Source organism: Erpetoichthys calabaricus, chromosome 8, assembly GCF_900747795.2.
Source record: "Erpetoichthys calabaricus chromosome 8, fErpCal1.3, whole genome shotgun sequence".
Taxonomy (NCBI): domain Eukaryota; kingdom Metazoa; phylum Chordata; class Cladistia; order Polypteriformes; family Polypteridae; genus Erpetoichthys; species Erpetoichthys calabaricus.
This window is the reverse complement of record NC_041401.2, coordinates 7,558,365-8,135,080: the sequence shown is the minus strand read 5'-3', so window position 1 is coordinate 8,135,080 and position 576,716 is coordinate 7,558,365. Positions and strand designations below refer to the sequence as shown.

General features: G+C 41.6%; 4 protein-coding genes and 1 long non-coding RNA gene across 9 annotated transcripts; 3 read left to right on the top strand and 2 right to left on the bottom strand.

Annotated features, from left to right (window-relative positions):
- Positions 1-75,946: 75,946 nt before the first annotated feature.
- nup35 (nucleoporin 35) lies at positions 75,947-130,355 on the bottom strand. 4 transcript variants are annotated; one of them, XM_028806222.2, is made up of 9 exons: positions 130,208-130,355; positions 107,390-107,554; positions 99,443-99,570; positions 97,638-97,680; positions 97,104-97,245; positions 96,222-96,291; positions 95,987-96,124; positions 91,163-91,324; positions 75,947-77,260 (listed from the first exon to the last, which is right to left on the bottom strand). In XM_028806222.2, the coding sequence occupies exons 1-9, from the start codon at positions 130,218-130,220 to the stop codon at positions 77,183-77,185; spliced, it is 939 nt and encodes a 312-aa protein (XP_028662055.1). In that variant the 5' UTR covers positions 130,221-130,355; the 3' UTR covers positions 75,947-77,182. The 4 variants fall into 4 exon arrangements, with proteins under 4 accessions (XP_028662055.1, XP_028662056.1, XP_028662057.1 ...); XM_028806223.2 differs by having other exon boundaries at positions 95,996-96,124; XM_028806224.2 differs by having other exon boundaries at positions 97,653-97,680.
- An 11,541-nt stretch (positions 130,356-141,896) lies between these two features.
- dusp19a (dual specificity phosphatase 19a) lies at positions 141,897-177,970 on the top strand. 2 transcript variants are annotated; one of them, XR_007935542.1, is made up of 5 exons: positions 141,897-142,291; positions 152,551-152,597; positions 152,743-152,895; positions 177,086-177,355; positions 177,406-177,970. XR_007935542.1 is itself a non-coding variant. In XM_028806220.2 (4 exons), the coding sequence occupies exons 1-4, from the start codon at positions 142,060-142,062 to the stop codon at positions 177,296-177,298; spliced, it is 645 nt and encodes a 214-aa protein (XP_028662053.1). In that variant the 5' UTR covers positions 141,897-142,059; the 3' UTR covers positions 177,299-177,970. The 2 variants fall into 2 exon arrangements, 1 of the variants encoding a protein (XP_028662053.1); XM_028806220.2 differs by having other exon boundaries at positions 177,086-177,970.
- A 23,968-nt stretch (positions 177,971-201,938) lies between these two features.
- nckap1 (NCK-associated protein 1) lies at positions 201,939-474,164 on the top strand. The gene is given in 38 exon segments (XM_051930467.1): positions 201,939-202,325; positions 244,955-244,972; positions 266,726-266,836; positions 309,670-309,762; positions 313,758-313,814; positions 313,920-314,062; positions 322,675-322,765; positions 324,609-324,746; positions 331,771-331,819; positions 335,446-335,602; positions 339,030-339,086; positions 339,235-339,331; positions 344,315-344,421; positions 352,186-352,318; positions 353,376-353,457; positions 357,453-357,511; positions 385,973-386,118; positions 391,081-391,213; positions 407,091-407,145; positions 407,148-407,202; positions 411,821-411,899; positions 411,901-411,942; positions 411,944-411,963; positions 414,755-414,809; positions 414,811-414,887; positions 419,304-419,352; positions 419,354-419,377; positions 419,379-419,524; positions 431,966-432,096; positions 433,814-433,911; positions 436,468-436,561; positions 443,627-443,709; positions 448,245-448,325; positions 456,532-456,625; positions 463,390-463,506; positions 468,964-469,073; positions 472,601-472,690; positions 473,249-474,164. Coding segments are annotated over 38 exon segments (3,396 nt in total). The 5' UTR covers positions 201,939-202,217; the 3' UTR covers positions 473,366-474,164.
- LOC127528928 (uncharacterized) lies at positions 297,135-297,754 on the bottom strand. Its single transcript, XR_007935550.1, has 3 exons — positions 297,618-297,754; positions 297,336-297,587; positions 297,135-297,259 (listed from the first exon to the last, which is right to left on the bottom strand). It is a non-coding gene; the product is annotated as an uncharacterized LOC127528928 (long non-coding RNA).
- Positions 474,165-494,129: 19,965 nt separating the features above from the next.
- On the top strand, positions 494,130-567,327 carry frzb (frizzled related protein). The gene is made up of 6 exons (XM_051930695.1): positions 494,130-495,068; positions 501,220-501,279; positions 512,527-512,592; positions 532,544-532,748; positions 535,381-535,444; positions 566,435-567,327. The coding sequence occupies exons 1-6, from the start codon at positions 494,615-494,617 to the stop codon at positions 566,519-566,521; spliced, it is 936 nt and encodes a 311-aa protein (XP_051786655.1). The 5' UTR covers positions 494,130-494,614; the 3' UTR covers positions 566,522-567,327.
- The last annotated feature ends 9,389 nt before the right edge of the window (positions 567,328-576,716 follow it).

The window sequence follows — 576,716 nt, the reverse complement described above, 5'->3', positions numbered from 1 at the left end:
TTTAAATAATAAGCCTAGTGAGGTGACAATGGATTTCATATATTTAATGAAAGTTGCCCCTAAATAGCTCTGTGATTGGCCTGCACCCGATGCTGCTGATTTGGCTCCAGTCCTTCCCATCCCTGAAGTGGGTTAAGCAGGTTACAGAACGACGACCAGAATGAGCCACTAATTACAGAAGCATTAAAGGAAACGGGAGCTTGTCATCGAGTGCCTTGTGCCCCCTAACGGTGGTGTGTAGGGTGTTCCGTCTTTGTGTGTTTGTGCTTTGTGTGCTCAATGGCCGACTGGATGTCTACATTCATCTGAGAGCTTAGATCAGCGTGACAGGCTGCTGTCCTCTTGCTCGCCATATGACGGGCATTAGTTGGAACTCCCGTGGCGCGTGACGGCTGCTTGTCCAGAGCTCTGCTAATTCTTGTTAATTGTTAAACAAAGCGCTGTTAAGACTCTCACTCTCTCTCTCTCTCTCTCTCTCTCTCTCTCTCTCTCTCTCTCTCTCTCTCTGATCCTGCCGCTTTGCTCAGACGCCACAGCATAGCGAGCACCGGCAAGCCGCTTTGCCTCCTGACAGCTCGTCTCCACTCGCTGCGCTAAGCCTGCAAAGCAAAGCTGGTGAGAAATCTCCCAGATTAAGGTAGCCGGTGTCCTGGCAGCGGCGCTCATTCCAGCGCTCTGCTCGGATTTCGCGGAGGACTTGCAGGCTGGCTATTCTTTAGAGGAATGAGTCAATACAGATGCAGGAAGGCGCGACATTATCTAGACTGACATCTTCAGCAGTTCATTAAATTATATTTATGAGTAATTCAATCATCTCGTCACTGAACGTCTCGAGAGGATGAGGCGAAAAGTTATGATAAATACGCGTGACAAGGCTGTTAAACATTTAAGACGTCGGAGCTCCCATCATCCAGCGGGCTCAGTTTCATTTGATAAAGGGGCGCACTCCGTAATGTGTGTATGTGTGTTGGGGTAAGAATGGCATACTTTGGAGCTTCACCCTTAAATTCTCTATGCAACGCTTTGTTTGGCTTCATTTCTCTTGTCCTTCATTTCGTTTCTCTGCCATTTTCATGTCAGTTTTCATCATGAAGGCTGCTAAAAGGATTGATTGAATGGTGACACGCGTTAGGATAGGAAAGGCGCTATATAAAATGAAGGGTGGCCTTGTTCTGCTCATAGTTCCGTTACTCAATTTGCTGTTGGTTAAAACACTACATGCTATTAGCATGAATGGATCGTTTTGTAAAGCACTTCTGATTTTTTTTTTATTTAGCAATAGGATTGTAGGTTGTTGTGGGGGTGTGTGGACCCCCTCTATTGCACTGCAAATTTATAATTTAATAATTCATACATTATATATTCAACAGGCTGGTAATTCATATAGCATTGTCTTGTTTCAGTACACAAAGCATTCCAACACATTTAAAAGGCATAACTAAAATAAGACCAAACATAAGAGAATCATAAGTGACTGAAAATTGTGAAACTCGTTCTCGGGTAATAATTCAGTTCACAAATCTAATAAATAAGATTTCTCAAGTAATGATCTCCTCCTGAATCAAATGAATGAGTATCGTGCGCCTTGTTGTTGAGTAGCCTAGTCTAGTGTAATGACTCGCTCTCGGGTATTAATTAGTTCATGAATCAAATGAACGAGAATCGTGAGACTCATTCCCAGGTAATTATTCATTCTTGAGTTGAATAACCAAGAATTGTGAGGCTCGCTTCGGGTAATGATTCAGTTATGAATCAAATGAATGAGAATCGTGCACCTCATTCTCGGGTAATGATTCATTCACAAATCTAATTAATGAGAATCGTGCCCCTCGTTCTCGGGTAATGATTCACTGTCAAATTAAATAAATAAGATTCATGAGCCTTGTCCTCAGATAAATGAATCAAATGAATGTGAGAGACATTCTCGGGTAATGATTTGTTTCTAACTTGAAAGGATTAGTGAATAACACATGCCGGTGCAGTCAATGAGCCATTAAAAAAATGCGATTTAAAAAAAATTTCATAGTTAATAATTAGTTTAATATTATGTTTATATATTTGGTTTAAAACAATTCCAACAAGAAATTGTAAAAAAGAAACTTTGTACATTCAGATATTCATATACAGTAAATGTGTTGCTACTGTATGGTTCTTGTATGATGAACAAAAGAATCATCAGTGACAAAGCTATTGTTTGCTAGTAATGATTCAGTTTGACCTCGAAAGAATCACAAGTGAACAAGAAGCACGAATCAGAATGTGGTGTTTGCATATATGCTTTAAACATCTACCTATGAAACGAAAAACTCTGACGACATGAAACATACAATACAGCACTCCTGTTGAACTGTGCTGAATCAGTTTTTTGGTGCTCGTGACTCACTTTGCAGACTCCATGAAATAATAGTTCAAAGAGAATGATGAGAACTGCCTGCCAGCCATTTTCTGTTTATTGTAAAGGCCTCTGTAGTGCCCTGCCACCCTGGGCTGAACAGGAGCTTCATTAATATCATATCTATTTCTCTCTCTCTCTTTTCTGGCAAATAATACAGCAGTATCAAAAGAATTATTTTTTCACAAATCACCCACCACTGCATTGAAGAGAGCTACATACCTGTGATATTCAGTGCCAAGTTCAGAACCCTCTATAGTGCCATGCTGCCCTGAACTTGACAGGAGCTTCATCAAGACCATTTGTAGTTCTCTCTCGCCTCCATTCTGGTAAATAATACAGGAGCATTAAAAAAACCAATTACTCACAAAATTCCCATTACTGGACTGAAGGGAATTGCAGGTCAGTAATATTTTGTGCCAAGTTCACCACGCTCTGTAGTGCCTTGCCACCCAGAACTGAACAGGAGCTTCATCAAGATCATCCTCTCCTGCATTCTGGCAAATTATACAGGAGCATCAAAAAGAACAAGTCACTTACAAACTAGCCATCACTGGACTGTGTGATGGACGACCGGCTATGGACTCTGGTCGCCACCCCCAGGCCGCTAGGAGGAGCCCTCCGGACAGCATGATGGTGCCCCGACTTCCAGCAGGGCCTAATGGACTCTGTAGTTTATACACACAGCCCTGCTGGATACCTTGGGGGCCACCGGGAGTCACTGTAGGGGGGCTAGGGGGCTCTTGCGTGCCCTATAACCCGAGAGTGCGTCACAGTCACGTGACTGGAGGAAGCGACGTGCTCCCGGGATGAAGAAGAGGACTGTTTGCCCTGACCCGGAAGGAAAACGGACTTGTGGGTTTGGCCAGGAACCACTTCCGGGTCAGGAGCTATAAAAGGACTATGGAAAGCCCACAACACTGAGCTGAGCTGGGAGGTAGGGTGGCGACGTGTCTGGGCGAGGAGGATTGGTTTATTGAGAGAATTATTGTGTTTATGAGTGTGGAGTGGAGGGTGCTTTGTGCACTGTACAACAGTAAAATAAATAGTTACTGTACTTTTACCTGGTGTTCAGAGTGGTACCTGAGGGTTCGAGAGGTGGACAAACGCCTTAACTGCTACAACTGGCGTAGTCGGCAGGATACTCTGGTCGTCTGTTGGCAGAAACCTGCATTTAAATATAAATTTCGTTGTAGCAGAGAACCCAGGGAAGGTCCCTCTGTTAACCGCGGAGGTGAAAACTCCACCCGCGACCAAGAGCGCTGCAGCTGTGAGCCATCCTCTACAGCAGACAATTATGGGGAAGAAAACTGGGAAGAAGGCTGGAAGTGCCCAAAAGACTTCTATCCCAGATCCGATGGAGACGCTGTGGACTTACCTGACGGGCAGTGAGGAAGATCGGGAGCAGCTCAACGCAAAGCAAACCTGAGCGGGACGACAGCCGGAACGTTGCAGGATGGCAACTCCCGAAGATTATTACAGGGAGTTGGAGCGAGACCGCATACGTTCCGAGGTAAGTGCTGGGGAAGCACGCAAACTGCCGGGAGCTTGTTTTTCTCTGTTTGCTGAGGCTTGTCTGCACGAAGAGGACAAAGAGCACGCCCGACTCACACCTAGACAAGATGGCCGCGAAGGAAAGAAAGCAAGCCAGTCTAGGCGTCCGCGGAAAGGAAGCCCATTTGTGGATGATGTCCACGTGACCTCGCGCGACAGCGACCAGGAAGAAGGTCAGTTTGGAGCCGTCAGTGAGGTAAATAATTCCCCAACGCGTCTGCGCTCCCTGAAGGGGAAGGGGGCGGCGAGCGAAGCAGCACCTATATTAAATAAAGGTAAAGAGGGGCGGGATGTGACTGAAGGATCTGCCGTTAAAACAAAAAAGGCAGACCTCAGTCGGCTTGTTGCAGCCACCCGTCCCTCAGAAGACTCCAAGTCCCAGGAGCCCTTGCGAAGCCCAGCGGAACACGTGCCAGACGCGGACGTGTCCATTGGCTCCCGGCTGGAAGGTAAGGGGAACCCGGAAGCTACCTTGCCTCCAGCCGAATTAATTAACTATATGACTGTACGGGATCTCGAAGAGGTACTCGACCCCGTAATGGGTTTCTTTCAGGGGATCGAGGACCTGAGGAGACGTTTGGAGGAGCTGGGAGCCACAGTCGAAGCGCCGCTGAGGAGACTGTATGAATACCTGCGGCGATTAGGCCAAGAAGCCCCGGCCTCGATTGATTCGGCGGTGCAGGTGAGTGAAATCTGCGCCGTATATCATAAGGGGACGCAGTGTGAATCAGCACCGCGTTTAATAAGTAGCGGCTGCCAAAGCACTGTGAACCCGACATTGGAGTGTGGCACAATGACAGAGTGGTCAGGCAACGAACCGATAGAGCCGGGGCGGCGGTATCAGACGCCGCCCTGGGGCGATACGGACCTTAAGGCCCCGACCCGCGTGAAGAGGGGGTTGTCGCTTGTTACTGAAGGGGCGGGGGAAGTACCGATCACCCCGGTGCAGCTGAATAGTGCTGTTACCCGGAGCGATACGGTACTAATGACGCCGCCTCCGAGTTTGCATAGGACAACGGGTGTGCAAACAGCAAAGAGGCTCTCTCTTTTCCATAGAGAGCCTCACACTGTGCACAAGCCCCAGAGAAAGCAGGAGATCCCCGAATTAAAACGAGGGTCTCCTGACAGATTAAAGAAAAGGGCGGAGAGCAGCAAAGCAGCCATTAAACCCTCCTTGGCAGAGGACAGGGTGGAGCTGACGGAATTCCCGAGGTGTTTCCGGTCTCGGGAAGAGAAGCCACCAGGAGGACGTCGGCGGTGCTACAACTGCCGGCAACCGGGCCACGTGTGGCGTAGTTGTCCCCGGAGGACAGGGGAGCGGTGGGATAACAGATACACCGTTCCCCCAAGGTTCGCTGGGTGATCTAGACAGCGGAACCACGGCCCGGATCCCGCGTCCTCCTCCCTCGCTGGAATCAACGCTCCGCCCCACTGGTCGTCGCTAAGGGGGAGGGACTGTGATGGACGACCGGCTATAGACTCCGGTCGCCACCCCCAGGCCGCTAGGAGGAGCCCTCCGGACAGCATGATGGTGCCCCGACTTCCAGCAGGGCCTTATGGACTCTGTAGTTTATACACACAGCCCTGCTGGATACCTTGGGGGCCACCGGGAGCCGCTGTAGGGGGGCTAGGGGGCTCTTGCGTGCCCTATAACCCGGGAGTGCGTCACAGTCACGTGACTGGAGGAAGCGACGTGCTCCCGGGATGAAGAAGAGGACTGTTTGCCCTGACCCGGAAGGAAAACGGACTTGTGGGTTTGGCCAGGAAACCACTTCCGGGTCAGGAGCTATAAAAGGGACTATGGGAAGCCCAGAAACACTGAGCTGAGCTGGGAGGTAGGGGTGGCGACGTGTCTGGGTGAGGAGGATTGGTTTATTGAGAGAATTATTGTGTTTATGAGTGTGGAGTGGAGGGTGCTTTGTGCACTGTACAATAGTAAAATAAATAGTTACTGTACTTTTACCTGGTGTTCAGAGTGGTACCTGAGGGTTCGAGAGGTGGACAAACGCCTTAACTGCTACAACTGAAGGAAGCTACTGTACATGCCAGTAATATTCTCTGCCAACTTCATCACCCTCTATAGTTCCCTGGCACCCAAGACTGAGCAGGAGCTTCAGCAAGATCATTTGAATTTCTTTCTCTTCTTCATTTTGGCAAATAATACAAGGACATCAAAGAAAATTCATCTTTCACAACCAATTACTCATAAAATTCCCATTACTGGACTGAAGGGATCTACATGCCAGTAATATTTTGTGCCAAGTTCACCACGCTCTGTAGTGCCTTGCACCCTGAACTGAACAGGAGCTTCTTCAAGATCATCCCATCCTGCATTCTGGAAAATAATACATGAGCATCAAAAAGAACAAATCACTCAGAAACTGCCATTCACTGGACTGAAGGACGCCTCATGCCAGTAATATTCTCTTTCAACTTCATCACCCTCTGTAGTGCCCTGGCACCCAAGACTGAGCAGGGGCTTCATCAAGATAGTTTGTATTTTTCTCTCTTCTCCATTCTTGCAAATAAAACAAGAGCATCAAAGATAATTAATCTTTCACAAATCACCCATCACTGGACTGAAGGGAACTGCATGTCAGTAACAATCTGTGCCATGTTCACCACCTACTGTAGCGCCCTGCCACCCTGGACTGAGTAGGGGCACCATCAAGATCATTTTCATTCCTCTCTCTCCTCCATTCTGGCAAATAATAGAGGAGCATCAAAAAGAACAAATTGATCACAAATTTCCCATCACTGGACTGAAAGAAGCTACATGCCAGTAACATTCTGGGCCAAGATCACCACCCCATATAGTACCATGCTTCCCTGGACTGAACAGGAGCTTCATCAAGATTATTTGTATTTTTCTCTCTCCTCCTTTCTGGTTAATAATACAGGAGTATTAAAAAGAACCGATTACTCACAAATTGCCCAGCACTGGACTGAAGGGAACTGCATGCCAGTAATATTTTGTGCTAAGTTCACCACCCTCTGTAGCGCCTTGCCACCATGAACTGAACAGGAGCTTCATCATGATCATCTTCTCCTGAATTCTGGCAAATTATACAGGAGCATCAAGAAGAACAAATCACTTACAAACTAGCCATCACTGGACTGAAGGAAGCTACATGCCAGTAATATTCTCTGCCAACTTCATCACCCTCTGTAGTTCCCTGGCGCCCAAGACTGAGCAGGAGCTTCATCAAGATCATCTGAATTTCTGTCTTTTCTCAATTCTGACAAATAATACAAGGACATCAAAGAGAATTAATCATTTTCAAATCACCCATCACTGGACTGAAGAGATCTGCATGCCAGTAATATTCTATGCCAAGGTCACCACCCTACACAGTGCCCTGCCACCCTGGAATGAGTAGGAGCTTCATCAAGATCATTTGAATTTCTCTCTCTCTCCTCCATTATGACAAATAATGCAGGAGCATCAAAAAGAAAAAAATGCTCACAAATTGCCCATTACTGGACTGAAAGGAGCTACATCACAGTAATTTTCTGTGCCATGTTGACTACCTACTGTAGTGCCCCGCCACCCTGGACTGAGTAGGGGCACCATCAAGATCATTTGAGTTTCTCTCTCTCCTCCATTCTGGCAAAAAACACAGAAGCATCAAAGCGAACCAATTACTCACACATCACCTATGACTGGACTGAAGGGTACTGCATGCTAGCAATATTCTGTGCCAAGGTCACCACCCTAAATAGTACCATGCTGCCCTGGACTGAGTAGGAGCATCATCAAGATTATTTGTATTTCTCTTTCTCCTCCATTCTCACAAATAATACAGGAGCATCGAAAAGAAAAAAATTGCCCATCACTGGACTGAAAGGAGCTACAGCCCAGTAATATTCTGTGCCAAGTTCACCACCCTCTGTAGTTCCCTGTTGCTCTGGACTGAGCAGGAACTTCATCAAGATCACTTGTATTTCTCCTTCTCCTCCATTTTGGCAAGCAATTCATGAGCCTCAGCACTCCCATCACTACATTCAATCTCAACGGCTACACAGCCACCAACAATACTGATCACTGCCATGTTTCTTAGACCTATTGTTTCATGTTGACTTTAATGCATGAAGTTCTGTGTGTTATCTGGTCTTCATATTGCATTGCTGTCATTTGACTACTGCAATGTGGTGTTCACTGGATGTTCAAGTTGTTCTTTATACTGCCTCCAGTTAATCAAAAATGCCGCTGCAAGAATAATTACAAGAACAAGAAAATACGAACACATAACTCCAGTCCTCAAGTCCTTACACTGGATCCCGGTTAAGTTTAGAGCAGATTTCAAAATCCTTCTTTTAACATTGTGGTGGACGGCCGGGCGGGGCACTCCATCAATATATATTCAGGGAGAGCAGCCATGGACGGTGCAATACCTCCCCCTGGACGCTGGATGGCTGCCACCTGGGTTAGAGCGGTGCCTCAGCCTCCTGCAGGGCTCCATGGGAGATGGAGTTCTCCACAGCCCTGTTGGGATCTGGGGTGGCCGCCAGGGGGCACTGCATGGGCTCCTGAGCCCAAGTGGACAACACTTCAGCCCCACCCGGGAGTGCAACCGGAAACAGGTGATCAAAGCACCTGGAGCACTTCTGGGTGGGCCATAAAAGGAGCCGGCAACCATCACTCAATGGCCAGAGTTGGGAGGAGGAGGACAAAGCTTGTGGAGGAGTGGTGGTGGAAGAGAGGAGTGTTTTGGTTTTAGTGCTGGTGTTTGGGACTGTGTTGTGGCTGGAGGACACGGGGAAGATGTACCCTCCAGCTGAAGAAAATAAAAGTTTATTTATTTTTATACATGCCTCCCTTGTCCAATCTGTGTCAGGTCAGGAGCAATATAGCGCCTTTGTTACAACTTATAAAGCCTTAAATGGCCGAGGTCCGGCTTACTTATCTGAACTTATCATGACTTACAAATCAGAGTGCACATTAAGATCTCAAGATGCCGGTCTGCTTATGATTCCAAGGATTAATAAAATAACAGTGGGAGGTTGATCTTTTAGTTACAAGACCCCTAAACTGTGGACTGGTCTGCCTGCTACTATAAGAGATGCCCCTTCAGTCAAAGCTTTCAAATTGCAGGTGAAGACTCACAACTTCAGTTTAGCACACCCTGACTAGAGCTGCTGATTAACTGTACAGACCGCATCTCTGTTGTTAGTCATTAGCACTCAAACAGAAGTAACATGATTGTTAGAATTTGTTACTAACCCTCACCTGTTCTGTTTCTCTTCTCGGTACTCAAATGTGGCACTTGGTGCCACGACCCACCTGCCAAGTTGTTTTGCCAGCCTAAGGTAAAGTCACCTCTGATGGAGGATCGCAGGAATCGTCAAGTAGAGGAGTCCTTTCATTACTAACTCAGCTGTGAAATGGCCCAATAGGGGGAGGCAGCTTGATGGCCAAGGTCTCCAGGACTCTAAACAAATCCAAATCATATTATGGGATATCACCTGCTGTTAAATTCTGCTGCATACTTGTAATATTTTTATTTGTATACTTTATTGAGGATATGGCCGGCACAGTGGTGCAGTGGGTAGCGTTGCTGCCTCGCAGTTAGGAGACCCGGGTTCGCTTCCCAGATTTTCCCTGCGTGGAGTTTGCATGTTCTCCCCGTGTCTGCGTGGGTTTCCTCCCACAGTCCAAAGACATGCAGGTTAGGTGCATTGGCGATTCTAAATTGTCCCTAGTGCGTGCTTGGTGTGTGTGTGTGTGTGCCCTGCGGTGGGCTGGCACCCTGCCCGGGGTTTGCTCCCTGCCTTGCGCCCTTTGTTGGCTGGGATTGGCTCACGCGGACTCTGTAGTTAGGATATAGCGGGTTGGATAATGGAGGGATGGATCGATGTATTGAGGATTACTTGTGTTCTGTTCTGTGTGTTGTATTGTATTAACCCCCCCTTCTTTTTGACACCCACTGCATGCCCAACCTACCTGGAAAGGGGTCTCTCTTTGAACTACCTTTCCCAAGGGTCTTGTCTTCTTAAAGAGTCAAGGCTGGGGTGCTGTCCTGTGGAACCCCATTGCTGCTCTTCTTGTGTGATTTTGGGCTATACAAAAATGAATTGTATTGTATTTATCTCTGGGAGACATTCAGCTAAAGGCTTTATTGCTATAGTATCAAGATCCTAAGATTCTGACATGTCCAACCACTCATAACTTGTTTCTTAAATTCTGAAGAACTTTACTACAGAACTTACACATAATTATAAAACAAAAACATAATAAATATCCATCCAACCATGTATCTGCCTATCAGGTGCTGAAACCCATTACAGGAACAGTCTGCATGGAAATTAAGAGGAGGTGAAGAACATGCCTAACCATAAACACAAATATGTGCGACAATCTGGGCAACTGTTGAAGACTGGAAGCTCTCTGTTGATCTGGACAAGAAGGTGGGTCAGTGCCTCAACTTCTGTGAAACCAGACATCATCCTTGTCTCAGAAGCAATGAAGAGCATTGTTCTTCTGGAGGTGAAAGTCCTTAGGGAGGAGGAAAGCGGCCAATTGCAAGGATGTCTCGAAGGTAAGGTGTATGCTCATTGAGGTTGGTTGTAGAGGCTTCACATGGCAATCACTTGGCCTCACTGCAGAGTGGAGGAAGAAGAAAAGAAGGAAGAGCCTTTGTACCAGAGTTGTTGATATCAGTTGTAGAGAGGGTGCACAATCCTCAGTCACACCACTTCATTTCCTGTCGTAATTCCATGTGGCAAGCTGTGAACAGGGTGACAGGGGATGGCAGCAGGTTGCACGACTTTGGATGGACCCTTGGTGGGCCTTGCGTCTTGAGTCAGTCTTAGTCAGGGAGTACACAACTCCTGATGGTATCACTCAGGAGATCATTGATCTATCTTGCAAACCACTTCACTATTTTAAGGAGATGACTCAGGAAAGGAAGAGAGGAGGAGAATAACCATCAAGAACATCACACAACCAGCAGAAAAGGGCTTTGAGATGGTTCTGAATGAAGGGAGTGGGTACATTTGGAGAATCGGGTACCACCTTAGCACAAGCCATGATGTCATCAACCATGGTTGGGTTGCCTGGGGTGAAGGTGTCTGATGCTGAAAGACCCTAAAAACTCCCAACAACCCCAGATAACATCACAGATGATGTGCTCAAGAGCATCGAGAGATGTATCTTCATATCAGGTGCTGAAACCCATTACAGGAACTATCTGCATGGGAGTTAAGAGAAGGTGAAGAACATGTCTAACCATAAACACAAATATGTCTGACAGTCTGGGCAACTGTTGAGGATTGGCAGCTCTCTGTGGATCTGCACAAGTGGGTGGGTCAGTGCCTCAACTTCCATGAGAACAGACATCCTTCTTGTCTCAGAAGCAATGAAGAGCATTTTTCTTCTGGAGGTGACAATTCCTTGGGAGGACCAACTGTAGGAGGCCCATAAAAGGATGAAGGCCAGTTACAAGGACTTCTGGAAGGCAAGGTGTATGTACATTGAGATTGGTTGAAGAGGCTTTGCAGGACAATTACTGGAGAGAGGAGGAAGAAGAGAAGAAGGAAGACTCTCCACAAATGGAGTTGTTGGTATCGGTGGTAGTGAGGGTACGCAATCCTCAACGACACAGTACTTCACTTCTTGCTCGAAAATCCGGCAATAGCAGGAAGTTGCACCACTTTGGATGGACCCTTGGTGGGCTGGAAAGGGAGGGGTGGGGTGTTAAGTTATTCTTGGTTAGGACCTCACACCTGACCTTGCCACCATGTGTGGTCCTACCAGGTGTACAGAAGTACATCACTTAGGGGATCATTGATCATTGCTAACCACTCTCCCACAATCGAGGGTCTGACTCAGCAGAGGGAGTGAGGAGGAGAAGGAGGAGAACCATTAAGAACATCACGCAGGTAGCAGAAAAGGGTCTCGAGATAGCTCTGAGTCAAGGGAGTAGGCCCATCTTGATAAGCAAGAGCCAACTGAACACAAACCATTGCAGGCTCGTCTGGGCTGAGGGTGTCTGATGTTGAAAGACCCGAAAAACACCCAACGAGCCCAGGTAACATCACTGATGATGTGCTCAGTAGCATCAAGACATGTACAGTATCTCTATACCAGGAGCTGAGACCCATTACAGACACAATGTGCATGAACATGTCTAACCATAGACACAAGCCTATGCAGCATCGTGAAAGACGTAGAGCAGCCGCAAACAAAGAAACAAGAATCAATTGACAGTCCTGCCAACAGTTCAAGACTAGCAACTCTCTGTGAATCTGAATGAGTGGCTGGGACATTGTCCTCAACTTCCATGAGACCAGACACCCATAACCACCACCCCCCACACACAAACAAAATCCGACACCACCACCTCCACGCCACAGAAGCAATGAAGAGTATTATTCTTTTTGGAGCTAAAGGTCCTATGGGAGGACTAACTGGAGGAGGCCCACAAAAGGAAGAGGGCCAATTACGAGAATTTCGGAAAGGCAAGGTGTAAGCATAACTGAGGTTGGTTGCAGAGGCGCTGCAGGGCAATCACTGGAGAGACAAAGAAAAAGAGAAGAGACCTGCACAAAGGAGATGTTGATATCAGTGGTAGTGAAGGAGTGCAATCCTCAATCACACCACTTAGAAACTGTAGAGGGAGAAGAGCAGCGTAGATTAAATAGGCTGAGATCAAATAAAACACCAGGACCAGATCATATTTACCCTCGAGTTCTTAAGGAGGTTACTGAGTGCAGATATAAACCCTTGACACATATGTTTAGAATTCACTGCGCACTGGAGAGATTCCAAAGGACTGGAAAATGGAAAATATCATCCCATTATATAAAATGGGTGACAGGGCAGATCGAAGCACCTATAGGCCAGTAAGCTTCACCCTCTGCTTCCTTTCTGCACCCACCTACACCTCACACCCTGAACTCCCACTTCTTTTAATTTGATGCCCACCCTCTCATGTGGCACCTCATCAAATGCTTTCTGAAAGTCCAGATAAATTATATCATCTGCTCCACTTTGATCGTATCCTTTTGTTGCCTCCTCATAGAATTCCACCATGTTGGTTAAACATGACCTCCCTCTTCTGACCCCATGCTGACTGTTCCTAATAACTCCTGTCCTTGCCGTCCATCCATCTATCCATTCTCTTCCGCTTATCCGAGGTCGGGTCGCAGGGGCAGCAGCTTGAGCAGAGATGCCCAGACTTCCCTCTCTCCGGCCACTTCTTCTAGCTCTTCCGGGGGAATCCCAAGGCGTTCCCAGGCCAGTCGAGAGACATAGGTCCCTCCAGCGTGTCCTGGGTCTTCCCGGGGCCTCCTCCCGGTTAGACGTGCCCGGAACACCTCACCAGGGAGGCGTCCAGGAGGTATCCTGATCAGATGCCCGAGACACCTCATCTGACTCCTCTCGATGCGGAGGAGCAGCGGCTCTACTCTGAGCCCCTCCCGGATGACTGAGCTTCTCACCCTATCTTTAAGGGAAAGCCCAGACACCCTGCGGAGGAAACTCATTTCAGCCGCTTGTATTCGCGATCTCGTTCTTTCGGTCACTACCCACAGCTCATGACCATAGGTGAGGGTAGGAACATAGATCGACTGGTAAATTGAGAGCTTTGCCTTATGGCTCAGCTCCTTTTTCACCACGACAGACCGATGCAGAGCCCCGCATCACTCGCGGACGCCGCACCGATCTGCCTGTCGATCTCACACTCCATTCTTCCCTCACTTGTGAACAAGGACCCCGAGATACTTGAACACCTCCACTTGGGGCAGGATCTCGCTCCCAACCCCAAGAGGGGCACTCCACCCTTTTCCGGCTGAGGACCATGGTCTCGGATTTGGAGGTGCTGATTCCCATCCCAGCCGCTTCACACTCGGCTGCGAACCGATCCAGAGAGAGCTGGAGATCACGGCCTGATGAAGCAAACAGGACAACATCATCTGCAAAAAGCAGTGACCCAATCCTGAGTCCACCAAACCGGACCCCCTCAACACCCTGGCTGTGCCTAGAAATTCTGTCCATTAAAGTTATGAACAGAATCGGTGACAAAGGGCAGCCCTGGCGGAGTCCAACTCTCACGGGAAACGGGTTCGACTTACTGCCGGCAATGCGGACCAAGCTCTGACACCGATCGTACAGGGACCGAACATGTGTCGTTGCCGTGTGTTGCTCAATCTTATCCTTAATAATTCCTTCCATTAATTTTCCTGTGATGTACGTTAAGCTTACTGGCCTATAGTTGCTTGGATCTGCCCTGTGTGGAATATGGCCAGCCATTCATCCCGGCCAATACCCCCAAGCCGCCAGGTGGAGCCCTGCCTGCAACACAGAGGTACCCCGAGGTCCAGCGGGGCATCATGGACAGTGGAGTTTTTCATCACAGCCCTGCTGGATACCATGGGAACCTCCAGGGGATGCTGCAGGAAGGCCCAGAGACTTTTGTTTCACCTATAACCCAGAAGTGCGTCTTAGTCACGGCGACAGAACGAATGGCACACTTCCAGGTTGAAGAAAAGGAGCTTTTATCTGACCCGGAAATGTTCACGGTCGCATAGACAGAGAGAGGCGAAACACTTCTATAAAAGGACTGTGGGAAATCCCAGACGGGGAGCTGAGCTGGGTGGAAGGATGGCAACGCGTCTGGGAGTGGAGGATTGATTATTGTATTGATTGTTTATTTGATTATTGTGTATTTATGAGTATATTGGAGTGGAGTGTGCTTGGTGCACATAATTATTATAAAATAAAGTCATATTGGACTTTTATCTGGTGTCTGACGTCTGACCTGAGGGTTCAAGGGGTCGACAGTGCCTCTATCTTTCACACCTGTCACCCAATTTTATATAATGGGATGATATTTGCCATTTTCCAGTCCTTTGGAATGTCTCCAGTGCGCAGGGACTTCCTAAAAATATGTGTCAAGGGTTTGTATACGTACTCGCTAGCCTCCTTAAGAAGTCGAGGGTAAATATTATCTGGTCCTGGTGAAGTGTTTGATTTCAGCCTGTTTAATCTACACTGGGCACGGTGGCGCAGTGGTAGCGCTGCTGCCTCGCAGTTAGGAGACCCGGGTTCACTTCCCGGGTCCACCCTGCGTGGAGTTTGCATGTTCTCCCCGTGTCTGCGTGGGTTTCCTCCGGCCGCTCCGGTTTCCTCCCACAGTCCAAAGACATGCAGGTTAGGTGGATTGGTGATTCTAAATTGGCCCTAGTGTGTGCTTGGTGTGTGGGTGTGTTTGTGTGTGTCCTGCGGTGGGTTGGCACCCTGCCCGGGATTGGTTCCCTGCCTTGTTCCCTGTGTTGGCTGGGATTGGCTCCAGCAGAACCCCGTGACCCTGTGTTCGGATTCAGCGGGTTGGAAAATGGATGGATGGATAATCTACACTGCTCTTCTCCCTCTACAATTTCCAAAACCCTCCTTAGTAGTCCCTGTTACCTCTGGCAGGTTATCCACTTGCTCACTTGTAAACACCTCAGATAAATGTAAGTTTAGGGCATCCACTATTTCATTGTCTGTATCTTTTAATTCCCCTTCACTATTTCTGATGCACTTCACCTCCTTCTTGAACATGGAGCTCAGTTCAGCGCATTGTGACTGAAGACCTGGGCGTGAGGCGTGTTTTGGCCAAATTTGTCCCCCGTCTGCTAACAAATGACTGTGGTAATGTGCCTTACTGGCATTACCTATAAGTAAATAAAATTTGTCAAGTGTCCTCTGCAGTGTTGAGAGGCATTTGTTTGGGGAAAAAATCAAAGTATAAAGAAAGGAAACTTGCCTTTTCCTTTTGTATAGAATGCAAATGGACATCTTCACTGACCTTATTAGCACCTTTTGGAGAGTGTCGCGGTAGGTCTCGTGTAGTATGGAGAGACAGCCTTGCCATTAACCGGCCGGGATGGCATTAACGGTTTTCCACTCTTGCGGGTGCTTCCTGCGACCCCATAACTCTAAAAGTGTAAAAGAAAGGGTGAAGCGTCATAATATTTTACCGCGGTTTAGAAAAGGGATCCCATGTGTGTAGTTGTCTGGGCAGTAACTCAGGGGAAGGACATGAAAATTTAAAAGTGCTTACAGTAACTTAAAGCAGAAGCGCAGTTGCGTCTCAAAAGCCAGCACAGCTATGCGAGCGCGCACCGGCTGCTTGAACTATTATAGTGTTTTTGCAGGGCAAGAGACGCCACTTCGCGCCAACGAGTTCTCGTCATCACGCGGTTATAGCGATGACTTAGGACAGCATAATTGGTCGGCACAGGGGGCGCCGAATATAAAGAGACTCGTGGCCCCTAAAGGTTGGTTCCCTTTCTGATTAGATCTTTCTGGAGAAAGGTACTCACTAGAACAACTTGGATTTACCAAACATTACGGCTTGTGCATTGTTTTTGTAAATATTTGTTTTTGTAAAAATATCTCTGGAATACTTTTTGGTGGAGGTATTTATTTGGGTTATGGGTTTTGGGTGCACTGTTTATTTTTGTATGTACAGTAATCCCTCGCCACTTCGCGGTTCACTTTTCGCGGATTCACGACTTCGCGGATTTTATATGTAAGCATATCTAAATATATAACGCAGATTTTTCGCTTCTTCGCGGGTTTCTGCAGACAATTAGTCTTTTTACTTCTGATAGTTGCTTCCTCAGTTGGTTTGCCCAGTTGATTTCATACAAGAGATGCTATTGGCGGATGGCTGAGAAGCTACCCAATCAGAGCACGCAGTTAAGTTCCTGTGTGCTGCTGATTGGCTCAGCGACGGAGTGCTGCATTAACCAGGAAGTCTCGTCTCATCTCATCTCACTCATTCAACATTAACATGCTCTTTATACTGCATTCAGGGGATCATCACTTTCATCGTCATCATTTTTACTGCGCAGCATATTCATCACGTCATATATAGCTACGTGTACTTCGCTATACAGTAAGTGTAAACTTATCTACCGATTTCATATTGCTTAGCAGTTGTCCCAGTTATTAATAGAGTAAAGGGTGGGTTGTAAACAATACAGGGAGGGTTTAAAAACGTCCAAATACACGATAATTAATAAAATAAATATGGTGTCCCTACTTCGCGGAAATTCAGTTATCGCGGTCGGCCTTGGAACCTATCTCCCACGATAAGTGAGGGATTACTGTAGTCACTATTTTTGAACATCATTTATTTACTGTTTTTGTGTGTCTTTTGCGGTATTGAACTGTGTTTTAATATATAAATTCCGCAGGACATTATTTTTGTTTAAGTGCACCTGTAAATAAAACTTCACTTTATTTTTTTTAAAACCCAACCCTTTTTGCGTCCATGTCTCCCTGTCTTCCATTATCATCCTGGTCACGCTCGGTCCCATTTACTAGACATCCAGAGTGTAGGCTGGTGTTTTTGATTCCCACTACACGGGGTGTCACAATGACCAGCGGAACACTCGACTCAATGTGTGCAAAGACTTGTTAAATGGAGCTTGAAAGTGACACAGACTTCTTGTCCAGGGTCATAACAGGTGACGAGAGTTGGTGTTACAGGTACGACCCTGAAACGAAACAAGCATCGAGCCAGTGGAAGAATCCTGATTCACCCAGGCCCAAAAAAGCAAGTCAAACGTGAAAACGATGCTGATTTGTTTCTTTGACATTAGAGGCACTGCGCACAAAGGAATTCATTCCAAGGGGTCAGACGGTCAACCGAGAGTACTGTCTGGGTGGTCTTAAGATGGCTGAGAGAGAGAGGGAGAGTGCGGAGGACAAGGCCGGAAGTGTGGCAGTCGAGCGAATGGATCCTTCACCATGACAATACCCCGGCACACACAGTGTTGTAAATTTGCCAGTTTTTGACCAGTCAGGGCATGACACTCGTGCCCCCCCCACCCCCCCACCCCCCCTTACCGGACTTGGCCCCCTGTGACTTTTTCTAGTTCCCCAGAATGAAAAGGCGCCGATTTAACAGTGTGGAGGACGTGACGACACTAAATAGCATCTCAGTTGAGGACTTCCAAAAAATGTTTGGATCCGTGGAAAAGGAGGTTTGACAAGTGTGTGTCTTCCAATGGGGAGTACTTTGAAGGAGACTTGTACATTTTTTGAAATATTTTAAATAAAATGATTGCTTTTGGAAAAAGTCTCTTTTTTTTTTTTAGGTCCCCCGTTCATATAAGGGTAGTCCTACACCTTTAGAGTGCAAGGAGCCTGTCCTGGGACTCTTGGTGTTGTTGTTGAGACGGAGGTTTTCATTTTTTCTTTAGTAACCTGTACCCGCTGCTGATGTGGGCACTGTGATCATTTTTTCTTTTTGTTTTTTGTTGTTTGTTTCGTTTTTTTTTTTTGCAGCTCACTGTCTGCCTAATTGAGTCCGGAAGCCCCCAAGCTCCGTCTGCTCAGCTGGGCACCTGCTGCACAAAGACACCGAGGGCGAGTGCACATCTGATTGATCTGCTGAGGACAGCCTTCTGACACTTTCACACTCCTTGGTCACTTCCATGTTAACAAGTTCCCTGGAGTCAGAGCTTCATGTCATTCAGGTGCTCAGACCGGAGTTTATGGAATTTGATATTTAAGAAGCGGAAAAAAAAAATAAAAAATACACAGAGTGCCACAAGTCTGTTGCCATGGATCCTCTCCCAGTCGAGGTCTAAACGGTTGGAGGCATTTTTATTTGGTTTGCTCTGTCAGGTTTCCTCTAATCAGCGCGTTCAGTGTTTATCAGTGTCAGCGGTTGAACGCGTGCGGCTGATTTATAAGGAGGGACTGCTTAATGCAGAGATGCTGTACAGACGAGCTACAGCAACCCTGGGAAGCCAAATCTGGATTCAGCAGATTCAGTAAATGAACAAACGTGAACGGGATCAGCTCACCACCACCCCAAAAGTCCAGGATGTCACTTGGTGTTCTCAAGCAAGCACCAGGCCACTGGTGTCAAACAGACACCCCACCCTAAAGAAACCTACAGGGCAAAGAGACTCCTGCCATCCTGACAACTCAGCTCAGGACTTGGAAAACAGGCTGCTGTCATACGGGGGTCACAGGCACAACTCCCCTTTTTATGATTTCTTGAACTAAATGCCAGCTGGAGATGACTGTGGGAAAAGGTCTGCCTGGGAGTCACATCTCCATGGATCTCAGTCTGCCATCTCTAAACTTCTGTGCCTACTGTATCTGTATGTCTGTCTACTCTTAAGGACCACTCATATTTATCTGGCAGGGGGACCCGACTCTGCCAAGGGTGGGGACATCAATGACATTTCAGAATGAAACACAACCTGTGATGTCCACGGTGCAAATGTGTCAAAAACTGGGTGGAAAAGATTCAGCAGTGAAGACTTGCATACTGGCGAAACACTCAAACATACAATCAGATTTATAGATTACATATGCAGCCTTTGTCACTTCTTTGTCTTTTACATAGCGCCTTTCACTTTGGAGGATCCAGAGTAGCGTATCACAGACTAGAAAAGCAGTCTACAGTATCTGTCAGATGGTGCCTTTCATATCTAGGAATCTGTTAGAGAATGCATTTCTCATCTAATGAGCTCTCGTACCTCTTATAAAAAAGCAGGCCACAACTGTTTTATATATCCTTTCATATCTATTATATATCACTTATTCAACCATTTACATATCACCTTTAAATCTATCTATCTATCTATCTATCTATCTATCTATCTATCTATCTATCTATCTATCTATCTAGTGCCTTTCACATCTATCTATCTATCTATCTATCTAGTGCCTTTCACATCTATCTATCTATCTATCTATCTATATAGTGCCTTTCACATCTATCTATCTATCTATATAGTGCCTTTCACATCTATCTATCTATCTATCTATCTATCTATCTATCTATCTATCTATCTATCTATCTATCTATCTATCTATCTATCTAGTGCCTTTCACATCTATCTATCTATCTATCTATCTAGTGCCTTTCACATCTATCTATCTATCTATCTATCTATCTATCTATCTATCTATCTATCTATCTATCTATATAGTGCCTTTCACATCTATCTATCTATCTATATAGTGCCTTTCACATCTATCTATCTATCTATCTATCTATCTATCTATATAGTGCCTTTCACATCTATCTATCTATCTATATAGTGCCTTTCACATCTATCTATCTATCTATCTATCTATCTATATAGTGCCTTTCACATCTATCTATCTATCTATTATATAGTGCCTTTCACATCTATCTATCTATCTATATAGTGCCTTTCACATCTATCTATCTATCTATCTATCTATCTATCTATATAGTGCCTTTCACATCTATCTATCTATCTATATAGTGCCTTTCACATCTATCTATCTATCTATCTATCTATATAGTGCCTTTCACATCTATCTATCTATCTATCTATCTAGTGCCTTTCACATCTATCTATCTATCTATATAGTGCCTTTCACATCTATCTATCTATCTATCTATCTATCTATCTATCTATCTATCTATCTATCTATATAGTGCCTTTCACATCTATCTATCTATCTATCTATCTATTTATCTATCTATCTATATAGTGCCTTTCACATCTATCTATCTATCTATCTATCTATCTATCTATCTATCTATCTATATAGTGCCTTTCACATCTATCTATCTATCTATCTATATAGTGCCTTTCACATCTATCTATCTATCTATCTATCTATCTATCTATCTATCTATCTATCTATCTATCTATCTATCTATCTATCTATCTATGATATAGTGCCTTTCATATTTATCATATATCATCTTGTTAAATGTTCCTGATTCCAAAGCGTGTAGTATCGATGTTATACAGCACTTTCTCCCTTCTTTCCATTTACCCCCATTCTGTCAATTGAGTCACCATTTCTATCTATTCTTGTTGTATCAGCTGGTTAGAGTCAACCGCAGCAAATCAGCTATCGGTTTTAATAAAACCGTTTCACACTAATGGCTGGGCAGAGAGCCCTAGTAATGATGTCTGTATGCTGAAGTGGCAGGTTTTTACACTAAAGGCTGCTCTGAGACAGCCATAGGAAATCAGCTCTCTTTGCCTGTCACTCTAAGACGGCATGTCAGATAAAATCTGCCCGGGGTCTGCTACAGGAAGTTCTGTACCCAGCTGTCAGTCTGTGGTGAAAACTTTGTGGCAGGCATCAGCTGCCAAAGACAACACTTGTTTGTGAGGAGTTTTGAGGTGGTAACAAGTAATTATGTAGTTAGTCACTCTTACCATTAAGGGGCACACGGGTAATAAGAATCACAGCTTTGTCAGTCTGTCCTTCATTTTCTAACTTGCTTACTCCTGAACAAGTTCACTGGGGGTGCTGGAGGCTATCCCAGCTAGAAAAGTGTGCAAGGCAAAAACAAACCCTGGAGAGGGTGCTAGTATGTATATACATATACAGTTAGGTCAACTTTTTTCTCATTTTGGTTCTATACATTACCACAATGAATTTTAAATGAAACAACTCCGATGCAGTTGAAGTGCAGACTTTCAGCTTTAATTCAGTGGGGTGAACAAAACGATTGCATAAAACTGTGAGGCAACTAAAGCATTTTTTGAACACAATCCCTTCATTTCTGGGGCTCAAAAGTAATTGGACAATTTAAATAACTGGAAATCAAATGTTCATTTCTAATACTTGGTTGAAAACCCTTTGCTGGCAATGACAGCCTGAAGTCTTGAACTCCTGGACATCACCAGATGTTGGGGTTCCTCCTTTTTAATGCTCTGCCAGGCCTTTCAGTTGCTGTTTGTTTGTGGGCCTTTCTGTCTGAAGTTTAGTCTTCAACAAGTGAAATGCCTGCTCAAGTGGGTTAAGATCAGGTGACTGACTTGGCCATTCAAGAATTTTCCACTTCTTTGCTTTAATAAACTCCTGGGTTGCTTTGGCTGTATGTTTTGGGTCATTGTCCATCTGTATCATGAATCAATTTGACTGCTGGATTTAGCTGGATTTGAGCAGACAGTATGTCTCTGAACACCTCAGAATTCATTCGGCTGCTTCTGTCCTGTGTCACTTCATCAATAAACACTAGTGTCCCAGTGCCACTGGCTGCCATGCACGCCCAAGCCATCACACTGCCTCCCTCCACCGTGTCTTACAGATGATGTGCTATGCTTTGGATAATGAGCTGTTCCACGCCTTCTCCATACTTTTTTCTTGCCATCATTCTGGTAGAGGTTGATCTTGGTTTCATCTGTCCAAAGAATGTTTTTGCAGAACTGTGCTGGCTTTTTTAGATGTTCTTTAGCAAAGTCCAATCTAGCCTTTCTATTCTTGAGGCTTATGAGTGGCTTGCACCTTGCAGTGCACCCTCTGGATTTACTTTCATGCAGTCTTCTCTTTATGGTAGACTTGGATATCGATACGCCCGCCTACCCCCTGGAGAGTGTTGTTCACTTGGTGGGCTGTTGTGAAGGGGTTTCTCTTCACCATGGCAATGATTCTGCGATCATCCACCACTGATGTCTTCCGTGGACATCCAGGTCTTTTTGCGTTGCTGAGATCACCAGTGCTTGCTTTCTTTCTCAGGATGGACCAAACTGTAGATTTTGCCACTCGTAATATTGGAGCAATTTCTCGGATGGGTTTTTTCTGTTTTCGCAGCTTAAGGATGGCTTCTGTCACCAGCATGGAGAGCTCCTTTGACCGCATGTTGTCTGTTCACAGCAAAATCTTCCACATGCAAGCACCACACCTCAAATCAACTCCAGGCCTTTTATCTGTTTAATTGATAAGGGCATAACGACGGACTTGGCCACACCTGACCATGAAATAGCCTTTGAGTCGATTGTCCAATTACTTTTGAGCCCCTGAAATGAAGGGATTGTGTTCAAAAAATGCTTTAGTTGCCTCACATTTTTATGCAATCGTTTTGTTCACCCCACTGAATTAAAGCTGAAAGTCTGCACTTCAACTGCGTCTGAGTTGTTTAATTTCAAATTCATTGTGGTAATGTACAGAATCAAAATTAGAGTTGTCTCTGTCCAAATATTTATGCACCTAACTGTACAGTATATATATATATATATATATATATATATATATATATATATATATATATATATATATATATATATATACTAGCCATGTGCGCCCAACTACGTTGCGCGTGTTAAAGTTGTCTGTGAAGGGCTCCCTGTTTAAACGCAGCTGCCAGTCGTGAACTGGGCCCTTCATCGCACAGCATTATGATTTTTTATAAGGGAAACAAAATTACAAAACAAAACCCTTGGACATTGATGCGATAGGAACGGCCTACTCGGAATCACTGTCCGAATAGTAATTATGTGGTGGTGTAGGAGCATTTCTGTTTCTCTCTGTTCACAGTCCGTCTCGTTTTCACGACGCTATCGTTTCCTCTCATGATCTCTTGTCAACCTTTCTCCAATCTCGCAGGTTGCTTTGTGGCAATCCAAAGAGTAAGGAAGAACCAAAGGTTCTTTCTTGAACTCCAAATGCCGACTGATGGAAAATCACAGAAGTGTGCCCGACTTATATACTCTGACTGCCGACTCCAAGAAGTGGACGAACATTCGATTTGGACAAAGTGCTGCCAACGACGGTCGATAGAAACACAAAAAATCACAGTCTCGACAACGAAGCAGGTGTCGACGGCAGATCTAAACACAAAGCACGGTGTTGACGCCAGATCTAAATACAAAGAGTGCTATTGACAGTGTTTGTAAACAAAAGTAACAACCAAGGTGTTGTGTATTCAGCCAGTACAAACAGCATGTTAGTCTCCTTTTGTTCAATCCTCTTTAATCACCACACTCCAACCTCATCAAACGATCTTCCCCCTCACTTCCTCTCCTCCTCCATCACTACTGCCCTCTACTGAACACACCAGGAACACTACACAAGGCAGTGAATTCACGAACAAAGATCAAGATCCAAATGAAGATTATATATAAAGATAGTATATGTATATATATATTGTGGTGCGCAGGCCGGACACAGACAGGCAGACATTGTTTTGTCACCCAACACACGTTTATTTACAGACTATATACAGTGAAGACACGCACAAACCCGGTGCTGCAGCACCAATCACCCCAAAAGTCAAAACAATGCCTTTTCCTCTCTTCAGGCCGGTTCTTTCCTCTCCTCCCGAGTTCTGTCCACTTCCACCCGACTGCAGCCATTGAACGGAGGGAGGCGGCCCCTTTTCATCTTCCGATGAGCTTCCACTGGCACTCCCCAGTACCGGCTGCGCACCCGGAAGCACTCTAAGTGACCCTGCTCTTCTTTCCCCCAGCACTTCCAGGTGTGGCAGAAGCACTGAGGGCCAGGGCTCCAAAGGCATTGGGGCACCCCCTGGCAGTGACCACAGGCCCCTACAGGTCCCCATAGCCACCAGGGCGGTCGCCCCCACGTGGTCTGGGGGAGGCGTAAGCCCTCCTCTGGTCCTCCTGGGCGTCCCAGCCGGGTATCACCCCCAGCCACCTGTGACAATATATACACTCACTGGCCACTTTATTAGGTTGTTCTGCCAGACGGGCTGCTCTGAGTATTTCACAAACTGCTGATCTACTGGGATTTTTACCCACAGCCATCTCCAGGGTTTACAGAGAATGATCAGAAAGAGGGAAAATATCAGTGGGCGGCAGTTCTCTGGGTGACAATGCCTTGTTGATGACACAGGTCAGAGGAGAATGGCCAGACTGGTCTGAGCTAATAGAAAGGCGACAGGAACTCAAATAAGCACTCGTTACAGCTGAGGTGGGCAGAAGAGCAGCTCTGAACACACAACACGTCAAACCTTAGAGCAGATGGGCTTCAGCAGCAGGAGACCACAGTGGGTGACACTCCTGTCAGCTAACAGCAGGCAACTGAGGCTACAATTCACACGGCTCACCAAAATTGGACAACGAAAGATTGGAAAAAAGTTACCTTGGTCTGATGAGTCTCGATTTCTGCTGCGACATTGGGATGGTTGGGTCAACAACATGAAAGCAGGGATCCATCCTGCCTTGTATCACCGGTTCATGCTGCTGGTAGTGTAATGGTGTGGGGGATATTTTCTTGGCACACTTTGTGCCCCTTAGTACCCAACTGAGCATCGTTAAATGCCACAGCCAACTTGAGTGTTGTTGCTGACCATGTCCATCCCTTTATGACTACAGTGTCCCCATCTTCTGATGGCTACTAACACTCCATGTCACAAAGCTCAAATCATCGACCAACTGGTTTCTTGAACATGACAAGGAATTCACTGGACTCAAATGGCATCCGCAGTCACCAGATCTCAATCCAGTAGAGCACCTTTGGGATGCGATGAAACGGGAGATTCACATCATGGATGTGCAGCTACCAAAACCTGCGTGATGCTATCAGGTCAATATGGAGCCAAATCCCTGAGGAATGTTTCTAGCACCTTTTTTAATCAATGCCATGAAGAATTACGACACTTATGAAGGCAAAAGGGGGTCCAACCAGGTACTAGCAAGGTGTACCTAATAAAGTGGCCAGTTTGTCTAAGTTTGCTTTTTTTAATTAATATCTAATCATCTCTACTTTTAATATTGTTAACTTGGCAGGGAAATTAATGTCCAACAGTATCAAATTTGAAAATGCAGAGAAGCTGTAAGGGCCAGTGTTTGCTCAAGGACATTTATGACCTACCAGATCATGATGAGACTCTTTGCATGCAGATGTTTATTCTCCAGCTGAAAACAGCAAATTAGAACAAGCAGGAACTGAGTGGCCAGCAGCCGGATGAGAGGCCTAGTCATTGGTGTTCTGCGATTTCAGACGGCAAGCGAATGATGAGAAAGGGCAGGAGACAGGCGTAAGACAAAAACGAAAGCGAGAGTCAAAAGCCAGCGATCGAAAGCCAAAATGAGGAATGTGAAGACAAACTCGAGCAGAGCAAAGCAGAATGAAGCAACACGAGAAGCTGAAAAGGGGGCTTTTCAACTGCACGTGTGTTGGATTGTCCTGTTGTCCAGCAGGTGTTAGGAAAGGGCCAGGAAGAGAAGTCAAAATGAACACGAGGGACAAAATCGAAAGGACAATAGAACTGCATGACAAGACCAAGGGTTAGACAAGAGCGAGACCCGTAAGCAAAACCAGGGTCAAAACCAAAATCAGACACGAAGTAACACAGAAATAAGTCCGTCAGCCAGCGCTCATCCTTTCATGTTTTACTTTGTCTTTGTTCACTTCTGATTGTTTTCATCCATCCATCCATTTTCCAACCCACTGAATCCGAACACAGGGTCACAGGGGTCTGCTGGAGCCAATCCCAGCCAACACAGGGCACAAGGCAGGAACCAATCCCGGGCAGGGTGCCAACCCACCGCAGTCTGATTGTTTTGCATTCATTAATTTTACTAATGTTTATTTACTGTGATTGCGTTTATGTTTCAATGACTTTATTGATAGCGCCTGATGACCCCGACTCTCTTAATTCACTGACCCCCAATGTCTTACTTGTGTCTCTGAGTGGATGAGTAGTAATGTTCTCAAACTAAATGAGGAGAAAACAGAAATCTTAGCTATTGGTAAAAATGGATATAATGAGGGTATTAGAAATAAACTTGATCCATTAGGCTTAAAAGTCAAGACAGATGTGCAGAATTTAGGGGCAATCATTGTCTCTGACCTAAATTTTAAATCACATATTAATCAGATTATCAGAACAGCATTTTTTCACTTAAGCAATATAGTGAAAGTTACATCCCTTATAACATTGCAAGACGCTAAAAAATTTGTTTATTTTTAGTCAGCTAGATTACTGTAACGCACTCCTCTCAGGACCACCTAAGAAAGACATCAATCGATTACCATGAGCGCTAGAATCTTAACTAGGAAAAGAAAATCCGAGCACATCACACCAGTCTTAGCATCACTACACTGGTTAACTGTGCTGTTTAGAACTGACTTTAAAATCCTGCTGATGGTTTACAAAGCCTTCGATAATCTGCTCCATCATGTATCTCAGAATGTCCCTCACCTTACACTCCAAATTGTAACCTCAGATCTTCAAATGAGGGTCTGCTTAGAATTCTAAGAGCTAAACTTAAAAGAAGTGGTGAGGCGGGCGGCCTTCTGCTGTTATGCACCTCAAATCTGGAATAGCTGACCGATAGAAATTCACCAGGCTAATACGGTGGAGCACTTTAAAAAACTGATAAAAACCCATTGCTGTAACATGGCTTTCTCAGAGCTTCATTTTAGTGTAACCCTGACTTTTTGTATATGTATTGAATTATCATTTTTTTCATGGCTCTGTAATCTGTACTCACCCCTACTTTCTCTTCTGTTCTTTTTCCGTTTTTCTGTGGTGTTGATCTGCACTCCCACCACCTGATCAAAGCACCGTGATGTCTCTCCATTGATGGATTAAAGGCCAGAAGTCCACATGACCATCAGCATCCAGTTCTTCCACGTGGAGCCTGACATGAGGACTGATTGAGGTCATTGATGTTAGGTAGAATGCCCACTGGGGGCTGGGTGGTCTTGTGGCCTTGGACCCCCTGCAGATTTTGTTTTTTCCTCCATTACATAACAATTGGGAGCTACACTCCCACTGGCGCAAGCGGCATGTCAAGGACCACTAGAATTGGATCAAATTGAGGCCTGCAAAGGCTTGTGGTCTTTTGGTCTCTCACAGCTCCTCCATTCATGCAAATGGCCGTAGTGTTTGCTTCTACGATTTCCTTCAAGGTCCAGTGAGGACCACATCAGACCAGAAACCAATCATCATAATAAGACAGGGAGCCACCTGGTAGGTTATTAGGATGTATCAATATTTTGGGCTTATTATCTATAATAGAATAAATATGTAATTTGTCCTCACAGATGGCACAGTGGTAGTGTTGCTGCTGCTTTGCAGTATGAAGATTGTGGGTTCACTTCCCGGTTCCTCCCTGTGTGGATAGCACTTTGAATACTGAGAAAAGCGCTATATAAATGTAATGAGTTGTTATTATATTTTCACCTGCCTCTTCTGCTACTCAATCTAGTTACCTGGGGTTTTGAAATGTAAAAGAATGGCCATTATTCAATATTTGGATTTGAATCTGAAAAAGCAGAGTTAATTTTTTGTGAAGCTCTATTCGTTGGATTGACAAATGCAATGCTTTTATTACGGTTCATAGTATAGTATAGTACAGTACAGTACAGTACAGTACAGTACAGTGCATTATAGTATAGTACAGCATAGTACATTATAATATTTTATAGTATAGTATAATACACTAAAATATAGCACAGTATAGTATACTACAGTAGAGTAAAGTGCAGTGGAGTACAGTATAGTAAGTAAATTACAGTATGGTATAGTTTAGTACAGTACAGTGCATTATAGTATAGTACAGCATAGTACATTATAATATTTTATAGTATAGTGTAATACACTAAAATATGGCACAGTATAGTATACTACAGTAGAGTAAAGTGCAGTGCAGTACAGTATAGTATAGTGCATTATAGTATAGTACAGTATATTATAGTATAGTACAGTGCAGTACAGTGCATTACACTATTTTATAGTATAGCATAGTGCAGCACAGTATAGTACAATATAGTATACTATAGTACAGTGCAATACACTACAGTGCATTAAAGTACAGTGCAGTATAGTATTGTGTAGTATAGTATAGTATAGCACAATATTTTATAGCATAGCATAGTACAGTAAAGTATAAAATAGTATATTAAATTGCAGTATCATATAGTGCAGTACAGTATAGTAAGTACATTACAGTGCAGTATAGTATAGTATAGTATAGTATAGTATAGTATAGGGCACTACAGTGCAGTGCAATACAACACAGTATAGTATAGTACAGTTCAGCACTGTATAGTATAGTACAGTACAGTACCATATTATATAGTATAGTATAGTACAGTACAGTATAGTGCAGTACAGTATAGTAAGTACATCGCAGTATAGTATAGGAAAGTACAGTGCAGTACTGTATAGTATAGTGCAGTACCATATAGTACAGTACAGTACAGTACAGTATAGTATAGTATAGTTCTTACTTGTCGTGCACTTGTCCTGATATATTATATAAATATGTGCTTTTTTTATGTCTCACCCCAATCTCGGTAAATGTTTTTTTTCATGTCACTGTATGCTACAATGCTGTGTATGGCTTGTATGACAATAAGCCACTTGATCTTGAACTAAAAGTGCAAACAGGGTCACTTCAGGAGCCAATCACAACACAACAGACAGCTCACTCATGTCCTGTACCCGTCCCTAAAGAGGTCTCATCCCGACAGCCCACTATTCCATTAAGGCACATCCATTCATTCTGCTTTGTCCTAAACCTCCTATCCGACCGTCACTGAGCCTCACAATCTCAAGTCCAGATTCATGAGCTGATCTTTTTCTCAGATCCGTCTTCCTGCTGATTGAAGTTCCATTCTCGTTGAGCGCCTCGGCTGCTATGATTTCCTCCTCTACTGAATGACTTGTCCTGCTTTTTGAAAGGTGCTGTAAGGCAGAGTTATCAAACACAAACCTTGGGAAGTCAAGATGGCGGCTGCTCTCTGTCTCATGCCATTTTAGCTGTTAATGACACGTGTCCTTTAATTAGCTCTCTCCATCCTGCTTTGTGGCACCAGTCTTAGGAATTGCCATTACTGCGGCTTTTCTTTTATGTACTAGCTTACTGGTGTATGTTCTCGGCAATTTATTCAGTCTCTTACTTTCTTTGCTTGTTAAGATTCGGAATCCTTAATTGCTCCTTTCTTTCTTGATCAGCAGCCAATTAACAAAGATGCACAGATAACAAAAGAGAGCCGACATTATGGCAACTAACAGGGTAATGCTGGCACCTGTGTGTGTTCATCATCCAAAATTAATGAAGAAGAAATAAGGGGCACTTAAAGTTGGCTAAATCCACATCTGTCAAACATCCATCCATCAGTTTTCCAAACCCGCATATCCTGAGGAACGTTACGGAGAAGGTGGCGCCTATCCTGACCAGCACAGGGCACAAGACTCACATGACTGTCTGTATTCTCATTATGCCTTTCCGTGGCCATGGAATTTCATTTGACCCCCAAAATAAACAGTTCCCAATGACTGATAATTGACAAAATTCTGATTTATGGACTTTCTCAAACCCCACATCCCGGAATGGATTCCAGGCCACACTCCTATCACTAAACCACTAAAGTAAAATAGTCACTTAAGGAAAAGAAGGTGGGGACAAGCTATTGAGTTAAATGACACATTCAGTTAACTTCCTTGATGTTAACCCCGAGCCTCTCTCAGTCTTGTAAATTCTGCGTAAAAACGGTTAACCCCGAGGGTCTCCCAGGTTAAGCTCTTATGATCTGCTCTACAGCATTAAGCCCAAATAACTTTCGGGACGGTATTCTGCTGCCATCTAGTGGATAAAATAACTGAATATTTCTTTGTTTGCAGACTCTTTGCTAACTCATCAATATTTATGAGTTGGGCGGAGCCTTCTACCAAAACATACAATGGCGTATAAGTGAAGAGCTGTAAAGCCGGTTTTAGAAGAAACTGAAAATGAACTTTGAGTTGGGTCAAGCGATAGCAATGGTGATGTGAATTGGTCATCAGACGCTGACGCGGATAGTGAAGTCGAAACATACGGCACAGGACGACATGATTTGCCTGGTGAATTCAGTCACGTGAAAGCTTCAAAAGGAAGCGGAAGGACAAGTAAGACGTTAGCCCTCTCAGCACTGTTCACAATGCGGCCACGGTCAATGTTCATGGCTGGGGACACGGTGCTGTGGTAGCCCACAATAACACAATGGACACGTTGATCGTGAAGATCAGGTACTGACATTCTACCTTCCCGTGCTCAAGCAACAGAGAAAATTAGAAGAAAAGTGACTGCGCATTGGTGACTGTCTCGAAACATCCTCATCAGTACAGCAGTGGACACTCGACAGACCCTTCTCAATGTATTTATATTGACGTTTTGGTCGAAGCCCATATGGAGTTCTGGAGTGTGGGCACCGCTTGCAGTACATAAACTGTGCCCCCTTTAGTGTCCATTACGGTGGCCACCAAAGGGCATCCATAGTGCATTAAGTATTATTAGACTTTGAGGACCTCTGTGACCGTTGAGATAGGAAAGCATCAGTCAATGGTGACAGGAGACGGGGTAGGGAGAGATTCCAAAATGGGCGCCACTTGAATTTCATAAACAGTGGCCCACGCCAGTTAACTCACATAAACCGCCATGTCTCGGTTCACCAGATCTGCTCACACGTTTCTTTAACACATGATAACAGTTATTTCTTGTTGAAAGGAAAACAAACGTTTCTGATGGGAAGCGTAACGCGAAGAAGGTTAAAAGAAAGAAGAACCTCCTTCTCACGAAAAAGAGTTGGAATGGAAATCTGCAGCTGAATTAGCCCTCTGTGACTGAATCTGAGAAGTAGTTAAGGGTTACAAGGAAAGCGCAAAAATTGGGGAGCAACAACGCATCGATAGTTTTGCAGGTGAAGGAAGTTTCGTTTGTGAACACGGCAACGCAAATCAGTGCGTGGAATCGTGGGGGGGAATGTTGTGGAAACAACGTGCGCAGTTTTAACCGTTCAAACCGATGTGCGGCGTACGCAAACCTACCTCTGAGCGTTTAAACTCATCCCAGCACAGACTTTCGTGTGCTGTCACCGTCGTATTTACAGAAGGTGGTCTCATCTGCTTGTGTCTGTTGAAAGGTTACCGATCACCTGATCACATTTAATCTTGGCATTTCGACAGGGAAATACAAATCAGAGAAAAGAAAAAAGAATTAGGGTCTCAGTGATTTGATTTCGTGATTACAGTTGACATTTGGACTTCAATCACGAAATCATGTCACTGAGTCCTTGAATTTTTTTTTCTCTTCTCTGATTTGTATTTCCTTGTGGCCCTCAAACCCTTCCAGACTAATGTAGTGCGTTTAGGGGGCTCGTTTCACTTATCGATAGACAGCAATGATGGGGATTTCAACTCACTTTCCTGACTTGATTCGATGGAACTGTCCTATTAAGTGAATCGAGTCATTTGATTAATTTGAGGACCGACATAGGGGTCCCCTCTGATTGTATATTAATAATTAGTACATTACAATCTCTCTCTCTCTATATATATATATATATATATATATATATATATATATATATATGTATACTAGCAAAATACCCGCGCTTCGCAGCGGAGAAGTAGTGTGTTAAAGAGGTTATGTAAACATATATATACATAAACATATATACTTATATATACATATCTACATATACATATATATATACACATATATATACATATATATATATATATATATATATATATATATATATATATATTCACATATATATATATATATATATATATATATATGAATGGAAGAGAAGGTCTGTGATACGGTTTGCATATTTGCAGTTGGAGATCCACAAAGGGAGAAAAAACGAATCACGTATCATAAAATAGTTTTATTCCTCAAGGCAAATTGCCTTTGATTCTTGTAAGTCTAAGCATTATCCTCTGATGAAGACCCCTGACAGGGGTTGAAAGCTCAGGAATAAAACTATTTTATGATACGTGATTCGTTTTTTCTCCCTTTGTGGATCTCCAACTGCAAATATATATATATACATATACATATTTACATATCTACATATATATACACATATACAGTGATCCCTCGCTATATCGCGCTTCGCCTTTCGCGGCTTCACTCCATCGCGGATTTTATATGTAAGCATATTTAAATATATATCGCGGATTTTTCGCTGCTTGGGTCTTTTAATTTCTGGTACATGCTTCCTCAGTTGGTTTGCCCAGTTGATTTCATACAAGGGACGCTATTGGCAGATGGCTGAGAAGCTACCCAACTTACTTTCTCTCTCTCTCTCTCTCTTGCGCTGATGTAGGGGGGTGTGAGCAGGGGGGCTGTTTGCACACCTAGAGGATAGGGACATTGCTACCTTCTATGTGCAGTTGCTTCCTGAAGGACATGCTGCACGGTGCTTCGCATACTTAAAAGCTCAAAGGGCACGTATTGATTTTTGACTTTGTTTTTCTCTGGCTCTCTCTCTCTCTCTGCTCCTGACGGAGGGGGTGTGAGCTGCCGCCTTCAACAGCTTTGTACCGGCGGTGCTTCGCATACTTAAAAGCCAAACAGCCCTATTGATTTTTGACTGCTTGCTTTGTTCTCTCTCTCTCTCTCTCCTGACGTGCACTCCTTTGAAGAGGAAGATATGTTTGCATTCTTTTAATTGTGAGACAGAACTGTCATCTCTGTCTTGTCATGGAGCACAGTTTAAACTTTTGAAAAAGAGACAAATGTTTGTTTGCACTGTTTGAATAACGTTCCTGTCTCTCTACAACCTCCTGTGTTTCTGCGCAAATCTGTGACCCAAGCATGACAATATAAAAATAACCATATAAACATATGGTTTCTACTTCACGGATTTTCTTATTTCGCGGGTGGCTCTGGAACACAACCCCCGCGATGGAGGAGGGATTACTGTATACATATCTATATACATACACATCTATCTATCTATCTATCTATCTATCTATCTATCTATCTATCTATCTATCTATCTATCTATCTATCTATCTATCTATCTATCTACATCCCCGTGCTTTGCAGCGGCGAAGTACTGCTTTTAAATTTTTATTAAGAAGAAAACCTTTTTAAATTGAGTGAAAATATACTAATAACAATTTTTTAAGGATCTGTTTTTTTGTGTAGCTGACTTCACACAGCCTCTCCGCTGTTTTATAAACAAACGTCATATAAGGTCTTCCTTTTTCGTTGCTTTGCCAACGGAAGCAGCCTTTTTATTTAATCCTGTTTTTACGATTGTTCTGTTTGTATATCACATTGTCAGTTCAGCACTCCGGTTGTAATATGACCAAGCCGTGCAAGCACACTCTTGAGAATGCAACGTATAGTTGTACAGGAGAAAAGCAATGTTGCCTCAAATCAATGGCAACCTTTTGTAGGTCTATGAACTTAATTTAAACTTTAGGTTTACACGTTGCTTTCTTTCCGAAGTACCTGCACTCATGAATATGTCTGTATGCGTCAGTCGCTCAAATCCCCGCGGTTCGCACCGGCGAAGTTCTGCTTTTAAATTTTTATTAAGAAGAAAAGAAAACCTTTTAAAATTGAGGGAAAATATACCAATAACAGTTTGTTAAGGATCTGTTTTTTTTGTGAAGCTGCCTTCACTCGAGTGATCACTTCGAGCTTTAAGCCTGAGAAATCACCCCATAAATGCACACGTTTAATTGCACATCTGTTAATATGTATGCTTACAAAGTATTAAAAGACACTCAACAATTACACAGTATTAAAAGACACTCAACAATTAATGTCATTTACCTTCGTTCCCGCGTTTGACTCGTGCTGTAAATCTCTTCCTTGTTTTCACTTCACGTGATTACGTAGGAGGCGTAATACGTGATGACGCGATACATGACTCCGCCTCTTCCATTAGAGTATATGGACAAAAAACAGGTTCCAGTTATGACCATTACGCATAGAATTTCGAAATGAAACCTGCCTAACTTTTGTAAGTAAGCTGTAAGGAATGAGCCTGCCAAATTTCAGCCTTCTACCTACACGGGAAGTTGGAGAATTAGTGATGAGTGAGTCAGTCAGTCAGTCAGTCAGTGAGTCAGTGAGGGCTTTGCCTTTTATTAGTATAGATATATAATGCAAAGAGTACGTGACACGTGTTTCGCCCTAATTCTGGGCTCATCAGGAGTACACACTCACTGCACCCCCCCTCTCAGGGAACCGAACCTCGGACGTCAGCACCAGAGGTAAAGCCTCTAACGTTGTGCCACGGCGTGTGGTTCGTTCATTTGACAGCATGTAGATTGAGGTAATTACATTCATTGCATTCGTAGTCTGAATCACAATCTGATTGTATCTACATTCGTCTCTGGCGCTGACGTCCGAGGTTTGGTTCTACCCGAGAGGGGGTGCAGTGAGTGTGTACTCCTGATGAGCCCAGAATTAGGGCGAAACACATGTTGCATACTCTTTGCATTATTTGACAGTACAACTATTTCAACCATATACAGTATATATACCGTTAGGTCCATAAATGTTTGGACATCTAATTTTGGTTCTGTACATTACCACAATGAATTTTAAATGAAACAACTCAGATGCAGTTGAAGTGCAGACTTTCAGCTTTAATTCAGTGGGGTGAACAAAACGATTGCATAAAAATGTGAGGCAACTAAAGCATTTTTGAACACAATCCCTTCATTTCAGGGGCTCAAAAGTAATTGGACAAATTAAATAACTGGAAATCAAATGTTCATTTCTAATACTTGGTTGAAAACCCTTTGCTGGCAAAGACAGCCTGAAGTCTTGAACTCCTGGACGTCACCAGATGTTGGGTTTCCTCCTTTTTAATGCTCTGCCAGGCCTTTACTGCAGCGGCTTTCAGTTGCTGTTTGTTTGTGGGCCTTTCTGTCTGAAGTTTAGTCTTCAACAAGTGAAATGCCTGCTCAGTTGGGTTAAGATCAGGTGACTGACTTGACCATTCAAGAATTTTCCACTTCTTTGCTTTAATAAACTCCTGGGTTGCTTTGACTGTATGTTTTGGGTCATTGTCCATCTGTATCATGAATCAATTTGACTGCTGTATTTAGCTGGATTTGAGCAGACAGTATGTCTCTGAACACCTCAGAATTCATTCAGCTGCTTCTGTCCTGTGTCACATCATCAATAAACACGAGTGTCCCAGTGCCACTGGCAGCCATCACACTGCCTCCCTCCACCGTGTTTTACAGATGATGTGCTATGCTTTGGATAATGAGCTGTTCCACACCTTCTCCATACTTTTTTCTTGCCATCATTCTGGTAGAGGTTGATCTTGGTTTCATCTGTCCAAAGAATGTTTTTCCAGAACTGTGCTGGCTTTTTTAGATGTTCTTTAGCAAAGTCCAATCTAGCCTTTCTATTCTTGAGGCTTATGAGTGGCTTGCACCTTGCAGTGCACCCTCTGTATTTACTTTCATGCAGTCTTCTCTTTATGGTAGACTTGGATATCGATACGCCGACCCCCTGGAGAGTGTTGTTCACTTGGTTGGCTGTTGTGAAGGGGTTTCTCTTCACCATGGAAATGATTCTGTGATCATCCACCACTGTTGTCTTCCGTGGACGTCCAGGTCTTTTTGCGTTGCTGAGTTCACCAGTGCTTGCTTTCTTTCTCAGGATGAACCAAACTGTAGATTTTGCCACCCATAATATTGTAGCAATTTCTCAGATGGGCTTTTTCTGTTTTCGCAGTTTAAAGATGGCTTCTGTCACCAGCATGGAGAGCTCCTTTGACCGCATGTTGTCTGTTCACAGCAAAATCTTCCACATGCAAGCACCACACCTCAAATCAACTCCAGGCCTTTTATCTGCTTAATTGATAAGGACATAACGACGGACTTGACCACACCTGCCCATGAAATAGCCTTTGAGTCAATTGTCCAATTACTTTTGAGCCCCTGAAATGAAGGGATTGTGTTCACAAAATGCTTTAGTTGCCTCACATTTTTATGCAATCGTTTTGTTCACCCCACTGAATTAAAGCTGAAAGTCTGCACTTCAACTGCATCGGAGTTGTTTCATTTAAAATTCATTGTGGTAATGTACAGAACCAAAATTAGAAAAGAGTTGTCTCTGTACAAACATTTATGGACCTAACTGTATATATAAAGCTCTCTCTCTATATATATATATATATATATAATCCAATGTCTGTCTGTCTGTCCGCGTTCACGAGAGAACTACTTAACGGATTTAGGTCGGGTTTTTTTCTAGAATTTGCTTGAACATTCCGATTGATTTTGCAACTTCTCTCATTGCGCTAAGTATCACAGTTCGCTTGCAGTACCAAATTATTTTTATGAATCTGAGATCTACACAATGGGCTGAGTGTAGAGCGACGGAGCCCTCCTCACTCACGCGCCAGCCTCGGGGTGTTCCTTACCTCCGCTTAGCTAGCGAACAAGAGAACTACTTCATGGATTTAGATCTGTTTTCTTTTTTCTATATTTTGCTTGATCATTCCGGTTGATTTTGCGACTTCTCTCAGTTCGCTTGCAGGAGTGATATACTGTAATTGCACAAATCCGAGACAGAGGCTGCAGGCCAAGGGCAGAGGGAAGAGTGATGTCAGGAGTGGGGAGCCCGGCAGGGCCCTCCTCACTGTCCTGTTTCACTGCTACACGAGTGGAGCCACGGGGGACAGCTAGTATATAATAAATGATATATTTAACATGCTGGTAACTCATATAACATTATCCCCTTTCTGTAAACAAAGCATGACAACACAGTTAAAATGTATCATTAAAATTAGACAATACATTAGACAAGCGAAAGAGAATTGTGTGACTCATTCGTGGGTAATGTTTCAGTTTGCAAATGAAATGGATAAGAATCGTGTGAGTCGTTCTCGGGTAATGTTTCAGTTCACAAATCAATTAAAACATCGATTTCAAAAGCACGTTTTTATATACAGGATGTAGTTCAAAGTCCATCCATCCATTATCCAACCCGCTATATCCTAACTACAGGGTCACGGGGGCCTGCTGGAGCCAATCCCAGCCAACACAGGGTGCAAGGCAGAAACAAATCCCAGCCTGGGCGCCAGTCCACCGCAGGGCACACACACCCACACACCGAGCACACACTAGAGACAATTTAGGATCACCAATGCACCTAACCTGCATGTCTTGTGGGAGGAAACCTATGCAGTCACAGGGAGAACACTGTCATTATATGTTTATTAATTTATTTTTGCTAGTATGGACTAAGATGCTGAACAAACTAAACACCACTTGATTGCTTCCTAACCCTGAAGTAGATTAAGTGGTTTCCCAAATGCAGGAACAGTTGAATGACAAATGCAATGCATAAGTCTCTTTTAAAGGCCATTTGGTATGGGATTCTTAAAAGCAGCGTTAAGGTTTGTGATGTGCAATCGGTTTAGAATAATAAACATAATGCATTTTAATAGTGCTAATATTTGCAATGCACCATCTGTTGGAATGACAAGTGCAATGCATATGTCTCTTTTGAAGGCCATTTGGTATGGGATTCATTAAAGCAGTGTTAATGTTTGTGATGTGCCATCAGGTGGAATGACAAATGCAAAGCACTGATGAGCTATTATTATTTATTTATTTATTTATTTATTTTTGCTAGTATGGACTAAGATGCTGAACAAACTAAATGCCACTCGATTGCTTCCAAACCCTGAAGCAGATTAAGTGGTTTCCCAAATGCAGGAAAGGTTGAATGACAAATGGAATGAATATGTCTCTGTTAAAGGCAATTTGGTATGGAATTTTTAATAGCAGTATTAATGTTTCTGATGCACAATCTGTTTAGAATAATAAATATAATGCATTTTAATAGTGCTAATGTTTGCAATGCACCCTCTGTTGGAATGACAAATGCAATGCATATGTCTCTGTTAAAGGCAATTTGGTATGGCATTCTTAATAGCAGCATAAATGTTTCTGATGCACAATCTGTTTAGAATAATAAATATAATGCATTTTAATAGTGCTAATGTTTGCAATGCACCCTCTGTTGGAATGACAAATGCAATGCATATGTCTCTGTTAAAGGCAATTTGGTATGGCATTCTTAATAGCAGCATAAATGTTTCTGAAATGCACAATCTTTTTAGAATAATAAATATAATGCATTTTAATAGTGCTAATGTTTGCAATGCACCCTCTGTTGGAATGACAAATGCAATGCATATGTCTCTGTTAAAGGCAATTTGGTATGGCATTCTTAATAGCAGCATAAATGTTTCTGAAATGCACAATCTTTTTAGAATAATAAATATAATGCATTTTAATAGTGCTAATGTTTGCAATGCACCCTCTGTTGGAATGACAAATGCAATGCATATATCTCTTTTAAAGGCCATTTGGTATAGGATTCATTAAAGCAGTGTTAATGTTTGCGATGTGCCATCAGGTGGAATGGCAAGTGCAAGACACTGAAGAGCTGTCATTATTTATTTATTAGTTTATTTTGGCTTGTACAGACTAAAAAAGATGCTGGAAAAAATGAACACCACTCAGTTACTGTACTTCCTAACCCTGAAATGGATTAAGTACTTTCACAAATGCAGAAACAGTTGAATGACAAAAGGAATGACAAATGGAATGAATATGTCTCTGTTAAAGGCAATTTGGTATGGTATTCTTAAAAACAGCGTTAATGTTTGTGATGCGCAATCCGTTTAGAATAATAAATGTAATGCATTTTAATAGTGCTAATGTTTGCAATGCACCATCTGTTGGAATGACAAATACAATGCATATGTCTCTTTTGAGGGCCATTTGGTATATGATTCATTAAAGCAGTGTTAATGTTTGTGATATGCCATCAGGTGGAATGACAAATGCAAAGCACTGATGAGCTATTATTATTTATTTATTAATTTATTGTAGCTTGTACAGACTAAGAAAGACGCTGAACAAAATGAACACCACTCGATTGCTTCCTAACCCTGAAGTGGATTAAGTGGTTTCACAAATGCAGGAGCGGTTGAATGATTGCTTTTTCAAAACCTTTGACGCTGCTTATTATGAAGAAATGCATTTCTTCAGAAAGCACCGCACTGCTGTAGCTCTGCTACTTATCCCTGAAAGACTCTAAACATGATAAACGCGTCTGATGATGCTGTTGCAGCCACCACGAAAATTATCAGATGGAATTTGAGCCCCTGGCGCAGAGCCACCATCTAGTGAATGGAAATGTAAGTAGCTTATCCAACTGGGGAAAAAGTAAAACACAATTTTTCCCCGGGGGCTTCAAATGATTAAGACTGTGCCTCGAGGGGTCAGTCAGCAGTGGGCTCCTTGACATCAATAATGTCTGCAGTGCAGGGTTACTAAGTGAGAGCAGCGCAGTATTTAGCGAGGCGCGGTGACTTGCTGCCTTCACGTCCGCCGGTCCGTAGGCTTCCCTCAGGTACTCATTTTTTGGCTCCCACATCCCAAACTTCAGTCTGTCAGGTTAAGTGGCTCCTTAATTTAAGTCTGATGGAATGGCACATGCAATATATGTGTCTCTTTTAAAGGCCATTTGGTATGGGATTCATTAAGGTACTGTTAATGTTTGTGATGCCCCTTCAGCTGGAATGACAAATGCAATGCATTTCATTACTACATGCATTATAAAATACATTCCAATAGATGGTGCAGTACAAACATGAACAATACACTGATTACTTAGATTTCAACCCATTACTACGAATGTTTGTGTTGTGCCATCTGTTGGAATGAAATATGCAATGCAAATGTCTCTGTTAAAAGCCAATTAGTATGGGAATCATAAAAGCAGTGTTCATTTTTGTGATGCACCATCTGTTGGAATGATGAATAGAATAAATATGTCTCTGTTAAAGGCAGTTTGGTATGGGATTCTTAAACGCAGCGTTAACGTTTGTGATGCACAATCTGTTGGAATAATAAATGTAATGCATTTTAATAGTAATAATATTTGAAATGCGCCATCTGTTAGAATGACACATGCAATGCATAGTTCTCTTTTATTGCCATTTGATATGGGATTCATTAAATCAATTTTAATATTTATGAAATGCCATGTGTTGGAATGACAAATACAAGGCATTTCATTACTACATGCATTATAAAATACACTCCAATAGATGGTGCAGTGCAAATATTAAGGCTGAACTCTACGTTGATTACTTAGATTCCAATCCATTTCTACAAATTTTTGTGATGCGCCTCCTGTTTAAAATATAACTGCAATGCATTTTATTGCAATATATGCAGAAGCTACTTGAATGACAAATGCAATGCATATGTCTCGCCCTCTGTTGGAGTGACAAATGCAAGGCAAATGTGTCTGTTATATGCCATTTGGTAAGGGATTCATAAAAGCAGTGTTAATGTTTGTGATGCTCAATCTTTTGGTATGACAATTGTTTTAATATTATGGATGTTTGTCATGCGCCATATGCTGGAATGACAAATTCAATGCATATGTCTCCCTTATATGCCATTTGATATGGGATTCATAAAAGCAGTGTTAATGTTTGTGATGCGCCATCTGTTGGAATGACAAATGCATTGAATTTTATTACTGCATGCATTATAATATTAATATATTATATATTAATGCTGATCTAAGGTTGATAGCTTGGATTTAAACCAATTACTACAAATGTTTGTGATGTGCCATCTGTTGGAATGACTAGTGCATTGCAGATGTCCCCGTTAAAGCCCATTTGGTATGAGAATTATAAAAGCAGTGTTACTTTTTGTGATGCACCATCTCCTGAAATAAAAAATGGAATGAATATGCCTCTGTTAAAGGATTCTTAAAAGCAGTGTTAATGTTTGTGATGCGCCATCTGTTGGAATGACAAATGCATTGAATTCTATTACTGCATGCATTATAAAATACATTCCAATAGATGTCACACTGCAAATATTAATGCTGATCTAAGGTTGATTACTTGGATTTAAACCAATTACTACAAATGTTTGTGATGCACCATCAGTTGGAATGACAAATGCAAGGCATTTCATTCTTACATGCATTAAAAACTACATCCCCATAGATGATGGAGTGCAAATATTAATGCTGAAGTCGATGTTGCTTATTTAGATTTCAGTCCATCACTACACATGTCTGTGATGCACCATCTGTTGGAGTGTCAAATGCAAGGCATATTTGTCTGTTATATGCCATTTGGTAAGGGATTTGTAAAAGCAGTGTTACTGTTTGTGATGGTGCAATTGTTTGGTATGACAAATGCAATGTACTTTATTACTACAGTATACAGATTACAAAATACATTCCAAAAATGTTAAAGCTGAAGTCTACATTGATTACTTAGATTTCAACCCATTATTACAAGTGTTTGTAATGCACCACCTATTGGAATGACCAATGCAATGCATTTCATTACTATATACATTACAAAATACATTCTAATAGATGTAAACTGAAAAAATAATGCTGAAGTCTATGTTGATTACTTAGATTTCAATCCATTATTACAACTATTTGTGATGTGCCACCTGTTGGAATGACCAAAGCAACGCATTTCATTACTATATACATTACAAAATACATTCTAAGAGATGCAAACTGAAAAAAATAATGTTGAAGTCTATGTTGATTACTTAAATTTCAACCCATTATTACAAATGTTTGTGATTCGCCACCTGTTGGAATGACCAAATCAATGCATCTCACTACTATATACATTACACAATACATTCTAATAGATGTAAACTGAAAAAAAATTGCTGAAGTCTATCTTGATTACTTAAATTTCAACGCATTATTACAAATGTTTGTGATGCACCACCTGTTGGAATGACCAAAGCAATGCATTTCATTACTATATACATTACAAAATACATTCCAATAGATGTAAACTGAAAAAAAAATGCTGAAGTCTATCTTGATTACTTAGATTTCAACCCATTATTACAAATGTTTGTGATGCGCCACCTGTTGGAATGACCAAAGCAATGCATTTCACTACTATGCTTTGAGAACTGTGAAAAGCGCTATATAAATGTAATGAATTATTATTATTATTATTATATACATTACAAAATACATTCAAATAAATGCAAACTGAAAAATATAATGCTGAAGTCTACGTTGATTACTTATATTTCAACCCATTACTACAAATGTTTGTGATGTGCCACCTGTTGGAATGACCAAAGCAACGCATTTCATTACTATATACATTACAAAATACATTCTAATAGATGCAAACTGAAAAAATAATGCTGAAGTCTATCTCAAATTTTTTAGATTTCAACCCATTATTACAAATGTTTGTGATGCGCCACCTGTTGGAATGACCAATGCATTTCATTACTATATACATTACAAAATACATTCTAAGAGATGTAAACTGAAAAAAATAATGTTGAAGTCTATGTTGATTACTTAAATTTCAACCCATTATTATAAATGTTTGTGATACGCCACCTGTTGGAATGACCAAAGCAATGCATTTCACTACTATGCTTTGAGTACTGTGAAAAGTGCTATATAAATGTAATGAATTATTATTATTATTATTATTATTATTATATACATTACAAAATACATTCAAATAAATGCAAACTGAAAAAAATAATGCTGAAGTCTAAGTTGATTACTTATATTTCAACCCATTACTACAAATGTTTGTGATGCGCCACCTGTTGGAATGACCAAGGCAATGCATTTCATTACTACATACATTACAAAATACATTCTAATAGAAGCAAACTGAAAACATTAATGCTGAAGTCTATGCTGATTAATTAGATTTCAACCCTTCTTGGATGGGTAGCTCAGTCAGTGTTTCAAAAAGATGTGAAATAAAATACTTTAGACCTCAAATTATGTTGCCAAGTTCCTATTTTTGATGGTACACCTTGAGAGTAAATTGTGCTTCTACTTTCTTCCCAGCTATATGAAACTTTCTAGTTGTCATCGCTGTGGCTGCCAGCTGCTGACTGTCGGCTGGATTTAACGACGTGCGACACTCTTGTTATTCATGGGAAGTCAGCAAACATTCTATCTAAATTCAACTGGATATTTGAACACCTGAAGAGAAACAAGGCTGCATTTGAAGCAGTGTGGCGAATGTAAATTTAAATCCAGGAGCGCGTCAGATGCACAAGGCGGGACACCTGAGTCTCAACGAATGCAGGAGAAGTGATAAGACTAACAATGGTTAAACTACTGCTCTTCTGATTTGAGTAAGAAGAGGGTGAGGCAGACGAGGCAAAGGCCCCAATATGAAGTCACTGAACGGTAAATTACAGGAGTGAGCAGAAGTTTCCATCCAACCCGACAGAAAACTTTTCGGTCAGAACTCCACACATGTCATCATGTCTCTATACATATCCCTTTGTTAGGTCCATTGCGCCTAAGATGTCCACCATCGACCGCATCCTGGCACTGAGGGTTCTCATGGAGCGCAAACACGAATATAAGCAGAGGTTCTTAGCAGCCTGAGCGTTTGACTCAGTTGATTGAGCTGCCCTGTGGGACATCCTGAGACTTAACGGGATCCCCTTTAAAGTTGCTGAATGTCATGGCCGGCCTGTTTTGAGATATGCCCGGACACCACCAGACTGTGGGAGGAAACCCACGCAGACACGGGGAGAACATGCAAACTCCACGCAGGGAGGACCCGGGAAGCGAATCCAGGTCTCCTTACTGTGAGGCAGCAGCGCTACCCACTGCGCCACCGTGCCGCCCCAAGTGTAGACCGATGAACAAAAAAAATGGTAAATGTACCTCCATTAATAATGAAATCTACAGCACTATGAAGTGTGCAGACGGTGATGGGGTCTGAATACATTCTGAGACCACCCTGTGTTGCTGTACAATTGAGGGGTGGATGAACAGTAAGATGAATTGTGTGGTGTTTGTTCAATTTAAACAGAGTAAACTGTATAGTTATAGAATAAGAGTGAGAAGATGAGCAGACACCTCACCATGAAATGATAGAAAGGAGATCTTTGTGATGTCCTTCTGGTTGTGGGCTCATTGACAGAAGGTGACTTGATCATTGCAAATGGACATTAGAAACTATAAATATGTACTGTATTATTAGTGGATTGTTGGAGAAAGGCTCCCAAGTTCTTTGGATTAATATAGAAGGTGGTCCAGATGTTCACCTGGGGATGAACAATCAGAAGACAAGGTTCACCTCTGGAGGGAATGCAAATCCATTACTCAGTTCAATACACACACACACACCTAATGAGCTCATCTAACATGTACATCTTCTTAATGAATGCACACAGACATGAGCATGACATGCAAATTCCACAGAAGCCACCATAAAACCCTCATCTCTAATCCGCACCGTCCCACCTCTGATAATTAAAATGAAATATGAACATTTAATACTCTAAAATAAGTGAGGCCGTTTGATTCAACTGCCCGTTTAAGACACACAGAGTGAAGGCCTTCATACCTCTTAGCTCAGCTGCTGGAAGCCGTGCTGCTCCTGGCTTAAATACTAAGCACTTGCTGCCACCTACTGGACAGACGCTGCATAACAATGATTGTCTCTTAAAAGTCTCTATCAATGATTAATGCAAGCTTGTTATTAGTCTCTTATGTAAGATAAACAGAACTTTATTTGTCCCTGGGGGGACATTTGGCCTTTTATAGAAGCTTATTAAATTAATAAATTGATTAATTAATTAATACACAAATACACACACAGCACGCACTCACATACAGTGCATCCAGAAAGTATTCACAGCACATCACTTTTTCCACATTTTGTTATGTTACAGCCTTATTCCAAAATGGATTAAATTCATTTTTTTCCTCAGAATTCTACACACAACACCCCATAATGACAACGTGAAAAAAGTTTACTTGAGGTTTTTGCAAATTTATTAAAAATCAAAAAAACTGAGAAATCCCATGTCCATAAGTATTCACAGCCTTTGCTCAATACTTTGTCGATGCACCTTTGGCAACAATTACAGCTTCAAGTGTTTTTGAATATGATGCCACAAGCTTGGCACACCTATCCTTGGCCAGTGTCGCCCATTCCGCTTGGATGGCAAGCGTCGGTGCACAGCCATTTTAAGATCTCTCCAGAGATGTTCAATCGGATTCAAGTCTGGGCTCTGGCTGGGCCACTCAAGGACATTCACAGAGTTGTCCTGAAGCCACTCCTTTGATATCTTGGCTGTGTGCTTAGGGTCGTTGTCCTGCTGAAGGATGAACCGTCGCCCCAGTCTGAGGTCAAGAGCGTTCTGGAGCAGGTTTTCATCCAGGATGTCTCTGCACATTGCTGCAGTCATCTTTCCCTTTATCCTGACTAGTCTCCCAGTCCCTGCCGCTGATCCCCAGTCCCCACAGCATGATGCTGCCACCACCATGCTTCACTGTAGGGATGGTATTGGCCTGCTGAAGAGCGGTGCCTGGTTTAGTCCAAACGTAACACCTGGCATTCACACCAAAGAGTTCAATCTTTGTCTCATCAGACTAGAGAATTTTCTTTCTCATGGTCTGAGAGTCCTTCAGGTGCCTTTTTGCAAACTCCAGGTGGGCTGCCATGTGCCTTTTACTAAGGAGTGGCTTCCGTCTGGCCACTCTACCATACAGGCCTGATTGGTGGATTGCTGCAGAGATGGTTGTCCTTCTGGAAGGTTCTCCTCTCTCCACAGAAGACCTCTGGAGCTCTGACAGAGTGACCATCGGGTTCTTGGTCACCTCCCTGACTAAGGCCCTTCTCCCCCGATCGCTCAGTTTAGATGGCCGGCCCGCTCTAGGAAGAGTCCTGGTGGTTTCGAACTTCTTCCACTTACGGATGATGGAGGCCACTGTGCTCATTTCTGTAACCTTCCCCAGATTTGTGCCTCGAGACAATCCTGTCTTGGAGGTCTACAGACAATTCCTTTGACTTCATGCTTGGTTTGTGCTCTGACATGAACTGTCAACTGTGGGACCTTCTATAGACAGGTGTGTGCCTTTCCAAATCATGTCCAGTCAACTGAATTTACCACAGGTGGACTTCAATGAAGCTGCAGAAACATCTCAAGGATGATCAGGGGAAACAGGATGACACCTGAGCTCAATTTTGAGCTTCATGGCAAAGGTTGTGAATACTTACGTACATGTGCTTTCTCAATTTTTTTTATTTTTAATAAATTTGCAAAAACTTCAAGTAAACTTTCTTCACGTTGTCATTATGGGGTGTTGTGCGTAGAATTCTGAGGAAAAAAATGAATTTAATCCATTTTGGAATAAGGCTGTAACATAACAAAATGTGGACAAAGTGATGAAGCGCTGGGAATACTTTCCGGATGCACTGTACACTATTGTCTGAATAAACCCCAGGATTTTTAAAAAGAAAGAAAACTTCTCACTTGGCAATCCCAGTCCCAGTCCCAGTGAGGTGGTATGCAGACGTATTGCCGTTGGTATAAAGGACCCCCCAGTCACATTTCTTGACGCACGTCTGCTGAATGATTCAATGGCTGAAAGTCCTCAGTGTTGGTGCGTCACAGATAGGATGTGTAGTGTTGTTCATAATGGCTCTCAGTTGTGTCTTCATTCTCCCCTCCACCAAGACCTCCAGGGGCTCCAGAGTGTGTCCCATAACTGAGTCCAGTAAAATTGATTTGTCCCTGAGGTTTTTTGGCTTTTTAAGAAGTTCTTTAAATAAAATATATAAACACTTTGGTCTGAACACACATCAGAATGACTTTAAAGTAAGAAAATACAAAGAAAGAAAAACTCTGACTTGACAGTCCCAATCCCAGTCAGGTGCTATGCAGGCATATTGCTGTTGGTGTAAAGGACCCCCAGTCACATTTCTTGACACACTTCTGCTGAATAATTCAATGGCTGAAAGTCCTCAGTGTTGCTGTGTCACAGAGAGGATGTGCAGCGTTGTTCATAAGGGCACTCAGTTTTATTTTAATTCCCTCCTCTACTAAGACCTCCAGGGGCTCCAGAGTGTGTCCCATAACTGAGTCTGCCTTTTTAATCAGCTTGTTGATTCAATAGGCCTCTCTTCAGATGATGTTACAAGTCCCAGCAGACCACACTGGCCATCACAGAGTTGTAGAAGATGTGAAGGTTGACACTTCTCCCATTAAAGGACCACAGTCACCTAAAGAAGAAGAGTCTGCCCTGCCCTTTCTTCTATAGTTCCCCTGTGTTTTCCGAGACTTGTCCAACCTGTCATTAATGTGGACCATCAAGTACTTGTAATTTGGACCACCTCTATATCCACTCCATGAATAATGACCTGACAAAGTGGTTCTGTGTTGCAGAAAAAGTCAATAAGCAGTTCCTTGGTTTTGTTGATTTAGAATTGCAGACAATTCTCAAAGTTCTCCCCCTGACTCCCCTCCTCTGTCTCGTCCCCCTTATCAATACCCCCCATAAGTGTAGAATCATCTGAAAATTTCTTCAAGTGACCTGACCTGCTGTTCTACTTCTAGTCGAAGTGTGAAGAGCGAAGCCAACAAGCCTGTCACTTGTGGTGCTCACACAGTCCTCGAGTGTCACAAACTGCAGTCTGCCTGACAGATTGTCCATCATCAGGACACCTCAGGCTCACCCACCTCCAGATCTCTGAGTTGACCCCTTAACAGGGATGGCTGGATGGTATTCAAGAAATCAAAACACATCAACCACACACTGCGGCCAGCTTTCTCCAGCCTTGTGGAGCAGACAGATAATCACCTCATCCACTCCAGTCTTTGTCTGATAGTCAAACTGCAGTGGGGACGTCCTGGTGGTCTACCACAAGAGGACTTATGTAGTCCAGGACCAGCCTCTCAAAGGTCTTCATCATGTGAGATGTCAGTGCCACTGGTCTGCAGTCATTAGGTGAAGAGGTCTGATGTCTTGTGTTGACATCAAGTGATGGCATTTCATATTTTGTTATCTGTTTACAAGTCATAATCGAGGCTGATGAGCCATTTGTTAAATCTTCTCAAAAAGGGCTTTGATATCCATAATAATAATAATAATAATAATAATAATAATAATAATAATAATAATGACTGGTATTAAGCTAGTTCTTATTTACGATGTCAATTCTGCATTGAGGGCTAGGTGTCACAGAATGAGGTGACAAGGTGACAGGCTTGTGCCTTGTGGTGCTCCAGTCCTTGAGTCTCACAAACTGCGGTCTGCCCGACAGATCGTCCATCATCAGGACACCTCAGGCTCACCTACCTGCATATCTCTGAGTTGACCCCTTAACAGGGATGGCTGGATGGTATTCAAGAAATCAAAACACATCAACCTCACAGTGCGGTTAGCTTTCTCCAGCCTTGTGGAGCAGACAGATAATCACCTCCTCCATTCCAGTCTTTATCTGATAGTCAAACTGCAGTGGGTCCTGGTGGTGTACCACAAGAGGACTCATCTCGTCCAGGACCAGCCTCTTAAAGGTCTTGATGACAGGAGACATAATTGCCACTGGTCTGTTGTCATGAGGTGATGAGGCCCCCACTTTAGTGTCCAGCAGTGTCACTTTCTGTAGCCTCAATGACAGACTGCACAGGTGACAGAGGACACCACAAAGTTGGCCATCACAGAATTTAAGAACTGGAGGACAGACTCCATCTTTGTATATTCCTCAGTTGTCCCCTTACTTGGTTTTCAGTTATTGAGAGCCCACACTGATGATCAGAGGTGGACCCATCACTGGCCATTCCAATTCACGTGGTAGGAGTTGTTGATGTAGTAAGGATGGCATGGAGGTACTGGATATTGGAATAAGGTGGTAATGGGAAGGAAAATCTATTCAAAAATCAGCTCAAGTCGTTAGTTTTGTCCATATCCCCTTCTAGCACCTGAGCCCAGGATTGCTTTAGTGTAGTTTTTATACCTCGTACATTCCAGATATCCTTCATGTTATTTCTGAGTGAGTTTGTTTTGTATTTCAGCTCTGTCAGCTTCCTCTCCTTCACTCAGCTTTTTCTTTAGAACACGCTGTATGTCCTTTGTCACCAGATTTGAATTTTTGCCTTTATAAATTATTAAAAATATTGGGTGTTAAATAAACACGAGTGTTTTGGAGACAACTAAAGGACTTGAATACATGTGATTGATTCCATGCCAGACCAGGGGGTGGTGAAGTGCACTAATTTTCCCTCTCGATCTTTTGCAGACCATTCTAGGGAAATCCCACCCTGCTCTGGAGCAGCCAATGACGTTACTTCCGGTTCCAGTGTTGATGATGTCACTTCCTTCGCTGGCCTTTAAAGCCGCCATATTGCCTGAAGAGAATCAGTTCTGTTTTGGACTCAGTTGAATGAACATGTCTTTGCTCATTAATCAATTTTGCAGCCGGGAACAATTATACGGGTGGCTGCCCCAAACCTTTGTAATGTCTTATGGTCATTTTTGTGACAACTGGTATAAAACAAATACTTTCAGGAATAATAAAACTCGAGGAGTAGCCTTTCTACTTTTGTCACCTGGCCGTCCATTTTTGTTTTGTTCTTCTTTGTGGCATCAGATTCAACATCTGCTCTGGGGTGCGTTTCCTCGAAAAACAATGAATCTTAGCAATTAATGAGCAACTCTAAGATGCACGTAATTTAAGTCATGTGTCTGCCAAAACCCTCCTTAAGCGCCCACTTTACAAGTGAACATAAAGTCCTAGTTAGTTAAACCCAACCCTGAAGTCGCCTACAAAAAGGCACCACAAGTCGATTCAGAAGAAGTCGATTGGAGGAAAAGTTCAAAATAAGGTGACGCTTCCTACTGTGAGTGGCAGTGGTGCTTGAGGTGGAGCCAAATTATCGGAGGTACATCAAGTGTACAGCGACGCACTGGCCTTTGTTGAGTCAAGGGGGTCGGACCCCAATGAAATTTCGAGTGCTGCAATACGTTAACCTTCTATCAAAGAGTGGTGGTGGTGGTGGTGAAATCCTCAGCTCTGCAAGTACAACGGATATTATGGTGAATGGCCGAGGCGCCTCTCCATTGGAAGGACTAGGGGAGAAAGCTTGCTCAAGACATTATCTCCTCCAGAATGCTAGAGGGCAGCCTTCCTGTGTTACTGCAGCACCACAGACTCCCACAGGGCTTCATGGGAGTTGGAGTTTGGTCCAGCCCTATTGGGTCCCATGGGTGCCACCAGGAGGGTACTTCAAGGATCCCTTTATTACAGCACTTCCGCCGCACCCGGAAGGAGACTACAGGACACCTGGAGCACTTCTAGGTGGTCTATAAAAGGAGCCGCCTCATTTAGGGGGCCAAAGTCGGGAGGGAGAGGACGAGTGAAGGTAGAAAGAGAGAGAAAGAGAGAAAGAAAGAGAGAGAGAAGAAGGCAAAGTGCTTGGTGTTTTATTGAGCTTTAGACTGTGCACTGTGCTGGGCAGGTGGGAAACGGTGCAAAAGCGTTTCCCACAAGAAAAATAAAAAGAGTCTGCGGTTGAACCCGTGTTCACCGTCTGCTTGTGTTGGGTCTGGGGAGCTGGAGGCCACAATAAAAAAAGTCTACACACCCCTGTGTAATGAAAAAAAATGAAACCAAGATAAATCCTGTCAGAAGTTATTCCATCTTTACTGCAAAATTGTAATCTGTACAAAGAAGGTGCTGTTTGAATGAACTGCTTGTTTTGATTTGTTTGATTCATTTGGAGTCGGGAGAAGAGGAAGGGTCGACTCTGATCACATCACAAATATGTCATTTAATAATTTGTACCTTATTTTGTTAGACATTGATGTGTGTGTGTGTGTGTGTGTGTGTATATATATTTATTATAGCAGTTGAGGGCGCTATCGTCCTCTTGAACCCTCAGTTCCCACGCCAAATACCAGGTAAAAGTCCAAGACTTGTTCTTTTTATTATAATAATGTGCACCAAGCACCCTCCACTCCACACTACTCATAAACACTATACAATACTTTAATTACACAATCACTAATATAATTCTCACTCCTCCTCTCCCAGACACTTAGCCACCCTTCCTCCCAGCTCAGCTCCCCGTCTGGGCTTTCCCAAGGTCCTTTTATATCTCCTGACCCGGAAGTGGTTCAAACCCTGCAGTCCATGATTCCGTAACACTTCCAGGTCAGATAAAAAGTCCTTTTCTCCATCCCGGAAGCACGTCGTTCCTTCTGTCCATGTGACCAGGACGTACTTCCGGGTTATAGGGCACGTACTACTCCCCAAGCCTCCCTATAGTGACTCCTGGTGGTCCTCATGGTGTCCAGCAGGACTGTTTGTAAAAACTACAAGGTCCATGAGGCCCTGCTGGAATTCGGGAAGTCTCCATACTGCTGGGAGGGCTCCACCTGGCAGTTTGGAGGTGTGGGCCGGAATATACGGCCGGGCATCCCTCACAATATATATATATATATTCATGGCATTCGTAGTCTGAATCACAATCTGTTTGTATGTATCTGATTATATTATGTGAGAGTAAAACTTTGCAATATATATATATATATATTTTAAGTTTAAGACTCTGGTGATGGTATTTCTCCCCTAATCCGGGGGGCTGTATGATAATGTTCAGGACAAAAAGATTGACAGCTCTCATCCACCAGGGTCACTTCCTGCATCCGTCCACCAGGACCTGCCTCTTCTTACCCGGTGGCCATATTATAGGAAAATCCGTCACCTTGTACCGTTTCAATTTTTGAATCAAATGAGCGAGAATCCTTAAACTGGTCCTTGGGAGGTGACTCATTCACAAATGAAATGATCGTTAAAGTGATTCTTAGACAGAGATTTGTTAGACTGAATCTCTGTTACCAACTCAGCGCTTTGAAACTGGTTCTCTAATGGTGATTTGTTTGCGAATGAAATGAACGAGAATTCCTAGACTAGGTCTTGGGTACTAGCTCATTCAGAACAAGAATCGTTAGACTGGTTCTTAGTTAGAGATTTGTTTGCTAATTAAATTAACTAGTAGATTCATACCTGGTGGCATGAATCGTGGACTATCTTACAGACAGACCTCAGTATGTGCGTCTCGGGAACTGCAGGTCTGACATTGTGGTCAGCAACACAGGAGCGCCACAGGGGACTGTACTTTCTCCGGTCCTGTTCAGCTTATATACATCGGCCTTCCAACACAACTCGGAGTCCTGCCATGTGCAAAAGTTCGCTGACGACACTGCTATCATGGGCTGCATCAGGAGTGGACAGGAGGAGGAGTATAGGGACCTAATCAATGACTTTGTTAAAAGGTGCGACTCAAACCACCTACACCTGAACACCAGCAAAACCAAGGAGCTGGTGGTGGATTTTAGGAGGACCAGGCCCCTCATGGACCCCGTGATCATCAGAGGTGACTGTGTGCAGAGGGTGCAGACCTATAAATACCTGGGAGTGCAGCTGGATGATAAATTGGACTGGACTGCCAATACTGATGCTCTGTGCAAGAGAGAACAGAGCTGACTATACTTCTTTAGAAGGCTGGCGTCCTTCAACATCTGCAATAAGATGCTGCAGATGTTCTATCAGACGGTTGTGGCGAGCGCCCTCTTCTATGCGGTGGTGTGCTGGGGAGGCAGCATAAAGAAGAAGGACGCCTCACGCCTGGACAAACTGGTGAGGAAGGCAGGCTCTATTGTAGGCACAGAGCTGGGCAGTCTGACATCCATGGCAGAGCGACGGGCGCTGAGCAGACTCCTGTCAATCATGGAGAATCCACTGCAGCCACTGAACAGAAACATCTCCAGACAGAGGAGCAGCTTCAGCGACAGACTGCTGTCACCGTCCTGCTCCACTGACAGACTGAGGAGATCGTTCCTCCACCAAACTATGTGACTCTTTAATTCCACCCGGGGGGTAAACGTTAACATTATATAAAGTTATTGTCTGTTTTTATCTGCATTATTATCAATCTTTAATTTAATATTTTTTTTTTGTATCAGTAACGTGCTGCTGGAGTATGGGAATTTCCCCTTGGGATTAATAAAGTATCTATCTATCTATCTATTTATCTATCTATCTATCTATCTATCTATCTATCTATTACATAGTGCCTTTCATATCTATCTATCTATCTATCTATTGTAGCAGTTAAGGCTTCTGTCCACCTCTTGAACCCTCAGGTACCACTCTGAACACGAGGTAAAAGTACAACAATATTTTATTTTTCTGTTATACAGTGCACCAAGCACTCTCCACACTACACTCATATAACCAATAAACTCTTCTATAAATAAACCAATCCTCCTCGCCCAGACACGTCGCCACCCTACCTCCCAGCTCAGCTCAGTGTTCTGGGCTTCCCATAGTCCTTTTATAGCTCCTGACCTGGAAATGGTTCCTGGCAAAACCCACAAGTCCGTTTTCCTTCCGGGTCAGGGCAAACAGTCCTTTTCTTCATCCCGGGAGCACGTCGCTTCCTCCGGTCACGTGACTGTGACGCACTCCCAGGTTATAGGGCACGCAAGAGCCCACTAGCCCCCCTACAGCGACTTCTGGTGGCCCCCAAGGTATCCAGCAGGGCTGTGTGTATAAACTACAGAATCCATGAGGCCCTACTGGAGGTCGGGGCACCATCATGCTGTCCGGAGGGCTCCTCCTAGCGGCCTGGGGGTGGTGACCGGAGTCCATAGCCGTTCGTCCATCACACTATCTATCTATCTATCTATCTATCTATCTATCTAATATCATTAAACTGCTCCTCAGGTACTGACTCATTCAGAAATGAAATGAACGAGAATCCTTAGACTGGTCCTCGGGTAGAGATTCATTCATTAATAGAGACCCCTGATTCAGGCGGTTCTTGTGCTTGTGCTTTAAACATCAACCAGTGACTGTGAAACGAAAGACGCCGACAACGTCACGCAGGACACGCATGTGCTTTAGCAGGTCAGCTCTGCTGAATCAAAACATTTCTGCTTATGTATCGATTTGTATGATTCACTCAAAAGTATCGCTCCTAAACAGCACATCGTTCACGATTTTGCTCTTCACCAGTTAGCAACATCCAAGCATGAAGGGGCTACCCACTCACATCTGGTAGTCATCTACCAACAAATTCTCTGTTTCTTCCCTTTTCATTCATATTATTGAAGTTGCTCGGATGAAGTCATCTTGGTTCCTCCAAAGCTGTTCTGCCAGAGGGTCCATAAAATGTCCATAGTCACTGAAAAAACAGCTGTATGTTCAATACAGGGAACCTTCACTGCAGGCGTAATGAGAACCTGGGGGGGCCGCGTGTATGAGTGTGCCTCGGCTACAGCCCACTGGTTAAATTTAAATAATATGTAAGTGCTGGTGATCGAAGGCACAGACATTGGATACCATGGATGTTATTCTGGGTGGGCTTTCTTTATCCCAGCAGGGTTCTCTCTGTCCAGATGTGTCAGTCCACAGTTCATGTCCTTCCCTGCTCTTTCTTCTCATTTCTTGTGCAAGTAAATACAATACAATATATTGTTGTATATCGTAGCCCAAAATCACACAAGAAGTGCCTCAATGGTCTTTAACAGTCCCTGCCTTTTAACAGCCCCCCAGCCTTGACTTCCTAAGAACACAAGGAAATCCCTTGTAAAAAAAAAAAAAATTGGAAGAAACTTCAGGAAAGGCCGTTCAAAGACAGACCCTTTCCAGGTAGGTTGCAGTGGGTGTCAAAAAGAAGGGCGGTCAATACAACACAATACACAGAACAGAACACAAGTCATCCTCAATACAGTATAAAAATAAAAATATTACAAGTACAGAGCAGAATTTAACAGTAGATCAGCGTTTCTCAACCTTTAAGTGTTTGCGACCCGTGTTTTCATAACAGTTTTAATCGTGCCCCCCTAACATTTTTTTGAAACCCTAATAAAATTTATTCCTATATTTTTTTGCTGCCGATACACCGCTACAAGTTTAAAATTTCCCTACGAATAGAGAAATTACGCCACATATGGCAACATTCGCGCCCCCTTTTTTGTTACTTCGCGCCCCACAGTTTGAGAACCACTGCAGTAGATGATATCCCATAATAGGATTTGGATTTGTCTAGAGTCCTGGAGACCTCAGCCATCAAACTGCCTCCCCTTATTGGCCATTCCACAGGTGAGACAGCCAATCTGATGAAAGGACCCCTCTACCAGACGATTCCTGCGATCCTCCATCAGAGATGACTTTACCTCAGGCAGGCAAAACAACTTGGCAGGTGGGCCGTGGCACCAAGTGTCACATTTGAGTACCAAGAAGAGAAACAGAACAGGTGAGGGGTGAATAACAAATTCTAACTATCATGTTACTTATGTTTTAGTGCTAATGACTAACAACAGAGATGCAGTCTGTACAGTTAATCAGCAGCTCTAGTCAGGGTGTGCTAAACTGAAGTCGTGAGGATTTGAAAGCTGAGACTGATGGGGCAGGCAGACCACTTCACAGTTTAGGGGGTCCTGTAACTAAAAGCTCGACCTCCCACTGTTATTTTATTAATCCTTGGAATCATAAGCAGACCGGCATCTTGAGATCTTAATGTGCGTTCACATTTCTAAGTCATGATAAGTTCAGATAAGTAAGCCGGACCTCGTCCATTTAATGCTTTATATGTTAAAAGTTGTATTTTGAAATCTGCCCTAAAATTAACCGGGAGCCAGTGTAAGGACTTGAGGACAGGGGTTATGTGTTTGTATGTTCTTGTTTTTGTAATAATTCTTGCAGCAGCATTTTGGATTAGTAAAGCGAGCTGCAGCCTTAGGACACTGATCCTTCAAAACTTTAAAGAACACAGAGTTATCATCAACTTATAAATCTGTAATTATTGAACAGCATCATTTATTTCAATGTGCTTAACCATTTATCTCTCACCTGCTGCCGGTGGGTCACGAGTTGCTTTTGTTAATATTGGTAGTGGGCCATGATGGGTTGCAAGGGTGTCTCGATTGACGATTGAGCTCGATTCCCCCCCCCCCCCACTCTAACATTCATACTTGATTTACCAGAGGACAAGGCCCCCCCGACGCTCTGACTATCCTTCTAGGTTTACCAAGGGGGTCCCACTCTGTCGATTGCACACCCCCTCCCATACTAACACTCACACTCGACTCACCAAGGGGGAACCCCACTCCCCTCCCTGCTCTGATGATTTAACTCCATTCACCAAATGGAACCCCACCGTCTTGTGCGACCTACTAAGGGGGTCCCACTGTGATGATTATACTCCCCTTCCCAATTCTAACATTCACTCTGGATTTATCAAGGATGATCCACTTTCCCTGCTCTGACTACTTTGTAGGATTTAACAAGGGGGTCCCACGCTGACAATCACGCTGGATGTCCTTCCCACTCCAACATTCACATTCAGTTCACCAAGTTGAAATTGCAGAATTGCTGAATTTAACAAGGGGGGGTCCTACTCTGACGATTGAGCCTGATCCCCCTCCCACTCTAACATTCATACTTGATTTACCAAGGACAAACCCCAACCCCCGCTCTGACTATCTTCCTGAATTTGCCAAGGGGGTCCCACTGTGTCGATCGCACCCCCCCCCCTCCCATTCTCACTCGATTCACCGAGGATGAACTCCATCACCCCCCCCCCCCCCCCCCCCCACTCTCCACTCCAATGATTTAACTCAATTCACCAAATGGAAACCCACCCCCCTGTGACTATCTTGCATGACCTACCTAGGGGGTCCCACTCTGACAATCGTACTCCCCTTCCCAATTCTAACATTCACACTGGATTCATCAAGGGTAAACCCCTCCTCACCTGCTCTGACTAACTTGTAGGATTTAACAAGGGGGGGTCCCACTCTGATGATCACACACGACCCCCTCCCACTCTAACATTCATACTCAATTCAACAAGAATGAACCCCATTCCCAACCTGCCGCTCTGACAATTTAACTTGATTCACCAAGTGGAACCCCACCCTTCTGTGACTATCTTGCATGACCTACCAAGGGGGGTCCCACTCTGACAATCGTACTCCGTTTCCCAATTCTAACATTCACATTGGATTCATCAAGGGTAAACCCCTCCTCGCCTGCTCTGACTAACTTGTAGGATTTAACAAGGGGGGGGTCCCACTCTGATGATCACACGCGACCCCCTCCCACTCTAACATTCATACTCAATTTACCAAGGACAAACCCCACACCCCTGCACTGACTAACTTCCTGAATTTACCAAGGGGGTCCCACACTGTCAATCTCACTCCCCCTCCCACTCTAACATTCACACTCAATTCCCCAAAGGTGACCCCCCCCCCCCCCACCCACTGCTCTGATGATATAACTCCATTCACCAAGTGGAACTCCATTGTGCTGTAAGTACCTTGTGTGACCTACCAAAGGGGTCTCACTCTGACAATCGCACTCCCCCTCCGACCCCAACATTCCCATTGGCTTCGCCAAAGCTGAACCCCATTCCCGACCCGCCGCTCTGACAATTTAACTCGATTCACCAAGTGGAACCCCCAACCCACTCTTACTATCTTGTGCCACCTAAAAAGGTGGGGGGTCCCGCTCTGATGATTGTGTTTGATTCTCTGTTTGGGACCATCTCTTCGTGGGTCGTGAAGATACTTATATGGGATAAAGTGGGTCACAACACCGAATTTGTGGAGGAACACGACTGTAGTGCATTTCATCACGAAAGTAAAGCTGAGTATTCTCAATGTGCCGAGTGCTGTCACGATTCGATCTGAACGTACTCGGTGTGGTGATCTGTGCTCCTGTGACTATGGTCAGGGCAGGAGGAAGCCCCTTTAAGAAGTATGTAGTGATTAACGACAGGGTTATGAAGGATTTAACGTCCTACTTTAGTTACAATGGACTTTCAGAAGCACTCGTAAAATTAATGATCGATCTTACAATGGAGTTTACGATGGTCTTTTCGGGAAATGCACCCCTAAAACTCATATTTTTGTTTATAAAGCTTTTTATTCAGGTTTCACTGGTGTCACACGTGTGTGTGCCTTGGCAGGTGGAAGGGGGGAAAGCTTAAAGGCTCAGATCATGGCAATTTCCCACCTGAACACAAGACGGCGCTGTTGACTAACACCTTCCCTCTGTTGACCAGAAGATTGACGGCTTTCACACCCCTGATGTCACTTCCGGTGTCCATCGGTCTGGACCCTCCTCCTCCTGCCGGACGTTTTTCTTTTCTGTTAACGCGTTTAGATCCGGCGTTTCCTTTGAATTTGAGTTTACCCCAACTCTTTCTTACACTGGACGGGTTTTATAATCGTGACGATCGAAACGTTTGCTGTTCAACGCATTGCTTCAGGTGCCTATGGAAGCTTCCCGTTATTTGACATTTTCTTTTCTCACATATTCAAAGGACCCCAGAGTTCACACCTGAGGACCCCCCCCCCCCCCTTTCAAACCCCCCAATGGTAGATCCAGCCAATGTTTGGAGAGTAATCCAGAAGTTTAAAGAGGAGGAGGACGCACCAAAGGACATCGGATCTGGGCTGCACTTCAGGGTTTCGCTCTTCCCCTTAAGGAATTGATTTGATTAAAAGCGCGTTCTCTTTGGCCTCACACGCAATTGTGTTATTGCGTTATTATCATTATTATTTTTTAATTTACAGAGTGTTAGGAAAGTGCCGGTGTTTGCCGCATTCAATTAATTTGGATGGAGCCTGAACGCCGCGTAAAGTTTGGTTTAATGATCAACCGATTATCCCTTTTGTTTCTGTTGAAATGAAAAGGCAACATATTACGTGTTCATCTAAATTAAGATCTTTATTTAATCATCCGGATGAAAACATTTTTAATTAGCTTTACTTATCTTGGAAAATATGTTTTAACAGCGTATATTGTTTTTGTATCATCACTTGGAATGAGAAATGAGGAATGAGGCTTAGACAGCAGCAAACGCGACTAATAATGAACTCTGTTAACAGACGGCCGGCGTGCGGCGCGTGCAGGACCCCCGTACGGGATTTGTAAGCTATCAGCAGTGTTAGAGGACGGAATAATAAAACGCATATCAAGTGTGTGTGTGTGTTTTCTTTTATTTATTTAGATGAAGTAATTGCAGCGCTGTGTTTGACCTGATACAAGAGGGAGCGCGGCGGGAATGATGATTGATGAGGCGCAACAAGAACATAAATTATACATCCGAGTATCCTGTCAAGCTCATTTGCTTCAGTAATGGCTAAATTGCCCCACAGTTTTATCCAATAACTTCTTAAAAGCTGCCGGGGTGAACAGGGATTTTTTTTTTATTCCTTGTTTGTTTGTTTGTTTGTTTGACTGAAGACTGGAAACTGTCCTGACGGAGGGTGGATGTTTGCGTCACCGTGATGGAGCGGCGCCTTATCTGGGCTCTGTGTCTGACTTAACTGGGGTAGAAGTAGAAGCAGAAGCAGGTGCAGCGCCATTATAAGACCCATTTAGGCCCAGGCTCGCTCATGATTTTTATTGGATAACCCCGTTTTATAACTAAGCTTTTTTTTTCTTAAATGAAAATGAGGGCGGCATGGTGGCACAGTGGGTAGCGCTGCTGCCTCACAGTTAGGAGACCCGGGTTTGCTTCCCGGGTCCTCCCTACATGGAGTTTGCATGTTCTCCCCGTGTCTGCGTGGGTTTCCTCCCACAGTCCAAAGACATGCAGGTTAGGTGCACTGGCGATTCAAAATTGTCCCTAGTGTGTGTGAGTGTGTGCCCTGTGGTGCGCTGGTGCCCTGCCTGGGGTTTGTTTCCTGCCTTGTGTGCTGGGATTGGCTCCAGCAGGCCCCATGACCCTGTAGTTAGGATCTAGTGGGTTGAATAATGGATGGATGAAAATGAGCCTATACTGTATACGTGCATTTTAATATACATATCCCTTGATTAAAACATCAATTAATTAAAAACTTACGTGGCAAAATAACCAGTTAATCCAACTTAATAAAGGGACAATTGTCTGTGTGTTTCTGTATCCATATCTCACTCACTATGTCTCTGTCATTTCAAACACATCATCACAAATATTTGCAGTAATGTTCTGCATTGCATTTGTCATTCCAACAGATGGCACATCACAAACTTTCACTCTGCTTTTATGAATCCCATACCAAATGGCATTTAACACAGACATATCTGTGACATTTGTCATGCCAACAGATGTTACATCACAAACATTAACCCTTTTTTATGAATCCCATACCAAATGGCATGACAGACTGCTGTCACTGTCCTGCTCCCCCAAACTATGTGACCCTTCAATTCCACCCGGGGGGGTAAACATTAACATTATATAAGTTATTGTCTATTTTTACCTGCATTATTATCAATCTTTAATATTGTTTTTTGTATCAGTAAGGTGCTGATAGAGTAAGTGAATTTCCCCTTGGGATTAATAAAGTATCTATCTATCTATCTATCTATCTATCTATCTATCTATCTATCTGTGTGTGTAGCACAGACATATGCATTGCATTATTCATTCCAACAGATGGCGCATCACAAACATTATGCTTTTATGAATTCCATACCAAATGGCATGTCCTGAGAGGAGTGCGTTACAGTAATCTAGTCGACTGAAAACAAAAGCATGAACTCATTTCTCAATATCTTTCAATGATATATGAGGTCTAACTTCTGCTTAGGTGGCTGCTGCTTCACCACCTGAGGCCACAGGTCCAACACGCCCTCGACCCTCTGCAGTTCACATACCAGGAGAAGGTGGGAGCGGAGGATGCCTTCATCTACATGCTACACCGATCCCTCTTCCACTTGGACAGAGGCAGTGGTGCAGTAAGAATTATGTTTCTAGACTTCTCTAGCGCCTTCAACACAATCCAGCCTTGGCTCCATAGTGACAAGCTGACAGAGATGGGAGTAGATTCATACCTGGTGGCATGGATCGTGGACTATCTTAAAGACAGACCTCAGTATGTGCGTCTCGGGAACTGCACGAACTGACATTGTGGTCAGCAACACAGGAGCGCTGCAGGGGACTGTACTTTCTCCGGTCCTGTTCAGCCTATATACATCAGACTTCCAATACAACTCGGAGTCCTGCCACGTGCAAAAGTTCACTGACGACACTGCTATCGTGGGCTGCATCAGGAATGGGCTGGAGGAGGAGTATAGGGACCTAATCAAGGACTTTGTTAAATGGTGCGACTCAAACCACCTACAACTGAACACCAGCAAAACCAAAGAGCTGGTGGTGTATTTTAGGAGGACCAGGCCCCTCATGGACCCCGTGATCATCAGAGGTGACTGTGTGCAGAGGGTGCAGACCTATAAATACCTGGGAGTGCAGCTGGATGATAAATTGGACTGGACTGCCAATACTGATGTTCTGTGCAAGAAAGGACAGAGCCGACTATACTTCCTTAGAAGGCTGGCGTCCTTCAACATCTACAATAAGATGCTGCAGATGTTCTATTAGACAGTTGTGGCGAGCGCCCTCTTCTATGCAGTGGTGTGCTGAGGAGACAGCATTAAGAAGAAGGACGCCTCACGTCTGGACAAACTGGTGAGGAAGGCAGGCTCTATTGTAGGCATGGAGCTGGGCAGTCTGACATCCGTGGCAAAGCGACGGGCGCTGAGCAGACTCCTGTCAATTATGGAGAATCCACTGCATCCACTGAACAGGATCATCTCCAGACAGAGGAGCAGCTTCAGTGACAGACTGCTGTCACCGTCCTGCTCCACTGACAGACTGAGGAGATCGCTCCTCCACCACACTATGCGACTCTTCAATTCCACTCAGGGGGGTAAACGTTAACATTATATAAAGTTATTGTCTGTCTGTATACCTGCACTGTTATCACTCTTTAATTTAATATTGTTCTTTATCAGTATGCTGCTGCTGGAGTATGGGAATTTCCCCTTGGGATTAATAAAGTATCTATCTATCTATCTATCTATCTATCTAATAACTTTCACATCTATTATATAGTGCCTTTCACATCTATCTATCTATCTATCTATCTATCTATCATATAGTGCCTTTCACATCTATCTATCTATCTATCTATCTATCTATCTATCTATCTATCTATCTATCTATCTATCATATAGTGCCTTTCACATCTATCTATCTATCTATCTATCTATCTATCATTTTATATTTCTATATAAAATATATATATTTTATATTATATATATATAAAGTTATTGTCCGTTTTTACCTCCATTATTATCAATCTACTGTATCTAAATAAATAAATGATATCTATCTATCTATCATTATATAGTGCCTTTCATATCTATCTATCTATCTATCATTATATAGTGCCTTTCATATCTATCTATCATTTTATATTTCTATATAAAATATATATATTTTATATTATATATATATATAAAGTTATTGTCTGTTTTTACCTCCATTATTACCAATCTACTGTATCTAAATAAATAAATAATATCTATCTATCTATCTATCATTATATAGTGCCTTTCATATCTATCTATCTATCTATCATTTTATATTTCTATATAAAATATATATATTTTATATTATATATATATAAAGTTATTGTCTGTTTTTACCTCCATTATTACCAATCTACTGTATCTAAATAAATAAATAATATCTATCTATCTATCTATCTATCTATCATTATATAGTGCCTTTCATATCTATCTATCTATCTATCTATCTAACTTTTGCTATGTTTCTTAAGTGAAAAAATGCTGTCCTAGTGATCTGATTAATATGTGATTTAAAATTCAGGTCACAGTCAACAGTTACCCCTAAATTCTTTACCTCCGTCTTGACTTTTAATCCTAATGCATCAAGTTTTTTACTAATAACCTCATTGTATCCATTATTGCCAATCACTAAAATTTCAGTTTTCTCTTTATTTAGCTTGAGAAAATTACTATTCATCCATTCAGAAATACAAGTAAGACATTGTGTTAGTGAATCAAAAGAGTCGGGGTCATCAGGTGCTATTGATAAATACAGCTGTGTGTCATCAGCATAGCTGTGGTAGCTCACGTTGTGCCCTGAGATAATCTGACCTAACAGAAGCATGTAAATCAAAAAGAGCAGCGGACCCAGGATAGAGCCTTGTGGACCACCATATAGGATATCATGTGTCTTTGAAGTATAATCACCACAACTAACAAAGAATTTTCTCCCTGCCAGGTAGGATTCAAACCAATTTAAGACCCTGCCAGAGAGGCTCACCCACTGACTAAGGCGATTTCTAAGAATATTGTGATCACTGGTGTCAAATGCAGCACTCAGGTCTAAGAGGATGAGAACAGATAGACGGCCTCTGTCTGCGTTGACCCCCAAGTCATTGACTACTTTAACGAGTGCAGTTTCTGTGCTGTGATTTGTTCTAAAACCTGACTGAAATTTATCAAGAATAGCAGGTTTATTGAGGGGGTCATTTAGCTGCGTAATGACGGCCTTCTCTAGGATTTTACTTAAGAAAAGCAGGTTAGAGATGGGTCTAAAATTTTCAAAAGCAGAGGAGTTGAGATTATTTTTCTTGAGTAGGGGTTTAACTACAGCAGTCTTAAGACAGTCTCAAAGAAGACTCAAAGCTGGAACTGCTGCCAAAAGGGCTTCTAAAAAAGAAAATTCTTGAATTAAGGGTTTGAACTCTTTTAGTAATAAATCGTTTTACATTTTGATAAGTTAATAAATTCCCAATCTTTCTGAAGACAGGTTTTCACTTTGTTATTACGGGTTATAAAATGTGGATTAAGGGAAACAAATGTCAGATTTATTCATTTGAAATGTAACCTGCAGCACGATAAAGAGTACAGAAAGTGAGGCTAGGGATCTGTACTGGCAGTCGGAAGGTTGCCAGTTCGAATCCCGTAAATGCCAATAAGGACTCTGCTCTGTTGGGCCCTTGAGCAAAGCCCTTAATCTGTAATTGCTGAGTGCTTTGAATAGTGAGAAAAGCGCTATATAAATGCAAAGAATTATTATTATTATTATTAAAGTGAGGGGGGAGGGGTGTGAAGACTTTCTGTATCCACTGTAGAACTCTGCTTGGCAGTGAAAGTTGACCATTTCTTCCAAAATTAGGGGAAAAAAAGAAAAATCGGAGCAGAAATAGCCCATAAGAAAAGAAACACTTAAATGTTTTAATGGTAGCCCACAGAGAAGATAAAGAAGCACTTTATGAGGTCGACGTGATGTTTATGAAGAGGAGGTCCTCCCCTAAGAGCCATCAGGTAATCCACTTCAAGACAAACGCCTTTGATGACTCACTTGTGTATTCACCATGGAGCCCATTTGTGTAGCTACTCGTCATCTTAATCGTTTCTGCTGTCACAATTTAATTTTGTCTGCACCGGTATTATCAGGGTCTTTTAATTTTATGCCTACAATCATGTGAAAAAATAAATACACCCAATGAAATGTTATCCGATTTTTAACATATGTGGGCATATCCAGATTTGATCTCCAGATGAATAAGAACGTATAAGACGAATAACTGCAAAGTGAATCATAGAGTGTATGAGAACATGAGGGCAACCATTAAGGAGGATATCAGGGAGGCTAAAAGACAGTTGGAGAGGAAAATAACACATAAGGAGACAGACAACCCTAAGAGATTCATTCAGTGTTTTAATAGGACAGTCAAGGAGGAGATGAAGTGCATCAGGAATACTGAAGGGGAATTCAAAAATACAGACAGTGAAATAACAGATGAGCTAAACTCGCATTTATCTGAAGTCTTCACATGTGAGCAAGTGGATAACCTGCAGTAGTAACAGGGACTACTAAGGAGGTACTGAGGGATTTGGAAATTGAAGAGAGAGAAGAGCAGCGTAGATTAAATAGGCTGAAATCAAACAAATCACCAGGACCAGATGATATTTACCACGGATTTCTTAAGGTGGTTACTGAGTACAGATATAAACCCTTGACAGATATGTTTAGGAAGTCATTACGCACTGGAGAGATTCAGAAGGACTGGAAAATGGCAAATATCATCCCATTATATAAAAAGAGTGACAGGGCAGACCAATCAATTATAGGTCAGTAAACTTAATGTGCATCACAGGAAAATTAATGGAAGGAATTATTAAGGAGAAGATGGAGCAACACCTGGCAAGGACAGGAGTTATTAGGAACAGTCAGCAAGGGCTCAGTAGAGGGAGGTCGTGTTTTACTAACAGGCTGGAATTCTATGAGGAGGCAACAAAAGGATACGACCAAAGTGGAGCAGATGATATTATAGATGTGGACTTTAGGAAAGAATTTGATGACAGGGTGGGCATCAAACTAAAAGAAGTGGCAGTGCAGGCTGTGGTGTGCAGGTGGGTGCAGAATTGGCTCAGACACAGGAAGCAGAGAGTGATGGTGCGAGGAACCTCATCAGGAAAGGGTGATGTTAAAAGTGGTGACCAGTAGGGGGCAGTATGGGAGCTGCTGCTATTTTCAGTATCTAGAAATGATTTAGATAGGAATATAAGGAATAAGCTGGTTAAGTTTGCAGATGACATCAAAGATAGGTGGATTAGCAGATAATTTGGAATCCATTATATCATCACAGAAGGACTTGGACAGCAGATAGGCTTGGGCAGATTTATGGAAGATGAAATTTCATGTCAGTAAATGTAAAGTATTTCATGTAGGAGGTGAAAATGTGAGGTACTGATAGAGGTAGATAGATAGATAGATAGATAGATAGATAGATAGATAGATAGATAGATAGATAGATAGATAGATAGATAGATAGATAGATAGATAGATAGATAGATAGATAAGGGATGTGAAAGGCACTATATAATAGATAGATAGATAGATAGATAGATAGATAGATAGATAGATAGATAGATAGATAGATAGATAGATAGATAGATAGATAGATAGATAGATAGATAGATATGAAATGCACTATATAATAGATAGATAGATAGATAGATAGATAGATAGATAGATAGATAGATAGATAGATAGATAGATAGATAGATAGATAGATAGATAGATAGATAGATGCAGTCCATGATGCTGTTATGCGTGTGCTGAGATGTGGGCCTATCATGGCTGCGGTTCGTTGAGCTCCTGCAGGTTTTGTGTCCCGTTGGTGGTTAGCTGTCTCTCATTTCTCTCTCAGTTCTCTCTCAGTTCTTTCTCACTTCCCTTTTCTGGTGTTTGATGTCCACACCCTTCCTACTCTGACAGACTTGGCCTCCATACTCAACGTTGTTGCTGACTGATCACACTTGTAATGGCCACTAGAGGGTGCTAAACAGAAGGTTGGCCTCCTCTGCCATCCGCAGTCTTCAAATGTGACAGCACACTCTTTTAATAATCATTCACTCTCTAGTCTTTATTTTTCATTTATTTTTATTTTCAAGTTCGTTGCCCTTGTCTGCCTGTCACCTAAAACAAGACAAGCAGCTTACCTCTCGGCTCCTGCTCACCATCGCTGCCCAGCTAGTGTGTTATGCCAACCCTAAAGTGCCTTTCAATTTCTGTCCATTAAAGAACGCGGCCAGCTGTTAACAGCAGAACCCCAAGGCACGTAACGCACTCACCACACGTATGACCCCCCCACCCACCGGTCATCCTCTGGCACTTTGTGTTAATTTCAAAGTCATGAATCAGTGTTTCACCTCCGCTGACCGGTGGTCTGTCACTGTGGGCTCACAGATGTTCACACATGTCTTGTTCTTGCCCGGGGAGTCACCCATATGTGACCTTTCAGGAAATGAAAAAAAAAATCTGATTTCCATCAAACCTTAAACCCCCACCCCCCACCCCCCGCCCCCAAGCAGTGTGTGTCTGTGCTGTTAGCCGGAGCAGCCGACAGGAGCGGTGACCTTGGTATCCGACATCACATCTTGTGGCCCGGCCACCTGTTTTCCTGTAGGCTTTCTTCTGAGATGCCCTCCACCGTAACATCCCAGAGATGAAAACAATGAAACGAACCTCAGGTTATTCATGTCAAAGCTGGAGCTGCAAACCACAGCCACCTGCGCATTCAGAATCTCTTCAAAGTCATTTAACAATCCACTTGAAATTCCTTGAAAACACTACGGGCAGAAATTAACTTGAATTCAAGAAGAAAACGGGCCTTTATAAACTGAGCGAAATCTACCTTCACCGTCGTGGTCTGACATAAATTGGAAGACAAAATGTTTCCTTCCACCTGATCTAATGACTTTCAGGCTCCATGGTTCACAACTCCACATGTCATATTTCCATACATTCCCTGTGTTAAGTCATTAGGGAATGACCCACAAGTCCCTCTTATTGTAGTGGAGGGGTTTCCAGGTGCAGGTGGGACACTGCCAGGGCCGCCCTTTGTCACCGATTCTATTCTGTCACAGAGATAACTTGAGGTCTTATCTAACTGTAATTCCACCCCAAGTCAAGGGGTGGCACTGTTGCCTAATGTTTCTGTTTCTCTCTCTCTCCCTTGTAGTTCAGATGACCAGTATCAACTGTGATGTCACTTCCTGGTCACAGTTCCTTATACCCGCCCCTTCCTGTGTGGCCACCATCTTTAGTCAGTGTCACAGATGACTCGCATCTGGTAAGATGTTGCTCTGATTTTTTCCATTTTTTTTTTCTTGCTTGATTTGTCAAAAAATTTACATGAGATTCGCCTCCCGTGTGCCCCAACTCTTCATCTTTCTCTTGTGTTTTTCTTACGGTTTATAATTAATATGGGCAGAATTTCGAGGAGTGGAGGTGGTCCAGTTCAGGGGCCTCAGGATCACCTCTCGGCTTTTTATACAAAATGCTGCTGCGAGAATTATTACAAAGAACAAGAAAATACGAACACATAACCCCTGTCCTCACATCCTTACACTGGCTCCCGGTTAAGTTTAGGGCGGTCCGGTGCCGCCAAGATTCATGCCGTCGAAGAGACATTGATTTATTTATTTGTTTAGTGGAGATTCCAGGGACGCACCCTGCCTTGACCCGACCGTCACGCACCCACAAGCAGAGACAAAAAGCCACCGAAAATAAAACAACAAAACAACGAATGTATTAATAATAATAAATTAAAACAACAATCCCACCAGAGGAACCCTTATGGCGATTATACATTAAATACAACACATACACAATAAAGTCCATGAAAAAACGGCAACAAAAGTAATGTAAAGATGAACAAGTTGAAGGGGAATGTAAAGATAATCCTACCAGTAGTTCCTGAAATGGTGAAGACGGGTGGACGGGTTCAGGAGCGCTCCTTTCTTCGCAGGATGGCCATGAATCCACTTACAGTTCTCACGTAACAGGCGGACAGCAGACCCCGACCTAGAAATGATCTGGGACAAAAATGAGAAGACACAGGTATCAGAAAAGAACTTCAGACACAATCCACAAAATACTAGCCCCCTTTAAAGTGTCGCACCGGCTTCTTTGTACCCAACAGTCCCTGCACCCTCAGCAGATGACCAATCAGAACCACTGCAGGGACTGCTGGGAGTTGAAGTTTCAAGCACCAGTGCAAGTTTAGGGCAGATTTCAAAATCCTCCATTTAAAGCCTTAAATGGCCGAGGTCCGGCTTACTTGTCTGAACTTATCATGAATTACAAACCTGAGTGCACATTAACATCTGGAGTTTGCATGTTCTCCCCGTGTCTGTGTGACGTTCCTCCGGGCGCTCCGGTTTCCTCCCACAGTCCAAAGACATGCAGGTTAGATGCATTGGCGATTCTAAATTGTCCCTAGTGCGTGCTTGGTGTGTGTGTGTGCCCTTGTGGTGGGCTGGCACCCTGTCTGGGATTTGTTCCTGCCTTGTGCCCTGTGCTGGCTGGGATTGGCTCCAGCAGACCCTCGTGAACCTATAGTTAGGATATAGCGGGTTGGGTAATGACTGACTGACTGACATTAAGATCTCAAGATGCCGGTCTGCTTACGATTCCAAGGATTAATAAAATAACAGTGGGAGGTGGAGCTTTTAGTTACAGAACCCCTAAACTGTGGAGTGGTCTGCCTGCTACTATAAGAGATGCCCCTTCGGTCTCAGCTTTCAAGATTCACGACTTCAGTTTAGCACACCCTGACTAGAGCTGCTGATTAACTGTACAGACTGCATCTCTGTTGTTAGTCATTAGCACTAAAACATAAGTAACATGATAGTTAGAATTTGTTACTTCTTCTTCTTTTGGCTGCTCCCATTAGGGGTCGCCTCAGCGGATCATCTTCTTCCATATCTTTCTGTCCTCGTCATCTTGCTCTGTTACACCTGTCACCTGGGTGACATCTCTCACCACATCCATAAACCTTCGCTTAGGCCTTCTTCTCTTCCTCTTACCTGGCAGCTCTATCCTTAGCATCCTTCTCCCAGTATACACAACATCTCTCCTATGCACATGTCTAAACCAACAGAGTCTCGCCTCTCTGACTTTGTCCCCCAACCGTCCAACTTGAGCTGACCCTCTAATGTCCATCCATCTATCCATTATCCAACCCGCTATATCCTAACTACAGGCTCACGGGGGTCTGCTGGAGCCAATCCCAGCCAACACAGGGCGCAAGGCAGGAAACAAACCCCGGGCAGGGTGCCAGCCCACCGCAGACCCTCTAATGTCGTCATTTCTAATCCTGTCCATCCTCGTCACACCCAATGCAAATTTTAGCATCTTTAACTCTGCCACCTCCAGCTCTGTCTCCTCCTTTCTGGTCAGTGCCACCATCTCCAGCCCATATAACATAGCTGGTCTAACCCTTCACCTATTCTGTTTCTCTTCTTGGCACTCTGATGTGGCACTTGGTGCCACTGCCCACCTGCCAAGTTGTTTTGCCTGCCTAAAGTAAAGTCATCTCTGATGGAGGATTGCAGGAATCATTGGGTAGAGGGGTCCTTTCATCGGATTGGCTGGCCCAGGACTGACTCAGCTGTAGAATGGCCAATAGGGGAGGCAGCTTGATGGCTGAGGTCTCCAGGACTCTGAAGAAATCCAAAAAAATCATATTATGTGATATCATCTACTGTTCAATTCTGCTCTGTACTTGTAATATTTCTATTGTACTATTGTATTGTATTGAGGATCACTTGTGTTCTGTTCTGTGTATTGTATTGTATTGGATAGATAGATAGATAGATAGATAGATAGATAGATAGATAGATAGATAGATAGATAGATAGATAGATAGATAGATAGATGTGAAAGGCACTATATAATAGATAGATAGATAGATTTGAAAGGCACTATATAATAGATAGATAGATAGATAGATAGATAGATAGATAGATAGATAGATAGATAGATAGATAGATAGATAGATAGATGTGAAAGGCACTATATAATAGATAGATAGATAGATAGATAGATAGATAGATAGATAGATAGATAGATAGATAGATAGATAGATAGATAGATATGAAAGGCACTATATAATAGATAGATAGATAGATAGATAGATAGATAGATAGATAGATAGATAGATAGATAGATAGATAGATAGATAGATAGATAGATAGATAGATAGATAGATATGCGTGTGGTGAGATTTGGGCATATTGTGCCCACAGTTCTTTGAGCTCCTGCAGGTATTGTGTCCCGTTGGTCAAGCAGAGGACCTTCTTTCAAGCCATACCAGCCGCAGGTTGTGTTTTCAGCGACTCTTTAGTAGTTTTGAATGACACCAGCACAAAACAATAAAATGACATAACGTTGTCCAAAGCGACTGATGCAGTGCAGTCCTGTGGGTGGCCAGAGTCCATTCCAGCAGCACTGGACACACATAAAGCAGGGACTGACTCACAATGGGACATCATTGCACTGGATGAGCGACTCACATGCACACCCATACCAACCTAACCTGCAGCTTGTTGAGTAATTGGAAGGAAAACCCACAACGGCACAAGGAGAACTCTGAGACTTCACGTGTACTACAATAAGGAGTGGAATTCAACCCAAGGATGGTAGATTTTTGAGAAAGCAGGACTAACTCATGCATGCCACATATGCCAAAATGTATCTATTATAAAAATTAACTCAGAGTGATTGTGGCGCAGTCGTTAAGGTTTTGGGCTTCAGTCTCTGAGGTTGAGGGTTTAAATCACTTCACCTGTCTGTGCTCCAACTGGACAAATCAGAAGAAATGTAACCACCTGTATCTCAGATGTTGTAAGTTGTATCAACACACAGGTTTAGGGGTTGAGTAGACCTCAAATGAAGCACTTGAGCCAAAAGGCCAGAGTGCTCGCCTTAAAGTACTGCAGATAAAGAAATAGATATACAGTACAAATAATTGTGTTACACTGCCCTCTTGTGGCCAACATTGGAAATGCCTCCACGTAATAGAAGGTTTTCAATTGCAGCTCCTTAGAATCCACCTGTTATGGTGTTTAAGCAAAAGGCCTACAAAGACAATACTCAAAGGGGAAGAGGACAACAATCAAAACCTTGGCCCTGTAAACAAAACTATTAATTATGTTGTTTCTTAAATAAAATTAAGAATTCAATAATAAACCTTTTCATCATTATCTCATCTTCTAAAGGTACTTTCCTTGGTGAGGGTCACATTGACAGCAGCATTACACATTTCAGGTCTTTCTGAGGAATTCCCAGTTGTTCACAAGCCAGAGATGGAATCTCTTCAGCTTGCCATGGGACTGCTGCGGGGTCTCCACGTCGTGGGATGTGTCCAGTGCTGCTATCATATACAACTTGCCTAAACCTCTTCAACTGGCTCCTCTCAATCTTGAAACTGTGCTCTGAGGGTCTCCCGAATTAAGGAACTTCCCAGCCTCCCACAGAGTGTCAGCCCCTGTGAAGAGACATCATTTCTGCTGCTTTGACTCAGAAACTCATTCTCTCATTAGCCACGGCGTGTGGCCATAGGTGAGGACGGGGATGTCGATGAACAGGATTTGCCTTTAGACTCACCTCCCATGTCAGAAGAACAGCGCCTGCAGAAATGCTGCCACCACTTCAATCTGCTTGTCGATCTCACGTTCCTTTCCTTCTTCACTTGTAAACCATGACTGGAGATACCCGAACTCCTCCACTAAGGGCAGTTGTTTCCCCCCTTCACCTGGACAGAGCAACCCACTCTGTTCTGTGAGAGAACCACAACGTCAGACTTGGAGGTGCTGATTCTCACCTGAGCCACTTCACTCAAATCCAAAACTTCCAAAGAATCAAAAGTTCAAAATTCAAAAATGAAATCCAACGAATACAGAATTCAGAAATTTCGCCAAATGCTAAATTCCAAACACATACACGTTGTGGTATACAACACATAAAATAGTGAAAAGAAGTGAAAACTTACAAAAAGTCCCATCATACCAGGCCAGGACCTTCACTGGCCTATCAGGCCTTGGTCTCGAATAGTAGGAAGTGTAACTCCTGGCAGCGCCCTCTTGTGGCACTCCCAGACTCCAACAGGGCTGCATTACCAGACTACAATTCCCAGCATTCCCTGCTTGTATCCAAATGGGCACCAATATCCAGGGTTGCTGCCATTTAATGTCCTGGAGGATTAAATGGCCCCCAGACACAGTCCTTTCCTGTCCCTCCCTTTGATCCCAGCCAGGGCGCCTGTCTATCCGCCTGGGGCTTCACGTTCAGGTAAGGATTTTTCCCTTCTCTTAGCCGGGATGCCCACCAGTCCTGTATGGTACTTTCAGTGCTTGACTACAGATGTTTGTGATGCTCCATCTGTTGAAAGGACAATTGAAATGCATGAGTCTCTGTTAAATGCCATTTGTAATGAGATTTGTAAAAGCAGTGTTAGTGTGTGATGTGCCATCTGTTGGAATTACAGATGCAATGCATTTCCTTAATACAACTGTTTGTGATTGAAATGCAATGCACTTTATTACTACAAATGTTTCTGATGCGCCATCTGTTGGAATGACAAATGCAAAGCAAGTGTCTCAGTTATATGCCATTTGTTATGGGATTCATAAAAGCAGAGTTAATGTGTATGATGTGCCGTCTGTTAGAATGATAAATGCAATGCTTTGCATTACTACAAATGTTTGTGATTGAAATGCAATGCACTTTATTACTACGAATGTTTCTGATGCGCCATCTGTTGGAATGACCAATGCAAAGCAAGTACGTCGAGAGGTTTTATTTACCTCGGCAGCGACATTCATGTCTCTGGTGACTCTTCCTATGAACTCAGTAGACGGATTGGAAGAACATGGGGGGTCATATGGTCGCTGGAAAGGGGTGTGTGTTGCGCTCCTGATCTCTCTGTAAAAGGACGAAGGTCCAAGTCTTTAGAGTTCTGGTGCTTCCTTTCTATATGGTTGTGAGACATGGACGTTATCCAGTGACATGAGATGAAGGCTGGACTCCTTCAGTCCTGTGTCTCTTCAGAGAATCCTTGGGTACCGCTGGCTTGACTTTGTGTTGCTCACAGAGTCTCGAATGAGGCACATGACCTGCATTGTGAGGAAGCGTCAGAAAGATTATTTTTTCTGGAGAATGGGACTGGATGGCATGTCTGCCTGGGGGGCTGCCAACCCAAGCTGTTTCGCGGTGTGGTGGGTGCGGCTCCCCAACCTGATCTCACCGGACATCTTAAATGTTATTTTTTTCTTTGATTATTGAAACAGGGTAATGTCATATGGATTATCTTCATATTAAATATACTGTATAATTATATACATTGTCATGCTTGTGCGCTTAGAGAGCATCGTTAGGGTTTTATTGATAAACACAATTCCACCTCAAACCACAGTATGGCATTGTTTACTCACCTCTCTCCTGTTGTGTCCTCAGATCTATCAACCATTGTCACTTCCTCTCATTGTCCCCATTAGCCTCAACCCCCAAAATTTCCATCAGCCGCCACTCCTATAAATGAATCAAATGCCTCAAAGAGGCCTAATCAGCACCTCATAGCTGGCAGATACCTCACCACCCCTAAGGTATACACCTTAAAAGTGTAATATAAAATATATCATTGTTATTTTTCTTGTATAATAATAAAACACACAATATGTACAAACGAGTGTGTTTCTTTGTGCCTGTCCTAAGCCTGGAACAATGGAGGGGGATACTTCAAGAAGGGCATCCGGTGTAAAAATTTTCCAGATCAATATGCGGAGAACAATAAAGTTTTCCATACCAGATTAGCCGAGGCCCGGGTTAACAACAGCCATCACCAGTACTGTAAGCCAACAGGGTGCTAGCAGAAATTAGGCTACTGTTGGCCAAAGCAGGAGAAGGGGGGGAGAGGTGTGTCCAGAGGAAAGAGGCGAGGAAGGTAAAATGAGTGGAACTGAGGGTAGGAAGGAGAAAGTTAACTGATGTACCCTTACCATACTGCCAGGACTGATGCATCCCCCTTTACTTTTACATTCTATAACCCTAAACCGTTAGGGTGCCAGAACAGGCAGGAGAAAAAGTTACACATTTATGTAATATAGATAATATGCCCAAAAAAGTAAGTTCTATCTAAAGTACAGGCAGAGTACAGCGAGTCTAACAAACAAAATCAACCTGATATTAGAGTACCTGGTGGATTGTCATTTTATTGATTACTGTCTGGTGACCATATTGAGACAGGCCATACTGAGTCAAGGGCCACACTGGACCATTCTCTTTCAGGGATGGAAAATGACAAACATTTCAGGTTACATTTGTCTTTATGTTAGTCTAGCTTCTTTAGACCAATGGGATATCGAAGTGCAAAGAGTCTCCCTAGTTTATTCCATTGTTGTTTCAGCACAACTCTGCTCCATTCCATTCTTAGCCAGATTCCCCTTTCATCTCTGCACACCTGTATCGCCCCGGACAAGCTGGGACAGTTTAGTCAAAATGCTGGCCTGCATCTTCTTGTATTTTTGAAGGCCTCACACCCATTTTGCCCTTTTGAAGACTCCATTTCATTAAACAAATATGTAATACAATCATTAAATGTACAGTATTAACAAAAAAACACATGATTACCTTAATACAAAGTACTAAAAACAATGATCCACACTAAGGAGACAAGTGACCAAATTAAATAGAATATTACAAGGAAAGAAACATTATGGAATGGTCAATACAGTACTGTCATGTAAATTAAATTTTAGTGATATTGCAGGAAATCACTTGAAGATTTTACAATACAACTGAATTAATTGTACTGCGCAATAATATAGAATTAAGTACACTAACTTATACTTAGTACAAATGTAGAGTAAAAATCAATTAGGAAATTGAATCATGTGAATACAATTTGATTTGAATCTAAACACATTGGGTCAATTGAAGCAAACAAGCTGCATAGACAGACAGGTAACAGGGACGGCTTAATGGCTTTGTTGCGGCAATTTGAGGACAGTACAAAAACCTGTGTCAAAGGCACTCCAGCATTATCTCAGCAGTATGCTTCTGGTCAGCAACGAGGTAGAAGCTGAACTGAAGCCCTGGTCTGCGGTGGTATGCACTCTGGAGCAGGTTCTCTTCAAGAACTTCAATGTGTTTGATTGAATTCAGTCTTCCCTCCATCCCGACCAGTTCCCCTGTGCCTTTCGCCGAGAAGCACTCCATAGCATGCCGCCGCTACCACCACCATGCATTAACCATAGGGATGGTATTAGGTAGGTGATGAGCAGCGCCTGGTGTTTGCAGTTTTTCTTTATCAATGAAGTATGGTGAAATCCCTCAGATAACACCTTACAACCACTTTTCAATAACCAACCATTGTTCTGTCTCATGTTAAGTGGGGCAAAGTGGCTCTGCTAACAGTCATGCTGTTAGAAATTTCAATAACGGACAATTTCAATAACCGTTACCACATTCAGAGACGGAAGTCAACTTTCACTTCACCACTTTATTATAAAGTATACAAAGCAAGATAGGAGACAATCTAACACCATATGCATAACCATAAATTAAAGAAATAAAGAGCTGAGATCTCATAAATTGTTTTATAATATAAAAGACAAACCAAGAGCCTACTTTTTTAAAAATGTGCTTAAATCAGTCTGCTTGGCAGAGAGTATAAAATGACACTGTTCATGAGCATCTTCTAGTTTTAGTACATGTCACAACCAAAACTGTATTACTGTCAAGGTCATCTCATAAGACCCACCTACTCCATCTATTTGTGCCACACTTCTTTTTTAAGCATAATACTTTTAAGATTTATAATGTCGGGCAACCAAGATATTTTTGGAAAAAAATGCAATTTCACAGCCTGTCACTCTGTCAACAGAATGTCACTCTAGGAAGTACATTCAATTTTCTCTTGATCACAGCAAAAACCAACACAGTCAAATGATACATGCTCCTTCAGACACATTTTTAAAGGAGATTAAAAATATTAACTTGTGACCAACTTCAATATGGCCTGCACCACTTGCCTCCTTTCCCACTGCTTTTTGAGGTCTGACTACACAGATGCGACTGTATTCGTGAAGATACTCTGTAAAAACTTTGCGTGCCTGGTTAAATATACAGATGGAAATTTCTTCTTTATGGGCCAAAGCGTGTGCTGCACAATAGTCGTGACTAACAGTCTGTTGGGTTGGGTTGTAGATGCCCCCTATATTTAAAACACGAAGCAACACCAAGGAAGCCCCGCTTGTTATCGAAGGTCAATAACATTCTGGAGATATCAAATTTTCCCCCATATAAAAAGGTCATGGAGAGACAGAATATGGTGTAAAGTGCTTTCCTCAAACCTTTGAATTGTTCAGAGGAGGCATTTAAATGAATTCATATATGAGAGCAAAGTGTTGCTTCATGATATAGCCACCCTGCTTTTATTTTAATGTGGTCCTTTGTTAAAAATAAATAAAAACAGACATCACCATGTACTCTCTTAACTGCTCCACCACCCAAAGTTACTGCATTACCATTAAGTGTTTTACCTTTGTTGAATAACCCAAGAAGCTATCTACATGTCATTGGTAACAAAATGCATAATTTTGGCAGAGACGTCATTATTGAGTAATGGTTATATAACTAACCAGTTCACACAGTACCAGTAAAGCCAGTTAGGCTAATGTACTGTTTATCATTTTATTTCAGGAGTGCAGCAGAAAAATCGCTACCAGCCAAACATAAACTCCATTGCTTTTGAAACAAGACTCTCATCTTTTCTTGGTGTCTGTCGGTCAGAAACAACCTAGAAAACAAAAGAAGAAAAATAAATAAAACAGTTCTTAGGAATCATGTTCAGTTTGTTACAGTTTATTAGCAAAAGTGCAGAACACTTATAATTTGTGTTAAGACACCTACCAAATTAACACTCAATTTCTGAAACTAATAAAATTAGTTTCTACTTTTAATTGATGGTGATAGCTTCATGGGAGTAGGCATCTTGTTTATGGATTTTATGGAGCTCTGAATTGTGACTTTCACCCTCCCACTTCAGCGCATTCACATGAAAATCAAACTATTTGGAGAAACGCAAAGTCACTGCTGATTTGTTGGTATATTTTTCATGAAAGTAAAGAGCTAATGAAAACATAACAAATGTGCATCACTTCAGACTGAATGTAATTCAACCACACAAATAGCATTTCTGGCAGAGCAGGTTATATTTTTTTATTTTATACAAGTGATTGGTAAATTGAATATTTGTTTAATATCTGGCTTGAATCACCACACTCTTTGAATGTATATATTAATACAAATGCTCAGGACATCCCAAAAAAGGAGCAATCCCAGCCCCAACATCGATTAATTGTAGGGTCTGTTAGAGAGCAGGTGGGTATAGGATTGTGCAGCAGAGCCGGAAGGCAGGCATGTTTGCAGGCTGGGGCTGGGGGGTGTATGGGTTCTGGGGGGAGTTTTCCATTATTTCTCTCTGAACTGTCTTGATACCGGTACCAAGGTCGCGAAAGCTGGTTTCGATACAGAAGTTAAAATTTTAGTACTGATCCAACACTAGCATGTTATTTGCTCATTGGAAAAGGGGCTCATGTTCAGAGTGCAAAACTCTTGTTAACTCTTTTAGGGCGGATGTCGACTTTTGTCGACAGGAGGGGTTGAAGGCGAATGTCGACAAAAGTCGACATCCACGGATAGAGGGCAACAATCAGCTGTTAATGGTGACAAATCTCACTGTCACGTCACAGGCATTCCCTCTGTGCTTGGAGGAATGCTAGACTCGTTGACTCTGCAAATAATCCTTGCGTGTGCGTGAGTTGCGAAATGTAAACAATGGCATCAACATGTGACAAGGGAGCGAAGCGAGTGCAGAAAAGAAAACACTCGGCAGACGATGTTTTGCGCATTATCATGGAGTCAGACTCGATTTTTCAGAATCGGATTTTATTGGCAGTGATCAGGAGATCGAGCAAGAGAGTGAGAAGCAGGCATCAGCTGATCAGACACCAGCCGATGCCGCGCCAGCGGATCTGCTGCCAGTTGAGTGCCTTCGCGCAGCCGATGCATCTACGGCAAGGTTCGCATGGGATAAATACACAGACATTGATCCGTTGAGAGCCGATCTTGCTACCGGAGTTTACAAGACGGCATGGCTTGCTGTTGGACACGACAGATCACCAGCTGCTGTACTTCAGGCTGCTCTCTCCTGATGCTGCTTTTCAGCTACTGTCAGACGAGACAAACAGGTAGGCAGAGAATTTTTTTGAATCGCGGGCTGCGTTTGCATCGCATTCTCGTTTTTCAAAGAGGAAACCCACAACAAAAGACGAGATGAAGCGCGCTGTGGCATTACAAATAGAGATGGGACAGAACTGGTGATATAACTTCAGGGAGCATTGGTCCAAACGTGTTTTGTCCCCTGGTGGCTTTGGACAGGTTATGCAGTGTGGTGATAGGTACGTGCTACTGCAAAGTTTTATTCACTTCTGTAATAAACAGAAGCAAATCCCATGGGGTGAGCCAGGCTATAATGCCATACATAAAGTTCATAAAGTTTCAGAAGATGAAAAGAGGTGACAATACGGTTTTCATGCAAGCAGAAAACTTGGTGGCAGTGACATGGCACGATGGCAAATGGGTGACTTGTCTCTCTACAGTACACACTAACAATATATGTGAGAAAGTGCAGCAACAGACAATTGAAAAATAGGCACCAAAGCAACACGTATTGTAAGGAGTGCAATGTGGCAATGACTGAAATTGGCTGCTTTGAGCGAGATCAGACTTTGCAGGACTTTGCTGTGTAAAATGTATGTGATATGTATGTGAAATCAGAGTATGCAGGCTCATACAACATGCAAGACAGTAACATTTGTCAAAAGTAAATATTTTTTGTTGATTTGATATGTTAAACAATTGCTGTGTGTTCTTTTTTTAAAAAATGTTAGTTTTTGGAAAAATATTCAGCCCTGGGAGAAAAGAAAAAAAAAAATTAGCCCTAAAAGAGTTAATAAGCGAGTACATGTTAGCCCCAGCATTCTTGGATCTGTTTCAAGGATCTGTTCTTGTGCTTTATGGGCTGCTGATATACTTCATACATTTAAAAGACAGGTGAAGAGGCACCTTTACACCCTAGCATATGGGTAGCATTTCTTGGCTCTACTGTTTAATGTTCAGTTGTAGAATTGGTTAGTTCAAATGGTTTTTTTTTTACTGTTTGTTTTAATTGTTTTCTATGGTGAACAGCACTTTGTGTGACTGTTTGTGAAAGGTGCTTTATAAATACATTTTAAGAAGGTTTTTTTTTTGCTCAATTGGTGCATCCCCAACCAGGACACTATAGACTGCAAGGTTATATAGAGAATGGTGTGGTCAGCTGAAGATATAATTGGGTGTGCCCTCTCTAACGTCTAGTACATCTACACCAAGAAATGTCACACCCGGGCAAAGGAAATTACCAGTAATACCAGCCATCCCAACAATGGACTCTCCTCTGTGCCGAGGTCAGCTTTGACACTACACCTGTCTGAAGACCAAACTGAGGAGCAGCTATGGTACAGTCCACCAGCATCTCGAATAAGAAGAATGACTAGAAGTTCACGATGCCCTATTAACTCTACATGAAGGGATTTTTTTATCACATATTTTAAATTCTATTAATGATTTTATTGATATTTATAAAGTCATGTATTATTGTTATAGCCCTTTTATATGCTTCTGAGATGGAGTCATTGGAGTTTAGCAAGTTAGAATTTCACTACATATATTTTATTATGTAAAATTTGTATATGACGAATGAAATTCAATTTGAATTACATAGAATTTTAATTACAAAAAATTAAACACTCAGAGGAACAACTCAAAAATTTCCATGGCAACCCATTATAAATACTGTCTTCAAATGACACCACGATTGTGAAGAAATAACTTTTCACTTGAAAAACGGCAAACTTCTCCTTTAAATACATGTGCTTTCAAATACTGTATCTTACTGGCTTGTTGTTTGTCATACCTCATGTTTTGATGTTACTAATTTTTAACATGTTAACAAACTCAAACTTGTTTACACATTTCTGTTTCACCTCAATGAGTTTTCAGAAGATTAATAATGGAGATGAGATCTCTGGTAGTCAAAGCAATACAACTAGGGATGCACGATAATATCGGATTTATATTTGTATCGGCAGATAATGGGTTAAAATAATTTTATCGGCATCGGACCGATGACTAAATTGGACCGATAATTCGAACCGATATTGATGACGCATTCACTGTGTTCCGGATGTGCCGGACGTTTAGGCGACGCTGGGCTACTGTGCGAAAATGTCTGCGGTGTGGAAGTTTTTCAAAGTGAGTGAGAGTGACATAAAATATGCCATTTGCAACACTTGTTTGACTAATGTTTTGCGTGGAGGGACCAAAGTGCGAAATTTCAATACCACCAACTTAATTACACACTTGAAGACACGCCATCCCGACAAATATACAGAATTCCTCAGAGCAAAAGAGGAGAATCCTGCACCACCGCGCACAAAATCAAAAACTGCCGTTAATCAACGTGTTGATCAGTTACTTGAAAAATCAAATAAATTTGATAAAGACAACCCTAAAGCTAAAACAATTACTGCAAAGGTGATGGAATTTATTGCTCTGGACGATCAGCCATTTTCTGTTGTCGAAGATACAGGATTTCGAAGGCTGCTTGAGTATCTCGAGCCCCGTTACCAGATACCCAGTCGCCGTTATTTTTCGGACATAGCGCTTCCAGAGTTGCATAAAATTGTGGAAAGTCATGTGCACACACTCCTTGCTGAAGATGTCACAGCCATAAGCTTTACCACTGATATATGGACATCTGATATGAGTGCTATTAGTATGCTTAGTTTAACTGCTCAGTGGATCGACCGCAAGTTTGAATTGCACAAAGCAATCTTGCACGCCCAAGAATGCTCCGGATCACACACGGGTGCTGCACTCTCTGTAGCTTTTAAAAGAATGATTGAAACATGGAAAATACCCAAAGAGAATGTTCATGTAGTATTACGAGACAATGCACGCAACATTGCAAAGGCTATGGAGGAATGCGGGATCCCAAGTTTGCCATGTATGGCTCATACTTTACAGCTTGCCGTGAACGATGGCGTACTATCCCAGCGCAGTGTCTCTGATACAATAGCGATCGGCAGAAAAACAGTCGGTCACTTTAAGCATTCACAATTAGCCAACTCGCGTCTCAAAACTATACAAACTGAACTTGGTATGCAGCCGAAAATGCTTCAGCAAGATGTTTCGACTAGATGGAGCAGCACATTCTATATGCTGCAAAGCTTGCTGGAGCTGAAAAGAGCCCTTGGGGCTTATGCCTCCGATTTTGAGTTACCTGCAACTCTAACGCCTAATCAGTGGGGTTTGATCGAGAACATAATCACACTCCTTGCTCCATTTGAACAACTGACAAAAGAAATTTGCCAGTCTGAAGCCTTGGCTTCTAACGTTATTCCCTCAATTAATGCCTTAAAACGACTATTGCTAAAAGTGCTCATACTGACTTCGGAGTCAAAACCAGTAAAAGCGCTCTCTTGGAGGCTGTAAACAATCGTTTCATTGAGATTTACAAAGAATCCATGTACTGTGTTGCCACTATTGTAGACCCGAGATACAAAGACCGCTATTTTGATGCAGATGTAAAATCACTGGCATTCAAAATGTTGCAAGCTCAGGTGGAACTTGCATCGAACGAAATGCAGACGACTGAATCACAGATAGATGGTCCACAAAAGAAAAGGGCCAAGAGAAATGACGAAGTGGCTTGCACGCTCTTCGAAATGTACAACGAAATTCTTGAAGACAACACATTGATGCCTCGGGAAAACAGCCAGATGACAACAGAGGTGAGTTAAAAAAAAAAAAGCTCTGTGGAGATCTTTACAACATTGTTTTAAGTAAATAACATGGGCTGTCGGATATAATATCACTATTCTAACATAATTCGAATGTATACAAAATCTTGGAAGGCAAGAAAGAAAAACGGCAATCGAATGTAAAAAGAGCAGTTGTTGGTTTTACCTCGCACTAACTTTGGCTTCATGTTACTTAAGACGTGCTGGACACTTTTGTGGGATTTTACAGATCTGTTTTTGCACGTAAGTTTTTAGGATCAGTCTATGCGTATTTCTAAATTGTTAACCCATATTGTTATTAGTCATTAGTTAAACGGTCGGCATCTTCTGTGTTAAACACAACCATTTTAAAGATTGCTAGTTTTCATCAAGCGACTGAGCCAACTATAGCCTATGCTTCTTTGCTTCATATTGTTGTTCGGTGCGTGTTAACTAAATAGTTTCATAAATAAACAAACTCGTTTTACATTTTTTTGTTACTTTGAAAAATGCTGTCTGCTAATAATTGATTATAATACTTTGTTGAGGTCTTTCAAGTATTTTGTGTAACATTTAATACACTTGTTTCATTTGTAAAACACTTAAAGGGTCACAATGCTTCAGTTTATTTACTGTAAAAAATAGACAAAGGGATATAAGGTCCTCTGGCCTCTAGGAAAAAAAGAAAAAAAATGACTGCATTTACTTTGTTTGAGCAATCACTGACAATTTTGTTTGTTTTTCTTTTGAACGTTGTCTTCAGAAAGTGCCAGTGCGGTTTGTGTCTTACTTCTCTTTGCGTTGCTTTTTGTGGGACAGCCAATCACATTCATGGAAGACACTGTTTTCAACTGAGTCTCTTAAGCAATAATGAGCAACTTGTAAGCAGATCATGATCATGCCCAATGCGTCGATCGTGTTGCATTCAAAAAAAAAATTTTTTTAAACGTTAGTCTATCATATATCCTCCCTATGGCATCTGCCACTTGATTGACATACAGGGCGGCCAGTCTGAGATCTCTTTTCTTCTAACACACTAGTCATCCCGCACTCACGATCAAACGCGCGAGCTACTGCAAAACTCCGGCTGTTGATCTAGTTAGCCTTCCAATTTATATCGACTAAAGAAGGGATTTAAAAAAAAAAAAATTTGTTTGGGCAGGGTATGGGCTGGATGTGGAATTGGAAGAGGATTTTTTACTCACAATGTCACAATCGAAGTGCGTTTGTCTGATATGTCAATCTATCATTGCTATTCCAAACAAGGAAAATGTGGAAAGGCACTTTCGGACTGTTCATAAAAACTACGAAACTGACTTCCTTCCGAAAAGCGATCCGAGAAAGAGAAAGGAGAGGGAACTAAAATCGCCGTTAATCGGACAGCCGTCATTTTTCACATTCAGCTGAAGTCTGAGGCTCATGGACAGTTTTGGAACTTACTCACAGAGAAAAAGTTCCCAAAAATGAGGAAATGTGCTGCCTCCTTGACTGCATTATTCGGCTCCACTTATTTATGCGAGTCAGCCTTTTCCCATATGAAGATTATTAAATCCAAGTACTGTAGTGACCATAAATGTATTGAATTGTTATTGTGCCATAAGGGTTATTCAGTTATGCAAGGTATGACAACATATATTTTATGTATAATGTATACTCAGTATATATAAATATATATATATATATAAATATTATATATATATATATAATTTTTAATGTAGGTAGATCATTTCGATCTGGTCATTTTAAAAGTAGCTCGCAAGCCGAAAAAGTGTGAACACCCCTGATCTACAGTGAAAAGCAAAAATATTAATAATAAAATGTTTCAAAAAATAGCAAATACAATACAGACATGCATTCAATTCAAATGCCATATACTTTTTTTTATTGTAAGGATTCTAATCTTAATCTGACAGCCCTGGTAAAAGCCAAAATGCAGATCTATCTTTTAGATATGAAAGATGACACAGAATATAATATTGTATATGTATGCATGCTACTTGGCAGGTGCAGGGATTTCTTTCTGAAGTACCAATCCCGAGGAATGAAAATCCACTGAAATATTGGAACAACAACTGGAGTCGGTTTCCTACCATTGCCAAAGTAGCACGCAAGTTCCTGTCAGCCCCATGTACTAGCGTGGATAGCGAGAGATTATTCAGTTTGACTTCTAATGTGATCAACGAAAAGAGAAACAGAATTTCCTGTGGCAAGGCAGAGATGCTCTTGTTCGTTAAGAAAAACCTCCCCATCATGCTTAAAAAATAGAAAAGAATGATAAGCCTCCAGAAAAAAAAAAAGTTACTTATTTCTTTACTGTTGTACGCATTTCTGATTTTTAAAATTATAGATTGGTTAGATTTATTCCATCAAAAAAGAAAGAAAAAATGTTACATGGTAAACTATTTAATACTGCAGACTGTAAAACAAAGGATCAGATAGCCAGTCAAATGTGATTGAGCAGAAGCCATTTTAATGATTGTAAATAATCTGCAAAAGTTGTTATTCTTAAGTTGTATTGCTTATTTCATTGTAATTGTACATTTTACCATTTTTTTTCAGTTTTCATTTTTTCGATTATTGTTGAATTTGTTGTATTTGTTCCATCAAAAAGAAAGAGAAAAGTTATTTAAAGCAAAAACCTGTAGAACTGTTACCCATATAACCAACAGGTAGCCAGCTAAATGTGGCAGATATCATTTGTTTTTAATGATTGAATGTGGTGTGCAAAATTGTTATACAAATAAATGTTCACTTTGTCTGTAATTCTTGTCCAGACAGATCAAGTCTCATTTTTCTCTGTATCTTATAAATATGTATATCGGCATCGGCAGATAAGCACATAGACATTATCGGATATCGGCATCGGCCCAAAATTCCCATATCGGTGCATCCCTAAATACAACTATACATATTTATACATATATACAGGTGCATCTCAATAAATTAGAATATCATCGAAAAGTTAATTTATTTTAGTAATTCAATTCAAAAAGTGAAACTCCTATATTACATAGATTCATTACACACAGTGATATATTTTAAGCATTTACTTCTTTTCATTTTGCTGATTATGGCTTATAGCTAATGAAAACCCAAAATTCAGTATCTCAGAAAATTAGAATACAGTAGACCCCTGCAAAGTCACGGTTCAGAGTTCGCGGCCTCAATCATTCACGGATTTTTCCTTAGAGCCTATCTAATAATTATTAGCGGAAACCGCAAATATCCTCTGCAGTTTTTATGGCTTTTCTCGTGGCCATACTGTAATGTAGAGAGAACAGCAAGCAACTGTAATGGAAACGCGGCTTGGGATGGTGAAAGTAGCCAAAAGAATTTGAAACTGCGACTCCCAGCAGTGGCTCCGATTGGTCTTCTGCTGAGGGTGCTGAGGCTATTGGGGTCAAAGGAGGTCAGCACGGCTTTTACAAATGGGGCCGGTGACCAAAAGCAAAAAAAAAAAAAAGTTTTTGTAATTTGTGTTTCAACATCCTGTCTCTCTGCCTGCCTTCTGTTGGGTTACCTGTACTTGTTCGTTTTGTCCTGGATCGCTTCGTGTGTCTGGATTGTCAGCCGTCTGCCTGTGTACATGAGGATTGTAAGTGGATTCATGGCCATCCTGAAAAGAAAGGTGCACTCCTGAACCCGTCCTTACCATTTCAGGAACTAGCGGTGGGACTAACTTTACATTCCCATTGAACATGCGGATCTCTGGACTATTTTCATCATTACAGTTCATCCGTTGCAGGTTTTCATGATTTACTGTGTGTATTTTGTTGGTGCTTTGCTGTACTTAATGTGTAATCGCAATAAGGGGAACAGGGGTGGTATCGTTTTCATTTATTTCAATTGTTTTCATTACATTCTTTATTTGCTGTTTGATTACCGGATTGCTTCGTTTTTGTCTGTTTGTGAGTGCATGCGGGTTAGGTCAAGGCTGGGTGCGTCCCTGGAATCTACACCATAAAAATAAATAAATCACCGTCTTAGACGGTGTGAATCTTAGTGGCACCGGACCACTACATCGTTATTCATTTCTCCTTGCTGCAGATTGACTGAGATGCATCTCCAGCTGAGCGTTCTTGCGTTTTCCGTTTTGTTCCTCTTAAACCTCAAACCGCCACAACCAGCTATAGTCGTTTCCCAGTGCCATTTGCGAGCATGCAGGAGTCGACTTAAAATCCTGAACAGTACCTGACCTTTTTGGCTGATTGCTTTGTTTCTCTCTTCTCCCCCCAGACATCCTTGCACCTGTTGGCGGTTGTGCTCCCCTATGATGTTTGTCTATTCTTTAATCGATAACTAACTGCATACTGAGCTCGTTTTACTTCTGAAAGAGACATGTTTGTTTGAAGTGTTTGAATAAAAGTTCCTGTCTCTACAATCTCCTGTGTTTCTGTGCAATTCTGTGACCCAAGCGTGACAAACTGCAGCCTCCCTGTCTCAGGTAAACACTGACGCTGTCTCAATCCCAATGTGTTTGCGTGCAACCAGTTCAAGCACAGTTGGCTCGGTGATTTTTTCCATGGCGTCAGTTGCACCTTGCACATATTGTTCCAGTAGTTTTTTTTTTTTTAATAGTTTTTATAGTTCATTAGTAGTGTGTAAAATGATCAGCGTTGCAGTAATTGTGATGCATTTTGCATGGAAAAAAAACGTGTTCTATTAAAATTTCACCTTTTCTTTGTGAATTGTGATGTTTACTTAGAGTGCAGCAAAAACGTATTTGGCGTCCAGGGATGCATTAACCTCCAAGTATGTGGCAGTTTAAGGGTTAAAGCCCCAAGATGCCGTCAAACGCCCTGCACCTTCTAAGGCTTCTGGCAATGAAAACGCGCTTGCATGAACTACAGTACATATCAAAGTGTTTTGGGGGCATATTTAGGGTTTAAATTATAAACACAGGCATTTTTTTTTTAACCACATCCAAAATTCGCATTTTTTTTTTTTTTTTTTTTTTTTTTACAATTCGCGGGTGCTGCAGGAACATAACCCCCGTGAATTTTGGGGGTGTATTGTATTGTGAAAAAGTTCAATATTGTAGACTCCTGGTGTCCCAATCCACTCAGTTAATTAACCCAAAACACCTGCAATGGTGTCCTGAGCCTTTAAATGGTCTCTCAGTATGGTTCAGTAGGAAAAAACAATCATGGGGAAGACTGCTGACTTGACAGTTGTCCAGAAGACAGTCATTGAGACCCTCCATCCACAAGGAGGGGAAGCCACAAAAGGTCATTGCTAAAGAAGCTGGCCCTTTACAGACTGCTGTATCCAAGCATATTAATGGAAAGCTGAGTGGAAGGAAAAAATGTGGCAGAAAAAGGTGCATAAGCACCTTCACAAGGAGTGGACTGCAGCTGGAGTCAGTGCTTCAAGATCCACCACACACAAATGTATCCGGGACGTGGGCTACAACTGTTGCATTCCTTGTGTCAAGCCACTCCTGAACCAGAGACGTCAGTAGCATCTTACCTGGGCTAAGGGGAAAACAGACTGGACTGTTACTCAGTCCTCTTATCAGATGAAAGTCAATTTTAGCATTTCATTTGGAAATCAAGGTCCCAGAGTCTGGAGGAAGAGTGGAGAGGCACAGAATCCAAGTTGCTTGAGGTCCAGTGTGAAGTTTCCACAGTCAGTGATGATTTGGGAATCCACGTCATCTGCTGGTGTTGGTGCACTGTGTTTTACCAAGTCCAAAGTCAGCACAGCCAGACATCTCCCAGGAAATTTGAGAGCTCTTCATGCTTCCCTCTGCTGACAAGTTTTATGGAGATGCAGATTTCATTTTCCAGCAGGACTTGGCACCTGCCCACATTACCAAAAGTACCAACACCTGGTTTAATGACCATGGTGTGTATCACTGTGCTTGATTGGCCAATTAAACTCACCTGACCTAAACCCAATAGAGAATCTATGGGGTGTTGCCAAGAGGAAGATGAGACACCCCAGACCCAACAATGCAGACGAGCTGACGGCCGCAATCAAAGCATCCTGGGCTTCCATAACACATCAGCAGTGCCACACCGCTTTGATGCAGTAATTCATGCAGAAGGAGCCCCGACCAAGTATTGAGTGTGTACATGTACATACTTTTCAGTAGGTCAACATTTCTGTATTAAAAATATTTTTTTAATTGGTCTTATGTAATATTTTAATTTTCTGAGATTCTGAATTTTGAGTTTTCGTTACCTGTAGGCCATAATCAGTAAAATTAAAAGAAATAAATGCTTGAAATATATCACTCTGTGTGTAATACATCTATATGAGTTTCACTTTTTGAAGTGAATTACAGTAATCCCTCGCTATATCGCGCTTCGACTTTCGCGGCTTCACTCTATCGCGGATTTTATATGTAAGCATATTTAAATATACATCGCGGTTTTTTTGCTGGTTCGCGGATTTCTGTGGACAATGGGTCTTTTAATTTCTGGTACATGCTTCCTCAGTTGGTTTGCCAAGTTGATTTCATACAAGGGACACTATTGGCAGATGGATGAGAAGCTACCCAACCAGAGCGCGTATTACGTATTAAATAAAACTCCTCAAATATATTGTGAGCACGGGGGCTGTTCGCACCCCTAGAGGATACGGCCGTTCCTCAAAAACACTGAAAGATTACCTTCACATTGTTCTCTTCCTTGCTGGGCTTACATGTGGCTGCTTTGTCAAGCGATATGCTTCCTGCACGGTGCTTCGCATACTTAAAAGATCAAACAGCACGTATTGATTTTTGATTGTTTGCTTTTCTCTCTCTCGATCTGACATTCTCTGCTCCTGACAGGGGGGTGTGAGCAGGGGGGCTGTTCGCACCCCTAGACAATACGGACGCTCGTCTAAAAATGCTGAAAGATTATCTTCACATTGCTCCCTTCCGTGCAGCTGCTTTGTCAAGCGACATGCTTCCCGCACGGTGCTTCGCATACTTAAAAGCTCGAACGGCACATATTGATTTTTTGATTTTGTTTTTCTCGGTCTCTCTTACTCTCTCTGACATTCTCTGCTCCTGACAGAGGGGGTGTGAGCAGGGGGGCTGTTCGCACACTGGCCTAGAGGATACGGACGCTCCTCTAAAAAAATGATGAAAGACTACCTTCACAATTACTCCCTTCCTTGCAGCTGCTTTGTCCGGCGGTGCTTCGCATACTTAAAAGCCAAACAGCCCTATTGATTTTTGATTGTTTGCTTTTTTCCTCTCTCTCTCTCTGACATTCTCTGCTCCTGACGCACACTCCTTTGAAGAGGAAGATATGTTTGCATTATTTTAATTGTGAGACGGAACTGTCATCTCTGTCTTGTCATGGAGCAGTTTAAACTTTTGAAAAAGAGACAAATGTTTGTTTGCACTGTTTGAATAAAGTTCCTGTCTCTCTACAACCTCCTGTGTTTCTGTGCAAAACTGTGACCCAAGCATGACAATATAAAAATAACCATATAAACATATGGTTTCTACTTCGCAGATTTTCACCTTTCGCGGGGGGTTCTGGAACGCAAACACCACGATCGAGGAGGGATTACTGTACTGAAATTAACTTTTCGATGATGTTCTAATTTATTGAGATGCACCTGATTTTTGAGTTTTCCTTAAAGAGTATATTTCAATTTCACAGAAGAAAAAAAAAATACGCAAAAGCAACATTCCTTGTAAAGAAATAATTTACAAAGACATTTTAAAGTTATATATGAATAAACCAAGTTGTGAGTTTATTACAAAATAAAAGGGTAGAAATAACCTAAAATACAGTAAATGTTACTCGACCATGGTTCTCTTCACTGGGGGCAGTTATGTGGGGTGGGACAGCTTTAAACAAAAACCTACAGCCAGAATGACCCAAAATGACTTGGGTCACTTACAGTACAATATATCAAAATCCACTAAGTGTACAGTGTGCCAACAGGTCTATAGGGAAAAGGACTGTTAATTTTAGCTTAGCAAGAACACCACCTCCATTCATGCTTGCAAAAGTAATCAGTTTGATTCTTTAAACTAGAAAATAAGGGTCTCTTTGGTATGCATGTATAAGTTTTCTCCTAGAAAAATTCACATATGTTAATTACAGGCAGGTATTTGGGAAGTTGGGAGATAATGTCTGAAACGTTTATCCATTTGAACCGCCCGTCTTGGACATACAGTAGAACCTTTAAGGTTTTCAGGGATTTTTTTAACACTATATACCATAAAATGCCTAAGTAACTAGCATGCTTAAAACTTAATTTTGACGCAAATGGCCAAATTAGCCAAAATTAAACCGTTCAAGACAAGCCAAAAAAAGTCCCAATTGTCAATTAAAACATTCTTGCAGTTTGTTAAACTTAATTACCTCTTTAACCTTTTCACTGAATAAAAACAGAATAGGATTACTTTGACCTCCAATTAATCCCCCCCCCCCCACCCCACACCACCCTCCTCTATATACAACTACAACCCACAAAATTATTTGCTCAACTTCTTAAGAAATATGCATTAAATCTCAAATAAGAGAGCTAGCAAATCATTTTAAGTATAGTATCATGAACTAAGTAATGACTTCAGTTTATATGAATACATTTTATATTCTTTATTAACATAACACACTTCAACATGGATTAAATGAGCCTATAGTAAATTAATGATATACAGAGAGAATAAAGAGTGCTCGAGACCTGGTAGCCACCAATATTTTTGGGTTACATTCTCTTAACTACTATTTATATTAAAACTGAAAAAGTCAAAATTCTTTAATTGCTGTAATAGCTCAAACTATGTCATGACAGAAGAAAGCATTTTTTTCCAACTGAAACTGAACATTTTAATTTCTACTTAAGACTCTTGGAAGACATACCTGATAGTCACTGCTAGAAGCTTTGTACGCAGCAGCTAATGGCCTCATAGATGTAGAACGTGGTGTATTGACGGAACTAGTTGGAGTTCCTGAACTTTTAACAGGAGTAAATGCTGAGGAACTTGAAAATGCTATGCTATGATCCACATTTTCCATGACACTCTGCAAAAGAAAAAAAAAAACAGAACATTTGATTAAAAATGCTTTCTGACATTGCACATTATGCTCTTAGTAAAGAAAGTGTTTTTGGCCCAAATTTCATCTAAACTTCAACTATAACACTGGTAGTACAGCTCTGATAATTTGAAAGTCCTGGAAGTAGAACATTTTTTTTAATTGCTTAATGCTTTTATATGTATCTTGAAATCCAAAATGAAAAATTATGTGGTTTACTATTTAGATTTTGGATTACTATTTGCATCATACAAAAATGTATAATCACAAAATACGTCATAACAAACACTTTGACTAAGCCAAGAGGCAAACAATACTAAAGGATAGCCACAAATATTTTAGTCAATGGCAGTAGATACAATCATAAAGAATGTAACTGAAGGAATATTCAATCTATCAATACATTGAATAAATTTCCAAATGCATGAAGCAACAATAATGATGAAATGTTATACAATTTCCCATTACTGAATGTTACTTATAAAATAAGATTAAAAACAAATGTGCATTTTGCCTTTCTTAGAGTAAAAACAATTCTACTATCCCATTACTAGACCTGCAAAATAAGCAAAATAATTAAAAAAATAAATAAATAAACAAACATTGCTTCTTGCACTCGCCCTTTTCCGATTCTGAGGAAGTTCTGACACTTCTTCGTGTGAACTCCCACATTAAATATGCCAGTATCTCACTATCCCTAATGTTCACTTTCTACTTTACTCACTGTCTGACTTTCACCTCACTGCTTTTTGCTTGCCTGCTTTATATAAAGTGCAACTGCCAGTACAGGAGCACTTATTGTATTAATACCTGTTTTTGTCTTTCTCCATTAAGCGCCTTGTGATTGTTGTATTGAATTTTGATGTTTGGAATTACATTGTGACAACGCAATGAATGTATAATTGCTCGTGAGTGAATGTCATTTCTCTCTACAAGAAATGTGTCTGACAATAGCATTCACACAAATGAGAAATGAATGAACCGTGGGCGCGGTTATGTGACCTGGGGCCTCATGTATAAACGGTGCATACACACAGAAATGTTGCGTACGAACGTTTCCACGCTCAAATCGCGATGTATAAAACCTAAACTTGCCGTAAAGCCACACACATTTCCACGGTACCTCATACCCTGGCGTACGCAATTTCTCCGCTCGGTTTTGCAGACTGGTGGCACCCAGCGTCAAAGCAGTGCTACTGTTCCTGTGTGGTCACCCTTTCTTAGATCCACATTCCTGACGCGGCTTTATAAATACACTGAAACTAACTGCATATTGTTTATTAGTGTAATGCATCCGATTGTAATTAACCTGCAGCAATATAATGGTCCATGGAATAGCCATAGTATTCCAAATACCATAACTGCTTTAGCGTTGTTACGCTCACTGCATCATCTTCTTCTTTCAGCTGCTCCCGTTAAGGGCTGCCACAACAGATCATCTTTTTCCATATTACTCTCACTGCACCACTCAGAGTATTTATATCACTGTATCTGAGTGGGGAATCACAGCAGCAGCTGATTGGAAAGAGAATTATCGGTATACAGCATGAAGCAGACGCTGACTCAGCCACGGCAAAACGCTTCAGAGACTTTCCTGTACAGACTTCACGGTTTAGAAAAAGTTTCATCCCAAGAACTCTAAACGCACTCAATCAGTCCATCAAGTGCTCCTTGTAGAACTGTTTGTACTTATAAGTACAATCACCTCACTGTAAACTTGCACTACAGTTATAATATTGCACAACCTGCGCCACTTTATAAAGCGCGTATTTACGTATGATGACGATACCATTTTTAAGATGAAATGCAGCAAAATATGTTGATTATATTATACAGATAAAACTTTTAATTCATTTAAATAATCTGTATTGTTAATAATTAAAACATGTGAGGACACGGTGTCGCAGCACTAGCTAGTTCAGGGATTGCTCCTGCATTGCGTTGTATTCTTGCTGGTGCTGACGCGACACCGGAAGGATAGACTGATAGAGTAATTAAACATGTACTACAAAAATATTTCAATGTTCCTTAAAAGTTTTGAAGAATCGGCGTTCTAAGCTTACAAATGGCTTCACGTCTATTACAGAGCTGATTGTGTGGCGATTGGGTATTAGGAGAAAGAAAAGTAAGGACAGGAATTGGAGGTTAGTACGTTTGAGACAGTACTTCTGTAATAAATTATTTCATCAAAGGTCGCGAATGGCGCAGCAAACCTCTTGCGTGAGACATGAAAAAGCACTGCGCCACCATGTTCCCATGTTTAATAACATGCTTTCATTCCTATCATCATGAAAAAGATATCACGTATACATCTCAATGTTTTAATTATTCAGAGAGCTGTAATATCACGAATGTAATGGATTGTGTGTCCTGTCGGAGAAAGAGAAAGGCCGTTTAAGAAGCAGGTAGTGATTCACACACACAACACATAGAAGATCAAATACAGAACAAAGCATTTAACGTGCTACTTTAGTTATAATGGGATTTGAGAAACTAGTAAATTAAATGATTTTAAGATGAAGTTTATGATGTTCTACTTTAATGGCAAAATAAACTACGTGATTAAAGTGGAAATTTCGAGATTAAAGTTGACATTTTGTGCATTTTTCCCCACTGTGTGCCTACTTTTTTGTCTGTACCCTAATAAGCTTTCATATGACACTCAGACGGTGGGCTACGAGTCGTCTTTTTACGGCGACTTTGATATGTGATTTCTTTTTTTTTATTTCGCGCACTCTGCGACTTTGTGAACTTCAGCTTTCGAGTGTCTCCGACACTGTCACTCGATCAACTTTCTTTTGTTGACTATACCACTGTTTAAACCAACAAATAGTATGTATATCCTTTGCCTCCACTTGGTATGCACTGAAATTCTTATATTTTCCCCCATGCTTTTCCCATTGTCTTTTCACAGAAGGCTATTTATATTGATTTGCATATTCAAAGAGGCGTAATTCTGGGAGGAGTTGGGGCGGGACAAAAGGCGCGTGCATGTGCGTTACTTTTCACGTTGATCGAGATTTATGTAGCGGAAGAACGTGGAAGTTTGTGTATGTACAGATTCCTGCATCAGGATTTTTCTGTGCGTACACACATTCCTGCTTTTGTGCTTACGCCGTGTTATAGTGTGAGTTCTACGCACGGCGTTATACATGAGGCCCCTGGTCTTTTCCATATCTCATTGCATAAGCTCTTGTCTTGTGGGGCTTGAAATTTTCTCTCGCGGGGTTTCACTTTCACCAAACAACCAATCTTTTAATTCTCGCGTATACACCTCTTCATTGGGAAGAAACACTACTTTTTTGTCCCCGATAGTAACACGAATGAGACGATCTACAAGTGTCCAACTTAAAGTTTAAATCCGAACAATATAGTCCGTCTTTTTGCTGTTCTGTTATTTCACAGAGTAGTAATTTCCGTTTGTTTGCGCTAATGCAATCTTTATAATTTTTTTTGAGACTTTCGAATTTTTATATTTCCATTATCTCTAACCTGCTCTGCATGTGTACCGCGCCAACATTTTTTGAATTCTTTACGACATTATACTTTGTCATGTACTGTTTGTCTTTTATTTCCAGCCTCGGCCGTGGTTAAATCTCTTGGCACAACGTCTCATCTCGCGTGACATGAGAAGTGTGTCTCTGAGAAAATCACGTCTCGTCTCCTTTCAAGATTTTTTTTTTTTTTTTAAATAATAGATAGACCTTTCTTAAAAAGGTCAGTTAGTTTTTGTCATATTATACGAGAGTTGAGAGCTGTGCATGTAAACTATTAACTGTTGTACTTTAAATTGTGTAAATTGGTCTTATCAAGCAGAATAAAAGTTCACCCCATACACCATTCAAAATATTTTTTTTCATTTCCCTTTTCACATAATGAACTGAAATGGCTAAAAACAAGCAGAAGCCGACAGAACTAACTTTGCATCTACCCTAGCATGAAGCAGGCAAACGAGACAGAGACGGAGGGGGCAGGAAAAAGAGAAAGGCATCCCAATAACAATCAGGAGATCAGGTGCTGCACATCTGAAACCCCATCATTTAAGGACCAACCAGCTAAATAATCATAAAACATACAATAAACTACAAAGCCTTAGTATTGTACAAGCAGACATTCCAGAGACACAGTGCAATCCACAAGACCTTCCAAAGCTTAGCAGAATTCACCAGAATTAGACAAACATTAAATTCACTTATACTGAGGTTCAGTCAAATGACATTAATAAATTCAGATTTAAAGTATAAACATTTACATGCTTTCAAATCTTTACACAAAACGTTTAACAAAATTCTTTGATTTTATTACCTCACACAAACCCAGTCGTTTTAGTACATATCCAGACCTTTAAAACATCGAAGACAAAGGTAGAAAAGAATCTACTAGTTATGGGATTTGCCAGATGCTTACAATACATTTATTTCTTTAGCACATACAAGACATGTAGTTTGTACAAAATGACATATCACAGATAGATAGCTATAGATGTTTTTCTACAAATGCATGCTTTTTAAAGCCACCAGTACGAAAGCATAACAAAATTATGTACTATGACAATACTTTAAAATACTAATATAGCAAAATTATATGTAAAAGACAAACAAAAACTAAGACAAAAAACAAACAAAAAAAATGTAATAAACCAATACCTACTTTACTGACCTTATCAATACAGGGTTTGACTCCAATCATTATAGTTTCTCCAAAGATTTTACCATCTTTACTTAGTGCTTTCCTTGCTTGGAGTTTTGACTGATACTGAATATGCATCCAATTTCCATTGTTTGACATCTTTAAATATTACAAAAAAAGACCAAAAGCGTTGTCACTTAAATCTGTCTAACATTCATCAAATAACTTGAAATAAATTTCAAAAAAGTTAGCTTACCACATGTTTCAATACATTTCCATACTGTGCAAACTGCAGTAAGATGTAAGAGGCCGAGGCTGGGGGAAAACTGTGATAAATAAATGTCAAAAAGAATTTTAGAAATGGCAATAAACCCAACACTATCAAGTTGAGAAAAAAAAAAACATACATATGAAACTATTGTATTGGTCAGTATCGTAAAATTAAGAAAAATAAAAAAACACACTATTTTCGTTTAAACAAAACTGAAACAAATTTCCTTATCACATTAATAAGAATAATAATATTTAACATGGGCGGCATGGTGGCACAGTGGGTAGCGCTGCTGCCTCGCAGTTGGGTGATCTGGGGACCTGGGTTCGATTCCCGGGTCCTCCCTGCGTGGAGTTTGCATGTTCTCCCCGTGTCTGCGTGGGTTTCCTCCGGGCGCTCCGGTTTCCTCCCACATTCCAAAGACATGCAGGTTAGGTGGATTGGCGATTCTAAATTGGCCCTAGTGTGTGCTTGGTGTGTTTGTGTGTGTCCTGCGGTGGGTTGGCACCCTGCCCAGGATTGTTTCCTGCCTTGTGCCCTGTGTTGGCTGGGATTGGCTCCGGCAGACCCCCGTGACCCTGTGTTCGGATTCAGCGGGCTGGAAAATGGATGGATGGATGGATATTTAACATACATTCAGCAATCCCCATCAACCACTCACCCCAACCCAATTTTGGGTTTGAAAACTTTACATAATATAGAATTAAAATACATGTTTCAAGTGCAACATGGTATATCACATTTACCCCACTCACCTGATACTTTAAATTTATGTTTTATTACCATTCAAAGCAACAATTCAACTACTTTTGACTTAATCACAAAAAAATGTGTTCAATTTATAACAGTATATAACACTATCCTCACCCAAAAACAGTAACCCATGTATCATCAAGATGATCCTCAGAAGAAAGGGCATCTCCTTGTGTATAGAAAGGGTCCACCTGTGCAGGAGAGAGAGTGCCCTTCCTTTGCTGTCCGATGGTAGAGGGGCTGAACATTCCTGATGCTGAGAATTCAAAAGCAGAAAATGATATATACTGGATACATCATAGAGAGCTACAGAAAGACTAGGGCACAAAATAATATCCTAAACAAACAGTTCATCCTCACGTTTTACTCCTGCCCAACTTCCAAGCATTTCGTATAATCAATTACAGTACTGTGTTCTCATATAGTTAGATAAGACTGACTGCAGCAGCCACCCTTGGCATTATGATTCATTAAAATAAGCTCAGCTTCCTGTGGCACTGTCTAAGCTGACAGTACCTTTTCATTAACTATGACACCAATATTCAACAGTGCATTAAATATCACCATATTTACATTAAATTCATAAATCTTAACAAAAATAAACTACAAAATATAATTTTGAAATATTTTGCTATAAGAAATATTTACCTATTCCAGCATTACCTGGCGTCTGCATGAGAGAAAAGGAGGCCTGAAAAACAGCAAAGAAAGGCAAGTTATGGCTGCTCTTTATCCAAAGGACAAAAAACAATGGCTCAAGTGGCCCTTATTTTATTACACGTCTTGAAGCGCTACAACAGTTAAATATGCTAATGAACTATAAAATAAAAATTACACCAAAATAAGATACACACTGTTAACTATAAACGAAAAAAGTCATACACTAGACATGTATATGCTATGGGTTCATGGTGTTTTCATAACCTACACATGGGGCTTGAAATTCATTTCTGAATTGAGAGGTGCCGTTGTAGGGTCAATCCCCTCTTAAATGGGATTTCAAACTATGTGGGGAGTAAAAACCCACAGATTAAAAATCATTTTGGTATGAATATTTCAGGCATCATTATAAATGTCACAACTTATTCTCTCTGATGTTTGCAGTAGAACATAACATTTTCGAATTGCAAGCCACTCTTTAAACTTTTTATTTCTGCTACTTTAAGTTAATAACTTGAATTTTACATTTGACTTCCACTGTCAGAAAAACCACAAGGACGTTTCCAAAAGACCATAACAGAATGTATCATGAATTGTTGTACCATTTGGAAGGACATCCAACAAAGTCCTCATTTTTCTGTAGAAATGTCTATATTTTCAAAGTTAGACAGGTAGCAGCCTTAGCCATGGGCATTCTGCATCTACAGCTGATTTTCTTGAAAGATTTCTTGAGCATCTTTTATCTTTGTGTGTCTCCGATTTTACTTTTAGATTTACATTTAAATGCAATCAGCCCACCATAAACATTGTATACAAATGATGCTTACAAATTTCTAAGTGTCATAATGCAGCCACAAAATGGCAGAGGTTAGTTTGTCAAATTAAAAAAGGAACAAATGAATATGAATTCACTAAACAAGCCAAGTCAATTTCCTGAATTGTTTATATTGATTTTATTACAATTATCAGCCTGTTTCCAATTTAGTAAAGTTTTTGGCACTTTTTTTCTCTAAAGTTTAAACACAGGGCACGTGCTGTACGCTTGTGCAGCTCCACTGAACATCCGATTGACAAAATTTGCAGCTGCATGTTCTAGTCAAAAGTAGCTGCAACAGGTAGGTAGCATACTATGCATGAAAGCATAACAAAACAAAAAAAAATAAATTATTTTCTAAGTAACAAATAAGGCAGAATAACAGTAATTTAAGAAAAAAAAACCTAAAACATTCTTGCAAAAAGCAAGAGATTGCTCACCAAAATAAATGTGAGGTATCCTCCCATTAAGTATTAGAACTTGAGTGAATAACTAAATTTGTACAGGATACCTGCACCTCCACTCCAACTTTCAAACACTAAATTATCAGGCTGATATAAAGCAGGATAAGCAATCCACTGTCCTGCTTAATACACAAGCAAAATTGTCCCGGTTAAGTGCCCAAGAACCACTGAGGAATGTACTGTGCATGCATCCTTATTATTTTTTATTATTAAGTAACTCGCTTTCATTTTAGGAAATCCTCAACAATGATAATTAATGAAATAAAAAATTCTACCTGTCTTGCATAGAGACCAATTACATGACTATTAGTAATACACCAGCATATAAAGTAATCAAGCACTAGCATTTAAGATTATAAAGATAATAACGCCAACAAGAGAAATTTCCAGAAGATTAAAATAAAGACACGGCAAGAAATTAGATATGAGGATTATTTTATGAAAGGATTATGCAGTACAGAAATCCAAATACTGAAACAGAGTAACAATAAAAGCTATTGCAGGAAAAGACTTACTTGTTTTTTTGAACTTAACGGGGTCATCCCAATGCCTGGACTTGAAAGCTCTTCATATATACTTCTAACTGGAGGTGCCCCACTTTTGTCCTTTGGAGTTGGAACAACAGGTTGAGGAGGAGTAGCACCTAGATAGTTGACAATGACAAAACAAGTACATAAATACTATTTTCACATTGTTTTCAAAATCTGTTTTGTTGAAGGTGATAAGTGCTATTCTACTAACCTTGGACTCGGGTTCTTGTGCTATTTTGGTGTTGCTGGACCTTAGTGCAGCTTTTGATACAGTGGAATATGAGGTTCTATTAAAACGGCTTAAGTGTGAAGTTGGTATTCAAGGAGGTGCACTGAAATGGTTTGTGTTCTACTTAATTGGGAGATCTATGTATGTCGATTAACTTATGTGATAAATTCTCCCAGCCACCTACGCTCAAACAATTTGTACCACAAGGCTCTATTCTGGCTCCTTTAGTATTTGCCTTATAATTGTTCCCTTAAAGTTAACCTTGACATTGCTTCATGTGCATATAAGTTGATGGAGTGTATTGACGATATTAAACTCTGGGTGATGCAAAATTTCCTCCAACTAAATGAAAATAAAACTGAGGTAAATATCTTTGTCCCTGCTTTATCTGCAAATGAAACTGGCACTCATTTAGGCTCGTTGAGGGCAAAAATTTGTAATGATGTCAGGAACCTGGGTAACATCTTTGATTCGTCTCTAAGCTTTGACAAACAAATCTCTGTGGTAGTAAAGTCCAGCTTTTACTAACTGAGGAAGATTTCAAAGTTAAATATCCTTCCTTTCACATGAGGATTTGGAAACAGTGATTCACTCTTATTACATCTCGGCTTTTTTATTGTAATTCCTTATATGTGGGATCTGTCCTGTTGCGTCTTCAGTTGGTACAGAATGCAGCAGCTAGATTTTTGGCCAACACTAGTAGAAGGCTTCAAAGTTTTAATGTTTGTTTATAAGGCCTGGCATGACGTCGTCCCTAAATATATCAGCCATCTCCATCATCCCCTCTCTAGAATGAGAGTTTTGAGGTCATCTGCTCAGTTACTTCTTGCAGTTCCTAGATCACGGCTAAAGTTTAAGGGTGACAAGACTTTGGAATGATCTGCCGCTACATATCAAATTTTCCTTCAACTGAGGTTTTTAAGACTCTGTTAAAAACCCACATTTTATCCTCCACCATCTACAGTGGGGTGAGGTGGTCAGAAGGGGGAGGATAAATAAGTAGTTTTAATTAACTGTTTTATAAAATTGTTTGTTTTACAGCATTGGTGCCCAGTCAAGTCCTGGAGGGCCGCAGTGACTGCAGGTTTTCATTCTAACCATCTTAGTGACCACTTTTTACTGCCAATTAATTACTTTTGCCTTAATTTTAATTGACTTGACTCAGACCCGATTTGTTTCTTTTTTCCTTAATTAGCCTAGCCAAACAATAATGAGACACAAAATGTCCCAAAACGAGACGCTAAACTGAGTCCGTCACGCAATATTTACAAATAAAGAAAGGTGAGGGTCTCAGTAAGGTTGACTTGCTTATGTCATGAAAACATATGGATGATGTTCTAAGAAAAAAAAAAAAAAAGTCAACAGTTTTGGGAGTACCTGCTGTGGCAGACTAACTTTCAACAAGCCACAGAATTAACTAACGGGTTTAATTAACAGCAAGAATTGGCTTTTCATGAAGTAATTGGTTGGAGTTTGAAGCCCCCATTTAGCTGGTCATCTAATGGCTTGCCTTGCATCTCATTTCTGTTTTGCTAGTTTTTAATGAGGAAAAGAATCAATTCAGATGACTGAATCCTTAAAATTAGGGCTATTTAAATGATGGGAAAATAAGTCAGCTGGCAATGAAAACTGGTCACTGGTTAGGAATAGGGTTAGAATGAAAACTTGCAGTGACTGTGGCCCTCCAGGCCTGGAGTTGGACACCCCTGTAATTTATAGTAACCTTTCATGTTTCTTTGTACAGCACATTGGTACAACTTCTGTTGTTTTCAAATGTGCTTTATAAATAAATTTGACTGAGTGATTGACTAATATAAAGGCTACTTTCACCCACTTGATTTATTAAAGGAATACTCCACCCAAAACATTGTTACTTATACACCATGTAGATGGTATTGCTGGCTGAGAAAAATTTTAAATGTCATGCTTTCAAGCAGAACAGAGCTCACAAAGTTTCTTCTTTAATGGAGGTAGGCAGTGACCAACAGTGGATAACAGCAAAGTCAAAACGTGCACTAAAAGAATTACATTACTCATGTTGAATAATCTGCCATAAGTCATTCAATGGTTTACGGCAAATGCAAAAAGAGCATGCATTTACAGTAATCCCTCGCTATATCACGCTTCGACTTTTGCGGCTTCACTCTATCGCGGATTTTATATGTAAGCATATTTAAATATATATCGCGGATTTTTTGCTGGTTCGCGGATTTCTGCGGACAATGGGTCTTTTAATTTCTGGTACATGCTTCCTCAGTTGGTTTGCCCAGTTGATTTCATACAAGGGACGCTACTGGCAGATGGCTGAGAAGCTACCCAACTTACTTTTCTCTCTCGCTCTCTCACTTGCTCTGACTTTCTCTGCTCCTGACGGAGGGGGTGTGAGCAGGGGGGCCATTTGCACACCTAGACGATACAGACGCTCGTCTAAAAATGCTGAAAGATGACCTTCACGTTGGTCCCTTCTGTGCAGCTGCTTCGTGAAGCGACATGCTGCACGGTGCTTCGCATACTTAAAAAGCTCAAAGGGCACGTATTGATTTTTGATTGTTTGTTTTTATCTGTCTCTCTCTCTCTCTGACATTCTCTGCTCCTGACGGAGGAGGTGTGAGCTGCTGCCTTCCTTGCAACTGCTTTGTGCGGCGGTGCTTCGCATGCTTAAAAGCCAAACAGCCCTATTGATTTGTTTGCTTTTCTCTCTCTCTCTGACATTCTCTGCTCCTGACGCGCACTCCTTTGAAGAGGAAGATATGTTTGCATTCTTTTAATTGAGAGACGGAACTGTCATCTCTGTCTTGTCGTGGAGCACAGTTTAAACTTTTGAAAAAGAGACAAATGTTTGTTTGCAGTGTTTGAATAAAGTTCTTGTCTCTCTACAACTTCCTGTGTTTCTGTGCAAATCTGTGACCCAAGCATGACAATATAAAAATAACCATGTAAACATATGGTTTCTACTTCGCGGATTTTCATATTTCGCAGGGGGTTCTGGAACACAACCCCTGCGATCGAGGAGGGATTACTGTATTGCTAAAATGTTGTTATAAATATTACTTCTTCCAGTAAAACAAAAGTAGCCCTCAAACCTGCCTTTCTCCTATACCAGGGGTGTCCAGCTCCAGTCCTGGTGGGCTGCAGTGGCTTCAGGTTTTCATTCCAACCCTTTTCCTAATCTGAGCAGTTTTCACTGCTATATAACTCCTTTTCCCTTCATTTTAATAGCCCTGTTTTTAAGGATTCAGTCCTCTGAATTGATGTGTTTCTTCATTAAATGGCAGCCAAACACAAATGAGATGTGAAACAAGCCAACAGATGAGCAACTAAACTGGAACATCAAACTCCAGCCACTTTCACTCCAACTAGTTTCTTAATGAGAAGCCAATTCTTGCTGTTAATTAAAGCCGTTACTGAACAACGTGACTTGTTGCTGCTTTCACTCTGCCACAGCAGACTGTTCAATTTTCTGTTTTTAACCTAAGACCACCGTCAAGATGTTTTGGTGAACCTTAACCTTTCTTTATTTTCAGGTTAGCTGGACATGTGGCAGCTTGTTTTGTGTTTCATTATTGTCTGGCTGCTCATTAAAGAAAAAGAAACAATCTAAGGGGTCTGAGTCACATAAATTAAAACTAAGGCACAATAAGTGAATCAGCAACACAAACGGCTCACTAATTAAGAAGATGGTTAGAATGAAAACCTGCAGCCACTGCGGTCCACCAGGACTGGAGTTGGACACCCCTGTCTTATACCACTGGCTAATAGTTCGGTCTTCAATTCAAAAGAGCAACACCATATGAAATGGCTTCCGAGTTATGGGCTATTTTCAAGAGATTTTTTTTTTTTTTTTTACACAAACATTTTGATACTGCTTGCTGTTATTAAGTGGAACTGGAAACCCATTTCTATTAAAGCATAAACTCTCGTAGTTCTGTCCTGCATGAAAACAGATTAAAAAATGTTTCATCTATCACTACAAACCACATGTAAGCAACATTTGGTGGGGGGGTATATAAATATAAAGTATAAATTTTAGGTTGTGTGCACATTAAAAAAAATAATAAAAATCCAAAGCAGCCTGCAAGCAAAGACATTTTTATCTTTGTGTGTTTTTGCAGTAAGGGGGGAAAAAAAAAAATCAGTCCAACAAGTTCATTTTCTTATACATCAAAAAAAGGCTAGCTGATAGCAGCCAATTGTGCAGGAGATCATTTTTGCACTAAAGACAAAATAAAGCTCACAATGATGAGAAGGCAAGACACAACATATTGGCAACTTAGCTAAGTGTTGTGTTTTTGTGATGTTAAAAGGAGCAAATTATTGAAAATTTTCACCTTGAATCTTTCACTGGTATTCAACAACTGTGCCTAACATATTCATTCTCATAAAAACACCAAAAGTATTACAATTGAATGAGAAGCAAATGTAAAATGCAAAAATTAAAACAATGCAAATAGAAATCGAAATCACTTCTGAGGCACACTGTTTATAACCCAATACAATCATCAAAAACAAAAGGTTAATGAGATCCCCTAAATAAATGGCATTATTAAAATGTGTGAACAGTTTGAAGAGCCATATGTGCTACAGGCTTTTGATGCACTGAAGACAAATAACATCCCAAGGGCTGATGGGATCTTATCCTGTAGGTTAGTGGGGTGGGTAGTATTACTTAGCAACCTTTACTATGTATATTCAGGCAATAACTTTTCAGATGGAACCGATGCATAATGACTGAAAGGTTAGTAACGTGTGTGACTGAAAATGGAAACAAAATGAATCAGAGGAAATCATAAGCTAATGAAGTCTAACTTCTAAACAAAGAACATTACCGAAACTTTAATCGGAAATAAAGAAGACTTCTTTTATGAAAAAATGTAACAGCTAGAAAAGGTTTATGAGGGAAAGGTCCATTCAAACCAGTATTAGGAGTTTTTTTGAACAGCCAACTGAAGTAGGAAGAGTACTACTTGTTTTTACTCCTACTCTGTTCAATGCTTGCATGGATTGGGTGATGGACAGGGTTGTGGGGTCCAGCTGCTACCGAAAGATTCCCTAATTTTGACTCTGCCAACAATGCTGTGATCTTCACAGAGTCAATGGAGGCTCTGATGGAGCGTCTCGAGTGACTAACGGAGGAGTCTGAGTGTCTGGGCTTAGGAGTGTCCTGGATAAAAACCAAGGTCCAGGCCTTTAATGACCTCTTGGAGACAGCCATCAGCAGTGTGTCTGTGTGCAGAGAAAGTGTCAACCTCATCAGGTGGTTTAGTTACCTCGGCAGCACATCTGCCAACACGTCTGCCTTGGGGGTTGCCAACCAGGATACCAAGCTGTTTCGTTGTGTAGTGGGTGTGGCAATGTGCTGTACCAGTGTATCCTCCCTAACCTCACCGACAACTGAAGTAGTAGACAAACCCAAAGTATGATAGAATTTAGTTGGATTCTCAAAAAGCTTTGGATATTCATCTGCACTAAAGATTCATTATAATACTATAACCTGTTGATGTGATAGGCAACTTACTAAAATAGGCTTTGGAAAATTCAATTGTTTGTTTTATAAACTTAAGTTTATCCATTTTGTAAAGCATCATCTAATTGTACTTGCTTAGGGTCAGGCAGGGCTGAAGCCTCTATCAGCAGCACTGGTCATAAGGTAGGAAAAAAGCTCTTTAGAGGACAACATTAGTGATGTTCTGATTGATCAGCTGCCAATCTAAATTTATCACTTCTCATTACAAAAGACTTGATAGGCGATTGTTAAACTGGCCAATCACAAAACTTTTTTTTTTCATTAACAATTTTACAAGCTTTATGGTAATTTTGTTACAGTGCTCCTTATGTGAGGTATTATGGTGGTTAGGCTTGCATGTCTTTTTGAGGCAATTTCCTGTAAACAGAGAGCAGTAAGTGCAAACTTTGCCAGAGAAAGAGAGAGAAGACTGGAATATTAGCTTTTACATTAAAGAAAAGTGGAGTAATAAGCAGAGGAAAAGGAATCAGAGGAGTCACCCTGTGCAATTAGACAAACATCAAGAAAAGCTCATTTAAATGAATTCAGAGCTTTTGATATTGCCCTTTATTTGAAACCGACACCGCTTGTCTAAATTTGAGTTTGGACGATGAACAAGCTTGTGTCGAGTGCAGCAGCTCACATTTCAACTAGAAAAAAAAAAAGATGAAGAATTTGAAATTGCTGCTTAGTAAACAATTGGCTTGTTGGTTTAACATCAAAAATTTGCTATTTTACTTGTAAATTCATGTTAGCCTTTTACGTTCATGATAAACACCATAAGAACATTTGATAGATTTGCAACTTTTTAAAGATTTCTACTGTGCTTATTATTTGTTTGTCATACAGTACAAGTTTTGGTAAAGAAAAAAAAAAGTACCTTAAAATTAAAATGGTAATCCATATTTATAATTAAACCTCAAGTATAAGGAATGTCTAGCTGGTACACTGGGTAAACTATAAATACAGTAAATATATTTTCACAGCAAAAAAATCTGTAGTGCAATTAATGATTAAAACCTATAAGTGCGCGTATATTTACATTTAAGCAGTGTTTAACTGCCAATATCAATTAACCTCCTTAGAGTTATGCTTTTTACATGTTTTTTGTGAGGAAAGAAAGTATTTTTGGGCATGAACAATTACACTTATTAAATGTCATGTTTCTACTGTAAAACATACAAACAAAACACTAAAAGTACAAAGTCAGAAGTATAGAAAGTATAATAAAGATACAAATAATAATCATAATAATAATGTGAACAGCACACTTAACTGAATATACACGTCGATAGGAAAAGAAAAAGAAGGAAAGCAAGGAAAACCAATGGAGATACAGGGAGACCATGCAAACGGCACACAGATGACAAAAGGATAATGCATTCAAACTAAGGACACTGGCTGTGCAAGGCAGGGAGTCGTCAAACACAGTCCTGGAGGGTCACAGTGACTACAGGTTTTCATCTCAGCCAGTCTTCTTGTTAGTGCTTTCATTCATCAAAAATAAATTTTAGTTACAGGTCCTCAGTTACAGTCCTGGAGGTCCACAGTGGCTGTAGGTTTTCACTTCAACCAATTTCTCCATAAGAACCCATTTATTTACTACTAAAGCAATACGTTTTTAGGGCTTAATTTTAGTTATCTTGCTTGTTACAATTCGGAGCTCTTAATTGCCTATTTTAGTTTTCAGCAGCTGCATTTAAGTTAATTGTTGCCCATTTTCTTAACCAGACATTAGTTAATGACGAAATGCAGATAACTAATAAACCAGCATCACTCCAACCAGCCATTCTTCCTTTGAAACCTGTGCATATACACCAAGAAGTATCTGTGCTAAAATTGTTTAGAAATAAATGAGGCGAAATTGGTAAGACCATTACGTTTAAACCTGTTCTAGTCCACAAAACACATGGATAATGATTTCAGAAAATGAAACTCTACAGTGCAATTCAAATTTCTCTTGGATGAATGAAAGCACTAACAAGCCAAATAGTTAAATACCAGGTTTTTTACCGTGTTCTAATTAGGAAACTAGTTGGAAAGAAAACCTGCAGCCACCGTGGCCCTCCAGGACCCCTGGTGAAATGTTTTTAAGCAGATATGGAAAAACAAGAAATGATCAGCATTGCCTTGGAAACTCTTCACTGTGTTTCTACTAATAAACCTCAGATTATATTGACACAGTCAACAAAGAACCTACCAGCTATAAGCGGTGACCTCATTTCCAAACCTATCCCAGAAGCAACTGCAAATGTACGAGGCTGAGGAGAGACAGGAGCTGGCAGATCCCCCATTAAATATCCTGGCAAAAACTGGGCTCCAGTTGCAGGCTTTGGTGATGCAGGAGATCCTAATGTCATTGGTTCTTTTCCCAAAGAAAAAAGAAGAAACAAATTAAATACACTCAGATTTATATAAAATATATTTTCAAGTTTATAATGCTTGCATCAAATACTACTGCCATGACAACAGCATTTGCAATCCCAAACTTGATGTATATTTACATGTCCAGCAGATACTGTGACTTTTATATTTAAATGCAAATACTATTTGCATTTCATAGCTGTTCTGATATTTCTACAATAATCTGGAAGACCAGCTCCAGTCTGGTGTACACTTGAAATATACGTATAGCACCCAACTGATAACAATGCTGAAAACAGAATAAAGCTTTCATAATCTGCTGCATTCAGAACAAGCTTCAGATGAGAAGATGCCATGGGTTTTAGTGGGGAATTCATTGCAATATAAATGATCACTCCTATCAAATGCTGAACTTGAGTTTGTCTTCCAAGAAGCAACTGCACCTGTCAAGAGTAGTAGTTGCTCTGAAAGGGCATTTATTAAAAACTCAACCCTTCCTAGCACTAATTGTACCAACTTGTTAATTTTCAGGGTTGCAACAGCCTCTCTTAGTTGCATCAGGTGCAAAAGATGAATACTGGACAGGAAGGCAATTCATCACAGGTGTGCACTTATTACTTAAAGCTTATAAAACTCATCAACCATAATTTATATTGAAATTATATCTATTATAATAAAAAAAATCTTGGGACGAGACAAGACTTTTTCAGAGAGATACTTTCACATCCCGCAGGACGAGACTTTGTGCCAAGTGATTTAACCACACCCGGAGCTGGAAATAAAAGACAGAGTAGATGGCAAAGCAGAACGTCATAAAAAATTCAAAAACATTGGCGTGATACACATGCAGAGCAGGTTAGAGATAATGGAAGTTCGAAATTTTGAAAGTCTCAAAAAAATGATAGCAAAGATAGCATTAGCACAAACAAATGGAAATTATTACTTGGTGAAATAACGGAACAGCGAAGAGAGATCCACTATATTGTTGGGATTTAAACTAAGTTGGAGACTTGTAGATCGTCTAATTCGTGCTGCCATCAGGGAAAAGTAGTGTTTCTTCCCAATGAAGAGGCGTATCTGCGAGAATTAAAAGATTTGTTGTTTGGTGAAAGTGAAATTATAAAAGAAAAACCTGAGACTAGACAGTCTCAGAGACAATTTAAAGACCTGCGAGAGATAATTTCAAGTCCTGCGAGACAAGACTTTATGCAAAGAGATTCAGAAAAGTCCATCCCAAATCTAAAACATTTACAACCACACACACGGTTCAATCATTTCTCATTCGTGTGAATGCTATTGTCAGACATAGTTCATGTAGACAGAAAGAAACAATATTCACTCACAGGCAGTTATATGTTGCGTTGTCACAATGTAATTCCAAACATGGCATCAAAATACAATGCGATATTGACGAAAAGATAATTCCAAAAACAGTTTTACTTAAGTGTTAAAGTGCTATGCTAACAACAAGCCATGGATTACAAGTGGCATCAAGGGCCTTTTTAACCAGAAGAAAAGGGCTTTTAAAGGCGGTGATCAGCATGAGCTTCAGCGCGTGCAGAAGGAACTCAGAGTCCAGCTCAGGGCAGCGAAGGAGCAGTACAGGAGAAAGCTGAAGCAGAAGTTGCAGAATAACAGCATGAAGGAAGTGTGGGATGGGATGAAAATCATCATTAGCTGCAGCTCGAAATGGGGTGCCACCATCGAGAGAGACGTGAAGAGAGCAAACCAAATGAACAACTTCTTTAACAGGTTTGACCACCCTAACCCACTCTCACCTCAGAGTACTGCACCCTCCACCCATCCTTCTGCTGATACCAGCACAGAAGAGACATCCCCACCCACAATTACAGCAGCGCAGGTGAGCAGAGAGCTGAAGAGACTTCGTGCCAGCAAAGCAGCGGGTCCAGATGGAGTATCGCCACGACTGCTGAAGGTCTGTGTGTCGGTGCTGGGGAGTCCTCTACAGCGCATCTTTAACCTGAGCCTGGAACAGGGGAGAGTCCCAAGGCTTTGGAAAACATCTTGCATCACCCCAGTCCCAAAGGTATCACGTCCTAGTGAGCTGAACGACTTCCGGCCTGTTGCTCTGACGTCACATGTGATGAAGACCATGGAGAGGCTGCTGCTTCACCACCTGAGGCCACAGGTCCAACACGCCCTCGACCCTCTGAAGTTCACATAACAGGAGAAGGTGGGAGCGGAGGATGCCATCATCTACATGCTACACCAATCCCTCTCCCACTTGGACAGAGGCAGTGGTGCTGTCAGAATTATGTTTCTGGACTTTTCTAGTGCCTTTGACATCATCCAACCTCTGCTCCTTAGGGTCAATCTGACAGAGATGGGAGTAGATTCATACCTGGTGGCATGGATCGTGGACTATCTTACAAACAGACCTCAGTATATGCGTCTCAGGAACTGCAGGTCTGACATTGTGGTCAGCAACACAGGAGCAACGCTGGGGACTGTACTTTCTCCGGTCCTGTTCAGCCTATATACATCGGACTTCCTATACAACTCGGAGTCCTTCCACGTGCAAAAGTTCGCTGACGACACTGCTATCGTGGGCTGCATCAGGAGTGGGCAGGAGGAGGAGTATAGGAACCTAATCAAGGACTTTGTTAAATAGTGTGACTCAAACCACCTACACCTGAACACCAGCAAAACCAAGGAGCTGGTGGTGGATTTTACGAGGCCCAGGCCCCTCATGGACCCCGTGATCATCAGAGGTGACTGTGTGCAGAGGGTGCAGACCTCTAAATACCTGGGAGTGCAACTGGATGATAAATTGGATTGGACTGCCAATATGATGCTCTGTGCAAGAGAGGACAGAGCCGACTATACTTCCTTAGAAGACTGGTGTCCTTCAACATCTGCAATAAGATGCTGCAGATGTTCTATCAGATGGCTGTGGCGAGCGCCCTCTTCTACGCAGTGGTGTGCTGGGGAGGCAGCATTAAGAAGAAGGATGCCTCACGCCTGGACAAACTGGTGAGGAAAGCAGGCTCTATTGTAGACACAGAGCTGGACAGTTTGACATCTGTGGCAGAGCGACGGGCGCTCAGCAGGCTCCTATCACTTATGGAGAATCCACTGCATCCACTAAACAGTGTCATCTCCAGACAGAGGAGCAGCTTCAGTGACAGACTGAGGAGATTGTTCCTCCCCCAAACTATGCGACTGTTCAATTCCACCCGGCGGGGTAAACATTAACATTATTCAAAGTTATTGTCTGTTTTTACCTGCATTATTATCACTCTTTAATTTAATATTGTTTTTTGTATCAATATGCTGCTGCTGGAGTATGTGAATTTCCCCTTGGGATTAATAAAGTATCTATCTATCTAAAAGTGTAAGTTCAAAAAGTATGAGTGTGAATTTCAAAGCCAAAAAGAACAAAAACTTATAAACGCAGAGCAGGTTAGAGATTAAGAAAGTACTAAAATTCAAAAAAGTCAAGAAAAACTGTAGTAAAGATCGCAATAGCTCTAACAAATGGAAATTACTCAGTGAAATTATAGAACAGCGAAAAGAAATAGAATATATGAACATAGGTGATATGACAGAAGTATGTAGATATTGTTCGGATTTAAACCTTAAGTCGGAGACTTGTAGATCGTCTAATTTGTGTTGCCATCAGGGAAAAGTAGTGTATGTTCCCAATGAAGAGGCCTATCCGCAATGATTAAAAGATTGGTTGTTTGGTGAAAGTGAAATCCACATACGTGAGCGGCAGAGACGTGAAGTTACTGGCGTTTAGTGCATGCGGGGGGGGGGGGGGGGGCTGTCGAGCGAATCGAACAGGAGGCAAAGCCCCCTAGTACAACAAAAAAAAAAAAAAAATGCAGTCAAGAATGCATATATTTAAAAATAGTCATTTTTTTTAGACTATTTACAGAGTTTTTGTTCAATGAACCAAAGGGAATGACAAATGTAAAGGGAATGACAAATGTAAAATGTAGGATGAGTTATTTTCATTACCTTTTAAATTTTAACAAGAATGTTAATTCTTGCTGCAATGTATCTATTGTATTAAATGAAGAACAGTCATTAGGAAAGTTCTAGATAAATAACCCTTTTAGCATTTATGTACAGTAAAGTACAAATATTAAGCAAACATATTATATATAATTAAACAAACAGTGGAGTTAGAAGGTATAAAATAATCCTTTTTTGAAAAGCATAAAGACCCAGTGGTCTTGTTAAAGTCTCTAGACCCAGACAATAGCGAGAAGAGATTAAAAAGATTAACAGGATGCTGGGATGCTGTGTGGAGTTCAAATTAAAAGGTTAGGTTCCATGCATAAAATTAGTCAGTAAATCTTTTCATAGAACCAATTTCAAAGAACACAATAACAGTCATTAATAATAAAAACAATCTTAAATAGCCCTTATCTGTGAGAACACAATAATGGTCCTTTAATAATAAAAACAATCAACACAAAAACCTTAAGGGTTCATTAAACAGCAGCTCAAAAATATTCATTAAAAGCACTGAAGTTAGTTAAATTATTGCTCGATTAGTTCTTCTTGCAGGCAGTAAAGTTTCTGTCCTAGTGTGTTATGTGCACACCTCATTTCCCTAGAACAAAATGAGATACTAAATGAGTATTTTAAATTTTGCTCTGGGAAATATGATTAGGATTTATGAAGGACAGAAAAAAAATCCCTTTACTCAATTAACATAATCTGCAAATCTTATTTGTTATAATTTCTCCATAAGCAGTAAAAGTCTTAATAAAGTTTGCATGTGCAGTATATTAATGTGTACTTTAAGGTAATGCTGGGCGGTATACCGGTTCATACCGAAAACCATTTTTTATTTTTGTTATGATATGGATTTTTCTTATACCGCAACACCAGTTTAAATAGCCTAAACAACGTTCAGAACATGGCGCAGCGGGAAACTGTTTAAGGGGGGGCCTTTTTTCACTGCTACACCACTAAACACACATGCAACAGAGTACATGCGTTAGTGGAGGTACTGAGCAATGAAAATGGACAGAGAACAATCCGAACCTGAAGCTGCAGCAGACGATAAAGTTGAACACGATGACACAGAAGAACTTTTTCCGAAAAAAGGAGCTGTGTCTGTTGTCTGGAGATACTTTGGTTTTAAAAGGTCGGCTGTGGACCTAACAACTATTTACTGTAAATGCTGTAGAGCTAAAGTTGTCGTCTGAGGCAGCAACACGAGCAATTTGCTGCACCACCTTAACCGCAAACATGCTTTGGAGTACCATGAATGTATGGAACTAAGATTGGGACCCTCCACGTCCTCGGGTCCTCAGCTCGAGTCAGATGTCAATTGTAGATGCGTTTGCTAGAGATACTGCCTATGACAAAAAAAGCAAGTGGTGGATCGACTATGATATCCAACGCCATTACAATCCACATAGCTAACGTGTCAGTGGACAGAGATTGTTAACATTAACAGAAAGTGGAGTTGGTTTACAAAAAATATTTACTATTTATTCCTTTTCTAAGACATGTTTAGTGCAATACAACTTTTGACAAGCACCTCTGGATATTTTACGAAGTCTAAATGCCTCTTTTGGATGGTCAAAAATATGTTATTATAGTTTATTGTTAAAGTTGTTTGTGAAATTTGTTCAATAAAATGGTTCTATATTTTGACTGCAACTGTCATGCAATGTGATTCCTTCTCTTCATTAGTGCCACCTCCTTGAAAACTATCACTTTATGGGGCCATGCAAACCTGTATCAATACTTGTGTGCACATTAAATTTTTTTTTGTACAATGTACAATTCTCATCACAGTTGAATAGTTTTTTCTTAGCCAGTCTACTGCAGTAATTGCAGTTGAAAATGTGGTTAACATCCACTCATGCATGGGAAAAAAATACTGTTGAATACCGTGAAACTGGTTTAATTTTGAAAAATACCATGATATAGAATTTTGGTCATGCCGCCCAGCACTACTTTAAGGTTTTTTTTAGAATTCTTCTATGTTTATTTTAATGGAACAATTACAGCTTCAATTCACAGCACTGGCTACAGATCTTTTGCTGGAGTTCGATCCTTTTGTTTTAGGTCAGTGCTGTTGGCTGGCACAGTTTTGCATTGTGAACATTGTGCTGCTGATCTCATTACTATGGCCATGTTGACCTTGAAATTAATGGGTCTCATTTCATCTCAATAAAATAAACTGAATTTATTTAGCAATTAACATGAGGGTAAGGAGTGGTCTGGTGGACAGTGGGTCTGTGGGCAGGGCAATACATCACAGGTGGTATAGCAAACTATGCTGTGAAAAGAGTCTTGAATTAAAATGAGATCCAACACAACTTGCCAGAGGCCAGATGTATCCCCCAGACACCCGGCCACAAAGTTTAAGACTTTGTTGACCATTTTAACTAATGCTGTAGGGCAAGCACTTTTAAGAATTCCAAAGGATCAGTGATGTACAGTAGTGCAGTCAGGGGTTCACTGCTGAGGGAAGAAAAAGAAAAAGACTGATGACAGTATACAGGAGCGCTTATATGTTTTACTGGAAATTGGTGCATGTGGGTGAACCAAACGTGGACCTGTACAGTTAGGCCTAGAGAGCCAGTAGGGATTTGTGTTTGCAACTTTCTTTTCTCCGTATAATGAACCCTCCTTAACGTTTTGTTATTTAATAAATACATCTATTGTTGTCAGGATATGGTTTCTATTTCAAATTTTCTGTACAATTTTGTTTAAAATACTGTACTGGAAATATTTAATAAATAATTGATCATAAAAAAATAAATGTTCTAAAATCACTCTGCCAAGGGTTACATTAATATATTCATTAATTCAGCAAAGCTATTGGAGAGAGAAAGTGAATTCTTCATTTGAAACACTTAATACAGAGATCCAGTGCTTTTATAGACAGATAAGGACTGACAGCTAGTAGGCAGTTATTCATCCTATAGACTGTAAAAAGAGCAAAAAACCTGAAGTAAACAACTTATCATATATGTCCACAACTAAAATGATGTATGTTTGACTAAGAAATCCTTTACTCTATAACAGCAATATAACATTTGTATTAACTTTTTTAGGGCTAATTTTTTTTTGTTTCTTTTCTCCCAGGGCTGAATATTTTTCCAAAAACTAACATTTTTTAAAAAAGAACACAAAGCAATTGTTTAACATATCAAATCAACAAAAAAATATTTACTTTTGACAAATGTTGCTGTCTTGCATGTTGTATGAGCCTGCATACTCTATGATTTCACATACATACTATATCACATACATTTTACACAGCAAAGTCCTGCAAAGTCTGATCTCGCTCAAAGCAGCCAATTTCAGTCATTGCCACATTGCACTCCTTACAATATGTGTTGCTTTGGTGCCTATTTTTCAATTGTCTGTTGCTGCACTTTCTCACATATATTGTTAGTGTGTACTGTAGAGAGACAAGTCACCCATTTGCCATCGTGCCATGCCACTGCCACCAAGTTTTCTGCCTGCATGAAAACCGTATTGTCACCTCTTTTCATCTTCTGAAACTTTATGAACTTTATGTATGGCATTATAGCCTGGCTCACCCCATGGGATTTGCTTCTGTTTATTACAGAAGTGAATAAAACTTTGCAGCATCACGTACCTATCACCATGCTGCATAACCTGTCCAAAGCCACCAGGGGACAAAACACGTTTGGACCAATGCTCCCTGAAGTTATATCACCAGTTCTGTCCCATCTCTATTTGTAATGCCACAGCGCGCTTCATCTCATCTTTTGTTGTGGGTTTCCACTTTGAAAAACGAGAATGCGATGCAAACGTAGCCCACGATTAAAAAAAATTCTCTGCCTACCTGTTTGTCTCGTCTGACAGTAGCTGAAAAGCAGCATCAGGAGAGAGCAGCCTGAAGTACAGCAGCTGGTGATCAATCGAGTACAAAAGCAAACCATGCCGTCTTGTAAACTCCGGTAGCCAGATCGGCTCTCAATGGATCAATGTCTGTGTATTTATCTCATGCGAACCTTGCCGTAGATGCATCGGCTGCGCGAAGGCACTCAACTGGCAGCAGATCCGCTGGCGCCGCATCGGCTGGTGTCTGATCAGCTGATGCCGGCTTCTCACTCTCTTGCTCAATCTCCTGATCACCGCCAATAAAATCCGATTCTGAAAAATCAAGAGTCCGACTCCGCAATAATGCGCAAAACATCGTCTGCCGAGTGTTTTCTTTTCTGCACTTCCTTCGCTCCCTTTTCACATGTCGATGCCATCTTGCTATTGTTTACATTACGCAACTCACGCACACGCAAGGTTTAGTTGCCGAGTCAACGAGTCTAGCATTCCTCCAAGCACAGAGGGAATGCCTGTGACGTGACAGTGAGATTTGTCGCCATTAACAGCTGATTGTTGCCCTCTATCCGTGGATGTCGACTTTTGTCGACATTCGCCTTCAACCCCTCCTGTTGACAAAAGTCGACATCCGCCCTAAAAGAGTTCAAGTGTGTGTGCATGTCTGTGTGTATACTGTAAAGCAGGAGTGTACGATATGAATGGTCAACAATAATATCTTGTTGTTTTAACAATGTGCAACTTGAAATTCTCGATCATGTCACTAACTTTGCAAAAAACAATCAAAAACACACCTTGAGAGTCCAAGAATTCACTGTCTCATGTAGCCAGCATAGACTACTACATAGGCTACCACACATATGCAAAGCAACAGCATAGGCATCCACAGTCAGCACATCAGAAGAATGGAATTGCATAATTCGTTCGAACAAATTATTCTTACTTCTATAATCGGGCACATTTTATTTTGCAAGCCATCTTGGTTGGGGGACATAATTTCTAAACCACTTTCTTTTCTTTCATTATTTAAAACACTCGTACGGATTCCTGCCTCCTCATCCCACCCCGACACTAGTACAAAGTATGTGTACAATAACGACAACAATGTTAAAGTTATGATGAAGTGGAACGGAGATGCTGTGCCTGCCGGTAAATCCCAATCGTTCTGTTCAAACCGATGTATAAATATGAACCAACCAGAGTTGGGTGAAAAAGTAAAAAAAAGTCTTTTGGCAGCTTTTGCAAAAGAAAAACACAGGAATTCAGAGAAGGCAAGTCTCTGCACACTGCCATTGAAAAAGAGATCAAGAGCTACTGGACAATGCCTGAGGTGAACAGTGATGTAAATCCACTTGAGTGGTGGAAAACACAAGTACATCTCCAAATTGGGGAAACTTGCAAGAAAAGTACCTGTATATCCCTGCCTCAAACAACCCTTCTGAGAGGGCTTTCAGCACCAGACGAAATGTAACAGGTAACCGTGCTGCTCTGAAGCCAGATGCTGTGGACACACTGGTGCTTCTGTCACACAACCTGGAGTTTCCTCTGTAGAATTTTACAACGGTTTAAATTCTCCGATATCTTTGTGCAATATTGGACAAACCCCGAAATTAGGAGTTTGTTTAAAAATGTTAAAATGTTTTCTTTCTGTCTTTGTGTAATACAAGACAGAACTTGTACAAATGCTATAGTTTTTTTTTTTTCTTGTGCAGTATTTGAAGGACTTTGGATTTTTACACAGTAGTACAGTATGTTAGATTTTTGTTCTTGCTTAAATGCTGCACAATTCACCTTACAACACAGCAGTTTATGTTTATCCACATTGTAATGTTCATGTCCTGTAGTTCAAATATTATTAGTATTTTATTCCCTTTGGATTCTTATCTCGGTTACATTAAGGTTAAGTATCTATTTAAAATGCTCTCATAATAGTTTTGTTGGTCTTTTGTGTAAATCCTGTAGGCCAATTTGAAATGGTTTACTCATATTTGCACTGTTTGATCTCATTAATACTTTGGCGATTTTAATATTTTTGTGTTATTTTACTTCAGTTTTAAGTAAATAAAAAAGCTGTTTTCCTTAACTGTTTCCATTATCTCATTACCCTACTACTACATTAATCTCATTAGTAAGCTACAATTATCCTATAAATAAGACCAAGATAGATCAATAAGACTTTAATAAACACATTTTAAAAGGATGCAAAATATCGTCTAATTATGGTTATCGTCCAAGTCATGGAAAATACCGAGATATAATTTTTTGCAAACATCGCACACCCCTAGTATATAATATACACACATGCACAGAGGGAAATATAATTTCATTTATAACGGTTGCGTCCAAATGTGTTCTTTTGCAACAATTCCAGAGTTGTGCGTTCATGACTCCAGCACAGACTATAATAAAATAGTAAAGAACATTCTTACAGGTTCACATGGGTTTCTCCACACATCCTAAAGATACACTTTAGAGTTAACTCGCAACACTAAAACCAGACACACAACTTCTAGTCGGAGGTGATGTCAAGCCTTGATAACTGCAATTGCTAGTTGCTAGTCGTCTGGTATTTTCAATTCTACATGACAAGAAATCAAAGTTTATGACAAATCACATGACTCAATGACAACTTTTTAAGCAGTTTTTACTTTTCCAAAATATCACAAGCTTGTTGCTTTCTCAGACAGCCAATAACATGCTTCCTGACAGAGCCAGTGCTACACGAATGCTTTCCATTCTATCGTGCTACGTAAAACATAACACATTAGACAGACAAGTCTCTCTTCTGGTTGCAAGGTCCAAAACACTTGTTTCTTTATGCTCACATCTGCATTTGCACTGTACTTCTGGATGAGTGCTCATTGGTTTTCAACTCTTGCACACACTGACCCCACCACTGCAAGTTAAAATAAATTCAAGCAGGAACAAGTCGCGGACTCACTGGACTAAGTTGCTGGGTATATCAGACTACACGACTGTCTCCAGAAACTGCCTCCGACTCAATACCATTGAATGAAATCTGCAAATGAAAATCATCAGAAAAGCTGTGTAATGTGACAGGACTTTAAAAAGGCCTGTGATGAGTGGGTATGTGTGCCCCATAAACAAGTACTCCACCCAGAGTTGTTTCTTGTGTGGTGCCTGTTACGATTGCACCTCCTCTTTCCTCCTGCATATCTATAATGGAAGAAATGGCTGATTAAATATTAAAAAAAGAACCAAATATTAAAATAGTGACAATGTAATCTCAAAGAGATTAAAAATGTCCACAAATGCATCCAATTTGAGTTGAATTTGCCTAATTCCTCCTGTAACAGAATTGTACATTCAGCTAGAGTTCAATGCATCTCTGCAGTCTTTTGAACATGGACCCATTATATGAAACTGTTTAATCACACTGTTATTACAAGTTATGTGATGAATTCAAGAAGATTGTTATATTTATACTTTAAAGATGCTTCTCTGCTTTTGAATAAGAGTACTTTTGTTAAAATAAAAAATAAACTGCCTACTGCATTCTGTCTCTTCACTAGAGTCTATGCCAACAACATATACAAGATGGGGCCCCATCTTAAATTGTGCCTGATCGCATGCCTACATACGCAAAATAGAGGAAAAAAACTCAAGTAGGATATACCTGAACCAAAACATGTTACTTTTTTGAATTGTTACAGCATATTTTGTGAAATCCAATATATAAAAAAATTTTCTAAATATTACCTTCATGCTCTTTTAAGCAATATGTTGTAGAATTGATTTAAAACATTAAACAGAAGCATGCACACGGTGTGCTAGGTTTCATTGAAAACACTTAAAAATGATGGAGTAGGCAACATCCACCAAAGCTGTGCATAAACTGGTGTACAGTGACTGGGAATGTTATTTTTAAAAGTAACATTAAGACACATTGCTCATTATTTACAAAAAAGTAACTAAATATGTTACATATTTCACATAAAATGTAATGCTTTACAAACCATGAATTACTCTTACATTACTTTTTTTCCTTTTGTATGAAAAACTGCACATTTCAATGGCCAGCATTTAGTATTAAATCCTAAACCCATGAACTTCATGAAACAAATTTGATCTTTTTGTTGTGTATTACGAATACTGTTCTCTTGTTCTGGTGGCGCCTCTACATCCAGACGCCTTCCTGATCTCTCCGTGTAGGGGCACATTTCACTACATGTTGAAGATGCATAACCATGTATGGGCCAAATGAAGAATTTTGAATCCCCTGGATGTGGACCCGAGAGGGAGACACTCCTCAGGTCCCTGAGACCTGTCTGAAGAGACAGGAATACCAGAAGAAGACGGCTACTAAAAGCAGCCGTGTGAGTGGAACTGGGGACACAGGCACAGGGTCTTCCATGGAAGTGAGATTCAGCTGATGGAAGTGTTGTGCTCGTTATTACAGACTTTAATAGAAGCAAAATGTTGAAGGTGGTGTTTCAAACCAAAACTTATACTCCAAGTGCCCATGCTGCGAAAATGATGTCGGGCACAGAGGCATGCACCTGCGCCCAGAATTATTTCTTCTACAAGGAGAGAAGCTGGTTACGTGGGTGCCAAAATGATTCAGGAAGGACTGAAAATAACAACAGATCATCAAAGCACAAGGCAGACACAAAAAAATTTCAAGTTCATTTGTTCATCATGCATGTCACCCTGCTAACGAGATTTTACTTGCCCTTACTTAACAATTTTTGGTCAAGATTTGACATGCCACCTTTTTTTTTTTTTTTTTTAACCCCCCACTCTTAAAATTGTGAAATTGTTAGGTATGTGACATTGACCATACACTGTCACCTACTGACTAGGAGAATATCAGCATGGCAATGAAGCCTTTCTGCAATTAGTATAAATGTGTTTTGGTCACTAACTGCACATGTGCTTTATGTTGCAGTCTGTATGCAGATTTCACACAGTAAGTATAAACCAGACCCATTTACCAAAAGCTGGGAAGGGAGGACAAGTATGTTAATTTCATGAGTTGGTAACTACCATGATGAAGAGATGTCTTCCTTGCACTTTGATAATCTGTTGCTTCATATTCAGCCCTTCGTTCATCATTCTGCTACCCACATAAAAAGCTCCTCTTCCAAATTCATCATTTACAACACACAGTGCCGACGTCCACATCGCCACATAGGTAGAAACAATTCCATGAAAGGGAGGTGTATCTCCACGTATGGCTTCAATTTTGCCATGGAGCCCTCCTGACCAATAAAGGTCCATCAAATATAAACCAGGCTTTTCTCAGACATAAGCAGGCAACTTCTTTGTGAAAAAGTCATTAATACTGCAGAATAATGCAGTATTTTTTTTTGTTTCTGTGCAATGGCAGAAATCTTCTGTAGTAAAGTATTTATTTTTTTTAAAAAAAGGCAGGCGAGTACTTTTACTTCAAGAATGTATTGCATTATATTACTCATTACTTTAAAAATTAATCTGACTACACAACACATGTCACTTTTAATGCAGCACCCCAACACTGCTGGCATGCACTTTAAACAGCAGTAAGATCCAAACACTGACACAAACTTACCCTTAGCTACTACTAAGTACACAAAACAGCTCTTAGAAGGTGCTAAACCCGTTATTTTGTACAAACTGAAATACTTGTTGTGGCACCCTCCAAAAATATTACTGTACTTTAAAATTGGACCCCCCCCCCCCCCCCAAATTTCTATGAACAACAGGGATGAATGAATGAGTTCTTTTTTTAAAATAATTGATGTGTTAAACAGCAGTCTACAGGCAGTAAACTCCTATATCCACTCTTTCTGTGAAAAGTGTGTCTGCCCAACCATGCAGGAAGTTCATCCCAATAAATACACTACAAACAAAAGTTAAATACTGAGTTGTAACCTCAAGGTACAGTACATATTTCAGATAAGGAAGACGGAGGTTTTGAAGTAAGGTAGTAACACTGACTGGTGCCAGAGAGTGGTGATATTGCATGATGTGCAGCATGACAATTTTACTGTACTCTTTACATACGGCAAAATTGAACCTATAAGTCCTATAAAATACAAACTTTCTAAACATAATGATTTGCTGAGAATGGATTGACAATGCCTTTCAAATGTCACAGTAGAGTTATTTAGGAACTATCTGATTAGAAAAGGATGCCCTTCCATATTTATCCTCAAATAGGATCTTGACAGATGCCTAGTACACAGCTAGTGCCTTTCAAAAAAACCTAGCAAAAATATAAAAAATAACCCATTTCCAGAGACACTGTATAGCCTTTAGTATTTTGAAGTCAACGCTACGCAAGTTTTTTTTTCTTCTTCTTCTTCTTCTTTTAAAATATAGAATTTATCCAATTGAGATCAGCCTCAAATTGAACTTAAACTGAACTGTACTCTGCCTAGCTGCACTGTACGGAGCTGAATGCTGGCCAGCCACCAAGAGCGCCGAGCTCCCTGTCCACGTTATGGAAATGTGAATGCTCTGCGGGATTGCTGCCGCAATTATGCAATTTAGTGGCAAATAGGGGTTGCACCAATCATGGAGAAAATGTGGCACAGGTGACTACAGTGGTATGGACGTGTCATACAGGCAGCATTGAGAACCGTCGTTGACACTGCCTACTACTTCACAGTTGTTAGCCCACACTAACAAGGACGGCCAAAGAATAGATGGCAGGACATGATCAGAGAGGACATGAAGATTACTCGTATACACCCGAGCCATGCAGTTGATCGTATGAAATGGTAACTGCAATCCAAACAGCAGACACAGCACCAGTCTCAATTATTTAGATCTGAGGTGTCAAACTCAAATCTTATTAAGGGCAAAAAACAAACTCAACAATTCCAGAATACAACAAACACTCCTATCATGTTTTCTATACAAACAAGAAACACGGTTACCTCTCTGCTCATCACAATTACAATATTCTGCCTTGTGTCTCATTTGAAACGGCCTTCCCTCTATCTCAGGTTTTCTTTAATTATATATTGCAGTGAGTCAGGAAAGCTACCAGCAGCCACTGGACCGAAATCAGCACTGACTGAAAAAAAATACATCAGCACATAAAGTCGAGTATGTGCACAAGTCTGAGTACATGCAAGCATTTGTAGCTAAAGTAAAATACATCTGCTTGTGCCTGCATTAACATGTACCACAATTGGATGGCACTTAAAAACTGGATGACCACATATAATGACTGGTGAAGACAAGCTGGCGATGGGTCACAGAGACCACATTAGGAGCTGACCAGAAATACACAGCAATCACATTTAACACAAGTTTAAACGCCAATGCATTTTTTATCCACATACAATAGTCAAGTTAGCAGAAAAGATAAAATGACCGTGTAATGGGACCATGGGAAAGGTGCTAAATAAATAAAAGGTATTATTATATAAATAAAATGTATTATTATTTTTATAAGGTGGCAGAAGAAGTTAGGCAAGTCACAAAAAAAAGGGTGGCCAGCCTCGACACCTTTGCAGCATTAAAAAGCAACCAGAGTATCAATTGTGCCGAGTGTGAAGTCGAGCTTGAGCTGATCACCTCTTTCAAACCTTTAGCATCATGTTAAAATATTAAAGTTCTTTATGGCAGTGTGGCACGTCGCTGTCTGTTTTTTGTTGGGCCATTATGTGTAGCCCAGTATCCACCACAAGTGAACTCTGGAAACACAGTTTTTATTTTAAAATGCAGAGGGTATCAATATGCAAATGCATGATTACTAACGTAAATGTTTTTTTCTAAAGTGATGTTATTTTCTGCTACCTCTCACTGGCATGAAATAGAGGAGGATGAGCAAAACACATATGTTGGACTGGTAACAACAAGGAGATCTTTAGAATGATTATATATATATGTATATACACACACACACACAACTGTTTTGGAAATGGAATATCAATATTACTTACTATCATAATACTATTGTTAGTAAAATAAACTGATAAGTATTTAGGGCAAAACAAATAATGTTAAAAGCTCAGTTAGCCTAAAAAAATTAAGTGTTTAGGTCAATGAAATGTGTCCTGGTATTGGTTACAAAAAGGGTGAGACCTTGGAGTGTGGAAAGCATTTACAGTAGGGGGATGACCTGAAAAGGATGTGGAAGAGACTGCAGCAAAACTCTATTATAGGACATCACCAACAGCCGTATTTGGGTATTGTTAAAAGGGTGATTTAAATTCGATTCAATGAAAGCAAAAACTGCTAAAAATCTCAACTCTGCACTGGCATCAAAGCCTAAAAGGACTGTTGTCTCAGTATACAGTGGGCTTAAATAAATGTCTACCAACAAAAAATAAAGTTTACCAATTACTTTTATCACTCAAAAGCACAATCCTCCGTTCTCTTTCTACCACATTCTGAAAAACAGCATCCCATTCAAGTATTATTGATTAGTACTACAGGCTTAATGACAATACATTGGTGGACAACAGTGTTGGCCTTTTCAAAAATGTAAGGCTACGCATTGATAAAAAAATGTGTTGTAATCGGCTCTTTTTAGATTTGCCACATGTGGTGCACATACTGAAGTAAAATGAAGTGAATGGTTAAAGTGCACCACTTATGCCAAATCATGATTCAGAGATTATGTCAACTATAACATCATAATAGGTAGTGAACAGAAAAATAGAATTTCCTTTTCAGAATTTGACATTTCATGTGTGATTTTGCATCAGCTAATTTCACTTAATACAGTTTGTTTGAAAAGAAGGAAATGAACATTGAACCCTAAGGATTAGGCAACACTACATATGCCATACTTTTGGATCCACACATTTATCACAAAATGGTCCGGATTAAAAGATATTGGAGGGGGGGGAAGAGTGTCTTTTGTAAATGCAACACTGCTATTCACAACCCACGATGAGACAAAATGACGTACTGCAAGATAAAGGCTGTAATTCAGCAAGGGCAATGAAACTGATAACCCAAAGTAATTGAGAAAACAAAATACAGCAGCTAACACCTTTGATGATGTCTTGGAACTGACACAGATGAGATGAATAAACGAGACGGTTGTTAATATATATTAAATACCTCTTTCTCTGGATCAATTGCACAAAACTGACAGGTCAAGAAATAATATGATAAAATAATTAATAATTTAATGATTGTTTTTGCAAAGTGAAATTCTAACTTTCCCTAAGCACTTAATTTCACTGGAACATCACTATAAGCTAAAAATAGCTCTATGATCTATGGGTAAGACTCTGTTTTAAACTAACAGATTTAAATTACAAACACACACAGACACAAACAAAAAGACAAGTATTTTGGGAAATGATAAAAATACTATACAAACATACACTCACATATACAAATGATACACATACAGAGAGAGGTTAGGAGCACACGCTGATACAGCGCATTGCTGCACCCACCACACGACAAACCAACTCAGGATCCAGATTAGGACCAGAGTGCAGCCATGCAATGGATGACACCTCAGTCAATAATGGAAAAATGTATCAAGGCTGCAAAGGCACAGAGAGAAGCCACTTGAAAGTACACTTCAAACTTATACTAAGAAGCATTTTTTTCGCACAAAGACGCATAATGTGGTATGGTTGGAAGTCCTTAACAATAATTTGCAAATATCCATCTATTTTCAAATACATGTGTCTGTCTCGGGCACAAAGAAGAAACAAAACCCTGAATAGGATGCGAGTTCATCACAGGGTGACCACACACACACACACTTCACCTAACCTGCATGTCTTTGGACTGTGGGTGAAATCAGAGAACCTGGAAAAAACCTACACAGACACAAGGAGAACATGCAAAATCCACACAGGGAGCAACCAGGACTTCTGGCAGGTGATCTGAGTTTTAGTCAATACCACCTCCATAGCCAAGAAGGCACAGTAACATCTCCACTTCCTTTTGCAGCTGAAGAAGGCAAGCCTACCACCAAACTAATCCCCTTCCCATTCTCAATACATTCTACAGGAGTACCATCAATAGGATTCCGACTAGCTGTATCACTATCTGGTTTGGTAATCTTTGTGTCTTTGACCATAAGGTCCTACTACAATGGACAGTGCACAAAGCAGAAAACATCACTGCAACCTCTCTGCCCTCCATTAAAGGCACCTTTATAAAACATTTTATACTAGTAACAACGCAATACACTTGACTTGAGCATTCATAGTTTTCCTCCTCTTTCTCTGTACGTTTAGCATTTGTTTGCTCAGAGGTTGATGCGCTTGCTGAGCAGCTGTTCTTTTCTCCACCCTAGCGGCCCGCTTCTTCTCTTCTTTATTCGGCATCTTTTCACGATAAAACTGATTATAATAAGTAGATGTTTAATATGTCACTGTGCTATGGACAAAAAAAATTGTACAGTTAACAAAAAGCCAGAATTAGCACACAGGGGCTCATCAGTTAGAACTGCTAGTCAAGCATTTTAAGACGAGGTACGAACAACTGCAAATGGGCAACGTGCACTATTTCTGTGTGTTAAAGTCAGCATGTTATTGTATCCTCTCTGCCTTGTTTCGAATTGTATTATTTACCTAAGTGGGGGCCTGCACATGGAGAAAGAGTATAAAGCCTTGTAACATTGCCCGGCACACTTTAAAGCCGACAGACGGATGGGAGATAATGTCATCCAATCCTGAAAATCCTTCCAGCGCAGCGACGAAAATGGCAGACTTTACACCTCGGGCCCCTAATTTCGGTAATAGTCTTGTCATGGCTTCCTCATTTATTATGCTGCGTAAATCATCATTAAAGAAAGCCAAGTTATTTCTCCTATGCAATTTCTTACCGCCGTATCACTAAGGGAGGGGTATCGCCTTTTAGTATTATATATATCAACAGTGGAACCTCGGGTAACGAATGTCTCGGACCACGTACAAATCGGGTTATGACCAAAAATTTCGCCAAAATTTTGCATCTGTTCACAACCACACACTCTGGTGTCGAACAAGCTAGTTTCCCTTCCGGTTCATACACACCGATGATTTCCGCACATGTTCAGTCTCTCCCTGTACAGTACATTGTTCTCGGTCAGACGTGCATCGCGCAGAGGAACTTTGTGGTATAGCGGTTCCACAGCTCACATCAAGAGGCCAGTTTTAAATAAATAATCGCCGCGCTACAGCTGCCACATCCTCTTCATAAATAGAAGCGCAATACAGCTAAAGGGAGGAAAAAGAAAAGAAAGATGGAGGTTGTGGAGTGAGGCAGGAAGCATTGTGGAAAGAACCAGTGTGAGCAAGCGAGCGCATGCTCGCAGGCAAGCAGCTGGACAGTGAGCCCAAACAGGGGTGGGGCAGAAGGAAGCGGTCACTCAGGCTGAGCGATTAAGGAGCTGGAGTGACCAGAAAAAGGACAGCTGGCCGCGTAAGGCCGAGAAGGCAGCAGGGGTCACCAGTTAAAGAATGCACCGGGCTTGTTTTTAAAGAGACTGCTTCCAGCATTGTTTTAACCTCGCTGTATTTAATGAAGACTTTTTTCTATTGGATTTTAACCTCCACTTCTGTTTTTATGGGATTATTTATTTATTGAAGGATTCAGAAAGCACTGCACTTTATTTAATTTGGACTTTGTTTTTGATTGTTGTTTTGTTGATTTTAATAAAAGCACTTGGCACTTTTGCACCATCCCCTTGCTCCATTGTACAGTAGTGCCTCACTGTCGTGATCATCGGTAACATTACCGACGGTGACGGGTTTAAGGGCTCCCGGAAACGAGATGGGAGCATGCAGCGAACCCGCATCATCACAGACTTTACCTCAAAACTAACCTCCCCTCCACCCAGTTCCTCCTCACTTCCTTCATGCCAGAACTCGACTCATGTAAGGTTAGTTTATGGTTAGTTTTTGTATTACGGGTTTTTCAAATGTTCATTTTTCAGTTCGTAGCATGAATTGTTGCAATGTTACTTTTCTTGGTTGTTTATTAAATTACGGATTTTTCAAATGTTCATTTTTTTCCTGTGCTTAAAACTCATTAAAAAAAGTGTTTACAGCAATCGATTCATAAGGCTATAACATGAATTCTTGCAATGTTACTTTTCTCTGTTCAAGGTTTTCTCAGTGTTATTCAATGTTTTTACATTTATTTACTATTACGCTGTGCATTCTATGGTATAATTAACTATTTTTGTGCTTAAAAATCTTTAAAAAAATATATTTACATACAGTTCGTACGGTCTGGAACGGATTAATTGTATTTACATACAATCCTATGGGGGGAAATTACTTCGGGTTATGACCAGAGTTTTGGAACGAATTACAGTCGTGACCCGAGGTTCCACTGTATATAGTTTCAGTTTATGTAACATGCCGCAATTACAAAATAACTTATTCCAACAAGGGAGCTAGCGCCCCCTGTTGGATAGACTGATTAAGTCAGTGTTTGTGTTACAATTACTTAGTACGTTTTTCTTACATTTTTCACTTAAGCTAGCACTTAAATCATTCTTGAGGCAGATTGGAGACTTAAGACATGAAGAGATAGGGGAAGTGACGGCAACGGTGGTAGGGATGAGAATGGCACCCGTACGCATGCGCCGCCCTGCTGGCCACTGCCAAGAGTTGATTCTACAATAAAATTAAAAAGAATTAACCTTGGAGGTCAATCATCACCCTGAAAGCAGATAATAGACGTCACATAGTATATGTGTACCAACTTTCAGGTCAATAAGTCAAATGGTTTGCGAGCTACAGGTCATTTAAAATCTTGGACAGACAAACGGCCAGCCACGGTAGTGTATTATAAAGACTGCATTAACTTTATTGTTATCCAAACCATATGACAAGAAATGTATAGCTGAATGAAATTGCGTTTTTCCAGGCTCAATGAGCGAACACAAACAAAGACTCAGGCACATTATACAACAACAGACAGCTTAAACAGACAGAGTATATGTACATATCCAATAGACACATTGGTGAATAGTTATAAAGTCTTCAACAGAAAACAGCATAATGCACAGACATAGCATTTTTAGAAGATATGAGATTCTAAATATGTTGTGTGTAAAGGAATTTAACAATTCCAATAGGTCAGTATGTTGTTTGTTGTTACAGGGAGTCGGGAGTCGAGTAGTCGTATGGCCTGTGGTAAGAAACTCCTACGGAGTCTGGATATCTGCATATTTTTTTTATTGTTCTTTATTTCGCCTTATACAATTTCTTGTATTAGGAATTTGTTAGTTTTCGCATACCCCTTGGGGTCAGAGCACAGGGTCAGCCATTGCACAGCGCCCCTGGAGTAACTGAAGGTTAATGGCCTTGCTCAAGGGCCCACCAGAGTAGGATCTCTTTTGGCAGTGACAGGGATTCGAACTGGCAACCTTCAGGATACCAACACAGATCCTTAGCCTCACAGCCACCACTCCGCAGTAGGCTGTGCCAGAGGGCAAAACTTTGAACAGTCCATGGGCTGGAAGGCTCTTCTAATGCAGCGTGACAAGTACAGATAGGAGGGTAGTTCTGACAATTGCCTTTGTGGTCCTCAACACTCTCAAGAGGGACTTCTGGTTCGAAACAGTGCAACTGCCATACCAGACTGGGAGGCTGCTGCTCATATGTAATGCCTGTAGCATCGTGAAGCATCTCTCCCACGTTCTCTTTGTGTCTTGTGTCATTTCCATCTGGCAGAAGGTTCGGTAGCTCCCGTACCAGTTCTGACAGGTTCTGAAGGAGCTTCTACAACATGGTTGTCCAGACACTGAACTCTGTGCCGCCCCAAATCCCCCCCCCCCCCCCCCATCTTACATACATTTGTTGCTACTGTATTTACTATTAATTGCTGTTATTTATCACTACCTATTTCAAATAACTATCTATTCATATGGCAACCCCTAACGGGTGCAGCCAAAAGAATATGCCGACTATCTATCCATATTTATTTTTTACTGTCTATTCACTTATTATTATTATTTAAATATTTATATATATTTGTAGCACAGTTCTTTACCTGTCTTGCTGCTGTTCTGTGTTTAAGTAACAAGTTGCACCGCCGACCTGGGGAAAGTTATTGCATGCCACTACATCTTGCAGTTGGGTATATGGATGGCATGGCAATAAAAGCGAGTGACTTGACTTGAATCCCGGTCTCCTTACAAAGATCTTATGGCTACATTAGAAAAGTTTAGTTCCACGTCTCTCTCTTTCCTCTTATGCGATGATTTAGAGCTCATGAAACCGGAGGGCGAAGATAAACCAGACATTCTTACTGCCAACATCATAATTAAATTTCTTGTATCTTCCCGTTTTAACAATAGTTTTAAAGTGTAGGAGGATTTTAACTCGGGTTATCTGGATTAACATTCCATTATAATTCGACGATTCAGGCACTGACACGAAAGTGAAAGTAGCAGAAGCTCTCCTAGTATAAACACATTTGTAGATGTGTTTCCATTGATTTGTAAAGGTTTAAAAACAATTATTGGCAACACTGAAAGATTTATTGTCGAACTTTTGGACAATAAAGCACACGACTGGTGGATCAGTACCCATGACGGACGGTGCAGTTCGGAGAGGATCACATCGGAGATCTTCAAGCAGTTCTGAAAATATCAGCCACCAGGCAATCTAATCACAGCGTTAACAGTCGGCAGCAAAAGCCGCGAGGTCAACTGAAGAAGCAGTCGTGAAAAAAATTTAACCCGACAAGTTCAGTTCAGCGCAAACCCGACAAACACAAAGCATACTAGTAAATACACATTTCCTTCGAAGGTTTTCTGCCCTTTAAAGTAGTTAATGAGGACGAGAAAACGTACAGTGCCTCACATACTGTGGCACGTCCCGCCTGAAAGATGTCACTTCGTATCCGAACTATTCTATGGGCTTTGAGGATACGTGGGAGCGTCGAAATGAAAATACGAAGAAATTAAAAATGTCACCTTGAAAATCCATTGCAGAATATGCCAAGTTGGGTGTACTCCTGCACAGGCGGACAACACACAAGAAAACGTGGCCGAGAGTCCCGTCGTCTACATTCAAATTTTCAAATATGGCGGAAGTAGAGCGGCAGGAGCCGCGTGGAATGCTGGGTATGACGTCACGAGCCTCGCGGAAGACAGCTCTCTTCCGGGTTCAGGGCGGATTTTTTTTTTATTTTTGGGAAGTGTCAGTAACATTCTCGCTGGCGCTGCTGGTGATCGGCATTTCGATCCACTTCATTGATTCGATTTTTTCGATATACCCGTTTAAGTGAATCAAATCTTATGATGCATTTCATTCGTTTGATTCAATTTGAGCCTGACGTTTATGGGAAGACCGGAGTGGGAGTGAGAATTGTGATGGCATCACAAATACATAATTTAATCATTCGTACATTATTTTGGCATATACGTATGTGTGTACATACATAAATATCATTGTTTATTAATTTAAATATAATTATAAATATAGAATTAATCTCTATATATACTGCTCAAAAAATGAAAGGAATACAGAGTATAGCATTAAGTCAATGAAACTTATAAAAGTAGCAGAGGGGGTTGTTAATCAGTTTAATGAAATGAAGAACAGGTAACCTAGAGGGGCAACAATGAGATGACTCCCAAAACAGGAATGGTTTAACTGACATTTTTCCCTCCTCATCTGTTTTGTGACTCATTTTGCATTTGGCTACGGTCAGTGTCACTACTGGTAGCATGAGGCCATACCTGGACCCTACAGAGGTGGCACAGGTAGTCCACCTTCTCCAGGATGGCATATCAATACGTGGCATTGCCAGAAGGTTTTCTGTGTCTCCCAGCACAGTCTCAGGGTCATGGAGGAGATTCCAGGAGACAGACAGGCAGTTCCTCTAGGAGAGCTGGACAGGGCCCCTCGTAGAAGGTCCTTAACCCATCAGCAGGACCCACCGGTAGCTGCTCCTTTGGCCAAGGAGGAACAGGCTGAGCACTGCCAGAGCCTACAAAATTACCTCCAGCAGGCAGGCCACTGGTGTGAATGTCTCTGACCAAACAATCAGAAACAGACTTCATGAGGGTGGCCTGAGATCCCGACGTCCTCTAGTGGGCACTGTGGAACTCGATTGGCATTTGCAATACAATACCAAAATTGGCAGGTCCACCACTGGCACCCTGTGCTTTTCACAGATGAGAGCAGGTTCACCCTGAGCACATGTGACAGACGTGAAACTGTCAGGAGAAGCTGTGGAGAATGTTATGCTGCCTGTAACATCATTCAGTATGACCGGTTTGGTGGTGGGTCAGTGATAGTCTGGGAAGGCATATTCAAGGTGGAACGCACAGGCCACCACAGCTTAGACAACGGCTCCTTGACTGCCATTAGGTATCGGGATGAAATCCTTGGACCCATTGTCAGACCCTGTGCTGGTGCAGTGGCTCCTGGGTTCCTCCTGGTGCACGACAATGACTGGCCTCATGTGGCAAGAGCATGCAAGCAGTTCCTGGAGGATGAAGGAATTGATACCATTGATTGGCCTGCACATTCTGCTCACCTGATCTCAATCCAATAGAACACCTCTGGGTGGGACATTATGTTTCAGTCCATCTGATGCCTCAGACTGTCTAGGAGCTCAGTGATGCCCTGGTCCAGATCTGGGAGGAGATCCCCCAGGACGCCATCTGTCGTCTCATTAGGACGTTCTCAGGCATGCATACAAGGGGGTGGGGGCATACAAACTACTGAGTATAATTTGGAGTTGATGCAATGAAATTTCATCAAAATGGACTCGCCTGCCTGCCGCTTCATTTTTTCACTTTGATTTTTGGGGTGTCTTTGAAATCAGCCCTCTCTCTGTTGGTTGATCATTTTCATTCCTTTCGTTCCTAACACATCACCATATCAGTCCATATCAGTAGAAATAGCCAGCAGGATTTTTTTTCCCCATTGAGATTTGATGTGTTTTCAAAGTGTTTTTTTAATTTTTTGGAGCAGTTTATATGAAATCCAACATCTGTCTGTCTATCTGTCTGTCTGTCCGCATTTCATGAGAGAACTGCTTAAAGGATTTAGATTGGGTTTTATTTCTATAATTTGTTTGAACATTCCTTTTGATTTTGCAACTTCTCTCATCTCTCTAAGTATCATAGTTCGCTTGCAGTACCAATATTTGCACCAATCTGAGAGAGACGCAGCAGGCCAAGGGGAAGGGGAAGCGTGACGTCAGGAGTGGGGAGCCAGGCGGGGCCCTCCTCACTCACGTGGCAGCCTCCATTCGAATCGGTCTACCTCTGGCCACGTTTTGGAGTGTACCTCGCCTTCGCTTAGCTAGCGATACCTGTTTGTTTATTGATTTTTAAAGTTTGTCCTGTTTCACTACTAGGCGGACAGAGCCGCTGGGGGGACAGCTAGTTATATGTAAAGGTCAACATAATCAAGTAGCAACATAGACTCCAGACTGATGTTACTCGATTATGTTTTGTAACTCGCTTTGGATAGAAGCATCTGCTATTTAAATAAATGTAAACGGAAATATGTAATTAATTGCACAGTATGTTTAACTTGATAATGTCTTGTTTCTGTACAGAACACTGGATGACATATGTAAGATGCATCATTAAAATAAGAAGTTTCATTACAGAATCACAAGTGAATGAGAATTGCGCATCTCGTAATGATTCATGAACCGGAATCAATGAAACTACATCTCGGGTAGTGATTCATTCACAAATCAAATGAAAGGGAAACGTTAGATTGATTCTCGGATTCTGATTCGTTAACAAATCAAATAAACAAGAATCCTTAGACTGGTTCACTGGTAGTGCCAATGAACGAGAAATCGTTAGACTGATCCTAGGGTTGTGATTAATTTGAGAATCAAATAAATGAGAATCCTTAGACTGGTAAGAGGGTACAGCAGAGGACCCAAATTATTGAGAATCCTTAGATTGATCCTCAGGTTGTGATTCGTTCACGAATCAGAAGAACGAGAATGCTTAGCGGTACTGTCACCTCTTCTTGGCATGCAGGAACTTTGTAACAAATCTTTCCAAGGACACCCCCGCATCTCTTTGGTTGAATTTAACTGTATCTCGACAGTAAGAGTACCACCAGTCAAGCACTGCAAACATGAAATATCTTCTTTATCTTCCTCTTTATCCTCCCCCAGTTCCATGTGGATTCAATGTGCCTGATTTTTCTTCTCCATGCAGCTCGGTCCTTCACCTCCTGCCCAGTCAGACCCTTTTCCTTCAGATCTTTTTTTACTTTATCCATCCACCTCCACTTCAGCCTCCCACGCTTTCTCTTAATTTGTACTTGCATTCTCATCATTCCTTTACCCACATATTCATGGTCTCTCCTCATCAGGGCGGAGTGGTGGCTCTGTGGCTAAGGATCTGCACTGGTATCTTGAAGGTTGCTGGTTCAAATCACGTTACTTCCAGAAGGAATCCTTCTACATTGGGCCCTTGAGCAAGGCACCTAACCTGAAAAATTGCTGCTGTACAATAGCTGACCCTGTGCATTGACTCCCCAAAAGGCCATGCAAAAAATACAATTTCCCCTTGGAGATTAGCAAAGTACTGTATGTTCTTCTTTATCTTTCAGCTGTTCCCATTAGGGGTCACCATGGCAGATCATTCGTTTCCATATCTTCCTGTCTTCTCCATCTTGCTCTGTCTCACCCACCATCTGCATGTGCATGTCATCTCTCACCACATCCATAAACCTCCTCTCTGGCCTTCCTCTTCTTACCTGGCAGCTTCATCCTTAGCATGCTTTTCCCAATATACCCAGCAACTCTCCTCTGCACATGTCTAAACCAACAATCTCGCCTCTCTGATTTTGTCTCCCAACCTCTAATGTCCTCATTTCTAATCCTGTCCATCCTCGCCACACCCATGTGACACCCCATGTAGTGGGAATTGGAATCACCAGCCTACACTCTAGGTGTCTAGTATGTGGGACCGAGCATGACCAGGATGATGGTGTAAGACAGGGAGACACGGACACAAAAAGGGTTGGGTTTTTTGAAAAATAAAGTGGTTTTATTTACAGGTGCACTTAAAGAAAACAAAAATAATGTCCTGCGGATTTTATATATATCGATATACCAATACCGCAAAGGACACACAAAAACAGTAATTAAATGGAGCCCAGTAATGACTATATACAGTATTTACAGTGCTGCCTGAAAGTCCCAAATGAAAAAGTAAAATACACACAAACTAGTGAAACCCATATATACAGGATATACATAAAAGCAAAATGTGAAGCTGTCTTCCTCCACAGTGATCCAAGTCAGGAAGCTGCTCCTCCAAACAGTGTATAATACAGGATTCACCCAAAAATATTCAAAATACAAAAAAAAGTGTATATACAAAAATAAACAGTGCACCAATAACCACAACCCAATAAATACCTCCACCAAAGTTAATCCAGAGATATGCATTGTGGGAGATGGCCAGTCGTTCATCCCGGCCAATACCCCCAGGCCACCCTCCCTGTAGCATGGAAGTGCCCCAAAGACCAGCAGGGAATCATGGACATTGCAATTTTTATTCCCGACCCTGCTGGACACCGTGGGGCCCACCAGAGGACGCTGCAGGGAGGCTCAAGGACTTATACGTGCCCTATAACCCGGAAGTACGTCCTGATCACATGACCAGAAGGAACGACGTGCTTCCGGGATGAAGAAAAGGACTTTTAATCTAACCCGGAAGTGATAACAAGTCATGGACTGCAGGGTTGGAACCACTTCCGCGTCAGGGACTATAAAGACTGTGGGAAACCCCAGATGAGTGAGCTGAGCTGGGTGGAAGGGTGGCAACGCGTCTGGGAGTGGAGGATTGATTATTGATTTATTATTGTGTTTATTTATGAGTATAGTGGAGTGGAGTGTGCTTGGTGCACATAATTATTATAAAATAAAGTCATATTGGACTTTTATCTGGTGTCTGACGTCTGGTCTGAGGGTTCAAGGGGTCGACAGAGCCTCTATCTTTCACAGCATATATACAAGAAAAAATATTTACAATAATCACGGCACAAGCAGTAGTGCTTGGTAATTTCAAATCGCTGTTCTACCAAGTACCTTTCTCTAGCAAGATCTAGTCAGAAGAACCAGCCTCTAGAGGCCGTAATTCCTTTTTGTATTTGGTGCCCTCGCGCCGGCCAATTAAACTGTTCTACGTCATCCCTCCACGGGTACGCGATGACGTGAACTCGTGTTTGAAAAGTGGCGTCTCCTGCCCCGCATAATTACCATAAAAAGTTGAGCAGCCGGCCCACGCGCGTGTAACTGTGCAGGCCTTTGAGACGCGGACTGCGCTTCTGCCTTAAGTGAAAGTAAGCACTTTTAAAATTTTTTTCTCCTTCCCCTGGGCTAAAGCCCAGACAACTGCAAACACGGGATCCCATTTCTAAACTGCGGTAAACTAATATTAAGACGCTTCGCACTTTCTTTTGCACTTATAGAGTTATGAGGTCACGGGAGGCACGCACAGGTGTGGAGGACCGACAGTGACATCCTGGCCGGTCAGTGGCAGGGCCGTCTCTTCAGTCTACATGAGACCCGCCGCGACGCTCCCCAAAAGGTGCTCATATCATCAGTGAAGACGTCTCTCTACGCTAAAGAAAAAGAAAAAAGCAAGTTTCCTTTCTTTATACTTTTTTTTTCCTTTTATTTCCAAACAAATGCCTCTCTCATAACACTGCATTATTTAGTTGCTGGTAATGCCAATTATTACCACAATCCAATGCAAATCTTAGCATCTTTAACTCTGCCACGTCCAGCTCTGTCTCCTGCTTTCTGGTCAGTGCCACCGTCACCACCATCATATAACATAGCTGGTCTCACTACCGTCCTATAGCCCTTCCCTTTCACTCTTGTACCTGTCTGGCACAAATCACTCCTGACACACTTCTCCACCCACTCCACCCTGCCTGCACTCTCTTTTTCACTTCTCTTCCATACTCCCTGTTACTCTGTACTGTTGATCCCAAGTATTTAAACTCATCCACATTCACCAACTCTGCTCCCTGAATCTTCATCATTCCACTGACCTCCCTCTCATTTACACACATGTATTCTGTGTTGGTCCTACTGACCTTCATTCCTCTCCTCTCTAGAGCAAATCTCCACCTCTCCAGGGTCTCCTCAACCTGCTCCATACTCTCACTACAGATCAAAATGTCATCAGCAAACATCATAGCCCATGGGAACTCCTGTCTAATCTCATCTGTCAGCGTGTCCATCACCATTCAAAGTTCCTACCCTCACTTCCACTCTCCTAACCTTCCTCCTCGCCTCCGGACACGCCTTGCCCTCTTCTTCTCCTTCAGCCAACAGTCACCCAATTCCTCCCAGCATCCTGTTGGCTAATAGTACTGGTGGTAGTCGTTGTTAACCCGAGTCTCAACCGATCCTGTATGGAACAGAGTATATCAAATTAAAAAAAATCACATGTCCATTCCATAACGTCCTACTTTCCTGTAATTTCTTAGATTTATGTACCACTTTTGTTGCACCTTTGATTGTCTCATTATTTGTTCTGTCATTTTTTGTAATTCCACACATTTATCTCAACATGTTCTTTTCTGCCACGTCTAACTTGTTCTTCTGCACTCCCTTTACTGCCCATCTCTCAGCTCCATGTGTCACTGCTGGTCTTACTGCTGTCTTAAAAACCTTACCTTTAATCTTTGCCTTAATTTCTTGATCACACAATACTTCTGATGCCTTCTTCCAATTATTCCATCAACACTGAACTCTATGGGTTAAATTTCTACATCTAATTTTCCATCTTAGGCTACCACTGATCCTACCAACAATGGTTCCCCCATGGCATCATTCTGAAGAACCTCTCTGACATTTTTATTTTTAGGAGTGCAGGTAAGCCCACTCAGTGTTATTAGAGATCTGGCCTATCACAGCAGTGTCATCAACAAACTGGACAATGATATTCGAGTCATGTGCAGACATGCAGTTATATAGCAGTGAACTCAGCATGCAGCCCTGTGGAGCCCCTGTATTGATAGTGAGAAATGATGAAGTGTTGCCGTCAACTTGAACCACCTGAGGCTTTCCTGTTAAAAAGTAAACAGGACATAGCTGCACAATGAAGTGCTCTCACTCATATCCTTGAGCCTGGTGATGAGCTTAGAGGGGTTTATCACATATGTTAGATTTTACCCGTCCTGGGTATGATGTTAAACTACATCGGGCCCTGCAAGTGGTCTTAATACTTCCACAGAAATCATGGGGGTTGGTGGCAGCATTGGCACTCTAGCCACTGTAAAAAAAATACACACAGCTCCAAGACAACAAAAAGGACTCCTTTATGCTCTCCACAGGAGTAGCACCGCTGTAGCCGCCCATAGGAAGGCTGCTTGCATCATGAAGGGGATGGGGAAAGCACTCGGGAGCCCCATCCCCGGAAGAGTCAAAACTGTCGGAGAGCTAATGGGGGCAGGCCTATTGGGAATCAGAACTGGTGTGGTGCTGAGGCGTCGCCATCTACACGCCAGCACTTGGGCACCGATTTGAGGTGGCCCATCTGGGTAGGTGAGTGGAACGTCTTGTCTCTCCGGCATGATGATCATCTTCCTGTGCTGTCGGAGGAGCTGTGTAAACTCCATATTTCAGTGGCAGCACTCTCTGAGATGCGCAGACCTGGAACTGGCCAGATCTCTGTAGGTGGATACAACTTTTATTGGTCTGGTCGCTCTGATGGCTGTCATACTTGGGGAGTAGCTGTTGCTGTAGTGGATCGGCTTCTTCTGATAGTGTCTGATGTCACTCCTTTCAATGAGTGTATTATGAGACTCAGATTACGGCACTCCCTGGGTGCCTTGTCTGTTGCCTCGGTGTATGCTCCGACTGTGGTGAGTGATGTTTCATTGATGGAGACATTTTATCTGCAATTTGACTTGATGTTTGATGGGCGCCCACAAGGTGACACTCCTCTGGTCATGGGTGACTTCAATGCAGCTACTGGCACTGGCAGGGCTGGCTATGAGGATTGTCTCAGTCCCCATGGGTCTGGTGGTCTGGTAACCATGGTAAAAGTGGCTCCATGTTCCTTGACTATATAAAAGGTCAGGGGCTGCAAATTGCTGGATCCTGGTTCCAGTGCCCTGAGCTGCATCATTGGGCTTTTTACTCCAATACTGGTGCTGCAGTGAAGGAGATCGATCACATCCTCGTGGGCAGATGCTGGAGGCTCTTGCAAAACTGCAGGGTCTTCAGAAGTGCCCAGTTTGTGAATTCTGACCACAGATTAGTTGTTGCTATTCTGAAGATCCAGCTTAGGTCCAGTAGGCTACCACGTATGAGGAGAATGATGCTGGACCTGGCCAGACCCCCAAGATTAGGCAGTTTGTATGAGTAACTTGTGGATATGGGTGCGACTGCCGATCCTAATGTGATGTGGGAGACCTTCCGTGACAAGACCCTGAAGGTTGCTAAGGGTTGTGTTGGTGTTACTGGTGTTGTTTCATCTCACATGGCACTCTAGATATTATCGAGAGGAGTCCCAGTGCACAGCTTGATGGCAACATTGGTCTTTACTGGGAACTGAGAAGGACGGCTGCGTGGGCTCTGAGGGCAGATAAGGAGGCGTTTGTTAGAGGAATCTGTGAGCAGGTGACACACCATCCGTGGTCTAGGGGAATAGTATAACCTGGCCACTCACGTGGCCCCGTCCGTGCTCGTTTGCTGTGTATTGAAGTAGTAGCTCCCGTTTGAATAAATACCCTGACTGTTCCTGTTTTGATTGGAATAAAGTTGGTTTTCTTGAAGTCTTTTGACTCAGTGTTTTCCCTCGGGAGTGCAGATTTCCTGTCCCCACAGTATGATGCTTCCACCACCATGCTTCACTGTGCCACTGTTGTTCTCCGGGTGATGGGAAGTGTTGGGTGTTTGCACCACACGTGCTGTTTTTTTCCCATAAGGGTCAAAGAGTTCAATTTTAGTTTCATCTGACCAGAAAACCTTCTTCTATGTGTTTGTGGAGCCCACCACATGCTCTTGGACAAACACCAAACATGTCTTCTTTTTTTTTTCTTTAAGCAATGACTTTTTTCTGTCCACTCTTCCATAAAGCCCCGCTCTGTAGAGTGCATGGACAGATACTCCCATCTCCTCTGTTGATCTTTGCAGCTCTTTCAGTGTTTTTCTTGGTGTCTTCATTTCATCTCTGATGAATGCCCTCCTTGCCCAGTCTTTGAGTTTTGGTGGGTGGCCTTCTCATATCAGGTTTGTAGTGGTGCCATGTTCTTTCCATTTTGTTAAAATGGATTTAATGGGTGCTCCGTAGGGATATTCAAAGTATGGGACATTTTTGTTATAACCCAGACCTAATCTCTGCTTCTCCACAACTTTGTCTCTGGCCTGTTTGGAGTGCTTCTTGGTCTTCATGTAGCTTGCTTAATCGTGTTGCAGAGTCAGAACATGTCTCTCTATTATCCTGCGACGAGACAAGACTTTTTGGGAGATCTTTTCAAGTACCGTGAGACAAGACTTTTGACATGAGATTTTTTCAAGTCACATCCTCCTCTCAACCACGCCCTCAGTCCTCTCACCTCTCATTCGTGTGAATGCTTTTGTCAGACACAGTTCCTGCGCTCTCAGCTCTTATAAATTTTTACGTTTTCCTCACTTTAAGTTCCCAATAAAAGAAGACTTTTTATGTCCAAATCTTATTGAAGAATTTCATCCCAAAGGGTTATCAACAGAACAAATGAGTACACGGGCAACCCTAGCACCGAGAAACAATGAAGTCAAATGAATTAATGCGAAAATTGTTGATTGGTTACACGTCAAATTGATTAAATGCCTATCAATGGACTATGATGAAACAGTTGGTGGTGATGGTGTGGAAGATGAAAACATCAACTTACAATATCACATAGAATATCTACACCCGTTAACACAGTCCGATCTTCCACTGGCTGAATTACTGTTGAAAGAAGGATGTATCATAATGTAATTGCGTAATTTATGTCTGAGTGATGGGCTATGTAATTGAACAAGATTAGTTGTATTGAAAATTGGTCAAACAATTCTGACATGTAAAATTTTAACAGGTGACAAGAAAGGTCATGTAGTACATCTAACATTAGACACCAAAGGAGATCTTGATATGCCATTCGTATTGTATTAAAACGTTTACAGTTTCCTGTTAGAATAGCTTTTGCTATGACAAATAACAAATCATAGGGACAAACATTTGAAAAAGTCGGTTTATTTATTAGGGAGAAAGAAGTGAAATTCATTCACGGGCAGTTATACGTTCCGTTGTCATGATGTAAGTCCAAACATGGAATCAAAATTCAGTGCGACATTGATGAAAATTTAATTCCAAATATTGTTTTTACTGACATTTTACAGTAAAAGTGTAAGTTTAAAAAATATTTGCGTATTAATTTCAAAGCCAAACAGAACAAAATCTTATAACGCAGCAAAAAACTCGAACGCAACATGAAACATAATTTACTTTCAATTTATTACGTTTTACAATTTTTTAATATGGTTAATTACTCACTGTAATGTAAAATTGTTAGTTCTATTATGCATATGTTACAATTCCCATGAAAATAACAATCTGTTTAAACTGTACATCCACATCCCCATACGCGTGCCGCTGAACCCCAAAGTGGCCGGGGGTTGGAGAGTGAAGCGAGCAGGGGGGCAAAGCCCCCTAGTCTGTTAATGTAGACAGCATGTGACAGATCATGTGACACTTTGATTACACACAGGAGGACCCTAATCAGCTAAGTGTGGGACTTCTGAAGTGAATTGGTTCAACTAGATCTTATTTAGGGGTTATGCACTCACAATTGTTTAGTTTTTACTTGTTTTTTCATATATACACAAGGGATTTTATTTTCATTCCACTTCAACAATTTGGACTATATTGTCAAGTCCATTATATACAATTCAAATTAAAATCCATTTTAATTCTAGATTGTAATGCGACCAAATAGGACAAATAACAATTTCTTTCGGAAGGCACTCTATATATTTGTGACGCAATCAGAGGGAAGCCTGAAGGTCTCCCCATACATGCCTGACTCTAAATGAATCAAATGAGTTAATTCACTTAAACTGGTAGTTCAAAAGAACTTAATCAGTACAATGAACTGTAAAGGCCATCACTACCCATGACTGAAACTTTAAATGTGTCCTCCTTCATATTTCTTTCCTGCCACCGGTGTCCTAGTTTGGCTGCTCTGGTTATCTAGAAACAAAACCCAGGACATGAGCTGAAAACCACTGGCCTAAGTGATATAAAGCAGCCTCTTGGTCACGTACAGTGTATCATGGCTGGCCAACTCTACCTTAAAACACTTGATCTGATATCTGTCTAAATGTGTGAGCCTTGCAGTACCAGTTACACGTTCAAGATGTAATGTCTGCCACTTGATACAGCACAAGTAAGAGAGCCCCCCCCCCCCCCCCCCCCCATGTCATTTAATCCATGCGTTTAAGATGAATATGGGTATCAGGTTCTTAGTTTTTGGGAAGACAATCGAGGAAGGCAAAGTGAAAAAAAAGCTTGCATTGTGAAGGCTAAGACTATAAACCTCCGAGGCGGCAGAGGGCGCTTGTGGCTACGATTTTACTTTAGGTGAGCTAGCCACGCTCAGACGGGTGCAGGTGACGTCAATGTAGGGGCGTGGCTGTGAAGCATCGCTTCTGTATAGCAGCAGTGTAGCGCTGTTGTGACAGCTTCGTGGTTACTTGCGGTTTGGAATACAGTAATAGTGTCTTTAAATTGTAATAATTAATTAATTGATTTATTTATAGTTTTATACGCCTACGACGAATGGGATGCATTCACTTGCGCAAGAAATAAAGGCGTTTTCAAAGACAGCCTTGAAGAAGCAGAGTACCAGGGTGACAACTTTGACAGGGAGAAGAATTATCGAGACGTGGAGGGACTCGCGCGTGCAGGAGGTGCTGGAAGATGCCGGTCCGGCTGGCGAGGCGGTTTGCTGCGGCTACGTACAGGACCTCAGCTTGGACCTGCAGGTCGGACAGGTGACTCCGTGGCTGTATTTGGGTAAGAACGCCTTAACTCGTTTGTTTCCAATGCCAGTCCTGAGGGACACCCCTGTGGCTCTGTGTTTTTATTCCGACCACTTTCCCTGTAAGTTGGTTAATTTACCTTCAAAGTAATTTCACCGTTTTTTCCTCTGTTATTCTGCATTTAGAAAAGGGCAGTAGCGCGTGATTTATTCATACAAATTCATAAGTATTAATCTTTTGACATAGTTTTTTCAGATTTTTCTGTTAAATCTACCCAGTGCTCCCTTAGTTGTATGATAAAAATGTAGCTGATGCAGAACCAGTGCAGATAGTGTGATAGATTGCACTTTATTTGTATACAAAAGGAAATTTAGCTTTTTATAGAAGCTCAATAAATAAATGTTGTTATGACAAACAACAACTTCCCTCTGAAACAGACATTACTTGTTCCCTGTGGGGAATTTGACATTTTATAGAACCTCTCAAAATAAATAAATGCATACATGGATAGATCAGTAAATACTGTATATATATTTATATACAGGGTGGTCCAGATCTAATTATACAATTATTGCATTAAAAGTTGCATTTCCCAAACCAGTGTGTGTTCAGACCACAGTGTGTGTTAATATATATATATATATATATATATATATATATATATATATATATATATACATTACGCTATTACTTATTAAGTTTATTACATAGAGAATTCACAGTACCAGCCCTGCACATAGAGATTTCACTTAAAATTATTTTTGTTGCTGATAGATGGCAGCACCTGCCCTGCATTCCAAAATGGCAGGGAGACGGTTGTCAGTCGAACAGTTGCATAATTAGATCTGGACCACCCTGTATAAATATATATATATAATATTAACACACACTGTGGTCTGAACACACACTGGTTTGGGAAATGGATGGATGGATGGATAAAGTGTTTTTTTATCATGTAATGTTTTAGAAGCTTGGTGTGATAAAACAAAAGCACAGAGACATAGATTAAGTGTTGAGGAGCCTCCCCATATACTGGCCATTGGTTCCAGTGCAAGCAAAACGGTCATAAGAACATCAGACATTGGACAAAGTAAACAGAAATTCTCGGGTTTTTATGGAGACAATACGGGAAGTACAATTAACAGGGAGGAAGTGAGATCAATAGCGGGTATTGTAGGAAAAAGTGGCTGGAGGTGACGTCAGGAGCAAAGGGACGTAACTGAGGTCATTGGGAGCAGACCGGAAGTGAGGTAACTCCACGGAGACTGGAAGTGAGGTAACTCCACGGAGCTGGAAGAGAAGTCTTCTATACTGTCAGGATGGAGGTGAATACTGGGTCATTATGTCGGGTAGGAGTATTTCATTTTGGTGTTTTTTTTGTAGATAAAAGGAGAGAAAAGCATTAGTGCCCCGTTCCAGTTCCCCCTCTCTTGTTCTTTCACACCATTGAGTCTTTTGACTGTCACCCTGCTCACATGTGTGACACTTGGGTAACATTTTAAAATGACTATGTTGTTTTACAGGAAGCCAATACAGATAATGCAGAAGCAGTGCAATATTAGGTTGCAACCTTGTATAAATTAAACTAGGAACTGTCACTGGATAAGCCCCAGAGGCCATACCTATGACTAGAAATGAACTTGCGAACTTCTGGTACTGTTCTGCTCTTACTCACCCTAGTGACCTCGGGTGTCCTTGCAGTCCTAAGCCCCAGTGCTCGTATTTATCAAGTGTTAACAGAATTCCAGGGAATTGCACTAAAACTCTGACTAGGATTAGAATTTGTCTTATTTCAGAGTAGGACATGTGAAGTATTTATGAAGTGTCCTACTCCCATCTAGGAAGATGAGTTTCCATTTGGGAAGAAATAATGTTGCAATTTTTCAAAATCCAGTCATGAAGACATTTTACACTTTCCGTAGAAATCATCATTATGGCGTGATATAATTACCTGATACTAACACTAATGTGTTACGTATACTGTAGAAGGTAATAAAAATGAATAATAATATTTAAAATAGGAGGAGGAAAGAAGAAAAAGACGAATATGGAAAACAAGATGTTGCGCTAAACTGCATGTAATTGTTGCCACTTCAACATCAAGAGTAATTCAGTAATGAGCACCAAGATGGAGTGACCATGACACACACACCAAATGAGAGTAACGTACAATATACGCATATTTAACAATGAATGATCCACAGCTATGCTTTCAGAAGACTCACCTTCCCACTTTCTGTAGTACACTTCTCATAAAGTAACAGTTATTGAAACTAGCCATGGCTTTTCTTGCACTGTTTCTGAAGTTGCGTTCAGCTTTTGAGTGTCCTGATCATCTTCTAGATTCACGTAACATTTCTTTCTATCTCCATGATCCTCCCTTATCTTCCCAGAGGCCCAGAGATCACACCTGTGACTGGGAATGACCTTTGGATGATGATGTTGAAATGTTTTAAACCAAAATACTGTAAAAATCAAAAATACTGAATTACCTCCATGTAAAATTCATAAATGCTTGATGCGTTCCAGTTCCAAGACTGTCTAAAGCCTCCTCCCATTGTGCCTTTCATCACTCTGGCCTGTTGTCAGGTTTTACCGCATTCAGTCCATTCATCTGTTTCTGAATACATTGCATTACCACTTTTTTATAGAAACGGATATTGTTAATTTATGACAAATGTGTTCTGAAATTTTTCAGTTAAGGAAGAAGAAGAGTAGTTTTGAAGTAAAGTAGTTATAATCACTAGTCATGGTGGCAGAGTGTTGAATTTTGATTATCACGTTAAAGGAAGAATTTCGCCAGACTCTATACATGTGACAGTAAGGTCCCTATAAACCTATAACAGAGTTCAAACATTAGAAGGTAATGTAACTGGTAGCCAGGTATGCCATTAGTAACAGCATTCATGCACTAGAGCAGTGGTGCCCAATATGTTGATCACGATCGACCGGTAGATCTCAAAGGTAGTGCAGGTAGATCACATTGCATTAAAAAAAAAAAATTTTTAAACGTTAGTCTATCATATATCCTCCCTATGGCATTTGCCACTTGATTGACATACAGGGCGGCCAGTCTGAGATCTCTTTTCTTCTAACACACTTGTCATCCCGCATGCACGATCAAACGCGCGAGCTACTGCAAAACTCCGGCTGTGATCTAGTTAGCCTTCCAATTTATATCGACTAAAGAAGGGATTTAAAAAAAAATTGTTTGGGGAGAGTATGGGCTGGATGTGGAATTGGAAGAGGATTTTTTTTCTCACAATGTCACACTTGAAGTGCGTTTGTCTGATCTGTCAATCTATCATTGCTGTTCCAAAGAAGGAAAATGTGGAAAGGCACTTTCGAACTGTTCATAAAAACTACGAAACTGACTTCCTTCCAAAAAGCGATCTGAGAAAGAGAAAGGAGAGGGAACTAAAGTCGCAGTTAATCGGACAGCCGTCATTTTTCACTCAGCTGAACTCAAAAGCAAAGGTAGACACACAGAAGCATCGTTCTGGGTGAGTCACTCGATCATTAAGCATAAGAAGTCCTTCCAAGATGGAGAGATGATAAAAGAGGCCTTCGTTGAGGCAGATGGCTAGGGAGAAATTCCTGCTGAGATTTCAAGACCCCTGGCCGGAGAAAAAAGGAGTTTCTCCTTGTCATTAAACATGTAGAATACAAGCAACTTAATAACGATCAACAGCCGTTAGACTTGGCATTTTTTTTCCGATCTGACCAACATGTTGAATGAGCTTAATTTACAGCGGCAAGGAAAAGAGAACTCCATGGTCAATAAGATTAGCTTGGTTAATGCTTTCAAACGAAAAATGCAACATCTGTCCTCAAAGCTGCAGCGCCTTGATTTGGGGAACATCCAAACCCTTGCGGCAGAGCTGGAGACACAATGGAAGGCGTGTGCGCATCTTGACAGCATACGCTACACAGAGCAGATTGAAAATTGTCTGTCAGACTTTGACAGACGATTTCAAGACTCAGCTTTACTTGAGCCAATCGCTACATTTAAGTGCTGTCCATTTAGGGAAGATGTTGAGGGGGATTCACCCGCATCAAAAATTACAACACTGCTTCACCTAAAACTCCTCTACAGTGGAGGATGAGATTTTGACACTACAGGATGACATTCAGCTGAAGTCTGGGGCTCATGGACAGTTTTGGAACTTACAGAGGAAAAGTACCCAAACATGAGGAAATGTGCTGCCTCCTTGACTGCATTATTCGGCTCTACTTATTTATGGGAGTCAGTCTTTTCCCATATGAAGATTATTAAATCCAAATACTGTAGTGACCATAAATGTATTGAATTGTTATTGTGCCATAAAGGTTACTCAGTTATGCAAAGTACGACAACATATATTTTATGTATAAAGTATACTCATATATATATATATATATATATATATATATATAGTGGTTTATGGCCGGCAGTTCATCCCAGCCAATACCCCCACGCCACCAGGTGGAGCCCTTCTTGCAACATAGAGGTGCCCCGAGTTCCAGCAGGGCATCATGGACAGGGGAGTTTTACATCACAGCCCTGCTGGATACCATGGGGGCCTTCAGGGGACGCTGCAGGAAGGCACGAGGATTTTTATTATAGCCCAGAAGTACTTTTGTAGTCACGGGAATGGAATTAACAAAGTACTTCCGGGATGAAGAAAAGAAGGAGTTTTCACCTGACCCGGAAGTGTTATGAAATCACGTGGCCAGAGAGAAAGAAGCACTTCCGGGTCAAGGACTATAAAGGACTCTGGGAAAACCCAGCAAGGGGAGCTGAGTTGGGAGGAACGGTGACTGAGCTGCTGGGAGTTGGAGGATTAGTGTATTGTGATTATTATTATATTGAATTATTGAGTATTGTGGAGTGTAGGGTGCTTTGTGCACATTATTATTATAATAAATAACATTATTGGACTTTTACCTGGTGTCTGACGTGTGGTCTGAGGGTTCAAGGGCACGACAGTGCCCCCTATCTGTCACAATATATATATAGCATTTTTAATGTAGGTAGATCATTTCAACCTGGTCATTTTAAAAATAGCTCGCAAGCCGAAAATGTGTGGGCACTTAGAGGGTGGTGATGAGCAATGTTGCTCGGTTGAGTTCCCAGATTGAACTGTCGGGACAGTGAAATGATGGCGGCTTTAAAAGCCAAAACCAGAAGTGACGTCATTCGTGGAACCAGAAGTGATGTTGTTTGTGATGCCGGAAGTGACGTAGTTCGTGAACTCAACCGAGCAGAATTGCTTATTTTACTATTACCCAATTGCAGCCAGGGACAATATACTGTACAGGTGGCTGCCCCAAAGCTTTTTTCATGTGTTGAGACTGATTCTTCTACAACATTTATTTGGTATACAAGATACAGTAAAATATCTTGCATGTGTTAATCAACATGCAATATGTCACCATTTTCTTGCACCACAATTAGTGAGTAGAACTCCATGACTTCCAAACTTCTGACTTCCTTAACTAAAACACAATGCCCTATTTTGAAACAATGTGACTACGTCACTTTCAGGCTTCACATGGAAGAATAAGACGATGACGGTCATGTGGACCTCTGGCCTTCAATCCATCAGGACTGCTTGGTGCTTTGATCAGGTGGTGGGGGGCGCAGATCGCCAGCACAGCAAACCGGAAAAAGAACAGCAGAGAAAGTAGGGGTTAGTATGGATTTCGGAGCCATAAAAAGTAATGCTAATTCAATTCATATACAGAATATCAGGGTTACACTAACATGTAGCTCTGAGAAAGCCATGTTACAGTAATGGGTTTTTAGCAGTTTTTTTTAAAGTGCTCCACCGTATTAGCCTGGTGAATTTTAATCAGTCAGCTGTTCCAGATTTAAGGTGCATAACAGCAGAAGGCTGCCTCACCACTTCTTTTAAGTTTAGCTCATGGAATTATAAGCAGACATAAAATTCAGCGGGTCGTCACATCTGAGCTGAGGTCTGCGTCGGATGGCGGGTGGGGAGAGAGATGCAGGGGGGCCCCCACCACCTCCTCACCCCTCTCGTCTCTCACCTCATGTTGGCGTGTCCCGCCATGGGCAAACCCCATGCTAGCAGGATTTACCATGTAATTATTTATGTACTTATTGTAGTACTAGAGGGCTCTGCCCCCTGCTTGCTTCGCTCGCTAACCCCCCATGCAGGTGCTATGCACTAGTCACTTCGCAGATCTGCTGCTCGCGTATGGGGTAGCGAATGTACAACTTAAACAGATTGTTATTTTCATGAGAATTGTTACATCTGCATAATAGCACTAACTATTTTACATTACATCGAGTAATTAACCATAGTAAAAATAGCAAAACGTAATAAATTGAAAGAAAATTATGTTTCATTTTGCGTTATACGTTATATACTGTATGTTCGGTGCATTATACGTTTTCGTTCTGTTTGGCTTTGGAATTAACACGCAAATACTTTTTAAACTTACACTTTTACTCTAAACCTTCAGTAAAAACATCCATCCATCTTCCAACCCACTGAATCCAAATACATGATCACAGGGGTCTGCTGGAGCCAATCCCAGCCAACACAGGGCGCCAGGCAGAAACAAACCCTGGGCAGGGTGCCAACCCACCGCAGGACACCCACACACCAAGCACACACTAGGGACAATTTAGAATCCCCAATCTTCCTAACCTGCATGTCTTTGGATTTTATAAGGAAACCGGAGCACCCGGAGGAGGAGGGGAAAACATGCAAACTCCACGCAGGGAGGACCCGGGAAGCGAACCCAGGTCTCCTGACTGTGAGGCAGCAGCGCTACCACTGTGCCACCCTCAGTAAAAACATTTTTTTTTTTAATTAACTTTTCGTGAATATCTCATTGAATTTTGATTCCGTGTTTGGACTTTCATCGTGACAACGCAACGTATTACTGCCCATGAGTGAATATGACGTTTTTTTTCTCTCTAATAAATGAACCAACTTTTTGGAATGTTTGTCCCTGTGATTTGTTAATTGTCATAGCAAAAGCTATTCTAACGGGAAACTGTAAACGTTTTAATACGAATGGCTTATCAAGATCTCCTTTGGTGTCTAATGTTAGATGTACTACATGACCTTTCTTGCCACCTGTTAAAATTTTACATGTCAGAATTGTTTGACCAATTTTGAATACAACTAATCTTGTCCCATTGCATAGCCCATCACTCAGACATAAATTATGCAATAACATTACGATACGTCCTTCTTTCAACAGTAATTTAGCCAGTGGAAGACCAGACGGTGTTAATGATTGTAGATATTCTTTGTGATATTGTAAGCTGATGTTTTCATGTTCCGCACCATCACCACCAACTGTTTCAGCAGAGTCTATTGATACGCATTTAACCAATTTGCAGTGTAACCGATCAACAATTATCGCATTAATTCGTTTGACTTCATCGTTTCTCGGTGCTAGGATTGCCCGTGTACTCATTTCTTCTGTTGATAACCCTTCATGATGAAATTCTTCAATAAGGCTTGGACATGATTAGTCTTCTTTAATTGGGAACTTAAAATGAGGAAAACGTAAAAATTTATAAGAGCTGAGAGTGTAGGAACTGTGTCTGACAAAAGCATTCACACGAATGAGAGGTGAGAGGACTGCAGGCGTGGGCCGTGAACCGGAAATGGTGGAGAGAGGGTGGGACTTGAAAAAATCTCTTGGCAATAGTCTCCTCTCAAGATTTTCTTTTATAATAGAGAGATATATAATCTTAGACGTTTGACAATCATGAGAAGTACCATTCAATCCATCAAGCTCTGTTGTCCCCCAGTATCTCATCCAGACACTTTTTAAAGGCTGTCAAGGTTTCTGCTTCAGTCGTTAACTCTGGAGATTGTTCCAGATTCCCACAGCTCCTGGCCTGCTCCCTGGCTTTCAGTCTTAAATATACTTCTCCTTAATTTCCACCAGTGTCCACACATATGTGCTTCGCTGTTTAGTCAAAAGATTATCTTTAATGTTTTCTGACCCTTGCTTTGTCCAATTTATCCTTTTTTTGGTTCATTCTAAAACTCTGCTGTAGAGATTTTAAAGTCTATCTCAACCAGCTATTTAAAGAATGAATGGGCTCAGTAGCTTGACTTCTTTGACTCTCATTGATACAGCTCTTGTCCTCATGTTGATCAATAGCAACTGCTGACTCCAATGGGTAGAAGCAAGCCGGGGTATCTTATGATAAGATGAATCCCAGACACCTGTGATGCCAATTGTCCCACACATTATGGTAGCCTGAAATGAGAGGACTTTGTGTGTGACCAAAATGTCTGCAAATCCCTTTACATGAAAGTCTGCAATGTGTACTTTAATCACAATGTTGGAATTGTTTGATTCATAATTTTAAACTGTGGAGCGTAGGGATAAATCACAGAAAAAGTGTCTTTGTCCCAAACATTATGGAGGGCACTGTATAGGGTGGTCCAGATCTAACTGTGCAATTATTGCATTGCCTTGCATTAAAAGTTGCAAGTTAGACCTGGACCAACCTGTACATAACTGAAGTTTAGACACTTCAACACCATTCAAACGTGTTCAGACATGGGAGTCTAATTGACTTCATTTGCTGTTCCAGGTAATAATAATTTTGCGAGTCTTGTAAAGAAACGTTGCAGCTACTCAAATACCTGGGAGTGCAGCTGGATGATAAATTAGACTGGACTGCCAATACTGATGCTCTGTGTAAGAAAGGACAGAGCCGGTTATACTTCCTTAGAAGGCTGGCGTCCTTCAACATCTGCAGTAAGATGCTGCAGATGTTCTATCAGATGGTTGTGGCAATCGCCTTCTTCTACGCGGTGGTGTGCTGGGGAGGCAGCATAAAGAAGAAGGACGCCTCACGCCTGGACAAACTAGTGAGGAAGGCAGGCTCTGTTGTTGGCATGGAGCTGGACAGTTTGACATCTGTGGCAGAGCGACGGGTGCTGAGCAGACTCCTGTCAATTATGGAGAATCCACTGCATCCACTAAACAGGATCATCTCCAGACAGAAGAGCAACTTCAGTGACAGACTGCTGTCACCGTCCTGCTCCACTGACAGACTGAGGAGATCGTTCCTCCCCCACACTATGCAACTCTTCAATTCCACCCAGGGGGGTAAACGTTAACATTATATAAAGTTATTGTATGTTTTTACCTGCATTGTTATCACTCTTTAATATTGTTTTTTGTATCAGTATGCTGCTGCTGGAGTATATGCATTTCCCCTTGGGATTAATAAAGTATCTATCTATCTATCTATCTATCTATCTATCTATCTATCTATCTATCTATCTATCTATCTATCTATCTATCTATCTATCTATCTATCTATCTATCTATCTTTCACATCTATCTATCTATCTATCTATCTATCTATCTATCTATCTATCTATCTATCTATCTATCTATCTATCTATCTATCTATCTATCTATCTATCTATCTATCTATCTATCTATCTATCTATCTATCTATCTATCTGTTGTGGCAGACGGCCGGGGAGCTTGCCCCACCGGGATACCTGGAGAGTGGAAGGACAGGGATAGAGGTAATACCTTCCCCGGGACATGAGCGGGCAGCCCCCCTGGTTTGCATCGGGGTCCACGGGACTGGAGCTTGGACGCTCAATCCTGTTGAGATCCATGGCGCCGCCAGGGGGTGCTGAACCTGCTGCTGAGCCCTACAGAGCAGCTCTTCCGCCACACCCGGAAGTGCTGCCGGAAATAGGTCATCAAGCACCTGGAGCACTTCTGGGTACGTTATGAAAGAAGCCAGCAGCCACTACTCCGGGACCCATAGTCAGGAGGAGGGAGACGAAGCTCTCCGAGGAAGAGTGGAGGAGAAAAAGATGAAGAAAAAAAGAAAAGAATTGTGTTTGGTTAGTGTGCTTGTGTTTGGGACTGTGTTGCTGTGCTTGTGGGAGACGGGAAAGACGTTTCCCACAAGGGAAAAGAAAAAATAAAAGCCCTGTGTGCTTTGAACTGGTGTTGGGGTTGGCCTTTACACTCTACTTTTATTTGAACTTGCTTAGTCCAATACAGAGTGACAGTGAGGTCAAAGAAGTATGAGCAACTGCTGAAAGTTAGGAAGCTGCCATGAATTACATACAAACTGCGAGCCCCCTATGCGTACATATATAGTATATCCAGCAGGCAGTTACTCACATTTTATGTGTTGACTGAAAAAAAGCATTGAATGAAACAATAAAAAGCTGTGCTGACAAACTGCTGATAGCCAACAATAATTTCTGCCAGTTATGATTAAATGCTTTGACAATGTGCTGTTTAACCTTTTTCCCTTTTCCTTTCCAGCATCTCAAGATGTCGCACAGGATTTTGAAAGTTTGAAAAAAATTAAGGTAAAAGGGAAATTACAATTGAGTGGATTGTGTGTTTTTATTTAATGTGTTTTAATCAGTGTGCGAGTGCAAAACTCTCAAAATCACCAACTGTGAAATCACAATATTGTGACCGTGTGCTTTTTGTGTTCTCTTGTTTTCTCAGGTTTCACACATATTGAATGTTGCCTATGGAGTGGAAAATGCATTCCCTGATCATTTTACGTATAGAACTTTGGCGATATTGGATCTGCCTGATACTGACATCACATCATATTTCCAGGAGTGCTTTGATTTTATATCTGAGGCAAGGTCACAGGTAAATCCATTGTTTTGCTTTTAGGTGGTTTGTTGAGTGCTTGGTTAAATGTGCGTCCATAATGTTGTGCTAAGTAGAATAACTAGCATGAAAACAGAAACAGTGGCCAGAAGTGACAAAGTTAGAAAATGATAGTAAGGGATGAAACCGAGTAATCAAAAAATTCTGTTACCAGAAGCAAAATAGTAATCGACAATCATAGTCAGGAAGAACAGAATTGAGATGTCTTTTAAACAGGAACATTCTTAATAACAATCACAAACAGAGTCAAGGCTTTATCTGCAATCTCATATAAGGAAGAGATGTTGATGCTGAAGGATGATGGAAGGACCGGGGGAGAGGACAGGGTCATGGCAATACCTCCCCTGGAACATGAGAGGGCAACCACATCTGTATTGCAATGGGACCAGGGGGTGTCTGGACAGTCCGGGAACCCTGGACTGCAGCACTTCCGCCACACCTGGAAGTGCTTCCAGAAGAGGATCCAGGTGCTCGTGCAGCTCTTCCGTCACCCCCAGAAGTGCTGCCGGAAGAGAACCTGGAGCACTTCCGGGTGCACTATAAAGGAGGCCGCCTCACTCCATTCGAAGAGCCAGAGTTGGGAGGTGGAGGACAAAGCTTGCATGGAGATGAGTGGAGGTGGTAGAGGAGAAAGATAGAGAAAGAAAAGAGAAGGGACTGAGCAGTATTATGTGCTGTTTATTGTGTACTGTGCTCAGAAGTGGAGAGCTGGAATATAGAGCTGCCCCACAAGGAAATACTGTAAAGCATGTGCTTTTGGAATTGTGTCTCTTTGCCTGTCTGTGTTCCGGTTCGGGGAGCGGTACAGCAATCTGTAATTTTCTCAATGCTAACCTTTTAACCCGTCATCGCAGTGACGTCACGTGCCGCTCTGTTCCGACTTGTTTTCCAGGCAACAATGAAACAAAGGCTCTGAAGTGACAACTCCCTTGAAAATGAGGCAAAATAATTCTCTCCATACCCAAAATAAAGTTTTAATACAAAATCCATCCATCCATCCATCCATTGTCCAACCCGCTGAATCCGAACACAGGGTCACGGGGGTCCGGTGGAGCCAATCCCAGCCAACACAGGGCACAAGGCAGGAAACAATCCTGGGCAGGGTGCCAACCCACCGCAGTTTAATACAAAATTTGTAATGCAAAACAAAACAAATTTGTAATACAATTAAAAATTGTAAAAAAAATGTATTGATACTTTACCTGTATTAAAACCTGTACAGGGCATAAGACATCAAAATTAAAATATAGTCATTTCATGACAGGTCTGTGTTTCATCATGCTCTTTCCAGTCTCTTGAAAGGCAGACATTAGGAGGAGTGTCCAGAATACACCTTTAGCAGTCTTAAGAGCTGTGCCCACTGGGGGGCACTGCAGCATGCCAAACCCCAGACACAACAGCAGAGACACAATTTGTAGTTTAAATAAAGAGTTTCATCTTAAATTTCTACAAAAGTTTTGAGAAGGTGCAAACTAACACTCTACTTTCCTTCAGTCTATTTTTTCCTTCTCTCCCTGTCTCTCCACTCCTCCATGGAAGCGTCGCCCAATTCCAAACAATTCTGGCTCCCAGAGAAAAGCGGAACTACTTCTTTTTATACAGAACTCGGGAGTACTTCCAGTGTCACAAGGCTGTTCATCGGAAACACTTCCGAGTAAGGCTGAATCTCCATAAAGCAAAGACCATTAATCCCTTCAGTGAAACTGGGCGGCACCCACAGAACCCAATAGGGCTGTTCCAATGGACTACAGCTCCCAACATGCCCTTTGGGTGACCGTAACACAGGGACGCTGCCACCTAGCACTTTGGGGAAAAAAATACCCTGAATAAGTTGTGTCCTTGCATTATGCTGGCCTTCCGGAAAAGGTAAGGTTCCTTGTTCAGGCCCTGCCAGGATACCAGTTCCCTTCATGCTGTCCATTGACTGTTACTTCCTTTTTCACCTTTTTAAAATCTCAATCCAGTTCCAGGTTGTGGGGAATGGGTCAGAGCTATTCCTGGCAGCCGTAAATGCAAAGCAAGGACTGCTGCTCTTATATCCTTTGATACAATACAATACAATTTATTTATGTATATCCCAAAATCACACAAGAAGTGCCGCAATGGGCTCTAACAGGCCCTGCCTCTTGACAGCTCCCCAGCCTTGACTCTCTAAGAAGACAAGGAAAAACTCCCAGAAAAAAAAAAAATGGAAGAAACCTCGGGAAAGGCAGTTCAAAGAGAGACCCCTTTCCAGGTAGGTTGGGCGCGCAGTGGATGTCAAAGAGAGAGGGGGTCAATTCAATACAATACACAAAACAGAACACAAGTAATCCTCAATACAGTATAACAGTAAAATGAAAATATTACAAGTACAGAGCAGAATTTAACAGTAGATGATAATGATTTAATAATTGGATACCGTTGTATTCCTTTCAATTTCAACAAAAAAAAAAGGTTGCAAGACAAACAAATGAAAAGCACAAACTAACTGTGTGTGTGTGGGACTTTCTTTCTTGCTTAAAGAAAGATTTTCAAAGCTTTATCGATACCTTTTATTGTGGGAATATACAGGGGAGGCATTGTCCAAGATGGAGAAATCTCTAAGCGGCCTAGTGGTGTACCTTCAACAACTCTGGATTGACATCCTCTGTCTTCTTAACACAATGTGATTTCTGTTATGCTAGAGCCTGTCCTTTACATAGGCATGGGTGTCATGATCTAAAACAGGGATCTCAAACTCCAGTCCGGGAAGGCTGCAGTGGCTGCAGGTTTTCATTCTAACCCTTTTTCTTAATTATTGACCTGTTTTTGCTTCTAATTAACTTCTTTTGAATATTTTTTTTTAAGATTTATTCCCCATAATTTCAAATTGTTCCTCTGAATTGCTTCATTTCTTTCCTTAAACAGAAATGTAATGTGAAGTGAGTGAGCCAACAGAAGACCAAATAAGTCAGGTCCTCAAACTCCAACCAATTTCACTCCAACCAGTTGCTTAATTAGGCGCAGACTCTTGTCGTTAATTAAACTCATTCTTTAATTCCATGGCTTGTTGCTGCTCTCATTGTGCAATAGCAGACATTTTTAAAATTGTTGATTTTTTTCTTTGCTTTTCCAACAGCAGTGTTAAAATGTTGTGGGGACCTGAGCAAATCAACATGACCTGAGACCTCCACCCTTTTTATTTTCAGATCCTCACAGGTGGCACAGTGGTAGTGCTGCTGCCTTGCAGTAAGGAGATTGTGGGTTCTCTTCCCGGGTCCTCCCTGTGTGGAGAGCGCTTTGAGTAGTGAGAAAAGCGCTATATAAATGTAAAGAATTATTATTAATTATTATATTGTATGATGGTCACAGTTTGCTGGTAATGTTTTGGCTCATATTGTATTTCATTATTGTTTGGCTGCTGATCAAGGAAAAAGATACAATTATTGGTTCTGAGTCTTCAAGAGCAAGTTAATTAAAATGAATTCAAAAGAAGTTAATTAACAACAAAAACAGGTCACTAATTAAGAAAAGGGTCAGAATGAAAACCTGCAGCCACTGCGGCCCTCCAGGACTGGAGTCTGAGATCCCTGATCTAAAATGTGTTTCATGGTATAACTGAAAATTGTGATGGTTTCACTAGATACCAGTGCATGTATTTGCATATGCTTTTCAGACTACAGGGTATTTATCAGGTAACAAATGTATTAGTGATTATTGTAATGAGGAATGTAATTAACAGAGTTGCACCACTTAAATCAAGGGTGTCCATCTCCGGTCCTGGTGGGCCACAGTGGCTGCAGGTTTTCATTCTAACCATCTTCTTAATTAGTGAGCCATTTTTGTTGTTGATTAACTTGTTTTAATTGACGTGACTCAGACCCCTTAGTTGTCTCTTTTTCCTTAGTGAGCGGCCAAACAATAATGAAACACAAAACAAGCCGCCACGTGAGCAGCTCACCTGAAAATAAAGGAAGATGAAGGTCTCTGCTCAGGTCACCAAAACATCTTGACATCAAAAACAGGAAAACAACAGTCTGCTGCGGTAGAATGAGAGCAGCAGCAAGTCCTGCTATTCAGTAACGGCTTGAATTAACAGCAAGAATTGGCTTCTCATTAAGAAATTGCTTGGAGTGAAATATCTTGGAGTTTGATGTTCCAATTTAGCTGGTTATCTGTTGGCTCGTTTCACGTCTCATTTCTGTTTGGCTGCCATTTAATGAAGAACCTCATCAATTCAGAGGACTGAATTTTTATAAATGAAGGGAAAATGAGTTAATTAGCAGTGAAAACTGCTCGCTGATTAGGAAAAGTGTTAGAATGAAAACCTGCACCCACTGTGGCCCTCCAGGACTGGAGTTGGACACCCCTGACTTCAATCAATCAACTTTATTTAAAGTGCAGAATTACCATGCAGCATGGTCCCAATACACTATACATAATAGAATAACACATGGGAGAAGATATAAAGCAAGCAAAATAAAAATTTTAATTAAAATAAAACAATACCAGAGTTTAAGGAAAAAGAAAAATGACATTAAAATATTAAACATTAAAGTAACAAAAAAAAAATAATAATAATTTAAGCATTTAAGGAATTTTAGCCATTCCAAGCATCACTGGGCACAAAGCAGGAAACTGCCCAGGATGGGGAGCCATCCCATTGCAAGGGCCACTGACAAACACACCAGCAGTCACGCTCTCACACATATGGCCACGTAACCCAACCTACATGTCACTGGGATGTGGCAGTAAAACCCATGAAGAAGACATTGGGAGACATGGGTAGAACGTACAAATTTTACACAACATATCTCCAGACAGAATTCCATCTCAGGATAATGGATCTGTGAAGCAAAAGCGTTAATCATTTTGCAAAGAAGTTTTCACCATTTAAAACAGATCTTGAAATATCATCGAAAACCTATGCAGTTATCACTGCAATTCTCCATTAAAATTGCCCAGACCATGGAACATCTGTTACATAGATGTAGTTACATACCCTGATGTTTTTATTACATTTTGAAAATACAGATACATCATAACTATGTAAGTACACTTGTTTTTGGATCAGTGATAAATTGTTACATTTTAATTATATAAACTGTGGAATAACAATAACAACTGAGTAATTAACTATAGCGTTACTTTGTATTACACAGTAAATATGGAGTAATAACTCATAGTTACACTGTACTTATACAGGTAATTACATAGTAGTTACAGTGTAATTATGGACACTTCATGTAAAGTGTTACCAAAAATAATAATAATAATTTAAGCATTTAAGGAATTTTTCAAAGATGATAGACCTGACTGAATTGTGAGGCACATTGTAATGAAGGGAGTAAAGGTAGGTTTTTGGTCTTGATTTAAAAATATCAATTGATTGTGCTTCTCTAGTACATAATGGAGGGCCAATCCGAAGATAAGGTGCATGCTAGGCAAATGCTGTGTGACAAACTGATTTTTTTAAACTGAACGAATTACCAAAAGACAAGCATTAAGAGAGTGAAGAAGACTCCTGGAGTGTATAGTGTAATTAGTGCAGCTAAGTAAAGTGGTACAAGTCCATTCAGCACCTTATACGTTATGAAAGACCAGCCTGGCTACAGACAAACACCAGGACACACACTGTCCAAAAGCACACACGTTTATTTCTAATCTTCTATTCACAACACAGTGCACCAAAACAGCCACAATAACTCAGTCCCTTTCTTTACTTTCTCTTCTTCTGCCGCCTCTACTCCTCTCCTCGCAAGCTTCTTCCTCCACCTCCCTGAATGGAGTGAGGCGGCCTCTTTTATACTGCACCTGGGTGTGGCAGAAGTGCTGCATGCTAAGGCTCTGGAGCTGTCCAGGTCACCCCCTGTCAGTCCCCACCCAGGGGGACTGCACTCTCATGTCCCGGGGTAGGAATTGCCCCACTTCCAGTCCCCTACTTCTCCAGGCCTCCTGGTAGGGCACGGTCCCCAACCGTCTATCACAACGTTAAAAGAAGAACTTTAAAATGAGCTCTTGCTTGTACTGGTAACCAGTGAAGAGAAGCTTGAATGGGCGTTATGTGCTCAAATTTTTTTGTTTTTGTCAAGATTGCAGCTACAACATTCTGAACAAGATGAAGATCTCTAGTAGCATAACGAGGAAGAAATGGCATTGCAATAAGCAAGTCTCTCTCTCTCTCACTTTCACACTGGCGCCAAGTAAATACAACACAAAACATGGCTTCTTCCCATCCACCTTTCCTATTTGCATTGACTCATGAATCAGGTTGGACTGTCCAGCATTTTGGATAATTCTTTTAAAGGTGTAGGCTCACATATTACATACTGGTCCATACATAAAACCTTTAAGACACTAATACACAGACATTAGGGTTGTGCGGAATACCAGTACTAGAAAAGTACCAAAAAACCCAAATTTTAAAATGGTACCGTACCTGCCTTTTGGGATTTTCAGTACTGGAAGTAAATGTTAACTTTGCTCTTAATCATCATTCCCAACCATCCACCTATTGCCCCTAACACACTTGGAATTTCAGTTGTGGAAACTCCTGCCGAAGTTCATTCTCCCCTATCCTTCACTCAGCAATCGCTTGTGCAGTTGACTTCTCGAAACTAAACGATGTGGTTGGATCTTCATGGGACAACCCAACCCCCCTCCCCCGTGGTGCATAGTGCACACCAGGGAAGCAAGCAATTGTGTGGTTCATCATAGAGGCTGGAGTAAGACTGGTGGTGAGGGGGGTCGTTTAGGAGTTATCTGTTATTTACATCAGAACCATTTTGTTACTGGTACTGAGATCCGAATGCTTAAGTGGCAAGTTGCCCCACCCAGTGGCTGCACATGCCAAGTCCTTGTGTCTGTTACTTAGTCTCCCAGAATTCATGTTCTTCCCCTGGCTGGTTCTCATAGGTTCCATAGAGTCTTTGGCTTTTGTACATTTGTGAAGAGCCTTTGGTTTCCATAACCCTGGTTTAATTTCCTCTCATCTGGTTATCCTTAATAATCTTTGCCATGTCCAGGTAGACCCACAGTGTGTCCCATTTAGAAGGGCAGGATGCATTTTTCTCAGCAAAGCACTTTACAGAAGGGTAGTAAGAAAATGCGTGACATGGAGTGTCTCACGTAGCTTTTGGCTGTCAGATTGATGTACTGTAGATATCCAGTCATCTTGGTGCGTTTTTGTACATTTGGAGCTACAGACAAAATAAAATGCTATCCTTGTGATGGCTGTACAGACCATTGTAAGAGGGCCACACTTTGCTGTTGGGACCTCATTGTGCCTCACCAGTGCTTTGCTTTGCATGGCAGATTGTTAATATTGACAAGCAATTAAGAGTCAGCATGTCAGGAAGATGTTCACATGCACTGTTGAAAGGCGTTAAGTAGAACACAAGACACCTTATGAGTAGCACAGTCACAAAAAGGCAGATCATTAACATTATTATGCCCCCTTATCAAACTACCACTCTTAGTGGAAACTGCATTCTTGTACCTTCAATGGGACCCTCTCAAGACTAGAAGAAGAGGGGTATGGCCAACACTACAGTTTAACTTAAAATCTAGCTTATGGTATAAACTGATACAATGAGGCCTTAAATTAAAACTCTCTATTATAAATAGCAGTAAACTGCGTGAGTAAATAAATACCACAGGCGATCTACAGGCAGAAACAAACAAGAATAGATCATGGGAAAACACTGCCACCTCTCAAATAATACAATTCAGTTCACGTAAACTGCAGCACTCCAAAATAAAATGGAAATACAGAAATAATAAAACAATCAATTGCAACACTTTCCTTGATAAATACATTCAAAACATGTACAATGTGACAAAAAACATTACATCTGGCGTGATGTCATACTCCATGCATTATTTTCCGTATTCCTCTGACAAAACAACTTGTAGCTGAGAAACGTTCTTGCAAAGTGGAAAAAAACTGCACTGACCCTGCCTATTGCTGTTTTGTTATAGTTAGCCTATTCCAGGAGCAACATAATAATAATGATGATAATATAATAATTGCATTTCTATAGTGCTTTTCTCGCTACTCAAAAATGCTTTACATAGACCGATGGGGAACCACTTCAATCACCACCAATGTGTAGCACCACCTGGATGATGCGATGGCAGCCATTATTGCACCAGTACACTCACCACACCTTAGCTATTAGGTGATGAAGGGGTTAGAGGGACAGCGCCACTACAGTGGGGCATTGGGATCCACGCACAGACTTTAGGGTAAGTGGCCCCTGCTGGGCTTACTAGCGCCTCTTCCAGCAGCAACCCTAACTTCTCCTAGATCCGGCCTATTCAAATGGCGGCCCAGAAGAAACCTCTGAGTGGCCCAGCCCGTGGTTTTGGCAGAAAGGCAGAGAAATAAACACATTTCACAAGCCTTCAGAAATTCTTACATAAATACAACATGCAACATACAACATGCAACCCACAATGCATCGTGTTGTTGTGTGTGTAGAAGTGGTGGTAGTAGTCTATGATAAAGTGATTTTTTTTTTTTAATTTTATTTTGTGATGGTATGTGTTGGTGCATGGTACAGGCACTTCAGCCATCACAGCTGGTTGTGGCATTGACAACATACTATTCAACAATCAATTGTGTGCTGAGTCTTAGTTGTATTTCAGTTTCATCAAGTGAGTGTGAATGTGGATTTTTGCAAATGAATGTAAGTGTTACTCCAATGAGAGCCTCTTTACTCACAAGCACTGTCTCTGCACTTCTCTTCATACAATTGGATGGCCCTACCGCTCACATGCTTTGATCCTGTTGACACTCAAAGCAAAGAACTAATTGGAAAGAATACATTTGATGAAAATATGCATGTGGTGAGAAGTTAAGCAAAATGACACCTTTTATTGGCTAACTAGAAAGATTACAATATGCAAGCTTTCGAGGCAACTCAGGCCCCCTCTTCAGGCAACATGTAATGTAACCTCAAAAACTTGCATATTGTAATCTTTCTAGTTAGCCAATAAAAGGTGTCATTTTGCTTAACTTCTCACCACATCCATAATGGCTAACATGGCACAATAGTTTTTAAGGAAGTACAGTCGACCCTTGATATATGACCGGCCTGACATGCGAACAACTTGATTTACGACCAAAATTTTTGTTTTGATTTACGACCAACATCTTGCGTTATGACCGGAATGCGGTCACGTGTATCCGCTTGCGCGATTGTAAACAAACAGCCGAAAGTGTTCGTAAGTGTCAGTCAGAGCCAAGATACATGTGTTTGTGGACGTAATTTCAGTCAGTGCAGTGATTTATATAATTTATTTCGATAATTGCTAAGGAAGGAAGGAAGAGAAAGTAACGAAGGTAAAGAAAGCGATCACAATCGAAACGAAAAAGGAAATTGTGCGGAAATATGAGAGTGGCGTTCGTGTGACCGATCTCACTAATATGTACAGCATGTCGAAATCCACCATCTCGACAATTTTACAAAGAAAAGATTTGTATAAGGAGGCTCCTTCCAAACAATAACCACCTTCCATTTCATTCTCCTCCTCCTCCCTTCCTGCAGCCCAAAGATGTCAAATTAAATGGTGAGTACAGTATGAAATTGTTGTTTCTGGTAGGCTAGGCACTTTTTATAACTTTTTGGTTAGTACATTAGAAAAATTATTGGTGTTTTGGTAAATTATGCACATTATACAACCCTTTTTTATTATGAAAAGGTTAAGTAAGTGTTGCTGTGGGAGGTTCGGAACGCATTATGGGTATTTCCATTATTTCTTATGGGAAAAATAGTCATGACTTACAACCAACTTGAGTTACAACCAGCCCTCGTGAACGAATTGAGTTTGTAAGTCAAGGGTCCATTGTATAGCAAATTTTCATACAAAGAGTGTAGCTCCAGCTGCTTAAAAACATGTCAAAAGAGAAAATTACAGTACAAGAAAAGAAAAAACAAACTAGATTAGGTAAGAATAATCTATAATAATAAAAGGCAAAGCCCTCACTGACTGACTGACTGACTCACTGACTGACTGACTCACTCATCACTAATTCTCCAACTTCCCGTGTAGGTGGAAGGCTGAAATTTGGCAGGCTCATTCCTTACAGCTTACTTACAAAAGTTAGGCAGGTTTCATTTCGAAATTCAAAGCGTAATGGTCATAACTGGAACATATTTTTTGTCCATACACTGTAATGGAGGAGGCGGAGTCACGTATCGCGTCATCACGCCTCCTACGTAATCACATGAACTAAAAACAAGGAAGACATTTACAGCACGAGTCACACGCGGGAACGAAGGTAAATGACATTAATTTTTGACTGTCTTTTAATACTGTGTGAGCATACATATTAACACATGTGCAATTAAACGTGTGCATTTACGGGGTGATTTCTGAGGCTTAAAAGCTCGCCTTTTACTAAAAAGGTAAATGCAAAACTATTTTCAATCAGTTTATTGAAACGCTCCCGTTAAGGATTGCAATAACATATTCGCGAGATAAAAAAACGAAGTAGGGGGAAATGGAGGAACAGCCGCAAACAGCGAAGAGCAAAAAATTAATTAAACAATTGAGAACGGAGCGAGTTAAGCATACAAGCATGTTCATAAGGGAAACAAAGCACGGTGTAAAACGTAAGTTTAAATTAAGTTTATAGAAACGCTCCCGCTGCGGATTGCAATAACATATTCGCGAGATAAAAGTTTAATGAGAAGACACGAGGTATAAACGAAGCACACGCCGTGGCGCAACGTTAGGGGCAACAGTTTCAACCATTCTATGATCTGCTTCTCGCAACTGAAAGACGGCACATGGCGGATGTTAGCCGACTTGCTGACCGCAACGTTAGGGGCTTCAACTATGGCGCTGACGCAACATCTCAGTGCCAACACTTTGCAGACTGTACTTAAAAGACACGCCCTCCTCACTGGACAGTTAAAAACACCAATCAAACTAACGATGACATCAAGTATTACCCAATCAAAAGTAGGAAAGGAGGCATCTTCATAAAATGCGTGTGGGATGATTTGCATGAGACGCTGCTTTAAACAAAAAATGATAAAAAAAATACGGGATAAATCCCGTCCAGTATTGATTCAAAACGGGACGCGCAATTTCATTCTCAAACGCGGCACGATTCCGTATTTTAAAGGACGGGTGGCAACCCTACAGTGCCAGGTAACCACCCATACAATCAGATTGTGATTCAGACTAGGAATGTAATGAATGTAATTACCCCGATCTACATACAAGGCGAAAGTCTTGCAACATTCAAAGATGATGCTTTGGGATAATTAGTACTTATTAAGTACAACATTGAACATAAAAGAGCTTATGAAGCCTTGAACCGAAAAAAGCAAGATCTCAGAGATCGTAAAAAAAAAAAGGAGGTAATGTCGTTTTACTCGCTGTAGATTTTAGTCAAACATTACCAGTTATTCCACGAGGGAGACCAGCAGATGAACTCAACGCGTGTTTAAAATCCATGCTTCTCCCACGGTCGGTTATATGTCGCGTGTTCTCGGGTAGGTACACCAAAAAATTTATACATTTAAGCATGTAATGGGCAAAGAAAAAATGAGGTATACCCGAAGGCACTGCAGTAGTAGTCAATGTAACTTTACTTCTTAAATGTTAATGTTTTACTGTTTAATAATTTATACGCTTCTTATATATTGTTCAAATTCTTTTATCAAAATACCAGTGACAGCGCAATGCACGATAACATGGAGTGAATACACCATACGCATCTGCCCACGGCCGCCCTGGTGTGCGCAGATAGGAGTTGATTCTAAAATAAAATAAACATAAAAAGAGTAATACATTCATCACCCATAAAGCGGATAGCAGACGTGACGTATTATATGTGTACCACATTTCAAGTCAATACGTGAAACGGTTTGCAAGCTACATGTGATTTAAAATCCTGGACAGACCAACGAAAAGCCACGGTAGCAAATTATACAAGAAGATTTTACTGTTTAATAATTTATATTTATATGAAATGTGCTTCTTATATATTACTTCATATTCTCATATGATAATGATGTTAATGTTGTTTATATTGATTTCTATGTTATTGTAAGTGCATCTATGTGTGTATATGTATGTATGTATGTGTATATATATATATATATATATATATATATATATATATAAAAAATATATGTGTATATGTATATATAATATATCTGTATATGTGTGTATATGTGTGTGTATATGTATATATATATGATAGCAACACTCATAACAATGACAACACAATTACATTGACAATCATGTTACGTTATTTTTAAAATGTTTCCTTTACTTTTTCATAACCTCTTTAACACACTATTTCTCCGCTGCGAAGCGCGGGTATTTTGCTAGTAATGAATAAATGGCAAAAAAAAATCACCCAGAATCAATAGATTTTTTCAATGTTATTAATTGTACCTGATTTTGCTTGGGCTGAGTGATTCATTTTTGAACTGTCATGTCCTAAGAATGGCAGTTTGTGACCCAAAAACACAGAAATACATGTGGTCTCCACTCTGAAACTGATCCATGTTTTGTTTTGTATATCTCACAGTGTAACTATGTTGAAATTCAAAATTTTGGTCCCATCACAGTAATTTTCTATAAACACCTATGGCGTATGTAGTGAAAGTTAAGTTTGTTTAATTTGTTTCAAGTAAAATACATTTTAATGTGCATTAACACGCTCAGTTAAATAAATGAACAGATCTTGTGTCTTCAATACTTCCAATTCAAATGAGCCTACATCTCGGCGTAGCCCGAGAGTGCTAAAGTTTTCGTAATGTATTATTCAGTAGTTTGTAAAAAGATCATATCTGTTTCTGTTGGTCATTGTTTTCTGTATACAAGTCCTTTATCAACCTACAAGTATCATTAGCAGAAACCCGACTCTGTTGCATTAAGTGAGCTCATGCAGGTTTATAATTACCACATTACTTAGAAATAAATTTCCATTCCATTTGCAAATGAGATTTCAAGTTGTTCCTTTGCTTTTCATGGTTCAGGACTCAACAGCTCATTTAACCTAATTAATTAATGTGCTCTTTTGGATTATGGTCTTGGAGAAATGGATCATGTAAAATTTGACTAAAAGTATTGATTGGATTGCATGCTTATATTTGCACTTTTGTCATTTCAAACAATAGGATTTTATAATAATAATAGTATATTTTATTTATATAGTGCCTTTCTCTTTTTCAAAACTAGAAGGTATCCTAGTCTCCACTTCTGCCCCCAGACGAAGTGCTTTGGAAATTGACAGATATGTAAATTGGGCACTGTTCCTCTGTAGGCAACTTTACCAAAAAAAAAAGTTGTGGGCAATAGGAGGCAATCCGCACCCAAATCCAAGACCACAACCACCAAACACAAGTCACTGGTTCACAATAGACTATTTGCTTTCCAAACACCTTGTCACAGACTTGTTTTCAATAACTGTGTGTTTCCTCTTCTGCTTCACTCTAGGCAAGTGTTGCTGTATTTCGTAGCCAGCTTCAACTCGCCTGCCTGAGGACGAAAGGCTCCTTTTAAAGCCAGACCCGGGACTACTTTTGGGATATTGGAGTTTTAGCTCAGAAGTACTTCTGGGTCAGTTGGGAGCCTCCTCCCTATGGCTCCAAAGGAATCGAACAGGACTGCCTGTCAAGAAAAGAATATCCCATGAAGTAGAGGTCTGCATAGTATTGTTTTTTCAGTCCCGCTCTTGACTGTTCCCACCATAAATTTCACCCTGCTCCTGGCCACTCCTGACAAAATTCCATCCAATTTCCACCCGCTGTCACCTGCATTCTCCTGCTATAACAAAAGTTTCCATTCCACTACAGACCACATTCACATTTTCTCTCTAAAAGGCACTTGAGACAATGTCCTTATAGTGAGACCTAAAATAGTGGTCTGGCTAGTATTTATAGGATCCCTAAAATTGTCCAGAATTTTGTCATGATCATTAGGTAGACTGTTAACACAAACAACAGACTTATATACTGCGGATTCAGAAAGTATTCAGACTTCAGACAAGTCTTCAGAAAGTATTCAAATACACACACACACACACACACACACACAGATAAAAGGTTTGGTGTATCCACCCTGTATACTTGAAGATTCTGCCGAAAAGAAATAAAAAAAACCAACAATATGTCTTTACAGACGAGAGTCCAAAACAGAACCATCTAAAGTTCAGAAAGATGGCGTTTTTATAGTCTGTTGGAGGAAGTGATGTTGACGGGCCCAGACCTGATTTCCCTCAGGTGGTCCACAGGAGAAAGAGAGAAAGGGTTAATGCACATTGCCACCCCCGGTCCGGCGTGGAATTACGCTCGGTCAAGCACTTTGACTGCCTACCATGCGCATGTGTGTGACGTGTGTGTGCGGGTTGCCCCCACCTCAGCCTAGACCCATCGGGTTGGACGGTCCGAATCAAGAGGTCATGAACCCAAGAAAGAGCATTGACGTTGGCTTGGAGAGAGCCTTCACAATGAACAAGTGAGAACTTGTAAGTCTGGAGGTGCATAGACCTCTTTGTGACACATGGGTTCGACTCCTTGTGTAAGACCATCGACTGTAAGGGTGCATGGTCCATAACCAAGGTGAACGCATTGCCCAGGAGGTAATACCTCAGCTGTGTAATCACCCATTTGATGCCAAGGCTTCCTACTCCACCACCACATACATGGTTTCCTGGTCCAGCAGTTTCCGGCTCAGGAACATGACGGGATGTTCAACACCATTGATGCTCTAGCTTAACACTGCTCCTAGACCTGTGTCTGAAGTGTATGTGTGGAGAATGAAAGGCAAAGAGAAGTTAGGAGTTTTCGACACTGGTGTTGACATCAGGGCCTGCTTTATCATCCCAAATCACTGTATTAGAGGCCCTCATCTTTGTCAGATCTATCAAGGGCATCACTCTCTCAGAAAAATGGGACACAAACCGGTATTAGTAACCCGCTAAACTGAGAAAGACTTGGAATTGCCTCTTGGTTATCAGATGGAGCCATTTCTGAATGCCATCTAACTTAGAACACTGTGGCTTCACAGTACCCTAGCCCTCCAGGTAGTTCAAATATTTGGCTTCAGTTAATCCAAAAACGCACTTCTTGGGATTAATTTGAAGACCGACTTTACCTAGTGTCTATAGCAAAGCTTGGACCTGCTGTAGGTGTTCCTTTCATATGCTGGGATGACAACATCATCCAGGTAGCCATTGCTATAGGAGTTATGTGGACGTAGAACTTTATTCATCAGGTGCTGGAAGGTTGCTGGTGCCCCATTTAACCGAAATGGAAGGACAGGACACTGCCAGTGACCTCTGGGGGAGCGAAACACACTCTTAGCCTTCGCGGAGTCCGTTAACACTAGAATCCTTGAAGCTGATGAAAAAAGTCGTAATCCCAGGCCACCTTAAATTCATTCACACCTCTCCTCATCAGCGTCTTTTGTTTTGCAAATGTTTTGATCAGCACAAGCAGCAAGCAGCCTGCTATCCCATCTCCCCACTGACAGAGCTGAAGTCAGTCGCAGAATTCTCAGCTCATCATATCTGGGTATGAGGTGCCTTGAGTTGTATAGCATAAATAATATATCGTTATTTGGAATACAGTGATCCCTCGCTATATCGCGCTTCGCCTTTCGCGGCTTCACTCCATCGCGGATTTTATATGTAAGCATATTTAAATATATATCGCGGATTTTTCGCTGCTTCGCGGGTTTCTGCGGACAATAGGTCTTTTAATTTCTGGTACATGCTTCCTCAGTTGGTTTGCCCAGTTGATTTCATACAAGGGACGCTATTGGCAGATGGCTGAGAAGCTATCCAGCTTACTTTCTCTCTCTCTCTCTCTCTCTCTTGCGCTGACGTAGGGGGGTGTGAGCAGGGGGGCTGTGTGCAGCTGCTTCCTGAAGGACATGCTGCACGGAGCTTCGCATACTTAAAAGCTCAAAGGGCACGTATTGATTTTTTTTTATCTGTCTGTCTCTATCTCTCTCTATCTCTCTCTCTCTCTCTTCCTGCTCCTGACAGAGGGGGTGTGAGCTGCCGCCTTCAACAGCTTTGTACCGGTGGTGCTTCGCATACTTAAAAGCCAAAAAGCCCTATTGATTTTTTTTTTGACTGCTTGCTTTGCACTCCTTTGAAAAGGAAGATATGTTTGCATTCTTTTAATTGTGAGACTGAACTGTCATCTCTGTCTTGTCATGGAGCACAGTTTAAACTTTTGAAAAAGAGACAAATGTTTGTTTGCAGTGTTTGAATAACGTTCCTGTCTCTCTACAACCTCCTGTGTTTCTGCGCAAATCTGTGACCCAAGCATGACATTCTAAAAATAACCATATAAACATATGGTTTCTACTTCGCGGATTTTCCTATTTCGCGGGTGGCTCTGGAACGCAACCCCCGCGATGGAGGAGGGATTACTGTACATACATTTCATGTGTGTTCCGTGTATACAACGATCTGTGTAAATGTAGGATGACAGGAAGTGTGAGGAAAGAAATGCTAAACACATACCTAAAACAAACGTTTTCCATGTTATACTAATAATGACGTGAAGTGTATAATGTGTGAAGACTTTAGTCCAAATATCAAATAAATGTGTGCGCTTGTATTCAGGAATGTAACCAAAGAAAAAAAATCATTCAATTTACATGTTGCTGTCAATGAGTTAAAAACCCAAGCTCAAATGTCAATCGACAGAAAGTTGATACATATTCTTGGATGGTGCAGAGGTAAGAACAGGCTGCCTTCTAACCAAAAGGTTATTAAATGTATGTATTCCAAATAACGATACAAATAATGATATATTTACCCTATACAACTCAAGGCACCTCACACCCAGATAAAGAGACTTGAGCTCTGAGAATTTTGCAACTGACTTTAGCTCTGTTGGTGGGGGATGGAATAGCAGGCTACTTGCAGCTTGTGCTGATCGACACATTTGCAAAACAAAAGATGCTGATGGAGAGGTGCGAAGGAATTTAAGTTGGCTTGAAATTTGACTTATTTTATTGGTTTCAGGGATTCTAGTGTTAAAGGAACCTACCAGTACCCTTTCGTCATGTCGAGTGTGGTCAAGAATTCTGCCTGTCCTAGCCGCTCGAGTTGGCATCGGATAGGCATCAAACTGTGAAACATGATTAAGCTGACAGAAGTCACTGCAAAACCTCCAACTCCCATCAGGCGTAGGAACCAACACAATAGGACTGGACCAGGGACTATGACTTTCTTCTACAACACCTAGTTCCAGCATGCAATTAATTTCTAGTTTCACCTCAGCTGATTTTGCCTCAGTAAGTCAGTATGGGAATTCTCTAATGGTCACCTGGGCTCTGTCACAATATCATGTGCAATCAGAGAGGTCTGTCTGGGTTTTTTGCTCACCACCTCCGCAACAGACAGGATAACTGCTTCCAATTCCCACTGTTGTTTGGCGGTCAAATTGGGACCGAAGTTAAGGGTTGTTTTGTGAGCAGAGAGTGAACGGGGATGTCTGGAGGAGAGATCGGGATCCATATCCTTCCAGAGTTTCATCAGGTTTACATGATATACCCATCCACTCTGTTGACGATTGGTTTGTTTCACCAAATAATCGACAAGCCCTTTCCTCTCCTTAACTTCATAAGGGCCTTGCCAATGGGCCAGTAATTTTGAGTTGGAGGAAGGGATGAGAACCCTAGCACAATCGTCTGAGCAGAACTCCCGAAGAGACATGCTGCAGACACAATAATACACACACACACAATTTCTGTTAACATGCTGTGGCCATATTCAGGTATTTCAGGTATGGCACATTTAACTTTCTTTAGTTATTCATTTGGATGTGTAGTGTGACATTGTGTGCTGTGCAGCCTCGTTCGTGGTCCTGCTGAGTTGTGTCATTGTTATTAGGTGAATTTACAGCTTTGGGTATGCTTAAAAGGAATTCTTTTCACCTCCTTTTAACTGGTTACTCCATCCATTAAGTTAAACTTTGGGCCCAAGACAGGAACAACACCCTGAGCGCCAGTCACACCCTTTAGACGAAATGTATGTTTTACTGTTCATTTCTTCACAGACGTAGCTGACATTTTATTTTAACCACATATTGACTATGGGAGTATCGTCGTAACTGAGAGTGACAGACACCACATATAGCTAGAGACGGGGCATCATTCACTTTTACCAGAAGCCTAGTGATGTCTTTAAATACCAAAGTATAGTCTGGTTTTATGGAATGTTTTTCTCCTGCAACAGGTTCTGTTTATTTTTAGCACATGTAAAGTGTTATCAGTACACACGATATACATTTGTATGTTTAACACAGGTCTTTTTAGGACATTTTTCAGGTTTATCCATCGTGACCTCGGGCTTGCTCCCAGGTTAATGAGTACACTGTGACTCTTTGCTGTTTAAACCACCACTCCCACTGTGAGTACTACCTTCATGAGGCGAAGGATTGGTTTAGAAATTTCAAACTGTGTCACCCATCCAATCGTTCCCACCATCTTTTAAGTTAAATTCACTCGTGGTTCTCTTCAGATGTCTGGCTCTGCGATAAACAAATATCAGGCACCTTTCTATTCTGCATATTTCAAAACCAATATAAAAAAATATTTCATGTCACACACGTGCGCATGGGAGGCAGCTAAAGGGCTTGAGTAAGGGCAATTCCGAATCAGACCAGGATGTGGCAGAGTGCACGGACTCTTTTTCTTCCTTTCCTGCAGACCATTCAAGGGAGATTCCACCTGGCCCTCTCGACGCCATTTCCGGGTCCGAGCCTATGAGCCCGACCTCTTTGACCTCACTTCCTGTCTTCCCCTTTAAAAGCCTCCACCTTTTCCTTATTCCCTCAATTCTGTTTTGGACTCGGTTTTCTGCACATCAGTGCTGTGTAACATTTTTACGATTTTGCAGCCAGGATACCAATTATACGGGTGCCTGCCCCCTTGCTATGACTTGTGGTCAAGTTTGTGACAATCAGAATGAACAACATTTTTTTCAGCTTAAAGCAAATTGTAAGAAGTAACCTAACAGTAGTTGTGTTGTCAGGTGTACAGAATTCAGTGAAGTTTTTCCTTACATGTCTGACCAATAAGCATCACGGTGACACTCTCTGGCGCCATGATTAGCATGTATAACAACCTCCCCCCAACACTTCTGTCTTCCTTACATGAAAAATTTCAGAATATATTTGTCACAATTTATATATTTCTTTGTTTTTGTGGCAGATGAAATTTGTTTTGAGTATATGTAAAGTATCACATGAACAATGTAAAAATGTTGGATTTGAATAGACAGTAGGGTGGTTGAAATTCAAAAGTACACCATTTGACGAGGCTCTGGGAGTCCTAGTGGACTCCTGACTACAGGTAAAATTCCGTTACAACGAACTACCAGGGACCTAAAAAATATTTTGTAGTAATGAAAATTTCATAGTAATGAGATTCTGTATTTGTCACTATAGTGCTTTCTTTAACTTGCGTCCAGGCATTTGCAATCATTTCAACAGTTTCTTTCACGTTAATTTTAATCTGCTCCTGTCTACAAGTTATGCTGATGAGAATTTTTCTCAGCATTTCCTTGCGATAATACATTCAGGGTGCGAATGACGCCCAAATCCAATGGCTTAAGCACTGCTGTGCAATTGGGTGGGAGGAATTCAACGTGAACATTATCTAAATGTGGAAGCATGCTGTGGGCAGTACAGTTATCAATCAGAAGTCAAATCATCCTTTTCTTCTTCATATTGTGAGGTTTCTGAACTCTTTTGGGTTCCCCCACCCAATGGGAACGACACGCTGAATGCGTCCCGAAGCGCGATTGCCGCATCTGTGAAAGATTGTTTGTCCATTGCCAGGGTATGGCAACTGCAGGCTCACAGCGCTGCAGTGAAGTGCCCCAGAAGCAAATCCTTAAAGATCGGGGTCTCGCTATACGTCCCTGTCTTGCACCCCAAAGACAAGGCTGAGTCTCAGTACTTTAGCAAAACCAGCTTTATTCAGCTTGAAACAGGAACAGCATGGTTATTTACTGTAGTGTGATCTGCCACTCTCCTATAAACAGACACAGCAGTCAGACAGGGTCGTGGCCAGGTTAGTGGCCAAGTAATCCTGTTCCCTGCATTTACAATGTACCGTGCATCACCCATCGAGATTTTTTCTTTTTGCTTTGGTGGCGAGCCGCTGCACAGCTGTGAGCCTGCTGTTGCCCCGGCAATGGATAAAGAGTGTTCCATAGACACGGTGATCGCAGTTCGGGACGCTGTTTGGCGTGGTGTTCAGTTGGGGGAGGTCCCAAGAGAGTTTAGAAACCTCACATTTTCTTGAATGAGTGCCACATTAATAGGAATGTTTCATGAACGAGCATCACTGAACCACATAAAAACGGCTTTTTTGACGTCTTCAAATGCAGCAGTTCGCATACATTTGCAACCCAAGATTTTTTTTGCTTGGTCTGTCAAGAAAGTTGACAGTGTCGATGGTGAAATTCCGAATTCACTGGCAACGTCTTTTTTCTTTTTGCCAGGATCGAGAGCCGCAAAAATGTAAGTTTTTTTTTTCTTTCTAATATGAACTGTTACCGTTTTTCGTGTGTGCCATTTCTATAGGGGGGTGACAATGAGTTAAATTCCAATGGATGTTTTTCAAATGTTGACGAGCGATAAGCAAAAGGTATCACTGAAAACCACCGAAAACAAAAACAGCAAAAAAAGAGTACGAGGAAAGTTTGAAGAAAGAAATTAAATTATGTTTCTACAAGGGGGCTCCGCCCCCTGCTCGTTTCGCTCGCCTACCCCTGGCGTTGGGTATCCTGAAATACATTACTCAAGCTCGTTCGTTTTGGAGCTGTGCCCGCATTGCCAATGGCATTTCAGACGCGCGTTGTAGGCGCCTCCGTTCATTGAGTTTATCCAGGCGGCCTCGTGTTTGTATATCCGTCAGTCGAGCTCGTTCGTTTTGAAACCGTGCCTGCTTTGCCTCCGCAGTTTCAGACGCGCGTTGTAGGCGCCTGCGTTCATTGATCGTATCCAGGTGGGTCGTGTTCAGCGTTTTGTACGATCCCAAGCAGCACATTATTCCTAACTTCACTCCGCAGTAGTGCCACGCACAATATGGCGGTGACGCCTGCGCCTTCACTACGCAGTAGTGCCACTCACAATATGGCGGTGATGCCTGTGCCTTCCGTATTATGTCGGGTTTCACCATGCTGTGTAGGCGCCTTTGCCTTTCGTACTTTCCCGCGCCTTCCAACGCGCGATGTAGGTGCATGCACCTTCCAGGTCTGCCTCCGCTGTGTGGTGTGGACGTGTAACTGTTGTTTTTTTCTGCTTTCATATTCTGTATCTCGCTGTGCATGTGTTTCGTGCCTAGGTTTTTTTGAAGCTGTTGAATTGCAGTTTTCATTATCTCTAACCTGCTCTCCATGTGTTTGGCCCCGTTCTTTAACCTCTTTATGACGTTTTACTTTGTTTTCTACTCTGTCTTTTATTTCTGACCTCGCTTTATCCTGCTTTTGTTTCAATGACACCTGGTCCGTGATGATTATATTCTCCCTTTTTCGAGTACTAATTTCCATTTGTTTGCGATACTGTGATCTTTACTGTACTGTCAATAATGCATCACTGTAATGTGATCCACCTATGCTGTATAGTTTGGACGTGTGAGGATGACGTACGTTTAATACGGAGTGTCTGCCCGTGTCACTCTGGGGCCCCCCACTGTTAATATGGAGCTCCTTCCGTACTATTATGCGGTGCATTGTGGACCACTGCGGACTCCGTGGTGTTTCCCGTTTTACTTTGTGGCTCGGTCAGTCGAGCTGTTTCTTTTTGGAGCTGTGCCTGCCTGGTTTGCGGCATGTCAGACGGTTCGTAGTCTCTCCCGTTTCGCTCTGAGGCGGGGGGGCTTTGTGTGGCGCCTGCGCACGTTCGTAATCTCTCCCATTTCACTCTGGGGAGGGGGGCTTTGTGTGGCGCCTGTGTACTATGTCTCCTGCGTCCACGGGCATGTCCCTGCGTCCATATCCGGTTTACCATTCTCGGTTAGTAATTTGCGACATGTCAGACGGTTCGTAGTCTCTCCCGTTTCGCTCTGGGGCGGGGGGGCTTTGTGTGGTGCCTGCACACGTTCGTAGTCTCTCCCGTTTCACTCTGGGGAGGGGGGCTTTGTGTGGCGCCTGCGCACTATGTCTCCTGCGTCCACGGGCATGTCCCTGCGTCCATATCCGGTTTACCATTCTCGGTTAGTAATATGGATTTGGGGATCGTTGTGCACAACTGAGCTGCGACCACAGAACTAACTTCTCTGTGGACGATTCATTCAGGCATTTCAAGGTCTTTTGGGCACTTTGTTGTAATGAAAGAATCTGCTGAATGTATTTCGTAGTAACGAGATTTCTGTAGACTCGTGTCATATGGGGAAACTAGCGGGACCATAAAAATACTTTGTTGTAATGAAAATTTCGTTGTAACGTAATTTGACCTGTATTTACATCCAGACAATGGACAGAAATGATGAAGAAACTAATGTTGGGTTATATTGTGCCCTGATGTGTGGAGTGTAAGTCAAGGGAGGTTATTCTTAAGCTTTGTAACACACTGGTAAGGTCTTACCTGGAGTACTGTGCTCAGTTTTGGTCTCCGTGTTACAAAAAAGACAAAGTAGTGCTAGAAAAAGTCCAGAGAAGAGCAACTACATCGGTTAGTTTTGGGATTTAGAGGTCTAAGATTAGGGTTAGGGTTAGGGTTAGGGATTGCAGGAGTTGAAATCTTTTCAGATGAAGCAAACAGAGATTTTTAAATTGTTTGAAAAAAATATAATTAAAAAAACACAACTTTAAAAATAAAAATAAATTAATAAACAGTGAAGACTCACTAATGTGCTTGTATTGTTTACTGAAGTGCCTTGTTATATACAGTGTTTTTAGTTTTTCCATCTTTAGCTAATATATAAAGGTTCTTAGGACTTTGTACACTTGAACAAGCCACATAAACTTGTCCATGTGAGAAGCAGGCAGTGTCCAAATTGATTCCAGCAAATTTCAATGATTGTCCTTGAGATTTATTTATCGATATGGCAAAAGCCAAATGAACCGGAAATATTTGGTCTATACTTTACTTTACCTTCGATTTTGATAACTTAATTAAATTAGTTTTTTGATTATGAATGTATTAAAAAATACTTCCTATTACTTTTTAATGAAAAAATTGTAACACCAACACGTTTGCTACGATGCTTTGAAACAAATGACATTTCGTTCATTAATGAATAAACAAAAATCGCAAAGAGAGCCACCAAATCCACGAAATAAATATAGGGTGTTTATGGTAGATAAATAATAAACTTGCTTACTTATCTTCGCCTATATTCATCAAAATATAATCACGGAATACGTTCAAGGTAGTGTAAAAACGATGGAAAAAGCGAAGCCTTTTTTAAGGTTTTTTGACAGATTCATTTTTGTTTTGAGGTGCAGTAATAAGTTTTTACATGCAGAATTTTTGACGACGAACAAAAAAATGTCAAATAAATTAATACTATTATTAGGTTGATTTAATTCTATTGCCACTACAACATTGTTACAATAAGAATAATGCAAGTTGAAAATATAGTTAACAAAAACATTAAACGACAAACAAATAATACTACGGATTTTTCATGATAAACCTTTACGGAGCACACCAGAAACGTTCCGAGCGTCAACTGGATGATAACATACATACAAGGCCGCAGGACTGTTACAGCCTACCTTATATATAAGATTAATGTGGCTTGTTTTTCTTTCACAACAGGATAGATGAGCTTATTGGTGTGAATGTTGTCATCACAATTATTGTAATTGTCTAATTTAGAGCATCCACAGCCAGACATCCATCCATCCATCCATATCAGGGTTGTGAATAAGCTGGAGTCCATCCGAACACATGTAGGGTGCAAGGCAGAAATATGCCCAGGACAGGGTGCCAGTCCATCACAGGGTGAAAACACACCCACACATGGATCAATTTAACATCCCAAATTCACTTAACCTCTATGTGTTACTGGAGCACCCAGAGGAAACCCAGGCAGACACTTGGAGAACATAGAAACTCCATGTTAGGAAGGACCAGGGATGTGAACCCCAGCCTCCTTGTGAGCTCCCACAGCCATAGGTGTGAATTTATCTTTGGTCATGAGGGTTGTTCTTTTTCTTTCCTCATCTATTTTTGTTTTCTTTTTTTTCCTCCCACAGAATGGTGTGGTATTGGTGCACTGCAATGCTGGGGTGTCCCGCGCACCTTCTATCGTCATCGGATACCTAATGTCTGTGGACGGCCTAACTTTTGAAGATGCCTTTTCACGAGTTAAGATGGCAAGACCTGCAATTTGTCCGAATCCTGGTTTCTTGGAGCAGCTGAAGCAGTACAAGCCTACTTTGAAGAGGGAAGATCATGTGTCATCCTAGAGAGCAAGGGCTTACAAGTAAATCGGTGCTTAGATTATTGTTAAGAAAAGTCTGAAGGTACTTACAAGTAAATCGGTGCTTAGATTATTATTAAGGAAAATCTGAAGGTGCTGTCAATGTACATAACTAAAGATGAATGCTTTATTTATAAAGTACACTCCATTCATACTAAACAGGACAAAGAGAAGTGCAATTTTCTTTACAGGAGTAGTAGCAGCAGCTTTTTTGTTTAATTTTAAAATGAGAAAATGAAACCTGGGCATCATTTGTATTTATACAGAATTTATACAGTTTGCATTTTATATACAAAAAAATGTTACAAAATCATTTCCTTGTCTATATTGTTTTGTTCTGATGAAATTTGAAGTGGTAACAGGCTGAGCAGGGCAGAGCGGACTTCCATTTCCTCAGCTTCCCCTGGTGAGGATCTCCTGGTGATGTCAGGCCAAGCAAAAGATGTAATATATCAAGTGTGTCCTGAATCTACTTGCAGTGGCCTGTTTTTGGAAAAACGTTCAGCTCAAACTGGCTCCCCTTGATCATGAGAAGCAGCAGCTGTACTCAGAGACTCTTATCGATTACCAAGGTCAGTGCTTTTGAAATGGCCTGTTGGCTCCTCTTTAAGCAGACTTCTTGTACCATCTGTATAAAATAAAATCGTAATATCCTCTGTCTTTGGAATCTTCTGACTTAATTTCATGATTGATAGATAGATTTTGATTTTAGTATAGATAGATAGATAGATAGATAGATAGATAGATAGATAGATAGATAGATAGATAGATAGATAGATAGATAGATAGTGAAAGGCACTATATACAGTGAGGAAAATAAGTATTGAACTCAGTAAATATATTTCTAATGGGGCTATTGACATGAAATTTTCACCAGATGTCAGTAACAACCCAAGTAATCCACACATACAAAGACATCAAAACAAATAAGTCCATAAATTAAGCTATGTGTAATAAAGTGAATGACACAGTAAATAAGTATTGAACACACTTACTGAAATTTATTTAAAACTTAGTAGAAAAGCCTTTGTTGGTAATGACAGCTTCAAGGCGCCTCCTGTATGGAGAAGCGAGTCGCTTGCATTGCTCAGGTGAGATTTTGGCCTGTTCTTCCACATAAACTGTCTTCAAATTTTGAAGGTTTTGGGGGCCTCTTCTATGAACTCTGATCTTCAGTTCTTTCCATAGATTTTCATTTGGATTCAAGTCGGGTGATTGACTGACTGGGCCATTCTAGAAGCTTCTTTATTTTCTTTATTCTGTGAAACCATTTTAAAGTTTCCTTGGCTGTGTGTTTGAGATCCTTGTCTTTCTGAAATGTCCCCCCTCATTTCATTTCAACTTCAGCATTATGTGAAGTCTGTCAGTACCATATGCTGAAAAACAGTAATAATAATAATAATAATAATAATAAATTTTATTTATATTGCACTTTATATTTTAGCAATCCCAAAGTGCTACAGAGTAAAAATAGAAAAATAAAAAACAGAAGAATCTATAGAATACTGTAGTTAGAGAGAAATTCAGGATCCAAGTTGGATTTTTTCAGTAGAGGTCTGATGACAGCACTTTTTAGTGCAGAAGGAATATGGCCAGCCAGGAGGGACTGATTTATGATCCTGGTGATAAGTGGAGAGACGGCAGAAATGTTGGCCCTCAACAAGGGTGAGGGGAAAGGGTCCAGGGAACTAGTAGACAGTTTCATTTTCCTGATGACATCCTCCACCTCTTCCCGTGTGGCAACAGAGAAAGAGCAAAGAGGCTGGACAGTCTCAGACAATGAGTCAACAGTTGAGAAGGGCAAGATACCCTTGGTAGAGAGGTGTAAACGGATATTATCAACTTTTTGTTTAAAAAAGTTGATATACATGTTGCACCTCTCATCGGTGGTCTCAGAATGGACTGGTAAAGGAGGTTTGAGAAGATGATTTATAGTAGAAAAAAGTTTTTTAGGGTTCCTGGAGCCATTTCTGATGATAGTGGAATAAAACTTGGACCGTGCAACCTTCAGGGCTTCTGCATACGCCCTCATGTGTAAACAGTAAACCACCATGATGTTCCCACTTCCAAACTTCACTGTTGCTGTGGTGTTTATGGGGTGATGTACAGTGCCATTTCTCCTCCAAACATGGTGTGTGCAATGACATCCAAAGAGTTCAATGTTGGTCTCCTCTGACCAGACTCTATTCTCCCAGTTATTTCATTGGCTTGTCCAAATGTTGTGCAGCAAACTTTCAACGAGCTTCAATGTGCTTTTTCTTCAGCAGTGAGCGTGCATAGAGGCCATGGCGGTGGAGTTCATTACTTCTTGTTTTCTTTGAAACAACTGGACCTGCTAATTCCAGGTCTTTCTGAAGCTCTCTGTCATTGGTCCTTGGTTCTTGAACAACTCTTCTGATTCTTCTTTGGACTCCTCTGTCAGAAATCTTGTGAGGAGCACCTGGTCGAGGCCAGTGTTTGGTGAAATGATGGTCTTTCCACTTCTGGATTATGGCCCCCAACAGTGTTCACTGGAACATTCAGAAATATGTCTGTCGCCAACGCCATCAATGATAAGGTTGTGAAGGTCTTGAGAGAACTCTTTGCTTTTACCCATCATGAGATGCTTCTTGTGTGTGACACCTTCGTAATGATAGGCCACCACTTAGGACTAAACCAGCTGATACTCCTGTGCACTGACAGGAGGCTATCAGGATTGATAGAGGTCAGTTGGTTTCTTGGCTTTCCAGGCCTTTTTTGTACCTCCTTTTCTTCAGGTGTTCAATACTTATTCCCTGTGTCATTCCACTCTATTACACATAATTTATGGACGTATTTGTTTTGATTTCTTTGTATGTGTGGATTACTTGGGTTGTTACTGACATCTGGTGTAAATTTCATGTCAATAGCCCCATTAGAAATATATTTACTGAGAAAAACATTGATGCGTTCAGTAATTAGGAGGAATGCTGAAGTGCGTTCGGATGGCACGTTGTGTAGTGATGATGGATTCATTGTTTTTGAAGAACGCTACAAGGGATCGCCTATCCAAGGACCCCCCCCAAACCTACGCCAATCCCACTCGGCTGCCTCTGCCTTGCACAGTGACCTTGCGAAATGGGGTACTTCATTTTGGCTCACCCTGTATTAATACCTATTTCATTTATTTGGAACTTACCAAAGAGTTTACTTTGTGTTCTCCTCTAAAACCTGAAAGATAGGTAGGTACATTTACAGGTGCATCTCAATAAATGAGAATATCAGTAATTCAATTCAAAGAGTGAAACTCCTATCTCTCTATTATAAAAAAAAAAATCTTTGGGAGGGAGACTAGGGAGACAAGACGTGATCTTCTCGGAAGACCATTTGAAGTCCCGCGAGAGACACTTTAACTTGCTCCCAGCTCTTAAAACGACTACAAGCGACAAGCAAAACACGCAGCTCGCCAGCAGATGATCCGACTGCTTCTCCTTGCGTGTGTTCAGCCACCCTAACCAATCCACCCCACCAAACACCGCCCCCCGACCGAAGTCCCGCGAGTGGCAGAGACGCGAAGTTTCAAAAGGACAACTGCTGTACAGGCTTTAAAATGATCGACGGGCAGCGCGACAGCAGCAGAAAGACAGCAGATGATCCGATGGCATCTCCTTAGCATGCTGTTGTGATGTAAGATTTTGCATATAACTTGATAAATATTTTGTATATCTTTATTTGTATGTTAGGCAAAGCAATGTAATTTAGTGTTACATTAGTGAGAAGCATTCATGTTTACCCCCTCTCCCCCCCCCCTTGCGACTGAGTCAGTTTGAATTTTATGATGGAATTGGGGGGAAGTACCTGAAACAAGTTTGGCTAATGTTTCTCTGAAGTCTCTCCCTTCAACCCCCGCAAGAAAGCCAGGCTGCCTAACTACCAAGCTTTACCTTAACATATGGTCTTGGGGGGTGGCAGGTGTTAAGATGTTCTATTTCCCCATTGGTCTGAAGTATGGCTGTTTGGAATTGGCTTGTGTCAGAAGCCTTTAAGTACCATGATGTCGTATTGGCTCTAGGGGTTGGACAGAGAATCTATAAATTTACTTGCTTAACCTCACACTCTCTCTTACTAACATCTGATGAAGGAGCATCTCTCTCTCTCTTACCAAACTGATGAACTGAAAGGATAACACAATGGAGAGCACAGCTCGGCAGCCATATTGAACAGGCATGCGGCAAGCTGACCACAAATGATGCCTTAACTGGAGACATTTTAAGTAACTAACAAGACAACTACACATCACAATTTAATCAGGTTGTATGGTTGCCAATATTCAAATGTACTTTGCATATCTATATATATAATTCACTAAGCCGCCAGTGAGTAAGACACCCATGGAGCACGCATGACGGAGCCACGGCCACCAACTCTAAGTCCATTGGATACGATGACAACTCGCAGAGCCACGCCCACCAACTCAGACGCGACGACTCACAAAACACGGTGTCATTCATGTTCGTCTGTGCTACAGTCCACATGCACCTCTGAGCCACGTTGACTTTTCGGTTACGATGCACGACTACATGCACCATCGCAAACTGTTTTACACGCTATATACAGTGATTCGCATCCGCAACAAACATGCGTCTTCTTAGATGGTCCTGCAGGAACACGGAAAACGTTTCCCCATCTACCAAAACTCCTTATTCCCCGGCCTGCGTCCACCCTCGCTCTCCAGGCATTCACACTGCCTGCTCATGTGCCCGGACGCAACAACTCACCAACCACCCCGTAAGTCGCTTTCGTCTGTGCTACAGTCCACATGCACCTCTGAGCCATGTTGATTTTTCAATATTCTTTTCGGTTACGACACACGACTGCGTCCACCATAGAAAACCATGGGAAAGGAACAACGAAGCCCCGCCCACAAACTCTAACCCTCCACCCACGTGATAGGGAACGCACCTCAGAGCACCGCCCGCCAACTCGAAACGTCCTCCCACGTCCACCCTCGCTCTCGAGGCACGGCTTACTCATGTGCCCACCCCCAACAGCTCACCAAACACATCCTCACTTGCTTTGGTCTGTGCTACAGTCCACATCCAGCTGTGAGCCACGTTGACTGTTCATTTGCCCTCCATGGCTACCGCTTCAAATGTATTTCATGGAAACAACACTTCTTTCAATGTTATACAAATTCCTGCATCAGGTAACTGTTTGTTTCTATCTGTCGGGTTTTTCTGGAAAAATGTCATTGACGAAACTGTTGCTCTCAAACTTTGCAACATGGCTGTTGGCTTTGTTTGCCAACATTGGGATAACTTCGGCGATGTGGTGTCCATTGTTGTTAGTTACAGAAGCATTGTTATACAGTCTGCTCAACAATACGCTGACTACATGAATACGTCCGGAGTCTATGGTGGCGAGGCAGAAATTGTAGCAATGTCCCAAATGCTTCCAGCTACTATTACCATTTACTTCCGAGAACATCCTCATGCCTCTCCTCAAGTTTACAATCCGGCCCAACGTCTCTCCATATCCCTGCTCTTTAGCGGTCCTTTGGATCATGGGCATTACGAGGTTCTCATGCCTCTCAAATACACACGTGATAACCTTCTGGTGACATCTTTTGACGCTGTCGGTATGTACACACAGGGTGCACACCCACTTGCTCGCCACACTAATGTGACGTCACCTGCCCACTCTCCTCTTCCTGAAAAACATTTCAAGACACACTCCCCTGAACACATGCATTCCACACAGGACTTTCAATGCACCTTTTGTTCCAAAAGCTTCCGAGTGCAGAGATATCTGAACGCACATTTAAAAAAACACAACACTAAACGAATGATGCGATGTGAACATTGCCAGCAATGCTTCAAAACAACTTTCAAAAAGATATGCCTGTATCTGCCAAAACCAGTTTTCTGTCACGGACAGTTTTATGTTGTTCTCTCCAGAGTTCCATCTTTTCATTCACTCACAGTCGTATCCTCAAACCCACCCCATTTGGACAACTGTGTCGTTCAGGAAGTGTTCACCCATCAATAAACAATTATGCTGCGTATGCTACGCCACAGGTCGGCTAGTACTTTATAAACAGTGGTAAGTCTGTGAGATCTGAGGCATTCTGACAAAGTCTACATATTAATAATACAATAGGGGAAAGTAGAGTAATATATTACTCTACCAAGACAAAACACATGCGTTCAGCCGCCCCCCCCCCCTCACAATGCGAGCAGCGTTATACGTCCTGTGTGAAAGAAATGGATGTAACCACGCCCGGGGCCGGAAATAAAGGACAAGTATTGTTTTTACAACGTCACGCGAGACCAGGCAGTGAGACATCATTTAAAACAAGTCCACGGACATCTAACCTCGCAGTTGTTGGATTGCTTTTGGCAGACAAGCATCATGTGCTCTGAGCTCTTAAAACAACGACAAGCGACAAGCAAAACAGGCAGCTCACCAGCAGCAGAAAGCCAGCAGATGATCTGACGGCATCTCCTTAGCGTGCATTCAGCCGACCCCCCTTCACAATACGAACAGTGTTATATGTCCTGCGAGAAAGAGATGTAACCACTCCCGGGGCCGGAAATAAAGGACAAGTATTGTTTTTACAAAAGCTTTAAGGTAAAAGTGAAAATAATGCATATGTAACAATTCTCACGAAACTAACACTGTCTTTAAATTGTATATCCGGTAAACCAAACCTGGGGGTGGGCGAGCGAGGCAAGCAGGGGGCAATGCCCCCTAGTATTATATACAGTACAGTGGAACCTTGGTTTGCGAGTAACTTGGTTTACGAGTGTTTTGCAAGACGACCAAAAATTTTTAATACATTTTCACTTGATAAACGAGCGAGGTCTTGCAGTACGAGTAGTATGTACTGTATACGCTTTGTCTGCTGAGCGTCATGTGATCACAACTGAGCTGGTGGTTCTTCTCTCTCTCTCACAGCGGGATTGTGGGCAATCATCTCCTATTCTCCGTCTGAGTCGGTGTGCCTCACTCATACAGTCAACATCCGTACGAGCGTATAGTGTTTACTACAGCATTAGCATTGTGACTGTGTGCGTGCGCGCTCGTGTGTGCGTGTGTGTGTGCGCGCGTCCGTGTGTGCTGTGACATGCGAGTCCCCGTCTTGCACCCTAAAACACGAAGCTGAGTCTCAGTACTTTAGCAACACCAGCTTTATTCAAGCTTGAAACAGCAACAGTGCGGTTATTTATACACAGACACAGCAGTCAGGCAGGGCCCTGCACATTTATAATGTTCCTTGTTCCTCGTATCTCCCATTGACGGCAGGCGTTTATAGCATGTCCGCAATCTTTTTGGATTCGCTTTTACGGAGAACTGCTACAGTGCTGGGAGACTGCGATTGCTTTGGGATGCTCTTCCGCGTGTCGTCCCGTTGGGTGCAATCCCACAAGAGTTTAGAAACTCACTCACACCAGCCATGATTCTTTTCAAAGGTAAAGTGCAAGTTCATTTCTTTTATGTATTTTTACTTTATATTTTGTATTAATCATTTTTATATGAATAGTTTTGGGGTGTGGAACAAATCATCTGTGTTTCCATTATTTCTTATGGGGAAATTCACTTTGATAAACGAGTGCTCTGGACTACGAGCACGTTTCCGGAACGAATTATGCTCGCAAACCGAGGTTCCACTGTATATTCATTACATACAGTGTGATATACTGTATTTCACGCATTTATTTCTTTTCATTTTGCTGATTATGGCCTACAGGTAATGAAAACTCAAACTTCAGTATCTCAGAAAATTAAAATATTACATAGGACCAATAAAAAAAAGATTTTTAATACTGAAATGTTGGCCTACTGAAAAGTATGTCCATGTAGGCACTCAAAACGGGACTGCACCTAATTTTGTTGTATTTGTTACAATGACAATAAAGATATTCTTTATACTTGGTCGGGGCTCCTTTTCCATGAATGACTGCATCAGTGCAGCGTGGCATGGAGGCGATCAGCCTGTGGCACTGCTGAGGTGTTATGGCAGCCCAGGATGCTTTGATCGTGGCCTTCAGCTCATCTGCATTGTTGGAAACTGGAGTTCCTGAACACAACCCTTTTGGGTTCCAAGGGGGCCAGCTGGGGGAATATGGTTCCAAATTTGTGGGACTCCCATCTGAACCAGAAGTGCTTCCTATGGACCATGTCCCTGGCCCAGGAGTGCTGCCGGGTAAAAGATAAAAGGAGGTGAATGAGGCTTGATGAGAGGAGTGTGGAGGAAGAAAATGATGATGGGTTGTTTACACTTTAGTTTTCTTAATTTATCTGTGAAGCTGACATTTATTAATAAAATGGGACTATATTTGAATCTGTGACCGGTTTGGGTGTGATCGTGTCTGGGGTTTGGGTCTCACTGGCACCCCCTGCTGGTTGCAGTAAAGACTTGCTGGGTATTACCAACAATGAACTGAGCTCAACAGAGACGTGGTGCTGAATAAACGGATGACCTGGGAAAACAAGAAGTATTCATCTTTGCCAGGATGAGCGGAAGATGGTGCTCCTTCATCCAGGTTTCAAGGTCAGTGAGACGTGCAGGGATTCTGTTCGGGTTTTGATTTAAAATAAACTTGCAAACCTTTCTGAATACAGTGGAACCTCGGTTCACGACCGTAATTCGTTCCAAAACTCTGGTCGTAAACCGAGTTGGTCGTGAACCGAAGCAATTTCTCCCATAAGATTGTATGTAAATTTCCCATTGGGATTAATAAAGTATCTATCTATCTATCTATCTATCTATCTATCTATCTATCTATCTATCTATCTATCTATCTATCTATCTATCTATCTATCTATCTATCTATCTATCTATCTATCTATCTATCTATCTATCTGTGTAAATACAATTAATCCATTCCAGACCATACGAACTGTATGTAAATATATATATTTTTTAGTTTTTAAGCACAAATATAGTTAATTATACCATAGAATGCACAGCGTAATGGTAAACTAAATGTAAAAACATTGAATAACACCGAAAAAACCTTGAACAACACAGAAAACTAACACTGCAATAATTCGCGCTGTAGTGCTAGGAACTGCTCGTTAAAAACACTTTTTTTAATGAGTTTTAAGCACAGGGGAAAAAATTAACATTTGAAAAATCAGTAATTTAATAAACCACCAAGAAAAGTAACATTGCAACAATGCAGGCTACGAACCGATCGCTGTAAACAGAAATGAAAACAAAAACAAGCCTTCTCTACCTTATGCGTCCCTCGCTCGCTCTCTTGCTTGCTCTCTCTTCCACGCCTGTGTGTGTGTGTGTGTGTGCGTCTCTCTTTTGCGAGCCTGGAGTGCCTGTGTGTGTGCGCGCGCGGCTCTCTCTGTCTCGCGCTGCACTGCCTGTGTGTGTGTCGCGTGTTCTCTCGCTCTCTCTCTTGCTCGCTGCACAGGAAATGCACAGGGAGAGACTGAACATGTACAAACCGAAAGGGAACCTGGCTTGTTCGTATACCGAGTGTGTGGTCGTGAACCGGGGCAAAAGTTTGGCGAACTTTTTGGTCGTAAACCGAGTTGTATGTGTACCGAGACGTTCGTGAACCGAGGTTCCACTGTACCTGTTTTCAGTTTGTTGTTAGCGGTTATTAAGCCAGCAGATGACAAACTGAAGCACACAAGGATAAAAACAAAAAAAAAAAAGAAAACACTGGCACCCTTGGGGTCAAAAAAAATTTTGGATTCCAAAGTAGTCTAACTTATCCGTTTGCCCCTAAGAGCAACTATGCAAAATTTGGACTAGATTGGGTAACGTGATTAGGATTGTATAAGGAATAGACAGACATGTTTTACAGTAATCCCTCCTCCATCGCGGGGGTTGCGTTCCAGAGCCACCCGCGAAATAAGAAAATCCACGAAATATTATTTTAAAGATATCAAGCGTCTCCGATATCACATATGTTACAGCCATTACGACAGACAGGCCACAAGCAAGAAATACGTAGAATGCAAGAAAAATTGTATACAGTAAAATGTGTGTACAGTGACACTAAACTATGTACATGTAGTAAGTACTGTACGTAAATAATTAATTATGGTTACTCACCAACAATGACACGATGACTTTTCCGATAACGATGAGTTTAATTTTACTGCACAACAAAGGAGAGCGTTACAGCTCTTCTAAAGGAGCCTCTTCAGGCTACTGTGTAGCACCACCATTGTTCTCCTTCCAGCACTCTTCAATCCAAATCCCTAAAGCAGATTCCATCCAGACTACTGCCTTATCACGTCCACTTGCAACTTGTTTTGCGCCCTGGTTAAACGACACTGCGGCCGTAGATCTTATATGCTTTTCCTCCTTTTTAAATAAAAAGAATCGTGGACTCATTGATGCTGTACTGGTGTCCTGCAGCGGTGTAGCTGTTCCCTTCCTTCAACATATCCAAAACTTTTACCTTTTCTGCAATCATTTGCATCTTCTGTTGGTGCTTGGACACGGCCCCTGAAGCATTAGCACGTTAATGCTGAATGAGTGAGATGAGACTTCCTGGTTAATGCCGCACTCCGTCGCTGAGCCAATCAGCAGCACACAGGAACTTAACCGCGTGCTCTGATTGGGTAGCTTCTCGGCCATCCGCCAATAGCGTCCCTTGTTTGAATTCAAATGTGCAAATCAACTGAGGAAGCACACGTACTGTAGACTGCAGACATCCGTGAAGCAGTGAAAAATCCGCGATATATATTCACATATGCTTACATTTAAAATCCGCGATGGAGTGAAGCCGCGAAAGACGAAGCGCGATATAGCGAGGGATCACTGTATTCTTTATTTATTTATTATATTCAGTATATATAATATATATTGTGACAGATTTAGGGTCCCCGTGACCCCTTGAACCCTCAGACCACACGTTAGACACCAGGTAAAAGTCCAAATATTATATTTATTAGGACAAAACGTGCACAAAGTACCCTCTTCTCCACAATCTTCAAATAAACACAATCAATAAACAATAAATCAATAATCCTCCTCACTCCCAGATGCGTTGCCACCCTTCCACCCAACTCAGCTCAACGTCTGGGATTTCCCATAGTCCTTTTATAGTCCTTGACCTGGAAGTGTTTCGCTCTCTCTGTCCACATGACTAGGAACACTTCCAGTCATAAAAACTCCACTTCTTCACCCCGGAAGCACGTCGTTCCTTTCAGTCATGTGTTCATGACGCACTTCTTGGCTATAGGGCACGTAGCACTCTGTGAGCCTCCCTCCAGCAGCTCCTAGTGATCCCCATGGTATCCAGCAAGGCTGTTTATAAAAACTACAATGTCCATATGGCCCTGTTGGAATTTGGGGCACTTCCATGTTGTTGGGAGAGCTCCATCTAGCGGCTTGGAGGTGTGGACCGGAATATTTGGCCGGCCATCCCTCACAATATATATATATATATATATATATGGTCTAATTCTACAAAGGTTTGAGGCAACACCGTGACCTTGTATATTATAAGGACAAGTATTAAAGCCTTTTCAGCAAAACATAATGTCAGTCAGGAAATGAGTCAAAGACCAGACTAGCCAAGATGGCGACGCTTCCAGATAAATGCCAGCCAGGCTGGAAGAGGTGGGTCCAGTGGGATGGACGGAGGAAATGATGTCAGAGGTGATCTGGCTGTCAATCATCCAATCTGTAGAGGGAGAAAGAGAAGGTGTTAGTGTACACAAGGCGCAGGTCTGTGGCTATATGTATAGTTTGAAAGTCCCTAAAGTCTCACTGTCTACCACACTACTTGGTCGCTTATTCCAAGTGTCTATCGTTCTTTGTGTAAAGAAAAACTTCCTAATGTTTCTGCGAAATTTACCCTAAACAAGTTTCCAACTGTGTCCCTGTGTTCTCGATGAACTCATTTTAAAATAACAGTTTCGATCCACTGGACTAATTTACATCATCATTTTAAACACTTCAGTCAGATCTCCTCTTAACCCAGCCACAGGGGATGCACAAACAAATGTGTTTCTTCATGCCAGTCCCAAGCCCGGATAAATGGGGAGGGTTACGTCAGGAAGGGCATCCGGTGTAAAATCTTGCCAAATCAATATGCAGACAACAATACAAATTTCCATACTGGATCAATTGAGCCCCAGTTTAACAACGGCCTCCACCAGTACTGTTAGCCAACAGGTTCCTGGTGGAAATTGAGCTACTGTTGGCCGAAGAAGGAGAAGAAGAGGGGGAGACGTGTCCGGAGGAAAGATGAGAGCAGGAAGGTAAAGAGAGTGGAACTGAGTAGGAACTTTGAATGCTGGCAGTATGACTGGTAAGGGGAGAGAGTTAGCAGATATGATGGAGAGAAGGAAGGCTGATATATTGTGCATACAAGAGACTAAATGGAAGGGGAGTAAGGCGAGGAGGATCAGAGGTGGATTCAAATTGTTCTATCATGGTGTGGATGGGAGGAGAAATTGAGTAGAAGTTATTCTGAAGGAACAGCATGTCAAGAGTGTTTGGGAGGTGAAAAGAGTGTCAGACGGAGTGATGATTATGAAGCTGGAAATTGGAAGTGTGATGATGAATGTTGTTAGTGCATGTGCCCTGCAAGTTGGGTGTGCAATGGGTGAGAAAGAAGATTTTTGGAGTGAGCTGGATGAAGTGATGGACAGTGTACCCAAGGGATAGAAAGTGGTGATTGGAGAGGATTTCAATGAACATGTTGGAGAAGGGAACAGTGGAGACGAGGAGGTGATGGGTAGGTATGGTGTCAAGTAGAGGAATGAAGAAGGTCAGAGGATAGTGGACTTTTCCAAAAGGACGGACATGGCTGTGGTGAAGACGTATTTTAAGAAGAGGGAGGAACACAGGGTGATGTACAAGAGTGGAGGAAGATGCACACAGGTAGATGACATCCTATGCAAAAGAGTCAATCTGAAGGAGATTGAAGACTGCAAAGTGGTGGCAGGGGAAAGTGTAGTTAAGCAGCATAGGATGGTGGTCTGTAGGATGACGTTGGAGATCAAGAAGAGGAAGAGAGTGAGGGCAGAGCCAAGGATCAAATGGTGGAAGTTGAAAAAGGAAGACTGCAAGGTTACGTTTAGGGAGGAGGTGAGACAGGCACTGGGGGGTAGGGAAGAGTCACCAGACAGCTGGGAAACTACAGCAGATGTAGTAAGGGTGACAGCAAGAAGGGTGCTTGGTGTGACAACTGGACAGAGGAAGGAGGAAAAGGAAACCTGGTGGTGGAATGAGGAAATACAGGAGAGTATACAGAGGAAGAGGATGGCGAAGAAGAAGTGGGATAGTCAGAGAGATGCAGAAAGTAGACAAGAGTACAAGGAGATAAGGCTTAAGGTGAAGAGAGAGGTGGCGGAGGCTAAAGAAAAGGCATATGATGAGTTGTATGAGAGGTTGGACACTAAGGAGGGAGAAAAGGACCGGTGGGCTACAAAGAGGGGCTGAACTGGGAAAGATGTGCAGCCGGTTTACGGTGATAAAGGATAAAGATGGAAACGTACTCACAAGCGAGGAGAGGGTGTTGAGTAGTTGGAAAGAAGACTTTGAGAAGCTGAAGAATGAAGAGAACGAGAGAGAGAAGAGTTTGGATGATGTGGAGATAGTGAATTAGGAAATGCAATGGATTAGCAAGGAGGAAGTAAAGACAGCGATGAAGAGGATGAAAAATGGAAAAGCCGTTGGTCCAGATGACATACCTGTGGAAGCATGGAGGTGTTTAGGAGAGATGGCAGTGGAGTTTCTAACCAGATTTTTTAATGGAATCTTGGAAAGTGAGAGGATGCCTGAGGAGTAGAGAAGAAGTGTACTGGTGCTGATATTTAAGAATAAAGGAGATAAAATTGATGAGCCACAGCATGAAGTTATGGGAAAGAGTAGTGGAAGCTCAGTTAAGAAGTGATGTGATGATTAGTGAGCAGCAGTGTGGTGTCATGACAGGAAAGAGAACCACAGATGAGATGTTTGCTCTGAGGATGTTGATGGAGAAGTAGAGAGAAGGTCAGAAGGAGTTGCATTGTGTCTTTGTGGACCTGAAGAAAGCATATGACAGGCTAAGGAGAGGAGCTGTGGTATTGTATGAGGAAGTTGGGAGTGGCATAGAAGTACATAAGAGTTGTAAAGGATATGTACGAGGGAAGTGTGACAGTGGTGAGGTCTGCGGTGGGAGTGACGGAGGTGGGATTACATCAGGGATCACCTCTGAGCCCTTTCTTATTTGCAGTGGTGATGGACAGGCTGACAGACGAGATTAGACAGGAGTCCTTGTGAACTGTGATGTTTGCTGATGACATTGTGATCTGTAGTGAGAGTAGGGAGCAGGTTGAGGAGACCCTGGAGAGGTGGAGATATGAGAGGAGAGGAATGAAGGTCAGTAGGACTACCAAGACAGAATACATGAGTGTGAATGAGAGGGAGGTCAGTGGAATGGTGAGGATGAAGGGAGTAGAGTTGGCGAAGGTGGAGGAGTTTAAATACTTGGGATTAACATTACAGAGTAATGGAGATTGTGGAAGAGAAGTGAAGAACAGAGTGCAGGCAGGGTGGAGTGGGTGGAGAAGAGTGTCAGGAGTGATTTGTGACAGACGGGTATCAGCAAGAGTGACAGAGAAGGTCTACAGGACAGTAGTGAGACCAGCTATGTTATATGGGCAGGAGACGGAGGCACAGGAGCAGAGCTGGAGGTGGCAGAATTAAAGATACTGAGATGTGCATTGGGTGTGACGAGGATGGACAGGATTAGAAATGAGGACATTAGATGGTCAGCTCAAGTTGGATGGAGGGGAGACAGTGGAGAGGCGAGATGGTGTTGGTTTGGACATGTGCAGAGGAGAGATGAGGGGTATACAGAGAAGGATGCTAAGGGTAGAGCTGACAGGTAAGAAGAGAAGAGGAAGGCCTAAGAGAAGGTTTATGGATGTGGTGAGAGAGGACATGCAGGTGATGGGTGTAATGGAGCAAGATGGAGGGGACAGAAAGATATGGAAGAAGATAATCTGCTGTGGCGACCCCTAATGGAAGCAACCAAAAGAAGAAGTCAGGTCTCCTCTTAATCTTCTTTTGCTTAAACTGTAAAGGCTCAGCTCTTTTAATCTTTCCTCATAACTCATATGTAGCTCTGAATGAGCCTAGTCGCTCTTCGACTCTTCACCTTTTTGTAGCCTGGATACCAAAACTGCACACAGGACTCCAGATGAGGCCTCACCAGTGTGTTATAAAGCCTGAGCCGAACCTCCTGTGTAGCACATCAAGGTGCTATATAACCTGACAGTATGTTAGACTTATTAATGTCTTCTGAACATTGCCTGGCAGTCAATAGTGTCGAGTCCACTACAACTCCTAAATCCTTCTCATAAGGTGGACTCTCGATTTTCAGACCTCCCATTGTGTATTCAAACCTCACATTTTTACTTCCTATCTGTAATTCTTTACATTTACTGACATTAAATGTCATAAATGCCATAAATCTGCCCAAGCCTGTCTGCTATCCAAGTCCTTCTGTGATGATATAATGGATTCCAAATTATCTGCTAATCCACCTATCTTGATATCTTCTGCAAACTTAACCAGCTTGTTCCTTATATTCCTATCTAAATCATTTATAGATATTAAAAATAGTAGCTGCCCCAGCACTGCCCCTTGCTGGTCACCACTCTTCACATCAGATAGTATTGTTGTTAGCCATGTGCATCACTTCATGGCTGCAATCTTCTAATGGCTATGTCCATCTTGCTTAAGCACCAAGTCACAAAGCAAATGCCATCTTAAGTTAGTTTCATGAACAAGACAACGAGTTCAGTTGCCATCAGCGGCCTTCCCAGTCTGGTAGAAAAGAGCTTCTCAATTATTCTGGTAACATGACCCACCGTTTCTCAAATTGTGAGCCTTGGTAAATCCAGCATGATGGTCAGAATGGAGGGACTGGTTGGGTCAAGCGCATTCATTGGAGTGGAGACCCACCATGTGACCCACTCACGACCCACCACAACCCTCTACCAATATAAACAACAGCAACTCCCCGGTGGCACCCATGACCCTTCTAAACTGGGATGAAGCCGACCAAGAGGTTCACAGCATGAAGGTGCCACTGGCAAATCTGCAAAAAAAAAAAAAAACTGATGGAGTCACGTCGACTTGAACCTCAATGCCAAAGGAATGTTTCCAGCATCTTATGGAATTCATGCCATGAATAATTGAGGCTGGTTTGAGTGCACAAGGAGACCATTTCGGTGGTCTTAAGAATCTGCTCAGTGGGTGCGTTTTAGATGTGTGATAAGAACTGCCCCAAAATAACAGACAGAGCCGGGCACTCACCTGGCGTAAAACTCATCACCAGGTATGAACTAGTTATTTCTTGACAAAGTGCCAGTCTGCTTGTATGTTTGCACATAAACGACTGCGGCGGTCAAAGTTTAGAAAGATTTCATTGTTTCAATACCTCAGTAAATAGGGAGAGGTTTGTGTTCACATCGATAAAAACCAGCAGGAAAACTTGTGAGCTTGCAGGTAAGTCCGGCCTCGCTGTTGACGTGACATGCTGTATGCACTCGCTCGCTGGCTGGCCTCCCACACTGATCAACTTATGTACTTTTTTCTTTTATTTTATTGACTTTATACAGTAAATCACCTGCAGTGGGCTGACACTGTGCCCGGGGTTTGTTCCTGCCTTGCACCCTGTGGTCAGGTCAGGGCCCAGGGGGCACTACAGTACACTGTTATTTCCATGGCGCACCAGTTGAAAAACACTTGTGTAGAGTAGAATTAATTATCAAGTCGCTGATGATGATGAACAATTGAGGGTGGCATTTGCACAGTCTGAACACAATTTGTGTTAAAGTCTTCAGCAGTGAATTCGAAAAATACTCGTTTTACTTTGACCCATCCGTGGTTTATAGGCTATGCCAATTTGAGAATTAACACAACATTTGTTTTCTGTTGTTATTTTTGGAGGAGCTTATACTCTAATACATTGGCCTCGCTTTCTTATTGACTTCTTTTCAACTGACCTTTAAGGAAGCCATAGATAGATATGAAAGGCACTATATGGTAGATAGATAGATAGATATGAAAGGCACTATATGATGATGATAGATAGATAGATAGATAGATAGATAGATAGATAGATAGATAGATATGAAAGGCACTATATGATAGATAGATAGATAGATAGATAGAGTGCATCCGGAAAGTATTCCCAGCGCTTCATCACTTTTTGCACATTTTGTTATGTTACAGCCTTATTTCAAAATGGATTAAATTCATTTTTTTCCTCAGAATTCTACACACAACACCCCATAATGACAACATGAAAAAAGTTTACTTGAGGTTTTTGCAAATTTATTAAAAATAAAAAAATTGAGAAAGCACATGTACATAAGTATTCACAGCCTTTGCCATGAAGCTCCAAATTGAGCTCAGGTGCATCCTGTTTCCCCTGATCATCCTTGAGATGTTTCTGCAGCTTCATTGGAGTCCACCTGTGGTAAATTCAGTTGACTGGACCTGATTTGGAAAGGCACACACCTGTCTATATAAGGTCCCACAGTTGACAGTTCATGTCAGAGCACAAACCAAGCATGAAGGCAAAGGAATTGTCTGTAGACCTCCGAGACAGGATTGTCTCGAGGCACAAATCTGGGGAAGGTTACAGAAAAATTTCTGCTGCTTTGAAAATCCCAATGAGCACAGTGGCCTCCATCATCTGTAAGTGGAAGAAGTTCAAAACCACCAGGACTCTTCCTAGAGCTGGCCGGCCATCTAAACTGAGCGATTGGGGGAGAAGGGCCTTAGTCAGGGTGGTGACCAAGAATCCGATGGTCACTCTGTCAGAGCTCCAGAGGTCCTCTGTGGAGAGAGGAGAACCTTCCAGAAGGACAACCATCTCTGCAGCAATCCACCAATCAGGCCTGTATGGTAGAGTGGCCAGACGGAAACCACTCCTTAGTAAAAGGCACATGGCGGCCCGCCTGGAGTTTGTCAAAAGGCACCTAAAGTACTCTCAGACCATGAGAAAAAAAAATTCTCTGGTCTGATGAGACAAAGATTGAACTCTTTGGTGTGAATGCCACGCGTCATGTTTGGAGGAAACCAGGCACCGCTCATCACCAGGCCAATACCATCCCTACAGTGAAATATGGTGGTGGCAGCATCATGCTGTGGGGATGGGGACTGGGAGACTAGTCAGGATAAAGGGAAAGATGACTGCAGCAATGTACAGAGACATCCTGGATGAAAACCTGCTCCAGAGCGCTCTTGACCTCAGACTGGGGCGACGGTTCATCTTTCAGCAGGACAACGACCCTAAGCACACAGCCAAGATATCAAAGGAGTGGCTTCAGGACAACTCTGTGAATGTCCTTGAGTGGCCCAGCCAGAGCCCAGACTTGAATCCGATTGAACATCTCTGGAGAGATCTTAAAATGGCTGTGCACCGACGCTTCCCATCCAACCTGATGGAGCTTGAGAGGTGCTGCAAAGAGGAATGGGCGAAACTGGCCAAGGATAGGTGTGCCAAGCTTGTGGCATCATATTCAACAAGACTTGAGGCTAGAATTGCTGCCAAAGGTGCATCGACAAAGTATTGAGCAAAGGCTGTGAATACTTATGGACATGGGATTTCTCAGTTTTTTTATTTTTAATAAATTTGCAAAAACCTCAAGTAAACTTTTTTCACGTTGTCATTATGGGGTGTTGTGTGGAAAAAAATGAATTTAATCCATTTTGGAATAAGGCTGTAACATAAAAAAATGTGGAAAAAGTGATGCGCTGGGAATACTTTCTGGATGTACTGTAGATAGATAGACAAATAGATGTGAAAGGCACTATATAGATAGATAGATAGATAGATAGATAGATAGATAGATAGATAGATAGATAGATAGTGTAATAAGGCGCTATATTGCGCCTGACCCGGCACAGACTGACGCAGAGGCACGTGTAAAATAAACAAGCTTTCCTTATTTCTCTTCAGCCGTGGGGTACGCCTTCCCCGTGTCCCACAAGCCCAACACAGTCCCACAAGCACTTAATGCAGCAAACACAAATAAACAAATCCTTATTCTGGCACCACCACTCCTCCCTGGCAACCTTGTCCTCTTCCTCCCGATTCTGGCTCCTGAGTGGTGGATGCTGGCCCTTTTTATAGCCCACCCGGAAGTGCTCCAGGTGTTTGACCACCTGTGGCTAATTGCATTTCCAGGTGGGGCTGCAGAGATGTCCAGGTGGGTTCCTGGCTCCATGCAGCACCCCCTGGCAGCCACCCTAGATCCCCACAGGGTTGTGGAGAACTCCATCTCCCATGAAACACTGCAGGAAACTGAGGCACCACCGTCAGTCAGGGAGGCTGCCACCAAGTGTCCTGGGAGAGGTAGTGTCCATGGCTGCTCCCCCGGAACATATGTAGAAGGGGCATCCTGGCTGGGCATGGGACCCGGCCGCCCGCCACAATAGATAGATAGATAGAGAAAGGCACTATGTAAAGGTGGTCGAGATCTGTCTGAGAAGGTTGGACTACCTGGGGAAGCCGAGAGAAAAGCAGCTCTGTGATTACCGTTTTGTAGACACAGCACTTAGAGAGCACAGTAGCAGCTAGGGTATGTGTCGGGGGTCCGGCAACCAGTATGTCCTTCACCAGTCACTCTCACAGAGCAGACGGACAGTGGGCATACAAGCTGTGCCAGTGCTAGGTTATTTTGATCCCTAGGCCAAGCTTATATTATTTATTGTATCAGTATGCTGCTGCTGAAGAATGTGAATTTCCCATTGGGATTAATAAAGTATCTATCTATCTATCTATCTATCTATCTATCTATCTATCTATCTATCTATCTATCTATCTATCTATCTATCTATCTATCTATCTATCTATTATATAGTGCCTTACATATCTATCTATCTATCTATCTATCTATCTATCTATCTATCTATCTATCTATCTATCTATCTATCTATCTATCTATCTATCTATCTATCTATCTATTTGTTCGGTAGCTGATCCGTACGGCTGGGTTTTTACCCCCCTTATAATCTGTGCACTGAACGAATACCTAATTCGCCTGAATGGTGGCGCCAGCCCTGCAGACAAGTGCTCACTAAGTGTTATATCTGTGAGTGCCAGTCTCCAAGTCCCTTCAGACAGTTTAGCACGTGTATGACATTTAATGTTTTTATAATTGGTAGAATAGTGGGGTGCCTTGGGATGTGGCACCACAGAAAAGAAGTTTGGAAACCACTGCCGTACACCTTTGCTCATGGCATGGAAAAAGTTCTCTGTAGCCTCTGTCTCTCCTAAAAACTGGCACTGTGCATTTCTTAGGTGGTTAGGCTACTCTCTTTGCGTAAATTAGTAAAGATGCCGCAAACTGGAATCATGGGTAGGAAAACTCAAGTGCACTTGTAATTTGTAGGATTTTGTCATTACTTTAGGGCAGTCAGCACTGCAAGTTGCCTGACAGACTGGCGAGTTAAATAGATAGATAGATAGATAGATAGATAGATAGATAGATAGATAGATAGATAGATAGATAGATAGATAGATAGATAGATAGATAGATAGATAGATAGATAGATAGATACTTTATTAATCCCAGGGGGAAATTCACATACTCCAGCAGCAAAAAATATTAAATTAAAGAGTAATAAAAAATGCAGGTAAAAAACAGACAATAACTTGAATAATGTTCAACGTTTACCCCCTCTGGTGGAATTGAAGAGTCGCATAGTTTGGGGGAGGAATGATCTTCTCAGTCTATCAGTGGAGCAGGACGGTGACAGCAGTCTGTCGCTGAAACTGCTCCTCTGTCTGGAGATGACACTGTTTAATGGATGTAGTGGATTCTCCATAATTGATAGGAGCCTGCTGGGTGCCCGTTGCTCTGCTACGGATGTCAAACCATCCAGCTCTATGCCAACAATAGAGCCTGCCTTCCTCACCAGTTTGTCCAGGCGTGAGGCATCCTTCTTCTTAATGCTGCCTCCCCAGCACACCACCGCGTAGAAGAGGGCACTCGCCACAACCATCTGATAGAACATCTGCAGCATCTTACTGCAGATGTTGAAGGATGCCAGTCTTCTAAGGAAGTACAGGCGGCTCTGTCCTTTCTTGCACAGAGAATCAGTATTGGCAGTCCAGTCCAATTTATCGTCCAGCTGCACTCCCAGGTATTTATAGGTCTGCACCCTCTGCACACAGTCACCTCTGATGATCATGGGGTCCATGAGGGGCCTGGGTCTCCTAAAATCCACCACCAGTTCCTTGGTTTTGCTGGTGTTCAGGTGTAGGTGGTTTAAGTCGCACCATTTAACAAAGTCCTTGATTAGGTCCCTATACTCCTCCTCCAGCCCATTCCTGATACAGCCCATGATAGCAGTGTCGTCAGCAAACTTTTACACGTGGCAGGACTCCGAGTTATATTGGAAGTCCGATGTATTTAGGCTGAACAGGACCGGAGAAAGTACAGTCCCCTGCGGCGCTCCTGTGTTGCTGACCACAATGTCAGATCTGCAATTCCCGAGACGCACATACTGAGGTCTGTTTGTAAGATAGTCCACGATCCATGCCACCAGGTATGAATCTACTCCCATCTCTGTCAGCTTGTCCCTAAGGAGCAGAGGTTGGATGGTGTTGAAGGCGCTAGAGAAGTCTAGAAACATAATTCTTACAGCGCCATTGCCTCTGTCCAAGTGGGAGAGGGATCGGTGTAGCATGTAGATGATGGCATCTTCCGCTCCCACCTTCTCCTGGTATGCGAACTGCAGAGGGTCGAGGGCGTGTTGGACCTGTGGCCTTAGGTGGTGAAGCAGCAGCCGCTCCATGGTCTTAATCACATGTGATGTTAGAGCGACAGGCCGGAAGTCATTCAGCTCACTAGGATGTGATACCTTTGGGACTGGGGTGATGCAAGATGTTTTCCAAAGCCTCGGGACTTTCCCCTGTTCCAGGCTCAGGTTGAAGATGCGCTGTAGAGGACCCCCCAGCTCTGATGCACAGGCCTTCAGCAGTCGTGGCGATACTCCATCTGGACCTGCTGCTTTGCTGGCACGAAGTTTCCTCAGCTCTCTGCTCACTTGCGCTGCTGTAATTGTGGGTGGGGATGTCTCTCCTATGTTGGTATCAGCAGAAGGATGTGTAGAGAGTGCAGTACTCCGAGGTGAGAGTGGGTTAGGGTGGTCAAACCTGTTAAAGAAGATGTTCATTTGGTTTGCTCTCTTCACGTCTCTCTCGATGGTGGTACCCCGCTTTGAGCTGCAGCCAGTGACGATCTTCATCCCATCCCACACTTCCTTCATGCTGTTGTTCTGCAACTTCTGCTCCAGCTTTCTCCTGTACTGCTCTTTCGCCGCCCTGAGCTGGACTCGGAGTTCCTTCTGCACGCGCTTGAGCTCATGCTGGTCACCGCCTTTAAAAGCCCTTTTCTTTTGGTTCAAAAGGCCCTTGATGTCACTTGTAATCCATGGCTTGTTGTTAGCATAGCAGCGTACTGTTCTTACTGGAACTACAATGTCCATACAGAAGTTGATGTAGTCAGTAGTGCAGTCAACAACCTCCTCAATGTTCTCACTATGTGATCCCTGCAGGATATCCCAGTCTGTAGTTCCAAAACATTGTCTCAGAGCAGTATGTGGACTGCAACACCCGGGGAAATAAGACTATTGATTTACTGTATGCAAACGTTAAAGACGCATACAGCGCCACCCCGCTGCCTGCGCTTGGGAAAGGAGATCATAACCTGGTTCTGCTTCAGCCTCAATACAAACCAAAAGTGAAAGTCCTACCTACAACCACACGATCATTCAGGAAGTGGACCCTGGAGGCTGAGAATGCTCTGAGACAATGTTTTGGTACTGGGAGTAATTTTGGTTTTAATGCCCCTCAAATAACTTATTTAGCACTTATGGGATATGACATTGATTCAATGTTCTTATAAAAATGGAAACTTTAAATAAATAACAGCACAATTTTTATCTTTGCAACTTTTTAACATTGCACCAGAACCGCCAGAAACACTCCCTGTGCCCCCCCCCCCCCCCCTTCCTCCCATTCCTCTGCATCTATGTCATAAAGGTATCTATAAATCAAGAAAATGAACACCAGTATGAGGTGATCACCTCGTTTCCTGCACTGGATGTGACAATATTTTTTAATGTGTTAAAGTGGCCACATTAATCACAAAAATTAACGTGTTAACTTTACCAGCTCTATGACTAAAAAGAAAGAACCCTTCTGACTTAGCAGTTGCAGTGAGGCGCTATACAGGTGTATTGCTGTTGGTATAAAGGAGCCCCCAGTCGCGTCTCTTGACACACTTCTACTGAATGACTTGATGGCTGAATGTACTCAGTGTTGGTGTGTCACAGAAAGGATGTTTAGCATTGTTCATAATGGCACTCAGGTTTGTTTTAATTCTCTGTTCCTCTACTACCTCCAGGGGGTCTAGAGTGTTTCCCAAAACTAAGTCTTTCCTAGCTTGTGCATTTGGTGGGCCTCTCTTGAAATGATGTCACCAGCCCATCACACCACACTGGCCATCATAGAATTGAAGAACATGTGAAGGATGTCACTACCCACATAAGAGGAACGCAGTCTCCCTCAGCCATTTGACCCAAAGGAGAACTGCGGCTTTAGGATGGCTTTAACAACTGTCAGTCTATCTATCTATCTATCTATCTATCTATCTATCTATCTATCTATCTATCTATCTATCTATCTGTTATATAGTGCCTTTCATTATCTATCTATCTATCTATCTATCTATCTATCTATCTATCTATCTATCTATCTATCTATCTATCTATCTATCTGTTATATAGTGCCTTTCATTATCTATCTATCTATCTATCTATCTATCTATCTATCTATCTATCTATCTATCTATCTATATGTTATATAGTGCCTTTCACTGTATATCTATCTATTATAAAGTGCTTTTCATATCTATCTATCTGTTATATAGTGCCTTTCATTATCTATCTATCTATCTATCTATCTATCTATCTATCTATCTATCTATCTATCTATCTATCTATCTATCAATCTGTTATATAGTGCCTTTCATATCTATCTATCTATCTATCTATCTATCTATCTATCTATCTATCTATCTATCTATCTATCTATGTTATATACTGCCTTTCATTATCTATCTATCTATTGTATAGTGCCTTTTATAACTGTTTTAACAGTCCTTTTCTATATATCTGACTTAAATATAGTGTTTTTACAAGTCTGTCTGTCTAAATATATGTGTATTTTACACCTATTTAGCTACAGTAGGTATAAATCGATTTAGGCTAAATTTAGCGGCTTCGATATTCTATCTGATGACTGAAAATAATCATAGATTCTACGTAAACTGTAAATATAGACTGTAAATATAGTGCCTTGTGTCGATATTAATCCATGTAGTGTCTTTTCTGACTGTCTATACGTAAATATAGTACACTTTACATCTATCTATCTATCTATCTATCTATCTATCTATCTATCTATCTATCTATCTCAAGGATGATCCCATGTAAAATGGCAGGTTCCCATATCACCTGCTTTTAAATATTTAATTTACAAGGCGCGCAAAGCAAATTGCGCAGGTTGGCACATGATCGCGCCTCGGCGCGCCGCTGACCCACACGCCATCAAGGTGCACGCGCATTCTCCTTCCTTCTCCCGCAATCCCAGCGGCAGAAGCCGACCGCGTCACGTGACACGCGTCGGTGTTGCAGGAAACGGCCTCGTTCTGGAAGTCCGGGGCAACACCTAGAGGGAGGCGTCCGGTAGGGAGAGTCGCGGGGTAGTAGGGTGGTTGGCTGGTATATTTTCTCCACATACCATGGATGCGCACTAAGTGGTCGAACGTTCGGGATTTTTTTTCCCTGACAGAAGCAGCCTGCGTACGTGCCGCCCAGGGAAAGGCGTAGGCTTGGGATTTTGTCCATTTGTCGTACATCTGTGCGGCTCCAGCAGGCAGGCAGCATGTCGCGGGCAGTGTTGCAGCCCAGCCAGCAGAAGCTGGCCGAGAAACTGACCATCCTCAACGACAGGGGCATCGGGATGCTCACCCGCATTTATAACATCAAAAAGGTAAGGCTGTGGTGGACAATCGCGCAGGGTAACTGAGAAAGAGGCGCGAGTGAACAGACGGCTGTGGAGCGGCGTTTTGTTTTTTACTGTCTGGTGATGGTGGGGGGGGGGGGGGGGGGGGGGGGGGATGGGAGTAGAGTGGGGGGGAGAGAGAAGCCATGGCTATGAAACACGACTGTACAGAGGATGGTTGACAAATGGGATGTGAAAGGCAGAATATTCAGCACGGGCCGCATTGTGCCAGTCGAGAGAATTGACTTGAGAAAATTGTTCATGTGTGTTTCATACGTGTGTGCGCGTCCAGTCCTCACACGCTCCGCCTTTGCGAGCTGACGGGCTTCGCGTAAGACGGCGCTCACTTCTCTTGCAGCTGCTCGTGATGTTGTCGTGTTTTGCTATTCGCTAGACATACAGCAGTCCACGTATGATGAAACGTGAATACCATTCCGAGTCTTATTACTTGCACCCATTGTGAGGTGATGGTTCGGTGTCAGTTTCACTTTTGTATTTGATTGCTTTCTGATGAGCATTGGTCAGAGGTTGGGCATTTCTACTTTGTCAGTCGAATGACTTCTAGATCTTCTAAGTACTCTACTTATAAGGCACACACCTTGACATTTCATCCCCACCCTGACAGACCCTGTGCAAACATACCTGAAATTTCCTTCTGAATTGTGCCTGAGAACTTCTCTCTTCTTATCAAGCACAATGGGGGAAAGACAGCAGACACAACAAGCCAGGTCCACAGACCCAGGAGAACACTTGGTAGCCTTTTGAGGGATCTTTTTGAGTCAGTCCTCAGGTGAAGTCTTCTGATAAACCTTTGTAGTGAGAAGTCAAGAAAGTGACACCTTTTATTGGCTAATTAAAAAGATTACAATGTGCAAGCTTTCGAAGAAGTTACCTCGAAAGCTTGTATATTGTAATGTTTTTAGTTAGCCAGTATAAGGTGTCATTTTTGCTTGACTTGTCACTACATCCATAATGGCTAACACGGTAGAACACCCTAGTACTGCAGACATGATAAACCCTTGTAATTCATCTGGAAGCGTTCTCTTTTGTTTGCATTTTATTGATTTTATGAAAATCAAATAACATGCCATACATATGTCAGGTTTTACAAAACTAGTTTCAAAACAAATCAGGCATTCTCGATGTGACCATGTCTGTCCCCTGATCATTTTAGAAACCCCCTGTAATTCATTTGAAAGTGTTCACAGTCCTGCCATTGATAAGTTTGCAAAATGCAACATCTGAACTTAGGATGTTTTCAGTGTCTTCTGAAAAAATGTTTTGTGTGAGCGTCGAGCCCCCACATGCTCTGCCTTGGTGAGCCGATGGGCTTCACCTTAGGTGGCACTTGGTTCCCTTCCACCTGCTCATGATAGATTGATGTACTTTTTTTGTCCCCATGGGAGATATTAGAATGATGTTGTGCTTCTGTTTTGATAGAAATACAGCAGTCCACATATGCTTCACATTAGGTGGCACTTGGTTCTCATCCAGCTGCTTATGATGGACAGACAGATAGATAAATAGATTAGAATGTTGTGTGCTTTTGTTTTGCTAGAAATACAACCATCCACATAAGATAAAATATGGGTTCCAGTCAAAAGTGTGATTACTTGTACGTGTTCTGGGCATTATTCAGAGGTGATGGTTCTGTGTCACATTCGCTGTTGTCTTTAATTGCTTTCTGATTAACATTAGGCAGAGGTTGGGCATTTCTACATTGCCAGTTGAATGGCTAACTGTTCTTCTAGTTCAGACACCATGGAAGGTCTTCCAGACCCTGTGTGTAAGCTTACCTGAAATTTTCTTCTGAATTGTTCCTGAGAACTTCTCTTTTCTTATTAAACACAATGGGGGAAAGATAGCAGAGACAACATTCCAGGTACCACACCCCCAGGAGAACACTTGGTAGCCTTTTGAGGGATCTCTTTGAGTCAGCCCTCAGGTGAAGTCTTCTGATAAACCATTGTAATTCATTTGGAAGTGTTCAGGTGGATCTCTATGTGACCGTGTCTGTCCCATGACTGTCCCCTGATACAATCTTCTTATAAAACCCCTGAAATTCATGTGAAACTGTTCAGGTGTATCTCTGTGTGACCATAGAGACCAGGGGACCGTGTCAGTCCCCTGATAAAATCTATTTATAATCCCACTGTAATTCATGTGAAAGTGTTCACAGTCCTGCCATTGATAAGTTTGCAAAATGCAACATCTGAACTTTGGATGTTTTCAGTGTCTTTTGAAAAAATGTTTGTGTGAGCATCGAGCCCCCACATGCTCTGCCTTGATGAGCTGATGGGCTCCATGTAAAGTGGCACTTAGTTCTCTTCCAGCTGCTCATATTAGACAGATAGATAGACACATAGATTAGAATGTTGTCCTTTCTTTTTCTAGAAATACAACCATCCACATAAGTTGAAATGTGTTTTCCATTCAAAGTTTGATCACTTGTACATGTCCTGGGCCTTATTCAGAGGTGATGGTTCTCTGTCACGTTTGCTGTTGTCTTTAATTGCTTTCTGATTAACATTAGGCAGAGGTTGGGCATTTCTGCATTTCCAGTTGAATGGCTAACTGTTCTTCTAGTTCAGACACCATGGAAGGTCTTCCAGACCCTGTGTGTAAGCTTACCTGAAATTTACTTCTGAATTGTTCCTGAGAACTTCTCTTTTCTTATCAAACACAATGGGAGGAAAGGTAGCAGACACAAAATGCCAGGTCCACACAGCCAGGAGAACACTTGGTAGCCTTTTGAGGGATCTCTTTGAGTCAGCCCTCAGGTGAAGTCTTCTGATAAACCATTGTAATTCATTTGGAAGTGTTCAGGTGGATCTCTTTTGACTGTGTCTTGTCCCCTGATAAAATCTTCTTATAAACCCCCTGTAATTCATGTGAAACTGTTCAGGTGGATCTCTGTGTGACCATAGAGGACTATAGAGACCAGGGGACCGTGTCTGTCCCCTGATTAAAATCTTCTTATAAACCCCCTGTAGTTCATGTGAAAGCGTTCACAGTCCTCCCATTGATTAGCTTGCAAAATGTAACATCTGAACTTGGGATATTTCCAGTGTCTTTTGATTAAATGTTTGTGTGAGCGTTGAGCCACCAATGGGCTTCATATAAGGCGGCACTTAGTTCTCTTCCAGCTGCTCATGATAGAGAGATCTTCTTCTTCTTCTTCTACTTCTTTCAGCTGCTCCCGTTAGGGGTCGCCACAGCGGATCATCTTCTTCCATATCTTCCTGTCCTCTCCATCTTGCTCTGTCACACCCACCACCTTCATGTCCTCTCTCACCACATCCATAAATCTTCTCTTAGGCCTTCCTCTTCTCTTCTTGCCTGCAACACTATCTTTTGCACCCTTTTCCCAATATACCCAGCCTAACTCCTCTGTATATCTCCAAACCAACGCAGTCTCGCCTCTCTAGCTTTGTCTTCCAACACTCCAAACTGAGCCGACCCTCTAATGTTCTCATTTCTAATCCTGTCCATCTTCGTCACACCCAATGCAGATCTTAATGTCTTTAACTCTGCCACCTCCTGCTTTCTGACAGATAGATCAATGTACAGTACTTTATTTGTCCCGGAGGGAAAATTAGAATGTTGTTGTGCTTTCATTTTGCAAAAAATACAACCGTCCACGTACGATGAAATGTGGGTTCCAGTCTAAGTGTGATCACTTATACGTGTTCTGGGCATTATTCAGAGATGATGGTTCTGTGTCAGGTTCTCTCTTGTCTTTAATTGCTTTCTGATTAACATTAAGTAGAGGTTGGGCATTTTAACATTGCCAGTCGAATGGCTTACTGTTCTTCTAGGTCAGACACCATGGAAGGTCTTCCAGACCCTGTGTGAACTTACCTGAAATTTCCTTCCGAATTGTTCCTGAGAACTTCTCTTTTTTATCAAGCACAATAGGGGAAAGATAGTAGACACAACATGCCAGGTCCACACACCCAGGAGAAAGCTTGGTAGCCTTTTGAGGGATCTATTTAACACCGACTCAGGTCTCTGGTGAAGCTTTCGGGTGGATCTCAATGTGACCACGTCTGTCCCCTGATGGAATCTTCATAATAAACCCCCTGTAATTCACGTGAAAGCATCTGTGGACCCACCATTGATAAGTTTGTAAAATCCAACATCTAAATTTAGGGCTTTTTCTGTGTCTTTTGAAAAAATGTTTGTGTGTGTTTCATATGTGTATTTCTCATGCAGCTGCTCATGATATTGTTGTGCTTTCCATTTTGTTAAAAATACATCTGTCCACATATGATGAAATGTGGGTTCCATTCTAAGTTTGATCATTTGTACGTGTTCTGGGCATTATTCAGAGGTGATGGTTCTGTGTCAGGTGATTGTGATTGTGTCAAGCTCACTGTTGTCTTTGATTGCTTTCTGTTGAGCATCAGGCAGAGGTTAGGCATTTTTATTTTGCCAGTTGAATGGCTAACTGTTCTTCTAGGTAAGACACCATGGAAGGTCTTCCAGACCCTGTGTAAACTTACCTGAAATTTCCTTCCGAATTGATTCTGAGAACTCCTGATTTCTTATCAACACACTGGGGGGAAAAATAGAGACAACATGTCATGTCCACACACCCTGGAAAACACTTAGTGTCCTTTTGTGGGATCTCTTTGAGACCGAGTTGGTGCTCGGGTGAAGTCTTCTGAGAAACCCTTGTCACAGTGACGTGCGGTGAGGTTGATGTCTGGTGAGGCTTGACTTACGAGCTCAATTCTTTCGCGAGGGCTGGTTGTAGTTGGTTGTAAGTCAATGCTATTTTTTCCATAAGAAATAATGGAAATACCCATAATGCGTTCCGAACCTCCCACAGCAACACTTACTTAACCTTTTCATAATAAAAAAGGGTTGTATAATGTGCATAATTTACCAAAACACCAATAATTTTTCTAATGTACTAACCAAAAAGTTATACAAAGTGCCTAGCCTACCAGAAACAACAATTTCATACTGTACTTACCATTTAATTTGACATCTTTGGGCTGCAGGAAGGGAGAAGGAGGAGAATGAAATGGAAGGTGGTTATTGTTTGGAAGGAGCTTCCTTATATAAATCTTTCCTTTGTACAATTGTCGAGATGGTGGATTTCGACATGCTGTACATATTAGCGAGATCGGTCACACGAACACCACTCTCACATTTCTGCACAATTTCCTTCTTCGTTTCGATTGTGATTGCTTTCTTTACCTTCGTTACCTTCTCTTCCTTCCTTAGCAATTATCGAAAAAAATTATATAAATCACTGCACTGACCGAAATTACGTCCACAAACACATGTATCTGGGCTCCGACTGACGCTTACAAATGCTCTCGGCTGTTTGTTTACAATCGCGCAAGCGGATACACGTGACCGCATTCAGGTCATATTGCAAGATGTTGGTCGTAAATCAAAACAAAAATTTTGGTCGTAAATCGAGTTGTTCGCATGTCAGGCCAGTCGTATATCAAGGGTCGACTGTTTATGAACCCCAAAGAGTAGCTTATTCACTATTCAGTTGGAATCCAGCATGCATCTTGACTACTGGTTATGTTTCATATCTCATCCGCATTCTTTACACACACACACAGGTAAGGCACATATTTGGCTAAGAAAGAACGTTACGTTTTATAGCGCGGAGAGAGTGCATTTGCTTCTCACCCTCCATGAGTTCTAAATTTGCCACAATTCATACTCATTCAATACAAATGAAAGTATCGAGTGCTGTACAAAAAAAACGGATTTCAGTTTTGACCTTAATTGAAATATTTAGTTGTTTTTAAAAGCTTTTAATTCTGATGCTTTAATCAATTTTAATACAGACTGCTCAACAAAAGGATAACAAGAAAAAAAAGAATATTTTATTTAATGTCAAAATTTTGTTTTTAAATATTGGATTGTTTTTTATCTTAGTCTCATCCCAATTTTATAAAATTGAAAACCGTTTATGGTCTTAATGTTATTTGTAAATGAACGAAAATCTCTGTCACTTTCTTGTTAAAGTCCTCCTGATTTTCTTTTCAAAGTCTCTCCACCTCAGTGGAGATTATCGCCAAGAAGAAGAACAGCAACAACGAGCACCTGTTGGGCTCACATGCGCACTCTTCAGGGCGGCACGGTACTGTCGGCCTCACCTTGTGCCTTTTCACTGCGGTTTTATGTCCGATCAGCGAGACTAAATATGTCACACACATGATTTTAGCCAGACTGTGGAAAGTCAGGGGGTACAATAAACGTGTCTGCAAACCTTATATTGGCGACATACAGAGAGTCAACAACAGGCACGTGCCAATTGCAGGCATCAACCCCGTGTGTGAGGGAGAGCGCAGTAGGAGGTGAGGTGAGGCTCGTTGCTGCCGCACTTTGCGTTTCTCCCTGTATTTGAACAGGAAATGTTATCATTAGGGCGGCACGGTGGCGCAATGGGTAGCGCTGCTGCCTCGCAGTTGGGAGACCTGGGGACCTGGGTTCGCTTTCCGGGTCCTCCCTACATGGAGTTTGCATGTTCTCCCCGTGTCTGCATGGGTTTTCTCCCACAGTCCAGAGACACGCAGGTTAGGTGCATTGGCGATCCTAAACTGCCCCTAGTGTGTGCTTGGTATGTGGGTGTGTTTGTGTGTGTCCTGCGGTGGGTTGGCACCCTGCCCTGGATTGGTTCCTGCCTTGTGCCCTGTGTTGGCTGGGATTGGCTCCAGCAGACCCCCGTGACCCTGTGTTCGGATTCAGCGGGTTGGAAAATGGATGGGATGGATGTTATCATTATTAATTTTTTTTTTTTTTTTTTTTTACTTTTCATGATGACAGATGAGGCTCTGCCTCCCCTGCCTTGTAATTCATCTGAAAGCATTCAATGTGAATCTTTTTGACATCATGTCGGCCCTCTGATGAGGACCTCAGACAAAACCCTGTAATTTATCAGAAAGTGTTCAGGTGGATCTCTTTGAGATGGGTCTGCTCTCTAATGAAATCTTCTTATAAACTCTTGTACTTCATCCGTTAACATTCAAGGGGCATCTCTTTGAGACTGTGACTGTCCTGGGATGAAGTAGTCTTCTTCTTTCGGCTGCTCCCGTTAAGGGTTGCCACAGCTGTTCTTCTTCCATATCTTCCTGTCCTCGTCATCTTGTTCTGTCACACCCATCATCTGCATGTTCTCTCTCACCACATCCATAAACCTTTTCTTAGGCCTTCCTCTTGCCCGGTAGCTCCATCCTTAACATCCTTTTCCCAATATCCCCAGCATCACTCCTCTGTACATGTCCAAACCAACGCAATCTGCCCTCTCTGACTTTGTCTCCCAACCTGAGCTGACCCTCTAATGTCCTCATTTCTAATCCTGTCCATCCTCGCCACACCCAGTGCAAATCTTAACACCTTTAACTCTGCCACATCCAGCTCTGTCTCCTGCTTTCTGGTCAGTGCCACCGACCCCAACCCATATAACAAAGCTGGTCTCCCTACCGTCCTGTAGACCTTCCCTTTCAGTCTTTCTGATACCCGTCTGTTTTTCTTTTTTTATAAATCCCTGTAATTCATCTGAAAGCATCTGCAGTCCTACCATGGATAAGCCTGTAAAATGCTTAATCCTAAGTTCAGAACTTCTTTTAGTATCTTTTGAAAAAATGTTCATGTGTGTGTTTCATACGTGCCTGTGCGTCCAGTCCCCTCACATTCTGCCTTTGCAAGCTGATGGACTTCATGTAAGATGGCACTTAATTCTCATGCAGCTGCTCATAATATTGTTGTGCTTTCCTTTTTGCTAGAAATACATCTGTCCACGTATGATGAAATGTGGGCTCCATTCTAATTCTGATTACTTGTATGCATTATGAACATTATTCAGAGATGATGGTTCTGCGTCAGGTTCACTGTTGTGTTTGATTGCTTTCTGTTGGACATTTTTACATTGCCAGTTGAATGGCCCACTGTGCTTATAGGTCAGACACCTTGGAATGTCTTACATACCCTGACAGACCCTGTTTGTAAACTTAGCTGAAATTTCCTTCCAAATTCTTTCTAAGAAGTCCTGATTTCTTATCAAACACAGTGGGGGGAAAAAAACAGCAGATACAACATCCCATGTTCACACTCCCACGAGAACACTTGGTGGCTCTGAAGCTAAGTATCTGTGCCGGTATCCAGAAGGTTGCCATTCCTGCCAAAAGAGATCCTTCTCTGCTGGGCCCCTAACCTGCAATTGTTCCAGGGGTGCAGTATGTATGTATAGATAGATAGATACTTTATTAATCCCAAGGGGAAATTCACATACTCCAGCAGCAGCATACTGATAAAAAACAATATTAAATTAAAGATTGATAACAATGCAGGTATACAGACAGTCAATAACTTTGTATAATGTTAACGTTTACCCCCCCGGGTGGAATTGAAGAGTCTCATAGTTTGTGGGGAGGAATGATCTCCTCAGTCTGTCAGTGGAGCAGGACGGTGACAGCAGTCTGTCTCTGAAGCTGCTCCTCTGTCTGGAGATGATCCTGTTCAGTGGATGCAGTGGATTCTCCATGATTGACAGGAGTCTGCTCAACGCCCGTCGCTCTGCCATGGATGTCAAATTGTCCAGCTCCATGCCTACAATAGAGCCTGCCTTCCTCACCAGTTTGTCCAGGCGTGAGGCGTCCCTCTTCTTTATGCTGCCTCCCCAGCACACCACTGTGTAGAAGAGGGCGTTCGCAACAACCGTGTGATAGAACATCTGCAGCATCTTATTGCAGATGTTGAAGGACACCAGCCTTCTAATGAAGTATAACCGGCTCTGTCCTCTCTTGCACAGAACATCAGTATTGGCAGTCCAGTCCAATTTATCATCCAGCTGCACTCTCAGGTATTTATAGGTCTGCACCCTCTGCACACAGTCACCTCCGATGATCACGGGGTCCATGAGGGGCCTGGGTCTCCTGAAATCCACCACCAGCTCCTTGGTTTTGCTGGTGTTCAGTTGTGGGTGGCTGACCCTGTGCTCTAACCCCAAGGGGTATGTGAAAAATGTAACTAATTCCTAACACAGGAAATTGTATAAAGTGAAATATAGAACACACAAAAAAAATCACTTTTGAGGGACCTCTTTGAGACTGAGTCTGTCCTTTGGTGAAGTCTTCTGATAAACCCTTGTGATTGATCTGAGAGCAGTCAATGTGAATCTCTTTGTGATCTCTGATGAGGTCTTCAGATAAAACCCCGTAATTCATCTGAAAGTGTTTGGGTGGATCTCTTTGAGATGTGTCTGCCCTCGGATGAAATCTTCTTATAAACTCTTATACTTCGTCTGTAAGCATTCAAGAGTCATCTTTTTGAGACCGTGTCCTTCCTCCGATGAAATCTTCTTATAAACCCTTCTTATGTTCTTATAAACATTATAAAATGTTCATGTGTGTTTTATACGTGTGTGTGCGTCTGGTCCCCTCACACTCTGCTTTTGCAAGCTGATGGACTTCATGTAAGACTTATTTCTCATGCAGCTGCTCATGATGTTGTTGTGCTTTCCTTTTTGCTAAAAATGCATCTGTCCACATATGATGAAATGTGGGTTCCATTCTAAGTTTGATCACTTGTACGTGTTCTCGGCATTATTCAGAGGTGATGGTTCTGTGTCAGGTTCGCTGTTGTCTTTGATTGCTTTCTGATTAACATTAGGCAGAGGTTGGGCATTTTCTTATAAACCTACTGTAATTCATGTGAAACTGTTCAGGTGGATCTCAATGTGACCATAGAGGACCATAGAGACCAAGGGACCGTGTCTGACTCTGATAAAATCTGCTTATAAACCCCCTGCAATTCATGTGAAAACGTTCACAGTCCTTGGTTAGACGATGGGCTTCACATAATGGGCCTTATTTAGAGATTCAGAGGTGATGGTTCTGTGTCAGGTTCACTGTTGTCTTTGATTGCTTTCTGTTGGGCCATTTTTACATTGCCAATGGTTATTTGTAAGACACCTTGGAAGGCCTGAATTGTTTCTGAGAGCTCCTAATTTCTTATCAAACACACTGGGGGAAAAAACGCAACATCCCACGAGAACACTTGGTGCCTCTGAGGCTTAGCATCTGAGCTGGTATCCAGAAGGTTCCAGCTCGCATCCCCGTTCCTGCCAAAAGAGATCCTACTCTGCTGGGCCCTTAACCTGCAATTGCTACAGGTGTGTTGCACAATGGCTGACCCTGTGCTCTGACCCCAAGGGGTATGTGAAAACTACCAAATTCCGAAAACAGGAAATTGTTTAAGGCAAAATATAAAACACGAAAAAAAAATAAAAAACACTTTTGAGGGACCTCTTTGAGACATGTCTGCCCTCTGATGGAATCTTCTTATAAACTCATGTATTTCATATGTAAACATTCAAGTGGCATCTCTTTGAGATCGTGTCCCTCCTCTGATGAAGACTTCTTATAAACCCCTGTAATTCATCTGAAAGCATCCACAGTCCTACCATGGAAAAGCCTATAAAATGCAATGTCCAAACTTGAGAACGTCTGTTAGTATCTTTTGAAAAAATGTTCATCCATCCATCCATTTTCCAACCCGCTGAATCCGAACACAGGGTCATGGGGGTCTGCTGGAGCCAATCCCAGCCAACACAGGGCATGTACAATACAATAGTTTATTTTTGTATAGCCCAAAATCACACAAGGAGTTCTGTGATGGGCTTTAACAGGCCCTCCCTCTTGACAGCCCTCCAGCTTTGACTCGCTAAGAAGTCAAGGAAGAACTCCCAAAAAAAAACCTTGTAGGAAGAAATGGAAGAAACCTTAGGAAAGGCAATTCAAAGAGAGACCCCTTTCCAGGTAGGATGAGCGTGCAATGGGTCTCGAAAAGAAGGGGGTCAATACAATACAATACACAGAACAGAACACAAATAATCCTCAATACAGTATAATAGTAAAACAAAAATATTTCAAGTACAGAGCAGAATTCAACAGTAGATGATATCACATAATAGGATTTTGATTTTTCAGAGTCCTGGAGACCTCGGCCATCAAGCTGCCTCCCCCTATTGACCATTCCACAGCTGAGACAGCCAATCTGATGAAAGGACCCCTCTACCCCACGATTCCTGCGATCCTCCATCAGAGATGACTTTACCTTAGGCAGGCAAAACAAATTGGCAGGTGGGCCGTGGCACCAAGTGCCACATTTGAGTACCGAGAAGAGAAACAGAATAGGTGAGGGTTAGTAACAAATTCAAATCATGTTACTTCTGTTTTAGTGCTAATGACTAACAACAGAGATGATGTCTGCACAGTTAATCAGCAGCTCTAGTCAGGGTGTGCTAAACTGAAGTTGTGAGTCTTCAGCCAGGATTTGAAAGCTGAGACCGAAGGGGCATCTCTTATACTAGCAGGCAGACCACTTCACGGTTTAGGGGCCTTGTAACTAAAAGCTCGACCTCCCGCTGTTATTTTATTAATCCTTGGAATCATAAGCAGACTGGCATCTTGAGATTTTAAAGTGCGCTCAGGTTTGTAAGTTCAGACAAGTAAGCCGGACCCCGGCCATTTAAGGCTCATGTGTGTTTTATACGTGTGTCGGCGTCCAGTCCCCACACACTCTGCCTTTGCGAGCTTCACGTAAGATGACACTCGGTTCTCATGCAGCTGATTATGATGATGTGCTTTCCTTTTTGCTAGAAATACAACCATCCACGTGTGATGAAATGTGGGTTCCATTCTAAATTTGATCACTTGTACACGTTTTGGGCCTTATTCAGAGGTGATGGTTGTGTGTCAGGTTCACTGTTGTCTTTGATTGCTTTCTGTTGAGCATCAGGCATCGGGTGTATATTTCTACATTGTCAGTCAAACGGCCCACTGTTCTTACAGATCAGATCTTGGAAGGTCTTCAATACCCTGACAGACCCTGTGTGTAAACTGGCATGAGATTTCCTTCTAAATGTGTTCCTGAGAATTCCTTTTTTCTTATCAAACATGCTGGGGAAAAAACAGCAGACACGACATCCCTTGTCCACACTCCCACGAGAAAACTTGATAATCCTTTTGAGGGATCTCTTTCAGAGAGCACTGGTCCTCTGATGAAGTCTTCTGATAAACCCCTGGTAATTCATCTGAAAGTGTTAAAGTTCCATCCATGGAACAGAATGCAGAATGCAAACTCCACACTTAGGACTTTTTCAGTATCTCCACTTAAGAAAGCCCCTGATATGTTCAGTCAAGCTTGGAAGTGTTCCGGTCACTGTGTCCCTAATATGGATTCTTTTAAAACTTACAGGATGATACACATAATTGACCCCCTTAAGTATTCATCTTCTTCAAGTGAGTTTTTAAGTTGATGTACTTTTTGTAGCCATGACAGCTTTGAGTTGGCATACTTTCCACAAGTCCACACTGCCATCCCATTCTTCTTTGCAAAACTGCCCAAGCTTTGTTAAGTTGCACGAAGATCGGCTTTTTCAAGTCCAGCCACAAATTCTCCCTTGGATTGAGATCTGGACTGTGATTCTGCAACTCCAGAATGTTCACATTGTTGTCTTGAAGCCATTACTGTGAAAGTTGGAGTCATTGTCTTCCTGGAAAACGCATCTTCTCCCAAGGTGCAAGTTTCTTAAAGACTACGTCAGGTCTTCCTCCGTGATTTTTTTTTTTCCCCAGAATTTTGCTGCATTCATTTTCCCTTCACAAGCATTCCAGGGCCTGCTGCAGAGAAGCATCCCCAACTGCAACCATCATGATTTATTGAGGGGTTGGCGTTTGTTTTTTTTTTAAAATAATGTGTTCTGTTATGCAGCATTTAGCTCCGTTTTGGTCTCATCAGACCGTAGACCTTTTTCTGGCTCATCTTGAAGTCCTCCTTGTGCCTTCTGGCAAACTCTAGCTGAGATGTCCAGTGTGGTGTTTTTTTCCCCTGTTTGCTACAATCCCATAAAGCAGAGACTGGTGAAGCACCCTGAGACCCGTTGTCTGCTCCGTCTCTTCAATGTCAGTCAATGCAGCTTGTAACTCCTTCAGAGGTCTCTTGGTGGCCTCTTCACTTGTCTTCTTCAGTGTTTGTGGACGGCCTGCTCTAGCAGATTTACACTTGTGCCACATTCTTTCCACTTTTTCCTGATTAATTTAAGATATTTGTTCTTTATTTATTCTTTATTTCGCCTTATGCAATTTCTTGTATTAGGAATTTGTTAGTTTTCGCATACCCCTTGGGGTCAGCCATTGTACAGCGCCCCTGGAGCAATTACAGGTTAAGGATCTTGCTCAAGGGCCCAGCAGAGTAGGATCTCTTTTGGCAGTGACGAGGATTCGAACTGGCAACCTTCTGGGTACCAGCACAGATCCTTAGCCTCAGAGCCACCACTCCACCCAGATATTTTCTTGTCTTTATCCCCCTGGTTTCTGCTTTTTCTCCTTTTCATGGAGTGGCTTGGAGTGTCCTATTGTCATGATTGTGTCGGTTAGGCCACCATTTTGCCTCACCACAAGTTGTCCCTTCCACATTTAGGTGAAACCACTTGACAGTTGATCTCCATTTAGCTAAGTTTTAAAACTAATGGGCTTCACCAGTAATGATTATGGGATGTCAATACTTGAGTGACCAATTGTTTTTTATGTGTTATAATTATACTTAACTAGCTGTCCCCTGTGGCTCTGCTCGTACAGTAATGAAACAGGACAGTGAGGAGCGCCCTGCCCGGCTCCCCACTTCTGATGTCACGCTTCCCCCTCCCCTCGGCCTGCAGCTTCTGTCTCAGATTAGCGCAAATATATCTCTCCTGCAAGCGAACTATGATTCTTAGCGCAATGAGAGAAGTTGCAAAATCAACTTAAATGTTCAAGCAAATTATAGAAAAAAACCTTATCTCAATCCCTTAAGTGATTCTCTCGTGAAAAACAGACAGACACTGGATTTTATATAGTATACCAGTAACAGTGTACTGCACGATAATGTGCAGTGAATACACTTGACTTGTAGTTTTCATTCTCTTTCTCTGTACGTTTAGCATTCATTTGCTCAGAGGTTGATGCGCTTGCTGCCACCTGAGCAGCTCTTCTTTTCTCCACCCTAGCGGCCCGCTTCTTCTCTTCTTTTGTTGGCATCTTTTCGCGTTAAAACTGATTAAGTGTTTGTGTTGCAATTAATTAGTGCATTTTCCTTAATTTTTCACTTAAGCTGGCACTTAAGTCTTCAATCTGCCTCAAGAATGATTTAAGATATGAAGAGGTAAGGGAAGTGACGGCAAAGGTGGTGGGGATGAGAACGGCGCCCATACACATGCGCTGCACTGCTGCTGAGAGTTGATTCTACAAAAAAATAAAAATAAAAAGAGGAATAACCTTGTAGGTCAATCATCACCCCGAAAGCGGACAGTAGACGTCACATAGTATTTGTGTACAGTAATCCCTCGCTATATCGCGCTTCGCCTTTCGCGGCTTCACTCTATCGCGGATTTTATATGTAAGCATATTTAAATATATATCGCGGATTTTTTGCTGGTTCGCGGATTTCTGCGGACAATGGGTCTTTTAATTTCTGGTACATGCTTCCTCAGTTGGTTTGCCCAGTTGATTTCATACAAGGGACGCTATTGGCAGATGACTGAGAAGCTACCCAACTCACTTTTCTCTCTCTCTCTCTCTTGCGCTGACTTTCTCTGATCCTGATGTAGGGGGATTGAGCAGGGGGGCTGTTCGCACACCTAGACGATACGGACGCTCATCTAAAAATGCTGAAAGATTATCTTCACGTTGCTACCTTCTGTACAGCTGCTTCCTGAAGCGACATGCTGCACGGTGCTTCGCATTCTCTGCACCTGATGGAGGGGGTGTGAGCTGCCGCCTTCAACAGCTTTGTGCCGCGGTGCTTCGCATACTTAAAAGCCAAACAGCCCTATTGATTTGTTTGCTTTCCTCTCTGACAGACTCTGCTCCTGACGCACACTCCTTTGAAGAGGAAGATATGTTTGCACTCTTTTAATTGTGAGACGGAACTGTCATCTCTGTCTTGTCATGGAGCACAGTTTAAACTTTTGAAAAAGAGACAAATGTTTGTTTGCAGTGTTTGAATAACGTTCCTGTCTCTCTACAACCTCCTGTGTTTCTGCGCAAATCTGTGACCCAAGCATGACAATATAAAAATAACCATATAAACATATGGTTTCTACTTCGTGGATTTTCTTATTTCGCGGGTGGCTCTGGAACGCAACCCCCGCGATGGAGGAGGGATTACTGTACCAAATTTCAGGTCAATCGGTCACATGGTTTGTGAGCTACAGGTGATTTAAAATCCTGGACAGACAAACGAACAGCCACAGTAGTGTATTATATATAAAGATACAGTCAAACTCAGTTAAAGTGAGTTTGATGGGACTGACACTATTTGCTTGTTATAAGCAGAATTCGCTATAACCGGGAAATGTGAATTTGAGAAAAACTAAATCAGTCTATTAAAGTAATAGTGATTTATTAAAAAAAAAAATACATTTAGCCCTTAATGAAAACATACATTAAGTACAATATACTATTTTTTAAGAAAGTCCAAAATACTTTTTTGTTTTAAACTTTGTAATATACAGTCACGCAGTTCGCCTCTTTAAACAATTAATGCATCCAACGCTTGCTTTTTCGCATTAGTCCCTTGAAAAAATGCCATCAATCTATTGCAGGCATTTTCGGCATCAAACAATGTTGGTAAATTGTGTTCTGGTAAATCCAATATGCCAACGCCATCTTCCTCCTTGTCATCTTCATCATCTTCTATTTGAAGCAACGCGTTTATGATTTTGTTTTCAGTAGGAATTCCGAAATATAGGTAGATAGATAAATACTTTATTAATCCCAAGGGGAAATTCACATACTCCAGCAGCAGCATACTGATAAAGAACAATATTAAACAATTTGTCATCCACGTGTTGATAATCATAATAATTTACAATATTAATTTTAATATTGTTTTGGCAAACCCATGTAGATAACGGCAATTCATCCTCTTCTTCAAAAATATCACATGTTGATTTCCTGAAGCAATTCTGTATGGTAACAGTCGTCACATTGTTCCAGGCAATAAATTGCAATTTATTGCATATTGAAATTTATTGCGCTAGTGATTCGCAAAAGTCCAGGATGTGGTCAAGTGTTGTTTGTAATAACCGAGATTTCGCTCGTTATAACAGGGCAAGTTTACATGCGAATAGCTGGTATATCTTTCAAAAATAAATTTTTTTCATTATAACCAAGAAATCGTTATAACTGAGCTAGTTAAAATCGATTTTGACTGTATGTATGTGTGTATATATGTGTGTGTGTGTGTGTGTGTGTATATATATATATATATATATATATATATATATATATATATATATATATATATATATATATATATAATGAAAAGTCAAGCAAAATGACACATTTTATTGGCTAACAAAAATATTACAATATGCAAGCTTTGGAGGCAACTCAGGCACTTTCTTCAGGCAGCGACAAAAAAATCCTCTGCCACCCTTGTATTGGGAAAGCTTTTGTAGGATTGACACACTGTCTGTGGTACATACCTTGAGAAATCCTGAGGGATGTATTATTCCTTTTCTTCCCTGTGTGGAAAGTTTTTTGCATATCTCATCTGTACAAGTCTAAACTAAGACACCCAATTAGGAAACTGAGTGAGACTCCATATTCCAGTCGCTGGACATTAAAACATTCCCACATTAATCCACTAATCCTACACTCAGAAGCTGGGAAGCATCCAAGCACTGCATCAGGGTTTTGAAAAATTCTTAGTTTTTTTTCTCGCAACCCAATTTTCTCATGAGCAGAAAAGTTCACAGAAGTCCTACACGTTAAACAATGTGAATACACGTAGCAGCTATGGTGGTCTGTTAGGTCTCCTAGTGTCTGTCTGTGCATATACATACATATGTATGTATGTATGTATGTATGTATGTATGTATGTATGTATGTATGTATATATAAAATATACCAGTAACGGCGCACTGCACAATAACGTGCAGTGAATACACTTGACTTGAGCATTTATAGTATTCCTCCTCTTTCTCCGTCTCTGTTTACCATTCGGTTGCTCAAAGGATGATGCACTTGCTGCTTCCTGAGCAGCTGTTCTTTATTCCACCCTAGCAGCCCGCTGCTTCTTTTCTTTTGTCGGCATCTTTTCGTGTTAAAACTGATTAAATTAGTTTTTGTGTTGCAATTACTTAGTATGTTTTCTTTAATCTTTCACTTAATCTGGCACTTAAATCTTCAATCTGCCTCAAGAATGATTAGCGAAGGTGGTAGGGAATGAGAACGGCGCCCGTATACATGTGCCGCCCTGCTGCAAGCTGCAGAGAGTTGCTTCTACAATAAAATAAAATAAAAATAAAAAGAGTAATAAAATCATCACCCCAAAAGCGGATAGTAGACGTCACGTAGTATATATGTACCAAATTTCAAGTCAATAGGTGAAACGGTTTGTGAGCTACAGGTGATTTAAAATCCTGGACAGACAAACGAACCACCATGATAGCGTATTATAGAAGAAGATATATATATATATATATAATATATGATCTGCTCCTCACAAACTGAGGGCACCGTGGTGGATGTTAGCAGATTGCTGGCCAACCACAAGCGTTACCTGGTAGGTAACCACCCATACAATCAGATTGTGACACAGACTTTGAATGCCGTGAATATAATATATATATATATATATATATATATATATATATATATATATATATATATATATATATATATATATATATATATATATATAGTATGTGTGTGATATATGTAAACATGATAACTTGAGTACTCTTTCAGTTAGGCCATGCAAATTTTGCATACAAGTATTAGGTACAAAATGTAGATTTCTATTAACTTTTGAGCCATTTCGCTAACCCGAAGTGGTACTTTTGCAGCTGCAGAGTCCGATTTATTCATCTTTACTTTTATAGTATTTGTTCAGTATATTATTAATTTGATTTGATTTGTTGTTGATGGTTCTTTAATGTATTTAATATAAAAATATAATAATTGTCTTGAGGTTTACTCCTCAAATATCTATCTCCATATATGAGACCACTCCCAATTTTTCTTGACACTGATCAACCGAAGAAAACTCTTTTATTGTGAAAGTCGATCCCCATCCCCATATCTGAGTATACAAGGAAGTCGAGGGGAGACCAGTCCCGATTTTTTTTTTTTTAAATTAATTTTTTTTATTTTTTTATTTTGTATGTGGAAAAACTCCAGTCTTGTGTCATCCGTCCTCTCCCAGAAGCATTGTGACCTGTCAGTATCCATTTTAGCAAATTCCACTCTGGCTTTTCTATGTTTTTCTTTCAACAGTGGGGTCTTCTTCCATTGATCCCAGTGTCACGCAAAAACCTGTGTATGGTGTGATCAGACACTGATGGACCTTGACTTTGGAGTTCAGCTTGTATCTCTTTGGAAGTTGTCCTTGGCTTTTTGTCTGCCATTCTCACTAGCCTTCTGGGGTCGATTTTCCTCTTGGTTGGCTACAGTCCTAAGGACCTTCAACTTCTTCATAATATTTCACACTGTTGTCACAGGAACACCAAGCTGCTTGGAGATGGTGGTCTTCTAGCCTTTGCCTTTAACATCCTTGTCTATCATTTTCTTTCTGATCTTCTCAGACAACTCTCTCCTTTGCTTTTTCTGATCCAAGTTCAGCGTGGGACACACACATAAAACAAGACATGGATCTTTTTTTTTTTTTCCCATGGAGGGGTACCAAAATGTTTTTTGCATTTTTTTTTTTAAATCATAATAAAGTAAAACACAGTTTGTCATATGGAATGATTTAATGTACCAGCTGGAATTTAAATTTGTGAAATGTACTTAGCACTATGAAATGAAACCTTACAGTTTCCTTAGCTGTGGCAAACTGGAATGACAAAATGTGTCTGTGAGACGTGCTGCTGGCATTTTTCTTGAATAGGTTTTCAGGAGACGCTCTCTTACATTTCACCTGGTTGTTTATTTCCAGTGGCTCAATACAGGATAGTTTGTGTGTTTTTTTTTTTTTTTCCCCCATAGTTCATAGTTGCAATATTATTAGGCATGGAAACTTGTTCATTGATAACTGAGATAGCCATGTATAGCTAGCTACTTTGGGCATGCTCCTTAACTCTTTCAGGATGGATGTCGACTTTTGTCGAAATTCAGGGATAGACAACGGTAATCAGCTGTATACAGCAACAAAACTCGCCGTTACGTTTTAGTTTGACTCTCTTTGCTAAAAGGAAAGTTAGCTTCATTGATTTGACCTTGATTTCCTGCACATGCATGAGTAGCAAAGAGCAAACAACCTCTAAAATTACATTGACATCTGGCGGGTGACTAAAGCGAATGTGCAAAGCAAAATACTCCGTGGACGACATTTTACATATTATCGCTGAATCGTTCTTTAACTTGTCAGACTCTGATCTTGATACAAATGATCTGGAGATGGAGATCGGAAAACAAAAAGTGCGGTACTGTCATCGGCTGATCTTTGTGCTGAACACGTTCGTTTTGCTGATGCACCTACAGCAACGTTCGCCTGGGAGGACTGCCACTTACGATGACAAAGGTATAAACCAGATTGCGTCGCACTGTGACTGCCACTGTTGTGTGAAGAAAGCCAGGCAGCCTGCCCACCACGCATTCCTGCTGGCCATCAATACGCCCCCGTGCAGCTGCCAGAAACAGCAAACAGGTGGCAACAGCGGCCACAGCACACAGTAACAGATGTTACTTTCCAGCAGCTGCGTGTATGACTTTACCTTTCTACCTTTTTATCTATTTTAACTGATCGCTCCTACCACTTTCTTTTATGTGGACTCGTTCCCTGGACACTTTGTACTACTTTTTTACTACTTGGAGATGGATTTTTACACGCCGAGACTCGTCTATTCAAGTAGTCAACTTCAAGTGCTGAGAACAAATGCCCGCACCGGTGTGGTTCCCTATTTACCTGACGAGGTAAGAAGGCGGTATCATTGCAGCAGAGCCGGCGCTAAATTAAAGGCAAGGCAGCGTGCGACAAAGTGGCGTTACAAACCTTTGGTGCCTTCTGTGATCCTGGGAAATGTGAACTCACTACCAGGTAAGATCGACGAACTGGCTGCGCTGGTGAAAAATGTCAGGACCTACAGAGAATGCAGTTTGTTGTGCTTTTGTGAAACGTGGCTAACAACTAGCATCCCAGATGCTAACGTGGAGCTATCCAGGTTTAGCACAGTTAGAGCGGACAAAGACACAAATACCTGCGGAAAGGAGGAAGACTCGCTCTCTATGTAAATACAAGATGGTGCAACTCTGGACATGTAAACGTAAGAATATTCACTTGCTACAGGGACATCAAACTGTTGGCCGTAAGTTTGCGTCCCTATTACTTACCCAGAGAGTTTGGACACGTTGTGAGTTTCCCCTTGGGATTAATAAAGTATCTCTCTATCTATCTGGAGAGAGCAAACTAATCTGAGCAAAACATTTAACACTGAGAGAAAAATCAAAAGCTAAAGGATACGTTTTTTTTTTTAAATGTGTGATTTGCACTCTGCATTCGTGACACACATTTATATGTGTGACTAAGTTGTCCCCCGTGGCTCCGCCCACGTAGTAGTGAAACGGGACAAACTTTAAAAATCATAAAAAGTGTTGCCATGATATCTCTGCTACTCACCAAGGCCCCGCCCGCTTCCCCCTCCCCTTGGCCTCTCTGTCAGATTTGTACGAATAAATTGGTACCGCAAGCGAACTATGATACTTAGCATGATGAGAGAAGTCGCATAATCAACCGGAATGTTCAAGCAAATTATAGTAAAAAACCTGATATGAATCCATTAAATAGTTCTCATGAAAAGCAGACAGACGTTGGCGTCTATATATATATATATATATATATATATATATATATATATACATACACATACACACTAGTCATTTAGCCCGTTACAATAACGGGCGCTAGAACAGTAGTGCATAAACATTAGTAGGCACAGTCTATATTAAATGGCATGGGACTTTGACCTCATTCTTTTTGTTGGTCGTATTTTTCTTTCTTTCAGCCTTTCTTTTGTTGATGTTTACTTGCTGAGCTGACCGTTCTTCGTTGGCTGCCGCCGTGTATTGTGTGTCTTTAATTTTCTGTGACAGTAATACTGTCTTGTACAGCTCTATTCAATAAGGGCGCGCACAAAAAGGCGAGCTTCAAAAGGGCGACCTCAATTGAGCGCGTGGCGAATAAAGGCGTTCATAGATAATTTAGTTCAAATGGCTCTGGAATATGTGAAGAGCAACAAAGGTGCAGATCTTTATTTACGCGCGCCTTTATTCGCTGCGCCCAATTGAGGTCGCCCTTTTGAGGCTCGCCTTTTTGTGCGAGCCCTTATTGAAGGATACCATCTTGTACGTCCGCTGGCTTGTTCGTCCGTAATATACCTTTAATTTTCTCTGGCGGTAATACAGGCGTGCGCGTCGGTAATATGCCTTTAATCTCCTCTGACAGTAATACTGGCTTGTATGTGGCTGTAATATGCATCACTGCTGGTTTGTATTTCCGTAAAATGCCACTAACTTTCTCTGACAGTAATATCGCGCATCGCACCGTGCCCGGCGCATGCGCACTTCACCAGAAGACACCCACACACGGACACCTGGACGCACACAGGGATTTTATTAAAGAGCATATATAAGGCAAGCCCTCACTGACTCATCACTAATTCTCCCACTTTTTCCATATAGGTGGGAAGCTGAAATTTCATGTGCTCATTCCTTGCAGTGTACTTAAAAAAATTAGGTATGTTTCATGTCCTATTGCAACACCCAAGGAAGGGGAACGGGTGTACTCCCTAAACTGTATATATAGATAGGCGAGACCCCTCCTCACTATTTCTGCGACTTCCAATAAACGTAGGAAGCCCAAATTTCCCATGTTCATTCTTGACACTTTACTTACAAACGTTCAGTATGTTTCATTTCGTGGCCGTGCCCCGTAACGAACTTTCAAAAATAACGTCTTCTTTTTGGTGGTTCTCACCATTATGCCGTAAGGAACTTTCGGAACTGACCTCTCCTTTTGGTGGTTTCATTCCTTATTTCCGTTAACAGAGGATTTATTTCACGACAGAGTTGCACAAGGCCCACCCCAGTCCCCCTTCCTTTTCCTGCACGGCTGCTGTCTCAACACCTACCATGTGGTTAGCTCCCTGCCTATATACATTAACGACATCCCACGCACATGTGCCTCCTCACTTGCTTCCTTACTTTCCTCAGTTGACTGTTTGTCGTTCTCACTGCTCCCTTCTTCTTTACTCCACCTCTTCAAACCTGTTATTGTTCACCTTGCTTCACGTCTTCCTGCTGGTGACTCCTGCCTTTTCATTTACTCCACCGCTTCAAGGCTGTCATTGTTGGGCTTCCTTTCTTGCTCACGTACGTCTTCCTGGTGTTGATTTCTGCTTTTCATTCCCTGCTCCACCGTTTCTCGCCTTCCTTCGTACTTCTTCTTTCTCAACGGGTGCAAGTTTACCCCGAATAACATGCCTATTCTGGTTATCACTGTCAATCACAATTTCACCGACCTGTACCCAGTGGTTTCCATGCCCCAAGATTGCGCCTGCCTCTTTCATTCTCTCTTACTTACTGTATTCCATGGCCATATCAGTCTCCGCCTCGATATCCGCAGAGACATTGTGTCTTGTGTATTGAATGACTGGGACAAGCTCAAGGTGTGGACCGATGACGGTACAGGAGACAATTATACTATACAGGACCACTAGAGCAGTGAAATGCTTAAGCTCTCAACCTATGGTTCTGCATGTGAACTGATAGCAGCTGCGGAATTTTTCGTTGTCGCTTTCAAGTAATAGAAATGGGAACATATTTTACACTTTTGGACAACCGGGAATGCCTGTTAAACATCTTAGATCCACGGGTAGCAATTTGGGTAGTGGACATTTCGATGTTTATGACTGTTTCAACTCTGACAACGTGGACACACAGGTTTCAATGAAACCTGTTGCATCTTTACAATGGTTGACAAACGTGGAATGTAACTTAAATACAACACACCCTCCAAATACGAACCTGATTGAAAGAATTAATGATAATCAAATCCACGATGACAGCAACACTCATAACAGTGACAAAGCAATTACATTGACAATCATGTTACGTTATATTTAAAATGTTTCCTTTTCTTTTTCATAACTTCTTTAACACACTTCTCCGCTGCGAAACACGGGTATTTAGCTAGTGTGTATGTATATAGATATAGATATACATAGATATACATACATACAGTGGGTACGGAAAGTATTCAGACCCCCTTCAATTTTTCACTTTGTTATATTGCAGCCATTTGCTAAAATCATTTAAATTAATTTTTTTCCCTCATTAATGTACACACAGCACCCCATATTGATAGACAAAAAAAAGAATTTTTGAAATTGTTGCATATTTATTAAAAAAGAAAAACTGAAATATCACATGGTCCTAAGTATTCAGACCCTTTGCTCAGTATTTAGTAGAAGCACCCTTTTGAGCTAATACAGCCATGAGTCTTCTTGGGAAAGATGCAACAAGTTTTTCACACCTGGATTTGGGGATCTTCTGCCATTCCTCCTTGCAGATCCTCTCCAGTTCTGTCAGGTTGGATGGTAAACGTTGGTGGACAGCCATTTTTAGGTCTCTCCAGAGATGCTCAATTGGGTTTAAGTCAGGGCTCTGGCTGGGCCATTCAAGAACAGTCAGAGAGTTGTTGTGAAGCCACTCCTTCGTTATTTTAGCTGTGTGCTTAGGGTCATTGTCTTGTTGGAAGGTAAACCTTCGGCCCAGTCTGAGGTCCTTAGCACTCTGGAGAAGGTTTTTGGCCAGGATATCCCTGTACTTGGCCGCATTCATGTTTCCCTCGATTGCAACCAGTCGTCCTGTCCCTGCAGCTGAAAAACACCCCCACAGCATGATGCTGCCACCGCCATGCTTCACTGTGGGGACTGTATTGGACAAGTGATGAGCAGTGCCTGGTTGTCTCCACACATACCGCTTAGAATTAAGGCCAAAAAGTTCTATCTTGGTCTCATCAGACATCTCAGAGTCCTTCAGGTGTCTTTTAGCAAACTCCATGCGGGCTGTCATGTGTCTTGCACTGAGGAGAGGCTTCTGACAGGCCACTCTGCCATAAAGCCCTGACTGGTGGAGGGCTGCAGTGATGGTTGACTTTCTACAACTTTCTCCCATCTCCTGAGTGCATCTCTGGAGCTCAGCCAAAGTGATCTTTGGGTTCTTCTTTACCTCTCTCACCAAGGCTCTTCTCCCCCAGTAGCTCAGCTTGGCCGGACGGCCAGCTCTAGGAAGGGTTCTGGTCGTCCCAAACGTCTTCCATTTAAGGATTATGGAGGCCACTGTGCTCTCGGGAACCTTAAGTGCAGCAGAAATTTTTTTGTAACCTTGGCCAGATCTGTGCCTTGCCACAATTCTGTCTCTGAGCTCTTCAGGCAGTTCCTTTGCCCTCATGATTCTCATTTGCTCTGACATGCATTGTGAGCTGTAAGGTCTTATATAGACAGGTGTGTGGCTTTCCTAATCAAGTCCAATCAGTATAATCAAACACAACTGGACTCAAATGAAGGTGATCTCAAAGATGATCAGAAGAAATGGAAAGCACCCGAGTTAAATATATGAGTGTCACAGCAAAGGGTCTGAATACTTAGGACCATGTGATATTTCAGTTTTTCTTTTTTAATAAATCTGCAACAATTTCAAAAATTCTTTTTTTCGTCTGTCAATATGGGGTGCTGTGTGTACATTAATGAGTAGGGATGGGAATCGAAAACCGGTTCTTGTTGAGAACCGGTTCCCACTGTTTCAATTCCATGGAATTGTTTGCCATTTTTGCAAACGAGTCCCCTATCGATTCCAGTCGCCTCGAATGACGTCACCGCGTTGCGTAGCGTCATTTACCCAGCAGGAAACATGGCGCCTAAGCGGCACAAACACTCAAAAGTTTGGTTATACTTTACGAGAAAGGATGACAACAGGGCAACTTGCAATACTTGCAAAGTAGATATTTCATCAAAGGGAGGAAACACTACGAATATGCAAAAGCATTTGCTCACGCGATAACCTTAAATGAATGTCGTGTTTTTGATCCGCTCCGGACTAGTGAATCTCAACCCAGCAGCAGCGGTAACGTTTGCACGTCCTCTCCCGTTAATACGGCAGGTAACTAATCAACTAACATTGCATATTATGTTAGCGCGATTTGCCTTATTGCAAAACCTGCTATTACTGTGCATTGCATTTAGATGACCATGACGAGAGAGACAGACAGAGTCTGGCTGGCTTAGATGCTGGCAGTTCTCGCTGCAGTCTACCGGTAGCTTCTCCTTTCACAGAGGCGGGGAAAAGTAAAAATTCCTTCCTGAAAAAGCAGATATGCTTATATTTCTGCAAAAGAATTGTTAATTCTCCATAGTTGATGGTTGCAGAATTGCACAGTGCACAGTTCCATTGGACTTGAGTTGATTGTATTTGTTGCTGGCTGATGTAGTTTTATTTTTGAGTGCTCAGCTCATATATACTTTTAAAAAGGAGAGTGTAAATGTTACTGGACATTCTTGTGTAATTGCCACAGAATTATTTATGTTATACTTTGTTGTTGCTACAGAAGAATATTTATTTTATTATTATTTTACATTTACAAATTTGTTTCTGGGGACCCCGTGGCACCCCATCGAGGAGCCGTAGGCTGTGAATCTCTTAAGATCTCACTGTTGGGTTTGTAAGGTCATGCTACTCCTAAATTTCTGTCTTGTTCAAAGATAAGATATAAAACAAAGTTCTAAGCTAATCGACCTGTGTGTTCTCCTTTTTTAAAAATAAGAATCGATAGGAGAATCGATAAAGAATCAAATTGTTAAACAGAATCGAAAATGGAATCGGAATCGTGAAAATCTTATCAATTCCCATCCCTATTAATGAGCAAAAAAATTAATTTAAATGATTTTAGCAAATGGCTGCAATATAACAGTGAAAAATTGAAGGGGGTCTGAATACTTTCCGTACCCACTGTACATACATACAGTACAGTACATATATATATATATATATATATATATATATATATATATATATATATATATATATATATATATATATATGAGAGAGAGAAGGTTTGGGTTTTTAGTAGACTTTTCCAATGTCGATGGTTCATCGTAATCAGAAGCTTGCTGTCTGTCGGTTGACCAGGGTAACGAGAGCACCTCTGATCTTTGCAGTTCAAATTCACCACCCCTATGTTTGAGTGCCACCTTCATGAGACATTGAATTGGTTTAGAAATGTGACACTTGGTGAGCTTGTCTAATTGTTGCCACTGAGTTTTAAGCAAAATTCATGAATGGTTGCCCCAAGATATACAGTATATAGTCTCATTGAAGCCAGACGTACAATATGTGTCCAACTACTGGGAAAAACATCACTTCCATTCTCAGTGCATGTGGGACTTTGCCATAACTGTGCTTTGTCCTTTATTTTTGTGTCCTGTCCTGTTTGTGATTTACATGGCCAGGATATCAAGGCACTGCCTTTTTCAGGTGATGTGGTCCTATTGCCTTCATTGGACTCCAGCACGCATTGGGATGGTTGGTGACAGAGTGTAAAGAGGCAGTGATGAGGATTGGCACCTCCACATCTGAGGTAGAAAAGGTAGTCTGTCCTTTCCGTGTGGGTGGTGCGTTACTACCTCAAGTTGAGTAATTTAAGTACCTCAGGGTCTTATCCACAAGTGAAAGGAAAAGGGATAGAGAGATCTACAGGTGGAGTGCAGCGGCGAGTGCATTTATGCGGTCGATATACAGATCTGTAGTGGTTGAGAAGGAGCTGAGTCAGAAGGCAAAGCTCTCGATTTGCCAGTCAGTCTACGTCCCTACCCTCAGCTATGGTCATGAGCTTTGGGTGATGACCGAAAGAATGAGATCACAGGTACAAGAGGCCAGAATGATCTTTCTCCGCCGGGTTTTCGGACTCTCCCTTAGAGACAGGGTGAGAAGCACAGACATCTTTGAATAGAGCTGCTGACCCTTTGCATCGAGTGGAGCCAGTTGAAATAATTTGGGCATCTGATACGGATGCCTTCGTGTAGAAGTTTTATGGCACAACCAGTTATAGGAGGAGACACCAGGGCTCACAGGGATGATTATATCTCGTAGATAGACTGGAAACACCTTGGGATCCCAAAGCGTGAGTTGACAAGTGTGGTTGTGTAAAGGGACGTACGATCCTCACTGTTGCCTCCGTGACCCGGTTTCAGATACGTGCTGGAAAATAAAGAATGATAGATAAGTGGTTGGTGCTATTTCATCCCAACCCATTAATGCCGTCGGTCATTTATTGTAAGTGGTATAGTTTTCCGGATGTAATTTCTGTGCCATTGCATGACATTTGCACTCAAATTGACCAAAAGTGATGATCACGCAGTTTCAGTTTCCAGAAAACATGAGATAAATCTTATGCTTGTGATAGAAGGAAGCAAATTCTGTGGTAGGAAAAGGAACTGCTTGTGGTTTCTTCGCCCAGTCATCCAAAGACCACACAATGCATTACTTTAGGGTATACTCAGACCTACTGTATGCTTTGATGTTTGCATTTTCTTTCTGATTCAACCTCTTCTGTAGTTTCTTTCATTCTATCCGACATGGATGACTAGCATTGAGCAGTACAGCCTTGGGTGCAAACAACATTAAATGCAAAAGGGGGGCAATGCTTTCATTGCCATTTTCACTTGTCTGATCATTAAGGAATATTTCTTCTCTTTCAGGGCTAATTTTTTTTTTTCCTTTTGTCCCAAGGTCCCTGACCTGACTATCCCAGGGCTTAATACTTTTTTCAAAAAACTTTCTGAAAAGCTCACACAACAATGGTTTCACACATAAATTAAAATGCTTATTTATGACAAATGTCACTCTGTTTTATACAATACAATACAATTTATTTTTTGTATAGCCCAAAATCATCCTCATTGTATCATCCTCGATACAATAGAAATATTAAAAGTACAGAGCAGATGATATCACATCTGAGACCACTCCCAATTTTTCTTGACACTGATCAACCAAAGAAACCACTTTTATTGTGAAAGTGAAAACAGATCTCCACAAAGTGGGCTACACCAATTAAAAAATATAAAGCACAAAATAATTGACCACATAAGTATTCTCCTTTTTCCAGTCAGTCTTTGGCAGATGCATGTTTGGCAGCCATGATGTCCCTGTTGCTGTGCTCACATCCTCTTGGACCACTCAGAGTCGTGACTTTTCACCTCCCACTTCAATGCATTCACATGAATTTCCTGTCTGACTTTATGGAGAAACACAAGGTTGCTGATGCTTTGTTACTTGATCTGCAGAAACAAAAAAAAAAAGAGAGGCTTTTTTGTGGAAATAAAGAGTAAAGTATTAAATGTGTGTTTTGTCTTGGTAGAGTAATATATTGCTCTACTTTCTCCTTTTGTATTATTAATATGTAGCCTTTGTCAGAATGCCTGTCATCTCACAGACTTACCACAGTGTTTAAGGTATTGTACCATATAACGCCTCCCCACCTTCCCTTCTATATGTTTAACCTCAGGCAATTAGGTGTAGTAAAATACCAGCAGGAGTTAAGTTACACATAAAATAATGTATTATTGGTAATATTCATAAATAATAACAATATGCAAAGTACATTTGAATATTGGCAACCATACAACCTGATTAAATGGTGAGGTGTAGTTTCAGGCGGCACACAGACTTGTTAGTTACTTAAAAAATGTCTCTAGTTAAAGCATCATTCAGCTTTCTTCAGAACAGGCTGCATTGCCTGTCTCAATATGGCTGCCGAGTTGTGCTCTCTTCTTCAGTTCATGGTGTGATGGTCTTCATCACTTTGGTAAGAGAGATATGCTTCTTCATCATATGTTGGTTAGTAAGAGAGAGAGAATGTGGTTGAACAAGCAGATTTATAGATTCTCTGTCCAACCCCTACAGCCAATAGGACATCATGGTACTTAAAAGCTTCTGATAGAAGCCAGTTTCAAACAGCCATACTTCAGACCAATGGGGCAAAGACAATCTTAACACCTGCCATCCCCCAAAACCATATGTTAACGTAACCTGGCTTCCTTGCGGGGGTTGAAAGACTTTAGCAGAGAAATACTCCTCAAATTGGTTTAAAGCACACCTCCCCATCTCTGTTGTAAAATTTAAAGAGACACATTCCTAAAGGGGGGTGGGGGATAAACACTAATGTAACACTAAATTACATTGCTTTGCCTAAATTACAAATAAAGACATACAAAATATTCATCAAGTTACAGTGGAACCTCGGTTCATAGCCATAATTCGTTGCAAAACTGAACAGAAGCAATTTCCCCCATAGGATTGTATGTAAATACAATTAATCCATTCCAGACCATAAGAACTGTATGTAAATATATATATATTTTTTAAGTTTTTAAGCACAAATATAGTTCATTAAACCATAGAATGCACAGTGTAATAGTAAACTAAATGTAAAAACATTGAATAACATTGAGAAAACCTTGAACAACAGAGAAAACTAACACTGCAATTGTTTGCGCTACCAACCGCTGGCTAAAAACAATTTTTTTTTTTAATGAGTTTTAAGCACAGGGAAAAAAATGAAGATTTGAAAAAATCCGTAATTTAATAAACCACCAAGAAAAGTAACATTACAACAATGCACGCTACGAACCGATCGCTGTAAACAGAAGTGAAAACAAAATCAAGCCCAGTGCATTCTTTAACTGCCTTCCTACCTTATGCGTCCAGCTCTCTATCTCTTGTGCCTGTGTGTGTGTGTGTCTCTCTCTCTTGCGCTGCCTGTGTGTGTGTGTGTGTGTGTGTGTGTGTGTCTGTGTGTCTGTCTCTCTCTCTCTCTCTCGTGTGCCTGTGTGTGTGTGTGTCTGTCTCGCTACCTGTGTGTGCGCGTCTGTCTCTCTCTCTCTCTTGCGCTGCACTGCCTGTGTGTGTGTCGCGTGTTCTCTCGCTCTCTCTCTCTTGCTCGCTGCACAGGAAATGCACAGGGAGAGACTGAACATGTACAAACCGAAAGGGAAACTGGCTTGTTTGTATACCGAGTGTGTGGTCGTGAACCGAGGCAAAAGTTTGGTGAACTATTTGGTTGTAAACTGATTTGTACGTGTATGGAGACGTTCGTGAACCGAGGTTCCACTGTATATGCAAAATCTTACATCACAACAATGTGTATTATTTTACTCATTATGCAGTTTGACCAAATAAATGTAATTTCTGACCTCGCAGGTTATATGTTTTCTTTTGAACAATTGACTAAAATGAAAGGTTCGTGATTCTGTCCCAATTCGGACAATTCAGGTATCTTTGATTTGTCTGAACTGTCCAACTTATATTTCCGGGTTGGTAAAGCTGTAGGAATTTGAAGCGATTTATTTGTTTACTTATCAGTCTTGCCTTCTGCATTGCCGGTTATCCACCTTAATAGAATGGAAAAGTGTTTGTCTGCTGGGTCAGTCTGTTGGCGAATTACAAATGTTTTTAGTAATGTATTGCATTTGTAATTCCAAAAGATGGTGCATCACACACATCAATGCTGCTTTTACCAATCACATACCAAATTACATGTGCAAAATGCATAGGCTCCACTCTGATTGTATCCTTTTGTTGCTTTCACATAGAATTCCAGTTTGTTCGTAAAAGATGACCTTCCTCTTCTGAACTTAAGCTGTCTGTTCAGTTAAATGCCTGTCCTTGCCATGTTTTGCTCAACCCTTTCCTTAATAATTCCTTCCATTAATTTATCTGTGATGCGAATTAAACTTGCTGGCCTACAGTTGCTTGGATCTGACAGGTCACCCTTTTTTATAGAACGAGATAATATTTGCCATTTTCTAATCCTTCAGAATTGTTCAGGTGACTTACTAAAAATAGGCATCAAGGGTTTATATCCGCACTTGCTAACCCCCTTAAGCACATTTTGATAATTATTGTCTGGTCCTGGTACTTTGTTTGATGTCAGGCCTCTTTAATCTCGGCAGCTCTTCTCTCTCTACAATTTTCAAATCAATCAGTACCTTCTCAGTAGTCCCAGTTATTACTAATGTATTAATGTAAGTAAATGTAAAGGGTTAAATGTAGAATGTGAAAGTGTGAATACACAGTGGGAGATCTGAAAATTAAAAGTACAACTTATGGGAAAGGATCTGAGAGTCGTAGTGGACTGGTCACTATCAACCTCGTATATAAATCATTTATATGTACACGAGATGTTCAAAAAGTTTGTGCACTTTTTTTATTTAACTCTATTAAGAATTTCAAAAACAAATGACATCACTTTTCTACATAGTCACCTTGGTTTGCGATGCAATTTTCCCAGCATTGTACCAACTTTTTAATGCCCAATTACTACTCCTCCCGCCTTCACCATTTCCAACGAAAGTATAAAAGTGTGGAAACTTTTTGAATGTCCCTCATATATTCAAAATGGCAGCGGCCCCAGCACTGCCTCCCCCCCTGCCGGTCACCACTCTTAATGTCACCCAATTCTGATGAGGTTCCCCTCACCATCACCCTCTGCTTCCTGTGTCTGAGCCAATTCTGCACCCATCTACACACCACACCCTGAACTCCCACGTCTTGTAGTTTGATGCCCAACCTCTCATGTGACCCTTTATCGAGTGCTTTCTGAAAGTCATCAGAACATAGAAACTTCCGCATATGTCCTGAACTTTTTTCAATCTTTGTCCTCTGGTGAAGCACCCAGATGGAACGGTTATTATCTTCACAGTCTCGCCAATGTCGACCACTGCAGCGTGTAACTCGTTCCAAGTCTTCAGAGGTCTCCCCCTTACTTGTTCTCTCCAGTTTTTGTGGATTGCGTGGTTTTACAGATTTTCCGACTCTGCTTTACTGTTTCCTTTTCTAAAATATGGATTTAACTGGATAGTCCGTGACTTAGAGATTTTCTTGTCTCTATCTCCTGACTTGTACTTTTCTTGAAGTTGTTTGGAGTGTTCTTGTGTCTTCATTGTGGAGGTTAGACCAGTGGTCATCAAGTTCAGTCTGAGGGTGCAGGTTTTTGTGTCCACCCAGTTCTTTGCTTAATTGGACTTCTGCCTTAATTAAGTTACCCTTTAGTTCCTGCATTCTGTGCTTCTTGCATCCACTTAGAAACTGAGTAGGATTGTGTTAGATGGGTAAGAATTCATTCTGTTTCCCTTTTAAATGTTTAGTTTTTGAATGTTCTGGTTAGTTCATAAGCATACAGGTGGGTAACACTGCAGTAGCTGCTCCTTTCAGAGTCATTTGTGTTGGTGTTTGCTCTGCTCATCATTAATTGTCTTTATTTTATTCTATGTCAATTAGTGTTCCCTAATTCTATTTTCTTATTTATTTTGTCTTTTTTCTCTTTCTTCATCATGTAAAGCACTTTGAGCTCCACCATTTGTATGAAAATGTGCTCTAGAAATAAATGTTTTGTTGTTATTCAGATATTTAAGAAAGCAAACTCCACCCAAAATCTGGGTCAGATTTGACCCAAAGATGTTGTAAATGTTAGGAAACATTTTAAGAAACAAACGCAGTTTATGTGCCTGCATGTCCTAAGTCAATTTTCTGCATCACAGTCAATTTTCAATGTCCTGGTGGATTGTGGGGAAAAAACTAATTTCTTTATATTCTTATTATTGTGTTTTCATTTTTTTTTTCATTAATTCAACCCAGTTCAAGATAGAAAACAGTCTTCTTATTATTACACATGCTGTTGTCCCATATATGCATGTGAACACTTCTTTAAATACCATTTTAATTTAATTACTGCTGAGGTTTAATCTTAAAATGACTCTTTAGTACTGCTATTTGTTGGAAAATCCACCTCTCAACTTGTGATCAGATTATTTTTTCCTAACATTTCCTTTCTAGCATTGTCTTCTCAATGTTCACTTGGCTGTGTTATTGGTAATTGGATATTATGTTTTATTATAATTAATATCCGGTTTCAGGCTGAATTTAAACTGTTAAAAATATTGTCTTGTCTAATATTTTTGATGTATGTATGTATGTGTCACTTTTAATAGCAAATGATGAGAGAAGCAACCTCTAAACCAGGGGTCCCCAACTCTGGTCGTGGAGGGCCGCAGGTTTTCATTCTAACCCTTTTCTTAATTAGTGACCTGTTTTTGTTGCTAATTAACTTCTTTTGAATTTATTCTCCCATCGCTCCTCTGAATTGCTTCATTTCTTTCCTTCAATGGCACCCAAACAGAAATGAAATGTGAAGTGAGGGAGCCAACAGAAGACCAACTCAGTCAGGGCCTCAAACTCCAACCAATTTCACTCCAACCAGTTGCTTAATTAGACGCCAGTTCTTGTTATTTAAACTCGTTCTTTAATTCCATGGCTTGTTGCTGCTCTCATTGTGCAATAGCAGACATTTCTGAAACTGTCGATTTACTCTTTTCTAAGAGCTCTGGTCAAATGTTTTGTGGACCTGAGCAGATCGACATTCCTGAGACCTTCATCTTTCTTTATTTTCAGATACAGTACAATCCCTCTTAACCGGCCACCTTGGGACTGGACCCATGGCCGGTTGCCGCTTTGGCCGGTTAATCTGATGCATACCTATTTTCATGTAGAAAAATATTTCTAAGGTATGTACTGTACCTCTTCGACGTTCCGGAAGAAACCATATCCACGATTTCGCACACAGGTTTTATTCTCGTACGACGACTGGACAGTGTGGTGTAGCGGGTCCACAGCTCAAGTCAAAACCGCCAACTTTTTAAATAAATAATCGCCACACTTGCGGCTTAGCAAGTATGTGTGGCCAATCAGCTCCCGGGGAATTCGAGACGCAGGCGATCCTAGCTTAAGTGCACAGGTGAGGAGTGGTCCGCATCCGTAATTGTTCCCGGGAACTGCTAATTGCCACATCTGATCCACGTCCCCGTGATAAATAGAAGCGCGAGGTGGCTAGGGGGAGAACAGGAAAGAACGGGAGGTTAATGGAGAAGGAAGTAGATAGAGGAAAGCCGGTGCAGGAGAGCGAGCGAGAGCAGATTCGATGGAGCAAAGGCAGGCAGCTGGGCGGTGAATCTCTGCTGATGAGTGTTTGGCTGACACTTGGTGGGGCTGAAGAAAGCGGTCGCTCCAGCTGAGCGATCACGGAGCTGGAGTGACCGGTATTGAAGACGACTGGCTGTCGAAAGGCAGCAGCAGTCATGGAGGATTCGTGCTGGTTTAGCCCCAGCGTAAGCGCCCTGGCCGCTGGGGAATGAACCCAAGTCTCGGTCCGGATTGGAGCCCGATGTAGCCAGGGATTGGAGGGCTACCGGACCAGTGTGGAAGGCAGCTGCACCTGCAGGTAGGGCGACTCCCCTGTTGCGAAGCCCAGGGGAGCCGCCAGGTAGAAAGAAGAAGGCACCGTGGAAAATTCATAAAGGAATATGTAATCGGAAATCACTCTGAGCGTAGGAGCCCTCTCACCTTCCAGGAAAGAAGAAAGTGCATACATATGATAATAATAATAATAATAATAATAATAATAATACATTTTATTTATATAGTGCCTTTCCCATGCTCAAGGCACTTACAGAATATAATAAAGAACGGCAGTGTATACAGTATATAGCATTGTACAAACCAGATAACTAAATAAAGAAGATTAAGACAGTGAATTCTGAAAAAAAAGAACAGACAACATAATTGATGGTCTCGCACACACACACAGCTTACGTGAGCATCTTGTCGGAGAAGTAAACTGAGAGAAGGGTAATAAAGTCAAGTAGAGCTAAAAGCCATCCTGAACAGATGAGTTTTGAGTTGTTTTTTAAAAGAATTCGTGGAGTCAGCTGACCTGATTAATTTCGGTAGGTCATTCCAGAGTCTGGGCGCTATACAGCTGCAGGCCCTGCTGTCACCCATGGAGTGTAGATTAGTGTGGGGCACAACAAGATTGCCAGAATCAGAGGACCTTAGTGGGCGGGCAGGCACATAGTGATGGAGAAGGTCACTGATGTAGTTTGGCGTGAGGTTATTTAAAGCTTTGTAGGTTATTAGTAGGATTTTATATTCGATTCTGTAGGACACAGGGAGCCAGTGGAGACGGAGCAGGATGGGTGTGATGTGCTCGCTGCTGCTGGTTCGAGTAAGGACTCTTGCAGCTGAGTTTTGAATAAGCTGGAGCTGTGATATAAGATTAGAAGGGGCACCTGCCAGTAGGGAATTACAATAATCGATGCGGGATGTGATAAAAGCATGGACAAGTTTCTCAGCATTAGAGAAAGAGAGGAAGGAGCGAACACGGGATATGTTACGGAGGCGAAAGTAAGAAAGTTTCTTAATGTGATTTATGTAGGCAGAATAAGAGAGCGAGGAATCAAAAATGACACCAAGATTTATAATATAAAGAAGAACTCCGGATTAAAACTTTTTTTTTTTTTTTTTATTTTATTTTAACAGGCCGGTTAATCCGTCGGCTGGTTAATGTGAGGCCAGTTAAGAGAGATTGTACTGCAGCACCATTGACTAACAATGGGCCGTGTAATCAATGATATGCAAATTGTCCACTGCTTAATAGCCATGAGTACCATTTACAGAGAGTTGGGGAATGGCAGCAATCACAGCATTGTAAGATGGTGAAAGATGTACCCTCAGGCCCCCTCCTCGGCTCAGAGATGGTCGTTCCTTTTTCACGTAAATGGCCTCCTTGACTCCTCGCTCAAAGCAGCGTTCCTCCCTGTCCAGCATAGGAGCCCTCTCACTTTCCAGGAAAGAAGGAAGTGCATACATATAATATAAAGAAGAACTCAGGATTAAAAAAAAAATTTTTTTTATTGTATTTTATTTTAACAGGCTGGTTAATGCAAGGCCAGTTAAGAGGGATTGTACTGTATTGTATGAAGAATGCAGTTTACTGCTCATGTTTTGGCCCTTTTTGTATCTCGTTATTGTTTGACTGCTATTTAAGGAGAAAGAAACAATTAAGGTGTCTGAGTCTTTAAGAGCAAGTCAATTACAGTGATCTCAAAAGAAGTTAATTAGCAGCAGAAACAGGTCAATAATTAAGAAAAGGGGTTTGAATGAAAACCTGCAGCCACTGCGGCCCTCCAGGACTGGAGTTTGAGAACCCTGCTGTAAACCATATGTATGCAAAACTTGGAAAAAATAAGGCAATTGTTCTAAAGTCTGGTTTTGAAAAAATGAACAAAATAAGTAAATCCCTGTCAATTGCTTATGTGATGGATTTACAAAGTTTGTTTGAGTTTCATCGGTGAACACATGTCGTAAAAAAGAATTGGCATAACACACTTGAAATGAAAAGGTACAAAGCCAAAGAAGTCTGCTACAGGAATGGTCAGTGTCTTCTATTAGCTTGTTGTATTGATAACCAGTTTATTTGTCAAAGGAAATGTAACTAATAAACTGTATTGATTGTGACCTTTGAGGTGCATGTTAATACTTGAGCGATTCTTGTCATGTTGCTCTGTTCTGTTTTATGGAAGCCGTTTCAGAAGGTGTTGCCTCCTGTGCTGCAGTCTCACCTTAGTATCACTGGTGTGTCTTAGGCCAGGGGTTCTCAAGTTCAGTTCTGGGCTGGGGGGAGACCCCAAAAGGTAGCTGCTGGTTTTCATTCCAGTCAATTCTGCTTTTAATTGAACTCCTGCTTTCATTGAAACAGCTGCTGTTGTCCAAGTGACTGCGATTTCATGTCTGTTTTGTCTTGGAGAAGCTCTCGTGCTCTCATCTCTCCTTTAGAACATCCAAATCCCCTTTTTCAAATGCACATTCTGTGTCCGCTGTGAACTTAAGTTCACTTATTCTTACAAAATTTAGACATATCGACAGATTGAAATTTATTTGTCCCCTGGGGGATAGTTTGGCTTGTTCCTAAGGGGGAGAAGCTCTTTAAATAAATAACTCCATAAATTGGAAAAGTAAGTAAATATATACAGTACTGTGCAAAAGTTTTAGGCAGGTGTGAAAAAATGCTGTAAACAAAGAATGCTTTCCAAAATGGAAGTGTTAATCATTTATTTTCATCAATCAACAAAATGTAGTGAATGAACAAAAGAGAAATCTAAATCAAATCCATATTTGGTGTGACCACCCTTTGCCTTCAAAACAGAATCAATTCTTCTAGGTACACTTGCACACAGTTTTTGAAGGAACTCGGCTGGTAGGTTGTTCCAAACATCTTGGAGAACTAACCACTGATCTTCTGTGGATGTAGGCTTCCTCACATCCTTCTCTCTCTTCATGTAATCCCAGACACACTTGATGATGTTGAGATCAGGGCTCTGTGGGGGCCATACCATCACTTCCAGGACTTCTTGTTCTTCTTTACGCTGAAGATAGTTCTTAATGACTTTGGCTGTATGTTTGGGGTTGTTGTCCTGCTGCAGAATAAATTTTGGGCCAATCATACGCCTCCCTGATGGTATTGCATGATGGATAAGTATCTGCCTGTATTTCCCAGCATTGAGAACACCATTAATCCTGACCAAATCTCCAGCTCCATTTGCAGAAATGCATCCCCAAACGTTCAGGGAACCTCCACCATGCTTCACTGTTGCCTGCAGGCACTCATTATTGTAGCGCTCTCCAGCCCTTCGACGAACAAACTGCCTTCTGCTACAGCCAAATATTTCAAATTTTGACTCGTCAGTCCAGAGCACCTGCTGCCATTTTTCTGCACCCCAGTTCCTATGTTTTCGTGCATACTTGAGTCGCTTGGCCTTGTTTCCACATCGGAGGTATGGCTTTTTGGCCGCAACTCTTCCATGAAGACCACTTCTGGCCAGACTTCTCCAGACAGTAGATGGGTGTACCTGGGTCCCACTGGTTTATGCCAGTTCTGAGCTGATGGCACTGCTGGACATCTTCCGATTTCGAAGGGTAATAAGCTTGATGTGTCTTTCATCTGCTGCACTAAGTTTCCTTGGCCGACCACTGCATCTACGATCCTCAACGTTGCCCGTTTCTTTGTGCTTCTTCAAAAGAGCTTGAACAGCACATCTTGAAACCCCAGTCTGCTTTGAGATCTTTGTCTGGGAGAGACCTTGCTGATGCAGTAGAACTACCTTGTGTCTTGTTGCTGTGCTCCATCTTGCCATGACATGAAACTGTCTTCCACAACCTCACCTTGGTAGCAGAGTTTGGCTGTTCCTCACCCAGTTTGAAGCTGTTTCTGTTTCAGTTAATGACTGTGTTTCAACCTACGTGTGACATTGATGATCATTAGCACCTGTTTGGTAGAATTGGTTGATCAGACACCTGACTAGAATCCTACAAAATCCCTGACTTTGTGCAAGTGGACCTCTAAGAATTGATGCTGGTTTGAAGGCAAAAGGTAAGAACACCAAATATTGGTTTGATTTAGATTTGTCTTTTGTTCGCTCACTTTGCATTTTGTAAATTGATAACAATAAACAATCATTATTTATATTTCTGAAAGCATTCTTTGTTTACAGCATTTTTTCACACCTGCCTAAAACTTTTGCTCAGTACTGTATATCCACACACTTTCAAAAAGAAAGAAAAGTTCTGAGAGGCTCAGTGAGGCGCTGTACAGGCATATCGCTGTTGGTATAAAGGAGCCCCCGTCGCATTTCTTGACACACTTCCGCTGAATAATTCATTGAGAGGTAAGAGGATGTTCAGCATTGTTCATAATGGCACTCATTGTCTTCATTCTCTCCTCCACTGCGACCACCAGGGGGTCCAGAGTGTGTTCTGTAACTGAGCCTGCCCTTTTAATTAGCTCGTTGATTCGGTGGGCCTCTCTTGAAGTGACGTTACCAGCTCAGCACACCACACTGAGGGGGTCATAAAGTTGTAGAAGAGTGTTGCTTCCTTCATTAAAAGAACGCAGTCTCCTAAGGAAAATGAGCCTGCTATGCTCTTTTCTTATCTAGCTCCTTTGTGTTCCAAGACCACTCCAACCTATCATTGATCTGGACCCCCAAGTACTTGTAGCGTGGGCCACCTCTGCTTTCCCTCCTTGAATAGTTCTGGGCGTAGTAACTCTCGTTTTAAAATTCAAAGGAAAACAGTTTACATAAAAATGAGAAGAAAAATGAATTAATAATACAGTTTTGAGAAGGACACAAGTGTTGGTTTTCACAGAGTTTGCTGCTTCAGTGTTTTTAGATCTTTGTGTCAGATGTTTCTATGGTGTACTGAAGCAGAATTACAAGCAGTGCAGAAGTTTCAAAGGCTTTTATTGACAATGACATGAAGTTTATGCACAGAGTCCATATTTGCAGTGTTGGCCCTTCTTTCTTTTTCAAGACCTCAGCAATTCACCCTGGCAGGCTGTCAATCAACGTCTGGCCCAAATCCTGACTGATGGCAGCCATCCATTCTTGCATAGTCGATGCTTGGAGTTTGTCAGAATGTGAGGTTTTCTTTGTCCTCCTGCCTCTTGAGGATTGACTACAAGTTCTCAATGGGATTAAGGTCTAGGGAGTTTCCTGGCCATTGACCCAAACTTTCAATGTTTTGTTCCCCGAGCCACTTAGTTATCACTTCTGCCCATCATGATCCATCATACTCGAGAAGGCATTGTGGGTCCATTGTTCTTGGATTGCTGGGAGAAGTTTCTTCACAGTGACCCAACCATTGCTTTAATGCAATTGGGACTTCATAAATTCAAGAAGGAAGTGGTGTGTAGTACGGCGCACCAGGGAGGCAGGCAATCGTGCACCACATCAGGGAAGCTGGAGTAAGATGAACATTTTTTGAAGTTATCTGTTATTTGCTTTGGAAACATTTTGGTTACCGGAACTGAGATCTGAAAGCTGGTATCGATACTGAAGTCAAGATTTTAGTACCCATCCTACACTACCACCTACTCACTTGGAGAATAATTAAATGTGCTGATTGAGTATAAATGGGTTTTGGCCACCAACAGCGAAATATTTGCTTTGTATCACGGTCTGCGTGCAAGTTTAGTGCGGTAAGTGTACATGGGGCTTTACACAACTGGTTTAGAGAGCACAGAATAAAAGAAGAAAAAGGAAAAAATCAGGAGTGGTCTCCCCTCGACTTTCTCGTATACTCAGATATGGGGATGGATATTTGAGGATTGAACCGCAAGACAATGATTGTATTTTTATACTAGCTATAACTGAAATACCTGGCGTTGCCCGGGAGGAAAATAAAGTGTTGTTTTTTTTTTTAAATTGTTTGAGAAAAATACAATAAAAAAAAAACACAACTTTAAAAATAAATTAACAAAAAATGTTTCCTCCCACAGTCCAAAGACATGCAGGTTAGGTGGATTGGTGATTCTAAATTGGCCCTAGTGTGTGCTTGGTGTGTGGGTGTGTTTGTGTGTGTCCTGCGGTGGGTTGGCACCCTGCCCAGGATTGGTTCCTGCCTTGTGCCCTGTGTTGGCTGGGATTTGGCTCCAGCAGACCCCCGTGACCCTGTGTTCGGATTCAGTGGGTTGGATAATGGATGGATGGATGGATGGATGGATGGATATATACAGGTGTGTGTTTGTATGTATGTATGTATGTATGTGTGTGTATATATATATATATATATATATATATATATATATATATATATATATATATATATTTTGTGTACATTAAAGAACCATCAACATCAAATTAATAATATATTCAACAAGTATTATCAAAGTAAAGTTCAATAAATCGGACTCTGCAGCCGCTTGAGTATAAGGTAAAGTACCACTTGCGGTTAGCGGAAATAGCCTAAAAGTTGATAGTAATCTACATTTTGTACCACATACTTGTATGCAAAATTTGGTTGACCTAAATGAAAGCGTACTAAAGTTATCGTGTTTATACACGCTCACACAGACACACACACAAAGACATAATTGCAAAAATGGTATTTTCGGACTCGGGGAGGTCTAAATCATCACGATTCATCAAGATCTCGAAATGGAATTTTTAGAGGATTCCAATACTCTCCTTATACTTCGTGTACGTATACGATAAAGTCAAAGAGGTCTTAAAATCTCGATATCAAATTTTTGGACGATTACAATAATCTCCCTATACTTTGCATACGAGAAAGTAAAAAGAGCAGCTAAATTAAACGATGAGATCAATTACAAGTAAAATGACAGGAACAAAAAGCCTGTAACCGCAGGGGGGTGGCCCACCCCCACCCCCACCCAGGACTGAACTTGAGAAGCGCTTCCTTAGGCACTCTGCCCCTTTAGATGTAGTTTTGATTTCGCCAGATTAATTAACATCTGAATTTCTGTCTTTTGGGTCTGCTGTTGCTATACCAAAGAGAGCTCTCTGATTTATTTATTTTTCCTTGTTAATGTTATCTTTTCTATTTAGTTAATTTAATCTATTATTCACTTTTATGCTTACATATTTTCAATTTGTTTAAGTATCCATCAGCAGTGTTGGGATAAATTTCAGGCACTGTGTACAGCCGATTAATTTTGCTGGTGATTTGTCTGTTAATATATATTTGACTTTTATTTTTGTGTGTGTGTGACATTGGCAATGTGATTTATCTGTGCTTGCCAGACCTGTTTGATGTCAAGATATCATTATGTATGGGGGCATCGCTTGGAGAATTGCTTTTCTTTTTGTTTTATGGTGCTGTAATGTAGAACTTGGTATGGCATTGCCTTGTGATGGTGTGAATTTCAAAGTACTGTGTCTTGCAATGGCTTTAAATGTGCCTTTTCTTATAAGATATGTATAAACGAGGGTAAATCAAAAAAATAAAATTAAAGCAATTTCTATTTAAAAGTGTCTCATCCCCAATCCCATCAGGTATTCAAGTTTAATTTATGCAGTGTGAGATGTTTTTGCCTTTGATTGAAGCTGCTGAATTGCCTAAGCCGTTTTTGTCGACCATTATGGACGCACTTCCCATTCTTATGTGTATTCTGTTCTTTGGCTAACATGTTTTTCCATATGTTGCTAACATTCAAAAGAGTTTCATCTCTTCTCACCAATACAGTCTGGTTACATTCTTTAACTAAGTGTGCAACTTGGAAGGTGGAGCGGATGTAATTACACTGCGACTGGACATTTACAGTGGGCAACTCTCAAGTCGGTTTGCTTATAGCGTAGTAGGTATGATCCCCTTAGGGCGATTTATTTTGACATGGGAGTTAAGTGGTTTGTTTCTAATTGCTTTTTTTGATATACCCTCGCAGTTTTAAACAGATTGATTTATTCTTAAATTATTATTATCCTTTTTTTTTTTTTTTTTTTTTTCCTTCTTCAGGTGATTTAGAATATGATGGCTTTACCTTGAATGGAAAAACAAAACAAAAAACTGCATTGATTTCCTTTGTTTTTACTTGCATGTTTTGTTCCTCTGGCTGCTTACGCAGTACCTAAACAAGTCCACAAAGACAATCTGTCTGGAGAAGGCTGTTAGCTGTGGGAACGTCCACTCCTGTGTGCAGTGTGGTTTAATTTCATGAAGCATGCTAAGCTGTGTCAAACAATTAAGACATTTCTTGTGTTTTTTTTTTTTGTTTGTTATAATAAAAGTTTTTAATAATGCCTTTGGTTCCCACAGCTAAACATTTTTATATGTCAGAAATGAATGTCAGATGTTGGCAACCTGTGTTTATGTGTAATTTTCTCTCTTTCTGTTACAATGCTTACCCAGCAAGGACAAGTTTGGAAGGTTTGCAAAGCTTTTCACCTTCCCCGCACCCCCCCACCTCCCCAACCTCTTCCTCACTTCTCCTACTTATTTTTTCTTTTTTCTTTTTTTTTTTCGAACAGTTCCACATTTCATGACTTCTTTTTCTTTGTGCCTCACGGTTTTTGCACTTTACTGCAGCTTATGAAAAAAAAAAATGGGTCTAATTGTTTCAAGGTGGGGTCAATTCTGCGCCTTGTCAGGGTCTTCACCCATTGCACATTTTCACATTCTACTCCCTAAAAAAAATCTCCCAGATGTTTATGTCTCTGATCCACCTGCTTTACAGATGAAGAAAATTATTGAAGTCTTCATATAAGAACTAAGAAGTAAATGCTAATTCTCTTTGAGTTTCTTTGTCAGCGACTGTTTTCAGGTCTCATAGCCATTTTTAAGCAGCTGTCTCCAGCAGGGGGCGCATTCTCCCTGGGATTGTGTTCTTTATTGAATGCAGTACGGACCTGAGCCTTCTACACATCCCTCCTACAATTGCTGAGCGCTTTTAGTAGTGAGAAAAGCGCTATATAAATGCAAAGAATTAATTAATTAATTTAGTAACCATGGCGGAAATGATCAGATGAGAGAAAAATGCTACAGAGAGATAACAATATTTTACTTGCTTTAAAATGTAGCTTCCACTGCCATCGTACGATGTGTAATTATTTATACACCAGTAACTGCACGTTATACACTTGACTTGACCATTCACAGTTTTCATCGTCTTTCTCTGTACGTTTAGCATTCGTTTGCTCAGAGGTTGATACGCTTGCTGCTTCCTGAGCAGCGTCTTCTTTTCTCCACCCTAGCAGCCCACTTCTTCTCTTCTTCCATCGGCATCTTTTCACGTTAAAACTGATTTAAGTCAGTGTTTGTGTTGCAATTACTTAGTACATTTTCCTTAATTTTTCACTTAAGTCTTCAATCTGCCTCAAGAATGATTTCAGATATGAAGAGGTAGGGGAAGTGACCGCGAAGGTGGTAGGGATGAGAACGGCGCCCTGCTGTGCGCTGCCGAGAGCCGATTCTACAATAAAATAAAAATAAAAAGAAGAATAATGACGTCAGTCACCAGCCCGAAAGCGGATAGTAGATGTCATGTAGTATATATATATTTTTTTTGTTCTTTATTTCGCCTTATACAATTTCTTGTACAGTAATCCCTCCTCGATCGCGGGGGTTACGTTCCAGAACCCCCCGCGACAGGTGAAAATCCGCGAAGTAGAAACCATATGTTTATATGGTTATTTTTATATTGTCATGCTTGGGTCACAGATTTGCACAGAAACACAGGAGGTTGTAGAGAGACAGGAACTTTATTCAAACGCTGCAAAAAAACATTTATCTCTTTTTCAAAAGTTTAAACTGTGCTCCATGACAAGACAGAGATGACAGTTCCGTCTCACAATTAAAAGAATGCAAACATATCTTCCTCTTCAAAGGAGTGCGCGTCAGGAGCAGAGAATGTCAGAGAGAGAGAGCAAAAAAAGCAAACAGTCAAAAATCAATACGTGCTGTTTGATCTTTTAAGTATGTGAAGCACCGTGCGGGAAGCATATCGCTTGACAAAGCAGCCACATATAAGCCCAGCAAGGAAGGGAGCAATGTGAAGGTAATCTTTCAGCGTTTTTTGAGGAGCGGTCGTATCCTCTAGGAGTGCGAACAGCCCCCGTGCTCACAATATATTTGAGGAGTTTTATTTAATACATAATACGTGCTCTGGTTGGGTAGCTTCTCAGCCATCTGCCAATAGCGTCCCTTGTATGAAATCAACTGGGCAAACCAATTGAGGAAGCATGTACCAGAAATTAAAAGACCCATTGTCCGCAGAAATCCGCGAACCAGCAAAAAATCCGCGATATATATTTAAATATGCTTACATATAAAATCCGCGATAGAGTGAAGCTGCGAAAGTCAAAGCGCGATATAGCGAGGGATTACTGTATTAGGAATTTGTCAGTTTTTGCATACCCCTTGGGGTCAGCCATTGTACAGCGCCCCTGGAGCCATTACAGGTTAAGGGTCTTGCTCAAGGGCCCAGCAGAGTAGGATCTCTTTTGTTAGTGACGGGGATTCGAACCTGCAACCTTCTGGATACCAGCGGTTTGCAAGCTACAGGTGATTTAAAATCCTGGACATAGAAATGGACAGCCACAGTAGTGATTGTATATAAAGATATGTACAGTATCCCAGCTGAAGAGAAGCAATTGGAACAGTGCGGTCATCATCCAGCTCTTCAGTGGGGAATGCTGCTGACTTTTTTTTTTTATCATGTCTGATCTGGCCGAGTGTCGACACCATTTTGACGTCTTCTGGCTTATCGGTGGTTACTTTCCAATATAAATGCTCACATATTTTGTGTAATTAGTGAACTTTTTTTTTATAAAACTTGCCAAGTATGGGTTACTGCCACCTAAGCTGGGCTCCTTTCAGGCCAACCTAGCACCTTTTGCATCTCCTCTAATCACTTATGGCTTCAGCAGGCAAATATTGATCAGGGCACATCAATACTTTTAAACAGCCTGCCTTTTCACGAGTTTCTGTCCATCTCCCTGTGAATTTCAACCTGTCAGCTGATTTGTGTGGATTCAGCAAATACCCGTTTTTAATTAAATATAGAATAACCATCACAGATCACACTTATTAAACCATTGGCTACAATGGCAGGCATCCTGAATTAACTTTCAGAACGAGAGCTGGTTAAATAAAGGATGGCTGTCCCTGAGGGCACAAGTGTCTGAGCTCACTCGGATGCCTCAAAAGCAGCTCACAGTTGTCTTGGCGTGTGTCGTGTACTTTTTGAACTTGACAGCTCCATGCAGGGAAGACGGATGTGAAGTATAAAGCGTATTGCTCGGGAGTGTGTTAACTTGATGCGGCCTTTAATATTTGCTTGGTGTTGGCAAGCATGTCTAGGGTGCACCGCATACATTGCAGCACAGTTATGATTTATTATCTCAGACATCTGTGATTCAGAACTGATATTTTTTATAGATGAGATTAGATTAGATAGACTTTATTAATCCCAAGGGGAAAATCAGATGCATACAGCAGCAGAAACATAAAAAACAAGAATACAGACTCACAGGACAAATAATACAGCGCATTCAATACAATTTATTTCTGTATAGCCCAAAATCACACAAGAAGTACCACAATGGGCTGTAAAAGACTCTGCCTCTTGACAGCCCCCCAGACTTGATTCTCGACGAGACGAGAAAACCCTTTTAAAGTAAAAAAAAAAAAAAAAAAAAAAAAAAAAAAGAATGTAGAGAAGAATGTAACAGGCGATGATGTCACATAATATGATTTGGATTTGTTCAGAGTCCTGGAAACCTCGGCCATCAAGCTGCCACCCCCCAAAAGACTGGCCATTCCAAGGCTGAGTCAGACTTTACCTTAGGCAGGCAAAATAACTTGGCAGTGGCATCAAGTCCCACATTTGAGTACCGAGAAGAGAAATAGGACAGGTGAGGGTTAGTAACAAATTCTATCATATTACTTCTGTTTTGGTGCTAATGACTAACAACAGAGATGCAGTCTGCATAGCTAATCAGCAGCTCTAGTCAGGGTGTGCTAAACCGAATCTGTGAGTCTTCAGCCAGGATTTGAAAGCTGTGATCGAAGTGGTCATCTGTTATAGTAGCTGGCAGACCCCTCCATAGTTTAGGGGCCCTGTAACTAAAAGCTCGATCTCCTAGTATTATTTTATTAATCCTTGGAATCGTAAGCAGACCGGGATTTTGACATCTTAATGTGCGCACTGGTTTGTAAGTCATGATAAGTTCAGACAAGTAAGCCAGACCTCGGCCATTTAAGTCTTTATATGTTATATGTGCAAGCAGGGGGTAAGCCCCCTAGTTAAACTTAAAAAGTACAATCTAAAAAAAAAAAAACACTCCTCTTTTAATGCAAAAAGTAATGTCCACTTATTATAATTATGAAATACTATCCTTTTGTGCAAATTAAAACATAGCTTCTATTACGTTTTCTGCTACCATTACTACTCCTACAACATCTACTCTACATCAACAGTACCGGGTTGTATAGTGAATATAAATGTTAATTTTTATCTGACCCTCACAGACCCCCTGAAACCCATCCATGGACCTCAGGTTTAGAACCACCTCTTCTAGGGTACGTACTCTTCATTTGCATTTAACCAGGAGTTAGTAAGTCCAGTTAGTAGTTGGACTTTGGAGAGTTATTGGCGACAATGGAGCACCACACTTCACACTGCATCACTGTGCATCGTTGCCTCCCTGGTGTGCCAAGCAATAATCTCCCCCATGAACTTGCAATCGCATCAAAGCAATAAAGTTAGGGGGGTGTCCCCCACGAACTCCCAAACGCACCTCACTTTGCATCACGTCATGTTTCTTTGCATGTCACTTATTTTGCATAAAGGTTAGAGTTACCTGTCATGCGGTGGGAACACAATACACAAAAATGGTCCGAGGACCACAAGAGGCCCAGGGCCGACATCATACAGGAACTCATTTTGACCTGAAAAACAAAATTCCAATAGTGGGATGATGCCTTTTGGTACATTGGCTATACAGAGAAAGTCAGGGAGGTTTAAAACGTTGAGATTCATCAAATCTCGAAATGAAATTTTTGGACGATTACAATACTTTACCTATACTTCATATACAAGAAAGTCAGGGAGGTCTAAAACATCGAGATTCATCAAAATCTGAAAATGTAATTTTTGAATGATTTGAATACTTTCTCTATACTTAATATGTGATAAAGTAAAAACTCACACACATGATGTTGCATATCTACTTAATTTTTCCTTCAGTCAGAAGGAAGGGTCTAACATGACCAGATGCAGTGGTCTGTTGGCCTCACGGCAGGCTTGCTGTTCATTTATTGACGATAGTTGGAGGCTTTTGGGAAAGAAAGTCCAATAAAAACCTCCCATGATGTCTTAAGAACTTGGTGAAATGTTTGTCAGTGTCCCTAAGGTTGAGTGGGGCATTTCCAAAGTCCTTGGTTATCCCAAGTGAAACAACCTTCACTGCTCCAATGTTAAGTGTTTTATAATTTGGAATATTTATAATCCGCCAGTTGCAGTTATTTCCACTGATTATGCTCATCATGTTACACTTTTTAGCTTCTTCTTCTGCTTTCAAATATTGTGATGTTTAAAAGGTTGCATCCCATTACAGTTGAGTCCCTATCTTAAAGCCAGTGCTGCCAAGATGGACTCCATCCCACACTGTGATATGGGCAGGTCCAGGAAATGAATAAGTAAATGATGTAATGTGTTAGGATATAGCGGGTTGGAAAATGGCTGACTGTAATGTGCATTTTAAAGTCATCAAATGGACTTTATACCTGGTTCAACTGCACTAAAAGCACACTTTGGGATGGTTGAAATCCTTGCATTGCATGCAGTCTTTATTTCCATTTGGGAGACGGGCGTCATTCCAACTGACTGGAAGATGGGTCTTGTTGTCCCTATCTGGAAATGGAAGGGTGATTGATGAGATTGTTCAACTAAAGGGGAATAACACTGCTCTCGGTCCCAGGTAAGGTCCTTGCTAGGATCGTCCTCAATAAGATCCGTGATCACTTGCTCACCTACCATTGACCGGAGCAGTTAGGTTTTATGCCTAAGAAGTCTACCATCGACCGCATCCTGGCACTGAGGGTTCTCATGGAGTGCAAATGCAAATATCGGCAGAGGGTTGTGTTTTTTTGCTCCTACTCTGTTCAATGCTTGCAAGGACTGCGTGTTTGGCAAGGTCATGGGGTCCAGGGGCTGTCGGGCATCTTTTGGTGACGAGATATTCACTGATCTCGACTTTGCCAACAATGCTGTTATCTTTGCAGAGCCAATGGGGGCTCTGATTGGGGCTCTCGAGGGACTGAGTGAGGAGTCTGAGTGTCTGGGCTTGTGAGGGTCCTGATAAATGACCTTGTCAAGAGGTTTACTTACCTTGGCATTGATATTCATGTCTCTGGTGACTCTTCCTGTGAAGTCAGTAGTCAGATTGGGAGGGAATGGGGGATCATGAGGTCTCTGGAAAGGGGTGTGTGGCGCTCCTGATACTTCTGCAAAAGGACGAAGGTCCAAGTCTTTAGCGTCCTGATGTTTCTTGTTGGCGAGACATGGACTCTATCCAGTGACCTGAGATGAAGACTGAACTCCTTCAGTACTGTGTCTCTTTGGAGAATCCTTGGGTACCACTGGTTTGACTTTGTGTTGCTCATGGAGTCCCAAATGAGGCACATGACCTGCATTGTGAGGGACTGTCGGTTACGGCACTCCAGCTATGTGGTGTGATTACCCGAGGGTGATCCGGATCACAGAACCCTCATTGTTGAAGACCCAAGTGGCTGTACCAGGCCAAAGGGATGCCCACGTAACACCCGGCTGCGGCAGATAAATGGCCATTTCTGGGGGGTGGGGACTGGACTGCGTGTCTACCATTGGGGGGTTGCCAACCAGAATCCCAAGCTATTTCTTTGTGTGTTGGGTGCGACAACATGCTGTACCAGTGCATGCTCCCCAACTTGAAGTCACTCATTTATTATTATCTTATTCGGTGTGCAGAAATGCAGTTCTTCTGAAGAGCAAAGTGCCTCAATAAGTATGCAACAGTAGGGGGTACATTATAGGTCAAAAAAGAGTGTGGATGCCTGGCCAGGGCACGTTTGGGACAAAGACACATTTTTCCTTGATTTGCCCCTCTGCTCCACAGTTCACAATTACAAATGAAACAATTCTGACATTGTGATTAAAGTGCACATTGCAGACTTTCATTTAAGGGGATTTGCAGACATTTCTGTCACACAACACTCTCTCTACACGGTCTCACCATTTCATGGCACTATAATGTTTGTCACAATTGGCGTCACAGGTGTTTGTGATTCCTCAGGGGGGTTTCATACCTCGGCCTGCTTGTACCCTTTGGAGTCTGTAGTTGACATTGTTCAAAATGAGGACGATAGATAGATAGATAGATAGATAGATAGATAGATAGATAGATAGATAGATACTTTATTAATCCCAAGGAGAAATTCACATACTCCAGCAGCAGCATACTGATACGAAAAACAATATTAAATTAAAGAGTGATAACAATGCAGGTATAACAGACAGTAACTTTGTATAATGTTAACGTTTACCCCCCCGAGTGGAATTGAAGAGTCACATAGTGTGTCGGAGGAACGATCTCCTCAGTCTGTCAGTGGAGCAGGACGGTGACAGCAGTCTGTCGCTGAAGCTGCTCCTCTGTCTGGAGATGATCCTGTTCAGTGGATGCAGTGGATTCTCCATGATTGACAGGAGTCTGCTCAGCACCCGTTGCTCTGCCACAGATGTCAGACTGTCCAGCTCTTTGCCTACAATAGACCCTGCCTTCCTCACCAGTTTGTCCAGGCGTGAGGCGTCCCTCTTCTTTATGCTGCCTCCCCAGCACACCACCGCATAGAAGAGGTTGCTCGCCACAACCGTCTGATAGAACATCTGTAGCATCTTATTGCAGATGTTGAAAGACACCAACCTTCTAAGAAAGTATAGTCGTCTCTGTCCTCTCTTGCACAGAGCCATCAATATTGGCAGTCCAGTCTAATTTATCATCCAGAGCTGTGCTAATGAAACTCAAAGAAGCTCTCATGAGGCTGAAACACAAGAGGAAAACCATTGGAGGCCTCAGTAAATCTTTAGGATGACAGAAATCAACTGTCTGCAATATCATGAAGAAAGAACACACTGGTGAGCTCAGGAATTATAAAGGGACTGGCAGGCCAAGGAAGACCTCCACTGCTGGTGATAGAAGAATCCTCACTCTGGCCAAGAAAAAGCCACCAACGCCTGTCTGACAGATCGTACACAGTCTTTCAGAATTCATTCAGCTGCTTCTGTCCTGTGTCACATCATCAATAAACACTAGTGTCCCAGTGCCACTGGCAACCATGCATGCCCAAGCTATCACCCTGCCTCCACCGTGTTTTACAGATGATGTGCTATGCTTTGGATAATGAGCTGTTCCACGCCTTCTCCTTACTTTTTTCTTGCCGTCATTCTGGTAGAGGTTGATCTTGGTTTCATCTGTCCAAAGAATGTTTTTCCAGAACTGTGCTGGCTTTTTTGGATGTTCTTCAGTCCAATCTAGCCTTTCTATTCTTGAGGCTTATGAGTGGCTTACACCTTGAAGTGCACCCTCTGTATGTACTTTCATGCAGTCTTCTCTTTATGGTAGACTTGGATATCGATACGCCGACCCCCTGGAGAGTGTTGTTCACTTGGTTGGCTGTTGTGAAGGGGTTTCTCTTCACCATGGAAACGATTCTGCGATCATCCACCACTGTTGCCTTCCGTGGACGTCCAGGTCTTTTTGCGTTGCTGCGTTCACCAGTGCTTGATTTTTTTCTCAGGATGTACCAAACTCTAGATTTTGCCACTCGTAATATTGTAGCAATTTCTCAGATGGGTTTTTTCGGTTTTCACAGCTTAAGGATGGCTTCTTTCACCTGCATGGAGAGCTCCCTTGACCGCATGTTGTCTGTTCACAGCAAAATCTTCCACATGCAAGCACCACACCTCCAATCAACTCCAGGCCTTTTATCTGCTTAATTGATAAGGACATAACGACGGACTTGATCACACCTGCCCATGAAATAGCCTTTGAGTCAATTGTCCAATTACTTTTGAGCCTCTGAAATGAAGGGATTGTGTTCAAAAAATGCTTTAGTTGCCTCACATTTTTATGCAATCGTTTTGTTAACCCCACAGAATTAAAGCTGAAAGTCTGCACTTCAACTGCATCTGAGTTGTTTCATTTCAAATTCATTGTGGTAATGTACAGAACCAAAATTAGAAACAAGTTGTCTGTCTAAATATTTATGGACCTAGCTGTATGTCTTGGGCATGTATGGCTGCCACAGCCCTGGCACACGTCTCTTCATTAATGATGGAACTGCTGATGGCGGTGGCACAGTGCATTCTTGCAGTGTTGTTGAACCAGTGGAACTAAACATCGTCCATTATCCCTCCAGCCTCACCTACCTCAGCAGCATTCTGAGATTCCTTTCCTTCTTTTGTTTGCTTGGGGTGTGTCTTAATTTTCAGAATGCACATCTGAATTTGAATTTGTAGTAGAATTTGCTAAAAAGAATATTCAGACCAAGTTGTATTAAAAAAAGAGTAAAATAAATGCTGCCACTTAGGATGAAATAGTCAACAGATGGTAAATAGTTTGCTTGTCTGGCCTGTTTCTTACAGCTCAGCTATTCACACTGGAAATGTGATGCATTTATCTGCTTGTACTTTTCAAAGAGACTATTTGGCACACAAGCTGAGGGAAGACATCTTAGATTCTCAAATGGCCAATGGTCTCTGTTATTGGACACATTTTTGAGAGGGTCTCCACCACCGTTCTCTTGTTAGGGCTTCTTGCCATTGTTGTAAATACTGACATGTGCCCCACTCTCTTTATTTTGCCCACATTTACCAGAAGTACAGTATATACGATTGTTAAAACAAGAAAAAACTAAACCCTTATACAAACTACAGCAATTCCATTTCGATGCATCAAGAAAAACAGAGAAGTCTGCCTGTGGTGTTTATTGATTTGGAAAAGACGTGTGACAAAGTGCCACATCAGCAGGTCTGGAGGTGTGTGAGGGAGAAAGGAGGACCAGAGAAGTGTGTGAGGATCATCCAGGATATGTATGAGGGAGCAAGGCCTTGGCTTAAAGCAATGTTGGGGTACCAGACAAGATCCCAGTTAGAGGAGGTCTGTATCAGTCCTTATCTCTTTGAGCTGGTTATGGAGGTGTTCACTCATAGGATAAAAGACCAATTCCCCCACCCCTGGTGCAGGCTTTGTGCTGATGACATTGTGTTTTGTATCATCAGAAAAGAGGAAATGGTGAGGAAGTTGGAAGAATGGGGAACGCCTTTGGAAGACAGTAGAATTGCAGATTATCAGGAATGAGAAGACTGATTATATGAGGTTTAGTGATGATTACGATTGAGAAGTGAGCCTGCAGGGAGAGCTGCTGAAAAGTGAGGATGAGTTTAAATATCTAGAATAAGTGGGTCGGAGTGCAAGATGGAAAATTAGATGCAGAGATAACCCACAGAGTGCAAAGTGGATGGAACAGATGGAAGAAGGTAGCAGGAGTATTGTGCGATCTAAGAATTAAGGCAAAGGTAAAAGTTGTGGTTTTTAGGACCAGCAATGATGTACGGAGCCGAGACGTAGGCAGTAAAGGGAGCGCAGGAGAAGTTAGATGTGGTAGAAATGAGAAGGTTGAGATGAATGTGTGGAGTTACAAGAAGGGACAGAATAAGAAATGAGACCATCAGAGGTACAATAAAAGCGGGAGAGAGATTTAGGAAAGTACAGGAAAGCAGGGTGAAGCGGTTTGGACATGTGGTGAGGAGAGACAATGAATATGTGGGCAAAAGAGTGATGGGAGTGGAAGTCCAGGGGAGGAGAAAGTGAGTGAAGCCAAAGTGACAGTAGATGGATAAAATAAAAAGAAGATCTGAAGGTAAAGGTTCTGACTGGGGTGGAGGTACAGGAGAAGACTGATCAAGCACATTGACCCCACGTAGAAGTGGGAAAAGTAAAAAGGAAGAAGAAGAAGACAACAATTCCATTTTAGTCACCGTCAAAATATTCCCCTTGAAATGCATTGGACTCGTTGCATTTCTGGAAACGTTTCCTCTACTCATCTTTTGTTACCGCATGTAGAGCCCTTTAAGATTTTTTTTCCCCTGTATTTCTAACATGGTAGCAAATCATCTTCGCGGTTGATCTTAGTTTTTATTTTGGCACCCACAAGAAGTCATAGGGAGCGAGTTCTGGTGAATTCGGGAGGAGCGAAACAACAACCATATTGTTTTTGGTCAAAAACAATTTGAATGACTGCACGGTTTGTACAGGTGGGCTTCAAGTTTGGGGGCACTGTACAATTGCCGACCCTGCGTTCTGACCCCAAAAGGTCACGAGAAAAGACCATCAGACTGCTCCGCACTTTTTTTTTTCTTAGACTTTTCTGCAGACATCTCAGAATTTAAGTGTAATATCGGTGATTAACAGTCTTTTCACTGGGAAACACTTTATTAACAAGTCCAGCAAAAACGCACCCGTTGTTTTGATGTTTCACATGATCGCACGTATTTTGATTGGTTTGGAGATTAAAATAAAATCTTGGAAGTCTCGCACACAGTAGTGGAATAAATATCAGAAATATGCTGTCGATCAACTCGGTGTAGTGGCCCTTGGCGGACTAATTAACCAGCCTGTAGGCATGCGATACATTACTGGATTTTCGATAACTACACCCTTCTCCCTTGCTCTTGAGCGATACTGGTAATTTTTGGGTCCCCCTTCGTATATAAAGTATTTAGTCTAAGTGTTGTGATGAGTTGAGATTTTCAACGTGAAATTTTTAAAGGAAGTTCATGTTTTAGCTATTCCTGGATTTTAGACTAGATAAACGTTATTAATCCTGTGGGGAAAATATGCATATAACAGCAGGAACATAAAAAGCAAGGATATAGCCTCACAGGGCAAATAACACAATTCATCAATCAATAAATAATTAATAAATGTGAGTTGTTCCGTAAATTGCAAAATGAATTTAGAGTATCGATATTAATTTGGGAGCGTTGGGAGGAAGCATTCAATTACCTGATAGCAGCAGGCAGAATAGACTCCCGGAGGTGCTTCATAGCACACTGTGGTGGAATGAGCACGTCATGGTGGGGATTTTTCAAGGTAGCATTCACTTTTCTTCAGCAACGTCCAGGGTTTGCCTTCCCTGATAAATTTATTCAGACATCACACGTCTTTTGAGCTCAAGCTGATTCCCCAGGAGGTTGTGGCGCTTCCCCCTCCCCTTGGCCCACAGCCTCTGTCTCGGAATAGCGCAAATATTTCGCTCCTGCAAGTGAACTATGATTCATAGCTCGATGAGAGAAGTCACAAAATCAAGTGGAACATTCAAGCAAATTATAGACAAATAACGATTTAAATCCGTTATGTAGTTCTCTTGTTTGCTAAGTAAGCAGAAGTAAGGAACGCCCCAAGGCTAGAGCGTAAGTGAGAAGTGCTCTGTCTCCCTCCCCTCGGTCTGCTGTGTCTCTCTTGGATTTGTGCAAATAAATTGGTACCGCAAGCAAACTATGATACTTAGTGTGATGAGAGAAGTCGCCAAATCAACCAGAATGTTCAAGCAAATTTATAGAAAAAAAACCAGATCTAAACCCGTTAAGTAGTTCTTTAGTGAAAAGCAGACAGATATAATATACTAGCCATGTGCGCCCAACTATGTTGCGCGTGTTAAAGTTGTCTGTGAAGGGCTCCGTGTTTAAACGCGGCTGCCGGGCGTAAACTGGGCCCTTCGTCGCACAGCATTATGATTTTTTATAAGGGAAACAAAATTACAAAACAAAACCCTTGGACATTGATTCGATAGGAACGGCCTACTTGGAATCACTGTCCGAATAGTAATTATGTGGTGGTGGAGGAGCATTTCTGCTTCTCTTCGTTCACAGTCCGTCTCGTTTTCACGACGCTGTCGTTTCCTCTCACGATCTCTTCTCAACCTTTCTCCAGTCTCGCAAGTTGGTTTTTGGCAATCCAAAGAGTAAGGCAATATACACGGAGCAATGGTTATAAAAGGGGGACACATAGGTATCCAGGCTCTTTAAACCATAAATAGGGATCACTTCACTGACATGTGAGCAAGCCACGGTACAACTGTGAGACGCGCAGCACTCGCCGGCTACAATGTAAAAATAATAATTTCCGGAACGTGCTGTTACGTTGTTATTCATTTTACCCACTGTCTTTCTTTCATTCATATGTTACGTAGGCACGTACCTTTTATCTTCGGCAATCTCATTCTCTAACCAGGCCTCCGGAGCTAACCAGCGTAACACTGTCCACCACCCCTTTCGTTATTCTGGCACATTGTTGACATCCGTGAGTAACATCAACATACTAAACTGGAAGGTGGTCTACGCATGCATGGAATTCACGGACAAACAAAGGTCAAGATCCAAATGAAGGTTATATATAAAGATTAGTTAATTTAAAGCACAACAATTTGTTTAGTTTGAATGTCTGTGTTTTGAGGTGTGACTGGAGTACTACAGTCTTCAGTAGTATAAGCCTGGAGGAGATTCTTAATGCAATGTGTATGTTTTAGCTGTCTCTCTACTGCCATCTAGTGCTTCTTCTTCTAATTCATTCGCGGACAAACAAAGATCAAGATCCAAATGAAGATTATATATAGAGATATATATCTTAATACATAATTCGCCTGCCTCCTCACTCACTCACTCACGTCCGTCCAAAGCCGAATGCGCAGTCGCCTTCTGCGCAGCTGCCCGAAAAACCTTACGAGACCGACATCCAACCCCAACATCGCGGCAGGCGGCGGATTTACGGCCGCAAAAATTCAAAGAGAAAGGCGACTTCGATTAAAGCTCTAGAGGCCTGAAAGGCGATTTCGACTACAGCTCGAGGCCTAATTACGCATTCTGATTCAATTACGCATTCATTCAATACACCTATATCAGGTTTGTGGTGCTTATACTTATTACTATTCCATATTGTACTGGATCATTCATCATTCAATATTGTACTATAGGCCTGGAAAATTCATCAACTAACAGTACAAGCCTGTACAGTAATGAGTAAAGCGGACTACAATCATTACAAAACAACTTCTTCGTTACTTATCATTTGTTCTTCATACACTGCTGACAAAAACTTGTGCCCGTTTCATCTTACGTTGTCGAAACGGGCTCTTTGTCTAGTGTGTATATGTGTATATGTATGTATGTATATATATATATATATATATATATATATATGTATATGTATATGTATATGTATATGTATATATATATATATATATATATATATATATATATATATATATATATATATATATATATATATATATATACATACATACATGCATACGTGGAGATGTATACACAGGGAACATTTAGAAAGTTTCCGCACTATTTTTTTTTTTAACTCTATTTATTACGAATTTCAAAAACAAATGATATCACTTTTCTACATAGTCACCTTCCTTTACGATGCAATTTTCCTAGCGTTGTGCCAAGTTTTTAATGTCGTCTGCAAAAAGTGTTTTTGCCTTCACCGTTTCCAACGAAAATATAAAAGTACGGAAACTTTTTGAATGTTCCTCGTGTATATACACACGGTCTAAAGTGATAGCACGTTTTCCCATCCGGTGCCCGTACCCTGCTTGGACGCAGTGTTGTCCAGCGTCCACAAGAGGGAGAGAATGTCTTACGAACAGAGACAAGTGACACGGTAAGACAGTAAATGATATGTAGTGATGTGCGTCACATCGTCCATAACAGTGTTGAAATGTCTGACATATAAAGGCAACAAGACGCTTAATTAGGATTAGGATTTAATTATTAGGAATTAGGAATGAAAGGGGTTGTAATGTCCAATAAAAAAGAAAGAAGGGAGGTAACGCATATCTGCTGAAGTGATTTTCACAAATGTATGACGCGACTGAAAGAGAAAGATTACCATTAAGCTCTTTGTAACAATTTATGCTTTTTGCTCTGGTAGTCTCTATGTATTCTGTCTCCAAAATTATCCCAACTCTTACTGCATTGCTATGTTTGGTAGTCTGAATGCAGGAAATAGTAGCGATAAAGAGAGAAATGACAGGAAATGATTAACTAATAGGAAACAGTTCAGTCCGTTGGTCCTGATTGAAAAGTGACAAAACTGCCATGAAAAGAGGCATTCTGAAATAAGTAGTGCAGCCATTAAAACAGCCATTCGAAAAACTCCCATTGTTAAATGCAAGGTTTCTTTAACAATAAGGCCACTTTGAAATTAAGTCTGTAACAATTAAATGTAAGCTAACTCAAGTTAATGAACCAAAATGGCATTGTATTTCATAATAATGAAGTGACTTTAATTTAATTTTACAATTTTTCACATTTCAGTGACTTGCTGCTTTTTCCATGTGCTTATATATTACATAATTACCATTTTATTTATTTAACTTTGTCAAAAATGGTATTACATAGACGGGAGCGTTTGAGACATTACGCTGTCACAGGTTAGCATGGCTGGCAGGAGCCATTCGTCATTCACTTAGAGGTATATCAGACAAGGGAGTCTCTGAATTTTTTTAATCCACTTAGAAATGTTACAGAGCCAGTGTTACCCCTTATTTCTTTAAAACAAGATTTGTAAAATGATTGGCCTGAGTGGGCTTGAACACGGCAGCTTTCTTGCCCGTACTTCTGAGGTTATGCACAGATTTTGTGGCGCTTTTCTCTTCACTTCTTCTCACTTCCTCTCCAAATTCTTTTTTTTTTTGTCACAGTGTTACTTTTTTTAGGTGTTTGGTTCTTGTGTTATAGTAAAATTTTAGATATATTTATGTCCATTGTAAATAGGCATTTTCTCACCATCAGAAGTTTGTTTTCAGGAGCCAGCGAGTTCCTGTATGATATCTGCCCTGGGTTTCATTGTGGTCCCTGGCCACGTTCGTGTGTTGCGTTCCCACCACACAAGAGAATCTGGAATCTTTATGCAAAATATGTGATGTGCAAAGAAGAGGGATGGGGTGCAGAGTGAGGAGTTCATGGGAGTTCTCCCACATTATTGCTTCGAAGTAGTCATGGGGGAGACGATTGCTTTGATTCAGTGCATTACACTGCATGTTGGGGAGGCCACTATGAAAAGTACTTCACAACTCGCCAAAGTCCAGACAACTAAATAAGATGGCACCGGTGCTTGTGGTCAACAATTCAACGTAATTCATCTCTAGAACCCCACCCATGATAGTTCTTGGTTGAATACAAAGTACAGAGCCTGGAGTAGGAGCTTTAAAATAAAATAAAAAAAAATACTACCAGTAAATGTCACGAGTTTTGGCAATGGAAATGCTATAAAAGTTCCCGAGCTTATAGAAAGTCCCTCATTTCTGCAAAAACTTCCTGTGGTGCCTGATTGATGGAGTTCTGCCAAGATGGCAGTCCTTACAACAGGTTCTCGCATTTTAGCCAAGGACGTCTGAAGCTGGCAGTGCTTGTGGTCAACCAATCAATACAATTCACCTTCTGGAACCCCACCCATGATAGAACAAAAATGAGAAGTGCATACCCTGGAGTAGGAGCTAAAAATAAAAGTACTAGGAACTATAAATGACCTGGATTCCTGTGGTGGGAATGCTACAAAAGTTCTTGAATTTCTAAAAATGGCCATGGTTCCTGAAAAAAATTCTGGCGGTGGGAAAGGCGCCTACTTACGTACAGCCTTAAACTTTGTTTGTAAATGTACTGAAATAATTTAACAGTAGAAGAGTAACCCCAACATAAACATGCCTTGCATGGTACAATTGTATTTTAAGGTGACTTGCCCTCACTTATATATTTTTTTGTTTTGCTGCTTTCTTTTCAAATTCATTTGTTGTAAACTTTTTTGCAGCTGTTGATATCTTGAATAAGCTGTTTAACCCTGAGACTATGTCCACACTACTACGTTTTCTTCGAAAATAAATGGCGTATTTAAAGAAAAAGGATCTCCTCACACACTAGTGTTTGCACATCGTTTATAAAAGTTTCTCCACCCACACTAACGACAGAAAACGCATATGACAAAGTTGTTCACCTAAAGTGGACATGAGCTCCTCTGCAGAAACGAGAACTGCCCTGGACACTAGATAGATTACTTTATTAATCCCAAGTGGAAATTCACATACTAGACCTTCATCCACAACCATCGAGCGCCCTCTTTTACGCAGTGGTGTGCTGGGGAGGCAGCATAAAGAAAAGAGACGCTTCATGCCTGGACAAACTGGTGAGGAAGGCAGGCTCTATTGTAGGCACGGAGCTGGACAGTTTGACATCTGTGGCAGAGCGACGGGCGCTGAGCAGATTCCTGTCAGTCATGGAGAATCCACTGCATCCACTGAACAGGATCATCTCCAGACAGAGGAGCAGCTTCAGCGACAGACTGCTGTCACCGTCCTGCTCCACTGACAGACTGAGGAGATCGTTCCTCCGACACACTATGCGACTCTTCAGTTCCACCGGGGGGGGTAAACGTTAACATTATATAAAGTAATTGTCTGTTATCAATATGCTGCTGCTGGAGTATGTGAATTTCCCCTTGGGATTAATAAATCTATCGATCTATCGATCGATCGATCGTGAGGAGAACGGCAATGGCAAATAACAGAAACGGAACAACAGCGCCTTCCATGATGTCTGGGACCGAGACACAATATTTTCCTTGATTTTCTCCTCTGCTCCACAGTTTCAAATTACAAATCTGACAATTCAGACATTGTGATTAATGGGCACATTGCAATCTTTCATTTAGGAAGGTGGAGCTGCGTTTATCCAAAATGATCAAAGTTCTGCAGCTTTTTCGCTTCATGGGATTTTTACCAAAAGTGTGACATGTTGAAATTATTTCACAGACAAAATATGTTCGTTTTAAAAAGCTTTAGTAAAAATTCAATGTAGAACAGTTCACACAAAAATAATAATTTATTTTATTTATAGGCGCCTTTCAAGGACACCTTACAGAGCATATTAATAACAGTCGCAACATAAAATTAATAAAATATTAGAGTACAATAAAACTAGAATGAATACAATAATAAAATTGAATTTAAATTTATCAGCTATCAATTATCAGACAGAATAAGCCAACTTAAAAAGATGAGATTTAAAGGTAGGAAGAGAGTCGATATTACAAATGTCTTGTGGGAGAGGTGAGGGGCCACTCGACTGAAAGTTCTAAACCCCATGGAAGTCAAGCAAGCCGGAGCTCTAATAAGTTTGACAGAGGAGGAAGATCTAAGGATACGAGAAGGAATGGAGATGTGAAGAAGATCAGAAAGATAAGGAGGTGCCCGATTTTGGAGGGTCTTGTAAGTAAAAAGCAGAATCTTCAAATCAATGCGATTTTTAATAAGGAGCCAGTGAAGCTGCTGAAGGACTGGAGTACCGTATTCTATAGAAGGGGTTCTGGTAATACGAGCGGCGGCAGCAGCATTCTGAACTAACTGAAGTTTGAGAGGAAGACCAGAAAGGATAGAATTACAATAATCAAGACGAGATGTGACCAGAGCATAAACAAGAATAGCAGTGCTGGCTACTGAAAGAGATAACGGCCGATATTACTTAGATGGAAATGTGCAGACCGAGTCACGCCTCAAATTTTAAGGTACTATCAAGAATAACACATAAGCTAGAGAAGAAAGAAAAAGTTGGTATATATAACGACAACAACAACATTTATTTCTAGAGCACATTTTCATGCAAATGATGGAGCTCAAAGTGCTTTACATGATAAAGAAAGAGAAAAAAGACAAAATAAATAAGAAAATAGAATTAGGGAACACTAATTAACATAGAATAAAAGTAAGGTCCAATGGCCAGGGAGGACAAAAATAAACAAAAACACTCTAGACGGCTGGAGAAAAAAATAAAATCTACAGGAGGTCCAAAGCCACAAGACCACCCAGCTCCCCTCTAGGCATTCTACCTAACATCAATGATCTCAATCAGTCCTCATGGTATTCAGGCTTCACATGGAAGAACTTGATGATGACGGTCATGTGGACTTCTGGCCTTTAATCCATCAATGGAGGGAAATCACGGTGCTTTGATCAGGTGGTGGTGGCGCAGATCGTCACCACAGAAAACCGTAAAAAGAATTTTGCAAAGTAAAGTCTGTGTTTAAAGAAAAATTCCATTTGTGATTTTTATCTTTGTTTCTCTAAGTTTGCTCCTACAGTCAAATTATTTCTAAACAGTCCTAAAACTATGCCTATGCCATTTACAAACTGTAAAAGAGTTTATCAGTCCATGCTAGCAATGAGACTAATCCCAAACGGACTAAATTAACACACTGCATTACTGGTATAGCCAAGAAGGTTCTATTTCCCGTTAACTACAGGGGGTAAAGGCTATACCATAATCTATAGGTATGAACGAAAATTCTATTCTCCTAGCTGTGTAAGCAGCCCAGGCTCCTAGAAACCATGGATTCTGGCATTTCAATCAATCAATCAATCAATCTCATCCGTCGTGTATTAGCGGCTCCTCGTCGGTTTCATTTTGCCGACGTGCTCGCCTCCGTTGTCTCTCAACGGCAGTGGTTTTACTTTGGCGACAGAGTTGCTTTGTTTGAGCTTCAGGCTGTAGCCTTGCACTTCCGAGCCGGACAGACAGACACACGTAGACGTTTATATATATATATATATATATATATATATATATATATTATTCAAATTAAGCAAACACTAATATGAGTTTAATTTAAAGCATTAACTTTCTAAAATTGGCTCTTATTCGGTCACACAACACCTTTTGCGTACAGGGCCCCCCCATTTCAGGGCACCATAATGTTTGGGACAATTGGCATCACAGGCGTTTGTGATTCTTCAGGTGGGTTTCATTGGCTCAAAAGATACCTTTTGCCATACCTGAGCTCACCAGTTGCATTCTTTGTTCTTCATGATATTCCAGATGGTTGATTTTGGTCATCCTAAGGTGTTGCCGATGTCTCCAATGGATTTATTCTTGTTTTTCAGCATCATGATGGCTTTTTTGATTTTCATTGGCAGAGCTCTTATCCTGACGTTGAAGAATGACAACTGCAGACTCCAAAGTGGAGAAGCAAGCAGAGGTATCTTAGAAAGCCATGAAACCCACCTGAGGAATCACAAACACTTGTGACACCGATTTTCCCAAACATTATGGTTCCCTGAAATGGAGTCCACATAGACAAAGTGCAGATCTCCTTAAATAAAAGTCTGCAATGTGCACGTTAATCATGATATCTGAATTTGTTCGATTTGTAGTTTTAATCCATGGAGCAGAGGTGGAAATCAAGGAGAAACGCGTCTTGTTCCAAACATGATGGAGGGCAGTGTATTTTGTTTGGACTGACAATGAAGTAGAATTGTTAGTGTAAGGAACTCACAGGTATAAGGCGAGCAAAGCGGCAGAGAAAATATAATGAGCAGGATCCAATCAGAAGGGCCACATGATAAGAACAAACCAATCAGAACATGCTTAGAGTCTGTATTACCAAGACTCTCTGTTTTCACCCCTCCACACTGCAGCTGGTGTTTTCAGGGATTTACGCCTCCCGGTGCAGTGTTTTCAAAAGTTTCTGTTTTTAGGGGTTAAGGAAACGGTGAGTTGTGTGGGCGAAAGGAAAAAATGGAGACTAATGTTTGTGTTTTTAAACGAAAGTGTAGTAGTGTGGACACAAGCCCCGAGTGATCTTTTAGAGCAGGGGTCGCCAACTCCGGTCCTGGAGAACCACCGTGGCGGCAGGTTTTCATTCTAACCCTTTTCTTAATGAGCGACCTGTTTTTGCTGCTAATGAACTTCTTTTGAATTCATTTTAATTGACCTGCTCTTGAAGACTCAGATCCCTTAATTGTTTCTTTTTCCTTAATTAGCAGCCATACAATAACGAGATACAAAATGAGCCAGAAACGACTGGTGTCCAAAGTACAATATCTGAAAATAAACAAAGATGAAGGTTCTCAGGAATGTTGATCTGCTCAGGTCCCTAAAAAATTTTAAACGGAGCTCTTAGAAAGAGAACATCAACAATTTCGGAAATGTCTGCTGAGGCACCTCGAGAGCAGCAACAAGCCATGAAATTAAGACGACGACAAGAACTGGCACCTCATTAAGCAGCTGGTTGGAGTTTGAGGCCCAGACTTAGTTGGTGTTCTGTTGGCTCCCTTCCTTCACATTTCATTTCTGTTTGGGTGCCATTTAAGGAAAGAAATGAAGCAATTCAGAGGCACGATGAAGAAATTCTGGAGAACAAACCTTAAAAGCTTTAAAGCAATTCAATTAAAACAAATTCACAAGAAGTTAATGAGCAGCACAAACAGGGCACTCATTTAATAAAAGGGTTTGAATGAAAACCTGCAGCCATGATGGTCCTTCCGGGACCAGACTTGGCGACCCCTGTTTTAGTTATTAGTTAGATAACACCTTGTTGTATTTGTTGTGAAGTGGTGTGCTATATATATATATAGATAGATAGATAGAGAGAGAAAGAGAGAGAGAGCACTGTAGTTAACAGTGAAGGAGTGTATTTTTTTTATTTTTTTGGTTTCTCCCATGTCTGTGTCTCTTATTTTCTATGTAGCAAAAGATTTTAAACCTGTGGGAAATAAACTCGGTCCAGTGATTAAAAGTTAGACAAATCAACGTTACGTTCTTTTCTTCGCACAACTTTCCAGCCTGCATGTCACCCCCTAACCCACGCACCGCACTACCTCAGTTGCACTGGAGTATTTGTTGCAGCAGCAGCTCTCTTTCAGATAATCGCTCTCTTCTCTTATCACTCTTAAAGCCAACTAAAATTCCACCTTTTCTTCTTGTAGGAATGAATCTTTTTCACCCTCCGCTGTGTTGCACTAACTGCTTTGAAAATTCCCATACAGCATTTTGCGTAGCAGAGCATTTGTGTACTCTCTCACTCTCTGTCTCACTCTCACTCTCTTTCTCACTCCCATTGCATCCTCCAGCTCTGCCCTGCACTCTGCCTTCTCATCTTGTCACCTGTCCACTGAAATTCAACCAGTGTTTTGCATAGCTTGATCTGCCACCTCTCAGTGATTTGATCATGACATTTGTTTTCCTATTGTAACATACTTTTTTTATCTGCTATATTTTTTTTTTTCTCCACTCTTTTATTATAGGCATGCGGAGACCCCAAAGCAAAACCATCATATTTGATAGACAAAAATCTGGAGTCTGCTGTCAAATTCATCGTCAGAAAATTTCCTGCCGTGGAGACGCGCAACAACAATGTAAGTCATGCAGTCGGAATTACTCTGTGTTACCTAATGACCGTCGTAATGTGGATTGTAAATGACTAAAGGCTAAGAAGTTACCGTTATATTTGGAGACTTGTATTAAAATTGCTGAGTTATAAACAATGGGAATGTTTGACATTTTTCTACTTAACTGGGATGAACTTCTCTTCAAAACAGTTTCGGAGCTGAGAAAGTTCCTGTCAGTAAAGACTGTGGGATGTAAAATGGCCACATCTACCAGAAAGCTATTCACCCCCCTCAGTGTTTTTATCCTGCTTTGTTTCATTACAACCTGGAATTCAAATGGATATTTGAGGAGTTTGCACTCTTTGATTTACACAACATGCCTACCATTTTAATGTGCAGTAATTAATACTAAAAAACAGAAATCCTGAGTGTGCATAAGCATTCACCCACCAAAGTCAATACTCTGTTGATCCCCCTTTGCCTGCAATTCCGGCGAATGTCTCCATTAGCTTAGCATGCCTCACACAGTGGGATTTTAGCTCGTTCTTCATTGGCAAAACCGTATGTGGCGGAAGTGCAGCAGTCCATGTCTCCGGAACTATCTGGTTGCCCCCTGGTGGTGGCCACGGGCCCCAACAGGATTAAACTTCTAAGCTCCGATCCCGAGGCCCTCATGAAAACCAGGGTGGCTGCCCTCTCGTGGTCCAGGGGATGAATTGTCCCTCCCCTGGTCCTTCCAGGCGTCCCGGCTGGGGATCCTGCCCAAACGCGGTAACTCCATCAAGTTCAATCGGTTGCGTTTTGTGTACAGAAATCTTCAAGTCAGCCGTAGATTCCCAGTTGGATTGAGGTTTGCAAGACTTTGAAATTGTGTCCCTTTAAACCACTCCAGTGTAGCTTTAAGGTCTTTGTCCTGCTGGATGTTGATCCTTTGTCCCAGTCTCAGATCTCTGGCAGACTCAAACAGGTTTTCCTCTGGAATTGCCCTGTATTTAATGCCATCCATCTTTCCTTTAATTCTGATCAGTTTTCCTGTCCTCACAGCATGATGCTGTCACCATCATACTTTACGGTGGGAATGGTGTCCTCAGGGTGATGGAACATTTTGGGTTTGTACCACACATGTTGTTTCCCATTATGATCAAAGAACTGAAATTTTAGCCTCACCTGACCAGAGAACTTTCTTCCAAGTGTTTATGGAGTCCACCACACGCTGTTCGACAAACTCCAAACTTGCTTTCTTATTATTATTATTTTTTTTTTTTTTTTACCACCGTCTGTTTAGTGTTTGGCTTAAAGTGGTCTTGTGGACTGATAGTCCCATCTCCGCTGTGGATCTTTGCAGCTCCTTCAGTGTTCTCCTTGGTGTTTTTGTGTTATCTCTGATGAATGCCTTCTTTGCCCGGTCTGTGAGTTTTGGTGTGTGGCCTTCCCTTGTCAGTTTTATAGTGGTGCCATGTTCTTTCCATTTTTTTTTTATAATGGATTTAATGGTGCTCTGTGGGATGTTCAGAGTTTGCGATATTTTGTTTATAACCCAACCCTGATCTTTGCTTCTCCACAACTTTGTCTCTGACTTGTTTGGAGTGCTTCTTGGTTTTTATGTCGCTTGCTTAGTGGTGTTGCAGAGTTAGGGACTTTTCAGAAGGGGTCTGTTTATACAAATATCATGTGACACTTTGATTGCACACAGGTGAACCCTAAACAAATAATTATGAGACTTGTGAAGTTAATTGGTTTGGAGCAGATTGTATTTAGGGGTTTCATAGCAAATGGGATGAATACATATGCACTCCCCGTGACCCTGTGTTTGGATTCAGCGGGTTGGATAATGGATGGATGGATGGATGGACATATGCACTCAGAACTTTTCAGCTTTTACTTGGTGTTTTTATATATATATATATATATATATATATAATATATGTTGTGATATCGGTGCTTGGTTGGCGCCGACCCGACACAGACTGACAACGGAGGCACGTGTAAAATAAACAAGAGAACTTTTAATTTCTTATTCACCTGTGGGGCACGTCTTCCCCGTGAACCCCACAGGCACAACACAGTCCCGAAACACAAAGAAAAATCACCCCAAATCACACTTTTCTTTCCACTCCTCCCAGGCAGCTTTGTCTTCCTCCTCCTGACTCTGGCACCCTGAGTAGTGGCTGCAGGCTCCTCTTGTAGCCCACCCGGAAGTGCTGCAGGTGCTCGTTGACCTGCTTCTGGCTGCACTTCCGGGTGTGGCTGCGCTCCCGCCCATACGGGCTCGTTAAGCCGTGCAGCACTACGCAGCTCCCCCTAGCGGAGGCCACGGAGCCCAACCAAGAGGAGCTCTGGTGTTCCACGAAAATGGCCCCGACACAACCCAGGGGGGCTGCTAACAAAGGTTCCGAGGGACATAGTGTGGATTCCATGGCTGCTCCCCCGGATCTAGTGACAATGGGGCGTCCCGGCCATCTGCCACAATGTTTATATATATATATATATATATATATATATATATATATATATATATATATATATATATATAATATAAATAATATACTGTCATCCCTCACCTATCGCAGGGGTTACGTTCCAGAACCCCCCGCGAAAGTGAAAATACGCGAAGTAAAAACCATATGTTCATATGGTTATTTTTATATAATTTAAGTCCTTATAATCTCTCCCACACTCTTATAAACATTTCCCGCACAGTTATACAACATAAACCCTTTGTATTCTCTTAGATATTAGGTAAGATTCGTTGAAATTATGTATGTAAACACACTGTTTATATACAGTAAAACCTAAATATTATAGATAAGATATCGAGCATCTCCGATATCACATATGTTACATGTTATGTTACAGACAGGCCACCAGCAATAAATACATACAATGCAAGAAAAATTGTATACAGTAAAATGTGTGTACAGTGACACTAAACGTATGTACTAAGTACTGTACGCAGAAAATTAATTATGGTTACTCACCAACAATGACACAACGACTTGTCCGATAACGATAAGTTTAATTTTACTGCACAACAAAGGATAGCGTTACAGCTCTTCTAAAGGAGCCTGTTCAGGCGACTGAGTAGCACCGCTGTTGTTCTTCTTCCGGCAGTCTTCAATCCAAATCCCTAAAGCAGATTCCATCCGGACTACCGCCTCATTACGTCCACTTACAACTCGTTTTGCGCCCTGGTTAAAGGACACTGCGGCCGTAGATCTTATATTCTTTTCCTCCTTTTTAAATAAAAAGAATCGTGGACTCATTGATGCCGTAATTGCGTCCTACAGTGGTGTAGCTGTTCCCTTCCTTCAACATATCCAAAACTTTTACCTTTTTGGCAGTTGTTAGCATCTTCTGTTGGTGCTTGGGGGATTTTACATATAAAATTCATAATAGAGTGAAGCCGCAAAAGTCGAAGCGCGATATAGCGAGGGATTACTGTATATATATCGGCCTGCAGCCTCTGTCTCGAATTAACGTGAATATATCACCGCTGCAAGCGAGCTATGATACTTAACGCAATGAGAGAAGTCGCCAAATCAACCGGAATGTTCAAATTATAGAAAAAAAAAAACCCGATCCAGATCCATTAAGTAGTTCTGTCGTTCAGTAGCTAAGTGGAGGCAAGGTGCACTCCGAGGATGGGCGTATGATTGAGGAGGGCCCCGCCCTGCTCTCCACTCCTGATGTCACGCTTCACCCTTTCTTCAGCCTGCAGCCTCTGTCTCAGAATAGCAGAAGTAAATTACTCCTGCAAGCGAACAGAAGTCGCAAAATCAACTGGAATGTTCATGCAAATTATAGAAGAAAACTCAATCCAAATCCGTTAGGTAGTTCTCTCGTGAAAAGTGGACAGACAGACAGATTTTATAGAGAGATATACAACATCATTCAACATCAACAATTTGGACTATATTGTGAAGTCTATTACTTAAAATCCAAATGAAATTCCAGATGCAACAAATGCAACAAAACAGGGCAAGCACTGAGGGGGATGAATACTGTTGCTGGGCACTGTATCTTCACAACAGTTTTGGATTTTTCAGAAAAGACTGTGGGGTATGTACAATGGCTACAGAAAGCTATAATGCTGTGTTCCATTTTCCTCAAGTCAGATTTAAGAGCTGGGAATAATGTCACAACTGAGTTGATTGTGTGTTCCAGGAAAACCAATATGGACACATTCAGGAAAACCAACATATTACGTGGTTATTTTGCACATCCAAACACCGTAGCAACATGTCCATAGATAGAAGTTGGACATCACCGTGTGTACGACTGATTTAATGAGACACACTCAGACAAAAGTGCTAATTAACAGTAAGATATCATGGCTTTTACTAAAGTTTGCGGTGTACGTTGCCATTTGGAAGTGACGTCATAATCTGACAGACCAACTCCCGAGTTTTCCTAGTTGGGAATCCAATTTAAGGGGATGTTCCAGTTGAAAATTCCAACTAGGAACTCAGAAATTCTGACTTCATAGTGGACTACAGCATTAGTGCTCCTTATTCTCTCCTTAGTTGTGTGGGATGTGTGTTTTTATGCATCTGCAACCGGGATAACAGTTCACAAATTCCGTGGTCCATTTTGTGTTTCGATTTTGCCTCCCAATTTGTGTGTCTGTGTACAGAAGACTAAATATTGTATTAAGGAGAAATGTTAAATATTGTATTAAGGAGAAATGTTTAATTTTTTTAAAACTCTCAGAAATTGTGCAGTGTAGTCCTGCCTTCTGATGGATCCACTGTTCTTAGTTTGAATCTCCGGTATCTCCAATATGCACTAAGCATATTTTTTTTTAAATTTTTTTTTTATTATTATATAACTTGTCTGCATATTATTTTCACCAGTTACTTCAGTTTTGTCTCCCAAATCTCAATGATATGCAGGATAGGTTATTAAGTGGTTATAGATCATGACTAGGCCCTGTTCTGGTCATTTCCAGCCTCCCTGCAGTCCTGAGTTGGATTAAGTACAGTTCTGCACTAAGTTATGGCCGACTGAGTTTAGGTGAGTCACACTTACGGCTGAGGGCCTTAGGAAGACAATAGGGTAATTTTGCTAAAACCAACTGCAGTAATAAATCTTTATTATTATTATTGATCAGAATGTCATATGTTTTCTGACACATAGAGGTCCTTCAAGGTTTGTTCTCATCGCTCCTGCTCTACGTGGCTAATGCATTCAGCCTACTCTGCCTTTGTTTACAGCAATGTTTCTCAATCTCTATGGTCCCGAGACCCAGTTTTGCCATTTTATGTACACTGATAACCCATTAGCTGCAATAGCAAACTGTCCCCTTGGTTAAACGAGCGCAATTGGGGCAGTCCCCTTTGGTGAAATGAGCTCATTTAGAAATGGAAATACATTGTGCTTGCGTGACCCACTACCACCCACTCATGAACTAACAATGGCAAAATGCGGCCCATCAGTGGTTACTTGGGTAATGAAAAAGTGATTGAGAAAAACACTGACTTAGGTGGCCAACTCATTAACCTTCTATGGCAACCAGTAGCACGACTCAGTGGTTGAGAAACACTGCCTCACATGGACATGGAGTGCAACTGCTGAGATGTGAAGATCGGTTTGTGCTACTTTGTACCGACAGTTAAAAGTATGTGTACCAATAACCCACACCCAGGCACATAGGGCCCCAAATGCAACGACTTGTGCACTTAGTGGTCGACATATAGCCAGCCAATATGGAACCATAAAGCGGCACATGACTGTATAATGTTATAGTTTAAGAATAAATATGGGTCAAAGTCAGATCTGGTTTACTATAGTATGGTCAGAATGTATTCAGACCCTTTCACTTTTTTCACATTTTGTTACGTTGAATCCTTAGGTGAAAATTGTTTACCTTAATCTTTCCCCACACAAGAAGCAGAAACAGAATTTTAGAAATTTTTGCAAATTTATTAAGAGTGGAAACCTAAACTATCCTACTGGCGCAAGTATTCAGACGCTTTGCTTTGGCTGAGGTGTATCACATTCTATTGATCATCATTGAGATGTTTCTATGCCTTGTTCCATCTTCAGCTGTGGTCAATTCAGTTGAGTGGACATGACTAGGAGAGGCACACATCTGTCAATATGCGGTCTAACTCTTAAGCAAAAACCAAGCCATGAGAGTGAAGGAATTGCCTGCAGAGTTTAAAGACAGGATTGTGTCAAGGCACAGATCGGAGGAATTCTGCAAATGCGAAGGTTTCCAAGAGCACAGTGGTCTCCATAATTGAATGAATGAATACAGTCATATGAAAAAGTTTGTGAACCCCTCTCAGCCTGCATAATAACTGACTCTCCTTTCAACAAAAAAGATAACAGTGGTATGTCTTTCATTTCCTAGGAGTACTGCGGTGTTTTCTGAACAAAGATTTTTAGTGACGCAGTATTTAGTTGTATGAAATTAAATCAAATGTGAAAAACTGGCTGTGCACAAATGTGGGTCCCCTTGTCATTGTGCTGATTTGAATGTCTGTCACTGCTCAATGCTGATTACTTGTAACACCAAGTTGGTGTGATGAGCTCGTTAAGCCTTGAACTTCATAGACAGGTGTGTCCAATCATGAGATATAAAGGTATTTAAGGTGGTCAATTACAAGTTGTGCTTCCTTCGTTTTGACTCTCCTCTGAAGAGTGACAGCATGGGATCCTCAAAGCAACTCTCCAAAGATCTGAAAACAAAGATTGTTGAGTCTCCTGGTTTAGGGGAAGGCTACAAAAAGACATCTCAGAGGTTTAAACTGTCAGTTTCTGTAACTGTAAGGAATGGAATCAGGAAATGGAAGGCCACAGGCACAGTTGCTGTTAAACCCAGCAGGTCTGGCAGGCCAAGAAAAGTACAGGAGCGGCATATGAGCAGGATTGTGAGAATGGTGACAGACAACCCACAGATCACCTCCAAAGACCTGCAAGAACATCTTGGTGCAGATGGTGTATCTGTACATCGTTCTACAATTCAGCGCAATTTGCACAAAGAACATCTGTATGGCAGGGTGATGAGAAAGAAGCCCTTTCTGCACTCACGCCACAAACAGAGTCGCTTGTTTTATGCCAATGCTCATTTAGACAAGCCAGATTCATTTGGGAACAAAGTGCTTTGGACTGATGAGACAAAATTGGAGTTATTTGGTCAGAACAAAAAGCGCTTTGCATGGTGGAAGAAGAACACCGCATTCCAAGAAAAACACCTGCTACCTACTGTCAAATTTGGTGGAGGTTCCATCATGCTGTGGGGCTGTGTGGCTAGTTCAGGGACTGGGGCCCTTGTTAAAGTCGAGGGTCAGATGAATTCAACCCAATATCAACAAATTCAAAGCATCAGTTACAACAGGGGTGGGCAAAGTCATTCCTGGAGGGCTGCAGTGGCTGCGGGTTTTTGTTCCAACCCAGTTGCTTAATTAGAAAATAATCCTTGCCAATAATTACATTTCATGGCTTGTTAGTGCTTTAACTCTGCTATGTCAAGTCAGTCTCATATCCTAGATTTTTTTTTCCATTCTAAGGATATCATCCAAATACTTTGAAGTATAAAACGGATGGGTAATTCTCAATCCTTCAATTTTTTCTCTTCTCTTTCCTTGCAAGTATTTAATTAAACCAAATAGTGCACAATAAATACACACAGGTGTAAAGGGTAACAAACAAAATGGATAACTGCTGGTTTCTTTTGTCATTTGCATCTTATTGCTAATAAGGAGCAATTAAAAACTGAGAATGCAGCTGTTTAAGACTTAAATAAGCAATAAGGGTTCAAAATGTTAACGAGGGAGATAACTAAAATGAAGCAGAAGTGTTTCTAGAGCAATAAGTGCTTCTTATTAAGCAATTGGGTTGGAACAAAAACCTGCAGCCACTGCAGCCCTCCAGGAATGACTTTGCCCACCCCTGAGTTACAAAGTTTAAGTTACGCAGGGGTTGGATATTCCAACAAGACAATGACCCAAAACAGTTCGAAATCTATAAAGGCATTCATGCAGAGGGAGAAGTACAATGTTGTGGAATGGCCATCACAGTCTACTGACTTAAATATCATCGAAAATCTTAGGGATGATTTGAAGCAGGCTGTCCATCAAATTGAACTGAACTGGAGAGATTTTGTATGGAAGAATGGTCAACAATACCTCCATCCAGAATCCAGACACTCAAAGGCTGTACGTGGACAGCTTCTAGAGGCCAAAATGAGGCTCAACTAAGTACGGATGTCATATCTCTGTTTGGGTGCCCACATTTATGCACCTGTCTAATTTTGTTATGATGCATATTGCATATTTTCTGTTAATCCAATAAACTTCATGTCACTGCTGAAATCCTACTGTTTCCATAAGGCATGTCATACATTAAAAGGAAGTTGCTACTTTGAAAGCTCCGCCAATGAGAAACAAAAATCCAAAGAATTAAGAGGGGTTCCCAAACTTTTTCATATGACTGTATCTTTATTGTCATTGCACATATACAACCAAATTAAATGGCAACTTATCATTGCAAAACAATATGAAATTCTAAAACTGTAAATTTATATATAAAGATTTATGAAAGGCATTCTAAAGAATTAAAAAAAAAAGGTAAAATACACATCATACCACACATGCAAGACATTTTTCACATTCTGCTGGTATTCATGTAATGAGCTGCATTTAATGCAATCATAGATTAAAAAAGGTTTCACTCCAAGGCTAACTGTCCTAAAACGTCTGCCTGAGGGCAGCAGTTCAAACAGAGAGTGACAGGGGTGGGATGGATCTTTAATTATTGTCTGGGCCTTTTTAAGATGGTGGAAATTGTAAAGATCTTCTAGGGATAGGAGAGGCCATCCAGTAATTTTCTAGGTGGTATTTACGATCCCCTGGAGCGCTTTCCTCTCTGATGCTGTGCACCTGGCAAACCACACACAGATGCAATCAGTCAATATTCTTTCTACAATAAAAGGACATGAGCAGTTTTGGGGGAAATTATTCTTCCTGAGGATCCTTCCTGTGTAAGTAAAGTCTCTGCTGTGGTTTTGTTACCATCTAAGTGGTGTTAGCTCTCCAAGTCAGGTCCTCCTCCTGTTTGCACACCCAGGAATTGGAAGTCTGAGACCCTCTCCATGCAGTTCCCACCAATGAAAAGGGTCTGGATATCCATTTGTTTTCTCCTAAAGTTGATAATCAGCTCCTTGGTTTTGGTGGTGTTGAGAACCAGATTGTTGCTTCTGCCATAACCCAGACAGCCGCTCCACCTTGTCCCGATAACTGGACTCATTCCCCTCAGAGATGAGCCCCACTACAGTGGTGTCATCAGCAATTTTGATGATGCCATTGCTGGAGTGTGCAGGGGTGTAGTCATGGGTATAGAGGGCTCAGCATGCAGACCTGCGGAGAACCAGTGGAGGCAAAGGGATGAGGAAATGTTGGGGGTCCTACTCTTACCCTCTGGGAGCAATTAGAGATGAAGTCCATAATCCAGAGGCAGATTACCAGTCTATGAGGGAGGGTGATATTAAATGCAGAGCAGTCTAGCGTAACTCCCCTTCTGCTCCAAGTGGGTTAGAACAGAATGGAGAGTTGTGGCTATGGTGTCCCCTGTAGATCTGTTTGCCATGTAAGCATACTGATGTGTGTCTAACATGAGTGGAAGGTTTGAAATGATGGACCAGTTTCTCAAAGCACTTCATGATCACAGGAGTAAGTACTACTGGATGAAAGTCATTCGGGCTGCAGATGGTAGCCTTTTTTGGCAGTGGAACTATAATAAGAACATCAGGCAGGATGGAATAGTGAACTGGGATAAGGACTAGTTGAAAATTTTGGTGAAAACCCCAGCCAGCTGATTCATACAGTACTCGTCCACAAACACCATCAGGTCCTGCAGTCTCCCTTGGGTTCACCACCCTCAGTGTACACCTCAACTCATGCTCCTCCACCACAAGAATGTGGCTGTTGTGAGCTAGCGGATGTGATGTAGCTGTCTCTGGTGACTTCACCTCAAAGCGGGCAATGAAGTGGTTCAGCTCCACCATTAGCAGCTGGGGGGCTGCTGGATTTGTAGAACCCCGTGCCACACCTGCCTTGTATAATTCTTAAAAGGAAGAAGATTGGGACAATCGTGACTCTTCCAATAGCTGACTGCCCTGGCAAACTGGTGCTGCACTTTCTCACATATATTGTTAGTGTGTACTGTAGAGAGACAAGTCACCCGTTTGACATTGTGCCACTGCCACCACGTTTTCCGCACGCATGAAAATCGTATTGTCGCCTCTTTTCCTCTTCAGCCTGTGTCTCCTGTTCACCCTCACTGTGCCACAAGCTCCAATTCCCCTGCTGTGTAGCTCCATGAACAATTCTGGTGATGTATAAAAATTGTCCAAATGTACACAACATGACCAAAAATGTTCATAGCCCTGAAGCAGCTCTAGCACAACCTGAATTGTCAAGGGACAGTTCTCTCTTTGAAAGGAATACTTTCCTGTATATGTAATTACTTTCAGGCAGAAACCAGTGTTTTCTCCTGCCAGTACAAAATCCTTTATGCCATACATTGTCAGTAAAAAAGGTGTTCCTTGTATTTTATCATAGATTCATCCACAGACAAATCACGACCAGGCTGATAAAATTGTTTATATGTTGGTTCCACAATGTCAAGCAGGGGCTGAACTTTATACATGGGGTTATAGCCTGGCTCACCTCTTGGGATTTGCTTCTGGTTATCACAGAAGTGAGTAAAACTTTGCAGCAGCAGCACGTACCTATCATCACGCGGCATAACCTGTCCAAAGGCACAAAGCACGTTTGGACCAATGCTCCCTGAAGTTACATCGCCAGTCTATTCCCATCTTTATTTGTAATGCCACAAAGCCCTTCATTTCGTCTTGTTGTGGGTTTCCACTTTGAAAAACAAGAATGCGGCGCAAGCGCAGCCCGCGATTCAAAAAATTGCTCTGCCTACCTGTTTGCCTCGTCTGATAGTAGCTGAAAGGCAGCATCAGGAGAGAGCGGCCTGAAGTAGTTCAGCGGCTGGTAATCTGTCGAGTCCAACAGCAAGCAATGCTGTCTTGTGAAGTCTGGTAGCCAGTTTGGCTCCCACAGATCAATGTCTGGGTAGTCCTCCCACACGAACCTTGCCGTAGGTGCATCGACTGTGCGAATGCGCTCAGCTGGCAGTGGATCAGCTGGGGTGGCATCGGCTGGTGTCCGATCAGCTGATGCCAGTTCCTCACTCTCTTGCTCGATCTCCTGATCACTGTCAACAAAATCAGATTCTGAAAAATTAGAGTCCGACTCCGCAATAATGTGTAAAACATCGTCTGCTGAGTATTTTCTTTTCTGCACTCGCTTCGCTCCCTCGTGAGATGTCGATGCCATCTTGCTTTTGTTTACATTTGTTTACATTTTGTAACTCTCACACAAGCAAGGATTAGATGCCGAGTCAATGAGTGTAACATTCCTCCAAGCAGAGAGGGAATGCCTGTGACGTAACATTGAGTTTTGTTGCCATTAACAGCCGATTGTCGCCCTCTACCCCTGGATGTCGACTTTTGTCGACATGCGCCCTCAACCCCTCCTGTCGACAAAAGTCGACATCCGCCCAAAAAGAGTTAATGAAAACCTGCTCTGGGAGCTGAAGGTTCAATACAATTTTTTTTTTGTATAGCGTTCTTCACCGAGTGCAGGCACAGAGCTCTGTGAACAATTCTCAGTTAAAATACAAGTATAGATAATAATAATCACTAAATACAGAAGTGGTACACATATAAATGTTGATTTGTTCAAACACACAAAGTAGAAAATATTAAACAAAAATGGAAACCAGCCACGTCTGTCCATTAATTAATTGTTGAATTATGGCCAGTGGACAGTGGTGGAGATTAAAACTGCAAAAGAGAAAGTGAAAAAGTGCCAGCTGGCCGCCTACCTGCTCCTGGGTTTTCCATAGTGGAGTCTGTGGTAGCTTTCCAATCTGATGAGAGAATCTTTCCATCCTTCTTTATCCAAGATGATTTTTCCATAGGCAGGAGAGTAGCCTGGCAGTAGATCAGTGGCATCAAATGTCACATCCAGATACAGAGAAGAGAAACCAAATAGAGAAGGGTTAGTAACAGTTTAAACTACTTGACTTTAATGCTTGTATTTCTGTACATATGACAAACAAGTGGAGATGCTGTATGTACAGCTAATCAGCAGCTCTAGTCAGGGTATGCTGGACTAAAGTCATGAGTCTTCATTTTGAGACTGAAAGGGCATCTCTTATTTTAGCCAGTAGATCACTACACAGCTTCAGGGCCCTGTAACTAAAAGCTCGACCGTCCACTCTTATTTTATTAACACTTGGAATGATAAGTAGGCTGGCATCTTGAGATGTCGAGGTGCGCTCAAGTTTGTAAATAATGATAAGCTCAGGTAAGTACGCATGGCCTCAGCCATTTAAGGCTGTAGAAGTTAAAACGAGGATTTTTAAAATCAGCCTTAAGCTTAACTGGAAGCCAGAGTAAAGACTTGAGGACAGGAGTTGTGAGTTTATATTTTCAGATTTGTATCATAATTCATGCAGCAGCATTTTGAATGAACTGAATGATGCATAAAGAACGAGTTGGATAGCCAGTGAACAATGCATTGTGTTAGTCAAGCTTACTAGAAATAAATCACTTTTGAACAGGACAAAGCAAAGACATAACAGGAGTGGCTCAGGGTCAGCTCAGGGAGTGTCCTTGAGTGGCTCAGCCAGAGCCTGGAACTTGATCCCATTCTCTTATCTGTGCACTGACGGAGCTTGAGAGGATGTCCAGAGTCGCATCAGCTAAGGGGTCTGAATAATTGTGTCCTTGTCAGATTTTTATTTGCAATAAATTTGGTAAACTTTCTAATTCCCTGTTTTCAATTTGTTATTTGTGGCCATTGAGTGTTGCTTGGTGAGGTTCAAAATGAATTTAAAGGATTTTAGCCTTTGGCTGCAACATAACATAATGTGCAAAAAAAGATGTGTTCTGAATTCACTTTATATAATTTTAAATATTTTTTCAAGCTGGCATTAAGCGCCTGTTTCCTTATATTGAACAAAGTAACATTAGTTCATTTTATGTTCAAAGGTCAGCGGAGATGGGGAAGTAAATGTAAACAGTTACAATAAAAATAACTGTCTGACCTCTCACAATAGAGGTAGTTGTTACGGTGCAAGTGAGGGATGGCATCTGTTGTTTTATAATTGCACTTTTCATTTGTATTTTGTTCATTTTGGCTTTCAAAATGTATTTTCTTTAATAGAATCCCCTTTATCAGTGTACATCTAAAATGTTAACTTGTTCTGAAAGTGGAAAAACCATATTGAGGAAATATATTTTGTAGCATGGTGGATGAAAAAGTTAACTAGCTGCTCCAATAGTTTGAGAGACCCCTTACACCCTGAAGGCATTTTTCATCAATCTCCAGCAAAATGCAGCCTTATTATTCAAAAAATAAAGGCAAGGCAATCAATTGTTTTTACTAAAACCTAATAGATAACTTCTCAGATGTGATAGGATCTGTGTTTATGTCAAATTTAAACATTCCTCCCAACGTCCTCCTCCTCCTCTTCCTCCTTTACTTAGAGATTGCTGCTAAACTAGGGGGGGAAACAGGGCTCACAGTAATTTTTTTTTCAATTTTTTGTTTCTGATACAGTTTATCTAATGTACAAGTAATGCCAGGGCCGTTTTCTCACCACTGTGGAGCTCCCAGACATGTTAACTGTACCTGGGTAAAGTTTCATGTTGATAACACAAAGAAATAAATTGCTCCAGCATTTGGCACCACGGGGTCCCCCTGACCTGTCCAGAATGTCTCCAAACTGGGATCCAGGTTCAGAATAATTTTATTTCAGATTCTTATTCTGTTTTTAAATTATAAACTAAAATATCAAGAAAGTTGTGGAATTTAATATCAAGAAAGTCGTGGTTTTTATTTTTAATAGAGTGAACTTTCTTTCACAGGAACAAACTATTAAAAAAAAGTATCTATTCATAACACCGGTGTTTGTATTTAGGTAATTTAGTTAGCTGAAGGTCGAGTTATGATGACCCATTGTATACCACTTTAGTTTTCACTTGATTTTTCTGTTATTTAAATGAGTCATTTAAAAAAAAAAAAAAATTATCTATAAGAATGTCAGTTAAAATGAATGGATCGTTTATTTAGTCTCTTATAAATACTCATCGAGCATAGTGGATCTCAGTTTAACAGGAATACTCCAATCGGAAAGAGAGTAAATATTTTATTCTCATTTTGTGATTTTTACTCCGTTAAATAATAATTTTTCTTTTGAGCCATTTACAGATTTTACTAATATTCTGGCCGCAACTAGGGGTTGGGCGCCGAAGGCTAATTATATATTATAAGTAGAAAGATAGTGTCCTTGTATACAGTTACATAATGTGAATCTCTAAAGGTGAGTCCGGTGATCAGGTCAGATGGCCAGGAAGGAAAAAAAAAAAAAAAAACAAAATCTGCAGGGGTTCAAAGACAAAAGACCACCCAGCCCCCACTGGGCATTCTACCTAAATGCGAATTATTACTCTAAATAAGACACCTAAATTTGAGAGAAATGCAAGATGGAATGTAAGTAAAGATTTGTAGAAGTTGGGAGCGCTTCAAAATGAATGTATTTTCAATCCCAAATGAAATCACATGAACAAGCAGACGGAGAACAAGAAAATAAATCCAGAGAAAACTGTAATGCGACAAGTGTGATTGTAATCCAACTGTGCAGATTCCAATGATTACAATCCTTTTGCTTATTATGGCTCAATTTTTAAAGCTAGCATTCTCATCATATTTCACCGAGCACCTCTTGCAGAAACTGATGAAGCTGCCCAATGATGCTGTCCTCCCGTCTCTGCTGGGATTTGCAGTCCATTCACGTAGTGCTGCTGCGGTGTCATCTGCTGTTTACGGCAAAAGGTCGTAAAAGGTTGTAAAACTCACAAAATAATTTCCATTTAATTATTGAGGACAATCCCGAAAATTGGCAGATCTGCGAAATGTAAACCCAAAGATCGCAAGGTGTCTATATTATTAATTCTCCTTATTATTCAATAAACAGTGTAGCTTTTAGTGTTTTACCATGTTGCAAAATATACCAGATTCATTTAAGCAATAATGTAAAAATGCTGCAACATTAAATGTGTTACAGAATACTGTCACTGACAAAAAGAGTGGTCATAAATGATATAATTTAAATGTTTATTTTCAATGGATAGTTTAGGTTGTAATGTTTTCCAATTTTGTAAAGAACATGCAAGATAAAACGAAAATTCAGCAAGATTAGATATGCCAAAAAAAAAATTTCTGGAAACTTTCTGTGAGATTTTGTTTCTGATTGAGCAGACATTTTGTGTGCTCTCAATCTTTTGTACTCCACTAAACTGCATATTTAGATTAGATAAAAATGTATTAACCCATGGGGAAATTCAAATTCAGACAGCAGCAGAAACATAAAAAAACGAGGATACAGACTCACAGGACAAATGATAGAGCCAATAAATAAACGTAATGAATACATTGGGTGGGAGCATTGAATTGCCTTATACCTGTGGGCAGAGATGATTCTTAGCACACCCTGGTGGTATGAGCATAAAGCTAAAAGTGCACCGAGAGAGCGCCTCCTGGAGGAAATGAAGGAGATTGTTCAAGATGGCAGCCAATTTTGCCATTACCATTATTTCCACAACAGTTTTCTGTGTGTCCAGGATTCACCCAGTGACGGAGCAGGCTTTCTTGATAAGTTTGCTCAGCAGGCATTGTGCATTTTTTGAGCTCAATTTGCTTCCCCAGGAGACCCTGGCGTAGAACACCACACTGGCTACTATGGACTTATAGAACATTTCCAACAGCTTGCTGCACACATCAAAAGACCTGAATCCCTTTAACACGTCCAGTCTGCTCTGGCCCTTCTTGTGTTGTCAGACCAGTCTAGTTTGCTGTTTATGTGGTACTTGTACCTCTGCACCACTTGGAATGGTGTGTCAGAGTCTTTTTAGCATGTCAGAAGTCTACCACCACCTCTTTTGTCTTGCTGATGGTGAGTTGCAGGTTGTTGTTCCTGCACTGCAAGACAAAGTCCTCCACAAATTTCTTGTACTTTGACTTCTCTCCATTATTAAAGAAGCTTATGATGGACGAGTCATCTGGAAATTTCTGTAGTTGGCGGTACAGACCAGACTAAGATATGACGCTTGGTAACCTCGGGTTGCCAACCGTGACTTTCCCTAATCCTCTTTGGTGGAATGAAAACCAGCTCAGATGAAGTCGGTGCCTTGGTTTAAGAGGGTCCTACTTGGCACACTAAGACTAACCCCAACTGTTTAATTTAATACTGTTTTTATCAGTATGCTGCTGCTGGAGTATGTGAAGTTCCCCTTGGGATTAATAAAGTCTATCTATCTATCCATCCATCCATCCATCCATCCATCCATCCATCCATCCTTGCCTGAAGAAAGGTCCTCAGTTGTCTTCAAAGCTTTTATTATTTATTGTAATCTAGTCAGTTAACCAATAAAATCAGGGCCGTCTTAACGCATGGGGACGCTGGGCAGTTGCCTACAGTCCCACATTTTTTTCTGATGCCTATGTACGCTTCTATTTTTCTTTCAAATCGGGGGCTCCAGTGCTCTACTTTGCCCTTTTCGGGCTATGATGCTGTTAAGACGGCCCTCACTGAAAGGTGTCTTTTTGTTTCACTTCTCATTACAGCCATAAATGGCTAACATGGTATATGACTCATTTCTTTTTCCCTTTTTAGAAAATGCTTGATTTATTTAAAAAAAGTAAAACTCTTTATATAGCAGCCAGCTTATTTATTTATTTTTCCTGTGTTTCCTGACATTTTTTTAGTCTTAAAGGTGAACCCTAAACAAATGCTTGCTCCTTAATATATAGGGTTAAACTAAACTTTTTTTTATGCTTTATGGATTGAAATATCGGTTGAACCCTGAACCACACTATGGGATTTGTGAACTGTTGTCTTTAAATAGCAAGTACAGCTAATAGAGAATACTTTTGTAATCTTAACAATCTCTTAATCCACCAAAATCAAAAAATTTCCCCAAAGTAAATGGCGTCTGGGGGTGATGACAGACTGGGGAGAGATCATAAGATACATAAAAGCCAAGCCCTCCCAGGAGCCACAGATCATCACAGACACCACCAAACCCCCTTGAAACGCAACACTTGGGGGTACCCAGAGTTCAGAGGCAGGCTGGAGATGTCCAGCAGGTCTGTCTAGGTCAGCCTGTCCCAGGAACTGTATGTGAACCCAGATGGCCCCTAATTCGAACTCCATTTTATTATTTCAAAACCTCAAAGCAATACTCATGCTAAGTAATTAAAAAAAAAGACATTAAAAACAGACATCTTTAAAAACTGAATTATGAGAAATACAGCTTCAATGCAAAGTGGTGTGCTTCATATTTGAACCTCTACCAAGACAGTACCAGTGTGACATTTTTAGTTTCTCAACTGTGTCCGTGTGGATTGAGCTTTCCCATTCTTAAGTGGACTGGTTACTCAAGGTGTGTGGATGTGTGCTTCAGTGAGCCCACTGGGGGGCTGTGGTCCTGCCTTGTGCCCAGTGCTCCTGATACAGCATAGGTAGGCATCAGCACCCTGCAAACAGGATCAGTGCTGTGGGAAAGGAATGGAACACTTTAAAATAGTCCATTTTTTTCTGCTTTAAACAGAAAGGGCATGACGGATGACCATCAAAGATATAGGTTGTCCTAACATTTCAGATCTGTCAGTTGTGCTTCTCTTTAAACCACACGAGAGATAGGACAGTGAGGGACACACTCCATTTTCCTGTCCTTAAAGCAAGGAGGTCTGTCAGAGACCAGTTGTTCATACCTCCTGAACATCGATGATGCCAGGCCACACATAGCTGCTGTGATTAATTGAATGGATGTGTGGAGATACTGATCTAGAGACCCTAAGGTTGGGTTTATACTTCACGTGATGAGACGCAATGCTGCTGCTTGCGAGCGTTGTACTGTTCATACTTGCCCGTGTATCTGGAAGATTCCACCTGGAGGCAGTGCGAGATATCATCACGGTGAGAAAATGTTCAGCTTCTCTGTGTTGTGAATTGCCTGAAACATCCATTAAATTCCGAGGACACCTTTCCACAATATCTCTGAAAAGGATGGATGTTTAATGATTACATCCATCAATTCAGGGATGTGCCCATTCCAGCAAGCATTGGGTGCGAGGCAGAAACGATCCCTGGACGGGGCATCAGTTCATCACAAAGTGAATACAAGCACACACATACACTAGCGCCATTTTAGTGTCACCAGATTCCAAAATCTTCATTTCTTTGGGAGAAAACCGTAGCACACTGTGGAAACCCACCAGGAAAAACATGCAAACTCCAGGCAGGAAACACCAGGGACGTGACTCCCTGTGAGGCAGACCATGCCACCACAACATGTGTAATTATTAACAGTATTCATTGTTTAAATGAAGTTAACAATTTATCTGTAAAATGTAACATGCATACTTTAATGCATTTCATCATGAAAGTGTTACCAAGTATAAATCTAAGGATTCTAAATGTGCAGAGTGCTGGAATATCATACATGTAACATGTTCTGTGTGGCGATTGCTGCTGTCAGATCAGGAGGAAGCCCCCGAAGTGCGTAGTGATTAATAACTGGGTCGTTTTTAAGATGGCATTTACGACGGCCTGCTTTAATGAACTGCGAGGTTAAAGTGGACATTTGGAAATTAATGCCAAAATTTCCACTTTAGTCACAAAATACACCTTTTCACTGTGTCCGTAACTTTTTTTTAATCTGTGGTTGAAACACGCCGCCGTACATTCTGATGGTATTGTAAAGGTGCAAAAAAAAAAAAAAAAAATAAAAAGATGGCTCAGAAGATGGTAGGTGAGACTTTAAAAATGTATCGTGTCATTACAATGGAGAATATGCGACGCTTGAATATAAAAGCAACACGAATGCATTTGAATGTCGACATTTTGCTTCACCATATCAAACCGTTCATCAAACACTGAAGCGTGCACATCGATCCTGTAGGTTCCTCAAAGTGGCTTTCTGTCACATGTTGACAGTAAACAGAGACTCCGACGTCACGTTCTGACTTGATCACGCTGCACCTCCTCGTCTTTTTGCTGGTACTGCAACTCGCGCCCCGTCACGCTAATTTCTGAGGGCGTGCTTAGAGAATGCGTCAAATGAACGCTGAGAACGAGTGGCAGCCATGATGTGTACGCGTACGCGTTCTGAACGTGAAGTATAAACTGGCCCTTAGAGAACACTTCTGGGACCTTCTGTGCAACACTGGCCAGAAGCTTTGTGAGACTGTTTTGTAGAAATGATGATTAAGTTGGACGGTTGGGAGACAAAGTCAGAGAGGCGAGATTGCGTTGGTTTGGATGTGTGCAGACGAGAGATGAGGGGTATATTGGGAGAAGGGTGCTAAGGATAGAGCTGATGGGTAAGAGGAGAAGAGGAAGGCCTAAGAGAAGGTTTATGGATGTGGTAAGAGAGGACATGCAGGTGATGGGCGTGATAGAACAAGATGCAGAGGTCAGAAAGATATGGAAGAAGATAATCCGCTGTGGCAACCCTTAACAGGAGCAGCCAGAAGAAGAAGATGGAATAAAATCAGACAAGTGCATCAGATGTGTCCAGCAGTGGTGGAAGGACTGCCAACTGACACATTCACAGTTGGTTTTGTGTTCCTATTATTCGCATTTGTTTATTGGTATTTTAGCAACAGTCTTTGAAATTTCAGTAAAACAGGAAGGGTTTTGTTTCCTTCTTCTCTTCAGTATATTATGTTAATATTTTTTCTGTGTGTAAAGTAATTGAATTGAATGGCTGGTGAGTATTAATAATCAAACACCTGTTTAAAAATGAACTAATGTGGGTTTGCATCCATTGTTCTACTTTTTCACGATCACTTGCATATTGTCATAAGTTGTGATATAATGTATTTGTTTTTTGGTTTGAATGTCATTCATTGTGCTCCAGCTTGCCTTCTGGAAGGTGCTGGGTTCAAATGGCCCGCTGTGCCGTTGCTACCTCGTGAATGTTTTAATGACTATGAATGCTTTTTGGAATGCAATGTCACTGCATCATATTTAACATTGTCTGTGTATCTCTTATGTTGGTTTATGTTTTTGGCTCTGCATTTTATTTTGCATGCTTATCTTGGCATTTTCTGGATATTCTTTTGGTAAGTTTCAATTTAGTTTTTTGCTTTTTGTTTTTCCCCTTATGTTTTAGTTTTGAACCACAAGCTAACATTTACATGAGTGGTTTGCCAACCTTCATTCTTCTCTTCCATATTAATAACTAACCAGTGAGTTCCAAGAATTTTTCTAGTTAATTTTCATTATAATAATTTGAGTTTATTGGCTGCATTGTGAGTATTATGGTGCAGATGAATGTGCCCTGCAGTGTACTGGTGGGCACATTCAGAGTTGGTTTCTGCCATACACCCCTGTGCTACCAGCGTGCTGCTTCAGCCCCCTGTGAGCCTGGATTGGACTAAACAGGTTTGAAAATTTGTATGTTATGTTAAAGGGAACCATAGATGTACCCTCCAAACACTCTATGGGTAGCACTATAAAGTCTGTCTCTAACTCGGCTCTATGGGCTACCTCAATGACTGTGAAAGCAAAGCACTTCAGAAGAGAAAAAAAATATGATTAATATCAATATCATCAATACATAAATGCATATAGTGTTGATATCAAAAGTGCACCTCAACAATGTAGAAACTCTGTGCCAGATTCATCATTGATCTTTATCAAAAAAGACCACTTGCAGATATAATTAATCCGCAAGAGTACATACATACTGTACAGAATACATGCACACTGTAGGTTTTGGTAATGCTTCTTGATTTGATATACACAGTTCCCTACCTAATGTTTGGGACAAAGTCACATTTTTCCTTGATTTTTTTCCCCTCTTCTCCACAGTTTAAAATTACAAACCAGACAATACAGACTTGTGATTAAAGTGCACAATGCAGACTTCCATTATTATTATTTTATTATACTTTATTAATCCCAAAGGAAATGACTTGGTTTTTTTCACATGCCCCTTGGGGTCAGAGCGCAGGGTCATCCATTGTACAGCGCCCCTGGAGCAATTGAAGGTTAAGGGCCTTGCTCAAGGGCCCAGCAGAGTAGCATCTCTTTTGGCAGTGACAGGGATTCGAACAGACAACCTTTGGGATACCAGCGCAGATCCTTAGTCTCAGAGCCACCACTCCGCCCAAGGGATATGCAAACATTTTGGTCACACAACACTTTTTTTACATGGTCCCCCCATTTCAGGGCACCAATTGGCGTCACAGGTGTTTGTGATTCCTCAGGTGGGTTTCATTGCTTCGGCTGGCTTCTCCGCTTAGGAGGCAGTAGTTGCCGTTGTTCAAAATGAGGATAAAAGCTGTGCCAATGAAAAGTCAAAGAAGCCATTATGAGGCTAAAAAAAAGAATAGAACCATTGGAGAACTCGGTAAAACCTCAGGGTGACCAAAATCATCCATCCATCCATCCATTTTCCAACCCGCTGAATCCGAACACAGGGTCACGGGGGTCTGCTGGAGCCAATCCCAGCCAACACAGGGCACAAGGCAGGAACCAATCCCGGGCAGGGTGCCAACCCACTGCAGTGACCAAAATCAACTGTCTGGAATATCACGAAGAAGAACGAACACACTGGTGAGCTCAGGAACCACAAAGGGACTGGCAGGCCTCAACTGCTGATGACAGAAAAATCTTCACTATGGTCAAGAAACATCCCCCAAACGCCTGTGTGACGGATCATTCACAGTCTTCAGGGGGCCGATGTGGACGTCTCAGAGACGACTATCAGCAGAAGACTCCATGAACACAGAGGCCACACAGCAAGATCCAAACCAGAAAAACAGGATGGCCAGATGACAGTTTGTGAAAAAGAACTCTATAGAAGAGCTTGCAGAATTCTAGGAAAGGACAGATGAGACAAAGATGAACCTCATCGGAGTGATGGCGAGAGTGAAGTGTGGAGATGAAAAGGAACTGCCCGAGACCCAAAGCAGACCACCTCATCTGTTAAACATGGTGGTGCTTGGGGTGTTATGGCTTGGGCATGTATGGCAGCCCACAGGTCCTGGCACACTTCTCTTCATTGATGAATTCTGAGGTGTGTAGAAACATCTGATCTGCTCAAGTTCCACTAAAGGCCTCCAAGCTCACTGGATGGCACTTCATCCTACAACAAGTTAATCAACCAAACAGACTGCTGAGGCCACACAGGAGTTTATCAAAACTACAAAAATGAAAATTCTTGAATTACCAAGCCAGTCGCCTCATTTCAATCCAACTGAGCAGGCCTTCCATATGCTGAAGAAAAAACCTAAGGGAACAAACAGGAGCTGAAGATGGCAGCATTAGAGGCTTGGCAGAGCATCACCAGAGAAGACCCTGCTGATGTCACTGAATAACAAGACTTAAAACAGTCATTGCATGCTGGGATATGCAACAAAGAACTAAATATGACAACGGCTTTAATAGACCTGCCATTGCTGTGTACCAAACATTACGGTGTCTTGAAATGGGTGGACCGTATAGAAAAAAGTGTTGTGTAACCAAAATGTGTGCAAATCCCCTTATATGAAAGTCTGCAGTGTGCACTTTAATCACGATGTCTGAACTGTCTGATTTGTAAATTTAAACTGTGTGGGGTCGGGGAGTGGGGAGCAGATCAAGGAAAAATGCATCTTTGTCCTAAACATTATGGAGGGAACTGTGTATCTAATATATAAAGCACAGTCGATGTGTGTATGTATGTTTGTTTGTCCGCCATACAAATCTGCACCGGGCGTCCGATCGCCACCAAACTGGGGATGGGGCTCCTTTGTGACCAGGAGGAGGTCATGGGGTATACCATACCATACCATTTTTATTTGTTAAGCGCTTAAAAACACAGCATTACAACTGACCTAAGTGCTGTACAGTTAAAACCAGCAAGACTAAAAGCAAAATATTCAAAACAAACATTAAGAGAGAATTAAAACAGAGACACTAAAAACAGGTCAGGGGACCCAATAAAACAGAGAAATAGCAAAAAGCAAGTGGAAATAAGACAGGTTAAGAATTAAAAGCCAATGTGAAGAAGTGCGTTTTTAGGTGTGATTTGAATGTGGCGACTGAAGCGGCTTGCCTAACCACTAAAGGTAAGGAGTTCCAGAGCCTGGGTGCACAGATGGAAAAAGCCCTTTTACCACGAACTTTAAAACGTGCCTTGGGAACGGTTAGGAGCAGCTGATCTGCGGATCTAAGAACACGAGGGGGATTGTGACGATGGAGCAAGACACTCAAGTAGGCAGGGGCTAGACCATTTAGTGCCTTATAGGTTAAGAGGAGTATCTTAAAATCAATTCTGAATCTAACCGGCAGCCAGTGTAGGGTTTTTAAAATCGGTGTAATGTGTTGGCTTCTGCTGCTTCCAGTTAAAAGCTTTGCAGCTGCATTTTGAACCAATTAGAGTCTAGAAAGAGTGGCTTTACTAATACCATATAGGCAGGAATTAGAATAGTCGAGCCGGGACGTAATGAATACATGGATTACTGATTCCAGGAGGTGGTAAGACAGAATTGGTTTGAGTTTGGCAATTCGCTTGAGATGGAAAAAGCAGGATTTTACTGTGCTGTTGACTTGAGCATCCATTTTCAGGACAATATCCATTTTGATTCCAAGATTGGAAACAGACGAAGTTACTGGAATGGGAAGAAAGTCGAGGCCAAGGGGTAGGGTCTGTTTGCGGTCCGGACTAAAAACAATGACCTCGGTTTTTGAATCGTTCAGGTGAAGGAAGTTTACAGCCAGCCAGTCCTTAATGTCAGATAAGCAGTCGAGAAGAGGTTTAGTGGAGTCCGTTGACTTGAGGGAGAAATAATTTTGGCAGTCATCAGCATATAGGTGATACGAGACTGCATGTTTTCTAAAAATTGCACCTAAAGGCAGGATGTAAATTGAAAAAAGTAGTGGCCCCAAAATGGAACCCTGGGGGACACCACATGGGAATGGGACTGATTCAGGGTATGTTTGGTTGGGGAAAAATGTTCGTGCACCTTTTCACCGACACAACGTTCAGCACACGTCCCCGTACTTATCATCAACAAGATGGCCGCACGTTGCAACAGACGTTAACGGCGGCACCCTCTAGCGGCATGTTTGATCCCTGTGCATCGCTCTTTACCAATGTTTCTTTAAATTGCCAACAGATGGCGGAAGTGTCCAAGTATGAGAAGGCTGACTGCTTTCATCAGGTGAAGGGGAACTGCCATATGGATGTAAAACTTGACCGACCCATTGCGCGTGACTGGCTTTCCGAATTTGTGCTGCTATTTGCTTGCTTTCCGACTCACAGTACGATTTCAGTCTCGGTCTTTCTGACTGACTGGTGCTATTTGTTCGCTTTCCGACGTATTGTAAATAACGTACATTCATCTCACTGCGGTGCTTATTCCGTATGTAATACCATGTAATGCATTATAGTTGTCCTGAATTTTGCTAATATACCCATGCCACCGAAAAAAAGACGTAAAATTAGAAAGTTCACTTCCAATGCCAGAAGAAAGTCTATTTCAAGGGCGTCTGAAACATTGCGCAAGACGTGAAGATGTTTTCGTATCAAGAATTCCGCTGATTCCGAATGATTTACCCTTTGATTTCAAACGGCTACAATTTCATGTTTGTTTGGCTTTTGCTATGTCAATTAATAAGGCTCAAAGGCAATCACTGCAAGTTAAACGCATCAATTTGGAAAATCCATGCTTTTCACACGGACAACTCTACGTAGCATGTTCTACAGTGCGCAATCCTCACAATTTGTTCATTTTCGCACCACAAGGCAAAACAAGAAATATGGTGTATCCAAAGGCTCTGGAATGACCACTTATATTACCTATTACAATAAAATATCAATCAGAAACGGTTTGTTTTATTCCAATGTTCTGTTTCTTTCATTTCGGAAATTCACCGGTTATTGATTTCCGGGCAACGCTGGGTACGCCTGCTAGTATCCAATAAAGAAGCATTACCAAAACCTACAGCATGTTTGTATTCTCGCTTCTTCTTGGACATCTTCTGGATTGGGGGTATTTAGTTATACCTGTGTGATAAGTGGTCTTTTTTGATAAAACATAAATAACAAAAATGGCACCCGAGTTTCTATGTTGTTGAGGTGCAGATCGATATGTGCCTTTGTATATTGATGATACTGATAATATCCATATTTTGAGGTTTTCTTTTTTCTTTTCTGACATGCTTTAGCTTATAGTAGTGGCACATGGAGTAGACTTTGTGATTCTTTATTATAGTGTTACACCGGGTATGGGCTCTACCTGTGCGAGCGTAGATTGAAATTTCTTGATTGTTCGGTTCAGCCCTGTGTGGGTGACACTATTATGTGTTCTGAATCCAGTTGTATAGTTGGTAACATTTTTTCTTGGATCTCACAATCCTGTAACTTAACCTTTTTCAGACTTTTCTAATTTTGATAACACAGTTACTTATTTCTTTAATACAACTAACTGATAAATGATAAGAGACTTTGAAAAATAGCGAATCTGTAAGTTCAGTTCTTTAAAACGTGATGAGTTATTTATTAATGTGCACTTCAAAGTTTAAATAAACAGTCCAAAGAGCTGTGGGCATTTGAAATTGTTGCACTTTTAATTCTTAAATGTTTTTAAGCTGTGTAACATCATCTAATTTATTACCTGTTTTTCAAAAGTGCTTTATGAAGTACAAATTCAAATGCCATGCCAAAGCCCCAACATTGCAAAGATTAGCTTGGTGTTTTGTCAGGAACCTTTTTCTGATGCAAATTTTTATTTTTTTTAAAAATCCTTCATTTTGTTTTTTATAATATTACAGTTCATTACATCAAAATCAAATTCTTATGCTCTCTGGAGCTTGAACTCTATACTATATAGGGTGACAGTTCTTTGTACAAATCAGCATGTATATTCATGTTTAAGGTTTAAAAAGATGCAACTAAAAGCCATTTCTTCACATGGCACTTGGCTGTAATCTTTTACCATTTCTTTTAAATAAAAAGCAGTAAGTCTTGCAATCAGAACACATCAAGAGATCCCACATCCATATCTGTTACACCAGGGGTTCCCCACTCCAGTCCTGGAGGGCCGCAGTGACTACAGGTTTTCATTCTAACCCTTTTCTTAATTAGTGACCTGTTTTTGCTCCTAATTAACTTCTTTTGAATTCATTTTAATTGATTTGCTCTTGAAGACTCGGACCCTTGAATTGTTTCTTTTTCCTTAATTAGCAGCCAAACACTAACAAGATATAAAATGAGCCAAAACATGAGCAGCAAACGGTGTCCATCATAGAATATCTGAAAATAAAGAAAGATGAAGGTCTAAGAAATGCCGATCTGCTCAGGTCCACAAAACATTTTCACAGTCCTCTTAGAAAAGAGGAAATCAACAATTTCAGAAATGTCTGCTGTTGCATAATGAGAGCAGCAACAGGCCATGGAATTAAAGAACGAGTTTAATTAACAACAAGAATCAGAGCCTAATTAAGGAACCGGTTGGAGTTTGAGACCCTGACTGAGTGGGTCTTCTGTCGGCTCACTCACTTCACGTTTCATTTCTGTTTGAAGGAAAGAAATGAGGAAACTCAGGGGAATAAATCTTAAAAAGCAAGTGAAATAATAAAATTAATTCAAAAGAAGTTAGTTAGCAGCAAAAATATTAAGAAAAAGGTTAGAATGAAAACCTACTGCCACTGGGGCCCTCCAGGACCAGATTTGGGGACCCCTGCGTTACACAGTGGATTCAGAAAATATTCAGACCCCATCACTTTCTGCACACTTTGTTGTGTTGCAGATTTAATTTTATAGTGTCAAAGATGGGTTGAAATCTAAGTAGTCAACGTAGACTTCAGCATTAACTTTTTGCAGTGCACCATCTATTTGAATATATTTGGAAATGCACGTAATAATAAAATGCATTGTGTTTGTCTTTCCAACAGGTGGCACCTCACAAGCATTTGTAGTATTAAAATGCATTGCTACAAATGCTTGCAATGTGCCATCTGTTGGAATGACAAATGCAATGCATATGTCTCTGTCGTATGCTATTTGGTATGAGCAGTGTTAAAGTTTGGGGTGCGCCATCTGTTTGAATGACAAATGCAATTAACTTTATTCGTAAAAATGTTTGTGTCATCTTTTGGAATGACAGAGGCATAGTAAACGGACGGACACACAGACAGGGTAGTTTGAATAGGCACAACTCAGCAATCAATTTGAAGCCAAGGTGAAATGAACATGGGCGCTCCGTGGCATGATTACACCACTGTTGAACAACGTGCCGTAGTGAGATTTCTTTGAACAAACAGAGTCAATGATAAAGAGTCCAAGGTATTGTGCAAACTTGTCAAAAATAACAATAATAATAAAAAAAAAATATCCAGGTGTGATTAATAAGCATGTAGTGTTTAGGAAGTTAAATGCAGAAGCCAGGTTTTAATCTCTTAAAGCATTTTCACACTCTTTGTTCATTTGCTTTATTACAAATCACGGCATGTTTACATTTCCAGTTAGTTTGGTTGCACGTCATACTGCAAACTTTCAGTATGCAGTGGGTCGTGGACTTTTTCCCCCACCAGGATAAAATATCATGGAGTGTCGACAGCAGATGTATTTGTGCGCTGCTGTACTTGAAAATTATGGCGTAATGGACATGTTTCAAATAGCCGAGTGTTCAACAGAAGACGCACACTCTCCTGACGGCCTGCACTGAGGCTCATCACGTAATTTTGTTTTCGCTGTTTGATGTTGCCAGTAGTCACCATATGAACATAACCTCAATTTAACTTCTCTCAAACCTCATGTCTACTGGCTTAACTCTTGTACATATCTGTTAATAAAGGTTATTTTGTAGTAATTGATTAACACTGACTAACATGTCCTAGTAAGCGCGTGCATTGAAAGGATGTCCCACTTGTGGGACTAAGATTAGGACACTGGATCGTCAGCCTCGCGGGACACTGCTATCGTTTCTCGTCACCTCCGTACGTGTTTTGATCGACCCGATCAGAAATAAATGTATTATGTATTCCTTTTATTTTTAAAAACATGGTCTCGAGGAACTCTGAGACTAAATAAGGCACTTCTCTAATTAAGGAATTGTGTGAGTTGTTTTATGCGATTTTCTGTTCCTTTGTACCTGTGTATGAGTTTATTGTTAACGCTTCGTGTTAATTCTCAACTCATTACGCTATAAATGAGATTCCACAGTTACCGACTGCACCCCCTCAGCGTGACTACCACAGCGTGCTTAACTCTTGTAGCCGAGTGTTCAACAGAAGACACACACTCTCCTGAAGGCCTGCACTGAGGCTCGTCATGTAATTTTGTTTTTGCTGTTTGATGTTGCCAGTAATCACCATATGAACATAACCTCAATTTAACTTCTCTCAAACCACATGTCTACTGGCTTAACTCTTGTATGTGTCTGTTAATAAAGGTTATTTTGGAATGCTTGATTAACACTGACTAACACGTCATAGTTAGTGCGTGCACTGAAAAGGCGCCCCCATCTCTTCGTTGAACATTGGATCGTCGGTCTCACAAGACACTGCTATCGTTTCTCATCACCTCTGTACGTGTTTTGATTGACCCGCTCAGAAATAAGTGTATTATGTATTCCTTTTATTTTTTAAAAACATGGTCTCGAGGAACTCTGAGACTAAATAAGGCATTTCTCTAATTAATTGTGTGAGTTGTTTTATGCGATTTGTGTTACTTTTGTACGTGTGTATGCGTTTATTTTTATTTCAACTTTTAATCATTTTTAATGCTTCAGGTTAATTCTCAACTCATTATGCCATAAAGGAGATTCCATGATTACCGACTGCAGCTCCTCAGCTTGATTACCACAGCACACACAATTTCACTCGTAATGGCCAGTATTTCATGGTGTTAGACCGGGCCCGCGTCGGATCACATTCATACCTCAAGCGATCCATTCCAGGGTTTGCTTGATATCACACTGAGGTCACCCCTGCCAAAGGGTCTCGATACGCTTGTTTTGGTCTACACTTAAACAAACCAGACTTTCATGGAAATCACTCCAGAGTTCGGATTGTGAACATTTTATACGATAGGAATACTCTATTGCGGAGCCTGAATCACAGCACAAGTTGCATTGCATCATAGAATAAGGAGAATCTCTCATCCTTAGAGAGCAGAACAGTAAGATGGGATTGACTTGGGTTATTTTAATTTTTATACCATTCAAAATTCTGCCTTTTTTCATTCTTCACTACCCTACTAACGACCTGATAAATCAATTAAGAGCATTTTAGAGCATTTCAAAAATTAAGATTGAAAAGATTATTATCAAAACCCCAAGCAACAAATATCAGAAAACAAAGTTCAGTGTATCAGCACTAGCAAATTTAAAGTGATAAATTACCAAAAGGTATACAATGATGAACTTCCTCTTTAAGTGTGTCAAGCCTACGTTGCTCACAGTTAAAAAGGGATGTTTTTTTTTTTTTTTGAAAAACTGCTGCTTTTCATATCTGTTAAACACTCTAGACTGATGATACTCGATCTTAGGGCCACAATGGCTCTGTGTTTTCACAGCAGTGCTCTCCGTCTTTCTTAATGAGAGATTGTGTCTCATTGTTGATTTAAACTCCTGGGTTGAATCTCATCTACTTCACTCCTTGCTGCGCTTCCAGTATGTTTAAAACCCCCTTGACTCAGATATTTTTCTTTTCCACTAATGTAGCACCATGAGGAGTGTTTCAGTTGATTTGTACTTCAGAAAAGTGCAACTGTAGCTGAAATTCATGGTCGAGATGCAGAGGAACAGATTATCAGCCATACAAGTGTGCTTGGCAAATAACCTAAAGTTCAAAAGAGATTTATTGGTTGGGACATTCTGCGTACTAAATGACCATAAATCCTCATAGTCAAGTCAAGTTTAGTATTGTCTGTGTGCTCAATATAATGAAATTTGTACTTACATGCCTTCTCGGAACAGACAACAAAAAAATGAAAACTATACAGTAGTCAGCATGCGACAAACTGTATTTAAATTAAATAAACATGCAAGTACATATTGCATATATTGTATATCATTGTCTAAGTATTCCAGTATATATTGTGATGGATTACAGCCCCCCTACACATTTCAGTGCATGATGGATCAAGTATTACTCCCTCATTTTGAGTATTTGGGTGCATACCCTCAGGGCTGTGGAATTGGTACATAAAATCTGCGACTCCTTAATTTATGCTACCTCCGACTTCTGGCTTCTACTTAGGGTATCACCGACTCCCAACTCCTCAGGTTATGGTACCATGATGCCTCGATTCCCTACTCCTCAATTTATGGCAGTACTGACTCCCAACTCCTCAATTTATGATACCTTGACTCCCGACTATGGCAGCACTGACTCCCGGCTCCTCAATTTATGGTATTCCCGATTCCTCAGTTTATGGAACCTCCAACTGTCAACTCCTCAATTTATGGTAACTTGACTCCCGACTCCTCAGTTTATGGCAGCACTGACTTCCGACTTCTCAAATTTTAATAACACTGACTCCCCTTCTCAATTTATGATACCTCGATTCCCGACTCCTCAAATTATGGCAGAACTGACTCCCGACTTCTCAGTTTATGGTAATCCAGATTCCTCAATTTATGGTACCACCGACTCCCAACCGCTCAATTTATGGTACCTTAACTCCAGACTCCTCAATTTATGACACCTTGGCTCCAGACACCTCAGTTTATGGAAGCACTGACTCCTGACTTCTCAAGTTATGGTACCTTGACACCTAAATTTGTGATACCTCAACTCCCGACTCCTCAATTTATGGTACTCCCGATTTCTCAATTTATGGTACTCCCGACTCCTCAATTTATGGTACTCCCGATTTCTCAAGTTATGGTACCACTGACTCCCGACTCCTCAAGTTATGGTACTCCCGATTTCTCAATTTATGGTGCCACCGACTCCTCAATTTCTGATTCCTTGACTCCCGACTCCTCAATTTATGGTACTCCCAATTTCTCAATTTATGTACCACCGACACCCGACTCCTCAATTTATTGCACTCCCGATTTCTCAATTTTATGGTACCACCGACTCCCGCTTTCTCAATTTATGGTACCTCTTATTCCTCTATTTGTTATTTGACTTATATAATTTCTGTGATGGTTTAAAGCGCACAACATACATCATACAAGATACACAGTGCTTCTTCATCACCATCGTGAATCACCCGGCTACTTTTTAGCACTCTGACCTGTTAAAGATTGGCTTATAAAACCACTGAGTAACATTAAACATGAGACTAAGCTTTAAAAAAAAAAAAAAAAACAAACCTACAGTATATTTTTACCAAAACTCTAGACCAGGGGTAGTCAATTATGATTTAAGGAGGTCCGGATAGAGAAAATTTCCTCATGTACAGGTCCACAGCATCATCAGGTTTAAGTTGCATTATAACTTAGTTATACATTACAATTCATTTATATATATTGAAGTAGCATTATTACCATTGTATCAACATCTGCACTGTGTGAAGTCAATGACTCAAATCAAATGGAGAAAGAATGCCATTTCAACAATATTTTATTTTCAGTGCAACCCTGGAGGGCTACATACAATAATAAATAAAATAAATAAGAAAAAATAAATAACAAAAGTAAAAGCAAGGTAAATTTGACATTCAACTGAGAATTATAAATAACCAGTAACAGCACACTGCACGATAACGTGCAGTGAATACACTTGACTTGAGCATTCATAGTATTCATCCTGTTTCTCTGTACGTTTAGCATTCATTTGCTCAGAGGTTGATGCACTTTTTGCTTCCTGAGCAGCTCTTCTTTACTCCACCCTTGCGGCCCGCTGCTTCTCTTCTTTTTTTCGGCATCTTTTCGTGTTAAAACTGATTAAGTTAGTTTTTGTGTTGCGATAACTTAGTACGTTTTCTTTAATTTTTCACTTAATCTGGCACTTAAGTCTTCAATCTGCCTCAAGAATGATTAGCGAAAGTGGTAGGGAATGAGAACGGCGCCCGTACGCATGCGCCGCACGGCCGCCCTACAGTGCGCTACCGAGAGTTGATTCTACAATCAACAACTCTACAAAAAGAGTAATAAAATTGTCACCCCGAAAGCGGATAATAGAGGTCACATAGTATATGTGTACCAAATTTCAAGTCAATAAGTGAAACGGTTTGCGAGCTACAGGTGATTTAAAATCCTGGACAGACAAATGAACAGCCACGGTAGCGTATTATAGAAGAAGATAAGTACTTTCTTAATAATAATAATAACAAGTTTTAACATTTCAACAACACAAAAATACTTGGCCTCATATAAAAATAAAATATATAAGAGTTTTTAATATGTGCACAGCTGAACAGGCTTAACCAGTTTCACAGTAAATCTGAACATCTTTAAATAACTGAACGTATCTTCCCCTCATATTCGACTGCCTAATTTCTCTTGTTCATTGAGAGAAGTGAGCTCTTGCTTGGTCTGCCAGGATTTTAAATCTGGGCTGGAATGGTGTCAGTGCCATCCTCATGTTCCAAAATCCACGCATCTCTGAGTGAACACTTGTTAGCGAGTTGTTGGCCAGTAAATGAATGTGTTAAATTCCTCATTGACCGATAGTTAGTTGGCTTTAATATCACTTATTTTCTGTAGCCTAACTGCCGAATTTAGTGGGTAACTTTTCTCAAATGTAATTTTGTGCTTAGTTTCAGAATGGCGTTTCACATTCCCACTTTCAACCACTGTCACCATCTCAGAGCAGATGAGACACAGCTGTTTCGAGCTTCCTAACTGGAAGTATGAACATAAATGCCTCGGTCCATTCCGGATTAAAAACCCGTTTTTTTTTGGTGTCAAGCTTACGCCGTTTAGCAAAAGCCATGGCATACTGACTCATAATTTTGTAGCTTTTCCCTCTCTTGTCTTCTCACTCCTTTATATTTTTCTCTCCATGTCACTGCCGCTGCCACGAGAGTGCCAGTTGTTTTCACTCGGAATGCAGGTTTTCCACGCCTCTATTCAGTGAAGGCCCGCCCTAACTGCCTGTGATTGGCTGACAGTCTTGCCTTCACTTTGACCAATCTCAGTCTTCATACTTAAACCCAACCAACTCGAACCCATGAAGGCAACAAGTACTGGCCAATCAGAGACACGTAGGAGGTCCCTTTCACAGAGTAGCGGTGTAGAAACACTGTCAGAAAAGAGTCGCTGGTAAAAAATGTAATCTCCGCCAATACTAAATAAAACTCAATGATATGTCTGTTCCGGGTCTGGGTCCGGACCTGGACCGTGGTCCGCCTATTAGTGACCTGTGCTCTAGACGAACAAATAAATTAATTGAATCAGTATATGTGAAGTTGGAAATGTTAACACATTACCATTTACATTTAGTCAGAGTTGGTATGTTTTTAACATTTCTGACTCCAGTAACCCAGTAATTACTTCTGACTCCTTAACTCCCAACTCATCAGCCCTGCATACCCTGATGATGTTGTCATTTTCAGGACTGACTGGGACTCATACTTGACAGCACTGATGTGGAGTCGCTGTCTAAAACATATTGAAGGGTGCTGACTTAACTGCTAAAAAAATGTAAGTTAGGCACGTCAGAACCTCACAGCCTTAAGTTATTCCCTGGTTAAGGGGCCATTCAAATGTTATATGAAAAAGACTCGTGATGTACTTGCATCCAGAGACACAAAAGCAGGTCCATTATTTTTTAGGGCTGTCCGATTAGGAATAAACTGTCTGTAATACAGTTGATTCCGCTTAATTGAGCCACCGGTTAATTGGGGCAGCCGCTTATTTGGGCCAAATCTCAAGGAATGAAAACCAAAATAATAAACTAATACATAATTTAAATGCTTAATTGGGACAACATTCCGCTTAATTGAGACAGTAGCAGACGCGTGCTGCAAGTCAGTCATCTGTCGTCGCCCGTCGAAGAAGCACTGGTTATTTTAGATAGTACAATTTTAGAGTGGAGTAGCACATGTCTGCTTAATAGTCTACCGTCACCACTACTGTACAGTATTCAGTTACCCCTACACCACCTCGCGTGTACATATAAGGTATAAGTAAACTTTTTTTTTTGTCAATTTTATTTATAAAATTATAACCCTTGCCAAGATGCCAAGAAATTATTTTACACTTTCAAGTAAAATTGCTTTGCTGGATAAAATTAAAAGCCAGCCATTTAATACAAGCCATCGTAGGCTCGCTGAGATAACTGGTGTACCAAAATACAGTAATCCCTCGCTATATCGTGCTTCGCCTTTCGCGGCTTCACTCCATCGCGGATTTTATATGTAAGCATATTTAAATATATATCGCGGATTTTTTGCTGCTTCGCGGGTTTCTGCGGACAATGGGCCTTTTAATTTCTGGTACATGCTTCCTCAGTTGGTTTGCCCAGTTGATTTCATACAAGGGACGCTATTGGCAGACGGCTGAGAAGCTACCCGGCTTACTTTTCTCTTTCTTTTGCGCTGACTTTCTCTGACCCTGACGTAGGGGGATTGAGCAGGGGGCTGTTTGCACACCTAGACGATACGGACGCTCATCTAAAAATGCTGAAAGATTATCTTCACGTTGTGATCTTTTGTGCAGCTGCTTCCTGAAACGACATGCTGCACGGAGCTTCGCATACTTAAAAGCTCGAAGGGCACGTATTGATTTTTGATTGAAAAACAAACTCTGTCTCACTTTGTCTGCTCCTGACGGAGGGGGTGTGAGCTGCCGCATTCAACAGCTTACTTTGTCTGCTCCTGACGGAGGGGGTGTGAACTGCAGCCTTCAACAGCTTTGTGCCGCGGTGCTTCACATACTTAAAAGAAAAACAGCCCTATTGATCTGTTTGCTTTTCTCTATCTCTGTGACAGTCACTGCTCCTGACACGCACTCCTTTGAAGAGGAAGATATGTTTGCATTCTTTTAATTGTGAGACGGAACTGTCATCTCTGTCTTGTCATGGAGCACAGTTTAAACTTTTGAAAAAGAGACAAATGTTTGTTTGCAGTGTTTGAATAACGTTCCTGTCTCTCTACAACCTCCTGTGTTTCTGCGCAAATCTGTGACCCAAGCATGACAATATAAAAATAACGATATAAACATATGGTTTCTACTTCGCGGATTTTCTTATTTCGCGGGTGGCTCTGGAACGCAATCCCCGCGATGGAGGAGGGATTACTGTACACCATAATGCGTCTCTTACAACAAGAAAATCAACTGCGTGAGGAATGGGCGTTACAGAAACAAAAGACAGACTACACTTGATGCATTTTTGCAGCATTAAATTGTATGTACATACCTAATTATTTTACTTTAGAATTTATTATTTTTTCTTCACAGCTTATATTATTTTCTTATAATTTATATTTGGGTTCAATAATTTATTAAAATATTGAAAGAAAATTATTTATTGTTTAATTTTATGTGGAATTCGCTTAGTTCTAATGTATCCCAATTAAGAGGAATCGACTGTATATAATTTTGCTAATCGGGCTGCTGCTTTAATGGATTTAATGAAATGGCATAAGAATCACAATATTGTCTGGACGATTACTAGTGATAAAGCTTTCATGGATTTATAAAACACTTTTTCCTCTTATCCTGTTCTGTGAGCCCCAAATTCTAATGATTTTATTCTGCAAACAGATTTCAGCACGTAGGAGTTGGGGTCTGTGTTAGCTCACGTTTTCAGTGATCTAGAACACCCCATTATGCATGTCTGTCACAAATTGTTGCTCAGGTAATTCATTTATCCCACTATTGATCAGGAATGTCTGGTGATAAAATGGACTGTCAAAGCACTCTATCATTACTTATGGTTGTTGAAGGTTTACTTCGGTAACCAATTATTCTTCACTGTAATGGGTTTATAGGCAAAAAGACACACAGACTAGGCTCACTAGATGGCCGATTCAGTTATAATCATATAATTTATCAATTTAGCACCGTCTTTAGTGCACAACATTTTAACGTAGCTGTCCTTTCCTGACTCACTCACCTTTAGAAAATCATCTTGTTAAACAAGTGAACGAAACTAAGAGAAGTGTGGGGTAAATCGAGCTGCACTCCCGCTTTTTAAAACCGGTAACAAAGTAACATCAATCTTAGGGACTGTTTTGAACAAGAGGAGCAGGACAAGTTACGAAAGTTGATCACTTCAAGTGAAGAGCTAATAAAGTTAAGATAACAAAGAATGAGCATCAATGAATAATGTGACAGATACCCACAGCACATAAACATTCATTAACAATTTAACTGATGGCCACAGAACAGTAGGGTTTGCATTTGCTACTTAAACAATCTTATCATAACCAAGCTTCTTCTATCACTGTACACACCCAATCTGCGATTTCGTCTCACCACCAGTCATCCCATCTTTTATTTGCTGGTACTGCTCATGTGGCAGGTTGCTGCAGACTGGCCTTGTTTTGTACCTGATAATGCAGTAGAGATGTGCTGTTTTTACATTTGAGTACAGAATTGTGCAGGTTGCAGTGAAATTCTTTACCCTGTCAATTGAGATGCTCTGAAACAGAGCTATAGTTGTAGAAAAATTTGTTGATCCCCTTCCAGCTAATTGAAAAAGTGCTACATGCCTCCTGAAATGTGATGAAATGAAAAGCAATTGCCCTCTGTATGCCTGCATATCTTTCATACGTCATCAAGTAAAGCAAAGCAAAAGTGACAAGAGATCAAGTATGGCTTCTTCTACAAAGATCTCCTAAAATGGCCTGGACACATTTGTTGGGACCCTTAGAAAAGATCCTAAATAATTAGATTTGAGTGATTTTCCAAACTCACCGTTTTTGTGAAATCGTATCATACGTCTCCATTAGTGCATTCAGTGATTCAGTTGATTTAGAACATTAGAACACTCGAGACGGGAACAGGCCATTCAGGCCAACAAAGCTCGCCAGTCCTGTCCACTTATTTCTTCCAAAAAAACATCAAGTTGAGTTTTGAAAGTCCCTAAAGTCTCACTGTCTACCACACTACTTGGTCGCTTATTCCAAGTGTCTTTTGTTCTTTGTGTAAAGAAAAACTTACTAATGTTTGTGTGAAATTTACCCTTCACAAGTTTCCAACTAGACAGATAGATAGATAGATAGATAGATATGAAAGGCACTATATGATAGATAGATAGATAGATAGATACTTTATTAATCCCAAGGGGAAATTCACATACTCCAGCAACAGCATACTGATAATAACAATATTAAATTAAAGAGTGTATAAAAAATGCAACTATAACAGACAGTAACTTTGTATAATGTTCAACGTTTACCCACCCGGGTGGAACTGAAGAGTCGCATAGTGTGGGGGAGGAACGATCTCCTCAGTCTGTCAGTGGAGCAGGACGGTGACAGCAGTCTGTCGCTGAAGCTGCTCCTCTGTCTGGAGATGATCCTGTTCAATGGATGCAGTGGATTCTCCATGATTGACAGGAGTCTGCTCAGCGCCCGTCACTCCGCCACGGATGTCAAACTGTCCAGCTCCATGCCTACAATAGAGCCTGCCTTCCTCACCAGTTTGTCCAGGTGTGAGACGTCCTTCTTCTTTATGCTGCCTCCCCAGCACACCACCGCATAGAAGAGGGCGCTCGCCACAACCGTCTGATAGAACATCTGCAGCATCTTATTGCAGATATTGAAGGACGCCAGACTTCTAAGGAAGTATAGTCGTCTCTGTCCTCTCTTGCACAGAGAATCAGTATTGGCAGTCCAGTCCAGTTTATCATCCAGCTGCACTCCCAGGAATTTATAGGTCTGCACCCTCTGCACACAGTCACCTCTGACGATCACGGGGTCCATGAGGGGCCTGGTCCTGCTAAAATCCACCACCAGATCCTTGGTTTTGCTGGTGTTCAGTTGTAGGTGGTTGGAGTCGCACCATTTAACAAAGTCCTTGATTAGGTTCCTATACTCCTCCTTCTGCCCACTCCTGATGCAGCCCACGATAGCAGTTTTCGTCAGCAAACTTTTGCACATGGCAGGACTCCGAGTTGTATTGGAAGTCCAATGTACAGTATATAGGCTGAACAGGACCGGAGAAAGTACAGTCCCCTGCGGCGCTCCTGTGCTGCTGACCACAATGTCAGACCTGCAGTTACCGAGACGCACATACTGAGGTCTGTCTGTAAAATAAACCACGATCCATGCCACCATGTGTTCTTGATGAACACCATTTTAAAATAACAGTCTCGATCCACTGGACTAATTCCCTTCATAATTTTAAACACTTCAGTCAGGTCTCCTCTTAATCTTCTTTTGTTTAAACTATAAAGGCTCAGCTCTTTTAATCTTACCTTATAACTCATCCCCTGTAGTCATTGAATCAGCTGAGTCGCTCTTCTCTGGAACTTTTCTTGTGCTGTTATGTCCTTTTTGTAGCCTGGAGACCAAAACTGGACACAGGACTCCAGACGAGGCCTCACCAGTGTGTTATAAAGCTTGAGCAGAACCTCCTGTGACTTGTATTTCACACATCAAGGCGCTATATAACCTGACATTCTGTTAGCCTTCTTAATTTCTTCTGAACACTGTCTGGTAGTCGACAGCTTAGAGTCCACTACTCTTCTCATAAGGTGGACTCTCGATTTTCAGACCCCCCATTGTGTATTCAAACCTCACATTTTTACTTCCTATGTGTTATTCTTTACATTTACTGACATTAAATTTCATCTGCCACAAATCTGCCCAAGCCTGTCTGCTGTCCAAATCCTTCTGTGATGATGTAATGGATATGATATTCAAATGGAGAAAAGTTGTCACTCTGCTGTTTGGTGTGAAAATAGACAATAGAAAGCAAAGGAGAGATCAGAAAGAAAATGATAGACAAGCATGTTAAAGGCAAAGGCTAGAAGACCATCATCTCCAAGCAGCTTTATGTTCCTATAGCAGCAGTTGCAAATATTATTAAGAAGTTGAAGGTCCATGGGACTATAGCCAACTGAAAATTGGCCCCAGAATGAGCAGAAGTATAGAATGTTAGTCATAAAGCCAAGGACAACTTCCAAAGGGATTAAAGCTGAACTCCAAGGTCAAGGTCCATCACTGTCTGATCGCTTTTTGAGTGAAAGTGGGCTCAATGAAGAAGACCCAGTAGGACTCCACTGTTGAAGGAAAAACATAAATAAGCCAGATAGGAATTTGATAAAATTCTCATTGACGAGCCAGAGTGCTTCTGGGAGAAGGTCCTTTGGGCAGATGAGACACAATTGGAGCTTTTTTGGCAAGTCGCATCAGCTCTATGTCCACAGACGAAAAAATGAAGCTTTCAAAGAAAAACCACCATAGCTACTGTGAAACATGGAGGAGGCTTGCTTATGTTTTGAGGCTTCTTTGCTGCATCTGGCATGGGGTGCCTTGAGTCTGTGCAGAGAACAATGAAATCTCAAGACTTTCAGGACATTCTGGAGTGAAACACACTGCCAAGTGTCAGAAAGCTCCATCACAGTCGCAAAGTCATCGATCCTCCAACAGGATAAGGAGCCAAAACACACAGCTAAAAGTACCCAAGAACGGCAATGAGATAAACATTGGACTATTCTCTAGTGGCCATCTATGAGCCCTGATTTGATTTCCATGGAACATCTATGGAAAGAATGGAAGCATGCAGTTTGGAGAAGAGGATGAATGAGACGAATAACCTGAGGACAGGTGCAGAAGTTTCATGGAGAGCTCCAGGAATTGCTTGTGTGCAGTGATTGCAAACTCTAAAGGTTGCATAACTAAATATTAGGTTAAGAGTCCCATCATTTTTGTCCATGCCATTTTCATTTTTGTTATGATATGAAATATTATGTCAAATCAAAACTCTTAAAGTGAAGTCTGGCTTTTGTTCAGACTTTTGGAATATACACAATGATGGGGGCCAATTATTTTGTCAGTTTCAAGTTGTTTCAGAGACAATTGTGGGTTCTTCTCTTTTCATCAAATTTGTCCACGTCTGTATATCATTGAATTAACTATATACGAGGAACGTTCAAAAAGTTTCCTCACTTTTTAAAGTCTATTTATTAAGAATTTCAAAAACAAATTACATCCCTTTTCTACATAGTCCTCTTCCTTCACGATACAATTTTCCCAGCGTCGTACCAACATTTTAATGCTCAATTACTACTCCTCCCGGCATCACCGTTTCCAACGAAATTATAAAAGTGTGGAAACTTTTTGCACGTCCCTCGTATTAATATAAAAAGACAACATATTTTAGTAGCATTTTTTCTACATTTTTAAAGTATGAACATTAGCCACTTAAGTCACTTGCTTAGGGTCGTAGTGATACAGTCATATAAAAAAGTTTGGAGACCCCTCTTAATTCTTTGGATTTTTGTTTCTCATTGGCTGAGCTTTCAGAGTAGCAACTTCCTTTAAATATCTGACATGCCTTATGGAAACAGTAGTATTTCAGCAGTGACATTAAGTTTATTAGATTAACAGAAAATATGCAATATGCATCATAACAAAATTAAACAGGTGCATAAATGTGAGCACCCCAACAGAGATAAGACATCAATACTTAGTTGAGCCTACTTTTGCAAATCTAACAGCCTCTAGACGCTGTCCTCCTATAGCCTCTGATGAGTGTCTGGATTCTGGATGGAGGTATTTCTGACCAGTTTTCATTCAAAATCTCTCCAGTTCAGTTCAATTTGATGGCTGCCGAGTATGGACAGTCTGCTTCAAATCATCCCATAGATTTCCGATGATATTCAAGTCAGGGACTGTGACGGCCATTCCAGAACATTGTACTTCTCCCTCTTCATGAATGCCTTTGTAGATTTCGAACTGTGTTTTGGGTCATTGTCTTGTTGGAATATCCAACCCCTGCGTAACAAAAACTTTGTGACTGATGCTTGAACATTATCGTGAAGAATTTGTTGATCTTGGGTTGAATTCATCCGACCCTCGACTTTAACAAGGGCCCCAGTCCCTGAACTAGCCACACAGCCCCACAGCATGATGGAACCTCCACCAAATTTGACAGTAGGTAGCAGGTGTTTTTCTTGGAATGTGGTGTTGTTCTTCCGCCATGCAAAGCACTTTTTGTTTTAACCAAATAACTCCATTTTTGTCTAATCAGTCCAAGGCACTTAGTTCCAAAATGAATCTGGCTTGTCTAAATGAGCATTGGCATACAACAAGCGACTCTGTTTGTGGCGTGAGTGCAGAAAGGGCTTCTTTCTCATCACCCTGCCGTATAGATGTTCTTTTTTGCAAATTGCGCTGAATAGTAGAACGATGTACAGATACACCATCTGCAGCCAGATGTTCTTGCAGGTCTTTGGAGGTGATCTGTGGGTTGTCTGTCACCATTCTCACAATCCTGCTCATATGCCGCTCTTGTATTTTTCTTGGCCTGCCAGACCTGCTGGGTTCAACACCAACTGTGCCTGTGGCCTTCCATTTCCTGATTCCATTCCTTACAGTTGAAACTGACAGTTTAAACCTCTGAGATGGCTTTTTGTAGCCTTCCCCTAAACCAGGAGACTCAACAATCTTTGTTTTCAGATCTTTGGAGAGTTACTTTGAGGGTCCCATGCTGTCACTCTTCAGAGGAGAGTCAAAGGGAAGGAAGCCCAACTTGTAATTGACCACCTTAAATACCTTTATATCTCATGATTGGACACACCTGTCTATGAAGTTCAAGGCTTAATGAGCTAATCAACCAAGTAATCAGCATTGAGCAGTGACAGGCATTCAAATCAGCAAAATGACAAGGGGATCCACATTTGTGCACAGCCAGTTTTTCACGTTTGATTTAATTTCATACAACTAAATTCTGCTTCACTAAAAATCTTTGTTCAGTAAACACCGCAGTACTCAGATGTTCCTAGGAAATGAAAGACATACCACTGTTATCTTTTTTTGTTGAAAGGAGAGTCAATTATTATGCAGGCTGAGAGAGTTTCCCAACCTTTTTCATATGACTTACATCTAATGTTGGATCGATACTAAAGTTTGTGACTTCGGTATCTCCACCAGCTTTTGATCTACAGTTCCGGTGCCAAAGCGAATAACACATACCTCCAGAACTCCCAAGTCTTACTCCAGTTTCCGTAATGCGGTACACAGTTGCCCACCTCCATGTTGTACCATGCGATGGCACCGCAATACGCACTCAGCCCCTTTTGAAGTCTCAGTCACGCCAATGCTATAATGAGGGGTTTCCAGTTCTAATTGCATTGACGTTTGTATTTTCATTTCGTGAAGTCTACAAAATGGACAATTTCAACAACTTCAAAGTGAGTGTCGGTTTGTGGGATCGAGAGGAAATCTGACTTTTTTTTTTTTTTTCGGGTACTGAAAATCCTGAAGTGCTGGTACTGTACCATTTTAAATTTGGATTTTTTCAGTACTTTTCCAGTACCCAATTGCACTACTCTACACACATTCTGAGGTTTTTATATCAAACATGTTTGCTGTGTTATTTTCTTTGCAAATTTTAACAACAATGAATAGGTGGCTTATGGTTGCATCTTTAGTTTTATTTATTTTTACTAATAGTTTGGACCAAACTAATTAAGTCAATATTGACACATGCCTTTGAGCTGAATTTATTGATTTTTTTTTTAATTACAGTAAGCAGTTAGAAATTTAAATATTTTTCTAATGATTATAGACTTGACCACTTGATGGAAATAAATTGGTTTTATTTGGCCCACATGCCTAAAATGACCCCTTATGACATATATATATTTTTTTTATGTTTTGTTAATGTTGGCGAGTTTATGATTATGCATTTCTTTTGTAGCAACAGCTTGCACAACTTCAAAAAGAGAAATCTGAAATTCTGAAGAACCTAGCTTTATATTACTTCACTTTTGTGGATGTTATGGAATTTAAGGTAAGAACTTTTTAAATATGTTAACATTTGCAGAGTTACTTATTGGAGCTAAAATGTTTTATTTATCCTCGTAAGTATAAAACACCAAGGGTCCCACCGGGTATCTTACCGACAAGCCGTTCACGAGCTGACCCAAGCTGCTGAGACTTGACGTTTGCTGGCCACACCGACATCACAGAGGACTTGTTTGTTAGAAATGTCACTGTTCATGGCAGCATCACTCTCGCTAGGTGCCCTCATTGCAATACAAGTATAGTTATTTCCTCCGATTACATTAGGAGAGCTGGACTTGGCTGCAAATTGCCTTTTCATGGTGGCAAAAGCATGTCATGTTTTATGTATGTGTACCCACAGCATACAAGAACTTGGTATATTGCCTCGCCAGTTGATTAATAGAACTTTTGAGGTGTAAAATAAAACTTGGAAAAATACCAAACTTACCCTTTAATATTTTGTTTTGTGCATTGCCATTCACGTGACATTGAATCAAAATACGGCATTGTAAGAACTGAACATACTTTAAAACAAAAAGTAAATGCAGCAGAAATCATATGAGAGCAAACGGAGGCCTAGGAATGCTGACAGCTTTTGCTGTTTGATTATCTGAGGAATGCTGATGCCTGAGGAAAGAGTCACCCGTGAGCGAGGGTCTTGTATTGTGCTGTAGACATTGCTGGAATCTTTTTGGACAAAATCTAGTGGTGCTCATGGTGATGATTCAGAGACCGTGTAAACTGCGTAAACATCTAACCCTGCATTGTTCTTGAAAACAGTTACTAGTTTTCACCGGGGCAGCGGCCTGCATGCCTACCCTCCTTTAATCACAGAGGCAAAAATACAAAATGAACGCATGAAAACTGTAAGAAAGTCTGAGTCAGCTGTCAAGGTCAACTTTAAAAAGAAAAACATGGCTGGCTGATCTCTGGCCTATGGCAGCACTGACTTAGTGTAGGTGGTTTTGGAAGATGAATGAGGCGGAGTAAAACTCAAAGGGGTACGAGAGAGAGAGAGAAAGGCAGACACTTAATTTTTTTTACTTGTTTTTATTTTGGCTAACACCTTTATCTAAGGCGACTTATTTGAGAGAGGTATGATTGGTCCCGTGCAGCACGGAGGTGCAATGGTAGCCTCGCAGTAAGGAGACCTGGGTTCGCTTCCCGGGAGTGGAGTTTACATGTTCTCCCCGTGTCTGCGTGGGTTTCCTCTGGGTGCTCCGGTTTCCTCCCACAGTTGAAAGACATGCAGGTTAGGTGCATTGGCGATCGTAAATTGTCTCTAGTGTGTGCTTGGTGTGTGTGTCCTGCGGTGGACTGGCGCCCTGCCCGGGATTTGTTACTGCCTTGCGCCCTTGTGTTGGCAGGGATTGGCTCCAGCAGACCCCCGTGACCCTGTGTTAGGATATAGCAGGTTGGCTTATGACTGACTGAAAATTGGTGCCATTTGTTTTGTTTTCCCATAAGGCCCACAAGCACCAGAGATTAATAAAGTATCTATCTATCTATCTATCTATCTATCTATCTATCTATCTATCTATCTATCTATCTATCTATCTATCTATCTATCTATCTATCTATCTATCTATCTATCTATCTATCTATCTATCTATCTATCTATCTATCTATCTATCTATCTATCTATCTATCTATCTATCTATCTATCTATCTATCTATCTATCTATCTATCTATCTATCTATCTATCTATCTATCTATCTATCTATCTATCTATCTATCTATCTATCTATCTATCTATCTATCTATCTATCTATCTATCTATCTATCTATCTATCTATCTATCTATCTATCTATCTATCTATCTATCTATCTATCTATCTATCTATCTATCTATCTATCTATCTATCTATCTATCTATCTATCGTGACTTGCTCATGGTCACACAGTGTCAGTAGCGGGAACCGAATCCCACAAGTCCAGGGTTTCAAGTCCAAAGCCTTAGCCACTCTGTCACACTGCCTGCCTCAGACACCTAGACAGACAGACATTGTTTCTCCCTAAAGAGAAATTGGCGGGGTGGTGGCGGCTCTGGGGTTAAGGACCTGCTCCGGTAGGTTGCTGGTTTAAATCCCGTTACGGTGAAAAACAGGGATCCTGCTGTGTTGGGCCCTTAACCTGAAAATTGCTCCAGGGACACTGTACAGTGGCTGGCTCTGTGCTCTAAACCCCAAAGGTTATGTGAAAAGACAGTTTCACCTCACAGATTAATAAAGAGTATGCATATCAATCAAAAATGAATAAATAAAATCTTTACAGAAGCTCAAGAGAGGAAAAAATATATATTACTATATCTTCTCTCTCTCTCTCTCTCTCTTTATATATGTATACAGGTAAAATTCCGTTACAACGAATTCCCAGGGACCTAAAAAATATTTTGTTGTAACGAATATTTTGTTGTAATGAGATTCTGTATGTGTTACTATAGTGCTTTCTTTAACTTGTATCCAGGCGTTTGCAGTCATTTCAATAGCTTCTTTCTCGTTACTTTTAATCTTCTCCTGCCTACAAGTTATGCTGACGAGAACTTTTCTCAGCATTTCCTTGCGATAATACACTTTCAGGGTGCGAATGATGTCCAAACCCCAATGGCTGAAGCGCTGCCGTGCAATTGGGTGGGAGGTATTCAAAGCGAAGATTATCTGAATTTGGAAGCATGTTGTGGGCAGCACAGTTATCAGTCAGGTGCCAAATCATTATTTCTTCTTCATATTGTGAGGTTTCTGAACTCTTTTGAGACCCCCACTCCCCACCCAATGGGAACGACATGCTGAAGTGTGTCCTGAAGCGCGATTGCAGCGTCTGTTGAAGATTGTTTGTCTGTTGCTGGGGCAGGGCAATAGGGGGCTCACATTGCTGCAGTGAAGTGCCACAGAAGCAAATCATAAAAGATTGGGGTGTCGCCATAAGTCCCTGTCTTGCACCCCAAAGATAAGGCTGAGTCTCAGTACTTTAGCAAAACTAGCTTTATTCAGCTTGAAACAGGAACGGCACAGTTATTTATTGTAGCATGATCTGCCACTCTGCTATACACAGACATAAAAGTCAGGCAGGATCGTCGCCAGGTCAGTGATCAAGTAATCCTGTTACAGTATCTGCATTTACAATTTATGTGCTCCTAACCTTTCATCACCCATCGAGATCTTTTCTGTTTACTTAGGCGGAGAGGTGCAGCATTTCTGTGAGCCTGCTATTGCCCCGTACAGACGCGGAGATCGCACTCCGGGATGTTCTTCGGCTTGCTGTCTAGTTAGGGGAGGTCCCAAGAGAGTTTAGAAACCTCACATTTTCTTAAATGAGTGCCGCATTAAAAGGAATGTTTCTTGAACGAGCGTCACTGAACCACATTAAAACGGGTTTTTCGACGTCTTCAAATGTAGCAGTACACATACGTTTGCAACCCGAGATTTTTCTGCTTTTTTTGCACTGTCTTTCAAGAAAATTGACAGCGTCGATGGCGAAATTCCGAATTCGCTGGCAGCGTCTTTTTTCTTTTTGCAGCAATCGAGAGCTGCAAAAAATTATTTTTTTTTCTTTCTTTCAAATATGAACTGTTATCGTTTTTCTGTGTCTGCCGTTTCTATAGGAGGGTGACAATGAGTTAAATTCCAATGGATGTTTTTCAAATGTTGATGGGCGATAAGTAAAAGGTATCGCTGAAAACCGCAGGAAACATCCATCCATCCATTTTCCAACCCGCTGAATCAGAACACAGGGTCACAGGGGGTCTGCTGGAGCCAATCCCAGCCTACACAGGGCGCAAGGTGGGGATCCAGTCGAAGAAAGTTCGAAGAAAGAGCCAGAGCAACAACCGTGAACGCACCATAACATTTAAAATTATGAATTAATGTACGTGGACAGAAGTAGTGAGAAATCGCATTGTTTATAATGGACTTTTTATTTTTTAAATTAATTTTATTCATCAGAAATTTCAACATGATTTTGTCATTTATGAATATGCACTCGACTCTTCTCTCTCATTTTAGGATCATGTTTGTGAGTTGCTGAATACCATTGATGCTTGCCAAGTCTTCTTTGACATTGTAAGTATTTACCTTTTTCCTTTATTTGCTGTTACTGAATTGTGTTATCCCTTTTTGGAATCGTTTTATTTGTTATTTGCTTGTTTCTCTCTTTTTTTTACTCAGACGGTGAATTTTGATCTCACCAAGAACTACCTGGATTTATTTGTTACTTACACAACATTAATGATCATGTTATCACGAATCGAGGAGCGCAAGGCTATCATTGGGCTGTATAATTATGCTCATGAAATGACACATCAGTCCAGGTAACTGCTGTCAGTGTGGTGTTAAAATGTTAAGCAGACTTTTGTTTTTTGAATTGTTTTTGATCAAGTTTCATTTTGAACGTCATCCTGCACCTGATACATAGTAATGGATAGAAATATTAATAATAATAATAATTCATTACATTTATATAGCGCTTTTCTCAGTACTCAAAGCGCTATCCACACAGGGAGGAACCAGGAAGCGAACCCACAATCTTCCACAGTCTCCTTACTGCAAAGCACTAAGCATATTATCCAAGAGATGGCGTTAGTATCAATTAGAACATTTCATTCGAGAATATTTGAAAATTTTTCAAGACTAAAAAGTTGAAAATAATATATATAAAAAACTTTTTGAAAACCACGCTTATATTAAGTTAAAAAGTGTACTAAAAAGTATAAAATAACTCTCATACATCACTCGTAAAGTAAAAGTGTTATGCTGTCAGCGTGGTGTTAAACTGTTAAGCAGACTTTTTTTTTTTTTTTTTTTTTAACAATTCTTTTTGATCAAGTTTAATTTTGAACGTCATCCTGCACCTGATAAATAAGGAAGTTTGTCTCCAGTTACATTCTTTTAATGAATGAGTTTTAGGTCTGCAGTCATTTGATTTAAAACCCTGATAAATGCACCTCCATTTTTCACACTGTTGTGTCATATAGAGTCCTCGGTGACCCTGTTTTACCATTTGAACTCTTTCTTATGTAGACTTTACCAAAATGCCCCAAATCCCATACATTTAGCACTCTGTGGTCAGGTAGTGTATTTCAGCACTTCGTACCCAAGTCTTTAGAGTCCTGGTGCTCTCTGTTTATGAGACATGGACGCTATCCAGTGACCTGAGATGAAGACTAGACTCCCTCAGTACTGTGCCTCTCTGGAAAATCCACTGGTTTGACTTTGTGCTGCTCACGGAGTTGCGAATGAGGCACATGACCTGCATTGTGAGGGAGCGTCAGTTATGGCACTACGGCCATGTGGTGTGATTCCCAGAGGGTGATCCAACTCACAGGATCCTCATTATTGAGGACTCGAGTGGCTGGACCAGACCAACGGGACACCCTCATAACACCTGGCTGCAGCAGATAATGGGTCATTTCTGGAGGGTGGAACTGGACCGCATGTCTGCCTGGGGGGGGGGTTACAAACCAGGATCCTGAGCTGTTTCGCCGTGTGTTGCATGCGGCAACATGCTGTACCAGTGCATGCTCTCCAACCTGACCTGTACCCCCTCACTTCTTTATCTATAATGTCGGGCAATCAGGTAGAGTGAAAGGACAGGCTGGTGAAGGGGCTGCACATGTAATTATGCATTTAAAAAAATATGCACAAATTATAAAAAAGATGATAAGATGAGTGTTGATTACAAACCACTGTGGTCTGATAATGCTAGATGGCCATTTGTATTGAAGCCACACATGTGGTGCGATTCCCCGAGGGTGATCCTCATTGTTGAGGACCTGAGTGGCTGGACTAGGCCAAGGGGATGCCCACGTAACAACTGGTTGTGGCAGGTAGAGGGTGGGACTTGAACTTGTGGGTGCCGGATGGTGGGCGGTTGTTTCGGGGGATGGGGTTGCTAACCAGGATCCCGAGCTGCTTTGTCAAGCAGTGGGTGTGGCCACATGCTCTACCAGTACACGCTCTCTGACCTGACCTGTAGCTTCAAGTGGCAAAATAATTTTGATTCTTCCTGGTCAGTTCACCTTCTGCACAGCTTGCCTGTCTCAATATGACTGCTGAGACAGAGTTGTCTTCTTTTCATGGCAAGATAAATAAATAGAACTTTTTTTTTTCGTCACCAGGGTGGGATTTGGCTTTTTACAGAAATTCTTTAAATAAATAAATAAATGATAAACAAAAAGAAAAAATTGAATAAAGAAATGATAAATAAAAAGAACAAAAGTAGATTAAAAAAAAGATAAAAAGAAAACGTAGTTAGAAATACAGAACTTCTATAAAAAGCTTGCTGCTTGCATAGAAGATGGCGAGAGAGAGAAACCTGGAGTGATCACCATACTGCATACTTTTCCTATTTCAGTTCCTCGACCAGTGGGTGCAGCAACTACTTGGGTTCATCCAATCCTGTTTCAACACACATGAATCACTAGGGTACTGAATGGCCAACCATAAAGCCACATTTCAGTCCTCCTGACCTGGGTCATATCAGCTAGGCTGTTTATGGCCTTTCTGTGTTGGGTTTAAGGCTAATGTAATGCCAGAACACGGTCACCCTTGTCAAACTGGTTCGGTGCATGTTCCAGACTCCCCCTGCCATAAATTACACTGACTAAAGCTTTATTCCTAAAGGTTGAGGCTATGTATATTCATTCTTCTAAACTAGTGGTTCCCAAACTCGATCCTGGGGACCCACTGTGGCTGCAGGATTTTGTTCCAGCCAGATTCACAATTGGTGATAATAATCGATAACAACTCTTCTTCTTCTTTCGGCTGCTCTCGTTAGGGGTTGCCACAGTGGATCATCTTTTTCCATATCTTTCTGTCCTTTGCATCTTGTTCTGTCACACCCATCACCTGCATGTCCTCTCTCACCACATCCATAAACCTTTGCTTAGGCCTTCCTCTTTTCCTCTTCCCTGGCAGCTCTATCCTTAGCACCCTTCTCCCAATATACCCAGCATCTCTCCTCTTCACATGTGCAAACCAACTCAATCTTGTTTCTCTGACTTTGTCTCCCAGCTGTCCCACTTGAGCTGACCCTCTAATGTTCTCATTTCTAAGCCTGTCCATCCTCGTCACACCCAGTGCAAATCTTACATCTTTAACTTTGCCACCTCCAGCTCTGTCTCCTGCTTTCTGGTCAGTGCCACCGTCTCCAACCCATATAACATAGCTGGTCTCACTACCATCCTGTAGACCTTCCCTTTCACTCTTGCTGATACCCATCTGTCACAAATCACTCCTGTTACTCTTCTCCACCCACTCCACCCTGCCTGCACTCTCTTTTTCACCTCTCTTCCACAATCCCTATTACTCTGTACTGTTGATGTAAACACATATTTAAACTCATCCACCTTCACCAACTCTACTCCCTGCATCCTCACCATTCCACTGACCTCCCTCTCATTTACACACATGTATTCTGTCTTGGTGGTCCTACTGACCTTCATTCCTCTCCTCTCATATCTCCACCTCTCCAGCGTCTCCTCAACCTGCTCCCTACTCTCGCTACAGATCACAATGTCATCAGCAAACATCACAGTCCACAGGGACTCCTGTCTAATCTCGTCTGTCAACCTGTCCATCACCATTGCAAATAAGAAATGGCTCACAGGAACCCGACGTAATCCCACCTCCATGTTGAATGCATCCGTCACTCCCACCGCAGACCTCACCACCGTCACACTTCCATCGTAGATATCCTATACAACTCTTACATACTTCTCTACCATTCCTGACTTCCTCTTACAATACCACAGCTCCTCTCCTCACCCTGTCATATACTTTCTCCAGGTCCACAAAGACGCAATTCAAGTCCTTCTGGCCTTCTCTAAACTTCTCCATCAACATCCTCAGAGCAAACATCGCATCTGTAATCGATAACAACTGATCTCATTTAATTAGCTGGTCTTTTTTACTCTTCTCGTTATTCTGCATTTAGAAAAACACAACAGTATGGTTTTTACATTTATAAGACATTTATAAATATTTCTATTTTTTTCTGAAGCTAGTGAGAAGTCAAGCAAAATGACACCTTTCATTGGCTAACTAAAAAGATTACAATATGCAAGCTTTCGAGGCATCTCAGGCCCCATCTTCAGGCAAGATCTAAAGCTATAAATGCTTAACAGTCTTTTGTTGTTTTCCTATTATTTTCCCCTTTTCCTGTTTAGTTTGCTCCCTTAAACCATAACCATTTAACCAAAATAATGACAATTAAAAACCAACATAGCAGACACCCGGGATAATTCTTTGCATTTACATAGCGCTTTTCTCACTACTCAAAGCGCTCAGCAATTGCAGGTTAAGGGCCTTGCTGAAGGGCCCAACAGAGCAGAGTCCCTTTTGGCATTTACGGGATTCGAACCGGCAACCTTCTGCATGCCAGTGCAGATCCCTATCCTCAGAGCCATCACTCCGCCTGGGATCATGAAAGCTGCAACGACTTCAGTGTCAGACTCACTAATTAGTGAATAATCAGTAAAATAATCAGAACACCTGGAAAAGCAGAATGAAAATTAGGTTGAAATACTGAACAAGACTTAAAAAAAACAAAAAAAAAAAAAAACAAAAAACACACTCCCCATATAACTACACCGTCTCCATATAATTGCTTATTACATTTTAATAAAAATCTACCAAATTTAGTTTGTAATTTCTGCATTGGCTCCAAAACACAGAAACTGGGAAATAACGACTCACTTAATTAGGCTAAGAGTCCAATGAAAAACTGAAGTTGGTTGGAACAAAAATCTGCAGCCACAGGGGGTCCCCAGGATCGAGTTTGGGAACCACTGTTCTAAACTCATGCTGCCCCCCCCTTTTTCAGACCATGTTAACGGTGTCAACTTTGTACCCCTTCACCCCCACGTCAAATGTCACATCCTGAGTCAGTACTTAACACTATCACCTATAGACTATGGGGGGTTAGGGGGCTTTTTGGGCAAAGCAAAGCTGTTCTTATCTGTAAAATGTGCTACCTCAAACACTACCTAATACAATCTTAAAGCTATTCTTAAAAGATGTAGTACATACAATTATAACAATGCTAAATATTACAAAAACAACAGCAAAAGAACATTAAAACAAATGCATACTTGACAGCTTTCTTGGCTTGAAAAATTATGTTTTTAGGCTTTTTCTCCATGCCCAATACCCTCCATTGTAAAGTGCCAGAGTGGGCAAGATGTTTTCTTAAGTTTATAGAAAGTGCTTAACTTTAGAGCACAATTGTATTTGATAAATGCATATACAGTGCCTTCCATAATGTTTGGGACAAAGACACATACCTTGATTTACCCCAGTAATCGCAAACAGGCTGTTAGGACAAGAAAGACCACCACTGCTGATGGCAGATGAATCCTCATTATGGTAGAGAAAAAGCCCAAATGTCTGTGTGACAGATAAGAAGCAGTCTTCAGGAGGCTGATGTGTGTGTGTGTGTGTGTGTCAGAGATTACTATCAGCAGAAGACTTCATGAGGAGAAACACAGAGGAGGCCACACTGCAATAGGCAAACCACAAAAACAGGAAGGCCAGATTATAGTTTGTGAAAAAGAGCCTGCAGAATTCTGGGAAAAAGGTCTTCTGGATAAATGAGACAAAGATGAACCTCATCAGTGTGATGGAGAGAGCAAAGTGTGGAGAAGAAAAGGAACAGACCGAGATTCAAAGCAGACCACCTCAGCTGTTAAACATGGCGGTGGTGGCGGTGTTCTGCCTTGGGGATGTATGGCTGCCACAGGTCCTGGCACACTTCACTTCATTGGTGATGGAACTGCTGATGGCACAATGAATTCTGAGGTGTGTAGAAACATCTGATCTGCTCAAGTTCCATTAAAGGTTTCCAAACTCACTGGACGGCGCTTCATCCTACGACAAGATAATGAACCAAACACACTGCTGAGGCAACCCAGGAGTTTTTCAGTGCTAAAAATGGAAAATTCTTGAATGACCAAGCCAGTCATTTGATTTCAGTCCAACTGAGCAGGCCTTCCATATAGTGAAGAGAAAACCTAAGGGAGAAGCCCCCCGAAACAAGCAGGAGCTGAAGATGGCTGCATTGGAGGCTTGGTATAGCATCACCAGAGAAAAGACCTCAGCACCTGGTGATGTCTGTGAATGGCAGAGTTCAAGCAGTCATTGCATGTGATGGATATGACGACAAAGAACTAAATATAATAGTTTTAATAGACCTGCCATTGCTGTGTCCCAAACATTATGGTGCCCTGAAATGGGAGACTGTGTAGGAAAAAGCATTGTGTGACCGAAATATCTGCAGATCCCCATAAATGAAAGTCTGCACTGTGCACTTTAATCACGGTGTCTGAATTGTTTGATTTGTAATTTTAAACTGTGGATCAGAGGGGGAAACCAAGGAAGAAATGTGTCTTTGTCCCTAACATTATGGAGGGCACTGTATACCATGATTGGGAAGAAATAACTTCAGCTTGAAAAATGCCAAACTTAATTCTTTAATAATGTCTTGTGCGGATGTATTCCCGATGCTGATCAGTTTTAGTCCCCCCACTCCCCAGGTTACTTTGGCTACCTTCAAGCAAACAAATACCACTTTTTCATTACTCTTTGGTGGCTTGTGATGAGCTTGAACCAACTGGGCAAATGTTTGATTTAAAAAAAAAAAAATTAAAAGAAGCTCTAGGCTTCAGTCCCCATCTTTAAAGCTAAACACGTCAGGTTTCACATGTCTGTACACACTCAAAAATAAACCTGCAACACCGCTGGGCCAACACCACCTGAGCCAGCCCTGAAACTGGCCTGACGGAAGCATCTGCCATAAAGACTATTTCATGTCAAGTCATATCCTAACCCACTTAATTTAGACCAAGGTTGTGATAAGAGCTGGAGCTAATCCTATCCCAACTAGCATAGCGTGCAAGGCAGAAACATATCGTGGATCCTGGTTGCCAGTCTATCGCAGTGTGAACACACACATCAATCATACAAGGACAAATTTAGCATTGCCAATTCACCTAACATTGCATGTACAGTGGTACCTCTGGTCACGACCGTAATTCGTTCCAAAACTCTGGACGCGACCCGAATGTAATTTCCCCATAAAATTGTATGTAAATACAATTAATCCGTTCCAGACTGTACAAACTGTATGTAAATATATATTTTTTTTAAGCACAAAATTAGTTCATTATACCATAGAATGCACAGTGTAATAGTAAACTAAATATAAAAACATTGAATAACACTGAGAAAACCTTGAACAACAGAGAAAATGAACATTGTAAGAGTTTGCGCTTGACCCTTACGAACTGCTCGCTGTAAACACTTTTTTTATGAGTTTTAAGCACAGGGGAAAAAAAAATTAAATGCTACAGTGGAACCTGGGGTCACGACCGTAATCCGTTCCAAAACTCTGGTCGCAGCCCGATTTGGTTGTGACCCAAAGTAATTTTCCCCCATAGGATTGTATGTAAATACAATTAATCCGTTCCGTTAATCCGTTAATTATACCATAGAATGCACAGAGTAATAGTAAACTAAATGTTTACTTACTTCTTCTGGTCACTCCAGCTCCTTGATCGCTCAGCTGGAGTGACCGCTTCCTCCTGCCCCACTGAGTGTTGGCCAAAACACCCCTGCTTGGGTTCTCGCACGCGCTCTCTGTCTCTCTCTCTCTCTCTCTCTCTCTCGCTCGCTGCACAGGGAGAGACTGAACATGTACGGAAATCATCGGCGCGTACGAACTGGAAGGGAAACTGACTTGTTCGTCACCCGAGTGTGTGGTCGTGAACAGATGCAAAAGTTTGACGAACTTTTTTGGTCGTAACCCGATTTGTACGCGGTCCGAGACATTCGTGACCCGAGGTTCCACTGTACGTCTCTTGTGAAACTTTTCAAACCATCCTCTACTGGCTTTAAATTCCTCACCTTCGCCACTCGAAGAAGGATTTTTTTTCAGCAAATCGCCATGAATCTACCTGGCTTTCTCGCATATGATCGCCTCGCTTTCGATATCCAATGCAAGTTGCTGCTCGTTCAGCCACACTAGCAACATGTTTTTCCACCTCTTCCAGCAGTTGAGGCCTCTGCTTGGTTAACGTTATAACTCCTTTTGCAACATCAGCTGCTTTGTTAGGCCCTGTATACGCAAACAAAAGAAAATGGGAAACGGAGAATGGCAAATCATTGGCGCGTAGGGAAACTGGTTGCCAGTGTTTTTATTTGCCACCAGAGCGTGCGGTCTTGAACAGATGCAAAATTTTGGCAAACTTTTTGATCGTAACCCGATTTGTACATGTTTGGAAACGCTCGTGACCAGAGGTTCTACTGTATGTGGACAATGGAAGGAAACCAAAGTACCCAGAAGAAACCCGATGCAGACATGGGGAGAACATGCAAACATATAAAAACAGCATTTTTCTAGTTAAGAAATTGTATTGAGCATATAATGAAAAAATAAAAATACTTAAGATGACACAGTTGAAGGTTGTTATAAACATTTTTATCAAATGTTATTTATTTTGCATTGCATCTGTGCCCCATTATAACAGAACTTAATGTATGTATGAACAATTTTGCACATCCGTTCTCTGACACACTAACACTGAGGACTTCCAGACAACAAATTATTTAGCAGAAGTGTGTCAAGAAATGCGGCTGGTGCTCCTTTATACTAACAGCAATATGTCTGTATAGTACATTCCCTGCACTACCAAGTTAGTTTTCTTTCTTTTTAGTCATTCTGTTGTGTCTTTAGACCATAGTCTGAGTGTATATACAGTATACACTCTGTATTAAGTCAATACTTCTGTATTAAGTCAAATTTCACCCTGCGGACACATAACGTTTTATCCGTTTTAGTCTATTTATGCAAAAATGACACTGGTAAACAACAATAAATAAAGATATGGTCCAGTTCCTGATGTTTCTATCTTTTGCTTATTCTGTTTAGTGACCGAGAGTATCCAAGACTGGGCCAGATGATTGTAGACTATGAAAACCCATTAAAGAAAATGATGGAGGAATTTGTACCCCATAGCAAGGTATATAAACTTTTTAATATTATTATTATTATTATACAAAATGCATTTTTTGAAAATGTCTTAAAAATGGTTGCAGTTTTGTGTCATTTAACAAATCAAAATTTTTGGAATTAGTGTTAATATTTACAGTATCTGGTGTGTTTTCAGACCAATTTGGTTACTTACTTATCTAGCTTTTTATGTATTTAATTGTTTAAAGAGCTCCTGGAAAAAGCCAGATTTCCTCCTGTGGACAAATAAAGTTCTATCTTGTCTACCTATAGAGACATTTCTTATTTTAAAGCTGGGGAATATTAATGTGACATCCATGAGCAACTGTGTAGGTTGACCAGTCAGGAGATGAGCCATTGTAGTGAGCAGGATACAGTCAGGAAAATGAGCAAGAAATGAGCACAAACCAATCAGAGCACGAGTAGAGTATCGTTTTTAGAAAAGCGTGTTTACGCCTGTCCACACTGAAATGCTGCTGCTATGTTTTAAAAAACATTCGGCTTTAAAAGTCCTCTAGAATGCCTAGAGGGGGCTGGGTGGTCTCGTGGCCTTGGACCCCCTGCAGATTTTCTTGTTTTTTTTGTCCTCCCTGGCCATCGGACCTTACTTTTATCCTATGTCAATTAGTATTGCCTAATTTTATTGTTTGTATTTTGTCTTTTTTTCTATTTATTCATCCTATAAAGCACTTTGAGCAACATCATTTGTATGAAAATGTGCTGTATAAATAAAAGTTGTTGTTATTTTCAGGAGTCATAAATGACGGGGTAGTGTTAATGAAAGGTGAAAACGTAGACAAATGTATGCATTTTGAAATTATGTACTATTATACTGTAAGGCAATATATGTTTAAATTTGAAACCTTATTGGCTAATTTGACTCAAATCTCCAATAGGTGTACCCCAATACACATCTCCACAAGTGCTCAGAGGGACTATGTAGGATGGAAGAGGATTATTTATTCTACATAGCATTAGCACATACTTATTTAATTCTTGTAGCACTGGTTTATAGTGAATACTAAGGAGCTTAAGAAATGAGTAAATGAGAGGGAGGTCAGTAGAATGGTGAGGATACAAGGAGTAGAGTTGGCGAAGGTGGATGAGTTTAACTACTTGGGATCAACAGTACAGAGTAATAGGGATTGTGGAAGAGAGGTGAAGAAGAGAGTGCAGGCAGGGTGGAATGGGTGGAGAAGAGTGTCAGGAGTGATTTGTGACAGACGGGTATTAGCAAGAGTGAAAGGGAAGGTCTACAGGATGGTAGTGAGACCAGCTATGTTATATGGGCTGGAGATGGTGGCACTGACCAGAAATCAGGAGACAGAGCTGGAGGTGGCAGAGTTAAAGATGCTAAGATTTGCATTGGGTGTGATGAGGATAGACAGGATTAGAAATGAAGACATTAAAGGGTCAGCTCAGGTGGGACGGTTTGGAGACAAAATCAGAGAGGTGAGGTTGTGTTTGTTTGGACATGTGCAGAGGAGAAATGCTGAGTATATTGGGAGAAGAGTGCTAATGATAGAGCTGCCAGGGAAGAGGAGGAGAGGAAGGCCTAAGAGAAGGTTTATGGATGTGGTGAGAGGGGACATGCAGGTGATGGGTGTTACAAAGCAAGATGACGAGGACAGGAAGATATGGAATAAGATGATCTGCTGTGGCAACCCCTAATGGGAGCAGCCGAAAGAAGAAAACGACTAAGGAGCTTAAGATGTTTACAGCTGCCATACTGTTGTTAATGTGTGTTTTATTTTATATTTGGAGAATAGTCTGAAGAATTGGAAAAGTTGCCTGCTGATACAGTACTTAACAGATCTCATTGTTTTGTTTTGTTTTTTGTTTTTTTTCTACAGTCCTTATCTGATGCCCTGATTTCACTTCAGATGGTGTATCCTCGGCGAAACCTGTCTGCAGACCAGTGGCGCAACGCCCAGTTACTCAGCCTTGTCAGTGCTCCTAGCACAATGCTCAATCCCGCTCAGTCTGACACAGTGAGTGTTCTTCTGTCAGTTTCTGGATTTGAATCCTTTGCCAAGTACTTCAAGTAATTTGGCCATTTATTAAAAGTGTTGTTTCCATTTAAAATTTTTTTTAGCTGTATAGATGTTACATTCTTAAACAACCTCAGTTTTAATACTAGAATTACCAGAGCCTACGAAAAAACTCGTAGATCCGTCCCAGTATGTTTTTATTCTAAAATAGTAAGAATACGAGCAGATCAGTTCTCAAAACGGACTCGCCCGGGATCGAACCTGCGAAGCTTTGATTACAAGTCAGCAGCTGATAACGTTGCACCACCGAAGCTGTCATAGCAATTGCGTGTCAATGTTGCAGGTAAATGCGGGTTGTTTTTCTGCAGTTATATTTTTGAATAAAAGCGCATTTGTTTTGTTATATTTGTACCTTTTGTGAAAGTGTTTCTTTGATATTTGGAATTCAGGCTTCACACATTATATACTTCATATCTACATTTTGTCAATTATTACCAAAACATGAAAAACGTTTCTGTTTTAACAATGTGTTTACATAGAATGTTGTAGACATGGAACACACATGAAATGCATGTGTTCCAAATAACGATATAGTATTTATAAAAGGTGTCATTTTGCTTGACGTCTCACTCTATACAACTACAAGCAACTGACACGCATATAAACAGACTTGAGCTGAGAAAACTGTGCAGCGGTGAGGAATGTGATAGTAGGCTGCTTGCTGCTTATCAACACATTTTCAGGACAAAAGACGCTGATGGAGAAGTGTGAAGCGATTTAAGGTGGGACGGACCTACAAATTTTTTCATAGCCTCTGGTAATTCTAGTGTTAATATTTGAGTATGATACTTTATTTTTATATTTGATCAGTTTCTTCGTAATTGATTATTTAGGTCCACATCAGTGACAGGATGGGCACAGATGAACGATATAGGAAAGAGCAGACTCTTACTTTCTTAAGTCGATGTCACATTATGTGACATTTTGTTGTAAGTCATGTCAGATTTGACAACCACTGTCACTGATCTCGTTGCTAGCCCATATCAAATGACATGACTGAAAATCGCAGCCCATGTCACATTTACCGACCAAGTGCCAGTCTTCTAACACAGGAGTGCTCACCCCTTTTTCTGACAGCCAATAGCGTCCTTCCACGATGGAGCAGTTTCTTTTCAAAGAGTTAACAGCTGCAGCAAATTCAAGTGCAATTTTTGCCCTTTTTTTCCCATTTTGTCATGGCACTTAGACAAATGAGCCCCTCTTCTGTTTGTGAAGTGCAAAGACTTGATGGAGCCAACACTTTACCATCACTTTGCCAAGGGTTGATGTCTGCAGCGATAACAGCTGAAGTTGCAGCCCCTTTTTACATTTTTCCTTTCTGTTTTAGTAGGTGAAACATCAGATAGACAAGCCACTCTTCTTATTGCGAGGTTCAAAACATGCATGCTTCTTATTCCTGAAAATATGAGCATTCATTGGTTTTCCGCTCTCCTGCGTACTAAGCTCACCCCTCCAAATAAAAAGAAAGTCAGACCGGTTTTATTTTATCGTAGCCATTCGCAGACTTGTTAGTCTTTGTAGTTAGGTAAGTCGCATTAGGCGATCGTCTTCAGAGGAGCTTGCCACTGACTGCCTCCAATCATATAAATGAAAGCTACAACTGAAAATTGATGGAAAAGTAAATCTAATGTGACATGGGCTTTAGGTGACTGAACTTCTTTGTTGTGGGTAGTGACATCCTTTACACGTTCAATAACTCTTAACACTATGTTAGTCAGTGGTGTGCTGAACCAGTAACAACACTTCAGACGAGGCCCACCAAATCAACAAACCGATTGAGAATGCAGGAGAGAATGAAGACAAAACTGATGGCCAATATGAACAATGCTGCACATCCCCTCTCTGACACACTAATACTGAAGACTTTCAGCCAACGAATTAGACAGCAGATGTGTGTTAACAAATGCGACTCTTTTATACCTATATTAGTACACCTTTAAAAAGCCTCAATGCGACTGTTTATTTTAGGCTGAGTCAGAAGTTTTCAGGTTTTTGCTCATTCTTGTATGTCTTTTGAAGTGGGTTGTTGGCCTTTGTTTGTTGTAAAATTTCCTGATCTTCTGGAAAAGAAGAATCATTTCTCCCACCAGTGCACACACAGGAGGGGGAGTGACGGAGATGGACAAGTTAATGGACAGCATCATCGTTGGATCGACAGACAGCCATGACATGTTTGTTAGCCAATTGATTGGTCTACTGTGCCTTCAGAAAGTATTCAGACCCTTTCACTTTTTACACATTGAGTGTTGAGTGTACTGAGTGTTGCTCGAGGAGACAACAAAATGTAAAGTAATTTTAGCATAAGGTACAACATAGCAAAATGTGTAAAAATAAAGAGGACTGAATACTTTCTGAAGACACAGTTTCCATTGATCGACCATCCAGTGTCTACAAATACAAGGAGCGTCAATAAAACGATTGCTGCCCTCACACCAATAACACAAACTCTGGACCCCCAGGAGGTCGTAGCAAAGGAGAGGATCAAAACAAAACCATTATGAACAATCCTGCACATCCTCTCTCTGACACAGCAACACTGAGGACTTTCAGTGAAAGAATTATTCAACAGAATTGTTTCAAGAAACACGACTTTGGGTGGGTCCTTCATACCAAATGGCAATATGCCTTCAGAATGCCTCTTTGTGACTGTGACTGCCAAATCAGAAGTTTTTTTTTTTTCTTCTAATTTCTTGCTTTATTTATTTAAGTATTGTATTATTATTTTATTTATTTACTTTTTTAATTTAATTATTTACTGCCTATTTATGTATTTATTTATTTAAAGAGCTTTTGTAAAATGCCAAATTTCCTTCTAGGGAAAAATGAAATGAAATTCCATCAGTCTGTCTGTCTTGCAGCTCATTTCATCTTTAAATTTTCAGACTCCTAGGACTTAAGACACCATTTTATTAGAGTTCCTTCCTTTCAAAGATCCAAGAGGACAATGGGAAAAAGATCTCTTAATTAATATATCAGAAAAGGAGTGGAAGGTATCAATGCAGAGAATTCATTCGAGCTCCACATGTGCAAAGCATGGAATTATTCAACTCAAAATTATATATCGAGCTCATCTGTCTTGCTTAAAACTGTCCAAAATGTTTCCAGGGCAAGATCCAACCTGCGAACGCTGCAACCAGGCTCCTGCCTCACTGGGTCTCATGTTTTGGGCCTGCACCAAATTAACAACATTTTGGACCAAAATTTTTAAGTGCCTTTCAAGACAGCCTTGGTGTCACAATCCCTCCTAACCCATTAATAGCTGTGTTTGGTGTTCTTCCAGATGGATTTGAAATGGATAAGGACCAGCAAACTGTGATTGCATTCACTACACTTTTGGTACGCTGACTGATTTTGTTAAATTGGAAGAATCCTAACTCTCCTCTAATAAGTCAGTGGGAAACCAATGTTTTATATTATTTGAAATTGGAAAAAATCTAATTCTCAGTTAGGGGATCTGTGCAGAATTTTTTCAAAACCTGGCAGGATCTAATCAATAATATTTTAGAATAAGAAGAAATAATTATTTCCGCATTTCTTTTCCTTCTCCATTTATCTTTTTTTTTGCCCTATTAAGCTCAATAATTTAGGCATGTTTACAAGCCTTAAGTTTTACTCCTTTGGCCATGCTCTCCTTCTCAGGGGTGGGGTTTGATTTGTTTTCAATCCTGTTTTTTGTAAAAAGTGATCTATATGTACCGAATGATTACAATAAAATAAAATAAAAAAAAAAAAATTCAGACTCTTGCATTTAGAGCTCCCCACCTTTTAACTGCCATCCCATCTCCCTTTTGCATGCTCATAGTCAAAGTGAACTTTATTGTCATCTCAACCATATACAAGTATACAGATAGACGAAATTGCGAAGCTCTGGGTCCACAGTGTAACAACATGATGTGCAAATAATAATTTAAAAATAGAATTAAAAATTAAATTAAATTAAAATTAAAACATAAACAAGACAAGACATTGTGCAAAGACAAGACAAAGAAGTAGCAGCAATATTGATGTGTAAGATATGTAATATAATAAGTAATAGATATAGATAATACAGAAATGATCAGTGTATGATAATAGTTATTTAAGACATGTGTAAACAAGGACAGGTTAGAAGGATATCAAGAGTGTCAAAATCCTTAAAGGTCAGTATGAGATTTTCAGTTCTTTTCTACCTGCACACTCGTCTTTACAGGACAGTGGCTCGCATGTATAAAAGTTCTGTTTTTAGAGGTGGTTGAGGCCATGTGGAAGGGCAGGGGTCAGCCTAGTGTTAAGTAGTCTAACAACCTGGGGGTAAAAACTCTCCTGCAGCCTGGCAGATCTGGCTTTGATGCTGCAGTATCTTCTCTTGGATGGCAGAAGTGTGAAAAGTCCATGTGAGGGGTGTAAGGGGTCCTTCACAATGTTGCAGGCCTTGCGGACACTACGTTTGTAAAATATGTCCTGTACTGAAGGGAGAGGCACCCCAATAATGTTCTCTGCTGTCTTCACTATCCTTTGCAGGCGCTTGCGGTCGGATATGTTGCAATTGCCATACCAGACAGTGATACAGCTGGTCAGAACACTCTCAATGGTGCCTCAGTAGAACATGGTGAGGATGGAAGTGGGAAGACTTGCTCGCTTCAGCCGCCTCAGGAAGTGTAGTCTCTGCTGGGCTTTCTTGATTAGTGATGAGGTGTTATGTGTCCACGTAAGTTCCTCAGTTATGTGCACACCGAGGAACTTGGTACTCCTAACAGTCTCTACATCTAAACCGTTGATGCTAAGTGGGATGTGGGCAGGACGTGATTTTCTGAAGTCCACAATTATCTCTTTTGTCTTGTCGACATTGAGAGATAGATTGTTGTCGTCACACCATGCGGACAGCCGTTCCACCTCATCTCTGTATGCTGTTTCATCATCCCTGCTTATCAGTCCCAGCACCGTCGTATCATCCGCAGACTTGATGATGTGGTTTGTGTTGTGCATGGCTGTGCAGTCGTGAGTCAGCAGGGTGAACAGCAGTGGACTAAGCATGCAGCCCTGCGGTGCTCCAGTGCTCAGTGTGATGATGCTGGAAGTGTTACAGCCTATCCGAACTGACTGGGGCCTCTCTGTCAAGAAGTCCAGGATCCAATTGCAGAGGGTGGTGTTTAGGCCCAACCTGCTCAGTTTTACAACCAGCTTTTTAGGGATGATTGTGTTGAAGGCAGAGCTAAAGTCTATGAATGTCTATAAAGTCTATGCTTCACCACCAGTTATAATTTTAACAATGACATTTGTATTTCCTGGTCACAACACCTAAGCGAAAAATGCACAATGATGCATTGTAAAATAGATAGATAGATATCCTAATATACTGATTTTACAGACAGTAAGTATTATAAAAAGATTGCAAGACGTCATACATAATGCAGTACTTACTCTTCTATTAAGCATGAACATGCAGAGGAATGACCACTGCACATGATTTGTGATTGCATGTCCGTAACATTCAAGAGCTGGTTGGTGGGCAGTTTGAAGACAGGTGGGCTGCAGGTTGAGAGCCCCTAATAATAATAATTCTTTGGAATTATATAGCGCTTTTCTCACTACTCAAAGCGCTTAACAATTGCAGGTTTAGGGCTTTGCTCAAGGGCCCAACAGAGCAGAGTCCCTTTTGGCATTTTATGGGATTCGAGCCGACAACCTTCCAATTGCCAGTGCAGATCCCTAGCCTCAGAGCCACCACTCCCCTGCGTCATTCTATTACTATACTGTATATCCTTAATACTTCAGTTTAGATCGGGGGTCTCCAACACATCGCTCGCAACCCTTTTCCAAGTAGCGCGCCAAAGGATTAATGAATCCTATATAAATTTGAAAACGTGATTAGTCAAATTAGGGGTGGGCGATCTTTCCAAAAAAATCACATCACGATCCACAATCTGAATTTCAGTCTCTCTTTTCAGTGTGGCATATCCGGACTCAAACTCATCAACACCTAAGTAACACTTTATTTTAAATATCAAACAAAGTTGAATTAAATTGTTCTCTTGTTCGCTAGCTGAGCAGAGTTAAGAAACACGCCCCCGAAGCTGGCGAGTGAGTGAGGAAGGCCCCTCTTCCCTTGGCCCGCTGCTTCTCTTGGATTTGCGCAAATAAATCGGAACCGCAAGCGAACTCTGATACATAGTGAAATGAGAGAAGTCGCAAAATCATCCGGAATATTCAAACAAATTATAGAAGAAATCCCGATTTAAATCCGTGAAGTGATTCTCTCGTGAAAAGCGGACAGACATACAGTCAGACAGACATTGAATTTTATATATTAGTAAACCTTCAAAATAATGTGCAGTTAAAGTCTCAACAGCATGCTCAGCATTTCTGGAGCTTAGTAGAGTCAGATAACTAGAAGAATCTTCACCAAGCAGCTCTGAAAATGTCTTCTTTGTTTGGGTCTCCATACCTCTGTGAGTCTGTGAATGTCATGAAGTCAAAGTTCAGAACAAGACTGACAGACGGACATTGAAATGACTCCCTCAGAGTGAACCTGAGTGGCTCCACTCCACCAGACACCTCATCTGACTAACTCAAAAATCCATTACACATGTGACTGGACCTGTGAATAAAGTGACATGTGAGAAAATGACAAATGAATACGTCATATCTGTGGATTTGGAATTGCATTGTTTTATTTGGACAGCATTCGTGTTTTAATTCAATACTGTGAGATACACTAGAAAATGCATACAGACGTACAAAGTGCACTTGCAGGTGAACTAAATATTTTTTGTGATGTTTTAATGCAAAATGTGAGTTGTGGACACCAACATTTTGTAAATGTTCAGGCAAAACGAGCTTATTCAGTTTGTTTGGGTTGAAATAAGCTATGACATTTGTAAATGTTGCTCTCAGGGGAAAAAAGGTTGGAGACCCCGGGTTTAGATTTTGGTATTTTTTTTTTCTCCTCTTACTTTTTGATGTCTTTTTTTTTTTAATTTCTTAGATGCCATGTGAATATCTTTCCCTGGATGTTATGGAGAAATGGATCATTTGTAAGTGCGATCTTTCTTTCTTCCTTTGTGTTTTTGCTCCTATCTTATCTGATGCATTATGTTTTACTTTTCTGTGCTTTGCTGCAAACCCTGTCCTTATAAAACTAAAACTCTTTCAGTTTTGGAAAATAGCTTGTTTTATTTATGGCTTGCATTTTACAGTTTAATAAAATGATTTTTAACAAGAGTTACAAGGTGGTTTGTATGAGTTAATGTATTGAACTGTAATCCAGCTCATCGCTGGTTCAGTCCATGCCCTGACTCTCTGTCTTGTATCTCAGAGAGGCATTTAGCCTTCTAGCCCTTCAGTAGTAAAAATATGGAAGCAAGTTTATTATGTTATGTAAGTTTCTTTATACCAATATACAAGTAAATACAGGTAGTTCCCAGGTTATGAACATCCGACCTATGATTTACGAACGGGGCCACAGCTGCGACGCATGAGCCTTAGTAACTGCCACTCCGTCTTCTTTTCGCCTGGGGATGCTGCAAGCGGTGGCTGGACGGAGGCTGGAGGTGGGCGATTTCGCTGCTTGTGCAGTGTAGTGTCCCTCGGGCAGCTCCCAGCAGCAAGCGGTGACCCGTGGTCCATAGTCACCAGTGCCACAGCTATTGCTCGTGTACAGAACCGAGGCTTGATGGGGTGGTGCGCTGCCCACCCACTACGCCGCCACAGCTACTGCTCCTGACTGGACGCAGGCTGCATGGAGCAGAGGGGTGGCTGGTAATGCCCCATTCGTTCTCGGTGGGCAGCTGGTAATGCTGCAAGCGGTGACCCGGTTGTGGCTGAACGGAGCCCATTGAGGGTGAACGGGGCGGCGGGGGGTAGCATTGTAGTGTGCCTCAGGTGGCTGCCTGTTGAATGGGGGCAGTGGTGGCTGATTCACTACCCGCCTTTGGCCGCACCCTGTTCGTTCTCGGTGGGCGGACACTGCAGGCAGCATACTGTAGTGGAGGTGACTGTGAGGTGGGCTGGTGATGAAGTGCCCCTCGCCGCCCCCATTCATTCACAATAGCAGGCCTGCTTGTACTGTTATGCACATAGCTGGAAGTTGTCTCTTGTCAGTACATCAGACGTGTTGACGACGGGTGCCATCCTGCTGTGATAGCGTGTACAGTGCTGTGCAGAAGAGCTCATCTTAACCTTTCAAGAATGTCTCTGAAACACAAATCTGATGCAAGTGCTGGTGATACAGTAAAGAAGAGAAAAAACCATCATGGAAAATAAAGTAGAAATAATAAAAAAAGGTCAGAGAGAGGTGAAACTGCATCATTCATTGGCAGAGCACTTGGTTACAGTCGGTCAACAATAGCATTTATTAAAATAATGCACCTGTTCCGACTTACATACAAATTCAACTTAAGTACAAACCTGCAGTCCCTATCTCGTGCGTAACCCAGGGACTGCCTGTATTAACATTAATGTTGGAAGTTTTGTTTAACCTGTACTGTGTGGCTTAAAGATTTTAAAGTAATATTGAGCAAATTAAGTAGGCAGAATACTAGAGGACTTGACGTGACTTTGAAGAAAATGTCAGATTTAACAGCTTCTCTGATGGTAATGTCGACACACATTCAACTGGGACAATGTAAAAGTAAAATTTAAGGCCAGTACTAAAAGTGCCAGAGAGTTGGCCGAGTCTTGGCTATCAGATGAAAACGCCATCAACAGACACTTGGACATAAATCCAGCATATGCCAACTTAAGAAGAACATGTACATAATAAATAAACTATACAAACCCCCCCCCCCCCCCCCCCCCAACCCCCCCCTTGATCATACGGACTTAGTCACCTCCCCCCCGACCACTTAATGTGATGCTATATATTGCCTTTGATTCTTGTAAGTCTAAGCATTATCCTCTGATGAAGACCCCTGATAGGGGTTGAAAGCTCAGGAATAAAAAGTATTTTATGATACGTGATTCTTTTTTCTCCCTTCGTGGATCTCCAGCTGCAAATATATATATATATATATATATATATATATATATATATATATATATATATATATATATATATATATAAGAACATGAACACTATACAAAGTGAACAAACAAATAAAAAGAAACTTAAAAATGAACGGTTATGCCATTTCACAATAAGCATGAAACATTGAGCAGGCCTCTTTGTAAGGCCCAAAATTTAGTGAGCTGCTTCTCTGTTTTCACACACCAAAACACTTGCTTTACATTTTTACTTTCTCGTATACGAAGTACAGGGAAAGTATTGTAATCGTCCAAAGATTCCATGTCGAGATTTTGATGAATTTTGATGTTTTAGACCTCCCTGACTTTCTCGTATATGAAGAATTGGGAAAGTATTGTAATTGTCCAAAAATTCCATTTCGAGATTTTGAGGAATCTCAACGTTTAACACCTCCCTGAGTCCGGAAATACCATTTTTGGAATTGTGTGTGTGTGTTAACACCATAAGTTGAGTACGCTTTCACTTCGGTCAACCAAATTTTGCATACAGGTATTATGTACAAAACGTAGATTTCTATCAACTTTTGAGCTATTTCCACGAACTGGGAGTGGTACTTTACCCTTTATTCGTGCTGCTGCACAGTCCGATTTATTCAACTTTACTTTTATAATAATTGTTCAATATATTATTAATTTGATTTGTTGTTGATAGTTCTTTAATGTACATAATATGAAAATATAATCATTGTCTTGTGGTTTGATAATAAAATATCCTTCCCCATATCTGAGTAGACAAGAAAATCAAGGGGAGACCACTCCTGATTTTTCCCTTGAAGGTTCCATTGTTCTTCACCCTAATAACTTGTGACTCCCTATGAGGAAAGCACACCAGTCACAGTCGCAGAGTCAGAGAGTCGTAGCTGTTTCAAGGCGCTATAACTGACTTGCTTTTGGAGTCTCCCCAGGTTTCCTTCCAAAGATGTGCAGATTCAGTTAATTGCTGACCTTAAATTTGCCCCAGTGACGGGGTGTGGTATGTGTAAATGGGGTCTGTGATGACACAGCAACGTCTCCAGAGTTGTTTCCTACATTTTGTACAAACTCGGGCCCACTGTGACTCTGAACTGGATTAAACAAGTTTGCGAATGTCACATTTTTAACATAAATTATTTTACTTTCTAAGTTAGTGGGTAACTGATGTTATATACTATTTGAAACTGGAAAAAATCAAATTTGCACTTAGAGGATCTGTACAGAACTTTTTCAAAACCTGGCAGGATCTAATCAATAACATTTTAGAATAAGCATTTAAATTGAGGAAGCAGGTTCTCTCCCCTCTTTTACTCCATTTATCTTTATTCATTTATTAAATTTATCTATTTACTTATTTTTACTAGCTTTAATTTTTACTCTGCTGGCCTAGCTCTCTTTCTCAGGGTTGGGGGTCGATTTGTTTCAAACCTTTTTTTTGTTAAACTTGAGTTATTTGTATGGAATGCTATTTGTTTTTAATAAAATGAAATATATATATATATTACCTTCTTTGGGTTGAGACATTACAGTGTTTGACAGCTATGTCATTTTATTTACTTCCATTTTTATTAATATTGTTAAACACAGGCAAATAAGAGTTTAAAAATATATTGAAAATGCAATTCTAAATGAAAAGAACTGATTTCTATTTGTTTTTTCCTTCTAGTTGGCTTTACATTATGTCACGGGGTCTTGAACACAGATGCTGCTGCTCTAAATCTCTGGAAGCTTGCCCTTCAGAGCAGCTCGTGTTTGTGCCTCTACAGAGACGAAGTCTTCCACATTCACAAATCAATCGAGGATCTGTTTGTGAATATCAGAGGGTAGGCCTTCTCCATTATCTCTCCTTCAGGGATGCGTTTTTCATTATTCTACATGTTTAGAAGCAAGAATATTTTGATGTCTTCTTCACTTTGACTTTCTTTTTATTTTCTCTTATACACAGTATAGGAATTGTGAAAAAATTCGACCTTGCGATTTTGATGAATCTTGATATTTTAGACCTTCCTGAGTCTGAAAATACCAATTTTGAAATTGTCTGTCTGTGTGTCAACATGATAACTTGAAAACGCGTTGACCTCGGTCAGTGAGATTTTGTACACCATCAAAAACTAGGGGGTTTGCCCCCTGCTCGCTTTGCTCGCCAACCCCCCCGGCCTGTGCTACACGCCAGCCACTTCGCGTCTCTGCCGCTCGTGTTGTGAGGAGAGGGGCTGAACGCACCCCAAGGAGACGTGGTCGCTCCTCCGAAACTCCCTCTTAAAAGGTGATACAATGGGAAACAAATAGTTTTTTTTTTTTTTTTTTTTTTTTAACCTCCTGTTTGCTTGATCAGCTGCTGGCTTGCTGCATGATCTTCATCTTGCATGGCGCTTTGAACATTTAAAAGCCTGTACAACAGCTGTCCTATTCTTTGTCTTTTATTGCCAGCCCCGGGCCTGGTTAAATCTCTTGGCACAAAGTCTCGTCTTGTGAGACGCGAGTTCTTGATATTTTTAGTTTATAATTTAAAATCGGAATAAGAATCTGAAAATCTAACAACATCACATTAAAGTTCGATAAATTCTGAAAGAATGATAGCAAACATATATATGTAGGTTTTAAAATAAGCCGGATTTAATGCGTGACAAAAAATGTGACATAAAAACATCACATAAAATCATTGCACAAAATTGTTGCACTTTTAGTCTTAGGATTTTATATATATATATATATATATATATATAGAATAGATATATTGAATAGATATGGAATCCTATCAACTTTTGGGCCAACCAGAAGTGGTACTTTAACTGAATACTTTCGCAAATTTTCAAATTAACTATGGTTATAATTACAGATAGCTGATTCAAATTCTGTGTAGAATTTCCCATTGGGATTAATAAAGTATCTATCTATCTATCTATCTATCTATCTATCTATCTATCTATCTATCTATCTATCTATCTATCTATCTATCTATCTATCTATCTATCTATCAATGATAAAAAGCCAGCATATATAAAATTTGAGAAAAATTTCTCAACTGGAAGTTGTATTTTATTTAAATAACCATCTGAATTGTTTGCATCATAGAAAAATAAATGTATACACGATATTAAAAACTGTATTCAGTATAACGCATATTCTTTCAATAACGGTTATTAATTTTAATTTATACATCATCAATTTATTTGAACATGCCATGTAAATACAGTATAAAGATGTAATGGGAACAATAAGCAGCTTACATCCCTGTCGTGTTCCTGGTAATACATTTCATTTTATGGTTTTGTTTTTTTTTATTTCCACCATCATTATCATAATTAAATGTAGCTAAATGCTGTTTTACATATAGCAATTTATTACAACAAATATTATATAACCTGTAACGGCACACTTCACAATAACGTGTGGTGAATACACTTGACTTATAGTTTTCATCCTCTCTCTTTCTCTGTACGTTTATCATTCATTTGCTCAGAGGTTGATGTGCTTGCTGCTTCCTGAGCAGCTCTACCTTACTCCACCCTAGCGGCCTGCTGCTTCTCTTCTTTCGTCGGCATCTTTTCGCGTTTAAAACTGATTAAGTTAGTTTTTGTGTTGCAATTACTTAGTACGTTTTCCGTAATTTTTCACTTATGCTGGCACTTAAGTGTTAAATCTTCCTCAAGAATGATTAAAGATATGAAGAGGTAGGGGAAGTGACCGCGAAGGTTGTAGGGAATAAGAATGATGCATGTAAATTTCAGGTCAATCGGTCAGACAGTTTGCGAGCGACAGGTGATTTAAAATCCTGGACAGACAAATGAACAGCCACGGTATAGCGTATCATATAAGAAGATACTAACACTTGTTCTGTGTTTTTAGGCGACTATACAATAACTCTTTTTACTTTGTACATAATCTCGGTAATGCATATGTAATCATGAAAAAATTCCACCTCCATTTTCCACCTCCCTAAGTGCGAAAATATAATTTTAATATAAAGTTTGATTATAAATAGAGATAAACGATTGCGTATCTATATTATCAATTAGCTATGATGAGAAGCAAAGAGATATGATATTTGAGAAATACTGCGCCAACTGAAAGTGGTTCTGATGACTTTTTCCTCTGTCTCAGTATACCAGATAGTCGAGGGGAGCGCACTCACGATTTTTTTTGATAAACGTAAACTATTCATATTGGGCAGTTATGTTTAACTGTTTGTTTTAATCATGGAGATTTTTTGTAAATGTAATTGATGAGTTAAAGTTAACTCCTTTAAATCTGTTTTTGATTTTGATGGTTTAGAGTTCATTATGTGGCTTAGTATTTAAAGATATTTCCATTTACTTAATTTGCTGGCATCTTAATCCAAGGTGACTTGCAACATTTGAGACATATAATTGGTTGCATTTTCTTTTTCCCTTTGGAACACACAGGCAAGTGAAGTGACTTGCTCGTTGTCACATGGTGTCACTAATTGGATTTGAACCCACAACCTCATTGTCCAGTTACTCAGACGGCCAGCTCTAGGAAGAGTCTTGGTGGTTCCAAAGTTCTTCCGCTTTACAATTCTTTAGGCCACTGTGCTCCTGGGAACACACAGAGCTTTACAGATGGTTTTATCCCCTTGTCCTGATCTGTGCATCACCATAATTTGATCATGGAGGTCTACAGAGAGTAGAACATTGTAGTCTGTTCTTTGTCCTGACCTGCAATGTGAATTGTGGTTCCTTCTATACACGGGTGTCTTGCTAAACAACTGTGGCCAACGGAATTGAGTGGCCATCGGACTCCATTGAAGTTCTCGACAACATCTCAAGGAAAATTACAGCAAACAGGAGGCACCTGTGCACAATTTGCAACGCCATATGTAAGAATGAGGCATTGCCATTTTTGATTTTTAATAACTTTACACACCTTTCTGTAAAGATGTCTTCAGTTTGTCTTTATAGGTTAGTAAAGTGTGGATTGATGGGCAAAAATGGCAAACGAATCCAATTCATTTTAAATCTACAACACATTAAAGTGTACAGAAAATGAAGGGGTCTGAATACGTCCTTAATCCACTGTATTTTACTTGGATGCTTTTACCGAAGTTTACTTCCCAGCAATTGGTACATACAACAGAAATATTACCACTCTCAGGTCATTAAAAACATCTAATTAAAAATAAGAAGAAAATGACACAATTATTTGAAAATCCCTTTTTAAAAAAATATCTTGTTGTGAATATATATACAGTACCTATGTATTAAAACTCAAATTCTCTTTCTGTTTCAGGCACAACAAACGTATTAATGATATCAGAGAATGCAAAGAAGCAGCTTTGTCTCACGGGTGTGTATTTGTATGTTGTGTTGTTTTTCACTGTGCAAAGTACTTTGAAGAACGAAAGAACAGATGTGTGTCTTGTTCAATTCTTTCAAAATGGAAGAACTGTGTAATTCTGTAACTGAGGCAATTCTTTGTGTGTGTTTTCCCAAAGTGGCTCCATGCACCGAGAAAGACGCAAGTTTTTAAGGTCAGCATTGAAGGAGCTCGCCACCGTTCTGGCTGACCAGCCTGGTTTGCTGGGACCAAAGGTAACCTTACTGCGTCTTTTCCTTTATTTATACTTTTAAAGACTCTAGAGCAGTGTTTCCCAAACTTTTTTCTGTGGTGGCACACTTTTTGTAACCAAAAACATCCCAAGGCACACTACTATTACCACTTACCACTAACCATAAGCACAATACGTCTCATACACAAGCTCAACTGTCTGAAGGGGTGGCACTAAAAAAAAAAAAGCAACTCCAAGATCAGAGTTCACAAAGACTGCAGTTAGTGAGCACTTCGGTGGCATCTTCCAGCTGCTTTATCGTTTTACCCACCCCTCTCTTCCTCACAGGCAACTTGTATGCTCACTATCCACCAGACTCACTGGTGACCATACACACCGGCAGATGGACTCTAGCAGCTAGGAGACATGTAAGTGCTGTGTCTGCAACATAGCAATCCTGGAGCTGCTTTTATGTCAGCTTTTTCATGTAGTCCTGTCCTCCTCAGACAGATTTCGACTACCTCTCAGGTTCAGACACAGGTGCGCTACACTAGTTTATCAACAGCACACCTAGGCAGCTCTTATTTCACACCACTATGCTGCGGCACACTGGTTGAAAAACACAGCTTTAGAGTACAATTGTCATAGATATACAGTAGACTCTCGTCTTATGCATCTGTTACTTTTCTGAGTCACGTATAGAGTCAAACGTGCTTAGACTACTCCTGGATGGATGGATAGATAGATATGAAAGGCACTATATGAAAGAAAGAAAGAGAAAGAAAGAAAGAAAGAAAGTTTATTTGTCCCCAGGGGGATATTTGGCATTTTTACAGAAGTTCTTTAAATAAATAAATACAAAAATAGATATGTGAGTCAGTAAATAAATAAATATACACACACTTTGGTCTGAACACACATTGGAATATGACAAAGTATCTATCTATCTATCTATCTATCTATCTATCTATCTATCTATCTATCTATCTATCTATCTATCTATCTATCTATCTATCTATCTATCTATCTATCTATCTATCTATCTATCTAACAAAGCAAGAAACTCAAAAGAGAGAAAAGTTCTGATTTGGCAGTCAGCCATAAAATAAATGCCAAAATGTGCTTAACTTACACCCATCAATATATACAGTACATTATGTGTATACAGTTAGGTCCATAAATATTTGGACAGAGACAACTTTTTTCTAATTTTGGTTCTGTACATTCCCACAATGAATTTTAAATGAAACCACTCTGATGCAGTTGAAGTGCAGACTTTCAGCTTTAATTCAGTGGGGTGAACAACACGATTGCGTAAAAATGTGAGGCAACTAAAGCATTTTGTTAACACAATCCCTTCATTTCAGGGGCTCAAAAGTAATTGGACAATTGACTCAAAGGCTATTTCATGGGCAGGTGTGGTCAAGTCCATCGTTATGTCCTTATCAATTAAACAGATAAAAGGCCTGCAGTTGATTTGAGGTGTGGTGTTTGCATGTGGAAGATTTTGCTGTGAACAGACAACATGCGGTCAAAGGAGCTCTCCATGCAGGTGAAAGAAGCCATCCTTAAGCTGCGAAAATGGAAAAAACCCATCTGAGAAATTGCTCCAATATTACGAGTGGTAAAATCTACAGTTTGATCCATCCTGAGAAAGAAAGCAAACACTGGTGAACTCAGCAACGCAAAAAGACCTGGACGTCCACAGAAGACAACAGTGGTGGATGATCGCAGAATCATTTCCATGGTGAAGAGAAACCCCTTCACAACAGCCAACCAAGTGAACAACACTCTCCAGGGGGTTGGCATATCGATATCCAAGTCTACCATAAAGAGAAGACTGCATGAAAGTAAATACAGAGGGTGCACTGCAAGGTGCAAGCCACTCATAAGCCTCAAGAATAGAAAGGCTAGATTGGACTTTGCTGAAGAACATCTAAAAAAGCCAGCACAGTTCTGGAAAAACATTCTTTGGACAGATGAAACCAAGATCAACCTCTACCAGAATGATGGCAAGAAACAAATATGGAGAAGGTTTGGAACAGCTCATTATCCAAAGCATAGCACATCATCTGTATAACATGGTGGAGGGAGGCAGTGTGATGGCTTGGGCGTGCATGGCTGCCAGTGGCACTGGGACACTCGTGTTTATTGATGATGTGACACAGGACAGAAGCAGCCGAATGAATTCTGAGGTGTTCAGAGACATACTGTCTGCTCAAATCCAGCTAAATACAGCAGTCAAATTGATTCATGATACAGATGGACAATGACCCAAAACATACAGCCAAAGCAACCCAGTAGTTTATTAAAGCAAAGAAGTGGAAAATTCTTGAATGGCCAAGTCAGTCACCTGATCTTAACCCAATTGAGCAGGCATTTCACTTGTTGAAGACTAAACTTCAGACAGAAAGGCCCACAAACAAACAGCAACTGAAAGCCGCTGCAGTAAAGGCCTGGCAGAGCATTAAAAAGGAGGAAACCCAACATCTGGTGATGTCCAGGAGTTCAAGACTTCAGGCTGTCATTGCCAGCAAAGGGTTTTCAACCAAGTATTAGAAAGGAACATTTGATTTCCAGTTATTTAATTTGTCCAATTACTTTTGAGCCCCTGAAATGAAGGGATTGTGTTAAAAAAATGCTTTAGTTGCCTCACATTTTTATGCAATCGTTTTGTTCACCCCACTGAGTTAAAGCTGAAACTCTGCACTTCAACTGCATCTGAGTTATTTCATTTAAAATTCATTGTGGTAATGTACAGAACCAAAATTAGACAAAAGATGTCTCTGTCCAAATATTTATGGACCTAACTGTACATCAGTTGTTTCATATATGAAGAGGCGTCAGTGTACAGTAATGTTATTTTGCATGTGACTTGTGCTGTGTGCAGGAGGCTAAAGCCGAGGCAGACTCTTTGCTTCAGTCCAGTAACTCTAGATTTAGAAAATAACACTGTTCTACAAAAAGGACAGATGACATCTTGACATGAGAAGACAGACATGGCGAGTAAGACAAAGCAATTGTACATAGTACTTTAGGTGAGAACACAAGAGGTCTGCATCTCGTTCTTTCTGATTGTAGCTTCTGCAGTCATGTGAAGGACAGGCAGTGAGAGAAAGAGAGAGTACATCAAGGCTGGCGATGCCAGATTGGGTGTGACAGAATGAGGGTGCAAAGAGTGCGTCTTGCTACTTCTAATCCCGCTGTGGTGTGAGACCAAGAGAGTGTACAACAAAAGTGCATTTCACTCTTCCTCGTGCCCCTTTGTGCAATAGTGAGAGTGAGAGAATGAAAGTGGCTCAGGTTACGTGTCTCATGCAAGAGAATGAATCACGGTATGAGTACGTGGGATTCTTTTCACACTTACTGGAACAAGGAGGGTAGTGAATGTAACCAGTGGGTGCTTCCTTCTTGGCACTGCTGTCTGAAAGCGCAAGAATATGCAACAGTGACACATCAGCAGGACGAGCGTCTCAACTTGCACTGTATAAGAGAAAAGCACATCACCATGCGTGGCGTGTTGTTTCAATTTCTGCACTTTTTTCCTTCCATTTTATTTTTCCATTCATTTCGTGTAAAGTTGAACTTGAGTAAGTTAAGGTTTGACTGTATATCCTTTTTTTTATTATTTGGGTCACAGGGGTCTGCTTGAACCAATCCCAGCCAACACAGAGCGCAAGGCAGGAAACAAACCCCGGACAGGGCGCCAGTCCACCGCAGGTCGCACACACACACCAACCACGCACACACTACGGACAATTTAGAATCGCCAATCCACCTAACCTGCATATCTTTGGACTGTGAGAGGAAACCGGAGTACCCGGAGGAAACCCACGCAGAAACGGGGAGAACATGCAAAATCCACGCAGTGATGCCCCGGGAAGCGAACCCAGGTCTCCTTACTGCTAGGCCGCAGCGCTACCCACTGCGCCACCATGCCGCCCAAATTAAGGACTTATTTCCCATTTACTGATTTCATTTTTTTAATTAATTTTAATTTAATAACTGCTATTTTTAAATTATTATTTTTTGTGTTTTGTGTTACTCTTCACTCTTTCACTCCAGCTTGACACCTACTTGGTGCAGGCTTAATCCAGTTTTGTTTTAATGGGTTTACTTGAAAGGTGGCACAATTTTCCAGTCATTCACAGTGTTTGGTTTTCTGTATTGTTTTCCTCCTTCACATGCTTACTGATCTGCTGTGGACTGGCGCCCTGCCCGGGGTTTGTTTCCTGCATTGCGCCCTGTGTTGGCTGGGATTGGCTCCAGCAGAGCCCCGTGACCCTGTAGTTAGGATATAGTAGGTTGGATAATGGATGGATGGACATGCTTACTAAGATCAAGCCTGGTCTATCGCTCAGGATTGATGGGAAAGTGAAGGCTACCAGTTACACCTCAATTCCTGAGCAAAACCTGTGGACCTCTGCCAGATGGGTGGTCCACCTTCCAGAAAAACAACGATCCAAAATACAAAAAAAAAAAAAATAAAACATGACAATGGCTTAAAGATCAGGAGTCGAATGTCCTTGAGTAGCCAACTCAGAGCCCTGATTTAAATATGCGGATGGGCTTGAAGAGACCAGTTCATTGCTGCTCATTACAAAAGTACACTGAAGTCAAAGATTGGGCAAATATTCTGTAATCTTGGGTGCAGAAAAGCTGGTAGAGACATCCAAACAGACGGTCATTAAAGCCAAGTGGCTCTGCACAGTATTACATCAGATGACTGGCCATTTTTCCCACCCTGTTATTGTGGTTTCTTGTTTTTTTTTATTGATTTATAGTACTGTTGCCTTTTGTTCTCATTGCTTGAGTAATGTAAAAACCAACAACCAAAATGCTAAAACTGGATCATTTGAATTGGGTTGTTAGGCTGCAAGACAAAAGAAGTGACAATTTCAAAGGAGTTTAATTTTTTTCTATAGGCACCGTACTTGTTGTCTGTTAACACATTTACTGCATTAATGTTTAAGCTTAGTTCCTTATTAATGTGTGAAATGAAGTTGTTTTTTTGTTTATCTTTTAGGCACTTTTTGTGTTTATGGCACTTTCGTTTGCTCGAGATGAAATTATCTGGCTCCTTCGCCATGCGGATAATATTCAAAAAAAGAGTGCAGATGACTTTATTGACAAGTAAGTACAAATGGCCGTATCTCATAGCTAATGCTAATCGACGTCCGTGGTCATTATTTGAATTTAACAAGAGAGAAATCAACCCTCTTTTACTGTGTGTTCAAACAGCCTCATGTGTGTCAATATCTATAAATGATGCCGCAGTGCCCTCTCTCAGCCCGGGGTGGTATCACATACCAGGGAAGAGCTTGGGTGGTGATCCTTGGGCCTGCATTGGCAGATTGGGTGCAGAGATAGGGGATCAAGGAATATTGAGTTCAGCTGCCAACAATACCTGGTTTCTGATTTAAAGACTGGCTGTAACATAATGATTGTATCCCTCTGCGGTCTTGTGTAGTGTAGCCAAAAGGGGACAGCAGAGAGCCCAAACCCAAGACACAGTATAATACCAGACATTATTTAGGAATAAAATAAAAGGTATTTATTCACAGCAAGCATGTTTCCACTAATCACCTCTCCAAAATAAGCCACTGATATACTAAACTAGCTGGGTAACCCGTGCGGGTCCTAGAAACTATTGAAATCGTCCAAAAAAAAAAATTGGAATTTAGAGATGTCAGGTAATTGAAAAGGAACTACTCTGGGCATCTCTCTCCTAGGATGATTTGTTTTGCCGGCGTGCTCACATCGCTTGTATATTAGCGGTGGGAGGAAAAGTAAAGGGGATACTGTTTTGTTGATGTTAGCAGCTAAGCGACTTTCTTTTGAGGTTTCGTTTTTCTGACGTGCTGGCTCTGCTTGTGTTATTAGCGGCTAAGCGAGTTTTTTGTTTCCTCAGAGGCGGAGCTCTTACCCCGACTCCACCTCTCACTTCCAGGCCGGACAGACAATCACACACACACACACACACACACACTTCCATGCGTAGACGTTTATATATAAGACTAGTGGGCAGCTATGCGCCGTTGTGAAGAGGGGGGCTGAACTCACCCCAAGGAGATGCACTCGCTCCTCCGAAACTCCCTCTTAAACGATGATACAATGGGAAACAAATGCATTTTCTCGATCAGCTGCTGTTGCTGCCGTGCCACGTGATCTGCATCTTGTGTGCCGCTTCGAACGTTTAAAAGCCTGTACATCAGCTGCCTTTTGTCTCACTGCCTTGTCTCTCTTCTCCTCCAGATATCCTCAAACACTAATCGATTTTTTTCGCTGTTGCGTTATTTAACCGAGTAATATTTTTCGTTTGTTTGCACTAATGCAATCTTTTCTATCATTTTTTGAGAATGAGAATTTTTTGAGACTTTCGAATTTTCCTACTTCCATTATCTATAACCTGCTCTGCCTGTGTATTGTGCCAACGTTTTTAAATTCTTTACGATGTTCTACTTTGTCTTTTTCTGGCCCCGGGCTTTCTTTTGTGCATTCTTTTCTCACCAACCCTTTTGGGTCTCTTTTCAATGTGCTGCTCTTTCTTCTTCGCTTAGTCGTTGACGTGTCATCTAGAAAATATATAAAATTAAGAGCCGAGGGCACAGGAAGTGTGTCTGCCAAAAATATTCCAACAACTGAGAGGTTAGATAACCTTAGGTCTTGTTTGAAAAAGGTTATAAGTAGGGTGTGACTTGCAAAAGTCACCGTCTCAAAGGACTTTCTTCCAAAGGTTGTAAATATGACGTGACTTGACCGTCTTGCGGGATGTGAAAGTGTCTCTCTGTCTCTCTTCAAAAGATCACATCTCGTTGCCGGGAAAAAAGTCTCGTCTTGTCCCAAGATTTTTTTTATATAAATAAATTCATCCTCCTCTCCACCATCCGTTGAATGTTGCTTGCTGACTCTGACTCAGTTCAGAGAGAGGCAGCAGGCTTCCTTTAAAAACCAGACCTGGGAACTGCTTCTGATCTTCTGTCCAGGTTCTCCAGAGCATTTCCGGATTGTGTGGCAGCAAGGGCAGTCCTCCCCACGCAGCTCCCTCTGGTGGTCCCCAAAGACCCTGACAGGGCTACATTTCTGGACTCCCATCTCCCATGCCACCCTGTGGGTGCCCTGATCGGGTTTAGCTCGAAGAGATACTGCCACCTGTCATGTGGAGGAATGATCATCTCTCAGTGAGCCCGTTTGCATACTCCTTCCATTATGTCCGCCTTGCTGAGCATGTGTCTTTTCTTTACCCTGGTCAGAATGACTATCCTTCCTCTCTGCCATGCTCCGGACTTGTTAGGTATGTTTGCATGACATGGGAATAGCACGTGTTGTCATCGTCTTCTCTGTTCATTTGTCCACTTGACTGCATGAAACATTTTGGTGGATATTGGTATATTTACCCCTCTTGGAAATTTTGTTTTGAAAGTTCAGTTTGCATTGGGATATCTTGAATAGCACGCATTGTACAATCTGTCACAAGCCGTCTACTAAAGCAGATGGCCTGCTAGTAGTTTGGCACCGACCAGGACTGAGGGGGTAATGAGAGAGGCAGATTCTCAAAAAAAAGGTATTTTTTATTATTCCACGATAGAGTAGAGAAAATTAAACAATTGCTGATGTAAAAGAATGCACAAAAAATGTATAAATAATCCTGTGACAAGACAAAATCTAATTATGAAGAAAAAAAAAAGATGAAAAATAGAAATTGGAAATTCCTCAGGAGCCTAACACACTCCTTCACATCAAACAACAGCTCAGCCACCCATGAAGTCTGGCGTGCCTTGCACTACCTAACCATTCTTAATTCTCTCTGAACGATCGTTCCCCCTCTTGTGGCCACAACTGTACTTATAAAGCCTTTTCTATTCCCAGGGTTGGCTTGCCTAAACATAGGGAGATACCATTTCAGGCCTGCCGAAGAAATCGTACACTTCAAGTATAAATCAAAATATCTGACAACAAAATATACATAATAAAAGACTAAACAATAAAAACCATTTATACCTAACCTCGAGGTTACTAAGATACAACCTTAACCGTTACAGTACACCTACACTACTAATCCAACTTTGACTCCTCCTATAGCTGTCTTTTGAATTTCCCAGGCACCTGTGACTGCGTTTAGCTTCGGCGCCACCTTTAAAACACTGGTTCGTAAAAGTGGTATGTTATGCGCGAGGCTTGCACCCGAAACATACGGTGGAACATCTGAGAGAAAAAAGAAAAAAAAAAATGAAACTTAATTTAGTGTCTTCTGCTGCTAAATAGACATTAGTTAGTTCTGACTTAAAATTACTTATAGCGGGGAAAATAAGTATCAAAAGCGTCCACAATATATTTCTAATGGGGCTATTGACAAGAAATTTTCATCAGATGTCGGTAACAACCCAAGTAACCCACACAGACAAAGAAATCAAAACAAATAAGTCCATAAATTAAGTTGCGTGTAATAAATGGAATGACAAAGGGGAAAAAGTATTGAACACATGAAGAAATGGAGGAGCAAAATGGCACGGAAAGTGGAGAAACCAGCTGAAATCTGTCAATCCTGGTAGCCCCCTATCAGTGCAAATGAATATCAGCTGCTTTAGTCCTAATTGATGGTTTCTCATTCCCAAGGTGTCACACAAGAAGCAACTCATGATGGTTAAAAACAAAGCACTCTCTCAAGACCTTCACAACCTTAACGCTGATGGCATTGGTGACAAATGCATTTCTAAACTTCTGAATGTTCCAGTGAGCACCATTGGTGTCATAATCCACAAGTGGAAAGAACATCATTTCACCAAACACCGGCCACAACCAGGCGCTCTCCGCAAGATTTCTGACAGAGGAGTCAAATAAGAATCGGAACGGCCAAGGACCACTCGCCGAGAGCTTCAGAAAGACCTGGAATTAGCAGGTCCAGTTGTTTCAAAGAAAACAAGAAGTAATGCACTCTGCCACCAAGGCCTCTGTGCACGCTTACCATGCAAGACTGAAGAAAAAGCACGTTGAAGCTCGTTAGAAGTTTGCTGTACAAAATTTGGAGAAGCCAATGAAATAACTGGGAGAATAGAGTCTGGTCGGAGGAGAGCAAAATTGAACTCTTTGGATGTCATTGCACACACCATATTTGGTAGAGAAATGCCACTGCACATCACCCCAAAAACATCATGGTGTGTGAGGGGCTCTTGTTCAGCATATGTTACTGGAAGACTTCATATAATTGAAGGAAGGATGAATGGAGAAATGTAGCGGGACATTCTTGATAAGAATCTGCTACCATCTACCAGGATGCTGAAGATGAAACGAAATGAGGGGGGACATTTCAGCAAGAGGATCTGAAACACACAGCCAAGGAAACTCTCCATTGGTTTCAGAGAATAAAGAAAATAAAGAAGCTGCTAGAATGGCCCAGTCAGTCAGTCACCCGACTTGAAAATCTATGGAAAGAACTGAAGATCAGAGTTCATAGAAGAGGCCCCCAGAACCTCTGAGATTTGAAGAGAGTTTGTGTGGAAGAACAGGCCAAAATCCCACCTGAGCAATGCATGTGGCTCATTTCTCCATACAGGAGGCATCTTGAAGCTGTCATTACCAACAATGGCTTCTCTAATAAGTTTTAAGTACATTTCAATAAGCGTGTTCAATACTTATTCCCTGTGTCATTCACTTTATTACACTTCATTTATAGACTTATATGTTTTGATTTCTTTGTATGTGTGGATTACTTGGCTTGTGTGTTCGCTGAAGTCGAAAACGACTGGAAACAAACCACCAATTTAAAATAAAAAGCAATTTCTTTATTCTTGGTGAGTTAAAGAGACTGCCCCCCCCACCACCCCACCCCCAGCTCAGTGCCACTGACTGGTCAGAACAGACAGCCTGCTTATAAGAAAAAAGTCCTCTCTTTATATTACCTAGCTTGTTCATTGGCCAAAGAGAAAAAAACATGACAGTTCATTTTGAGGTCATACATAGATTGCTGTAAGTTATGGTTACATCCTGATTTATTACATTAAATTAGTCCCTTAAACTGTGCACAAGCTTAATTCTTTTTCTACATATACAGTGCATCCGGAAAGTATTCACATCGCATCACTTTTTGCACATTTTGTTATGTAACAGCCTTATTCCAAAGTGGATTATATTCATTTTTTTCCTCAGAATTCTACACACAACACCCCATAATGACAACGTGAAAAAAGTTTACTTAAAATTTTTGCAAATTTATTAAAAATAAAAAAACTGAGAAATCCCATGTACATAAGTATTCACAGCCTTTGCTCAAAACTTTGTCGATGCCCCTTTGGCAGCAATTACAGCCTCAAGTCTTTTTGAATATGATGCCACAAGCTTGGCACACCTATCCTTGGCCAGTTTCACCCATTCCTTTTTGCAGCACCTCTCAAGCTCTCCATCAGGTTGGATGGGAAGCGTCGGTGCACAGCCATTTTAAGATCTCTCCAGAGATGTTCAATCGAATTCAAGTCTGGGATCTGGCTGGGCCACTCAAGGACATTCACAGAGTTGTCCTGAAGCCACTCCTTTGATATCTTAGCTGTGTGCTTAGGGTCGTTGTGCTGCTGAAAGATGAACCGTCGCCCCAGTCTGAGGTCAAGAGCGCTCTGGAGCAGGTTTTCATCCAGGATGTCTCTGTACATTGCTGCAGTCATCTTTCCCTTTATCCTGACTAGTCTCCCAGTTCCTGCCGCTGAAAAACATCCCCACGGCATGATGCTGCCACCATCATGCTTCACTGTAGGGATGGTATTAGCCTGGTGATGAGCGGTGCCTGGTTTCCTCCAAATGTGACGCCTGGCATTCATACCAAAGAGTTCAATCTTTGTCTCATCAGACCAGAGAATTTTCTTTCTCATGGTCTGAGAGTCCTTCAGGTGCCTTTTGGCAAACCCCAGGCGGGCTGCCATGTGCCTTTTACTAAGGAGTGGCTTCCGTCTGGCCACTCTACCATACAGGCCTGATTGGTGGATTGCTGCAGAGATGGTTGTCCTTCTGGAAGGTTCTCCTCTCTCCACAGAGGACCTCTGGAGCTCTGATAGAGTGACCATCGGGTTCTTGGTCACCTCCCTGACTAAGGCCCTTCTCCCCTGATCGCTCAGTTTAGATGGCCGGCCAGCTCTTGGAAGAGTCCTGGTGGTTTCAAACTTCTTCCACATACGGATGATGGAGGCCTCTGTGCTCATTGGGACCTTCAAAGCAGCAGAAATTTTTCTGTAACCTTCCCCAGATTTGTGCCTCGAGACAATCCTGTCTCGGAGGTCTACAGACAATTCCTTTGACTTCATGCTTGGTTTGTACTCTGACATGAACTGTCAACCTTCTATAGACAGGTGTGTGCCTTTCCAAATCATGTCCAGTCAACTGAATTTACCACAGGTGGACTCCAATTAAGCTGCAGAAACATCTCAAGGATGATCAGGGGAAACAGGATGCACCTGAGCTCAATTTTGAGCTTCATGGCAAAGGCTGTAAACACTTATGGACATGTGCTTTCTCAATTTTTTTATTTTTAATAAATTTGCAAAAATCTCAAGTAAATTTTTTCACGTTGTCATTATGGGGTGTTGTGTGTAGAATTCTGAGGAAAAAAATGAATTTAATCCATTTTGGAATAAGGCTGTAACATAACAAAATGTGGAAAAAGTGATGCACTGTATAAAAAACAAATCATATAGAAGTAATTAATCATATAGCTCTCTGCAGCATGATTAATACAAATGCAGTCCTTAGTATGTATGAGGTAACTACTTATAATCATTACAGTTAATAATGTGTTTTTCTTTCTCACTTGTTACCGACATATGGTGAAAATTTCATGTCAATAGCTCCATTAGAAATATATTTACTGAGATAAACGTTGACGTGTTCAATGTATCTGGGCAACATCAGCAGCTGCTGCTAGGATTTCATAAACCAAAAGGCGACGTCTCTGTATTTTGATTAAGTCAATAAGCACAACTCAAAACCGTTAACTAAGTCACTGTACTCACCTGACGTTTATGCCAAGCTTACATTTTCTGACTTGTTTTCCTGCGTATTTAACATGTGAGATTGTTTGTGTATTCACATCTGTAAATGTTGTAGGATTGACCGATTTGCTGTTGATGCACTGTAGTTGCAGATTTGTGTAAATGCTTCAAGCCTGTACTGAATGAAGAGTGCTGTATTAAAAGTGAAATTAATTTTTTCAAGAGATGTAAATATAAGTTTTATTTATGAAATGATTCAGTCTGCTGGTCTGGTGCCACGGCCCACCTGCCAAGTTGTTTTGCCTGCCTAAGGTAAAGTCATCTCTGATGAAAGATCGTGGGAAAGAGGGGTCCTTTCATCGGATTGGCTGGCCCAGCCGTGGAATAGCCAAATGGGGGATGCAGCTTGATGGATCAGGACTCTAAACATATCCAAATCATATTATGTGATATCATCTACTGTTAAATTCTGCTACGTACTTCTAAAATTTTTATTTTTATACTGTATTGAGGATTTGTTCTGTTCTGTGTATTGTATTGTATTGTATTGTATTGACTCCCTTCTTTCTGACACCCACTGCACGCCCAACCTTCCTGGAAAGGGGTCTCTCTTTGAACTGCTTTTCCCAAGGTTTCTTCCATTTTTTTCCTACAAGGTTTTTTTTTTTTTTGGGGGGGGGGGGGAGTTTTTCCTTGTCTTCTTAGAGAGTCAAGGCTGGGGGGCTGTCAAGAGGCGGGGCCTGTTAAAGCCCATTGCGGCACTTCTTGTGTGATTTTGGGCTATACAAAAGTAAATTGTATTGTATTGTATTGCTGCTGAAGTTGGGGAGCCCCTTCCACCAGCTTATTTTGAACATTTTCAATGGTTGGCTTTAACTCAAGAATGTCAAGTTGTTTTCTCTTATGGAGACTTTTTATTTTTCAGACATATTGCTGAACTTGTCTTTTACATGGAAGAATTACGAGCACACGTTCGGAAATACGGCCCCGTGATGCAGCGATACTATGTCCAGTATTTGTCAGGCTTTGACGCTGTTGTTCTCAATGAGCTTGTTCAGGTAGGGTTATTGATTTTGACCTTTTTTCTGTTACTAATTTGTTATTTGGTTTGACTGGATTTGAATTGAATTTTCATACAGTTGTCATTAAATATGTTGACTCTCCACCTTATTAAAAGGATCAGGGGCTTTGTGTCTGGCTGTGTGTCTATCCAGTTGCTATGTCGCTGTAATTTCAAAAGATGGCACATCGCAAGTATTTTTAGTAATAAAATGCATTGCAATAGTCATTCCAGCAGATGGCACATCGTAAACATTAACACTGCCTTAACAAAATCATACCAAATGGCATGTGGCAGAGACATAAGCATTGTTGTATTTATCGTTCCAAATGCTGGCACAACACAAACATTTGTAATTAAATGCATTTGTCATTCCAGCAGATGATGCAGCTCAAACATTTGTAGTAATAGAATGCATTGCATGTGTCATTCCAACAGGTGGAGCATCAACTGATTTTATAAATCCCATTCTAAATGGCCTGCTGCAGTGATGTGTGCATTGTATTTGTCATTTCAACAGATAAACACATCACAAATGTTTGTAATACAACAGATGCTGTATGTATATACTGTATGTGTGTGTATATATATATTATATATTTTTTTATATTTTTATATTATACTCCATTTTTGGGTGGCATATTTCTTTAAGCAGGTTTGACAATGCATTTGTATAATTTATTCCTCTTTTGGAGTTAAGTGCAATGAAACTTTTATTTTGCCCAAATCTAAACATTCTTTTATGCCACCATTTTTTTCAGTTAACAAAGAGTAGGTAATTTTAAATGAAGCATGATATTTCTGTTTTAAGACTTGTGTTGTATTAAAGCATGTTAAAATATTTATGTTGTAAAAACCTATTGGGATTTTTTTTTCCAAGTGCAGGAAAAGTTATCCAAGTTGGCCACTAGATGGAGCCCTTGTTCTATTGTAATATCCAACAATCAGCATTTCCATGTCATGAATAACAAAAATATGCAATTAAAACACAATACTAACATTTGTTTTAACATTTATTAAATGTTTGTAACTTGGTGTTGTTTTTTATTTTCTAGAATCTGTCTGTGTGCCCAGAAGATGAATCAATCATAATGTCTTCATTTGTAAACACAATGACTTCCCTTAGTGTAAAACAAGGTGAATAATTTTAAACCTAGCTTAATGATATTTTATCAGTTAATATTTTTACTTTTTAATTTCTGCCTTTTTTCCATTGTATTATTAAACTGACTATAAAGTTACTTTGTAGGGAGCTAATGCATGGAACTTTTTTAAAGCATCACATAACTATTTTGTGTTTGTTGAGTAATATTGACTGATTTCATTTGATGCCTTAACTGTACAAATTCTGTACAACCCCATTTCCAAAATAGTTGGGATGCTGAGTAAATTCCAAATAAACACAGTATCTGATGATTTGCAAACTACTGTATTAAACCCAATTTTTTTTTGAAAATAGAACGATATCATAAATCTCAAATGTTGAAACTGAAGAATGTTATTGTTTTATAAAAAAGTAAGGGGCTGTTGTGAAGAGGGGGGCTAAACGCACCCCAAGGAGATGCGATCGCTCCTCTGAAACCCCTCTTAAATGGTGATACAATGGGAAACAAATACAGTTTTATCTCCTCTTTGCTCGATCAGCTGCTGGCTTGCTGCTGCTGCCATGCCGCGGTGCTTTGAACGTTTAAAAGCCTGTACAGCACACTATTCGGCCTCTTTTCGCTGTTCTGTTATTTCACCGAGTAATATTTTCCGTTTGTTTGCACTAATGCAATCTTTTTTATAATTTTTTCTGAGACTTTTGAATGTTCCTACTTCCATTATCTCTAACCTGCTCTGCATGTGTATCACAGGACTTGCTTCCAAAGGTTGTAAGTATGACGTGAGTTGACATGAAATTGTCTCTCTGTCTCTCTTCAAAAGATCACGTCTCGTCCCCGGGAAAAAGTCTCGTCTTGTCGTAATTTTTTTTTTTTTTTATAATAGAGAGAAATCTTGAGCTCCTTTTGCCTCACGCCTGGACAAACTGGTGAGGAAGGCAAGCTCTATTGTTGGCATGGAGCTGCACAGTTTAACATCTGTGGCAGAGCGAAGGGCGCTCAGCAGGCTCCTATCAATTATGGAGAATCCACTGCATCCACTTAATAGGATCATCTCCAGACAGAAGAGCAGCTTCAGTGACAGACTGCTGTCACTGTCCTGCTCCACTGACAGATTGAGGAGATCGTTCCTCCCCCAAACTATGCGACTCTTCAATTCCACCCAGGGGGGTAAACATTAACATTTAACATTATACAAAGTTATTGTCTGTTTTTCACCTGCATTATTATCATTCTTTAATTTAATATTTATCTATCTATCTATCTATCTATCTATCTATCTATCTATCTATCTATCTATCTATCTATCTATCTATCTATCTATCTATCTATCTATCTATCTGAATTTGATGTCAGCAACACATTTCAAATAAACCTGGGGCGGTCAACAAAAGACTAGAACAGCTGTGTAATACTCAAAAAACAGCTGGTGGAACATCTGATAGCCGAGGCCAGAGGTCAGTCACATGATTGGGTATGAGCATCCCGTAGAGGCGGAGTCTCTCAAAAGTAAAGATGGCAAGAGGTTCACCTCTCTGTGAAGGACCAATAATGCAGCAATTGAAGAATGCCATCCCGCAATGTAAAATTGCAAAGAATTTGGGGGTTTCCTCAACTACATAGTACATAATATCATTAAAAGGTTCAGAGAATCCAGAGAGATCTCTGTACAGAAGAGACAAGACTGAAGACCGATATTGGATGGTCTGATCTTTGAGCCCTCAGACGGCATTGCATTAAAACCAGACACAATTCTGAGGTGGAAATCACTGCGTGGTTCTCAGGAACACTTCTGAAAACCATCGTCTGTGAGCACAGCACAAATCTATATATATAATTCACTAAGCCGCCACCAGCGCGAGCAAGACACCCATGGAAGCACACAGGACGGAGCCACGCCCACCAACTCGGACGCAACAACTCACAGAGCAGGGCGTCATTCGCGTTCGTCTCTGCTACACTCCACATGCACCTCTGAAGAAGCATGTTTTTTAGCGGATGTGAATCGCTGCATGCAGCGTGTAAAACAGTTTGTTTGTTGCAGATGTGAATCGCTGTATGTGGCGTGTAGAACAGTTTGCGAGGGGTATCCCATGGTCTTACAGTTGGTGGGCAGGTCTCTGTTAGATAGATAGATCTTTATTGTCATTGTCACTTTTACAAAGGAACAACGAAATTGAAGGATTGCGAGCGGGCACACGACCAGGCAGTGTGTATGCTTCGAGAGCGAGGGTGGACGCGACAGCACCATCTAAGAGGAATCATATTTGTCGCAGATATGTTCCGCCCTCCGCACGCGCCTGCCGTCTAGCCCCGTCCCTCGCTCTGGGAGGTGGGGGTGCGGCGGCAGTCCTCCAGTTTTCAGTCACCGACAATGTTGCTCTCTCCAGAGTTCCCTTACAGTCGTATCCTCAAACCCACACCATAAGAAGAAGCATGTTTGTCGTGGATGTTAATCGCTGTATGCAGCGTGTAGAACAGTTTGCGAGGGGTATCCCATGGTCTTACAGTTAGTGGGCAGGGCTCTGTTAGTTGCTCTTGTGAGCGGGCACATGACTAGGCGGTGAGTATGCTTCGAGAGCGAGGATGGATGCGACAGCACCATCTAAGAAGAATCATATTTGTCGCGGGAGTGAATCGCTGTATGCAGCGTGTAAAACGATTTCTTTGTCGCGGATGTATAAAACAGTTTGCGAGGGATATCCTATGGTCTTAGCAGTGTCTATGCTTCGATGTGAATCGCTGTATGCAGCGTGTAACACGCTGTATTGTATGTTGCCCTCTCCAGAGTTGCATCTTTTCATTCACCTACAGTCGTATCCTCAAAACCAACCCCATTTGGACAACTGTGTCTTTCAGGGAGTGTTCACCCATCAATACATAATTATGCGGAGTATGCTACGCCGCGGGTTGGCTAGTACTAGTTAAAAGTCTACCAAGTGAAGAAGAAGCCATATACAGTATATAAACATGATCCAGAAACAGCGCCACCTTCTTTGGGCCCGAGCTCATTTCTGAAAATGTCCTGTGGTCCGCCCGAATCAAAATGTGAAATTCTTTATTTTTGAGAAATTGTGGACACCGTGCCCTCCAGGCCAAAGAGGAGAAAGGACCACCCGGCTTGTTATCAATGCAGACCTCAAGAAGCACAGCATCTGTGATGGTGTTAGGGGGGTTGGGGTTGCATTAGTGCACATGGCATGGGTAGCTTGCACATCTGGGAAGGCGCCATTAATGCTGAATGAAACCTACAGGTTTTTGAGCAACACGTGCTGCCATCCAGTTGACGTCGTTTTCAGGGAAGGCCTTGCTTATTGCAGGCAGACGATGCCAAACCACATTCTGCACATACTACAACGGCATGGCTCTGTAGTCAAAGGGTCCACGTGTTAAAGCAGCCCGCCACCCACTGAAAACATTTGGCGCCTTATGAAACACACGAGGGGTGGCAGCAGCGTGGTAAGCAGGACCCTGTGGCAACTTTTTTGGAAATGTCAAATTCAAAATGTGCAGGTTTTTCTCAAAAAATAAGTTTCTCAGTTTTAACATCTGATGTGTTGCCTTTTGCTTGATTTTCAAATCAATTTGGGGTTTATATGATTTGCAAATCATGACATTCGATTTTTATTGTTATTTCACGCAGCCTCCCAACTTTTTTTTTATTTGGAAATGAAGTTTAACCCGGTGCCAAGTTTAAGTTACTTTTAAAATAAATGTGTATTTGATAAGTCTTGTAAATGTTTTAGTATTATGAATTATATTTTTTAAGCTATAAAATAGCTTAAAAAGTTTTACACATCTTTACACGGCAGTGCTGGCATCTGTTCAGGATGTGCAGACTCATTCTTGAGGGCCACGACCACAAATGTATTTAAATTGTAATGAACTATGCATATTTATTCACTATTTATTAAAAATGCTCAACTATGAATGGAATATTTTCTTAAACATCTTAATCTAGTTAACTTAAATAAGAATCATTATGAAAATGTGGCGTTCATGGTTATTATTATTTGTATTTATTTGTAGTTGAAGATGGAGAGGTGTTTGACTTCAGAGGAATGAGACTTGATTGGTTTAGATTGCAGGTAAGCCTCTACTTCATGTTATGACTTGAGAATAAGAAACAAAGAAAAAAAAACAATGAAAGTTAATTGTTTTTTTTTTTTTTTGTTGTTTTTGTGTTTTTCTCCCCAAGTCTGTTAAGTATTCTTCATAATGACTGTATGCTTGGGTTTGACATTTAGCAGTTACCACTTTTTGTCACCACTCCATCCCGGGCTTCATGTATCAGACCAGGGCTGGCCAACTCTGACCCTGGAGGGCCGAAGTGCCTGCAAGTTTTCATTCTATCAGTTTTCTTAATTAGTGACTCCTTTTTGCTACTAATTATCTTCATTTAATTTATTTACTATTTAAAGCAGGGGTGTCGAACTCCGGTTCTGGAGAGCCACAGTAGCTGCAGGTTTTCGTTCTAACCACCATTTTAATTAGTGACCTGATTTTGCTGCTAATTAACTTCTTTTGCCTTAGTTTTAATTAACTCGACTCAGACCCCTTAGTTCTTTCTTTTTCCTTAATTTACAGCCAAACACTAATGAGACACAAAATGAGCCGCCACGTGACCAGCTAACCACATTATCTGAGCATAAAGAAAGGTGAAGGTCTTGGTAAAGGTGGTCCTCTCAGGTCTTCAAAACACTTTTTGATGGTGTTCTTAGAAAAAACAAGAAAATCAACAGTTTTGGAAATGTCTGCTGTAGCAGAATGAGTGCAGAATTAAATAATGGGTTTAATTAACAGCAACAATTGGCTTCTCATTAAGGAACTGGTTGGAATGAAATTGGTTGGAGTTTGAAGCCCTAGTTCAGCTGCTCATCTGTTGGCTCGTTTCACGTCCCATTTCTGCTTGGCTGCCATTTAATGAAGAAAAGAATCGATTGAGAGGACTGAATCCTTCAAAACAGGGCAATTAAAATGAAGGGAAAAGGAGTAAATCAGCAGTGAAAACTGGTCAATTGATAGAATGAAAACCTGCAGCCACTGCGGCCCTCCAGGCCTGGAGTTCGACACCCATGATTTAAAGACTCTGAGCCTTTAAATCAGTGGTCTCAAACTCCGGTTGTGGAGGGCTGCAGTGGCTACATCCATCCATCCATTTTCCAACCCGCTGAATCCGAACACAGGGTCACGGGGGTCTGCTGGAGCCAATCCCAGCCAACACAGGGCACAAAGCAGGAATCAATCCCGGGCAGGGTGCCAACCCACCGCAGGACACACACAAACACACCCACACACCAAGCACACACTAGGGCCAATTTAGAATCACCTAACCTGCATGTCTTTGGACTGTGGGAGGAAACCGGAGCGCCGGAGGAAACCCACGCAGACACGGGGAGAACATGCAAACTCCACGCAGGGAGGACCCGGGAAGTGAACCCAGGTCCCCCAACTGCAAGGCAGCAGCGCTATCCACTGCGCCACCGTGCCGCAGTGGCTACAAGATTTCTTTATTGGTGATCCGTTTTTGTTTTACCTTTTCCTGTCATTTTAATTGACTTGTTTCATTTAAGATTTGTTCCTCTGAATTGCTTCATTTCTTTCCTTAAATGGCACCCAAACACAAATGAAACGTGAAGTGAGGGAGCTAACAGAAGACCAACTCAGTCAGGGCCTCAAACTCCAACCAATTGCTTAATGAAGGGCCGAGTCTTGTTCTTGTTATTTAAACCTGTTCTTTAATTCCAATGGATTGTTGCTGCTCTCATTGTGCAACAGCAGACATTTCGATTTTCTCTTTTCTAAGACCACTGCTAAAATGTTTTGTGGACCTGAGCAGATCAGCATTCCTGAGAACTTAGTTTATTTTCAGATATTATATGATGGACACAGTTTGCTGCTCATGTTTTGGCTCATTTTGTATCTTTTTACTGTTTCGCTGCTAATGAAGGAAAAAGCAACAATTAAGGGGTCTGAGTCTTCAAGAGCAAGTCAATTTAAATGACCATTGTGACAGATAGTGGGCGCTGTTGTCCCCTTGAACCCTCAGACCACACGTCAGACACCAGATAAAAGTTCAGTTATTTATTATAATAGGAATGTGCACAAAGCACCCTCTACTCCACAATACTCCAATAAATCACTAATCAATACAATAATAACTATCCTTCACTCCCAGCAGCTCAGTCACCCTTCCTCCCGACTCGGCTCCCTGCTGGGATCTCCCACAGTCCTTTTAAAGTCTTTAACCCCGAAGTGTTTTTGTCCCTCAGTCCATGTGACTTTATAACACTTCTGGGTCAGGTGAAAACTTCTTCTTTTCTTCAGCCCGGAAGTATGTCATTCTTGCCGTCCCCTCGACTGGGAAGTACTTCCAGGCTATAAGGAAAATACAAGTCCCTGGGCCTCCCTGCAGCGTCCCCTGTGGCCCCCACAGTATCCAGCAGGGCTGTGAATAAAAACTAAAAAAAATAAGGCCAATGATGCCATGCTGGAATTTGGGGCACCTCCATGTTGCAGGGAGGGCTCCATCTGGCGGCTTGGGGGTGTTGGCCGGGATCAACTGCCGGCCATATACCACACCGTATATACTTTAAGTTTAAGTTCTCCCGCAGATAAGTGGGGACTTTATTTTACCATAGTATTTCTGGTATTTTATAATGTCGGTTGTATAAGTTGAATGCGATATTGGTCCAAGAGATTATGATATGCTAATGCCCACCTGAGAGAGTAACCACGGGGAACACGGCCTTTGTTTTCTATGTATTGTGCCTACGTGACCACACGGTAACACCTGAAGTATTCTGAAGCGACGTTTGCACTGCTTTGTGTTTTTTGTATCTCACACCCTCCTACACCTTTATCATAAGAGCATCCCTTATCTACAATGGAGCATTTGATCAGAAGAAAATATGGAGCTGGTTTTAAATTAAAAGTTGTTGAAGTGGCGAAAGAAAATGGTAACTGCGCTGCTGCAACAAAATTCGATGTGTCTGAGAAACTGGTGTGAGATTGGAGGAAGCAAGAAGATGAAAAAAGAAAAAAAAATGAAGTGTTGCATTTTTGAATGGGTGTATAATTCAGGGTCTAATTTTATGATCGATTTTTCGGGTTTCAAGGCCCGACTTATACGCGAGTATATATGGTAATTCAAATGAAGTTAATTAGCAGCAAAACCAGGACCCTAATTAAGAAAAGGGTTAGAATGAAAGCCTGCAGAGTTTGAGACCACTGCTTTAGTCCTGGAGCCCCGCTTTGGCTTCAAGTTTTTGTTCCAACCCAATTGATTAATGAGAAATCATTCATTGCTGATGAAGCACTTATTGCTCAAGTGACAGTTTTCGGCTTCATTTTAGTTGTCTCGCTTGTTAAAATTTTGAGCACTCAAGTGTTTATTTTCGTCTTAAACAGCTGTATTCTTTGTTTTAACTGTTTTTAAATAAGATGCAAATGACAAAGGAACCAGCAGTTCTACATTGAGCTTGTCTCCATTTCCACTTGTGTGTGTTCATCATTCACTGTTTGGTTTAATTAAGTCTTTAGAAGGAAACTGAAGAGGAAGTGAAGAACTGAAAAATAATCATTCATTTTAGGCTTCAAATCACTTGGATGATACGTGTATCATTTAAAAGGAAAAAAAAAAAAGAATGAACTGACATGGTAGAGTTTAAACACTAATAAGTCATGAAGTTAAATAAGATCTGTGATTGGTGAGGACTGGCAACCTGCAGCCACTGCTGCTCTCCTGGGTCAGTGTTGGCCACCCCTGGATCAGACAGAGAAGAGAATGGCAAAAGTAATATTGCAAAGCTGAGATCATTAAAGAGCTTACACAAAAATGAAGAAATAGCTTTCTGTACATAAAAGAGAGCAGGATAGAAAAGAAAATACCACAGTTTGAAAAACAAGACATAATTTGCCAGATGGTCTGTTTTTTGGAGTTTAGCCTAAAGTATCAGAAGTGGCCCAGAACTTGAGCAGAGGGGAATTGCGGAAGTTAACAACTCTGGATTTGTGGGGGTTAGGAACTTTGAAGGAGACTGCTTCAAGCCCACCATGTCTAAACGCAGGACATTGACTGACTGAAGTTCTGTTATGATCTCCACGTACCGTGAGATTGCTCCGCATTGCCAAAATTTGTTTTTCTTAATGATGTATGAAAGAAAGTTTCTTTTTTTAAACTCACCTCAGTCAAAACATTTTAAATCAAATTTATTAGGTAAATTAAATAAACTTTATTAATCCCAAGGGGAAATTCAGATCCATACAGCAGCAGAAACATAAAACACAGATATAGACTCACAGGAGAAATAATATAGCCAAGAAAATCAAACAGATAATACAGCCAATCAATCAATCAATTAATCAATCAGTAAATCTACAGGCTCACAGGACAGATAATACAGCTAATCAATCAATCCACAGACTCACAAGACAGATGATACAGCCAATCAATCATTCAATCAATAAATATACAGGCTCACAGGACAGATACTACAGCCAATCAATCAATCAATCAATCAATCAATCCACAGACTCACAGAACAGATAATACAGCCAATCAATCATTCAATCAATAAATATACAGGCTCACAGGACAGATACTACAGCCAATCAATCTATCCACAGACTCACAGGACAGATAATACAGCCAATCAATCAATCAATCAATAAATATACATTCTCACAGAACAGATAATGCAGCTAATCAATCAATCAATCCACAGACTCACAAGACAGATAATACAGCCAATCAATAAATCTACAGGCTCACAGAACAGATAATGCAGCCAATCAATCAATCAATCAATCCACAGACTCACAGGACAGATAATACAGCCAATTAATCAATAAATCTACAGGCTCACAGGATAGATAATACAGCCAATCAATCTATCCACAGACTCAGGACAGATAATACAGCCAATCAATCATTCAATCAATAAATCTACAGGCTCACAGAACAGATAATGCAGCCAATCAATCAATAAATCTACAGGCGCACAGGACAGATAATACAGCCAATCAATCAATAAAATGAAACTTTAAGAGTACATCAGGTGAAAGCATTGACTTGTCTGATGATAGTGGGCAAAAAAGACCCCCAGAGGCGCATCTTTGCACACCATGGTGAAATGAGTCTGGCTAAAAGTGCTCCGTGTGAGCGCCTTCTGCAGAGGATATTTCATGATGCCATCTGATTTTCCCACAATCCTCTTTTCCATAACAGATTTCCCCTTGCGATGCTGCAGGCTTTCCTGATAACTTTGTTCAGGCATTGTGCTTCCAATCATGAACATCCTTAATCCTTTGGTAACTTAATTAATGCTTTCTTTTCACATTTGGAGTTATTAAAAAAATATAAACATTTGTACAGCTCTTGTGTTCATAAGATTTACTTCTGAGCACTTTGAAATCACATATTTTTTTTGGTCCAGCTCCTCCTGACTCACTGTTACGAGAAAACTCCCACATATGATGTACCGTTTAACTCGTGTTGACGTCTAGTTATACAAGATGTTGAGAGTTTTTTGGGGTTTCCCACGATGTGTGGCCCCCTGGATCTGAAAACCCCTTATTTTTCAAGGTAATTTTTGGGCCATATTTTGGTCAGGAAATGACACCCTTGTGATTAAGAGTAAACCAACAGGTGTCTATAGAAAACGTCATTAGAAAAGACTTGAAGTTGTGCAAACCACGACAACCAACCCAGTAATGGGATATAAAGGGTCAAAGTTTCCCCTTTTTAAAAAAAAAAAGTGTTGAAAAAGTATGACTGAATGACTTCTCATGAACCAACTGGGTTGGAACAAACACCTGCAGCCCTCCAGGACCGACGTTGCTCACTACTGTTTTTGACAGCATGAGTGATACAAATATGATATGATTTCTGATTCTTTACTAGGGGTGGTCTATCCTTCTGTGGACGTCTATCAGATGGAAACAAATGACAAGTTTAGACTTTAAGCTAATGCTTAGAATTTAAACATTTAAACTGAAACACATATTTTAAAGTTTAACAAAGACACATTTTTTCCTTGATATCCCCCTCTGCTCCTCAGTTTAAAATAACAAATCAGACAATTCAGACATTGTGATTAAAGTGTGCACATTCTGATGTATGCACAAGGAACTGGTGGTGGATTTTAGGAGACCCAGGCCCCTCATGGACCCCGTGATCATCAGAGGTGACTGTGTGCAGAGGGTGCAGACCTATAAATACCTGGGAGTGCAGCTGGATGATAAATTGGACTGGACTGCCAATACTGATTCTCTGTACAAGAAAGGACAGAGCCGCCTGCACTTCCTTACAAGACTGGCATCCTTCAACATCTGCAGTAAGATGCTGCAGATGTTCTATCAGATGGTTGTGGCGAGTGCCCTCTTCTACGCAGTGGTGTGCTGGGGAGGCAGCATTAAGAAGAGGGACGCCTCACGCCTGGACAAACTGGTGAGGAAGGCAGGCTCTATTGTTGGCATAGAGCTGGACGGTTTGACATCCGTAGCAGAGCAACGGGCACTCAGCAGGCTCCTATCAATTATGGAGAATCCACTACATCCATTAAACAGTGTCATCTCCAGACAGAGGAGCAGTTTCAGCGACAGACTGCTGTCACTGTCCTCCTCCACTGACAGACTGAGAAGATCATTCCTCCCCCAAACTATGCGACTCTTCAATTCCACCAGAGGGGGTAAACGTTGAACATTATTCAAGTTATTGTCTGTTTTTTTTACCTGCATTTTTTATTACTCTTTAATTTAATATTTTTTGCTGCTGGAGTATGTGAATTTCCCCCTGGGATTATCTATCTATCTATCTATCTATCTATCTATCTATCTATCTATCTATCTATCTATCTATCTATCTATCTATCTATCTATCTATCTATCTATCTATCTATCTATCTATCTATCTATCTATCTATCTATCTATCTATCTATCTATCTATCTATCTATCTATCTATCTATCTCATTCATTTAGGGGGATTTGTGTACATTTTGCTTGCAACACTTTTTCTACACAGTCTCCCCATTTGGGACAATTGGCATCCCAGGGGTTTGTGACTCCTCAGGTGGGTTTCAGGGCTTCATAAGACACCTTGGCCTGTTTACACCCTTTGGAGTCTGTAGTTGCCGTTGTTCAACATGAGGACAAGATCTGTGTCAGTGGAAGCCAAAGAAGCCACCATGAGGCCGAAAAACAAGAATGAAACCATTGGAGGCATCAGTAGGACCTTGGGATGACTGAAATCAACTGTCTGAAACATTGTGAAGAAGAAAGAACACACTGGTGGGCTCAGGAATGACAAAGGGGCTGGGTAGGCCAAGGAGGACCTCTGCTGCTGATAACAGAAGACCACTCATAATGGTCAAGAAAAAGACCCACACACCTGTGGGACAGATCAGAAACAGTCATCAGGAGACAGAAGTGTGTGTCAGACACGACTATCGGCAGAAGATTTCATGAACAGAAATACAGAGGTCACACTGCAAGATGCAAACCACAAAAACAGGATGGCCAGATTACTGTGTGAGAAAAAAGGACTTAAGAAAGCATGAAGAATTCTGGGAATCGGTCTTGTGGACAGATGAGACAAAGATGAACCTCATAAGAGTGATGGATAGAGCAAAGTGTGGAGACCTAAAAGAACCGCCTGAGATCCAAAGCAGACCACCTCAACTGTTAAACATGGTAGTGCTGGGGGTGTTCTGCCTTGGTCATGTATGGCTTCTACAGGTCCTGGCTCACTTTTCTTCATTCGTGATGTGATTGCTGGCGGCACAATGAATTCTGAGGTGTGTACAAACATCTGATCTGCTTGCGATCCAGTAAAGGCCTCCAAACTCACTGGATGGCGCTTCACCCTACAACAAGATGATGAGCCAAACACACTGCTGAGACCACACAGGAGTTTATCAGAGCCACAAAATGGAAAATTCTTGAATGGCCAAACCAGTCACCCAATTCCAATCCAGAATGAGCAGGCCTTCCATATGCTGAAGAGAGAAGTTTAGGGGACAAGCAGAAGCTGAAGATGGCCGCATTAGAAGCTTGGCAGAGCATCAGCAGAGAAGACCCTCAACACCTGCTGATGTCTGTGAATCACAGACTCCAAGCAGTCATTGCATGTGAGGGATGTACGACAAAGAACTTAATATAACAGTGGCTTTAATAGACCTGCCATTGCTGTGTCCAAACATAATGGTACCCTGAAATGGGGGGTATGTGGAGAAAAAGTGTTGTGTGACCAAAATGTGTACAAATTCCCTTAAGTAAAAGTCTGCAATGTTCACTTTAATCAAATCTGAATTAAACTTTCGAGCAGAAGGGGAAATCAAGGAAAAATGTGTCCTTGTCAAAAACATTATGGAGGACACTGTTTTCTGTGTTTGGTACAGCGTATTAATCCCCCTAATGCAGTAAATAATTATATTTCTTATGAGCATCCCGAATGAGGGTGGCTTGACGTAATTTAGACTGTCTTACCTACTTTCTGTGTAAGAAGTGAAATGTTTGTAATGTCTGTATGTTGTCTTGCGTGAACTTGTCTTTTATGCACCTGTCTTTTATGTCCACACATTGAGCCTGGAGAAACGAAATTTCATTCAGCTATGCATCTGTTGTTGTACTGTTGTATGGTATGAATGACAATTAAGTTCACTTACTTACTTACTTACTTTTTCAAAGCAGTAGAGTGTTGTACCGTGTTAGCCATAGATTGATACAGGAAAAAGTAGGGTGAAATGACACCTTTTATTGGCTAACTGAATAGATTACAAATGTCAGCTTTCGAGGCTGCTAAGGCCCCTTCATCAGGCAAGATGCAACCTTGTAATATACAGTGCATCCGGAAAGTATTCCCAGCGCATCACTTGTTCCACATTTTGTTATGTTACAGCCTTATTCCAAAATGGATTAAATTAATTTTTTTCCTCACAATTCTACACACAACACCCCATAATGACAACGTGAAGAAACGTTTACTTGAGGTTTTTGCAAATTTATTAAAAATAAAAAAACTGAGAAAGCACATGTCCATAAGTATTCACAGCCTTTGCCATGAAGCTCCAAATTGAGCTCAGGTGCATCCTGTTTCCCCTGATCATCCTTGAGATGTTTCTGCAGCTTCATTGGAGTCCACCTGTGGTAAATTCAGTTGGTTGGACATGATTCAAGGCACACACCTGTCTATAGAAGGTCCCACAGTTGACAGTTCATGTCAGAGCACAAACCAAGCATGAAGTCAACGGAATTGTCTGTAGACCTCCGAGACAGGATTGTCTCGAGGCACAAATCTGGGGAAGGTTACAGAAAAATTTCTGATGCTTTGAAGGTCCCAATGAGCACAGTGGCCTCCATCATCCGTAAGTGGAAGAAGTTTGAAACCACCAGGACTCTTCCTAGAGCTGGCAGGCCATCTAAACTGAGTGATCGGAGCAGAAGGGCCTTAGTCAGGGAGGTGACCAAGAACCCGATGGTCACTCTATCAGAGCTCCAGAGGTCCTCTGTGGAGAGAGGAGAACCTTCCAGAAGGACAACCATCACTGCAGCAATCCACCAATCAGGCCTGTATGGTAGAGTGGCCAGACGGAAGCCACTCCTTAGTAAAAGGCACATGGCAGCCTGCCTGGAGTTTGCCAAAAGGCACCTGAAGGACTCTCAGACCATGAGAAAGAAAATTCTCTGGTCTGATGAGACAAAGATTGAACTCTTTGGTGTGAATGCCAGGCGTCACGTTTGGAGGAAACCAGGCACTGCTCATCACCAGGCCAATACCATCCCTACAGTGAAGCATGGTGGTGGCAGCATCATGCTGTGGAGATGTTTTTCAGCGGCAGGGACTGGGAGACTAGTCAGGATAAAGGGAAAGATGACTGCAGCAATGTACAGAGACATCCTGGATGAAAACTTGCTCCAGAGCGCTCTTGACGTCAGACTGGGGCGACGGTTCATCTTTCAGCAGGACAACGACCCTAAGCACACAGCCAAGATATCAAAGGAGTGGCTTCAGGACAACTCTGTGAATGTCCTTGAGTGGCCCAGCCAGAGCCCAGACTTGAATCCGATTGAACATCTCTGGAGAGATCTTAAAATGGCTGTGCACCGACGCTTCCCATCCAACCTGATGGAGCTTGAGAGGTGCTGCAAAGAGGAATGGGCCAAACTGGCCAAGGATAGGTGTGCCAAGCTTGTGGCATCATATTCAAAAAGACTTGAGGCTGGAATTGCTGCCAAAGGTGCATCGACAAAGTATTGAGCAAAGGCTGTGAATACTTATGGACATGGGATTTCTCAGTTTTTTTTATTTTTAATAAATTTGCAAAAACCTCAAGTAAACTTTTTTCACGTTGTCATTATGGGGTGTTGTGTGTAGAATTCAGAGGAAAAAAATGAATTTAATCCATTTTGGAATAAGGCTGTAACATAACAAAATGTGGAAAAAGTGATGCGCTGTGAATACTTTCTGGATGCACTGTACTTGCAACTCTTTAACCATATCTTGCAAGTTATTCTCCAGGAGAAGAATGAAGTTGTTACACCTTGCCTGATGAAGGTGCCTTAGCTGCCTCGAAAGCTTACTTTTTAAATAAATTCTGTTAATTTGTATGGTTTGTGTGTGTGTGTGTGTGTGTGTAAATTCTTGTGATGGCCTTTTCCTTGCTAACCTTGTTCTTTTGCTGTACTACCTTTACCTTTACATTGACTTGCTTGGCTGACGCCTTTATCCAAAACGACTTACAACATTTATGATACAGTCGGTTCCATTTCTTTTGTGCTTTCAGTTGGAGCACAGACAGGTCAAGTGACTTGCTCAGGGGCTCACAGGTGTCAGTAGTGGGATCTAAACCCATAACCTCAGTCCAAAGCCTTAACCCCTTACACCACACTGCCTGCCTACTACCGTTTTTAAATTTGTGTCTGTGCCCAAGAATCTGTTATGAGAATAAATACAATATTCAGTTTTACAATTTATTTCCATATTTTTTGGGAAAATAGAGCTTGATATGAAACAGTATATTTAGAAAATGAAGAAATGTGTTTCTTTTATCTACACGGTATGAGTGACGCTAACACCTGAACCTCTTTAACTGTCGCCATCAGTCTTTTATAAAGCGTAGGACTTAACTTGACACGCTTAGAAAGCGTCCATTCTAGCTGTAGTATGTGATCTGCCTTTCAAGGCCACATAGATCTTATCAAGTCGAGTATCTGAAGACTCCTTTTTTTTTTTTTTTCTTTTTCTAGACGCGGGTAAAAGTTTCCAGTTACACCCTGCATTCTCCTTTATTTCTTCCTTTAAATGAGCAGTTCTGTTTACAGAAATATTCAACCCTTTTTAATCCTCCTTAATTACATCTTGGGAAAGAAAAAGTAAAGTAATCCTCTTAGATCTTCCATGAGTCATTCGCTGAATACCTTTAGTCATTTTTGGGGAGAGGAGAACAGTCGAGGCTTTTTTTTTTTTTTTTTTTTATAAAACATTTTGTTCATTTTGTTCTGCTTGTATTTCATAATTAAATCATGGAAAATGAGTCAATGCTGTGCCTTATCCTTCATAATAACATCAGATCAACAATTTAACCATGTTACAAAATAAAAATACAAAATGTGTACTTTTCACTCCACTGAAATCAGTAAGCCTGCCAAATCAATAAAGCTAAAGCAGATGGGGTTAACGTGACCACTGCCTGCCTACTCACGGATGGCTGACATGTTGTAAAGCCCTGCTCGGCCATTCCGCATAAGGCACACAGCTTGGCCTTCTTTGGTGTGACAGTTGACTGGTGGGGTCTTGTGAGTCGGAACCTTTCACACAATTGCTGCCCCACTGGTACCTACCAGTGTGCCATTCTTATTACATACATGTGTTATAAACTTTTCCTTTTATTATAATTTTTTTTACAGTGGATTCAGAAGATATTCTGATCTCTTCAGTTTTTACACACTTTATTGTATTGTAGACTAGGGGGCTCTGCCCCAAGCTTGCTTCGCTCGCCAACCCCCGGGTCGGTGCTACGCTCTAGTCTCTTTGTGGTTCAGCCACTCGCATATGGGGATGCGGATGTACAATTTAAACAGATTGTTATTTTAATGGGAATTGTTACATATGCATAATAGAACTATTTTACATTACAGCGAGTAATTAACCATATTATAAAATAGTAAAACATAATAATTTGAAAGTAAATTGTTTCATGTTGCGTTAGATTTATTTGTTCCGTTATACGATTTTGTTACATTACAGCGAGTAGTTAACCATATTATAAAATAGTAAAACATAATAATTTGAAAGTAAATTGTTTCATGTTGCGTTAGATTTGTTTCGTTATACGATTTCATTACATTACAGCGAGTAGTTAACCTATTATAAAATAGCAAAACATAATAATTTGAAAGTAAATTATGTTTCATGTTGCGTTAGATTTATTTGTTTCGTTATACGATTTTGTTACATTACAGCGAGTAGTTAACCATATTATAAAATAATAAAGCACAATAATTTGAAAGTAAATTATGTTTCATGTTGCGTTAGATTTATTTGTTCCGTTATACGATTTTGTTACATTACAGCGAGTAATTAACCATATTATAAAATAGTAAAACACAATACTTTGAAAGTAAATTATGTTTCATGTTGCGTTAGATTTGTTTGTTCCGTTATACGATTTCGTTCTGTTTGGATTTGAAATTAACACGCAAATACTTTTTAAACTTAACACTTTTACTGTAAAACCTCAGTTAAAACAGTTTTTTGAATTAAATTTTAGTCAATATCACATTGAATTTTGATTCCGTGTTTGGATTTTGATCGTGACAACGCAACGTATAACCGCCTGTGAGTGAATTTAGTTTCTTTCTCTCTAATAAATAAACCGACTTTTTCGAATGTCTATGTGATTTTTTAATTGTTTTTGCAAAAGCTCTTTTAACGGGAAACTGTAAACGTTTTAATATGAATGGCATATCAAGATCTCCTTTGGTGTCTAATGTTATCCCCTGATGATGTACTACATTACCTTTCTTGGATACGTCCTCCTTTCAACAGTAATTTGTGCGGAGGAAGACCGGACGGTGTTAACGGTTGTAGATATTCTTTGTGATATTGTAAGTTGATGTTTTCATCTTCCGCACCATCACCACCAACTGTTTCAGCAGAGGCTATTTATACGTATTTAGCCAATTTTTCGTGTAACTGATCGACAATTTTCATGTTAATTTGTTTGACTTCATCGTTTCTTGGTGCTAGGATTGGCCGTGTACTCATTTCTTCTGTTGATAATGTTTGAGAGGATGGCATGACTTGAAAAAATCTCATGGCCAAAGTCTTGTCTCACAGGACTTGAAATTATCTCTTTGAAAAAGTCTCGTCTCAGGATTTCCTTTTATAATAGAGAGATTTATTTCTAAACTGATACAATTGAAATTTTTACATATCAATCTTATACTCAGTAACCCATAAAGACAAAGTGAAAACATGTTGTCAGAAAGGTGTGCAGATTTATTAAAAACTAGCCGTCTCCCGCGGCTCCGCCCGCATTGTAGTTAAACAGGACAAACTTTAAGAAGCAATAAACAAACAGGTATCGCTAGCTAAGGGGAGGCAGAGTACGCTCCAACACGTGGCCAGAGGTAGACCGATTCAAACGGAGGCTGGCGCGTGAGTGAAGAGGGCCTTGCCTGACTCCCTGCTCCTGAGGTCCCGCCTCTCCTTCCCCTCGGCCCGCATCCTCTCTTGGATTTGCGCAAATAAATTGGTACCATAACCGAACTATAATACTTCACATAATGAGAGAAGTTGCAAAAACAACCAGAATGTTCAAGCAAATTATAGAAATAAAAATGATCTAAATCCGTTAAGTAGTTCTCTTGTGAAAAGCGGACAGACAGACAGAGAGAGATGTTGGATTTTATATATTTAGAGTTGAAAAACTGAAATTTGTCATTCCTAGAAAAGTTAAGCTGTGCTTGATGGCCCAATCGCAAACAATAACATTAAGGCTTGACATTCTGGCACTTTTGGGACTTCTCATGTTTTTTAGATTCTCACCTGTCAGCTGCGCTTTTCTGCAGCGTGTACTCTTATTTTTTTTTGGCATGGTTTTAATCTGAAGCTGGCAGTCGTTTACAAGTTCTTATGGATTGCGTTTGATCACTGCTGGATGAATTTACACCCTGATGTAATGTAGAGTTCTTCCAAAATGGGTTTTGATATATTATTATTTATTTTTTTTATGAAGTGAATTTTATGCTTAATATGTGAAAAACCTTCACCACAAGTTTCAAAGCCAAGAATCAGAACCAATTTTAGCTTTAGTTGGTGGTTTCTGTGCGTGATTTTTGTCCATCTTTTCAGTGTTTACATTTTATTTATGTATTTTCACCATATGATTTGAATTATTACTGTTTGAACCTTATGAACACATTTTTTTTTTTTTACCCATGGTGGTCGGTCTTTTCCGGGTTTAATGTGTCTTTGTTATTCATTCACCTATCCTAAGCATTTCTAAAAATATCAGATAATTGTTGCATTAAATTCTCCTACCCCACAGCTTATCTGAAGTTTCTTCTCTCATATATCTCATGGAGAAAAAGATTGTTGTTCAATCAGGTCAACAACAGGGAACTGTGAGTGGCATAACTTTTAGGGTTCACTCCGACTCTGCCATTGCTTCATAAAGTGCGGCTTTATTGGCTGAAATGCAGTGGCTTCTGCAGGCACATGTTATTACTAGTCAGATAGATAGATATGAAAGGCACTATAGGATGGATAGATAGATATGAAAGGCACAGTATGACAGATGGATAGATGTGAAAGACACTATATGATAGATGGATGTGAAAGATGCTATATGATGCATGGATAGATGGATTGATTGGTGTATAGATGGATGGATAGATGCATGGGCAAGTGGATGGATGGATAGATGTGAAAGACATTATATAATAGATAGATGTGAAAGACAATATGATGGATGGATGGATGGATGGATTAATTGATTGATGGATAGATGCATGGGTAGATAGATGGATGGATAGATGTGAAAGACACTATATAGTAGATGTGAAAGACACTATATGATGGATGGAAGGATTGATTGATGTATAGATGGATAGATGCATGGGTAGATGGATGGATGGATAGATGTGAAAGACACTATATAATAGATAGATGTGAAAGACACTATATGATGGATTTATGGATAGATGCATGGGCAGATGGATGGATGGATAGATGTGAAAGACACTATATAATAGATAGATGTGAAAGACACTGATGGATGGATGGATGGATTGATGGATAGATGCATGGGGTAGATGGATGGATGGATAGATGTGAAAGACACTATATGATGGATGGAAGGATTGACTGATGTATAGATGGATGGATAGATGTGAGAGATACTATATGATAGATAGATGGATTTTTGGATTTGAAAGACACTATATAATAGATGTTGTGATGGATGGCCAGGGCTTCACCACATCTGCCAGGGGGACAAGGGTGGGAAGCCCAGTATCTCCCCCTGGACGCTAGATGGCAGCCTCCCTGGATTGCAGCGGTGCCTCAGACTCCCCCAGGGCTTCATGGGGGTTGGAGTTCTGTGCAGGTCTGTGGGGTTCCGCAGGTGCTGCCAGGGGGTGCTGCTGCTGGCCCCTTTTGGGCACTGGTTTCACCTTACCCGGAAGTGCAGCCGGATGTCGTCAATCAGTCAACTGGAGCACTTCCGGGTACCCAATAAAAGGGAGTCAGCGACCACCACTCATCAGCCAGAGTTGGGAGGTGGAGGACGAAGCTAGACGGGAGGAGTGGTGGTGCCAGTTAGAAAGGACTGTGTTGTGTGCTTATTTGGACTGTGTTGTGGCTGGGGGGTTAACAGGGAAGACGTGCCTTCCAGTCTTTCTTGTGTTTTACATGTGCCTCAGTGTGAGTCTGTGTCGGGTCAGGCGCAATATAGTGCCTTTTATCACACTGTGAAAGACACTTTATGATGGATGGATAGATAGATGTGAAAGCCACTTTATGATTGATACATACCCTGTATATAGATGTGAAAGACACTATGATAGATGGATGTGAAAGACACTATATACTAGATAGATGAGAAAGGCACTATATGATAGATAGATAGTTAGATAGATGCATAGGGGAATTGATAGATGAATAGATAAATGTGAAAGACACTTTATGATTGATTGATAGATGTGAAATTTCACTATAAAATAGATGTGAAAGACACTATATGATTGATAGATGGATGGATAGGTAGATCAACCTTTATTTGTCCCCAGGGGGAAATTTGACTTTTTCAAGAAGCTCTTTAAATAAATAAATATATAAATAGATCCATAAATATATATACTGTACATATGCACTATGGTCTATCTGCTATTTCATCAATTGCTTCTTGCTTCCCTCCATTATGGCCAGTTGCCCAGGCCCTGAAGCAGCACAGCATCCCCATACCATCACACTGCCAACGCCATGTTTGATTGCTGGCATGATGGTGTTCTTCTGGAAGCTGTAACTGTTAATGTGCAAACGTACACATTGTTCCTAGAAATAAGAGTTGTTATTGTGGTCTGAAGTGACTGTGTGCATACATCAACTAGAGGGAGGGAATGGGGCAACACCAGTAAATCACTGACTTTACACCACCTCCTGGTGGTTGATCCCCGTCTGAATAGAGCTTAAAAATTACACAGGCCGCCTAGTAATTATTACTTTATCACACCTCCTGCTGTAACACTAATCGTGTGTAAGTATGGCTGTCAGAAAAATTAGAGAACAGTAAAGTGGTATACGCTTACATAGCATAGATGTGCAGGTAATAAAACATAGAGGAGTTCTTGTATATGGATGTATTTCTAAGTCTCTAAAAATAAGTCTGATGGGATGGTGAGATGGCCAGTGAGGTCAGGAAAAAATGCAGTGGCACGATTCTTGAGAAAAGCCCAAAAGTTTCGCCAGCTCTCACTGGGCCTTCTACCTAACAAGCATGTACTGTGTGTGCCAGAAATGGTGGTGTTTAATACTGGAGCTCCTCGGAGTACCGTCCTGTCTCCCTTCCTGTTCCCCTTCACACAATGGACTTCCAGTACAATACCAATGCTTGCCATCTGCAGATATTATCTGATGACTCGTCCATCATAGGTTGCATTAATAATGAAGATGAGTCAGAGTATAGGAAAGTCATGGAGGATGTCGTCTTGTGGTGCAGGCACAACATTAGCAAGACCGAAGAACCCGTGTTGGACTTCCGACGTGCCAAGAAACCTCTGAGACCCGACACCATTCGGGGGAGGATGTAGAGGTTGTGCAGAGCCTACATGTACCAGCAAACTGGACTGGTCTGACAACACAAGAAGGGCCAGAGCTGACTGGACTTGCTAAGAAGGTTCAGGTCTTTCGATGTGTGCAGAAAGCTGCTGGAAATGTTCTACCAGTCCATAGTAGCCAGTGTGCCGCTCTACACTGTGGCCTCCTGAGGAAGCTCAAAAGAAGCACTCAACCTGAACAAACTTATCAGGAAAGGCTGCGCCATCACAGGGTGAACCCTGGACATACTGGAAGCTGTTGTGGAAAAGGATGTTGTGGAAGAGGATGGTGGCCACAGGCTCATTCCATCACAGTGTGCTAAGAAGCGCCTCTGGGGATCTTTTCTGCCCACCGCTATCACACAATTCAATGCTTCCACCTGATGTACTTTTTAAGTTTATTTTTATTGATTGATTGATTGGCTGTATTATCTGTCCTGTGAGTCTGTAGATTTATTGATTGATCTATTGATTGATTGGCTGTATTATTGGTCCTGTGAGTCTGTAGCTTTATTTATTGATCGATTGATTGATTGGCTGTATTATCTGTCCTGTGAGTCTGTAGATATATTGATTGATCTATTGATTGATTGGCTGTATTATCTGTTTGTCTATAGATTTATTGATCTATTGATTGATTGGCTGTATTATCTGTTTGTCTATAGATTTATTGATCTATTGATTGATTGGCTGTATTATCTGTCCTGTGAGTCTGAAGATTGATTGATTGATTGGCTGTATTATCTGTAATTTTCAAGTGTGGAGCGGGGGGGGGGGGGGGGAATCAAGGAGAAATGTGTCTTTTCCCCAAACATTATGGAGGGGACTGTAATTGTTGTTAAATAGAAGAAGATGAAGACTCTCCTGCAGCCACTGAAGCCGTTCACAGAATAGTTATAAACACTTTTTTAAGACTTCTTCACATTCTGCCTCGTCACCAAGTCTTAAACGTTTTATTTGCTGGCAGTATTTTAACAACAGCTTCTTAAAAATGTCATAATGATAAATTATTTAGGAGTAAAAAAAATAAAAAAAAACCAACTTTTTAATCCTTTTGTTGATTCAGATTTCATAATTTCTCTGACAGTTAAACGCCCCCCATGAGCCTGTTTACACCCTGCTACCTGGCAATTAGCTTGCTGTGTGAATAACTCTTGAGTAATAAAGTTTCCACACACACACGCTCCATCTGCTTAAGATCAGACCCCAATAGTGTCGCTCTGGCGTGTCGCGTTACTTCTTCTTGAACTCATTTTAAAGCGACTGCGTTTGTGAAGTTTACTTCTAATAACTGGTAAAGTGACACATACACAGTGATTGTAAGTGTCTTGGTTATCCCGGCTGGGATTGAGGATGATATCTTTCTCTGGCCAGAAGACCATATATGAAGGACTGCGAGAGAATAGACACAATCCAGCCTTGTATGATTTGTCCCGCCCGGGAACGAGAAATAATGGATAGGCTGGGTGATGGTGGATGCTGGGAGCAGTTCGTTCCACCACACTGAAGGTGGCAGTGTTCTTCTAGTCTGATCCCAGTTAGGACACCCGCAGGGTTGCTTAGGAATTGGAGTGCAGAAGTGCAGCCTTAAATGGGTCCTTGGGTGCTGACTTGGTTGTTTTGGGGGGTTTGGGGGGTGGAAGAAAACACTTGTTTCCGCATGACCTGGAAATGCTCTCGACATTCAGTGCAGTTGACACCAAAAACATTCCTGGGTCTTACTTAAAAAGCAGCCCACCACCTTAAATTAGGTAGTCAGGAGGCAGTGGGCGAAACTCACTTAGGAGGAGTGGAAGGAGAGGAAGATGTTTATTTAGCTACTGTATATTATGGTATATGTGGCCATATGTTGGGTGATTATTGTGTCTGTGGTTTGGGGCTTGTCTGTGCCCCCTTGTGGTTACAATACAATTTGCATTCATGTGTATAAATAAATACATGTATACATACAGTTTCATATAAAGGTTTGAACGTCAATGGCCAAATTTCTTTTTCCATTTGAAGTAAGTACAGCTTTGACAGCAGACAAACTTAAACAATGGCAATTTTACTTTTCTTGTATACGAAGCATAGGGAAAGTATTGCAATCGACCAAAAATTCAGTGTTGAGATTTTGATGAATCTCGATGTTTTAGACCTCCCTGAGTCCGAAAATACCATTTTTGGAATTATGTCTGTGTGTATGTAATCATGATAACTTAAGCAACCAAATTTTGTATACAAATATTAGGTACAAAACATAGATTTCTTTCAACTTTTGGACTATTTCTGCCAACCGGAAGTGGTACTTTTCCTTTTATTCATTCTTCTGCAGAGTCCGATTTATTCAACTTTACTTTTATATTAATTGTTCAATATATCTGCGGTGGGTTGGCACCCTGCCTGGGATTGGTTCCTGCCTTGTGCCCTGTGTTGGCTGGGATTGGCTCCAGCAGACCCCCGTGACCCTGTGTTCGGATTCACCGGGTTGGAAAATGGATGGATGGATGTTCAATATATTATTCGTTTGATTTGATTTGTGTTGATGGTCCTTTCATGTTCATAATTTAAAAATATAATCATTGTCCTGCGGCTTACTCCTCAAATATCCATCCACATATCTGAGCATACGAGAAAGTCGAGGGGAGACCACTACCAATTTATTTATTTTTTTTTGTTAAAACGTTCCGGTTTCCTCCCACATTTAGCATGCTTACATACACTTCAGTAACCCAATTAATTCACAGAAACTTGATTTTCAAAATGCCATGTAAACGCTTATTCTGCTTAGGGAAATCTGGTTACTCTCAGAGGTAGAGTTCTCTGCAAATAACCCGATTATCTGGCCATGTAAACCCTTGACTGTTAAGGATCTTATAGTCTGTGCATGTCTGTTCCACTCTTGTCATCCTGAAATGGATTTGCTTTACAATCAACTTTCAGGAGCCACAGGTTGGAGCATCCAGATGCAAATAATATTCAGGCAATCACATTATTTTTTTCTCCTAGTTGGAACTGTCTGTCTCAATATTTCAGAAATCTCTAAATTTATGTTGGTGAGCTGAACAGACAGTGCTAAACTCAGCCACACGATCTGGAGAGTAGTAGGGTAACATGTTAAAAGTAACATGCATTACATAGTCCATCCATCCATCCAACCATCCATTTTCCAACCCGCAGAATCCGAACACAGGGTCATGGGGGTCTGCTGGAGCCAATCCCAGCCAACACAGGGCACAAGGCAGGAACCAATCCCAGGCAGGGTGCCAACCCACCACAGGACACACACAAACACACCAAGCACACACTAGAGCCAATTTCGAATCGCCAATCCACCTAACCTGCATGTCTTTGGACTGTGGGAGGAAACCCACACAGACACGGGGAGAACATGCAAACTCCACGCAGGGAGGACCCGGGAAGCGAACCCAGGTCTCCTAACTGCAAGGCAGCAGCGCTACCACTGTGATTACATAGTCCATGTACTTTTAAAGGTAACAAGCAACCTAACACACATCTAAGTGAAGTAAAACGCACCTGTGTTGTTATTATTCCAGCAGCGCTGGGTGTGAGAAAAGAAAAACATGCAATCTGGTAAGAGAAACCGATTAATAAAGTGTCAGTCTGACTAAACATATTTACCGTGTTTCCCCGAAAATAAGCCCTAGCATGATTTTCAGGCTGCTCTGTAATATAAGCCCTACCCCAAAAATAAGCCCTAGTCAAGATCGTCAGCTGAAAAGTAAGGCGCCTAAGGCCAGGTTTCTACTTCACGTGATGCAACGCGTGTACCTGAAACATCCATTAAATTCCAAGGACGCCTCACCACAATATCTCTGAAAACGATGTTTAATAATTACATCCATCAAATTCGGGGATGTGCCCATTCCAGCTAGCATCGGTGCAAGACAGGAACAAAATCTCTGGACAGGGCATCAGCTCATCACAAGGTCAACACAAGCGCACACACACACACTAATGTCATTATAATTTCACCAAACCTTCATGTCTTTGGATGGAAAGCTTAGCACACTGTGGAGAGCACTTTGAGTAGTGAGAAAAGCGCTTTATAAATGTAAAGAATTTTTATTATTAAACCCACCTGGAAAACATGCAAACTTCAGGCAGGGATTACAAGGGACGCGACTCCCTGCGAAAGAGCAGTGCTACCGCTCTGCCACCGTGCCACCCCATATGTGTAACTATTAGCATGTTCATTATTTAAACAAAGTTAATGATTGTAAATGTAAATTGCATATTTTAATGCATTTCATCATGAAAGTGATATCAATTATAAATCTAAGAATTCTAAATGTACAGAGAGCTGGAATATCATAACTGTAACGTGTTCTGTGTGGCGATGCTGTTTGCCGCTGCTGTCAGGTCAGGAGGAAGCCCCAGATGTACGTAGTGATTTAACAACTGGGTCGGTTTTAAGACGACGTTTATGGTGGTCTACTTTAATGACAGAGTAAACTACGGGATTAAAAAGGACATTTTGCTGCAATTTCCACTTCAATCACAAAATAGATATTTTCTTAATGTCCTTATTTTTTTTTTTTTCTCTGTGGCTCAAATACACCACCGTACATTCCGATGGCATTGTAAAGGTACAAAAAATAAAAAGACAGCACAGAAGATGGTAGGTGAGACTTTTAAAATGTAACGTGTCATTACTTTGGGGAATATGCGACGCTTGAATATCAAAGCACCACAAATGCATCTGTATGTCGGCATTTTGCTTCACCACATCAAACCATTCATCAAACATCGAAGCAGGCACATCGATCCTGTAGGATCCTAAAAGTGGCTGGAGTAGCAAGAAATTCAAGGTTTGAATGTGGAGAGTTATGACGATATTCCAGAAGAAGATGACATGACTGTATTTGGATAAATGTATATTGTTGTACATGAATAAATAGAAGATATCCACTGAAAATAAGCCCTAGTGCATCTTTTGAAGCAAAAATTAATACAAGATCCGGTCTTATTTTCATGGAAGTCAAGTTGGGGAGCATGCGCTGGTACACAACGAAACAACTCGGGATCTCGGTGTGCAACCCATCACCCCACCCCAGGCAAACGCATGGTCCAGTCCCACCCTCTGGAAATGACCATCTATCTACCGCAGCCAGGTGTTACGTGGGCAACCACTTGGTCTGATCCAGCCACTCGGGTCCCCATCAATGAGGATCTTACAAGCTGGATCCCCCTCGGGGGGAAACGCACCACATGGCCGTAGTGCTGTAACTGACGCTTCCTCACAATGCAGGTCATGTGCCTCATTCGGGACTCCATGAGCAACACAAAATCAAACCAACGGGACCCAAGGATTTTCTGGAGAGACACAGTACCAAAGGAGTCCAGTCTTCGTCTAAGGTCACTGGATAGCGTCCATGTCTCACAACCATATAGCAAGACAGGAAGCACCAGGACTCTAAAGACTTGGACCTCCAATATCGGGAGTGCCACACACCCCTTTCCAGCAACCTCATGACCCCCCCATGCTCTCCCAAATCCGTCTACTGACTTCATAGAAAGAGTCACCAGAGACATGAATGCCACTGCCAAGGTAAGTAAACCTCTCAACCTCGGGGAAACACGGTATAAAATACAAGAAAATTCTCACAGGCTCATTTTCGGTCTCACAGGGCGGATAATGTCTTTAAATTATTTATTTATTTATATGGTTTAATGATGGGGGAGTGTTTTAACAAAAGGAGAATTCCAGACGCCTACTTGCTAATATAAAAGCAGATTATTAAGAAACCAAGCTTCTACCTTAACTGCGTCATTCACCTTAATTTATTTATGTGTGTGCATGTAAACACACCGAGTGTAAAGACATGCAGGTCTTTAAGGATATTTGGACCCGGGTGAAAATTTTTCAGGTGCCAACGCAGGCTAAAATCCTTTTAATTGAGGGGGGGGGTAAAAAAAAAAAAAAATACAAAATGGAAACAAAAGCCAAGTGCCTTTCACATTTGGCATTCTAATTCAATTCCTTTTATGACTTCATGCATTACAAAATACAGTTCAATGGATGGTGCACTGCAAACGTTAACGCTGAATATGCTGAGGGCTTACTTTGATTCCCAGCTTAGACGTGTAGCACAGCCAGCATTTAATATGTGAACAAAGATTAAAAAAAAATGACCCTGCTGTTTTTTGTTTTTCGTTTTGAGTGTAATGGCAGCTGGTCTGGTACAGTTGTAATGGTTTGTGATTTATTAACTTCAGCAAATAAAGGCAGATTAGGCTTAATGTCCTTCAATTCCTCCACCCTGCCAATTAAAACTATTAATCTGACCAACTTCCCTACATGTTTAATCGCTGCTGACAGGCCATGTTCTTGCCCACTCATTTCTAACACTGAATTTGAGTCTGAAGTCTGAATTGTTGACAGCTGTATTCAGCCATGGTTTTATATTCTGGTGGTGTGGGAATATTTTGAGGTTCTGTTCTTTTGGGCTTGAGAATATTTGAAAGAGTTTCAAAAAAAACAAAAGTGACATTTGCATGTATGAACAGCCGTCATGTTTGTTGTGTGTGAGTTATGTTGTTCATGCATTTTGTTTTGTCCACTGATATGTGCTATAATGATATTTCTTGCTGTTTTTATACTTTAGGGTGTCAGTCCTACTTTACTGTAACTTTCAGCTAATAATCTAACCAACCAGTAGATACGTATTACATATACACCAGTAACGGCGCACTGCACGATAACGTGCAGTGAAAACACTTGAGTTTTCATTCTCTTCCTCTGTACGTTTATCATGCGTTTGCTCAGGATGTGATGCGCTTTGCTGCTTCCCGAGCTGCTCGTCTTTTCTCTACCTTAGCGGCCGCTTCTTCTCTTCTTCCGTCGACATCTTTACACGTTAAAACTGATTAAGTCAGTTTTTGTGTTGCAATTACTTAGTACGTTTTCCTTAATTTTTCACTTAAGTCTTCAATCTGCCTCAAGAATGATTTAAGATATGAAGAGGTAGGGATGAGAACGGCTCCCGTACGCATGCGCCACACGGCCGGCCTGCTGGCCGCTGCCGAGAGTTGATTCTACAATAAAATAAAATAAAAATAGGAATAACCTTGGAGGTCAATCATCATCCCGAAAGTGGATAGCGGGTGTCACATAGTATACTGTATGTGTACCAAATTTCAGTTGAATAGTCCAAACGGTTTGCGAGCTACAGGTGATTTAAAATCCTGGACAGACCAATGGAGAACCAGGGCAGCATATTATATAAGAAGATCTTTCTCATTAATGGATGTGTAGCTGCCGGAATATAAGGTGTTATCAGGCACGGGTAAAACGCGTGTCAAAAAATTCTCACAGTCCACAAGTTCGTTTTAAAAATAATTAGTGAAAGTTAAAAGCAAATAATCCACACAAGAGTAGTATTAGTATCTGATCACAATGAGCACATTTTATATACACTACCAGTCAAAAGTTTGGGGTCAGGTTTTTGGCAGAAATTGATACCTTTTTTACTATGAATATACCATTAAAATGATTTTATATACTGTATATATATATATATATATATATATATATATATATATATATATATATATATATATATATGGAAGAGAAGGTCTGTGATACGGTTTGCATATTTGCAGTTGGAGATCCACAAAGGGAGAAAAAAATGAATCACGTATCATAAAATAGTTTTATTCCTGAGCTTTCAACCCCTATCAGGGGTCTTCATCAGAGGATAATGCTTAGACTTACAAGAATCAAAGGCAATATATAGCAACACATTCAGTATGGGGGGGGGTGGCGGCGACTAAGTCAGTATGATCAAGTGTGGGGGGGGGGGGGGGGGGGTTGTATAGTTTAATTAATGTGTATATGTCCTTCTTAAGTTGGCATATGCTGGGTTTATGTCCAAGTGTCTGTTGATGGCGTTTTCATCTGATAACCAAGACTCGGCCAACTCTCTGGCGCTTTTTGTACTGGCCTTAAATTTTACTTTTACGTTGTCCCAGTTGAATGTGTGTTTAATGCTAAAAACAAGAAATCGACAGCCGAAACACGAAACGCAGTTTATAGTATTCCATGCAATTCTTGCTCAGCTGTATACATAGGACAAACGTCAAAAAAAATCTCAACACGTGTACAGGAACATCGCAACGCCGTAAGAAGAAAGGACGCACTATCTTTGATATATGCACATACTACATCGACAGGACACACATTCAACTGGGACAACGTAAAAGTAAAATTTAAGGCCAGTACAAAAAGCGCCAGAGAGTTGGCTGAGTCTTGGCTATCAGATGAAAACGCCATCAACAGACACTTGGACATAAACCCAGCATATGCCAACTTAAGAAGGACATATACACATTAATTAAACTATACAACCCCCCCCCCACTTGATCATACTGACTTAGTCACCTCCAACCACCCACCCCCATCCCCAACCCAACCCCCCAGTACTGAATGTGTTGCTATATTGCCTTTGATTCTTGTAAGTCTAAGCATTATCCTCTGATGAAGACCCCTGACAGGGGTTGAAAGCTCAGGAATAAAACTATTTTATGATACGTGATTCGTTTTTTCTCCCTTCGTGGATCTCCAACTGCAAATATATATATATATATATATATATATTATATATATATATATATATATATATATATATATAAAACCAAGGCATTACACATGTTTCTAATGGCTATTACTGCTTGAAATGGCTGCTTTTTAGATAGATAAATAGATAGATATGAAAGGCACTATATGATAGATAGATAGTTCTTTATTGTCATTGTCACTTTTACAAAGGAACAACAAAATTGAAGGTGCAGTCGACTCAGTGTGAGGCATAAGAGTTAAAAAGACAAGAAGAGAGAAAATAATAATAAACCGAATAGTAATAAAAGTACTTTACAAAATATACAAATTGCACTGGTTAAATGTACAAATTGCACTGGTTGACTCTATATTGCACATTGGGAGAATGATATGGAGCAGTTTTATTCTGAGTTCAGGGCCATGATTGCTTTTGGATAAAAGCTTGTTCGTAAGGCGGTTTCTCCTGGTTTTCATTGCTCTGTATTTCTTTCCCGATGGCAAAAGCTGGAAGAGGCAGTGACCGGGATGTGATGAATCCTGTGAAATGTCTATTGCTTTTTTCGGCATCTGGAGGTGTAGATTTGTTCCAGAGTGGGGAGGGTACAGCAAATTGTTTTCTCCGCTGTCCTGACGACCCTGTGGAGCACTTTCCTAGGTGCCATACCACACACACAGTCCGTACGTGAGCACATTCTTGATGGAACAGTTTTTTGGGTAGATGGTTCTTTCTGAGGATTCTCAGAGAATACAGTCTCTGCTGCACTTTCTTCAGCAGCTCCTTGGTGTTGGCGCTCCAGGTCAGGTCATCCTCCAGCTCAATGCCCAGAAACCTGAACATCGGGACCCTCTCCACACAGGCAGGCCCCGCCAATGATGAGTGGCTGGATGTCAGTTTTGTTTTTTCTAAAGTCCATATCAAGCTCCTTCGTTTTTGTGGTGTTGAGGAGGCAGGTTATTGACTGTGCACCACTCTGACAGCTGCTCAATCTCGTCCCTGTATGCCAGCTCACCCTCCTTACCCGAGATGAGTCGGACCACTGTCGTGTCGTCCGCAAACTTTATGATCTTGTTGCTATGGTGAGTGGGGACACAGTCATATGTATAGAGGGTGTAGAGGAGCAGGCTGAGCGCACAACACTGCGGCGTCCCAGTGTTGAGGCTGAGAGCAGTGGAGGTGTGGGGACCCAGCCTGACCCTCTGGGAGTGACCAGACACTGCAGGTCAGTGATGGAAGACCCAGATCTGCCAGTTTGGACACCAGTCGTTGTGGGAGGATGGTGTTAAACGCCAAGCTGAAGTCCACAAAGAGCAGTCTGGCGTAACTCCCCAGCTGTTCCAGTTGGGTCAGGGCAGCATGAAGGGCTGTGGCAACAGCGTCCTCCGTGGATCTCTTCGCTTTGTAAGCAAATTGAAATGGGTCCAGGTCTGCTGGCAGGCAGGTGATGCTATGACTCCGCACCAGTTTCTCAAAGCACTTCATGAAGTCAGATGTGAGTGCCTCTGGGCAGAAATCATTCAGACTGTTCGTGATGGATTTTTTGGCAGCAGAACAATGATGGAGGACTTGAGGCAGGATGGGACAGTGACTGGTTGAAAATCCTAGTGAAGATTCCGGCCAGTTGATCCGCACAGTCTTTCAGCACCCGTCCAGCCACACTGTCGGTTATGGCTACATGGCCTCATTTTCAGCAGCAGCTCCTTCAGTGTCCTAATGTCCAACTCCCTCAGCATATCCTTAATTTGTCTTGTGTTATACTAATCGGTTATTGGAGAAACCTTTGTAATAACATTAGCACCCCTGACACCTGTTATTCTGTTCCTTTGTGCTGAAACATACTGGCATTCATAGAGTTCAGCTCTGGGTTCAAAAATGGGCAAAATGTAACAACATTCTCAAGAAACATGTCCATCTGTTTGTTTTTCTTTGCGGAATGAAGGCTAGTCCATGAAGAAAGTGCAGATTTCACACAAAGGTGTCCATTACTTTCTTGAGAGAGAAGAGGACGAACAGAATCTGACCAGGATGAAAAAAGAAGAGGGGAGAACAATGGTGGGCAACTGCATAAAAGGAGAAGAACATGAGAGTGTACAGTGTAAGAAACAAACACCTTGACAGATCCTCAGTTAACTTCTTTTGTACATACACACCAAATCCCAGGGTCATCTGTAACAGATTAAAGACCATTATGGGATGCTCGCCTTTGAGTCACAGTTTCAATTGAAAAGCCTCATGTGAAACTGCCAAGTATAAAGAAAAGATTAAAATGAGCAAAAGAGCACAGACATTGGACAGAAGATGACTGGAAAGACATGTTATACTCGGCATCTTGGAGTCGTCTTTCACCTGTTGCAGATGCCACTTTGGTGTGTATTTAGTGGACTGTGGGCCTGTCAGGTCTTTGTTTCTCACACTACACCCTCTGATGTCCTTCCCCTTCTCTGGACTGGTTAGGTCGAGTTTGCCTTTTTCTCTCAAGGCAGTAGTGGACACCTGTGTAGGAAATCTTCAGTTTCTTGGCAATGTGTCACTTGGAATAACCTTCATGCTGCAATTGTTCCTTGAAAAAGCCAGACCCCAAACTTCTGACTGCCAGTGTGCGTGATTAGAATGAGAAAATAACATGTCCTGTGTTCTTCTGTATTCACTGTGCTTCTTTGTATTTTAACAGGCATACACCAGCGTGTCTAAGGCTTCATTGGGTCTGGCAGATCACAGAGAACTTGGGAAGATGATGAACACAATCATATTTCACACAAAAATGGTGGATTCCCTGGTAGAGATGTTAGTGGAAACGTCAGACCTCTCTGTTTTCTGGTAAGGAAATATAACCCTGCAGTGTAGAGCAATGATCTGCCCATTTAAGATGCACTTTTGCATTTTTCTTGTAAAATATCACTTTACCGTCTCGTAACTTGACACTTGGAAGGTCTGCTGTTTTTAAATTTGATTCAAAGGGGTATTATTGGCGGTGCACATTTCAAACTTTTGATCCATTCATCCTTTCCATGTACCCCCAAATCTTGCTACACACCATCTATTCATTCATTCTCCACTCATTCGAAGTTGGGTCATGGGAGCAACAGTCTTAGCAGTGAGGCCCATAGGTTCCTTTCACCAGCCATACTTGCCATCTCATACTGTGATTTCCAAGGCATTCCCAGACCAGCTGGAAGATATAATTGTCCCACTGCTGCCCTACACATTCAGATATTCCTTTAAAAGGAATTCAACGGATTTAGAAAGTCTTCAGACCCTTTCACCTCTTTGACATTTTGTTATGTTTTAGCCTTGTGCTAAAATGATTGAAATTCATTTTTTTTTTCCTCACATCACGTAACACTCAGTCTCCCAGAATGACAAAGCGAAAACAATTTTTGGAATTTTCACAAATTTATTAAATACTAGGGGGTTCCCCCCTGCTCACTTCACTCGCCAAAAGCCCCCATAGGCCTGCGCTAAGTGCCAGCCACTTTGTGTCTCTGCCGCTCACGTTGTGAAGAGGGGGGCTGAACGCACCCCAAGGAGACGCAGTCGCTCCTCCGAAACCCCCTCTTAAATGGCGATACAATGGGAAACACATTGTTTTTTTTTTACCTCCTCTTTACTCGATCAGCTGACTGCCGTGCCACATGATCTGCATCTCGCACGGCGCTTAGAACATTTAAAACCCTGTACAGCAGCCGTCCTACTCTTTGTCTTTGGCTGTTTATTTCCAGCCCCGGGAGTGATTAAATCTTTTGGCACAAAGTCTTGTCTTGTGGGATGTGAGTTCTTGATATTTTTTAGTTTATAATTTAAAAACGGAATAAGAATCTGAAAATCTAACAACGTCACATTAAAGTTTGATAAATTCTGAACAGAATGATACCAAACCCATATGTGTAGGTTTTAAAATAAGCCCGATTTAAAGTGTGACAAAAACCGTGACATAAAAACGCCACACAAAATTGTTGCACTTTTAGGCTTAGGATTTTATATATAATGTGTGTATATATATATATATATATATATATATATATATATATAAAAGAGAGAGAGAGAGAGAGAGACAGACTGCAATATCACATTGACAGAAGAATTCAGACCCTAAACTCGGCAGTAAGTTTGGCCGATGATCTAAACACACACAAATAAATATATATATACACACACACACATATATATACACACACACATATATACAAGGGGGGACCCAAAAATAACCGGAAATATTTTTAAAACGTATTTAATTTTCTGTACAAACTACAATTAGTCTCCTTCAAAGTACTCTCCATTGGCGGAAATACACTTATCTAACCATTTGTTCCATTGTTCGAAACATTTTTTAAATTCGTCTGAAGTAATGCCCATTAATGCTCTGGTCGTTTCTTGTTTTACCTCTTCGACGTCAGCAAAACGCCTTCCTTTCAAGCCTTTTTTTCATCTGAGAGAACAAAAAGAAATCACACGGAGCTAACTCCGGTGAGTAGGGTGGGTGGTTCAGGGTTGTCATACCGTTTCTTGCCAAAAATTGGCGAATGCTGAGATCAGTGTGAGATGGAGTGTTGTCATGATGAAAGAACCAATCGCCCGACTCCCACAAATCAGGGCGTTTCCTTCTCACACTGTTGCGCAACCTTCTTAACACTTCTAGGTAGAATGCTTGGTTTACAGTCTGACCTGCTGGAACAAATTCATAATGCACGAGACCTTTGACATCAAAAAAAGAAATCAACATTATTTTCACTTTTGATTTCACCTGCCGAGCTTTTTTTGCTCGAGGAGAATTCACGGTTTTCCAATGACTGGACTGCTGTTTCGACTCAGGATCGTAACTGTAGCACCACGATTCATCTCCTGTAATAAATATGGAAAAAAAATCTGGGTCATTATCAAACTGATCCTTCATTTCATGACAAGTTTCCAGGCGGCGCTCTTTTTGATTTGCTGTCAGCAATCGCGGGACGAATTTTGCAGAAATTCTTCTCATTTTCAAATCTTGCCAATCTTCAAATCGGCCATCGTAAAAAACGATGCACAAAACTACTTTTACAAAAATTCACTGAACACAAGCACAACCTTCCAGACTGATGGCACTTGGCAGACTGACTTGTGAGGAGTGTAACTAGATCGCCCTAGCGGCCCAACCACGTACTACAAGTACCAACCTAACAACAACAAAATCCCAGTTATTTTTGGGTCCCCCTCGTATATATTGTAACAAAAGAACAGAAACAAGCATAAAGGTTTGGGGTTTTCCGGACCCGTTTACTGTAAACAAAATGTAGTCAGTGTTTTCTCAAACATACAGCAGACAGAAATGAAAATGACAGGCGGACAATTTATGGGGTGGGACCGGAAACAGGCAGACGGAATGCTGGGAAGGAACCGTGGTGGTAGATGGGAGTATGACGTCATCAGAGGGGAACCAGAGGGAAGGACGGGACCCAGAAGTGTTCTGTTCTGTTATCGAGTCGGGGTGAGTACCCCATCGTTTTTCCCGGGTACGATACGCCACGCTGCTTGTTTGGGTCTTTAAGTGTTTCCCTATGCGCTTGTGTGTGACTATATATATATATATATATATATATATATATATATATATATATATATATATATATATATACATATATATATATATATACACACACTATATGGACAAAAGTATTGGGACACACCTCTTAATTATTGTTTCAATCAGACCTGCTGCCACAGGTATATAAAGTCAAGCACCTAACCATGCAGTCTTCATTTATAAACATTTATGAAACAAAGTGGATAATTCTGAAAAGCTCAGTGATTTCAAATGTGGTACTGTGACAGGATGCCACATTTGCAAATGATGATTTATGAAATTTCATTCTTGCTGGATATTCCATGGTCAACTGTAATAAGTGGTATTATTGAAAAGTGGAAGCTTTTAGGTGCAACAGCAACTAATCCATGAAGTGGAAGACCACGTAAAGTCACAGAGCCAAGTCAACGACTGCTAAGGTGCATGGTGCATAAAAGTCGCCAATGCTCTGCTGATTCCATAGCTGAAGAGTTCCAAACTTCCACTGGCATTAATGTAAGCACAAGAACTGTGTGCAATGGGTTTCCATGGATGAGCAGCTGCATGTAAGCCACACATCACCAAGTCCAATGCCACGTGTCAGATGGAGTGGTGTAAAGCACACTGCCACTGGACTGCAGAGCAATGGAAACTTGTTTTATGGAGTGACAAATCACTCTTCTCTGTTTGGCAGTTAGATGGGTGAGACTGGGTCTGGCAGATGCCTGGAGAACTTTACCTGCCTGGCTGCAGTGTGCTAACTGTTAAATTTGGTTGAGGAGTAATAATGGTGTGGGTCTGTTTTTCTGGGTTTGGGGTAGGCCCTTTAAGTCCAGTGAAGGGGAATCTTAATGTTTCAGCATACCAAGACATTTTGGACAATGCTATGCTTCCAACTTTGTGGAAACAGTTCGGGGAAGGCCCTTTTCTACTCCAGCATGACTGTTCCCCAATGCACAAAGCAAGGTCCATAAAGAAATGGTTGGATGAGTTTAGTGTGGAAGAACTTGACTGGCCCACACAGAGCCCTGACCTCAATCTCATCAAAAGCCTTTGGGATGAACTGGAATGGAGATTGCGAGCCAGGCCTTCTTGTCCAGCATCAGTGCCTGACCTCATAAATGCTCTACAGAGTGGGTGGGCACAAATTTCCACAGAAACAGTCGAAAATGTTGTGGAAAGTCTTCCAAGAAGAGTGAAAGCTGTTATAACTGCAAAGGGGGGACGGGACCAAATCCATATTAAATTCTATGTCTTTGAATTGTCATTAAAGTCCCTGTTGGTGTAATGGTCAGCCGTCCCAATACTTTTATCCATGTAGTGTATATATGCCGGGTCACTAAAGACCTGAGGTATGTAATAGTGTTTCCTGCAAGTTCCACGCATTCAACACTTCATACATATACAAGCAGTGTCTGGCTGGACACGAGCCTACAAATAATAGAGTAACATCAGGTATGTGAAACGTTTTTCGTAAGTAGACCAGCCATTGTTTGTGATCCCCGCCAACTTTCCACCTGGCAGCCTGTCATTGCTGAAAGTTGTCCCCCGAAGTCCTCTTCCAGCTTCATTTCCCAGCCAAGAGGACATCCGGTATTGAAACACCAGTAGGATAAATGGATTCACTTTCAGAGAGACTGAATTAAAAAATTCTTAAATGACGATATGCTGCGCCACTTCTTTCCCAGGTAGGCTTAATTCCCATCAGACGCCCTTTACAGTTTGGGCTTTATTTCTTACTTTTTTTCCTCAGACCAGGTGGTAAATCAACAGTGACCTCATGTTTCTAGAACTTTCCAAAAAGAAACTCGCGTGAAGTTTAGTGTACTCAGCTGAGCTATGTGTGATCTTCATCTCCATAGTTCATTACTTTTATGTCATGGATCATTTTTTCAGAATCCTTGTTCACAGAACATGACGGACAAACGAAAAAGTGACCTTCCATGTTTCACCGTACTTTTTAAGAGACAGAATTTTATTATAATTGTTGAGACATGTCACAAGTAAACCTCGTTTGCGTAAGTCTTACATAGCATAGTCTTTTCGTTGCTAAAATATTATTAAACCTGTTGTTTAGCAAGTTTAGTACTTTTTTCTTTATATTATCAGATATTGTTTGAAGTGAACTTCGATGGATCTTAATTAGTAATGCATTGCTGTGCATATTTTATTAAGCTTGGCAAGTATAGTTTTTATTGTGTTTGAGGGTCTTCAGTGTGTTCAAAAAATGTTTGTGTTTTTAGTTTTTACAGCCGGGCCTTTGAGAAAATGTTCCAGCAGTGCTTGGAGCTGCCATCTCAGTCCAGATACTCCATTTCTTTCCCACTTGTTTGTACTCACTTCATGAGCTGCACTCACGAGCTGTGTCCAGAGGAGGTAAGTACTGGCTGTATGGACTTTTTCCTTATCTTACAGTGGATGTTTCATCCTGATGTATTTATTACCTGGCTGGTATTCATATAGAATTTTTTTAATATAATATTTATTTATGTATTTTTTTAAGGAGTTCCCTTAACTCCTACAAGCTACTCCCTTCTGTCAGGAAGCGTATTCTGTCAGAGTTAAGTAGACATTGTACAGTGGATTTGGAAAGGATTCAGACTCCCTACACTTTCTGCACATTTTAATGTGTTGTAGATTTCATTTAAAATAGATAAATTTGCCATTGGCCCCATCAGTCTACACTCAGTAAACCATAATGACCAAGTGAAAGGAAGTAGGTTTTCAGAAAGGTATGCAAATTTTTTTTACCTTTAAAACCCTTTAATTCTGAACAACAATAACAATTCTTGTATTGCCCTAAATCACACAAGAAATGCTTCCCTGTTTTGTGAAAGCTCCCCAGCAAGACAAGGAAAAATAAACTTGTAGGGATAGAAGAAAATGGAAGGGATTTTGGGAGGAGCAATTCAGAGTAAAGAGAGAGACACCCTTCCAGGTAGGTTGGGTGTACAATGGGTGTTAGAAAATAGGGTAAGTACAACACATCTACAGTATATTACTAAACAAAGGTTGTACTGTATATATGCATGGATGCCAGAGGCCAGAAGCACCAAATGCACACGCGCACTGCGCCTCAGCGCCCCAGAGTCAAACCCAGCGGCTTCCCAGAGTCAGTAGGTGGCACCCAAACAACACAACACAACCTGTAAACTAAACTTGAGGTAAAGTGTGCATGGCAGGTTGTATATATGCACAGATGCCAGAGGCCACAAGCAAGCCGTGCACACTACAGCCGCTGCCCAAACGCGAACACTAGCGCATATGAAACCTTCGTTTAGTAATGTAGACCTCCAAGCCCGGATCCACCGCCATGGTCACTTCAGCACGCAAATCCGCTGCTGTCAGCAAATGACTTCTAGCTAACGACACAGCCATAGAAAAACAAAAACAAGACCGCATGGATAAAAACAATGAACGAAGGTGCCTACATCGCGCTTCTGAAACACCAGAACCAGAGGAGTCATGGCTCCAAAAAGAAAAAGCTTTAATACAAATATATTTATTTAATTAAATGAAAACTTTCCCAGGACGCACCCACCCTCTATGATTTTTCTTCCCTCGAAAGATCGGAGGGTACAGAAAGTGATTGCCATTCTTGGATTTGCATTCTTTCGAGAATTGCGGGTTTGCTGGTAAAGAAGAGTAAATAAGTAAATAGTCCTCTTTACAGGCTCGATGGCCACCTCAGAATTACAATACAAAAGCAGAAATGACTTAATTCCAGCATAGAGCTCCCCAACAAGTGCAGGCACGGAGAACCATGATAACTCTCAAGGTAGAATGCAAGAATAGATAATACCATTCATTAAATACAGAACTATATCATATGAGGATACATATTTCTTCAAATATATCAAAAACAAAGTAGTAACTAATGAACATAAATGAAAAACAACATCATCTGTCTGTCAGCTAATTGTAGAACCGCGGTAGAAAAGAGTCAGACAAGCCGGACACATTCAGATTCCTGGAGATCTCGACCAACAAGCTGTCTCCCCCTATTGGCCATACTACAGCTGAGTCAGTGCTGGGCTGTCTATAAAATGACCATCCTACTCGATGATTCCAGTGCGCCTTTATCTGAGATGACTTTTCAATAGCCAGGCAATCAACTTGGAAGTAGAACAGTGGCGCCAAGTGCCACATGAGGATACCGAGAAGACAAACGGAACACTGGAAGGTTAAAGGTTAGGAGCATGTGCTGATACAGGGCATTGCCGCACCCACCACATGACAAACCAACTCAGGATCCCAGATTAGGACCCGAGTGCAGCCATGCAACGGGTAACACCACACTAGTTCAGGCGGAATGGAACCAGTGTGAGGTTTTTTTATGGTGGCTGGAGTGCCAATTCTGCCACCAACCCCCAGGTCTTTCCCTGCAGGTTGGAGGGCCTATATACAGGTCTGGATGCAGATTAACGTCATACCCAGGACAGAGCAATTGCAGGTTAAGGGCCTTGCTCAGCGGCCCAATGAAGTAGAGTCACTTTTGGCGTTTACGGGATTCAAACTGGCAACCTTCCGATTGCCAGTGCAAATCCCTAGCCTTAGAACCACCACTCCACCCTATGGAAGGTTAGTAACAGTTTATAAACATCATATTACTTATGTTTTAGCACTAAAGACTAATAAGATTGATGCAGTATGCACAGTAAATCAGCAGCTCTAGTCAGGGTATGCTAAACTGAAGTTGTGAGTCTTCAACCCAGATTTAAAAGCTGAGACTGAAGAAGCACCTCTTCTAGTAGCAGGCTGACCATTCCACAGCCCTGTAATTCAGTACTTTGTAGAACCCCTTTGGCAGCAATTCCAGCATTGAGTCTTCTTGGGTAAGTCTCCACACCTGGAATTTGTGTAGTTTATTTGATTCTTCCTGGCAGAACCTTTCAAGCTCCGTTAGGCTGCCATCTTCAGGTCTCTCCACGCGTGTAATGAAATTTAATTTTGCGCTTTGGCTGGGTCACTCAAGGACACTCCATTGTTATCTTGGTTGTGGGTCATTATTGTGCTGAAGTCTGAGCTGGCATGCACTCTGGAGCACGTGTTCTTCAAGTGTCTCTCTGTATTGGGCTGCATTCATCCTTCCCTCAATTCCTACCAGTCTCCCTATCCCTGTACCCCTATAGCATGACAGGAATTGATGTATCTCTGAACTTCTATGTTTAGGTCTATCCACATATGCTTTTTGGGGTTTATGTCTTGGCCTCTCAAGGACAGTCATAGACTTGTCGTCAAGCCACTCCAACGCTGTCTTTAACTGTATGCTGAAAGGTGAACCGTCGCCCCAGTCTGAGGATGGTTTGCACTCTGGAGCAGGTTTTCTTCAAGGACCTCTCTGTATTTATGTTAAATTATCCTTCCCTCAATTCTGACCACTTTCCCTGTCCCTGCCACTTAAAAGCACCCACATAGCATGATGCTGCCACCACCATACTTCACCGTAGTGATGGTATTAGGCAGGTAATGAGCAATGCCTTTTCTTCACCAGACACAGTGCTTGGAGTTCTGACCAAAGAGTTCAATTTTTGTTTCACCAGACCAGAGAATCTTTTTGCTGAAGCTCTCAAAGTCATTTAAATGCAGTCTTTTACTCAAAGTGTCCCTGTCTATCCATTTTACTAAAAATTCCTGATTGATGGAGTGCTGCTGAGATGGGGTCATCCTTACAACAGGTTCTCCCATCTCATCATCCAATCTTTAACACTAAAGTCCCTGAAGCCTACAAAAAAAAAACTTGTAATACCGGCCCACCTTAAATTCCTTCGCACCTCCTCATCAGCGTCTGTTGATCTGCAAATGTGTCGATCAGCACTGGCAGCAGGCAGCCTGCTATCCCATCCCCTCAATGATACAGCTTTAGTCGTACACAAAGTTATCCCAGCTCAACACAGGCATGCTGACAAAGTACATGTGCAATGCCACTCCGTATTCAGGAAAAGATCCCAGTCGCCCCACAGGAGAAAGTATTTCCGAAACTCCGAGTCATAAAGCTTACGGAGCTGTTTCTGAACAAAGGAAGCACCGTAACAACAGTTGCATAGTCATTCACGTACGCAGCATTGCACATGTACTGTGTCAGCGTGCCTGTGTCGATCAAACACATGAAGCTCTACAGTCTACATGTGACTTGACGCTGTAGGAAGAGAAGTAAATAAATCAAGGTAAATAATGTTTGATCTGTCTTTTATATAAGTAACATATAAATGTTTTTCATACAAAGACCATCACAAAACATAATCACAAACAGATATTTGCACGATACCTTGGTGAGCCCGGCATGCCCTGCTGATTCTTTGAAGGACATGCATGTGGCAGATTGGCTGGCAGGATGAAGCCAGACCTGTTGTTGCATCCAAACAGTGCCATCTTTTGCGTTTACGCCTGGTGTGGCTGCATTGTTCTTATACAGTTAGGTCCATAAATATTTGGACAGAGACAACTTTTTTCTAATTTTGGTTCTGTACTTTACCACAATGACGCGTTGCTGAGTTCACCAGTGCTTGCTTTCTTTGTCAGGATCTACCAAACTATAGATTTTGCCACTCATAATATTGTAGCAATTTCTCAGATGGGTTTGTTCTGCTTTCGCAGTTTAAGGATGGCTTCTTTCACCTGCATGGAGAGCTCCTTTGACCGCATGTTGTCTGTTCACAGCAAAATCTTCCACATGCAAGCACCACACCTCAAATCAACTCCAGGCCTTTTATCTGTATTATTGATAATGACATAACGACAGACTTGCCCACACCTGCCCATGAAATAGCCTTTGAGTCAATTGTCCAATTACTTTTGAGCCCCTGAAATGAAGGGATTGTGTTCAAAAAATGCTTTAGTTGCCTCACATTTTTATGCAATTGTTTTGTTCACCCCACAGAATTAAAGCTGAAAGTCTGCATTTCAACTGCATTTGAGTTGTTTCTTTTAAAATTCATTGTGGTAATGTACAGAACCAAAATGAGAAAAGAGTTGTCTCTGTCCAAATATTTATGGACCTAACTGTATGTGAGTGGACAGTTCTTGTGGGAAGGGCTTTTGTTCTCTTTTTCCGATGTAGAACCCTCATCTGAGTTCACCTCTGTTATAGCACGTCATTATTTGAAAACTAACTAAGATAGGAAAGGCACTATATGATAGATAGGTAGATAGATACAGTGGTGTGAAAAACTATTTGCCCCCTTCCTGATTTCTTATTCTTTTGCATGTTTGTCACACAAAATGTTTCTGATCATCAAACACATTTAACCATTAGTCAAATATAACACAAGTAAACACAAAATGCAGTTTGTAAATGGTGGTTTTTATTATTTAGGGAGAAAAAAAATCCAAACCTACATGGCCCTGTGTGAAAAAGTAATTGCCCCTAAATAATAAAAACCACCATTTACAAACTGCATTTTGTGTTTACTTGTGTTATATTTGACTAATGGTTAAATGTGTTTGATGATCAGAAACATTTTGTGTGACAAACATGCAAAAGAATAAGAAATCAGGAAGGGGGAAAATAGTTTTTCACACCACTGTAGATAGGTAGATACATAGGTGGGAATGGCACTATATGATTGAAAAAAAGAAAGAAAGAAAACTTGTCACAAATGGGGGAACTTTGCTCTTTACAAACGTTCTTTAAATAAATGAGTACAGTAATCCCTCACTTATCGCGGGAGATAGGTTCCAAGGCCGACCGCGATAACTGAATTTCCACGAAGTAGGGACACTATATTTATTTAATTATTTAACATGTATTTGGACGTTTTTAAACCCTCCCTGTATTGTTTACAACCCACCCTTTACTCTATTAATAACCGGGACAACTGCTAAGCAATATGAAATCGGTAGATAAGTTTACATTTACTGTATAGCAAAGTACACGTAGCAGCTTGTAGGCGGTCATGACGTCGTTGACCTTGTTGCGAAGATTCCTAAAGCAGATTCCATCCAGAATACTGCCTTATCACGTCCACTTGCAACTCGTTTTGTGCCCTGGTTAAAGGACACTGCGGCCGTAGATCTTATATGCTTTTCCTCCTTTTTAAATAAAAAGAATCGTGGACTCATTAATGCTATAATGGTGTCCTGCAGCGGTGTAGCTGTTCCCTTCCTTCAACATATCCAAAACTTTTACCTTTTCTGCAATCATTTGCATCTTCTGTTGGCGCTTAGACACGGCCCCGGAAGCAGTAGCACGTTAATGCTGAATGAGTGAGATGAGACTTCCTGGTTAATGCAGCACTCCGTCGCTGAGCCAATCAGCAGCACACAGGAACTTAACTGCGTGCTCTGATTGGGTAGCTTCTCAGCCATCCGCCAATAGCATCTCTTGTATGAAATCAACTGGGCAAACCAACTGAGGAAGCAAGTACCAGAAGTAAAAAGACCCATTGTCCGCAGAAACCCGCGAAGCAGCGAAAAATCCGCGTTATATATTTAGATATGCTTACATATAAAATCCACAAAGTTGTGAATCCGCGAAAAGTGAACCGCGAAGTAGTGAGGGATTACTGTACATAAATAGGTAGGTAAGAGAGTAAATCAATATAAACACACTCTTTGGTTTGGCCACCCACCAGAATGACTATAAACCAAGACAATTAAAAAGAAGTAAAAGTGAAGTGCTATACTGGAGTATTGGTGTTGGCATTACGGAGCCCCCAAAGTGTTTCTTGACACACTATGCTGAATAATTTCTTGGCTGAGTTTGTCTCTCCCTCAGTTCTGACCAGCCTCCCTGTCTCCATAGCAGGATTCTTTACCATGGTGAGAGTTTTAGGCAAGTAATGAGCAGTGCCTGGTCTTTGCCAGACATAGTACTTGGAGTTCTGACCAAAGAATTCAATTTTGGTGTCATCAGACAACTGAATCTTTTACCCCCTCATGCTCTCAGTCTCCTTTAAATGCAATCATATGCCCATCTAGCCACTCTACCATAAGTGTCTGATTGATGGAATGCTGCAGTGATGGTTGTCCTTCCAGGAGGTTCTCCCATCTCATCATCCTGTCTTTAGCTCCTCTAAATTGACCATTGGGTTGTTGATCACGTCCCCAATTAAGGCCCTTCTTATTCGGTTATTCAGTTTGTAAGGCGTTTTTCAGTTCAGTAGCCTTTCTTGACATACTTCTGCTGAATTAATTTGTTGGCTGAAGGTTCACACAGTGTTGGTGTGTCAGAGAGAGGATGTGCAGTAAAGTTAAGGTTAGGGAACCTGTTTCCACAGCAAATGGCCTGAACACTTAGATCAGGGGTCCCCAATCACAGTCCTGAAGGGCCACAGTGGCTGCCATTTTTTGTTCTAACCTGGTTGCTTAGTTAGAAAGCAATTCTTGCCAATAAATTTAATTTCAAGGCTTGTTAGAGCTTTAACTCTGCCATGTCAGGTCATTCTCATATCCTCGATTTTTCTTCCCCTTTCTAAGGATCTCATCCAAATGATTTGAAGGCTAAAATGGAGGAGTAATTCTCAGTCCTTCACTTTTTTCTCTTCACTTTCCTTCCAAGTATTTAATTAAACCCAATAGTGCATGATAAATACAGAGGTGTAAATGGTAACAAGCTACATGGAGAAATACTGGTCTCTTCTGTCATCTGCATGTTATTGCTAATTAGGAGCAATTAAAAATTAAGAATACAGCTGTTTAAGACTAACATAAGCAATAAGGGTCCAAAATCTTAATGAGCGAGACAACTAAAGTGAATCAGAAGTGTTATTTGAGCAATAAGGGCTTCTTATTAAGCAGCTGGGTTGGAGCAAAAACTCTGCAGTCACTGCGGCCCTCCAGGACCGTGATTGAGGACCCCTGACTCAGATGAACAAAGAAATTTCATTTTTTGATCATTAATTAATTTGCAAACTTTTATAAGAACATGTCTTCACTTTGTCATTATGGGTTAAAAATTATAAATATCCATTTCAAATTAAATCAACAACGCTGTATAGTGTGCAGAAAGTGCAGGGGTCTGATTTCGCTGTGGATTTTTCATAATGCCTCTTGTCATTTTGTTAACATTAGGGTTACATGTGCACTGCTCTACACTACATTTTCAAATGCACTTAATCCAAATCACAGCGGCGGTTAGCGTCAAGGGAGAGACTCTCTCCGCTTTGGGGGAGGTGGGGGATTTACGGGTGGGCTTGTTAATGCAGGGCTATTCAAATGGAGAGCGTCTGCGGTGAAACACAAACCAACTCAGTGGGAAGGAAGTGGATGCTGGGACTGAAATTTTGCTTCCCCACCCCATACTTGCATTTGGGCTGGTCATAGGGCAAGACTGCTTACATTAGGCAGTGGAAAATTTTTACTGAGGTTAGAAAAGGGGAAAAAATGTTTATTTAAGGCTGAGAAAACAAGATTGTGTAAATGATTGGTAAATTGCACACAGGAGCTGCAGACATGGAGCTCAGTTGATTCTAAAGGTCACTTGAAACGCTTTTTCATTCTGCTGTCTGGCTGCACTTAAGGCTCAAGAAATAATGCCATGTCTTTCACAAACTACCCTGGAATTAAATTAGCTCTCTTCCCCCAACGACCTGTAAATGAAATGCTCCTTTACTAAAGTTTATCCTTTGTGTCAATAAACTGACTCATAGTTGTTATATCCCTCCTTGTACCCCAGTGGGTGTTTGACTTCATTTCTCTTGTCACTGGTCCGCTTCCCTCAAATGTATAAGCGTGAAGGCACTTTCATAAATAAGATTTATTGAGCTCTACAAGTCTTCAGTTTTCCTTCTTCAAATACTAAGACTCCCTTGTCTCAGCATGTCCCTGAAATGAGTCCACTTGACACAACTTTAAACAGCTGCAGACTGTATTTGTGTTGGACAAGCACGAGGAGTTTCCAGGAAAATTTCCATGTAAGACAAAGAAAAAAAAAAAAAAACTTTTTTCTTTGAAAATTATGGTTAGGGTGGCACGGTGGCGCAGCGCTGCTGCCTCGCAGTTAGGAGACCTGGGTTCGCTTCCCGGGTCCTCACTGCGTGGAGTTTGCATGTTCTCCCTGTGTCTGCGTGGGTTTCCTCAGACAGTCCAAAGACATGCAGGGTAGTTGCATTGGCAATCTTAAATTGTCCCTAATGTGTGCTTGGTGTGTGTGTGTGCCCTGTGATGGGCTGGCGCCCTGCCCGGGATTTGTTCCTGCCTTGCGCCCTGTGCTGGCTGGGATTGGCACCAGCAGACTCCCGTGACCCTGTGTTAGGATATGATGACTGACTGACAATTTATGGTTTTAAGAGTAAATAAGCGCTCTGCCTCAAAGGTCACTTCAGCGCTGGGTGAAGCTAAATTAATAATAATAATAATACATTTTATTTATACAAGGCGCCTTTCTGAGAACTCAAGGACACCAAACAAACAATAAATAAATAAAGACACATTATAAACAACTTAAAACATCAGAAAATATAAAAATTAAAACCAAACAAGCCACTGTAATCATAAAGAAAAAGCCATTTTAAACAGATGCGTTTTAAGTTTGCATTTGAAGGATGAAAATGATTTGGTATTTCTAAGCTCGGTAGGTAATGAATTCCAGAGCTTGGGAGCAGAACGGCTGAATGCTGTGCTCCCCATGGTGGTTAGACGGGTGAGAGGGACGGTCAGATGGATGGAGGAAGAGAATCTAAGGTTACGGAAGGAAATGGCAACATGAAGAAGGTTGGACAGATATGGAGGGGGGCAAGGTTATGAATGTACAGTTGTGCTTGAAAGTTTGTGAACCTTTTAGAATTTTCTATATTTCTGCGTAAATATGACCTAAAACATCATCAGATTTTCACTCAAGTGCTAAAAGTAGATAAAGAGTAACCAGTTAAACAAATAAGACAAATATATTATACTTGGTCTTTTATTTATTAAGGAAAATGATTGAATATTACATATTTGTGAGTGGCAGAGTTCACCAGGTTTTCCAAGGAGTAGAAACTTTATTGCTGTTCTGCCAGTTACAAGGCTTTACAAGGAACAGCTGTCAAAGTTGACACACTGGCCCTGACTCCTGCTCAAAAGACCACAAAGTCTTCTTTATCGAGGAGATCCAGCGGGCCGGTGTACAGTGAGTCTGGGGAAAAGAGAGACAGGAGAGTGAGAGACCTCAGGATGGCTGCAGCTCGATCTTTTAAATGTTCGTAGCCTTCACGCGGCAAGCCGACAGCTGCTCCCGCAAAGAGGTACTGAAAGAGTGTGTTGCTTTTCCTTTGAAAAACTATTTAAGAGAGGGGGGTTTCTGAAGGGCTGCCGCGTCCCCCTGCAGTAGCAGTCACAACACATACCATGCTGTCCACGCGATGTGACAGAAATTCACCCAGGTGACCTTCTTCGATTAGTTTCAAGTTCCAGTTCCAGAACTCACATTCTCATTGTAGGGCGTTTTCAGTTTTGGACAGGAGTTAGCATGGGCACTCTGACTGGCCTGCAGCAACTTAGAATGTTCAGGGAGAATGGCATTTTGGCAGGGATTGTAGTGTTAAAATTATCTGTGATTTGTGCCATAGTAGTCCTTCTGCTGATTTGTTTTAATACAAGATAGCCTTTTGTCAACGACTTGCTTCCGAACCCCCTGTAAGAGGTTCATGGTTTTTCCTTCCACGGACAGCCATCAGTAGGTACTCACCCACGGCCTTGCCATTTCAGAAAATGATCTGACTCTAAGGCTAGTGACCTTCCGATTGCCAGTTCGAATCCCGTAAATGTCAATAGGGACTCAGCTCTGTTGAGCCCTTGAGCAAGGCTCTTAACCTGCAATTGCTGAGTGCTTTGAGTAGTGAGAAAAGCGCTATATAAATGCAAAGAATTATTATTATTAAAGTCACTTAGGTCCTTACACCTGCCTGTATCTTCTGCTTTCAACACGAGTACCTAATGTCAACTTATCATATAATGTATTCCTTAACTTTGACATGCACCATTGTTACGATATAGTTGACTTTATTCACGTACATTGTGGTGGTCATAATGTTTTTAGATCATCAACGTATATATGTTTATTTCATTCAATACATCTAGTGGATAGGACAGCAAAAGAACTTGTAAGTTGGTCTTGAGCCACTCTGACTAGACATTCCTAAGCTTAAATAGGCATAGCTAAGAAACAAAAGCTAAAGAGCAGTTAATCATCTTATAGTCTGTGAAAAGTAAGAAACTTATCACATGATCAAAGCTACTCTGTGTTTTAGGTAAGGCTGGCAGAGGTCCTTTGTCCACTAATTTGTACACAGTGGTGTGAAAAACTATTTGCCCCCTTCCTGATTTCTTATTCTTTTGCATGTTTGTCACACAAAATGTTTCTGATCATCAAACACATTTAACCATTAGTCAAATATAACACAAGTAAACACAAAATGCAGTTTGTAAATGATGGTTTTTATTATTTAGGGAGAAAAAAAATCCAAACCTACATGGCCTTGTGTGAAAAAGTAATTGCCCCCTGAACCTAATAACTGGTTGGGCCACCCTTAGCAGCAATAACTGCAATCAAGCGTTTGCGATAACTTGCAATGAGTCTTTTACAGCGCTCTGGAGGAATTTTGGCCCACTCATCTTTGCAAAATTGTTGTAATTCAGCTTTATTTGAGGGTTTTCTAGCATGAACCCGCCTTTTTAAGGTCATGCCATAGCATCTCAATTGGATTCAGGTCAGGACTTTGACTAGGCCTCTCCAAAGTCTTCATTTTGTTTTTCTTCAGCCATTCAGAGGTGGATTTGCTGGTGTGTTTTGGGTCATTGTCCTGTTGCAGCACCCAAGATCGCTTCAGCTTGAGTTGACGAACAGATGGCCAGACATTCTCCTTCAGGATTTTTTGGTAGACAGTAGAATTCATGGTTCCATCTATCACAGCAAGCCTTCCAGGTCTTGAAGCAGCAAAACAACCCCAGACCATCACACTACCACCACCATATTTTACTGTTGGTATGATGTTCTTTTTCTGAAATGCTGTGTTCCTTTTACGCCAGATGTAACGGGACATTTGCCTTCCAAAAAGTTCAACTTTTGACTCATCAGTCCACAAGGTATTTTCCCAAAAGTCTTGGCAATCATTGAGATGTTTCTTAGCAAAATTGAGACAAGCCCTAATGTTCTTTTTGCTTAACAGTGGTTTGCGTCTTGGAAATCTGCCATGCAGGCCGTTTTGCCCAGTCTCTTTCTTATGGTGGAGTCGTGAACACTGACCTTAATTGAGGCAAGTGAGGCCTGCAGTTCTTTAGACGTTGTCCTGGGGTCTTTTGTGACCTCTCGGATGAGTCGTCTCTGTGCTCTTGGGGTAATTTTGGTCGGCCGGCCACTCCTGGGAAGGTTCACCACTGTTCCATGTTTTTGCCATTTGTGGATAATGGCTCTCACTGTGGTTCGCTGGAGTCCCAAAGCTATAGAAATGGCTTTATAACCTTTACCAGACTGATAGATCTCAATTACTTCTGTTCTCATTTGTTCCTGAATTTCTTTGGATCTTGGCATGATGTCTAGCTTTTGAGGTGCTTTTGGTCTACTTCTCTGTGTCAGGCAGCTCCTATTTAAGTGATTTCTTGATTGAAACAGGTGTGGCAGTAATCAGGCCTGGGGGTGGCTACGGAAATTGAACTCAGGTGTGATACACCACAGTTAGGTTATTTTTTAACAAGGGGGCAATTACTTTTTCACACAGGGCCATGTAGGTTTGGATTTTTTTTCTCCCTAAATAATAAAAACCATCATTTACAAACTGCATTTTGTGTTTACTTGTGTTATATTTGACTAATGGTTAAATGTGTTTGATGATCAGAAACATTTTGTGTGACAAAGAATAAGAAATCAGGAAGGGGGCAAATAGTTTTTCACACCACTGTATATAGACATGAACATATCTGTTGGTCCCCTTCCGGTTCATTGAAAAAGTGCTGTATGCCCCCTGAAAAGAGATGAAATGAAAAGCAACTGTCCTCTGTATACCCGTATACCTTTAACATGTCATCAAGTAAAGCAAAGCAAGTGTGACAAAAAGATCAAGAATGACTTATTCCACAACAATCTTCTAAAATGGCCTGGACACATTTGTCGATACCCTTAGGAAAGATCTGTTAGACTGGATTTAAATGATTTTTTCAAACTCGCTGTTTTCTTGAGTTCATATCACACTTGTCTCTCCAATCGTTCAATCAGCCATTCAGCCCATTTAAATGAAGAAAAGTTGTCACTCTGCTGTTTGGTGTCATCGTGTGTCCCACACTGAACATGAAGCAGAGAAAGCAAAGGAGAGAGCTGTCTGAGGAGATCAGAAAGAAAACGACAGACAAGCGTGTTAAAGGCAAAAGGCTAGAAGACCATCATCTCCAAGAAGCTTGATGTTCATGTAACAACAGTTACAAATATTATGAAGAAGCTGAAGGTCCATGGGACTGTAGCCAACCATGTCCACAAAATAAAATTTCGACCTCAGAATGGTAGTGAGAATGGCAGACGAAAAGCCAAAGACAACTTCCAAACAGTTATAAGCTGAACTCCAAGGTCAAGGGCCATTGGTGTCTGATTGCACCATCCGTCACTTTTTGAGTGACAGTGAGCTCAATGGAAGAAGACCTGGGAGTACCCCACTGTTGAAAGAAATAAAAAAGCCAGATGGGAATTTGGACAGGTGAGACACAGCTAGAGCTTTCTGGCAAATCACGTCAGCTCTACATCCACAGACGGAGCAAAATGAAGCTTTCAAAGAAAAGAACACCCGACCTACTGTGAAACATGGAGTTGGCTCGCTTATGTTTTGGAGCTGCTTTGCTGTGTCTGGCATGGGGTGCCTTGAGTCTGTGCAGGGAACAATGAAATCTCAAAACTATCAAGACATTCTGGAGTGAAACGTACAGCCCAGCATCAGAAAGCTTGTGTCTCAGTCACAGCTTATGGACCCTTCAACAGGGTAAGGAACTAAAACACACAGCTAAAAACACCAGAGAATGGCTAAGAACACAACATCGGACTATTCTGAAGTGGCCTTCTATGAGCCCCGATTTGAATCCTGTCAAGCATCTATGGAAAGAACTGAAACATGCAGTCTGGAGAAGACCTCCCTTCAAACTTAACCCAGCTGGAGGACGAGTAGGCCAAATGACCTGTGGAGAGGTGACAGAAGTCTCATGGAAAGCTCCAGGAATCGCTTGTGTGCCAGGATTGCAAACTCTAAAGGTTGTGCAAGCAAATATTAAGAATCCCATGATTTCTGTCCATGCCACTTTCATTTAAGTTCCTACCTGAAATATTCTGTTGAATCAAAACTCCAAAGTGTGATGATGCGGGTCCGGCTCCATGCTCCCACCTCTCTTCTGGGAGCCTCTAGAACCGAACACCATCAGTAATGTAAGAGGATGAGCTGTGCAATGAGGACAAATCACACTAGGTGCAAGGGGATGGTGTAAAAAGTGTACAGCTGCCTTTATTACAAATTCTCAAACAGTGTCCAAAAAGAAAGTGCAGTGATTCAAATGGTAATAGTTAATCCCTAAAAACAATGAAATAAAAGTGGAGTTTAAAATCCAAAATAAGTAAATCCTTTAAAAACAACAGGTTGGAAGTTGTCCTTTTGTAAAAGCCTGGTGCTGCCTTATAGCTGGTGGCTCCCCTGCTTCACCCATACAGGCCATGCAACAGTGGGGTTGCCCTCCCTGCAGCAGCAGCTGACTCTCTTCTTGGTCCAGTAGCCTTCCGTCCCCCTGGCTACGTACAGCCCCTGCTGGACTGAGACTCGGGTTCCCCCCATGCTGAGGCTCAACTCTCCCAAGGCTCCCTGACTCCCACTGTCATCCATACTGCGGGTCATTCCTACTCCTCTGAAGTGCTCAGCTGGAGTGACCGCTTCTTTCTGCCCCTGAGTGTCAGCCAAATACTCCTTCCGGGCTCTCCTCCGAGCGAGCCTGCTCACTCACTCCTGCACCGGCTCTCCGCACCTCCTGCCTTCTTTCTCTGGTCTGTTTCTTCAATCTTTTTTTATTCATTATTGTCTCCGGACTCACACTGATGTGGCACAGGTGTGGCGAATAGCAGCTCCCTGCATCAATTACGGACACGGGCGATCCCACATCTCTGCACTTCAGTGCGGAAACGCCCCACCCGTATTGCACATAGGAACCACTCCAGCCACACTACCACGCCCCCTCCTTAAGCCGTGAGTACGGAGATTATTTATTTAAAAAACTGCCCATTCGTTTTGAGCCGCTGACCTGCTATATCATACAAAGTTAAGTCTGATTTTGTTAAATATGCAATAAACAATGATTGCGTGCCAATGACTTTTGTCAATTTCAGGTTATTTTCAAATACAATTGTAAGGTTCTTTTTTTGTCTTGGTGGGGTACCAACAAATTTGTCTACATCTGTATATATAAGGGTGGCATGGTGGCGCAGTGGTAGCGCTGCTGCTTCGCAGTTAGGGGACCTGGGTTCGCTTCCCGGGTCCTCCCTGCATGGGTTTCCTCCCACAGTCCAAAGACATGCAGGTTAGGTGCATTGGCGATTCTAAATTGGCCCTTGGATGTGTGGCTTTGTGCCCTGCGGTGGGTTGGCGCCCTGCCCGGGATTGGTTCCTGCCTTGTGCCCTGTGTTGGCCTGGATTGGCTCCAGCAGACCCCCCGTGTCCCTGTGTTTGGATTCAGCGGGTTGGAAAATGGATGGATGGATGGATGGATGTGTATATAAATTATAAAATTTCTGTCTGTCTGTTCAAGCATCACACGAAAACCAGCAGACCTACCTGAAGGTGCGGAAACAGACAAAATATTTTGAGAGAAAGTAGCAGAGAAGTTGATTAAAATCAGCATACAGGGTGTCTCATATACTATACAGAGTAACCCTGAACGTTTTTGTAGGGAGAAATGTACTTTAAGAAGTGCCATAAAAGAAATCTACTTAATAAAAATTAATTTGTGAACAGCATGAGAGTAAATAACAGCTGTGAATTTATTTCTCCACCGATGTTTTAATGTGCTTTATTTTTGTTTATGGAAATGAAAGATGTGGCTCTTTTCTAATTGTGTTTATTTGTTAGCAGTGACAAAAAGCTTGCAATTTTCTAGTAGCTGCAGCAAAAAAAGACATTCTTGGCATGCCTTGGATATTCAATGCCTACCTTAACAATCTAACGTTCTCCAGCCTGCTTTAACCCCATTTCGGGTTTAGGGTCGACCCTACACCTGCAATGTGGTGAGCAAAGTGGTAACCAGTTGCCTACATGAGACTTTGAATCATCACCTGTCGTCTTTAATATATACTTTTCTGACCAAAGTATTTGTTTTATAGAGACATCATATTGGGGACCGAAGTTTGTCTTTGTGCAACATGTTTTTGGATGAAATGCAAAACAAGCCCGGAACCTCATCACAGACATTTGTACAGAGCAGTTGCACTCTGAGTGACCAGGTAAGGGGATGAGAAATTGTAATCTGTGTGAGTGTTTCTGTCAAATATTTTTATTAATTTATTCACTTATTTTCTTACCGTTCCTGTACTGTTAGTTCTGGGTAAGTGCCCTTTTTATGCTTTCTTATTTAGCCTCGGCTGCACATTAGCCTTTAAATGGCTTTGCTAGAGTACTGGCCACTTTCAGTGTCCACCGCTTCTGGTCACAAACCTGCATGCTTGGACCAAAGTGAAAACAAATGAAAGGGGCTGATTTTGGATCCATCATGTGGCAGCTCACGTATGGGTATACGATTGCTGTTGTTATTGTGTTTAGTTCTTTACACTCTCAGCCTAGTGCTCTTTGAATGACAGGTAGTCACATGCTTATCTTTTATCTGAAGAGACACTATGGCAGTGTTTCTCAACCTTTTTGGTGTCATGATCCACGTTTTCCTATGTAAGTGTCCTCGGGGGGGTGGGACCCCTAGCAAATCATGCACAATTTTCAAAGCCGTGTTCCGCAATCGTCAGAGCTTCTTCCTCCTTAGAGAATTGAGCATGATCCTTCGATCAGGAGAAGCATCGAGTGCAATCATCAGAGCAACAACCCACTCATGACCCACACCCAATATAAACAACAGGAGCTCATAACTGACCGGTGGAAGCAGGGCTCTGGAGTTAGCACAAACAAAACCTTTGACTCCAATTCCTCTATTCCTTGTACCAATAACTCCAACTCATTTATTCGTAATCAGACTAATATATTTACTATGTTGAAAGCACACAACATACAAGGCACAAGGCGTTTCATCACTGCCAGCGTGAATCTTCAGGCGACCTTTTAGCACCCTAACCTGTTCGTTAAAGTTCGGGTTTAAAGGCCGTAGCAGTGTTGTGGCTTACAAACACTGAGTAACATTAAACGTAAGACTACTACTACTTATTCTTTCAGCTGTTCCCATTTAGGAGTCATCACAGAAGATCATCTGCCCCCATCTCTCCGTGTCTTTCACATCATTTCTGCCACACCGACTGCCTTCATGTCCTCCCTCACCATTTCCTTAAACCTCCTCTTTGGCCTTCCTCTTTTCCTCTTGCCTGGCAGTTCCACCCTCAATGTTCTTTTCACCATGTACTCCTCATCTCTCCTCTGCACATGTCCAAACCATCTCAATGTAGCCTCTGTCACTTGGTAGCCAAGCTGTCATACCTGTATTGTCCCTCTAATGTACTCATTCCTGACACCGTCTACCCTCACAACTCCAAGCGAAAACCGTAGCATCTTCAACTCCATCACTTCCAGCTCTGCCTCCTGAGTTTTCGTCAGTGCCACCGTCTCCAAACCATACGACACAGCTGGTCTCACTACCATTTTATAGACCTTCCCTTTCACTCATGCCGATACTCTTCTAGATAGATAGATAGATAGATACTTTATTAATCCCGATGGGAAATTCACATTCTTCAGCAGCAGCATACTGATACAATAAATAATATTAAATTAAAGAATGATAATAATACAGGTGAAAAAAACAGACAATAACTATGTATAATGTTAAATATTAACGTTTACCCCCCTGGTGGGAATTAAAGAGTCGCATAGTTTGGGGGAGGAACGATCTCCTCAATCTGTCTGTGAGCAGGACAGTGACAGCAGTCTGTCGCTGAAGCTGCTCTTCTGTCTGGAGATGACATTATTTAGTGGATGCAGTGGATTCTCCATAATTGATAGGAGCCTGCTAGCGCCCCTTCGCTCTGCCACAGATGTTAAACTGTCCAGCTCCATGCCAACAATAGACCTGCCTTCCTCACCAGTTTGTCCAGGCGCGAGGCGTCTTTCCTCTTAATGCTGCCTCCCCAGCACACCACTGCGTAGAAGAGGGCGCTCGCCACAACTGTTTGATAGTACATCTGCAGCATCTTATTGCAGATGTTGAAGGAAGCCAGCCTTCTAAGGAAGGTATAACCGGCTTTGTCCTTTTCGTGCACAGCGCATCAGTATTGGCAGTCCAGTCTAATTTATCATCCAGCTGCACTCCCAGATATTTATAGGTCTGCACCATCTGCACACAGTCACCTTTGATGATCACTGGGTCTATGAGGGGTCTGGGCCTCCTAAAATCCACCACCAGCTCCTTGGTTTTGCTGGTGTTCAGGTGTAGGTGGTTTGAGTCGGACCATTTAACAAAGTCATTGATTAGGTCCCTATACTCCTCCTTCAGCCCATTCCTGATACAGCCCACTATAGCAGTGTCATCAGCGAACTTTTGCACATGGCAGGACTCCGAGTTGTATTGATTATTCTATCACAAATCACTCCTGCCACTCTTCTCCACCCAGTCCACCCAGCCTGCACACTCTTCTTCACCTCTCTCCATTGCTTTGGGCTGTTGAACCCAAGTGTTTCAATATGTCTGCCTTCACCACCTCTTCTCCTTGCAGTTGCACCCTTCCACCATCTACTCTCTCATTTACGCATACGGACTACATCTTGCTCCTGCTGACTCTCATTCTCCTTCTCAAACTTACACACTTTTATCAACTGTCTAGGATAAAAAAATAGTTTCATCCAATCAGTAAGTGTGACACTGGAAAATGTAACCCTTAAACTCTCCACATACTTGGGGGGTTAATGCACCCCCGATGCCAAATACTTTTTTTGCTGTACATTTTAAGGAAATGTCACAAATCACCAAGAAAAAGTGAAATTTTAATGGACAGCATTTTTTTTTTTCATACAAAGAACCATCAAAACTACTGCAACACTGATCATTTTACACACTGCCAGATGAACTGTAAAAACTATTAAAAAACTATTGGAAAAATCTCATATTATACTGTACAACTGACACAATGATGAAATTCAGTAACTCACCGACTGCGCCAACTGCGCTTGAACTGGCTGTACTCAAACACACAGAGGCCAACGCTGATGCTGGCAGGCCTGTCTAGTGCAGCGTCTGAATCCCAAGGACAGTGAGGCCGATTCACTAGGGGGCACCAGTGGTCCTGAGCTGGCTGCTCAACGAATGTACGGCACGGACTGATCACTCCGCGTGCTGGCAATTGCACTGGGAACCGACTATAACTGTCGCAGCATTCACGAATGCACATCACCGAAGATACTTGGCTTCCGCGTGCTAGCAAATTGCATGGGAACCGACTATAGGCCGGTTCCAGCGGTTTAAGAGGTAACACTTTACTGTCTCTCTGTAATGTTTGGGTGCAAGAGACTCATTTTTCCTTGATTCCCCCTCTGCTCCACGATTTAAAATGACTATTAATGATTCCGACATCGTGATTAAAGGCACGTCACCAACTTTTAATAGTTTTTTGCTTACATTTCGTCACACCATGTAGAAATGGCAAAGGGTCTGTCTAGTTGTTCATTAGGGAAATTCTTTGTTTTTATTTTGTAATAAGTTTACAACATTTTCTACAATCTTTGTAATTCTGGGTATTGCTTTGACAGAAAGAAAACACAAATCCGAGTGATTACAATTTTGTAACTAATGTTGTGCTTAGGGAATCCATTCTTGGATGTTTCCCATTCCCAGGAATGAAACTGCTGGAATTCCCGCTGAACGGCAGACAGCCAAGCTCGAATATATAGCGTGTAACAGTGTAAAAATTGATCAAGAAATAACAGAGTTATAGTTGAAAATAATTAAGTGGCACAGTTTTTTGGCGCACGGTGTAGTGTGTTGCTCATTAATTCAGTCAACAAGTCTCCTGGCTCCCACTAAGACTGACACAAGTGGACTGGGAGGTGACTACACCCTGCTGCTCATGAATGCCGGGACGGGAAGGAGTTCATTGATGTCTGTGCTGTTGACAGCTTTGAACAGCAACTTGAAATTGCAATGCGTCAGTCTGTTGCATCCGCATTATCTGTGCCAGAGAAACTTGCCATCACAGAATGGATGACAAGAAACTGATGCATCAGTAAAAGCTGAAATGGGCGGTGTTTCACAACGCAACGGCAAGTGCCGGGCCGGTTGTTTAGAAACAAGTGTATCAGTATCTGATGACTGTGCCGCCTACTTCAGTGGAGACAGAGTGTGCTTTCTCAGCAAATGGCGTACTCTGCACGAAGGTGCTCTCTCGCCTGGACAAACCGCACACTCGACACGGTTGTGCTTTCTACGCTCTTATTACCGCAACTAATGTACTTATATGACAGCATGAACTGGTTGTAGTTAAGGTTAGTCTTTTATTGGTGTCAACATATTGCAGTAGTTTTATTAAAAATAAGTGTCGCTCAGTTCTAAAGACCATTCATATGTGAGATACCCATCCATGCACTGTGTCATGAATAATGGGATTCCCTAGTTATGCTTTTATAATACTGTTGCTAAATTTGTTTTAATACGTTTAAAATTTTCACCTTTGTTATCTATGTTTAAATATTTCTAGACAGTATTCATTCAGTTTAAGTATGAAGAACGTGAGTGTTTTTTTTAAATTTACTAATAATGTGACATTATATATACCTTCAGAAAGAATTTCAGATCACCACTGTGGTGTGCGCATGTTACAAACACCTGTGCTCTTTCTGCTAAGCTGTAACTTTACTATAGAAATGTAATGACGACAATGTGGAAATTTCCTTTTCTACTTTTGTATAGTTACTTCCAAGAACATTGTGCCAAAACAATCAGTCAAGCCGGTGAATAAGAATCCAAAAAGCAGACCGGGAAGAAAGGAGGAACCTGAGCGAGAAAAGCCTGGAGTGGAGAGTATGAGGAGAAAACCGACTACTAGTCACCAAGTGAGTGTTCTGCTCTGTCAGCAGTATAATTATATGTGATCAATGTTTGGAGGGGAGTTTAAGAAATGTTTTTGTGAACAATGCTAAGTTTAACTTTAGTGGGTGATCAGTTCAGGGCTGAATTGTTTTCTGAGTCCAATTCTAGCAGTTCAGTCTCACGTGCCTTAATAAGCAGGAATGCATCTCACCTTTTGGTCGAGTCCAGAAAATGCTGGGTTTGGTCGTCCCTTTTAATAATGATTCCAACAAAGCAAAATTACCGGGGCACGATGGCACTAAATAATGACAAGAAGTTACAAGCTGCAGTTGCCTTCTTAATAACAAGCTAGCTTGGTTGAGCGATCAGGTCCTTTGGGGTAGAGTTCCTTCCTGTGGTCACCCAATTCCTAATTGAGACGCCACCTTTCTGGAAGCTCCTCGACCTTATAGTCTCTGATTGAAATGGGCAGAGTCAGCTAGACCATCATTGAGGAGCTTCTCTGAACTGTGGAAACATTTAGTGACAGAGCCACCTTGGTACCGGAGTAATTATTTCTTACATCAAATGTTCCTGAAAGGAGACCCTTAGATGCTCATGCATGATAGCCCATGTCATCTGTCATTTTTTAGTGGTAAACACAATAAGAGTGTTTAAATAAAATTATAAGGAGAATTAATCCAATGGATCGAGACTGGTGACTTTTAAAATGAGTTCAACAAGAACACAGGTAAACAATTGGGAAACTTGTTAAGGATAAATTCTCACAAACATTAAGAAGTTTTCTTCACACAGACAACCATGAACACTTGGAAAAAGTCACCAAGTAGTTTTGTAGTCAGGGTGGACTTTAGAGACCTTCAGGACTCGACTTGAAGTTATTTTAGAAGAATTACGTGGATAGGAGTGGCGAGCTTTGTTGAGCTGAATGGCCTGCTCTCAATAAACTTTTTTTTTTAAATTGAATTTATTAAAAGCCTATAGCATTTCATACAGTCAAGTCGATCTTAACAAAACTAAAATCAAATCAACAACCCCCACCAATGAAAAGAGAGGAAGGGCCAACAACCAGAGCAAAACTGTTAAGAGCAGTAAAGAGAGAAAGGAGTCTTTTCCTCCAACATAAAATGCTTATTCTATTTCTTATGTTCTTTGAATATCTGGTGCGAAGAAATTACATCATAAAAAATTTGTAGCATCAGAGTATACATTGGCAACAACAACAACAACAACAGTTTATTTATATATAGCACATTTTCATACAAATGATGTAGCTCAAAGTGCTTCAACCAGCATCAATGGATTCTTCATACAAAATCTCTCCAGTTCAGTTCAATTTGATGGCCAGCCTGCTTCAAATCATACCATATGATTTTTCGATGATATTCAAGTCAGGGGACTGTGACGGCCATTCCAGAACATTGTACTTTCTCCCTCTGCATGAATGCCTTTGTAGATCTCCAACTGTGTTTTTGGGTCATTGTCTTGTTGGAATATCCAACCCCTGCATAACTGCAACTTTGTGACTGATGCTTGAACATTATCCTGAAGAATTTGTTTGCTATTGGGTTAAATTCATCCGACCCTCGACTTTAACAAGAGCCCCAGTCCCTGAACTAGCCACACAGTCCAACAGCATGATGGAACCTCCACCAAATTTGACAGTAGGGTAGCAGGTGTTTTTTCTTGGAATGCGGTGGTTCTTCTCCCACCATGCAAAGCGCTTTTTGTTCTTGACCAAATAACTCAATTTTTGTCTCATCAGTCAAAACACTTTGTTCCCAAATGAATCTGGCTTGTCTAAATGAGCATTGGCATACAACAAGCGACTCTGTTTGTGGCGTGAGTGCAGGAAAAGGGGCTTCTTTCTCATCACCCTGCCATACAGATGTGCTGAAATTGTAGAACGATGTACAGATACACCATCTGCAGCAACATGTTCTTGCAGGTCTTTGGAGGTGATCTGTGGGTTGTCCTGTAACCATTCTCACAATGTGCCGCTCCTGTATTTTCTTGGCCTGCCAGACCTGCTGGGTTAACAACAACTGGGCCTGTGGCCTTCCATTTCCTGATTCCATTCTTACAGTTGAAACTGACAGTTTAAAACCTCTGAGATGGCTTTTTGTAGCCTTCCCCTAAACCAGGAGACTCAACAATCTTTGTTTTCAGATCTTTGGAGAGTTGTTTTGGAGGATCCCATGCTGTCACTCTTCAGAGGAGATTCAAAGGGAAGGAAGCACAACTTGTAATTGACCACCTTAAATACCTTTATATCTCATGATTGGACACACCGTCTACTGAAGTTCAAGGCGTAATGAGCTCATCACACCAAGTAATCAGCATTGAGTAGTGACAGCATTCAAATCCGCAAAATGACAAGGGGGACCCACATTTGTGCACAACCAGTTCTTCACATTTGATTTAATTTCATACAATTAAATACTGCATCACTAAAAATCTTTGTTCAGAAAACACTGCAGTACTCAGATGTTCCTAGGAAATAAAAGACATACCACTGTTATCTTTATGTTTGAAAGGAGAGTCAATTATTACGCAGGCTGAGAGGGGCTCCCAAACTTTTTCATATGAATGTAAACTTGCAGCCCTTTTGGTTAAAAATCAAATTCTCTAACTTCCCCTGGCAATATAAAAGTGATGAAAAATGAAGACATGGAGTAACAGAAGTGACCTGTACATCTTAGCTACTTTAAACAGCTGCGACATTTGGTGTTTGATATGTTCACTCTATTTATCAACTGGCTTTTTTAAACTAACCTTTCCTCATTTTAATGTTTTTCTTTCTTCTCCTTTAAGCTTGGACAAGTTACACACTGCCCTGTCGGAGCTCTGCTTCTCGATCAATTATGTTCCCCAACATGATCGTCTGGGAGCACACCTTCACGCCAAGGGAGTATTTGACTTCTCTCTTAGAGATCCGCTTCACCAAGTGAGTTATGGAAGACATTTTAGAAGAACAGTTGTTTTTACCTGAATCATGAAGGACATACTGGCACAAGCCTTCTTAATCACTTAAACACACAGTGGATTCAGCAAGTGTTCAGACCCCTTCACTTTCGTACCCTTTGTTTTGTAGGTTTTGAGCAGTAAATGTATAAATTTGCTATTGTTCCCGGCCATCCAGTCTACAAGAATAAACTGTAATGAACAGCATAAAAATCAAAAACTGAAGTCTCTCGTCCCTCTAGAAGTATTCAAGCCCGTAATTCAGTACTTTGTAGAAGCCGCTTTGGTAGCAATTCCAGCATTGACTCGTCTGTTAAGTCCTCTACAAGCTTTGCACAGCTGAATTTGGGGAGTGCATCCCATTTGTCTTAGCAGATCTCCACAAGCTCCATTAGGTGAAGATGGGCGCATCTCTAAACTACCATCTTAAGGTCTCTCTGCACGTGTTCTGTGGGGTGTAAGTCTGGGACACTCAGGACATTCGAGACTTGTCCTGAAGGCACTCCAGAGGTGTCTTGGTTGTATGGTTTCAAGTCATTATAGTGTTGAAAGCTGAACTATTGCCCAGTCCAAGGTGGTATACCACACTGGAGCAGAGTTTCTTCAAGGACCTTTCAGTATTTTCACTGAAATTGATCATTTCCTCAATTCTGACCAGTCTTTTTGTCCCTGCACCCCTATAGCATGATGCTGCCGACCACCACCACCACTATAGGGATGATATTAGGTAGGTGATGAGCAGTGTCCTGGTCTTTGCCAGACATACTGCTTGGAATTCTGCCCACAGATTCAATTTTGATCTCATCAGACCAGAGAGTCTTTTTCGTCTTGTTCTCAGAGTCTTGTGCCCTTCTACTCAAGAGTGTCTTCCTTCTAGACTCTCTGCTGTAAATACCTGATTAATGGAGTGCTGCTGAGATGGTTATCCATGCTACAGGTTCTCCCAATCCAGCAGAAGACTTCTGAAGTTCTGTTAGAATGACCCACTGGGTTCTTGGTCACCTCCAATATCCAATGGCTCTTCTTGCCTGCTTACTCAGTTTGGCCAGACAGACAATTCTAGGAGGAATCCTGGTGGTTCCAAGTTCTTGAAAGGAGTGGTTTTATCCCCTGACACTGATCTATGCCTCACCGCAGTTTGATTACGGAGGTTTACAGAAAGTTTCTTGGACTTCATGGCTTGGTTTTTGTACTTATATGCATTGTGACCTTATATACACTGTTACACTTGAGCCTTTCTAAACAATGTCCAATCATAGTGAGCTTGTCCAGGCCCTGATGCAACAAAAGCAGCCCCAAACCATATAATTTCCATCACCAGTGCCTTAACATTTTCTATCAGGTTTCTTCTTGCTAAATGTGGCCTTGCCCTGATCTGCGCCTCACCACAAGTTGATCATTGAGGTCTGCAGAGAGTCCCTTAGACATCATGGACTTGGTTTTTGTCCGACATGCAGTGTGAATTGTGGGATCTTCTATACACAGGTACACAAGTGCTTTTCTAATGGATGTCCAGTCAATGACGCTGACCACAGGTGGACTCCAAACAAGTCACCATTGGGTTTTTGCTCACCTCCCTGACCCAAGGCCCTTTTGCCCACTTACTCAGTTTAGTCAGACAGTCAACTCAAGGAGGAGTCTTGGTGGCCAAACGTATTCTGGTACAGAGGTCAAATAACTATCTTTGTTTCATCTGTCCAGAGCAGATTGTTCCAAAAGTCCTAGCCTTTGCCTAGGTGTTCTCTGGCAAACTTTAGTCTTGCACCGATGTTCTTTATGAATGGCAAAGGTTTTCCACCGTGGCACCCCTCCCACGTAGATCTAATTTGTGCAGCATCTCACTAATGTTAAACTTGTACGCTGTCATAAACAGCAGCAAGAGCTGTGGAGACATTCTGGACTTCTTAGAGACTTCTTACAGCTTCTTCAGCTCTTGGGTTGAACTCCCTGAGGTGGCCTGGCCTGGACAAGTTGGCCGTTGTTTGGAATCTTCTCCACATGTACGAGGGTCGTTCAAAAAGTTTCCACACTTCTATATTTTCGTTGGAAATGGTGAAGGCAGGAGAAGTAGTAATCGGGGTGTGTCTGAGAGCGTCATGTGACTAGTTTGTGTGTGGCAGGTCGGGCTGCCCTTGCAGTTTAGTATTAATAATTGTCACCCTGTGGTGAAGAAATGTATAAATTGCACCAAAGAGGAAACAGCGTTCTGCCATAACGCTTTTTGAAAGTGTGCCAGGAGCACAAAGTCATCTCCGCATTTGTGCACTCAGTAATGGGGAATATAGTTCTCTCTCGTAGAGTCGTCTATGAGTGGATTGAATTGTTTGAAAATTGCTGTACTTGTGTGACGGATGCAGAGCCCTCCGGACGTCCAGGCTATAGGTCCACGAATACGAGGAATGAAGAAAGGGAACCCTGATGTGAAAGCAGCGGTGCAATCAGTGGCTACGCGCTCAACCAAAAAACATGCTGATGACATTAAAAAGTTGGTATGACATTGATAACATTGCATCGCAAGGGAAGGTGACTATGTAGACAAGGTGATGTCATTTGTTTTCAAAATCTGATTAGAGTTTAAAAAAACGAAAAAGTGCAGAAACTTTATGAACGTCCCTCATAGAAGGAGAGTGGAATGGTTGCTTTCCAATTGCTTGGAGATCTTTTTAAATCTCACCCCAAGGCTTCGGGGAGCTCTTTTGATTTCAGCATGGTGATAAGACATACTTCATTGACAAAGAGCAAACCAAACTAAATGCCCGAGGTCTAAATAAGTCTCTCTCATGATGTTCTAATCATTTTGCCTGATTCTAATTTGATGTATTTGAGTTACTGTTAAATAAAGGGGTGGACTTACATTTTCCATATGCAATTATGTTTATGTAAATTTACTGCGATCGACTACAAAATATAAATCTGACCTGAGGTTTACTTTATTATATCTCCTTCATTCAAAGATATAACTATTTAAATGAAAATCAAATCTTGATAGGTCCACGTTGTTACAAGAATAGACTGGAGTCATAAAAAGGTTTGGTGCAGCCAGCCTTATATTGTTTCCTGGCTGCAAAATTAGTTGACAGAACTCATTTACTGGCACAAAGATGGCGGCTTCAAAGGAGAGCGGAGGAAGTGACGTCATCATTGGGACCAGAACCGGAAGTGGCGTCATTGGGCCCGGGACCAGAAGTGACATCATCAGTGGGGGCCAGGTGGAATTTCCTATAACTCATCTGCAGAGAAGTGAGAGAAAGAGTTAGTGCACTCTGCCACCCCCCTGGTCTGGCATGGAATTACTCTCGTCAGCGCCCTTTAGCTGCCTCCCATGGTGCACGTGTGTGACAATGTGTACAGACTGGAGTCTACAAACAGAACTGATTTAATAGCACAAAGATGGCAGGCTTTAAGGGTGAGCGGAGGAAGTGACATCATCATTGGGATCAGAACCGGGAGTGGCGTCATTAGGGGGCCCGTGACCAGAAGTGACATCATCAGTGGGGGCCTGAAAGTGGAAGTGGCGTCATCAGGGCCAGGCAGAATTTCCCATAACTCATCAGCAGAGAAGTGAGAAAGAGTTAGTTAGTGCACTCCGCCACCGCCATGGTCTGGCATGGAATTACTCTCATTGAGGGCCTTTAGCTGCCTCCCATGCACACGTGTGCGACAATGGTTGTACAGACTGGAGTCTACAACAGAACTGATTTAATAGCACAAAGATGGCGGCTTTAAGGGTGATGGGGAGGGAAGTGATGTAATCATGTGAGGCGGGACACGGAAGTGACATCATTGGGGCCAGGCGGAATTTCCGTAACTGGTCTGCAGAGAAATGAGAGAAGGAGTTACTGCACTAGAGTATCTATCTATCTATCTATCTATCTATCGATCTATCTATCTATCTATCTATCTACTATCTATCTATCTATCTATCTATCTATCTAACTATCTATCTATCTATCTATCTATCTATCTATCTATCTATCTATCTATCTACTACTATCTATCTATCTATCTATCTATCTATCTATCTATCTATCTATCTATCTATCTATCTATCTATCTATCTATCTATCTTATCTATCTATCTATCTATTAAAGGGAAGCACCCAAGCCCAGCAAAAAGAATTGAATTTTTTACTGTTGAAAATACCAAAACTGGGCTACAGGTGGGTTGAAAGTTTAATCACGTACAGTATGAACAAAGTAATGATCTAGCAATACATTTTTCTAAGACTGATGCAGCCATTCTTATCAAAATCATTTCCGTTTAGTTCATTAATTAGACAAGCTTTCTGGTATATTGTTTTTCACATTCTGTACACTATGAATGACATTAATAACTGAAAGTAAATAACAGTCAATTTGTTTCCCAGTGTACATTTCTTAACGGCTGTATTTCTTACAGGTCGATTGTAGGAATGACGATGTACAATCAGACGACACAAGAGATTGCCAAAACCTTCTGAGCTGCTGACGAGCCGTGAGAGCCTACATGACTGTGCTGCAGTCAATTGAGAACTACGTGCAAATCGATATCACCCGAGTGTTCAATAACGTCCTCCTGCAGCAGACACAGCATTTAGACAGCCATGGAGAGCCTACAATCACCAGCCTGTACACAAACTGGTAAGTCCCTGCTGCAGGATAATATGCACATTCACACTGCCCAGCCTGTGAAGAGGGTCTTTGTTCAGAAAGGTGACCAATTTAAAGTTGGGTAACTGGTAATGTCATTTGTTTTTGATTGTTTCATTTCTTGATGTCTGTAACTACGGTGCCCTCCATAATATTTGGGACAAACGCACCCTCTTCTTTGATTTCCCCCTCTGCTCCGCAGTTTAAAATTACAAATCAAACAATTCAGACATTGTGATTAAATTACATACTGCAGATGTTCATTTAAGGGGATTTGCATACATTTCACTCAGACCACTTTTTTTATACCTTGTCCCCCCCCCATTTTAGGGCACCATAATGTTTTGGACTTCACAATGGCAGGTCTATTAAAGCTGATGTCATATTTAGTTCTTTGTCGCTTATCCCAGCATACAATGACTGCTTGAAGTTTGCCATTCATAGACATCAGCAGGTGCTGAGGATCTTTTCTGGTGATGCTCTGCCAGGCCTCTAATGCAGCCATCTTCAGCTTCTGCATGTTTTGGGGGGCTTGACCCCTTCGGTGTCTCTTCAGCATATGGAAGGTCTGCTCAATTGGATTGAAATTGGATGACTGGCTTGGCCATTCAAGAAGTTTCCATTTTTTAAGCTTTGACAAACTCCTGTATGGCCTCAGCAGTATGTTTGGCTCATTATCTTGTGGTAGGATGAAGCGTCATCCAGTGAGTTTGGTGGTCTTTACTGAACTTGAGTAGATCAGATGTTTCTACACACCTCAGAATTCATTGTGCTGTCAGCATTTGCATCATCAATGAAGTGAAGTGTGCCAGGACCTGTGGCAACCACACATGTCCAAGCCATAACACCCCAAACACTGCCATGCTTAACAGATGAGGTGGTCTGCTTTGGATCTCAGGCAGTTCCTTTTCATCTCCATACTTTGCTCTCTCCATCACTCTGATGAGGTTCATCTTTGTCTCCTTGGTCCACAAGACCTTTTCCCAGAATTCCTCAGGCTCTTTGAAGTCCTTTGCCCTACTGTTTTTGTGGTCCTCATCTTGCAGTGTGGCCTCTGTGTTTCCGTTCATGAAGTCTTCTGCCGATAGTCATCTGACACACACATTGGCCCCCTGACTTAACAGTGGAGGTCTTCCTTGGCTTATCAGCCCCTTTGCGATGACTGAGATCACCAGATATTCCAGACAGATAATTCTGGTCATTCTAAGGTTTTACCGAGGTCTCCAATGGTTTTATTCTTGTGTTTCAGCCTCCTAATGGCTTCTTTGACTTTCATTGGCACAGCTCTCATCCTCATGTTGAACAATGGCAACTGCAGATTCCAAAGGGTAGAAGCAAACTGAGGTATCTTATGAAGCAATGAAACCCACCTGAGGAATCACAAACAGCAGTGACCCCAATTGTCCCAAACACTATGCCCTGAAATGGGGGGGGGGGGACGGTGTATAAAAAGTGTTGTCATGTCTTCATGCTGTGACCGAAATGTACGGAAATCCCCTTAAATGAAAGTCTGCAATGTGCATTTTAATTACATCTGAATTGTTAGTCATTTTCTCACCTTTTAAGTCCTGAACAAGGTCATGAATTGATGACTCAGGCGCTGTTGCGAGTGGCAGCCTTTCCAGCAGCTCCGTGTATGACTTTATCATTCTGCCTTTTTCTCTATTTTTCTCTATTTCACTGATCACTCCTACCACTTTTTTATGTGGACTCGTTCCCTGGACACTTTTTACTACTTGTGAATTTCCCCTTGGGGATTAATAAAGTCTATCTATCTATCTATCTATCTATCTATCTATCTATCTATCTATCTATCTATCTATCTATCTATCTATCTATCTATCTATCTATCTATCTATCTATCTATTATATAGTGCCTTACATATCTATCTATCTATCTATCTATCTATCTATCTATCTATCTATCTATCTATCTATCTATCTATCTATCTATCTATCTATCTATCTATCATATAGTGCCTTTCATATCTATCTATCTCTCTCTATCTCTCTGTCTCTCTATCTGAAGGTGCTGGACCCTATCCCAGCTGGTATAGGGCGCAAGGCAGGAACAAACTGTGGACAGGGTGTCAGTCCATTATAGTCTGAACACACACACACTCTCTTAGCACACTGTAAACTGTGAAGTAGAGGGTTAAGTCCAAGAAAAATGAGTCTTTTCTCAAAATTATGTACATTCTCAGTTGTAGTCAATCCTAAACATTTGTATGTTTAACTTTCACAGCTTATTTGTAATCTCTTTTTTATTTTGACATTGGCAGTCCCATAGGTTTTTCTGTATGTGCAATAGAGAAAGAAACGGGAGGTGTGACGCGAACACGTGTATGACAACAACAACAACATTTATTTCTGTAGCACATTTTCATGCAAGCAGTGTAGCTCAAAGTGTTTTATGAAATGGAATAAAAGGAAATTAATATAAAACATAAACAAGATTCGGCAATAATATTATACAGTATTTAACAAAGAGAATGGTAAGGCCAGGAGGAGCTGTTAATATCCCACTAGGCACTTCACTGGTCTTGTTTCACCCTTCTGGTGTAGAATACGGAACTCCCCTGGTATTCTTTGCATATTTTCTTTGTTTTGCTTAAAAAATATGTACAGTAATCCCTCCTCCATCGCGGGGGTTGCGTTCCAGAGCCACCCGCGAAATAAGAAAATCCGCGAAGTAGAAACCATATGTTTATATGGTTATTTTTATATTGTCATGCTTGGGTCACAGATTTGCGCAGAAACACAGGAGGTTGTAGAGAGACAGGAACATTATTCAAACACTGCAAACAAACATTTGTCTCTTTTTCAAAAGTTTAAACTGTGCTCCATGACAAGACAGAGATGACAGTTCCGTCTCACAATTAAAAGAATGCAAACATATCTTCCTCTTCAAAGGAGTGCACGTCAGGAGCACAGACGGTCAGAAAGACAGAGGAAAGCAAAACAAATTAATAGGCTGTTTGGCTTTTAAGTATGCGAAGCACCGCAGCACAAAGCTGTTGAAGGCGGCAGCTCACACCCCCTCCATCAGGAGCAGAGAGAGAGAGAGAGAGACAGAGAAAAACAAAACAGTCAAAAATCAATACGTGCCCTTCGAGCTTTTAAGTATGCGAAGCACTGTGCAGCATGTCGCTTCAGGAAGCAGCTGCACAGAAGGTAGAACCGTGAAGATAATCTTTCAGCATTTTTAGAACGAAGCAGCTGCACAGAAGGTAGCAACGTGAAGATAATCTTTCAGCATTTTTAGACAAGCGTCCGTATCGTCTAGGTGTGCGAACAGCCCCCCTGCTCAATCCCCATACGTCAGGATCACAGATAGTCAGCACAAGAGAGAGAGAAAAGTAAGCAATCTAGCTTCTCAGCCATCTGCCAATAGCGTCCCTTGTATGAAATCAACTGGGCAAACCAACTGAGGAAGCATGTACCAGAAATTAAAAGACCCATTGTCTGCAGAAATCCGCGAACCAGCAAAAAATCCGCGATATATATTTAAATATGCTTACATATAAAATCCGCGATGGAGTGAAGCCGCGAAAGGCGAAGCGCGATATAGCGAGGGATTACTGTACATAAATAAGTCAATCAAGTTTTGTGTTGCATGTATGTCCCCAAAGCATAGTGTAAGCCCAAGTGTGGAAAGTCAGTGATGTGGCTTGGTGGGAGTATAAAGGTGTTGGTGAGTTTGGTGTTAACGAGTCATTGAGTTGGCTACAGACATTGAGGCTGCCGATCCCACCATTGTTCACAACCACAAGGTTAAACTTCAGCTAGCCTCTGCTAAGCTCCCATATACCGAGACCCTTAACTCTTTGATGGCTGAATATATTTTCCAAAAAACTCAGCTTTCTGAAAGCACCCAGTGCACTGGTTTCACACATAAATCAACATAAAACTTCTGTTGCTACGTGCTGTGGCTGGTGTTGGTGCCTGTTTGGCATCTCTGGCAGCAGTGGCTGCGCAGGGGCGGCTCGATGGCCAGCAGGAATGCATGGCAGGCCAGCTACCTCTCTGTCTTCACACAGGAGGTGGGTGACGGTGACAGTCGTAATGTGGTTTGTACCTCTTGTCATCATAAGTGGTGGTCCTCCTAGGCGAATGGTGCTGTAGGCATATCCGCTACACGAACGGGTTCAGCACCACAATTAGCTGGGGACCGATAGGCTGATGCTGGTACCTCACTTTCGTTTTCCATCTCCGGATCACTTGCATCAGTCAGAGTCTGATTCAGCAATAATACGTAAAATGTCCATGGAGTATTTTGCTTTGCACATTTGCTTTAGACTTGCCAGATGTTGCTGCCGGTTTAGAGGTTGTTTGCTCGTCACTACTCATGAACGAGGTCAAATCAACAAAGATACATAACTTTACTTCAAGCAAAGAAGAGTAGAACTAAAACATAAGGGGGAGTTTTGTCGCAGTTTACAGGCGATTACCATCCTCTACCCCTGAATTTCGACAAAAGTCAACATCAGCCCTGAAAGAGTTAAGGATCTGAAGAGGCTCGCAAAACAGACATCACTGATGGAGTATTTCAATCCGGTGTATCCTTTATGATGTCCCAATGCCGGCCATGAAAGACCGAATGTCAGGGGTGATGTTGAGACCTCACTAGTCTCGGTGTCTTCTGACAGAAATAACTAAAGTTTATTTATTTGAGATGCTTGCACAAATAATGAATGACTAGCTAGAAATGTTTTTTTTTTTGCACATTACCGATTGTATTTTGTTTACTGCATTTTATGGGTTATTTCATGGTTACTGGGTGGAGTGGTGGCTCTGAGGCCTGGGTAATTGGAAGGTTGCCGGTTCAAATCCCGTAAACGTTAAAGTGACTCTACTCTGTTGGGCCCTTGAGCAAGGCCTTTAACCTGAAATTGTTCCGTCCTGGATGTGACATTAATCTGCACCCAGCCCTACATGTAGGCCCTCAGGGAAAAAACCTGGGGGTTGGTGGCAGAATTGGCACTCCAGCCACCATAAAAACCCCCCACTGTTCCATTCCATCTGAACTTTTGTGGTGCTGAGGTGTCACCCGTTGCTTGGCTGCACTCGGGTCCTAATCTGGGATCCTGAGTCGGTTTGTCATGTGGTGGGTGCGGCAATGCACCGTATCCGTTACTGCTCCTAACCCCTCTTATCTCTTCATGGTTACTGTGTTACGTAAAGTGTGTATAATAAAAATGGTGTTTTGTTATACAGTGGGTACAGAAAGTATTCAGACCCCCTTCAATTTTTCACTCTTTGTTATATTGCAGCCATTTGCTAAAATCATTTAAATTATTTTTTTTCCTCATTAATGTACACACAGCACCCCATATTGACAGACAAAAAAAGAATTTTTGAAATTGTTGCAGATTTATTAAAAAAGAAAAACTGAAATATCACATGGTCCTAAGTATTCAGACCCTTTGCTGTGACACTCATATATTTAACTCGGGTGCTTTCCATTTCTTCTGATCATCTTTGAGATCACCTTCATTTGAGTCCAGCTGTGTTTGATTATACTGATTGGACTTGATTAGGAAAGCCACACACCTGTCTATATAAGACCTTACAGCTCACAATGCATGTCAGAGCAAATGAGAATCATGAGGTCAAAGGAACTGCCTGAAGAGCTCAGAATTGTGGCAAGGCACAGATCTGGCCAAGGTTACAAAAACATTTCTGCTGCACTTAAGGTTCCCGAGAGCACAGCGGCCTCTATAATCCTTAAATGGAAGACGTTTGGGACGACCAGAAACCTTCCTAGAGCTGGCCGTCCGGCCGAGCTGAGCTACCGGGGGAGAAGAGCCTTGGTGAGAGAGGTAAAGAAGAACCTAAAGATCACTTTGGCTGAGCTCCAGAGATGCAGTCAGGAGATGGGAGAAAGTTGTAGAAAGTCAACCATCACTGCAGCCCTCCACCAGTCAGGGCTTTATGGCAGAGTGGCCTGTTGGAAGCCTCTCCTCAGTGCAAGACACATGACAGCCCGCATGGAGTTTGCTAAAAGACACCTGAAGGACTCTGAGATGGTGAGAAATAAGATTCTCTGGTCTGATGAGACCAAGATAGAACTTTTTGGCCTTAATTCTAAGCGGTATGTGTGGAGACAACCAGGCACTGCTCATCACTTGTCCGATACAGTCCCCACAGTGAAGCATGGCGGTGGCAGCATCATGCTGTGGGGGTGTTTTTCAGCTGCAGGGACAGGACGACTGGTTGCAATCGAGGGAAAGATGAACGCGGCCAAGTACAGGGATATCCTGGACAAAAACCTTCTCCAGAGTGCTAAGGACCTCAGACTGGGCCGAAGGTTTACCTTCCAACAAGACAATGACCCTAAGCACACAGCTAAAATAACGAAGGAGTGGCTTCACAACAACTCTGTGACTGTTCTTGAATGGCCCAGCCAGAGCCCTGACTTAAACCCAATTGAGCATCTCTGGAGAGACCTAAAAATGGCTGTCCACCAACGTTTACCATCCAACCTGACAGAACTGGAGAGGATCTGCAAGGAGGAATGGCAGAGGATCCCCAAATCCAGGTGTGAAAAACTTGTTGCATCTTTCCCAAGAAGACTCATGGCTGTATTAGCTCAAAAGGGGGGCTTCTACTAAATACTGAGCAAAGGGTCTGAATACTTAGGACCATGTGATATTTCAGTTTTTCTTTTTTAATAAATCTGTAACAATTTCAAAAATTATTTTTTTTGTCTGTCAATATGGGGTGCTGTGTGTACATTAATGAGGAAAAAAATTAACTTAAATGATTTTAGCAAATGGCTGCAATATGACAAAGAGTGAAAAATTGAAGGGGGTCTGAATACTTTCTGTACCCACTGTAAATAATTCTTGTAGGTGTATTTTGAGCAATCTCTAGTGAACGATTACAGTTTTTAATGGTCACGGGAGCCTGACCCCTTCTTTCCCATAGGTTCAATTTATTAAAGTCTGCGTCTTCCACTTTCGTGTTGTTTCCTAGGAACGTTAACCCCACAAATGTTGAGCGCTTACCGTTTTTTATACGTGGTGAAGTGTATTGCTTGCAAGTGTTCATGGTTGCTTGCATCTACTTTTTAAGCCAAATTTGTGCACCCCACTGTCACCTTGCTTCCATATAAAGTAAAAATAACATTTAGACCCATTTTGTGAAATGCAGCTTAAGATACCTGCTAATTGTGTTTCTCACCACTCCCTAACACCCCTGAGTGGAATATTGACCCTAAGATTAGACCAATACAAAATGCTAAAGTGAGTGCTAAGTTTTTTATATTTGTTTAACACACAGTATTTAATCTGCCTAATACCAAGTAAATAATGCGGCTGCCTCTTCCAAACACATTTTTCCATTTGCAATGTTTGCTCAATGCCCCCCAAAGCTGAGTAGCTACTTTACACTGCAGGCCTTTCTTTAGTGGAGTTTGATGTGCAGATGTTTGGCTGAGTTAGCAAATAAAAACAGCAGCGTATTAAATGGCTCTGGCGTGTCCTCTGGAGCATCTAAACATTTCTTTTTAGAAATCGTCTTTTGGAAGCAAGGGGGCAGAATGTTATTTATTTATTTATTTTTAAAATTTTACTCTCTCCAAATGTATTCTTTACAGAAAACAAGTTTTATAACGTGATGGGCAAACTTTCAGTTAAGGAAACCTACAACTTTTTAAAAAAATCATACAGCATATACAGTATCACCGAAACAGTGAAGATTTGTAATTATAATTCACACTAAAACCCCAACCCTCAACGGAGAGCTTCTTCTTCTTCATCTTCATCTTTTCCCACTTCAATGTGGGGTCGATAGATAGATAGACGTGAAAGACACTATACAATAGATAGATAGACAGACATGAAATGCACTATGTGATTGATAAATAGAAAGTAAAGGCAGTATATAATAGATAGATGAAAGGCACTATATAATACATAGACAAACATGAAAGGCACTATATAATACAGAGACATGAAAGGCACTATGTAATAGATGAAAGGCACTATATAAAAGATAGACAGATATGAAAGGCACTATGTGATTAATAAATAGAAAGGAAAGGCACTATGTACTAGATAGACATGAAAGGTACTATAAAATGAATAGATAGATGAAAGGCACTATATGATATGCAGACAGACACTTCAATGTTGGGTTGATAGATATAGATGTGAAAGACACTATATAATTGATAGACAGACATAAAAGGCACTATGTGATTAATAGATAGATAGAAAGTAAAGGCAGTATGTAATAGATAGATGAAAGGCACTATATAATACACAGACAAACATGAAAGGCACTATATAATAGATAGATGAAAGCCACTATAGAATACACAAACATGAAAAGCACTATGTAATAGATAGGTGAAAGGTACTATATAATAGACAGACAGACATGGAAAGGCACTATATATAGATAGATAAAAGGCACTATATAAAAGATAGACAGACATGAAAGGCACTATGTGATTAATAGATACAAAGGAAAGGCACTATAAAATAAATAGATGAAAGGCACTATATGATACACAGACAGACATGAGAGGCACTGTATATAGATAGACAGATAGAAAGGAAAGGCACTGTGACCTAGATATATAGACATGAAAGGCACTATATAATAGACAGACAAACATCAAAGTCACTATGTGATTAATGGATAGTTAAATAGAAAGGAAAGGCACTATGTAATAGATAGGTGAAAGGCATTATATAATAGACAGACAGACATGGAAAGGCACTATATATAGATAGATAAAAGGCACTATATAAAAGATAGACAGACATGAAAGGCACTATGTGATTAATATATAGAGAGGCACTATAAAATAAATAGATGAAAGGCACTATATGATACACAGACACATGAAAGGCACTGTATATAGATAGACAGACAGATAGATAGAAAGGAAAGGTACTGTGACCTAGATATATAGACATGAAAGGCACCATATAATAGACAGACAGACATCAAAGTCACTATGTGATTAATGGATAGTTAAATAGAAAAGAAAGGCACTATGTACTAGATAGACATGAAAGGCACTATATAATAGATAGATAGACAGAAAGTAAAGGCTGTATGTACTAGAGAGACAGATAGACTTGAAAGGCCCAATAAAATAGATGGATAGTTAGATGAAAGGCACTATATAATAGATAGACAGACATAAAAGGCACTATATAATAGATAGACAGACATAAAAGGCACTATATAATAGATAGATAGATAGATAGACAGACATGAAAGTAACTATAAGACAGATTAAAAGGAAGAGCATTATGTACTAGATAGATAGATAGATGAAAGGCACAGTATGAGTGATAAAGAGACAGAGAGAGATATGAAAGGCACTGCATACTAGTTAGGTAGATGTACTTTATTTGTCCCCGAGGGGAAATTGGAACTCTGTTGAAGCTCACAAAAGAGAAATGAACAAATAATATATAAATAATCAAACAAACAAGAACCCCCTTAACAAACATAAGAAATTCTAACTTGGATACTGGGGATATGCTCCCCTTGATAACAGGGCTATAGGTGGCAGTAAGATGGTCAGACCTGTTCAGATGTTCATTTGGCGGCGTTAACAAAGGAATAAATCCGGTCCAACGTCTTGTGTCTGAAAAAAGAACATATTGTTAGACATTGGTTCAGAATTGCTCATCGTTCTGCTGTATAGTTTAAAAATAAACCCCAAGAAGATAATGCAGTCAACTCCTAGGCAGTAACATGAACAAATTCACTCCATTTTTCTAAGTCTGGATCACGCTTCTTGGCTTTAAGTGTAATGTGCTTGCATCTCATTCATAACTCTTGAGATCTTGTTATATTCTGAAATTTCCTTTTTTTCCAGTGTTTGCTAACCTAAACTTTAAATTTAAACCTCTGGCAGTTTCCTGCTTACCTTTTCATCATTTTAGGCCATTTGTTGCATTTCAGCTGATTATATTTGAAGAAAAACGGATGTGTTGTAAGACTTTCGACTGGCAGTGTACGTCAGTCACTTGACATGTGAATATGTATCAGCAGATTCAAGCACAGCATACCATGTACAGTGTCAACATTTTATGGTGTGAAAGAGAGGAGGAGGATGGAGGGGAGAGTACAACAGGCAGAAAACATCACTGGTCGCCAGTTTGGGTGAAATGGCATGAGAGTGTACACAGGGTAGCGCATGACTCTTTTTCTCGTCCTGCTGTGGATGATACCCAGTGAGCATACAGCAAGCATGCATTTCACTCTTCTTCGTTTGCGTCATGCACAGCAGTGAGTTTCAGAGATCAGAGATCAGTACGGGGCCAGGCATCTTGCTCACTGTTGCTCATGCAGGGTTTGGCCACAGGCTCATTCCTCCACAGTTAGAATGCGCCACGGCGGTCACTGCTACATCGATCATTCCTATGACACAGACTTCTAGTTGGTGGGACAACTTTGAGAATGAAGTGGTGGTTGCTGAAGATAATTTTTGTTTGAAAGGGACATCACTGTTGTCTTTGAGGGAGGTGCTTCGCCAGCACATCGAAGGAAAGACAACGAGATCGCCTGTCAGTGTTGTCAAAAAAAAAAAAAGTTGCCCGCACATTCTACACTTTAGCAGACGAGGGGACATTACGCAAGATGGCAAACGCCTTTGCATCGCCAAGACACGTGGTTTCTAAAATAATAAGGCAAGTGTGTGAAGCAATTAAAGTCTTACTTGGGCCCTGTGTATTTACAGGATGAGACAAAAAGAAGTACCACATTTCAAACGTTTATTCTACAAAAAAGCCTCAAGATAAAATGAATTTCATTACGACACAAGAAAGGGTATACCAAATAGATTTTTTACACTGTGTTTTAAAATTGATGTCTTGGTACGGTGTTGGGCATCATTAGCGATACACTCTTCGGAATGATTTCTGAACGCTCGCATGACTCGTTCGGCCATTTTAAGGGGAATAGCGGCGATTCTGTGGCAAATAGTGTCCTTGAGGGCTTCAAGGTTTTGAGGTTGGTGTGTATACCTTCAACTTGAGACAAGAAGAAATTGCACGGAGCGAGATCAGGTGAACGTGAAGCCCTACCCAACATCGCCGACCGGAAACATCTGTTGACACCAGGCATCCACCATATCCATTTCTTCAGCATTTCAATGTAACGTTCGGAAGTGACGGTAACCGTTGCTTCTCCCTCCTCAATCGTATCAGCAATTGTGCCATTACATGTGCCAGGTAATACAAATTGTGACTTGTGGATTGTTATTTTTTATTTTTTTGATCCAATGTATAATTTCATTGTATTATGGGGTGTATTGATAAAGAGGGAGAAGAAGAGTCAGAGGGAGAACTTTGAGAACTGCCTGCAACTCCGCACCAGCAAAACCAAGGAGCTGCTCATGGATTTTCACAACACCAAAGAGCTTTTGTTACCGGAGTGGATGTAGAGGTGGTCCACTCCTACAAGTACTTTGGGGTCCACATCAGTGACAGGCTGGACTGCTCTTATAAGACAGAGGAGATGTAGAAGAATGGGCAGAAACTTCATTCTCCTAATGTGGGTATTGACATCCTTCACATCTTCTATAACTCTGTGATGGCCAGTGTGAAGTGCAGGGCTGGTAATGTCACTTACGGAGAGTCCCACTAAATCAACAAGCCAATGAAAAGGGCAGGCTCAGTTATGGGCCGCACTCTGGACCCCCCCTGGAGGTCGTAGAGGAGGAGAGAATGAAGAGAAAACGGAGTGTTATTATGAACAATGCTTCACATCCTCTCTCTGACATGCTAACACTGAGGACTTTCAGCCAATGAAACATTCAGCAGATGTGTGTCAAGAGACGTGACGGGAGGTCCTTTATACCAACAGCAGTACATTGGGACTGCCAAGTTTTTATTTTATTTTTTTCCCCTTTTAGTATTCTGGTGTGTGTTCCAACCGTAGCTTATGTTTCTTTCTGTCTATCTATGTATCATTTAGTGCCTTTCCTCTGTCTCTGTCTGTCTGTCTGTTCCTACAAACCTGACTAATCGGTGGTTAGATTTGAGTAGCAGTGCTGGCCTCGCTGATTGGTAATTCAATTATTTGACAAGTTCAGCATATCCCCCGTGAGCTCTATAATGTCTTAATAATGAACGTTGCTCTACTGCCATGTTATGCTCAGTGTATCAACTCTCTGCCAGGCCAGTGTGGTAATGACCACTGAGGTTTTTGTTTCCCTTCATTATTTGTTGTAAGTGTGAATGAACTGTTCCATTGTGCACATTTTGTGCCGACGGGATGAAATCAGCACAGGGCAGCGGTGCGCCTTTGCTGAACAATGACTGGCAGTGAGTAACGAGAGAAATTAAGAGAGCTGATGGCACATTTATTTGGAAAGTGGGCCTTGCTTCTTGTAATTTAGTACATTGCAGGGATAAACCAAGTGTTTATGAAGGTCTTAACAAATGTTTTGCTTTATAGGTATTTGGAGACCTTACTGCGGCAAGTTAGCAATGGACACATTGCGTATTTTCCAGCAATGAAGGCGTTTGTAAACCTGCCCACAGAAAACGAACTGACATTTAATGCTGAGGAATATTCTGATATATCAGGTGAGTATTCCAAACAGTGCTGGCTTACAAAATTTAAAGGGCCAAGAATTTCAATACTCCGAACAGATGGAGCCAGACATCAGTAGTATATTCAGTGCCGTGAAAACATATTTTCTGACTCCATTTTCACTTATTCATCGAACTTGTTTCTGATCTCCAAACAGATTTTGCATAATACAAATGACGACCCGAGTAAACACAATACATCATTTTTTAAATGATCATTTCACTTATTAAAGAAAAATGTTCAAAAATACAGATGGCACCCATGTGAAAAAGTAAATGCCCCCTTAGTCACTTACTGTAGTCAGTGTAGGAGCTGTAAATGAGACTTGGCACAAGCTTCTTAATTGCTGCCAGCCACATTGAATCTAAACATCACTTAAATAGAACCTGTTCAGCAATGTGAAGAAGTGGGCTAAAAGATGAAGCAGCACACCACGACCCGATCAAAAGAAATTACTGAAGAGGTGAGATACAAGACTTACTGAAATATCTCTCTCTCTCCATATATATATATATTCATGACATTCGTAGTCTGAATCACAATCTGATTCTATGGGTGGTTACCTACCAGGTAACGCTTGTGGTTGGTCTGCAAGTCGGCAAACATCGGCCACGGTGCCCTCTTCAGTTGCGAGAAGCAGATCATAGAATGTTGCATAGTTTTACTGTCAAAGGTTCAATCCCCGAGAGGGGGTGCAGTGAGTGTGTACGCCTGATGAGCCCAGAATTAGGGCGAAAGACGTGTCGCGTACTTGCATTATTTGACAGTAAAACTATGCTATATATATATATACGGTGTGTATAGGCGAGTACCCTCTTCTACGCGGTGGTGTGCTGGGGAGGCAGCATAAAGAAGAAGGACGTCTCACACCTGGACAAACTGGTGAGGAAGGCAGGCTCTATTGTAGGCACAGAGCTGGACAGTTTGACATCTGTGGCAGAGCGACGGGTGCTGAGCAGACTCCTGTCAATCATGGAGAATCCACTGCATCCACTAAACAGGATCATCTCCAGACAGAGGAGCAGCTTCAGCGACAGACTGCTGTCACCGTCCTGCTCCACTGACAGACTGAGGAGATCGTTCCTCCACCACACTATGAGACTCTTCAATTTCACCTGGGGGGGTAAACGTTAAAATTATATAAAGTTACTGTCTGTCTGTTATATCTGCATTGTTATCACTCTTTAATTTAATATTGTTCTTTATCAGTATGCTGCTGCTGGAGCATGGGAATTTCCCCTTGGGATTAATAAAGTATCTATCTATCTATCTATCTATCTATCTATCTATCTATCTATCTATCTATCTATCTATCTATCTATCTATCTATCTATCTATCTATCTATCTATCTATCTATCTATCTATCTATCTATCTATCTATCTATCTATCTATCTATCTATCTAAAAATGTATTGTTAGTTTAAGAATACCATGTTTGTCTATATTTGTGACTTAGATGAAAATCAAATTAAATTTTATGACAAATTAATGCAGAACACCGGGTCATTCCAGTGGCTTCACATACTTGTTCTTGTCACTGCATTTAATTCTAATTTGTTTACAGTATTGTTTTCTTCTCTCCTACAATCAGTTTATTGCTTTGCATATTTTTAGTCCAATAAATACACCACAAGGATCGCCTACCATTCACTCTTTAGGTGCGGAGATTAATTTCTAACATATGTATGAATGTATGTTTTCTGTTCCAGAGATGAGGGCCCTCTCAGAGCTGCTCGGCCCTTATGGCATGAAATTCCTGAGTGAAAGTCTGATGTGGCACATTTCTTCTCAGGTGGCAGAACTCAAGGTAACACAGAGACTCATTTAAATTGTTTTCGACGCATTAGTGCCATTTTATAAGATGGAAGTTCACAGAGGTGCAGCTAGTTAAGGCTGGATGCTTATTATTAATTTATAGCTTGTTAACACTGCCAGTTAGTTTTGGACGCTCGTTTTTAATTTATAACTTTGCATTGGCAGTAAAAGAGAAATGTGAAGCCAGCAATAAAATGATTTCTTGGAAGCTGTAACCAATAATTGTAATTTCAGTATTTGTAAATAAGGTTTTTCTGTATAGCCAACTGAAGTTATTATCTAAGCTGAGCATGAACATTAGAAATGCCATTTTGAAGAAAAAAATACACGAGACACATTTTTCCTCTGCTCCACAGTTTCAAATTACAAATTAAATAATTCAGACATTGTGATTAAAGTAACGCATTGCAGACTTTCATTTAAGGGGATTTACACACATTACTGTCACACAGCATTTTTACTACACAGTCCCCGCATTTCAGGGCACCATAATGTTTAGGTAACAGCAGTGGCAGGTCTCTTAAAGCCGTCATATTCAGCACTTTGTCACCTATCCCTTACATGCAATGACTATTTGACGTTTGTGATTCATAGACATCAGCAGGTGCTGAGGGTCTTATCTGGTGATGCTCTGCCAAGTCTCTAATGCAGCCATCTTCAGCTCCGTCTTATTTTGGAGGGCTTTCCCCTTAAGTTTTCTCTTCACCATATAGAAGGCCTGCTCAGTTGGATTTCAATCAGGACTGGCTTGGTCATTCGAGAAAATTCCATTGTTTTTCCTCCGATAAACTCTCTGTGTTGCCTCAACAGTGTGTTTGGCTCATTATCTTGTTGTAGGATGAAGCGCTGTCCAGGGAGTTTGGAGGCCTTTACTGGAACTTGAGCAGATCAGATGTTTACACACATCTCAGAATTCATTGTGTCATCATCAATGAAGAGAGGTGTGCCAGGACCTGTGGCTGCCATACATGCCCAAGCCATAACACCCCCAGCACCGCCATGCTTAACAGATGAGGTGGTCTGCTTTGGATCTCAGGCAGTTCCTTGTCGTCTCCACACTCTGCTCTTGCCATCACATGGAGGTTCATCTTTGTCTCATCTGTCCGCAAAACCATTTCCCAGAATTCTGCAGGCTCTTTTAAACTGTGGCAGTGTGACCTCCATATTTCTCTTCATGGAGTCTTCTGCTGATAGTCGATAGTCGTCTCTCACATGACCACATCGGCCCATTTCTGATCTGTCACACAGGCATTTATGAAGCAATAAAACCCAGCTGATAAATCACAAACACCTGTGACGCCAAACATTATGGTGCCCTGAAATGGGGGGACCATGTAGAGAAAGTATCAAGTCAAGTTGGGGAGCATGCGCTGGTACAGCGCATTGCCGAACCCACTGTATGATGAAACAACTTAGGATCCCGGTTGGCAACCCCCCAGGCAGACACGCGGTCCAGTCCCACCCTCCGGAAATGAACCTCAATCTGCCGCAGCCAGGTGATACGTGGGCGACCCCTTGGCCTGGTCCACCCACTCGGGTCCCCAACAATGAGGATCTTACGAGCTGGATCACACTCGGGGAAACCCCACATGTTCGTAGAGACACAGTACCAAAGGAGTCCAGTCTTCGTCTCAGGTCACTGGATAGTGTCCATGTCTCACAACCATATAGCAAGACAGGAAGCACCAGGACTCTAAAGACTTGGACCTTTGTCCTTTTGCATAGGTATCGGGAGCGCCACACGCCCCTTTCCAGCAACCTCATGTCCCCTCATGCTCTCCCAATCCGTCTACCGACTTCATAGGAAGAGTCACCAGAAACATGAATGTGACTGCCAAGATAAGTATACCTCTCAATGACGAGGTGGACACTCTCTCCGCAGACACACACTGCTGATGGCCATGCCCAAGAGGTCATTAAAGGCCAGGATGTTGGTTTTTATCATTAACTCACAAGCCCAGACCCTCAGACTCCTCACTCAGTCTCTCGAGCGACCCGATCAGAGCCTCTGTTGACTCAGCGAAGATCACAGCATCATCAGCAAACTCAAGTATTGCGGTGTGACCAAAATATGTGCAAATCCTCTTAGATGAAAGTCTGCACTGTGAACTTTAACTGCGATGTCTGAAGTGTTTGATTTGTAATTTTGAACTATGGAGTGGAAGGAGAAGTCAAGGACAGAAGTGTCTTTGTCCCAAACATTATGGGAGGCAGTATATCTTGGTGGGATTTCAGGGCAATGCAGAAGATGAATTCATTATTTATTATGTCTAATTAGTCATTGAATAATTAAGACAGGCTTGTATTTGTCAATGAGAATTGTTCATTTTTTATGTTTAGAGAAAACATTCTGAAAGGCTCCCCATTGGTACAGAACCTCTGAATGCTTTTCCACTTTAGAGTGTTCTCATTTTCTTATGCTACAGCCAAAACATCTTTTTCCGGCTTTTTGGAACATGTTGTATTCATACATGTGGCCACAATTCTTACATATCATAAAGTCCTTTGGCATTTCCATGCGTGACATAAACTTTTCAAATCTTTTCAGAAACTTGTGGTGGATAACGTCGAAGTGCTTACGCAAATGAGGACCAGCTTTGACAAGCCGGACCAGATGGCGGCCCTCTTCAAGAAACTAACATGTGGGTATTGTGAGGCAGGCCGATTGCTAACACGCACAATAAAATATCCTCTTTGGACTTGGCAAGTTGTGTTTAATGGAAAGCACATTTTACCAATTATGTTAGAGCACGCTATTATTTAAGACAATTTATTTTTCACTCCTTTAACGGCTGTATTTCTTCTAACCTGCTTAATCCAGTTTATTTTACTTCTTCTTTTTTCACTCTTCAATGTGATAACATTTTTAAGAGTGAAACGTGTTAATGTGATAATCAGTTTTAACTACTATTTAAGTATTGTTTTCTGGTGAACACATTATTTGGAATTTAACTTGCTCATAAAGTCACTTCCTGCTACTGTCTCTTTCAGTCCTTGAGGCCATGCAGTTTTACGTTCTTCTCTTATTCTTTCATTTCGATCTTGATGACAAATGTGTGCTTCTTGAATGCTATTCTGAATCTTAATGCTGACAAATGCAATGTCCCCGTCACCCAGATGTTGCTCGGAACAGCAACTGCATGTTCTTTAGATAGTGGAACTTATCACTTCGAAAATCACTTAACTCTTTTAGGGCGGATGTCGACTTTTGTCAGCAGGAGGGGTTGAGATCAGTAAGAAACTGCAAACGGTGACAAAGCCCGCCATTACGTTTTAGTTCAACTCTCTTTGCTAGAAAGAAAGTTAGCTTCGTTGGTTTGGCCGAGATTCCCATGGAGCAGTGAAGAGCAAACAATGAGAAAAATGGCATCGACAGCTGATTTGAGATCGAAGTGAATGCACAAAGCAAACTACTCCGTGGACGATGTTTTGTATATTATTGCTGAATTGGACTCTGACCTGTCGGACTCGGATTCTGATGCAAGTGGTCTGGAGATTGAGAACGAAAACAAAAGTGAGGTACTGGCATCAGCTGACCAATCTCCAGCTAATCGTGGTGCTGAACACGTTTGTGTAGATGAAGACGGCCACTCATAAAGACACGAGTTTACAAACCAGATTGTGTTGCACTGTGACCGTGACTCACGCCCCCCCCCCCCCCGTCACGTGAAGACAGCCTGCCACTCATTCCTGCCAGCCATCATGCCACCCGTGAGCATGTCAAGTCACAAGAGACTGTGAACTGGCGGCCGCAGCACGCAGCAACTAATACTTCAGGTAGACTTACAGTATGTGTGAGACCTTTGCTTTGGGTGCTTTTCAGAAAACTGCATGTTTTGGAAAAAATATTCAGCCCTCAAAGAGTTAAAGAAGATGCTGTCTGTGAATGTTCCTGTGCTGCCTACATTTTGTCCAAATATTTTTTTTTTTTTGCCTCAGGAAGAGGATTTTGGCTTTGTCCACACAGCAGCAGTAATAAAATCCTCTGATCTTTTGTTCAGACCTGACATTTGTTCATTCTTGGTTCGCACTCTCGTATTTGAATAAAATATGCGTCTGTACAAAGGAGCAAATGTTTATGCTTGCATTTTCATGGAACTGATCAGATCTGTGTCTTTTCACGGCCTGATGTGGAATACGTTTATAAATGGAACTGCAACCTAGACGTACAACATTATGTCTGACTTGGTGATCGGTGGGGCAGAGGCCAAGCCTCAAGGGGTTTGTCTTTTCCTTGGCACAGTAGGTACCGTTGAAACCCTTTCCAGCCATGACAGCTGATATTTCCTTCAGTGCCCTTTTATGAATGTAACCTTCCACTAGTGTTTCTAACCCAGAGACCTGTTCTGAAATGAAACACATCCACACTGACTCTGTCGTTATTCCACTTGTCAATGCCTTTGTCCCTTCTTTCCTTTCACTTTTCAATGCCGTATTTGTCAAATGTGTCATAGCCTTGGGGCGGGTGATTTCCTTTGCTTCAACTATTCACTCTGAGCCCCTCACACAGGTAGCAAATTCTGATAAATTCTGTGGCGGAGTGGTGGCTCTGAGGCTAGGGATCTGCACTGGCAATCGGAAGGTTGCCAGTTCAAATCCCGTAAATGCCAATAGGGACTCTGCTCTGTTGGGCCCTTGAGCAAAGCCCTTAACCTGCAATTGCTGAGTGCTTTGAGTAGTGAGAAAAGTGCAATATAAATGCAAAGAATTATTATTAAATTATTATATTAGATTTGAATTGTGATGATCCACAGTCAGATCTCTTCAGTTCAGTGCAGTGGCTTTCTGAAGTGGTGTGTCGTTGTACAGACTTAGACAAATTTGTTGGTGCCCTTCCACGATAAAAGAAGAACACACAATTGGCTTTGAAATAACTTGAGTCTGACGGAAGTCATTAGCACCCATCGTCGTTTTTTATTCCATATTTACAGTGGTAGTGCTGCTGCTTTGCAGTAAGGAGACTGTGGAAGATTGTGGGTTCGATTCCCGGTTCCTCCCTGTGTGGATAGCGTTTTGAGTACTGAGAAAAGTGCTATATAAATGTAATGAATTATTATTATTACTAGCGACATGGTGCGCACTACGCTGCACGTTGGATGACCACAGTTGAAGGACTCCCTGTTTAAATGCGACTGCCAGTCGTGAACTGGGTCCTTCATCGCACCGCATTTGATTTTTGCATGGGAAACAAAATTTCAAAACAAAACCCATGATTCACGAAGTGTGGGACGCAGACCAATCAGAAGGGGTTTCAGTTGCCTTTCGTTGTGCGGCAGAGACGTGTCGTTGAGCGAATCTGTGTGAATGCTGACTGTCCGTTTCTTGCGAGCGACTGGCACGCCTTTGCCTCTTTGCTTCGTGATGATGCTGTAATGTGTCCTCTCTCGCAGCAGCAGGTTCAGTTGCCTTTCGTTTCGGCATTGTTCCGTAAGGTCTCCTCCGTACAAGTGCACATGGGTATCTGAATACGGAAAGGCATAGTGGGCCGGAAGGGAGAAAATAGAAAATCGCAGCTTGAAACACAAGAATTGGTGACCAGGGGAACCATCCGACTCAGACGCGGGGCTCGAAATACTCACATGCACAAAGGGGAAAGAACGGAGCGGGGTAAGCAGGAATTCTGAGAGGGGAAGGACTGGGGCTTTTCTACGGGGGCGGCTATACAGCCAAAAGGAACCCAGACCCGGACACGGACGCCGCGCTGGGCTTTTATTATATAGATTATTTAACAAAAATCAGACTTGGCTTTGGAGGTTTAATTCAACCCGTGGACAAAATGATGCGACCTTTAGAGCAGTGATTCTTAACCTTTTTTTGAATTACGTACCACTTTAAGAATCTGATGAAAGCTATGGACCCCCTTCCCCAGAAATATTCACATAAACACAACTTTGCATGCAATGAATATAATGTACTTTATTTATTGAGATTTGATTGTCTCATATGTGTATGACACACACAAAGTATTATTAAACTTTAAAGTAAACAATGTAAAAAAACACTCCTTTTTTTATGCAAAAAGTAATGACCACTCTTTATAATTATGAAATAACAACAACAACATTTATTTCTAGAGCACATTTTCATACAAATGGTGTAGCTCAAAGTGTTTTACCAGATGAAGAAAGAAAAAAATATAAAAATTTGGCAATACTAATTAACAAAGAATAAAGTAAGGTCCTATGACCAGGGAGGACAGACAAACAAACAAAAGAAAACTCCAGAAGGCTGGAGAAAAAAAAAACAAAATCTGCAGGGGTACCAGGCCAAAAGACCACTCCGCCTCTACTGGGTATTCTACCTAACATCAATGATCTCAATCAGTCCTCATGGCTTTCAGGCTTCACATGGAAGAATCAGATGATGATGATGATGGTCATGTGGATCTCTGGTCTTCAATTGTGCATGGTGCTTTGATCAGGTGGTAGGTGCGCAGATCGCCAACATAGAAACACGGGAAAAGAACAGCAGAGATAGTAGAAGTTAGTGCCAGATTTTGGAGCCATTAAAAGAAAAAAAGATAATTGAATACATATACAGAATATCAGGGTTGCACTAAAATGAAGCTACAGTAATGGGCGATTGGCAGTTTTTAAAGTGCTCCACTGTATTAGCCTGGCGAATTTCTATCAGTTAACTCTTATTCCAGATTTGAAGTGCATAACAGCAGAAGGCCGCCTCACCACTTCTTTTAAGTTTAGCTCTTGGAATTCTAAGCAGACATTCATTTGAAGATCGAAGGGTATGATTTGGGGTGTAAGATGAGGGGCATTCTGAAATATAGGATGGAGCGAGATTATTTAACGCTTTGTAAACCATAAGCAGAATTTTAAAGTCAATTCTAAAAGACACGGGTAACCAATGCAGTGACATCAAAACTGAAGAGATGTGCTCGGATTCTGTTAAGATTCTGACAGCTGCATTCTGCACTCGCTGCAGTCTATTGATGTACTGTATGTTTTGGGTGGTCCTGAGAGGAGTGGGTTACAGTAATCTAGCCGACTATAAACAAAAGCGTGAGCTCATTTTTTAGCATTTTGCATAGTTATAAGGGGTCTAATTTTTTCTATATTAAGTGAAAAAATGCTGTCTTAGTATCTGATTTAATATGTAATTTACAATTTAGGTCCAAGTCAATAATTACCCCTAAATTCTTTACCTCTCTCTTGACTTTTAAGCCTAATGGATCAAGTTCATTTCTAATACCCTCATTATATCCATTTTTACCAATCACTGAGATTTCTGTTTTCTCCTTATTTAGTTTGAGAAAATTACTACTCATCCATTCAGAAACACATGTAAGACATTGGAGGTCAGTGAATCAAGAGAGTCGGGGTAATCAGGCGCTATTGATATATACAGTTGTGTGTCATCAGCATAGCTGTGGTAGCTCACGTTATGCCTTGAGATAATTGGACCTCATGGAAGCATGGAGATCAAAAAGAGCAGCAGACCGAGGAGAGACCCTTGTGGACCACCATGTAGAATATCAGGTGTCTTCGAAGTACAATCACCACAACTAACAAAGAATTTTGTACCTGTCAAGTAAGACTCAAACCAATTTAAGACCCTGCCAGAGAGGCCCACCCACTGATTTATAAGAATATTGTGATCAATGGTATCAAGTGCAGCACTCAGATCTAAGAGGATGAGAACAGATAAACAGCAGTCCTCTTGTGCAAATTAAAGCAGATCTACTACATTTTCAACTACCATAACTACTACTACATCTACTCTAAATCAACAGTACCAGGCTGTATAGTGAATATTAATGTTCATTTTTATCTGACCCTCACAGACCCCCTGAAACCCATCCATGGTCCTAGGGGTCTACAGACCTCCGGTTAAGAACACTTGCTTTATAATTTGCAATCACTGCACACAAGCAATTCCCGGAGCTCTCCATGAGACTTCTGCACCTGTCCACATGTAGTTTGGCCCACTTTTCTTGAGCAAACTGCTTCGGCTATGTCAAGTTTGAAGACACAGGAGTTCTTTTCATAGATGATTGATGGGATTCCAATCAGGGCTCCATAGAAGGCCACTTCAGAGGAGTCCAATGTTATGACACTGGGTAGGATGTTTCGCTCCAGAATGTCTTCACAGTTTTGATATTTCTTTGTTCCCTGCACAGACTCAAGGCACCCCATGCCAGATGCAGCAAAACAGCCTCAAAACATAAGCAAGCCTCCTCCATGTTTCACAGTAGCTATAGTGGTCTTTCTTTGAATGTTTCATGTTTTGGTCTGTTGACATATAGAGCTGATGTGACTTCCCGAAATGCTCCAACTTTGTCTCATCTGTCCAAAGGACATTCTTCCAGAAGCACTGTAGCTTGTGTCAATATGCATTTTAGTGAATGCCAGTCTGGCTTTTTTACGTTTTTCTGTCAACAGTGGAGTCCTTCTGGGTCTTCTTCCATTGAGCCCAGATGGTGGGATCAGACCCTGATGGAACTTGACCTTGGAGTTTAGCTTGTATCTCTTCCGAAGTTGTCCTTGGCTTTTTGTCTGCCGTTCTGGGGTCGATTTTCCTCTTGTGGAGGTTGGCTACAGTTCCATGGACCTTCAACTTCTTCATAATAATTGCAACTGTTGTCACAGGAACATCAAGCTGCTTGGAGATGATGGTCTTCTAGCCTTAGCCTTTAATATGCTTCTCTATCATTTTCTTTCTGATCTCCTCAGACAACTGTCTCCTTTGCTTCCTCTGGTTCAAGTTCAGTGTGGGACACACAATGACACCAAACAGCGGTGTGAAAACTTCTTTCCATTTAAATCGACTGAGTAACTGAATGCACAATTGGAGACTTGTAATATGAGTTCAAGAAAACAGCAAGTTTGGAAAAAAAAAAATCACTCAAATCAAGGGGTTCCAACAAATGTGTCCAGGCCATTTTAGAAGATCTTTGTAGAATAACAAACACTTGATCTCTTGTCTCACTTGCTTTGCTTTACTCGAATGACATATCAAAGACATTTAGGCACACAGGGGACAGTTGCTTTTCATTTCATCTCTTTTCAGGTGGCTTACAGCACTTTTCACTGACTTTGTAAGGGGACCCACTAATTTGTCCACAAAGCTCAAATCCTTAATGCTTGCCTATGGTGCAGTCAGTGGGTCTGCAGCCATATTGATGGAGACACTTGTGAGGTCCTTCACTTCCTTTTTGACCGCTTAGGTCTGCTGATGCCACCTCTGCATGGTATCAAAGTCCAGACTCCATTCATGTGTCGCTCTTATCTGGTGGAACGAGAGCTGCCCACCTATGCCCGAAACTCTGAGTCCCTCATTGTCTTTACCAAGAGTTTGAATACTCTCTTGTTTGGTAAATTCCTGCCTAACTAATAGCTGTTAGGTTTCGTAATTCTGGGAATTGTAACTGACTTCTGCGTTATTTTGAACTTTTCCTCTTCTGGAAACCAATTTTTTTCCCTTGTTCTGCCACCCTGGCTCCCAAACAGCCCCCAAACTGATGTTACTCGATTATGTTCATTTGCAAGTTGCTTTGTATAAAAGTGTCTTTTAAGGAAAAAAAATTGTAAATGTAATTCTGAATCTAAAGTGCAGCCCTTTTGACTGATATGCCAACAAATTGGAAACTTGTGTTTGGCAGACTGTGAAAGTGTACATGGAGCCATTTTGCTTGTTGTTGTACTCCTTTCTCATTGCAGGCTTTAATGCATTCTCTTTATTTTTCTTTTTAGCAGTTGACAGTGTCCTGAAAAGGATGACCATTATCGGCGTAATTCTCTCCTTCCGTTCACTGGCTCAGGAGGCACTCAGAGATGTGAGACCTGCTCTTTCTTTTATTTCTGTTTCATTTTTATTGGTTGATGAAGCGAGATGGCACAAAAGGGGCATTCTGACTGGAGGAGGTTTCGTATCTTAAGGCCATGTTTCTCAGTCCTGATGCTTTTATGCCAAATAGTTTTATAATCGGCTGAATATTTCTGCTTTTAAAGGATTACTCCACCCCCAGCTTACTCCTCGTGATTTTCAGTGATGGCCAAAAGAAAAATATTAATCTCATGTTTTCATGCAGAATAGAGATAAAAAAAGCTTCCAGTAGAATAGTCGTTTATGGAGACCAATGCAGGAGAAGTATAAATGATATCAAAAATGTCCATGGAAACAACCTCACGTTACTCGAGCCACATAATCAGCATGTCATGTCATCCTGAATTATGCTCATAATGCCCCAAATGCATGTAGTTTTACTAAAATATTGTTAAATAAAGTCATTCTGGTAAACACTCTTGTGAAGTAAGAAGGAACGTGCTGTGGAAAGAATGAGAAATTGTTGTAAAGAAAGGTTTGGAGTGTCAGTCTGGTACCGTATTTATTGCCTTTTATGTATATTTTTCTGTATTTTAACATGTAGAAAAATTTAGACCGCTCAACGTTCTGCCCACTTTATTGATTTACATATTTAATTATAAATGGATATGTTTGCCATTTTGGACCATCAATCTACACTGAATATCCCATCATGACAAACTCATAGCCTGTTTTCGGAAAGTTTAGCTAATTTATCAAAAATCAAAAACTGAAATCTCTCATTCATAGAAGTATTTAGACCCTTAGTTTGATACTTTGTAGAAGCCCCTTTTAGCAATATCCAGGTTTGAGTCTTCGATTAGTTTATCCAAGTTTTGCACACCTGGATTTGGGTAGTTTATCCCATTCTTCCTGGCAGATCCTTTCGTGCTCCATTAGACTGGAATTGAAGCTTCTGTAAACTGCCAACCCTCCGCTCTCTCCACACAAGTTCTAAAGGGGTTACATCTGGGTATTGGCTCGGCTACTCAAGGACTTGTCCTGAAGCTACTCTAGTGTTGTCTTCGCAGTATGCTTTGATTCAATGTCGTGCTGAAAGATGGACCATCGCCCCAGCCTTAGGTTGGTATCCACCATGGAGCAGAGTTTCTTCAAAGACCTCTCTGGGTTTGGGTGCATTCATCCAACTTTCATTTCTGTCCCTGCTGCTTAGAAGCACCCCAATAGCATGATGCTGCCGCCGCCACCACCACCATACTTCACTGCAAGGGATGGTATGAGGCAGGTGAAGAGCAGGGCCTGGTCTTTGCCAGACATAGTGTTTCTCTGCCCAAAGAGAAATTGTGTCTCATCAGAACAGAGAATCTTTTCCCTTGTGCTCTGAGTCTTGTAAATGCCATTTAACAACCTCCAAACTGGCTGTTGTTTGTTCCTTGTTTGATGGATTGCTACTGAGATGTTTGTCCTACCAACAGGTTCTCCCTTCTCAACAGAGGACTTCTGAAGCTCCGCTAGAAAAACCATTGAGTTCTTGGTCGCATCTTAACCAAGGCCTTTTTGTCCAGTTATTCAGTTTGGCTGAGCACTGGTAGAGTGGTGGTGTGAATCTTCTTCCACTTCACAATTATCAAGTCCACTGTGCTCTTGGGAACACACAAAGCTTTACAAATGGTTTTATCTCCTTGCCCTAATCTATGCCTCACCCCAAGTTTATCTACAGAGAGTCCCTTGGACTTAATGGCTTGTTTTCTGTCCTGACTTGCTATGTGAATTGTGGAACCTTAAACACACAGGTACACTTCTCCCTTTTTAAATGATATTCCATTAATTCAGTTGGCCACAGGTGGACTCCAATCAAGTTATAGATACATTTCCACAAGAACTGAAGCAAGCAAGTTACACCTGAATACAGTTTAGAGTCTCACAGCAAAAAATCTGAATACTAATAGGATGGTGAGATTTCAGTATTTGGTTTTTTTAGTTCATACCTGTCAGCCCTGGAATCAGCCTGGTCGCTCCTTTCTAGACTTTTTCTAATGCTGCTATGTCCTTTTTGTAGCCTGGAGACCAAAAATACCCACAGAACTCCAGATGAGGCCTCACCAGTGTGTTATAAAGCTTGAGCAGAACCTCCTTGGACTTGTACTCCACATTTCAGGGCTCTATATAACCTAACCCAACCTAAGGTTGTCAACGTTTCTTCAACTCCATGTCTCAGTTTGTCCCCGATTCCCACTACTCTTTGCATAAAGACATATGCACATCCTTTTATTTCTACTCCTGTCCTCAAGTACATGATTCACCATTTAGTTGAAAGAGTTCAGCTGCATCTACAGAATTTTAATGATGCCTTTGAAAATTTTAAATACGTTGCTCAGGTCCCCACGTTGCCTCCTGTACTTGAGAATTGACAGGTTTAGTTCTCTGTGTCTGTCACAGTAGGACATGTCATTTAGTCCCATGATGCACTTGGTTGCTCTCCTCTTTTTGTAGAGTGGTGACCAGAATGGGTCACAATACTCCAGATGTGGTCTCTCTAGTGCATTACATAGTCAGAGCATAACGTCCCTTGATTTATATTCACCAGTTTTTACGATATAACCTAACATTGTCTGATTTAAAACATTAGCAACCTCAGGGTTAAGAAACATCATTCTAGCCTGAGCATGTTCTGGCCCGGCCAGTATTTGGATAGGAGGCCATCTAGGAAAAACTTGGGCTACTTGGTGATAGAAGTGTTTCTAAGGCTAGCAGGGGGTGCTTACCAGGTGGTCTGTACGTTGATCTCAATGCCCCAGTGCACTGATGGGGACACTGTGCTCTAAAAATGGCACGGTCCTTCGGCTCAGATGTAAAACCGAAGTCCTGACTCTTTGTGGTCATAAAATGGGCAGCTTTTGAAAAGAGTTGGGTGTATCCCGATATTCTCTTTAAATTGCCCACCATAGCCCTGTCATTCTGGCCCACCTAATCATCCCCCATCTCTAATTGGCTATTGTCTCTTACCCCTTTACTACCTAATAGCTAATGTGTGGTGAACGCAGTGGTGCAGAAATGTCTGCCATCACATTGCCCAGGTTGGGGCTGCACATTAGAGGTGGTTGAAGTGGTTCCCCTCTCACTTTGTAAACCACTTTGAGTAATGAGAAAAGAACTATATGAATGTAAAGAATTATTAGTATTATTAAACCACTTCCAGAGGTCCAGTATTTCCAACTGTTTTGTCTGGGGATGTCTTATGACTGACATCCATGTCTTTACATGTCTTTTGACGTGTAGACAATTCTAGTATGCCACACTGAAACATTTAATAACTGCTTTGTGATCTGACTGGCAAAGGAGAAAATCCTCTTTAATAAAATCCCTGTGTGCGTCCAGGTGTCTGTGTGTGTGTGTGTGTCTTCTGATGAAGTGTGCATGTGCGGGGCATGGTGCGATGCGCGATATTATTGTCAGAGAAAATTACAGGCGATTTATGGAAATACAGCGAGAGGAAATTAAAGGTACACAATAAAGTGACGCATATTACAGCCACATACAAGCCAGTATTACTGTCAGAGAAAATTAAAGGCATATTATCGACGCGCACACCTGTATTACCGGCAGTCAAAATTAAAGGTATATTACGAACGTACAAGACAGTATTACTGTCACAGAAAATTAAAGACACACAATACACGGCGGCAGCCCACGAAGAACAGTCAGCTCAGCAAGTAAACATCAACAAAAGAAAGGCTGAAAGACAAAGAAAAATACGACCAACAAAAAGAATGAGGTCAAGGTCCCTTGCCATTTAATATAGACTGTTCCTACTAATGTTTATGCACTACTGTTCTAGCGCCCGTTATTGTAATGAGCTTAATTACTAGTATTTTAATAAGAGAGGACTGGGAGATCTGTGTTTCCAATGGTCAAGCCAAATTTGCATACCTGGAAGTCTGGTGTATCGTTTGTCAAAACACTAACCAAGAATCAAAGTTATAAGGCAGAAATGTAGTATGTAACCCAGAAGAAAGTAACTACTAAAGAACCTCTAAACCTCATAGTAATTATGGGATATATAAATAATAGTAAACATAAATAATAAGGGATGCACTTGCTGACCTTTACGCAGTCACCCTGGTGACATCTCATTCTGTGCCATCCCAGTGCCAACTGGGAAAGATCTGTATAGTGCAGAAAGTGGTGGTGCACAAAATCATGCAAAAGAGTGTTGTGACGTAATGAGAAATAATAAATTACTGTTTCCAGCAGCCTGCTGAGAAAAGAATAATATCAGAAATGAATTTCTTGTGCGGAAAAAACCTCAAAGGGGGTTTATAAAAAGGACATTAAAGGCCATACAAGGACCTTAGAATCCCCACAAAAAGTAAAGTAAATCTCGGCTCATAACACTTTGAGTTTCGTTTTCTTCTGTCATGTCTGGCACTGCCCATGTCACATCTCCACATTTCAATAGGCTGAGTGGTGTTAAGTCGTTCCGGGTCACGCCTTGTAACAGAGGGTGCAGCTGCTGGATCATTTTCTGTTTTATTTCTTCCTTAGGTTTTGTCATGTCACATCCCTTTCCTTGTCAGTTCCATTGAGGACTTTAAGGATCACATTCCAAGAGAGACTGACATGAAGGTAAGTAAAGAATAAGGAATCTGATGTGCTCAATTGTTGGCCATCACCTATTTTAGAACGCGTCTTATAATAATGGAGCCGGACGCTACAATGTGATGTTAATTATTTGCTTTCCTTTGTATTACTTTACAGATGTGTGAAGAGCATTGTTCTAGTATTTAAATCACAGACGTACCACTTCTGTGTGTTTTTGTTTGTCTTAGTTTACAGTCTCGACCTGAGCTACCAGTGTGACTCAATGTATGAACACTGGCCGCTATGTCACCTGATCACACTGCTTCAACATATCGATAGCAAATAGTAAGATGAAAACTACACTGAGAGTTTATTCATTTGTTTCTGTTGCTGGATTGCACACAGCCAGAGTTTTTCTGCTTGGCATTGCAATTGAGTCCTACAATGGAGTGCCGTATCATTATGGAAGCTTTTTGCCTTCCACTCGGTGCTGCAGGGTTTAATAATAGTGCATATATATTTACTTCAATAACATAAGTAATTAGTTTTCTCATTACTTTAAAAAGTAATTGAACTATGTAATGCATTGTTACTTTTAACACTTTACCAATGGCACCACTCCCCAGATTGTGCTGGTGAGCTTAACACTGTACGTTAAGCTCATCAGCATAAATTTATCAATTTCTGATATGTTGAGACGGATTATTTTAAACAAGACAAGGCGGAGTGGTGGCTCTGAGGTTAGGGATCTGCACTGGCAATTGGAAGGTTGCCGGTTCGAATCCCGTAAATGCCAATAGGGACTCTGCTCTGTTGGGCCCTTCAGCAAGGTCCTTAACCTGCAATTGCTGAGCGCTTTGAGTAGTGAGAAAAGTACTATATAAATGCAAAGAATTATTATTATCATTATTATTATTATTATTTGCAATAGGAAATTTATATTTGTGGACGCTTCTACCCTAGGCTTCTAAAAGCATGTGCGATGCTAACACATTGTTCCTTTTGGGGGGCGATACCTCCCTAGTTGGAATAAGTTCTTTTGAAATTGAGGCGTTTTAAGTAACCGAAAACTATATAGATATGATATTAAAAGTCGATATCCCTCCCATGGTGATACAGCGGTAAAAATCACATAAGAGAAAATAACTTAGCTTTCTTTACTGACGATTTACGCGGCATTACAGACGAGGAAGCCAAATATTAAGACAATACCAAGGTGGGATCTTGATCTATACAGTCTGCCATTTTTCGTCACTGCGCTGGAAGGCTTTTCCGGACGGATGACGATATCACCCATCCGTCCGTCGGCTTCGAAGTGTTTAGCTGCTGTTCAAGTCTTTTCATATAGTCTTCTCCACGTGCAAGCCCTTACTTACAGTGCATCCAGAAAGTATTCACAGCGCATCACTTTTTCCACATTTTGTTATGTTACAGCCTTATTCCAAAATGGATTAAATTATTTTTTTTCCTCGGAATTCTACACACAACACCCCATAATGACAATGTGAAAAAAGTTTACTTGAGGTTTTTGCAAATTTATTAAAAATAAAAAAACTGAGAAATCCCATGTACATAAGTATTCACAGCCTTTGCTCAATACTTTGTCTATGTACCTTTGGCAGCAATTACAGTAGTCTCCCGCTTAAGTACGCAACTTGAACCTGCGAAGTTTGTGCGTACTTAGCCGGTAGGTGCGTACTTTAGGTTGGCCACTCCCAAACGCAACTTGAACCTGCGAAGTTTGCGCGTACTTAGCCGCCACTCCCAAATAGCTTGCATTTCGCTACGATGTCAAAGAAACCAAACGGCAAGCGTCTCAATGAGTCTCTACGCTGCAAAATCATCTCGAAGCTAAGCAAAACGTCTGCTCCAAGTAAGAGGGCCATAGCATGTTCTCGACATCGAGGATCAGCTGCTCTGCTCTGAAGTTCAAATTGAAGCTGATGATACATTCGATGATCTTAAGAAATCGTTTGAATCATTTCAGAGCAAGATCTGGGCTGTCTCCCTCAAAGCCAAACGCAAGAAACTTCAAAACCTTCGCCAAATAACTATTCATGACATGTTTAACTAATAAATCTTGAACCCAGAATTTTAGGGAAAAATATGTGTACTTAACCGGGATGCGTACTTAAACGGGTGCGTACTTAAGCGGGAGGCTACTGTACAGCCTCAAGTGTTTTTAAATATGATGCCACAAGCTTGGCACACCTATCCTTGGCCAGTTTCGCCCATTCCTCTTTGCAGCACCTCTCAAGCTCCATCAGGTTGGATGGGAAGCGTCGGTGCACAGCCATTTTAAGATCTCTCCAGAGATGTTCAATCAGATTCAAGTCTGGGCTCTGGCTGGGCCACTCAAGGACATTCACAGAGTTGTCCTGAAGCCACTCCTTTGATATCTTGGCTGTGTGCTTAGGGTCGTTGTCCTGCTGAAAGACGAACTGATAGATAGAGATAGATAGATAGATACTTTATTAATCCCAATGGGAAATCACATTCTTCAGCAGCAGCATACTGATACAATAAATAATATTAAATTAAAGAATGATAATAATGCAGGTGAAAAACAGACAATAACTATGTATAATGTTAAATGTTAACGTTTACCCCCCCCCCGGGTGGAATTAAAGAGTCGCACAGTTTGGGGGACGAACGATCTCCTCAATCTGTCAGTGGAGCAGGACAGTGACAGCAGTCTGTCGCTGAAGCTGCTCTTCTGTCTGGAGATGATACTATTAAGTGGATGCAGTGGATTCTCCATAATTGATAGGAGCCTGCTGAGCGCCCTTCGCTCTGCCGCAGATGTTAAACTGTCCAGCTCCATGCCAACAATAGAGCTTGCCTTCCTCACCAGTTTGTCCAGGCGTGAGGCGTCTTTCCTCTTAATGCTGCCTCCCCAGCACACCACCGCGTAGAAGAGGGCGCTCACCACAACTGTCTGATAGAACATCTGCAGCATCTTATTGCAGATGTTGAAGGACGCCAGCCTTCTAAGGAAGTATAGTCGGCTTTGTCCTTTCTTGCACAGCGCATCAGTATTGGCAGTCCAGTCTTTAATTTATCATCCAGCTGCACTCCCAGATATTTATAGGTCTGCACCATCTGCACACAGTCACCTTTGATGATCACTGGGTCTATGAGGGGTCTGGGCCTCCTAAAATCCACCACCAGCTCCTTGGTTTTGCTGGTGTTCAGGTGTAGGTGGTTTGAGTCGCACCATTTAACAAAGTCATTGATTAGGTCCCTGTACTCCTCCTCCAGCCCATTCCTGATGCAGCCCACGATAGCAGTGTTGTCAGTGAACTTTTGCACGTGGCAGGACTCCAAGTTGTATTGGAAGTCCGATGTATATAGGCTGAACAGGACCGGAGAAAGTACAGTCCGCTGTGGCGCTCCTGTGTTGATGACCACAATGTCAGACGTGCAGTTCCCAAGACGCACATACTGAGGTCTGTCTTTAAGATAGTCCACGATCCATGCCACTAGGTATGAATCTAATCCCATCTCTGTCAGCTTGTCCCTAAGGAGCAGAGGTTGGATTGTGTTGAAGACGCTAGAAAAGTCTAGAAACATAATTCTTACAGCACCACTGCCTCTGTCCAAGTGGGAGAGGGATCGGTGTAGCATATAGATGATGGCATCCTCCGCTCCCACCTTCTCCTGATATGCAAACTGCAGAGAGTCAAGGGCGTGTTGAACTTGTGGCCTAAGGTGGTGAAGCAGCAGCCTCTCCATGTCGCCCCAGTCTGAGGTCAAGAGCGCTCTGGAGCAGGTTTTCATCCAGGATGTCTCTGTCAATTGCTGCAGTCATCTTTCCCTTTATCCTGACTAGTCTCCCAGTTCCTGCCGCTGAAAAACATCCCCACAGCATGATGCTGCCACCACCATGCTTCACTGTAGGGATGGTATTGGCCTGGTGATGAGCGGTGCCTGGTTTCCTCCAAATGTGACGCCTGGCATTCACACCAAAGAATTCAATCTTTGTCTCATCAGACCAGAGAATTTTCTTTCTCATGGTCTGAGAGTCCTTCAGGTGCCTTTTGGCAAACTCCAGGTGGGCTGCCATGTGCCTTTTACTAAGGAGTGGCTTCCATCTGGCCACTCTACCATACAGACCTGATTGGTGGATTGCTGCAGAGATGGTTGTCCTTCTGGAAGGTTCTCCTCTCTCCACAGAGGACCTCTGGAGCTCTGACAGAGTGACTATCGGGTTCTTGGTCACCTCCCTGACTAAGGCCCTTCTCCCCCGATCGTTCAGTTTAAATTGCCAGCCAGCTCTAGGAAGAGTCCTAGTGGTTTTGAACTTCTTCCACTTACAGATGATGGAGGCCACTGTGCTCATTGGGACCTTCAAAGCAGCAGAAATTTTTGTGTAACCTTCCCCAGATTTGTTCCTTGAGACAATCCTGTCTCGGAGGTCTACAGACAATTCCTTTGACTTCATGCTTGGTTTGTGCTCTGACATGAACTGTCAACTGTGGGACCTTCTATAGACAGGTGTGTGCCTTTCCAAATCAGGTCCAGTCAACTGAATTGACCACAGGTGGACTCCAATGAAGCTGCAGAAACATCTCAAGGATGATCAGGGGAAACAGGATGCACCTGAGCTCAATTTCGAGCTTCACGGCAAAGGCTGTGAATACTTTTGTACATGGGCTTTCTCAATTTTTTTATTTTTAATAAATTTGCAAAAACCTCAAGTAAACTTTTTTCATGTTGTCATTATGGGGTGTTGTGTGTAGAATTCTGAGGGAAAAACTGAATTTAATCCATTTTGGAATAAGGCTGTAACATAACAAAATGTGGAAAAAGTGAGGCGCTGGGAATTCTTTCCGGATGCACTGTAGGTTCCAAACAAGGGAAGGAGAGGATTCCATTTCATCTCTAACATACAGAAATAGTACAATGCCCATTTTCGTAGTTGTACCTTCGCTCTTCAAATGCTTGCCTAGCAGTTCTAAATGCTGAGAGCCCCTGTGTGCTAATTTTGGCCTGGCCTGTACATGTGAGTGGATTTATACAATAATTATTGTACAGAGCACAGTGACATTAAACTTATATTCTTATTACACACATGTGCAGATGAAAGAGTACAATGGATATGCACAGACTACAAAATTCTTAACTGTAACCAAGTTAAGGGTTTACATGGCCAAATAACTGGGTTACTCGCAAAGAAATCTACATGTGTTAACCTGGTTTCTCTAACTAGAGTAATGTTTTACATGACATTTTGCAAACTGGATGTCTGTGAATAACCGGGCATTTACATGCGCTTTGCGTGCCATCAGAAGTGTACACAAATGACTTTGGACACGCTTCATTTTAATGAATAGTAGTCTGTAACCGCACTTAGCTGTTTATGGCGGTTATTGCTTGACTGGGAATCTACAGGACAAAATGTTTTTTTTTTGGTTGACCAGAGTGATTAAAAATGAAGTGTCATACATAACAAACAAAATTTTTTATCAAACTGCATGAAATGTAATGACATACATCAATGTACCAACTGTCCTGCACATCCCTGACTTTTGATGTACTCCATTTTATTGAATAGCAGTCCATCACAACACTTTAGCTCTTTATAAGAATGCTTGATTCGGAGCCTGACGGTCGGTGCTTTGAAACGCAACCTTTTATTCCAGATATTCAAATAGACACCACCAACTGAATGTGAATGATCACAGTCGAGCAGTGTTTCTTAAACTATGGATCACGTAATGTCTGAACGTCTGTTGCGCTGAGTTGTGAATCACAATAATACTGAAGGTGAAAATGTGACAAAGTTTTGTGGAATGCCATGTGATAGGTCACTGCAGGCAAGGGGAAACTGTGCCCAAAAGGACAACAATCAGCAGCAAGTCTCTGAGGGAGATGGGACAAAGGACAACAATTGGCCGCTATTGTCTAAGAGGGAAGGATGACGATTGGTGGTGACTCACCAATGGGGAAAGATGACAATTTGCAGTGATTGTCTAAGGGGGAACGATGATGATTGCAGGTGATTGTCCAAATGGGCGGGACAAGAATTAGTGGTGACTCTCTAAGGGGAAAGGACGGCAGTTGTCTAAGGGGGACGGATGACGATTGTCGGCGATTCTCTAAAGGGGAAGGACGACAGTTGGTGGCGATTATTGAAGAGGGAATAATGACGATTGGTGGTAGTTCACCAAGGGGGAAGGACGATGGTTGGCGTCATTTGTCTAAAGGGGAAGGAGGGCCATTCTCTAAGAAGGAAGGACGACAATTTGCTGCAATTCACCTATGTGAAGGATGACGATTGGAGGCAATTCACGATTGAGGGAGGGATGATGATTAGCAGTGATTCTCTAAGGGGAAAGGACAATAATCAGCGGTGATTCACCAAGGCAGAAGGATGGGAATTGGCGACAGTTCACTAAGGGGTCAGACCCCCCACCGACCAATCAGATCGACGATTAATGGCAGTTCTAGAAGGAGCGATGGATCCCCAGGATGACGCTCTGGGGTGATTGTGGGTCACAAAGATACAAAAAGGCAAAATTGGGTTGCAAGAAAAAAAAAATATTCAGAACTTCAGCTATAGAGAGATAGAAAGAGCAGCCAAACCAACTGTATTTGTCCCCAAGGGGAATTTTGGCTTTTTACAGAAGCTATAAGTAAGTAATCTTTACTGCATTATGACAACCGACAAACCCCTCTTAAGTGTACACCAGAATGACTGAAAAGAACGACAACTACTGACTTGGCCATTACAGCCACAGTGAGGCGCTATACAGGCGCATTGCCATTGGTAATAACTTGCAAGATTCACATTATATGAATATTGTAGCAGTTATACTATAAAGAGCCAGGAGGTATAGTGTTTACTGGGATAAGGCACTATATAACCCACAAGGTATGTTTGTAGAGCCTCCAGTTTTGAATAATCCCTTTACATCCTTTAGCAATTATGTGACAGAATTTGTTCAGTGGTTTTACGTTTTTCTAGATAGCTGTCCCAAACTGACATGGACAGGCCTAAAAAAAGAACTGTTTTGTATTTTGGAAATTCTCAAGCCAAAATCATCTGTGGATGAGTTTCACATGTCAATGGTTACGAAAGACTACAGTCTAAACCAATGTTAAGAAAAAAAAAAAGGAAGAAAGATGAAACAGAAATATAACAGATTTGGAAAGCTGTTTTTCTAAGCTAACAGCTAACAGAATTTAGTGCCAGTGAAGCTATCCTCTCCTTTCCAGATACATAAGCTCCTGTGCGAAGTGCCAAGAAAAACACAGATGTGTAATCTGAGCAGTGTGAAGGCTGCTGGACGAGATGATTGAAAATGCTGATTTTGGCAGTTTTGACGCACAAAGTGTCTCCATTATAATGTATAGAAACGCATAGGAAGCGAACTGCCACACACCATCCCATGGTGTCATTTTTCCACTTGTTGGTAACTGATTTTGAAATTTACATGTTCATAGTTATCATTCTGAGCTTGAGAGTCGTGTATATATATATATATATATATATATATATATATATGGTTGAAATAGTTTACTGTCAAATAATGCAAAGAGTACGCGACACATGTTTCGCCCTAATTCTGGGCTCACCAGGCGTACACACTCACTGCACTCCCTCTCGGGGATCTATCTATTTGACAGCATGTAGATCGGGGTAATTACATTCACAGCGTTACCTGGTAGGTAACCACCCATACAATCAGATTGTGATTCAGACTACGAATGCCGTGAATATATGTGTGTATATATATATATACACACACACCAGTCAAAAGTTTGGATACACCAGACCATTTCTTGTTTTTGATAGAAGTTGATTTATTTTTTATCAAAATACCATTAAATTGATTTTCAAAATACAACCAAGTCATTATTAGTGTTTCTTATGGCTATTTTTGCTTCAGATGACTGAATTTAAATTTATTTCTGACATATGCCTACATTTGTGAGCCCCGTTTTCAGTAGCAATTCCTTCATTGACCTGAGGCTAATTGGTTATTAGAGAAACCTTTGTATCGGCACCACTAAAATCTGTTTTCCTGTTCACTTGGGTTGCAAGGTACTGACAGTTCTTGGGTACAAAAATGGCCAAAATGGGACAGCAATAAAGGATAATGTAGATCTAACCAGGATAGGAAAAAGAAGGGAAATGGTTAAGATGCACAACTGAACATGAATTAAATGTGGTCAAAGCTGTGGCCTGCTCTCTTTGTGATTTGCTCTGGCGCTTGAAATACCTAACATCTGTTTGTATTCCCAGGTGGCCATGAATGTCTATGAACTTTCATCAGCTGCTGGATTACCTTGTGAGATTGACCCAGCGTTAGTAGTTGCTTTATCCTCTCAAAAGTCCGGTAAGTCTTTAGATTTTCAGAAAATGGAGTGTTGGATTTTGTTAATATTAAAATGTGTGGTTCCTCTGCCAAAAGAGAGAAAAAACAAGAAAAGTCAGTTTTATTAGAAATAAAATAAGACCACATGCAAAGAACATCCAAGGTGGAAACTGCCTGCAAGGAAATGGCTGGGAAATTCTGAGATTTGAGATCAGAGATTTAGCACTGAACCGCCTGCCTGTTTACACGGGAGAGTGAGAGCTCCGTCAAGTGTTTCTGTGGGATGTAGAGACTTTTGCGAGTGAGAAGGTTAATTACAGAAATAAGAAGCATCACCTTAGATAACATTTGTTTAACGTTTTCTCCTGTAGTTGATTATAAGCTTGGCATTGGATACCCAGATAGTCCAGTGAATTAACTCTTGACTAAACACAGCATATCTTTGAGTGGATTACATGCAGTTAATTATACAGCAGCACTCTGTGTGTTTACGTTGCGTGTGCGATTTTAAAAGACATATGGAGTATATTACCTTAGTAAGGATGTTTCATAGACATTACGTACAGGTACGTCATTGCTCAGATATCCTACATGAAAACAAAAGTGTTAAGCACTACTTGAAAGCACACCTCTTCACCAAGCAGATCTTTAATTCTCTGCATAAACAAAGCGAGGAAATTTATTGAGAAAGCAAAGAAGTACACACTTCTCATTGCCTGTCAGTAATAGACATTTAAAACCCAGACAAATGTGATCTTACTTCTTCTTTTTCCTCCCCCTCCTCTTCATATTTTCCCACTTTTGCGTTGGGTCGATGTGTTTGATCAGATTTCTCTAAACAGCTCACTCCTGCAACTCCTGCCCAATCAGACCCTTCTCCTTCACATCTTCTTTTACTTCATGCATCCTTCTCTGCTTTGGTCTCCCTCGTTTTTTCTTCCCTTGGACTTCCATTCCCATTACTCTTTTGCCCGCATTTTCATTGTCTCTCCTCATCACATGTCCATACCACTTTCTTGTACTTTCTTTGATTTCTCTCCCAATTTTGTTGTGTTGTTTTGTAACTCCACACATTCATCTCAGTTTTCTCATTTCTGCCACATCAAACTTCTTCTCCTGAGCTCCCTTTACTGCCCATGTCTCATTGCTGGTCTTACCAGTGTCTTACAAACTTGACCTTTAACTTTCAGTCACACGATACTCCTGATAATTTCTTCAAATGTTTCATCCACACTGCACTCCATGTTTTATCTCTGCATCTAATTTTCCTACTTGGGCTCCCACTGACCCTCAACATTTAAACTTCTCCACACTTTTCAGTAGCTCACCTTGCAGGCTAACTTCTGAATCCTGATCTTCATTAAACCTCATATCTTCTGTCATTTTCTTCCTATTTATCTTCAACTCTCTGTCTTCCAAAGCCCTTCTCCATTCCTTCAATTTTCCCATAACTTCCTCATTTCTTGTGCTACACAACACAATGTCATCTGCACAAAGAATCCACTGATGCTGGGGTTTGGGGGGTTGATCTTTCATCCCATGACTCAACATATCCATAAGCAGGTCAAAGAGGTAAGGACTTCAGGAAGACCTGTGATGCAGGCTTACTGGGATCTTTTCTGTTATCCTTACACTGCTTTTAACCTGAGTCCTTATTCCCTCATACATATCCTGGACAATCATCACACACTTTCTCTCTCATGCACCTCCAGACCTCTTCAGTTCAATAAACGCCACAAGCAGACCTTTCTGTTTAGGTTTCATTTTTATTTTTTTACTTGAAGCAAATATAAAGGAACAATAACAATGTACAGTGGAACCTTGGTTTGCAAGCATAATTCGTTCCAGAAACGTGCTCGCAGTCCAAAGCACTCGTATATCAAAGTGAATTTCCCCAAAAGAAATAATGGAAACTCAGATGATTCGTTCCACAACCCAAAACTATTCATATAAAAATGATTAATACAAAATATAAAGTAAAAATACATAAAACAAATTAACCTGCACTTTACCTTTGAAAAGAATCATGGCTGGTGTGAGTGAGTTTCTAAACTCTTGTGGGATTCCACCCAACGGGACGACACGCGGAAGAGCGTCCCAAAGCAATCGCAGTCTCCCAGCGCTGTAGCAGTTCACCATAAAAGCGAATCCGAAAAGATCGCGGACATGCTATAAGCGCCTGCCGTCGATGGGTGATACAAGGAACATTATAAATGCGCAGGGCACAGTACTACTTGGCTACGACCCTGCGTGATTTCTGTGTCTGTGTATAGGAGAGTGGCAGATCCCGCTACAATAAATAACCGCGCTGTTGCTGTTTCAAGCTGAATAAAGCTGGTGTTGCTAAAGTACTGAGACTCAGCTTCGTGTTTTGGGGTGCAAGACGGGGACTCGCACATCACAGCACACACACACACAGTCACAATGCTGTAGTAAACAGTATACGCTCGTACGGATGTTAACTATATGAGTGAGGCACGCCGACTCAGATGTAGAATAGGAGACAATTACCCACAATCCCGCAGCGAGAGAGAGAAGAACCATCAGCTCAGTTGTGATCACATGACGCTCAGCAGACAAAGCGTATACATACTCGTATTGCAAGACCTCGCTCGTTTATCAAGTCAAAATGTATTAAAAATTTTAGCTCGTCTTGCAAAACACTCGTAAACCAAGTTACTCGCAAACTGAGGTTCCACTGTTTAACTTTATACGTTGAAAGGCGAGTTAGCACTGAGAGTGTCACGGGGTGGGATGGAGAGAGGATGTGCACAGTGGGAGTAATGATTGGGTGAGAAGTGTGGAGGGGTGTGGTCAAGGCTAAATAAAGTGGACACAACGGAAAAAATTTTTGTTTATTAGAGAGGTGATACTTTTTTTTAACTCTATTAAGAATTTCAAAAACAAATTGCATCACTTTTCTACATAGTCACCTTTCTTTGCGATGCAATTTTCCCAGCGTCGTGCCAATTTTTTAATACCCAATTGCTACTCCTCCCGCCTTCACCATTTCCAGCAAAAATATAAAACTGCAGAAACTTTTTGAACATCCCTCGTAGTAGTATTATTATTAAAGAATGCTATTAACCAAATCAGTGCATTAACTTAAATAATTTAATGTGTGAGTTAACAGTAGGGCGTGATGTAGTTGTAGTCGCTTTTCTTACTTAACATGTGGATGGATTGTGGTCAGAAGCTCCACCTCAGTCTCCCTGAATTAGACTTTATGCAGTGGTCACGTTTACCTGACTGCAGCACAGACAGGAAGCCATTGCCATGAATTCTAGTGTCACAGATAACTTTCCTTGCCCTGGTCCAACATCACTCGGTATAGATGGTCCTGTAGGTTAGTGAGAGCAGACCCTGTGATGCATTCAGCTGGCCACTCCACTCCCTACAGATCCTTGTGGTCCTGCTGCATGCTGTTCCCAAACCAGGCAATGATAGTTCCTGTCAAAATCATTTCAGTGTTGGATGTGTACAAGTTCTTTATTCTTCATTTGTGCAAAATCTGTCCTTTTAACAGTTTCTGACTGTGTTCTCTGTGTTCTTGTTCCAAAATGTATTTTTAGTAAAAACTGGGTTCTACTGTACAAATTCCTTTCATAGTTTTTAACACTTTAATCATGTCACCTCTTAATCTCCATTTGCTTTAAATGAAGATGTCTTCCCTCATAGCTCAGAGCTCTCGGTGCCAGAGTTGGCCTAGTCGCTCTGCTCTGGATTTGTTCTAGCTCTGCTCTGTCTCTTTTATAATATGAGGACCATATCTGCACACAGTACTCCAGATGACACATCACCTGTGTGTTATATTTGATCATAACCTCTATTGACTTTGTGAAAGAATAATTTTAGGGTAACATAGCATTCATCTTAAAGAAATGGCATAAAGGCTTAATAAATGTCAGAAACCTGTTCAGGCACACCAGGAAACCAGATAAAGGTCAAGTGAACAACAAAATGTACACTGAAATATAAGAATTGGTTTAGGAAAAATACTGAGATGGTCAAGTAAATCAAAAATGTACCAGAAGAAAGGTTGATGTAATATACAAAATGAACTGAAGGACGACTAAGAGATGACTAAGCAGATGTCCTATAAACGAGAATGGACAGTTGTTATATGCCCTGAAATTTCAAGGGTGGTGGCACAATTCAAAGGTATAAGAAGAACCAGAATATAATGTAACAGACTTTTATTTTATATAAATCATTTGGGTGTAAACCAATGAACCAACCAGAGTAAAATGTATGTATTGATTGACACTGTATGTAAATTCAGTAGCTTATAAAATGAACCTCTGTTCTTTGTTTCTCTGACCGTTCTGTAACAGAACGCTTTTAGAGGAGGAGGAATTAAAAGATACAATGAACAGCTTTTCTCCTGCCTGATTACTGAATTGTCCTGTTAGAGGATGTTTCTTTCTTTAATGAGATGTTAAATTTATACCACAACTTGTGCTCTACACATTGTGATACATAACCCAACATCTTATTTGCTTTCTTGATCAGTTCTGTACACTGTCTGGATGTAGATAGTGACGGGTCCACTTCAATTCCTAAGTCCTTATAGATAGATAGATAGATAGATAGATACACGCACGCACACACACTTAGTTACTTTATTAATCCCAAGGGGAAATTCCCATACTCCCAGCAGCAGCATACTGATAAAGAACAATATTAAATTAAAGAGTGATAACAATGCAGGTATACAGACAGTCAATAACTTAGTATAATGTTAACGTTTACCCCCCCAAGGGGTGGAATAGAAGAGTCACATAGTGTGGTGGAGGAACGATCTCCTCAGTCTGTCAGTGGAGCAGGACAGTAACAGCAGTCTGTCGCTGAAGCTGCTTCTCTGTCTGGAGATGATCCTGTTCAGTGGATGCAGTGGATTCTTCATGATTGACAGGAGTCTGCTCAGCGCCCGTCGCTCTGCCACAGATGTCAAACTGCCCAGCTCCATGCCTACAATAGAGCCTGCCTTCCTCACCAGTTTGTCCAGGCGTGAGGCGTCCCTCTTCTTTATGCTGCCTCCCCAGCACACCACCGCGTAGAAGAGGGCGCTTGCCACAACCGTCTGGTAGAACATCTGCAGCATCTTATTGCAGATGTTGAAGGACGCCAGCCTTCTAAGGAAGTACAGTCGGCTCTGTCCTCTCTTACACAGAGCATCAGTATTGGCAGTCCAGTCCAGTTTATCATCCAGCTGCACTCCCAGGTATTTATAGGTCTGCACCCTCTGCACACAGTCACCTCTGATGATCATGGGGTCCATGAGGGACCTGGTCCTCCTAAAATCCACCACCAGCTCCTTGGCTTTGCTGGTGTTCAGTTGTAGGTGGTTTGAGTCGCACCATTTAACAAAGTCCTTGATGAGGTTCCTATACTCCTCCTCCTGCCCACTCCTGATGCAGCCCACTATAGCAGTGTTGTCAGCAAACTTTTGCACATGGCAGGACTCCGAGTTGTATTAGAAGCCTGATGTATATAGGCTGAACAGGTCCGGAGAAAGTACAGTCCCCTGCGGCGCTCCTGTGCTGCTGACCACAATGTCAGACCTGCAGTTCCCGAGACGCACATACTGAGGTCTGTCTTTAAGATAGTCCACGATCCATGCCACCAGGTATGAATCTACTCCCATCTCTGTCAGCTTGTCCCTAAGGAGCAGAGGTTGGATGGTGTTGAAGGTGCTAGAGAAGTCCAGAAACATAATTCTTACAGCACCACTGCCTCTGTCCAAGTGGGAGAGGGATCGGTGTAGCATGTAGATGATGGCATCCTCCGCTCCCACTTTCTCCTGGTATGCGAACTGCAGAGGGTCGAGGGCATGGCGGACCTGTGGCCTCAGGTGGTAAAGCAGCAGCCGCTCCATGGTCTTCATCACATGTGACGTCAGAGTGACAGGCTGGAAGTCGTTTAGCTCACTAGGACGTGATACCTTTGGGACTGGGGTGATGCAAGATGTTTTCCAACATGAGATGTTTTTTTATGTTATGAGATGTTTTCTCATAATCAACTGTCAAGTTTCAGACCTCCCATTATGTGTTCAAGTCTAACATTTTTACTTCCTACACGTAATACTTTACTTATTAACTTAATTTCCACGTATGGGGCTTCGGCTGCATGTTTCTGCAACCTGTGACATACCAGAAGCATGGCAGTATGCAACCCTAGGCTTATAGTGTCTGTCGTCAAATGACAGGCTTCTTGACCAAACAGGAAAGATGTAATACAACCAATTACTAATCTTATACAGAGAAAAATTTGACACGGATTTGATCGAGCCATGCTCTAGCAGTATCACTTGTCTTCTTTCACCACTGGATGCAATAAATCTTACTGTATAATATTTGAAAAAAAAAACAACTTATTCATTCTGTCCTAACAGCTTCAGTGAGCATTTTTTTAATTGGGTAAATGTAATTAATTTTCTTCTCCTGACAAACTCCGCATCAGTTAGAAATGCAACGATGCATCTATCATCTCTCAATTTCCATTGCCTTTTTTCCTAGAATTTGTAGTCAGTATTGACAGGCAGGAGGCTACCTTGCAGGTGACCCCAGTTCATCACAGGACCCCTTTACCCACACTGAGCCAGTCAGTCTAACAGTTATCTTTGGAAAACATTCCTGAAAAAGCCCAGACAAATGCAGGGATCAGTGCCAGCTGGGAAGCAGACCTGGTGCCCCAGAGCTGTCTAAAGCAGTTCCCTATCATGCCAGTATTCTACCATGATGGTCATTTTGTTTTTAACATGTATTTTTATTTTTAACTTTTAGAAACCATAAGTCCAGAGGAAGAATACAAAATTGCCTGCCTCCTGATGGTTTTTGTGGCTGTTTCTTTGCCAACCCTTGCTAGTAATGTCATGTCGCAGTACAGCCCTGCAATTGAAGGTATGTTGGGTAAAAAATAACTTTGTGCATGTAATTAATTATAAATAGAATAATAATAATTCTTTACATTTATATAGCGCTTTTCTCCCTACTCAAAGCGCTTTAGTGAGTGGAGAGTGTGGAATATGGCCCGGACACAGACAGGTAGACATTGTTTAAATGCACCACACACGTTTATTTATACAATACTATTTTCAGTGAAGCACAGCACACAACACAATACTCCCCCAAAGTCCAGGCCTCTCTCAATGCCTCACTTCAGGTCCGTCTCCACTCCTCTCCTCACGAGCTCCGTCTCTCTTCCTCCTGACTCCAGCCCTCGAATGGAAGGAGGCGGCCCCTTTTATCTTGACCCAGATTTGCTCCAGGTGCTTCCCAATGATCTTCTGCCGGCACTCCCGGGTATGGCGGAAGTGCCGGCCGTGCGCCCGGAAGCACTCCGGGTGTCCCTGGTCTTTGTCCCCCCTTTGTACCGGCCACACCTGGAAGTGCTGAGGACTAGGGCTCTCCTGGCATCTGGGCGCCTCCTGGCAGTAACCATGGGTTCCTATAGGGTTCAGCTTTCTAAGTTCTGTTCCCGTGGTCCCCAAAACCACCAGGTCAGTTGCCCCGTCATGGTCTGGAGGAGGCGTAATCTCTCCTCCGGTCCTTCCGGGCTTCCCGGCTGGGTACCACCCCCAGCTGCTTGCCACAAGGGCCATTTCAACCACCACCAACATGTAACATTCACCTGGATAATGCGACGGCAGCCATTTTTGCGCCAGTACATTTATCAGACATTGGCTGTTTGGTGGTGAAGAGGTAAGAGAGAGAGCCAATTAGAGACAGGGGATGATTAGGGGTCCAGAATGACCACACAATGGAGAGCACTACAGCCAGGATATTGGGGTACACCCTACTCTTTACGAAGGATGCCCAGGGGTCTTTAATGACCATGAAGAGTCACGACCTCAGTTTTACATCTCATCCAAAGGATGATGCAGTTTTAACAGCACAGTGTCCTCATCACTGCACTGGGGTATTGGGATCCACATTCAGACCCCCCACTTATTTTTCTATATGGAGCATGTATATATTTTAAAAATCTTTTTTCTGTCTCACTTCCTTGCCGTAATTAACACAAAGCATATATTTTGAAATACATGGCCTGTCCCTTTGTCCTGGGTTATGATGTGCTAAAAGACTCAAGTGTTCATTTTCAGATAAGTTTAAACAAACATGGTTAGCTGCTGTAATGAGATTACAGATGCTTTACTTGCCTTTGGAATTCATTCTTTGGCCTGCTCACAGTAAAACAAACAGACACAGTTTGAAAGATACATAATAGTCTTTAAAACCATACATCTAACCACAGTAGTGAATGAAAGGCGAGTCATTCAGGATGTGCCCAGTGTTAACTTGGATGTTGCTCTCTAGTAAGGCAAAGGAGCAAAGGATTGGTTCACATGTTAAAGTGCAATGCGTTTCGAACCATGTCACTAAAAAGTCCAAAATTATTCCAACATCTCTGTTGATACACCACTTTTTAAAAAGATGGCTTCTGGATCAAGATGTTATAACAAGGAGTCACAAACATGGTGGGAAAGAAAAGTGTTGCTCCCCAGAAGACCCAAAAGCAGGCCAGCAACTTCACTAACTCCTAGACACTTGGTGACGACTTGTTGGAAGTGGTCTCATCCACCAGTATGTAAAGATGGACGCGGTCCCTAATGTGTGGCATCTCCATCCAATGAACGCAAGGCGCATATGTGAAGATGCAGTACATCAATACTAAACAGTGAGCATAATTAACAGATATGGCATCAAAGCATGAAAAATAATTCAAAAATAACAAAAAACAGTCATAAAATAGGAAATACACATAAGCCCAGGGAATAAACTCTGACAGAAACATAACACGAAGAGGCAGATGTAGACTGGCACTTGCTACAGTAGAGACATTAGTTTGTAACGGCTGACCCCTTACCCTGCCGGCAGCTACACTACCAACACCTGTGGCCTGGATGAATTACTGAGGCCAACCTGCATATACCAAGCTGTACCTCTAACAAATAATATTTTCCCCTCAGTTGACGGTTTAAACACAAACGCACAAAAGCAAATATGTAAAATAGGTGTAGAAGTATATGAAATGAAACAAAATAACAAAAAATGCAAATTCCACATGTAGAAAAAAAAAAATATATATATATTGTGACAGATAGGGGGCGCTGTCGGCCCCTTGAACCCTCAGACAACACGTAAAAGTCCAATATTATTTTTTATTATAATATTAATGTGCACAAAGCACCTACTCTCCACAATAATAATAATAATCCTAATCCTAACCTACATATACCAAGACGGACCTCTAACAAATAATATTTTCCCTTCAATCGACGGTTTAAACACAAACACACAAAAGCAAATATGTAAAATAGGTGTGTAAGTATATGAAATTAAACAAAATAACAAAAAAATGCAAAGTCCACATGTAGAAAGTATATATATATATATATATTGTGACAGATAGGGGTGCTGTCGTTCCCTTGAACCCTCAGACAACACGTAAAAGTCCAATATTATTTATTATTATATTAAAGTGCACAAAGCACCTACACTCCACAATAATCAATAATAATAACCCTAATCCTCCACTCCCATCAGCTCAGTCACCCTTCATCCCAACTCGGCTCACCGCTGGGATCTCTCACAGTCCTTTTAAACTCCTTGACTCGGAAGTGCTTCTGTCCCTCAGTCCACGTGACTTCCTAGCACTTCCGGGTCAGATCAAAACTCTTCTTGTCTTTAGCCCGGAAGTACGTCATTTCTTCTGATCCCGTGACTGGGAAGTACTTCTGGGCTATAGGGAAAGAACCACTCCCTGTTCTTCCCTACAGCGTCCCCTGGCTGCCCCCGCGGTATCCAGCAGGGCTGTGAATTAAAACTCCAAGGGTCCATGATGCCCTGCTGGAATTCGGGGCACCTCCATGTTGCAGGGAGGGCTCCATCTGGCGGCTTGGGGGTATTGGCTGGGATAAACTGCCAGCCATATATCACAATATGTATATCCCTCCACCAAAGCAGTAACGTGAAAACACCATATATACAATAACAAACCCTCCCTTGCCCCTGTAACGTATAACAAACACAAAACACAAATAACAACAATGGATGAATACGGAAATGACAATGATCGTGAACTTGAGTCCGGGTATATTACTGTCCTGAATACAGATGACTGATCAACAAAGAATGGATGTGTTTGTTCCATTTTCCGGAAGATTCAATCTCACTGTGTTTCCTCGGCGTGTGGTGGATAATGAAGTCCAACCCCGGGGTCTCTGGCGATGTTTGAGCTGAAGTGAATACGGCGGAATGAAAAACAAACTGGATACAAAGCGCGATGAGAAAAATAGCAGGAAATGGTGGTTCGTTGTCGTTGAATGAAATCTCCGTCTTTGTCCTTCCTCTCTTCTTTCCCTCCTGATCATTTAAACAGTAAAGAGCCGGATGTAACTGATTATGAACAGGTGCTTTCCATCCTGGGTCTGTGGTCTCTCTCCCTCATCCGTCCCCTCGCCCTTAACGGGGACAACATTCACTGACGTACACATAACGAACAGTAAATGGGACGATGGAAATAACACGCACTTAGCACACACATCGAATACATTATTACTATGTAGCCCCGCCACAAGTTTTCCAAGGCACTACACTGGCAGTTGGTAACGTTTTTAATGACCCCCCTAATTTGGACAATGCTGGTTTGGTTGACAGGATTTTTAGTTTCTTTCCAAGAGAATGGAAGCAAATAGGATGTGGTGGTGGTGGGTTAACTTGGGCAATTATCAAGTGAAAATCAACCCAGCATAGTGACATTTCACTTCTTGTCACAGGTGTGGATTGATAATAAATGTCAGAAGCAGGTATTGCAGCATGATAGTTGATTATGAGTGCTGTAGAAAAGGCGCTATATAGGCGCCTGACCCGGCACAGAAAGACACTGAGGCACGTATAAACACTGACTTTTTATTTTTCTTCTTCACCTGTGGGCGCACATCTTCCCCGTGTCCCACCGGCAATACACAGTCCCAAAAGCACTCTACTCCACACAACAACAATACCAGCAGTCTTTTCTTCTCTCCCACCACTCCTCCGCAAGCGTAGTCCTCCTCCTCCTGACCCTGGCTCCTCGAGTGGTGGTGGCTGGCCCTTTTTATACCCCACCCGGAAGCGTTCCAGGTGCTTGACCACCTGGTCCTAATTGCATTTCCGGGTGGGGCTGAAGATTCGACCAGCCGGGCTGCAGACTCCATGCAGCTACCACTAGCGGGCATCCGAGCCCCCAACCAGGCTGTGGAGGACATGGAGCCATGCGCCAGGTTGGGGAATCATCGTCCGCCAGGGAGGCTGCCACCAAGTGTCCCGGGGGAGGTATAGAAGTGTCCATGGCTGATCCCCCGGAACAGATGCAGCAGGGGCGTCCCTGCCGGGCATGGTATCCGGCTGTCCTTTATAGTGCAGTGACCCCAATGCCATAGAGCAAGAATCTGAGCCAGTGACTTAAGCTGATGTCACGTTACATGACCTCTTGCTGTGGGATGTGTCAGATCTGCAGACTGTAGTTGCTGCACCATGTCAAATTACCCGATTAAAAATCGCAGCCCATGTCACATTTACCGACTGAGCGCCAATCCTCCAGCACAGTCATACTGGCCCCTTTTTCTGACAGCCCCATACAGTGCTGCCTGATTGAGCTGGCCATGTACGAAGGGTTAACAGCTGCGACAAGTTCAGCCGCAGTCTTGGCATTTTGTTTATTTGTTCCATTCTGTTAAGGTATGTGAAATACGTGACGCCAGACAGACAAGCTTCTCTTCTGTGTTTCTTATTCCTTGCATTATACCAACAGCCGAACACTCATTGGTTCTCCACTCTCAAATATCCTGCCCCTCCAACCAATGAGAAAATAAAACCTGTTTGATTTTATCCTAGCTAGCCCTAGACTGGATTGAGTTGTTGGGTATGTCACGTTAGACGATGGGCTTCACAGGAGTGTGCAAACTACTGCCTTAGACTGGCAATGTAAATCACTGGAAAAGTCGTCTAATGTGACGTTTCTTTCAGAGGAAACAAAACTGATTCCAAACCAGGTTTTAAGTTGAAACTCTGCCATGCTAATTTCTTTTCCACATTTGCTGTTTGGTAATGATTTTTAATCAAAGATTTTGACCTCTGTATATTTGTGACCTTAATGTCACTATGTATTTAGTTGTTGTAAGGTCAGCGTTCTGATTCTGCACACTGCAGAATATTAAACTGTATTGGATGTGTCTTACTAGATTTCTCTGCATTGCTGCAGATATGAATTGACTCCTTTGATTCCATATGTACATTTTACAGAATGTTTAAAATGCTTCATCAGTACTCCTTAGTTTCATTATGAGCTACTTAATGCTTCTGACTTTATTTCAGGTCACTGCAACAACATTCACTGCTTAGCAAAAGCGATAAACCAGATAGCTGCTGCCCTCTTCACCATTCATAAGGGAAGCATTGAAGACCGTCTCAAAGAGTTTCTGGCCGTAAGTCTCTTCCTTTAAAGGTGTTTATGCTCATTTTTGTGCAAAGTTTGTTTTCTTTTTCCACTATCCCCAGGAGACTTTAATTAAATTGAGGCTACTTTCTGTTTGTGGAGCTCAGCTATTGCCTGACACACTATGGCTTATCATGTCCTCACAGGAGCCTGCTGCTAAGTTAGGGTTAATATAGTACTGTATGTGTTTGCCATCTTTCTTCTCACACCGCAGAAGGTTGTGGACATGCCAGTGCTGAACATAAATTTCTCAACTGTGACTTCCTTGAGGACTAGTTTTGTTGGAATAACCTTTGACCTCCCTGAATGGTCTTGGACTTGACTGCTGCTGTGACATTGAGCTGTTGAGGTTGATTCCCCTGTTTGTAAAACTGAAGTCTTGTAACTGATGGCTTCTTTTTGAGTCATACGCAGGGTTGTGGAGTTGTTTCACAAAACCTTCGACTTCAACTCTTAACTCCAACCCCTCAGTTTACGGAACCTCCGACTCAGAATTCTCAATTTCCGGTACCACTGGCCCTGACTCCGATTTGGGCTCATCATTTTCTGGTACCACCACCTCAGAATTCTCAATTTCTGGTACCACCGGCTCTTAAGATCTGTTGAGTCTATTTGTAATTAGACTACAGTGGAACCTCAGGTCACGAACGTCTCGGAACACGTACAAATCGGGTTACAACCAAAAAGTTCGCCAAACTTTTGCATCTGTTCACGACCACACACTCGGGTGACGAACAAGCCAGTGTTCCTTCCGGTTCGTATGCGCCGATGATTTCTGCACGCGTTCAGTCTCTCCCTGTGCATTCGCTGTGAACTCCTCGTGCGCTATTTCGTTTCCCTTCCAGTTCGTACGCGCCGATAATTTCTGCACGTGTTCAGTCTCTCCCTGTACAGTACATTGTTCTCGGTCAGACGTGCATCGCGCAGAGGGACTTTACCTCAAAACTGTAATCTCCTCTCCACCCAGTTCCTCCTCACTTCCTTCATGCCAGGACTCGACTCATGCAAGGTTAGATTTCTTGGTTGTTTATCGTTAGTTTTTGTATAAATTACAGATTTTTCAAATGTTCATTTTTTTCCCTGTGCTTAAAACTCATTAAAAAAAAAAGTGTTTACAGCGAACGTTTCGTAAGGCTGTAGCGTGAACTCTTGCAATGTTGGTTTTCTCTGTTCCAAGGTTTTCTCAGTGTTATTCAATGTTTTTACATTTAGTTTACTATTGCGCTGTGCATTCTATGGTATAATTAACTATTTTTGTACTTAAAAATCTTTAAAAAAAAATACATTTACATACCGCTCATACGGTCCAGAACGAATTAATTGTATTTACATACAATCCTATGGTGGGAAATTACTGCGGGTCACAACTAAATCGGGTTGCGACCAGAGTTTTGGAACAAATTATGGTTGTGACCCGAGGTTCCACTGTATATTTATTATTATTTTGATTGAAAACATACGAGATACAAGGCACTTCATTACTGCCAGCGTAAATCTTCAGGCTGCTTTTTTAGCGCTCGAACGTGTTAAAAGTTCGGGTTTAAAGGCTGTAGAGATTTGTTGTTGTGGTTTATACACCCTGAGAAACATGAAACATGAGTCTAAATTAAAAAGAATTACTGTAAAAAAGAAGCTATATTTTTATCCAACGTCTAGGAGAAAAAATCATTTAATTGGATCAGTATATGTGAAATTGGAAAATGTAACTAATTTACATTTAGTCAGTACATTTTTACCGACTCTGACTCCAGTAACCCAGCGATTTGCTTCTGACTTCTGACTCCACAGCTCTGGTCAAACGTCACATGGAGGAAATTCTTGGCAGCTTCTTACTTCCGGGCTTTCATCTTGTCTGCACCACCCCTCTCTCGCGCCCCATGCTGTTAGTACTTCTGCAATACAAAACTTCTCACTCTCTCAACATACCTGATAGGCCCTCTGTGACGGTGCGGGCCCGGCCTCCTGTGCTCCCTCTTCTCATTTGGGGAGCCACTTGAACCCGACCCCGTCGATAGTCATGACCTGGGATGAGCTGTACAAATGAGGACACCACATGAGCCAAGGGGAAGGTTCAAAAGAGTTCAGTGCTTTTATTAGAAAGAAATCAACAAAAAGGTGTTCGAAAGTGCAGTGCTCCAAAATTCAATTGTTCAATTAATAAATAATCCATAAAAGCAAAGGTGAGTTGGAGGTTAAAACCAGAATAAATACGTCCATTAAAACAAGGTTAAAACCAACAGGCTGGAAACTATCTTTTTGAAAACCCCGGTTCCTTCATCGTTTAATTGGCGGCTCCCCTGCTTATCCCGTGCGGCCCTTGCAGTAGAGGAGTTGCCCTAATTGCTACGAAAAAGGTTCCCTGTCCATACCTCGGCTTGGGTCCCCAACCGCCAGGGCGCTCACACTGGGGCTCTCTTCCCAAACCTCTTCAACCCCCACTGCCTTCCCTGTTTTCCAACACCAAGCCATCTAAACTCCCGGTCACTCCTGCTCCTCATTGTAGCTTAGCCTGAGTGACCCATTCCAACCGTGCCCAAGCCTTTTTTGGCCAGACTTCGAAGTGGTACTTGTGGAGTGTAATTAACACTGACCAATCCTCAAGAGATAGCATACCAACAGTGAAATATATTGGTGGAGCAACGTGCTTATGGGGATGCTTTTCAAGTGTTGGAATAGGGAATCTTGTCAGAGTTGAAGGGACAATGGATGGACACAAATACCTCACAATAGTGCAGGAGAACTTGTGCCAGTCTGCTGTGAACCTAGAGCTTGGGGAAAGATTCATCTTTCATCATGACAATGACCCTCAGCATAAGGCCAAAGCAACACTGTAATGGCTTAGAAACAGAAAGGTGAATGTTCTGGAATGGCCGAGTCAAAGCCCTGATCTTAAAGTCATTTGAGAATCTGTGGCACTGTTTGAAAACTGCTGTCCAGAGGCTCCATCCCACCAACCTAGAGGACCTCTAGAAGTTCTTAGTAATTTAACAGGAGAAGAATCACAACCTGCAAAACTGGAACATACATGCATACCAAAAGAATGAAGGATGTTATTTCATCAAAAGTCTTCTTGACAAATGTGTAGGCCTTGAATACTTTGACAAACACTCACTTTGGAGTTTGTCGTCTTCTTCTTCAGTAAAATATCTACAGAAAATGGTGTATTTGGACTTTGGAAATGTATTGTGACAGCTTAAGAGTTCACATTAAAAATGCTGAATAAATTTGTGGACAAGTCTGTCATGCAGAAAATGATGATTAATCTCAACTGAATACTTCTGCACACCAGTGTTCTTCAAATGTTATAAGTTGCCTTGGATAATGGCACCAGACAAATAATAAATAAGACCAAACGCAGGAGCCTAGAAGGTTCTTTTGTTCCTACACCTTGCTAAGCAGCAGTGCCCCTTCTGACAGACGTCTGTTTGACTTTTGGCTTCAAGTGCTCAGATGACCTAATAGAAGACTTCACATTTACTGTTGTCTCATCCTCCCTCCCTTCTTTCCCTTTCTCAGCTTGCTTCTTCCAGCCTGCTCAAAATCGGCCAGGAGACAGACAAAACCACGACACGGAACCGAGAGTCGGTTTATTTACTGCTGGACATGGTGAGTCGGAGCTTTTCGCTTTCTTATTTTGGGGCTTTATTTATTATCAGCCACTGCTGAGTCAACAGCGGGGTTTCCACAAATATTCCCTGCAGCCATAAGTCAGCGGGCAGTGGCAACACAGCTTGACGGCCATACAATGAGGAGGCATTTCATGGCCAGTGATGTCACTCAGTTGCCTGGAAATGTCGGGTGGGCACTTGGGACTCTGTCATTGTACGCCTGAAAGCCGGTTGTCCAGCATGGCTGCACAAGTTGATTTACTTTCAAACTAATGAATATTGCTTAGCATATAAAGTGAAATTGATAATCCTTGTAGGTGATGTCTTAGATCAGAAGTGCTGATTTGGTCACTTCAGCTCTGGCCCTGCAGTTGTGTCGAGATGTCTGCGTTAGACCTGCGTCACTGCCAGCCTTCCCAGGACACTATTTATGTCCCCCAATTAAGGGCCCGGTTTTACGGTGGGAGTTAGTGAGCCTGATAACCTAGAAACGTCGTCTTAATTGATGAGCGACGGAGAAAGGACTGACAGATTCTTGGCTATCTTCATTTAACAGATTGTGCAAGAGTCTCCCTTTCTTACCATGGACTTGTTGGAGTCCTGCTTTCCGTACGTCCTCTTGAGAAATGCCTACCACGCCGTCTACAAGCAGAGCGTCACGTCTTCAGCATAGACGCCGTCAGCTGACATGGGAGGACACGGAGTGTGACAGCCTTGCGTGTGTACATTTAGAGTCTTAAAGATTTTTTTTTTCTTTTTAATTTTTTTTTTTTTTTTTTTTAATTTTTCTTTTTTTTTTATTTTGTGGAATCGGGTCACTTTTTCCTGAAGTTGTATCAATGACCAGTTGTTTGCTTATAACGGTTATCTATGAACTTGGGTGATAAGAATTAGTGACACTAATACAACCCATTTAAAAAAAAAAATGACAACACACCACACGAATGAAACTGATTTTGTTTTGCATTTTAACAATTTTCAATAATGCAAGAACTTTGTTGCTTGTTTATTGACTCTCTTCTATGCTTAAATAATGAGTAGTGGTTCTTCTTGATGGTTGTTCTATCTCTCATCTTTGTGAGTTACAAATGTGCATTATTTGTGGATCTGTGTTTGTTTTTTTTATTTTTTTTTATTTTCCTGTAATTTTTTTTTTCTGTACTTAATTTTCTTTTGGAAATATTTGCCAAATTGTTATGACACTATATATCATTTTACTTTAACTATACAGAATTTCAGAGCATCAGAGGGTGTTTGTATAAAGCATAGTATAATTTTATAAACTAACTTTCATGAAGCCTTGTTGGCATTAACACCACCATTGTACCCTCCTGTATGGTATTAGAAACATTCTTAAATATTTATCGAATGTTGATAAATTGTTATCCCTTAACCACTTTTTTATATGTTTTAAATTTTTTGAAATTCCAGTGTATCTTCATAACATAAAATAAACATTAGCTTATATCTGGTTTGTGGGCTTATGTCGTCTTCAGTTCTTGTATTGATATTTAGTAAAGCCCGGCTATTAAAGGTGTAAGGGACGTGGATGGACTGGCATCCCACTGCTGGTCTTGGGGAGGCCTTTATAGTGGATGAATAAGGCGTCCAGGCTGGGATGGGCGATGTTTTCTCTAGTATGCTGAATGGCAGAAGTCCTGCTGGGCATCATGGGAGCTGTAGTCCCAATGGCCGGTTCTGTTGGGGCATTTGTGTGCTTGAGGAAGAGACCAAGCTTGCAGGTGGCAGTGCTGTTGCAATAGAAATGTTCCCAGGTCTGGGTGGAAGAGGAGCTGCTCCACCTCAACCAAAGGGAATTGTGGACGGGAGATGAGATGGACGACGCACACCTGGGAGGTTTGGAAGAGGACAAAACATAATTGTGCTGTCGAGGAAAAAGAAGCCTGTGTAAGTATTTGTTTTTGGAACTTGTGTAGGTGAAGTTGTCTCTGGTGTTTGGGGCTCCATTATATCCCCTGTAAGCCAAACAAAGGTTTCAGTGGCTTGCTGGTGTTGGGTAAAGCCCAAGTCTTACTAATGAACTTCAGAACAGATCGTCCAACTGAAGCTCAACACGTTTGGGCCCGGCCAATACTTGGATGGTAGACCATCTAGGAAAAAGCTTGGGTTGCTGCTAGAAGAGGTGTTTAGAGGCCAGAAAGGGGGCACCAGAGGTCCGAATGTGGATCCCAACGCCCCAGGGCAGTGATGCTATAAGAATGGTGCCGTGCTTTGGATTGATGTCCTGACTCTGTCTGTGGTCATAAAAAAATCCTTGGCCATCCTTCATAAAGAGTTGGGAGTATCCTGATGTAACGTCTTGGGTCATTCATCCCCTGTCTCTAATTGGCTAAACATTTCTCAACACTTCACCTCCTAACAGCTAATGTGTGGTGAGCGAACTTGAGCAAAATTGGCTGCCTTCGCATAATCCAGGTGGATACTACACGTTACTTGTGGTTGAAATGTCTCCCCACTTACTGTGTAAAGCATTTTGAATATTGAAAAAAGTGCTATACAGGGTGGCCAATGTTTATGTATATGACGTTTCACATGCTGTATCATGTAAAGTACGGCGAGAAAAGTATCAAAAATGACATCACTATGTAGCCTGAGAATGGGAGTAACGATGACCGGACATTGATGATATGTGATGGCAGCAAGATGGGGCAACGCCACATTACGTGCGACACTGGTTGAACGAAACATTCCCTCAACGCTGGATCGGCCTACGCAGGCCTGTGGAATGTCCGGCTCGGTCTCCTGATTTGACCCCACCAGACTTTTTCCTGTGGGTTTACCTAAAAGACCAGGCGTATCAACATCACGTCCACAAAGTGGCTGAGCTACATGTATCTATCTCAGACAAATTTCAGAGGATACCAGTACAGATGTGCCAAGGCACCTGTGACAATGTTGCTCTTCATCTTCAGGCGTGTATTAATCTGGGTGGGGCATTGGTGGACCCCGCCATTGAGAACAGGGGATGAAAATGTTCCATTATGTTACTTGATAATAAACATTGGTAGTTTCCTGACAATAACTCCTTTTCAATCATATACATACATATGAGCCACCCTATATATGTAAAAAATTATTATTATTAATGTTTATAGTTGAGATTCTGTATATAGCTCTTTGAAAAAGTACTAACCACCCCCCTTCCCAATTACCCTTTGATTTTGGGTATGCAATGAATGCCCTCAGCCATTTCAGAAACTGAGGGAGTGCACACTGCACCTTTTAAATGAGGACCGTCTTTATTCAAGGGACAAAGTTACCAGCACCCCTGTCACTCTTATGCTAAATAAATATGATAAAGATATGGCTGACTAGCTAATACAGTGTGCTTTTCACATCTGTCTGTTTATTCTATAGTGCCTTTCATGTCTGTGAATTTCCCCTTGGGGATTAATAAAGTATCTATCTATCTATCTATCTATCTATCTATCTATCTATCTATCTATCTATCTATCTATCTATCTATCTATTATATAGTGCCTTTCCTATCTATCTATGTATTATATAGTGCCTTTCATATCTATCTATCTATCTATTATATAGTGCCTTTCATATCTATCTATCTATTATATAGTGCCTTTCCTATCTATCTATCTATCTATCATATAGTGCCTTTCATATCTATCTATCTATCTGTCTGTCTGTCTGTCATGTAAAAATGTTATTGCCTCCATAGTTTATTATTAATAATATTATTATTATTTAACAGACACCTTTATTCAAGGCGACCTACAAGTTATAATACATGCAAGAATAATTAGAGGGTGAAATCTTCAAAAGCAACAGGAAACGAGAGAAGAACTGACCCAGAGGGAGTCCTACTTCTACTACATCTGTGCTTCTCAGCCTTTCCGGTATCAGGACCCATTTTTTCCCATTTTATTGTCTTCACCATCCACAATTTCCCCTCGGTGAATAAAGTGCCCTCTTCAGAGCTCTTACGATAAAGGTGTATGAGGATGTGAGATACAAAAAACTCGAAACAATGCAAATGTCGCTTCGGAATAGTTCAGGTGTGGTCACAATACATAGAAACAAAGGGCCGTGTGCTCCATGGTTACTCTCTCAGGTGGGCGATAGCATATCAGAATCTCTTGGACCAATGGCGTCAGTTTTCCACATTCGACTTATATGACTAACATTATAAAACACCAGAAATTATACGGTAAAATCAACTCCCGACTTATCCGCAGGAGAAGTTAAACATGAGTATATACAGTATACAAATACAAGTTTCTTCAACAAAAACATTTACAAACTTCAATAGTACCATCAAATAAATAGAAAAACTATGCAAAAATAATATAGATATTCAAAAGTACAATATGAGCAAGTACGAAGTATTTACGAATAGACAAACAGAACAGTTACAATTTGAGTAACCCATCCATCCATTTTCCAACCCGTTGAATCTGAACACAGGGTCACGGGGGTCTGCTGGAGCCAATCCCAGTCAACACAGGGCACAAGGCAGGAACCAATCCCGGGCAGGGTGCCAACCCACCGCAGTTTAGTAACCCAATGTAAGTTTATTTAGGGTTTGAATACTTTGAGGCAAGAAGCTGCGCGGATTGGTGTGTTGCTCGGGTCGTGATAGACCGATACCTCCTCTGTGATGGCAATTTAACAAACAGATGGCTGCTGGGCTGGGTGGAGTCAGGTGCCATCTTTTTTGCTCTGGTGATGAACAGATCTTTTAATGCTGAGAGACGACGACCAATGATTTTCTCTGCCAAACAAATCAACCGACTCTTGGAAAGGGAAGAGGCAGAAGGAAACCAAGTGGAGATGGAGAAGGTCACAGTACTCTGTGATGGCCAAGTAGAAATGTAACAATATATGCCTTGATAAGCCAAGCTTCTTAAGCTGGCAAAGGAAGAATAATGTCTGCCAGGCTTTCTTGATGATGGAAGTGCTGTGCTTGTCCCTTTTTAATGTATTAGTGAAAGTAGCCCCCAGGAATTTAAACCACTGAACCGCCCCCAGGAATTTAAACCACTGAACCACGCACACAGTCCGGCCATTAATTTGCAAAGTTGGACAATTAGTGACTTGTCAGCGGAAGTCAATCCTCATTTCTATTGTCTTTATAGCACTGAGATCCAAGTTTTCACAAGAACACCATTCTGCAAGATGGCTCACCTCTCTTTGATAGGAAGACATGTTGTTATTAGAAATGAGACCCACTACGGTTGTATCATCTGCGGAATTTCGGATTTTTACAGATTTGTCCACCTACAGTCATTTGTATAAAGTGAGAACTGCAGGGTGAAAGAACACGGCCTTGGGGTTTGGGGCTGTGCTAATTGACATTGTATTTGACAGATGGGGGCCCAGTCTCACATACAGTGCTATGTAAAAGTTTGGGCCCCCCTCTGAGGTTGCATGATGATTTCCTGTCTTCATAAGAGAAGATCACAGCAATATGCCATTTTTTTACTAGAGAAATGTAGACCAGGGGATGTTTATCAGACCAAAATTCACAGTGTAGCATATTGAGTTGTATGAAATAAAATGTAAAAAAAACAAAAAAAAAACAGGGTTGTGCAAAAGTTTGGGCACCCTTTTAATTGCATTAATTGAAGACCTGTAGTCATTGAATGCTGACAGGCTGCAGCACAAAATTGCTTTGATTAGCTCATTAGACCTTAAACTAAAGGGTGGCGCACGAAAAATCAAACCATCTCCAACCAGCTGGCTCGTTGCGACATGAATGGAGCGTCATGTCACACTTCTCACGAAACACTTTCTCGAATTTACAACGTCTTCACAGAGGAACGGACTCAGCAAAGGTTTGTGCCCACCAAGATCACTGGACCTATCCACTTAGCAACTTTTACCCATGGAGCAATCTGAAGGGAAAAGTGTATGTCAATAATCCTAAGACATTAGAGGAACTGAAGAACAATATTCAGAGTGAAATTGGAAAAATTGAAGCGGCTGAGCTGCGTCGCGTCTATGACAATATGCTGCGGCGTGCAGAAAAATGTATTGACGCACAAGCACCTCCTCTAACCAGTAAGTACGGATTTTTGTATTGCATATCTTTCATTTCATGTATGGGCTAAGAAACGTACGTCGACATTGGAGTTCATGCACCACCTTGTACAAAGACAGATGCAACCAATCATTAGAGCACTCTAGACAAGAACAGGCCATTCAGCCCAACAAAGTTTGCCAGTCCAATCCACTTATTTCTTCCAAAGAAAAACATCAAGTCGAGTTTTGAAAGTCCCCAACGTCTTACTGTCCACCACACTACTTGGTAGCTTATTCCAAGTGTCTATCGTTCTTTGTGTAAAGAAAAACTTCTTAATGATTGTGTGAAATTTCCCCTTAACAAGTTTCCAGCTGGGTCCTCGTGTTCTTGATGAACTGATTTTAAAGTCGCCGTCTCGATCCACTACACTAATTCCCTTCATAATTTTAAACACTTCAATCATATCACCTCTTAATCTTCTTTTGCTTAAACTGAAAGGTTTATGAAAGGTTATTAAACGTACTGTAGGTAACTGCTAGTTGTGCTTGTCCTTGGTTCTCTCTTAGAGAGTAGCAACATGGGAACTTCTAAAGAACTCTCTACTGACCTAAAAACTAAGATAATTTGTCGTTATGAATTAGGAGAAGAGTACAAGAAATGACCACAAAGGTTTGGACTGTCTGTCTCCACAGTCAGAAATGTAGTTAGGAAATGGAAGGCCACAGGAACAGTCCTTCTGAAGGAAAGATGAGGTAGGCCAAGAAAAACATCTGAAAGGAACAGCCGATGGCTGATTAGAATGGTCACAGACAAATCACAGAGCACCACCAGAGAGCTACGAGAACATCTGGCTGCTGATGTTGTCCTTGTACGTCGTTCCACAGTCCAGCACACTTTGCACTGGAAACAGCTCGGTGGAAGGGTGATGCACAAAAAAGCCTTTTCTGAGTCCTCACCACAAGAAGAGTCGCAAGCCAGAAACATTTTGGAAACAAATACTGTGGACAGATGAGACTACGGTGAAGTTATTGGGTCACAACCAGAGGTGCTAGGCATGGCGAAAAAAAAACACCATACATTCCAGGAGAAGAACATGCTGACTATTGTAAAATTTGGTGGAGGGTCCATCATGTTATGGGACTGTGTGGCTAGCACAGATGCTGGAAACCTTGTTAAAGTTGAGGGCCGCATGAACTTCTCCCAGTATCGGCAGATTTTTAACAAGAATATTCACGAGTCGGTCATAAAGGTGAAGTTGAATGTTTCAGCACAGCAGTGAATCCAAAGCACCCTTAAAAATCTACCAAGGAATTCATGCAGAGGCACAAGTCCAATGTTCTAGAATGGCCATCCCAGTCCTCAGACCTGAACAGCATTGAAAATGTACGGATTGATTTGAAGCAGGCTGTCCACGCTCGGAAGCCTTCAAACTTGACTTGAACTGGACGCTTTTTGTATGGAAGAATGGCCCAGAATTCAGGGCCTTGTCAATAACCATAGGAGGGAGGCATCTACAGGCTGTTATTTCAGCAATAGGAGGCTCAACTAAATAATGATGGAATTATTCCTTTGGGGCGCCCAAATTTATGCACCTGCCTATTTAAATTTAAATGCTCATTAAATTGGTTCTGTTGGTCCAATAAAAAATATTTCACTACTGAAATGTTGCTGTTTCCATAAGGTATAAAATATGCTAACATGAAGTTGCTGCCTCCAAAGCTTAGCAAATTATAAATTGATAGAGTGATTTTTATCAGGGGTGCCCAAACTTTTACATACCACTGGACTGCTTCCTACCTATCAAGAAACTTCTAGTCCACCGGCAGACACCAAGAGGTTACACCTCACTGGATCAGAAAATCTACAAACGAGACCCTCACATGCTGTAGATGTTAGGCAAGTCCAGGTGCTGAAGAATGGCATAAATTAACAGCATCTTCCATTGAGCAATTTGCCCTATATATGAACTGAAGTGGATCAAGGAGAGGGTCGATTGATAGACTTTAGGTAGGAAAGCATGAGACGTTCGAATGCTTTCATAACCACTGAGGTCAAAACAATTGGCCCGTAGTCATTAAGTTCAGAGATTTTTATCCTTCTTGGGGACTGGAATAATAGTAGCTTCATTAAAGCAGTCCGGATCCTTACCCATCTTCAGGAAAGTATTAAATATGTCAGTGAAGACAGGGGCTAACTGATCTGCACAATGTCTAAGAGTACCAAGTGAGAGTCCATCAGGGCACGCTGCTTTCCCGATATTCTGTTTCCCAAAAAGTTTCTGTACCTCATCTTACTTCAGAGAAGGCATAGGGTGCAGCAGACGGGAATGACTGGGGGGAAGGAAAGTTGAAGAAGGTGAATCAGACATTGGGGGGAGGGGGTGTATGGTGACACTGAAATGATTGTGAGAGGGAGAGACATGGTAGGCAGAGAGTCAGAGATCAAGCAGGATCCTTATCAAACTGGCAACAAAAGGGAAGGGAACAAATACTTTTTCACAGCTCTGTGACTGGAAGGCATGCCCTCCGTGTGTATTTTCTTCCAGGTACTCCAGATGTTGTCCCACATTCCAAAGACATTCAGGTAAGGAAGACTGGCATACATGTGAGTGGGCCCTGTGATGCCCTGGTGCTCCATTTAGACTTGGGTCCTGCCTGCAGAGAGTTACCACCAGGATCAGTCCATGAAATGGATTTAACAGGTTTGACAATTTTGTGTTCTTTATATGTAAGACTTTGAATTTGCAGTGACGTAGTGAATCATTATAATCTGCAGATAATGGAGCTGTGAGGTTGGTTTAGTGTCAGGTTAATAGTGAGGAAATTATTATTTCTCCATGCATAACGGCTTACACGCCACACAGTCATTCAGGTCTTAATAGCCTTTTGATTTCCTTGCATTTTACTTTTACAGTTAGGAAGGATCATTTCACTTACCTGTTACAACTTAAAGCACCAGGAGGAGTGAGATGGTGATGCACTGCTTCTCTTCTGTTTACGCACGAGTAGCTGAGAAGACTTCATAAAACAGAAACAATTTGCTGATGCAGTGGTTTCCACACACACCCATCTGGATTTGCCGATAGAGGATCGCCCAGCTGTGTGTGCAGAAACAGCTCATAACTGTGACTTCCAGCCTGCACACGCAGTCCTCTGGTGTGTCAATGACTTGTACTGGGGATCAGTTTGCTGTCAGTAGCAGCAATCGGAGGTGAAAAGAGGAGGATATACAAGGAGGTGTAACAATTTTCAAGGTAAAACTGCAACAGTAAAGTAATTCATAATTGACGTCGCACAGAAAGTTTCTTTCCATTTTAACATAGACAAGTTTACAGATTCGCCAACAGAAGATTTGTGACATTTGAAAACTTTTTGTACAGTGTGGACAGAATGAGATAGCTCCACAAAAAATTGATGCAGGCAATCAGACATGGCACACGCAGTTTGCGCTTCTTGTATTATATGTGAGTGCACCTTAATGAGCAGATATTTATAAATCTTTTTTTTAAATGTTCTGCAGTATTAGCCTGGCGTATCTCAATTGGTAAAAAATTCCAGATTTTTGGTTCATTAACAGCAAAAAGCCCCCTCAACACTTATTTTAAGCTTGACTCTTGGAATAATAAGCAGACCACCATAAGAAGATCTAAGATTACGACTGGAAATGTGTGGGACCAGGCACTCTGTAATATAGAAAGGAGCAGATGACTTACGGCTTCATATACCATTAGTAGCATTTTAAAATCAATTCTAAAAGACACTGGCAACCAGTGTAATGATGCTGACACTGGTGTAATGTGCTCAGATTTTTATTTTTCTGGTTAAGATTCTTGCAGCTGTATTTTGAATTTGCTGCAGTTGATTCCGTCTTTCTTAGATAGTCCAGTTAGGAATGGATTACAGTAATCTGAAAACAAAAACGTGAATTAATTTCACCGCCATCTTGTAATGTTATTAGATGTATAAATTTATGGAATGTTTCGTAGTCTTCTGTTATGTTTACCCCTGGAAAAACAACCTAAAAACATTGATTTATTTTAACAAGAAAATGTTATTACAAGTAAGGGAAACATTTGAATACCAGAATCTCAACATAAATACAGTAGGACAGGAGAGTCGAATGTCCACTGATGCAGATTTCGTACACGTCCTTTGTGTGACGATTTTTTCGACAGTCCCCAACACACAGCCTGATGTCACAATCAGAACAGTAGATGTTTGTTTCTTTGCACACTTTTCTTATATTTATTCCACTTCTTTTTACTTGAGATGGTATTATGTCAGTTCCTGATCTGCACAATTGATGCACTCCTTGTGTTTATTGTAGGCTACCAAAGAGCTAGACTTAACGACTTCCACATTTCCCCTGACGCGAACATTGACGGTTGCTACATTGTTAACCGTGCTTAGGTGGCTAACGTCTTGCTCGATTGCAATTTGTCTTTCTGACAGGCAGTTACTTGCACCGTGGTAAAGCTTCACGAGACCAAATTCACCAGACCTAACATGGCTGTTCATTCGTCCAGTTCTGTACGCGTCAGTTTCACTATCCGTATCAAAGTCTGATGACCAATTCACATCATCGTCACTATCACTTGATTCAAGCAATGAGGCAGTTTCAGTTTGATCTAAAACTGACTTTACTGCATTTTGTTTGTCATTGTGTTTTTTACATTATGATGTTATTTTATCCACAAGATGGCAGCAGAATACTGTCCTGAGAATTATTCAGGCTGTCACACACGGGCTCAGATGAGAGTAATTACACTGCCTAACTTCACCTGCTGGTCTGGGGCTCCTCCACATCTAGCAAAGGTCTCTGCCTTTGTGGGGAGGGCGGCCCTCTCCTCTGAGAGAGCATAAAAAGCCCCCTAGGCCTCCCCCATCTGGCCCAGCCCAATCTTGTTGGCCCATCCTGCACACTCCCTGTGGTAGCTATTTTGCCTGGTTATGTGTACTGGGGACAGAGCTTGCACCTGGTGTTTCTCAACTGTGGGATGCACCTCCCCACATGGAAACTCAGGTATGGTGTTTTCCCACCTGGATGTTAGCAGATGTTGGATCTTCCGTGATGTGTTTCAGGTCCTGCTCCAGGTACATCTTGGAGCTATTCATCCCGCCGACTACACCAGTTGTCAAATAAACAGATACCACAGTATAGGTTTGGGGCAGCCATCTGTATGCATGAAATAAAACTGCTAAGAAGGCAATTAGATGCACAGTATATGCAAATTCAAGTCCAAAATAGAACTGAGTTGGGAGAAACAAAATGGCTTGTTTTATGGTCAGGCAGAAGAATTGAGGTCAGCAGAGTCGGAACCAGAAATGAGGTCATTGGGGGTCAGAAGCAGATGTACTGTCATCTGGACTGGAAGTGATGTCATCGGGGTCAGGCGGAATTTCCTGTAACTGATCTGCAGAGGAACAGAGAGAAAGGTTTAGTGTGCTCTGCCACCCCCTGGTCTGGCATGGAATAACCTTCATTTGAGCCCTTTAGCTGCCTGCCATGCACAAGTGTGTGGAAAGGCTCAATGCTATAAAGCGGATCATCACACGTCACCCGTGTCTGACTTGGGGGTTAACCGTAATTGCATAGAATTCCGAGTCCAAGTCATGCTTGAGATTACCATCAAGGAGGTTAAATGGGGCAAAATGCAATCCCAGTAATCTGGTTAATGGGCGGTTTAAAGTTTAGGTCCATGTCCGAGAAGAGTGTGCTTGAAACTGTTAATTGAGGACATCCTGACTTCAGCACATTTAATTTAGAAAACGATAAAATATTTAATATTTGCCTCCATATTTTTTTCCTCCGGTAAAAGTTTACATGTAACAAGTCCTATTTCCTTGTGCCAGTTATTCACCCTCGACTCCTAATATGTTTAACTAATTTTGGACTTTGCATAATACTTAATGGCAGAGGGGGTGTTACCAAGTACAGTATATACCATTTATCTGTATGCTGATTGGTGCAAATTACATTATATTCAAATGTTCAATAATCAAAGACTAGCCAGCCATGCTCTTTGGAACTGTACCATTCACACAGCATGGCTCCACTGGCCACGTGCTAATAAAGGATGTACATTTTAGAGTTCATGTCTAACGATACCTCAAGGCTCGTCTGTATCGACTAAATATTTTCCGCCACATTCAGAGTCTGTGATTACAGCTGAATTTGTTTATTTCTATATTTATTTAACATTTTTTTCTCAATAAGGTTTATTAAGCTTGGGGTAATGACTGCTCATCCATTCTGTAACGCTGGTAAGACATTGGATCAGAGAGCACCAGGGTCTTTAGGTAAGTAAAGCTGCAGGTCATCTGCTATAACATTAAGACAGTTCAAATGAAGAAAGGGTTTAACTAAAGGGCCGATCAGTTCAGTTCCTCTCCATTTAAATGAAAGCACCTCTGGGTGGTCCTTGTGTTTAAACCAAAAAGGGTTAGGGTTCAAGTGTCACAAATGACTCACTGCATAACCCCCAAATGAAGAGCTCTGAAGAGAAAGGCACTAAAGTCACAAGGATTCCAGTTCAGGTGCTGCAAATGCCAGATGTGTCTGCAGGTTCTGTGCTCCAAGTTGAGTGTGTCCTAAACGCTAATTGTTTTAGGCAGGTCAGGGTAAAATCGGGCTCTGTGTTTCCTTACCAGCAGTGAGAACAAGCACAGCCTGGACCACCTGATAGGGTCCACAACTAAACTGCTGAGCTCACTCGGAGGGCCTGCAGGTCAACCTAGCATGCAGTCTGGTACCGTTGATCTAAACACTGGCTCAGTCTGAACACCTGGAGCTGTTTGTTGGCTGCAGCCATACTGGACATAAAGGACACTGAGGTGAGTACAGAGGATGACTCAAGCAGGGTCTTCACGGCTTCTAATGATGACGTTTGGTACCCAGTCTGTTACTTTACAACACATTTCATGGTGTGCATCAGCACAAAGCAACTCACAAATGCAGAACATCAGTGCTGTGAAAAAGTATTTGCCCCCTTCCTGATTTCCCGTGCTTTGCTTATTTGTAACACTTCACAGTATCTGATTTCCAAACAGGTTTTGTAGAATACAAAAGACCACCTGAGCAAACACAACACAATCAGTTGACTAACTGAAGGAATTAAAGTTCACTGACACCTGTGCCACCCATGTAAAAAAAAAAATTATCCCCTAAACTTAGTACTTGGTTGCGCCACCAATAGCTGCAATCAGACTCTTTTGGTAACAGGATGTCAGTCTTCATCATCGCTCTGGAGAAATCTTGATTTGCTGTTCTCTACAGAATTGCTTCAGTTCTGCCATACTGGAATGTTTTCAACTACGAATTCTGCAATTAAGGTCTAATTGTAACATCTCAATGGGGTCAAAGTCAAGACTTTGACGAGTTAATAATTTTGTTTTTTCAACTATTCATAGGTGGACTTGTCCTGCTGCATAACCCAATTGGTGCTTGAGCTTCAGATAACTGATCGATGACTGGACCTTCTCCTTCAGTACTTTTTGGTAGAGAGTTGAAGTTGTGCTTCCCTCGGTTAGGACACCCAGGCCCTGAAACAGCACAGCATCTCCACATCACCCCACTAATAATTCTTTGCATTTATATAGCACTTTTCTCAGTACTCAAAGCGCTCAGGAATTGCTTTGCTCAAGGGCCCAACAGAGCAGAGCCCCTACTGGCATTTATGGGATTTGAACCATCAACCTTCTGATTGCCAGTGCAGATCTCTATCCTAACCATCACCATGTTTGACTCTGGCCATGATGTTCTTATTGTGGAAAGCTGTGTTCGCTTTATGTCAGATGTCATGGGACCCACTGTGGTAAAGTGAGGTCCGCGACTGATTGTCTTTTAAAATAAATAATCACCACACTCGCGGCTCAAGGAGGGGACGTAGTAGTGTGGTGGGAAGCGGTTCCCGGGTGCGATGCGGCGCAGGCGCTTCCTCACTTAAGTGCACAGTTGAGGAATCGTCCGTGTCCGTAACTGATGCCGGGAGCTGCTAATCGCCACACCTGTGCCACGTCCCCCCATAGAAGATGAGAAGGGTGAGTGTAAGTAGGGGGGTAAAAGGAAGATGGAAAGGAACAGAAGTTAAAGGCGGCTGAAGAGCAGTCTCGTGCAGGACAGTCTGACCACCTAGAGGCGACAGGCAGCACAAACTGGGGCCCTGTGAAGGATTTTCAGTTGTGGTCCCCACTCCATGCCATTGTTCAGCATGGCGGATGACCTCCCCCAGAGATCTAAGATATGACAGCAGGTGCGTGAAGGATGATAAGAGGAGAGCCGACCTCGATCGGACGATCCGGCTGGGCTGACCCCTGACTTTTGGGTCAAGGGATGAAGATCGTGGCTCTGCGAGTGATGGGTGAGCCGGGGAGATGAAGGAGGAGGAGGGAGGTGGGCTGGGATCATCCGTGAATGAAAAGAACGTTAAGGAGCCAGCGACTGTGTTTTCAACCTCTGCTTTCAATGGATTGATTTATTGTGTTCCTATCCCTCACTATTCACTTGTTTTTATGGATTATTTATTTAGGGATTTCTGAGCACTGCGCTCTTTTGGTATTTGAGATTTCGTTTCAGAAACAAAAACGAAATCTCATTTTCAGATTTTGATTTTTGATTAAAGAATAAAATGAGGAAAAATAAGGTATTTTTGAATTCTATGGTAACAAATAGCAGCCATAAACTTAAAATCACACAAACTTTTCTGGATTTATTTGTGATTCAAATAATGAAAGTGTAATCGCTCAAAAACAACAAAACAGACGCATTTATTGCTTTTGTCACTTCTGTCTCCAAATGTGCATCAGAGAGTCGACAGCCCAAGATTTGCTCAGCACAAATCTTTCTAACATATCTCGCAGAAAACCCTCTCGCTTCTCCGTATTCATATGACGGACGTTCAGATATCATTTTCAATGACAGGCCTTCTTTTGCCATTTCCAAAATCACATCTGAGTACTGTTCCAACATCATGATGATGGTCCAGTGTACACACCAGTGACCAGTGTCTGCTGAAAGTGGCGCATTACCTGACCAGGTTGTTGACCTTCAAAAACATCCGGTTCAGATAAAATAAATAAAGGGCGCTTTCTCGTTCTCATTTCTTGCATTTTTCTTTTCTGATGTGCGAAAGAACAAAAGGAAAAAAGTAACTGTTTTGCGTTTTTCACTTTTCCCTTTTTAAGTTGAAAATCAAATACAGTGCATCCAGAAAGTATTCCCAGCACGTCACTTTTTCCACATTTTGTTATGTCACAGCCTTATTCCAAAATGGATTCAATTCATTTTTTCCTCAGAATTCTACACACAACACCCCATAATGACAACGTGAAAAAAGTTTACTTGAGGTTTTTGCAAATTTATTAAAAATAAAAAACTTGAGAAATCCCAAGTACATAAGTATTCACAGCCTTTGCCATGAAGGTCCATCCTGTTTCCCCTGATCATCCTTGAGATGTTTCTGCAGCTTCATTGGAGTCCACCTGTGGTAAATTCAGTTGACTGGACCTGATTTGGAAAGGCACACACCTGTCTATAGAAGGTCCCACAGTTGACAGTTCATGTCAGAGCACAAACCAAGCATGAAGTCAAAGGAATTGTCTGTAGACCTCCGAGACAGGATTGTCTCGAGGCACAAATCTGGGGAAGGTTACAGAAAAATTTCTGCTGCTTTGAAGGTCCCAATGAGCGCAGTGGCCTCCATCATCCATAAGTGGAAGAAGTTCGAAACCAGCAGGACTCTTCCTAGAGCTGGCCGGCCATCTAAACTGAGCGATCGGGGGAGAAGGGCCTTAGTCAGGGAGGTGACCAAGAACCCGATGGTCACTCTGTCAGAGCTCCAGAGGTCCTCTGTGGAGAGAGGAGAACCTTCCAGAAGGACAACCATCTCTGCAGCAATCCACCAATCAGGCCTGTATGGTAGAGTGGCCAGACGGAAGCCACTCCTTAGTAAAAGGCACATGGCAGCCCGCCTGGAGTTTACCAAAAGGCACCTGAAGGACTCTCAGACCATGAGAAAGAAAATTCTCTGGTCTGATGAGACAAAGATTAAACTCTTTGGTGTGAATGCCAGGCGTCACGTTTGGAGGAAACCAGGCACCGCTCATCACCAGGCCAATACCATCCCTACAGTGAAGCATGGTGGTGGCAGCATCATGCTGTGGGGAACTGGGAGACTAGTCAGGATAAATGGAAAGATGACTGCAGCAATGTACAGAGACATCCTAGATGAAAACCTGCTCCAGAGCACTCTTGACCTCAGACTGGGGCGACGGTTCATCTTTCAGCAAGACAACGACCCTAAGCACACAGCCAAGATATCAAAGGAGTGGCTTCAGGACAACTCTGTGAATGTCCTTGAGTGGCCCAGCCAGAGCCCAGACTTGAATCCGATTGAACATCTCTGGAGAGATCTTAAAATGGCTTTGCACCGACGCTTCCCATCCAACCTGATGGAGCTTGAGAGGTGCTGCAAACAGGAATGGGCGAAACTGGCCAAGGATAGGTGTGCCAAGCTTGTGGCATCATATTCAACAAGACTTGAGGCTGGAATTGCTGCCAAAGGGGCATCGACAAAGTATTGAGCAAAGGCTGTGAATACTTATGGACATGGGATTTCTCAGTTTTTGTATTTTTAATAAATTTGCAAAAACCTCAAGTAAACTTTTTTCACGTTGTCATTATGGGGTGTCGTGTGTAGAATTCTGAGGAAAAAATGACTTTAATCCATTTTGGAATAAGGCTGTAACATAACAAAATGTGGAAAAAGTGATGCGCTGGGAATACTTTCTGGATGCACTGTATTTAACTTTTCTTTAACTGCTGCAGGTTGATACGTATATCTGAAAGAATAAAATGGCCAGACGCCGATTACTACACCGTCGAACTTGTTATTTGAATCAAGCCTGATCATTTAATAAAGAACGCTGAAGATTACATACCTGCTGGTCTTCGTTCCCGTTGTGATGGTACAAAGGACGCCTCCCTGATACATCTGTCGAGAACGTCACAGCCTGAGTGTGGGTCCTGAGTCGAGTGAGTATCCTACACCCGATGTCCTTTCTGTTTTGTTCATTGATTGATTGACTCACAAAGGGGCAATTACTTTTTCACAAGAGTGATGTTGATGTTATTGAACGTTTTTTTTTCCTCCACTAAATCAAACGATCATTTAAAAACTGCGAATCATGTTTACTCGGGTTGTCTTTTGTATTCAACAAAATTTGTGTGGAGATCAGAAACAATGAAGCGTTATGAATTAAGCACAAAACAATGGCAGTAAGGGGGCAAATACTTTTTCACGACACGGTTGTTCATGCTGTTTTGTATTCTTTTTGATTTGTGAGTTGCTTTGCAGTGATGCACGAAAGACGTGAGCCTCGCGCAGCTGATGACACGTGCAGGTTTATGTCCCGTGGTTTTGATTCGACACTCGTCATTATTTGAGTCACATAACTCCTCCCCCAAACCGAGTCATAACCAGAGTGTCACTGTAGCCCAACCAGTGTGCAGAACGGTTCGGGGCGCCAGTTGGTCGTGGGCGGAGCTTAATATTGAACTCGTCCCTTGTTTAGCCACGCCCCATCTTGAAAGCTGCAGTGGATCAGGTAAGTGTGTGAGATGGGGTGCACTTACAGTCCACCTGTGTCCCGAAAATCAGGCAAGTGAAGCAGATCCGGTGGTGACATCAACATCCAACATGGCCGCTATAGTCTGTGATGTCATGCTGGCCTCCCAAAGCATTATGGGGCACTGGATAAGGTGACCCCTAAAACGCTTTGGCGAATTTCACCAATTCACACTGTGGTCTTTGAAGTCCTCTTAAAGGTGTAACGCGACCATCTGTATCTGTAAGAGCACATCTGGAGGGTCCTCACCCTGTAACGGCACTATATACAGTCACCCGCCTTACTGGGAGGATGTGTGGCCCCCACTTGAAGTTGCTTTCACCCTGGAAAGGCGATATATTCAGCCACAATAGTTATAATTCAAGTGCCAGTGATGACTCGCTGGGTGATTGTTTTTTTGCCATGATAGCCAGCACATGAAGGATTCAGATCGAGGTCATTCAGCCGGCCCAGTGAGCGACCCTCAGCGAGTCGCCCCCTCTGCCAGGCATCGTGGCTTCTAAAGGAGTCTGCGGAGTGCAGCGCCGCTCGATGGTCTTTTGATACCCGTGTCCCGTGCTGAGCTCCTCACTTGCAGTCAGGGCTGGGTGACAAATGCACGCAGCCGACAGTCACTTTTAGATTTTATTACCGTTGTCCCAACTTAACGTATTTTTCTTATCGTCTTCATTTATCCGGTAAGTCCCTGACCGCGCTTATCGCGCCCTTCGTGCTGTGAGAGCCACGCTGGACCGGCGCCCCTCTTCTCCGGGACTCCGTCCACCCACAGCTGGCCAATTTATCGGCGCTGGGCAGGAGAAAAGCGGAGTACCGAAAAAAAAAAAAGCCAAGCGAGACAAGAAGAACACCGCGGACCTCGGCGGGCTCTGGACGCGGGGCTTCTTTGACTTAAATACGCGGAGGCCGGCCGCGGGGTTTCTTGAGGTGGTGAGGACGAAGTCCGAACTGGGCGCGGAGTGGCCGAGACCGCTACTTAACCAGATAGGTAAACGAACGGCAATACTTACAGTTAAGAAGACCTGATGCCCAATGCCGTCCTCCGTTACCCGCATCGCAGAAAACACAACGGATTGGGCAGCGACGGACGATTGGTTTTTTTCGCTGTTTGATTTTCCGTTCAGACGCCTTCTGAGTTTACTGTACATATGTAGGTATGGCGCCGTGATTTCAATGTTTCACTTTAGGTGACCCTCTAGAGAAGGCCTCGAGGAGAGATCATTTTGCTTTGGAATGTAATATTGCATAAAAATCAGAGACGGAAATAAAGTAGGATGGAAATGAGATTTTTTGTTAAGGCTTTAGACAGATAGATAGATTTGAAAGACATTATATCCGAGTTAGATTTAAAAGGAACTATATGATAGCTAGATAAGAAAAATACTTTATGATGCATAGATAACAAAAACACAATATAATATATGGACAGATGTGAAATGCACTATAAAAAAATTGGTAGGTAGACGTGAAAGGCACTATATGATAGAACGAAAGACAGGTAAGGAAGGTATTTTTAGATAGATACATGGATGGATAGATAGATTTGAAAGTTGCTATAGTACTAGGGTAATGTATCGTTAGCCATTATGGATGTAATGAGAAGTCAAGTAAAATGACCCCTTTTATTGGCAAACTAAGAAAGATTACAATATGCAAACTTTCAAGGCAACTCAGACCCCTTCAGATAAAGATGTAATACAGAAACTGGAGTTCCCTGTGTTTCTATACACACTAGGACAGAGACGGCACTGGCAAAAGATTAAGTGAGATATCTTAGGTGTAAAAAATTAATAGACCTCCCCAGGCTAAGACTCGTTTAACAAGAGAAGAGAACAATGGATAGTCGAGATGTTTTGATAAAAATACATTGAAAAGGTAGAATATAATACGTAGATGAGAAAGAAAGTACTCTATGATAGATAGATAGATAGATAGATAGATAGATAGATAGATAGATAGATAGATAGATAGATAGATAGATAGGAAAGGCACTATATATGATAGATGTGAAAGATACTATCAAAATACATTTAAATATAAATAAGAAAGGCACTATATAATAGATAGATAGGAAAGGCACTATATAATAGATAGATGAGAAAGACATTATATGATAGGTAGAGAAGAGATCTGAATAGTGTTATAAAATTTACAGATAGAAAAGGCAGAATATGATAGATGTCAAAGATAATATAAAAATACATTGAAATATAAATAGATAGGAAAGGCACTATATATTTCATAGATAGATAGATAGATAGGAAAGACACTATATAATGCAAAGAAAAGAAAAAACAATATAAAAGATGTGAAATGCGATATATAATATTATGGATAGGTATGAAAGGCACTATATATTTCATGGATAGATATAGGAAAGGCACTATATGATACATGTGAAAGATACTATAAAAATACATTGAAATATAAATGATAAGAAAGGCACTATATATTTTATAGATAGATAGGAAAGGCACTATATAATAGATAGATGAGCAAGACATTATATGATAGGTAGAGAAGAGATCCGAATAGTGTTATAAAATTTACAGATAGAAAAGGCACTATATGATAGATGTGAAAGATAATATAAAAATACATTGAAATATAAATAGATAAGAAAGGCACTATATATTTCATAGATAGATGGATAGATAGATAGGAAAGACTATATAATGCAAAGAAAAGAAAAAACAATATAAAAGATGTGAAATGCGATATATAATATTATGGATAGGTATGAAAGGCACTATATATTTCATGGATAGATATAGGAAAGGCACTATATGATAGGTAGATAAGAGATTTGAAAGTTGCTATAAAACTGATAGATAGATTCACATCTATCTATATAATGCAAAAAAAAAAAGAATGAAACGACATAAAAGATGTGAAACGCAGTATATAATATTATGTATACGTATATACGAAAGGCACTATATTATAACTGCGGTGGGCTGGCGCCCTGCTCGGGGTTTGTTTCCTGCCTTGCTCCCTGTGTTGGCTGGGATTGGCTCCAGCAGACCCCCGTGACCCTGTAGTTAGGATATAGCGGGTTGGATAATGGATGGATGGATGGACTATATTATAAAAGGAAAGACATAGATAAGGCATTTTATGATAGACATATTTAAAAGGCGCTATAGGAAAACTAGATTAATGGGCAGTATATACAGTAAAACGTAAGAAAAAAATCTTTATAAAAGACGGATAGATGTGAAAGGCACTATATGCACGTCGAGAGCTCAGCGGTGTTTCATTTGCTCCGCTCTTCTCTTTTTCGTTTTTTTTTTCTCTCGCGTGTTTTTATTTTTGGTCACGTGGCCTTTGTTTGCGCGCTTTAAGGCGCTATATAAGAACGCATTGTTGCCAGATAATTGTTAGCTTTTCTCATTTAACCCTTTCGTTTTCTTTCTGCGCTTTCCTGTCGTCTGAACTAAACCAGCACGGTGGCCGCTCACAGCTGGATGTCCACCCCGAACTGCCGGCCACGCGTTTTATTTATTTATTTATTCGTTTATTTGTTTATAATTATTTCTCCAGTTTCTCGTCGTCATTTACAGTACATCACTGTATGTCACCAATCTTGGACGTGATACTCCACACCTGAGATGGTTCCAGATGCGGTGAGCCCACTTCAGCGGCGGCTCCTGCTTGGCACTCACTGCCCCGAGACGCGGCCCACTGGCGTCGTCGTACGTAACGATGTCGTGGGTGGTCTGACTCTGACGTCGTGTCTCGTCTGAAAGGCGCTATATCGCTGGATGGCTCTCCTGGTTCGAGAAGCACTAGCCCCTTGTTCCGTTTATTTAAGGCGCATTATTCCAACTGTGAACGTGCTGGCCGAAGGCGCCCCCTGCTGAGGAGAGGCGCTCTCGGCGTGGGGCGGAGGGAGGGTCAGCCGCCGGCGTTAGAAAAAGGGGGCATCCTGAGCCAAAGGAGGGCGAGTCTGCCGGCGAAGTGAGTCGCGAGAGAGCATCCAGGCAGACGGCGGTGGAGGAGGAGGACCACCAGGGCTGGGACCGACCGAGCGGACCGGATTGGCCGGGACGAAACCTGTTGAGGGGGGCACCGCTGCCTTTTTTTTTTTCGGTCGGATTATTCAGATGTTTCCTCCACGCGGATTTGTTTGAGTTTCTGCTCCTCTCTGGATGTGCGAGCTGTCCATTTACCTTCTGGGACGGATCTTCTTAACGGCGGGCGGGAAGGAGCGGAGCTTCGGGTAATCTGCCGGCCTCAGCCCCACCCTCCCCATCCTGGACAAGCCATCCCCCAGACACCGTCCACCACGGTCCGAGCCATGCTGTCCCCGGAGGTGCTTGTCACCTGCTCCGCCGTCCTCAGTCTCCTCGGCATGCCCAGGGCGCTCGGCGCCGCCTGCGAGCCCATCCGCATCAGGATGTGCAAGTCCATGCCATGGAACATGACCAAGATGCCCAACCACCTGCACCACAGCACGCAGGCCAACGCCATCCTGGCCATCGAGCAGTTCGAGGGCTTGCTGGGCACGCAGTGCAGCCCCGAGCTGCTCTTCTTCCTCTGCGCCATGTACGCGCCCATCTGCACCATCGACTTCCAGCACGACCCCATCAAGCCCTGCAAGTCGGTGTGCGAGCGGGCCAAGAGCGGCTGTGAGCCCATCATGAAGAGGTACAACCACTCGTGGCCGGAGAGCCTGGCCTGCGAGGACCTGCCCGTGTACGACCGAGGGGTCTGCATCTCCCCCGAGGCCATCGTGTCCGCCGACGGGCCAGGTGAGCGCCGTCCGGGGCGTGCGGTTCGGTGGGCGCCTCGAGGAGATACAAGCGGGTGGTCTCAGTATACAAGTGAGTCGTTTTAGAACTCGAGACAGACAGACAAGAAAGGCGCTATAAGACCAAGAGGGAGATCTGAAATACAATATACAATAGATGTGAATGGCGCTATAAAATACATATATGGATGGATAGATAGATGTAGGAAAGGCACTATATAATAAGAGAGATGGATAGGAAGGGCAATATAGAATATTGAAAGGTGCTAAGGATAGATCAATAGAAAAAATACTATAGTATGTAATAAATAGGTGGACGTGAAAGGTGCTATATAATGCATATGTGATGGGTAAATGTGAAAGGTGTCGTATATAATATGGATATATATGTTTAAAGTGTTATATGATAGACAGATGTGAAAGGCACTATATAATATACTGACAAGTAGGAAAGGCACTATATAATAGATTAATAGAGCGATTTGTAAAGTGCTAAGGATAAGTCGATAAGAAAGATACTGCGGTGGGCAATAGATAGATGTGAAAGGCGCTATATAATACATATATGGATAGATAGACATAGGAATGGGTCTTTATAATAGATTAATAGAGAGATTTGAAAGACGCTAAGAATAGATCAATAAGAAAGTACAGTGTACAATAGATATATAAATGTGAAAGGCGCTATATAAGACATAGATCTTTAGATAAGAAAGTCACTATAAGATAGAGAAATTTGAAAGTTACTATAGGACAGATCAAAATGAAAGATACTACAGTATACAATAGGTAGATATGAAAGATGTAATATAATACATAAATGGACAGATATATGTGAAAGGCACTATATGAAAAATAAGTCCATAGATGGATACGAAAGACATTAAGTAATTGATACTATTGAGACAGATTGATAAGAAAGTCACTATAAGATAGATAAGTAGATCTGAAAGATACTATAGGATAGATCGATAAGAAAGATACAAAAATATAGAACAGATGTTAAAGACGATATATAATACATATTGATTTATCTATTTGTTTACTTGAAGGGGCTTCTGTAAAAAGCTAACTCTCCCCCTTTGGGACAAATCAAGATCTATCTATCAGTTATATAGTGCCTTTCATATCTATCTATCTATCTATCTATCTATCTATCTATCTATCTATCTATCTATCTATCTATCTATCTATCTATCTATCTATCTATCTAAGAAAGACACTAAAAAGGCTCCATAAGATAGGTAGGTAGGTTGGTTGGTTGGTTGATTGATTTCAAGGTGCAATAGGACCGACCGATCGATATAATAGATAGTACAGTATATAACAGCTCTAAATATTGTATGGTAGACATTCCCAACATATCATGGAGCTTAAGGACACCAACACGCCTGCTTGTCTCTGTATGGCGGAGGCTCCAGAATTCCTGGGTGTAGTTCTCGAGTATCCCGCGGGGTATCGCGTGCCCACAGCCTTGTCATTCAGTCCCCCGAGTGGCTTTGCGCAGAGAGCTCATCGCGATTCTGACTTTTTCTTTTACTGTCGCGCGCGTCACTTCGGCGACTTTTTTTTTCTTCTAGCCGAAATAAGCAGGTCTTGTCATATCGAGCAGTGACATTACACCGAAGAGCTGAGGCGTCTGTAGAAAAAGCATCAGAAAATAATAAAAAAAAAAAAATACGCGTCCCGAGGAGAGTCGCAATGCGGAGCTGCACCTGCACACACCGCGGGGTCAGCCACGGTGACCAAAAACAATGAGGTGGTCTCCTCACAGCTCCACAGTGAGCTCGCTATCTGTGACTTTTTGTTTTTTTGTTCCCGAAATTAAAATTGAGACTGAAGGGGAGACGATTTACTACCGTGTTAGAAAAAAACAAAACAAATCATAGGGGTCTCAAAACACGGTGACAAAAGACAGGAAATGTTAGCAAGGGATGGAAGAAGTGCTGGGACAAGCGCATAGCGTCTCGGCGGAGGATTTGGATGGTGACTAAAATGCTGTAAGTTTAGAATGATTTTTTTGAACAAATACGATATTTTTTTGGTCTTCTTCATATACACATCATATACACATATTATCATTACACACATATATATATAGGGGCGGCACGGTGGCGCAGTGGGTAGCGCGGCTGCCTCGCAGTTAGGAGACCTGGGTTCGCTTCCTGGGTCCTCCCCGCGTGGAGTTTGCAAGTCACAGATAGCGAGCTCACTGTGGAGCTGTGAGGAGACCACCTCATTGTTTTTGGTCACCGTGGCTGACCCCGCGGTGTGTGCAGGTGCAGCTCCGCATTGCGACTCTCCTCGGGACGCGTATTTTTTTTTTTTTTTTAATTTTCTGATGCTTTTTCTACAGACGCCTCAGCTCTTCGGTGTAATGTCACTGCTCGATATGACAAGACCTGCTTATTTCGGCTAGAAGAAAAAAAAAGTCGCCGAAGTGACGCGCGCGACAGTAAAAGAAAAAGTCAGAAACGCGCATCGCGATGAGCTCTCTGCGCAAAGCCACTCGGGGGACTGAATGACAAGGCTGTGGGCACGCGATACCCCGCGGGATACTCGAGAACTACACCCAGGAATTCTGGAGCCCCCGCCATACAGAGACAAGCAGGCGTGTTGGTGTCCTTAAGCTCCATGATATGTTGGGAATGTCTACCATACAATATTTAGAGCTGTTATATACTGTACTATCTATTATATCGATCGGTCGGTCCTATTGCACCTTGAAATCAATCAACCAACCTACCTACCTATCTTATGGAGCCTTTTTAGTGTCTTTCTTAGATAGATAGATATGAAAGGCACTATATGATAGATAGAATATGAAAGGCACTATATAACTGATAGATAGATAGATAGATCTTGATTTGTCCCAAAGGGGGAGATTTAGCTTTTTACAGAAGCCCCTTCAAGTAAACAAATAGATAAATCAATATGTATTATATATCGTCTTTAACATCTGTTCTATATTTTTGTATCTTTCTTATCGATCTATCCTGCCCAGGGTTTGTGTCCTGCCTAGTGCCCTGTGCTGGCCGAGATTGGCTCCAGCAGACCCCTGCCACCCTGTAGTTAGGATATAGCGGGTTGGATAATGGATGGATATGCAGTGGTAGTGCAGCTGCTTTGCAGTAAGGAGACTGTGGAAGATTCTGGGTTCGCTTCCCAGTTCCTCCCAGTGTGGATAGTGCTTTGAATACTGAGAAAAACGCTATATAAATGTAATGAATTATTATTATTATTATTATTATATATATGTATATTTGAACCCAGACACACAGACATGGACTCCAAATGTCCAGAAACACAGAGTTTTTTCGCAGTTCTTTTTCACACACAATACGGGGCACCCACCAGCCACAATGCTCAGTCCTGTCCTTTTCTTCTGCCACCTCCACTCCTCACTCGAGAGCTCCAGCTTACTCCTCCCGACTCCGGCTCCCCACCTCCTTTATACTGTTCTCGGAAGTGCAGCAGTCCAACAACAACAACAACGTTTATTTCTGTCGCACATTTTCATACAAATGATGGAGCTCATAAAGTGCTTTACACGATGAAGAAAGAGAAAAAAGACAAAATAACTAAGAAAATGGAATTAGGGAACACTAATTAACAAAGAATAAAAGTAAGGTCCGATGGCCAGGGAGGACAGAAAAAGACACCGGAGCTGTCCAGGCACCCCCTGGTGGTGGCCACGGACCCCCACAGGCCAGTTCCGTGGCCCCGATGTAAACCAGGGGGGCTGCCCTCTCGTGTCCCGGGGAGGTACTGTTGGTGATATGTCCATTCCCCCATAGCTATCTATTATATAGTGCCTTTCATATCTGTCTATCTATCTATCTATCTATCTATCTATCTATCTATCTATCTATCTATCTATCTATCTATCTATCTATCTATCTATCTATCTATTATATAGTGCCTTTCATATCTATCTATCTATCTATCTATCTATCTATCTATCTATCTATCTATCTATCTATCTATCTATCTATCTATCTATCTATCTATCTATCTATCTATTATATAGTGCCTTTCATATCTATCTATCTATCTATCTATCTATCTATCTATCTATCTATCTATCTATCTATCTATCTATCTATCTATCTATCTATCTATTATATAGTGCCTTTCATCTATCTAATTATTCTGTATGTTTCTCTTTTCTCACATGTATACTTATCGTTGTTGTTGAAATGGCTCACATAACGTTACTATAAAAGAGATTTTTTTAATCTTTTTTTTCTGTCGGCGAGGTCCGGTTTTTTATGTGAACTACCATTGGTGCCAAAATGAAATAAATAAACGGGCAATTTATGAAATAAGTATTCACTTCAAAACACAGCTAAATAAGTCATTGAAGTGTTGAAAAAATGTATAATTAATAAAAGGAATCAAATTATTGTGAAAGTAGCTGTGCTACCCGTCTAAGATGAGTTGAAATCTAAATACTCAACATAGACCTCAGGATTCATGTTTGCAGTGCACCATCTATTGGAGTGATTTTGTAGTGCATTTAGTAATAAAATGCATTGCGTTTGTCATTTCTACAGATGACTTCATAAACATGTAATAATAAATGCCTTACTACAAATGTTTGTGATGCACCATCTGTTGAAATGAATGCATGCCTCTGTTCTATTCCATTTGGGATTCATTAAAGTAGCATTAATGTTTGTGATGCACCATCTGTTGGAATGAAAGATGCAATGCATTTCATTGCTACAAACTTTATGTTTATATTTATTTATTTAGCTGATGCCTTTATCCAAAGTGACTTACAACATTTATGATACAATTGGTTACATTTCTTTTGTTTTTCCAATTGGAGCACATGCAGGTCAAGTAACTTGCTCAGGGTCACACAGTAGTGTCAGTAGAGGGAATTGTGATGCATCATCTGGTAGAACAACAAATGCAATGTATGTGTCTCTGTTATTTGGTATGGGAGTTGTTAAAGCAATGTTAATGTTTGTGATGTGCCATCTGTTAGAAAGACAAATGCAATACATATTTCTCTGTTATATGCCATTTGATATGGGATTCATAAAAGTAGTGTTAATGTTTGTGATGCGTCATCTGTTGAAATTAAAAATGCAATGCAATTCATTACAACAAATGTTTGCGATGCACCACCTGTTCGAATGACAAATGCAATACATTTTATTGCTACAAATGTTTGTGATGCACCATCTGTTGGAATGGAAAATGCATTGCACATGTTTCTGTTATATACCATTTGGTATGGGATTCGTAAAAACAGTGTTCATGTTTGTGAGTGCATCAGTTAGAATTACAAATGCAAAGCATTTTATTACTGCAAATGTTTGTGATGCAGCATCTGTTGGAAAAACAGTGACATAGCAACAGGGTGGACACTGAGATACACAGACAAACAGATGCCTAACAGAATAGTGGGCAGTCATGGGGGGGGGGGGGGGCTCAACATAATATTTAGTGGTGGGTGGGGGGTGTAGCCTGGCTAAATGACCCCTTGAGGCCGAACAATGACAAATGCAATGTATGTGTCTCTGTTATATGCCTTTTGGTATGGGAGTTGTAAAAGCAGTGATAATGTTTGTGATGTACCATCTGTTGGAATGACAAATGCAACACAAATTTCTCTGTTATATGCCGTTTGATATGGGATTCATAAAAGCAGTGTTAATGTTTGTAATGCGTCATCTGTTGAAATGAAAAATGCAATGCAATTCATTACTACAAATGTTTGCAATGTGCCAACAGTTTGTATGACAAATGCAATACATTTTATTGCTACAAATGTTTGTGATGCACCATCTGTTGGAATGGAAAATACATTGAACGTGAGTCTGTTATAGGCCATTTGGTATGGGATTCATAAAAGCAGTGTTCATGTTTGTGAATGCACAATCAGTTGGAATGACAAATGCAATGCATTTTATTATTGCAACTGTTTATGATGCAGCATCTGTTGGAAAAACAGAGACACAACAACAGGATGGACAAACAGACACTTAACAGAATAGTGGGCAGTCATGGGGGGACTCAACATAATATTTGGTGGTGATTGGGGGGTGTACCCTGGCTAAATGACCCCCTGAGGCCGGACTTGGGTCAGCACTGTTACCGGACTGACGTGACTCGTTTTTTTCTTTCTTTCTTTTAAGACTCAGCGTCAGACTTCTCGATGGAACCTCACGGAGGCAACTGCAGGAGCGCCAGCCCTGGTAGGAGGATTTTTGAATTTATTTATTAGTATTGTTTTTGTCTGCAGTCTGAAGCCTTTTTTTTTTTTTAGAATTTAATTCCTGATGCTTTTATTTTTCTTCTGAATGTTTAATATTTGAATTAATTTCCTAACAGAATTTCTATGTTTTGTTCTAACGTTGTCCCCTACTTTATCAGGTCCTGTTAGAAACTCTTACAAAGTTTTAGATTTGAGTGTGTTATTTAAAAAAATCTGACAATGTTGTATCGGTCGTGTCAAACGCGCGTACATCGGTTGTGTTGTGCCTGATCAGAGATGAAGAGCCGCTCATGTTGATAACTAGGATGTGATGTTAGAGGAGCACCTGAGGCTTGAGCTCAGCAAACAGCTGTGGACGCCATCTTCTGTTATAAAACCCCAGTGTAGCAAAAGCAAAACAAACGTGGAAGGGTTAAGACAAAGAGTGCAAAGTTACAGTATGGGGCAACAACTGGCATTGATGGGATTTCATGGAGAGTCGCCCTTTGGGCATCTTTAAGTGGCTGACCTTACGAATACCTTTAAAATGAAGACCCCCCAGTTGACGTCTTCAGCCCGGACCACATCACGGCGACTTTTTAACCCCATGTTTCCCATCGCCTGTAACAGGATTGTCAGTCAGTCAGTCAATACCCAACCCGCTATATCCGAACACAGAGTCACGGGGGTCTGCTGGAGCCAATCCCAGCCAGCACAGGGCACAGGGCAGGAACAAATCCCCAGGTGCAGGTGACAGGATTGTTCATGATTAAAATGAAAGCTGTCTGCTTTAAAATTTCTTCATCCATCCATCCATTTTCCAACCTGCTGAATCCGAACACAGGGTCACGGGGGTCTGCTGGAGCCAATCCCAGCCAACACAGGGCACAAGGCAGGAACCAATCCTGGGCAGGGTGCCAACCCACCGCAGCTTTAAAATTTCTTTTTTCAGATTTTTCCTTACTTATACAAAAGACATGAAATCATTGAAACACCACAACAGATTGTAAAGGTGGCCTTTTTCATTAGATGCTGTAAACAGGAGGGGGCGCTCTCATACACTATACAGTATGGCCTAAAGGTTTGTGGTCACCTCACCGTCACGCCTCAATGAACTTGTAATTGAACCCTTAGCCACCATGATAGATAGATAGATGTGAAAGGCACTATATAGATAGATAGATAGATAGATAGATGTGAAAGGCACTATATAGATAGATAGATAGATAGATAGATGTGAAAGGCACTATAAGATAGATAGATAGATAGATAGATAGATAGATGTGAAAGGCACTATAAGATAGATAGATAGATAGATAGATAGATAGATAGATAGATAGATAGATAGATAGATAGATAGATAGATGTGAAAGGCACTATAAGATAGATAGATAGATAGATAGATAGATGTGAAAGGCACTATATAGATAGATAGATAGATGTGAAAGGCACTATATAGATAGATAGATAGATAGATGTGAAAGGCACTATATAGATAGATAGATAGATGTGAAAGGCACTATAAGATAGATAGATAGATAGATGTGAAAGGCACTATAAGATAGATAGATAGATAGATAGATAGATGTGAAAGGCACTATAAGATAGATAGATAGATGTGAAAGGCACTATAAAATAGATAGATAGATAGATAGATAGATAGATAGATGTGAAAGGCACTATAAGATAGATAGATAGATAGATAGATGTGAAAGGCACTATATAGATAGATAGATAGATAGATAGATAGATAGATGTGAAAGGCACTATATAGATAGATAGATAGATGTGAAAGGCACTATAAGATAGATAGATAGATAGATGTGAAAGGCACTATAAGATAGATAGATAGATAGATGTGAAAGGCACTATATAGATAGATAGATAGATAGATAGATAGATAGATGTGAAAGGCACTATAAGATAGATAGATAGATGTGAAAGGCACTATAAGATAGATAGATAGATAGATAGATGTGAAAGGCACTATAAGATAGATAGATAGATAGATAGATGTGAAAGGCACTATATAGATAGATAGATAGATGTGAAAGGCACTATATAGATAGATAGATAGATAGATAGATGTGAAAGGCACTATAAGATAGATAGATAGATGTGAAAGGCACTATAAGATAGATAGATAGATAGATGTGAAAGGCACTATATAGATAGATAGATAGATAGATGTGAAAGGCACTATAAGATAGATAGATAGATAGATAGATAGATGTGAAAGGCACTATATAGATAGATAGATAGATGTGAAAGGCACTATATAGATAGATAGATAGATGTGAAAGGCACTATAAGATAGATAGATAGATAGATAGATAGATAGATAGATAGATAGATAGATGTGAAAGGCACTATAAGATAGATAGATAGATAGATGTGAAAGGCACTATATAGATAGATAGATAGATGTGAAAGGCACTATAAGATAGATAGATAGATGTGAAAGGCACTAAAAGATAGATAGATAGATAGATGTGAAAGGCACTATATAGATAGATTAGATAGATAGATAGATGTGAAAGGCACTATAAGATAGATAGATAGATAGATGTGAAAGGCACTATATAGATAGATAGATAGATAGATGTGAAAGGCACTATAAGATAGATAGATAGATAGACAGATGTGAAAGGCACTATAAGATAGATAGATAGATAGATAGATGTGAAAGGCACTATATAGATAGATAGATAGATAGATAGATAGATACTTTATTAATCCCAAGGGGAAATTTCACATTCAGAATGGCCCCCTCTCTCCTTTTCACAGGATTTTAGAGGGGGTCTGTGCGAATTTGGGCCCATTCTGCCAAAAAGAGCATTTGTGAGGTCAGGTACTGATTGATGGATGATAAGATCGGCAGCCTCATTTATAAGACTTTTGATTCAAGCACGAAAATACATATTCGCCAAAAAAAATAAAATAAAATAAATAAATAAATAGCAAAAATGCGTATGACAAAAATAAAAATATCAGATTTATAACACCTGCCGCCTGCATATCTCTATGTAATTTTCAGTTTATAAACCACAATCACCTTGTAAATATGCAAAGGTGAGCCTGCCTTGAACGCCGCCCTGAAACATCCATATATGGAGCATGCAAATTAACCTCATCCATACGCAATCAGGAAGCCACTGAACTTCATTGGCTGGAAGAACAGCTGATGCGCCGAGACCCCGCCTCCTGCATTGAAGAGTATCAGGCTGTGCTCTGCAACTGAAAGCACAACAACACGAGTGGCTCTAAGTGGCTTGGGGGTACAAAGCATTGAAATTTGGGGTCCATGGCCAGGAAACTCCCCATTGAGAACTTGTGGTCAAGAGGCGGGTGGACAAACAAAAACCCACCAGTTCTGACAAACTCCAAGCATTGATTATGCAAGAAAGGATGGCTGTCATCGCAGTGCTGCTGCCTCACAGTTAGGTTCACTTCCCGGGACCTCCCTGTTTGGAGTTTGCATGTTCTCCCCGTGTCTGCGTGGGTTTCCTCCCACAGTCCAAAGACATGCAGGTTAGGTGCATTGGTGATCTTAAATTGTCTCTAGTGTGTGCTGGGTGTGTTGGTGTGTGTGTCCTGCGGTGGGTTGGTGCCCTGCCCGGGATTGGTTCCTGCCTTGTGCCGTGTGGTGGCTGGGATTGGCTCAAGCAGACCCCCGTGACCCTGTGTTTGGATTCAGTGGTTTGGAAAATGGATGAAGGGATGGACAGCTGGGATTTGGCCCAGAAGTTGATTGTCAGGCAGCCTGCCAGGGTGAATTGCAGAGGTCTTGAAAAAGAAAGAAGGGCCAACACTGCAAATATGGACTCTGTGCATAAACTTCATGTCATTGTCAATAAAAGCCTTTGAAACTTCTGAACTGCTTGTACTTCTACTTCAGTAGACCATAGAAACATCTGACACAAAGATCTAAATACACTGAAGCAGCAAACTTGGTGAAAACTAACACTTGGGTCATTCTCCAAACTTTTAGCCATGACTGCACCCCAAACCAGGTCCACAAGAACATGAATGGCCTACAGAGAGCCCTGACCTCGACCCTACCAAACACCTTTGGGATGAACCAGAACGTCAATCCTGAACGACGTCTACTCGTACAGCATCAGTACCTGACCTCACAAATGGCTCAGACTTCCACCAACACACTCCAGGATAAAAAGCACCAAGTGCATAGACATGGCATCGTGATGTAGTGAACACGTTGGATCAGAATGGATTTTTTCATGTGGAATCTTCATTAGAGGCGGCATGTGGCACAGTGGTAGCGCTGCTGCCTCGCAGTAAGCAGACTTGGGTTCACTCCTCAGGTCCTCCCTGTGTGGAGTTTGCATGTTCTCCCTGTGTCTGCGTGGGTTTCCTCCCACAGTCCAAAGACATGCAGGTTAGGTGTATTGGCGATCCTAAATTGTCCCTAGTGTGTGCTGGGTGTGTGTGTGTGTGTGTGTGTGCCCTGTGGTGGGCTGGCACCCTGCCCAGGGGTTTGTTCCTGCCCTGTGCTGGCTGGGATTGGCTCCAGCAGACCCCCGTGACCATGTGTTAGGATATAGCGGATTGGATAATGACTGACTGACTGACTGATCTTCAGTAGATATGCAGTAAGACCTGCCATCCCATTTCTTTGCAACTGCTGCTCAGAAGCCACCTCTTTGATTCCGGACCACGGCTGTTCCATCTTGTGGTCCGACGTTTTGTGATCCGAGTTTATGTTCTCCAAGAAATGGCAGAAATGGTTTGAACGGAGGACCAGAAAATGAAATGTAAGTCAGGAAACAGACAAAAGTTCTTAAAGCAGGAAATCAACGAAGGAAAACCCCAAAATACCAGAGAAACCCCAGAGTGCAAAGGTCAGAGAGATTATCTGTTGAGGTGTACGGCCGGGATGCCTCTGGGGTGGGTGGAGTGTATCCAGAGCATCACTTCCCCCAGAACACTAGGTGGCAGCCCACCCTGGGTTGCAGCAGTGCCTTGGGCTTCCATAGGGCTTCATGGGAGTTGGAGTTTGGTGCAGCCCTGTTGGGGTCCGTGGGCACTGCCAGGGGGTGCTGCAGTGACTGCTGAGCCCTGGAGAGGAGCTTTTCTGCCACACCTGGAAGTGCTGCCAGAAGTGAGTCAATGAACACCTGGAGCACTTCAGGGTACGTTGTACGCGGGGAGCCAGAGCCGGGATGAAGAAGAGGGATGAAGAGGAGTGGAGACGGAGAAGAAGAAACAGGAAAAGGCTAATGGGTTGGACCGTACAATTGGGTGCTTTATGTACTGTGCTGTGGGGACAGAGCCGGCCCGAAGCAAACTGATACCGAGGGGCCCGACCCCTGCAGCTAGGGGGTCCGGGGCAGAACTCCGGCCAACAAGCGATTTCCTGCACTCTGAGCTGCAGAAATGCATTTTCCCGGCATCTACAACCATCACTTTTTGCTGATTTCCGTTTGACACTGACAACCGTAACCGTAACACACTGACAGGAGCTGTCAGCGCAGACTGTCGTACAAGGCCCTGAGTGAAGGGTACGAGTGATGGAGGTCGGAGCGGCCCGCATAAATGTCTTTAGTGACGATACATTAACAGATAAAGCTACATTTTAGCCAGCTTTTGCTGTTTCCGCCAGGCAGCATGTGGAGGTAAATAGCTAGGCCAAGCACTTTTTTTTTTTGCTTTTTATATTTTTTATATATTTTTTTTATTTTATGAAGATGAGATCCACATTATTTTGTTTTTACATTTTTATTCGGTTTTAAAGCTTGTTTTCATACTTTCGAGATATTCAGATTTCGGTATAAAATAACTTACCGCAGTGGAGGCGGCAACAGGCACGCGGGCTTGAGTGAAGCGTAATGAAGATTGGAGTGCCGAGTGGAGACGTCCACGTGGAGTAATTAGGTGATGGAATATGTTGCCCGTGAATTATAAATATAAAAAAATTAGTAATAGAGGTTGGAGTGAAGGAGTCTGTTGCTCCATTGGGCCCTCCGCAGCAGCGTCGCATCACAGGAAAACAAATACCTTGGGCGCAGTGGGCCCCCTCCAGCACTGGGCTTCATTCGCTTCACCCTAAGGCCGGCTCTGGTGGGGAGTTGAGAAAGAGGGCTACCCCATGTGAAATAAAACGTGTGCTGTGTGGCTTGTCTGTGTTGGATTACAGCGGCTGTATGTGCCCCGGTGGTCCACACTGTCAAACTTGGATAAAACATGGCTGCTTGAGCCCACCTTTAAACCCTTGATCTACCGAGGTCAGGGTCACGACCTTAGAGGAAACATCACCAGCAACCAGAGGACGCACCACAGCAACGGGATCCACAGAATGGTGGCGCCAGAGAGAAAAGACAAAACCAAATCGGGATAATTCTTATAATATATTAATGAAAGTGAAACAAAAAAATAATCACGTCTGGATTTAGTATTCCAAAAAAAACCCCCCCGCAATATTTAGATAATCAAACTGAAGAGATCGTTCCTCCCCCACACTATGCGACTCTTCAGTTCCACCCGGGGGGGGTAAACGTTAAAATTATACAAAGTTATTGTCTGTTTGTTATACCTGCATTGTTATCACTTTTTAATTTAATATTGTTATCATCAGTATGATGCTGCTGGAGTGTGGGAATTACACCTTGGGATTAATAAAGTATCTATCTATCTATCTATCTATCTATCTATCTATCTATCTATCTATCTATCTATCTATCTATCTATCTATCTATCTATCTATCTATCTATCTATCTATCTATCTATCTATCTATCATATAGTGCCTTTCACATCTATCTATCTATCTATCTATCTATCTATCTATCTATCTATCTATCTATCTATCTATCTATCTATCTATCTATCTATCTATCTATCTATCTATCTATCTATCTATCTATCATATAGTGCCTTTCACATCTATCTATCTATCTATCTATCTATCTATCTATCTATCTATCTATCTATCTATCTATCTATCTATCTATCTATCTATCTATCTATCTATCTATCATATAGTGCCTTTCACATCTATCTATCTATCTATCTATCTATCTATCTATCTATCTATCTATCTATCTATCTATCTATCTATCTATCTATCTATCTATCTATCTATCTATCTATCTATCTATTATATAGTGCCTTTCCTATCTATCTATCTATCTATCTATCTATCTATCTATCTATCTATCTATCTATCTATCTATCTATCTATCTATCTATCTATCTATCTATCTATCTATCTATCTATCTATCTATCTATAAATACGCCTCCAAAAAGGAGCATAAAATTACAAACATAACGCAAGCACAACACAAGTCCTCCCCTCAAAGCCAGTCTGAGAGATCTTTATATCAGCTGTGGACGGGTGGAAGGACACTTGAGGGCTTCAAGGAAGTGTTGGGGTGCCAGCAGGGTCGACTCATTTCAATCCCAAGTTAAATATTTTTAATGAAAACTCATAAAAGACAGTTGGAGAGGAATATACCAGATAAGGTGACAGACGACCCTAAGAGATTCTTTCAGTATTTTAGTAGTAAAAGAAGAGTCAAGGAGGAGGTGAAGGGCATCAGAAATAGTGAAGGAGAATTAAAAGATACAGACAGTGAAATAGCCTGTAAAGGCTCAGCTCTTTTAATCTTTTCTCATAACTCATCCCCTGTTTCTCTGAATCAGCCTAGTTGCTCTTCTCTGGACCTTTTCTTGTGCTGTTATGTCCTTTTTGTAGCCTGGAGACCAAAACTGCACCCAGGACTCCAGATGAGGCCTCACAAGTGTGCTATAAAGGTTGAGCAGAACCTCCTGTGACTTGTACTCCACACATCAAGGCGCTATATAACCTGACATTCTGTTAGCCTTCATAATGGCTTCTCAACACTGTCTGGAAGTCGATAGGTGGACTCTCGATTTTCTGACCCCCCATTGTGTATTCAAACCTCACATTTTTACTTCCAATGTGTAATACTTTACATTTACTGTCATTAAATGTCATCTTCCACAAATCTGCCCAAGCCTGTCTGCTGTCCAAGTCCTTCCAGATTATCTGCTAATCCACCTATCTTGGTATCATCTGTAAACTTAACCAGCTTGTTACTTATATTCCTATCTAAATCATTTATAAATATTAAAAATAGCAGTGACCCTAACACTGCCCCCTGCTGGTCACCACTCTTAACATCAGCCAGTTCTGATGAGGTTCCTCACACCATCACCCTCTGCTTCCTGAGTCTGAGCCAATTCTGCACCCATCTACAAACATCACCCTGAACTGCCACTTCTTTTAGTTTGATGCCCAACCTCTCATGTGGCACCTTATCAAATGCTTTCTGAAAGTCCAGATTAAGAACATCATCTGCTCCACTCTGGTCTTATCCTTTTGTTGCCTCCTCATAGAATTCCAGCCTGTTAGTAAAACACGACCTCCCTCTTCTGACCCCACGCTGACTGTTCCTAATAACTCCTGTCCTTGCCGTGTGTTGCTCAATCTTATCCTTAATAATTCCTTCCATTAATTTTCCTGTGATGTACGTTAAGCTTACTGTCCTATAGTTGCTTGGATCTGCCCTGTCACCCTTTTTATATAACGGGATGATATTTGCCATTTTCCAATCCTTTGGAATCTCTCCAGTGCACAGTGACTTCCTAAAAGTACAGTGGGTACGGAAAGTATTCAGACCCCCTTCAATTTTTCACTCTTTGTCATATTGCAGCCATTTGCTAAAATCATTTAAGTTAATTTTTTTTCCTCATTAATGTACACACAGCACCCCATATTGACAGACAAAAAAAAGAATTTTTGAAATTGTTGCAGATTTATTAAAAAAGAAAAACTGGAATGTCACATGGTCCTAAGTATTCAGACCCTTTGCTCAGTATTTAGTAGAAGCCCCCTTTTGAGCTAATACAGCCAGGAGTCTTCTTGGGAAAGATGCAACAAGTTTTTCACACCTGGATTTGGGGATCCTCTGCCATTCCTCCTTGCAGATCCTCTCCAGTTCTGTCAGGTTGGATGGTAAACGTTGGTGGACAGCCATTTTTAGGTCTCTCCAGAGATGCTCAATTGGGTTTAAGTCAGGGCTCTGGCTGGGCCATTCAAGAACAGTCACAGAGTTGTTGTGAAGCCACTCCTTCGTTATTTTAGCTGTGTGCTTAGGGTCATTGTCTTGTTGGAAGGTAAACCTTCGGCCCAGTCTGAGGTCCTTAGCACTCTGGAGAAGGTTTTTGTCCAGGATATTCCTGTACTTGGCCGCATTCATCTTTCCCTCGATTGCAACCAGTCATCCTGTCCCTGCAGCTGAAAAACACCCCCACAGCATGATGCTGCCACCGCCATGCTTCACTGTGGGGGACTGTATTGGACAAGTGATGAGCAGTGCCTGGTTGTCTCCACACATACCGCTTAGAATTAAGGCCAAAAAGTTCTATCTTGGTCTCATCAGACCAGAGAATCTTATTTCTCACCATCTCAGAGTCCTTCAGGTGTCTTTTAGCAAACTCCATGCGGGCTGTCATGTGTCTTGCACTGAGGAGAGGCTTCCAACAGGCCACTCTGCCATAAAGCCCTGACTGGTGGAGGGCTGCAGTGATGGTTGACTTTCTCCCATTTCCTGACTGCATCTCTGGAGCTCAGCCAAAGTGATCTTTGGGTTCTTCTTTACCTCTCTCACCAAGGCTCTTCTCCCCCGGTAGCTCAGCTTGGCAGGACGGCCAGCTCTAGGAAGGGTTCTGGTCGTCCCAAACGTCTTCCATTTAAGGATTATGGAGGCCACTGTGCTCTTGGGAACCTTAAGTATGGCAGAAATTGTTTGTAACCTTGGCCAGATCTGTGCCTTGCCACAATTCTGTCTCTGAGCTCTTCAGGCAGTTCCTTTGACCTCATGATTCTCATTTGCTCTGACATGCATTGTGAGCTGTAAGGTCTTATATAGACAGGTGTGTGGCTTTCCTCATCAAGTCCAATCAATATAATCAAACACAGCTGGACTCAAATGAAGGTGATCTCAAGGATGATCAGAAGAAATGGAAAGCACCGGAGTTAAATATATGAGTGTCACAGCAAAGGGTCTGAATACTTAGGACCATGTGATATTTCAGTTTTTCTTTTTTAATAAATCTGCAACAATTTCAAAAATTCTTTTTTTTGTCTGACAATATGGGGTGCTGTGTGTACATTAATGAGGAAAAAAAATAATTTAAATGATTTTAGCAAATGGCTGCAATATAACAAAGAGTGAAAAATTGAAGGGGGTCTGAATACTTTCCGTACCCACTTGTATGCGTCAAGGGTTTATATCTGCACTCACTGGCCTCCTTAAGAACGCAAGGGTAAATATCATCTGGTCCTGGTGATTTGTTTGATTTCAGCCTGTTTAATTTACGCTGCTCTTCTCTCTCTACAATTTCCAAATCCCTCAGTACCTCCTTGGTAGTCCCTGTTACTGCTGCAGGTTATCCACTTGCTCACTTGTAAACAACTCAGAAAAATGTAAGTTTAGTTCATCCGCTATTTCATTGTCTGTATCTTTTAATTCCCCTTCACTATTCCTGATGCACTTCACCTCCTCCTTGACTGTTCTTTTATTACTAAAATACTGACATAATCTCTTAGGGTCGTCTCTCACCTTATCTGTTATATTCCTCTCCAACTGTCTTTTAGCCTTCCTGATATCCTTCTTAATGGTTGCCCTCATGTTCTCATACGCTCTACAATTCACTTTGCACTCATTAGTCTTATATGCCTTATAAAGCAGTTTTTTCCTTTGCAACTTCTTTTTTAAATCTTTATTAATCCACCGTGGAGTTTTTTTTTCATTTCCTATGAATTCCAAATTTAGGTCTGTATCTGTCCTGCATTACATGTAAAACATTTTTAAACCTGTTCCACTGCTCCTCGACTGTCTCCACACTTAAAAGCTTACCCCCGTTCTGTAATTGGCACTCTCTCTTTCACAAGTTCACACCACCTAACAGCTAATGTGTGGCGAGTGTACTGGCGCAAAAATGTCTGCCATCGCATCATCCAGGTGAATACTGCAAATATTCAAACGAGCTAAACATTTGTCCCATCTGTCTACTAGCTTGGAGTGGCCTTTAAAGTTCATCCTGATGTTATGAGTGTTCTCCAGCTCTAATGAGGGTCTCTGCTGTGGGTGGTGCCCATGGGCTCCTTGCCAGCAGTCAGAATGGCACGCACTCCTTGAGTCACAATGTTTTTCACCTGTGTATCTGTCAACAGCTGACCCTTGACCTCTTTGTTTCACAGACCACTGCAAGTGTAAGCCCATCAAGCCCAACCAGAAGACCTACTTGAGGAACAATTACAACTATGGTGAGTCACACATTTTTTTTTTCTTCACGGACAGTTTGAATGTTCTGGTGATTCGATGTGTCCAGATTTTGTCCATTCATCCCAATATTGTTATCTCTAAGAAACAAAAATGCAAAATGACACCACACGCATTCAGAAATAGGACATGGTAACATCCATAACAGTCTGGAATGAGGTCATTCTACACCCAACCCTTGGACTTGATTCCAACACTTGAAACTTTCTCTGATAAGGTCCAGGAGCCAAGGTTTTCCAGTAACACGGGGTTTTCAAAAAGGCAACCTGGGAGTGAGGATTCCAAATATAGGCTAAGAAGAAGAAGACCAGGATCTTCACTAACCTGCCCAGAAGAGGCTCAGCAAAGCAGGCCCCAAAAATGGGGAGCAGGCAAAACTAATCTATCAGAAACAATGAGAAGTTAAGCGAAATGACACCTACTACTGTCAAGAACATGAATGGACCTACTGATGATTCTCTCATTCATCACACAATGGAGTAACGATACGAGCATAGCAGAGTGTACCGACTGTTTGTTTTGTAGAATTCATTATTGCAGTTGTTATAAATGGAAAATTGAAACACTAACTACGCTACGGGTTGAAATCAAAATAATCAAGGTAGACCTCAGCGTTAACATTTGCACTGCACCATCTACTGAAATGTACTTTGTAATGCACGTAGTAATAAAATGCATTACTACAAACAGCTGTGATGCACCATCTGTTGGAATGGCAGATGCATTGCATTTTATTACCAGAAATGTGTGTGATGTGCCATCTGTTAGGATGACAGAGACATAGCAACTGGACAGACACACAGATAAACAGACACTTATTTGTATACTAGCAAAATACGAGAAGTAGTGTGTTAAAGAGGTTATGAAAAAGAAAAGGAAACATTTTAAAAATAACGTAACATGATTGTCAATGTAATTGTGTTGTTATTGTTATGAGTGTTGCTGTCTTATATATATATAATACACACACATAAACATAAATATACATATACACATATCTACATATACACATATATATATATATATATATATATATATATATATATATACATATGTCAACATATATATACACATACATACACACACATATATACATATACACATACATATATATATACACACATACATATATACACACACAGACACATATATATATATATACAGTATATTTATATATCTACATATATATCTACATATCTACATATATATATATATATATTTATATATATATATATATCTACATATCTATATATATATATATATATATATATATATATATATATATACATATCTACATATATACATATAAATATATATATATATATATATATATATATCTACATATATACATACATATACATATCTACATATATATATATATATACACATATCTACATATATATAGATATATAGATATATAGATATATATATACACACACATATCTATATATATATATAGATATATATATATACACACACATATCTATATATATATATATATATATATATATATAGATATATATATATATATATATATATATATATATATATATATACATATAATATATACATATGTACATATATATATCAAAATACCCGCGCTTCGCAGCGGCGAAGTACTGCTTTAAAAATTTTAATAAGAAGAAAAGTAAACCTTTTTAAAATGAGGGAAAATGTATCAATAATTATTTGTTAAGGATCTCTTTGTATAGCACATTGTCAGTTCGCCCCTCTGCTTGTAATATGACCAACCTGTGTGCTGAGCTTACTCTTGAGCATGCAACGTACAGTTTGCTATGTGAAAAGCTGTCTTGCCTCAAATCAATGCCAACCTTTTGTAGGGTCTGTCCCTGAGACTTATTAATTGTCATTGCGAAGCAGAGCCTTAGTGGAAATTGGAGGCGTTTGAATTGAAATGGGAGATCAGAGGGTATAACGGGGATGCGAGGAATAAAAACTCTCTCCCCTGAGCCACCACCAGTAAAAATAGTTGCCTCAATGATGTTCTTTTGCAGACACGTGACCTGAAGTCTCGTGCCGTCACAAAGTTTCAGTGGCTGTACGCAAATCCACAATCAGTTTCATATTGTTTTCGTACCTTATCAATTGTGTAATGTGTTTTTTGAACAGGTTTGATTCATCGAAGTGATCACTCCTGCTGCGTTCAGTCACTTCACATGAGCCGCTGTCTTGTGTGATGTTGCGATGTCCATACCTCGTGTCTTCTCATTATACTTGTATCTCGCGACTATGGCATTGCAAACGGCAGCGGGTCAGTTCACATGCTTACGTGGGAGGCGTGATGACGCGATATATTTTGATATATATCAAAATACCCGCGCTTCACAGCGGCAAAGTACTGCTTTAAAAATTTTATTAAGAAGAAAAGTAAACCTTTTTAAACTGAGGAAAATGAACCGGTTGTAATATGACCAAGCTGTGTGCTGAGTTTACTCTTGAGCATGAAATCTAATGGTTTGTGCCCTTCAGAATGAAAACAGTTTGCATTTACCTCTTTAATAAAAGGCGAGCTTTTAAGCCTGAGAAATCACCCCGTAAATGCACACGTTTAATTGCACATGTGTTAATATGTATACTTACACAGTATTAAAAGACACTCAAAAATTAACGTCATTTACCTTCGTTCCTGCGTTTGACTCGTGCTGTAAATCTCTTCCTTGTTTTTAGTTCACGTGATTACGTAGGAGGCGTGATGACGCGATACGTGCCTCCGCCTCCTCCATTAGAGTATATGGACAAAAAAAAGGTTCCAGTTATGACCATTACGCGTAGAATTTCGAAATGAAACCTGCCTAATTTTTGTAAGTAAGCTGTAAGGAATGAGCCTGCCAAATTTCAGCCGTCTACCTACACGGGAAGTTGGAGAATTAGTGATGAGTGAGTCAGTCAGTGAGTCAGTCAGTGAGGGCTTTGCCTTTTATTAGTATAGATTTAGCATGATAATTCATAGGCCATTGTCCTATTTCCATACAGAATCATTAGGCTGGTCCTCAGGTAGTAAACTCATTCACAAATGAAATGAACCGTAATCATTAGACTGATTGTCAAACAGTGATTTATTCACAAATCAAATGAACGAGAACTGTTAGACCAGTGACAGTGTCACCGATTCTGTTCATAACTTTTATGGACAGAATTTCTAGGCGTAGGCAGGGCATTGAGGGGGTCCGGTTTGGTGGACTCAGGACAACATCATCTGCAAAAAAAAGCAGTGACCCGATCCTGTTTGCCTCATCAGGCCGTGATCTTCAGCTCTCTCTGGATCAGTTCGCAGCCGAGTGTGAAGCGGCTGGGATGGGAATCAGCACCTTCAAATCCGAGACCATGGTCCTCAGCCGGAAAAGGGTGGAGTACCCTCTCAGGGTTGGGAGTGAGATCCTGCCTCAAGTGGAGGAGTTCAAGTATCTCAGGTTCTTGTTCACGAGTGAGGGAAGAATGGAGCGTGAGATCGACAGGCGGATCGGTGCGGCGTCCACAGTGATGCGGGCTCTGCATCGGTCTGTCGTGGTGAAAAAGGAGCTGAGCCGCAAGGCAAAGCTCTCAATTTACCAGTTGATCTATGTTCCTACCCTCACCTATGGTCATGAGCTATGGGTAGTGACCGAAACAACGAGATCACAAATACAAGCGGCTGAAATGAGTTTTCTCCGCAGGGTGTCTGGTCTCTCCCTTAAAGATAGGGTGAGAAGCTCAGTCATCCGGGAGGGACTCAGAGTAGAGCCGCTGCTCCTCCGCATCGAGAGGAGTCAGATGAGGTGGCTCGGGCATCTGATCAGGATGCCTCTTGGACGCCTCCCTGGTGAGGTGTTCTGGGCACGTCCAACCGGGAGGAGGCCCTGAGTAAGACCGAGGACACGCTGGATGGACTATGTCTCCCGGCTGGCCTGGGAACACCTCGGGATTCCCCCGGAAGAGTTATAAGAAGTGGCCGGGGAGAGGGAAGTCTGGTTATCTCTGCTCAAGCTGCTGCCCCCGCGACCTGACCTCGGATAAGCGGAAGAGGATGGATGGATGGATGGATGTTAGACCAGTCCTTGTGTACTGACTCATCTATATCTCTATATATAAAAAATCCATCATCTGTCTGTCTGTCTGTATATCTGTCCACTTTTCATGAGAGAACTAACTAGTTTAGCTGGAGTTGTTTCTCTAATTTGCTTGAACATTCCGGTTGATTTTGCGACTTCTCTCATCACGCTAAGAATCATAATTCAATTGCAGGAGCTATATATTTGCGGTAATCCGAGACAGAGGTTGCGGGCTGAGGGGAGGGGGGGAGTGTGACGTCAGGAGTGGGGAGCCGGGCAGGACCCTCCTCACTGTCCTGTTTCACTTCTACGCGGGTGGAGCCATGGGGCACGGCTAGTCTCTCTATTATTTAAAAAAATTGTGGGACGAGACGAGACTTTTTCAGAGAGATAAGTAGAACGTCGTAAAGAATTCAAAAACGCTGGCACAATACACATGCAGAGCAGGTTAGAGATAATAGGAGGTACGAAAAAATAGAAAGTCTCAAAAAATTGATAGTAAAGATCGCATTAGCGCTAACAAATGGAAATTATTACTTGGTGAAATAACGAAACAGCGAAAAGAGATCGAATATATGGACATAGGTGATATGACAGAAGTATGTAGATATTGTAAGGCTTTAAAGATTAAGTCGGAGACTTGTAGATCGGCTAATTCGTGTTGCCATCAGAGAAACGTAGTGTTTCTTCCCAATGAAGAGGCGTATCAGCGAGAATTAAAAGATCTGTTATTTGGTGAAAGTGAAATGCTCGGGTCACAGAGTTGCACAGATACACAGAAGACTTTAGAGACAGAACTACTTAATGGATTTAGATTGGGTTTTTTTTTCTAGAATTTTCTGGAACATTCCGGTTGATTTTGCAACTTCTCTCATCATGCTAAGTATCATAGTTCACTTGTGGAACTGTTACATTCGCGCAAATCTGACAGAGAGGCTGTGATTGGCACAGATATCATGGCCACGTACTTTTCTCCCCATGTGGGGGGCACTCTCCTGTCAGAGCTGAACACAATCAGATACAGTGCCGATGTTTGACGTTGGACCGTACCTACCTTCCCCTTGCCTTGAATTACCATTTTTTAAAAATGTTTTTATGATTTTTTACAGCTTGTCCTGCTTCATTACTACTTGGGTGGAGCCGGAGGGGACAGCTAGTTCAGAAAGAAAATGAATGATAGACTTTAGGCTGGTTCTTAGGTAGAGATTTGTTCATAAGTCAAATAAACGAGAATCCTTAATCTAGTCCTCAGTTACTGACTCATTCAGAAATGAAATGAATGATAATCGTTGTAATGTAACATTCCATACAATATAGCCACACTTAACGAAATGAACGAAAATTGTTAGACTAGTCCTGATTCGTTTGCGAGTGAAATTAAGCATCATTAAACTGATGATCGGGTAATGACTCATTCACGAATGAAATGAGAGAGTATCATTAGAATGAATCTCAGTTAGTAATTCATTCACAAACTAAATGAACGAGAATTGCTAGAATGGTTATCAGGTAGTAACTCATTCACAAACTAAATGAACGAAAAATCGTTAGACTAGTCCTGATTCATTTGCAAGTGAAATTAACAAGCATCATTAAACTGATCATCGGGTAAATTTCATTGTATGTTGACCCTGTGTTAACCTATATATGACAAATAAACCTAAACCTAACCTAACCTAATGACTCATTCAGTAATGAAATGAACAAGAATTATTACACTGGTCCTTGAATATCGATACGTTTGTGAATCAAATAAATGAGAATCGCTAGACTGGTTATCGGGTAGTAACTCATTCATGAACTAAATGAATAAGAATCGTTAGACTGGTTCTTAGGTAGAGATTCGTTTGCAAATCAAATATACGATAATCACTAGACTGAGTCTTAGTAACTCAGTCATGAATCAAATGAACAGGAATTGTTAGACTGGTTCTTAGGCACTGATTCATTTATGTGTGAAATTAAAAAACATTAAACTGATCATCGGGTACTGACTCATTCACGAATGAAATGAGAGAGTATCGTTAGAATGAATCTCAGTTAGCAACTCATTCACGAATTAGATAAACAGGAATTATTAGACTGGTTCTTGAGTATCGATTCGTTTGTGAATCAAATAAATGAGAATCTCCAGACTGGTTATCGGATAGTAACTCATTCACAAACTAAATGAACGAGAATCGTTAGACTAGTCCTCGTGTACTGACTCATTCAGAAATGAAATGAACAATAATCGTTAGACTGGTTCTTAAGTAGAGATTCATTTGTGCATCAAATGTGTGAGAATCGCTAGACTGATTCTCAAATAGTAATTTGTTCATGAATCAAATGAACAAGAATCGTTAGACTGGTTCTTAGGCACTGATTTGTTTGCTAGTGAAATTAACAAGCATCATTAAACTGATCATCAGGTAATGACTCATTCACGAATGAAATGAGAGAGTATCATTAGAATGAATCTCAGTTAGTAACTCATTCACAAAATAAATGAATGAAAATCATTAGACTAGTCCTGATTCGTTTGCGAGTGAAGTTAACAAGCATCATCAAACTGATCATCGGGTACTGACTCATTCAGTAATGAAATGAACAAGAATTATTACACTGGTCCTTGAATGTTGATTCATTTGTGAATCAATTAAATGAGAATCGCTAGACTGGTTATCGGGTAGTAACTCATTCACGAACTAAATGAATGAGAATCGTTAGACTGGTTCTTAGTTAGAGATTCGTTTGCAAATCAAATGTACGAGAATCACTAGACTGAGTCTTAGTAACTCATTCATGAATCAAATGAACGAGAATCGCTAGAGCTGATTCACAAGTAGTGATTCAGTCATGAATCAAATGAACAAGAATCCTTAGACTGGTTCTTAGGCACTGATTCATTTGCGAGTGAAATTAAAAAACATTAAAAAGATCATCGGGTACTGACTCATTCATGAATGAAATGAGAGAGTATCATTAGAATGAATCTCAGTTAGTAATTCATTCACGAATTAGATGAACAGGAATTATTAGACTGGTTCTTGAGTACCGATTCGTTTATGAATCAAATAAATGAGAATCTCTAGACTGGTTATTGGATAGTAACTCATTCACAAACTAAATGAACGAGAATCGTTAGACTAGTCCTTGTGTACTGACTCATTCAGAAATTAAATGAACAATAATCGTTAGACTGGTTCTTAAGTAGTGATTCAGTCATGAATCAAATGAATAAGAATCGTTAGACTGGTTCTTAGGCACTGATTAGATTGCGAGTGAAATTAACAAGCATCATTAAACTGATCATCGAGTAATTACTCATTCACGAATGAAATGAGAGAGTATCATTAGAATGAATCTCAGTTAGTAATTCATTCACAAAGTAAATGAACGAGAATTGCTAGAATGGTTATCAGGTAGTAACTCATTCACAAAATAAATGAACGAAAATCGTTAGACTAGTCCTGATTCATTTGCGAGTGAAATTAACAAGCATCATCAAACTGATCATCGGGTACTGACTCATTCAGTAATGAAATGAACAAGAATTATTACACTGGTCCTTGAATGTTGATTCATTTGTGAATCAATTAAATGAGAATCGCTAGACTGGTTATCGGGTAGTAACTCATTCACGAACTAAATGAATGAGAATCATTAGACTGGTTCTTAGGTAGAGATTCGTTTGCAAATCAAATGTACGAGAATCACTAGACTGAGTCTTAGTAACTCATTCATGAATCAAATGAACGAGAATCGCTAGAGCTGATTCACAAGTAGTGATTCCGTCATGAATCAAATGAACAAGAATCCTTAGACTGGTTCTTAGGCACTGATTCGTTTGCGAGTGAAATTAACAAGCATCATTAAACTGATCATCAGGTAATGACTCAATCATGAATGAAATGAATGAGAATCATTCTTCCATTGAGTTCCACTGAACCGATTCATTTGTACTCACAAATCAATTTAGATGATTTACTGAAAAGAATCATTCAAAAAGAACAAATCATTAATAAATTGTCCATCGTTAATGATGAATTGAAACTGTTTGGATCACGCTCTGAAGACAGCGATGTTGACGAAACCACACAGACAAACTAATGCAGGACACACAGCACAAATCTGTCTGGAGTGGGTAACTGTAATCCAATAGAGAGGCTTTCTTGCAGCAGTAAAAGTGGAGTAACAAAAAACACATAAGAGGATTGAGATTTCCGGCCAACTTCTTGCTCCTCATCTTCCTTCCCCCAGCAACCCTAGCGGCAACAGGAGAAGCTGCCCAGGGGCACACTAACCACGGGGCTGCTGAGAATCACAGTCCATTTCAGGATGCGCTGCTAAAGACTCACTGAAACGTGAGAATGAAATCGTTCGTGAATCGCTCGTCACTACTTAGTGTGACCAACAAAATGGCGGTGAAAATAAAAACAAACTAACAAAACAAATGAAGAAGAAGAAGAAAAGAATCATAGTAAGTACCAACAAGTAGAAATCTGGGAACAATGCACACAAACCCCAAATCATTGCAGTTCCTAATCTCTGGATTCAGAGTATGGTGGCACCATCTGTGACATTCGGACATTTATTTAAATTTTTTCAGCCTTCCCCTTGATCGTTTTTCGAGGTTAGACACTCTAAATGGGGGGTTTTGAGGTAATAATTTACATTTCTTTCATTTGTTTTCTTTTTTTGTTTAATTTAAAGCTTACTTCTCTTTGTGTTCATTTATTCCTACCATTTTCACCGACATTTAATTTTGCTGTGCCCAAATCATCGATATTACAAAGCTGCATTTTACACTTAACGTTACCAGCGCCTTCATTTTGACTGACAGTTCATGGCTTCTTCACGCAGAGCGGTCAATCATGTGATGTACAAGCTGGGCGCTATCTTGTGTTCCTGTTACTTGGGTCGCTTTTGCGTTTCTAAGGGGCGTGCCTTTGGAGGTCGTGACCTCTGACCAGTTACCCGTGGGGGTTAATAGAATAGAATAGAATGCCTTTTATTGTCACTATATGCATGTACAGTGAGATTAAAAGCAGCTCCTTCAGTGCAGACATATATGTAGAACACAACAAGTAAATAAACAAATAAACAAACAAATGGTGCAAAAAGTTGCAAAAAAGTGTTCTGCGATGCTATATACAAATGGAAAGAATAATAACTAAATCGAGTTATTGCACATTATTTAAATACTGGAAAGAATAAATACCTATTGCACTATTGGGTTATTGCACATAATTTAAATATTGCACAATAATGATGATCATGTGCAGTGAGTAGTGGATGTTGGACCCTGAGAGTAATGATATTGTACAGTATACAGATATTACACAGTTTATTATTCAGTACCATTTAGATATTGGATATTACACAGTTGATGGATAGAAGGAAGTCCAGGGGTTGGGGGGTCAGACTATGTAGTCAGTGCCCGTGTGAGTTTAGGATGGTTATGGCTTTTGGGAAAAAACTGTTGTTGAGTCTGTCTGTCCTTGTTGTGATGCCCCTGTAGTGCCTCCCTGAGGGCAGCAGGTCAAACAGATCAGAGCCAGGGTGGCAGCTGTCCTTGCTGAGGCAGCGGGAGGTGTAAATGTCCATCAAGGAGGGGAGAGGGCAGCCGATGATCTTCTGTGCTGCCTTTACTACTCGCTGAAGCCTCTCCCTGTCTGCCATGGTGCAGCTGCCATACCATACTGTGATACAGTATGTCAGCAGGCTCTCGATGGACGAGCGGTAGAAGGTCACTAGCAGGTTGGAGTCCAGGTTGTGCTTTCTGAGGACCCTCAGGAAGTGTAACCGCTGTTGAGCCTTCTTGATGACTGCTGTGATGTTGTCTGTCCAGGAGATGTCAGCGAAGATAAGGAACCCAAGAAACCGGATGGTATGGACCCTCTCCACACACTCGCCGTTGAAGTAAAGGGGGGCTAAGTCAGTGCTGTGCCTCCTGAAGTCGACAATGATCTCCTTGGTTTTCCTGGTGTTCAGAGCCAGATTGTTCTTTGAACACCAGGCTGCCAACTTCAGGACCTCCTCTCTGTAAGCTGCCTTGTCTCGCTTTTAGATGAATCCGACCACTGTGGTGTCATCAGCAAACTTGACGATGAGGTTGTTGTTGTGGGCCAGACTGCAGTCGTGGGTGTAGAGACAGTACAGAAGGGGGCTCAGCACACAGCCTTGCGGGGTACCGGTGTTCAGTGTCCGAATGGAGGAGTGGTGGGGTCCGAGTCTCACAGTCTGGAGCCAGTTGGTAAGAAAGTCTTTTATCCAGACACATGTGAGAGGGGGGAGGCCAAGAGTGACCAGTTTGGTGATGAGAATGTCAGGAATGATTGGATTAAAAGCTGAGCTGTAATCCACAAAGAGCATCTGGACGTAGCTCTGCTGCTGCTCCAGATGGCTCAGCACAGAGTGGAAAGCTACAGCAATGGCTTCTTCTGTGGATCTCTTCATGCGATATGCGAATTGGTAGGGATCAAAGTCTTGGGGGAGATAGTCCTTGATGTGCTGGAGAACCAGTCTCTCGAAGCACTTCATGATTACTGGAGTGAGGGCCACAGGGCGATAATCATTTAGGCTGGTGATGGGAGACTTCTTCGGCACTGGAATAATTGTGGCTGATTTTAGGCAGGATGGAATGACTGCCTGGGCTAGGGAGAGGTTGAAGATTTTGGTAAAGATAAAGGTGAGCTGGTGGGCACACGCTCTGAGCACCCTACCGGGCACTCCATCTGGGCCGGCAGCCTTCTTGGGGTTCACTGCCAGGAGCACCCGTCTGACATCGTGCCCCTTTACAGTGAGTGGAGTGGTGCAGGAACCCGGTGAGGGTGGGAGCAGGGCTGGAGCAGGTGAGTGCTGCTGTTGTGATGATTCAAAGCAAGCAAAGAAGCAGTTTAGCTCCTCTGCTAGTGGCGCACTCAGATCTCACTTGGAAAGATTAGTTCCTGATCTGAGTTGATGGAAGCCATTTTGCCTTGTGCTCTGATCTCTCAAACGCCTTTCTTAGTAACTTGTGTGGCGATCCTTGCTCGTATTCTTCTGAATTCTGGTTTCAACCTTATTTTTACCTTGACTATTTTGTTACTCCTGGTTACTTCTAGATGAGCAGATACATCCGAAAGCGATGTACCCTGGGTGTGTCAGGTCTCACAACATCAGAAACCCTCACCTGGGTTTTACTGGCCCAGTCACCATCTTGTGACCCAGTAGCAATGGTCCACAGATCACCCCTCTTTATCCAGGGCCATCTAGGAGGCTCTTCCTGTGGTTTCCATGATGGATCTAATGGTTTGACCGTAGTGCCGTAACTGGCCCTCCCTCACAATGCAGGTCATGTGCCTCATTCAGGACTTCATGAGTCTCGCCTTCAGGAAGCACCAGGACTCTAAAGACCTGGACCTTCGTCCTTTTACAGAGATATCGGGAGCGCCACACACCCCTTTCCAGTGACCTCATGACCCCCCATGCTGTCTCAGTCCATCTACTGACTTCATAGGAAGAGTCACCAGAGACATGAATGTCACTGCCGAGGTAAGTAAACCTCTCGACATTCAGGATACGATATAATAAAACAGAGCCTTGCATGGTCAGGCTCCTTAATACATTATGGGTCTCCTGCACTGTAACACCACTAGTAGAGCCTCGAGATCGAGACAGTAAGGCCTTCTTTGTGTCCACCGCTCCAGGCTGAAGACGCGGGGTGGGGGGGTGGGGGGGTACTTGGGGGGATGGTATCATGCATTTCAATTTGTTACTCCCAGACTAGACAGGATTTACGACGATACAATGCCCCGACATGTCACACCGATGTTGCAGCGATTTTCATTGGAGAAGAAGGCGAAACGCCTGCCGAAAAGGACATTTGCATCTATCCCATAGGCAACTCCTGTAAACAGATTTCCACGTTCAATATGAATTGCGATCCTATGGTTTACCCACTTTTATACCCTTACGGAGACATTGGCTGGCACAAAGATTTACAACATGTTCCCGATAAAAGAACTGCCAAGCGAATAAGGCTTACTCAATGCCAATTTTACGCGTACAGATTAGCAATGAGGAATACATTTAGTATTTTGCACTCCAGGGGCAAACTATTCCAGCAGTATGTCGTAGATGCGTATGTTAAAACAGAGGGTGCGCGTCTCAACTATCTCAGATTACATCAACAAGATCTGCACGTCGAACTATCAGACACACTGCAAGCAAATGCTGAAAATAACAACGTACGTGTAGGCAAAATGATCAGATTACCGTCCACATTTCCAGGAATTCCAAGATACATGCAACAAAACTATCAGGATGCCATGGCCATAGTACGTAAATTCGGAAAGCCTAATTTCACAACTGCGTCTCTCAAGAAGTATTTATTTCTTCTTGATTTCTGAATTCCTTTCTCACCGTTTTCCGTTCCTATTCTTACACCACCGTATGCTACGGCGGGCGTTGGCTAGTTTGTTATAATTTGTTCACTTTAAGAATTTTTAAACTCTTAAAATGCATTTTGAATATCAAAAATATACGCGGGAATGTGATTTGCTTCTTTTCCAGAACATTCTGTGTGGTTTCCTTACATTTTAATGTTTCCTGAATATAATGATTAATTAATTCACAGTTCCGTGACATCATTTTGTTTTGTAATTGGGCGCCACCATGTTATGATTCCCATTCCCGGCATGCTGCTCCAGGTCACCACCTTGTTTTGGACGTCACCACGCCTTGCATCGTCAGCGCGACCCTTTAAATCTGGCGTGGAGATTCTTTCTGAATCTGTGATTTGGATATCAAGCAGTGTATTTCGTTCTTGAATTTCTGGCTTCCAGTATTCTCTCTGACTTTGGGTTAACGATTTGGCTTCGGGTGCAAAAAGTTTTCATCATTAAAGTTTCGACTCATTTCTGGTTTTTAACTACATTTCATCTCGTGGTCCTCTTCTCACCCTCAGCCAGAACATCATTTTTATAAAGTAATGTTTTTAGTAATAGAGGCTCACTTCAGACCAGCTTAGCCCTGACAACAACCTGCAGGTTTCTGGCCTAGCTGGGCCCAAAATAGGAAGCTGGCTTTGAAAGTTCAAAAAAGACCACAAGAGTCCCAGAATATACAAAAATGCCTTACAAGGGAGTTGCAACTGTGAAAACAATTCCAAGCTGTCTTTATAAATGGAGAGTTTATTTACAAAAGGAGAAGAAATAACAAAAATGCTCAAAATAGCTAAAAGGATGTGCCTGAAAAGGTAATCCACGGAAAATGAATCCCAAAATGAAATCCACAAACGAAATGTAACAGCTGATGCAAAAAATCCAGAACCAGAAGCTATCAAAAGAAAGCAAGACTTACAGAACTCCAACAAATGGCTCTCAATGGTCGACTGGCTGGGTCTCTCAATCAGGCTTCCAGATAAAGGCAGAGGGAGGAGCCAGCAGCAGTGACAACAGGGTGGCCACACCTCCTGGTGGGGCTCCACCCACAAAGTGCATATATTAAAATCAAATTTAAAGCCACCTTAACTAACAGCAGAAAATAGGTTTAGGTTTCTTTATTTAGTCATGTTTACACAGGAAAACATGAAATTTGCCTTCTCAGTTGCATCTAATAACAGGTAACAGACAGAATGAAATAAAACAGACAATAGAAATAAGAAAGGTTAAGGTAAGGCAGTTAGATAAAACATATTTATACCAAAAAAAAAAAAGGTAACAGGATATATATCAAAACGTTAAACATTATCTCTGATATTTCTTATTGAAAAGTCGTATGGCACTAGGAAGAAAGGAGTTTCTGGAGCAATTTGTGTGGGTTTTCAAAGCGACTCTCCTTCCTGATTTACTGAAGTTTAGTTCTACATGTAATGGATGTCTGTCATCCAAATCAAAATCATCTACATCAGCCCCAATAACTTTAGCTGCATACTTCGTAAACTGCTGGAGATTTTTTGAGTTTTGGTTTGTCAGACTATTAAACCAGGCAATGAAACTGAAAGTGATCACGGACTGGATCAGACTACGATAGAAGGACAACATGAGGTCCTTGTCTACTTTAAATTGTTTGAGTTTATGGAGGAGAAATAAGCGCTGGTTGCATTTAGAAAATAATTTTTTTGTATTTGTATTCCAGTTAAGATTGTTATCTAGGTAAGTTCCACTGTATTTATATTCATTCACTATTTCTACCTCCTCTCCCAGAACTACAATAGGTGAACATACAGATTTCTGTCTCTTAAAATCAAATATCATTTCTTTGGTCTTTTTTACATTCGGAGTGAGAGAGTTTTTATTGCACCATTTTACCATACAGTCCACTTGATTTAGATAGTGGCTTTCATCCTCCCCAGATATGCGTCCTATGATCATGGTGTCATCCGCATACTTAATAATGGAGCAGTGGTCATTGTTCTGTCTCAGGTCACTTGTGTACACAGTAAACAGTAATGGTGATAAGACACACAACCCTGTGGACTTCCTGTGTTTGAATGAATGGCTATTGAAAAAGTGTCCTGAACTTTAACTGTCTGTGAACGATTTAAAAGAAAGTTCTGAATCCATAGTGTGATAAATGGGTTTACATTCCTACTGTTTAATTTCCCAATCAGTATATGAGGCTGTATAGTATTGGATGCTGAAGAAAAAATCCAAAAATAGTGCTCTGACATATGCAGGAGGATTTGAATAATGATAATTCATAAGTTACACCAGCGTTTCTCAACCTTTAAGTATTTGCGACCTGAGTTTTCATAACAGTTTGAATCGCGCCCCCCTAACGTTTTTTTGAAAGGAGCCCACTAATACCAATTTGTTCTTTTTTAATTAATGATATATCATAGATGCATATTTTATTATACCTACTTAACTTTTATCGACATTTATCTAACTCTATATTTATTTTTCTAGCATCAGAATGTAGTTTAAGTTAGTTTGTTTTGGTTTCAATAGATGTATTGTTCATATTTTCGATTCTTGTTTTCTTTTTTTCAAATCTTCGCACCCCCCTTTTTGTTACTTCATGCCCCACAGATTGAGAACCACTGAGTTACTGTATGTAAACAACAATAAAACACAAAATAGATAAAAATATAAACAAATGCAAAACAATATCAACAGAGCTGGTCAATCCACTAGAGCAGGCATGTCAAACTCACTACCATTGGTGGGCCGCTTCGACTGCCATACGTGCGTCAGCGGGCCGTACTGTAACAAATACTATTATACTATTATACAAAGTTACTGTAGCTTTCTTTCCAATACTGAAAACTTTAAAAAATGTAACATTTAAAGTTTAAAGTTTAAAGAAAAGCAATTTATTTCCATGCAGTCTCCATACAACAGTGTAGAATTAGAGTCTTAACCTCTTAGCTAGGTCCTTATTATATTACTAGGCTCACCCTCCTTTTAAGGCGACCGACTTTTATCCTCAATTTTTTTGCGCTCCATGTGTACATGTAAGTGTAGGGAATGAGAACGTCAAGGTGCCCATTCATAACATCTCCCGAAAACCTACGTTTTTTTATCCCCTCGAGTGCCTGTCCAAACTTGGAGTGTAGGACTCCATAATAATATACTTGAAACTCAACTCTCCCGCTGCCATTAGCTCAGAAATGGTACCATAAGTTTGAGACTTTGACATTTCAGTGAGATACTGAAGCTCATTTGTATAAGAGATTCCTGACGGCATCATTGTAAATGGCTGAAACCTTGACCAATTACTTAAAACATGTCGTACAATGCCAGCCCGAATCTGTACCGCTAAAGACGGAGTTTCATGCACTAAATAAGCTATAGATGAGAATAAGCAAGCACCATCTCCCCTGATATTTACTACGCGGTGAGGTATTTGTACTCCATCAACATTAATTATTTCCAGAGACATAATTTTGTCTATTTTTCCAGCTCATCGCGCACAAAAGCAAGGGAATGATGGAAGCACCAGAACTCTGCTCACATCGCGTCGCTTCGTACCACAAGCCGCAAGTAGTAAGTCTGTAATAAGCAGAATACCACTACGCTTTGCACTCACGGGACGGAAGGACAATCCCGACCGCTTTCATATAGTGTCTTGATGATTGATATTCATTATATTATATTCATTGCTTATATAGGAGCCTTACAGTGTGAGATTTATTTCTTTTGTCCCGACACTTGGCATCTCTTGTTAGTAACCAGCTCGTCAATATCAGGCTTGAAATCTTGTGCAGCTGCAACTTTGATGAGCGATGAAAGGTGCTCGACGGTAAGTCTTGAGCGATGTGGGGTTTTAGTAGCTTTCATTAACGAAAACAATTGCTCACAAAGGTAAGTGCTTCTGAACATAGACAGTACTCTCGATGCCAACTTACGGATCTGCACATACGAGGGTGGCAGGTAAGCATACAAGCCTGGCACACCAACTTCGTTGTATTTTGCCTTCAGAATAGAATCTGACTGCACTTCAGTCAACTCCATTTGGATATTCTCAGGCGCATTCTCAACGTTGTAAGAGAACAGTGCAATGCCCTGTTCGCGTGAACTGAAATCACGAAAATGCTCACTGAATTCATTGCTCAGTAATTCAAGTTGGAAAACAAATCCTCCAAAAATTAAATTTTACTTTACTAAGTTTACTTCAAAGATTATATTGTAAAATAATCCGATATGCAAAAAGCCACCTGACCTACAATAATTTTACAAACTCAAAATCACAAAAATATGTTAACAAACAACTCACCAACTTCTCGCATCCACTTCAGATCTTCAGCTGTAGTCTGCACTAACTGTTTGTTACAATACTAGCATAAAATTACATGAAACTAGAGCAAAAAAACGTGAAAATATGCGGGCTATTACTACTCGTGATGGTCAGTTCTGCCCAGTGGCCAGTCTCAGCAACCCAGTCAGTAGTGTAGCCTTAGCAGGGGCGGCTCTGGGCAGAGAAAGAATCGGTGGCCCCTTCGCCTGGCAATGTCAATACGGTATCTTATGAAAGCGTTGCGGACACTGCATAGCCGCCTCGTGCTCATGACGCACTTCTATATACGCGTGTCCTTAACTTGAAAACCAAGTGGCGCCCCATGATTCTCATTACGGCAAAACATTATAATACTACATATAGCTTACTGCTCCGACTCTAGCGACATTTGTAAATACAGCGTACTAATTAACAAGAAACACAATGTTTTTCGGCCACATTGCTGTCAGCTGTGTCGTTATTTTCTCTTTCTGTTTTATATTCAATATATATTGGCGTGGCGGCCCCTGGGATTTGGCGGCACTGTGCAGGTGCATAGTTAGCACATGCCTAAGGCCACCCCTGCTGCAGCCTAGCACTTCATTTGTGACGCTGCGGCTCATTAACTTGTCAAGGCTCGTGGCTATACTAGCAGATGACGTTTCCGGTACCGTAATGCCACGGGGAAACGCGCTTTTGTCAGAAGGCAGAAGTAAGAAAAGTCAATAAGTAACACCGAAGATGCAGAATACTATCGTTTGTGATTGAATCAATCATTTTGTACAAGTTCGGCGCTAACTAGGATCTGTCATGCGGGCCGCACAAGTTTCTGTTGCGGGCCGCGTGTTTGACATGCCTTCACTAGACGACTTAGGTGGCAACCGAGGGCACCATCATCTGAGGGTCACCATTTATAAAAGTTAAAGGGAGGGGGGCTCAGTCCGGGTCATAGATGTATGATAATACTGTTTGTGTTTCTGAATGCGTCTGTGCTCTGGACACTAAGGGGGACCCCACCCCTGCACCCCCACAGGTCATATAAGTATAATAATAATAATTTAAATATGAAATATTCCTGCTGTTGCCTTGTGCACTCATTACAACTTCATTGCCACTCTGACTGCTGTTACACAGGTGTGACACTTGTCATATGGCTATACAGAGTTGTCCCAACATGTGGTCCTGGCTATTTAGGAGGACACGAGTCCTTTATGTTCCACAATGGGTCAAAGACCAATCATCATGTCCTGACCCTCCTTGTTGGGTCATTCTGTGGCAGCATTGCCACCTAGTGGCGTACAGTGGTAGTAACTGGCTGAGCCAACATGTCAGGCTGTTCAGAAGGATTGGTGGTTGGACTTCATTTCCCATAAGCACCCTCTTCTTTGGCCTCCGTCCAACTAGGGGAAAAGCACCAAGGGCCCCAAGCTCTGAATTCAGGTTGAACCATCAGCCGTAAAGGGAGCCGTCGATGTGCTTTCCATGTTACTTCAGTATTTTCCATCCATCCATCCATCCATCCTCTTCCGCTTATCCAAGGTTGGGTCGTGGGGGCAGCAGCTTGAGCAGAGATGCCCAGACTTCCCTCTCCCCGGCCACTTCTTCTAGCTCTTCCGGGAGAATCCCAAGGCGTTCCCAGGCCAGCCGGGAGACATAGTCCCTTCAATATGTCCTGGGTCTTCCCCGGGACCTCCTCCCGGTTAGACGTGCCTGGAACACCTCACCAGGGAGGCGTCCAGGAGGCATCCTGATCAGATGCCCGAGCCACCTCATCTGACTCCTCTCGATGCGGAGGAGCAGCGGCTCTACTCTGAGCCCCTCCCGGATGACTGAGCTTCTCACCCTATCTTTAAGGGAAAGCCCAGACACCCTGCGGAGGAAACTCATTTCAGCCGCTTGTATTCGCGATCTCGTTCTTTCGGTCACTACCCATAGCTCATGACCATAGGTGAGGGTAGGAACATAGATCGACTGGTAAATTGAGAGCTTCGCCTTGTGGCTCAGCTCCTTTTTCACCACGACAGACCGATGCAGAGCCCTCATCACTGCAGACGCCGCACCGATCCGCCTGTCGATCTCACGCTCCATTCTTCCCTCACTCGTGAACAAGACCTCGAGATACTTGAACTCCTCCACTTGGGGCAGGATCTCACTCCCAACCCTGAGAGGGCACTCCACCCTTTTCCGGCTGAGGACCATGGTCTCAGATTTGGAGGTGCTGATTCTCATCCCAGCCGCTTCACACTCGGCTGCGAACCGATCCAGAGAGAGCTGAAGATCACGGCCTGATGAAGCAAACAGGACAACATCATCTGCAAAAAGCAGTGACCCAATCCTGAGTCCACCAAACCGGACCCCCTCAACACCCTGGCTGTGCCTAGAAATTCTGTCCATAAAAGTTATGAACAGAGTCGGTGACAAAGGGCAGTTCTGGCAGAGTCCAACTCTCATTGGAAACGGGTTCGACTTACTGCCGGCAATGCGGACCAAGCTCTGGCACCGATCGTACAGGGACCGAACAGCTCTTATCAGGGGGTCCGGTACCCCATACTCTCGGAGTACCCCCCACAGGATTCCCCGAGGGACACGGTCGAACGCCTTTTCCAAGTCCACAAAACACATGTAGACTGGTTGGGCAAACTCCCATACACCCTCCAGGACCCTGCTAAGGGTATAGAGCTGGTCCACTGTTCCACGACCAGGACGAAAACCACACTGTTCCTCCTGAATCCGAGGTTCGACTATCCGATGGACCCTCCTCTCCAGAACCCCAGAATAGACTTTTCCAGGGAGGCTGAGGAGTGTGATCCCTCTGTAGTTGGAACACACCCTCTGATCCCCCTTCTTAAAGAGGGTCGGAATACTTGATACTTTTTTTTAATTTCCAAAAAATCCTAAAATCTGTTGTTTGTTTGGTCATTCTTAGTATGGAGAGTGGCTTGATAAGGGAAAAAAATCAGCACAAGACTGCAATAAGAAAAGGTGAAAAAAGTGAAGGCGCTGCACAGTACAGTATGTGGGAGGAGGATGAAGAACAACCAGTGTACCACCAGTCCTTTTCTTCTACTTCCACCACTGCTTGTCTGCAAATGTAAATGGGACCTGCAATGTTTAAAGTGGCACCTGCTCTTGGCAAACGCTCATTAGATAATTCTACTTCTATTCACTAACATCTTCTCTGCTTTGATTCCTTTGACAGTCATACGGGCAAAGGTGAAGGAAGTAAGAAGCAGGTGTCACGACGTTACTGCTGTGGTGGAAGTGAAGGAGATCCTCAAGTCTTCCCTAGTTAATATTCCTCGGGACACCGTCACTTTGTACTCAAACTCAGGCTGCTTGTGCCCACCCCTGCATGCCAACGAGGAGTACGTGATAATGGGCTACGAAAGCGAGGAGCAGTCCAGGTACGTCTCTGAGTGTGGCTACATTTAAGATTAGATGAGAACTTCGTTTGAGGAAATCTGGCTTATTTTTATAGATAAATAGATAGATAAGAAAGGCACTATATAATGATAGATAGATAGATAGATAGATAGATAGATAGATAGATAGATAGATAGATAGATAGATAGATACTTTATAATTGATAGATAGAAAGATAGGTATGAAAGGTACTATATAATAGATAGATAGATAGATGTCTGCGGTGGATTGGCACCCTACCCGGGATTGGTTCCTGCCTTGTGCCCTGTGTTGGCTGGGATTGGCTCCAGCAGACCCCCGTGACCCTGTGTTTGGATTCAGCGGGTTGGAAAATAGATAGATAGATAGATAGATAGATAGATAGATAGATATGAAAGGTACTATATGATGATAGATAGATGTTAAAGGTACTATATAATAGATAAATAGATGTGAAAGGCACTATATAATGATAGACAGATAAATGCTATATAATAGATAGATAGATACTTTATAATTGATAGATAGATAGATGTGAAAGGCACTATATAATGATAGATAGATATGAAAGGTACTATATAATTGATAGATAGATAGATATATACTATATAATTAATAGATAGATAAAGGGATACTATATAATGAATAGATAGATAGATGTGAAAGGTACTATATAATGATAGATAGATAAATACTATATAATTAATACTTTATAATTGATAGATAGATAAATACTATATAATTAATAGATAGATAGATAGATACTTTATAATTGATAGATAGATAGATGTGAAAGGCACTATATAATGATAGATAGATATAAAAGGTACTATATAATTGATAGATAGATAGATGCTATATAATTAATAGATTGATAGATAAATATGAAAGGTACTATACAATTAATAGATAGGCAGATATATAGATAGACGTGAAAGGTACTATATAATTAAAAGATAAATAGATTTGAAAGGTACTATGTAATTAATAGATAGATAGATATATACTATATAATTAATAGATAGATAAATAGATACTATATAATGAATAGATAGATAGATGTGAAAGGTGCTATATAATTGATAGATAGACAGACAGACAGACAGACAGACAGACAGACAGACAGATAGATAGATAGATAGATAGATAGATAGATAGATGTGAAAGGCACTATATAATTAATAGACAGACGGAAAGATAGATAAATTGATAGATAGACAGATAGATATGAAAGATACTATATAATTAATAGATTGATAGATTGATAGATAGATAGATGCTATACAGATGTGTTGCTGTTGGTATAAAGGACCCCCAGTTGCTCTTCTTGACACACTTCTGCTGAATATTCGTTGGCTGAAAGCCCTTCATGTTGGTGTGTCACAGAGAGGGTGTGCAGGTTTGTTCATAATGGCACTCAGTTTTGCTTTCATCCACTCCTGCACTATCACCACCAGGGGCTCTTTAAATCAGCTTGTTGATTCGGTGGCCGTCTCTTAAAGTGATGTTACCAGCCCAGCACACCACACTAGTCATCACAGAATTGTAGATGATGTGAAGGATGTCACTTCCCACATTAAAGGAACGCAGTCTCCTTTGAATAAAGAGTATTTTATAGTTTCTCTGTGTTATTAGGCGAGTCCAACCTGTCAATAAAGTGGACCCCCCAAGTACTTGACCAGATATGGAAGCTCTTTGATGAGACGAAAGTCAGTAAGGTGTTTCTTGGTTTTGCTGATGTTGACTTGCAGACAATTCTCAATATTCTCCCCGTGTCTACTCCCCTCTGTCTCATCCCCCTCATTGATAGACCCCCCAGTACAGAATCATCTGAGAATTTCTACAAATGACTTGACCTGCTGTTCTATTTCTAGTCAAGGTGTAAAGAGTGAAGAGTAAAGCAGACAAGCCTGTTCCTTGTGGTGCTCCAGTGTTACTCATGCAGTCCTTGAGTCTCACAAACTGCGGTGTGCCTGACAGTCCATCATAAGGACACCACAGGCTCACCTGCCGGCATATTTCTGAGTTGACTCCTTAACAGGGATGGCTGGATGATATTGAAGGCACTGGAGAAATCAACAGACATCCATCATCCTCACAGTGTGGCCAGCTTTGTCCAGCCTTGTGGAGTAGACAGATCATTGCCTCCTCCACTCCAGTCTTTATCTGATAGGCAAACAGCAGTGGGTCCAGCTGGTCTACCACAAGAGGACTCATACGGTCCAGGACCAGCCTCTCAAAGGTCTTTGTGAACAGGAACAATGCAGGACATTTTCCACAGCTGCAACATTTTCTAGAACCTGAGTTGCCAGTGCAAGTGGAGGGCAGAATGTGATGAGCTGTGGTGCCTGATGGCTCTCCCCAGACAGAACAGGGCTCATCAAAGTGTCACTTAGTGTCCATGGCAGAAGCGTCCTTACTGTAAAGTGTCAAATTGTCCAATAAACTGAAGGAAACCCCAGGTTTGTTGAGTCACTCTGTCCAACGCTGGGCACGTTATTTGGGTCCTCTTAGTAGCCTTCTCAGACATTTGTGACACGTTGCGTGGAGCAGCTCTTCATACTAATGGCACCTGCTCCAGCCTTTCTGTCCCAACTTTTTGTCTCATAAGTCATTGTGTGTCTGTGTCTGCAGGCTACTTCTGGTTGAGGGCTCCATTGCAGAAAAATGGAAAGACCGCCTGGGCAAAAAAGTCAAGGTATGTGATTTTAAAATGATATACTTGGACCGGACTTGATACTTATAGTTTATATGCTTTCACCAACCACATGAATCCTTTACCAGTTTATCCTCATCAGTTTTTTATTAAGCTGGACATACTTTCTTGTTCTTATGGTATTAAAAAGCTTTTCACTTTCCTTATTGTAACCCCTGTGGTGGGCTGGCACCCTGTCCGGGGTTTGTTTTCTGCCTTGTGCCCTGGGATTGGCTCCAGCAGACCTCCGTGACCCTATAGTGAGGATATAGCAGGTTGGATAATGGAAGGATGGATGTTTATTGGACAATTCTCTTTGTTCTTGATTTTTATTATATGCAACTCTTTTTTGTTTATTTTCTTTTTATCGACGTTCATTATCAGCTCTTGTTGCTCTTTTTATTTATAGTCGACTCGTTTAAGTGCACGGCCTCCAGATGAGTGCTTAATAGGAGTGCAACATGTCAGTCCTGGAAGTTGATCATCCGGTTACCCCACCTACTAGTCGAATGCAATAAAACATTCATTAAATTAGACTACGGTGAAGAATAGAGTGGATACATGTACAGTATAATACATACATACACATTAACTGTTCAGATATACAGTGCATCCAGAAAGTATTCACAGCACTTCATCACTTTTTCCACATTTTGTTATGTTACAGCCTTATTCCAAAATGGATTAAATTCATTTTTTTCCCTCAGAATTCTACACACAACACCCCATAATGACAACGTGAAAAAAGTTTACTTGAGATTTTTGCAAATTTATTAAAAGTAAACAAACTGAGAAATCCCATGTCCATAAGTATTCACAGCCTTTGCTCAATACTTTGTCGATGCCCCTTTGGCAGCAATTCCAGCCTCAAGTCTTGTTGAATCTGATGCCACAAGCTTGGCACACTTATCCTTGGCCAGTTTGGCCCATTCCTCTTTGCAGCACCTCTCAAGCTCCATCAGGTTGGATGGGAAGTGTCGGTGCACAGCCATTTTAAGATCTCTCCAGAGATGTTCAATCAGATTCAAGTCTGGGCTCTGGCTGGGCCACTCAAGGACATTCAGAGTTGTCCTGAAGCCACTCCTTTGATATCTTGGCTGTGTGCTTAGGGTCATTGTCCTGCTGAAAGATGAACCGTCGCCCCAGTTTGAGGTCAAGAGCGCTCTGGAACAAGTTTTCATCCAGGATGTCTCTGTACATTGCTGCAGTCATCTTTCCCTTTATCTTGACTAGTCTCCCAGTCCCCATCCCAACAGCATGATGCTGCCACCACCATGCTTCACTGTAGGGATGGCACTGGCCTGGTGATGAGCGGTGCCTGATTTCCTCCAAACGTGACGCCTGGCATTCACACCAAAGAGTTCAATCTTTGTCTCATCAGACCAGAGAATTTTCTTTCTCATGGTCTGAGAGTCCTTCAGGTGCCTTTTGGCAAACTCCAGGTGGGCTGCCATGTGCCTTTACTAAGGAGTGCCTTCCGTCTGGCCACTCTACCATACAGGCCTGATTGGTGGATTGCTGCAGAGATGGTTGTCCTTCTGGAAGGTTCTCCTCTCTCCACAGAGGACCTCTGGAGCTCTGACAGAGTGCCCATCGGGTTCTTGGTCACCCCCCTGACTAAGGCCCTTCTCCCCCGATCGCTCAGTTTAGATGGCTGGCCAGCTCTAGGAAGAGTCCTGGTGGTTTCGAACTTCTTCCACTTACGGATGATGGAGGCCACTGTGCTCATTGGGACCTTCAAAGCAGCAGAAATTTTTCTGTAACCTTCCCCAGATTTGTGCCTCGAGACAATCCTGTCTCAGAGGTCTACAGACAATTCCTTTGACATCATGCTTGGTTTGTGCTCTGACATGAACTGTCAACTGTGGGACCTTCTATAGACAGGTGTGTGCCTTTCCAAATCATGTCTAATCAACTGAATTTACCACAGGTGGACTCCAATGAAGCTGCAGAAACATCTCAAGGATGATCAGGGGAAACAGGATGGACCTGAGCTCAATTTTGAGCTTCATGGCAAAGGCTGTGAATACTTATGTACATGTGCTTTCTCAATTTTTTTATTTTTAATAAATTTGCAAAAACCTCAAGTAAACTTTTTTCACGTTGTCATTATGGGGTGTTGTGTGTAGAATTCTGAGGGAAAAAATGAATTTAATCCATTTTGGAATAAGGCTGTGACATAACAAAATGTGGAAAAAGTGATGCACTGTACCTGTACATCTTCAGCCTTCCCTGTTCTTTTTCATTTTCTGTTCGGATTGCCGTTGTTCTGCCAGTCTTGTAATATCGATTCCTTATTTTTGTAAATCTGAGAAATCTGGCTGGGATGAACGCCGTGATGTTTCGCAACAGAGACCTGACTCTCCTTGTTGTCAAGTCTGTTTATGACATCGACACATTCAGCCAGAGACAACGATTTTTGTGCACGGGACGAGAAATTGACACCATAGTCAAAAGTCTTGACAGCTAACTTATCACAGTTGAATTTGAGAAAGAATAATTTGAATTAAGCCAATCGAACAAAATATAACCCAATGCAGATGCTAAGCTGTAAGAGTGTACTCTTGTAAGACAAATGTACGAAACTAACTTTTAAGGTAGCTTTTGATATTGTATAATCAATTATTATGTGTGATGATCATTATGTGCGAAATGTAAGCTATAATAAGAATGTGCTGTGCATTAACCGACAGTATAACATTAATCCTTTTATAAGCTGAGAAAGATTCTTAAATTGTAACTGCCACATAGCTGTTGAAGTGTTGTAACCCTGATGGTGCAGAAGAATAGGGAAGTACATGTTTTGCAAAGTGCTGTCTCTGTAAAACTAGCCATAGCTGAATTACGTAGCCTAAGTTGGATGGGGAACCTGGGACTTTGGGCATGCTGACTACCGTGTACTTCTGCTCGTACTGATTTAATGTGTCATCTTAAGCTACTTGCAAACTCTGCGTGACCTCAAATTGAACTAACATACGTCCTCTTTTTGTTTAGTAAAAAAACTGGTATAAAACTGAGCTAACTTCCTGTTTTGAGCAGGTTGCCTGTAGCAAACTGACGTGACAGGGTCTGCAGCCTGCCTCCTCTCACCAAGAATAAAGAAATTGATTTTTATTTTATACTAGCCAACCCGCGGCGTACCATACACCGCTTAATTATGTATTGATGGGTGAACACTTCCTGAAAGACACAGTTGTCCGAATGGGGTGGGTTTGAGGATACGACTGTAAGTGAATGCAAAGATGGATCTCTTTGGCCATGCTCTCCTTCTTGGCCATGCTCTCATTCTTAAGGGTGGGGTTTGATTTGTCTTCAATTCTTTTTTGTATTAATTGATCTATTTTTATGGAATGATTACAATAAAATTAATAAATAAAATTAAAAAAAAAAAAAGATGAAACTCTGGAGAGAGGGCGGCGAAGCCTGAGAGGTTTCGGGTCCTAACCGTCCAACGACGGGTCGGCACAACCGGTAACGATCCTTCCGCAGGTTCACCTACGGAAACTGTGTTAGGACATTTAAATCCTCTAGATAGGCAAGTTTGATCGTCTGATGTCCATTCCGCCCCCGCCATTCTAGTCTGCCGATTTCTTAAGTCATCTCTTAGTCATCGTTCAGTACGCACTGCCTGCTCATGTGTCCGCCCCCAACTCCTCACCTGAATTGCTTTCGTCTGTGTACAGTCCACATGCACTTGTGAATCACGTTGACTGTTCATTTTCCACACACCGCCTCAGTCGCATGCACCTGTGAGCCACGTTCGGGTCCGGGTGAGGTTTCCCGTGTTGAGTCAAATTAAGCCACAGGCTCCACACCTGGTGGTGCCCTTCCGTCAATTCCTTTCAGTTTCAGCTTTGCAACCATACTTCCCCCGGAACCCAAGACTTTGGTTACCCGGTTGGCTGCCCAGCAGGTCATGGGAATAACGCCGCCAGATCACCAGTCGGCATCGTGTATGGTCGGAACTACGACGGTATGTGATCTTCTTCAAACCTCCAACTTTCTTTCTTGATTAATGAACACATTCTTGGCAAATGCTTTCGCTCTTGCGCCATGGACGGCTGTTTAGTGAATTGTTGGCGGGCGTGGCTGTCTTGCGTGCGTCTTGCTTGCCATGGACTTAGTGAATTATATATATAGATTGGTGTCCATTTCCTTGTCGTTCCCGACTTTCAGCGTCCACAAGTTGTAAGGCTAATCCATAATGTTATTCGTTGCTAACAGACTTTTGTTTAACGCATTGGCAGTTCTGAGATGACATTTACACGTACATAAGAACACGCTGCTAAACCGACTACAGTGTACACCTAGCAACTGCACTGTAAACTGTTAGGCCTCGGTACAGTAGCGGGATTGGACATCAGCACTTGAACGATCCGCCTTCAGCCGGTCACAAGAGCCGGGCTACTTATATCGTCGCACATTGATGACGTCATTTGAGCGTGTCAATCAATATCGGTATTTGACTTGTGGATGTGAAGAGACCGTGCAATTCACCGGCTGGAGAGAATAGCAATGGGATCAATAATGTACGTGCACTTAAGAGGATTGTGCGCTTATCCAAAGTTATTGCCTGTTTACTTGATTTTATACAAATAAAGACCGTGAAAGTCACGTGCAGTTAAGCGGAATGGAGTCGACTGTATTTATTAATAAATGAAAAATAACCATTAATACCAGCATAAAATCGGTATCAATAGTACTCTATGAAAGGAGAAAAGGAACTGAAATAAGTTCCCTGTTTAGCTATTAATATTAGTTAAAACACAAGAATTCATTACATTTATATAAATAAGTAAAAACTTACTGCATACCAGAATTTATTATATGCCACAAAAGGTGGCACTAGTCTTAAAGATTTTAATGAAGATACATGGAAGCAAAAATTGTCTCTTCGGGTCTGTTGTGTGCTGTTCCACAAAGTAATCAGCATGGTGTGATCCGTAATCCTGCCCTTTCTTAAATCTGTCCTGTGTTTAGCTCAGTTGGGGCAGCTGCTCAGTTCCCTTGTAATCAATTTGTTCAAACGTTGCCAGTTGGCAAATTTGAAATAATAATCTGCAGTGTAATATTAGCTTCAATCAGTTCAGTCTTATATACACTATCAGTCCAACACTTTAGAATACCTCAGTTTTTCTTCAAATGTAATAAGTTGAACATCAATGAATGACCTAAAATGGTGGAAAGGTAAGCAGTAAACTGCCAGAGGTTTAAATTCAAAGTTTAGGTTAGCAAAAACTGAAAAAAAGAAATTCTGGAATATTACAAATGGGCCTTCTTCAGGGAACAATGAATAAGTTACAACCTACAAAATGTTCTGTAGCAATTCATATAAATGAGGCCTTACAAGTTGAAGCAAACAATTTGTACAGGTGTCCCAACTTGTGTTGACTACTTAACAACTCACTGTTTGTCTTAAAGCAGAGTTGGAACAGACTGTGTTAGTACGCCCTCTGAAGGATACCAGCGGTGTGCTTCTAGGTTCATGTTGCCATCTCATGCCTGCCTCCTGGCTGAGGCAGAGAGTTCCCTGCCTTTCTTTCGGACCACTCACTACCTTGGTCTCTGGCCCACATAAGGAACTGGAAACCATACTGGCAGAGATGCCAGCCAATGCCTGCTGTCCATCACACTTCAAATAAGTGAATGTGGCATTCATTAAATATTTCAGTCAGGTTTTAGATCAGAGCACTGAAATGGCATTGGAAATAAGACCGACATGCAAATGATTGATGTATTCTTAGACTTGAGTGCTGCATTAGATAGATAGATAGATAGATAGATAGATAGATAGATAGATAGATAGATAGATAGATAGATAGATATGAAAGTATGAAAGGGACTATATAAGATAGATAGATAGATATGAAAGGCACTATATAAGATGATAGATATGAAAGGCACTATATAAGATGATAGATAGATATGAAAGGCACTATATTAGATAGACAGATAGATATGAAAGGCACTATATAAGATGATAGATATGAAAGGCACTATATAAGATGATAGATAGATATGAAAGGCACTATATAGATAGATAGATAGATAGATATGTGAAAGGCACTATAAAATAGATAGATAGATAGATAGATAGATAGATATGAAAGTATGAAAGGCACTATATTAGATAGATAGATAGATATGAAAGGCACTATATAAGATAGATAGATATGAAAGGCACTATATAAGATGATAGATAGATATGAAAGGCACTATATTAGATAGACAGATAGATATGAAAGATAGATAGATATGAAAGATAGATAGATAGATAGGCACTATATTAGATAGATAGATAGATAGATAGATAGATAGATAGATAGATGTGAAAGGCACTATATAAGATGATAGATAGATATGAAAGGCACTATATAAGATGATAGATATGAAAGGCACTATATTAGATAGATAGATAGATATGAAAGGCACTATATTAGATAGATAGATAGATATGAAAGGCACTATATAAGATAGATAGATAGATAGATAGATAGATATGAAAGGCACTATATTAGATAGATAGATATGAAAGGCACTATATAAGATGATAGATAGATATGAAAGGCACTATATTAGATAGATAGATAGATATGAAAGGCACTATATAAGATGATAGATATGAAAGGCACTATATTAGATAGATAGATATGAAAGGCACTATATAAGATGATAGATAGATATGAAAGGCACTATATTAGATAGATAGATAGATATGAAAGGCACTATATAAGATAGATAGATAGATAGATAGATAGATATGAAAGGCACTATATTAGATAGATAGATATGAAAGGCACTATATAAGATGATAGATAGATATGAAAGGCACTATATTAGATAGATAGATAGATATGAAAGGCACTATATAAGATGATAGATAGCTAGATAGATAGATAGATATAAGATGATAGATAGCTAGATAGATAGATAGATATGAAAGGCACTATATAAGATGATAGATAGATATGAAAGGCACTATATAAGATGATAGATAGATACATGGATAGATATGAAAGGCACTATATAAGATGATAGATAGATATGAAAGGCACTATATTAGATAGATAGATAGATAGATAGATATGAAAGGCACTATATAAGATGATAGATAGATATGAAAGGCACTATATAAGATGATAGATAGATATGAAAGGCACTATATTAGATAGATAGATAGATATGAAAGGCACTATATAAGATGGTAGATAGATAGATAGATAGATAGATAGATAGATAGATAGATAGATAGATATGAAAGGCACTATATAAGATGATAGATAGATATGAAAGGCACTATATTAGATAGATAGATAGATAGATATGAAAGGCACTATATTAGATAGATAGATAGATAGATACATAGATAGATAGATACATAGATAGATAGATAGATAGATACGAAAGGCACTATATAAGATAATAGATAGATATGAAAGGCACTATATAAGATAGATAGATAGATAGATAGATAGATAGATATGAAAGGCACTATATAAGATGATAGATAGATACATGGATAGATATGAAAGGCACTATATAAGATAGATAGATAGATAGATAGATAGATAGATAGATAGATAGATAGATAGATATGAAAGGCACTATATAAGATGATAGATAGATAGATAGATAGATAGATACATAGATAGATAGATACATAGATAGATAGATAGATAGATGTGAAAGGCACTATATGATAGATAGATAGATAGATAGATAGATAGATAGATAGATAGATAGATAGATAGATAGATACTTTATTAATCCCAAGGGGAAATTCACATACTCCAGCAGCAGCATTCTGATAAAATCAATGTTAATTAAAGAGCAATAAAAACACAGTGCAAGTTAAAAAGTGCCAGGTGGAGAGTGCCAGGCAGGTATAACAGACAATATCTTTGTATAATGTTAATGTTTACCCCCCGGGTGGAATTGAAGAGTCACATAGTGTGGTGGAGGAATGATCTCGTCAGTCTGTCAGTGGAGCAGGATGGTGACAGCAGTCTGTCGCTGAAGCTGCTCCTCTGTCTGGAGATGATACTATTAAGTGGATGCAGTGGATTCTCCATGACTGACAGGAGTCTGCTCAGCGCCCGTCGCTCTGCCACAGATGTCAGACTGTCCAGCTCTGTGCCTACAATAGAGCCTGCCTTCCTCACCAGTTTTTCCAGGTGTGAGGCGTCCCTCTTCTTTATGCTGCCTCCCCAGCACACCACTGCGTAGAAGAGGGCGCTCACCACAACCGTCTGATAGAACATCTGCAGCATCTTATTGCAGATGTTGAAGGACGCCACCCTTCTAATGAAGTATAGTCGGCTCTGTCCTTTCTTGCACAGCGCATCAGTATTGGCAGTCCAGTTTATCATCCAGCTGCACTCCCAGGTATTTATAGGTCTGCACCCTCTGCACACAGTCACCTCTGATGATCACAGGGTCCATGAGGGGCCTGGTCTTCCTAAAATCCACCACCAGCTCCTTGGTTTTGCTGGTGTTCAGTTGTAGGTGGTTTGAGTCGCACCTTTTAACAAAGTCCTTGATTAGGTTCCTATACTCCTCCTCCTGCCCACTCCTGATGCAGCCCACGATAGCAGTGTCGTTTGCCCTGATGCCATTTATCACGAAAGTTGGGCTGCCATTTGTGGAAATGTCTTGCACTGTTTTAAAACATCATGAAATAGAAGATAATTTATGGTTGAATTAGGTGAATATTATTCCCCGAGACATGATATTGTATTGTTTCTTCCCCCAAGCAGTCAGACTCCTGAACACTCCTGGACCGGACTGATATCTGATATACTGTATGTGTTCTGTTCTGCAGTGTTGCACATGTTTGCACCTTTGACTCACATGCACCTTGTTATATATTATGTGTCTTTATGTTATGTGTCGTGGGTTCTTCGTTGTCCTGTGTTTTATGTAGCACCATGGTCCTGGAGGAACGTTGTTTCGTTTCACTGTAAGCTGTACTACTGTATATGCATGAAATTACAGTCTTGAATCTTGGCTGCTTATCTTCTATTAAAAACTGGCAAACAGAAATCCTCTTTACTGGCAGAAACAAAACATAAACAAAGTAGTAAGCAGACTAGGAAATGTGGCAGAGCAGTCTAAGACAGCGGGTCTCAAACGATGCCACGTGGCACACTAGTGTGGCACAAGAGGTGGCCAGGTGCGCTGTGAATATTATGCACAGGTTCTTAAACGGTGCACCATGGCACATGAGTTTGCCACTTTTTATGGTGTGCACACATTAAAGAGAGAAACGGGGACTCGCACCCCCACCCCCCTATACATGGAGGGTAACTAAAAGGGGTGAGGGAAAAAACTGCGACACAAAGAAAATAGTTTGAAAACCACTGGACAAAGTTAGAAATCGTGCAGTGATTTGAGGTCGCTGTTTCCCAACTGCTGGTCCTCACACAGTAGAATATTTTTGCTGTTCCATGAAAAACAGTGAATTCCCAGATCACGTTTATTAGTAAATGTAATCACTTCTCAGAGAAAATTTTGATCAAAAAATGACACCCTGTTGTTGTCTGGATGATATAACGACTCTCCCTGACCGAAGCATTTTAGATCTGGACATGAGAAACTCCTTTGCGGGTAACGTTAGTCAATGTGGACATGTGAAACTCCTTTGGAGACCCCCGCACTCCCAATCTAATATCATCCAGTGTGGACCTAACTGGTCGCTGATCTAATGTCCGTGAATCTGGATGCTTGAAGCTCAAAGGAAGACCCGCCGCCTGCAATCTAAGGTTAGTAAATCTTGAAAATCTCCACTGTACTAAAAAAAAGTAGCGGCATTTACTGTATGTGTTTCCACTTCAGGCGAAAATAAGAAATAAGTTTATTACATTTTCTACATCCCCGCTCTATGAAGATTTTCTTAGTCTTCTGCCAGTTGATGACTCAAAAAAAGTTGAAAACCGCCGATGTTCTAGATGCAGAATTAAAATTCCAACTCCACAAATATTAACTTTGTTTCTTCTAATGGCCATTGCATGAGTGAGACACGACAAGCTTACCAATGCTTTGGTTTATTTACACGGCCAGACTACTGCAATGTCTTGTTTACAGGGGGGTACCTAAATGTCAGAGTCCATCCATCCATCCAATTTCCAACCCGCTGAATCCGAACACAGGGTCACGGGGGTCTGCTGGAGCCAATCCCAGTCAACACAGGACACTAGGCAGGAACCAATCCCGGGCAGGGTGCCAACCCAACCGCAGGACACACACAAACACACCAAACACACACGAGGGCCAATGTAGAAATCGCCAATCCCACCTAACCTGCATGTCTTTGGACTGTGGGAGGGAAACCACGCAGACACGGGGAGAACATGCAAAACTCCACGCAGGGAGGACCCGGGAAGTGAACCCAGGTCTCCCAACTGCGAGGGCAGCAGCGCTACCCACTGCGCCACCATGCCGCCAAATGTCAGAGTCTCCTGTTTTTAATATGTTTTGCATTTTTTTGGGGTTTTCTATTTCCATCCATCCTTCCATTATCCAACCCACTATATCCTAACTACAGGATCACGGGGGTTTGCTGGAGCCAATCCCAGCGCGCAAGACAGGAAACAAACCCCCGGGCAGGGTGCCAGCCCACCACAGGGGCACACACACACACACACAACCAAGCACACACCCCCCCCCCCCCCCCCCCCCCCCCCCCCCCCCCCCTAGGGCCAATTTAGAATCGCCAATGCACCTAACCTGCATGCTTTGGACTGTGGGAGGAGGAAACCCACGCAAGACACGGGGGAGAACATGCAAACTCCACGCAGGGAGGACCCGGGAAGCAAACCCGGGTCTCCTAACTGCGAGGCAGCAGTAGCGCAACCCACTGCACCACCGTGCCACCCTGGTTTCTATTTCCACTGGCTTCAATTATTTTTTTGAATTATAGTTATGGTTTTGATTTGAGCCATTATATCGCCACCATTTTAACGGCGCTATTGTTGATTCCTGATGCCAGGATCATTCTGGAGTGGGCGTGTCCTCAGAGGTTATGACCCTGTCAATCATGACATGATAGGCTGAAAGGTCTTCTAAGGGTTATACCTCCTCTACCGACTACACGGATTCCAAAACCCTTCGAACCTTTTTGAGAATTCTCTTTGTTTTGTTTCTTTGATGTTTAGAGACTCTGCTATCCTACTGACGTCGATTTTGGTTACTGATTGTTGTTCTCCTGGTTCTGATCCTCATCTCGTTTTTTGTTTTTTTTTTAAATTTTATTTATTAATTTTATTGTAATCATTCCATACAAATACAGTAATCCCTCACTACTTCGCGGTTCACTTTTCGCGGATTCACGACTTCGTGGATTTTATATGTAAGCATATCTAAATATATAACGTAGATTTTTCGCTGCTTCGTGGGTTTCTGCGGACAATGGGTCTTTTTACTTCTGGTATTTGCTTCCTCAGTTGGTTTGCCCAGTTGATTTCATACAAGGGATGCTATTGGCAGATGGCTGAGAAGCTACCCAATCAGAGCACGCAGTTAAGTTCCTGTGTGCTGCTGATTGGCTCAGCGACGGAGTGCTGCATTAACCAGGAAGTCTCATCTCACTCGTTCAGCATTAACGTGCTAATGCTTCAGGGGCCGTGTCCAAGCGCCAACAGAAGATGCAAATGATTGCAGAAAAGGTAAAAGTTTTGGATATGTTGGATATGTTTGGATATCACCATCATCACGTCATATATAGCTACGTGTACTTCGCTATACAGTAAGTGTAAACTTATCTACCGATTTCATATTGCTTAGCAGTTGTCCCTGTTATTAATAGAGTAAAGGGTGGGTTGTAAACAATGAGAGAGGGTTTAAAAAACATCCAAATACACGTTAAATAATTAAAATAAATATGGTGTCCCTACTTCATGGAAATTCGGTTATCGCGGTTGGCCTTGGAACCTATCTCCCCGCGATAAGTGAGGGATTACTGCAGATCAATTTATAACAAAAAAAAATATGAAGACAAATGAGAAGGAGAGCTTAGCCAAAGGAGAATTGCTAAGGGCTTTTTAACTCTTTCAGGGCTGATGTCGACTTTTGTCAAAAGGAGAAGTTGACGATGGTTATCAACTGTAAAGTGTGACAAAACTAACCATTATGTTTTAGTTGGACTCCGTTGCTAGAAGGAAAGTTAGCTTCATTGGTTTGACCGTGATTTCCTGGGCTCGTTTGAGTAGCACAGCGCAAACCACAGCAAATATGGCCCTGACATAATGGCGAGAGATCAAAGTGAACGCGTAAAGCAAAATACTACGTGGCAAAGTTTTGCCTGTTATGAACTAGACTATGACTTGTCCGGACTCTGATTTTGACACAAGTGATCGAAAACGAATGCAAGGTCTCCAGCTTCATGTGACTGGTCTCCAGCTAATCGTGGTGCTGACACGCCTACCGGCATCACTTAACAATGATAAGAGGTAGAAACCAGATTGCAATGCAATGTGACCATGACCGGCCCAGCCTCGTGAAGACAGCCTGGCAGCAAGCCTGCTGCCCATTCTTGTGAAACTGGCAGCTGCAGCATGCAGAGCAACAGGACGTTTTATATTGATTTCTGTGTGAAACCATTGCTTTTCAGAAACTATGTTTTTTGGAAACAATATTCAGCCCTGAAAGAGTTAATAAGTCAACAATAAACAAAAGAAAGAAATAAATATATAGGTAAATAAAAAATGGAGAAGGGAATTAAATGCGGTAATAGTTATTTCTCTTATTCTAAAATAATATTGATTAAATCCTGCCAGGTTTTGAAAAAATTCTGCACAGATCCTCTAACTGAGAATTTGATTTTTTCCAATTTCAAATAATATAAAACATCGGTTCCCCACTGGGGCGGCACGGTGGCGCAGTGGGTAGCGCTGCTGCCTCACAATTGGGAGACCTGGGGACCTGGGTTCGCTTCCCGGGTCCTCTCTGCGTGGAGTTTGCATGTTCTCCCCGTGTCCCGGGTTTCCTCCCACAGTCCAAAGACATTCAGGTTAGGTGGATTGGCGATCCTAAATTGGCCCTAGTGTGTGCTTGGTGTGTGGGTGTGTGACCTGCGGTGGGTTGGCACCCTGCCCGGGATTGGTTCCTGCCTTGTGCCCTGTGTTGGCTGGGATTGGCTCCAGCAGACCCCCGTGACCCTGTGTTCGGATTCAGCGGGTTGGAAAATGGATGGATGGATGGATGGTTTCCCACTGACTTATAAGAGGAGAGTTAGGATTCTTCCAATTTAACAAAATAAGTCTGCGTGCCAAAAGTGTAGTGAATGCAATCACAGTTTGCTTGTCCTTCTCCACTTCAAGTCTGTCTGGAAGAACACCGAACACAGCTGTTAATGGGTTAGGAGGGATTGTGACCCCAAGGCTGTCTGAAAGGGACTTAAAAATTTTTGTCCAAAATGATGTTAGTTTGGTGCAGGCCCAAAACATGCGACCCAGTGAGGCAGGAGCTTGGTTGCAGCGTTCGCAGGTTGGATTTTGCCCTGGAAACATTTTGGACAGTTTTAAGTGAGACAGATGAGCTCAATGTATAATTTTTAGTTGAATAATTCTATGCTTTGTGCATATGGAGTTCAAGTGAATGCTCTGCTTTGCTACCTTCCACTCCTTTTCTGATATACTGATTAAGAGATCTTCTTCCCAATGTCCTCTTGGGTCTTTGAAAGGTAGGGACTCTAATAAGATTTTATATTTTGCGGAAATGGTGTTTATTTCTTCGAAATTGAGCAGTATTTTTTCCAGCATGGTGGAGGGTACGAGGTTAGTATATTTGCGATAACTTGCATTTATTGGAGAGCAGAGCAGGGAGTATAAAGAAGTACTACAGGATTTTACTTCTATTGCGGACCTAGCCTGTGTATGTTCATTTTTTTGTGTCCAGGTTTTTATGGCTTGTATGTTTGCTGCCCAGTAATAAAACTGAAAATTAGGTAAAGCCATGCCACCTTCTGCCTGAGGTCTTTGTAGGGTCGCTCTTCGCTCATCTCGTTTTTTGACTATGTCTTTTCTTCCTGTCACCCTTTGAGATCTCGGGCCTGCTGGACGTAACACTAAATATGTCATAGACACGTATCAGAAAGTTGGAACATGTTACACCTGCTTGGGCATCACTGCACTGGCTGCCTGTTTCATTTAGAGTTGAATTTCAGATTTCATTACTGTTTTTTAAGGCACTTAATGGTTTAGCACCATCATACATCTCAGTATCCCATACCTTAATATGTCCCATGTAGTGATTTACCATCGTCAAGTGCCAGTCTTCAGATTTTTCCCAGAGTTAAACACAATGAAGCAGTGAAGCAGCCTTTGTATCCAATAACGTTCTAGAGCACATCACCGCATGAAATAACGGCAGTCATCTTCTCTTAAGAGTTTTAATAAGAATTTCTTTAATTTAGTATTTAATTATTTTTACTTTGGTGGCACAGTGGTAGCGCTGCTGCCTCGCAGTACGGAGACCTGGGGTTCACTTCCCGGGTCCTCAGTACGTCCAAAGACATGCAGGTTAGGTGCATTGGCGATTCTAAATTGTCCTTGGTGTGTGGGTGTGTGTGTGTGCCCAATGGTGGGCTGGCGCCCTGCCTGGGGTTTGTTTCCTGCCTTGCGCCCTGTGTTGGCAGGGATTGGCTCCGGCAGACCCCCGTGACCCTGTGTTAGGAGATAGTGGTTGGAAAATGACTGACTGACTGACGTATCTTTACTTTTCTTCTTTCTGATATGAATGATTACGGTATTTATCCTTATTTTTATTGGCTTTTACTCTTTGCGTCTTTTTATAATTATTATCTTGTCTATTTATATTTGTGAAGCAGTTTGTGTTGCATTTAAAATGTATGAAACATGTTATATAAATAAACTATCCATCCATCCATCCATCCATCCATCCATCCATCCATCCATCCATCCATCCATCCGTCCATCCAGTTTCCAACCCGCTGAATCCGAACACAGGGTCACGGGGGTCTACTGGAGCCAATTAAACTGTTATTATTATTATTAATAACAATAATGATAATAATAATATTTTTTTTTTATTATTATTATCCCTAACACTATCTATACATCAAAGTCTAAAAACAAAGCTGAGAGTCAAAAATAACTAGATAAACCCCAAGACAAAATTAATTGAATGTAAGTTTCTTTTAATCCAATCTCGGATAAATCAGATTTGCATGTGATGTTACCGCTGATGTCAGAGGCCGCATACTCCCAGAGAATCATGGGAAGGTGGGCACTGCAATAAAGTCCCTCCAAAGTTAATAAAAAAAAAAATGCCAGTGGCCACAAATAAAAAAAAAAATGTAGCTGTATAATAAAGGGAAACACAATCAACTTTTAAACAGAAAGATAGAAAAATAAAATGACGTCAAAACTGAGTTCTCGATTGTAGAACAATCTAAAATGGATATAAACATCACCTGGCTGTTATTAGAATGTACACTGCATCCAGAAAGTATTCACAGCGCATCACTTTCTCCACATTTTGTTATGTTACAGCCTTATTCCAAAATGGATTAAATTCATTTTTTTCCTCAGAATTCTACACACAACACCCCATAATGACAACATGAAAAAAGTTTACTTGAGGTTTTTGCAAATTTATTAAAAATAAAAAAACTGAGAAATCCCATGTCCATAAGTATTCAACAGCCTTTGCTCAATACTTTGTCGATGCACCTTTGGCAGCAATTACAGCCTCAAGTCTTTTTGAATATGATGCCACAAGCTTGGCACACCTATCCTTGGCCAGTTTGGCCCATTCCTCTTTGCAAGCACCTCTCAAGCTCCATCAGGTTGGATGGGAAGCGTCGGTGCACAGCCATTTTAAGATCTCTCCAGAGATGTTCAATCAGATTCAAGTCTGGGCTCTGGCTGGGCCACTCAAGGACCTTCACAGAGTTGTCCTGAAGCCATTCCTTTGATATCTTGGCTGTGTGCTTAGGGTCGTTGTCCTGCTGAAAGATGAACTGTCGCCCCAGTCTGAGGTCAAGAGCGCTCTGGAGCAGGGTTTTCATCCAGGATGTCTCTGTACATTGCTGCAGTCATCTTTCCATTTATCCTGACTAGTCTCCCAGTCCCTGCCGCTGAAAAACATCCCCACAGCATGATGCTGCCACCACCATACTTCACTGTAGGGATGGTATTGGCCTGCTGATGAGCGGTGCCAGGTTTCCTCCAAACGTGACGCCTGGCATTCACACCAAGAGTTCAATCTTTGTCTCATCAGACCAGAGAATTTTCTTTCTCATGGTCTGAGAGTCCTTCAGGTGCCTTTTGGCAAACTCCAGGCGGGCTGCCATGTGCCTTTTACTAAGGAGTGGCTTCCGTCTGGCCACTCTACCATACAGGCCTGATTGGTGGATTGCTGCAGAGATGGTTTGTCCTTCTGGAAGGTTCTCCTCTCTCCACAGAGGACCTCTGGAGCTCTGACAGAGTGACCATTGGGTTCTTGGTCACCTCCCTGACTAAGGCCCTTCTCCCCCCGATCGCTCAGTTTAGATGGCCGGCCAGCTCTAGGAAGAGTCCTGGTGGTTTCGAACTTCTTCCACTTATGGATGATGGAGGCCACTGTGCTCATTGGGACCTTCAAAGCAGCAGAAATTTTTCTGTAACCTTCCCCAGATTTGTGCCGCAAGACAATCCTGTCTCGGAGGTCTACAGACAATTCCTTTGACTTCATGCTTGGTTTGTGCTCTGACATGAACTGTCAACTGTGGGACCTTCTATAGACAGGTGTGTGCCTTTCCAAATCAGGTCCAGTCAACTGAATTGACCACAGGTGGACTACAATGAAGCTGCAGAAACATCTCAAGGATGATCAGGGGGAACAGGATGCACCTGAGCTCAATTTTGAGCTTCATGGCAAAGGCTGTGAATACTTATGTACATGGGATTTCTCAATGTTTTTATTTTTAATAAATTTGCAAAATCTCAATTAAACTTTTTTCATGTTGTCATTATGGGGTGTTGTGTGTAGAATTCTGAGGAAAAAAATGAATTTAATCCATTTTGGAATAAGGCTGTAACAGAACAAAATGCGGAAAAAGTGATGCCCTGGGAATACTTTCCGGATGCACTGTATGTTGACTTGACTAACTTATTAAACTTTAAAAGTAATCAAATATCACGTCCAAACTGTATTTTCAGTTCTCTTATAAGAGGGTCAATGCTGCGTTTTTGCTTTGTTGGATATTCATCAGTTTATAGGCAAGGCAAGGTAACACGACTTTTAATGTCATTTGTCCATACACATAGTATATGGCTGAATGAAATTCTTTTCCTTACAGTCCCAGGTGCACAGGCAAAACATCAAACACCATAACATTACCAAAAGTGGTATCGACTACCTGTAGTCACTTCTTAGGGAACTGGATGAGAGATTAAGACCACCCCTTTCCCCAACTGTTGACGCTCCTTTTCCCCACCCTTTGATGCTGATTGGTCATTTGATTACATTTAGCTTTGACACAATAAATGTGTGATCTTGAATCGAAGTGCAATACACACAGAGCAGCTGCTAAGCGAAATGTAATGTTTCTACTTTACTTTTAGTTATGACATGTGATCTATGGACATGAACTAAAATGCAATATGCTTTTTTGTTGCATTTTTAACTGACATGAAAATAGCATACTGTAATGAAAAGCAATCAATGATTCGGTTGATATGTTTTTAATTATGTGAGGGACGAACCAGTGTCCCTGTTGGGATGGCCTCTGCTCTCTTGTCTGGCCCAGAGGCAATTATAAAGGGAGGTCAGCATGGGGCTGGCATCCCAGCATTTCCCTGGAGGGATCCGTAGGGTTGGGCCTGGAAGGTTGGAAGGACAGGGTAGTGGAGTACTGCCTCCTATGAGCAGAGCGTCCTACCATACACTGAGCAGGTAGCATCCAATACTGAGTTGTGGTCCCTGGCAGGTTCTGTGGGGCTGCCAGGGGGTGCTGTTGGATATTGACTGCACAAGGACCATTGTGGTCCTGCCTGGCCTGGAAGAGATTGAGCCTCAAATGTACCCCTGGGTCAGGCGGTAAAAGAATGCCCTCCGCTAGGCCCAGGGAGTCAGAGAGGAGAGATGGCCGTGGAGTTTTTAACCAGATTGTTTAATGCAATCTTGGAAAGCGAGAGGATGCCTGAGGAGTGGAGAAGAAGTGTACTGGTGGACCGATTTTTAAGAATCAGAGGGATGTACAGAACTGTAGTAACTACAGGGGGATAAAACTGATGAGCCACAGCATGAAGTTATGGGAAAGAGTAGTGGAAGCTCAGTTAAGAAGTGAGGTGATGATTAGTGAGCAGCAGTGTGGTGTCATGACAGGAACGACCACCACAGATGAGATGTTTGCTCTGAGGATGTTGGTGGAGAAGTAGAGAGAAGGCCAGAAGGAGTTGCATTGCGTCTTTGTGGACCTGAAGAAAGCAAATGACAAGGTGAGGAGAGAGGAGCTGTGGTATTGTATGAGGAAGTCGGGAGTGGCAGAGAAGTACGTAAGAGTTGTACAGGATATGTACGAGGGAAGTGTGACTGTGGTGAGATCTGAGGTAGGAGTGACGGAGGTGGGATTACATCAGGGATCGGCTCTGAGCCCTTTCTTATTTGCAATGGTGACGGACAGGCTGACAGACGACATTAGACAGGAGTCCCCGTGGACTGTGATGTTTGCTGATGACATTGTGGTCTGTAGAGAGAGTAGGGAGCAGGTTGAAGAGACCCTGGAGAGGTGAAGATCTGCTCTAGAGAGTAGAAGAATGAAGGTCAGTAGGATCACCAAGACAGAATACATGTGTGTGAATGAGAGGGAGGTCAGAGGAATGGTGAGGATGAAGGGAGTAGAGTTAGTGAAGGTGGAGGAGTTTAAATACTTGGGATGAACAGTACAGAGTAATGGAGATTGTGAAAGAGAAGTGAAGAAGAGAGTGCAGCCAGGGTGGAGTGGGTGGAGAAGAGTGTCAGGAGTGATTTGTGACAGACGGGTATCAGCAAGATTGAAAGGGAAGGTCTACAGGAGGGTAGTAAGACCAGCTATGTTATATGGGCTGGAGACAGTGGCATTGACCAGAAAGCAGGAGACAGAGCTGGAGGTGGAAGAGTTAAAGATGGTAAGATTTGCATTGGGTGTGACAAGGATAGACAGGATTAGAAATGAAGACACTAGAGGGTCAGCTCAGGTTAGACGGTTGGGAGACAAAGTCAGAGAGGCAAGATTGTTTGGTTTGGACATGTGCAGAGGAGAGATGCTGGGTATATTGGGAAAAGAATGTTAAGGATGGAGCTGCCAGGTAAGAGGAGAAGAGGAAGACCTAAGTGAAGGTTTATGGATGTGGTGAGAGAGGACATGAAGTTGGTGGGTGTGACAGAGCAAGAGGACAGGAAGATATGGAAGAAGATGATCTGCTGTGGCGACCCCTAACAAGAGCAGCCAAAAGATGAAGAAGATGGCTCGAGGGAAGAAACTATTCTGGTAGTGAAGGTCCAAAATGCTTTGGTACCTTTTTCTAGATGGCAGTAAGGTGAATAGTTTATGTGAGGGATGTATCATCTCCTCCTCAAAACTGATGGCTCTGCACATGCAGTGTGTAGTGTACATACCCGTGATGGAGGGAAGAGAGATTCTGATGATCTTCTCAGCTGTCCTCACTATCCGCTGCAGGGTCTTGGGATCCATGACAGTGCAATTCCCAAACCTGACAGTGATATGTCTGCACAGGATGCTCTCAGGAGTCCCTCTGTAGAAGGTGGTGTGGGTGGGTGGTGGGAGATGGGCAGCCTTCATAGAAAGTAAAGATACTGCTGGGCTTTCTTAGCTACGGAGCTGATGTTGAAAAACCAAGTGAGGTTCTCCATCAGGTGAACACCAAGGAATTTGATGCTCTTGAAGATCTCTACGCTTGAGTCGTTGATATACAGCAGAGAGTGGTCACTTCTAGATCTTCTGAAGTCAACAACCATCTGCTTTGTTTTGTTTACGTTCTGAGACAGGCTGTTGGCTTTGCACCAGTCCGTTAACCTCTGCACTTCCTCCTGGTATACTGACTCGTCATTCTTGCTGATGAGGCCCACCACAGTATATGTAGTCAGCGAACCTGATGATGAGGTATTAGTTGTACATTGCTACACAATCGTGAGTCAGTAAACTGGACAGCTGTGGACTAAGAACACAGCCCTGTGGAGCAACAGTGCTCAGCGTGGTGGTGCTGGAAATGCCGTTTCCAATCCTGACTGACTGGAGTCTCTCAGCCAGGGTAAAACACTGAAATGACCTGCTTGCATATCTTCCATGCATTTTATAGTATGATGGACACCAAGATGTAAATGGGACCATCTTAACTGTCCTCTGTTGGCTTCCTTTACATCTCTTGGCTGCTGGAAACAATGAAGGTTTCTGAATCTTGAAAAGCCACTCACTTTTGTGTTAAATTTTTTAGCAGCAGTAAACGGTTCCTAATTAAGGAAGTGTTGGGAAATAAAACCTGTAGCCAATGCAGCCCCCCCACCAGGATCCACAATTCTGACTGGTGGTTTGAGGGTGATGAATGCTTTATAACAGTAAATCGCACCAAACGTTTCTCAAGAGAGGAGAACCGACTCGTCCTCAACTGGAGTTACTGTACCATGGTGACTATGATGGCAAAAGCTCTAGCTGTGGATTTCCAGAGCCCCACTCACCTTACATCAGTGGTCCCCAACTCCAGTCCTGGAGGGACGCAGTGGCTGCAGGTTTTCATTCTGACCCTCTTCTTAATTAGTGACCTGTTATTGAAGTTAATTAACTTCTTTTGAATAAATTTTAATAGTCTTGTTCTTGAAGACTCAGACCCCTGAATCATTTCTTTACCCTTAATTAGCTGCCAAACAATAATGAGGTACAAAATGAGCCAAAACTTGACCAGCAAACTGCGTCCATCACACAATATCTGAAAATAAAGAAAGGTGGAAGTCTTAGGAATGTTGATCTGCTCAGGTCCACAAAATATTTCAACAGAGCTCTTAGAAAAGAGAAAATCAATAATTTTGGAAATGTCTACTATTGCACAATGAGAGCAGCAACAAGCCATGGAATTAAAGAACGAGTTTAATTAACGACAAGAATTGGCCCCTAATTAAGCAAATGGTTGGAGTTTGAGGCCCTGACTTAGTTGGTCTTCTGTTGGCTCCCTCACTTCACATTTCATTTCTGTGTGGGTGCCATTTAAGGAAAGAAATGAAGCAATTCATAGGAATGAGAAAGAAATTAAAAGTCAATTAAAATGAAAGGAAAAGGAATTAAATTAGCAGCAAAAACTGGTGTCACAAAAAACAGACGCAAGAGTCATAAAAAAGGTTTGGGGCACCAAAGCGTATAATATTTCTTGGCTGAAAAAGGATAAATTGTTCACACTGATGTGCTCAGAACGGAGTCCAAAACAGAACTGACGAGTTAGGGTAAAATATGGCGGCTTTAGAGGCCTACAAGGGAAGTGAGGTCATCCATGGCGGAAGCGGAAGGGTCCTCTTCCATAGGCTCTGACCTGGCCGTGATGTCATCAAATAGGAACGTAACCAGAAGGCTCTTCGTTCATAGGTTCCACACCGGAAGTGACATCACCAGAAGGGCCGGAAACCGGAAGTGTCATCGTCAGAAGGCCCGGAAGTGACATCGTCAGAAGGCCTGGAACCGGAAGTGACATCATCAGAAGGCCCAGAAACTGGAAGTGACATCATCAGAAGGCACAGAAAGCTGAAGTGATGTCATCAGAAGGCCCAGAAGCGGAAGTGATGTCATCAGAAGGCCCAGAAGCGGAAGTGATGTCATCAGGGCCAGGCGGAATTTCCCGTGAATGATCTGCAGGAAAACAAGAAAAAGGGTCAGCGCACTCCATCACCCCCTGGTCTGCCGTGGCATTACTCTCATTTAGGCCCTTTAGCTTAGCGCACGTGTGTGACACTGGTCACCAATTAAGAAAAGGGTAAGAATGAAAACTTACAGCCACTGTGGCCCTACAGGACCGGAGTTTGAGACCACTGCCTTACATTATATGTCAGTGATAACACCTGGTTGAACTATGGCTAAGATTAGGGTTGGGGGGGGGGATTTATTTGACCCAGGTCAAGTAAACCAGGTGACAAAAACCTGCAATCCAGTTGGGTGCCATGGGGCACTACTGAGTCGTGGGGCTGTGGAGGTCTGCAGCTGGAGCCAACTCAAACCTGTGGAGCTGGGCAGCCTTTGTGTGCAACGCGGTGCCAGAGGTAATTCAAACCATTCATTATGGGAACAAAAATGATTCATCAAAAGTCATCAGTAGAGCAGCCAAGAGCTGAAATGTGACTCATGAAATGTGTTTGTTGAGTTGGCTAACTTGCCAACTTAATTTTTTTTAATAATTTAAATTCAGATCTGTTTGATAACTGTTAGGACTTGTGTGTTGGCAGAAACGCCCATCTGCCTTTCAATTTTCAGGAGCCAAGTCAGGTCGATGGAAGGAATTGCAGGTCCACAAGTTGAAATGTTGGGACGCCAACCTGGTTGTCCCCGTTTAATCAAATGTAAAGTTGTAAACAAAATATTCACTCGACGGTGCCACAACAAAATGAAAATCGGATGTTTATTACTTTGGGAACCTCTCGTGGCTCAATACGCCAGTGAATAGAGCTCCGTCTATTGGGGACACCGTCGTATCTAGTGACACCTCCTTACGGGAACCATGGTGGGGGGACTGGAAAGGGGCGGAGTCAGTTACCCTCACTGGACGTCTTCTCATCACTCTGCAGGGAATGAAAGGAGATAAGGTTAGCACCAGTGCCCCCTCTCGACCCGGGGTGGTAGTACATACCTCAGAAGAGCCTGGAGGATGACATATCTGACACGCATGTGTCACACCACCAGTTCCATTACAGGGTTATGTATTAACATTTACAGATATCTCATAATGAAGTTCATGTGTTTTAAAATGTGGATCTACCTTTTCAGAAATCCAAAACTGTTTGAAACTTCTGAACTGCTTGTAATTCTACTTTAGTAACCCATAGAAACATCTGACAAAAAGATCTAAAAACGCTGAAGCAGCAGACTTTGTGAAAACCAACACTTGTGTCATTCTCAGAACTTTTGGTGACTCCTTTGGAGTTCTCAGAAGTATCTTGGTGGCCTCCCTCACTTGTTTTCTTCAGTGTTGGTGGATGGCCTGCTTTAGCAGATTTCCTGCTCTGCCATACTCTTTCTACGCCTTCATGACTAATTTAACTGGATATTCAGTGACTTGGAGATTTTCATTGAGTTGCTTGTTGTGTTCTTTTGTCCTCATGGTGGAGGTCAGGCCACCATACTGACTCACCACAAGTGGTGGGAACGTTATATAAAATCAAGTGAAACTATGATGACATTTAGTTTTTTGTAGCCTGGAGACCAGAATTGACAACACAGGACTCCAGATGAGTCCTCACCCGTGTGTTATAAAGCTTGAGCAGAACCTCCTGTGACTTGTACTCCACACACCAAGGTGCTACATAACCTGACATTCTGTTAGCCTCCTTGATGGCTTCTGAACACTGTCGGGAAGTCGATAGCTTAGAGTCCACTATGACTCCTAAATCCTTCTCATAAGGTGTACTCTCGATGTTCAGACCTCCCATTGTGTATTCAAACCTAACATGTTTACTTCCTATATGTAATACTTTACATTTACTGACATTAAATTTCATCCCCATGTAGCCCTGAATCAGCTCAGTCGCTCTTCTCTGGACCTTTTCTAGTGCTGTTATGTCCTTTTTGTAGCCTGGAGACCCAAAGTGCTCACAGGACTCCAGATGAGTCCTCACCCGTGTGTTATAAAGCCTGAGCAGAACCTCCTGTGACTTGTACTCCACACATCAAGGCGCTATATAACCTGACATTCTGTTAGACTTCTTAATGGCTTCTGAACACTGTCTGGCAGTTGACAGTGACAAGTCCACAATGACTCCTAGATCCTTCTCATAAGGCGGACTTTGATTTTCAGACTTCCCATTGTGTATTTAAACTTCATTTTTTCTTCCTACATGTAATTCTTTACATTTACTGACATTAAATTTCATCGTTCACAAATCTGCCCAAACCTTAATGCTGTCCAAGTCCTCAAATCAGCCTAGTTGCTCTTCTCTGGACCTTCTCTTGTGCCATTATGTCCTTTTTGTAACCTGGAGACCCAAACTGCACCCAGGACTCCAGATGAGGCCTCACCAGTGTGTTATAAAGACTTGAGCAGAACCTCCTGTGACTTGTACTCCACACATCAAGGCGCTATATAACCTGACATTCTGTTAGCCTTCTTAATGGCTTCTGAACACTGTCTGGCAGTTGACAGTGACAAGTCCACAATGACTCCTAGATCCTTCTCATAAGGCGGACTTTGATTTTCAGACTTCCCATTGCGTAGTCAAACTTGACATTTTTTCTTCCTACATGTTATACTTTAAATTTCATCATCCACGAAACTGCCCAAGCCTGTCTGCTGTCCAAGTCCATCTGTGATGATCCAATGGATGCCGATTATCTGCCAATCCCCCTATCTTGGTATCATCTCCAAACTTAATCAGCTTGTTCCTTATATTCCTATCCGAAACGTTGAACATTATTCAAGTTATTGTCTGTTTTTTACCTGCATTTTTTATTACTTTTTAATTTAATATTTTTTGCTGCTGGAGTATGTGAATTTCCCCCTGGGATTAATAAAGTATCTATCTATCTATCTATCTATCTATCTATCTATCTATCTATCTATCTATCTATCTATCTATCTATCTATCTATCTATCTATCTATCTATCTATCTATCTATCTATCTATATTAAATGTAGCAGCGGCCCCAGCACTGACCCCTGCTGGACACCACTCTTTACGTCAGTCAATTCTTATCAGGTACCTCACCCCATCACCCTCCGTTTCCTGTGTCTGAGCCAATTCTGCACCCACCTACATACCACACCCTGAACTTCCACTCCTTTTAGTTGCCCAACCTCTCACGTGGCACCTTATCAAATGCTTTCTGAAAATCACTATTAATAATATTATACGCTCCATCTCTGGCCTTGTCCTTTTGCTGCTTCCATAGAATTTCACCATGTTAGTAAAAGAGGATCTCCCTCTTCTGACCCCATGTTGACTGTTCCTAATAACTCCTGTCCTTGCCAGGTGTTGCTCAATCTTATCCTTAATAATTCCTTCCATTAATTTTCCTGTGATGCATGTTAAGTTTACTGGCCTATAGTTGCTTGGATCTGCCCGGTCTCCCTCTGTATATAACGGGATGATATTTGCCATTTTCCAGTTCTTCAGAATATCCCAAGTGTGCAGTGACTTCCTAAAATATGCATCAAGGGTTTATATCTGCTGTGGGGAACAGCCCGGACACAGACAGGTAGACAAGATGTTATCACCCAACACACGTTTATTTACATTATTTACATTCATTGTAGTGCACATTCGCCATTGGGCAGGGCACTCACCTCCTGGGTCTCGTTTCTCTGTGGCGCCGTCCTCACTGCGCTGCCGTCTCGGACGTCCTCAGCGACAGTGTGCCTGCTGGAGCTCGCTGCACTCCGGCAACGTCCTTGATCTCTTCCCCGCACCAGGGGAACATGGCCATTTAGTGGACCGGTGGCGGGCCATGAGGTGAATCGCTTTTGCGGGGTTGTGCATGCGCCGCTCCCGCGGCGTGTGTGTGGGCTAACCTGCTGCTCTGGACTGCCCACAAAATTATTTTTTTGGGGTCCCTGCCTTGTATCAGGCAGAGAGTCCCATCTGGGATGCCATTGTGGGGAACAGCCTGGACACAGACAGGTAGACAAGATGTTATCACCCAACACACATTTATTTACATTATTTACATTCATTGTAGTGCACATTCGCAGCACCAATCACCCCTTAAGTCCTGGCCACAACACAATGCCTTCTCCAAGTCTCTGGTCAGCCTCCACTCCTCTTCACCAAGCTTCGTCCTCTTGCCCCTGACTGGAGGGAGGCGGCCCCCGGAAGGACTCCAGGTGTATCCCGAGGGCTTCTGTAGACATACCTCTGTGTGGCGGAAGCTCTGTCGGTGTATCCGGAAGTCCTCCGGGTGTCCCCAATCCTCTTCCCCCCAGCACTTACGGGTGTGGCGGAAGTACTGAGGTCCAGGGCTCCCAAGGCATCGGGGCGCCCCCTGGCGGTGACCACGGGCCCCTACAGGGTTGAGCTTCCAAGCTCTGTACCCGTGGCCCCCAAAGTAACCAGGGCGGGTGCCACCTCGTGTTCTGGAGGAGGCACAAGCCCTCCTTCGGTCCTCCTGGGCATCCCGGCTGGGTACCACACTGCACTCAGTAACCTCCTTAAGAACTCAGGAGTAAACACTGTCTTGTCCTGGTGATTTGTTTAATTTGAGCCTATTTATCTCAACAGCTCTTCTCTCTCTCTACAATTTCTAATTCCCTCAGTACCTCCTTAGTAGTCCCTTTTACTGCTTGAAGGTTGTCTACCTCCTCACATATAAAGACCTCAGATAAATGCCAGTTTAGAGCTTCTGCAATCTCACTGTTTCCATTTTTTAATTCCCTTTAACTATTCCTGATGCTCTTCACTTCCCTCTTGACTCTTCTTTTACAGCTAAAATATTGAAAGTATCTCTTAGGGTCTTCTTTCGCTGTATCTGCTGTATTCCTCTACAGCTGTCTTTTAGCCTCCCTAATATGCTTTGTGACAGATAGGGGGCGCTGTCGTCCCCTTGAACCCTTGGAACAGATGCCAGACACCAGATAAAAGTCCAAATGTTGACTTTATTATAATAATAAACGTGCACAAGCACCTCCACCTTCACTATACTTAATAATAAATCAATAATAATAACAATAATCACAACAATAATCTCAATCCCTGCAGTGGGTTGGCACCCTGCCCGGGATTGGTTCCTGCCTTGTGCCCTGTGTTGGCTGGGATTGGCTCCAGCAGACCCCTGTGACCCTGTGTTCGGATTCAGCGGGTTGGAAAATGGATGGATGGATAATCTCAATCCTCCACACCTCCCAGCAGCTCAGTCACCCTTCCTCCCAACTCGGCTCAACGCTCTGGTGTTTCCCACAGTCTTTCATAGTCCTTGATCCGGAAGTGCTTCTGATCCTTCAGTCCATGTGATTACCCAGCACTTCTGGGTCAGGTGAAAACTCTTCTTCTTCTTTAGCCCGGAAGCACTTTATTTCTTCCATCCTTGTGACAGGGAAGTACTTCCAGGCTATACGAATAATACACGTCCTTGAGCCTCCCTGCAGCGTCCTCTGGTGGCCCCCATGGTATCCAGCAGGGTTGTGAAGGAAAACTCCAAGGTCCATGATGCCCTGCTGGAATTCGGGGCATCTCCACACTGCAGGAAGGGCTCCATCTGGCGACTTGGGGGTATTGGCTGGGATAAGCTGCCGGCCATAGTCCACACCTTCTTAATAGTCGCCCTCATGTTCTCAGATGCTCTACAATTCACATTGCAGTTATTTATCTTAAATATCTTATTCTTCTGTTTTTCCTTTGCAGCTTCTTTTCTAACTCTTTATTAACTCTTTTAGGGCTAATTTTTTTTTGTTTCTTTTCTCCCAGGGCTGAATATTTGTCCAAAAACTAACTTTTTTTAAAAAAAGAACACAAAACAATTGTTTAACATATCAAATCAACAAAAAATATTTATTTTTGACAAATGTTACTGTCTTGCATGTTGTTTGAGCCTGCATATGCTATGATTTCACATACATATCACATACATGTTACACAGCAAAGTCCTGCAAAGTCTGATCTCGCTCAAAGCAGCCAATTTCAGTCATTGCCACATTGCACTCCTTACAATATGTGTTGCACTGGTGCCTCCTTTTCAATTGTCTGCTGCTGCACTTTAGTGTGTACTGTAGAGAGACAAGTCACCTGTTTGACATCGTGCCATGGCAATGCCGCCAAGTTTTCTGCCCACATGAAAACCGGATTAGATAGATAGATAGATAGATAGATAGATAGATAGATAGATAGATAGATAGATAGAGTGCATCCAGAAAGTATTCACAGTGCATCACTTTTTGCACATTTTGTTATGTTACAGCCTTATTCCAAAATGGATTAAATTCATTTTTTTTCCTCAGAATTCTGCACACAACACCCCATAATGACAACGTGAAAAAAGTTTACTTAAGGTTTTTGCAAATTTATTAAAAATAAAAACATTGAGAAATCCCATGTCCATAAGTATTCACAGCCTTTGCTCAATACTTTGTCGATGCCCCTTTGGCAGAAATTCCAGCCTCAAGTCTTTTTGAATATGATGCCACAAGCTTGGCACACCTATCCTTGGCCAGTTTGGCCCATTCCTCTTTGCAGCACCTCTCAAGCTCCATCAGGTTGGATGGGAAGCATCGGTGCACAGCCATTTTAAGATCTCTCCAGAGATGTTCAATCGGATTCAAGTCTGGGCTCTGGCTGGGCCACTCAAGGACATTCACAGAGTTGTCCTGAAGCCACTCCTTTGATATCTTGGCTGTGTGCTTAGGGTCGTTGTCCTGCTGAAAGATGAACCGTTGGCCCAGTCTGAGGTCAAGAGCGCTCTGGAGCAGGTTTTCATCCAGGATGTCTCTGTACATTGCTGCAGTCATCTTTCCCTTTATCCTGACTAGTCTCCCAGTCCCTGCCGCTGAAATACATCCCCACAGCATGATGCTGCCACCACCATGCTTCACCACCATGCTTCATTGGCCTGGTGATGAGCGGTGCCTGGTTTCCTCCAAATGTGACGCCTGGCATTCACACCAAAGAGTTCAATCTTTGTCTCATCAGACCAGAGAATTTTCTTTCTCATGGTCTGAGAGTCCTTCAGGTGCCTTTTGGCAAACTCCAGGTGGGCTGCCATGTGCCTTTTACTAAGGAGTGGCTTCCATCTGGCCACTCTACCATACAGACCTGATTGGTGGATTGCTGCAGAGATGGTTGTCCTTCTGGAAGGTTCTCCTCTCTCCACAGAGGACCTCTGGAGCTCTGACAGAGTGACCATCAGGTTCTTGGTCACCTCCCTGACTAAGGCCCTTCTCCCCTGATCGTTCAGTTTAGATGGCCGGCCAGCTCTAGGAAGAGTCCTGGTGGTTTTGAACTTCTTCCACTTACGGATGATGGAGGCCACTGCGCTCATTGGGACCTTCAAAGCAGCAGAAATTTTTCTGTAACCTTCCCCAGATTTGTTCCTTGAGACAATCCTGTCTCGGAGGTCTACAGACAATTCCTTTGACTTCATGCTTGGTTTGTGCTCTGACATGAACTGTCAACTGTGGGACCTTCTATAGACAGGTGTGTGCCTTTCCAAATCAGGTCCAGTCAACTGAATTGACCACAGGTGGACTCCAATGAAGCTGCAGAAACATCTCAAGGATGATCAGGGGAAACAGGATGCATTTGAGCTCAATTGTGAGCTTCATGGCAAAGGCTGTGAATACTTATGGACATGTGCTTTCTCAGTTTTTTTATTTTTAATAAATTTGCAAAAACCTCAAGTAAACTTTTTTCACGTTGTCATTATGGGGTGTTGTGTGTAGAATTCTGAGGAAAAAAATGAATTTAATCCATTTTGGAATAAGGCTGTAACATAACAAAATGTGGAAAAAGTGATGAAGCGCTGGGAATACTTTCCGGATGCACTGTAGATAGATAGATAGATGAAAGGTGCTATATGATAGATAGATAGATAGATAGATAGATAGATAGATAGATAGATATGAAAGGCACAATAGATAGATAGATAGATAGATAGATAGATAGATAGATAGATAGATAGATAGATAGATAGATAGATAGATAGATAGATACTTTATTAATCCCAAGGGGAAATTCCCATACTCCAGCAGCAGCATACTGATGAACAATATTAAATTAAAGAGTGATAACAATGCAGGTATAACAGACAATAACTTTGTATAATTTTAACGTTTACCCCCCCGTGTGGAACTAAAGAGTCACATAGTGTGTCGGAGGAACGATCTCCTGAGTCTGTCAGTGGAGCAGGACGGTGACAGCAGTCTGTCGCTGAAGCTGCTCCTCTGTCTGGAGATGATCCTGTCCAGTGGATGCAGTGGATTCTCCATGATTGACAGGAGTCTGCTCAGCGCCCGTCGCTCCACCACAGATGTCAAAGTGTCCAGCTCCGTGCCTACAATAGAGCCTGCCTTCCTCACCAGTTTGTCCAGGCGTGAGGCGTCCCTCTTCTTTATGCTGCCTCCCCAGCTCACCACCGTGTAGAAGAGGGCGCTCGCCACAACCATCTGATAGAATATCTGCAATCATCCAATTTATCCAATTTATCATCCAGCTGTACTCCCGGGTATTTATAGGTCTGCACCCTCTGCACACAGTCACCTCTGATGATCACGGGGTCCTAAAATCCACCACCAGCTCCTTGGTTTTGCTGGTGTTCAGTTGTAGGTGGAGTATCAACCTACTCCTAATTCAAGCCTGTTCCTGTTGTTACTATTACTATATTAAAGAGCATCAAATAATGAAAAGAATGAGTTGTTCCATGCGTCCTCCTTAATCAGTCAAAGGCCTTTTTCAAGTTTGGGCAGGCACTGATGCAGTAAACCGAAATAACTTGACAATAACCAAAAACAAAATGAAACACATAGTACACGAACAGAACAATATTATAAAATACAGTGGAAAACAATGAAACATAATCAAAAAAGAACACAAAACAAATCACTTTAAACCTGACTGCAGGGAGGAACCCTGGCTTGACCCTACCAGCCAAGTTCTGGCCCGCGGTTTCGATTTCCCAGCTTGAGTTTCAATCAGGTGGACCACTGACTCTTCGTCGCCCTCTTGTGGCACCGTTTGTGTGTCTAGTGATAGACTGGCATTGCTGTTCATACCTGGGAAGTTTTCTTACCTTGACCTGTAGGAACAGAGAATTGGCGAATAGATGGGAGGGCAGACATTTTAAATTTAGTAACCAAAGATGTTTTTTTGTTTGCTTCTTCCTAGCGCTGGGATCAGAAGCTCCGAAACCCCCGAAGACTAAAAAGTGATGGCGATCCTGGCAGAAACAATGGCAGACCAAGTCGTCACTAAATGCACCTGATGGAAATCAACCTGGACAGAATGGCGAGAGAATCTCCTTCTGTAAAGAGCAAAGAGGAAATTGCACTATTGCACGTTTTTGTTATACTATTGACTCTGAATTTTAGGTGATCGTAGATTATGATTGTATTCTTCATTTTTCGACCTTCATCTCCCATCCTTCATTTTGGGACCATTCAATGATGGTGGACACGACTTATGGGAGTTTTATGCATTGTATACTGAGGAACCAATGGTGGACATTTATTGACGGGTGAAACGTGACTCAAAGGAGAGCCAAGTCCAGATGACAGTAAGTGTGGCCGAATAGAAGAGCCGTCACGAAAGGGAAGTGAATGGAGTCTCGTCCGAAGCAATGCAGCAAAAACGATAAAAGCGTTACGAAAGTAAAAAGACATACGAGAAAGGAGACTCCAGCAGTTGAAAGAGTGGAGACAAGCAAAGGTGGAAAGATGACAAAGTGTGAATGTCGAGTCCATGATGCTCTGTGATATCGGAGGTGAGGGCGGGGCTAGGGGAGGGGTGGGGTTAGGGGCGGGGCCTGGCCAGCGCCACTTGTCTGAAAGGCTACACTATTTTTTGTTTTTTTGTTTCTTTTCTTTTTTGTTCAATCAACTTTTCCTTTTGGAATATTTTAGCTTCTCTGCTGGGCTGAACACTTCACATCACAGACTTGTTCTTCTTTAAAAAAAAAAAAAAAGTCTGCACTTTCTCTTTTGAATTCTTTATTAATGTTATTGACTGCGTTTTAATAATGATTAATAAATGATGGCCTTTGCTTATACCAATAAATGAAACGCTGGTCTTGTTTTGTTTGATCAGATTCAACGGCGGGGAGTAACAGGACCCCTTTGTAAGTGTAGTGACCCACTTGTCTTTTTTATTTTTTTTGTGTGTCCATTTTTGTCATGGGGCGGTACGGTGACGCAGTGGGTAGCGCTGCTGCCTCGCAGTTGGGAGACCTGGGGACCTGGGTTTGCATTCCGGGTCCTCCCTGAGTGGAGTTTGCATGTTCTCCCCATGTCTGCGTGGGTTTCCTCCCACAGTCCAAAGACATGCAGGTTAGGTGGATTGGCGATTCTAAATTGGCCCTAGTGTGTGCTTGGTGTGTGGGCGTGTTTGTGTGTGCCCTGCGGTGGGCTGGCAGCCTGCCCGGGGTTTGTTTCCTGCCTTGTGCCCTGTGTTGGCTGGGATTGGCTCCAGCAGACCCCCGTGACCTTGTAGTTAGGATATAGCAGGTTGGATAATGGATGGATGGATGGATGGTATACATTGCCTTTGCTATGTTCAAAGCACTCAAAAAAAGTGCAAACCTCAAAAACAAAACTTAGGTCAATACCCAAAGCTTAGGCCTCGTCTATCCAAATCAGCCTGGCCCCAAACTCAAGATGCAGGCTTGCAAACACAGTTCCAAATCACAAATGCAAGTGTAATCGCAAAACAAAGCAAAAGGGGTCAGAATATCCGACAAAAGTGCAGAATAAACTCAAGAGAGCTCACCACACCATGAGCACATTTAATGAACCGTAGGGGACTGTGTGTTTTCCTAGGCTTTATAAGGCTGATGGTACTCCCTTGATGGTGATGGACAGGGGGCCTGAGGGATCACCAAACACATGGAACATTATAGAAGATACATAGACACATAAAAAACAAAACGACTAACACTATTAACATAAAGAAAGGAATCAAAAATAAGCAGTAAAGTCATTAACCCCAGTCTGGAGAGGGGGGAGCCCTGAGTGAAGTGCTTCAATAATGGATGCATAAAAATAAAAAAGCAAGATTATTAAAATAAAATACTAAATAATACTTAACAAAACAGTAAAAAAACCCCACATTAAATAAGAACTTAAGCAAGAGAGTGAATCTGATTTCATGTTGTGTGAATGTCACTGAAATGAGTCAATGTCACAACATTTTCTAACCCCCTTTCCCAGCTAGCACAGGGTGCAAGGCAAGAACAAACCCTGGACAGGGCGACAGTCCATTGTAGGACAAACGCACACAGTTTTGTGTCGCCATTTCACCTAACCTGTATGTGTTTGGACAGTGGGAAGTAACACGGGGAGAACATGCCAACTCCATGCAGGGAGGACCCGGGACGCGAACCCTGGTGTCCTTAATGCGAGGTATAGCAGCGCTACTACTGCACCACCCAATGAATGAAGTGACAAATAAATTCATAAAGAAATAAGCAGCAAAAATATATTTCATGACACATTTAATTATTTATGCGGTGGGCTGGCGTCCTGCCCAGGGTTTTTTTTCCTGCCTTGCGCTCTGTGTTGGCTGGGATTGGCTCCAGCAAACCCCCGTGACCCTGTGTTCAGATTCAGCGGGTTGGAAAATGGATGGATGGATGGATTTTTGCCATGGGGGACCACCCACAACAGACATGGAGCATCACAGAGGCACTGAAACATGAACACAAACGATTGTAAATGAACATTAACTACATGAACACATACAAAAGAATCAAAAATGGATGAAGGAATTTGAACCCCAGTCAGAGGAGGAACCCTGGTTGAGATATAAAATAAAATTGAACAGATAATATACGAGGGGGAGTCAAGCTAAAGTTAGAAAATGGGATTTATCAGAAAAGAGAACAAACCTTCACAAAACCGATCATGTCATTCACTTCTCCATGGAGTCTCCACCCTTCTTCTCAATGCACTGGCGCCACCTGCCTGGCAGTGCTCGGATTCCAGCAGAATGAAAGGTTTGGTCTCGTTCTCGTTCATCCCATTTTCTAACTTTAGGCTGACTCCCTGTGACAATGCAGGTTCTGCTCTATGGCGCTCGTTTCCTTTTAGGGAGCCTCTTGAACCCGACACCGTCGGTGACGCAACCGTATGAGCTGGACAATGACGACACCAAATGAAGCAAAGTGCAAACAGTACTTTTATTAAAACAACAAAGCCAGTGTCTAAATAAATAGTGCAGTGCATCAAAATGTCCATAAATAAATAATCCATTAAAAACAAGTGGTCCAAAGTGCAGGTTTTAAAAAATTCCAATAATTAAATAAATTTAAAAATGAGGTTAAAAACAAGGGCTAGAAGTAATTCCCTTTAAAAGCAAAGCCCGGTGCTTTCTTTAGCTGGCGGCTCCCCTGCTTCTCCCATTCGGGGCCCTGCACCAGGTGAGTCGCCCTACCTGCAGCTGACCTTCTCCTTCTTCTGCTGGTCTGGTAGCTTCCCGATCCCTGGCTTTGTTCAGCTCCTCCGGACTGAGACTTGGGTTCCCCAGTGACCAGGGTGCTCACACCAGGGCTTCGACCGCTCAAGCCTCCGACTCTCGCTGTCTTCCATGGCCTCATGCCTTCCTGAGTGCCTTAAGTGCCAGCAAAGCAGTGGATCCAGATGGAGTATCGCCACGATTGCTGAAGGTCTGTGCGTCGGAGCTGGGGAGTCCTCTACAGCGCATCTTCAACCTGAGCCTGGAACAGGGGAGAGTCCCGAGGCTTTGGAAAACATCTTGCATCACCCCAGTCCCAAAGGTATCACGTCCTAGTGAGCTGAATGACTTCCGGCCTGTCGCTCTGACGTCACATGTGATGAAGAACATGGAGCTGCTGCTTCTTCACTAACCAAAGGCCACAGGTCCGCCACACCCTCGACCCTCTGCAGTTCGCATACCAGGAGAAGGTGGGAGCGGAGGATGCCATCATCTACATGCTACACCAATCACTCTTTCACTTGAACAGAGGCAGTGGTGCTGTAAGAATTATGTTTCTGGACTTCTCTAGCACCTTCAACACCATCCAACCTCTGCTCCTTAGGGACAAGCTGACAGAGATGGGAGTAGATTCATACCTGGTGTCATGGATCGTGGACTATCTTACAGACAGACCTCAGTATGTGCGTCTCGGGAACTGCAGGTCTGACATTGTGGTCAGCAACACAGGAGCGCCGCAGGGGACTGTACTTTCTCCGGTCCTGTTCAGCCTATATACATCAGACTTCCAATACAACTCGGAGTCCTGCCACGTGCAAAAGTTTGCTGACGACACTGCTATTGTGGGCTGCATCAGGAGTGAGCAGGAGGAGGAGTACAGGAACCTAATCAATGACTTTGTTAAATGGTGCGACTCAAACCACCTACACCTGAACACCAGCAAAACCAAGGAGCTGGTGGTGGACTTTAGGAGGACCAGACCCCTCATAGACCCCGTGATCATCAGAGGTGACTGTGTGCAGAGGGTGCAGACCTATAAATACCTGGGAGTGCAGCTGGATGATAAATTGGACTGGACTGCCAATACTGATGCTCTGTGCAAGAGAGGACAAAGCCGACTATACTTCCTTAGAAGGCTGGCGTCCTTCAACATCTGCAATAAGATGCTGCAGATGTTCTATCAGACGGTTGTGGCGAGCGCCCTCTTCTACGTGGTGGTGTGCTGGGGAGGCAGCATTAAGAAGAAGGATGCCTCACGCCTGGACAAACTGTTGAGGAAGGCAGGCTCTATTATAGGCACGGAGCTGGACAGCCTGACATCTGTGGCAGAGCGACGGGCACTGAGCAGACTCCTGTCAATCATGGAGAATCCACTGCATCCACTAAACAGGATCATCTCCAGACAGAGGAGCAGCTTCAGTGACAGACTGCTGTCACCGTCCTGCTCCACTGACAGACTGAGGAGATCGTTCCTCACCCACACTATGCGACTCTTCAATTCCACCAGGGGGAGTAAACGTTAACATTATACAAAGTTACTGTCTGTTATACCTGCATTGTTATCACTCTTTAATTTAATATTCTTTATTTATCAGTATGCTGCTGCTGGAGTATGTGAATTTCCCCTTGGGATTAATAAAGTATCTATCTATCTATCTATCTATCTATCTATCTATCTATCTATCTATCTATCTATCTATCTATCTATCTATCTATCTATCTATCTATCTATCTATCTATCTATCTATCTATCTATCTATCTATCTATCTATCTATTTATTGTCGTACATGGCTGGGGGTCAGACACAGCCGGGATGCCTGGAAGGACGGAGTTGTGGCATATTTGTCCTCCGGGCCACGAGGGGGCAACCGCCGTGGAGTAGAAGATGCCCACGGAAGGGGAGCAGGGAGGCTCAAGTCCTTTGTGGCCTCTGGTCACCGCCAAGGGGTGCCCCGAGCCTCATGCAGCCCGGGACTTATTTACTGTACTTCCGCCACACAAATGGAGGACAATCCTTCCAGGGTCACCGGGAGTGCTTCTGGGTGCTCTCCTGATGCTTCCGACACACCAGGACGTGATGTCATGGAGAGCAGCTGAAGCTCATCCGGGTGAGGATAAGAGGGGCCGCCTCCCTCCAATCAATGAGCTGGAGTCGGGAGCAGGAGCAGGATGAAGCTCCTGGACAGAGAGTGCAGGTGACCCAGGGACAAGGAGAGAGAAGGCCCAGGAGAAGGGAGACTGGGGCTAGAAGCACTGTGGGAGTTGTGCGGGACTGACGTGTGTTGTGGAGAAGAGAAATAAACGGTATTTGGTTAAATATGTGGTCTCCGACTGGTGGTGTCCAGGCAATTATCACACTAATAGATTAGATAGATAGGTGAAAGGTGCTATATAATAGATAGATAAAGGCACTATATAATAGATAGATAGATAGATAGATATGAAAGGCACTATATAATAGATAGATAGATATGAAAGGCACTATATAATAGATAGATAGATAGATAGATAGATAGATAGATAGATAGATAGATATGAAAGGCACTATATAATAGATAGATAGGAAAGGCATTATATAATAGATAGATAGATAGATATGAAAGGCACTATATAATAGATAGATAGATAGATAGCTAGATAGATAGGAAAGGCATTATAATTATAGATAGATATGAAAGGCACTATATAATAGATAGATAGATAGATAGATAGATAGATAGATAGATAGATAGATAGATAGATAGATAGATAGATAGATAGATAGATGAGAACTTTATTAATTTCAGAGTATATTTCGGGGTTACAGAGACCAAATAAGAAGAATGCTCCTTAGCTTTAAGGATATTACCAAAGAGTAAGTATTAATTAAGTATAAAGTGACTTAGAATTACACGGAGCCTCATCGTTTACAATTTGACAGTTTTCATATTCTACAGCATGACCGTCAACGACACACTATTTTTCATGCAGTGTCCTATTCTGTTAAGATATTGTGGTGTCATTTCTACATGGTGTGACCGAAATGTATGCAAATGCCCTTAAATGAAAGTCTACCTTGTGCACTTTAATCACATCTGAATTGTTTGTTTTGAACTCTAAAATTGTTGGGCAGTGGGGGAAATTAAGGAAAAATGTGTCCTTGTCCCAAACATTATCGATGGCACCGTCACTGAGGAGATAAACTCAGAATCACCATTACCAGGAAATAGTACAGAAGAAAAATCTTTAAAGTGAATTTCACAATCAAAGGCCAACAAGACCACAGAGATGATGTAAAAAGAGTCTCCATTGTGGTCGAATGAAGAACTACAACTCCACAAGAAGAAATGTTGCAGGAGAAACCTGGACGTCCTCATTTAATCAATGGAAAGTAATCAACAAAACACACACCTGATAGATAGATAGATAGATAGATAGATAGATAGATAGATAGATAGATAGATAGATAGATAGATAGATAGATAGATAGATAGATAGATAGATAGATAGATATGAAAGGCACTATATAATAGATAGATAGATAGATAGATAGATAGATAGATAGATAGATAGATAGATAGATAGATAGATAGATAGATAGATACTTTATTAATCCCAATGGGAAATTCACATGGCTACAAAGGAAGAAAAAAAAGCTTCCACAAAAGTTGTGAATGTCTTGTGTCACGCGGGGTCACCTTCCAGGCTCATCTGAGGTAAGGGCAACCGCTCCAGGACACCGGGGGGCGTAATCGCTAAGTCTTGTATCTCTCCTATCACCCACAGCTCCGAGAAGATGTCCATTTATGGTAACTGACCAGGCCCCTTCAAATGCAGGAGGTATAAAAGTGAGGCTCTCCCGAGAAGTTGGGTCTCATTCAGGAGATAAGCACACCACCTTAGGGAACTCTGATTCTGTGACAAGACCACCCTCCGGAGCCCATTGCAGTGAAGCCAATGGCTAACTCCTTAACTGTTGTTAGCTCTACTCTAACACGTGCTTATCGTTTTCAGATTTTTTTTGTCTTAAGTAAACGGGGTGGTCCGGTTGACACCCCAGTCTCCCATTTGACTCCTGTCCTTCCCTCGACTGATGACGCTCTTTCAGACACTTAGCTAGGAGCTCCGTCCTGCGGTGTGCCCTTTAACTGAGTGACACCACCATCTGGTGGTCAGGGAATATATGGCTGAGGGTCCAGAGTCAAATGCCCTCGCTGGGTATTTTTTCAGAACTGTATAGGGAACGGAGGAGGACAGGGTTAGCGGCAGCGCCCCCTTCTCATCCCAGAGTGGTAGCACATACTTCAGATGAGCCCAGAGAGTGATCCACTGACACGCATGTGTGACACCATTGACAGAGGACCCTAAAGTTAACACAATATGGTGGCTTTTGTTTAAATCTCCCCTACACTCTTATAGCCTACTTCATTTTTTTTCTTATCCCAAAGCGTTTATCAGGTGATGTCCTTTAAATTCCAAAGTATAATCCACATCTTGCTTACTATTGTAAAAAAAAAAATCAGAAATGACGAGCGGCAATTCAAATAATCCAGAAGTCAGAGGAGTGCTGAGTGGCATTTCATCAGCTCTTAATAGCTCAGCTATGCGTCTAGTCATGGCGGTGCTCCACTAATCCCCGCCTAAGAGCTCTTAATAGCCGGGTCTCAGATTTCTTATTACTCATAACTTTTACAATGTGGACTTGGCAGCCTTCAAAGCGATGTGTCTGTCATTCGAGTACTTGGCTTGTCTGTGCTTGGATCGCAAAGAAAGTGACTCCCCTCATAGCTGAGGGCTGAAAGTAGAAGGAAGGGGCACATCTGGACATGAGGAGAATCTGCAAAGTCCACTCAGGCAACAGCCGGGAATGACGTTGAATCCACTGGATCTGAGAGACAGAATCTTTAACCACCCTTAAAAATGAAAGAAAGTAAAAGTTAAAAGATTACAATTAGCCCGTTCATCATTAGTGAAGACACATCTGACGTCTGCCACACCAACGAGTCTCTACGTCCAGTTACAATCCAGGGTGTGGATATAGAGAGTTGGTGCACTGCTACAAGTACTCGGGGTTCCACATCACTGACAGTAGAAAGGGCAACAGCAGGCCCACCAAGTCAAGAAGCTAGTAAAAAGGGCAGGCTGGGACACTCTCTGGACCCCGAGGAGGAGATAATGAAGACAAAACCGAGTGCCATTATGGACAACGCTGCACACCCTCTCTGTGACACACCAATGCTGAGGACTTCCAGCCAATGAATTATTCAGCAGATGTGTGTCAAGAAATGTGACTGGGGGTCCTTCATACCAACTGCAATATGCCTGTATAGCACGTCACGGGGAATGGGACTGCCAAGTCAGACGTTTTCTTTCTTTTTAGTCATTCTGGTGTGTGTTCAGACCTCGGTGTGTGTATGTGTGTGACCATACCTAATGTCTTCTTCACGCAGCTTCTGTGGTAAAAGACTCTCTTTTTAGCAGTCCAAAAAGATCTAAATTGGTTTGTTCTCAAAAAGGGTTTCTCCCTTCCCTCTTCCATGGAGTAACACTTTTTCATTCTCCCGGACTTCATTGAATTTGACAATAAAAACTCAAGGCGTCTGCTTCCTGGACCTTCGGATGAGATGTAAAACTGAGGTCCTGACTCTCTGTGGTCATAAAAGATCCCTGGGCATCCTTTGTAAAGAGTAGGGTGTATGCCAATATCCTGGCTAAACTGCCCACCACGGCCTAGTCATTCTGGCCCCCCTGTCTCTAACTCAGGGGTCTCCAACACGTCGGTCGCAAGCTACCGGTAGCTCACAACCCCCTTTCCAAAGGGTTAATGAATCCTACATAAATTTGAAAACTTGTTTAGTCAAATTAGGGCTGGGCGATCTTTCCAAAAAATCACATCACGAGCCTTTAAACACAAAATCACGATCCACAGTCTGAATTGCAATCTGTCTTCTGAATGTGGCGCACACTTAAGAGAATATCCAGTGTGAGAGGCGGCCGGCAGCTTATCCCGGCCAACACAATCAAGGCCGCTAGATGGAGTCATCCCTGCAGCATGGAGGTGCCCCGGATTCCCGCAGGGCATCATGGGAGATGGAGTTCGACTTCACAGCCCTGCTGGGTGCCATCGGTTGATGCTGCAGGGAGACTCAGGGATTTTTATTTTCCCTATAGCCCATTGCAGTGAAGCCAATGGCTAACTCCTTAACTGTTGTTAGCTCTACTCTAACACGTGCTTATTGTTTTCAGATTTTTTTTGTCTTAAGTAAACGGGGTGGTCCGGTTGACACCCCAGTCTCCCATTGGACTCCTGTCCTTCCCTCGACTGATGACGCTCTTTCAGACACTTAGCTAGGACCTCCGTCCTGCGGTGTGCGCTTTAACTGAGTGACACCACCATCTGGTGGTCAGGGGATATATGGCTGGGGGTCCAGAGTCAAATGCCCTCGCTGGGTATTTTTTCAGAACTGTATAGGGAACGGAGGAGGACAGGGTTAGCAGCAGCGCCCCCTCTCATCCCAGAGTGGTCATAAAAGATCCCTGGGCATCCTTCGTAAAGAGTAGGGTGTATGCCAATGTTCTGGCTAAACTGCCCACCACAGCCTAGTCATTCTGGCACCCCTGTCTCTAACTCAGGGGTCTCCAACACGTCGGTCGCAAGCTACCGGTAGCTCACAACCCCCTTTCCAAGAAGCTCGCCAAAGGGTTAATGAATCCTACATAAATTTGAAAACTTGATTAGTCAAATTAGGGCTGGGCGATCTTTCCAAAATATCACATCACGAGCCTTTAAACACAAAATCACGATCCACAGTCTGAATTGCAATCTGTCTTCTCAATGTGGCGCACACTTAAGAGAATATCCAGTGTGAGAGGCGGCCGGCAGCTTATCCCGGCCAACACAATCAAGGCCGCTAGATGGAGTCCTCCCTGCAGCATGGAGGTGCCCCGGATTCCTGCAGGGCATCATGGGAGATGGAGTTCGACTTCACAGCCCTGCTGGGTGCCATCGGGTGACACTGCAGG

Coding starts and splice junctions, on each gene's coding strand:
- frzb (XM_051930695.1), top strand. CDS start 494,615: ATGCTGTCCCCGGAGGTGCTTGTCACCTGCTCCGCCGTCCTCAGTCTC. Junction 501,280..512,526: donor CTGCAGGAGCGCCAGCCCTG/GTAGGAGGATTT, acceptor TTTGTTTCACAG/ACCACTGCAAGTGTAAGCCC. Junction 532,749..535,380: donor GAAAGCGAGGAGCAGTCCAG/GTACGTCTCTGA, acceptor CTGTGTCTGCAG/GCTACTTCTGGTTGAGGGCT.
- nup35 (XM_028806222.2), bottom strand. Junction 99,571..107,389: donor GAGGTCACCGCTTATAGCTG/GTAGGTTCTTTG, acceptor TCAACTATCTAG/GTGCTACTCCTCCTCAACCT. Junction 77,261..91,162: donor CTTCTAGCAGTGACTATCAG/GTATGTCTTCCA, acceptor TTTGTTTTCTAG/GTTGTTTCTGACCGACAGAC.
- dusp19a (XM_028806220.2), top strand. CDS start 142,060: ATGCATTCACTTGCGCAAGAAATAAAGGCGTTTTCAAAGACAGCCTTG. Junction 142,292..152,550: donor GACTCCGTGGCTGTATTTGG/GTAAGAACGCCT, acceptor TTTCCTTTCCAG/CATCTCAAGATGTCGCACAG. Junction 152,598..152,742: donor AAAGTTTGAAAAAAATTAAG/GTAAAAGGGAAA, acceptor TTGTTTTCTCAG/GTTTCACACATATTGAATGT.